The sequence below is a fragment of the Bombus vancouverensis genome, chromosome 16 (genome assembly GCF_051014615.1).
Source record: "Bombus vancouverensis nearcticus chromosome 16, iyBomVanc1_principal, whole genome shotgun sequence".
NCBI classification, from domain to species: domain Eukaryota; kingdom Metazoa; phylum Arthropoda; class Insecta; order Hymenoptera; family Apidae; genus Bombus; species Bombus vancouverensis.
The window spans coordinates 4,524,754-5,096,022 of NC_134926.1; the positions used below are offsets into that span (position 1 = coordinate 4,524,754).

A 571,269-nucleotide genomic window follows, 5' to 3' on the forward strand; every position below is an offset into this window, starting at 1 on the left:
AAGGCAGTTTCTCAAGGAGCGATATAAAAGTGGCATGAAAATGCTAATGTGAATTTTAAAACACAAGGTTTGTAACGTCGCGTCGTTCTTTCTACGATCGTATGTATGTAGTTTTTCCATTTGCGGAGTCGATCGGTGTGGCTTCCGAGCAGCTCGTATATCAGGTCAAAACAAGCTCGTAACATTCCCACCTTGCACATTCATCAAACCTAAAACACCCCACCAACGAGCCGACCACTTCTCTTAGCTATCTTATCGCACCATCCAACCAATTCCTCCTCCATAGACGCAAAAACATACATTCGTTCCCCCACTCTAACGTTACGACACCACTTTTTCCACCCTCGTTGCGTCACGAACTCGAATCGCGCCGAATGCCACCAGTCGCTTTATTGTTTCTTCGTAGATTACCTCGCCTCTCGTTTCCACCACTCCGTGCCCGCTGCAGCGCCTCCCACTACGCCGCGCTGTGGGCGTGGCCTGCACCCAACCGCGTTGCTGCACGCTCCTACTCCCGTTCTCTGAAAAAGCAACTCTTACGACTGTAAATAAATTTTAACTCGAATATCTTAAGTTTTGGCGAACACGGTATGCACAGTGCTGGCGAGAACTGGGCCGTTCTACTTCATGAAATTTTAGTGGCAAAGCGCGTGATCGATGCATGCGCAAGTTCCTCAGTTTCCTCTACTTTTTCAACGCTTAACGAACTTGTCAGATATACTCTCGACCGTTGACCATTGTATCGTTACTCTCCAATAGAGTGCCTTTTCGTTACGTTCTATATCACGTGTTCCATCTTTACCATAGCATCAAATTTTTGTAATTACGTATACATTGCTACTTACTTGCTTATATAATTCGCTCTATACGTATAAAGAGCACAGAAAAGTGGGCGTGGGCCACGACAGTGCACCCCTCTGTCGGCCTCGTTTCACCGCCATGAATCGCAAGTGGCCACGCCCCCGCGTCTGGACCCATCTTCCTATTGGCCGTGGGCGTGAGCCGCGTTTACCAGCAACTCAGCAAACTTGCGGACGCGTCGACCGACTCGCGGTTCACCGAGGCTATCCATAAAAAGCGTGCAGCGCTGGAGGAAAACGAAAGAAGGGGCGGGAGATTGAAAGGCTCTGAGCTCTTGAAAAATTCGTATCGCTATCCCCACCTATGCGATGTACGGTAGCAAGCACGCGCGAAATACAAGCTCGATCGATGCACGCAGGAAACGTCGTTAACTGCTCGTTGCACAGCGTGTATACATATCGGGTGGAGGGCGTAAGTGAATCAATAATCACACGTTGCATATAAATCAATTTTTATTGCAATTAATATTTAAGTATCGGTTACGCGCGTTAATATTCAGACACGCCGCAATCTCCGCGTTCGTTGCTTCGCGTAATAAGGTGATTTAAATACGCAGCGCGTTCTGTCTGAGAGGACGAACCGTCTCATCGTAACTCGAAAACACGTAAACGTCTTCGCTGAGGCGACACGGAGCAACTTTTTCTCGCCGCTCGTTGCTGAGTATCGTTTAGCTTGGGCAAAAAATTGCTGCAACTTACCGTTTGTTGGAGATGTTCTGAGGAAGGTGGAGCAACGACAGACGTTGCTCGATGTTGGTAAAGTTGCTGAACGCAGGCGAGAGGCTTCGCGGTGCAGAAAATACAAATGATGCGAAATGAAGAGTCGAGGCAGAGATAAATCGCGATGAAGACAAAGTCGCTGAGATTAAACGCTGCGAATAGACGGGTTTTGCCTGCTCGCAGACGAATAATTTACCCGATACGACCGGATATGTCGGCTACTCGCGGGATATAGGTCGTTATAATATAAGCGTAAGAAAGAAAAAGCTGGCGACATTAAACATCTCATAAAATATTACAACTACCTATCTTTAAAACCGTGAGATCTCGATGGCTCGCCATAAGCGATCATCGCGCGAAATCTCATTACGAAGTTCGTGCGTATGTAAGTACGTGGACAGTTACATAGACAGCGATGCTGCGTATGTACAGGGTGTTTAACTGAAACTAATCGCGTACAGTCGATCACAGAGATCTCGTAGAAACATCAAATATAAATGTAAGTATATGACGCGTTAGCTGTTATGAATTCTGTCGGCGCGTTGATTAGATATCCGGATGTTAACTTTATTAAGAGGAAAGAAGCGAAGGAACGTGAAACAGTACAACGTTAGGAAAATTGCACCAAGTACAGATGTTACGTGCACTCGCATGAAATCACGAAACGTATGCAACGATAACCTTCCGCTGTATTCTCGACGTGGAAAAAATTGAAGATTTCTGAACGAGAAGAGAACTTCTGACGCAGCCAGGCAGTCGAGCTTTGTCTAGCTTTTGGCATCCCTGTACACGTAATCATAACAAAGCAGGTTTTTGGTTTCTTCGGTTAGATGCAGAAAATTCGATAGACTTTCCTCACTTTTGGTAGAATTTCCAATCAGCCACCTCTGTGATCGCTCTAAATAAACGATGCCTCGATGTGAACCGACAGCGTCCACTGACACCGCAGTCATCATTTTGGTTCATAATTTTACCAACAGCCAGACTGTGGATTTTTCATTGCAAATTCGTGCTTTGTCTGGTAGAAAAGTCTGGTAGAAATGATCTAGAAGCAACGCGAATCACAAGAACGGAACTGCATTCCTACGTTCCCTCATCCGCGTTTTCACATTCCGTACGCTACGCGGAATCGCTGAACCTCGCAGCTGGTTAATAGATTGATCAGTAGCACGGATAAAACGATTGCTCCGCCAGCCGTTTATCTGGCTATCCGCTTCTTTTCGCTCGTCCGTCTTTTTGCCCGGACGAGCAGCCAATTCGACGAATTCAATAACTCGCCGGACCGCGTGCTCGACCGTCGACCCTGCCCCCACTCCGCCAATTATCCCCACCAAGGCAGTCGCGCGTTTCAGAGGCGAGACATCATTGGCGGCGGGGAGTGGCGGCCACGCCCACTCGCGTGGCTACAGCGACGCGTCACGCTCCACAGAACCGGATCGTCCGGTGCGCGCTCCGTATTTAGCAGCGCACGAACGTGCGAACCAGCTTCGCAGACCAACCCTCCGCAAAGCGGTTACAGAGGAAAGGGAATGGTTTTTTCGAGTCGGTTTGGTTCGAGTCGATCCAACGAAATCGATCGATTTCGCTCGATCTTGCGTACGATGCAGACGGTTTTGTTTCGATTTTTTGCAGGAAGGGGCGAGGACAAGAGGATTTGTATAGTTGAGTTTTAGGGATCGAGCGACAAGGAACGTATAAGGAATTATTCAGTTGCAGTTGAGGTAAAAGAATACGTGAAAGATATCCGATCTTATATTACGAAGCAAAAGAGAATTGCAGGTACGTACGTGATTAGAATCGAGTTAAAAAAATTTAGAATTATCTGCAAAATTTCGGGTAGGAAAAATTGCAACTGCTATAAGAAAATTCGGAAAAATCGGTAATTACCTACTACGCGTTAAAATGCGTTATATTAAATTCTTCTTTCTTTCTCGATGTTTTGCTATTATAGCGTAATTATTTTGCTCATAAACTGACCTTTAATATAGCTAAATATGGCACGGTTCTAAGCTAAAAACTAGTATCGTAGATTTCTACGTTGAACGCCATGGGATATCGCTGGATCTTGCGTCAAGGTCAGCTGCGTCTTAATTTCGACTAATTAAAAAATTATGTCAAGACAGAGCCTAAATTAAGTCCGTTTGCGAGCACAGGGTACGATGATAACACGTACGTACGCTTATGTGACTTTGAGCGTTGAACTGAGGCGCGCGAGTCAGCGTGCGCTCGACGATTCCTTTGTATTCGTCGCTTCAAGGACACCTATGGCGTCCGCGATCGCTCGACGACTGATCGTCGCTTGCGTCGAATCGCCGCATCTGTCATCGCGCCGATGCTGCTTACCGAGTCCAGTCGTCGAGAATCCGCGGGGGTTCGTGTCATTCGATAGACGCACGATGTTTTTGCCGATGACGATTCATCGACACCGAACTTGACCAACGATAACGAAATACGACACGGGGTTCACTCAACCGCTTGCAGTAAACTCGGGTAATTGCTAGACTTTACGGTATCGTAGGTATCGATCTGCGTTCCATTTAAAAAAGTCGAGGTGATTTTGAAATTTCCGGAACTCCTACAGCTACGGAAAGATCGTCGTATCTGCGAAAATAACGGAGATATTCAACCGTTGACTCTTCTCGCACCCTGCCGTATATCGTTAATCGTCGTTTTCTTCGATGAGAGCTGTCGTCGATAAAGACTTCTATCGTCGATAAATCGTTGTCGACTTTTACCGACAGCTTCGGTTTCGTGCGTGAAAGATGCAATTTTCTTACGACAGACTCTCTTCTCGTTTCTCCCTGTTCGCTTAACAAATTCGATTTCAACGTGTCAAAGTACCACGTTATCCATCTTAGTCGCAAAGTTTCGTACGTTTCGTATTCTTATTCTCCCAACGACGACCTGTCAACATCGTACGATAGCATCGTACGCGATTCGACAGTCCCTTCTACAAACATGCTCTATACAGTATAGTTAATTCCGCCTTTAAATGCCGCGGCGTTCTTCGTCGTTCATCAAAGTGCTTCTCTAACACTTATACACTCGTGGCTCCCTCTAATTCTCCGGCGCGTCTCATACTCGAATATTGCCCTGTTATTTCGTTTCCGTGTTACGAATGTCATGACGTTCATATGTTGTCATACGACGTATGTCATACGTTGTCATATCATACGTTGATCGACAGTGTGCAGCATAGATCGAATGCGATTATCTTCTCACGCCGACCCGTGTCTATTTATAATCACAATTACAATTCGATTCTGTCGCGTCTGGGATTAACGATTATCGAGTAACGCTGCACCGTGTTTACCTTTTATATATAAACTTGTCAACTGGCTCATTCTTCACACATTCGTCCACACATTCTCTACAAATTTAATTTTTCTACTCTAGTGCGACTAAGAACTCGTGCTCTCTTCGTAACCGAAACCCATCGCACACATCACGGCCTTAATATTGTAACTATAAGTGCCAGCAATCTCTGCCGCGAATTTAACTTATTCCGTGACTATGTACATTTAGCCTCGATATAGTGTATTTAATATAGTAGCAACTCTTAAAGCCATTTGCGCGATCTCGTGTGAACTAGTCTTTTCTCTTCCTGTCTCGTTTGCGTTATATATTATTTTATTTTATTTTGTGTTACATTTCTGTTACGTTGTGTTACGTTACTTACAGCAGCTGTGACAGGCATTTCAAAGATAGTAATAAAAAACAGCGTCGGTAAGTTCCGTGTCAGTTAGATAATATCGACTGGACCTGCACCCTGCTAGGATAAGGTAGGGTTGAAAGTTACGACCTCTAACTCGAGGTCTTTCGTAATCCTGTTCAGTGGCTCCTCCAATCGGAAATGAAGCTTGTTCGATTGGGGACAGTTAGATATTGCAGGACTGTATGCTCGATCCTTGGCTGAACAACCGCGACATCATCGGTTCAATGGCCTCGACAGTGGCACCTGTAAGTTTCGAACGGACAGATAGTAATCGATGGAAAGTCGATAATAAACCTGCCGCTGAAACTTAATGCTATACCGTGCATGGAAGTGCATCGCGCAGATTCGTTGCTTCTTTTTACCTTCCTAGCTTTAAGAGCAGTTTACTTAAATCACGTCAGAGTGATAAGATAATTTTCCGATATTCTAAAAGATATTAATATCAAGGAAGTAGCATTAAAGGAGCGTTCAATCGATCGTCGATATTTAAGATTCTTAACACTGTCGTACATAAAAGACTCTCTAGACGATCGATCCTATGCTCTATCGGTACAATGTTGGGAACCTTCACTATCGACGATAATATCGACGATCGTATCGATCGTCTAAACGCTCCTTTATCCATATACCGATCGGAATATTCCTTTGCAAGACACGAAATTACGAATAAAACGTCAGTAGCTTCATTTTCTTTCTTTCGTTGCGAGTTAGACAAATGTACCTACCTTTGATACTGACTGCTGCCCGTAGGGTTGCGTATTATTGAGTATACGGCGTTTGTAAAGATTCATGCGAACGTTGCGTAAGAGATAGACGTTGCATGGTGTATGCTTCCTTTTAGCTTGGTGAATGGTGTAGACTTTCCTTTAAGTTTGTAAAGTTTCATGCATGCGTTGTGCAGAAAATAGATGTCGCATGGTGTATGCTTTCTTTTAAGTTTGTAGACTTGTGTAAGCGCTACGTGGGAGATAAATGTTTCCCAACTTATGGAAATCTATTCTCGTGGGCGCATATCCTCTGGCATTGTTGATTGATACCAGAGGTTTACTTTAGATCTGACCAATCGAGCACTTAGGGCGTTTTTGAGCCTCCGGTCCGCATGGTAAAGGTTTATAACTTGGGTGGTAGAAAATTCGGACTCTCCCAAAAGAGGCAGAGGTGCTGTCCGATTCAGAAACGGACGGCCACTCCAAGTCCCAAACGATGATATAATTACTATGATTCCTCCTTTTCCAACGTAACAGGCAAATGAAGTGAATCATGCAGAGCATTACCAATTTCTTGAAAACTATGCCAAATATTGATTTACTTTATGTCCAAATGAAACAAACAAAATTAATCATATTAGATACAATAAATTTTAGAGGATAAATTTCCTTTAAAATCTTATTTTTAGTTAAAATGACAGATTACTTTGTTATTTCGGTAGCTACTTAATAACATTTTTTTTATTTTATTCTGTATAAAAATAAATTATTATCGCAACCTGTAGGTTATCAAATAACCTAAAATAATACAGATTTTTAAACGGCCGCCATTTTGTGAAAAAATATTTTTTTGACTTTTCCAAAGTTCATGCTATAGCCGCATCTATACTAATTAAGAATCCGTTCGGCTTTATTGCTTCAGATGACCAGAAGGATTGAAATCATGCACGCCAGGACACCCTTTTTTTTGGACCCCCACTTTGCCAGTTCATAACTTTGTGAATTTTGAGTCTTTTTCAGTTAATTTTTTACGTAATCTTAAAGTGTCAATAAAGAAATGATAAAAAAATGGATAGTAAAAATATTTTTTGTTTCGTTTGTACAGAGCCTCAAAAACCGACCGAAATTCAAGCCTCTAGACTAGAATACTCCCTTAAGGAGAGCTATATAATTATTCCATACTTCTATCAGGTACACGTCCCTCCCGTGACCGTGGGATCCCATTGTCATGAATCTCGGGGACCCATACTCGGATTAGAACATAAACAACTATTCCTCAGTTTTATTATTTAAGTGCAGCTATAATAATATATATATAAGGGCAGTTCCACTTGGACTGCGGGTCAGTTCAAGTTCTACTTGTACGTTGAACCATACGTATTGACCGCGGATTCGTTGAAAATAAACTCCCTAGACAAGTTCCTAAGAACTAGTGACTTCGTAGTTGTCAAATCCTACGTGCGTTTTGTGATATATGTACTGTATGTACACTGTATATTTCTTACAAGCTTGATAGAGTATCTTTTGTTTACCTGTTTCTTAAACCTACCAAAGAACTTATAATGAGTGACGACGATCGAGACATCGACATTGAAAGCGATGTAAGTCCTCAAAACTGTTCTTTCAATGGACCTTGTTAAAGAGATCGTTTTTTAGGAAGGTGACGATTCCGATTCCAGGCAGAGGCATTCAAACAATGCGCAATATTATTCTCAAGTAAGTTCATTATCCACTCTTATTTTCCTTCTTTTTTTCTAATTCTATTTATTTATTCAACATCTTTTATTTAATTAACGATCAATTAAAAACTTAACCTTAAAACTGTTCTTTCAATGGACCTTGTTAAAGAGATCGTTTTTTAGGAAGGTGACGATTCCGATTCTAAGCAGAGGCATTCAAACAATACCCAATATTATTCTCAAGTAAGTTCATTATCCACTCTTACTTTCCTCCTTTTTTTCTAATTCTATTTATTCCACATCTTTTATTTAATTAACGATATAAACAAGTTTTATTTTCAAAATATGAAATGTAAATATTGTTGAGGTTAAGTGGACGCTTTCCGTGCGATTTAAACAATTTATTCTTGTAAATAATTTCTCATTGAATATCTTATAAAATGAAGATACTCGACTAATATGTATATTGATCTGTAGATTTAATTTTATAATTAAGATTAAGATATACACACACATGTTTATTTTTAATAATAATGTTAAGATTGATATTGATTATAAGGCAAGAATTTAGATGTAAGATTTTTGTACAACTTATATATAATGTAGTTTGATTTAATATGAAAAAACATTGTATATATTGGTAGGCAGAAAAACGGGCACATCATAATGCGCTAGAACGGAAACGTCGGGATCACATTAAGGATAGTTTCTCCTACCTTAGAGACTGTGTACCTACGTTACAAGGAGAAAAGGTTGCAAGTAGGACACAAATACTCAGGAAAGCTGTTGAGTATATACAGTTAATGCGACGCAAGAATTCCACCCATGAACAGGATATTGATGACTTGACCCGCCAGAATAAACTCTTGCAATCTCAAAGTAAATATTAATCAGAAAATTAATTAGATTTTATTCTAACACTTTTTGGAAATTTAAAATACAGTTTAACACTAGGTTTACGGGCGTTTCTTATATACCTATCTCTACGAGTACACGTCAAATCGACGGATAAACGAAAATACGCATTTTCTTTAAAAAATCGATTTATTCAAATTAGGTTTGAATTGAATAATATTAGGCTTCACGTTTAAATAAGTTATTAATAAGTAAAAAGTCTTTTTTTTTAAATTATCACGGAAATGATAACAATAATATTAACAGTATAGGGTAATCATATTTATTGAGCACATTTTTTACAAATATACTGTATTTTTGTTTATGCATTTTCTGCATACGAGCTTCTTGCAGTATATACAACAATTGTTGCTTTTATTTTCTTTCCAGTAGCCCACTTGGTAACTTTTTCGCACTTTTTTTCACGTTGTAAATGACAGAAATGAAGCGTCTGACCTTTGGCAAAATATGAACTCCTTTCTGAATATTTTCGATCCAGTGCACTCTTTACATAATATCCACGCGTTTATCGCTGCCAAATCTAAAATATTGAAAACAACTTGAAGGGGCCATTGGAAACTCCCTGTTTTCACACTATATTTACATGCCATCTGGTCAATGACGCCCACACCAAACTTTGTTTTATTATAAAAAGCAATGGTTTCTGGAACATGTTTATAATTGTGTTCATCTTTCCCCATATAGGGAAACCATTCAAAATATATTTTATTTGGATGTCAACTGCTAACCAAAACTTAATGTCAAACTTATGAGGCTTATTCGGCATATATTGTGTAAACCTGCATTAGGCTTTTGTTGGAAATAATTGTTCATCTCTCTTTGTTCTCTAAGTTCCCTTAGCATATCCTTGAATATCATACTAATGGGCATCCTACCTCTAGATCCGCCTGCTTTCGGTTTTATCCACTGTATCCTGTCAATTGCAATTTCAATTTCACCCATTATATTTTGGGATGTGCTTGGAATGCTCATCCTTTCATCTTCGGAGTCAGAACTAGAAAAAATATGCATCCTTTTCTTGTTACGATACACTTCCAAGAAGTTCTCATCTTCACTATCCAAAGATCCTTTTATCTCTCCACTTTGTGTATTCAGAACTTTCTGTCAGCATCACTTTGGCCTAATTCATACTGATCTTCTTCAGAGGTATCCTTAGAACAATCTTCATTGATGTTGACAATTTTATTCAATATCTTATTATATCTCCTGGATTTACTCATGATTGTTAGAAAAGGGGGATTGGTCAAAAAAAGAAAATACTGTGCCCAAATTCAATTATCCTATTGTAAATACTTGCAATAAGCGGAGACAATACTGGGAAATGTCTACAATAACTGAAACTTTTGCACACTGACTTTGAAAAACGGATTGTTTATGAAATCAGCTAGCCCGTTAATTTGACGGATTTCGTAGAGATCGGTATACTACATATAGATTTCAAAAATTAGAAAGCCTAGGAAATAATAATTGTGCGTATAAATTCTTTAGATCAAATGATTAATCAAAAAGATAAATTGGAAATTTCCAAACGTCCTACACATCAGTGATAGTACTATAGGATAGTACCGACGTTTCATTTGTTAATCTTTTCACTTTTTGCATTGGTTACAGTCAGGATCTGTAAGAGGAGCCGTCGACACTAACACCAACTGCAGTTGGAATTGAGAAATTTTATACGCATACATATGTACAGAAATACAATAAAATATTTGTACCTTTATACAATTGTAATATTTCTTTATTAAACTTGCATATTTCCGAAATATATTTTCTTTGTAATTATACAATTGATTTTTTACATATTTCTGTTGCGAACATAATAAAAGACACATTTGATATATTTTTCTAAATACATTCATTAATAAAGTAGATACGAAAGTAGTATTATTTAATGAGAAATTAATAAAATTATAATAATCCATAATTTTGCCAATAATATAAATAAATAAATAAAATAAAAAATATATTTGTTGCGAATTTTCAACTATGTGGCGATCAGTCAGGTTGCAACCCCGGGTTTTCCTTCTCACCGTGGTTTTTATGGGATGGGAATCTATTCAAATCTTGTACTTGTGTACTCTCGTGGGCGCATATCCTCTGGCATTGTTGATTGATACCAGAGGTTTACTTTAGATCTGACCAATCGAGCACTTAGGGCGTTTTTGAGCCTCCGGTCCGCATGGTAAAGGTTTATAACTTGGGTGGTAGAAAATTCGGACTCTCCCAAAAGAGGCAGAAACGATTCAGAAACGGACGGCCACTCCAAGTCCCAAACGATGATATAATTACTATGATTCCTCCTTTTCCAACGTAACAGGCAAATAAAGTGAATCATGCAGAGCATTACCAATTTCTTGAAAACTATGCCAAATATTGATTTACTTTATGTCCAAATGAAACAAACAAAATTAATCATATTAGATACAATAAATTTTAGAGGATAAATTTCCTTTAAAATCTTATTTTTAATTAAAATGACAGATTACTTTGTTATTTCGGTAGCTACTTAATAACATTTTTTTTTATTTTATTCTGTATAAAAATAAAATATCGCAACCTGTAGGTTATCAAATAACCTAAAATAATAAAGATACAATAAACTTTAAATATTTTATTACTTCCTACTTGAGAGCTAAACATAATATTGAGATAATCAATCTTAAAATAATTTAACTTTTCTAAGTAAAGAATTAAAAATTCGTGAGCTGTTAATAATAATTTTATGGTTCTTGTACATATTTCACATGTTATTATACATTGTCAATACATTCAACTTATACAAGTAAACTATACAACATTATAGTAAATATTGAATTTAGAACATAAGATATGTGAAAGATACAAAAAGTGTAGTTTTATTTAAATTAAATTTTGATACTAGTGACATAATTTCCCCCTGTACCAGCCTATATATATAAATAAATATATATATGTCGGTGATGAAAGGACACCGGAGCCTTCTCTCTGGAACTTCGGGAAAATCCGTAAAATTGTAATTAAAGTTTACAGTCGTAATTAAACAATCTGCCGTCATCCTGCCCAATTGTACTTGTTTGCGATTTGTGATAATAAACTTAGGCTCAAGGCGACCATCAGTCGCCGAACGTAGCCGCGGTCAACAGGACGGGCTTTTCGCCTAACAAAGGTGTGGAGTTATAGTATGATCCTCGTTAAAAGAAATACCAATAGAGGTACTTGACAGTAAAACATTGCAACGGTTCCTTCGGACAATGAATACCCGATGTTGAGGCACGTACACAGCACAAGTCCAGTCAGCCCGAGGACCCGCTATAAAACCTGGGTTTTTCCGGCGATTAAGATTTTCCAAACGGACAGACAGTCTTTGTCCCAAACTGACCAATTGACAGCGACGTCAATTTCCCTTACTTTCGGAACAAAGGCTATACCCGATTCTGGCTGATTCTAATGTAAACCCGACATATATATGTCGGAGTCAGGTTGGCATTTTGGGGCGTTCTATGAACATTTACTTACTTTACCGTCGCGGATGTGGCTAATATTTATCAGTACGAATGTGGGCACTACAAGAGGCTATGAGTAATGGCAATAGGATGTTCGAGATAATGGTGACAACGAAATCAGGTTCGATAACGAATCCACGGTCCACGGGAGGACAAGTATCTGAGGACAAGAAACTGCCCTTATATACTCCTGTCCCCGCTTCTTGGGTTAATCCTTGTCTTTAAGGAGAGTCATAAAATCATTCCGTACCTCTGTTAAGTACGCGGCCCTCCCGTGACCGTGGCTACGTCTGGTGACCCGTTATGTCACCTTAAACCTGAACCCATCGTCGTAAAGCCAGGTTGGAACATTACAAGTTATTTTCCTTATTTTTATTGCTTAAACATAAAAATCTTGACTATGGTAGTGGGTGGTTTTTCCCAGCATTCCTGACGGAAAATCCCGCTGCCCTTCCATCTCCGACATATATGTACGTTTCAATAATCAGTGACAGTTCTTTGTTATTTTATTGCTTCTATTAAATATAAATTATTTCAACAGTTTATTAGTTATTTCTGCGATAAAATCTTCTATCTATTATCAGAGAGAAAATAATTCCTCTCTATTGTTATGAAATTGAGAAATAAACAAACACTGCGCCTTTTGAAAATAAAGACCCTAGACAAGTTCCTAAGAACCAGTGACTTTCGTGGTTGTCAAATCCTACGTGCGTTTTGTTATATATGTACTGTATGTACACTGTTTTTATATTTCTTACAAAGTTGATAAAGTATCTTTTGTTTACCTGTTTGCCTAGGAATTTATAATGAGTGACGATGATCGAGACATCGACATTGAGAGCGATGTAAGCCCTTAAAACTGTTCTTTCAATGGACCTTGTTAAAGAGATCGTTTTTTAGGAAGGTGACGATTCCGATTCTAGGCAGAGGCATTCAAACAATACCCAATATTATTCTCAAGTAAGTTCATTATCCACTTTTATTTTCCTTCTATTCTTTTTAATTTCATTCATTTGTTCAACATCTTTTATTTAATTAACGATATAAACAAGTTTTATTTTCAAAATATAAAATGTAAATATTGTTGAGGTTAAATGGACATTTTCCGTGTGATTTAACTAATTTATTCTTGTAAATAATTTATCATTGAATATCTTATAAAATGAAGATACTCGACTAATATGTGTATTAATCTATAGATTTAATTTTATAATTAAGATTAAGATATACACACACATGTTTATTTTTAATAATAAAGTTAAGATTGATATTGATTATAAGGCAAGAATTTAGATGTAAGATTTTTGTACAACTTATAAATAATGTAGTTTGATTTGATATGAAAAAACATTGTATATATTGATAGGCAGAAAAACGGGCACATCATAATGCGCTGGAACGGAAACGTCGGGATCACATTAAGGATAGCTTCTCCAGTCTTAGAGACTCTGTACCTGCGTTGCAAGGAGAAAAGGTTGCAAGTAGGGCACAAATACTGAAGAAAGCTGCTGAGTATATACAGTTTATGCGACGCAAGAATTCCTCTCATCAACAGGATATTGATGACTTGAAACGCCAGAATAGTCTCTTGGAGTCTCAAAGTAAATATTAATCAGAAAATTAATTAGATTTTATTCTAACACTCTTTGAAAATTGAAAATATAGTTTAAATGGAAGATTATTACAATTATTCTCCATTAAGTATATTTTGTCATGATTGTAGTTTAGGTAAAAGTTTATATATGTTACTTTTATATTTTAAAAATATATTGAAATGTGTTTGATACACTATAAAATATATATAATATTGTTCTGCAAAATTTGTCTGCGCCATAAATGTATTTTTGTACTATTTATAGTTAGGGCACTTGAGAAAGCAAAGATAACAGGCAATTTCGCTGCTGAAACTTGTGAAGTCACAAAGTCAGAAGGTGTACCAATGCCTGGATACAATGACACAGAGTCTGAATCATCAGATAGTGAAACTAGCAGGACAGTTCGCCAATCAAAAAAACTGAAAGTCGGAGGCCTCCACCATTGACCAATGGTTTGATCTAATTTTTGTTTTGACAAAAATTTATTTTTCCGTTACTATTAAACTCCATATATATATTTATTTACATAAAATGGAGACACTTAGTGAATGGAGTCTTTCAGTGGAATCTTGAATGTCTTAAAACCGGTGTAGAAAATATTGTACAAATTATAAGCAATGCTATTGCTTCATTCAAAGATTCATGAAATAATACATTACGAACACTTTGGAGTAAATTCTTAAAATTTGTTAAAAAATTGGAATTATTTTATTTATAAAAATAGTTGTTTAATATAAAGGAAATAATGTATTGCGAGGTGTTTTGATTTATACTTCTAAATGCTTATATTGATAAACTAATTGAATTTAATTAAGGTTGTGCTATTAGTAACCACTTTATCAATACAAATTCAAGCAATACATTTCTCTAAATATATAACCTCTTTCTAAAAGAGAGTTTCAAATGTTTCCTTTGTTTTCTTATAATTTTTAATTTATTTATTCAAGATTACTTATCATAATTATTGTATTGTTGATTTATCGAAGAATCTGAAAATACTAGATATATGCTCAATTGTAAAATTTATGAAAGTTTTGGAATTATTTTTTCGTTTGGAGAAGAATTTAATAATTATATGGATAAAATTTTTATTACTAGAGGAAAATATATTGAAGTATATAGAAATAAATATATTAGAAAATGTATTATAATAAGAATTACTCAATATTAATCACTTTTTAACCTTTTACATATATGTCTATATGATAGAAAGTAAGTATTGATAATAGTATATGTTTATTTTAATTAGAGTATTTTTTTAAAAAAAATGTTTCTTCCTTTTGAACTTTATAGAAGTCTTTGTAAATAGATGGAAAGTATTATATCAAATCAATTAGTTATAGAGTAATATTCTTTTAGCAGGAAATATTGTACTCTATAATATTAAGAAATACGAAATTTATTTTATAAATTATGAAGAATTTATTAAAATCGAATGTAAAATTATTAGATACTTATAATCACTAGAAATAAAGATCATTTGTGAAATACATTTTATTTATATGCATATTGTTCTAAAAGGTATATATGTATACAAAGTGACCAAACAAAATCCAATCATATAAATATCTGCTTTATTTATTATTATATGATAAAGCTTCTCAGGACAACAGAGGAAGTAGTTTCTTCTCATGATCATTTTTTACAAGATTTCAAGGTCATCGCCATTTCTTTTAAATAAGGTATAAGATAATAAAAAATATATTTCTTTTGTGGTATCCTTATAGAGTGTGGTAAATCTTAATAGCTATACTATTGCCATCATTTAATCTCGAGATATTTACGCCTGATGTATGCGTATGTAATAATTACTTATGTTTAATCGACAGGTGGCAAAATTAAAAAATCGAAATTTTATTGGTCCTTGGACAGGAAGAATTTTTTAACATTTGATAGTTCAAAAGAAAGTTTTGAATGTAAAAAATTAATTAAGATTAGTTTTATCTAAGTAATAATTAGACGTGATTAGTGTAGTGTTCTATCTTGGACTTGGCGACAATATCTATATGAAAATTTTGCTTATTCTTAGTACCATTGATTTACCATAAGATGGCGCCACCATGTACAAAATAAGGCACTACACTTATTGCATGTAATTAATTAATTCTGTAGAAAATCGGAATAATGACACAAGGATGATGTATAAATACGGAGATGATTTATGAGAGTTAAAACTTCAATCCCTGAATAGTTTAAGAATTTGCTCTGCAGATCAAGAAATTTCATTTTTTAATTTAAGCATGGTGGCGTTTTCATTCGGGAGTTAGTAGTACTAACAAGAAGTAAAATTTTGCATATATTCACACTTGGAAAACTGTCAAAATAGACGTAGTTAGACCAAATTTAGGACATTGTATGAATTATCATTTATGAATATATTAAACCTATAACATTACCAACATCAAATTAGAGTAACTAGAAACAACAATCATAAATATTGAAATGATTTAAAAATATGTACATTTATTAGCAAATATACAGATAAGATATAAGTTTAATCACTTAATTGAAATATGTTTATTTAATCACGTAAGTTTTCTCTTGTAAAATTGAATCTTTACATCACTATGTCCTTCAATTTGTACTATAATATTAAAAGTAATTATAAGTGTATTGCATTTAAAACATAAGCTATCCTGATAGTTCTTTAAAGTATACATATATATATATATATATGTAATATATAGTATATATATATATTTATATGCCCATACAAAGGAATTTAATTTTATGATGTACGTGATATATTACAGAAATAGTTTCTTTTTCAAGTATTGTCAATGTTTAACGAGAATATTTATAAAGATATTCTACAAAATGTAATAATTATAACAATTGAATTATTAATCTAGGAGACAGACATGAATCATTAAAAATAAAAATTTGCAATGCATTATATCATATTCTTTAATTATACAATAATTATAGTTACAAATATACAAAATAAATTACTACATATGCTGACATAGTTTTCGAAATAATTTTAACATAAATATCTAAGAAGCCACATAAACATATGTTCTACTTAACCTTGTTTCAAAACTCCGACCATCTTTGTTATATCTTTCTAAACATATTAGGCAAATATAATTGATTTTCTACAATTATTTACGAACAATATACATAAATAAATAATGAAAACGTGATATTTTATATTATAAAAAAATTTATTTTATGAGTAATCATCTTTTACTGTAACAAAGTATAATATGTAACACTAATGTTACGTATTACATTAAAGATCTCAAATTACCTATAAAATATTATGAAATAATTCGTTTAGAATTTTCAAGAAATACATACTTGTAGGATATAAAAATTTATCTGTAATTAATACTTTCGTGTATATTGTTACAACAAATTACTGAAGTAGCAAAATTACATTTTTGTGTTTTCAACTTTTGCACACTTATTCAGATTATATCATTAAGTGTAACTTTTGCAAATTATTTTGATAAAATATATTTACCATACAATAAGTATGCACTTGATCGAGATAATGCATGCGCGAACTTATTCAGATGTATCACATATTCAACAGCTCAACTTCTTTATACTCAATATAACACAAAATATGTATTTCTCTTACAGTTCCAAAATTTAATTTTAGACAAAAAATGAAAATATAATTTTAAGCACGTAGGAGAGAAAATACGCGAATAATTTGAAACTTTAGACAGGTAAGATCACAAAATATTTTTCGACTATTCCGTCAAAAACTTAGCATTAAGCATTTTACATATTTGTACTTGTTAAACAATTTTTTTCGTGAATTTAAATGTGATGAAGGTGTGCTGTTCATCTAAAGATAAGAATAATATTCGACTGTTCTGAATAGTTTGATACTTATAGGTTATGGGTACCACATACGAGAAACTGTTAATTATCAACCACATATACCACTCCAATAAAGAATAATAGTATGGAATGACAATGAAATGAACGATTCTTGATCTCTGATAGTAGAAAGTTGCTGTTAATCTGCACAAAATTTCTCCTATTAAGCACACATTACACAGACCGTGATAATTAATACAAAAAATAATGAGTATAACGAACGATACAATTAATAAACTACCATTTAAATAATCAACATTTTTAACATTATTATCATTTTAAATGTTCGTATATTTTTACACAACTAAGCAAAAATACTAATATAACTGTATATATGTATATATATACACATATTTTTATGTAAATTCATTGTATGTTGCAAATAAAGAACTAGATAGTTACTTCACGTTTTTTATATTGGTACTATAAGCGCAGCATTCGTGTAGGTAACTTCGGAGCGTTCTACAATGTTACAAATTTGATTATTAAAAGCAAACGCAATTTTTATTATTGAAATTGTATATGTTTTAAGTGTGAAAATTACATTTTATTCATAGTAATTAGCCAATAATGAACTATTTTCAACAATTATATCCTAAATTTGATAAAATATTTGCTGAAACATAAAATATAGTAACTATATAATTTAAAATTTTCCTCTAAATCTGGTAATAAGTCAAAGTTACTAGACATAATAAGTTAGAATGAAACATACAAGTGCCTATTTAGACGATCAAATTTTGACGGAAAAATTGAGCAATTCAAAATCGAAGACAAACTAATAAGAAGGGAATTAACCCTACTGCATTTTTCAGGACACTTTTAACCCAATTGAATTTTTCTAACTTTTAAAGTATCTCAAATTTGAATATAGTAAAAATATGAGAAAAATTATTATTGGTTTGTATGGATTTCTGGTTTCAATTTTATGTCAAACGTTTTTCTAGAATATTAAAATTCTTTTTATTCGCTGAAATAAAATCATGATTGAAATACAAGAATTAAACGATCGTAACAGGGTTAAACGCGAGTGGACGAGAGCAGCAGTTTGAAGTTAGCTGTGTAAAGTTGGCAACCGATTGGAGCGCTATCGGTACAGTAGTGGGGATAGAAGGGAGGTGTGGTAACGGTTAGGAGTCTCGTCCAACCACGAGAGGAGCTAGTAGCGTTCGTCTGGCAGTATGAGGCGGCGTGGGGCTAGGGACGATGCATGGGCTGCGACTAGGAGGCACTTGGGAGGTAGGGAGGGCATGCGAGCAGAGCACAGTTCAGTAGTCGCCATTGCAAGTCCCCCCGTGCTCTCGTATTCGTGACACTCGGACGCGTGGAGACGATTTTGCGCTAACCTAATCTCCCCGCGAGGGCCCTAAGTGTGCCCCCCCGATGCAGAGATATTGCACCGAGCTCACCGATAGATTGTTGAAATCACTTGATAAGGAATACAATGTAAGTAGCGGAATGAATCCGCGATGCGCCGTCCGTCCGTTCACGCAAACGGCTATCGGGCCACTCTCGATCCCCCGTGCGCCGTGTGCCTGTACCAGTAGCGTGCGCGAGAGTCACTGAGAGTGTAGTGTGGTGGCGGTTCCGCGTGTGAGTGAGTAATGCGTTTCTTCTGTGTACGTTCGATTCCAGTCAGCCAATTTTCCTTTTGCACGAGTGTATACATCCAACGTTTTTCGGCTACCTGGAGCATAACCTTAACGTTCCTCCAGCGAATTGTCCAAAGTCGAGAGGATCTTACAAAGAAATCACCGTTCCCTTCCTTTCTAGCTGTCTCCCGCTGTTTAGACTCTAGTTACACTCGATTGCAGTACTTTCGCAAATTATCATTTTTTACCGTATTTTTATCTTTTTTAGAATTTTATGTAGAGAATGAAGATTGAAGAATAATTGGGAGAATCTCGCGGTTCGGGTTCGATAGCCGTTTTCGAACAATTTTTACGATAAACGTTAACATTACCATAAGTCTACTTTCATTTCGCTATAGATTAAGGAAATGTATATAGACACGTGTTGATTATTTGTATTTTACGTTCGTTCATGTTTTATATCACGTATTAAATGTATCAATGATCGAATCGTACTATTATTTGCATTTGTAGTTACAGTAGTTTGAGCTTTATATCAAAGTATGGTTCGATTTTACTATTGTAAGATCGAATTTATCAGGCAATGAAATATCTTTTGTTACGTGTTGCTAGGAATGTAATTATCAAATTATTATTAACAATGTAGTAATTGATTAAAAACACAGATGTAAATTTATCAGAATTTTAAAACTTTCTGTATATTAATAAAGCATTAAAATATTTTAAGTATTAAATTTATTATCTTTTAATTAATTTGCATTCTTTCAAATAATAATAAAATTTTTAAAACAATGCAAAAGTATTTTCTTTTTAAGTAAAGTTAATATAGGTTGATCATCTATTTTTATTTTCAATAATGAATGATTTAATCGTTGTGTGCATTAAATATTTAATAAGACAAGCACAATGAAATGTCATTAATTATTTATATGTTATGTAAAAACATGTAATTTATTAATAATTTATATAAATATCTATTTCCCCAAATATTTAGGAAATTGGAATAGCATATATATTGAAAGGTATTTTCAAATATACAAAATATAATTATTTTATTAATTCTAGCAATTTAATATAAGTGGTACATTTGTGTAGAAATATAATACATTTAATTTACAAAATCAATACTTCATAATGGCACAATTATCAAATTTTATTAGGTCATCGACATGGGAGCTGTTGTGGATGTCATTACGGCCCTGGAAAAGACGACGATCACTAAAGAAGTGCTTGAGGTAAAAATGCTGCAAATATATTATGTTAAATAAGTTTTATATTAGAATGACAGAAATTGCATCTAATGATAATTTGATGAAATTGCATCATGTTCATTTGGTCTTATTTCTATCAGTTTTCTGGTTAATTACATAAGTATAAAAATGATCTGTTGAATTATTTCAGAGTACAAGACTTGGAAAATACATTAATGAACTTAGACGAAAAACAAACAATGATGCCTTGGCAAAGCGTGCAAAGGATTTGGTACGAAGATGGCGTGATATGGTTTTACCTTCTGCTCATTCTACTCCACAGCCTACACCAGCAGACACAGCACCACCTGCTCTTAATGGAGCAAAACCACATAGCCCTGCACTAAGATGTTTTAAACCACAAAGTCCGGCATTAAGAAGTATAATGCGGTCTCAAAGTCCATTGTTAAGGGAAACGCTTGCACTCAGAGTAAGTCATTCAAATATTCATTTTTTTATTTACATAATATACATTAAATTTAAAACATATACATATGTATTGTGTAACTATAATATCTCTCTAAATTGAATATATTCTGTTATTGATGTTTTTCGTTTTAATGTGATTAAATTTCCAATGAATTAAAGAAAAAATTTTATATAAATATAGATTCAGAAATGCTTTGTTACAAATTCATAAGCAAAATAAGCAATAAGTAGGTAATATATCTAAACTGTTTCTTGAAATCAAGGAGAACATATTGAAGGATAAATAACAGTTAAAAAAGACTAACAGAGTAAAAGAACAATTGATCATTGAAAGTAACATGATTGACAAGAAATTTATAATTTGTTAAGTTCAAAAGTATTAAAAGTATTTATATTTGTTATTTTTATCAGATCAAATTTTAATTTGTTTATTCACTATTATATTAACTTTTAATCTACTTGTATATAACATTTTCTTTTATTTTCATAGAACATAATAGAACTAATATATTGTTCCAATTGCAGGTGCTTAGTCCAGTTCTATCTGTGAATTGCGATCATTTACATTCTCCTAATGCGTCATCAAATAAGCAGTCAATTACAGTAACCAGCAACCACAGAACAAGTTCTGATGTGCCACCGACGCTTGGTTCTTCGAGCCAACATCATTCGATGGAAGCAGTGCCACGAACTCACAGTTCAAACAAACGTCTTCGAAAAGATGATCCCAAGGACCAACATAATTTTCAACCTCATGATTCAGTCTCAATCACCGAAAGTGAAACCTTTGTTAAAAAACAACGTCTAAATGGCGAAAATGTGTGTGGTAATTCAAATATGCAAGTGCCTAGCCCCACATTTAGAGAAAGAATCTCTGATCATTTTACGGAGTCTTCCACTAAACCTGATGAATCAGGGCCAAAGAAACGTGGTAGAAAGAAAGGCAGTAAATCTACGAAGAAGCAACCGGTTTTAGAAGATTGTGTAAAGGAAAAACTAGCTAGTATCTCAAGGAATCCTAAATTAAAGACAACACAAGAATTGCTGGCTGATCTACGGGCACGCGGCACCAATTCTAGCATTAATTCAAGTGCTCTACCTAGTCAAAGTGTAGAATCATCCGGCATGGAAGATATTCTGAGGAGTAGCAATGAACAAGTATCAAAGTTCCTTCGTGGTCCTCAGAATAATTTGTCCCATAGAAATACAGTTTCTGAAGCCTCACCAGAAAGTCGGTTAAAGCCCACAGAAAACTGTCTCGATGTACCATCTAAGTGTGAAGAATCAGGTGTAGTGTACAAAGAAAAATCAGTTACGAATGTTCAAAATAATCAACTAGAACAATATCAAGATTTAACGGTTGAAGAAATATTGGCCAAGTTACCACCAATAGATCCGAGTTCAATAGATTGGAGTGAGTGTGAAACTAAATCAACAGAAGATCAAAATAGTACTGAGTATCCACCTAGACAAATTACTGCAGAGGATATAGAAAGGTTACATACACAATGTGTTGAAGGACTGAATGGAAACTTCCAACCAAAATTATCGTTTTTAACTTCGACTTGTAATGAAAAACCAGAGGTAAAGGAAGATGTGTCAGAAATCAGTAGTGCGAACAATGTGTATAGCCAACCTGATGAAGAATTTCGGGAATGGCATCAGATGCTAGCAAGGCCCAGTTTTAATGGCCAGGTTCTCCACATATTGCCTTATGTTATAATTGATTAGTAATTTTATTATCTTATTCTATTATTATCCTGAAATTTGTGAAAAATCCCTATAAATATTAAAGAGATTGATCAGTCATCAATCTATTAAACCAATTTCTATTGCAATTTATGATTGCCTTTATTTCTATAAATGCTCTTTATACTACCACCTTTATCATCATTATCGTTCCCTAATTATTCAAATTAAAACTGATACTTTGAATGTGTGAACCAATCACGCTAGAAATATGTAACTGGCAATCATTTTTCGCGTGAATATCATTCTCGATGATATTCGTTATCGTCACAAACCTTAGTTTTACTTTATTCGTAAAAATCATTTACTATTATAATCAGCATTATTAGTGTCGTCCTCTTCATCATCGTTATCATCTTCACCATCGACGTCATCAACAATACAAGAGTATCTTTATTATTATTGTTATTGTTGTTACTATTACTACTACTATTATTATCATCATTCTCGTCAATATTATTCATTATTGACTTATCAAAGCAAGTTTTATACAGAACAAGGCATAAAGAAGATATTTAGGAAATGAAAAAACATAATGTTTGGAGCTTCTAATGTATTATTTAGCTCCAATGTCTATGACAATGTATTTGAGTCCAAAAGGTACTCTTTGAATGCTTGTCTTTCATTGTGTATATTATATCATTATTCTCATTAACATTGACATTATTGCTTAAATTATCACTGTATTAAAAAAATGCTAGCAAAAATCAGAATCGGATTATAAAAGTGATTTGAAATCTGCAAATTACTTTTTTCAAATTTATTATAATTAAATTTTTTATAAGAACGATAATGTTTCATTTTCTTAAAGAATGGATTTTCTTTGACAAAAGATTTATATAGCATTGTAATATGATTGATCACTTTTCAGAAATTGTACAAACCATTTTATTCACTTGCTAAGAAAAGAGAGGCACACAGATTGAATCAAATAGTGCATTTTGGCCTATGCATAAAGGAAAAAAGAATTATTTTCGAATATTTAAAAAGAATATATGAAAAATTATGGGTAGTTACATTTCATTTGCTGTAACATACCCTTTGGTTCATTCTATTATTTTTACGATATGTTTGAAGAATGATGTTACACAAAAAGTATAAGGAATGATTATGGCAAAATGTATACTCGTACCACGCAAAAAGATAACGCTATAATATTTCAAATGCTTTTTGACACAATATTCTGTTTATAAATTAAAAGTATTTATTGAAATGTACAGATGTCACTTAAATATAATATGAAAAATAATTTTTTGCGCGTGGTAAAAAGTAGTCGAACCGAATATAACGAGGCCTTAATTAAAGTTTAAAAGTAAAAAAAAAATATTTGTCTAATAAAGTATTATGTTGCATATACTTCTAGCAAAGGTAATACAATCCGAGTAAGTTTTAAATTTTTCTATCTCAATTTTATTTCATATGTTGTTAGTACAATATAGTAAAATGAAAGTAAAAGTCTAAATGAAAAGAAAAAGGAAATTCTTGTTTTTAGAACAATTGCAGCAAAAATCTACACATACATAATTATATTGCTGGAAGGAAAATATTTTACGTGCAATGTTCAAATGTTCCAGTGTAATGCAACAAATATTTCAAAGCTATGTAATTTTTTTAAACAAAAAGAAAGATTGAAATTATTTGAAAGATGTAAATACGTCAAAATCATGAAAACACTGGAACCAAAATATATTAATATTTTCTGTAATAACCAAATAATACTATGTGTTATGTAAAAAAGAAAATAGAAAAAAAGAAAAAAACAGGAGAAAGATTGTACATATTATGCCACTATATCATGTATAATGAAAGCTTTGTGAAACATTATGAATTAGAAAAAGAAAATGTCTGATTTTACATGTGTTCATTTTTTGATGATAACAGTTACCTTTTTATTTTGCTTTCGCTTATGATCGATTGTTTTTTAAATGTTTGAATATTTTGAATGTTTGAAGTGAACATCAATTATTGACAAAAGAATGAGAGATCACTCGCTGAAATAGTTTTTCTTTTGAATTAAGCATCACAATAATAACAGTTGAATATAGTGAAATATTTCCAAAACGATGTATATATAATATAAATTTTTATAGTTTCTCGTGTTACATTTATATTAATTACAATGCCTTGTTTTACAAGTATATGATAAGTATTTTATTTATACCGACATTTGTGTATACCTTTGTATTTAAGATTAAAGACACAAGTTAATATAATTAAATACTATAATACACATAGTAGTTTCAAGATTGTTTAAGCGATTGTTTATGATAATTTCGATCTATATATGTATATCATTTCATTTATTATAATTCATTTCTGGATATAATTTATTTTACTTTTAATTATATTAATTTTCTACTTTAGTTAGTTACACTCCCATCAAATTTGAGAATAATGTTCGCTCTTATTATTTAGTACAATTTCATTTTATCGAACAATGTATAGATATCGTTCACTATGAAGATCCATGAGATTATTGGATAAATTTTAAACAAACCCTGGTTCCCATCGATCTAAATACATGCTGTGCTATCGTTAAGATTGCAGAGTATATGATGCGCTTATTACGTAATATACACCGATAGCAGCTTTATTTCAGAGTAACGAAATATTAAATTCAGTGAATGAAACACGATATATCCGTCGAATAAAAGTTTATGATAACAATAACCTATGATAAACAGAATTGTATATTTCTATTAAGATTTTAAGATATGCCTTTTTGATCACGGTATTTTTATTTAAATATGTTAGTAACCATGGCATGTGTCTTTTTTTTATAAAAGAAAGAGATCAGTATAATTTTATATGAAAAGCGCTTATCTTCGAAATGAAATCCCGTGCCTTTTTTACCACTGCAATTCTATCATAATACAGAATCTGTTGAAAAAAGTGATATACTATGAAATAATGATTAAATAAAGTGAAACAACCCCTTAATAAAATAATATCGGTCAATGTGATTTGAGGATGAAATATTTTATTTTATTCGGTTCCGTATGATTGAATCATTGTTAAATAATAACAGAGCTTAAATATCTATACTTGAAGTCAAACAGCAATGCTATTTAAGAGAGTTCAGTAATAAACCAGATGTAAAAAATATCGATATTAATGATTTATTCCTGTTTAATCAAACTTTTGGTATAAGTCTATATTGGATTGATTGACAATTGGGTTAACAATAACAATTTAATATTAATGCTTTTACAATATAATATTATATCTTTTAGTATGTCTTTTATGTTACAATTATTAAAAAATATTATATATTATTTTGATATTATACATTTATTATTGTACTATTGAATAATTTTGATATATGTTTTTTGTTTATTATAACTTTTTAGTCGATTATGAATTACTTTTTTTTCGAACATATGAAAATAAGTATCAAGACGTGCAACAGAAAGAATGTTTATGGATGAAGGAGGAATTAAATTGAACAACGGTGGCGTAATTTTTTTTTATTAATTCAAAATCTTCTAAATTATGATTCATATAAAATAATTAGTAAAATTTTTAAATAGAAGATGTTAAATATTTTGTTGTAATAATAATAAATTACATCAAGAGAACAAATTAAATTTCTTTACAGATAAAGATTTTTTCTTATATCTCGAGCTAAGCAATTGAAAAAAAGTCGATTGTTCCTAGAAACAATGTAGCACAGTGAGATTATCATGCATTCGATATCGCGTAAAAACCGAGTGATTTTGAAATCGTTTACTTTACAACATCAGGTAGGCATAAGCGCATAAGAGGGCGGTATTGTAATAGCGACTGCGCAATCAATCGAAATAGCACGATATGGTATAACGTATGCATGTGTAAGTACAAATACACAAGGTGGGGGATACTTTTTTTAGTGTCTCTCTCGTTTCATTCGTTAGCTCGAGTTTTTAGTAAATTCGCGTTTGTAGGAGCGACTTATGATGTTTAGTCACGTTTAAGTTCTCGACTCTACACTACTAGTAAGGAAATGTCCAGGATCTGCTATACTGGGCTCTTCTCGTACTAAGAAGAACACAGCAGTACGTGCTTGCATGTGAATGCGCCTCGATTTTGTATTTTTCTACGTTTCGCCGTGCTGTTTTCAATATGTGTCCAGTATTCCTCTGAAATTTCCACAACTCGTCAATCATATGAAAAATGTCGAAGCTCGGTGACAAACAGAGCTATGCGCAGACATACAAGCTCGTCGTCGTTGGCGCGGGTGGTGTCGGAAAATCTGCGATCACGATACAATTCATTCAAGTGAGTACTTTTTATGGCCAATAGGTGTAGCAAATACGTACGTGGGTGTACGTATAGACGTATATGTATCCGTGCGTATCGTTTGTGCTTGTGTACTCTATCATACATACAGTGGCTCACGAAAGTAACGGATCACTCCTAGAAACTTTGCATGTATATGTTATACAAAATATTTTGAAATCTCAACAGTGCACGAGACGCGATTATCGTGCTTATATTGGTAAAATTTGAAATGAATTTGAAAATGTATATAAAAGTTACATCCCAATACTTATTGCGAGTATATACTTCGTAAATATTGTCAAAGTATTAATTACTCAATTCAAAATCAGTTACTCAATACATTAATAAGTTATAATATTTAGTGAGACAAGTTTTAGCACTAATTGTATGTATAAGACTACATCCATGCTGTATTCTAATTTTTCACCAACGATAAGTGTATACTTGCAATAAATGCTTTCGAACTTCTATATACATTTTCGGATTGGTTTCAAATGTGACTATTATAACCACAATAGTCTCATTACAGTTCTAATGCACATAATATATTCATAAAATAAATTTTCAAACACTTTCGATACTTTCGTACATGTATGTATAAATGGTATATATGACGTATATACAGGGTGTCGCAGTAGTCATCGACAAAATGGCGATTCTATGTGAAAAAATAAGTCGAAAATATACAATAAAAGTTTTCCATATGACATTTTGTTTTCGAGAAAAGAGAGTTTGAAAGTTTGCCAATTATACTTAAACTTGACTAATACCGGACTGGACAAAAGCAAATAATTGACAGGAGGTTATTTTACGTATGAAAATAAGTCGAAAATAAAATTTTAGAATAAAATTTTTTCATAGGACACTGCGTTTCCGGAAAAATGAAATTCGGAAATTTCTATGTACCATAATTACCGTAACACCCTGTATTTATGACATTTATTTGTGTACATTGTGCATATTAGATTTGTCAATCGGATTCGTTTTCATGCATCCTACGTCCTACGTCATTCGCGATCAATTCAAATAAAGGAATAATGAAGCGAATAATGAATTATAATAAATTATATTGGAAATATTTCATAAATAATGTTGATATGTCAAGGTAAACAATTGGGCTGTTATATTTCGCTTATGAATATTTTCGTAATTACGCTTGCACTGGATACTAAAAAAAGGAACAAGCCTACTTTTATCATCGATTATGTCATATATAACTGGGGATAAGATTGTTGATATAGCCACGTAATATTATAATACTCGCATAATATATTATTTTTATATACATATATAGTAATACGCAACAGAGATTGTTTTGCACGTACTTTAAAGTAATAATTTAAGATATTATATATTTAAATTTGTATAAATTATAATTTTTTAAGTTATATTCTTTATAGTCACAATGAGTTATTTTATACGACAGATTTACTTGCACGATAATTTTTTAGTATTATTTATAATGAGGTTTTGATTATTATTTTGTACTAATTTCACTAATATTTTTCAGAGCTATTTTGTAACCGATTATGATCCAACAATCGAAGATTCTTATACCAAACAGTGCGTTATCGACGATATACCTGCGAAACTCGATAGTGAGTAAACTGATAACAGTGAGACGCTATATATTAATTATCGTTTCATATTTATTTGTATAATACAATTGTAATATCTTCTATAACTTATTTTATATTAATTTTCATGCAGTTCCATAATGAATCATGGGTTTGTTATTGTAAGAGTATAATTCCTTATTTATTCAATTTTAGAATGAATATTTTATGAAAAAGTTAGAATGGTCAGTTTATAAACATTAAAAACAATACTACATATATATTGTAGAATGTTTTGAATAATAAAACTAGTAATATTTATGTAATTTTAGTATTAGATACAGCAGGTCAAGAAGAGTTTAGTGCAATGCGAGAACAGTATATGAGAAGTGGCGAAGGGTTTCTACTTGTATTTTCGATAACTGAGCTTTCATCTTTTGATGAAATATTAAAATTCCATAGGCAGATACTTAGAGTAAAGGATAGAGAAGAATTTCCTATGCTTATGGTTGGCAACAAAGCTGATTTGGATTATCATAGAGTTGTAAGTAAATAAAATATAAAGAATTTAATATAAAGAACATTATATTAATATATTAATATGTTAATATTCACTGTTTTACATGCATAGGTTCAAGTTGAAGAGGCACAAAATAGAGCTCGTCGATTGAAAATTCCATATATTGAATGTAGTGCAAAATTAAGAATGAATGTTGACCAAGCCTTTCACGAATTAGTAAGAATTGTCAGAAAGTTTCAGTTATCTGAAAGACCACCACTTGAATTGAACTATAAAAAAAACAAAAAGAAATGTTGTATGTTGTAATGCCTAATGTGTTCTTAATCAACTTATTTTTGTACTAATAAAATGGTACAAAAGGGTTGAATCAAAATCGAAATTGGAATCAATCAAATCACAAGGATTATTATCTATAATTAAGTTGAAATAGGAATTTGAAATCTGAAACAAGGGATTGTTGAAGTGCTTTTGAAAATAACACTTAGATTACTTTAACTTGAAATTTATACACTCAACTTGAATCAAAGAGTGCTTTAAGCAAATATAATATTTTTGAGTATGTTACAAATACTTTGTACTCACTTCTAAAACGAATTAATACAATGGTATTTATGAAATGTGTAGTGTAATAACAAAGTTCACAAATCGTGTAATTTTAATTGTATAAGAAATAAAAATAACTTGACGTATTTTATTAGAAGTATATTAGTAGCAATGTAAGTTTTATATTAAATATATTAATATATTTAATACTATCATGGATCACATATATCCCTATATATTGAATTTATATGACGGTTTTCAAAACAAATTATAATATTATTTAAAATATTTATTTGTAAATATGCATGTATATATTTATTATATATATTAATTATCATTTAATATAGTGCAGTAAGATTCTAACAAAGAGTGAGACCAATAACAATTCTAATGTGAAATTTTTAATAATTTCTTTGATTTAACACAATTTTAGTTATTTTATAGTTATTTAATTTTTCTATCATGATTGCAGCAAGTAAAGTTTAAGAAAGTTTATGATATTTTGATGTGTTCATAAAACAGTTCGTTGAATTAATCGAACTTGTTTATTTATATACAATAATATTTTATGTTTATTTTTGCCATAATTTTTCTAGTGTTATGTAAAAAATTGTTCTTACACTTAAAATAATAGAAATTAAGTTATTATAAACAATTTCCTGTTTACTCTTATGATTATTAAGTGTGTACTCAATATATCTATATTTTTTTATATCAAATACATGTACGATTAAAATATATTCAAATGCCATTAATCACTATATTGTAATAATATATCAAAGTTAATTATTTTATATAAATATAAAAATTCCAAGGCTAATATAAAATACAAAAATTATATTTATTTTTGTAAATTGTAATGTATTTGTAACAAACTTTTACACGTAACTGATATATAAGTTTAGTATGTGTTCATTAACATCTAATAAATAGTAATACGAAAATAGATAATTGTATTCATTTTTTGCAACGAAATTGTAACAAAAAATTAATAAAAACGTTATAAACTAAGTAATTATAATTTGTTGGATATCTACAGTTGAATATCGTAAATAATAAATTTCATTAATCATTTTATAAATCTACTATTATTATTATGAATTGATAATGAATTGATTATGATATAATAAATATAAAATATATTAGCATTCAAATAATTTCTTTTTATGGGTACAAATACAATTAAAAAATAAATTATTTATTAGTCAACTGAAATCAACTTCGATGACATTCGAGCGAGTTTTTACAAGACTTTTATTCCTTAACCTTCTCTGATAATAATAGCGTTCTCCGAATTATTATTTTTGCAAAATAGATTTTGCAAGAATATTTTACCTTAAAAACAATTTTTATACAGAAAATATGCAAAAAATGAGATATATAGAGAAAAAGGAAATTAAACAATTGCATATATGTACCATGTATTTATAGATTGCAATTTTATTACTCGATTAGGTTATATTTCACGTTCACGTTATTAATACAGCTCTATTATCAATACAATAAAATCGGACAATTTAATATTGTTATTTGATAAAAGAAATAATAACGATAAGTTTTACACAACGGAACATTCACCCTAATTTAGTCAGTAAGCAACTGGCACGCAAGGTGGTCAAACGGGATTCCCATCGTGGCTATTCTTAACCAGACCAGGCTAATATTGAATCCGCTCAATTACTTCCAGCTACACTAACATCAGCAATAAATATAACTGTTATTACGAATTTTTAATTTCTTTTCGCATCCCATTACACACTCACATGAATGAACGGCGCTACATAGAATACATTTATTTTTATTCTGTTTCGTTAAATAACGTTACGTGTACAACTTTCATTTTACAAAAAACACCTGAAGCGAAAACAGATTTTACGTTTAGATACTAATAAGTTTCTCACACGTCAATGTACGTCTATGGACAGCGTACAACGGGAAATATATACAGACAAGAAAAAAACCTGGCAATTATTGTAATAATTATGTAAACAATTTTGTTTTACACGATAATATTAAAACAGTAGCTTATGAAAGAAATTTTTTATAAAACATTTTGAAATTTCATCAATACTGTAATGAGACTCAACTGTCATGATTATATCGATAGCATCTGAAAAAAATTGGAAAAGATTACAAAACGTTTAGTTTAAGTATATATATTTCGTACAAATCGCACAAATCACAAACGTATGTAATCAATTATCCATTATAAATATTAATAAGCTCTACATTCACTGGAACAATCTTTATGATTTATTATTTGTTTAAGATGGCTCAAATTTGGTCAATATAACTCAATACAGTGTTAATGAAATCTCAAAATATTATATAAAGTTACATGTTACGCATACATACATAAAAGATTTTTACGATAAGTGTTCATATACTTTCGTGAATCATTGTATGTAATATCTTGCAAAAAACGATATTTGCGGTATTTAAGTCAAACAACATTTTTTATGGTCCGTAAAAATTATTATAGTACCGTATCGTTATTAAGAAGTAAAAATAAAACGAAGTACAATGGCTACAAAGAAAGAAAAAAGAAAAAAATTAGCAAATAACCTTATTTTCCAATGAATCATTTTTTTATCAGAATGTTCATTCAATTTTCATAATCATCAAATTTTCGCTGTCACATGAAACGTACCTCTAAATAATGCAAAATGTAATCTATTTGTACCTAATTAATTAATTGATAAATTTAAAAAGATATACAAATACTTTTTGTAACTACTGTATAAAATGAAAAGATACAAGGATCTCGGCAATATATTTTTATTTGTCCAAAGAGAAGAGAACAGCGTCGGGACTTCTTGGTAAGAAGAAAGACGAGCTGGGAAGAAACAAGATTGCGAGGAAGAAGAATGCCCAGGTTAAAAATAGCAGCGCGCATTTTCAAATAAAAAGTGATAAGCAACCTGCAGGATAACGATTAAGGAGGAGGGTAAAGAAGGGAGCGCGAGAGGGAAAAAAAGGAGCAATACCGACCGAGCAGAAGGAGATGACCAGTAAAAACGGACTGAAAGAACGTTCGTTGGTAGAAAGAAGATGTACAAAAGCAACCACATCTGTACAGTAGGGGGAGAGAGCAGAGAGAAGAAAGAATCTCCCCGATATCTTAGCTTGGCCCACTGGAATAATATATTGGCTATAACGTATGGTGGTCAAGCTTGGCTCGGTGTTGGTTCGAATAAAGGTGAGAACCGGTGGTGCGTACAGGGTCTGGAAGGAGGAATCTCCCACCCTGTGTAACTTTTACCCGTGTATTTCGCATGGTTTACTGGCTATACGATCAAGTGCATCTAGCACCAAACCGCTAAGTAAACCTGCTCTATCTCCCGCCACGAGACCGCAGCATGATCGAAATACACATTTGATCGAAATTATCGTACGTAATCGGTGAATATTTTTTGATAAGGATAATAACAAGATCGTGGTTGCAACCTCGAGAGAATTTCGCGATAATCGCGTTTCAGGATCCGTACCTACGCTTACGATACGCACGCGATACGCGTATGTTTGTGTGTAACGTCGCAGCAGTAAGCAAATTGTGATGTAATGGAAACGCGACCGATTCCTATGAAAATGTACGAGTTTTACCGAGTTTCACTAGTCGCGCGTCTATATAAAATCTCTACATTTATATAAGCAAATGTATGTATTTATATAAGCAATGCAAATCGCTATTGTTCATATTTAGTGTTTAAACCAGTTATTCGATACAAGGTCTTTCTTTCTATTTCTAAATTTCATTTAGATCCTCAGTACTTTTGATAGAAATCGTTCCGTGTAGTATATCTAAAATAGTAAAACGTTATCATGCGCAAAGAGAAACGTGCATCCATTCACCACCATCTGCTTTCCTCTAGGCATTATATAAACGTACGTATCAATGTAAAAACGTTGTTTTCGCGTGTTACACTTTGAATAATGTATAATGTAGTTTCTCATTCTTTTTATGTCACAGATACGATCGTTTTCAATAGATCTTCGTTTTGTTCGATACTATCGATTGTACATACAATAGCTCACGAAGTATTTATGTATATATTATGCATGTTACATAAAAATGAAACACTTTGAAATTCGATTAGCATTGTAACGAGAGTCGACTATTTACGTATTATATGTTTAAGATGATTAATCATGATCTATACTAGTCTCGAATTAAATATACGTTTGCAGTAACTATGTTGTAACTATCTTCAGATTGGTTTCAAAGACCAATATAATCATCGTCATGTCTCATTACAGTGCTAATGAGATTTCAGTGTTTTATATTATACACACAATTTCAATAAATACACACGTTGAAATACTTCCGTGAACCATTGTATATTGATAAAATATGGAATCATTCTTAAAATGAATACGTATAAAGGTAAATATTAGAATACATTTATTGCAAATACACATTTAGAAAAATATTCGTTTCAGTATAAATAGTTTTAAGCATATAGTTAATGTTAAAGATGCTCTAACTAATATAATAATTGATTATTCAAATACATAAATAATTTCTGTGAAGTGTATGCTTGCAATAAATATCAAATGAATTCTAATGAAATCTTTATGAAACAAAATATTATATACGTATATTGATAAAGATGTTTATAGAAGCGTTGAAATGCTTTAGTGAGACACAGTATATGAAACATTGTATCGAGATAGAGAAATGAGATATTCTATTTGCTAAACGGTTGTCAGTGGCTGATGTAGAGATTTTACGGAGGATACCGACTGTGATCTATTAGTTCGGTGGTTGAAAGCTGCTGCACGAATGAAGACGCTTCGATTTATGATGCTGCGATATGCTAACCATTTTCGTTTGGTTAAAGTCGAGGGCAACCTTCGGGTGTCCCTCCGCCTCCAGCTTGAGCTGGACTGAAAGAAAAGGAAGAGGGAAAGGAACGAGTTCTTCAGTGCCTGTGCACAGTCTAGTTCAAGACTCACGATGATAGTGAACGTCCCGTGAAGATTCCTCCGGCCGGGCTGCCCTTCTCTGCCTAAACAAGAAAACTAGTGTCACCGAGCGTTGTGGACCGACCACCGTTTGCACAGGTCGCGGAACCTCTACAGGTCAGTGCACGTTTATCTTTCGGATGTGACTATAATCTCGACACCGCCTTCGCGAAATCGTTAAATCGCGAATCGATTTTTTCCACGCGGTTGACATTCGATCGCTTGACAGTTTCGGATAGTTCGTTAACGTAGGAAACGTCTATCATCCGTCATTCATATTTCTTATCTAACTTAAATAATGTGTTTAATTTAATAATTTCTTTCGTACGATTTGAAGAAATTTCAGAATAATAGAACTTGGTATTTTTTTTTTTTAATTTTAGATATTTTATATAACTGACTGGTAACAACGATAATTGATAAGGATATTATTTAGTATATTTCACGGTTTTAGGAATTTTGTTAAAAGAGATAGTATTTGATATTTTTGTCGATAATATTTAATAACTTCTATAATTGCCAAAATTTTATTAATATAGTATTTCATATTTGTTACTATTTGAAAAGTTCGATTAATAACTATAGTATGCAATAGCTTGTATAATTAAAGAAATTTCGCCACGATAACCATCACCCATGATGATAACATAATGTACTTTCGATCGTGTTTTAATCTTTAAGCGAATTTAATTTGTTTAAGTGAATGGAAATAGATTGGCCATTGCAATTATTCGTGTCAAACTTACGTGAAACGAATGTTACGCGTAAAAAATACGTAAAATCCTGCTTTTCAGGTTTCGCTGCGTTTTCCCGATCGTGTAAATATTGTTACGTTTTAAATCATCTCGCTAGGCTCATAAAATTTTGAACGGCTCGACAGAGTTACGATTCTGTGATGAATGTCGATACGTGACATTTTTGCTTTTCTTGAATTACGTGTTGTGTTTTGAAAATATTGAAAATGGTGCACGGCCATTGTTATACGTACACAGATATGCTAAATATTTCAAGATCATTTTATCTGGCACAAAGTTACTTTGAAATAATTATAGGTTAGTTCGTTTGAATCAAAGAATTATCTTCGTTTAAATTATTTTATTATTTCGCAAGCAAAAGTGAAATAAATCTTTATTTTGTTTTTATTTGAATAAAATGGAATACAAGCTTCCAAGTAACAATATCTGATTCTATTATGCCAAGAGAGTTAAAAATACAAATTTCCTCGCGCCTATACACAGGCTAGTGCAATTAATATCCAAGACTAATTGAAAGGAGAACAATTCTGAGAGCAAATGCTGTTACGTTCTAAAATAATTGGGTTTTATTGTTTATGATTGCAATAGATGCAACATACAGCGTTAAAAACTCTACCTTTATACGTTGCATCGTTTTAATATTAATTTTAATTTGTTAGATCTAAAATAGAATTACTTGTTGAAATAACGAATTGGTTCATTAATTGTGATTCGTTGTTTGAAATTATCCTCCATTCTTACTTGGAGCTTCACGTTTATTTGTTATTTTGTTTTAAAAAATTCACTAATTAAGGTAATCAAAATTGATTTCGATATATCATGAAATACAGTTGCACTTTGAAAAAATCATAAATCGGCTGAATTATGTTTCGTTAGTTGAAGTTGTTATCTTTCAGTTTTATTTCCAATAAAATTTGCTCCGGGTCCTGGTTATAGCGTGCGAGAGATGTAAGTCATTGAGACCCGAGTACTCACTTTTCTTTGGCTGCACGTAACGTGAATTCTACAATCTACTATAGCTGCACGTGAAACTAATCTTGTTCGAAAGAACTCAGTTAAAAATCTCGTACCAGCTGTTTGTCAGCATATATGTAATTACGATTGCTTGAAATTATATAGTTGAAGTATAAAAAGTGGGATCGCCAATTATTCGAAGAACGACTGGATGTGCATAAAGCTATTTTAAATTGATTAAATCTTTGACTAATGATAGTATTTTTACATATCTTAGATTTCCAATCGAATTACTACGAATCACCACTTTTATTTTTATCAATTTGCATTCGTACTTTTTACGAATTGTAAAAATTTTGCAACTTTTAATTGTGCTTGAAGGAAGTAAAAAATGAAATGACAAATTTGTACTTTGTAATTTAATTTAATATTATATTTTGTAATTTCGGGTTATTTATGATAAAAATTAATAAATCGAAAATATGTCTTTAATGAAAGAAAATTCTCGTAAAAATGTTACAACTTTTGTAATTGTATAATTTTTAATCTTTGCAAATGGAAATCGAAGAAGTGTCCAATTTAAACGATTGAAATAGTAAATTACAGTCTTTAGTCTTCTCACGGTAAAAGTTAATAAATCACTAAATATTGTGAAAAGCCGATAATTTGCCTATTAATTATTTCTACAAAAGAAAAATGCAAGAATTGTAATTTAGCTTCCAAGAAAAAAAGAAACTATCAAACAAATTATGTAATTAAGCGAACACGTTATTTGAGATTTCACGGTAAGATACTGTGTCGCAGTCGATATTGTTTTCTCGCAAATGATTGATTGGCCGGCTTTCTCGCCAGCATCGATATTTTTACGCGAAAGTGATGTTTAAATCATTTTCTAGAATAATATTCAGAAATAACGATATTCTCGTACATTAAAAATATTTCTTAGTGTGAAATCAAGAAATAAAAACATCACAAGTAATATAGTTAAATTGTAGTTAATATCGATGCTATAATAGTATTACAATTAGTATTGCAACGCTATTTCTATAATTTGATAACATTTATTTGGTAATAATCGTATTAGGAAAATATCGTTCGCTTCGTTCCAAACATTTATGCGGTGTGAATAAACAAGGAGATTTTACGTGTAACTTATTAGTCACACACAGTAGTTGTTATTATAATCATCCAATAACTCAAGTCAGCCAACAATTTGCATTAAAATTTTCCTCGCGCAGAAATGATTTTTTTCAGCAGGACGCGACACGTATCCGCGCGAGGAAAAGATGCGTCATCAGAATTTCTATTATCATAAATTGTTAACATTATTATATTTTCATGTTTAGTTATAACGAATATTTCCATTAATTCTCGACTGTAACAAGTAACGAAAACCACCATTGTAGAATAACATTTCGTGGAAGAGATTATTTTTAGCGGGAGAGGATCTTCGAATTTTACTGTTTATAGAAGCAATTTAATCGACGACTATCTTCGGCATAGCTCATGATGTTACGAAGGTTTTTTTCGAAGCAAATCATAGTCATTAATACAGAATCCCTTGATAGCTCTGCAACAGTGTTTTTCTTCTTCTTTTGTTAGAGAAGGATAAAAAGGTATAGAATTACAAAAATTCCAATGTTTCTATAAGGTTTTCTCCTACTAAAACATACATATTTTTAATTCATTAACTTTTATCGCGAGGAAATTGGAAAGTATATAATAAACATTTATTATTTCCTTTTCCCATTATTCAACCGTTTATGATCCTTTGATTTTCCTTGCAAAAGAATTAGAAATTATACAACTACAAAAATAATGAAACTATAATTCCCACGAGAATATTTTCTATTAACATCACATTTTTAATTCATCAATTTGCTATTCCGGTACTTCTATCTTCTATTCGGTGTTGTTTTTCCATTCATTGCCATTTTTGTTGTGGCAATAAATCATTGTTTCTGCTCAATCAATGTAATATATTTTTTTTAATTGCTTGATACCATTTCTCAGAGTTGCCATATTCTTTTCTTGAGTATTAAGGCGTCATTTCTTATGATTGCAATATAGGTATCTTACTAGGTACCATTTTTTTTATTATCTAATACCATTTTTGGTATCAAATCTATTATTACTGTATTTATATAATTTTGTTACCATTTAGTGTCATTTTTGTTGTTGCAATATTTCATTGATTTGTGATTTTCAAACAAGTGATTGCCTCTTTATTTTGTTTACCACATTGCTTAAATTAATTAAGGGATCGTTTTTCATGTCACTTTGGCTTTTATACCCATTACCTGTGTCTTTTATTTTTTCTTAATGCCTGTCTTAAAGTTGATATTTATTACAGTATCACAGGAATAACAAGTCAATTTAACTAGCCACTATAGTACTTCTTTATTTCTGTTTACCTGATTGATGCTATAAAACGATTCATACTAATGATTCCCCGGTTGTTTTAGTGAGTAGAGCGATTTTTATTATTAGGCTGGAATATTCTTATGCATTCACGATGGCTATAAGTGCGCAAAAATATGAACAATATAAACTATACATGAACATACTATATATGAACAATATAAAATATAAACAAATATAAACAAAGAGATGCACAAATGCTAAAAATATATAAAATATCAAAAGTGAAATGCACATTATTATAATCAGAGTATAAAACATTCTTTTATTCGACCTATAATACTTTATCTGTGTTTGAAAAAAAAAAAGATTTGTATAAATATCATACCATACCACTTTTTATTATTTAATATCATTTCCCGTAACATAAATTATTTTTTTATTATTTAGTACAATTTGTTATTGCAACATCTTTTTTATTGTAATACTTTTTCGATTTGCCATCAATGTCTGTAGCATTTATTGTCACTCCTTTACAGCAATATTTCTCCCTTTTGTTATCAATTTTTTACCATTTATTGCCATTTCTGTAGTAACATTTTTCTCCCTCGTTATTAACATTTGTAAGTACCATTCATTGCCATTTTTTTCTGTTCCACGTTTGACATTAATGCATATGGAATTGACGTTTATATTCAAATCGACATTCGATGCCACTTTTATCGTAAAGTTATTTACAATTTAACATCACTTTTTCGTTGTTCTCAGTACCATTATTGTTATCGAAATTTTGTTTTACTATAATATACTGTTTCATAAATTCTAGACGAAACAGTCTCGGTTCCTTATAACGGTTATACCGCGTCAAGGTTTTACATAATTACTTTAACATACGAAATAGGTGCCATAATACTTTCCAAGGTCGTATTATACAAAAATATTCTACGAAAGATCGAACTTCCTGCAAATTCACAAAATTCGTAGAATATAAATTTTCAATTAATTAATTTATCTAGGAATATGTACTTTGGAATACAAATTTAGAAACGTGAATTTATTATATTTATATTGATTCTAGCATAAATATCAATAAATTAGCTGTTAATAATTTAAAAAAATTCTAGATTCTAATACGACAAGAAGAAAACAATCGAAAATCAACAGAATAAACGAAGTACCATAATATTATATAGATGAAGGTATTTGGCTCTATGCCAAATATGTGACAGGAAAAAGTCAGAATCGATCGAACATAACCTTAAAGGCTGCTCAATATATAGTTAATTTAGACCAGAAACATACATAAATAAAAACACTAGGCAAATTATGAAAGCGAACACTGAAGGGCATCTATGAAGACTGTACTGTTTCGTATAGATGGCAATGAGAATTAGTGCAATTTGCCTCGAGTACTAAGATAGCATATCTTCATTTATGGCAATGTGTTATTATTAATTGCTAGTAATAAGAATAGGAATAAGATTCGCGCAGATAGTATCATCGTCACTATACCAAAGTAAGATTCTTACTTATACGTATATCTTATACTCATATACTTTGGTAATATTACTACTTATTTATTTACATATATTTGCAACTCGTTTATTATCGAAGCTTGCAATGGGCGAAATCCTAACGCAAGAATAATAATAATAATAAAATAAATAAATATTAGCTGTTGGTTGTGCTATTAATATCGATAAATTAGCCGAGGAAAAATGATACTATTCGTGGAAAAACGTGAGAAAGAAAACGGTGGCAATAAGATTATCTGAGTAGCGTAAGCTTTTATTTATTTGTCTCGTTACACGAGGTTCTTGAATCGTTTTCATAAAGGTCAAATAACGTTAGAGGAGGAAATACCACTGTAGTTAAAGTTAGCGGCAATGCCTCGAGCAATACGACGATTCTAAAATGACCGACGTTAAGTGACGCTGAAACAGACCTCTAAGAATGTAAAGAACTTCTTAAATATCTCGACTTTGCACCTCTTACAGCTTATGGCTCTTTATGCAAAAACAAGTCCTGCAGGTTATACCGTACTTTTGCTGATATTGCTCAATACGGATATCTATAAATACCATCGTCTTCACCCGGGTTCATTTTGGTAAAAATTCGAAGACTTTTTCGACTCCGTTTCCATGTTTTTTCAACTAGAATTTCTACGCATTATGTCACGTTATTACAGTAATAATTAATGGGATTTTCTTTCTTTCTCTCTCTTTTTTTTTTTTCTTTGACGAAATCGATGACATGACGCGTGACGAGCGAGGCAGGATAAAAACGCAAATATTGAAAAAGTGTTTATTAGGACATCTCTACGCTTGCTCCATTGACGCGCAATTTTAACACGTTCAAGTACGTTTAGCGAAGCGTCAATTGCTTCGTGGTAATTAAAGTCTCGTGTTGCCACTGAAAACCATTTCTCATTCGCGGAAAAGGTGACCAATTATTATTTGAATGCCGTCACGTACGGATTATAAATTTATTTGGTCTTCGTCAGCGCGGATTTTGGACAGAAATTTGTTCTCATCGAATTTCCCTACTAACTTCCTGCATTTAACATGTTAAAACGTCTCGACGAAAATATGTTTGTTCGATAACTTGCCGTTAACTTACTGTGTATTTAAAGGCCTCGTATAAGCGTTGAAACGTGTCGTATTACATCGACACCTGGAAATCTGCATCAGTTTCAGTTTATGGTATGATAACGTTGGAACAAGTGTTTCAAAATGCCCGATTATTTTCCAACTACGGTATTATTATCGATAATAGGAGGTTGATCATAAAGAGCGAAAATTGTACATTGAACAGAACCAGGCAGGAAGATAGCTAATCAAGAGGAACAAATTTTCTCAATCGTTTTAGCGTTTTATTGTAAGAATTGAAAACGAACGAACCGAATAATTCTAAGAATTATTTGCATACGCATGATTCTGCTTTTCAATATCTATTAATATATGAAGTTCGTCTAAGGATCGAGAAACAAAATACAATGATGAAAATCTATTGCAAATTATATTCGGTATCGGTGCCACCCTCTGTAAGTTGAAACCTGCGCTCCAATTGAGCCTTGCTCACCGACTAAGACCGGGATTCTAATTCCTCGCATAATCGATACAAGTTGTTTCTGATGCCGATTTGCCGATACCGAATTACGTAAATTGTAACATGTATCGTGAATCCTAAGTATCGATGCATGCATCGCAACATGTTTCAACGCGTATAGGGGCCTTCAGGGATGTATGACGTGGCTGCCGATGTGATGGAAATTCTCAAGCATTTTATCTTTGAAAAAAGGAAAAAGAGTGGATTTATGTTTTAAAAAATTTCAAATTTCTTGTTTCAAGAAACTTAGGCGTTTTGTAGGATGCTCGAAAATGTTCACGAATGGCTATATTCCTTACATTCGATTTATCCACTTTGAATATTCTAATACAATTTAAATATAGTGGTATACAGTTATTTGAAATGGCATGGAATAAATTTCTATTTGTTACGGGTTCGAGTGCTGTGTTCGTCACGATTGCATCAAAGTTCATCTATTTTTATTAGGCCGTTGTGCGTTCGTTGCACGTAAATATAGAAATCGTGTCTTTGTTGTTTACTTCACGTAATCATCAATTGTAACCGAAGCACGTTTACCTTACAGTTTCATTGAACGCGTATTCTAATGAAAATTGCATTTATTCCGGACAGGCAAGTGCGTAAGGCATTCTGCATGCGACATCGCCAACGGATCAATCTAAAGTAACGCTAGATTCCGAAACTATGCATAGTATGTTAGAAAATCTCTAATATCTAAATTAACTATTGTGGCGAAATGGGGAATATGTTATAAATGTGCATTTAAAAGAGTATGTATTAAGATATGTATAATACCTCGTTAACAGGTTCATAAATATTAGAACACTTGCTAAACTTGTATAGAACACGACAATTGTTCTAGATTGTTAGACAAATAATTAATCGATAAATTAATTAGATCGTATAAGATGATGATCCAAAATACAGGACAAAGTCTTGCAAAAAACAATTTGCAAGAATTTTAAAAGATCTCATTGAAGGAATTTGGATGGAATTAAATAGTGCAAAGTTTAAATCGGATTCCTGAAACTGTTAATAGAATATAGTTAAATAACGACGTATTAGACATAATGAAATAGGTATCTGATAGGAATATCAAAATAGGAATAGAAAAATAAAGTATCTAATAATATATGAAAATAAAGAAAACATGTAACCTTATTATACGTGTAATTGGTGAGATATTTGTTGAGACGTTGAACATATTAGTTCTTTATAGTCTACCGTTCCAAGCAAGCTTTAATCATTTTTTAATGGTTTATTAGGTATACTTCGATTTTCTGCAAGTGTCCTAATATTTATGAACGGGGGTGTACATATATTAATCCACTGGAATACTCTGAATGTTATATTCTGTGCTCTTCATTAACATGCAACTGAATGATAATCATTTTAATAAATACACAGAAAGGTTCATAAATTTACAAAAGGCATTGTTACACTGATAATCATTAAGTATATTCACGACAATGGGTGCAATGCTACAGAAGATGTACTTTCTATTTTACTAATGGAATTCAATTACTGTAAAAATCAAAATTTCTAAGGTGTTATAAATCTTATCTTACTTCATTTTAATTGTTAGCGTTAAAAATCATTACCGCGGATAAAAGTAATTGTTATTAAATTTGGAAAATATCTAATATTGTGTAAAAAATGGGGCACATATCATAAACTTGACAATGTTGATAATCCCCTTTACAAAAATAAAATACCTGACATAATACACTCACGTGATATTTCTTGTTTAAATCATTTTTCTAATACCATAAGATTTCTTTATTTTTAATAGTAATACGTTTAGCATATAGTGATATGATCTCGAAACTGTGTTCTATGAAATTATCGATCTTATTTGTGCAATAATTTGTATAACTACATATAATGAATGTCGAATGTTCTACAATAAATTTATATCTATGAAAGTATAAAAGTTAAATTATCAATCTAATTAAAAAATTGAATTTTTTAATTTTAGTTGTGAAATTATGTTACAGAAACTGGTCAAAAGTTCCTCATGTTTTCTTCCTTTTTTTAATATTCTTTTTTTATTACTGAGAAAATTTACAGAATTCTACCATATTCTTCGTTGAATACACAAATTATATCCTTCAACAGAAACAATATTTATCACGAATATTTTTCCTAATCAGATTATATTATAATAAATTTCAAAGATAATTCTAACTTCCTCAAATTAATCAGTTCTTTGAAAGCTTTGATTATCATATTACTTACAATAATGTATGCCTGCTATTTGCAAGACAAGTCAGCAAAACGTTTCAGCTGAATTAATCTTTGTGTGATGATATTAATGGATAGTAGTTTGTATAGAACTACAATGTACACTATACTATAATTGGGGATAATTAGTACAATAATTGAAAATAACCAATAACTGTATTTACAATCTAATGGCTCATTTATTGCACACCTGGTTATTAGTTTAAAAATACCACACCAATTAACTAATATATAGATACCTACAGTATACCTATGAGCTATTGTATTTGGTACAAGAGGCACGTCAATTTATTGAATTATCTTAATATAAATTCAAATAACGATCTACTATATAAATTACACATAGTATAATTGTTAAATATTCATTTCATAAAATTTTCGCGAAATGGGAAAAAATAACTGAAAAGATCTATCGGAATATTCCTTACGTGACTTACGAAAGATAAAATAAGTTATGTAATTGGGATAGTATGCGTTCGTATGACAAATGCAATTGCACAATGCGAAATTTGTTTGAAAAGTTCGAGTAAAATCTGTCATTCTCTTTTTTTAGTGCGCATGCGCAGACGCGTACGCAGATGCGTGCGCGCCGCCACGTGACTATTCCATTCAATTGCATATGGGTCTGTGGATATGTGTCGTGTAATTATGGCATTACGTATAAACTATTTTTGCTACCGTTTAGTATGACTAATTTCATGAAAAATTATAAATAATTACATGAACCTATCACCATATTCCTTTTGCAAATAAAATAACTTGGAAGATGGAAGGGAGTATAGTACTAATATATGTACGTATATAAATAATGCAAGAAATAACGCGATATGTTTTGTTTTCCTAGAGAAACATAGCTATATCACGTTCACTTCATACTTCAGCCTTGTCCTACATACCAGAACGTAGAAATTTTGTTTATACTTATATTCTGAAATTTCATGGTGTATTATGGTAAATGGTACATTTCACATTGACTACTGTTATCTTCATAAGACAGAATACGTATATACTTCGTGAAACACAATTTAAAACATCAATTATTTAATTATTTGTTAACCGATGTAAGAAATACAATGAAGATAGAAATTTTAACATGGTTATATTTATGATATTCATATATTATTAGTTTGGTATACATGGCTCATATTTTATGTGAAGTATTACATTCGTACCAATTATTTCAAGAAATTTATTCAATATCGCAGAAAACGGACAGCTTGCGTTACGTATGATGTATGGGACAATTGAACGTGTTAAGCATGTTATTAGTTTTACGACACAAGGAGAAAAACTAAATTACTATCTTAGGCGTTCGGTATTTTCTGTTTTATAGTAATTGAAGTACTGTAGTTTTATCCTTTAGGCTGGATATTAAAGGAACATTGAGAACAATGGACAATTTTGACCAGAAGACTTCCTAGTTATTGTTGACAGGCATTTGAATCACGTGGACTATTGTAATAGTAATGGATTCCGATTATAAAATAGAATTTTCTCATTGCGTAGGGCTCTATATTTACTGATTATTATCTAGAAAATTATATTATTTTTCTGTATTCTATTGATTATTTAACAGCTATGTTTATTAATTCTAAAATCTTATTTATGGTTTTATTGACTACAAATTTGACAACAAAAAGGATTATCCCTTTCTTCACGTTCACTACAAGTATTCCACCTGCGCATCGTACAATGGGGCAAATGAATGGAGAAAATCAATGAGTTATAAAGCTTCGTGAATTTCGTCTAGTGAAATCTATAAAGTTTAAATATAGTTTTTTTTAATATTTCTTACCCTGACTTTTTAAACATTTTTGTAAAAATATAATAATGAAGATTGTGGGATTCATTTAATAGAAGCGAGTAAAATATTTTTTGTATAATCTTTCAAATAATTTTTCACTTTTCCTGAAAAGCTTGCTTGAGTTGCGTCATTTTTGAAATACATTTTTTGTTGATAATTTAAAAATATCGAATTATCGCTGTCGGTAAAATAGGGCGCGCTACTATTCTTAACTCCAATAAGAGAGCGCTACCTTTACCCGCTTAATTGATCAGGTCTGGACCATTTATACAAGGACCATTGTTTAATATACTTTATATCTGTAACTATCTAATGTCATGTTTCGTATAATTACAGATCAATCTAATTGAGTGCTTTTCACCACATTCTCCACGCTAACATGACGACGAAGAGTGTAAAAACGAAATTAGTCCCGCCGGATGGAGGATGGGGATGGGTCGTCCTTTCTTCAGCTCTTGTCGTGAACCTCCTTATTCCGGGTACCGTGAAATCGTTTGGTGTCCTCTTCGTCGAATTTCTTCACGTTTTCAAATCCACTTCTACCGCCGCCTCATGGATGCCAGCTTTATGCTACTTTTTATACAACTCTTTAGGTAAGCCAATTTTTACATTCATATATTTTCTCATTGCAAATTAAATGAGAAGTAATAAGATGTCTCATCTCATATTGCTGTTATAGCTACTAAAATTAATAAACTATATAATGATTGTTTATGCTATAAATTAAATTAGATCATTACGTCACTGTTAAACACCGTCCTTCCACATTTTTAAAAACTTTCAATGAATAATTTGTTGAAATTTAACATAAATTTTTGTAGACTTATGAAGGAAAGTCACTGCATTTTTTCTAACCTATAGATGTTTGTAAATAAAATAAACTTTCAAGTAAATTCTCAGATATACATGACACATCATAGTTTCACTATTTAAAATCATATTTTGCTCTTTCAATACAATATTAAGATTAGATAAAATAAATGATATCTTATAGGTCCACTATCCAGCATTTTATCAACTAGGTACTCCTACAAAACAGTGACTATCATCGGCGGCGCGTTTGCAGCTAGCGGGATGATGCTGAGTTACTTTGCTAATTCAGTTTCCTATTTATACGTTAGGTATAATAAAATCATCTTAAGAACCTTGACATTTTTATTTTGATAAAATAAAAAAATTATGAAAACGACATTTTTTGTTTAATAGATAAATATTCACTCTCTCTTAAATTTCTAGTAAGGAAACTTTAAAAGTAAAGATTACGAACGCCTAGTGAACAGCAACCCACTGTACATCAATGTAATTTTTGAAATGAATGCATCCCAAATACATACTTACTACACATGTATTTTGGTGTAATAGTAGAAAAATTTTTGTAAAGCATTTATAAGAAAATTTAAAAAATAATCAATTTGTTTATTAAAATTTTTTAAAAAAATTTACTCACTTATACACTTTTAAGTGAATAACATGTGTGACAGATTGCTCTTTTACAGGCGCCCACAATCTTTTCTAAAACTTTATCATCAAAAAATAAAGGTGATCGGACATATTATTTATTAAACAAAAAAAATGTTTCTTTTATCATTTAAAAATTTATTCATTATCACTACAATTTATTGTAATAGTAAAATTAGATATTTAAAAAAAAAGAGAGCTAATAATTTTATAATTTTATGAATACAGCTATGGCTTGATGGTTGGAATTGGTGCTGGACTAACATTTCCACCAACAGTGTATATTGTAACTTCATATTTTGAAAGGCTTCGAGGTTTCGCAAATGGCTTGTGCATCTCTGGTAGTGCAATTGGAACTATCGTGTTACCACCTTTTCTACAGTATCTTCTTGACTGTTTTGGATATAGGTAATGTATCTTTATATATTGAATAGCATGTATATAATTTATGTCACTTAAAAAAATTTAATCAAATATGATCCAATATCACTATAGTTAAAATAGTTAAAATGCATATTTTCAGAAATTTAAAAGTGTTACATTTTCATTGCATTTTTAGAGGTGCAGTATTAATCATGGGTGCACTCACATTAAATACATTGGTATGTGGTTTACTATACCATCCTGTTGAACAACACATGATCATGGTACCAGTAGAAGGAGGAATTGATAATCAAGGATTAACTATAGATGAACCAGTCCCCCATAAAAAAAAACTAACAGGTAACTTAGTATTGTTTAATTGATACACTATTAAGAAACATAACAATCTAAATGAATCAGAACTATGAAAACTGAATGGGTATTTAACAATATATATTATATTGTACATATAATGTGCACATTTGAAATATTTTAAATTTGAATATTTTTATGACACTGAAAAGATAATTTTTTGAGATGAGTTGTAAAATTAAATTAAATTTTGGATCTTTTCAAAGCATCCAGCACGATTGAGAATGAAACATCATGCAGCAATACAAGATCAAAGAAAGAAGAAAGTTCTGAAACTGAAAGTATAATGAATAACTCTAAAGTAAATCCTTGTTTGAAAGATAAAAATGAGGATAAAGACGATGAAGCAAAGAAAAAAAATACTTTTGAAAAAGGTCCTAGTTTGAACAAAGAGAAAGAAGATACTGTAAATTGTCAAAACGTGGATTCTTTACGAAGAGAAAGTAATACTTCTGAAGTTCTTGTAACTTCCAATAAATTAAAAAATGAAAAGCTAGAGTTGAATAACACATCGTTGAGTAAGAACAGAGACGAGAAGTTGTTTGAAAGTTCGAAAAGAGAACTAGGAGAATTGTCAGAAAAATCAATATCTGGAACATCGTTGACTAAGGTTGAAGTAAAAAATAAACGACAATTCTTTGACTTGAGTGTACTTAGAGATCCAATTTATTTAGTAATTCTCATTTCAAACTCTACCTCAGCTATCAGCAATACCAATTTTATGATCTTACTGCCTTCATATGCTATTTCACAAGGATTTGATAAGAATTCTTCAGCATTACTTTTATCAATTGTTTCTGCTCTTGATTTAGTTGGGCGAATCAGTGGTGCTTCATTATCAGATATCGACTTTGTGCCAAAGTATTATTATTTCGTTGGTGGCCTGGGTACTAGTGGAATAGCTTTGGCATTATTACCTATGGCAACAAGTTATACAATGCTTTCTTTCTTTTGTGCATTGTTTGGATTGTCTTCAGGCATGTACATTGGTATCACAACGGTAATTTTAGCAGATATGCTTGGCACAGAAAAACTTAGCTCGTCATATGGGATATCTTTATTTGTTAATGGAGTTCTTCAATTAATTGGCCCACCTATATGTGGCGTTATATTTGAAACAATAGGATCATATAAACCCATATTTCTAGCATTTGGTATTATACTTATTCTTGGCACTGCATTATGGGCAGCTGTACCTCTTATAAAGAGGAGCAACAAAAAATCTTTACAAGTTGTATAATATTTCATAATTACTAGTTTCTATAATGAATATTGCACAAGTTTAAAAATTATAAGGTATTATAGACTTGTTAATAACAGCATTATAACTGCCATTTAAACCATACAGTTTTTTTTTAGAAAATTTTTCATTTTTAATCATTTAAAGTTGCAAGTTAGTCTTTCTATTCGCGGATCTATAGTAATACATCATTAATATTATTATCATTTCGAATACTGATACTGATCTAATTTTATTTGTGTATATTGATATACTTAATAACTTATAGTTTAATTATCAGTGAGTTTACTATAGTTTTATTTAGTTATAATAAGGAATTATTTTACTGTTATGGTTGTAAATGGGCATATATGCAGTCATATTTGATGTTAATAATGAAATTATATGGACAAGATAAGAGTAGAAATAAGAATATATTAACCCTACGTTTACGTATTAATATAAAATTTATTATATGATTTAAAATTTTAAGTCATGATTACATATCAATCGTACTGTATACAATTCCAAAACAAACAATTATAGCAACAAGGATATTTTAATATAATCGGTATAGTAATGCACAAACGTAACTTTATTATGATATCATTAAAGTTTAACATCTCAAGTTTACCAGCCATTAATGAAATTGAATCATTATGATTTTCTAATAGTTAAATAATGCTTGATAACTTTTGCTAAAATTGGCAAAAAGATTAATATTATGTTTAAATAAAGAAAAAAATAAAAATGACTTTACTATTTGTGAGAAAGCTTTTTAGGAATTTATAATTATACCAAAGCATTCTTTTGTATACTATTATCAATTTTCAATGATTTCTTGGTGCTTAAACTTGTTGGTATACTAATTTCGTCCAATATTATAGTACAATCTATATACAATGTATTACTGAGTTACATATGTCTTTCCAGAAATATCATATATTAATACATGTTAAGTAGAATTGTTATTGTGCAATACTTTTACTATTACTGAAATTTTTCTAGCTAGTTTCAATATATTTTTATATACTTCATTAACTGTAAAGAGATATGATACTTTAAATAGGCTACTTTAAGACATTTTTGAAAGTTTCCTGTGAAGAAATGTATATATAGTTATTGATATTTTAAAAGTAAAAATTATGATCCATTACTATTAATATCATAGATAATCAGAGATTACATATCATAGCTGTATCGTCCATCACACTTTGTCTGAAAATTCTTTCAAAATGATGGTACTAATTAAGCACAATTTACAATTAATCAGCAGAAATGATTAAATGTAGATTTATCTTAATCCTTGCACATATAGTTACTTTTTTACACAATATGGTGCTAATTAATAATATGAAATTTGCTATTTAAAACTTGCGACTTCTATAAGCTGTAAAAAGTAAGACTTGTAATATTGATCCAATAGTAAATTTGTCAATTTTTTAAATTTGGCTAAAATTCACTACTTCCAAAATATGTTTTTAAAACACTAAATGTGTAAAAAATGTAAAAATTCCAAAGTTGACATTTTTTCGGTCTTTAAAAGTAGAACATTCACTTAAATAAATAAGTCACCTTTTATAAATGATCTGAATTTTTGGATAGATCACACAAACATAAAGGTCTTCAAAATTCGAATACTGTACAAGTTTTATTTTTCAAGAAATATTAATTCAATACAAACTGTAATAGTTCTAATTCCAATTTTAGTACTAAATATATTAAAGAAACAAAGACAATGATATAAATAAATTGTTATATTATTTATGTCATTGTTTACATCATGAAAAGTATTGTATTACTAGACTTATTAGAGAATCTTTTTACTAGGAAAGATTAAAAATTACTAGGTTCTGTTTATTATATGTGCATAGAAAATTTTAATTATATATTTATACCAAATACTCAGCTGTTTCTATTTATATTAGTTATAGATTTTTCCATGTATTACAATATCATTAATCACTGATGATCTGGATTTCTGTGCACATACTCTCTGGTAAAAATTTCTTCATTTTTGTACAAACGTGATGCGTCAATATGCATTCAATTTTTTAGTTCAAGTTTTTATTTGAATACTGGTTAATATTTTAAGGAACAAAAAAGTCATCTATGTATTGCAGTATATATAATTACTATAGTTTTCTTTTAGAGTTAATTGAACAAGATTTTTGTATTGTAGAGAAAATTTCTGATTTTTGTAATGATATTAAGAATGAATGCGAATGATTAAGTGTTACAAATGTAATTTTTATATCTGAGTAGCATTTATTTAAAATAATTTGTAAAATAATCAGACATTATGATTACAAATAAGAACAATGGAATGTAGCAAGAAAAAATAAGAAAAATAAGAAAGTATTATCAAATGTATTTTCTACTGAAAATAAAGAGAATTATGTCTGTATATAATGTTTTTACATACATATTATATGTAAAATATTTCACAGAAGTTTTGTTTAACTTTCTGCACGTTTCTTAAAAAATACTTTCTATATTCCTTTTCACATTACTTAAAAAAATCTTAATGTACAATAATTTTAAATAATATAATATTAAATACTATAAAATACTTTACAAAATTATACTAAAATAAATATCGAAATATTTTTTAACTGCAATTATTTTACGTTATCACTAAAATACTATTTTTATTGTCATAGACGTTTGCTCTCTTAAAATTTATGTATGAACTGTAATCAAAATTTGTTATTTATTATAATAAGCAATAAAATTTGAATACTTATTCAGCAGTTAAGTATGGTATTTTTATTATTTTTTTTTAATAATGTGTAATTATATTATTTAAATGATATTTTAAGTTTATTAATAATTAGAAAATAATTTTAATTACTATTGGTTTACATTACAAGTAGAATTACATGTATTTGATTTCAGGTGCTATTATATAGTCATTGTGATTCCCTACATGAATCATATTTATGTTCCTTTTAGCATGTCTGATGTTTCTTTTCAGTATTGATATTTAGGAATATCATTGATATCTGCTAAATTTCTTTTTTATTTGTTTTTATATGACATTTTATATTTCCTTTTATGTAAATTACATCTTTGTAAGGATCCAAAATAAACTGCATTTTACCGAAAATATAATATAAACTGTTATTCAATTTCATTAAAAAAGATAAAATTAAAGTTTTCTAATTCCATTAAGAAAAAATACTTAGCAACAAAAAATTTTATAGAACAAATAGTATATATTTTGAAATTAATTTACTATTAAAAACAACCAAATATTATAGTCTTTAAAAAATACTTTAAAATACCCTAACTACCTTAAAATACCTTCTAATTGCGATCACACAGGAACAATCGATCACTATACTAAATTTAAATTACGTACATCATAAATAAAAAGACTACGGATAATTTTAAATAATGTTAAAAAATTGGAGATAATCTTATACAATTTATAAATTTTGGGTCAATGAATTACTGCTAGATAAAAGATCATACATCACTGTTCTTTTTTATACTATCTTATATTTATAATTACATTTTGTTCTTCTAATATATACCTGGCTTACAATACGTTTTAATATAATAAATATTACAAGATTGCAAATGCTTGATAACTTTTCGTATAATATTTTCTTCACTACAGGCGTATTTGTCTATTCATGAAAAATATAATTGATACGAAAATAGGTGTGTGGTATCCTATTGTTTCTTTCTTTATTAATCTTAAACAAATACTGTAGATTTTAAACATTGTCAAAGGCATACAAGAGTTATGTGTTACTCAGAAATGTAGGAGTTATATTTTTAATATTCGATCTCAATTACTTTACTTAATACAATACTTATTGTATTGACAAACATTTCATTTTTGTAAGATATGGAAGAGTATAGTGGAACATGTGCTTTAGTAAAATTTTATTGTATAATAATTACTAATGTATTATTAATCATTACATGTTAATCATGCATTTTAGTTTCTGACTGTTGTAACAGTTAATAATCTGAGATGCTTTTTTCTTTTCTTTTAAACATATGCATACCTGAACATAATTAATTTTTGTCGATGGAATATCAACTTATCAAAATTTCATATTTGAGAAATTCTTGATAGTCTCTTTAGAATTCCATGTAGAATTATTATTTTACAATTGTAGTGTTTACTTTAATTTAGACTGCCTATACTTGGGAGAAATATATTATAATAATTATAAATAATTAAATATCATTAATGACGTGTAATTTAATAAATAAATGTTTATAGAATTGCTCTATACAGTTATACAGTTTTTGCTTGTACTAATAATACGTCTATTGGAATAAATTATTTACAAAACCTATTTCAGGGCTTGGTATAATTTATCACTGAGCTGTTTAAGAATCATTCTGATCAATTCCATAAAATAAAAGGTAGAAGATGATGTTACAAACACCGTTCTTTAAACGTCCTTAGTATTGAACATTTATTAATTGTATACATAGATAATAAAATTAAAAAATTGACAAAAAATGGAGTTGATCAGTTTGGCTTCCAAGAGACTCAATTATTCTACAAAAAATTGTATGGAAGCAAGTGGAAAATTGCGCTAGATGCGGATTTAAAGTATTTTGCATACTTACTCTTTTTTAGCGTGATAGTAATAAAATGAACTGCATTGTCTCCTCTTCGAATCATTCTGAATACGAAAACATAACACGAGACTTGGAAAGATTCCCAAAACCATTTATGAAAAATTTTTAAGCTGGTGATTACGACGTGGCTGTGTCTCTGCGCCCGCTGAACGATACAATAGAACGAATACCTTTTACCGAAGTCTGAAATAATTGAACAAAGGATGTAATTTTATTAACAGATGCTAAGACTTCTTTTTTAAGCTAATTTTTTAAAATGTTTACAAAACTCTCGAGTTTGCAGCGGATTACTATTTAAGAAGTTTTAAGTATATGCAATATAAGTGTTATGAAGTCTTATAAAGAACTATAAAAATGTTATTAATAATATTGACAGCGATAGTGATGTCGAGGACGATAATAATGATAATAATGTTGATGATATTCATAATGTCTATTATGTAACATTAATATAAAAACTTTACATTTTGGTTGCATAAACTAATGAAGTTAAATTTTTGACATCGTTGAGTAAAAAATTGTTTCCAACAAAAAGAACTGTTAGAAATCTTTAGATACTGTTAGAGATTTGAATGTGATTCTTGAGTATATACATACACAATCACGTATAATTATTTAATTACGAACATTAATATTATTAAGTATTATTTTTGCAATTTGTTTGGGTCATTTTTATCATCTAATTACATTAAATAAATTGACAAACCTTCTACAAACTGATATTTTATAAATTGTTAGTTACCGACTTGTACTATTTTTTGCTTGGAGTTAATATAAATATAGTGTTATAATTTTTCATTTCTTTTCTTGAAGTAGCTAGGTGATACATACATCAGTAGTGAAGCTGTAGTTAAAAACTAAATTAGGAAAAGACTAAAGAATGTCTGAAAAAATATAAAACATATACAAATAATAATCTGCTAAATAAAAACTATCTAAATAAAAAAACTATCTCCACAACAATCTCAAAGTCACAGTGGAAACCAAATATCTCAAAAAGCAGGCTACAAGATTATAATTATTAAAAGATCAAATACTGTGTATGCATATAAAAAATGTTGTGTACAAAAATTGCGAAAAAATTGAAATAAATAAATTTAAATAATATAACAAGAATGCAAATAGTATTGTAGGACAACAAAATTAGTAAATAATATCATAACGATAAGCTATATATTGTAATGAAATATTATACAAAATATCTTATCTAAATGATAATGATAATGCAGACAAAGATGATAGTGACGAAGACGACCATAACGATGGCGATGATGAAGACAAATAACGACGTTAGTGGTAATGATGACGGCAGCAGTAAAGATGATAATATATATATATATATTCATAATTGTTTTTATAAATTAAAATAACAGCATTAGGAATATTAAAATAACAGTTACAATAACAATTACAATTATAATAATTGTAACTATATTAATAACTGCGTAACTACTACGTGTCGGGGTGCTACTACTCATAGTAGTGATCTAATATGTCAAAATATAATTTATAAATGATATATTGACCTTTTTCTTCGAGCCACTGAGAAAATCCTTATACATTTCCGAGCGAAGATACCTGGAGTAACTATCGCTTTTCATCAGATGATAAACGTGTGCCTAAAATTGAATACCACAGAAGATTGTTTTATTATTTTCTCCATTATTATTATTATTTCTAAGCTTTTATTACATTTAATTTATTCGATCTTAATATTTCAATGAATTTCTTGAATAAATATCTTTCCTACGAAGTTTCTTAATTTTAACTTGTAAAATCTTGTTTGTAATTTGTACCGCTGTTATGTCGAAACACCATCGATCAGGTTTTTGTAAATGCTTCTTTGTTAGCTCATAGGACTGGCAATCGACGTTAATTGGACAACTAGCATCTGGACCCAAATACTCATTCCAAATTTCGTTCACTTTATTTTGAACTTCTTTTTGAGGTAATGTTTTCAATTCTTGCACGGCTTCCCAAAATCTACGTATATCAACGAGGAATTTGTATTTTTAATCTCTATAGTTGTATTTTATTTTATAGAGATATTCTAGTCTAAAACTTGAATATGACTATCTAAATTAGAATATCTTCCTACTATTAACTTACTTTAGATTTTCACCACTGAACTCTTTATCCAGAAAGCGTATAAATTGTTCTCTACCAACAGGATCTTGTAGCAATTCTTGAAGACTAAAACCCCATCTTTTTACTCTTCTTGTTGATATTTCTTTGCTATTTAAAAAAAATCAGATGTATTATCTTAATAATGTACATATAAATAAGTATAATATAAATTAAGAAATACACGTACGCTAATTTTTCTTGCTCCCACATTTCAGGATTATCTGATATCCATGGATTTGTGAATTCAGGTTGTATGAAAAAAGGATCATACTCTACATACTGCTCAAAATATGCAATCAGACTAAAATAATTACAATTAAAAATACTTAAAAATAAGATATGTAATTTAAGCAAATTAATATTGCTTAAAATAAATTAATTATATAACATCATACAGTTTTGGCAAAAATTTACAATAATATTCGATAATATTTAAAGGTGATATTTACTTACGCTTCTGAAACTTTCGAGACCTTTATATTCGATCTATCTAGTCTAGATTTCAACATTTCAATCTCCTTATTTAACGATTCTATCGATGATATCGAGAACGATCCTGAATGTGAAGGAATGTCGGTACTAGTCATACCTAAATGTTTGTTTAACTTCGAAATTGGTTTATAAGTACGGCATGCTTTCTTAATGTCCATTTCTGTCGTATTAACACATCCAGGCTGGAACATATAATAATTATATAAGTTTCCTATTATATTAAATATGTGATCATTATTCAATAAGAAATACTTTTTCAAAAAATACAAATAAAATTAGATATTATTACCATTGGTCTATATACATCCCAGAAAGCTCTTTCCTGACTATCCAGTACCTTTCTTTCTAATTTATCTCGCTTTTTATCGACTTTGCTTTGTGCTTCTGCTTGCATAAAAATGAACTCCCATTTCCTCGAAAACATTTTCTGTAACTTAGCTAAATTTTCAGCCTCATAATCTGCTAATTCTAAACGTGTTTTATTTTGCATCGTTCTTTTGCATAAATAGACAGCTATAATATTAAAGTTAAATATAAATTCTTTTACAAATAATTTGATATTTATATAATTAGTACAAGAAATACATTTGTGTAATCAATGCTAAATTAAAAAAAAAAATAGTTTTCATACCATAATCAGTATTTTCTGGTTCCCAACAATTTGATGGCCAAAAATATGGTGTTTGAAACCTATAGAAAGTATTATCATTTTTTACAGTAAGGCAGTGGTCATCAATAGGGAAGAAATATCCATGAGATGCCATAAGATGTGCCACATGAAGTGCCTCTATCATATCAATACATTTCTAATTAGTTAAAATCAAATAACTTTTTATATGATTTATGAGGGAAAATCAACAATAAAAGAACATTTTAGAAATTAAATCATTCAATATTATTTATACAATTAAATTGTTTGTCATTTTTTTATGTAATCTTCTTCAAATTCCATATCTCTTATTTTGTAGTAGTTACATTTTTTTAATCAATTAATAATGCTAAGACAAGAGCTAAATAAATAACTATTACTTTGAGCTACTATTATACTTTGAAGGCTATGATTAATTATAATATAATTAATAGTTGAAAGCAGAAGCAAAAACCCTTTTATTTTGTGATTTTTCCCTAATGTTTATGTACTTAATATTTTAATTGTACCTTGATCATCTATAGCCATGGCCTTCATCATCCATGATATTAAATCTGTACCTAAAATAATAAAGAGAATTAAGTACATTAATATCATATTAAAAAATAAAGAAAGAATAATAAAATGTCAAATAAAATTGTAATATATTACCAGTAAAAACAGAAGGTGTTTTTGTCATAAAATTCTTTACCGTTTTCACTGGAACACCTGTAACTTCATCTGACATTTTTTCTACGATATCTTCCATCTACAATACACAGATAAATAAAATTAAAGATAAGAACATTTAAAAATTATAAAAAAATATTCTCTCTTACTTTCTGATACACAAGATAATTAGGTGTATCTTCGGCACATGAGGCAGTGATATGATATGTGGGACTACTTGGAGATTTGTCAACTGCTTGGCCATTTTGATTGTTACATTGATCTATTTGATTATCTCTACTTCTATATCGATCAGCTGTTCCTCCAATGTCATTATTTTCACCTGGTTTTCGGCGACATGCCGATTGTTCAGAATTCATAGTTACCATATCCAAGCTAAAACAGTATTTTGGAAAGATTTTTATTGCATTTATATTATTCAAGGTATAAAACAAATATAGAAGGTCCACTAGTGTTTGACCTTATTATTTAAAAAATTTAGTTTTATTAATTAATTTAGTTAGTTGAAAACAGAAATATATTTACCTTAAAAAAGTATATTCTCCATGACATGAATAAAAGAAAAGTATCTTGTTTACATTATATTTATCAAGACCTAAGCCAATATCCGATTAATTGACTATTCACTATCACAAAGCCATGCCAATTATACATTTCACTAAGATGAGGCAGAAACAGCTGGTGAAAAAATATATAAATGAAATATTTCTTTATATTTCAATATATTTTCAGTGTATAAATCAATGTCACAATATATATCATTGTTTTATATATACATTTATAGCACGAAAAATGTAAATTTCAATAAATCAGTAAAATTTAAGCATTCTTAGATTTAAATTGATATTAAAAAGCGAAAAAATATAATAATAATTACAAATATATGAATTTACTAGTTATTATAGTTAATTTCATATTCTAATCAGCCACAATGAAAATCAAATTTTCATACATTCTTTAAAAATGATCATCAAATTAAATTTAATTTACACAGAAAATTTTACTTCAACAAATGATTAGATAGTTAATAATAATATTACCGACTCTCAAGGAACAAAAACTAAATCTTCGAATGATCAACAGTGCCAATCATTCATGTTCTTTCTTGATAGGCAATTTCTCTATCAGAAATAATGATTCGACCTTTCCATATTAAAAAATATGCATCTATAGTATTTCACGATCTATTCGAAAACTTATTTTTGTAAGTCAAACTGTATTTGAAGCACAAATCTTCCTCATTACACGATCAATATTCCAAAATCACAAAACTATGAACACATTCTATTCGTTCGTAGAATTGCATTTAGACAAGATTGTTCCATTTTAAATAAATTGTTCGAATTATTTCATTAATGACAATAATTTACAAATAAGCCAATAATAAATTGTTTTTGATAGGCGAAATAATAGATCGGTGTTTTTACTATACATATATGTACGTGAGATTCCTTTGTACATTCGAACCACGACTGCGCGTACAATTTCATGTTGCTACGACGATGGTGTAGAAAGCATATCATATCATATTCATATGTATAGCAGAAACGGAAATGATGTAAAAATCTGTGGAAATTAAAAAAATTAATTTTAAATGTTAACTAATTCATAATGTTGGTTAACCGTATTCTTTAGTAATAGAATATTTACATATTTACATGATAAATCAATAAAGATCATTCATTGATTTGACAATAAGAATTTTTACAAAATAACGTCTATTTTAAACATTTAGCGAAACATAAAAATGTAAAATGCTTACATATGTCTTTAATAAAAATATATCTAGTATGTGCAAATATTAATATCGATGTGTATTAATTAATGAGATTATTGAACTGCAACATGTTAGTAAACCATCTTTATTCTTTCATTTCTTGGTGTGATAAAATTCTTAATAAATTCAATTCCTTCTCAATATATATAAATTGTACATAATTCATTTCACAACGTAAGCGTACGCATTTCATGCGCGCGAATTCTATGCGAACTTAATGTACAGAATCGCGCATGCGTGTACGTACATACATATCTGTAAAATAATTACAATAATTATATTTTTAAGATCGCTAAATCAACACAGTACTATTCATTAATCGACTTTTTATTTTAATTTTAGTTATAGAGCTTCGTGATTGAAGAAATATATGAATATAGCTAACTATAACTATTGAATATTTCTTTTAATTTTTCGTAATGCTTCGTCAAAATTCAACGAAATATAATTAGGTATTATCCATTTACTCGTTACTTTGAACTCCATAAAGTCGTTATTAATTATAAAATAATACTTTAAAGTTTTATGTTATGTAATATTTCATCGGCTGCTTTTAATGTACGAAAGTAAATTTCGCGATTACGAATATATATGAAACATAATTTATGAGTTACTGATGATTAGTATTAATAAATTCCTGACACAGGCCAATGGCTTAATAAAATTACATTCATATCATGTCAATTTCATTCCTTCTTCCCTAACGAGTTGTGTTCTATATATATTTATAGAAATAACATATTAAAGAAAAACTTTACGAATATACAATGTAACAAGTATACATTCTTCGAGTAACAAAGACTCAAATTTCAAGTCTAAGCATTGACTTATGTTTAAGTCAAGAACTTCTTATATACGTGTATATATATATTCTATACTTATATATAATAAAAATATATTATGTCAATATTGAAATTGTTTTACAATTCATAAATAAAAATCTGATGTTACATATAACAATTTCTGTAATACTTTTCCCTTAATGACGCAAATTGCTTTCAAAAGTAACAATTTTTTCATGGTGTGCATCTAATATGAGTGTGTATATATTGTTTAATTAAGTTGTATATACACGCTCATGTACACACATAGTAGTATAATATTACAATATTACAATTATATACATCCATCTCTACATTATGCACAACGTTTTCCGATCATGTGCAAATCATATGAATGCTAAAGTTAGCAATAACACATTTAAATAATTGATTTTGAAATATCAAAATAGCCACAGTTAGATCTCAAACTTTGTTTTGATAACTATAGCTGTTTTTTTATTCGTACTATAATATATATTAGATCAATTGTTTTCTAGACTAGAATCAAACACGTACTAACATTATCCCTAATACACATGAATGTGTATATGGATCCTGTATCTTTTTCACCTTCTCTGTTCATAAATTTAAACCTTTGAACTAAAACTGAACTGAACTAATGTATAAAACACTACAAATTGTCTATATATATACAATAACATTTATAAGATTTACCTATATCTTTCTTTTGTACAATATAATTTCCTTGGAACGACTCTATGAGCTGAACTTGTGTTCTTACAAAACCATCACGCACTATTAAAGCAGTCAAATAATACGTAGTTTTAGATCCTCCATTTAGCATATTGCTGATACTTTGGTTCAAGATCCATTGTCAGTTGCTTGAATTCGTCAATTTCATCGTCAAAATCGTAAAGATTGTTATTTTCCTCCATATATCTTCTCTTTAATTCTGTGTCTTCATATTCAACAAGATGCAATTCTCCTTCTTCTTTTTCTTCTTCAATATCATTGATTTTATTTTGTGCTACAAAAATTACGTTAATGATTCTTATAAAGTAATTTTATACTGCCCCATTTTTATGATAAATTAATTCATAGCATAGATAATCATTTGATACAGTAAAGTAAAATCTTTACATCAACTTCTTAAACAGTTCTTAAAAGGTTCAAAACGATAACTCAGAAATAAATGATACTTCAATAAAATATGATAAATATTATAAATATGATAAAAAGAAATTGCAGTATTGTAACTCTATTCAATGCTTATATCTTATACCTTATATGATAAGGATAATATATAAATATTAATGATGAGGATACAATAAAATAAATAATATATACTTCTTAATTACTTTAATGTGGTCAATATATCATATACATATTATAAAAAAATACAGTAATTGTTTTTTCTAAAATTTTATGTTTAACAATGAATCAAATAAAATGTATATTCAACTTTTAAAAAATAAGATCTGTTATTAATTCAAATATCATTTTTAACTAAATAATGTCAGTTACATAAAATTTACAAAACACATACATACTTGTATCAACAATTTATATAGATTAAAAGGTTTTTGTAGCACTTTACTGTATCAATATAAATAAATAGTTCTAACAAATATAAAATTCTTAAAAAAGATGCGATAAAGCTTTTAATTTCTGCTTATACAACACTAGTGTTATGTGTTAAGTATTAAATAAGTTAAGTATTATATGGACCAAACTGTTAAGATTTTTTATTAGCATAGGAAATATACAAAAGTGAAATGAATTTTTATAGTATTTTTTAAAAGGAAAATTAATACGATTTCATTAGTCGAATGAAAGTTATTATAATAAGTGCAAGCGAGACATAAGATACTGTTGAAATCAGCATAAATAAAAGAAAAAGCATTACTTCTCAAATAAAATATAAAGTCTCACAAATTTTATAGGTATTATATTTTTCCACCAGATTCAAATCGTTTTTACAAAACAATGCGTTTTATAAATTTTTATGTTTATGGCGGTTGAATCAGTCCACTTTATACATAAATTAATTATATACAATTCTTAATTTCACATATCCAATATGATGCAGTATAATGAAGAATAAGCAGCATGAAATCATTTAGATAATATTAAGCATTAAAAATCTTTCTTCGTTATAATATACACAAGTATTCAGTTTGACTTTAATTATTTCCATTATTACATTATAATTTTATTTTAATAACATTTGTAAAGCAATTATTTAATAGTATAATGTGCGTACGTGCGCGCGCGCGCGCGCGCGTGTGTGTGTGTGTGTATGCGTGTGTTGCTTCAGCTCATATTTAATTCAGAATAAAGAAAATTAAATTTAACTAATGCTTCAATATAACAGAAGAAAATCATATCATAAGATCAGTCCAGTTAATTATACATGTGTGCCATAATACCAATATTATTCCAAATTAAAGCTAGCTTGAATATTTCAGATTAAAGGATTTTGTAAAAAGTGAGACCATGTTCAATATATGGAACCTTGTTAATACAAAAAGCTTTATATTCACAATAAAAAGAATTTATTTTAAACTTCTTTTAAACATCAACTATGAAATATATGAAATAGTTCTTTCACATCACTTTTCAATATTTAAGATCAAAATTACAATAAATTACATGTTCTTCAAATTATATATACTGGAGAGAAATAGAATATAAAAATATTAATATCTAACTACAACATTTAATAAACATTTTCTTCTGAAATACCTTCAGTGTAATATAATATAATATATATATATATATATATATATATATATATATATATATATAGATAGATTTATAATTTTCATCAATTGTGATAGCTTAATTTACTCACCTGTTTGCACGAATTACTGATGAAGGCTCAGCAATATTAGTATTCTGATCAGAAATAATGTCAACTGTTGTATTGCCCCTTGTGTTCACTACAGCTGTTGAACATATAGTTGTGGCAACTGCACATTTAATTGTATTTAAGTATTGTTGAGTCGTATCATTTATATCATCTGAATTTGTGCATTTTAAATGTTGAGCAATATTTGATCCAAAGTTACTGAGCATATGAATATTCTCTGGTGAGTTACTGCTTACATCATCATTGTCTTTCAAATAAGATGCATCTTCTTTTGAATGGACAATAGGATCAGCTATTACAGGTACTGAAGAATATTCGGAAACAGTTCCAAAAGCCTCGTTTTCTTTGACTTTCTGTTTTTTGTAAAAACTTATACTTTCTTCGGCATTATCCTCCAGTGAAGAATTTTCATCGATTTTTAACGCTTCATTGTTGTTATAAATATTTTCTGGCTTTTCAGTTATAGCATTCATTGATGAGTGAGATATCTGAGATAGATCACAAAATAAAGTCTTTACTTTAACGATATTCGGCCAATTATTAGTTGTAATATCTAATGAAAGCTTTTTGATCGGAGTTTCATCAATAGAGATATCTGCTACATGATGTATAAGATTTCTAAGAATTAACACATTGAAGTTTGTCATAGAAGAGTACATTCTTGGTATGGGCATAACAATATTCATATCCTTGAACATATGATCCATAATATTTTTCACAATAGAACTATTAATTTTCATTTCAATTATATTACTTATTTCAATATATTTGTTATGTTTTATAACAAATGGCTCTACCACTTCTTGCTTTATTGGTGTATTTACATCTCTATAAAGTACTGAAGTACATGAATGTACACTATCATCGCTAAATTCGGAGTTAGTATCTTTACATGTACAATTTATTTTTGATATCTTTGCTTCTGGTATGTTATTTACAATTACGCTTTTCCAATTCGTACTATTATTTACACGATATACATTTATTCCTTCTACGTCATTGCTGGTTGGCATATTATGAACATTTATAAAGACATTTCTATCACTATTACTGTCAATACTATACATTGTGGTAACTTCATTATTTAAACAATTCGTTCCTACATTTATCTTCAACGTATTATAACATTCAAGTGGTTTATTATTTACATTACAGACACATTTTTGATTACATACAAAACATGCTGTATTACTTCCTGTACTATTTACATTAAAAGCAGAATTATTTCCAACATTATCTTTTGTACTTATATTTAATATTACTAAATTGTGCATTCTGTCAGACGTATGTACAGTATGCATATCATTGCTTACATCATACATCATACTACACGACAAAGATTTGCTATCACTAGTAAAATTAATACTGTCTGTTAAAGTTTCATTATTCGTTTCTTTTATTAGTATAGGATCTACTTTATCTAGTATTCCTGCTATATTTCGTTTCTGTACAACTGCTTTTAAAGCAGAATATTCAGGTATACCTATTAATTTAGGTACAGGTACAATCGTGTTACTATTTGAAACATGCATTAATAAATTATTATTCACAATTTTAGAACAAGTATCAATAATATTCGAAACAATGCAATCTGCAGCTAATACTACATCTTTGTTAGTAACACCAGGAGGAAATTTTGATTGTATATTTTCAGATAATAATTGATTATCTAAAGTAGGAGTGGACTTTCGTCCTTCTAAATAGACATGTAAGTTTCTGCTTTCTTTACTATGTTCAACAGATTTTTTTTCTGTATCGATTGAATCATTTTCACTATCTTTCTTGAGTAAAAGATCTACTTCTTTGGAACAAGGCTTATTACTTTGTCCAGGAGCATTTATATTACCTTCGAATCTAAACGATGGGATCATATTCGCTAAACTTTGTAAACTTGGCAATTGAGAAACATTGAAAAATTTTGATTTACTCTTTAGCGATACCGAGGACTCTTCCGTTTCACGATTATAAATCCTATCTCTCTTATCTTTTATGTAATAATGGAATTTATCTCCAAGAGTCATCATGCTGTTTATGCTACCTTGAAACGTATTTTTACTTTTCAACTGATTAATAGGAGTGGAATCAGAAAAAAAACAACTAGAATGTTGAAACAGCGAAAGTAATTTTCCTAAATTAGAAGTACTTTTTTGTATTGGATCGTGTTTCGTTTGCGACTGCAATTCTACACTTTCGTTTGTACGAGTATTTGTTACTTTATCCGTTGCATCGTAACCTTTCTTACAAATTATTGATTTATCACTTATTGTATTATAAGGCGGACTTTTTCCGTTCCTATCTGTAGGTGTAAACGTTTTTACATCTTCTGTATTTTCGTTAGAACGATTTTCTACACTCTCGATATCTGTCATCGTTGAAACATCTTCCAATCGATTCGAAATAATTTGATTGTCTGGCACATCATCTTTCTTGCGTTCTAGACTAATAGAACTTATATTATCATCAGGCTGAGTTTCAACCTTTGTCTTAACAAAAGATTTATTTGTATTTAATTCTTCTACAGGATATCCAAGTATCGTCGGTGCATACGTTTTTTCTACCACATTTAAAGCTAGATGAGACAAGTCGTTTGAAATACTTCGAAAACTTTCAATGGTTTGATTATTCTTTTCTGATTCAGATGCGAGTACGGTATTCAGATCATCTAAATCAGTAGATTCTTTAATATTAACTTTCGAACTTAAATCAGTCGATTCTGCAATATTAACTTTTGGATTTAAACCAACCATGATATCAGCCTCGGTCGTAGTAATAACAGGTTTAGATAAAGATACAGTATTTGCTGATTCAACAACTGAAACACGAAATCTAGATGACCCACTTGCAGAAGTGACAAAGGTAGGTGATGATCCAAGGGATGGAAGAACAGATGATGACGATGGTACTGAGGATTCTGTAGTACGTAACGTTTCTGGAACTCGGGACACCACAAACCGACTTCGCGAGGGACTTAATATTGGACTGGCTATGGGTGAAGAGGCGGGACTAGGGGCTGGAGAACGAAGACGACCTCCATTAATACGTTTCGGTTCGAGCATCGATCGTCCAGGCTCATCTTTTTGTATTGAAATCATGGGTGATAAAGAACATGGTAATGTTTGACAAGTAAGCGAAATTTTACGAGTGGTTGCACTACAGAATCTGCTATGATATGAATTATCAAAACCTTCGCTATTTTCTTCTAATATACGACTTTTCTCGTTTTCCAAACAACAGCTTCGAATTTCAGCTACAAGCTGCGTGTACTGAAGCAAGGTCTCGTTTAAATTATCCTATTATTAACATAAAAAAACAAATAATTATAATATAATATTTTTAAATACTTTTCCAGTGAAAAATGACACTAATTTGTTCACTTACCACTTTTATATCAGGTTTATCATCTAAATCTATTTTAGTAATATTTTTATTCTTTTTCATAGCAGAACTGAGAGCCTTCATTCCAGTCAAATGTATTCTATTATTTCTTAAATCTATCCTCTAAAACAGTAAAACAGACATAAGTTGAATACAAAATGATTTTATATCCTTTTTTATATTCTAAAGTTTATGATATTTACTTGCAATGCATGGTTTATTTCAATGATTTCAGATAATGTAACAATTCCATCACATGTAAGCTCAGTTGATTGTATTCCCAATTGTAATAGAACATGGTTCTTTTTCAATGCATCTTTTATAATCAATAACAACTCATCAGACAACATATTTTTTCCAATATTTAGTGTCTCTAACGTCTTAGACAATGCCTATATAAACAGCATTAATATAATACAAGTACATATAAATACATAAAGCAATAACTATAAGTGTATAGTTCATACATGCGTAACTATAATGATAAAATAAAATTACATACTATAATACGTGCGAAATAGGGAGATGATTTTTTTGTCAGTTGGTTATTCCATAATACTAATATGCTTAAACCTTTACCATCTTTGTCCTCGTTTATTTGATTGATGAGACCTTCTAGGATATCACGTACACCATCATCTTGAATGACATTATTACTAAAAGAACATTTTACTTCAGAATAATTTTCAATATATATTGTAAAATATGTAAATTAGTTTTTTATTAGAAAGATTCGTTAAAAATATATGTAATCATAATTAAAAGACAAATGCTATAGAATTATACATCTTATTGTTTTGTTTTATTATCCATTACCTCTGTTTGTTACGTACCTAATATCAAGTAACTGTATATGATTATTTAATCTAAGAAGAGAACCAAGCTGTATTGCATCATATAAATTCAGCCCATTGTCAGCTAAGTAAAGTTCTCTTATTCCAGTGTTCATTTTTAATGCTGCAACTGTTAAAAGCACTATGTTACTGTAACATTATCAGAAACTTATTTCATCAATTTTATTTGAGTAAATTGTAACTACTTAAAAATAAATTAATTAAAAAAGAATGAAACTAACAAACTGTATTGCATAATAAATACCTAGTGTGACGATAGATCTTCCTGAAAGTCCACAATTTTCTAATTTAAGCACATGTAGATGACAGACTAATCTTAATGCACGACTCAAGATATTCATGTATTGTTCATTAAGGATTACATCCTTAGCTTCAAGATGTTCCAAGCATTGGGTCTAAACAAATAATGATTCCATTAATTATGTATTAATCAACATAAAACTTAATTTTAAACACTCATATATTTAGTGTCATTTCTAATTTTTTCGTTATTCATAGTCATTCTATACACGATAATCAATGAAATAATAAAGATAATATTTGAAACTAATAACCATATAAATCTTTTCAAATGAAATGTACCATATTATATATACCTTTCTTATCATATTTGCACATGCTTGCCAACCATAAATTCCAATGCCTTGATTAGACGAAATGTTCAAGTGCTTTGCAGATTCATAATATTCTAACATATCAAATAATATCACAGAACTCTATAATATAAAAATGACAAATGATATCAAATATCATTTCAAAAGAAATTACTATTTTTGATCGAATTTTTAATTAATAGAAATACCTCATCATCCAAAGATGTGGCTTCTAAATTAACTTTATTAAATCGAACTCTTTTGAAAATTTCCTCCAATGGTTCCGCATGATTAATATCCAATGTCTGTCCTTTTAAATCTAACTCTTCACTTCTCAATTCCAATGTATCTAAATTCTGCACAGTAATCATTATTATCGATACTAAATATCAAATAAATATATATGATAAATGTATTTTCATGATATGTATAAACTATATTCATAGTTATGTTTAAAATAATTTTTTATATATTTAAAGTATTTAAATATTATTTTGAAACACAAAGTAAAATATGATGCAGATATCTAATCTTAAGTATTTTGAGCTTCAATTTAATATAATAAAAATCTTTCTTCTATATATGTATATATTTTTATATTTATATATTTATTTAAACAGATATTGTGTAAATATAATTTTATATTCCTGCTTTTTATGTTCTCTCCATTTCTTTTATTTGTGTTTCAATATTTTATAACTTAAATATATACATTTGCGCATATACTTGTTATATCCGTAACTATTAGTTTGAATATTAGTTATAAAACTACAAATAATTAATAATTAGTATGATTAGATATGTAATCAATATGTATTTAATATTAGATGCTTTGATATTTTTTTTGATCCAAACCAATATTGCATACAAATATTTTGAAAAGATGCACTTTTACCTTAAGCTGATTTATAACAATCTCCAGAGGATCTGAATTGTGTTTTAAACAGGATTCCTTGTATGATGAGATTACATCTTCACAATTCACATTTTCAGCTGTGAACAATTAATCAACATATTTTTAAAATATAAAAAATTAAAAGTTCAACATATTAAGATATATATGACTAACAGATGATGCTGGAGGATTCTGTCGATTATATAAGATGCAACATAATACATGTGATATCCACTTCAGAAATAGTTAAATAATTGAAAATAATTGAAAAGTTTCATACAATATTCATACATATTTTTACTTTATTTTGTTCTTGTATGTTATTCATAAGAACATTTTTTCATTACTTTCAAATACTGAATACGCCTCATGTAATAGGTCTCACATATTATATTCTATTCATGATCAAACCTATTTGACAAAATGTTACTAACAACACATATTATAAACATAACTCTGAGCTTCAGTTTATTACTTGCATTTCATAATTACAATGTTTTTAACACGTTCGCTGCGGCGTTCATTGGTGACTCACCAAACTTTTCATTTGTAGCAATGACTTGATCATTAACTAGTGTCTATATTTCCATTGAGTGTTCACCTCTCTATCACAACAAAGCAAGTTGATAAATTTGACCCTAGAAGCAGAGGATCAAGCGGAAATCAACTCTCCATCTTTTTCTTAAAAGTACAGCCAAATATTTACTTTAACATGAATGTAAGACATATATCAAAAATCAAATACTGTTTTTCTGTAGAATATAATTGTTTTTATTAAAAAAATTAACTTCCATTTCATATGCATTATTCCACAGAGAACGTATTAATACAATGATGTAAACTAAATGCAACTGCATAAAAATGACAGATATACTAAAATACTCTCACATACCATAGTTTCACATTATTTCATTAAAAAAGAATTTATTTAATTCTCATATAATGTTTTTAAACAGTCAAATGTGTACTTGAATAAAATTGGTATAAATTCGAGAATATAACAAATTCTTTATTATATAAGACAATTTTATAATATACATTGTTCTATTTAAAATAATCTAATTTACAAATTACAATTAAAACAATACGGTTTAAAAATAATTTACAGGTTAATTATATATTGTACATACTTCAATATTGCATCAAACTTATAATTAGTATATGGTTCACATTGTGAAATCTTAAACGTTCTGTATTTGGCATGACCTATAAAAAAAACCTAATGGCTTAGTGCACTACAACTATATAAGTAAATAATTACAAAAATGATATTAACAAATGATGTAACTTATCATTTTATATTTAAGATTATAGCCATTATGTTATGAGTGCTAATAACATCTTTAAAATAAAATTTAAAGAAGTTATTTTATCAATTTATAATTTATAAATTACAATTCAAATTCAGATTATAGTTTTTAATTAATCATACTATTTTGTTATTATAGAAAAGTATTATTAAATAAATACAGTTTCTATATAACTAAACATATATTCTTATTAATAAGTGCCAAAATAATATAATTAAACATATAAAATAAATTAAACTAGCTTAATACCTTTTAATATACTTTTAGATTATATGCCTTTGAAAATATTTGTGATTTTATTAAATTTTAAAAGTTCTAGTGCTTCTCTAAAGAATAATTAACATATTAGATTAAACTTAAATTAAGTAACTTTATGAAATATGGATATTTTTCTATAGTTAATTGGTAAATAATTTAAATGTCCATGTAATTAATTTAATGACAAATAAAGTACAGATTCTCGAATTATATAGTATAAGATATAGATCTCTATAAGTCACAAATTTCTCTAATTACGTTAATATACATTTCACATAGAGTTTTTACAAACATTTATATATAAACATCTTTTAACAATAATCAAATTTAATGCTTAAATTATTGCTAAGAATATACAATTTTTTGAATTATTAATATTTATTAATCAATACAAGTATAAAGTACAAATCTCTGTAACTCACAACTAAGTAAACAAACATCATACATACATTTGTTAGAAACATTTATATTTACGTATCTATAAAGTTAACTTAATGACGATTAAAATATTATCGTAGATAAATGGATTCTTGTGAATCATTAATATTTATTAATTAATACAATTACAGAGCATAGACCTTTAAGAGCCAGCAATATAAAATGAACGAATGAATGTAAGGAGGAGATGTAAGATAAAAATATTTATCCTCACCGAATTTCCATGGATTGGCCGGTTCCAGGCATCCCGTAATCAAGTGATTGTCATTTGTTGGGAAATTCACACGTCGAGGAAGCTTTTTTTTGCTCAATGCCAAGGAGCTTCGCAATTTTCTACCATCGATCAAAATATAAGGCGACAATGGGACATTGCTTGTACCAAATCTCGACCTTCTCGTCGTATGCGATATCGTTCTCGGAGGAAGTTCCTCAGGATCGACCTCATCTTTCAAGGTCGTAAGCGAATTCTCGCTGATCTGCGAAACTGAATTCGCTCCTTCGCTCATATTCAACAAATTTCTAACATATTTTCTCGAACGGAATTTACTTCACTATAAACACGCACACACGCATTCACATGCACATCGCACAATATGTCAACGCGGCTATTTCGTAGAATTGTTAACGTCGATATCGAAGCAAACATCAGTTACTCGTATGTTACATCCGCCATCTTTATTACTGTCAGGCAAGTCGACAACTGTAAAACTCAACACCTAAGTTGGTATCACTGCGCTGGTATAATTAATGTATTCAATATTTTTTAAATCTTCGTTTAATTGTTTTTGTAAGACATTTTTGATGCCATATAAAGTTTACTTAAAATATATCTTTATGAAAAATGACCGATCTATAAATTTATGGTTTATCAAATTTGTACTTTTCTTGCCTTATATGGTATCAAGTAAATTATAAAAGCAACAAGGATAGACGTATTTTCTATCGCATAAACAATTTGACAGAAACGTAGATTCCTTATATGGTCAAACCGAAACCGCATAAGTAAGAAAAACTTTATTTGCTAAAATTTAAAGTACAGTAAAAATAAAATATTCTATAATATCAATTATCCACATAGTATCAATTATCCACATATTAAAAAGTATCTATTTGTTCAAATATGAAATAAAAGCTGTTTATCTTTTCTCACATTGCAATATAAAATTACATATTAAGTTTGTATAATATAACCTAAAAATTTCTCAGAATTTTATTTTTAAGTAGAAATGGAGACTATTTTGCAACAAAAAATAATAGAAGCAACTCACTGCGTTGAAAAACAATTAGACACAGAGATAGAAAAGTTGGAAAATCTGGACATTAGTGATTTTGAAAAGTTGCGTGAACAACGTTTAAAGAAGCTAAAGTTGCTTCAACAACAAAAGCAGAATTGGTTGGCACTGGTAGTGTAACTTTTACTATTTTATTATTATATAGTATTTTAATCTCTGAATAATGTTGTCCTCCTGCAATCAACGTAATCTTTTTATCACAAGAAAAAGATAAACTAGTTAATCAGTTTATAGTATTTAATTCACTATTTAATAATCCATTTTTATATACAATTAAAATTGTTAATTCAACGTTTATGACTATTTTTAGGGTCATGGAGAATATTCAGAATTATATGATGAAAAAGAATTCTTTGAAATTTCAAAAAAATCTCAAAACATTGTTTGCCTGTTTTGTAAAGACGATTCCCCAAGATGTAAAATAGTAGATCATCATCTCAAAATTCTTGCAAAAAAGCATATAGAAGCAAAGTTTTGTAAGTTAAATGTAGTACGATGTCCATTTTTAACTGGTAAGTTAATTATTGTCCATATTTTCTACATTTCTTTAGTGTATTCTCTTAAACTTTGCTTAAATCTAAAAATTTGTAATATTAATCTATATTATACATTTACAGAACGTTTAAGGATCAAAATTATTCCCACAATTGCTCTCATTGTTAATGGTAAAACTAATGATTACATTGTGGGATTTACTGATTTAGGAAATCGTGATGATTTTTCAACTGAAATATTAGAATATAGAATTTCCCTTTCTGGAGCAATAACATTTGAAGAGAACTTGTCATCAGAAAATAATAAAAAACCATGGTTATCACAAGTTTCAAAACCTAAAACTATCAAAGGACCTAATGGTTTAAATTCTGATGATTCGGATGAAGATTAAAAATAATTCATAATTTTTAACGATTCATTAGCTAATATTTATGAGCTTTTACCTGTATGTAAAATTTAATTAATAAAAATTAATAATCGTTAAACGAGTAAAGACAATTTTAATATACAAAATAGCTATATTATATAAGATATTTAAATATTATTTTATTTATAATAAATATTGTTATATGTAAAATAAATCTTTTAATGTAAAACATTTCTAAGAAATAAACATTTTAAATATTTTTTATAAATAAAGTTGCTTATAACTTTAAATTGCTTACTTAAATTTGCTTACTAGTATATATTATATAATTCTGTCCAAATCTATTATAATATGATAAAAAAAATCATTTAAAAAAATTTAATTTTTTCATATTCTTATTCAAAACAAAGTAACTCCTAAAGTCAAAAGATAATTTGTATTATATGTAATTACAGTAATTACATATTATTCATAAATAGCTTGAAGTTAAAAATCTATGTGTAAAAAATAAAAATTCATATTTTAACAAATATTAGAAAATATCTTTTTATTAATCAGTTGTGACCACTCAAACAAATTTCAAATTATTTATCATTTACAGTTTTCAGAAAATTTTAAACATTATTTATTAATTTAATAATTCAAATTTGTTCAATATTTCAAAGAATGTTCTATTCATATTCAAATTTTATATCACATATACATCGGCATGATAATAAATTTAATTTAATTATTTTTTAAATCATTTTTATTTTTTGCAAAACTATTAATAAAATAAATCTAAACATATCTTCTTTCTAAATCATTTAAACCTATCAAAAGTAGAAAATAAGAAAGTATAATATTTTGATGTTAAAGATAAAATAAATGCTTTCTAGGAACAATCATATAAGAAGTATATCAAAATATGAAATTATATCAATTTATAACTAAGCTTAAACAAAGATATACTAGAATGACTAATAAATGTTTAATTATGTCAAAATTGTATTAAAACAAGTATTAGATTAAAATATATACGTATACTTTTCCAAAATATGTTACAAGTATTTACAAGTAAATTTCACAGAAATGAAGGAAAAGCACAATATATTTTTAACACAGTTTTATTTTCTCACGTGAGCATCACTGACAAAGAGGTGTTATGAGAAGTTTATTATATGAAAATACTTAAAATTCAGATATAAATCAACTTCAAAGAAATAGTTGAGTAGACAAACATAATTATATTTTTAATTAAACAATTCATTATATAATTTTTATTATGATATAATGTCTAAAATACCTTTGCTATTCAGAATATCTAATGGTGCAATTACAAAATCTTTCTAAAATTATAACTTTAAAAAAGTAATAATATATAAAAATGGCAATAGTTTTAAAATTATAATGATGTTAATCTTATGTTACAAAAAGGTAAGGCATGGAATTGTAACATCATTGAAAGTAACTATGAAATTCATTTATGATCCAACTCCATTTAGTTATCATTTATCAAACCTAATTTGATTAATCACTCATGAAAGAATAACTTTTATGTTACTTTACAATAGATTGTGATATTTCTCATAGCCATTTTATTATTACTAATATCATACTTTTTATATTGAATTAAATTTAATTAGGAATATATATTCATATCATTATTACTTATATACATATGTCTTGTATTTACGTATAAGAAATTTATATAATTTAAAATTCATAATATGTTAAATGTAAATTAAAACTTTTTGAATATTCTATTTCTTACGTTTTTTACATGTTTAATAACTAATTTTTAATATTATAATTATGCAATGTATCACAGAGATAATTTTGCACACATTCAAATTTTTTATATGTACACATCGAAATGGAAATTATATTTATAAACCCTTTGCGGATGGGGTTACTCGACGAGCGAGCGTCGCTGTGGACGAGAAGTATTGGCGCGCGCAGTGGAGAAAATATACACGTTGAATGTTTGCGTTATTCATTGTCGAGGCTTGTATTATTTTCATCAATATTTAGTTCAACATCATTGTCACTATTACTAGAAATATTGAAACGTCTGAACCGATTCCTTGCTGAACGGAGTTCGTTCCACTGCCTGAAGCACTATCGTCGTCTTCTATCTTGTCAGATTCAAAATAATGCTCGTCATCACTACTATCGCTATCGAACATGTTCTTTCTGGATATTTTAGGCATCGTGTATAAGGTATTATAAAAAATAAATCATTATAAATCATAAATCATATAAAAAGCTTGCTGATTCATCTGGTAATGTCAATGAAAGATTGAAATTCGTTTTAACTCGACCATCATCCTACATCTCGAGTTTACGTTAAACGGAAGATAACATTTCTAAAGATCTATAATTTTCCTTCATTAAAAACATAATACTGTTTAGTTTATTATACCCACGCATAAATACGCATTAGATTATCGCTCAGAAAAATAGACGTATGCCAGCCACTTCAAAATAAGTGTCCGGAACTGTGAACAGATTTTGGCGGCTACATACATGCCAACACGCGTCCGCAAAGGGTTAACATTATGCAATAAACATACTTTAACAAATTACTAAAAGAATTTTTTAAAATATTATAAATGAAAATAAGCAAATATATAATACTGTATCTGCAAAAAGAACTGTAAAAAAAATTACATAAATTACCTTATAATGCCCCTGCTTATGAATTATACGCTGTTCACACTTTTAGAAAACATTTTTATGAAATTACATTAATAAATATATTATGGATAGATAACATCTAGAAATCCTTTTTTACATGAAAGTAGAAGTATTGTTATTATAAAAAATATAAACATTTACGCATATATTTAAAGTATAAAAGCGTATGTTCTCTCTAAAACACATGTGACATGGCAATTCAACTTTATTCGAATTATATATTCAAAATTAGATTTGTTAAAAATGTGTTTTATTACATATATATTATTTCTATAAAAAAGAAGAAAAAAGAAATAACAACAGAGTGCCAAAAATATGTAAGAAAATGTGATTATGTTTTAACATAAACGATAGTCTGTGTTTTAAATTTTTTGACTTATGTAGAAGATATAAAGTAGAACATATTGCCTTTCCATGTATAAAATGATACCTTATTATTTGTTTTAACAGTACATCATAAAACAGATAGTAACCACATATAAGAAGTAATTACATATAATCATTCTTAAATACGTGTTATGAAACAGAAAATAATTACACTTTGTACATGCGTTTCTTACGACTTATGTTCTTTTTTAACAAAAATGCACGAAAGTTTACTGTTACATTAACAAATAAGAAATATTTCATAGATAATTACATATAATTATGCTAATATTTATATAATATAACAAACTCAATTTATATCCAAGAAGAAATGCAGAAACAATCATTGTACTAAATATACTTCACACTGTTGCTGTGTCACAAAGAGTGTTCTCACTTAAGAAATTGAGATAACTTAGTAAAAGTTGTCTTTCCAAGAGAACATATAAAAATTGCAATAAAGTTTGGAAAAAGCAAACATATTGCAGGAATAACTTTCTTATTTAACCTGATTATTTAGCGTTTGGAGTTGAATCAACTAGTCTAATTAGATTCTAGAATTCTTCTATAGACATCTTTAACTTTGTTTATCAAAAGGATTTTACATTCATATAATTAATATAACTTTACATATTTTTAAAGCAAGAAAAATATTTAAATACTAAAATAAAATTAAACTTTGATTCTTTTTTATTTAAAATCTATGTTAATCAATGAATGAATAGGTTTTGAAAAATTATACTCAATATATTCACATTATTTTAACAACTTATATATATTATTTTGTTCTCAATGATGAAAACAAACTTGACCAGCTAGTTTAAGTAATACGTCAATTTAACTCACTGTACATAGTTTGATGTTTGATAAAGTCATAGAAGTATATGCCTTCTACCTTTAATACGATTTACCAAATTGCATATTTTAAGTGCTGGTCCAAGTTTTAATCCCATATATTTCATCATCATGTCAGAATTTAAAAGTAACAAAGCTTTCCCGTCAATTTCCTGAAAATTTTCTTCGATTACTGATTTGAGCATGTACTATTTGATATATAAATGAATGTATTACTCACTGTAATAAATACTATTATAAAATAAATACAAAATAACATAAAGTGTTAACTTACATGTTTCCTGAATAAATCTGCATGCTGTCCTAATGCAGGATCAGTAACACCAATATAATGTATTACATCTTCAATAGTCCATTCTGCTGGTTCAATAGAAGGTGTACGATTTGTGGAAGTTTCAGATTGGGTAGTGGATGTTGCAGCTTCAAGCTCTGATTATAATAATAATATATCACTTATTTATCAATATTTTTAAATAAGAGAAATTACCTGGAACAGATTTTCGTGGTTGTTTTGCAGCTGTTGGTGAGGATAATGATGAATTGTTTATACTTTGTACAGAATTTTGTTGTGTTTGCTGCTGTGGGATAGTCGACGACAGGTTTTGCTGATTTGGAGACCACCTTCGTTTATCTGTTGCAGTAGTACTATTAGTTGTAGCTGTAGCAGTATTAACTACTTCTTCGCTATTGGTGGATTGTGGTTGTTGAGTATTTGGACATTTGTTGCAGGGTTCTTTCCTTCTAAATAACATATGTTCACATGCACAAAGATCCTCAAGTTGTCGCCTAATGTATATATAAAAATCTTCTTCTTCCATAAATATAGGTAACCTAACAGAAGTAGGTTTACTCTCTAAAATTAAGCTTATAGTTTCTCCTTCGCCACGTTTTAACAGACTCAACATCTGTCTTGGACTCATTGCTGCCATCAAGAAGGCTTGAAATATATCTCTTGTGACATTTAGTATAGGGCCCGTACCAAATTGTGCTGGCATTGCCTTTACTTTACGAGGATCAAAATAGGGACCACATGTGCAATTATGATTTACATAAATTGTAACTGTAACATAATAAAAGTATTGAACGACAAAAGAAAGTATAGATTCAATTACCAAGAGATAAATTTAAGTGAAATAGTATATACCATTCTCTAAAGAATGTGGTTTGGTATTAGCTGTACTAGTATCAGGTTCTGTGGCTGGCTGTGGTGGAGCACTTGAACCAGCAGGACTCACTAAAGCAACAGCTGGTTCTCCATTAGTGCCTCCACCAGACACTGCCATTACTGGTAAGATGTTACTTGTCCTAGACTTAAATCTATTAGGCCCTGTCGCTACAGATATTTATGTATATTACTTAATAAAAATATATACTTTAATGATATAAGTTAGGAAAATATAATTCTTACATTTCTGTCTAGGTGGTTGTAATGGATGACCACTTTTAAAACACCAACCAGCAGGGAAGATATCTCTAGAGTCAAAACGACACCAATAATCAAACGCTCCCCGCCAGCCATCAAATGTAATATGAATCATGTCTTCTTTAACTGCACCAACAGTTGCTGTGCAAATAAGTTGTGGATTCTTTTTATCTATGGCTTCCAATTTATGTCCAATTTCAAACATATTAGAACGCGGAGTTTTTGGCTCGCGTTTAAATACTTTTGCAGGTGCCATTTCAGCACCATTCAATGTTTTCAGAAGAAACATTGGCCAACTGGAAGCATTCATTCGGAAGCCCAATGGTGGTTGCAACATGCCACCAGATTTTTCGCAATGACCAATTGGATTAATTTCATTACTGTCAACTAAACGCCAAAAATCATTTTTATTATCTGAACCATCCAACCTAAGTCTAAGACGAGGACCGAGAACTCCAACTACAGTCGCGATACATGTTGATGTTAAATTACGAGGATCAAGAGCCTCTAATTTCATACCCATTTTGAATTCATTAGTTGATGGAATTTCATGCTAAAAGATAATTTCAATATTATAATGTATACTTTCCTTTTTTATGATTTAATGTACCTGTTTGAAACATTCTATAGGTGCAGCTTGGCTGTTTGTTTCTTTTAAGTAAAGATCCCAATCAAAAGTTTGATACGTTTCATACTGAAATGGACCAGTAGAAGTTGATGGGGAGTGAGATATATTTGTATGGCTTGTATTTGTAAATGATTGAGTTGTAGAAGGAATATTATTTCCACTTATTAATCCTGATGGTGCAAGGGATGGTGCAGGAGATGACTGGTCCCTATTATCTATTTTAAAAAAATGCAATTCTCATTAAAATATATTAATACATACTTCAACTTTTTTTAAACTTTTGTAAATTACTAACTTTTCTTTATATCTGTTTGTCCTTCCTTCTTTTGATGTTTATTTAAACAAAATGGAGAGCAAAAGTCTTTTGTAGGCCCATCCTTTTGCTCTAATCTCACTGGTGTACCTCTGATAACATTGTCGCATTGAACGCAAGCACCTCGTATATAAGCCTTGCGAAATTCTGATAAACAGGTTTCTGAGCAGAATTCTTTCTTTCCATGTTGCGTTGGAAGAACATATTTCAAAGGCTGCTTAGTTTCCCCGCACCATGTACAGGAGTTTTTTGATTTTGGTGGTCTTCCAGGACCTATATTTTAAAGATATAATGTTTTAAATTAATCGTAACATAACATATATAATAATAGTTATCAATAATAAAAAAATTATTCATATCTACAATCGAAAATGATTGAGAAAAGAGAAAAATCTATAAAGTACAAGGTTACTTTGAACTCTAATATTTATATACCTCGCATTTTGGTTTGTGTAGACGACATAATTCTTCATAGAAAAACAGTATTTGATACTAAAACTTATTGCATAACATTACTACTTTAATTTAATAATTAAGGACATCTTTGCATCCATTAATAAAATAAATCTTGGAAGCACATCTAGTTTTAAACAGAAAAAAGTTGCACTTTTATTCTACTAGCAAATAGGTTACAGTCAAGCCTATCTACCACCCGATAGTTTCTCATACACCTTCACATAAATCAAAATTTAATCGGATTCTGTGATGATTATTTCGTTACAATCAAAATAATATATTCCGTATCAAAAGTTATTATGTCAAGCCGCCATATTGCTTTGATTTGGCCGCGCAATCCGTAGATAAAAAGGTAATAGAAAGGATTCATTACATGAATATCAATACCATAATTACACAAGCTATAATCTGTGCATATCATTAAAATTTTGTACCAATAAATAATAATAATTGTTTGAAACCTTTTTTACTAATTGAATAAAATGATAAACATTTTTTTTCATTTTGTAATTTTTCTTTTCCGAAAAACTATTTCTACCATTCCCCTCGATGTCTTAATGTTTATTTAAAAATCATAATACTATGCATTTCAAAACTATCCTCCTTAAGATTAAAACGTAAAAACGATAAAATATCATTTAATTGATTTATGCGGTGAAATATATACGTAATTATGTATTTATGTAATGAAATAAGCAAATTATTGGTTAAATATTCTCCGAAAACTTCATATCGTTTCGATGTTTCGCTTAATGCGAAGTATTCTTTTTTTTTTAACATCTGCCATTCTGCCATTCATTGTAAAGAAAGCTTTAACTTTGCTGTCGTTGAAATTGGAATTTCAGTTCAAGCAAATGGTATCTCACGGGTGGAGGTCGTTGCGTCAAATCTCACAAATCATGAATGAATTCTAAGTTCTGTTGTATATTTTCTACAAATTAGCAACATTGTTGACACTAGTAAGTCCAGCATTAACGGCTACGTGTTTTTTACAAATTTGCATAATCCTACGTCGCGAAAATTCGCGAATTTATCAAACGGTTTGGTGGCATGTAAACAAACATTGAATCACGAAATGTTGTCATATAATTTTAACAGTTTTACGTACGTAAATTTATTAAAAATACATAAAGAAAGTTGCAATTTTACTCATTCTTTTGTAATTCGTGTTATAATAAAGAAGAAATTAATATATTTTTAGAAGGTACGAAAGTTCTTTCTAAAATTTATTACTTTTTTAAAGTGTAAAACTTTCATCTTTTATGTTTGTAAATAACTTGTAATTACTAAATATATAAGTAAATTTGGTATTTATAAGCATAATATTCTTCATCTTGTGATATAAAAACTTACTTTGCAACTTATGAAAAGACAAAATGCAAGGAGTGTTGATTAATATATTTTATTCCAAGATATTAAAAATAAAACATTGAGAATGTTACATATATAAAGAAGCATATAAATGTGATCAAATTTTATATGCATATGTAATAATTATGTGCTATAAAGTATCTATTAACAAGAATAATTGTGTCATATGTGTTATATGTGCTAAAGTATTTACCACAACGTGCGTTGTACGATGAATGAAGTAAGTGGAGGAAAGCAAGACATACCAAATACTTCATCTTGGGAAACTTTATCTGGCCAGTCTGCATCTTCATTGTCTACTATGCATCATCATCATCAGTCGTTACAACAAGATGCAACTCCAACTGTTGCACAAGTTATAGTTCCTACTCCTGTAAAACTTCAGACACCTATCTTAAGCTCAGCACAAAATATATCTGACCACTGTTCACAACTTGGTCATATGCAACAATCAGGTCTAATGTCGCAGGTAAATATTTATTTATAATTTATTATCTAAAATTATTAATTGCTTATATGAACAAAACATAAAACGTAATCTTTTATATATTAGAATTCAATTGTTGAAAATTAAAAGATTAAACTATTAATAATTATATCCCAAAAGTGAAATGAAATGCAATACTTTTTTGTGTTAATGAAATGATAAATTATGCAGATACAAGATTCATAAATAAGGAAATTATTATATCTAGGAGATTAACTGACTAAAAAAATTAAGAAATACAGTTATAATTTGAAGATAATGAAAACAAAGCAAATATAATAATATTTCTTCTCCATAAATTATTATTTATTTCTATTCAATTACAGGGTACACCACCAGGAACGTTCCCAGAACCTGAACTTTCACCTGAACTTCAACAACAAGGATGGAAGAAGTTTTGGAGTAAAAGAGAAAATCGTCCATATTTTTGGAATAAATTAACTGGAGAATCATTATGGGTAATACCACCATTGAAACCTCAGGTACTAAGGTATAACGTTTGGTTGTAGATTAATAAAAACATAAACTTATATGTGTCAACTGCATCTATATTCAAGTTTGACCCAATTACGGATCCACTTGGTATATGCGGTGTACCACCTGTTTCTGGAAATGGAACGATTCCCCCAGGAGGAACACTTAAACGCAGAGCTTCTGAAGATAGTGTTGTTCCAGCTGCAAAGAAATTTGTATTAGCGTATGTTTACTTGACTGAATTTATATCATTTTTATATTAAGCATTTTTTTTAAATTCTAATATATTTTAATTTAATGATAGAGGACCATGGGATTTGGAAATTCCAACAAATGTTATAATATACGAGAGAGCTCCATCAAATTTACCTCATGTTCATCCTGAAGCAGAAGCATTACGGTGTAGTTTACTTGCAAAGTTGAGACAATGCTATCAAGAATTGTGTCATACTCGTGAATCCATAGATGCTCCAAAAGATTCTTTTAACAGATGGCTAATGGAAAGAAAAGTTATAGACTGTGGTTCAGATCCCCTTTTACCAAGTCAGTGTTTTCCTGAAATTTCTATGTCTATGTATCGTGAAATTATGAATGATATCCCTATTAAATTAGTCCGGCCAAAATTCACTGGTGATGCAAGAAAACAGCTATCGCGATACGCAGAGGCTGCAAAAAAGATGATAGAATCAAGAGCAGCTTCGTCAGAAAGTAGGAAAGTTGTAAAATGGAATGCAGAAGACACATTTCAATGGTTGAGACGAACAGTTGGTGCTACATTTGACGATTTTCAAGATCGTCTTGCACACTTAAAACGACAATGTCAACCACACCTTACAGAGACTGTAAAAGCTAGTGTTGAGGGTATTTGCCTGAAAATTTATCATTTATCAACAGAGTATGCAAAAAAGGTTAAAGATAAAAATAATCAAATATTAAAGGATAATGGTTTAGGAAATGTTATACCACTAGGAGGACCTGCTAGTGCACAAAGGAAAGTTTGGTGTTATCCTGTGCAATTTTCTCTTCCAACTCCACGACTTCCACAAGTGGATTACCTTCCTGAACGTGAACAGACAATGTTACGTTTTCATGGTGATACTGCGTGTATTAATAACATGCATCTTACTAAATTAGAACACCTATATAGATATAATTGCTTCGATGATAAAAAATTCGAAATGTTTTTACCTCGTGTTTGGTGTATGTTGAAACGTTATCAAACATATCTTGGAATTAATGAAGGACAAGCAACACAAATGGCTCTGCCTGTCACAGTTTTTGAATGTCTTCAACGATCATTCGGTGTAACATTTGAATGTTTTGCATCCCCATTAAATTGTTACTTTAGACAATATTGTTCAGCATTTGCTGATACAGATTCTTATTTTGGATCAAGAGGACCTTTCTTGGACTTTAGGCCTGTAAGCGGCTCGTTTCAAGCTAATCCACCATATTGCGAAGAACTTATGGAAGCTATGGTTAATCATTTCGAACGTCTTTTGGCTGATTCTACTGAACCTTTATCTTTCGTAGTATTCTTGCCTGAATGGCGAGATCCAGCACCTAATGCTCTTATCAAATTGGAAAGTAGCCATTTTAAGCGCAAACAAGTAGTGGTACCTGCAATGGAACACGAATATAGACATGGATTTCAACATATATTACCAAAGTAAGTTACAATATTTTGGTTTCAATATTTATTCAAGTAATAAATAAAAAATACATACAAAAGACCCTTTTTGCATTATAGAGGGGAAGTTAATATTAGAGCAGCGCACGGAACATTAGTTGTATGGTTACAAAATGCAGCTGGTACTGCTCGTTGGGGTCCTACTGAAGAAAGAGTCGAAGCATTATTAGAAGCATGGCGTCCAGGAAGAGAAAGAGAACGAGATAGACAAGAACTTTTGTCACCACCAAGGCAAACACATCAGCAAATACCTTCTACGCCTATCCCTGTTTTAACAACGCCGACAAATCCAACAATACCGTTACAAACATTATCCACGCATCCTATATAATTCTTAAACAATATTCGGAGAGTTGAAAAGAAAACTGAAATAAGTCTAACAATTTAATTTTAATTCTTTCTTAAAGAAATCGGTCTTTTACACAATGTATTTGGCAATTACATTTTATGTAGCAAAATTAACATAATAACAACACGAAACATCGATTTCTGCTAATATTGTTATGCCTATTATGGTAACATTCATGATATAGTGAATGTAATCGTAAAATCGGAGATGCAATATAATTTACGTGTTCAAGTATTTAAATAAGTGAATTACTTGAAAACTTATTAAAATGAAGGACAAAAACTCTTAGTTTTGGTTCACTGGGATCTCGCTATAATGTGAAAGATACTGTACTTCAATATTATTCATCATATGTGCTGTAAGAAATTCATTTCATCTAAAGAAGGTATACAAATAGATGTTTACAATGTGTACATATGCGTACAGAAAAATTATTTGATTATTATGAATTGAATGAATATTATTATGCTACCTAAAATTTCATATAAATCTTTTCTATTAAAAATTGCGAGAATTTATAACTTAATTTTAATAATTCTTTTGTGATGTTTATCATAGAGTGCAATTTCTTTACTTATTTCCAACATGAAATGTTAAAAATATGTGAGATATGACAATGAAAAATATGTATCTATTATATAGGTATAAAAAATCATCATTCGACAATTGATACAAAATCACGTTGCGTGGAGTCTAATCTTTGTAATAGTGTTAATTGTTGGTAATTAATAAGAAGACTTTGTAAGACGTGATACCCTAATAGAGGTACTTGCCATGCAAGTAAAAATTGGTACTATTATGAAAAAGTTATGAGAAAATGCAATAGTGTGTATGCGTGTGTGCCCGTGTGTGTAAATAATGAAATACATAATTATATTTGCTTGTTTTTCATCGGAAAAATTAGTTTATATGGAAATAATTTAAAGTAATACCCCTTTTTATACCTTTTATCCATGACAATCTGTTTCTTTTAACATGAAATAACAAAGTGCGATAGATACTCTGTTTTCTAAATGTATCATCAGTGCAATATTTTATATGAATTTTTAATAGAACTTATAAAAGAAAATATGTACAGAAATATATTAACTTCTTTTATAGAAGACATCTTTGTTACTTTTCGATGAATTTTTAGATCTTAAAACGAACATATAATTGATTTATAAATTTGTATAACACTGGATTATAATGATTCATCTCTCAATTTACGAAATTGTTCAAGATAAATTCATAAAAAAATACTGTTCCATAAAATAAATGTCTTGAGTTGAAAATACATTTGTATATATATGTATTAAAAAATCAAATTAAGTATAGAGTTTACAACTATTATTTTCACATGAAACGAAATATTTCTTTTTAATAATATAATGGCTTTTTCTTTAAGTGAAATATATATATAAATCATATATATTATATATAAGAAATAATATAAAGAATATCATACAATATATTTTCATTATATTTCTATTATATTTATACTTTTTTCTTTTTCAATTAATTACATAAGAAAGTCCTTAATATACACATTTTATGTCATTCTAAGAAATGGTGACCAATTCGTAATTTTACACAGTTTAAAATAATAATTTAGAGATATTATATACACACATGTGACATAATATCACACAATTTACTTTGTAATTTTATTTTATAAATTCAAAAGAAACAACTGTGCTATATACATATTTTTCCCGATACTAATAAGTTTTTACAATTATTTGTGTTTATAGATAATATACATACTTATACATATCTTATACATTTTGTATATGTTTATTAGTAGCAAATTGTACATAGTTGTACAATATGTATATGTATATATGTAGACATAAGACACTTATGCACATATAATTTGTAAGGCATAAGACAATATAAAAAAAGGTTTATGGGCACTTACTATTTTAGTACTTAAACTCCCATAAAGAAAATAAAATATACTCTTAAAAAGATAATATTATTGTTGAACACAGTATAAACAAGTAAAGTCCCACATTTTATAAAGCAACTTGCTACTGTTGAATTAGATATAGAGATATTCACATTAATACAAACTATATAAATAATTCATACTTCTAAAAACTGAAGAACTGTTTCTAATAAAAGTTATCCAATTGACAATGAAGTCATTTACTGAAAATTTTTTATTTTTAAGTGTTGAAGATTCAAAGATCACATTTTTTTAATACAGTGTCATATTTTTATATTTATATTGTGTTAGAGGTTGAAACATTTTGAAATAAAAAATAAAATATTTTAAAAATTACGAACAGAAAAGTATATTTACCACAAAGTAATGTATATTAATAAAACTTTTTATTACTCTTAAATTAATCAATTTATCATAGTTAAGTATTAGATGAAGAATAATACAAAATTTAATATAATATAAATATATTTTATGATTTTAAAATATTTAAATAAAAATATAATTGAATTTGCTACCTTTTTTTATTTCTCAATTTTATTAGATAGTTCACAGAACTTACAAAATATACAACTTTTATTTATGAAAATATATATTACAGATCTTTTTTTTCCATTCTAATTAATAGGTGTAATAAAAAAATCAACGTTTTGTTTTTAAGAATTATGTAGTCGCTTATATTCAATATTTACAGATTTATATAAAAATTTGTTGATTATATATATTACATTATTTACATCATAATATTTACATTTATATAAACAGAAACAAGATTTTTATTTTCTTATTTCATTTTTAATTTTTTTGTCTTTTATCATGTAGATGAATGTTCAGTTGAGTCATATGATTGCAAAAATGATAACAGCTTGTTCAGTAATTTATGGGCTTGCTGTTTTTCACAAATTAAATAATAAATAGATTTCTCTTCCATATCATTAATAAAATCTATCAATGTCAATTTTATTGAATGGAGATCGAATACGCAATGGCTAAATCCGAGTTTATATCTATTAAAGGTAATTACGTCCTCTTTTTTTAAAACCATGCTTAAACGACGTTTAGCTATAAATGTTAGAAAATTAAAGAATAAGTTATAATCCATCCCATATGTTGATTTCAATATTAATTGACATTGTTCTGCCCAATTGCTCATATCTTTACAGTCACTAACTTCTTTCATTACAGAGTTTAATTCCTTTTTTAATCCATGCCACACATTTATAATATTACAACCATTGATCCAATTATGATTGAGAGAAATTGTATCCTCCTAAAAATAAGCATCATAATAAGTATAGAATATTACTTAACTTAAATAATGATAGTCAAGTATACTTACTATATTCCAAACTTGATGGTGCCAGCCAGATGGTACAAATATAATTTCACCTTCCTTCTGAATTACATCAATATATTTTATCGATCGCTTATCATAGGCCTTATATACAGCATAGTTTTCAAGTTCTTTGGATGTTGCATCATATATTAATTGACCATGTATATCTCTAAGAAAATCTTCTTGACCTGGAGGGAAAAGTAACCAACGTTTCTTTCCAACTATATTAGCAGACCAACTGTATGATCCAAATACATCTGCATGCAATGGTGTCCTATATATGGAAACTAGTTTATCTTATTTACATAACATCAAAAATTAATAATTTTGTGCTTAAAAAGTATATTTTTACCATGTTCCTTTTGGGCCCATATATACAAATCTATAATCATCATTTAAATCAGGATGTGCCATGTAATATTCATTTAGCCAGTCAGATGCAAAATACTCAGGAACTGTATACATAGGAGCATTGGGGAATAATTTCTGACAATGCCAGTCCTTTAAGTACAAAAGCGCCATAGAATCTGAATAATTGTTTTTTGCATAATCCATCCAATAATCTAAGTAATCTTTCATTTTCATATCATCTTTAGACTGTGAATTGTAATATCTTTTTTTACAATCTGCAACTGGTACTATACAATCTCCTATAAGACAAATGTTTTAATTAATAAATAATACGCGTATAGAGCAAATATAATGTTTATAATTTGTTTACCAAACGATATATCAAGGACGTCGAAATCCGGTGCACCATCTAGATTCCATTGTCTTTTACACGACCAATTTTCAGTTATATTCGACTTAAAAATACACGGTTTATTCTCCATTAAATATTTCGAAAAAAAGTCATCGTACGTTATCGATGCATCAACATAATCAATCCAATCGATTATGGTGGTCTTTTTGTTAACAGATAACCTCCTGTCTTGAACTTCGACTTCTTGTACCATCGCGCACTTTTACTTGAATTAAATTTAATAATAAGCGGACTTCATTATAATTTTTTCATATATATATATACCCATGTATACACGTATGTATACATATATAGGTACACATTAAAATATAGAAATCAACAATGATGTATAGTTGTTTTTAAAAAATTACGACACTTTTTTTGAATGGATACAATGTCACGAAACTAATTAAAAACTACCTTGAAATTTTGTTAATCTACGCGCATGCGTATATGTTATGTACGTTATATTTTTAATCATTATTATTTATTATTACATTTATCGTTATGTGATATGATTTAATATTTTTTGTTTGCTACATAACCATGCAAAGTTGTAAACTATTCTATTCTTAAAGTTGATTTATTTTGTTCATTCAATTTAATTCATTTTACGTATATATTATCTTGCTCTAACTATATAACAATTTCATTAAATAATATTATACATATTTGTATTAATTTTTGTATATGGTTAAAAAAGTTATTTGATACCTTAGTATATATTTAATAAATTACTTTTAAATATAAATTTAAAAAGGTATATTATAATAGATAAATTTATTTAGATTTATAAAATGGGAAATATAATGGGAATAAAATGTTGAAATAATTTTTAAATATCTAACAAGTTAAATTCATATGTAACAAAATGTTGGATCTAGAATTTTTAAGTAATTCGAAGTATTTTAGCATTATTTTGTTGTAAAAACATAATCTCGTAAAAGAAAATAGCAGTTTTCTTTTTAATTATATTTAATGTAACATTTCTTGCAGAAATTTCACAATCGTAAAAGATCATATTATAATTTATATTTCAAATGTGTATAGCCGCGAAAGACTGTAAGTACATAAAACAAATTCTGAAAATCCCTAGTTTTCGACCAATGATAACGTAGGTATATTAAGAAATCTGGATGTCCATAGAAAATAGAAAACTTTTTGTCATAAAACCAATGAAAACATAACTTGCATACAAGGTAAAACTTGGTAAAACTGGAAGTCAAGCCTCTCTACCGTGTATACACGTTGTACTTTATGCATGAATATGCAATATCAAAACAGTAGACTAAGGCGTGCGATAAACACATAAAAGTATTGGAATATTCCCATTAAATGTTCCGTAATAATGAGAATGACGTACAACGAGAACAAAAAGTATCACAGCTCGTGTACACGAACAGAAATGAAATTTGACTGACCGATGATTTAAACAAATAAATCAACCGGCATGAACCGTGCTTAAAGGCGTTGTCAATGTAATAGACGTTTATCATATTACTAGCTGCAATCATTTCTAAAGTGGTTCTTCAAATTTTCAATCGTAATTTTCTGTGTGCAAATTGATGCAAATATTTTTCTCTTGATTATTATATGGATGCGTTCAAGCATCCATGTGGATGAAAGTAAAAGAAGAATGTATATTTATATCGCGAATAGTTTTGCCAGCTGATTGTCATCTAAACGCATCATGTGAAGGATGTGCCGTGAGAAATTTTAGATTATACCATCCATATAATTACCATAGTAACGAGTATCATACTCTGATTTATATTTTATGAACTTTCAACTGGAGGTAGAAACAGAGTGGAGACATCAACGAGTCTCTTGAAAGAATGGGAAATAAAAGTAGTTGCTGCGTTTATTCCAGTCCTCAAGTTGGACGTAAGGAATTAGGAACTGAAGGTGTTACCCGAGGTCTTGAGGAACATTTACCAGAAGGTGGAATTAGTGTTAATAATTTACAACATATTAGCGAACGTGAACCAGAAGACTGGGACTCAGATCCATCATTACACCCCTGTGCTGGCACTATTTTTATGGAACGATCGAAACAGGCTATTGAAAGTATATAAACTTATTTGGAAATACTGGTTGAACTTATTTTTGAGCATTATTATTATTTCTTTTATTAATTTGTTTAAAAAATACATCTTTTTTAGATGGCATGGTAAGAAAAAAAAGTCAGCACCAAATTGCAGATATAAGGCCTTTAAAAAAGAGTAGCAGTTGCAGTACAATATATTTAGATGACAGTACTGTTTCACAACCAAATCTTAAGAATACAGTAAAATGCGTTGCCTTAGCTGTTTATTACCATATAAAAAACAGAACCTCACAGCGACAGATTGATATATTTGATGAGAAACTACATCCCTTAACGGTAATCTAATTATATATATATTATTTGTTAGATCAAAAGGATAAAAGATGTACAATGTAATATATGGAAAGCACTATAGCTTTTTAGTTTATGTTCAACATACAACAATCTATACCTTTTACATAAAAATTTAAAAAGATGAATGTATAAAAATAAATTATTCTACAAAATGCAGTTTAAAAGTATATTTATAATGTCTTTCTCATTTATAGAGGGAGGGTGTTTCAGAAGATTATGATAAACAGAATCCAGAACATAAACAAATTTACAAGTTTGTGAGGACATTGTTTAATGCTGCTCAACTTACAGCTGAATGTGCCATCATAACATTAGTTTACTTAGAACGTCTGCTTACCTATGCAGAAATAGATATAACACCAGCCAATTGGAAACGAATAGTACTTGGAGCTATTTTATTAGCATCAAAAGTTTGGGATGATCAGGCTGTATGGAATGTAGATTACTGTCAAATTCTTAAAGATATTACAGTAGAAGATATGTAAGTTGACATCTATGTTATGTTCAAATGTATTCAAAATATTTTTTATTAAATATTTAATATTTATTTAGGAATGAATTAGAAAGGCAATTCTTGGAAATGCTACAGTTCAATATAAACGTTCCTTCAAGCGTGTATGCTAAATATTATTTCGATCTTCGCACGCTCGCAGAAGCAAATGAATTAACATTCCCTAGTGAACCCCTCAGTAAAGAAAAAGCTCAGAAATTGGAAGCTATGTCCAGAGTTTATGAAGACAAAGTTACTGCTGAAGCTTTACGTACTGGTATTAAAAGATGGTCAAGTTTAGATAACATATGCATAGGTGGACCTAGACGTAGTATTGCCATTCTATCCTAAATTTTGGATATAAGTAGGTACATTACTTATATCCATACATTCTCAATCAAGGTACGTGAACAAGAAAAAGGTTTGCAGACCTATTTCTAATATAGTATTAATCAATTTCAAATTTTCATAAGCATATCATTTTTATTACTCAATAATTTGTATGTACATTCTTTTACTTAAGTATTTTAATGCAATACAAGTTTTATAAGCATTATTTAACGAATGTTCAATTCCTTTTCAATTACGTTTGTTTGATTGGATTGCACAGTTCTACATTTTTTATAGTTTCAGTTTGTACAATAATATATTGTAATATCTATATATATATATTTCACTTGTTAAAATTTGTTTTTATGAAAATATTTCTAATTTGATTTCAATTTGAATTCACGTTTTATACGAATAATAAAATTATTGAGAATTGTCTACAGTTGCTGGGAAAATTAATTTTTTAATTGGGGACCTCTTAATATATTAAAGCAAATTATTCACATGTTACATAATAATAAAGTTTTTACTCTTTAATTAACTTCTTTGATTAAAAGGAACAAATTGTGATATACGTCAGTTATTTTCTATTCAAAATAGTTTGAATTAATTAAATGATTTAATAGATAAACTTCTAACAAATTCGTTAATAATGATATAGACAAAGATGAAAATATTTCGCGTTATAAAAATTAATTTGAATCTAGTTTTATCAAATTTTCTGTGCATTAATGTTATGCATTTTAATAAAATTTATTCTGAATAATTTCAATAAATATATTTGAGAAATTTGTAAGTTAAAGTCTTATTAATTAATAACGTGATATGTGTAAAGTACCTTTTTATATTCAAATACTTTTCCAAATTTGTGTTCATGTATAGTTTAAATTGACATTAGTGCGAGATATAAGGAATATATGAAGTAATGTATATTTTATAGCATTAGCATAGACATTATATAAAATTTCAAATTTTTTCAATGTAAATTGCGTTTATGATTTGTATTAATTTTTATCATTTGGTCGATTATCATTTCTAAAGTGCAGATAAAATTCATTACATATTATTAATCATGTATAATTGATTATATACATCTTGTATGATCAAAATCTTCAATAATTTAAAAACTATTATTTTTCTTCTTTATTTTAACTAAACGAAATTATACAAATATTATATTGCTTCTATCGCTAATTTCATATTAGTTACATCAGTATCATTAATCTCTTTCTTTCATACTTTCTATGTTATATATTTTGAAAAAATGTATTACTGAGGATTAATATACTGATAGCCTTATACTTTTTGGTCTTATTAGGATACTGATGAGCTTATGTTTGTTTTGAAAAATAGTAAAATTCATTTCTATAAATATACGCATGAATTTATTCATATTATTTGTAATTTTTAAATTATAATATGGCAAGAATATGTTTTAACGAATTCCTTTACTTTTTGTGTAAGTATCTCTGACATAGTAGTAAAAGATATATTAGCTACAGACATAACAAAGAATATATTATTTGAAACAGCCATTTACATATAAACAAATCTTAATAGCAACTGTTTCTCTTTCTCTTTCAATTTATATATATCAATGTTAAGTTAGAAATTATGTAAATTTATGTTTGTAAAACTTTTGATTACTAGTGTAGAGATATTAATAATTAATTTGTCTATGATAATTTATAATTAATAAAATGAAGTAATAATTTGTAGCAATTGCAGCATTTTAATAAAATTTTTAGATCAGCCTGTTTATTATACAATTTATATAAGCAAAATGCAACTTGCATTTTTAATAATTTTCGATTATCTCAAATGGCGATAGTATTACGTTCAATTAATTAGTAAAAAATCGTTTTTAATTGACAACTTTGTAAAATTAGTACTAAAATTAGAATTTAAAATATATACATAAATAAAAATTAATATTTCACAAAAAAATTTAATACATTTTAATTTCAATATTTTGTTTAATTACTTTTAGAGATACATATAAATATCTAAGAACATATAAAACTTTTATTGCATTCATTAATTAATATGTTCTATAAATGTTGCAATAGGTTTTGATGAATTAGTCCAATGAAATGTATTATGTTTTTTTTAAATTTCTGAAAAAAGACTATGTTTATTGTGCAATGTTCTCATGTAAAGAATACTTTTAAATTATACCCATTTTGTAAAAAAAGTTGTAATTAAATTGATGCATGTATTTAAACGAGTCACTTAATTTATTTACAATAGTTTGGTAATATTTGATACTCAGAGATTGAGATCACATGAATGTTAAAGAATAGCAGTAAGGTAGCATTAATATTGTAACCGATTGTTTTTATAAAAATTAAAGTAATCTACATTTTTTATTGAATCTCAGATACGTCATTGTAAAGTAATTGCAGTTTATTTTTATTTTTGTACTTTACTATCAGAAATTGAGCACACTGTTGTAAGGAAATTTAGAAAATAACAACTAAGTGTTAATATGAAATTGTATAATGCCAAAATGTAATAGCAAATAAGTAATTTTGAATGGCATTCATAGTGTATTGAAATAAGGATAATATTAACATATCTGCACTTTTGCCTAAAAAGGACTTTTTCATTTATGAACACAAAAACAAAAAAATATATTTTTTACTACAACAAATGGATTGGTTTTATATATTATAAAAGATGAAACAAAAAAGTAAACAGAGAAATGATGAAATGTAAATAAATGAATGCATTAAGACATGCCAAATACTTGCTTCAAAGTAGCCAAAAAAGTATATGCAATACAAGTTTTGTTTGTTTGAATATTCTTATTTCCCAAAGAATTAAGATTTACAGTTTTTTATGCATAGCTATTTTTAGTATAACTATTTTTATAAATAGAATCGCATTGTAAAGACAATCTTGAAGTCTGGTTGCGTCCTATGATAAACTGCTATACTCTTGGTCTATGTACTTCTCATAAGGTTGTATTATAAATGAAGTAATTTTATTGACACCTTGTTGTGTGCGTGTGACTACTGTAATATTAATACTGAATTGTTATTTATTTAAAATTTATTAATGAAACTTATTACCCCTGACCGTTGTATAATATTCTATATAATTTGTATATGTATAATATATATTCCTCTAAATTATTATTTCTAAAGATTATTTATATAAATGAATATTAGTTTATGTTCTGCTACTATTTCATAATGCATTGCTTTGTATAATGTATCAATGCAATGGTCAATAAGATGTTAATATTTGTAGTACAATATATTGTACTTGGAAGAGAATGGTATAACGGTATCAACTTTCAAGTCTTCCATTTTGACAACAGTTTCAAGATTTTTTTCTTAGTTTACAAGATAATACTTCTGTGGTATATTGCAGTAATGCTTCTAAAGAAATGAATTGTGATACATAGTTATATACACTTACTATAGACTTATATATGATTGCTTTAATATATTCAGAACAGATGTCCGTTTTAATTATAAAGCATTCTATTGTTAAAGTGTGTCATATTATGTACTACAATTACTCTTCTTTAATTTCTTTTCTATATTTTCTAATGTTCCTAATATTTTATCTGTGCTTACTTAATATTTAAAGACATTATTTTCTTTTTTATTCGTTTTAATTAAATCTACATAGCATGCAAGATGTATATTAATTAAATTTATGATGTATAATGATATTATGAAATTTAATTTATTCTATAATTACTTGTTATAATAACGAATTTAATAATTATATTTCGGAAAGTAATAGATGCATTTACTAAAAAGAGACCATAGTAGTGTAAGTTCTTTCTTTGATGAAAATTTTTTATAAGTAGAGACTTTGTAATTGATAAGATTTAAATAATACAATTTATATATATAGAAGTAATTTACGAAGTAAGAAGTTTAACAATGAGTGCCCCCTGAGATGTATCTCTGTGTGTATGTATGTCATACATTTCAAAGGGATATTCGAAAAGATTAATTCTAGCGCATCTTATATATAATGTATATAACATATGCAATACAAACTTGCTTCATATTTCGTATAAACTTCTAACAAACTAATATTTTATAATAATAAACTGTATCTAAGAAAATGTCTTGGGATACGCATTTGTATTTATATTTTATATTATAATTTCTAAGATTTGTCAGAAATAAACAGAAATAAAAAAGGATGATATTGCATTTCAAATATATTTTCTAAATATAATTTCATTCATATACACATTAGAAATAAATAATTACGTAGTTCCTATGATCCCAATTTTTTTTTAATAAATTTTCAAGTGATTTATAGAAATGAATAGAAATATCTTTACAAAACATATATTTATTATGTTTATATTTATATACAAATTCATTCTTTATATTTAAAATTTAATCAAATAAAAATTTTAATATTTTTTAATATAATTTTTTACAATAATTAATAAAAAATATTGAATAGTATTCGAATTTAAAATACATATGTATGCATAAAGAAATATAAGATATATTCATAATAATTTTATTACGCAATAGTTCTATTAGCCAATTTTCTTTTCATATAGAAGTCTCTAATATCGAATAATTTTTAAATAATTAGAAGCCTACAATTTGTTTATTAAAGTTGTTTATCTCCTCTATACAATTTGTAATCTTCCAAATAAAAAGATTTATATCGGTGATAAAACTAAATTTATATTCATACATGTTTTCGAAATACTGTTAGTATTTATAAAATAATTCTTAGCGATATAATATATTTGTGTTCTCTGTTTTTTTTTTGTTTTTTGTTTTAGAAAATCATTACGAAGTGATTTTTCTTGTAATTCTTTCTTCGTAATCGATTTATAGCTTTGGATGTGTAACGTTGTTTTTGTTGAGAACCACTGTTAGAATAGTTCCTATATGGTTACATATATACAGAACCTAAGTTATACGAAAACTGAATGGTATGCATTTACTTTAACTATGTGTGTATCTGTCAGTATATACATGTATACAGATGCAGATAAGTTGAAAAACAACGTACTAAAAAATGTTTAAAAACTCACATGCAACTTCTAAATTAATAACGATAGTGCATGTTTTAATAAAAAACATGAAATAATATACATAATTGTATGTATCACTTTAAGAGGTTTGTGACACAATCGTAGTATTTATTTACTCATTTTTTGGAAAATTACAACTGTATATATGATAAAAGAACAATGATGTTGCATAAAACAAACTTAAGGCTATGTCGCCTCTGTGGAAAAGAGAAACAGCAAGGCACAGATTTGTTTACAGACAAAGTTAAAGGGATTGTACTAATGTCGATTATAAATAAATATTTCTCTAAAGAGGTATAATTCAAATATACTTTCTGTAAGATATAATTTTTTAAGAATTTATTTTTATACCTTTTTTGTTACAGGTGATAAATATTTCAAACTCTGATGCATTTTCCAAATATGTTTGTAGTGATTGCGAACAAAAGATATATGTATTTGATGAGTTCTGTTTGATGGTAGCTAATGTGCAGAAACAACTTGCAGCCCCATCTTTGGAAATTGATTTTGCAGAAGTATAAAATGATTTTTAACTATTTGTAATTAAATGCATAATTCTGCTTTAAGTGTAAAATAATTTAAATTAAGAAAATTGATTTCCGCATCTTTTAAATTGAAGTTTTTAATAGTTTCATATCAATAATATGTGCACAAAATATCAATCATATAATTTCAACAGATTTTTGACTGAAGATTTTAAAAAATGACTTCAAAATAGCTCATTTAATGTAAAAAGTATTCTATTTAATTGTAGATTAATTATTACATCACAAATATTTTTTATTTTGAATAAATATATCAGTATTATATTTACAGGATATGTTATACCAGTTGAAAGAAAGTGACACACTAGTAAAAAATACCTTAAACAAGCAGGGAGTAAAGAAAAGTACATGCCCAATATGTGCTAAAAGTTTTAGATGTCAATCACATTTAAACAGGCATAAACGTATTCATACTGGACAAAGACCTTTTGTTTGTAATGTTCGTAATTATTTAGTTTATTTAAATAAATAAACATTGAATACATTGAACACATTAGGAGATTATAAAAATCTTTTTGTATTTTAGTAAAATAGTAATATTTTTTTAGATTTGTAAAATGTCATTCAATCAACAAGAAATCTTAATGAAGCATAAAGAAAGACACGAAGGAAAGAAACTATTTCAATGTGCAAATTGTCATCAATCATTTCGTTATAAAGTTTCTTTGAAATCTCATATGATAAATTTTCACATAGACATGGAACAGTCTGTTAATAATCAAAGTCTGCAAATGGAAAGCAATTCATTTACATGCCCTGAATGTGGTAAGCAATTTGTAACAAAATATAAGTTACAAAGGCATTCAAGATGCCATACTGGTGAGAGACCATATCATTGTACTTTCTGTTTAAAAACATTCTCTCAAACTGGTAATTTAAAAGTGCATCAAGTGAAGTATCATCAAATGAATAGTTCTGTAACTGAAATAAGAAGACAGACTCAATACGATGATCAAATAGTTGACTGTGATATACCTACAACGTTAAATAATTTCCATACAGTTAACATGTCAGAGATTGAATTGCAAAATACGATAAACGAAACTATAAATTCTACAGAGCAGAGTAGTTCGTATGCCTCAAAAATATATGAAAATTCTTTATATATTGATGAGGAAATTGAAACAATTCTGGATCGCGATCTTGGCCAATTAGGACAAAATAAATATTCTACAAATGTACAAGACAAAGTACCGCTTTGCTTAAAACAACCAGAGACTCCTGAATTACTGCACAGTCTATTATATGATGATGGTTAATTTTCGCAAGTTGACTGTATAATTGTTTATTTAAAATAATATCAAAATTATTTATATTCCGAATCCGGAATTAAGTTATATACATATTGATAATTATAAAACTATATGTAGTTTTTTCATTAATATACATTTCTATTTTGTTAATGGTGCTATACACGCATATAATTTCTAGAAAGTAGTTTCAAACATGCATTATTAATAATTTAACAATATTTGTTAATGCTTTTTATAAGTTCTACTATTTAAAAATTTTTGTAAATAATTCTATACCTTTTATTTTTATTTGTTGTAAATAAATAATTCTATGTGTATACAAGTTATATACATACAAATTAAGTCAGTCTTGTTCAACTTACTCCATAGCTTGGAAAACTTGTAATACAACCTACTCGCCTATAGCTTTAAGAATGAGATAGAAAAGGAAAGAGATGATAATAGATCTGTTGATCTCTAAGAGATCTAGAGGAGGACAAAGCCAAATAAGGGGCTTCTTTCATGGCCAGTAGTGGTTTAAGTCATTATTCTGTATAAGGAATTTCGTCTATTACGATATATTGAATGTGACAGTAATAACAATTCATTTATATTTACTCATCAGATATGGTATTATAAATATTATATAAAAGAATACTTTCATTATCGTTAGTAGAAAAATTAACAATTCATACAACAACCTACTAGTTATCGTATATTAAAATATTTACTTAAATTTATTTCTTTTTATATTTAAATGTTTATTAATGTAATAAAATTAGAAAAATCTTTAAAAATATATATGAATTTATTTATAAATCTTCCATTCAAGTACCCTGCACTTTTTACTTTCAACAAATATGTACTAATATTAGCTAATACTAATACATTAGTCTTTTTGTAATATTAGAATTGAAAAAATCATCTACACAAAAGGATTTAAAAATGAAAATAATATTGAAATCAAACAAAAATTAAATTTAATAATAAAATAAAAATAAAACCGATATTTAAATTACAGCACTGTATTAAATTTCTTGTCGAAATGTATAATATTGGTGACTTAATAGTAAGTTTTATTATGGTTCTGATAATATATCCCTTGAAAGACATGTAACAATAAACTTCTGTCTTCGTACACAATTGTTTTTCGATAAAATATCGATAAAATAATCGTCGAATTTCTATTTTTACAATAACATTATAATTACGTTAATGAAGAATAGCTAACCGGCCAGTGTTAGTAGCATAAATTAAACCTTGGCCAGGTTGTGGTGCCCACCTGATACAATTTATGCTTGTATGTCCTCCAGTTGGTTGATTACTTTGTAGTAAATCTCTAACCCACAACATGGTGTTCCTTTTACTCATGAAATGTAAATATTTCGCTAGATTATTAAAGTCCAAGTCTTGCATACGTGGTTTATTACTTTCAGATTGTTTATGTGTTAGTCTGTAAATAATAGCCATAGTATATTCTTTTCCAATAGCACTCCTTGCTAGACCTACTAAAAGATGCTCCTGTGTCGGCGAAATTGATACAGAAATCACAGAATTATATACTTCCGCCCAATAAATTTCTTCTCCTAACGTTTCCCATTGTAAACTGTAAACTCCTAAAAATAACATTGTGTGGGACTGTAATATGTGATATAAATATATGTTATAATATCAAAATAATATTATTTGAAATTATACAAATACTATATACATAATGCATTTATATATTAATTTTAAAAAGTTGCTCACCTGCAGCTCCCATAAAGCATGTTGCCAATAGTTTTCCATCCGAAGAAATATTTATGCTAGCGTCATTACGTATTTTACACTTGTGTATAACAACATTTTTTTCAGCTATAATATAAGAAGTACTTCATGAATAAATTACTCTACTTCAAATATGGAATATAATAGTGATAATAATATTTACAGTTTTTAATATCAGGTATTTCCCCCTTAGAGAAGTCCCATGCTTGCACACGATAACTGGAGATTCCTGAGAAGTTTAACACTACTGCTGAGACATCTTCTAAAAAATTTAATATTTCATTGCATATAAATCCTATTAGTTCTGTTTTTATATAACGAAACCCATAATCACTGTCTGAAGGTGCATGTAAAAGTATAAGGTGCCTCAGAACTATAAATTAATTAAATAGCAGATACATATTAGATGATGATAGAAAACATTTTTTGTCTGATAAATGTATAAACTCATTTTATTTTTTTAGCATTAAGACTAAAATAATAAGGGAATAATTTTCAAAACTATTTTTACTTAGAAGTATGTTTTTCTACCTAAAATATTTTTCCAGAAATTTTGAATTAAAATCTTCTAAAAGACACATTGTGTACAAATTATTTCCTCAGCATTATTTTCCAAAATTTCTTAACAATAAGTAAGTACTCAAATATGCTTTGTTCTAATTAGTCTTATAAATAACATACCATGATTCCTAAGTCACAAAGAAAATTCTAATTAGAACTCTAAATTTTTTGTATCATTACTTACCCGAAGAAGGAGTTCTTTCATCCTCCTCATGTAGAGGATTCAACTCCCCTCTTCCTCTTCCTGTTCCCCGCCTTGAATTATAGGGATATAGTAGTATGCAGCTTTCATCATTACCTACTGATACACTACCGTGTAAATTCGATTGAGTACTGTGTGAAGGTTCGGGTCCCATGGTTCTAGACGATTGAATCGCTTCATTTTGATCAGTTCTTTCAGGATGGTTACATGGTACTTGACTATTATGCGTCGTTCTCGAAGGCCTTAAACGGGATCTGCATAATTTAATAAAAAATAATAAAATTCGATTAGTAATATGTTAAAGAATATCTAGTGACATGTATATCATACATACCTGAATACTCTTGATTCTCTTATATAATTATTTCCAATGCCTGTGATTAATTTCTTTCCTAAATTGTCAAAAGCTACATATCTGAAACATATAATTTAATATAACTATGTTTGATTCTGACAAATATGAAATAAATGTAAATCTTAGATTTTGTTATTATAGATCAGTAGTTTTTATATAATAGGCACACTACAAATATTGCAGAAATATATATAGTTTTTAATATAGGGAGGCAGAATAATAGAAGAAATAATAATATAGGAAATATTTTTAAATTATATTTTTAAAATATAAAAGGAAACTGATATTTTCACAAATATCAAATTTATATAAATTTGATTTACTTTATTTAGTATTTATCAAAGTTTATAGTTTATAATTTACTTTATAATACACAATGTACCATAACTTACCTTACTTTTTCTATGGTAGACTTTGTAGATATTACTGCAAAGGGTTCAGGTCGACTCCAATCCCAAAAGTGTATTTGATTATTTGTTGCTATAACAAGTAATTTTTCTGATGGATGGAAGGCAAGAGAAGCTATAACTGTCCGACTTGTCGCATTCCAAACCTTGCTATCACCCTATTCCCATAAAATATGTTGTAAATAAATAGTATAAATAGTATAACATTTTATAACTTGTAAATACTCTTATACAAAAAATACCAGTAATAAGACTGGTCAAATAATTGAGGTAGGAGTAAAGAAATTATTGGGACATTATGACCCAAGATTATCTTTCTTACGATTAAGACTTTCAGATGTCCAATAGTTTATTCTTATAGTGAAATAAAGCTACTAACCCTTAAATCCCAAACCCGTACTTGACCACCAAGGCAACCAGATGCTAGTATGTAACTAGAAGAGGGATGAAATGCAATACACCATGGAGTGCGTGGATGACCAGAAAGAATTTTAATGTTTTTTCTAGTTGCTACATCAGTAATATAAACACTGTGATTTCCATGGGCTGATGCTATTTTAGTGCTAAAATTTAATAGAATAAATTAATTTGCAATAAAAAATTGCTTAATAATTAGTTTCTTACCCGTCAGGACTGAAAACCATTAAAAATGTTGCTCTAGGATATCCTGGCAGATCATATTCCTAAAAAGAATTAAAGTAATAGATGAGATGATATTAAATATTTCTATAAGAGTAATAGTTATATAATTCTATAGAGTAATAGTTCTATAATTACCAATTCTCTATGCTTTCTTCCAACTAATTTCATTTCAGCTGCTGATTCTAATGCACGTGTTGTAGTTTTATAGCATTTGTAATATAAAAGTCCCAAATCTCTAAGCATTAAGTTTTGTAATATGTTATGAGAGTGATTGCAATGAAGCAGTTCTGGTCTCTCCTTAACCTGCTCCATTTAGCAGGATATCCTGTAATATTTATAAAATTAATTAGGAAGACTGAACTAAAAATTAAATCTCTTTTGATGAAATTAATATACAAAATGTATAAAGCATAACAAAAATATTCATCAGCTTTCATAGCTAAATCTAAGCAAATGTATTCAGCAGTCATTTTTACAATTTATTTCAATCTTAAAATTCACAAAAACAAGCTCAAAGTTTGTAATATTTATAAATATTACTTGATAAATTGTTCTATGTGCAGACATCATACAAAAATAATATTGATCAAATAATTAATATTTCTGACCATAAGTGTTGAATAATAATACACACCACAAAATATAAATCATAACAATACATTTCTACAAATTAACTAAAATCATATAAAATCATAAGTACATTTATTTACAGAAAGAACTTTAACTTATAGTCTTGTAGACATAATTAACTGTTGTATAATTTCTTTTTTACAACAAATGTATGTGAATAAAATAAAAATTTAACCTTGAAATTTAAGACCAAGATTCATTTTTCAAATCTCCATAGCTGCAGGTATCCATCTGTGAAAGCCATGATATTTTTTTATACTCTATGCATAGGAATAATTAGAATTATTTTTCTTGTTTCAATATACATTCCCTGAATATCTGAATGCTTTTACATAACTACAAATAAAATTAAAAAAATATTTCATTTACACCAATTTGCTTTCAGTCAGAATAAAAGGAGTGACAAAGAATTTATGAAATTATATTATTACAGCAAGCATTTTCATTTTTATGTTTTTATTGAATCCCTATTTTAATAAATTACTAAAGTTCTCTTGATAAAAATGAATTTAAACATACAGATCTGTCAAAAACAAAATGAAACTTTTTAAGGTTAGAATTAAAAATTTTAAATGGAATAACATTTTACAGGCTTAAATATTATTTTTAACACTTCTTTACAGTAAAATTTTTAACGTAATAGAAATATAGAAATAAATAAATAAATTTCTTATTCTATAAATATAAATATAATATAAACCTCAACAAATGTAATGTTATAAATATTATTATTTTTCTCTTTTTAATGAGAGAAACTCATAGTAGTCTTATATAAACAAGCCTACATAATAGTATATCTAATATATATCAAATTATTTTAGAGTATTTAACAAATATCGTAAAAATTTAAAAAAAAATTAAGATATCTATAAAAGTTAATTTTGTATCGCATTTAATTCGCTATATATATATTTAAAAATAACAAAAAGATACTTATGTAAATAATTATTTTTAAGAAATGTATGGTATTTTTTTAAACATGCTTATAAAACTTTATTATAAACAAAGTGTTGCATGTTTGTCTGATTTCTCATTAAGATAAACGAAATACATTCATAAATTTGAACAATCTATTACTTAAAAATTCATATACATTAAAATAACTTTTAACAAATGAAATGCGTTAAATTTAGCAGAAATTAATCTCAAAAATAAAAAATTCAATAACGAATAATCACTGAATTGTTGGAAACATACAACATACAAAGTACAACATACAATTTGCATGCTAAACATTGTTGTTTAACACGCGTATATGTTATCATAGGAATCTACATTACATTAATTATTCAAAAGCATAGCCAATACTACCTGGAAATACAGTGGTATCTTGTTAGAATGTGGCCGTGCTGTCTGTGTTATCTGTTATCCCCACCGCTTCCTGAAGGCAACTCAGATCTTCAAATCAGATATTCAAGCTTAGAGCTCAAAATACAAAAGCAATAGAGGATAAGCATCACCGATATGTATATATACTAGTATACATAACAGTGATAAGCATAGTTTCATATCAAACACTTTAGGATCTATGAACTTTCGCGCGGGAATACCTTATAGGTTATGGAATTTTTTTCACATGCGTGTGTATTCTACACAACAGCGTTTATCTATAATTCGATACAGCTAGCGCCAAAGTTCACAATTACTTTTTGATTGATATTTTGGCGCTAAAAATGGCTATAAGGCTTTTTTATAATATAGTATCGGCAAAAAGATGATTGTACGTGAAAAAACAAATTGGAAATGTAGAATAACAATTGTTCATAGAACCCTTAGTTTTAAAGAAAATAAAATTTAAAATTTATTAAATATAGATGTACCAATTTTTAAATTTTACTCTATATTCTTAATTGCTAGTTTTGAAATAATATCTATTTATTTTTATAAACTTTTTACATACGTCATCTGTAATATTAAATAAAAGTACACTATATGTATTTTTTCTTGATTTTTATATTATGCAACAGATAAACTTTCTTTTTATATATTATTTAGTGATTCAAAATACGTAAATTTCCAGAAACTATCTTATTTTCTAAAATTGTGCCTGCTGGAAGATCGATGCGTTCTCCATGGTTTGCAATAATTATAACAGTTCCTTTTAGAGTTACACCTTTTCCAAAAGTAACATCACCTGATACTGTAAGGTGGTCTAATTCCAACAAATCTGGTATAGCTGGAAATCTAGTAAGGAATTCTTTAACCTATGCGGAAAATTTTACATTAATTACAAAATATTCCAGCTGTCAAATATCTGTGATGTATAATTGTAGAAATGAAACAGTAACCTTTGAAAAATGATTATCACCCAATTTTATAAGAGGTGTTGTAGGAAACATTCGTTGAGGACTCATTACTAATGAACCATTGCGAAGAATATACAAATTGCTCATAACAAGCATTAAATCTGAAGTCTTCTTCACTGGTAAGAATCTACTGCGTGGAACATTTATACCTATTTACAGATTTATATACATGTACATCCAACAAGAAAATTTAAAAGATCACGCAGAACATATAATCTTGGTTTCCTCTTACCAATACTCCCTTCAAATGATTTCATAGCAGCTCCAACAGCTGTTTCTAATTGAATAATATTTAAACCATTCGAGAAGGTCTTATTATTTACAATAATCTCCATATTCAAGGAATTCTTCTCAAGTACCCTTTCAATAGCTAACAAGATAAGAAATAAATATTACATTTATGAATTGTATAATTGGAAGAGAGAAATAAGTACCACTGAGTTTTATCCATAAATTATTTGTATTGAAAAACTTGAATGTTTTTATAGATTTGAAATCATCTACGTGGTCCTTTGGAACCTGAGCAATTTCAAGTAGGCGTAGCTTATCCTCATATTTGATTAGTGTGCCACCCTGTACAGATATATAAAAATATGCTTGTTTTAAACAATTTTAAGATTTCAATTTATAAGAAAAGATTATATTACCTTAACATCAGCTCGAGTTTTATCAGTAACTTCCATAACGAATTCAAGAGGCGAAGCTTCACGTTTGTCTAACAGTAATTTCAAAATTTTGAAATCTACGGTAGCACCTAGATTATCAATATTTGAAATGAAACAATATTCACGCCCCTGTATTGAGAGAAAATATTTGTTAAATATAAGTAATACTGTACGCGCGTCACATAATTCTTAATTTAAAAAATCATAATGTATACATATGTACCTCTTTTATAAATTTTTTTAATAAACCTGAATTTCTGAAACTTTCATAGAAGTCTCCATGACCAGGAGGATACCACCTATTAATGAGTATAAGTATCCATATATGAATAAATATGTGTATATAATAGATAAGTGTCAAAAAGTTGTTTGATATTAATCTTACGCTTCAATGTCATCATTAACATCACAGTGCTTTGCAGTCGGAAGTAAGGAATCTCTATTTATACGAGGATAACAACTTTGATTAAACGTATGAATATCAACATCTATTCCTTTATATTTTCTAATAATTCGTTGTGTATCATCATCCGTATTGAAGGAATTCATCAAAATAAGCGGGACATTTGCATTGTAAGTTCTGTTCAAATACTGCAAAAAAGAAAAAAAAAAGGTAATAAATAATAAGATAAATTTCCTTTTCTCTAATTTCGATATAACTTTAAATCATATATATTTTATAATACTATAGTTACCTCAATTTGTTGTACAGTCAAATCTAGGAACGTAAGCCCATTACGTACTGCTATTACAGATTTAGGACCATGGCATCCCATACTAGTTCCCAAGCCACCATTCAATTTTATAACGATCAGCTTGCTTAAAAGTGCCTTCATTTCTTCTCCTTCCGGAGTTGGCAAGGAATTGTAATCTCTTATCTAACAATATAATTAAATTTTTTCTAATTATAATTAAACTTATCTTGGCTTTTCAATATCTTTTTCCAGGAAAAATGTTACAAAATGACAAGGCAATTCGCTATATTCAATTACGTTTGCAATTTTAAGTTAAAAACTATTATTTACCGCATCGTCGGGCAGCTTCTGTATACGATCCCATTCTAGCGAAGGTCCTTCCTCCTGGAGGAACCGTTTGAAGAGGTGAGTGAAGCCGTCGAACTGTCGATGGACCTCCTCCTTGACCTCTCCTGTTGCGCTTTCCTCGAGTTTCTCTAGTTCATGTTGGAGTTCGTTCAGGGCATCCCTCTTAGTTCTTTCGCGGAATGCCTGTGTATCTGAGGGACTGCGTTGATGACCGCGTGCCTGCGGATTTATTCACCAGGATATTTGAAAAACAGAGCGATAAATACCTTGTCTCCTGAAAAATTCGTTGGGCCTGTCGTCGCCACCATCCAATTTCGTAAGATCGTGCATGACGTATGGACGGTTCCTTATATTTTCTTTCCCGTTTTCTTTTTTTTTTATTTATTGTCCCTTTCTTTTTAGAATGTTACTTTTGTTTAGATTTATTCGAGATTGTTACCGAAAGAACTTGTTAAGAAGGAGCAACTCGTTAGGCAGCCTTATGGAGAAAGAAGATACTATTTTCCTGGTTCCCTTTAAACGATCCTTAATCAAACGAAGATCCTAATGGTTTGAATATATTTCTGTTTACGCATTCTTGGTGACACCGTCAATGATTATTTTGTTTCTCGATCGTAGTTTCTTTTCGGGAAAATGAATTGATATTTGATAAATGAATCAAGTTTTAGATATATACAGTGGTATGAAGGTGATTTGAACACTTATAGAAACTTTCTGCGAATGTATTATGAATCTTATACGAAACACTTTTAAATTTCATTGGCATTGTAATGAGACACGACTATCGTGATTGAACTGGTACTACAAGACTACTATGATACTACAGAACTACAAGACAGCTATGATTTTGGCGAATATTACTATATAAAAACATAATCTTGTAGAATTGTTAAAGTAGAATCGAGTAATTCCAGTAAACGGATATATGTATCCTGATAAAAATATTTGTAACAATTTCTGTTTAAATAGAGATTATTTACAGTTGCAGATTTTTCAATTAAAGACAATGCGACAAAACTACGAGACAAGATATTTTTTTATAAAATAAATAGCAATAATTCATGAAAAATAATTTCTATTTATCCATTAATATGTAATGTGTACTACCACTTTTTTTTCTTATCATTTCGATTATTCTCTTCAGTAATAATTCATGAAATTTGTGTATAACATTTTGATCCAGTAATTTCTATTCATTTAAAATACGGTTGTTTAACTCTTTTATAGTATTGAATTGTCTGTCGTGTGCATAAACTTGTCGCGCAAAGAACTAGCAGTTCTTAACAATGTTCAGATCTCGGGATTTGTGGAACCATAATAATACTTCGATATTTTTTGTTTCCAGACTTTGCATAAATTATCGTATTGAAAAAAATAAAATTTTGTGTAGCCATTTCATAAGCATATTTAATTAACAGTATTTGGATTGTTTAAACATATAGAGTTTACTCTTCATTTTATCGGAAACAAACTTGATATTGCTTTTACCAGCGTGATCTATAGTTGCCTACACCGTAACACCCTCTCCACCCATTTATCTTTTCTGTTTAATGAGTATCTCCTTTCTGAAGTCATAAACAATAATGAAAGCCATTAGAACCATTCTAAATTAAAGCGTTCGTCTGAAAATATTACCTCCCTCCATGTTTCGTTTCACTTTTCTCTCCGCGAAATCAAATCGTGTTTTTTCCAGTGCTGTCTTCGGAAGTTTTAGCCGGTTCAACTGGCTTACTCCTTTAAGGGGGGGCTAATTCTACCTTTTTTCCGAGACACGCCCGAATAATCGCTGCCATTGCCGTATTTTTCAATTTTAATCGTATTTCAAATTTTATACAATATTCTTCGAATGTCATACTTCAATGTACTATTGGTTTTAATAAAGAGATTTTAACTGTGTCGTCACGAATAATTCACAAAAACATGCCTTATCTTGTACGAATTAACCTTAGCCCCCCCTTAATTATTCATTGTACATTCCTTATACTTGTATTGGCTACGTCTTCTGTTGCAATTTGTCATGTTATGAAAGCTGAATTCAATGTCACCCTTAACGAGTCAGTTGTTGCGACGTCTTTGAGAAGTGTGTACCCAAAATGTGTCGCGAAAAGTAAGCGATGATGAGTACACTCGTGAAACACAGAGTATGTATGGTTGTTATAATATAGAATTAAGTTGTAATAAAATGACTGTTTTATTTCTTAATTTATTACCGACAGAGTCCATCATAACACAAAATATTGCTATTTCTTCATATTTGGCAAAAACAGCTAACTGGTTGAAACGGCACGTCTTTCTCGAGTAATTGTAGCTTTCGGGCGTCCACCGGCATGCTTTTTCGAGTACCTTTTCGAATCCTTTAGATAGTTACGTAAAGTAAGGCGGCTATTTTAATATGCGCGGTACTTTTGTCAATGAAAACTTTTCCTTTTACAAGCTACTCATTAATTTGCTTCCACGAGGCATCTTACTGTATATTTAACGTAAGGACTAGCATTTTTCATATACAGGGTGGTTGGTAACTGGTGGTACAAGGGGGTGATTCTGCGCGAAAAAAGAAGTCGAAAATATAGAATAAAAATTTTTCGTTCGAGGCTTCGTTTTCGAGAAAATCGACTTTGAATTTTCGCTCGGTACGCGTGCACTTTATCGCGTCTCGTTATAACGGATCTCACTGTAGATTGTCGTCTCGATGGAAAAATTAAAAAAAAATTTTTATTCTATATTTTCGACTTCCTTTTTCGCGTAGAATCACCCCCTTTCCGCTTGTACCACCAGTTACCAACCACCCTGTATAACACATCCAATAACACAAAACTAATTACTACGGTGAAAATTACACGAATAACTCATTACTTTCCGCCTTGTAGTTTTGTCGCAAAGAAAATATGTTTATGTTGATTATCCAAATTCTGGGAATGACAGCCTTCGGTGTTTCGTAGAACTGAACAGTAGATATGCTTTTATATTGTAAAGTAAACAATAGCATTACGAATGAAAGAAGAAGATTCCTGAGTGAGAATTCCTGAGTTAAATATAATTTTTCTCAATTTTCGTGCATGTCTTGTAGCTTTGTCGCAGTGTGTAATTATTAATTGCAAGGACAAAGCTATAAATAAAATTATCGTAAGTAATTTTCCACACGAAGTAATACATTCACAAATGAATAAATGAATTTTATAAATACTAATATCTTGATAAAACCAATGCGAAAGACATGTAGCTGTGTACAGTGCACATTGATATTATATTAAGCTGCTTTTATCAAAATCATTATCGACATGCGAAAATCACTCGAAGCTGTCACCTTAAACCACGTGAATATCGTCTTTGTTCTAAGGAAAGACTAACTTCAAAAAGATTATCGTCAGATCCCAAGACGAGGTTTCAGTTGAATTTAACGAGTTCTTGTTTTACGTAAATACAGAATTTTTGTTTTCTATCTAACTCGAGATAAACATACCTTTTGAACATAAATATTATATTTTGTTCTTAATTGTCACTGTATAATTGTAGAAAAATACATCGTTTTAGCAATTAAAATAGAATACTTATCGGACTGGTTAAACTAGGTAATAAATAATATTAGAATTAGATATTTTCTGTGAGTAAAATGAACAAAAGTAAGATAAAGGTATTAGTCACATCCATTTTTTAAAGAACCTTAAGAGTCGTCCGATAAAATTCACTAGATAAATATTCGTCGATTCATCGGTAATCGTCAAGCAAAAAAAAAAAAAAATATATAAAGAAAAGATTAAAGTGTTAAAAGTTCAGTGCGCTTATCAGCTTTTTATATCGTGTAAAATATTATTCTTTTTTAATTCGAACATTCGGTCTAATAAATTTTGACTGACATTAAAATCCAAGGAATGGAATATAATCTGGATGAATTACATGGTATTTGGATTATTCATGCTGAACCCTGAAAGTATGTAAATGGTTGTACTCTAATCAAATATGTCAAGTATAATGTAATAACTGAAACTTGAAAGTAATTGTAGGCAAATATAAAAATTACGTTAGAACATTAAATTGTGAGAAATCAATTTTGTTATTTATTGCTATCTTCTGTCACTCTATCCTCAACATTAGACACCCGTGATAAATTATACCAATAAACAATGATGATTAATATCAGCAACAAATGTGATAATAGACAATTTTTACAAATTTTAAACGTAATATTCAAGCTAAGTTGCGAAATACATATCTATATAATCAATATTTAAATAATCGGTACAAAAGCGAGAAAAATTCTTCATGACATCTTATAGTAAGCGTTTACGTCGTAGCAATTTTTAACAAGTATTTGTTAGATTCCAAGAGTAAATAAAAAATTCTTGAAATAGTTTTTCTGATCTATTAGTGTAAAAGGAGCTTCTGAAAGTAGGTTTTTCCATAGAAACCGAAATTCACCCTACGATTTTTAAATAGCAACGTATATATTCCTTTTCACGCTCTTGAATTATACGAATAATCAATCCAAAGAGACACGTGAAAAGAAAAGTACATAATGTCGCTTAAAAACTGCAAATTGACTTCACTTTTTATGGAAACGAGATACTTTCATATGTTTCTTCGTATCGAATCGTTACGCAATTAAATTAATAATTTTAATATTTTTTTAGCTTTCTCTGTTCAAATTTACTAACTTACGATATTACAAGGTAATATCGTATTACGAGAAAGAAACGAAAAGTTCGTTTAACGAACGATAACGAATATTGTTCGATCGTAGCGAATAGATGAATTGGTCTTTGCATTCATTCCTCCTTCATAATTTTTATTTCTCGGATAGATAAGAAACATGAAAACGGCTGATTATTCCCTCTTCGCAACAAAGGACTATTCAAGTATTTAAAGGGATGATTGTGACATCGCTGAAACGATACATTATCTTCTACAATTTCTTTGAAAAGAAAACTTTAAACAAAACGTTATTTATGAAAGGATGTTATCTCATTTATTGCATGAAAAATTGCATTTTATTTAATTAATTCACTCTGATCATTTTAACTGCATTATCTTACTTTTTATATTCCTATTTCCTTTGCAATTACTTACAATTTAAAAAATATTATATAATTTGTGCTTATAGTTTCAGAAATCTTCAAAAGTTCATATATATATACATATATAATACATACATATAATACACACATTATACATATATAATGTAATGAATTCGTTAATGAAATGAATGAAAATATTAATAAATCATAAATCTGTAATTAATAATCTCCGGATCTTTTATGTATTTCTTTTAAACATATAAGAATACATACTGCATATAATATTGTGATATCCAAAGTAAAACACCTATTTATTGTATATAGTATATGAAACAAATTTCTATTTAGATTTCATTCCGTTAATAATGTTGATAAAAATAGAAAATTGCATAACTATCTGCAGTCTGTTCATCGCGTACTCATAGATTATGAGACATAAAAAAAGTAGTAAGTAATATTAATTTCCATTCGTGTAGAACATTCTGAAATTATACGGAAAAATGATAGGGCGCAAAAAGGGGGATCATGACATGCATTAGGAATTATCGCTAACGTAATACCCATGACAAGTGCGTTTCTGTTGATCCCTTTTAATAACACTGCTTTAAAGCAAACTCGAGATGCCAACACTCATGATGTAACAGCGAACATATTTTAATCGTATTGTGTTAACATGCAATTGCTAGATCTTAGATAACAGTGTGCATATGACAAAGCATTTATAAACAACGATTGCACTCAATCTAATCGCGGCTTGAATCGACATTTTCGATGATTGATTCGTTTAATTATTGTTATCTACTTAGTGTGACAATTTGCTTTTCTAGAAGCAATACAAAAAGCTACTCTTTAGACAGACAATAGAGAATTGTAGAAGTTACATGTGAATGAATGGAAAGTTCATATGTATTTAAATTTACCAACTTGTATTATGTACAAAACGTAAATACAAAAAATAAATACAAAATACATAAAAGATCGGGCGGTCGTAAAACGCGACTTATATTTCATTGAACGTAGTAGACATAACGATTTGTTTGTGTGATGCAATGTAGTAGATAAGTGGAACGAATTGTATATGTTGAATACAAGAATGATGTCAGTGTCGAAAGTAAGTTTTGAGAAAATTACTAAATGAACATCACTGTGTATTCAACTGATTAAATAGGAATTACCAAATTGGATATTTTCTAGGCGTAGCAATATTTCTATAGAACTATCTATGATATCTTTATTTTTCTTTTTCGTTAAGTTTGATTGTTATAATATGGATATTGTTATAAATTTAATTATCAGATAAAAGGTTTAGAAAGGAGAAGCTAGACAAATATTTAAAATCATCCAAAAAGGTTGTTTTCAATTATATAAAGTCACGATAATTCAGGAAACGGTTATAAGAAGACAGTAACTTTCATACTACTTAAATATAGGCTAGTAAAAGGAATTTTTGTAAATCTTTAACGAGAATTATTTTTCAAAATATAAATAAACTAGCTATTTATACAAATTAATAAACAGTTAATAATACTTTTACATAAAATAGAGAGATATAATAAACGACTTTATTATCTACTTAATATCTATGTAATATTTGAACAAACGTGCTAGTTAGAAAAATGTAATCCCCGAGATAAAAATAAAGATCGTGTTACATACAGGTTTCCGACAGAATACAAGTTCTGTTAACATAGTCAGCATTGACTCGTAAAAGTCATAACGACTATTTCAAAACCATGAAACCGAAATTTCCAACAGGTACGAAGAAAAGGACGTACGAATTTATTCGTACGTTTTGTGCGAAACTCGCGTAAATACTCTGACGACGTTCTTGCATTCGGTATTATGATTAACTTTGTCGCATTTGTGTATGGTATAGTCGCGCTTTGTAACGAGAGATGAACTGGTAAATCGTTATCACTGATTTTGAAGAGAAATCCGAAAATCCTAGCAAAACCATGGAAAACAACACCCTCTGTTTCTTTCCTCCGGGTACACGATCACTTACATTCAACAAGTATACCATTCACATATAATATATCTGTATATCTCTCTTAAAGCTCAATGAGAAGAGCGTGAACGTTTGCGCGCGCGTCAATTTTCCACTCGTGCAGAAAAACGTGCGAACAATTGTTTAAATTCTCGTCGGGGCGACGTGTGACGCATGCGGACTGAGCTTTCCGATCCTCGAACGAACGAAACCTGACTGAACGCGACACGAGCGCCCGAGTCAATGTATCTTGGAGGAGCGTCGACGTGTTGTCATCGCGGTATAAATCGTCGTATCTCGATAGGAAGCACGTTTCCTATGGCTTCGAACTTCATTTTTAACAAGTGAATCGCCTTATAGCCAGGTTGTAAGCATTTATTAAACAATACAGCCGAGATATAGCCAGGTTGTAAATTACAGAATTAATCAATGACAACCATTAATTTAACGCTTAGCGTTTTAAGGTTAAACGGTGAGACTAAACTGTTTTAGTACACTGAACAATAGGAAGGAAAAGTATTAATGATATATAACAATAATATGGCGGAGATGTAGAAATAAAGAGAGCAATATTTTCCATATTATTAAATATATCTAAATTTATGAAACTGTATATTACATATATACCTACGGACGCTTATGGTGGTACATAAACGTATACAAACAAACATTAGTTACACTGTTTGGTATAACGAAATAAGATTCATGTATGGTAACATTCCATCGTGACAAACAATAGGAAATACTTATCGTTAGTACTATCTATTCCCACTTCATTATGAGTAGTTATCTGTTAAAGAGGGAAGCCTATAAAATATTATTTACAACATGGGCATTGATTAATACTACTATACGAATTTTGTCTCGACAAAATATTATATTACCATGACGTGAATCTTGTCTTGTTATGACTTACCAAATAATATGACTAATTTTTACGTATACCTATAATTAATTTTTATCTTATTTACAATATATGTAGGTGTCTGTGTATAATATATAGTTATGTATATTTGTATATATTTAAAAATGCATTGAAGAGAACGTCTTTCCTTTATTTCTATATTCGAACTGTACGAATACTTTTCTCTTTTACTGTATGTTTGTAAAACATATCTTGCGACTTCTCTGTACGTTTTCAAATTGGCTTCAAATTCAAACAATACAATTGTAACAGTCGTGTCTCGTTACAATGCTCATACAATACCAAAATGTTTTATATAACACGTCCGATGTATAGATCAAAGTTTTCCTTCGTAAATAAGCCACTACATGCGCGACGACCAAAGACATAGTTTTTGAAACTGTTATCGAGCTGTCCTCTGGCCATGAATTTTATCATAATTGGTCCAATCAACGTGACTTTGCAACTGTGGTAGTATAATCGACTCGATATCAAGTGATTTGTGATCGCTGACGAGGTCGTGTAATAGCATCACGAGATTAGAATTTCTTATCTGACCGCGTGTCTGTGCTCCTTATCCCAATAAAACACCATTCAAAGTTCTTTCTCGATTTACATATATGTACTGCGAAAGTGCAAATGATAACAAATAGGAAAATACACGTAATGGTTGACGACGTAAGCGCCACGATTTTAATGAGCAATGGAATAATTTGATCGCTCTCAACGACGACATACATTTGAACTTTGCTTTACTTTTTGCATTCTATTTCGTTCTATAGACGCAATTTAATCCAGATATGTGGAATTTTTTTGTGATATTTCCAAAGCGATGCTATTGTTGTTAATCGACTCTTAAAAAATGACTACTCATCGTGAAAAATATAGGATGATATCTGAACAATTGCGAAACATAATAGGATTACTTTTCAATCGCCTTTTTGATAGGATAGTAGACATATCTAAGTTCATGCAATAGATACGACAAATACAGTACGCATGTAAAATATTGCACAAGTATACGCACGAGAATTGCCAAGTAATGGAGCAATTTGATATTTTATACTCGTGTATTATATAATATACACGAGGAATTAGTAATTCTTTCAATTGCTGTTGCATCACGTTATTTTTATTCGAACTATATATTATATTTCCAACATACTAAATTTTTAATTAGTATAAACTTTACGCCTTTTAAACTAGTAGTAGTTAAAATATTAAAACTCGAATACTAATTTAGTCGACTGGTGAGAAATTTTAGTAAGTCGCTTTGTGTAAATGCAAATTTAGTCGAGTAGCTTAATCGACGGTCGACTAAGTGGTTGACTGGCAAAGGCTACCAGGTAAAGAACTCTAGTCGACCAGAAAATTTATCAAGTTGGATTCAGTGATCGATATTGAACACAACTACGTTTTACTAACAACTACACAACTAAAATTTGCGTTCGCACACGCAATTTTACTTGCCATTCGACCTTTAATCGACGGTCGATTAAGCTAGTCAACCAAATTTCCATTTACACAAAGCGACTTACTAAAATTTCTCGCCAGTTGGCCGTTCAATCCACCCGCTTGTAGCCACCCTGAAGGTTATCATTCAACGAGATAAATCTTGACACGTGAATCTTCCGTCGGTTTGAAACTTTGCAAAAAAAGAATTAATCACAGTGAGGGAACCAGAAGGTTATCAGTGTTTAGGATTGAAAAATGTCGGAAATATACACGAATCTGTTATTCTTTCGGAATAAACTACTCGAATTGAGTCAACAATCCTTCAGTAAGATTATCTGAAGGTAGTGTGTTACGAGTACGAGTCGTTGACTCGCCCCTATCTTCCAATAATTGTAAGTTGTGGCCTCAGAAAAAATATACATATGTAATAATTGATAACACGAAAAAAAGCGATAATATTGAAATTTTAGGAATAATAATTTTAACAAATAATGTATGAATAATTTTTATAATAAATGAATTTAACGCATAATTGTTATAATAAGTTAATAAGTTGCTAATAACCAAAGTTGATGCGACTCAGCCAATATTTAAAAGAATTTGATGAATAATAACTAACTTTCATAATAAATAAATTGTTTGCAGACGAATAAAATTGTTTTGATGCATTTCCTTACAATTTATATGCATATAAAATAACTGGCGAAATTTTATATACGACATACTTATCGTAAGTAAACCTCATAAAAGTAAGCCTCGCGTCTTCTGCAGTCAAATGAAACGTAATCGCAAACTATCTCACACTATCTTGCGTAATAAATGTCTTACAAGGAAGAATATATACCAATGTTTGCCCGTAGTCGAGATGAGGTGTTTTATACGTAGGAAAACTGCCAAGTAGTCTCACTACTCCAATAATTGAGAGCAATATTAAAAACATGTGTTTTCTAAATGAAACCAATTTTAATATCGTACATTTAATATCGAATATTACAATATTTTCTATATAATAGTTTAGACGAACCAAAATCTGTTTTTATACAACATTCTCTGAAATAAACTATTTACTTTCGATTTATTATAATTATATTATGGAATTTATATTTCATATTATGTTTTTCCTTGTGTTTACTTTTTTAATATAATTGCTTAATGTTTCATCGTCTTCTCACGTCGATAATTGTTTATTTGTGAGCCTCTATTACCCGAACTACGATTGAGTGTAATTTCGTAATACATAAAAGACTTATTCTTATAATGAATGCTATACATGCGTGTAAACGTCTATTATAGGAACTGTTCGGTTATCCGAACTACTCCATCCTCCCACTTGTTCGGATAAACGAGTTTCTAGGCATGTAGATTGGAAGAGTACGATCATAAAAAAGGATAAAGCTCCGCGCGATTAAAAATAGCCAATGTTAAGGAAATTTTCTAAATTTTCTAAAAATATTACTTTCTTAGCATATTGTCGTACTTCCTATCATAGTGTGCCATGTACTCTTGTGACATGAAACAAATATTTTTATATTAACGTAATAAGCAAACGAAATTTTTATTTTACAAATTGCTTGGCAACATGAATGAATGAATGAATAAACCTGACCATAATATTTCAATGTAATAATTGTTTTCATACGATTTTTGAAATATTTATCGTAAAATAAATATACGAAGTAAAATCAAAATAAATCTTTAAATATATAGTATCAAATTAGTAAACTGCAATTTTAATATTCTAAAAGATATGTATTCGCATAAAAATCCGCAGTGTAATAATAATAAATAATTGTTATACTATATAACCTCATACCATTGAAATTAATAATAAGCAATGTTTCCTTAATTCCTTACTATGACTTTTAGACTTCGTTACAGTACTCTTATGACAGCTACGGCCTACAGATAACCTTCTGTTCTCGAAATAATATACACCTATATATTATACAAAACGTCTATAATTTGCATTTATATTTGCGATCTTGACGTTTCATATTTATATATCTATTTTTATTTTACCCTCCATAACATAATGACAAGGAAAGTTATTCAAAGATATCATGTGTTCGACATATCTTAAATGATATAATCCGATTAAAATCACGCATAAACAAAAAGCAAAATAATTGATCATATGAAATAAATAATAAGTCATAATGATCGCAGAAAAAATACACATAACCTCAACATGTAAGAAGGGTAACATTTCTGTGTATATACAAAATTAAGACGTTACCACAAAAATGCATCGATTGTTATTTGACAATTTGAAAACATTTAATAGATAAACGAAACATATGAGTATGTTATAAATTAACATTAAATTTTAAATAAATATTCTACAGTATAAAACTACGAATATTTATAGTGAATCAATGTTTCAGGATAAAAATGGAGGGGGGTAGGAAACGAATAGATTTTTTTACCTTTCTGTCATCTACTTGTAGCATCGTTATTAACCTCCTTAGTCCACGCAGAAGCTGTTTCCTAGTGCTCGTCTTCGGTAATCTTGCAAAGGTTACCAAAAGATAAAGTCTTCACTTTGGATCTCGGCCACCGTGTTTAGATTTTATATGTACCTATATATGTAGCAGTTGTACTCAATCTATGGATCCGGTAGACTATCAGACAACGTACAGTGCATACACATGCCATTGGCGAATTAAATCTACATATATGTAAATTATATATATGTATGTATATCTGCGACATAATCAATTATTCATTCTTGTAATATATATAAATACAGACATGCATTAAAATAGCAATCATTGTGTTGATAGGAATTAGATGATTCTCATTCTTATATAGATTATACATTTGTATATGTATACTAATCTACTATATATAGGTTATGCGTATAACCTAAGAATATTGCTTAACTTAATAATCAACAGTCAGTGATAGACTACACCAGAAAAGGTAATGTAATTTTATGGAAAGAAAAATAACGGAGGAAATGTTATTTATGTAATGTTTTTAAATCAATCATATGTAATTTATGAATTAACATTGAGAGCTATTTGAAGAAAACGTCAACAATGGCTGAGATATCTTCTAATACCAGTGCGGATGAATGTACTCCAACGAAAAAAATTAAAATAGAAACAGAAAATGAATGCAAAAATGTCACTAGTATACATGACGTAGAATTCTGCTCATCTACATTTAATATAAAAAAAGTTTTGCAAAATAATTGCACAAGGAAACAGATATGTATAGAGGGTGCTTTTAAAGGATATGAAGGTTCGGCGGTTATTTTATTGGAGAAACAAAATTTTTCGGATGATGAAGCAGCTTTGAAAGAATTATTTAACAAAGACACAGTTTTACACAAACTTTATAACAATAATATTTATGGGAATTATGAGTGTTATCCTCTTAAAAAATATAATGGTAGACTATAGTGAATTTATAACCTCATTTTCCTTTTTCTTCTTGCTTGATTCTTGAAAACTTTTGTATGATTTAAGGTATAAATGCGACGATAATACATCCTGCAACGGCAAAACATATCGAAAAATTTCGGAGGAAAGATCTTCACATCATAGATGAAACTTATGAACTATATCAAAAAATTACTCTTCCATATATAGAGTCAAGCAGTTTTTCTATAGAAGTATGTGTACAAAAAAATAAGTATACAGAAAAAGTATAATATGCAGGAAAAAACAAACAAATATTCAATAGATTTTCATGCCAAATATATGAAAATTTAATTTGCTTTTACTGCTATAAGATTTATTTATTAGATTGAATTCTTGTATTTTTTTAGTGGGTGTATAATATTTTGGAACATAAGGCAGAACAAGATAAAATTGTATATGAAGATAAAGATGAGAAGACTGGGTTTATAATAGTAAATGATTTGAAATGGGATGGGCAAACAAATACATTAAAATGTATAGCACTTCCGTTTCAAAAGATTCAATGTATTAGAGATTTGAATGCATCTCATCTTCCTCTACTAAAGAATATAAGAGAAGCTGGAACTGCTGCAATTGCTGAAAAGTTTAATGTACCTGCTTCTCAACTTAGAATATATTTACATTATCAACCATCCTACTATTATCTCCATGTTCATTTTGCATATCTCATGTTTGAAGCTCCAGGTAAGTTTAAAATAAATATTTTGGTTTATTTTTATGACTTGCTGCTGTGCCTGCATCTACGAAATAAGCTTGTTTTATAATAGATAATGTAATAGATAAGAAAAATAATTAATCTTCCAATCTTGTATAATTATTTTACAAATTTATATTATGTTTTAAAAACAAATGTATCACAGGTTTTCAAATGTTTTTCTTACATAGGTATATATGTGGAGAAAGCACATCTTCTATCTACAATTATAAGAAACATTGAATTAATGTCAGATTATTATACAAAGGCTGTACTGTCATATGTTGTTGCTGAAGGAGATCCTTTGTACACTAAATTTGTAAAAGAAGGAGTTATAAATGAAGTATCTAAATCTAAAACTACAGAAGATTGAAAAATAGGACAAGAATAATTATGTATTAAAGTGATTGTAATTGTTTTATGAACTGTGTATGAAAAAATGTATCAGCACTTTACAAATCAAATTAATATCATTTACAAGTATAATTTTATAATTTTAAATTATTATAAATTCCATTTAATATGCTTTGTAATTAATAAACATTTTATATAAGAATCATATTAATCGCATTTCACTTGAAAATTTCTAATTAAAAAAGACTGTATCTGCAATGAATTCTTATCGAATTGACATAGTCTCTTTGAAAAAAGGTAATGTATAGATAAGACTGTAAGATTTAGAATATTTTAAATATATTTAGTCAATAGGTTATTGACAAGAACATTCGTGAAGTATTTGTAATGATGTAATGAAAATGAATATTACTTGTAGCAATATATATTAGTATATAAATAGTACAATTAAAAAAGGGCTTTTCAAATATATTTTTCATTTTAATATTGACAAACTACGTTTACTCAATTAAATAACAAAATATTATCTTTATATGTAATATCACTGATTATTATATTATTTAAAGTAAGTATATTCATCACATATATATTTACTTACGTATACATTAAATAAACCATAGAAAATTTTAAGTAACTTTTTAGGTGTTTTTATTCTTATTAATGCGGAGAAAACAACTATCGTAATCGAGGAGAATAACATTTACGGAAATTTCGACTTCTCTCGATATTTTTGACCGCGTTAATAACTAATCAATCGTTTTCAATTACAATTTCTTCACTCACATTAATCTCCTTTTTTGTCTTGCAATGTGTTCCATATGAAACGATAGGTGAGGTAGAAAATTGATGAAATAACGATGATTTATATGTACACGTGACAATTTAATCATATTAATTATAATATATAAATTATACACGTGTCATTTTACAATATTTATTTTAATAAATATTTCTATCGTATAAATGGTGGTACATAGTACACAATGAAAAGTCATTAAGTACCAATACCAAGAAGTACCTATTTTTTTTCCTTTTTTCTTCCTTTTTTCTTTCTTTCTTTTAAATCTTATAGCATAAAGGAAAGAGTGTAGAATTTATTTACAAAAAATGTAACAAGATTGGGAGAAAGTACTGTTTATGCATACTAAAATATCATATTTATTACGTATGAAAATATTATGAGACATTTTGAGTTTTTAAATATGCACGAATATCCAAATTGTAATTCACTGTGCTGTAATTAAGAGAAGAATAAACATCTTTTTTGTCTATTATGTCGTATCAACATCGTGATCGATGTATTTGTAATCCTTTCATCATCATGCACGAAGAATTCAAAAAAATTACGAAACGAATGAAATTTTAATAAATATTCTTCATTAGAAGGTATGCTTTGAGTATGAATACCTTTTTAACCACCTAAAAACTATGATATAGAAGTATTTAAAAACTCAATCGAGGAAATATAATCTTGTCACCGTTTTTTTCAACGATATTCCTTAGCAACGATGTGTATTTTCATCGAAGTATTACGTGCACCTTTTAAAAACGAAGGAAAAAAAGAAAAGAACAGATTAATATTAATTGAGCCGTTGACATAAAGACGTAGAAAAATTTACTTCCGAGATCAAGATATATAATTACAAAAAAGTATATGTATGAATAAAAAAAAACCAACAACCATAATGTACTTACTTACTTACATGTCTACACGTAAGATTTTCTGATTTATTGTATAGAAGTTACGCAAAAACGAAATTTCCGTCTCGAAAGATTCTCATCTTTCAAGCAAGACGTTTCCTTTCTTTTTTTAAATATCTTTTATGCGAGAGACAGAGAGTTTAATAAAGTATATTTTTGTTTCGCAAAGTTCGCTTAAATAAATCGTAAAAATGTTCCACTCAGCTTGTCCTTAATGAACTACGCACATTCATACAGACTAGACCAATTTCAGTGTAATGCCGGCCATTCTATTCGAACTGAAATGATTCAAATAGTCGAGAATGGGATGACGAAGAACGTTAAAAGATCAGACGTTTTCCTTTCTTTCTTTAAAATATGAACGCATGGAGAAGAGAAGGGCATTTGCGTGCATTGTCATCACATTACGAGATCAAAATCATTTTTTTCATTTTTCTTTCTTTCTTAAGGTACATACCTTAACAGGATTTTGAAAATTATCTAAACGCTAAAGTAAAAGAGAGAAAGAGAAGCGAATGTACAATTATAAACGAAGATCACAGGAGAAAATCGTGATAAATAGACTGCACATATTTATGTAAATTCATATTTTTATGAATATAATTTTAAAAATGGGACTTGGAAAATTGTTTTATTTATTAAACATTGTTAAAAGTATCGTACTTTTTGATGACATGATTCGATCCTCAATGTACTGAATTTTAAAACTGATTTCCTGTAAAACAAATAGGAAATGTCTTATCATGTTCTTCCCCTGTAGTCTTCAAATAATGAGATGCGAAAACTACGCGTTGTATTCTTATGAAATTGTTTAAAACGAAAGAAAAATTTGTCACTATATCTGAATATGTGTAAGTATATTCTTTCTATCTAAAACGTTTCACGTTCCTTCAATTATGTATTAATACGCTTTAAGGAATCGTATTAAACATATAGTTCGCGATGATAGTACAGCTATAAAACATAACGGTGCATGTTCTTGAAAACATATTTTCACATACACAAGGTCATTTTCAGAAAGATCTAATAATTTCTTATTAACTCACACAATCACGATGCACGTTACTTTTGATAAAATACATTTTTTCAATCTCCTCTTTCTTTATATCACCGTCAAACTTTACACGTTTCTCATCTACGGAGTAAAAAAAATACTTTATTTGTTCCACAAAATACGAATGAAAAGTCTTAATATAGCAAACTGCCTAAAGTAATTAAATTTCTTCTAGTCTTGTTTCTTTCTTGTCAATACGTGTGACGATAATAAATAAATTAAAAAAAGGAAAAAAACCGTTAAAATGATTATCATCCTAATGCAGTATTATTTCATCTTAATAAACTCATTAATTGATTTATTACAATAAAAATCACATAATATCATAGGGATGACGTTAATATATCACATGCATATACAAGTACATTACATGACTGTGCAATATTATACACTTCCAAAAGATCATTATATACTGTACACCTAACATCTCGTTTTTATAATTGTTTATTTATAAAATTTCATAAACATAACGAATCAAGTACTTTGCGTTCTATTTTTAGGAGAAAAATTTTATCCACGAATCGTGTAATAAATATAATTATGTATATACATTTTAACGCACTTTAAAGCGTTCAAATAGAAACAAACAATCCAATTTTTGTAAAATTTGATTGTAAAAATATGTACATATTTTAAATTATGTTCATATTTTATTATTTAGCTGTAGTATGAAAAATATACATACAGCAACATCAGAATTTCAAGATATGATTGTTAAAATACAGTAACATTATTTTCCTTTTTAAATTTCTTCACTGTTTCATAGTTAATCAATTATTCATCATATCTATAATTTCATTACAAAATTACAAAAGTATAACAATATGTAAAAACATAAAAAAGAAATATTATGTTGCAAAACATAATTATTAATCACAATACAATATTCTATCATAAAATTAACTTGAATTCTAAATCAAACTTTCCTTTTTAAATTAAAAAAGTACTTTTTGTAACAAATTTTTATACTTCATTCGAAAACATTTAAATACATAACAAAAGCAATATATCGTTATTGTCATAGAGAAGTTATTTCAATCCATTTCAAATAATATACTACAAAGTACTTCACTACAAAGTACGACATGAAACATACAATTCCTTACAAATGTGAGGTGCAATTACTATGCAGTCGCCCCGAGTCACATAGAAAGAATGCTTCTTCGTAAGCTATTACATACGTAATTAAACATAGACAACTAACCCCAAGCTGTTCTATACCAAACAATTAAATGTACGTGTATATGCTATATGAAAGTTAAATGAACATATACAGCATGAATATGAATGTCATGTGCCAAGTCATGTGCGTGTATATATGCCTATAAAATATATCACAATAACTCAATACAAACAATATTAATTAAATAGCAAGAGTATATTCGCGAAACCAGCCTTATAGCGGAATTAAATCCATGATAAGTATATTAGCCGCAAATATTACGGCATCCCCTGATCAGGTACTTAATGTGCACTTGATAATGCAATACCTTGAAAAGAAAAGCATTCGTTTTTCAAAATGATATTTCCATACAAGCATTTTACACTTTTGTCAAATTAACTCATTTATGTTCTGCATTAAAAACATTATCAAATTTCTTTTTTATGTAATGCATTACACTCAACTGTATGTATATTCAATAAAAAAAGGTAATTAACAAAAATTCAATATCTTTTTTACCTCATTTACATAATATTCTCTTTATTTATCTTTTAAATGATTTATCTGATAAATAATTTCTATTAAGTTGAAACATCATTTAGAAATTACTATATTTTATTTAATATTTTTAATTCGTTTAATTCATTATTTATCATAACATTTCTTGTTATAATACTGATTCTGCTTTGCTACTGTGGTAAAGTAATGATGTATATTGAAAGCAATCAATTTCAATTTAATTTTTTCTGAATTTCAAATTTGACTTAAAATAATATGATTAGAAAATCGATTAAAAAATTACAATCATAAATGAGTTAATAGAACTTTCACTTAAAATAAATTAAACTAATTAATTTTATATAATGTGCTTTAACTATGCTACGCAAGTGCCCAAACAATTTTAGTAAGTTTTGCTTTGCGTTTAGTCTATTTTAAGTAATTATTTACACTGTTTCATTACATTATAAAGGCTTATGCACATAATGATACAAGTTGACATAGACACAAGTCTGATTGATCTTAACTATAAAGAAATTAATCTTAATGATAAAACAAATTTCCATACCAGTCGGATGATAATTATTGATGGAATAACGAATTTTAGCGTGTGTAAAATGAACTGTATCGTTTCCTTTATAAATCTTATATAAAGAAGCATTAACAAAATTAAAGTAAGCACATTATTCCCCTACAGTTTAATTGCCAACATCAGTGAATTATTAAATTTTTAATATTTTTTATATAAATCTAGGAACGAAAAAAGATCAGCACTGTTTATATAGTAAAATAAAAAAGAAATATGAAGCATAGGTTTTCTCAGAGTTATATGACTTTTGTATTGATATGCTTTTAATTTTTTAAGCAAAAATGATGAAAATTCCACATTTTAATGTAAAATAAAAATAGTTTTATAACATATGCATTGTGCATTAACATTTTGCAATTATATTTAGTACGTGGATCATCCAAGAAACACAAAATTAATTAATAAACTTAACAGTTTGATGATAATATCGATAAATCTTTTATAATTTTAATTAATGAGAAGAAACAGTAATTGTTATTGCTTTTTCATGTAAGGACAGAAATATCAAATGAATATTAGATATTTAATAAATATTTGTGCTTATAGAAATTCATTTGACTAGTTGGTCATGATCCACTATGTTATTAATAAATTGTCATGACAGTGCTTTATATATACAATCATGGAAGAATGACTTTTATGATATCAACCAGTCGTTAATTAATATTCATTGGAGCAAGCAGGTACTGGCTTTCTTGCGGATTTAAAGCATATATAAAATTCACATCTTTTTCTAGAGATCTTTTATACGTAATGCCATCTTTTCCTAAAACTTGCATCTCAACTATTTTTTTGTGAAGGAATTAACTTGTTTATTATACCTTAGAAAGAATATGCTGGTATAAACTCTAATGTTGCTCTTAATCTTTTAATACTTCATCAATGAAAAAGATTTAAAGAGAATTCAATTATTTTTCTACAAAATATTCAAGTGTTAATAATTAATTCTTATACATACACATCGTTCCGTGTTAAATATATTACTCTTAAAAATTATAAAAAATGAATTTAATGTTTTCAACATTAAACTTATAAATCAGGTATGTAAAAAGTAGTATAAAAACGATGAAAGAGAAAGAGAAACGACGTATCGCGTAAGTAATATATATTATATAAATAGTCAATGATAATCAACTTTTACTAAATTACATCATCGCTGGTTGATAATAGCGAAACTTATAGTATTATAAAAGGGACACACATTATATACATTAAATGTATCCATCAAATGTGTGAAAGGAAGACGTTTGCGGATAAATTAAAAAAAAATCTTTGTTTCATTCCTCCAGACTGCTCAATGAAAAACCGTATAATTCCAATATTAATAACGCTATTAAAAATTAGAAGTTCAATTTGGAAAAATGAATCATTTTCCTATGATTCGATTACCTATATGTACGATTTAACAGTTTAGTACATAAATAAACGCGCGCGTGGCATTACACATTAGTTTATCTCTTGAAGCTCATCAAACAAATTGGGTAAAATAAATCTATCCCTTCATTACCAATTATAACATACTTAACTTAAAAATTCCTTTGTTTACAAAATTTCTATCTATCACATAAAACACTGTACACGTTTCAAAAAATCATTATGAAACATTAACACTTATTTCGCACCGTTCGAAAGCCAATACACAATTGTACCACTAAACTAAAAAGGTTTACAGAGACATTTAAAAAATATAAAAATGTAGAGAAATATGAGAGAGAGAGAGAGAGAGAGATAGAGAGAGAGAGAGAGAGAGAGAATCAATACGTTGGTGATTATTTCAAAATAAATTTGGCGTTTCTAACATTTACATCAATCCTCTCAAATGATAACGGCAGGTTTTTCAATGTGTATTAATGGCTGGTTTTGGATGATCACATGACTTAAAATGGCTTCATTTGCCAAAGACATTAAATACAGTTTGTATGCTGGACTAGCTTCGGATTACGACTTGAACAAGATTTGTGTCTATAACAAGTCGTCATAGATTTAGGCATATGCTGTAGGAGGATCAAATACAGATTGAGTCTTCAATTTTTCTATGCTTCTAACAAATAAGATATGCCGCTAGTCGTTCGTCGATCCAATTTATATCGTTTTTCTAGCTCTTTATATCTACATTATGGTATTTTTAAATAGAAAGTGTTATGTGAAAATCGATATAATTCGAACGCTATAAAAAATTAGTAAAATATACAGTTTTCTGTTAAACGTCAACAGTAAATTTATCAAACGTTACCATCTAAATAGAAGTACTAAATTTAATTTAAAATTTAATAATTATCTATAACTAGATTACGCATGTCACTGTTGCCTCACTTTAGTTTTAATTCTTCTTAATACATCTGTTGCAAGTACCAAAAAGATGAAGAAGGTACCTGTTAGATCGACCTACAGCACGTTTAACAGAACGTAACTAATTTTTAAATACTTTTTTAATTTAGTATTAGTCACGTCCCATGGTCATAAGTAGTTAATAACGTTGTATTAGTTCAGGTGACAAGTACGATATAAAACATGTTTCTAGAAGCCTCCCATGGAAGACATTTATAAAAGATATCTCCTGTTATGAAATTTGACAAATTTATAGCATGAGCCACGTTTTTTAAGCAAATGTTACACAAATATTCTACATTATAAGTGTTAAAAAGATCTTACGTCTCATTAGTCCTACGGATTTTAAATACAAAACTTTGATTTCAATAAAACAAGTATATGCACGTATAAAACATAAATTCATATTTATACTTCCATTGAGAAACAGACTGAAACATGTTTATGAAATATATACCCAACTTTTGTGAAGTCATAATGTGGCCAAAAATTGTTTCTTCAAGCTTCGGTAGACGCTATTAGGGAATTCTTAGGTGTATACGCTGTCGCATTTGGATCCAAATTTGAAACTGTACACCCTGGACAGAGACTTTCATTTGAACGTATTTTCGTACCTGCTACTCGTACTTCATTATTTAATCGAAGCTTAGATGTCGCACAGGTTGGCGCAGGTCCAAACGTATCTTGTGGCATCACAGCTAAATCTTGAGCTATTTTTGCTTTTAACATTTCAATTTCCTTTTCTTGAGATCTAATTAAACCTGATTCAACAATATGCGATATTTAACATACACATACATACATAAATACATATATATATCAATTTAATATACATATACTAAAATCGTTTATATAAATAAAACTATGTTTGAGAAATTGATGCTTCGGTCCCACTTAAGTTTATACATTTCCTTGATTACCAAAAATATTAAAGATTTATAATTGTAAATCGAATCCTACTTACTTTCTCTGATTTCTAATTGTCGCTTGGCTTCACCAAGTGCAGAAAATAAATCAAGCTTTATGCGCGTTTCTGCACTTAAGCTGTCTTCTAAATGCGCAGTTTTATCTTGTAGCGCATTTAGTGCACCGAGTAAAATTTCAGACTCTTTATGATTTTCCTTACAACGAGTTACATCTTTTTCTAATATGTTGCACCTAAGAAAATATATAAGAAATTAACATCTGATATATAGTTTAGTGAATTTACAATACAAAAAAGTATTTAATTATTAACATATCAAAAACCCTCGAACTTAATTTAATTATTTACATTTGAATGAAATTTTGACTATTACCTAGTATATTTACGACACTATAGATATTATTTTATATTCCGATGTGTCAGCTTACATTTATATTTAAAATTTTATTTACATAAAATTTTTTTTATTATTTCAACATCTTTACCTCTCTTCCTTCGTTTTAAGTTCTCGCCGTAAGTTTTTGAGATCTTGTTCCATTTGTGTCCTACGACTTTTACAAGTATCTGTACATTCTTGTCTAATAAGTGGCGGAGGTGGAGGCGGAATTGCAGATCGTGCTTCTTCTGCAGCTCGTCGTGCTCGCCTCTCGGAAACTAAAGATGCTTCGCAAGCAGTGCGCTGTTTCCGCTCTTCTGCGATTCGTTTTTCCAACGAAGACATTGTTTGTTTATCTAATTGACGAGCTGTTACTAATCCATTTAATCTATCCAAAATAAAAATATTTATGTATATAAATAAAAATATATTTAATAGTGTAAAAATATCTACGCATATACGTGTATTGGAAGAAAAATAGATCTTTTAAGTACAATTTTAACAATATAGAAATGATACTGTGTGTGTGTATACGCACTTGCTTTGCAACTGATCGTTATCGTGCTGAAGTTGCTGTATATCACCCTTAGCTTGACGTTCTCCATTTTGTAGAGAACTAATCTGGGAACGAAGTTCCTGTTCCAGTTGTCGACTGGATTGCAGATCTGACTTCAAGCGTTTTATGTCAGCTTCAAGCCTGCGACACATCAGTAACCTATTTAAACGATATTATATTACACTAAAGAAAAAATCTGATAATATAGAGTTGCATATCTTTCAATTCAATAAAAATAACAATTACATTTTAAGAAAATCATAAGGATTAAGGAATAAAGAAAGTATAAGTATACACAGTATTAAATCTCAATTTTATATATGGATATAGAAATGAAGGAGCACAAAAAATATGTTGCATAAAATAACATTTTTGTTAATTCACTAATTGATGTAAATAACATACCTTTGACAATATTCGTCTTGCTGCTTTTGCTGCTCAGTTATATTATCAACCGTGGCTTTCACTTGACGTGTTTTTCGTTCACGTTGAGTATTAACAGTGGACGATGATTCCCGATTTTCTTTTATATTATTCCACTTTCCTGTTACAGAACCATTAGTCTGTGATTTTATTGTAGTATGCCCACAATTTGCACCTTTAATAAATTTATCTTTCTCTATTTCATTGGCATCAAAATCATTTATTGATCTGTAATTTTTATTTAAACTGTTAACGAATCTTTTATTATTTTACATAATATGGATACTGTTTAGTTTCCAAGATACATATGTCACCCAACTTACCCAACTCTTTCAATGAACTGCATATCACTGTGATTAATAGTATTCCCATTTGTATGTATAAATCTTTTATCGTTTTTATCAGATTGTGATACATTTGTTACATTATGCTTATTATGTTGCTCTTCTTGCTTTTCACCTTTGTCTAAGGACTTCCTATGATTATTTTTTGTTGTTACATTTTGGTTTGTTGATGTAATTTGTGTCCCTATATGTAAACTACCATTTTGTACACCTGTTTCTACAGAATTATTACTGCTTCCTACAATGCATTTTATGATTAAGCTATATTATTATTTTACTATTATATATATATTAAAAGTTGAAAATAAATACAAACTACCTCTACTTTTTTCAGGACTTGGATTGCACTGCAAATTTAATTTATTATTTTGTGATTTAACATGTTGCTCTAGTGTTGTAATATGTGTTTGTGATTGAACTTGTATCGGTTGTATCGTAGTGGAAGTTTGTTGCTCTAGAGGCAGTGCTTGCTGCAGTAGTTGTAGGTAGAATTCATTCTCCTTCGCTACATCTTTTTGTTTTCTCTGGCAAAAAAAGGCAGTTATGTAAATAAAACGTTTAAAAATAGTCTTTGAATGATTATGTATTTATTACAGATTTACCTGTCTCATTCTGTAGCCAATGTAGCTCTTAAAACCAAAACCTAATGTAACTACAGGATAACCAATGCTGAAAAAAGATATTACTTATAATTATTTTTATTATTACTTTTGAATTGATATTGTCAATTCAACATTAAAATAGCAATTTTGTACAGTAACATAGGAATAGGTTATTATTTTTTTGTTAGTCAAAATTGTTCCTCTGAAGTGTATCTTACAATATTCAGTGGCAAAGAGTAAATGCATAAATAAAGAAAGGAAAGAGAGTATAATAACAAAAATATATATACCAATGCGCTGCGAATGGTCGACAAAGATCCAAATGAAAGGGCATATGTCTCAAATCTCTTAATCGAACTGCTGCTTCTATGTATAGAAATAGTAACCATAACATCACAGTTGGAAGGCACACACCTTTATCTGTTCCATATACAATATATTTATATCAATCTCATTGCAATTAAATTAATTCAAACAACCTAAAGATATGTTTATATTTACCTGTATGCCAAACATATTGTACCCAAACATAAGTGCTAGCAGCAAAAAACAACCAATGTACTGGTATGAAAAAGAAACAAATCATATCTGATGTAAGAGCAATACAAATAAAAAATACAGAGAAGGCCTGGAAATATAATAGTCTATGTTATTTTAAAATCAGGTATAAGCACACGTGTTTTGAAATGTGGATTACTTACCAAGCCTTGATATTTAAAAGAATCGTAAACACTTCTGAGAAGTAGCCAAAACGGCCACAAAAATTCAAATCGGAATTCTAAAATGAAGTCTGCCAAAATTACCATGGCCCATAGTAGGAGAAATTTTAGATAAAGTAAAGTACTGAAATAAAAAATTTCATTATTTTATTATCATTCTTGTAACACAATTATATAATTAAGGATCTACAATCGCAAAAGTATAAAATATTTCAAAGGAAATAAACACTGCGACAAAACAAAATAAGCACCTCTTAACTAAATAAAATAAATAACAAATCTAAATTATATAATTATATGATGTAAGCCAATATTAATATAGTTTTTAAGAAAAGGGAATAACTGAAGGAAAAGTTGTTGAACTGGCAAATTTCTTTGATGTGGTTAGACATAAAAATCTTTCAATTACATGGCACGTTAGGCGAAAGATTGTGAATGCAGGTAAGAAAACAATTATAAAGATGTAACTCAACAAATGTTTTTGTAAAAAACAGGCACACATGGTCAAGGTTTTAGTGAAATGTCAAGCAGCTTCTGAGAAGCGGTGGATGATCACGTATTGACACAATGTATCACAGAGGTTTCGCACTTCGCATCAACCCGAAAGTACGTAACAGTTTTCGATCGACGATTTGACAAATATCTCGAGGGGCGATCGGTCAGATTTTTGGTTATTTTTAAAATTAGCCGTTCCAAATGAGAAGACATATGGCGGCGAAAACTTACCTTCCGTAGATCCCCTCAGTGAGCTTGTTGCGTTTCAAGGGCCTCCGAAGCTTACCACACTCGACATTTCTTCTCTTCATATTCCTCGACGCTTTCACCACCGGTCAAACCGACGTTATTCGCGGCGAGCAACAAAATGGAAAAAACCGCAAATCTTCACGGCGGAGTCGCGAAAAAAATCCACTGTCTCGCGCGCGCGACTTCTATCAGTCTCTTTTGTTGTCATTCGTCTGCGGACAGATTCGAGGTTTTACGGCGGTTTACCGAGCAGCTGATTGGTCCATTGTGGGATATGGCGCTAATCAGCAACAAAAATCACCTGCTGGGATATTTTAGCTTGCAATGCACTTGTGACCGATTTACACTTATATCGTATTCTACTCGGGAAATAAACAGACATGGAAAGAGCTAAGTAATTTTTGCAGAAAATGTTTCCAGATAATGGACTTTATCGATCGTACATGGTTTCGATTGTACCGTAGGTCAATCGACTTGTTTCACTTACGTTAACAGCGCTCTGACCTAGCGATACGTGAACTACCTTTCTCTTCCTCTTTTGCTATCTCTCTGTCTCTGTTTTGTTCCCGCTTCATCTTGTTACCTGATATATATAAGTATATTAAGTCTATCCTGTTGCTTAACGCAAAGCATTTTTCAAATCTTTAATCTTTTTTTATCTACCTATCTATTTTATCTATTTATCTATAGTAAAGAGAAGTTTGAAAAATTATTTATCTTTTTCTTACTCGTATTCGTCATTTGGCAATGTTGAGTTACAAAGGAGATTCACATAGGACTTAAAAAAATCTTATTAATAATCAAACAGGTAAATTTATTGAAATACTGATTAGTAATAAATAATAATAAGTAAATTTATCATAGATGATTTTACTTATTCTATTTATCATTTGCAGTCTCAATTAAGGTAACATATTGATATTGATGAAAAACATTAAAATGGATGAGTATATATACTTACTTCTAATGAATTGCATTGTTGTAAGCATTACAGCAGAAATATACTTGGAAATAACAAATGGAAGTATACCTACTGTACAAAATTATGTCTTTGTTATATTGTTTTATTTCATAGTTTTGAAGATTTTAACTATTTTATTTCAATGTATCCATAGTATGAATATTTTGGTCGTGAAAAACAGTGATATTAAATTTAGTTTAAATATGTTGTTTTACATTTCTTTAATATGTTTCATTATGCTAACCATGACTAAATATTATTATATTTATAACTACATACAAATATTTGGCGCATTCACATGTTTTATATGCTCTGGAATTTCATATATATTATTACTAATCACAAACTCATATGAAAAGAGAAAAGAAAATACTTTTGATATTGAGTCAATGAAAGGTTTGGATTATGGAACCTCTATGGCATACAGTTATTATTATGGATATTTAAGAATAATACTTCCTTCAACAGGATCTATTAACAAAGGTTTAATTGAAAAGATAGAAAATATTGAAGACAATCATGGTATATATATAAGTGTTCACAAACTATTTATTTTAATTCCTTCATCATCGTACATTCCACCTAATCTTAAAGAAGCTTCATATCATTGGATGGAAAGTGCAATGAATTTAGAGAAGGAAGTGTTGAATCGAGCAGGAGTTAAAGGGCGAACATATCACAACAGTGTATACAAAATTTATCCCAATGGTCTAAGATTAGAGACACCTTTCTACATAGTGGTAGAAGGTGCAACACCTTTGTTAACTTTCCATGAAGTTCAAAAACATGCTCACAATGAAACAAATGTTTATAAGAAATACTGCAAATGTATCATACAGAAATTTTATAAAACATTAAAACAGTTAATAGATGCTGATCCAGAATGTGCGGATCTTTGCGAACTAATTTATTACAACGATTATGACAATAATGGAACAAAAGTCAATGTGGCGAAAGTTATTTTAGACAGAATATTCAAAATTCAAAACATAACTGGAGAAAATGCATACAATATATTTACCTGAATTTTAACGCACTTTAATGGCATAAAATATACATTATTAAGCTATGTTAATGTGATATAACAATATAATAGTTATACAAATATTGGCTAATCTTTGACAAATATATAATATATATTCGTTTTAACTCTTTAATAAATGAAAATGTAATATTTTATACGAAATTATTTTATATGAAAGAAACAAATGTATATTTAAATACATAGAATTTTATATATTGATATTTAATATAATTTATAACTTATAATTAAATCTTCATGATGATTAAATCTGTTAAAAATTTTAAATTTCTAAAATATCATTTTCATAGGAAAAGAAAAATATATATTCGATTTTCTTTACTTTTATCAAATTTTCCATATTCCTTTTATAAAATAAATTGTTATGTTGTATGTATATGTTATATAAAATAAATGTTAAAGATTGAAAATTTTTCATCTGTTTTATGATATACTTTAATCTACAAAATTCGATTGTATAAAACTTAATTGTGAAAATATTTAATCATATTAAAACATTATATTGAAATAAAAGTCAAATAACTTAGTTTACATAACAAAAATAAACTCTCTATGGACTAAAATAGCTCCCTAATAAGTTTATAACTATGATTCACAGGTAACAACTTTTATTATCAAAATATCATTTATTCATGTAGTACAAATATATGTGAAATTATAAAGTAATACATCCAATAGTGCAAACATGAATGTACTGATAAAAATTTTTTGTCACCTTTATTAGCATATAAGATGATAATGCAATGAATCAGTGTAACTATATCAATTACATTTAACATTTTTAGATGTTATAAACACTTATTACTATTTAAGGCCCCTAATGGCACATAGTTATATAAAAATTGCTAATATATTTTTCTGTTATATATTGATTCTTACTATTCATTAAAGTGGCTGGCACAACATGAATATATTGTAATTACAGTTTCTTACATGTCCATCTCAAATTGTTCTGCAGATTCTTCAATTACTGGAGTATCTGTAACATGTTACAATCAAAAAGTTATGGCATAATCTATCCAAAATCTAAATCAAATTATTGCAATCAGACTGCAGATGTTTATACAAACAGATATTTTCATGAACACCATGCAATTTTGCACGTTTACATTTTCTACAAATACATAAAAATCTATAATTTACTAGTAGTCTTGTGATAACCTAGTGAAATAAGTATTGACCTTTGTTAATTTGATTTTTCGTTGATGTTGAGAGATTTGATGTATTTTTTAATAACTCTCCGGGTATGGATGGCATATTTCGTGGTGGTGTTCGTGATATGGGAGAATTTCGTAAATTCATCAAGAAATCACGTTCATAAACAATACGTGTACCTAGAAAAAAATTATTAATTATTTATATAATGAGAATATTCTCTACGCTCCCTCAAAAAATTATATACAATTATATTAATAATTATAGTAATATCTCATATGTACTATCACGATCATATTATAAACAGGTCTTGGTACTCATACACTAAAGTCTAGGGAAAACCGTCCGAAAATTGAGTTGTGATTAATTGTGGAAGATCAACATGGGAGACAAGAAGATTCTCGTTCTGCGCATGCATGACATGGTATAATTGTCTCAGACAGAGATAGAGATACTGTACTCATCTCTGTTTGTTTCGTACAAACGCAGAATTTGTTAATTTTTTACAACTAGTGACGACTCAATTTTCGAATGGTTTTCTCTACCGAGTGTCCAGACCAGTTTATATAATCGTATGTAGCATATTTGAATTTTGAACAAATATTGTGATGTTTAACTAATAACTGAAATTTAAATTTAATTGTAAGAATATAATTGAACTACAATAAACTTAATTTCTTAAGAAAAGATGAAATACACTCCCAAAAGAAAGTTACTAGAACATGATAAATTATAAACATAATACAAAGTACAAGATGTTTTACAAGAATGAAAACTAATAAAATGGATGTAAACAATTGAAAAATGTATAAAGTTTATACAATTACATTAATATTTTCTATTTAATGAAATTATGTTGATATGTGTACATTATAACTCCACAATATAATCAAGACCTAATCCACGTCAAAGTAAAAAATATCAAAAATATTTTTATGAGTACTTCGGAAACTAGATCCGGACAGCGATATACATACATATAAATAGAATTTCTCAAAATCATGACCTTGACATCATATTTGAAAATCATGAACATTGGTGGAATATATTCTGATCAATATAATTACCTAAATTATTGTTTAATGGGTTAATAGTTTATTAGTAACGTAAAAGAAGAAAGACACTAACCTCCGGGCGTAGTTGAAAAAAGCGTTCCACCGGGGGTAGATGAATAATCAATAGGTAACTGACTGGGATCGTTAATAACGACTCGTTTGGAAGGTATGTTTTGGCTCTGGGTAGCTTGCCTAGCAATCGGTGATGCAGACATGCTTGATCTTTCAGTTTTTTCAAGAATAAAAAGAATTTCAGTTCAGGAAAATTGCTTTAAATAAAACATAAATATAAGGTTTGTAAAACGATTCGCTATGGCTGTTGACAAATAATTTTACTGCGTAATTTACAAAAAATGATGAAGTCCTTATGCTCGATTTGGAGATACAAATATAAACAGAATCATTAAAAGAATTGGTTTTGATGCGAATATTGAACGAATTTCATGCCCACTGTTTAAGTCGGTTAGAATATTGCACGGACGCAATAAAATTGATTAAGTATAAACAAAGTATAACATACGTGTAACCTAAAAGATCGAATCACGAACGAACACAACAATTCACAACACAAAGTCTCACCATACGATAAGTAATTGTTTTATATAAGTTCACAAGTCCTCCCCACTTCTAAGATACTACAGAAATACTACCCAAAGCATTACCAATCATTGGCGCGAACTATCGTGTTATCATTGTACTAAATTAAATTCAAGTTCGGTAATTAGTAATTATGTATTCAAATATTATAACGCGTTTTACATATTGTAAACACGAGTATTCTATGTATTTACATATCTATGCAGCAAGATTATATTAAAAGAAATGAAATTCGAGATTTTATTAATATATAACTTTATTATGAAATTTTAATATGTTTTTCAATCTTAATCAATAAATAATATATTATAAACAACAAAAATATTTAAATATTAATCGAAATTTAATTTTAAACGTTCAATGGTATATAGTTACTCTACTTTTACTAATAATCATTATTTAAAATTGGAGCTTTTAATAATTTTCTAATAATCATGACTTTGTTGAAGAAAAATTGAATAATTTGGATATATGTAACTTTATGAAGCTAGTTGTGCAGTTAAGTATTTTTTGTTAGTGATCGCATTTCTTATGCAACGTTAAATTATTGATTAAACTATTTAGAGATAAACAAAAGTATAATATAAAAAGTTCTCCATTATTAATCATATACATTTTTAATGCATAGAATAAAGGTATATGATAATATCCTTCTTCCTTGCCATATTATTATTCCTGCAATATTTTTTATTTTCTCAGATATTGTATTATCAAGTACTTAATCTATTTAGTTTAAATTATTGCGGAATTAAATTTGTTTAATTATATAAAAAAAACAAAATATAAATATTTACAAATATCTAAATATAAAGATTTGGCATAACGAGAAAAGATCAATAATATTTGAATGTCATTTAACAAATGAAAAGCTTTATGTTTTTAATTTATATGTATTACTTAACGATACTAAAGCCACAAAAATTTAAGTAGCTTATGACTGACCATTGTAGATATTAAAAATATATAACAATTTAATTTTTTGTTATAGATGTACTCATACTTTTCTTAAATAAAAGATTTTTATTATAATTAAATTAAAGTTAAACGAATAAAGAAAGATAATGTACCTACTGATGTTATCAAATGTTCTTTAATAAATTAATCGTGTTCATGTCTTTTTTAAATATTATTCCAATTCTCGTTATTATATTTGAAACACGATTATACATTTTACTAATACATTTGGTATCAGTATGTATATGGTTCAAAAAATGTAAATAAAAGTGTGTTCACGTCCAGCGTTTTCCACTATAGTGGCAGCGACACACTTCCGAATCATTTGCTATTTTTGATTTGAAGAATTTTTAGTTCAAGATCAGAATATTTCTTAACGGAGAAGATTAGAATATATTACTCGAACTTTCTCCTTTTCGACTTTTTCAATACAAATAGCAAACATATAAACCCGATTAAAAATTCATAATTAACTCTTCCTTTTTTAAACAACTGTATATGTTTGAAGGAGAAACTTCGTATTATTATCGAAATTCAATACATCATTGGACATACCATATCTTAGTACACTTCCTCTTGAGAAATACAGCGACATTTCCATAATTTAATAAGTTAGCAATCAATAATCGTTTGGTTAGTTACTCATCGATATTTAAGGGTCACTTGGAATTGAAAGAAATCAGACTTTGAATGCTTAGTTTCTAAAAGCAAATTTCTAATATTGAAATTATTAAAGCAACAGGCTTGAGAACAATTCGGGCTTTCGATTCATTTTAATATTAATTTGTGCCAATACATTACAGTCGTATCGATTATTTGTTGTTACATACACATTATTATATATCGTTTGGATAAAGTAAATAATTACGTTGAAATGAAGGTGGATCTTAGGGCTCTTGGATTATTATGTTATGAGGATCTACGGTCATCGCAAACCCTTATTATGATCTTAACATGCTTAATAATCCACTTAATGTAAAATAAACATGAGTATTTTAAAATAAATATAGACAAGTAAAAATAGTGATGCGATGGCTGTATGTAAACGACATGCACATTTATTGTGTTGATTTTAAGAGTTCAATTTAACCATATTGTTTTTCTATAATGTATAAATACAATAGAACTCACAATAGTCCACCATTCGAAAAAATCATTTGTAATATTTACAGAATTGAATAATGAACAGTTTTCGGAAATTCGAGCAGTTTCAAAATACTTATACATACGGAAGAAAAGATACCTTGAATTGTTCTAATAATATTAAATGTCGAAATGAAAAATTGCATGAAATTACTCCAACTTTCGAAAACTATTGTCGACGTTACAAAATAAGACTGTGCTTGAATAATCGGATATTTATTCGTAACACACTTTCTTCACGAAGATATAATATATATATATATTTATATATATATATATATATTTATTATAAAAGTTCTCACAATATACGAAACATTAAAATTTTATTCCCAACAAAGCACACAAATACACAACTAATGAATGAAAAGTATTTTCACATGCCTTTTTATTGAGAAGATATAAAATGATCGTGTAAAAATCTGACTTCTATAATTATTAAAAATAAATAATGCAAATGTATGTATAAATAATTCGACATTTATATTATATTGTTTATATAATAACCTGCAAAGGGCAGGAAATTAGAGAGGTAATCGATTTACAAAACTTCTATATTGAATCACGAAATTTGGTCTTTATTTCCAAAAATATCTCCCTCATTTCTGGACCGCTCAAAATTGCCTGCAAATACAAATAAAAACTGTGAGAACTTTTTCGATAATGCGTACAGTTTCATAGAACTTGTTCTCGATATGATCTGGTAATGAAATTTATTGTAACCGTAATGATTTACACGCGGTTTCCTTTCTTTTTTTGTTTTAAAAATACCTTTTAGTTGGATTTTCCATTATAAAACGAAAATTTTTTTTAAAGTATTCGAGTATATAATAGTGAATGCAATAACAAAAACCACAATTAAAAGGTCAAACACTTTATTTCTTAATGAAGGTATGTACTTAGGATTTGGGACATACAAAAAATTCATATCATCTAAAGTCTGAATGTACATCTCCTTCGACAACGCTTGTGATTAAAGTACCCCTTCCAATACCCAACTAAACCTCTGCTTAGACAAACACGTTGTAATCGCGGTGGTAAAAGTGTTGAAGAGGGACAACAGAACATAGAATAAATCATCCAATTGGAAATGTTGTATAAGAAAGAAGACGAAATAAAATGATTCAAAATAAAAGATTTGAAACTCATAATAGAATTTGGGCACGTTAGATAAGATTGTAGATGCATTTACACAAAATGTAGGATATCTCTGTGACTTGAAAGAACAGAGAGGTAAAGGAACAACCGAAGTTGGCTGAATTGCCTCACTTCTCAGTTTCGTTTCTCCCTTTCTTCACCTCACGCTAGTAGCAATCACAATGATTGTACCTTTATCGATGCGGTAATATTATTAATTCGTATTAGAAACTGCAGCAATCCCGGTATTTATAGTAATAATAACAGGGATACGAGAGATATTAAGAATAGAGAGTTATATAGTAGGAATAGCAGCGGGAGAAGTAGTAGTAATAAATATTGAACAAGAAGAGAGTAGCGCAAGAGTATATACCAGTAACAGTAATAATAGTTAAGAGCAATAGTGATAGGAATAGAAATATAGTAGTATCCGTAGTGATAATTGTAATAATTATAATATAATAGTACTAATTTTTGTCTAGCGTAACGAATAACTATTTCTGTAATCTACTGTTATAAAATGAAATTGAGATGAGAACGTTTGGAATATTTCGGTAGATCGCGTTTACATAAGCGATTATAGTTCACCAACTCACTCTATATATACTCACACACCATGAGAGATCAGCTGAGAGCTCCGTATGTCACTTACTTTTATTTTTTTTTTTTTTTAATTATAATGAATTATAGCCAATAGTCAGATTTAGATCAAATCTGCGACATTCATTGGCATTTCTTCGATGCTAGTATTATAGAATTGTTCAATATCTTTCAATGTTCGTTTGTCGTCATCTGTTACCAAGTTAATTGCCACTCCCTTACGACCGAAACGACCACCTCGACCGATTCTGTAATATAGTTTCAGTGCATAACGTTTTCAGTTTTTATAAATTGTATGTTTTTTCAAAAACATAATTTTTAAAATTAATGAAATTTGAAAGATAATTTAAAATCATTTATAGGAAAATAATATAATATATATAAACATATATAATAACTTACCTGTGAATGTAATTTTCGCGATTGGAAGGTAAATCATAATTGATGACAAGAGAAACCTGTTGAACATCAATACCACGTGCTAGAAGATCAGTTGTTATAAGGACACGAGATGATCCAGTTCTGAACTGCCTCATAATGAGATCTCGCTCTTTTTGTTCCATGTCTCCATGCATAGCAGAGACTGTGAAGTCGCGGGTGCGCATACTCTCCGTTAACCAATCTACTTTACGCCGCGTGTTACAAAAGATAACTGCCTGGGTGATACTTAATGTATCATATAAGTCACAAAGAGTCTCAAACTTCCATTCTTCACGTTCAACGTAGATGAAGAACTGTTTAATACCCTCTAGTGTAAGTTCTTCCTTTTTAACCAGAATACGAATTGGATTTCGCATGAAGCATGTAGACACATCTAATACATCTGTCGGCATAGTAGCAGATAGTAATATAACCTGAAAAACAAAAATTTTACTACATTGGTTCATTATTTTTCATGATTTTTTTTAAATAGTTAAATAATTTATTCAAGAGTAAATTTTATCACTAATATAAAAAATACAATCGGATTTTTATATACCTGTACTTCCTGAGGTAATAATTTAAATACATCATGAATCTGATCCTTGAAACCACGAGAGAGCATTTCATCAGCTTCATCTAATACGAACAGTTTGATGCTACTGGCCCGTAATGCCCGTCGACTAATCATGTCATAAACTCTACCAGGTGTACCAACTACTATGTGAACACCTTGTTCTAATTTTCGCATATCTTCACGTACATTGGTACCTCCAATGCATGCATGACATTCTGCATGCATAAAATCTCCCAAAGCAATAACAACTTTCTGGATCTGAAAAAAGAACAAAAAGATTTTTTTTAGTTTAGTTTAGATAAGAAAATCTGTTTGTTTTAGATTTATAAGATAGATTATTAGATTTATATCTTATTATTTTGGTTCACAACACTATATTATCTTCGATTTTCAAATTTTACTTTAATTTGGAATATCTTTTCAGCCATATTTATTTAAAATGTGTTTTGTTCAGTTAGTAATATGCTAACATTTAGAGTTTTATTGTACTTACTTGTTGAGCAAGTTCACGAGTTGGGGCTAGAATCAACGCTTGACATTCCTTGATATTGGTATCAATTTGTTGTAAAATAGAAATTGAAAATGTAGCAGTTTTGCCAGTTCCTGTTGAACATTCCACAAATTAGAAACGAAATTCTGTTATTTCTATATCAAAGCATATATTTTGATTTTGTTACCTGATTGTGCTTGTGCAATCACATCGTGTCCTCTTATACATGGCAGAATGGCACGTTGTTGAATTGCAGATGGTTTTTCAAAGCCATAAGCATAAATACCACGTAGTAATTCTTCTTTTAGGTTCATTTCATCAAAGTTGTCAACAACCTAGTTTATATACAAAGCACAAAATTATTATAACAATCAATCCTTTTAAGAGGATATCCTATTAAACTCAAAATTTAAGAATAAGTGGTCTATTGTAATCGTTAACTTACAACATCCCAGTTGGATTCGATGATCCCATCAGGCTCCATGCCAGGGGGGCCATCGTATGTCTGTTGATCACTTTCACTAGGACCATTTTTGGAATCTCCTGCCCATTGATCATCGTTTCTGAAATACAAATGATATATCAGAATAAAAATTTGATTTTTATTTTAAATATATAACTGTATAATTTGCAATAGAATATATCTAAAAAAAATTTGTTTCATTTGTAGCATTTAGTTTTTTAATTCTAATCAGTGGTACCAGGAATGAATAAACTGTTCCAGTAATTTGCATTATATGTTTACTCCAAAATCAAATGTATAAATAATGTTGAATCTTAGCGACCTTGAACCGTAAAAATCCGACATCATAGTATTTCAATTTCGCAACGAATGTTAAAAGGTATTTTATCTCAATAACGTAGGAATTCCTCGTTAAAAAGTATCTGATTTCCTATAAATGTATCAACAATGCCTTTAGATCATCCTGCAGATATGATAATGAATTTATCGATGACTTGATAGATGCGTTGACAGTGACTCACGCGAAAGCATGCCCCAGCAAGACGAGTCTCGATTGTACGAGACATAATGCCTATAATTTTATGTAGCATTGTTGAACATTATTCGATTCGCACCATTTTTACTAGTCTTACCAAAGAAAATCTATTTTTTATTACGTAATTTTAAATGCAAAGTAAAACGTGTTTGCAAGTACGAGTAGAGAGCATGCAGTTCCTCTAATAAAGCTTCTCAAATATATTTTTCTGAGAGTTTGGCGACCCACCGTATGGATACCCATTATGACTTCTAATCACAACAATTATAGAGGTTATAAAAATGAAGAAGTACGAGGGATTAACGTTAATTTTGCGAACAATGTGACAAAAATGAATGCACGCCATGTTGTCAGTCTCGTGTCCCATGCATTCGCTGATTGCGGCACTATTTTTTAAGGATATATCGTGAAGTGTTGACGTCCAGCCGCGCGTCGCGCCAGATTTACAGAGGCACAACGTAAACAAGAAATTAGTGAAATATAAGAAAGCACGCATATTTCTCAATTACGCATGAAAAAACTGAACTTACCTTCGCTCAGACGTATGCGACATGTTCCACTCACGGTAGGTCGACGGAAAGGACGAGTTCCTATTGCGTCACAAGGAATATTCTTATGAGCACCGCACAATGGCGCTGCGAGCGGTCTTCAAATTTTCAATCGACTTTTCTCGTGATTCGACACGCAAAATTCTACGCAAAACAATTCGAACGTTTCGGGATATTAATTTTTAAAAGCGGATAACAGCTTTTTATTCAATTCCTTGGTTTTTATCGTACGCGATTTTCCAAATGTCTATTGCGCATAAAGGAAGTACGTCAATTGCCCACAATTCTCTGCGACCTCTTAGTGGGGTATTTGCGGCAAATGTAATTACATACATTGATAGCATTTCATATTCTTAGTCTTTTTTAAATAAACAGTCTATAGCGATATATTTGTATATTTTCGTATTTGAAATAACGTTTATATACTATATATTTCGGTTTAAAGAATAGATTTAATGAATAGATTGAAGAAGTAAAGAGATATGAACCGGAAGTCATTCTAAGCCAAAAGGTAGTTATTCAAGGTATTTTAATCAAATTATGGATACACAAATTACAATTTATTTTCTGCATTCACCAATAAAAGTATTGAAATTTTATAATGGAAATATATACTTTTGAATATAATAATTAACAAAATAAATCTAACAATATAAAGATCGTAGTTATCGTAATTATAGGCGAAAATACTTTATAATACATTCAATACTATTTCATGCGACTTTTGATTCAAATCGTCGCACTACCTCATTTGCTTTATATGTTTAGAAATATTAGTGGCTAGGATGGAATGTTTAATATAGAATGTAAGCTACTCATGCAACATCATACTACATACAACATACATAATAGCACATATTTTATACAATTCTTTATATAAAAAAATATATATATACATATATAAGTTACATATATAAGTATAGATATATTTGTATATATGTACATATATGTACAATCAGGATATATTAATATGTAAATATATATTTACAGATATTTATGTATTTTTAAACACATATACTGATGAAAATATTTTCGTATTCCACCCATTCAAGAATTTCTATCAATAGGATAATGTCTCTTAATAATAATACGCGATTCGACCAAAATTCAACATTTGTGCTGATAAACAAAATTGTAAATATTATTACACGAAAGTATAACTAAGAATAAAGAATAATACTGCAACAGGAAAAAATATATACACTTCAATTCGTGGATGACAACTTGATAAAAGCAGATTAACATCATCTATTTCGTATTCAAGACCATCTTTAGTTGGTATTTCAACAATTACTCTATCAGAAGATAGCATATTAATTGGAAAGAAACATTTTGTTTGATTTATACAAGAATTTGTTATATTCTCATAATGAAAAATGGGTTTATAAATATCAAATAATGCATATATATCATTCGATACGATATCATTATCACTATAAAAGATATAATAATAGTAACCATCTTCTATGACATTGTGCACAGCTTGCATATGTTTGCCGTTCAGTAAATAAGTGACATCAGTGCATTTTTCAGAAGGTGCAAATTCTTGAGCCATTAAAATTGATCCCCCATAACATTTAAATAACTCATTTTCAAAACTGGATACAGAAGAATCCTTATTAGTATCTGTTACATTTCCTGCATTTCCACCATGTTGAATACCTTGATCAAATAAAAGTGTTGGGTTAACAACCCCTTGATTTCTTTTGATCCTTTTTTTTGATTTTTTTTTATCTTGCACATTCATTTTGTTATTAATATCACCCTTTCCATTATCTTCTAAATTCAAGCTTCTTTGTAATCTTTTTAGAAATAAACTGTATTTATTATATATATCTCTTTTAAAATAAGAATTGATTTTATGATTCTTTTGTGCTTTTTTTCTTTCCTGCAATGTAATATTTTTTCTTGTTTCTTTCATTTGCATCTTATATTTCCTCTTCCTAGCATGCCTTAATCTTCTGGTAGTATGTATAGTTTCTTTTTTCAGAGACCTTTTAATATGTTGAATATTTTTATCCTGTAATAATTCTTTTGCTTCTTCTTCATAATTTTCCATATTAGACATAAAACTGTTTAAATAAGGATAGTGTGCCCCAATATTTTGATCAGTATTGTTCAATGTATGATCCCATAACAATATATCTTCAATGTCATTTAATGTTTTATTGTAATTGTTCTGTATAATAGTATTATTAGAATTAATTTGTTCTGCATTTGATTTAAATGTTACTTTAACTTGTTTTTTTGCTTCTGGTAAAAATATACCCTCCACAATTTGTGTATTGTGATGTTCTAACATTCCACATGTTCGCAAATTTCGTTCTCCCTTAACAACAAGTATAGAAGCACCTTCAAATCTATGCAAATAATTATTATATGCAATTATATATTAACTAAAAAATATGATAATATTCTAACATTGCATTACCTTGAGCACACAGAAAGTGCCACGCTTGATCCTCCTAAGAGATAAAATCCCCAGTACTCCAATGTATCATCTGGTAAAACCATACTTTTTTTAAGACGTATATGTTTTTTATATGAAGTTATTTCTGGTTTGTGTGACATTTGGAACGCATTAAATGTTCTATTCATTCGTAAAATATGTGCCTATATATCATTATTAATAATAATTTATATTTGATTTTATATATAATTCATATACATATATAATCAAAATTAAAGTGTATTTACAGAGCAAAATATTGTAGAAATACCATCTGTAATTTCCAAGATATCAGAATTCATTACAGCATATGCTACATCGGCATAGAAATTATGACGTAAATATAATGGTGTCGCAATAAGTAGAATTGGTAAAATGATTGTTAATGTACAGAAAACTAATATTCTCTTGATTCCATGCATTTTTCATAAACCTGAAGAATCAGGTAATTTAATGTCAATATCTAACTACTAATTAGCATGTATTATATCATATATAACATAATACATGTATATACATCGTATCATGGTAGAGATGGTACATGTGTATTTTATCCTGCACATTTAAAAATATTAAATGATTAAGCAACAAATTATTCAATTTATTGTAGATGATCCATTATTGTTATGAAAATTTCAATAACTTGTTACACTAGGACTAAAATAATTAATATTATTGCAAATTGATATTATCAATTGTTTATTTTTAATAATAATTATACCAATTAGTGATTAGCGATATTAAAAATTGTAAAAATAATTTGAATATCTAACAAACATATCGTAGGATAAAATTATGTGATGTCCAATTCCAAATAATGAAATTTTTAGCTTAAAAAAAATTTAGTGACATATTGTTATATGTTTAAAATATTTCTATACCAGATATATTTAATATTTCTATATCGAATTAATATTAGTAATTATAAATTAATTTCTTTACAAATATGTGTTTGTTAATATTTCGTATTAAATATTACATGCAAGAGGGAAGAGGTTAGAGTTCTTTTTACGGTGATTCGTCTATTACTACTTTGACGTATGACACTCTTTTAGTACTCATTACGCATGCGTCTTCGATCTGATCGTGATATTCATCACGTTACAAAAAAATAAAAAAAGCAAAAAGTATATTAAAGCGATAAAATAACATTAGGTGAAATAAGAAAAATTACAATATTGAAAAAATACTTTATTTTGAATTTATATAAAAATATCATACATGAAGATCTCCTTGTTTAAAAAGTACAGAGAACAATAATGCTCTGGATCTTCAAGGTTTAAAAAATGCAAACGCGTTATATTTTTATAATTTTATAATTTCTTAAAAAGTTACTTGAGAAAATCTCAATATAATAAAAAGTAAATATATACTATATACCAATTTACATACAATACAAATTTTTGTTTGTGAATTATTTGAAGACAAGAATTATATTAACTTTAATTATAATAGTTTTTTTGTGACAAAGAATCTGTGTAAAACATTTTATATCAATCTCATTTTGAAAGTGAATATTGAATTTATATTTGGCTGTTTGTACACATATTGAACTCATTTTGTATCTCGTGAGCCATAACTTGTGACAGTTAATAGAAGTAGAGCATTCATTAAGTAGTCGAATATGTACAATATTAAATTACTGAAGTAAAGTAGATAAAAAGAGATTAAAGTGTCAGGAATTCAGTATAAGGACTATTTTCTAATTAAATATTCTAATTTAATAAATCTTTCTTCTATGCAGAACTGCAAGAAAATAAGAATAAACAGAGATTAAAAAAAGAGTTAAAGACTTACATTAAAATACTTGACATGAAAGCCTGAATTCATGGTACCTAGATCTTCTTTCGTATATATTCACTAAAAAATGAGTTAAAATATATCTTTTTTAGTCCAATGGAAGCTTTATGTTTAATTGCTATTGTGGATTATTATTGGCCTGTGTGATACAGGACATGTTAATAATCACTTTTTATACTGTAACATATAAGACAGTTATCATAGCGATATATACATATAAAATAAACGAGGAAATATAAATTACCATTGTCCAGCAATATTAACAAAACTGACACATATAATAAAATATCTAACTACATAAAGAAAATACCAATAATTTTTATTCATATGTTGTTTTGAAATTATTACTGGCATACTTTAGCAAACAGACAATTATGAAAACAGCTTGCACACTTACTATAAATTCATTTATTCTTTTGCTTGTAACTCGAAAAATTTATTTTCTTGAATACACAGGACCTTTTTTCATATTTTGACATATATAAAACACCAAAAATATTGTCCAATCTTTTGAAAACATTTTTTGCATTTAAAGATTAAAGTTTGTAGGTACTTAATCCAGGATATTTACATTATGAAATTATGTAGAATTTTAATCCAGAATATTTACATTGGTATGCAAATACATCTAAAGAATGAATTATATAGGAAAATCGAATTTTCAAATTGTTACACAGGTTCATCTGTAAACATAAATACAACTCATCAAGTTTTAATGATCAATTACAATTATTACTTATTATAAATGCTTGTACTAGTATCATGGATATATTTAATGTTATTATTTACCTTATGAAATACTTTAGTAAAATAAAAGCTATATAATAACAGAAATATACAAAATTTCATTTAAAACAGGATAATAACTTTAAAAAACATGCTAATATACTTTTAGAAAATATCTTATCTTTAAACCAAGTATTTCCTATACAAATTATTTATATCCAATTGCCATCTCATAATTTTGGTATTTTAAAAAATAATTGGATATATAAATTCATATACAATTCATTTATAAACCTTCAAGTAGATTAATTTTTGCAGTTGCTAGATAGTATCCATTACTACCAATTGTATGACGTTGCGATATGTGAATTTGTTTTAATATGGTTTCGCCAAAGGTTGTATTTTCATGAGCCTAAAAAATGTTTCTTAGTTGCAACTAGTATATTACAACTTAAATAATTAAATATATTTACCTTCAATATTTCTCTTGCATCAAATGTTATAAAGTTTTTACTATTTCTTTCTTCTTCATTTATTTGAAATTTTGTATTCATAAGAGTTAAATGCAGTTTGTTTGACTGACGTTTACTTTTGATTATTAAACCTAAGCAACGTATTTTACTATCAGTATGCTTCTTGTTGTATAAGCTATTAATGTCTTTAACATATGCACTCATATTCTACTATTAAAAAGTATTATTTGCTGTCTTACCTATCTTGACATAATAGTCTACAATTTCATCTACTATCTTTTGCAAAACCTCAGTTTTATTAACTAGCTTTGCATATATAATTTTTGCTTCACTAGGATCATCCTGCATTATATCAATTCCTTGTAAGTGTATAGGAATTTGTCCATATTTTTCAATGGTAGGTCTGTAATTTGTTATAAAAACATGATATGAAATAAACTTTAGCAAATTTGTAACAACAGAAGATATTTTTTATATCATATTATTTTCTTTACCTTACAATATGCTCGTTACAATAATATAAAGCTTCTATAGCTTTATTTCTTTCTGTTTCATCAAGTAATGTCATTAAACCAATAGTAAGATGTAATTTACTTGGTGTTTGGAAAATTGTTTCATCCACACCTCTGGATTTCTTTCCTGAATTTGTCAGGACTTCATTTTTAAACATATTAAACTTCATTATTATATGACCTTCATTTAAAGGTATTGATAAAAAGTGTGTAAATTCTAATTTCTTCCTAGTTGCTTCCATTAATAAATTTATTCTCCGACGTGCAGTTATTATTCCTTTGCGATCAGAACCAATTATTACTGTTAAAATACAGATACATAATTGTATTATGAAAATAAAGTTTCATATTTTAATCAAAAATTTAAAGTGTAATTACCAATATCTCCATCTTGGCCTAATTTTGGAATTTGTATTAACGTTCCAGTTTCACTTTCTAATCTTTTACGTACTGCATGTTTAGCTCCAATAATATATGAAAAAAATGCTCTAAAATATTGTGGCAATCATTAATCATTGTTACATGTTGAATTTATTACATAACGTATCTTAAAAAATTTATATACTTTGGTACACGAAATGTATGTTTAAATTTTGTTGATCCATATGGTACAATTTCTATATCTGTATCGTAATATTCATCCTCACAATCTTTGTCATCCAAATGGTAATTATTGTCTTCGAAGTAAGGAGGAACGTCGCGAGCATCTGTCCGTTCAATATTTTCTAATACTCTATAACATCGGCCATCTACCCAAATTAATTCGGGTTTCAGAATATCCATTGTTCGAAAAATATTTTATTCTCACGTCAACCGTAAAAGATATCTTTCTTCTCTATTGATGATAATATCTTATCTCAAGGTAAAAAGTAAGGTTTTTTACCGTAAAAGTCGTTCTATATCATAGATATTATATATATGTGACGTGACGAATTCTCAATCTACAGCGGAATCGCATTTTTATGTTGTCAATGTGCGTCAAATTTTTCTATCGCGCGTTCATTTTTGACATATTGAAATATGTTAAATTTTAATAAAACACGTGATTGACATAATCTAAGATATGTAAGCTATGTTTTATAGAATAAAATCATTTACGAGTTTTATTTAATTTATACGTAATATAAAATTATATGTACTTGAGACATTGTTATATCAGTACTTGATGTACAGTACTCACTAGCGCCTCTAGTGACCAAAAGCGTTATCGATCTTGATTTCAGAATAACGTTTGATTAAATAATTAAAAATTTAATTATTTATAATAAAATAATAAATGTATTTTGTTAACGAGATTATGTACATACGATTATGTACGAGATATGTGACATACTACTTTAGAGATTTATTCAACTTTTAATATTTACGTATTGGTGTAAAAAAATTTGTAGGTATGTATAAATATCTACACCGTAATAATATGTACATATATACATAATACAATATTCATATGTATATTACAAATTGTAAGACCGTTTTACGTCAATTTTCAAATATAATTTTTTGATAGCAAAAAAATAATCTCTACACAAATATTTTCTTATAAGAAATAAATTAACTTTTTGGTGTATTTGAAAACAATACTTCTGAGAAACAACTTCAATAAGTTGTAGCCTATTAATAATAAATAATTTTTTTTATTCAAACATTTTTTTCTTTGAAACTTGCATATATTGTTCTTGTCTAAAAAACTATAATACATAAAGTTTTAAATAGATAGAAAATAAGTTTGTAAATGCAAAATTTATTATTTTTAATTTCATTTGCTTTTTATACACATTAAGAAGATAATAATTGCAACTTACTTTTATGAAACAGTTAAAAATTCTTTTACAATTTATAATTATGTACAATATTTAAGACTTTTGATATTGATTATTTCACAATACAATATTTAATGTCATTTTTTAAAACTGATAATTAAAGGCAAAATCAATACTTAATATAATTATGCAAGATGTACATTATAGCAGGACATAAAATGCATTTCTTTTTAAAGATATAACATACATATTATTATCTACCAAATGAAAATATAAAGTTTATACATTGAATGTACGAAATTAGAAATTTGCTAATTTCTTAATGGCTAAATTACCAGAATGTTTGTGAAGCATGTACAAATTCATCTATATTACAATAATGATAATTACAGATATATATATCTACATACAGGCATTACTTGGATATATTTTTTTAGTAGATATATTACAATGTTCAAAGTGAAGGATTCGTATAATAAATAACAATTTCATGTCATAAGTTACATAATTAATCTTCATCAGTGCTTTTCTGATAAACTGCGCCAAATTTACTCATATACTTACGTACAAAATCTTTAGCTTTGTGTTTAACATTTTCATTACATTGTAATTCATCAACACTTTTACAGTGTTTTAATTCTTTTGCAAGTACAAAATGTGTAAGCTAAAACAGAAAAGATTATTAAAAAATTAAATTTAACATTTCTGCTTAAAAAAAATAATATAATTCGTAAAAAAATTTATTTAAAAAGATTTTCTTCTGCAAACGTACCTTTCTAGCAAGATGTTTAAAATCTTCCGTATTTGTTATTCTACCTTGTTTACAATCGTTTTTCCTATACGGATTCAAAAAATGTACCATGACATTCGCCATATTTATCCTAAAAGTATCTTTAATCTTTCTCTCTGACATTGTGGATAAATCAGACGACGGTAGTTGTAATTTATTTAAACTATGTCGTGAATGCGATTTAGATTTGTTACTACGGCGATGTCTTCGTATTTTCTCAACGTGTTCTTTAAACTTGGCTCTTTCTTTTTGACGTCGTAATTTCTCCTTTATTCCTTTGTGCGTTTTGTGATCCATACGGTCTTCTTCTCGACGTGGCTATAAAATATACAAACATAATATGTAAGAATGAATACAAAAATACGTATTAATTGTAATAAAAAGGAAAAACATGAAATATAACGTACGCTAATAATTCTTTCTTGAACTAAACCCTCTCTTCTTTTCTTGCCTTCCGGAAAAAGACCTGAACATCCGCTTATATTATGAACCGCACTTTTTTTAGGTACATTATGCTTAGAACCATTTAATGATTTTTCTATCAAAGTGTTATTTAAGCTTAACTCTTCGTTTCTTGATTCTTCGTTATTGTCTTCGTCAATTTCTTCATCTTCTTCGTTGGATGAACTAGATTCTTCACTAGATTCTGAAGTCGATGACGAATCTGGTTGAACTCCAATATGATCTGGCGGAGGAGGCAACCACTGCGATATTCGTTCTTTTACATGATAATAATATGTTCTGCCTCTACTATCAGTTGCACTCTTCCATTTGGGTGGTAAATCTATAGGAGGTGCTTCAGGCTGCGATTGTCTGAATGTAGCAGAAAATTGTTGGTCTGACTGCTTTTCAATATGTTCGTAAAGAGATTCGGTTTGGAGCGGAACCGATGTTCCGCTAGAAACTAAATTATTCGAGAGTGGCAATTGGCTTTCAGGGTATTGTTGATGACAATGAGACAGTAAAGAATAAGCTGTTGTGCTTTGATTATATACAGGCGTTTGACTTAACGTGTAGACCACTGGAGGTACACCTGAAGGTATGTTACTCGACATGCCAGGTGATATTTCAGAAGAAATTGATGGTGCTAGGACATGTGAACTTTGCGGTACCATTCCGGATTGAGTATGGCTAGATACTGCCTGTGGTCCAGCTACATACACTGAAGTACATTGCTGATTTATTTCTCCATCTATATAATAAAATTTTATATGAATGAAATAATCATATAAGAAGAAATGGACTTAGTTTCTAAATGGTGTAAGTCAATTTCAATGGCTTTTAGGAAATATAATATACATAGGTATAAGTTATGACAAATTATCCTTTCTTTCAAGGCCAATAGAAATTGTTCATTATAAAGTCAAATTTTTGGACTTACATCATTTAAGAACTATGCAACATAAATGTATAAAAATATATATATATATATATGGATTAAAACCTTGTGTAGGATATTGTTGCCATTGTCCAATTGATGGATTGTAAAAAACAGGATATCCTGTTTGTGGGTCTACCATAGCCGTAGTATGAGGATCTATACCTAATGCCAAACATCTAGTTTCATGATCTTGCCACGATTCTTGCTGTTGACGACGCTGTCGTTCTTCTTCCTCTTTAGCTACTTTTAAAGCAAATAATTGCCTGCGCTCGTATTTCGTCATTCGCGGAATTGGAACTAAGCTACTTCTTTCTTCTATTCTCTTATCTTTTGTTCGAGTATGTTCAGATTCTGGAGATTCTCGTCCTCGTCTTCTATCCCCACGTTTCTCTACTTCGTTTCTCCCATATCTATCAGATCTATGCCTGTCATACGACGTTCCTCTTTTTTCATCTTTTTCTAATTCTTCTCTGTATCCACGATCTGCTTCTCTCTCATGTTCTTTCATTTGTTCAATTCTTTCCTTTTTCGGTATACGAAAAACTTCTTTTAAATTTGACCACTCAGCTAAAAGACTCAAAGCTAATTCAGGAATAAGATTTTGATCTGTGTTATCAGATTTTATGTCAGTAATTTCAATATTATTTTCTTGTTTTTCTATATCAGTCAATGAATAAGAGTTTCTTTTTTCATTGCTGTCATAATTAATTGGCAATTCATCACTATTTGATTTTGATTTTCCTTGATCATCTTCAGGAGAATCTCCACTCAAAGAAAAATACAATCGTCTTGACCATTTTTCTACCACATTATAAATTTTACTATCCATTAACATTGTTTTATTGGGGATTGGAAGTGTATTTAGGGTTTTCAAAACTTCTAGTCGAAACTGTTGTGCTTCATCAGAATCATTAGTAGAAATATCCATAACATAACTCCAAATCAAACGTAAACCATGATAATCCAAAAATAATCTTCGACATGGCTGTTCTCCGCTTTGTATGAGACGTAAAAGCCGTGTTCTGTGTTCTAATTCCCTGCTACGTACCATTAATCTACTTAATGTCAATGTATGGGCTCTATTTTTCAAACCACCTGAGCATAGTTTATCTATTTCTTCCTCCAACTAAAATAATATTAAAAATAAATCAAATGAATTATTAAATAGTTCAAATTAGTAAAAACAAAAATTATATTTATATTACTCACATCTTCATCTTCCATATAATCAGCTTGTTTCTTTTCACCTTTCTTTTTCTTCATATCTTTCTCACGTTTTTCTTTCTTTTCAATCTTTTCTTTTTCTTCCTCAGGCGTTTCACCAATCCAACCACGACAATTGGGTGCTTCACAAAAACATTTTTGTGCCTCTTTGCTAATTGTGCGATAAAATTTTGCACAAGGGACATACTTTGTTACATATCATTAACGTACCAAAATACTAATCAACTAAAATACTATTAACATACATACCCATAACGTTGAAAATGATAGTCAAATGTAATTTCTTCACCAGCAGCTATAAATTTTTTATTAAAAAAGCCAATTCTCAATTCACCATTCACTGTCCACTGTACAAATTTCAATTATAAAGATAAAGCTCTATATATATAATTTAAAATTTATTTTTACTAGTTATACTTACTTTTTGAGTTTCAGAATTTGGATCGCAACTGTGATTTATGAATCGAGAAACATTTCCTTTCAGAGTTGCATCTATGATTTGATCTGATTTTAATGCCATAAAATAATAATGTTTATTTTTATCTTTTGAATATTCTTTTGCTCTACGTCGAAAATCTTTTGGATCAACTACTTCACCTACATATTCCATTATAAATTCTCCTCTGATGTTTAAAAATAGCATTTATTAATAAAGAATTTTATTATATTATAGTTGTAAAAAAACTTACTTACGCTAACAAGTCAACCATAGCTCGTAATCCAAATCCCTTTTTTTCTGTTCTAAATACTTCACATTTTGCATATTCACAGTTTTGAAATCTTTTATTTGTGCAACGATCACCTACTACACATCGAGGGCCGCTAGAAAATACATAACATATTGTATAAAGCTTATTTTTTTATTAACGTTTTACATTTAATTTAAATGTATGAATATATAATATGTACCACTCTATCATAAGAAGTCTATTTAGACAGTCTTCTCCACAACCTAGTTCTCCTCTTTCAATTTCTTCCTCTGTTAAAAAGCAATCGCATACCATTCTCTTCGTCTCCTTATTTGTGTATCTAAAAGTATTATTATTATACATATCATAATTTCATGGGCTGTATTCTATTTACATACCTTTCTGTCAAATATAAATTTTCACGCAAATATTCAAACTGACTTAGCCTTTCTTCCATTTCTCTGTCTTTTATTTCAGGAACCATAGGTAATAAAATTCTTGCACCCACAGTTTTTGGAATTTGCACAATATTATTATTGTTAACTGATGTCGATACCTCTTTTGTTTGTTCTGTCTCTGTATTAGATTGAAAATTTGTAATTGTTGCTGATCCAGATGGAGAATCTGAAGAATTAATATCTGTTAAAGATCCACTTGTGGTTTTAATAGTTGAACATGATCCAGATTCAGATATATTTGCAATTATAGTTCCAAATACAGATCCAATTGCTGATGTAGATACAGTCCCTGTATTTGATCCACCCATTTCAAGTTCACTTGATCTTCGCCAACGAGATTTTACTTTAACAGGTTTAGAGGAATCTGAATCGTAGCCTGTAGTATTACAAGTTGTTGCTAGCAATGTAAGAGACTCAAATGTATTTACTGTCTTACTGATATTAGTTTCTTTATCTAATTGTGATTCAGATATATTATCCATTTTCATTTCTTGAGCAATTGAAACAACATTATTAGCTACTTTTTCTCGTTCCTGTTGAACGCTTGTTTTTGCAATATCTACATTAGGTTTCATAACTAAACCACGTCCTCGTGATCTATAAAATGGCATAAAAACAAATCATCCTTTTGTTTTAAATTCACCTAAACTCATGTGTACATATTATTTTCAATAATACAATTAGAAAGTCTGTTTGTTTTAGTTAATTTGTTTAAAAAAATATTTTATATGATTTACATATTTATATTATATTAAAATACATACCTTTGTTTCATTAAACCAATTGACCTAATTCTACTACTCCTTCTTACACCAGAACTATTTGATCCACTTTCTGAACCTGTTGTGTCAGTGCTACCACTTCTGCTTCTAAACTCAACCTTTTTATCAATATCATTTGAATTATTATTACATTTTGTATCAAATTCTGTTAATTTACAGTTACTCATAGATAATAGTGTATCATTACTATTATCACTGCTACTAGATAGTTTTGTATCTTCCCCATCAATTTTGCTATCCACTTCACTATCACCATACAATTCCTCATTAACTTGTTGCAAATGTACTGTTTTACGTTGATTTCCATTTTTTTTATCTGATAATACTTTTGATTTTAATAAATGCTGATTTGTACAGTCTACCTTATCATTGCAAGAATCATTATTTAACTCTGTAATACTTTTCTCTACAATATCAACCAATATAGCAGAGTTATTTGATTGATGCAGTTGTTCCATTTTATCTAGTATCGAGGAACTGCTTTCTTCATCAACACTCATTGGTATCACCTTTTCTGTGTTTCCAGCAATTTGTAATGGAGACATTATGTTTTCTGTATTGGATAAATCATTAACTAATTTTTGTATTTCTTTTGAAGGTTCACTAATTTGCATATCTGCTAATTTGTTATCTATCTTACAGAACACATCATCTTTAGATAAAGTTTGCAACTTTTTTGTATATGCATCTTTATTTGCATATGGGTCTCCTTGATCATTAATTATATCCTTACTATGAGTATATGATTTTTCTAAATTAGTTGATTTGTTATTTCTGTCATTAGAAGTCATTGGCACATCTATACATAAGGCTGGCATGGAATTCCCTGTTTTATGTAAATTACACACGTCACTTTGCATATTGCAGTAACAATCATTAGTAGGTGTATTTCTTGAATCAGATTCTATTAACATGGATTCCATGCCATTCTCATTTTGTATCACAGTGTATTCTACAAAATTTTTTGTTTCTAAAGAGGGAGTGTTTACAACTAGTACTTCTTTTACAACTACATTGTCATTTTGTTTTAAGCTGCAACCACTACCCTTAAGTTCTTCTTTAACTTCCATCTCTTCGCATATTACAGTTTCTTCTATTACATCTTCTGGCCATATTTCGATTTCAGCAGAATCAGATTCAGTTACAATTTCTTTATTTGGATTACCAACAACTACTTGTTGAACATCTTCAGGACTAAGTTTATTAGATTGATCAACTATGATGTCTATTCCATCTTGACTATCACTTTCACTAGCATCTTTTTTATACTGGGATGTTGTGGAATATGAACACTCTTCATTAATTGCAAGTACATTACTATTAGAAATGTTCTTATGCTTGTTATGCTTCCTTAAAGAATTTTGATTCTTTTTTGGAAGTACTTGGGTTTGGTATTCTGTGGTACTTCTACTATCTTCTGAGTCGTTTGAGTAAGATATTTGTAAAACATCTCCATTAATCTTTTTTTCTTCTAATTGCTTTTTGGCTATTTGTCTACTAGATTTTCGAACAGGTACATATTTAAGTGATGTTTTTACGGATGATTTCATTTCACTTTTACGTCTACGTGCCATTTTGATTCCATGTATTGTTCTAATCTGAAACGTATGTGAGGAAGAAAATTTGAAACAATCGTAAAAAGTAAAAGAATATATATATGTAACCAATAATATATTGCAATATACTATATGGTTTAAATATGAAATATTACTAAAATAATATCATATAATTATATTAATTATACTGTATTTTTTCTTGTACCAAAAATATTAGTTTTGTATCACTTGGAAAGCTTAAGATCAAAAGTGAATATATCAGTATGAAGAAATGTCACCATTTGTTTTACTGCAGTCTTTTATTCTAGATAAACTCAATTTTCTTATATAATAATAACAAAATATAATAAAATTTAGATTAGCTAGATGATGATACAAAAATTAATTTCATACAAGTTATGTTTATTATAATAAATAATAGGTCAAGAAGATAATAAGGTTACATGTTTTCTCCTTTTCCTCTAATATCTTTATTTGATTGAAATAAAAGGAAAAATAAATATACATGCAAAACACAATGATTGTTTAGAAATTTTGAGCAACTGAGCTTATAATGAAAAGGTACTATGCCTCTTTTATGCATTGTTCCAAAATGGATTATTCACAGCTTTCATGAAAATCAAAATCTTGACTTACAACCAATACCGATTCATTATTTTCTGTTGCAATAATTTGCATTATATAGATATTTTAAACCTCCACTATCGTTTAGGTGTTACACGTTTAGGGCTATTACAAAAATAGTTCTTATTAAAGCTTGATAAACATTGTTTTTTATCAAGATATGCATCTGCTCTTGTAATATCGAAAATTAAACGGAATATATCATCAATTACTTACCATATGTCCCTAAAACTGCTTTTTTTAACTGAATTACAATCATTGTTTAAAATATTTCATCGACATTTTTTAATAATACACATTTTTTTACAATTATTAGATTTTCTCTGTAAGCATAAATGCGACAATTTTATCAGAGATCATCGCAAATACTGATTGATAAATATGGAGTTAACAATTTTGAACGTTGTTAAAAAAGTTTTGGAAGTTCAATAATATACAATTGTGCACTACACACATTGATAGAAGTTTGAGGTAATATAGATATCTTTCCTTGTCCTCGTTGATTGTTTCACTTTACAATCATCACCTTTGCTATAAATGAAACGATAACTTTTGTCCTAGCGAATATTTTCGTAGCTGATTTACGGTTTGTTTAGGCAAACATTAATCACCTGAATGGATTCATCACTGAGAAGCGCAAAGGATATGTGATACTTGAATGATAAAGTGTATATCTCAAGCGTGTACGTAGTCGCCACTGAATATTGCTTGTTTGTAACAATACCGACAACGACCGTGATACCGACTGTACAAGATACAAGGCTGACGCTTTACTCTTTAGTAACTTCACGAATTCTTATTCAAGAAATTATATTCCCCTAGATATATGTTATGAAACAAAAAACAATTATATCACGCTATGCACTTGTCTGCATAGGTGATAATTATAACATACATGATAATTATATATATATTCATAAAAAGTTACTATTTTTAGAATATAAGATATTTTATTATATATTTATTTCTATGACCTTCTCATAGACAATTAATCTTATCATAGATTTTATTATATGTTATATATTACCTTGTTATAAACATTAAATTCATCGACAAAAGATATAATATTCCGTTAAATATGTTAGATGTTATCAGTAATTCTTAGTAATTTATGTTTGAATTACACGCGCGCAAGTTTTATCGTAAAAATTTCTAACGGCGCCGTGAATGTACAGTTACAAAACCACTAGGAACAATGCTCCGTTGATTGGTGGAATGTAAGAATGGCCGTTCCTACTATTTTAAATTCGAGTTAAGGAATATTTTATAATAGATCTATTTGAATAACAGATAGCTTTTGCCTGAATAAACTATGTCTATTAATGTTACTGTTAATGGGAATCGTTTGAATATCCGCAGAGGAAGAATGGTACTATCTGATTTAGATCAAATTAAGAAAAATGAGCGTGATCGTCGACGAAGGTTACGTTTGGAACAGGTACACATATTATGAATTATGTAAAAATTAAAAGATAAATTTAAAAAGTATGAAATAGAAATATGAGATGTATAATAATAATAATGAAGTACAAAGAAACAATCCTTATTTATTAATGATATAAATATAAGTTAGTAAATACATATTTTGTATTGAATATTGTAACATTATAGTAATTATTTTATTGCATTAAAAGTAGATAAAATATTAATATGGTTGATGACAAGATTAATAATAAAAAGATTGGAAGAATCACTTAAGAAATTTGCACAGGTGCGCCAGCAATCAAAAGAAATATCAGATAGACTTTTGAAACGTACAAAATGCATAGCTAAAGAGGAACTTAGAAAGCTTGAAAATAATGACAATTTAGGTTTGAAGCAAATATACAATGGAAAAATCATGGAAGTTCAACAGAAATATCAAGAGGACATGGCAGATATTGGTCAAGCACATATGTCTGCTGCATTAGAACCAGATCATGATGCATTGATCAAGGAGCAATTTAGGAAGAATCAATTAGCAGCATTAAAAAGAGGAAAAGAGGCAATGAAGCAAATGAAAAATATTCAGCAGGTTTAATTTTGTTTTTTCATACATTTAGTTACATTATAGAGAATTTTTATAAATATTCATACATTGTGCTAGAATAAAATTTATGAGTGATTAAATAAAATCTATGTAGATGGATAATACACAACAACAGCGTCAGGAAAGATTACATCAAGTGAGAGAAATGGAGAACTTTAGGTCTACAATGGTAGCAAACCTTCCCAAGAAAACAATATCTGAAGAAAATACTATATGTATATCTATTCAGAATGAAACTGAAGACAAAAATAAACAAGAAAAGATATCTAAAAAGATGAAGAAACATGTTTGTAAGAAATCACCTGGGAAGACAAAAACCAATATAAAAGTATATTAGTTCTAAATAACTTTGATATAACATCAGTAGAGTCAAGTATACATATATATATTGGAACTTTTTTATAGGTTGTAGGAAATGATATTAAAATAAGTTCTCCAGCTAAATCTCCAGTTAAGTCTGCAATTAAATCTCCAGTTAAATCTACAGTTAAATCCCCAGTTAAATTGAAGGCAAAAACAATAGAAGAAATTCAAGAAAATGATTCTCCAATTCTAGAACAGCAATCTATTCCTAACTCAGTTATAGAACTATTGCCTGCACAAACTGCACATGCTACTGAACTTAAGTTTGACAATAAAACTTCTGAACAAAATGTTCAAAATATTCGGATAAAAGATAAAACAACAAGGTATGTATTATAATGCTTAAAGTTAAAAAGAATATAATGTTTAACAAATATCTTGGATGTTAAAGGTATAATCCAGATGACTATGTACAATCAACTTCAGATTCTACTAATAGTGATAGTTCTAGTTCATTTAGTGATGATTCATCATATTTTTCTGATAGTGGTGAACAATATATAAACAGAGAAACAAAAACACCAAGATATGTAAAATGCCCAGCTACTGATAAAGTACACTTATATGATCATAAAAAGCATCATAGTAATGTGTATGATCAACCAACTGGAGTAGTTGAAAAAATACAAGCATGGGATGAGGTTTGCAATAAGTAGTATAATAAATATTGTATTTACATTCTAGTCATATGATCTTTTAGCCATTCATGATAATTTAAAAAGGAACATAAAAAAAGATTCATTGATATTAAACATGTGTTCACAGCCAAGTGCAATGGATTTGGCTCAAGAAATTGAACGAGCACAAACTGCTCAAACACGCGTATTAGAAAGTCGTAAACACAGCGCGAAGAAACGAGGAGAAGATGCAGTATTAAGAGAAAAAGTACGCCGGGATTATCAGACACTTATGCAACATTTAGATCAACTTACTAATGAAGAACGTAAATTAAAAGCCAGTCAAGTCGAACATTATCCGGTATATATCTTATTTTAACGTTCCAAGTTTCACCATATACATATGTCTCATTAATTACAATGTTTCTCCTTGCAATTTCTATTTAGAAAGATACATATGTACAGGAAGAACGAAGAAAAATTTTACGAGACCAACACAAAACGAAATTAAATCGTGCACTAAAAACGTTATTAAATGAAGAACAATGTACGTCGTACCCTGTAGAAAGACAAATTACTCTTACACCAAGAAATCATGATGAAAACATAGATGACTGTGTCAATTGGGAAGAATCATGTTGCTTTAGTCAATGTACAGAAACTAGCAAAATTCCACAAAACAAATGCAAAGAGAATGGAATCTCACGTGAAGAACAAATATTAGATATGTTAAAAAAGGTTGAAAGACAGAAGCGATTGTTATTACAAGAATTTGGAGCAGATTTACCAAACGACATTTTTAATGCATCTATAAAGCCCTTATTTGAAAGAGATAAATCAGTTCAGACTCAGTCACCTACTCAAGTCGCGCCTATCCAAAAACCTATATCGCCAGAAATCACAGTGATAAATGCATCTTTTGATGAAAAAAGTAAAAAGGATAAAACGGATAAAATAGAAGAAAAAAGTGATATATCTGTGAAAAAAGTAGAAATTGCTGTACAAACTATGACAGGAGATAAGAGTAGAGAAACTGTAGCTCAAGATAAAGGTACACAAGTAGAACTGGTGCCACAGAAGGAAAGTGAATCTACTTCTGTTACTGATGAAATTAAGACAATTACAGACCATTACCCAATTGAACCAAAAATTACGGTTATCAGAGCAGGAGTAGACAGTAGCGAATCAACAAGTTCTGAGACAATAAACGGAATTACTGATATTGATGAAGAAAGCCCGGAAATAACGCACAAAAAGAAAAAGTACGTTATGAAAACATCGAAGCCAATTCCGACAAAAATGTGTCACAAATCATGTTCAACTCGTCCATGCAAACCTTTGACTCCTACAAAGAAATATTCAAAATTTTTGTCAAAATCGCAATATAGCAGTCCAAGAAGGTGTACGAGTACGGAAGATGTGCCTAGTAAAAAGATTAGAATGTATGTGGATAAAAGTGGATTAAATATTAAAGTACAGCCACCTCCGGTTGCAGAAATTGCTGTAGATGTTAATACGCAAAGTACTCAGGTTTATTCAACGGGCACTCACGAACAACAACAGGTCACTATGAGTAAACAACAATGGATTCAATCCAAGTCAAAAAGAATTAAAATAAAGGATGTTTCAGACTCATCAACGTCTTTTGCTAGTCCACCACCAGCAAAGCCTAAAGATATACTTGAAGCGTTAAGCAATAATATCTCTATTCTCGAACTGTTAGATTCATCAACAAACGAAAGCTTAAGGCTTTTGAGGAGAGATGTTAGTCCAGTATCAACACCTGAAACCCCATCACCACGTACCATGAAAATGCCTTCAAATATACCTGATTTAACTAGAATTAAAAAATTACTTAGATATCCATCCACAGATACTCAAACATATAATAATGATAATAATAATAATATTAACAACAAGTCATCATCCACCAAAAATGATTATTCAACATCAACAGATGTATCTCAACATCAGCAAAATGATCGTCTATTATCAAGAAAAATTAACGACGTACATTTGAAAGTTCCAGCTTCATTAGGATTTTGTTTATGTAATAATCCAGACTGTAAACAAGAACATACTAAATTTGATGAAATTCGTAATTATGCATTAAAAAATTGCCCACAGATATTACAAAAGTACGAAGATCTTCAAACTACGTGCGCTGAGAGAATAATTTCTTTGACACATCTTATTGAAAAAGTTCGAAATGAACAAAGAGGTATATTACTTTTATTAATTATTAACAATTAAGTAATGAAGTTTAAGGAGAAGAAAATTATTATTATATGATTTTGTTTAGGTATGGAAATGTCCATGATCGATCCATCTCGACTCGATGAAACCAGTTTGATGCAGTTACCTGAGCCACGAGAAAGGTCTGATCTGGAAAATGTTCATAAACTTGTAGAAAATATAGAAGCGATTCATAATCAACTTGCAAAAACATTAATCGAATCTCAAAGGATTATTAAAAGCAAGGCAATTATTAAAGAAGAACCTGATCAAATTAAAGAAACACAAACAGTAACTCCAACAACCGATGATAATGTAATTTGCCTTGATGAACAAGAAATAGAAGTAGAAAAAGAAAGAGCCAAGCCAAAGATTATAAACGAGGAAAAAGTGAATATTCAGTTGAATAGATTCAAAGTACATAAATCAGCCCAAGTGTTAACTTCAACACCAGAACATGATACTAAGCTGATGAAACATTATGAGGAAGAACTGATAGAAAAAATATCGAAAGAAATTTTGGAACAAAGTGAAGGTTTCAATAATAATAATTTAATTACATCAAAAGAAATTTCAACTATAAAACATTCCATACAAACTTCAACGGATAATGATGGTTTTAAAAGTAATATTTCCAGAATAGAAAGAAATGATACAACTACAAGGAAACATTCTAATAAAGAGGTATAACTTATGTTTTTTAATTAGTAATAATAACATTTATATAATTAAATACAATACAATATACTGAAAGTATAGTACTACTGAATGGAGCCTAATTTTTCATAACAAATCATAATGAATTGAATATGAAGAATACATTTTTTAAATAAACTTTTTTTCTGTCTGTTAGCGCAACATTTTGTTACATAACTTATATATAATTATTTAGTTAGTTATACATTGTCAATTGTTACGTTGTTCTAGTCAAAAAGGATTAAAGATTTTGTTCCAATGCTGACTGATCCAAAAGTATCGAAAGCTGTAGATAATTTAGCACATTCTAATGGAAGAAGTAAACCACCAGTGAGTTTACTTAGTGGGCCATATAGGTAAAATTTTGTTTTTTTCATATTTTTTATATTTTCATAATTTAATCTTACATTTTTGGTACGATTATAATAAAATCGAATTCCAGGCCGGAAATTGAATCATCAGGTCATGAATTGTCAACGATAATTGAATTCGACACGCCGGATACCGTAAATAAAAGTCAAAGTCATAATGTCAGAAGTCCATTATCAGCGAAGAAGGTAGCAGAGAGTCAAATAACGAAATCTACTGCTATAGTAAAGCCATCCGAACACATTGCTTCTTCGCTTAATTTACATAATCAACGTGCAGAAAAGTTGTGTAATTCTTCAGTTACAAAATTATCTTTAAAAGAGTTAGTAAAAGAGGCCTCGATATTTCTTGATTCACCCAAAACATCTAAAAATATAGGAAATCAAAATTTAATGGGAAGTAAAAACGAAGGAAGAGAAGATATTGCCGAGGAGATGAATGATAGAAAATTACAGCGTAACACGGTTAATCAAAAATCATCGCAGATAGAGGAATTGCAGCTTTTTTATCCTAGTACTGATGCAAATAACGAATGTAAAGATAATAAGGATAAAATCACATCTACAAGTTCAAATAGTTTTTCCGAATTATCGGGTGTTTCACAAATAGCAAGTACCCCATCTTCTACTATATTAAAATATGCATCATCTCCGGAAGAAATGGAAATTGCTCTTAAAAAACTTGGTCTAGGTTGGGCGATTACGACGTTGAAAAAAACACGCGAAGCAAGCGCTTTGAGCTCATCATCGAATTCTGATGTAACACCGATGAATACTGCTAAAAGAATATCACCTGTTAAGAAACAATTCGATAGTAATTACGGATTACCAGATTTTAGTGATGTGTCTTCGATATCTATTAAAGAAGCTAGTAAAAGTACAGAGCAAGCAGTTCTCTTAAAAGGTAGAACTTCTACGCCAAAGCTGCAAAACTCGAATTCTAATAGCGAGAGGACGAATTCAATTAACACAAATATATCTGAAAATTTTCAAGAACCTGACAATGGTTTAATAATTTCAAATATATCTCTTACAAAGACGAAATCTAGCATTAAAAAGTTAGAAAATCTATGATGTATTTTTATACTTTTATCTAGTAACATTTATTCTAAATATTTAAAAATATACAATGAATTAGTGAAAAATCAGTTTAAAATTTTGCTTCTTGTTAGTACCATTGATTCACTGGTAGACTGCACCACTGTATACAAAGTAGAGCACTGCACTAATTTCGTGTAATTCTACATAGATAATTTCTGAGAATTTCAGCTTCAATTTAATTCCTGAATAGTTCAAGAATTCGCCTTATAGACCGAAAAATATAATTTTTTAAATTTCTCATAAAGAAATTAATTCCGCGTTATTACGTTATTATTATGTTATAATGTATTACGTTATATAATATTACGTTACATTGTATTACGTTATAATGTATTACGTTATATAGTACTACGTTATAATGTATTACGTTATATAATATTACGTTACATTGTGTTACGTTATAATGTATTACGGTATATTGTATTACGATATTTTATATTACGTTATATTATATTACGTTTTGCCCTTCGTACAAATACTGGGCAGAAGGCGTATGTTACCATGATCGCGGACGGATATAAAAACGAGCATAGTGGGGATATCGAAAGATGACAAAGGAAAGCAAGTGGATCAAAAGAGCAGTTGTAAGTAGGCAGTCGTCAGTAGGAGTCGCGAGTTGAGAGTTGTGAAGTTGCTAGTAAAGCAAATAAATAAACTGTTGAATAAAGCGCCGAGTATTCATTAGGCACCTTTCACGTTCTACATCTCATTCATATTGTATTACGTTATATAGTATTACTTTGTATTTTATTACGTTATATCATAACACGCTATATTATATTACATTATAATGTATTACTTTATATTATATTACGTTGTAGTATATAACGTTATCTTGTATTACGTTATATAGAATTACGTTATAATGTATTACGATGTAATGTATCACGTTATGTAGTATTACGTTGTAGTATATAACGTTATCTTGTATTACGTTATATAGAATTACGTTATAATGTATTACGATGTAATGTATTATGTCATATATTGTAGTATTACGTTATATAGTATTTCGTTGTCCATGGATTAAACGATTTTTAAAACTTGCTTATAACTAAAACACTGGGGAGAGAATATTCATATGAAACTAATCTTTATTAATTCTTTATTCTAATTAATTATTATTATATTAATTCATTAATTCTTTCTCTTCCTGTCCTAAACTTTCATTTGAACGTTCAAAAATTGAGAAATTATGCCTAGCAACCAAATAATTTGGATTTCTTATCGATTGAACATAATTAAATATTGCACATCTACACTTCAGTCGCAAATATCTTAAGATTGAATAATGGAAACAATATGATTATTAAGGTATTAAAGAATAAGGGATTAAACAATGTGATCATTGAATTTGTTCTTTCATGCTCTACAAGGGTATCGAAAAATAAACATAGGATTTTATTTAAAAAATGGTGATTACCTTGAAATACTGTCACTTTGTTCTAAGAAGTTTTTTCACATAATAATAAATAAGGCAGATATTTAGCAATAGGTTATTTTTAGGAAATATAAAATGATGAATTTTTTAAAATGGCATATATTTATCACTTCCATTCCAATATAGGAAAATATATTTATATATATAATTCTTTTGTACAATGTCTCAAAAGTATAAAGGCTATGTATTTTTAATCGCAATAGCTGCTTTAATAATTCCTTTTTCTTTTTAATAAAAATATTGTAACATTTGGTGAATATTTCACTTTGTATATATCATTATTACATCATTAATATTACATAATAAAATAATTTGGTTTATCATCTCGTGTCTCTTCTGTACCAATATTTATTACTTTGTAGTATTATACAGGTATTACGCACGTTAAATGTAAAATTATATTTTAAATTTGTTATTGCACTCTTAACGAGTCCCAGAAAAATGTTAACGCTGCAATTATTTAACATTGTGATATAGAATAGATTTTTTTATACAAATACGTTAACTACTTATGTATAATAAATACAATTAGTGCTTGTATGATTTTGATGTATACAATTATCAATTAGTACTTTAAGCGATTATATGTATATCGTACAATTGCACGAAGATGATTATCGTTAACCTTTCTCATAAAGGCATATTTAAAAAAAATTTTAACAATTTAAGTTATAAATATTCGTGACATCATAAATTAAATACCCTCATTCAACTCCATACATCACTCGAGTAACGTTTCTGTGAGTCCATTTTCTTGATGTAATCTGCAGCATCTGATTCTGACATTTTTCCTTTTTCCATTACAACTTTTAATAAAATATTGTGTACATCACGTGCCATATTTTTTGCATCTCTAAAATACAAACAAATATACATATATTTTATGAATATATATCACGAATTATTACACAATAAAAAAATATGTGTACATATATATATTGCAAATATTTTTGTTAATATGATTTTATACTAACCCACACACATAGATATGCCCATTTTGTTCACCGATAACTCTCCACAATTCTTCTTTATTCTTTTCCAATAAGTGTGTAACATATATCTTTTGAGCCTGCTCTCTACTAAATGCAGTATGTAAGATTAGAGTACCACTCTTTACATACTCCTCAAGTTCTTTTCTGTAAAGAAAATCTTCATCTTTTTTTCTACATCCAAAATATAAAATAGTATCTCCAACTTCTTTTCCTAAAAGATTAAAAATAATACATTTATTTAATTTACGATTTATTTAAAGAAATACAGATAAACTTAACGTAACTTTTTTTTGTATTGTATTTACCTTCCTTTCTGGCAAAATCACGTTCTTGTATAAATGCTCTGAATGGTGCTATACCAGTACCTGGACCAACCATGATTATTGGAATCGACGGTCGGGTTGGTAAACGAAACTGAGATTTTCGCACAAAAATAGGAACATAACATGGTGGATCTGAAGGATGCTTTTCCTTTAACCAACTAGTTGTTACACCTTTGTTAACTCTACCTGTAGGTGTTTTGTATTCCACTACAACTGCAGTAATATGGACTGATGTTGTGTATAGCTGAAAATTAATCAAGAAATTGTTTTAGAACTCCCTAACAAGTCTTATTTAATTACAATAATAGAGAACAAAAAATTAAGAACTGTACTTTTTATATAAATTATACAATCTTATTATTTTACTATATTTAATAATTTAATGTTATGTAATATTGTTTATATTATTCAATGTTCATTTCAAATTCAAATTCAAGTTTATGCAGTAACTTGCTGCAAAATAATTCCAACATACCTTGGGAGAAGAGGAAATCGAATAATATCGACATTGCAATCTTGGTAAAAGTTCACAAAGATGATCTAAGGCAGGCTTTAAACTAGGAATGTCTTCCAAAATATGTACAATATTTCTATTTTCTTGAACTACCCATTGCTGATATGCAGCTTTGCCTTCTGCGCTGGTTAACGCCATTAATCTTAATTTTTCTTTGTCGTTTGGATCACTGCAATATTCCGCTAATTCCTTAAGAACATGGGTGCGTGGATTACTAGTAATATCTAAGTAATGTGTCAAAGCAGTTCTGTAAGAACATGGACAAGGGAATGGATGCTTCTTTGTAGATTCCTCTGTAATATATAAAAAAATTCACATTATAAAGACACTAATATTAATTAAATTTATATTTAGTTGATTTCTAATTTACCATCTGTATTTGTAAGAGTGAACACTGTGTCTAGATGTACACCACACTTTTCTCCAATTTTATTTACTAGTTCTGCATTATTTACAGGGTATACTGCTAAATGATCACCAGCTTCATATCGCATTTTTGATCCCTCTATATAAAATTCTATATGCCTACATGATCTTTCTGAAGTTGGACCATGAAGTTCACGGTTTTCGTGTACTGGAGCTAAATAAGGATTCTTTGCATCAAAAGGTCTGTAGAAATTAAATTAAGTTAGATAAATATTTTTATGATCTCGATATATTTACAAAAAGATAAATTAAACATACGCTCTTTGATTCTTAAGTGAGTGAAGACGAGCTATTTCACCAGTGTAAATGCGTTCAGGTGGTATGTCAACGTGTTCAGTCAGCTTGTATTGTCTAATGCTAACATCTTCACCCGTACCTTCGATTCCAAAGAAGTCACAAACTGCTGGCCAGAACTTGTCCTTCCATGTGATGAAATCATCTTCTATACTATAATTATTTATTTTATATATTATTATTTATTGTATGTATATATATATATTTATTGTATATATATATATATTATAACTTTATATATTTTATTTTGGGGTTATCTTGTATAACTTTATACAAGTAACTTTAACATTTGAGATATGAAACTGTTTTTGGTATCTCTATAAACTTACTTAGCATCGTCATCTCCCAAACCAAGTTCGAAGACGCGCGTAGCACCAAGTTGCTCTAATCTATGATCGACATATATAGCTACCTCATTGTAATGTTCATATGTTTTATTTCCAAGACCAAATACCTGCAAAATAAAGCGAAAAGAATGATAAATAATAAATGAATGTATACTTTTTATACTTTACGCAGTAATCGACGAAAATATTTGAATACTTATCATAGAAATATTGTATATATATATTACGAATGTGTTATATAAAATATTTAAAAATTTTATTATAATGAGACACGAATAAATATATGACAAATTTTAATAAAATATGTTTACAAAATTTAATTGTAAAAATATAAACATCGGTAGACAAATTTCTAAATATTAGTTCATGTACCTCAGACGTTGGCGCTAAAACTAACATTGAAAAGCGCCGTTGGGTAGCGCTGTTGCATCTATAATGCTTCATCATCGCTTGGAAGAATTTGTCGAACTTTTTTACGTTCATTGTCAGAATGTTTTTCGAGGAATGTTTTACAATTTACTAAAAGTTCTGCTGCTATTATAACCGTAATAATTATAATAAAGAATTATTTTTTCACAATAAAGAACACTATCACACGTTAATAAATGCTATCTATGTAGCTGCACATGTGACTGCTATGAAGTACTTATGTAATATTCCATTATTGTTACATAAATGAAAATTTCATCACAGAGGAAAGTAATTGATGATATTATTTATAATGTAACATAGATTATTATAACATTTAATGCAATGCTCAATGCAAATGAACAGTATAACAGTACTCTGATCTTGTATTACTCTAATGTTATAACCATGTGAAAAGATATACAACGCCATCTAACAACACGAAAATAAGTTCTAATTTACTTTTGCATCATACTATATTTTATTTGTTATTTTAAATTATGATTACAAATATGCACACATTTGCACGATTGTATTATAATTTTAAAAATGTATTTTTAAGATTAAATGTTATTACATATCTATATGTAATACTAAAACCATATAATTATAATTTCAACTTCAATATCAGATATAAAATACTTACGGCATAATTTAATCCATTCAAATCAGCATCTCCATTTTTTAGCCAATCAACGAATTCCATAGCATTGTCCGTAGGATCACCCTCTCCATATGTAGCTAAGCAAAATACTGCCAAACTGTTTGGAATTGTTTTCAAGTGTATTAACTCTTCCTGTTATAATAAATTACAATTATTTAAGATCACGAATAAGTGAATAAAATAACGAAGCATCAAAGTAATTTCTCTTTTGATTTACTTAATTTATACTTGAATTCTACTACATATTATTATTGGTTTATTTATTTCATACTTGAATTTTATTATCGAATTTATGTCGATAAATTCTAATGACAATCAAATATTTAGTGGAATTAAGGCATAATTTAAATTACGTAAATCAAAATATCAATGAATATTAGGTGTGATAAAGATAACTGAATATTAAATATAAATGAAATTAATCAATTTTCTACGAAATTTAATTTAATGTTCTAACTATATAATCAATTTTTATTGAAATTAATTAATCTGATAAAAGAAAATGCTACTTCTTAAATGAAACAAAGATTAAGATTAGTAGTTTGTGTTTCTGTCTTAACAAATAAATCAGTACCATATCACATTCTTCAGGATCAGCCACCATGCCTTTCATTTTATATCGGATGCCTTCTTTGGCCAGTCTACCGGCAAATTCTTCACCGGTTCCGGTTTGACTACCGTAAAATACTACTAAACTTCTACCGGAAGTCTTCAGCTTTTTTATGAATGAATTTTCTGATGTTTGTACCGCAGGGAACATAGTTGGCCTGTAACAAAAAATTTATTATGACATTCCGCCATAGGTCCTCTATAACAGGGAAATCGCATAATGCAGAATGTATCTCCCATGTTATATGAAAGATACTAGATACTGCATTTATAGTATTGTAATACTTATAGTTATATATATGATTATATTAACAATGGTCGAGTGTCATCCGAATTTTATAGATTTTTCTCTGCGAGCTGTAATAGGTTTAAATATACTATACCATGACATTTAATTAATGCAAAACTACTCAAAAATGTTTAGTCCATAATATTTATCTTGTTTTAATTATTCGAAAAGATTTAGCAACGCGGGTCACCGATATTCACTATGTCAATCAATATGTTAATGATATTAGTAATAATAATTCATTATTACTGGATGGAATAGGATTTCGAGATAGCCGTGTATTCTTCTTGTTTGTTTCTGCGCATCAACCACCATAGTGCAGCCAATAAAAGGGCAGTGAGCAGTATGATGTCGAGGGTGTTGAAGAGTGGTTCCTCGAGAACCTCTGTCTTGTCCTCCATCTCCAGCACCGGAGAACCTGCCATTCTTATTGCCTTTGGGTGTAGCGCGCCTGCAGTCTGAAACAATACAAGAAATTGTCACATTAATTATCATAATTTAGTTAGTTAACTAATTGGCTCTATTAATATTAAACAAGTAATCAAGATTTTATTTGATATTTTATTATTCCGGGGACATCCATACATTTTGAAATATTAACTGAAAAATTAATATTCTTTAAGATATACAACGAGTTATTAACTTTGAACAGATTGAAATAATCCATAAAATTTCTTCTAGAAAGGTGACAATGTTTCTATATGTATTCATGGATATTTGGTATATTTTATGATATCTTTGTGGCTAATATTTTACTATAACTGAAATTTACATATTTTGGGATCCCTTTAGGTCATAGTTTAATAAGTCTTATTTAACTTATAGAGTCACTTAATAAATTGGCGTTAAAGTCAGAAAAATATAATCTAATTCAAAAATATAATCTAGTTGCATTTATCGCTAACGACTGCAGTAATATACAACACGTAGTAAATTTATCACTTGGATTTATTTATTCCTAGATACTGAAATTCACTGCGTAATTACTTCAAAATAGCATACAGTCAAATAAAATGATACACTAACACTTTAACTGCCATATTGATCATACAGGGTGGTTGGTAACTGGTGGTACAAGAGGAAAGGAGGTGATTCTACGCGAAAAAAGAAGTGGAAAATATAGAATAAAATTTTTTTTTTTAATTTTTTAAAAATCTACAGTGAGATCCGTTATAACGAGACGCGATAAAGTGCACGCGTACCGAGCGAAAATTTAAAATCGATTTTCTCGAAAACAAAGCCACAAACGAAAAATTTTTATTCTATGTTTTCGACTTCTTTTTTCGCGTAGAATCAACCCCTTTCCGCTTGTACCACCAGTTACCAACCACCCTGTATATGACTGGCCACGGTTTCTCCTGTGATGCCACGGAGGTCATTGGTGTCTGGAGCGGACCTTGAACTTCTTACAATTGTACAGTTAGGGCATTTTGAATATAACCGATAAATAGCAGGTACTTTGAAATAAGAAGTGCCCCATTGAACAATTAAACATTTTTATTAGAACATCAATAAAAAAAAAATGAGAACAAATCTTGCATCTAACGGTGCACTGTGTTTGCCATATATTTGAGGGGTCATCTACGAATATTATTATAAACACACCTTAGAAAATAATCGTAAATGCTGCTTTTTAATCATATAATTAAAGTTAGAAGTGTGTGCATACCTTACTATTATATATATATATATATATATATATATAAGAACAAATGAATGAGCAAATACTGTTTACTAATATCTTCTACACGTTTCAACAATATATTCTGCACGTTTTGCTTACGATGAAATAATGAATGTGAATGGTCTGTTGAAATAAACGGAACCTTATTATAATATGTCGCTATTAACTGTTACCAAGACGCCACGGTGGTTAGCCGTGACCCCCAATAAGATAAACGGTCCATTCGGGAAGATGTGTTTTGAATAATAAAAACATTCCCGTGGCATCCTGAGCGAAACATGTAATTTCGGCGTGGTAGTCAGTGTTAAGCAATTTAGCATTTCATGACATTCTCAAATATCTGAATAATATCTGAATATTATAACCGTGCTATGAAAAAAACATTCATATGAGATTTTTAATAAAAAGTGAAAAAAGAAGCATAAATATCGAAGGAACGAAGTCTGATTTATCTAACGACTGGTTCCAAGTGAATCATTAACAAAATGACACGTGTAAGCGTTCCCTTGAATCAGTTCGGCTTCGGTTCTGTTGTAATCGAGATGAGTAAGCATTTTCGTATTGCTGGAATTTGACAATTATAATTTTGCCGAGAGCACCGTTCAACATCTAGGTCATCAATCTTTCGTGCTATCTACGTGACTACCTGCATAAATTATATTTGTCTCTTATAAATAATACATACGAAGGGACCACCAAGGAAAAAGGGGAAATATCAATTTTAACGAATTTCGAGTTTCACATGCTCTTTACCACTGGATATATCGCATTAATTTGAATAAACATTTTTCGAGTTTTACAGTAGTTACATAATAAATTTAGGTATACAACGTACTTTTCACTTTGTACAGTTTAATGTATTTATATATTTTTCAGAATTATATGTACAAGTTGAAAATGATGTAGAATAAAACGAGGAATAAAGTTAAATTATTTTGATATAATATCTACGAGGAAATATGAGATTGTGATATTACATATATTGAAAAATAAATTTCCGTTTATTGATAAACTCTTAAAACTTGACATCGCCCGTTTCTCTTCTAATCCCTTCGTGTATTTGCGTGAATAAATGGAACGTTTTGTTCGCGCAAACACAAAATGTTATTCACATAAAATGTATTTATGTACAAAATGTTAAAAATGTGACAGTGATTGGAAGAGTTATCAGATAAACTTTTGAGACGTGCAAACTGAAAGAAAGACTGAAAAACCTTGAGAATAATGGCAATTTAAATTTGAAGCAAATTTACAAGGGAAAAATTGTGCAAATTTACCAAAATGTATCATATTAATGACTCAGCAAACAGAACGTAAGTAGCGCAGTAATAAACCATGTATCAATGTATCTGATAACAATATCAGACTATCACATGATTATAGCAATTATATCATCAGTGGATCTAATGAAAAGGATTTTTTTAAAGTAACGATGTTGCTCTTATGTTTAAAAATTTAAGACAAAGATTATCTAACATGATATTAACAATTTTATTTCTATTTCAGTGCTTGTTTTGCTTCTGAAAAAGATTCCTGACATAATTGACATAAAATAATAATCCTTATATCGTCATATTTAGCGATAACCTAACATCTATATGTTACAACAGATCCTTCTACGAATAACGATATCCGTCAGAACAATTTTACCGAGTAAAGATATTTTTTCTAATCAGTATTGTATTGTATTCAGATATATTCGCGTAGTTTGCGTCAGAAATTCATTGATTCGACCTACGAACTTTTTGCGTCATAATATAGTTAGTCGTATGATAGCAAAAAATTTTTTTGATTAGATACGTACTTGAAAAAATATGAATTTACGTAATTGAACTTTTTTATTCACGTATTTCAATACCATATTCTCAACTACAGTTCCCCGAAATGTCGATAAAGCAGCTATATTTTTTGGTGAAATCTTATAATTATTCCATTTTAACAACGAGTTTGCGTACGATACCATTTTGGGAACAAATAGAAGAGAAATACACATCTCGATTGCGGTAACAACAATAGAAGTGACGTTTACACGCAGGCACACACACACGTTAAAATGTAATTTAACAGGAAACAAAATATAAAATTTCTATAAAGCTACACGCTTTTTAAATAGATAAAATAAAACTTAAATAACAAGTTTGTGTAATTGCCATTTTTTTTCGAATTACATCAAAAATTGATAAAATCAAATTTTGTAAATTTTTTCTAATCGATAGGTGTGTCTCAATGCGTGAACCGCAGCGTTATCATTTTGATAAATAAAATTATCATCTTCAATTACTTCTGTGAATGGTATTAAAATTATTTCTACATACATGTTTCTTTTCCAGTTTCTCCAAAATGGTATCATACACATGTATATAGGATAACACACTGAACAAAAAATTACATTCTTGTTAAAATAATTTATACTTTAAAATTATATTTATTAAAATAATTTATAGTTAAAAGTCTTTGTCACTACCTTTTATGCAGATGGAACTTATTTTTCTATATTAAAAGTGACCTCATACAAGATAAGAACAATAATAATGATGTACATAGATAAAATATATTTCTTCCAATATCACGTCTTTTCCCCAGTAATCTTTATTTATGGAAATTATTTATGATATGCATACAAATTTCCTTGTGACTCACTCGACATTTGAATCCAACTTTTTTTTTCGTATTCAAGATTGTAAAATATCTGGAGTAATTTCGAAAAGTTGAATTTATTGTAAAATTCCCAAACTATACGCTTCAGTTTGTATAGATTATTTAATATTATTTTATTTTATCCTCCCTGAACTATTTTGTTATTTTATTTTATGTTATGTATTACAACAAATGTTATGTAATAAGTTCATCAATTTTCATAATAGCAATTCGGCAAATAAAAACTACATTCGTCAACTGAATTCGCCTATCAAAACCGTTCGAACGTAATAGTATCATTACAGTCACTTGACATAATTAAAAATTCTATTCGCATAGATGAAAATGACCTCGGATCACTTTATTGTTTTCCCCTGATATCGCTAAAACAATCTTAAAAAAAGAAATAATATCAAAGATTTTTATCAGGTAATGATAGATTTGTTCGGTTTGTAATTTACTGATAAATGATTGTATTTAGATCAATATTGTGATGATTCGCTGTCACATGAAAGAAATTGTCCATTACATTGGATAAACATCTTTTAGATTGTAAAGTTAATCATACTGCTTTTTGTTAAACATTTTTCTCAATTTTTTAAGCAGAAGAATCAAGTACCCTTGGTGCTGAAATCGGAATATCATAACTGACTAGTCATAATTTTATTTAAGATAATTTAATAAACGATAAGAAGTTGTATCGAGAGATAATATTTTTGTAATATTAGCGTAAGCATTCTCCGATAAGAAAATTTAGAAGATAAAAGTTTTAGACATCAGTTGTGTGCAGTTTCAATATTGCTTCCAATGAGGAATTACATATATATGCTGTCTCATACGGAAGCATGTCAGAGCTTAACTCAGCAATAATTATAGCTAATGCTTTCACTCGTAATATTGTTTTAATCAGGTCACGAAAGAGCTCGCTATAATAAAATAAAAATATTCATTAATTTAGCAGATAAAATTGTAAGTAATTTCAACATAACATTTAGTTGAATGGTGTTTAACCATAAGAGCTAAATAAATTGCAAAACGAACTGTTACCAAGGTTACACATTATTTATATAAATCCACTCGACTACCATACGAAAAATTAATCTCCCGTAGCATAAAAGAGAATTGAGAAGATTTATGACAATTGGTGTGTATATGTGTGTGTGTAAAAATGTCGTTTGTCTAAGTATCGTCTTCCTACAGCTGCTATTTGCACGTCTGCAATTGAACAGTTACCGAGATATTGGCTCGCGTAATAGGTTACGTGATTCACCTTAAAGAATAGCAGAATAGACCAATAAGACAGACATTTTTCCACTTTATCGTCTCGTTGAATGTCTGTGTTGCAGCGCTATTTTAAACGCTACAATAAAAACAAATATTATGATCAGGATTCATTTTTAATTAGATTATCTTATCCTTACTTTTGGAAGCATTACTAATTCTCTTTATTTAATTATTTAAGATAATATGTTCTAAAAAGAACGTATTATCTTTATTATTTACTTATCATTTATTTTATTATCTATATTATGTACTAACTTGTGTTGTATCGAACAAAGATCTGTATTGTTGGTTAAAAAGATTTTTTATTTTAATCAAGACGACATCATTGTATAATATTTCCTTCGTTATAAATAATATACTACTTCGTTAATTTACACGCAATTTTAAATATTATCCATTTAATGCTAAGTTAATAAAAGAGTATACAAGAACGTTTTAATTTAAAACAATATTGTCTATAGTATTTTAATAATTAAATGCGACAGACATCCTAATTTATTTACAGAGGATCAATTCCGTAAAAACAGCAATAAAGTTTAACAACACAAAGAAGAAAATTAATAATCTTGTCGAAACGTAATAACTAAAATTATTATTAATTATTAAATATCAGTCAAAGTTTCAAATTTAAAATCACAATTGGATTAGTATCACCAGAAATTAAACGAATAAAAAAATTGAAAGCTTCAAAATGGTTAATTTGTTATACATAAAGAACGAGCATATCACAGCATCATCTATTTCAATCGTTTCATTTTTTTGCAAAGTTTTTTGTTTCGACTTTAACACCGTTGTACAATTTTTTATTATAAAATAAAATTAATAGTCATAAGTATCAGCTAATGTATGCCGTTAACAAAAAACGACTCTGAAAGCATCTGCTGGTGCTTAAAAAATTATTACCATACTGTTTATCAATATTAATAAACACTAAACGCATGTGAGAACACTTGATGAAAATCACAATACGCTAATATAAATAACAGATGACTAGAAATACTTGTTGTAAAATATAGTTAATGTAGTTAATATGAAATATTAAAAAAGGAAATCATGAAATATTTCTTTTCAATTATATTGCAAATATTTAACTGTAACATACTTCTTGTTGGATCTAATAATAATAATACATAGTAATAATAATTGCAATAATAATAATAATTGCTTATCTTCTTTCTGTTATTGCGACCTTATGTAGTGGATACAAAGATTTTTTTCATTTTATACTTCTATATTCTAATTACAATCATCCTCAAGTCTATTTACTTAAATAGAAAGCTTCAATATAGATAAATATAAAAATAATGCAGGTCTACAAGGAAACTTAAAGATAATCTCAAGTTCACCGTGTATACTTCTCATTATTAATTCGTGTTTATCATAACAATAAATAAGGAAGCTTATCATATTTCGAAATGAACTTTTAAGTGGTTGATGTTTCCAAATTCATAACATTTTTTATTTTGCCTAATAAAATGTTTGTAAAATCTTAATTCAACTGAAAAAGATTTTTCCACTCGACTGAATAAAGTTATGGTTATATCCCTATGATAATAAATTCTCGATCCGAACTGTTAGCGCTTTTAAGATTTTTTAAGATTTTTCCACTCGACTGAATAAAGTTATGGTTATATCCCTATGATAATAAATTCTCCATCCGAACTGTTAGCGCTTAGCATACTAAACAAGTTTTTTCTGTATCTCACGCGCACTCAATGCTTCTCATTCTAACTTTAAAACTCATCCAGATGCAAGCGAGCTATAGAAAAAAAGATAATCGTTAATTTCACGAGAGATCGCTTGCGAACTTAGGTCATTCAGATAGCTATAGAGATAACTAGACTGCGGATTTTTATACAAATTTGCTGCATTTATGAAGATTTAATACGCATTTAATCCGTTTTTGCGCCATTAAATTTTGCACAAATATATAAAAATCGACTGCCAGGATATAATATTTGCACAAATATATAAAAACCGACTGCCAGGATATAACATTTCAAATTAAGGCTAACTAAATGAGCAGGAAAATAGTAAATAGACAATGTTCATGCGCTTACCGGTAAATCCATGCTTCCAAAAGACGTCGCGATGCCTCGTATCGATAAATAGGAGAAGTTATTAAACTAGAGCGAGTTCTCAACGCGACGATCATGCACGGCCCGTTTCGAGACGACACAACATGCTCACGCCACAACGAACACGTAACTGCCAACACGATCGAGACACGCTGAACTGATGCACAAGCAGGACGAAACGAAAAATCAGCGAGTCATTGTCGACCGAGTTTGTGTTTGTAGGATGTATATGTATCTACAGAGTGTCCCTCGCAATTGGTATTTTTTGTTATCGCATGGTACATATATGATACATATATTATCGAGCATGTCCAATGCGCATAAATATTTAAACATTCAGACATAAAATATACTTCAAATAAATCATGTTAATTTATTTTTCTATTTTTTTAATAGAAAACATATTAATATTTAATAGAAAGACATTTCAATAGATTAACATGATTTTTTTTTAATTAATTAAATTAATTTCAATTCTAATTTTCACCTTTGATCTTATTTCAGGCAATCATACGCAATTAGTAGACATTAATAAAAAATAAGTAGTTGATATTAATTAGTATAAATAAAAAAAGAATAATTAAGGTGGATAAAAATTGCTTCCACGGGAACACTTAAATTAAGTGACTTGTTGTTGAGATCTTGGAATGATTGAAAAATATCAATTTTTTCGCTAAATCGCTTCAAATATCCAAATACTTACATATGCAGTCTTATCTATAATTGCTTCGAGCACAGTGTTGTCTTATCTCTGCTTTGTTTTGTATAGTTATACCTTCAGTGTAAATATCATATAGTAATCACATTGTTATATTAGCACCGAATGCGTTAAAGACATCATTCACCAATTGTCTGAAACACCCTGTATAGTATTTGTACACGAATCTACGTGAATAGCACATTGGGTACATACACAGCGACACAATACGTATGTATGTACTTACATTTTCGTATTATATACACTTTAATAATGTTCGATCGTAACACGTTCGTGCATCTAATTGCTGTTCTGTTGTCGTTCTCTTCACATAGTATTTAAATTTCTCGTCATAAGATTTAAATCGAATTCATTTGAAAACGCTTACGTAACGCGCGTGAAAATGTTATCGATAGACTAGACAGTTCGTTTTCTTGCAGCATGACGGCAGATTTTTCCCCGTTTCCCCACTTTTATTTCTAACAGGTCCACTACCCTCTGAAATTCCCCCAAAATAAGATTCTTATCATTGAATAATATTTTAACTGTTATTTAAAAATGAGGCTGCGTTTTTTTAGGTTACTTAAGTTAGAATAAGTATGAAAACTCTATGTTCGACCTTGAGATTGAAAACGACAAATGATATTAGCGAAATAGAAATATACTTTGGTAAATGTTATTCACCAACTTTCGAATATAAAAAAAGCTTTCTCGTTAAGCAACGATACAAAGTGGGTCAACGATATATAAAAATAATATACATACATAAATGTATAATGCAATATGTAATATATATAATATACCATTGTTTTATATTATGTTCGTTGATAAGACAGTTGGCCGAGAAGGAAAATTTTCATTATATATCAAATATATGCAATTACATTGATATTTGTTTCTGAGAACAAAGCGAATTTATCTACTAACCTCCATCGACTACGCGTATATCGTTACATTGTATAATTCATGATAAAATACTTAACAAATGTTCTATGTTTTGTGATTAATTTTCTGCTTTTAAATAAGAGCATTATTAAATACCAATTAATAGTTGATTTAGTGTTTTATAATTAATCAATAGATTCAAGCGGAATTATTCCATTCCAATTTCACTGATATTAATTCAATTCTGCAAACTGTATCATTTGTATGACAACGAAATGATCTACCAAATTAATCTCAATGACACTACTACAAAGAAAATCATGCAGTCATGTAACCCAAATCTAAACGTATAAAATAAAAGATCATAATTAAAATTGATAAAATGAAAGTTATTATGAAACATATATAAATACGAAATTTGTATGCACTGAGCAACCTAACCTAAGTATGAAACAAACATAATTCCTCGAATGACAATTGATCGAGCATTACGGTAATAATGCATGTATATATTTGTAAATTGATAGCCTTATCGATCTCGTGACGAAAAAGTAGAAAGCTGAGATACCAGTATTTTGCGAAAGTATTAACGCGGTAAAAATTCAACAACATAAACGAACGACATGCATAAATTTATCTCGCCGGAGAAAGTGAAAGGTAACAAGAAAACTGAATCGTTGCCGTTGTAAAAATTTCACTGGTAAATATAGTTTGATGTTCCATTATACGACGCTCGGTAGCGACTATTAATGAAACAAGCTCTATTTAAAATTATAGGAATAATTTCCTGGAACATTAAGTGATAACTCGACTTTGTTCAATCCTTATCATTGATCATTATGTATTCCAAGGAAGAAGTATGTACTTTCTCTTTCGCCTTGTTCACGGTTAAAGAATATAGGATGTTTTATTTATTTATATTAGTATCTTCCTATTTTTAGACGTGAGTTATCATGTTTTTCTTAATTTTTCTTAATTTATTTTTCGAGTTACTTATTATTTATTGATCGCCTGCATTTATATTAATATTATTTATTATTATTCATACCAATAAGCAAGCGTTTAATAATATTCGTTAAACGATTTATACATTACAGAAAATCAAAGGATGAAGCAAATAAAGAAGATAATTCGTAATCAACCTGCGATAATGTTGATTATTTATGACCTACGTAACATGTTACTTTAATCCGGTTTGCATACAGAATTCGATACGTATGCAACGCAAGTCATTACAACAGCGATTGTCATCTGTGTCGTCCAACATTAGAATAGATTAACTATGAACGACTGAACAGTGAACATTTTGATAGAATTAATAAGACTAAACATTGGCCTTCTTCATAGCGAAGTTCATTCGAAGATTGCTCAATCGAGATTCTTTAACTAGTGATGAACTACGACTATGATCTGGCAAAGGACGACCTTGAAATGCTTACATAATACGTGTAGTATAAATGTAAGGTTGAGAATGTCTTCTTGACATTGTTTCTTCAAATCTTTGAAATCGTAACTCTTTTGACAATTTTAGCGCTTCTTTATTTTAATACGACTACGTTGCTGTAATAAATGGAGCTAGATTGCCATATTTTGTTAAAAATGTTTTTATTCTATATTTAGGAGAAGAGATCGAAGATTATTTGGCTATTATAAAAGGTCGCGAATCAAAACGGATCGGAAACTCCTAAGTTATGAAATATATTTCATATTGAAGCTCTATTGTATAAATATTTGAAAGTATCTGTTCAGGCTACAGTGGAAAATTGATAAGCAGTATTCCAAGTTCCAAAATCATTATAGCAATTTTAGACAATTTTATTGATTGTTAATTGCTAGATGTAGTTGTTAAGTATATATAATAAGCGTTTTATAAATGGATATGTAACTTTGTCCGTTTTCAACTGAATAAGTTATGTGTTAAATAGCATTTGCTTGGACATTAATACACACTTTACTAATGTATATAGCTTCCTGAACAACATTTATTTCATAATTTTATTTGTTTATATCATATATGATTTCATTTTTTTTATTTTCACTGTAAAAATATAACTATGAGGTTTTAATCAACTTTTTTATGAGATTGATTATTAATTAATTCATTGCTTGATTTTATCTATAGGAATTTCGATGGCACCTGTTACTCGCTACCTAATATCAATAAGACAGTGGTAAGATTTTACTGTCACTGTATTATTCAACATGAACCGTAGTTAAAAACAAGAACTGGATAATTGTAAGGTAAAAAAACTTCTCATTACGTTTCATCATGCTTATATAAATATATAATGTACTCCCTGGAAACATATTTCGAATATCATCCTAAATCACAGATTAACTGAAAAATTGCGTTGGCTTATTACGTGAAATGAATTACGTTCGTAGAAAACTTATTAACGTCATGATAATACTTTTCCCTAATTGCATTGTCTCTTTTCGTATTGTAACTTCATATTATAATTGTTTTTGATATTATTATTAAATCATTAACCGAGACGAATTTTTGTTTACTAATACGTACATATACCGTTTATCTAATACGTATTCTACATATTACTTTTACACCAAGAAGTAATATTTTTTTACCGAATAACGATTGTTCTCAATGTCATTTTAAATTTTATTTACAACCGTTTTCAAAAATAATATATTATTGGATTTCAATGTTTTTAATTGTTCTAAAGATATAATATTTTTATCCATTTTTTTATTTGTACGTATAATTTATACATACTTTACGAATGAGAATCGCTCAAATTCCCTAAAATGCGTCACTGTCAATTTATAAAATATCTATCATAATTATCTGTATTGATAAATAAAATTATCTATTACTTATAGAATAATAATCTGTACTGTACATAAATTTTTTACGACGTATATTTCTGCAATAAATTTTACCACTTATTATCCTCACCTTATTATAAATCCTCAAAAACCTCGTATGGCGTATATGATATGCATAGTTGTAAAAGTTTCTCATAGTTAATGTTCAAACGATTTTTTGAGTCGCTGTATATAATAAAGAAAAATCGAAGCAATATTCATTTGTACATATGTCATATGTATATATTCATATGTACATTTGTCATTGTTTATAATTGATGTACAAATTCCTTGTGTTTCAAAATTATGTCAAGACATTTCGATAGAGATATTAGACATACAGGTGTTTATGATGTATAAGCATTTAACGGAAATACCGTTAAAGCATATAACCGTTAATTTTGTTTCATCTACGTTGTCATTCTATGTATGTGAAATTGTATTTTATTTATACAATTCATAATAAAATATATAATTTACAGTAATATAAATACAAATATACTATTTCCTGCAACAAGATAAGCTAGTCTATGCGAATACTTTTAATCGTGACTGAGTATATTACAAACATTACTATACTGTATCGTGAAATTTCAAGAATTATGGAAAATTAGTGTTAAAACTGTTGTACCTGACAGTGATATCTACAAGATTGATAGCGATATCGAGTCTTAATTTTAACTTAATATCTTTTAATTTTAAGAAATCAAGTTTCCCTTTTTCGGAAATGTTCCCCATTGATATATTTCTATGTAGTAAAAATTATATAATATTACTTGTAGAAACGTTTGTGTATAGTATATTTTTATTATAATATAGCAAACATCACGGACGAAATATTATAAGAATTTAATGTACAAAACATAACTTGTCATGTTGATACAGAATAAACAACGTCGGCAAAACAGTAAGTAAATATTGCTTACCAAAAACAGGAACATCTTATAAATCAACTGTCATAAAACCGTTTTATAAGCAGTTTTTGAAACTCATTTCAATATATGCTTATGCCTTCTATCTACTTTGTTATTATAACGCATGACGCACGTAAATATGAAATGCATACAATCATAAAAGTCTACATACACCTAAGTCCTTTGCACTGTCCTACCGAAAAAGTTAAAACATACTTTGTTCACTATTATCTATAATTACATATCAATACAAATTACCCTTAGTGAGTTTCTAAAAAGAATGACAAAAATTTAACGATTGACAGAAAAATCTTGCGATAAAATTACATCATAAACTACAAAACCTTTAATGAATAAATCAGATTTTATAGTATTGTGAATTTATATTTTTCCTTAACTACACAAGTTAGTTTAAAATAACTGGAATTTTGATATCGTTTGATCTATTGAAGTTTTATGAATGTAAAGAGTTAGAATGATATAATATTGTACTATAAGAAGTAACTCAAAAACAAAAATATATATTATTTATTTCGATTATGCCGAAAATATACTTTATCTTCTTGATAAAGTGAAAAGAGGCATGAAAAGAGCTGTACTATTTTTTAAATATCTTAAGCAAGTAATACTATCTTAAGAAATTTGTATCTGATTGATGTGATGACGCTATCAATTACCGATTATACAAAAGAATCGCAGATTATAAAATATATGTATTAAGATAATATGTATAACATATACTATATTTTCAATTTTTAATTTACAATATAAAGTCACTATAGCGTTATCAATAAAAAGTTATGAATAGTGAATAATTATATAGTTAATCCTAATAGAACAAATGAAAAATTACCATATATCAAGTGAAAAATTATAACAAAAAACTAGTTGTTTGATAAATGATACATTTGTGTTAGTTTGACTTCAAGGTATTGAAATGCAAAAATTGAATTAATTACATGTTAATCTCCTCCATTTTCGCTGAGTACATTACGAATTCTTTGTTAATTCCAGATGCGTATTAATTTTTATTGTGCATAAACATTATTCTTTAAAATTCTCCACAAATAAAAATCTAGTGCCGCAAACATTAGCGAATTCGAGGCTTAAACAATTGCAATGCATTTCAAAATGTGGAAAAATCGATCCATTCTAATATTCGTAACATTTTTTTTCTCATTTTTCCTCGTAGAATAAATTTGTATTGTTTTATGAAAAAATAAGAACTTTTGGTATATATAAAAAATTATTTAATTTTATAGAAATCAATGTAGGAAATGAGTTTCTGAACACGATTTATGAAAATGCATAAAATAAATATTATAATAAATATAAATATTTAATTCATAATTACTCATAACAAAAAGAATATTTAACTCCAAACATCTTTATATATAACATAATCAATTTAATAATAAATAATTAGAAGTAACGATTCAAATTAAATAGAGTTAATAATTAAAACAACATATCCGTACACAAATACATATAGTAATGATAGAAATAACTGTAACATATACATTTTCGAGAATTAACTAAAATTATATCAATGACTATACATCTTATTGAAAACTGATTTTTATTTCATGAAGATATATATGTATACTTACAAGTAAGGAGAATATATTATATTTTTCATAAAAGAAAAGCAAGAAGCAATGCCGAGAAATTACCGTTATTACATTCCACGAACTTTTTTTTACACATTTCCTCGATCGATGATCTTCACGCACGTATATATAATGTATACGAGTACTAGTAACTACCACCTGTTGGAATGCAACATAACACTTACCTGAGGAATTGTCTTCGAACGAAGGAGATTTTAATTGAAAATTTCTGTCCGATCTCTTTCAGGGAAGGTACGCAATGACCATGTGATGACACTTTTTTGTCAATTCGGTTCTTCGCTTGATCCGTTACACTCGCGGAAAGACAATTCTAACTGCACTGGATTCACCACTGATCGAAATTCATATACGTGCAGACGTGCGCGTGCCAGACACGTCGACATCGAACACATGAAGCGATTTCTTTCGTCTAATATTATCGCCAACTCTATCTACCGAGTCTATCAGTAAAGAACGTACTTTTTCCGAGTAAATCCGATCTCGAGAAAGACAGACAAGTGCGAGTAAGAAAGAAAGACTGCCGGATGGAGTCCATATACGTTACGTAGCCGGAAGATTGTTTCACGCGCGGGGTATTTGAACAACGTTACGATAATAAATCTATTTTTGATAATTAGACTGATTATTATTTTTATGATTTATTATTTTTTGGATTTTTATGCATTTATTAGAAATATGAACATGCAAAATTACTCAGAATATCCATACACGATATAAATTAACAGTATGAATTACATATTGCAGATATATCTACCACATATATATTACTTTGTCTCAATTAAAATCTTAGTACCTGATACTATTGTTCATGAGCAAGTTTTAGTGGTTAATAAATTTCTGAGAAATATCATTCACGTTGAACAATCGAAACAAGTATTTCTTCTTTTCCTTGTTTTAATCCTTTCTCGTTGATCATTTAAAGCTGAAATATGAACGTATTTTATCATTTTTAATTGAATGAGTAAAAATTAGAAATAAAAAATTAATACAATCCAAATCAAATTAATTTTAAATAGTAAATAGCTGATAACCAGATTTAATGGTTTAAGAAAAGATTGTTTAATGTCGTAAGGTATTAAAACATTTTAGATATAATAATATATTATAATTAAATATAATAATAACATTTTAGATATATAACGAATATTCATAATTTCGCAAAATATTTCTATCTATTTTATAGCTATAGTGCTACGTACTTATTAAATCGGAACCAATGTTAATTGATTCCGGCTTCATATTTTGTAACTCATGTAGAATCATGGCATGAAAAGATAATACGGTTGCTCTTGTGAATAATTCTGATACACCGTCTCCAGTTCTAGCGGAAACAGCCCAAAACTCAGCTTTCATTCTCCGCGCTACTTCAGCCGCTCGTTTTTCCATTATTGTATATACCTGATTGGACTAAAAACATTTATTTTATTTTGTAGTTATAGTCAATCAATGATAACAACATAATTTAAGTATTTCGTAATTATTGTAATTAAAGTAATATTAAATAAAGCTACTGTATTAAATTATTGTAGATTATTGTATAATTAATACAATTTTTAATTAATATCCTATACAAAAATTTAAAGGTCTTTTTTTGCTAATTTAGTTAATCATCTAATGCATTAGAAATTTAACTATTTCCTTATAATTTACTTTCGATTTTTGTATATGTCAATAAATTCTGCGTGATTTACCAGTAAATCTCGTTTTGTGCCTATTAAGAATATGTAATATGGCTCCGTGTTACTTTGAGCAGCTTCATTTAACCATTGTTGACAGTGTCCCAAAGATATTAAGTTGGCCAAGTCAAAAACAACCATGATTACTAAAATACAATATTTATAACATAAAACTTTGATACAATTTTTATATTTTACTACACATTCATAACAACAAATTTTTTTATACCATTTGCACTTCTGTAATAAGATGCAGCGATGGATTTAAATCTTTCTTGCCCCGCAGTATCCCATCTGAAATAAGTAAACAAATAATAAATTTCTATTTTTTAACATAATATTTATTATCAATATTGTGAAATTAAATAATAAAATATGTTGAAACGCGAAATGAACGCACATTTGTAAATGAAAAGGTACACCCAGAATATCAAACCTTTCTACTTCAAAATCAACACCGATTGTTGCTTTATAGTTATTGTCAAATATTTTGTGGCAAAATCTGGAAAGCAAACAATGTTATGTTTACTTTTTCTTCATGTAAAGTAAAAATAGATATTGTGGTATATTACCGATTTACTAGACATGATTTTCCAACCGAAACATCGCCAATTACAATTGCTTTTGCAATTTTCAAAGATACGCGTTTCGTTTTGCATGAACGTCTAACAATTGGATCAAAATCTCTTTCATTATATTTCGTCATATCAGATGAAAACGGTGGTGGCCAATTATTAACCTAGAAAACGTTTTTATTTTATTATTTGGTACATTTATCTCAAAATTTAACTTTTTAGCAGTATATGTGACTGAAATTAGAAATAAACTTATTATTAAATATCTAAATATATTTTTAAATGTTTTAATCTAAAATAAAGAAACGTAATTGCTTCTTATTCCCTATTTTCATAATTATTATGTTTTGAAGAAAAATATTAATCGATAAAATTACTGAATCGAATTTTGAATTGGTTTGAATTTAATTTCTACCGGATGTCCGGCAGCAATTGACATACTAAGTCTGATTTAAAAATGCTTATCAATAGTATAACTATAAAGTTATGAATTGTTCATTATTTTTCATTAAAAATTATACTCGTATAAGAACAAAATTTTTAAGTCATACCTGTCTATCATCACGTGCCACTTCAATCATTTTGTAAATAGCTGAACGTGTTTCTAACATTATTTACACTGTATACTGCTCAATATTTCTTATATTGCAATGCAAATATATACAATTGTACAGCCTTTTATATTTACAATATATATTTATAAATTATTATATTATATTTTATTTATATAATTTCACTTTGAAACATGAGTACAATACACATTTGAAGACTTCATATGTTTAACATTTATGCTATGTTTAAATATATATTTATACAGTAAGAACTAGAGAAGCATTTGCGTGTTATATGTTGCCTACCCATTGCTAACATAAGTAATTTTGAACTAAATGAAAACATTGGTTGCTATGGCAGGTGTATACCATCTAATTTACTCTGCTACAAATCAATTACATATTCTAGAATTAAAATAAAATTTTTCTCATAAGTTTTCGATAAGTAAAAGTTATCTAAAATACCAATACCAAAATGTAAAATGTATGTGCAAATATTCTTTTTTTATTAAATTGCATTATCGTGTTAAAATATTTTTTTTTTGCGTAAATTATAAAATACAAATGTTTTACTATTATAATTGAACATGGAATGTTTCGAAACGTACAATTTTGTATTATAATCATATAGTTATTATTTTATGAAATTGAATTTACACGTAAACGTCTAACGTAGTTCACTGATTATTCACATGTCTGTTTCCGGCTAAGACTTTCTTTCTTTTTAGCAAGATGGCTCCTAAACCGAAACCCACGGAAAAGTCAGGTATATTTAAAAGTTTTTAATAACGTTTAAATTCCGTCTAACAAGTTTGAAAAATGTTTTAATTTAAGCAAACTTATAAAACATGATTAATGCGAATTTGTGATGTAAAAAGTTTGATTAATAAACACGTGTTCAATTTCAACCCTAAACATGTGGTTTGCTGTCTGTTTTGTATATATTTAAAAAAAGTATCGATATGTATATAATTATATTATTGTTCTATATTATTAAAATATTTATTATATCTTCGAATAGTAAATTTGAAAGAAATTTATAATTTCAATTAAACTTTTGCATGTTTTACATAACCTAAAAATTGTCCACAACAATTCCTTAAGAACTTTGTGTTATAAATATTTGACTAATGTAAGATGTAGAAAATATAATATTTTGATTATTTATTTTATTTTTTCTAGCCGGCAAACCAGCTGAGAAAAAAACAGAAAAGAAAACTGAGAAGAAGCCAGCTACTGTAGCTTCTACATCAAAAGTTACAAAACCAGCTGCGAAAACATCCACCACTGCAAAGAAAGCCGCAGCTGCTAAAACGACAACTTCTGTGAAGCCTGCAGCAAAACCAGCAGCAAAACCTGCGCCTAAAGTTGCTGCGAAACCAGTAGTTGCAAAATCTAAGAAAAATGTTCAACCTCCAAAGAAAACATCTAAGGGTGGAAGAACAGCTGCCCCACTTCAGAAAGCACTTAAAACTCAGAAAAAGGTTAATATACATAATATCAATGAAAAAAATTTGATTAATTGTAAACTTAGTAAATTATTTCAATATACATGATGATAAATGTTGGGGAATCTCGTTGAATGACTGTGATAAAAATATAGTCTACTGCTGATATATCAAATCATAAAAAATGAACTTTTTGGTTTATCATATATATATATTTGTATATTGATCATTTGTATTTATTTGCAGGTATTGAAAGGTGTTCATGGATCAAGAGTAAGGAAAATAAGGACATCTGTCCACTTCTATCGGCCAAAAACATTTAGACCACCAAGGGACCCGAAATATGCGAGAAAATCTGTCCCAAATAGAAATCGGTAAGTATTAAATACTTGTGTTATTTTTGTCTACCTACTTACATACGTTTAATTTTATATATTTTATGACATGTATCATTTTATTTATTTATTTATTATAATTTTATATGAAAAATATCTAAAATAATTTTATTTTTTTCAGTATGGATGCATTTAATATCATCAAATTTCCATTGACCACTGAAGCTGCTATGAAAAAGATAGAGGACAACAACACGTTAGTTTTTATCGTGCATACTCGTGCGAATAAATACCACATCAAAGCTTCCATTAAAAAACTGTACGATGTTGATGTGGCTAAAGTTAATACGTTAATTAGGCCAGATGGTAAAAAGAAAGCGTATGTACGTCTAACGCGTGATTATGATGCGCTTGATGTTGCTAATAAAATTGGTATAATATAAATGTACCTATATATGATGAGTAAGGAAGTGTATCTGTATTAAAAAAATGCCTTTGTACAAAAAATTTTGTTGTTGTATTTCTTTAAAAATTTTACAATATTTTACACATTTCACTGAAAATCTGAACAATTATAACCCCAATCTACTTGGAGTTTTACGATAAGGAGCAGGTGTACCCGGTTCTCTGATACCTGGCGTCAATATCTCCTTCCTGTAAACAATATAAAATAATACCATAAAAATTAATGATACAAAATATCAGATAAATATTATAAAAAACTTATATTAAGCTTTCTACAGTAATTCAAATACTTTTATGGGACACTGTATGTATTATAAATTTGAAATACAAGAAACTTACTTCCTGATAGAAGCTTGTTCACGTTCAAGTTGTTCTTGCGCCCTAGCCTTCATTTCTTCCTCCGCTTCTTTCATCTGCCCTTCCATTTCATGTAAATGTTGCATGGCTTGTCGTCTTTTTGCTCGTCCGCTTCGTCCAGTTTCCTTTACGCTAAAGAACATAGGACCCAACTCGGCTAGCCAGTGGCCATCAACGGCAGTCACACATTGCATGTACTCCTTGCCAGTCATCACAAGTTCATGATACACCACGTAGTCTGGCGTGAAGCCCATACCGAACAAAGCTGACGTCGGATGAAGATGGCATGGCATTCCAGTACGACAATTCACGTATTCACCAATACCTTTTAAACGAGCTGCTTGGTGAAAGTATGCCGAACAAATACATTTCCGTACAATGTCCCAGTCCGTGCCACAGCTTACAACTTCCATCTTTTGTTGTTTCAGAATTTCTTCCAGCTGTTGTCGAACTTCTCTTACTTTCCGCATAGCTTTCGCGTGAATAAAGTGAACGTTACACCAAGAACTGGAATAACCATTCGCCTTCCACTGATTGTACACATTTAAATATGTTAGGTGGTCAGACTCTGGTACTTGAAACTTCTCTCGAGCTGAATCAGAATCTTCTTCGCGACCTTTGGGTCGGTAGAATATCGAAGGCACTGACAGCATAGAAACTATAATAAGTATATCTGCAGTGCAACCGAGTTGAGAAGCAACAATGAGCATCTGACATTGTGGTGGGTCTAGTGGAAATTCTGCCATTTGTCGTCCCAAAGGTGTTAAACGTCCTGTATGATCTAATGCACCCAAAATCCACAATTGATACAGAGAATTTAATATATTATCTTGTGGTGGAGGATCCATAAAATGAAAACCCAATAAATCTTGAACACCTAAAGACTTCAGTAACAATACAGTATTTGCTAAATTGGTTCGCTGTATTTCTGGAACTCCAGTTAATAGTAGTTCGTCTAAATATTGCCTTCGCGTGTATAATCTGTAGCAGGTACCAGGACCAGTACGTCCTGCTCTTCCTGCTCTTTGATCAGCATTTGCTCTGGACACTGGATATACTTGTAAAGCATCCATACCAATTCGTGGGTTATAAACTTTCAACTTGCAATAGCCCGAATCCACGACGAATACAATTCCATCGACAGTTAATGAAGTTTCGGCTATATTTGTTGCTACAACGCATTTTCGTAAACCTCCCTCTGAACGTTGAAAAATTTTAGCTTGTAAATCCGAGGGTAGTTGCGAGTAAATAGGTAAAATGGAAAGTGGAGGAGCTGATTCGATCTCTGCTAAACGTTCTTTCAAAGCCTCACAAGTAACTTCAATGTCTTCCTGACCAGGCATAAAGACCAATACATCGCCTGAACGGGGTTGCAAATGAATTTGTAACACTTGTTTCACCGCAGCATCAACATAGTCTTCTACTGGATTCTTGGCGTGTAATACTTCAACTGGAAATGTACGACCTGGGATTTGGAATGTTGCAGCATTTCCAAAAAATGCTGAAAATTTGCTAGAGTCCATTGTAGCAGATGTTACGATCAATTTCAGATCATGTCGCCTGGCTACAACCTCTCTCAATAAACCAAATAAGACATCAGTAGATAAAGATCTTTCATGAGCTTCATCCATGATAATTACACTATATCGATCCAAATCTCCTTCCCTTAAGCTTTCTCTTAATAAAATACCATCAGTCATATATTTAATAACAGTATCTTTTGAAGTGCAATCCTCAAAACGAATAGCATAACCAACTTTGTCTCCTAAAGCAGTAGCCATTTCATCAGAAACTCTTTTTGCCACAGACATAGCTGCTACTCTTCTTGGTTGTGTACATCCAATTATACCATAGCAACTATAACCATCTTCATGAAGATATTGAGTCAATTGAGTTGTTTTTCCACTGCCAGTTTCTCCAACAATAACTACTACACTGTTTTCTCTAATTACATTTAACAATTCTTGTCGTACAGCAAATACTGGAAGACTTCTCCTCTGGTGTTGAATGGACCTGTATTTAGCTTCTCCAGTAACTTCATCTCGTATATGACGCGCATATTTTTGGCCAGCTTTGAAGTCAGTTTCTTGACCTGGATCTTCCTTATCATCTTTGTGTCTATCACGTACACCCATGATATTACCAATATGAGTTCCAGCTAGTTCCCAATGTTTCTTTTGCGCCCTTTTCCGCTCTTTTTGCTCACGATATGCTCGTACCAAAGCCGACCCTTTTCTTGCTACAAGTGCCATATCAGAAGTAGGATCACGTACAGGTACAACAGGCTCCGGTTGTTTAGTGAATACAATTCGACCATCCAGAAATGGTGGAACAACATTATGGACTAAGAGATGTACTCTGGTTTCTCCTTCATCATCAGGATCATCATCATGATCTAAAGAACTGATGACACCAGATGTTAACATTCTGTTACGTTCCCACAATTCGTTATCTTTATTTATCTGTCGCTGTTGTGCGGAAAGACGCTTCTGTCTTTTTGCTTCCAATTCCATTTCTTTTTTACGGGTGTATTCTTCAGAAACATCAGCAAACGCATGATTTTCTCCATCATCCAAGGCATACCATTCTCTATCCAATCTTTGTTGCTCTTCTTCCCACAAGTCCCACATTTCTTTTTCTTCCCCAAGTATGTTAGGTGTAGCACCACTAGCTTTTCGATCTCTATTCCAAGGGTTATATTTATATGAAGGCGTAAATTCACTTCTAACACTGTCTCTACCATCTCTAATATTGTATAGATTGGGTGTTGGATGATCCCAACTGGATTTTCTTGGTTCTTCATCTTCATCATCATCCCAATTACTTTTAGATGTTGAATCTTTTGTTTTAAATATTGGAGTTTGAGGTTCATCTTTAAACCTTAAGGGTGTTTGTCTACTACTATCTCTAACACTGTCTCTGCTTCTACTCCTTTCTCTATCCCTATCTCTGTATCGATCTCTATTCCTATCCCTATCTCTATTCCGATCTTTTTCCTTATAATTGTGCCTATGATTTTTGTCCTGTGCACTCAATCTTTGATGCTTTAATCGTGCTTCTAATCTTTGTTGTGCCTCAGTGTTCACCCCGCCAGTATGAGTTGGAGTTTCTTCAGCATAAGATCTGTATTTTCTTTCCTTAATCTCTGATTTTAGTGAACTTGATTCAGATTTCAATGAGTTAACTTCCTGTGAATTTTCTTGCCTTTTTCGTTTTGCAAGTTTGTCAAGACCCAAGACAGATACCTGAGGCTTCTTAAATGTATGATCAGAGGGTTTCTTCCGAATAATCAAACCTCCTGCTTGATTTTTTTCAATCCCTTCTAATCTATACAAATTCGACTCATTTGATATATCCATCTTTTTACACTGAGTAATATTCGTTACTAAAATTTTATATGTTTAATAGCGTACAAAGTAGTTATTTTTTAGCAAATATGTATAATACAACACTATAGTATAAAATTGCGTTTTAGACACTACGTTTTAGACACTATCCTTTAGACACCACATTCTAGACGTCATCTTGCAGACGCTAGGTTTTAGACGCCATCTTAGACACCATAACTGACTAATTAACTAAATAAAACTAAATTAGTTTCATAATCTATGGATGGATCTATAGTAAGAGAAAAAATACAGTCAATGACATTCATTGATAGCAATTCATTAAATTCCCTAGAAATTATTATTACTAGTTATTACGTATTCATCTGAATACATTATGAACATCTCATCTATTATAAATAAGTAACTATATAATGTATATAATATATAATATATAATAATACAATATATAATATATATAATATAAATAAAAGTTTTACTTGTGAAATGAATTTTCGGCAAAATAATTTTATATTTTATATTTCAAAACTGTAAATGCACTGATATATATTATAAACGGGTGTAGACCTGTAGCTCCTTCTGGCGTGAATATCTTGTACTATAATAGGGTAAAACCTAGTGCGCCGCATTTAACTGCACAACAGCGTGGCAACGAACAAAAGATTATTTAACAATTTATTGATTAAATATCAAAATTATTAATCAGTAATAATTGCGATCACTTCCAAATTTCGTATTTACTTTTGTTACCATAGAAAGAAACATTGTCAAGATATAAATCGATCGCTTTCTAATATTATAAACTCCAATCAAATTAATGTTTATCAGTATTAGTTAATGGCAACTTATGTTATTGGATAATAAACAAATCGTAGATTGTCATGTAAAATTCGAGTAGATAAATAGGTTATTCTGTGATCCAAGAAGCTAAAATCGTTGAATCGTAAAATCGTTAGAACCGTCACGCTGAGCAAAGAATCTAAGTAAATTTCATTAAAGCGTAAATTTTTGCTACAAATTAAAAAACTTTTTAAATTGAAAAATTCAATCTATTATAATTCAATCTTAAATATAAATTATTGTTCACGTTAATTTTCCTCGGTATGCATTTTTTCATTTAAACGTCGAGTTAGGTTTTCGAATTGTTTGAAGTTAAAATGCGAGCAGAATGCTGAAGCACTTCACGTGCTGCAACCACGCGAGATTCTTCAAAATTTTGGAAAATTCACACAATACGTCAATGCATAAATGCAACCCTATTTTCCCTAGATTTTGATCACGTGGTTTTATTTACTTATGACTCAACTCGTTGGTCAGACGATACAGTATAGTCTGTATAGTGCAGTACTATCAGTTATCAACCTTTCATGATATCCACTTTCCAATTTTGTTTTTTGTAAATATGTAAGAAATGATAGTGTCATAATAGTAGTTAAAAGTAATTATAAAAAGTACTGCTTGAAAGTGATGCTGGAAAAGTATAGGATGGTACTAAAACATATGTGAATTATCAAAAGATATGTCACAAATTTGACAAATATATTTTACATGTCATTTATTTGAAATCAGTATTTTAACATATTTCGATTAACATTAGCAAATATAGGAAGTAATAATGATAGAATCATCAGCATGGAATTCGAAAAAGGACGAGACCATATACAAAGCGGCAGGTTCGATACATTTACGAAAATATGGACAGTTTTTTGAGAATTTAGCTAAGCAAACATGGAAAAAAGATTCTACATTAGAATATTTCATGGAAGGACCTCTTCGGCTTGTATACAAACCTGTTGAGGATATCAGCTTGATAAATTTAATAGAAATGGAAAATAAATATTTATCAAAGCTACTTGCTGCAGTTGCAGGTACCTGCAGAGAAATTAGGCTTCTTGTGATGGAAGCTAAGATGTTCTATAAAAAATTGTTTACTCATGGTGAAAGAGGGGCAGAGAATAATCAGAATAATATCACATCTCTTTTGTCTGATCTGCAAGATCTATTTGTTTTTGTGAATAGGATATGGACAGTAGCACATTTGACAACGGAACAATTATCTAGTCTAGCGGGTGACTCTAACGATATTTATTTACCTGTATTAATAGAACATTTTATTGATTTGTTTATAATCGTTTTGACATTGGATGAAATTATTGAATCCCAGCCTTCGTTGTTAGAACAGTGGAAAAAGTACAGAATGAATGTGCGTTCTATCATGCACAATCCATTGCAATTTGGCATAAGTGAATCTAAATTACATACACTGAATAAGTTATTAAAAGATTTACAGGAGAATTTATTAAAGAAAGTTTTATTTTCCAAGACAATTGAACGTATAATGGATGTGAATAAAGGACCTATAATGAGTGAACAGATTACCAATTATTTAAAAAATTTAATTGTAGACATAGAAAATAAACCAAATGATTATGTTTCATTGAATAAAAGTTGGATCAAAATAAATATTGGAATTGTTGTAACAACAAAATTATTTGGCACCTGTGATAAAAGATTAATTAAAAGAGTGCTTGAAAATAATAAAAAATTTTATGCTGTAAATTTAATTGGAAATGTCATATGGATTCCCAGTAAATTTTTAAGTGACTTTTTGCCAAAAGAAGCTGGTAATGCTGTTGGTCAACAAGTAGGAGAAAGAATACTATGTTTGAGGATACAAAAACTTTCCCAGACTGTGAATGGATTAATTCAGAAAGCAGTAACATGGTGCATTGAAATGCAAAGTATTTTAATGAAAACAAGTCTTCAGATTTCAGATATTGGGCAGAAACAAACTTTATTAATTGATTTAGTTGCATTGTTATCTCAGATTAAAGAAATTGTATCTTTTATAATAAATATGCATGCGATTCTTATTAAACCAATGAATCGTAACACTGTTCAATTAATTTGTAGATTAATAGAAGTACAAAAGTCTTTGCAGACTACATTTTACATATTGGGACCAGTTATAGTGCAATCACAAAGTCAAGTATTACAATACTTGAGTTATTATATTTTAATTACATTGGAAACTGCTCGGAAGAGTTTAATTCAGAAGGATAAAGGTTATAGCAGAGAAAAATTGGATGCATTGTCACTAGTGGGTTTAAGTATGAGATTATTAAATGGACCACCAAGTGCAGATAGAAGATTAATAATCAGATGTGCTCTAGCATGTGCTAGTCAATTAGCAGATACTTTTAAGGAAGAGGACATGGTGAAATTGAGATTCTCATTGAACAATTACGATATTGTTGCTGAATTGTATAATATTATTACAGATATCTGTGATTACTCTATATTACTATATCATCAGAATATAATTCCGGCTTATTTTTCTTCTGTAATAGATAGTAATTTAAGTATAAATCACATAGTTCATTTGTTTAATGCATTTAACAGCACCATTAGTGAACAAGAAGGATTAAATTTAAAACAGAAAAGAATTATGCAATTAAGAGAAATGTTGACTAAGAATATATTAGAACCTGTTTGCCATGAGATTGAAACTAATCTAAGACTTCATGTCCATGCACATTTAAAATTGGATTCTACAAATCCATTCAATATTGGGGCAAAAGATGGTGGAAGAATCGTACGATCATTACCACTACCTTTAACAAATAGTATGATATACGCTAAAAGATTCATTGAACATTATCTTGATGATATGTTTTACAATCTCACTACAGTAGCACTACATGATTGGAGAACATATAGAATGATGCATGCTTTGGCACATTATAAATTAAATCTAGATACTGTACAAAACTATTTACCTACACAGACCTTGGAACAGGGCTTAGATGCTTTAGAAATTATGAGAAATATTCATGTATTTGTATCAAAATATTTATATAATTTAAACACTCAAACTTTCATTGAACATACTAGTAACAATAAACATTTAAATACCATTGGAATTCGACATATAGCAAATTCTATCAGAACACATGGAACTGGTATTATGAGTACAACAGTTAACTTTGTATATCAATTTCTTCGTATAAAATTACATACATTTTCACAATTCCTATTTGATGAACATATAAAGTCGAGATTAATGCGAGATATAAGGTTCATCAAGGTTCAAAGAGAAAATGGTAGAACACCTTATACATATGAAAGAGCAGAAAAATTTCAGAAAGGGATCAGAAAATTAGGTATGACACCTGATGGTTTAAGTTATTTAGATCAATTTAGACAATTAATAACTCAAATTGGAAATGCATTGGGGTATGTACGATTAATTAGATCTGGTGGATTGCATGCTAGTTCAAATGCTATTTCATTTCTGCCAAACATCGATTCGTCTGTACCATTTGAATTAATGTGTAAAAATTTACGTTATGGTGTAACAACTCAATCAGCAGCAAAGTGTTTAGAAAATAATATTGCAAATTTAATACGAAACTTTACAGAAGGAATACAATACTTCAAACTTCTTGTTGATGTATTTGCATCTGCTTTTCGAGATACTGAATCACATCATTTGCAACAATTTTATGCTATTGTACCTCCATTAACATTAAGTTTTATTGATAACTCAATATCGAATAAAGAAAAAATGTTTAAGAAAAATCAAACAGGTGCAGCTTTTACTGATGATGGTTTTGCAATGGGAATTGCTTACATAAATGCTCTTTTGAATCAGTCATCAGAATTGGATAGTTTACATTGGTTCAAAACAGTTGAACAGCATATAAATGCTGAACAGCAGGCTGCAGAAAGTAAAAATGTTCAAGGAGATGAAAAATTGCAACAAACAAGAGCATTAACATTAAAACGCTTAGGTGAAAGAAGTGCTGAATTCCAATTGCTCTATTATAGTTTATCTGGTGCTAGAGTATTCTTTAAACAGTCTGATATGTAATATTCCACAATCTGTAAAATGTATTATGGAATTAATTAATTACAATGTGATTGTTAAATATTTTTGTTTCATATTTCTTATTACTATTGTATAAAGAATGTCAAATTATATACTGTATAATACTATTATGTGCTTTATAAAAAATAGCTTTAAAACACTTTATATGCTATAAATTTACTTTATTTTCGTAATCCTTTTGTAACTTGTATTATATATATATATATATATATATATATATAAATGTATATATTACAATAATGAGAAAATAAAAATACAGGATAATATGTCAAATGAATCTTAACTTATTAAAGAGACACTAAAAATTACGTAGTTTATTTTTAAATAGTTAGGTTCGGTATTCTTAAGCTTATATTTATGCCTGTGGCACATACCGTGTTTAATTACACTCATTTATATATATAAACGTCTTCTACACCAACATATATATATGTATAATTGCAATCCTTGATATTTATTACTCAATAAGTAGTATGGCTAGATGAACAGACTAGAATTTATTACACTTACAACTCTAAATAGATAGGAGTTTCTCAAAAATGTAATTATAAATATGAAAGCGTCATTATTAATCCGCATAGCAATATAAAAAGAAATCTATTTTTATATCAGCAAAAAATCACGTAAAAATCAAATATGAAGTCAAAAATTCGCCAATTCTAAAATGCTCTTTCTTTAAATGTTTACTTTAACATTATGGATAGAAATTTTTTACTATAATTCATTTGATACCTATAAATATAATTTATTTTATATTTTAACAATGTTTACCAATAACTATACAAACTTTTTTTTAAATAAATATAAACTACAACAAAATTTTGTAGAAAAAACAACTACACATTCTAAATCATTGTCAACAATCAAATATAAATAATATACATAAATAATATCAACTATCTGTAAATACATTGTTTGTAAAGCTTCACAATGTCATGTTAAAAAAATGAAAGAAAATATTTATAACAACATTTGACAGATCCTTATTTTAACAGTATGACTGTTGTAATTATTGTACTGTTACTATCTAGAATGTGTACTGGTTCACAGTACATTATTAAAATACGAAATATTTTGTAGTTTTGCAATTTTTTCTTAGACAATATTTAGGGCTATTATTCCTACATTTTATCTTTTGATCTTTCTGTGCTCTTGAATTAAACAGTTATTCAAGCAACTTAATAATATCATGTTAATTAAACTGCATAGAATATGAGTCTTACTAATTGTTTTCTAATTTAAATGATCCGCATTAATAAAACTATTTCCATCTAAATTTTCTTTGCAATTTGCCATTCAATTATTCATATTAATACAGATATGCCTCTTTCTCATTTCCGGACTGGATAAATTGCTGTAAGTACCAATTACTGAAAAATTGTTTTTTCTGGTAGAATGAAGGAAGTGTTATAATTTCTAAGATTGAAATCTAGACGACTCCTCTGGGTCCAATAAATCGTCACAGGAAGCTGTTGGGGGTAATAACTGTCTACCCCCTCGTTTTTTACTGCGTGTAAATACTTTAGTAAGTTGTGCAAACTTACGTCGAGATACTAGAATATAATTAAAATAATAAAAGTAAAACATAAATTCTATAATTTTTACATTCGTTATATTATAATAATATACAATTGCCAAAAATACCTTTGCCCATATTTTTTAGTCTTTCTTTAAAAAGATCTTCATCATCATGACCAATTTGATTGCCACACTTTTCAAGGCTTGTTCCTTGAATTTTTGTATCTATGATAAAGATATGGTAAATAATTGGAATTTTATGTCTTTTCCACATTGTTTGCACTATAAAAATTACAACTGCATATTACAAACCATTTTCTAAAGTTGACAAAAAGTCTTCATTCCAACGTAGTTCAGCCATAAATTCTTCATTTTGAAGAAATATAGCAATTCTTTCATCTTCTAACATCGAATTTTCTTGTAAACAGGAAGAATCTAAACTATCTTCACAAACTTGTTGAGGAAGCCGAAGGAATGTATCTGGTAATGGACCTAATAAAGCAGGTTGCCATTTACGTATACTTTTTAAGGATATTGTTGACTCTGCTTTCTGTGACTTAGAAGTACTTGGTGATTTTTCATTTTGCTCTAATTCACTTCTAATTTTTTCATTTTCATTATCTGTACTCATAGTAAGCAACTGATCGATTGTTGTATCTACGGCACCTTGGTTAGATCTTAACACAGCCTAAAAGTTTTGAAATAATTTTTTCATTTATTATGCATCATTATGCATCATTTCAGAACATACATTTAGACTGAAGACAGTTTCCAGTTACATAATGTAATTTAATACATTTATTAAATGAATTTACCTCAATCACATCATCATCCATTTGTGGAAACATGTTTTTGAAATCAGCCATTGCTTGATAAAATTCTAAAGTTGTTTGTTGTTGTTGTTGCTGCTGTTGCTGTTCCATAGCAGAGGCCATTATGTGGTGATTGTAGAATTGTTAATCTAAGTGAAACAATTAGCTTAATTAGTTACAGTTAGGAAGCTTTCAACAAAGATTTTGTAATATGACGTTATTTAATTTTACTTTGAAGATTCGATAAATCTAAAACGTTCCGAAAACATGAATAGACAAATCGTCATTCATAACGAGGGATATCGGTTTGTGATTATTACGTGAATGTCATGTTATTTGTTTGGGGAAATTAATTGCATCTTATTTTGCCTTTGTGTTATAATTAGTTATGCACCGTTGAGTTATACGAAATATCCATGCACATAATTGAAAACCGAGACAAGACTGTACCCTGTCATTACGCATGCAAGGAAGGTGACCAACTGTCAAAAATTTAGTGAGTGAGACCTTTCTTATGAAAAGTAAACCTATTCCAGAATTGCGAAACTACAGAACGGTATCACGATTTATCTAGTGAATCGAACTTGATTTTTATTGGTGTATTCTGGACAATTTATGTAATATTTTTTCATTTTATTCCAACACGAAATATTTAATATTAACTATTTTTAAAATAGCATGCAATAAATATAAATAATTGCAGAAACGAACGAATGAAATATTATTTATATAGAGGTAAGGGATAGTAACTTTTTGCATTTTTAGGTTAAGTTGATTGAATTTTTGAACGAATGGTCCGATCAGGGTCATATAAATTATAAATAAATCTGAACCGTGATTCACATATATATTCATATAATAAAACCGAATGCATATTCATACATGTGGGTATGTTACAACTCTGAAGTTTAATATTTCAAAATAAAAAGGTAAGTAATGTTTTCACAAGTTCTCTTCCATATGTTGTTAATTGAATAAAAATTATTATATTAAGAGCAAAAATCATTTCGAACACACATATCTTTTAGTTTCAGAAAATAAATATTTATGACAAAATAATTGTTTTTGTGTTATTTTATCTTATTTATGAAGCATCATAATTTAAAATTATGTGTGAAAAATTAATAAAATATTATTGATATAAATAAATATAAAATTTTATTAATTCATGTTTGAGACATGGACAATAAAATGAATTGTAACTCGTTTAACGTGGATAGTTTAATTAAACATTTCCTAAATTGTACACCAATAAATACAATAGACATTCTTGTATGTAAATTTTACAATCAATCTATAAATAATCTTTCAAAGATTTATAGAAATTTCACATTTCTATTTTAAAATTTGCAGAATTCAGAAGAAAATATTAATTGTTTAGTTAATTCAAAAAAGCAACAGGAGATCTTGGAAAGAACAGTAAATAGTGACTTAATTAAAAAATATCCAATTAAACGATCTTATCAGAGAGCATTTTTAAAATGGCTTATGAAAAAGGTATAAATAAATTAATATTTATAAAATAAATTCATTTCTAGAGTTAAAGATTTAATTTTTGTAATCTAGATTGAAGACGAAGGTGGTGAAATTTATGACGGTATTTATACAACATATTGTAATTTAATATCTTCCACTATAGAAGAATCTACTCACTATCGGCATTTTTTAATAGAAGATAATTGCATTAGTATAAAAGAAAGCACGAGTATTATATCAGAAGGTACAACAGGATTGTGTAGTTGGCAGGTATTTGGAAACTATGATTGTACAATACGATTTTTCGAATTTCCAGTTATAATATCATTCATAATTTGCAGGGAGCCATTGAGTTAAGTAAATGGTGCTTAGGAAATAAAGAAAAATTCTTTGGAAAAGTTATTTTAGAACTTGGTTGTGGTGTTGGCTTAACAGGATTATCCATTATTAAGACTTGTTTTCCTAAACAATATATATTTACAGATTGTCATAAAATTGTTCTTGAAATGGCTTTTGAAAACATTCAACTTAATTTAGTATGTAATGAAAGGAAAATAGAATCAGCACTAAAATATGATAGATTTAAATCGCAATTAAGGTGTAATTATACAGATGTTAAAATAGAAGAGCTAAGATGGGAAGATATTAATAAATATGTGAATGAACAATGGGTCTTACCAGATATAATAATTGGAGCTGATATTTTATATGATACCGATTCATTTTTGGGATTAGTAACGGGATTAAAAGGATTTTTATCTTATCCTAATAGATGTGCAATTATTGCAGTAACAGTTCGCAATAAAGACACTGTTTTACGGTTTCTACATCAATTAGGTATATTTTTTACTCTTAGATATTATATTTTCTACCAAATACATATTAAAAATTAATATTCTTTTTTTTAGCATATTATGATCTCCTTTTTAAAAAATATATACCACGGCAAACGGTACACCAAAAGTCAGCAAGTGAACCTATTAAAATATTAAAGATTTATCATCGATAAACTTAAGATAATAAATTCTTATTGATATAATGTTTTTAACAATAATTATTTTAAAATGATCTTACTGGATTTCAAAGGCAATTTTTTGAATACCTATTATATAGTAAATTTTACTTAATACTTGTTTTATATATTTACATTTGCAAATAAAGAATATTTACTATAAATGTATTTAAATATACTTCACCAACAGGGAAAAATGTATACAGTAATTATTTATATTTCAATGGAAATTATATAATAAAAATTATTTATTTGTAAACTTACTAATATCAAGCAGATAACTTTATTTATTTCTTCTACTTACCAGAGAGATTTTCTCTCAGTGTCACTCAGATTCACAAAAAAATTGTACAAATCCTGTTTTATTGAATGGAATGATATATTTAATTTACAACATTTAAAATACTCATAAAAAGATTGCGAGAATTGTCATGTATTGACTTCAACACAATTTTAAATGTAAATTAAAACCTGAAAAATATATAACGTAAAGATTTATATAAATATGAATATAATTGCCAATAACCATTGCTTTACATTTGAATGAAAAATAATGAGGGACTTATATGAAATGAAAGTTGTTTATGTTTGTATCAATATTGTAGTATGTGCTTCTTTTTTTAATAGCTCCTTTTTGGTCACCGATTTACTACCATATGTTATTGCGACTATCTCTCAAAAACCTCACGCCATAATAAATATTATTATGGATATAGTTTTCTAGTGCAACATCCTTATCGAATCATTAAGAGCAAAAGCAATATATATTCTTATTAATTTTTAATCTTTTTCTTTACTCATATTAAATTGTATTAATAAATTATAGTTTTATTTATATTATTTATATTATCATATTTGTTATATATTATTATACGTATTATATGTATAATCAATCTTTATCATTAATAATATACATTTTATAATAATATGTAACAATATACATATATATAATAATATGCTAGTAAATTGAAGTAAACGATATTGTGTTCCTTAAATAAAGCAATAAATAAAACAGTTGTTGCAAAAGATTAACATTATATTTTCTTCTGTTGCATTATTTCATAAATATTTAGGTTTAGTAAAAAGCTAATTTTTAGTAATTAATTGTCAATTACTTTGGTCGAGTCTTGCTGGTTTCAAATGTAACCTTTGAATTACATATTCAGGCATGCAATATGTCGGATTGATCTTTTTCAGAGGATAATCAGTATTTAAAAGGGAGAGTGCAGTTAAGCCAAAAAGAGTATGAAAAGGATCAGCAATATCTCCTGGACGATCACTAAATCCTCCTGATTCTGTATCTTGACATGCCAGTACAAATTTTACCTGTAAATTAATGTTGTAATAAAATTTGATTAACTTCGTCCATTTTTAATATAATATTAGTATTTTTTGCATTCTTTAACTTTTTTGAAGAAATACATACCAATTGTTCTTTATCAACCCAATGAAGGCGTCCTAAAATTGTTAGTGCAGAAAGGACCCACCAAGAATAACAAACATCAGGTAACTTTTCTGGTCTACCATTTAAACCCCCAGATGGAAGTTGTCTTTCACAAAGCCACCAACTTAATTGATCTGCATCTACTAAGTGAAGATTACCTGGCAATATTTAACACTTTATGTTATTTAATTTGTAAAAAGAATTGTATATATTTTTTCTCTTTCTTTTTATTTTATTATATTGATTTTGTTATATACTAGCTGAAGAATAATCAAAAATAAAATAAAAATTACCAGTTATTGATAAAAGCCCTATGGAGCAATAAATCATACCAGCATGACTTTCAGCTCCAGGTTTTGATCCAAATCCACCATCAAAATTCATACATTTCATCACAAATTCAACTGCCTTATCAACATCTATTGCATCCAGTCGATTCTAAAATAATATTATTATAGTCTAAGTTAATTCATAAGCTTACTATTTTTGTAACTTTAAGTATTATATTATTCTATTATCATAAAAAAAAATACAAAAACAGAAATATAGATATAATTTAATACATTTTTGCACAGATTTAATATCTGTCAACATCTGTCTAATATCTATCAATAGATTAAATCTCTTATTACTATGTTTATTTACCAAAAGTGATAAAGTTGCCACAGCACAAAAAGAAAATCTTGTATCAACTTCACCCCAGATATCACCTGTGAAACTTCCATCTGGTTGTTGTCTTTCCTTTACATATTTTACAACTCTTTCTATGTCAATAGTATCTAATGCATTATAGATACAAAGTATTTGTACTGCACTCAAAGTGTAAAGAATATGTGGATCATGTTGTAAACTTGCAGCTATGCCACCACTGTCTGTTTGACATTGAGCAATAAATTCTAGTACCTCATTTCGATTTGTCTCTTCAAGTTTACCCATAAGATCCAGTGCTGTTAAACCCCAGTACATTCCAGACATTCTCATATGTTCTGTCATACAATACATCTAAAATTTATTATTTCCATTAATTGTACATTAAACCTAATTTAACTATATATATGCAAGTAATCCTTATACTACTTATAATATAAAAAATATAATACATAAAATTTAAAATAATATTATAATATACTTACATATTCATCTTTATCAGTGCCATAAGAAAGTAAAAAGTTTGCATGCTTTTCCAATAGTAATTCAGGAACTGAAGCTGGAAGTTCGATGTCATGTTTTAGCACTGGCTAAAGCATAAATTAAAAAACATTGTTAGAGCATGTATGATGAAAATAGTAATAAATTTATATTTGTATAAATAATATCCTATTTTATTCTAAGTTTTTTTGTAAAATCTTATTCTAGGAACTGTATAAACCATATTCTATTTAATAAAAAAATCTATAAAATAAAATCATTGTAATAATATAATACGCAAAAAAAGGATAAATTAACCTAAGACAGAATTAATGTTTTAACCCAGAATAAATAATTTGTATTCGTCCACTCACCATGTTACAAAGTTCTTTTTTAAGAAGTATGTAAATTACTATGTTTTATTAATTTTCATTCATTTAAGTCAATTTATAAAAACTTTTTACACTTCTTACACCTCTGATAAAAATATACCTCATCCTTCGTTGAAGAATAGCTTCATTTTCGGCCTAACCTCAAAATAGAAATTCTTAGTGATAACAAAAAGGCGCGGATTTTCAAAAAAAATTCTAAAAGAGAAAAGAATAAAAGATTATAATAAGTTTACGTAAAGTAATAACATTGAAGTTGTAGTTATTTCTATTTTCTTTTTAAAAAGGTTTGTTTATTTTTAAGTAAATACTTATTGTTTATTTTTAACTTAAAATCAGAAGTATGAAATAATTTCTCATTTAGAATAGATAATATATATTTAATAATTTGAATAGTTTTTGTAGAAAAACGACATTTATTTAACAATTTCAATATTTCAATTGTTTTTTCTTTTTCGCCATATTCATTACATTCAGGAACTCCAATGTTCACTAAAACAAACAAGAACTGAATTTAGTAATGTCATTGTGTGGTAAACTGACCTATACTAATTTTTCAAATAGTGATTCTGATATAATATTGTAATAAAATAATTTAGTGAAGCATTTAAATTAATTCATGTAAACGGCAAAATATTTAATCGTAATTTAAAACCAATAATTTTTTATAATTTCGTTTTTTATTTTACCTCAAATTAATATTCAGCTGGATACAGATTCTTCATCATCATCAACATTATCATAATTAGAATTCGTACTTGTGACATCCTCATCATTCTCCTGTTCTTGATCACCTTGATCTTCTTGTTCATCTTCATTGTCCTCTTTATTTGACATTTCTTCCCATTTTTCATCTGATTCGCTTTCCAAATCTTCATCTTCAACTCCACCATCTTCATCTGATGAATCTATTTATATTTATTTATGTTTATTAATTTCAGCTTTAAATAAATACTATAAATGGTAAAAATAGTATAATATATCAAATAAGACGGGAAATTATGTATTATTAATTTTTATACAAAGAAAGATTTTGTCCAAAACTTATTTTAATTTATAAATTGTATTTTGAAAAATAGTTTTAAAACATCGATTGCAACAAAATAATATTTTTATAGATACAAACCTGTATCTTGGTAGACAAGGCAGTTTTCGCTAATGTCTTTGTCTTGCTCTTCCATTGTTTGAGAAATTTGACCAGTGATAAGAGATACTCGACCCTTAAGTTTCGAGAGCTCTGTTAAAAGAGTTAGTTTAGCATCCATTAAACTTAAAATTGGCCCAAATAATTCTACAAGGTCTGCTTGTGATAATAAATGTCCCGCGTGAGTTGTTAATAATGCTTCCAACCATCGTACAGCAATTTTACTCCTATAATATAATCAATTAATAAAAATTAAGCACGATTTTTAGGCTTCTATAGTTAATGATTTTAAATATACTACAAAAATTAGTTAACGTTTGATAATCTTACGTGTATGTTTTACCCTGCAGTAGGATGGTAAGTTCTTTAAGAAGAGGACCAATTGCTTGAATTGGTAACTTGGCAATAGTATTCCTAATAATAGTCTCATTTTTCGTGAGAAAAATGTTGTTCAAAATAGCTTTATCTTTACTATTTAAGCCTTGTACCAAAAGTTGTGCTCTACTATTACCCGTGCTCGTGATTTTGCCTGTAGGATTGCTTTCAGCACTTAAGCTCAAGTTTTCCAATCTATCTTTTAATAATAATTGTGACCCACCACTGCTTCTAATCTTTTTTTGTGTAGTTTCAATTATTCCTACAACAGATAAATCAAAATTAAATTACAAATTTGTTGAAAATACAAAATAATTGATCTACTGTTGTGTATAAATGTTGCTCTGTTTAAATATCAAAGATAAATACCTGGTGTAAGATATTCAACATTATCTTCAATTATAGTGGACTTCACTTTAGAAATTTCTTCTTTTCTGTCTTTGCTTTTTTTATATTCTGAACGTACTAGATACTGTACTTTATCAGAAAAATCTGGTGTCACTTTTTCAAATATAGGATTAAGGTATGTTCCATATGCTAATAATAATTTTTCATCTTCTGTCAATATTCCATTTAAGATAGAAATTTGTTGAACACTATCTTTTTGGCTTATATCAGAAGCGACTGCAATATTTAAACTTGGCTTCAAAGGTTTTGACCGACCATTTGGTTGGTATTGAAATAGATGTGCTTGGCCAGACCTTGTTACTACTAACACTATCACTTGAAAGTTTTCAGAAATGTGTGTAGAAACACTTATTGGATCATCTTGCAAAGCTAAACTTGCCACAGCAGTTCTTTCATTTCTTTGCTGAAAATATTTTCTTAATTAGTAGATATAATTGTATATTTAATTAAAACTGAATAAAATTTTGAAAAGGACACATATAATACTTCTCTTTTTCTAGAAATTAATTTGGGAGCTCTAATAAAATCATATTTAAAGTCCATTATCATAACTTTTTAAAAATTAACTAGATTTATATTTTACATTGTTAACAATAATTTTTTTTTTATTTAAGTATATGGGGAAGTTACCAATGCACCACAAATTGTCAAATGATTAAATGATTCTTTCTTAGCATACTCTCCTTATAATGCAGGGAAAGGACAGAAAATGTATACCTTTATAAAGAATTGTCAATTCTCATATAATAATGTGTTATGGTTAATAAGTACAGCATATTAAAAAAAATTAATGAAAATAAGAAGTTTAAAAAATGCATCTTACTTCATCCAATGCCCAAACATTTAGGTAACCATCCCCACAAGCACCACTGATAACATAATTGTTACCAGATGTCATTTGAACAGTATGAAGACATGACACTTCATTAGCATGGCCTGTGAATGTCCTTACTAACTGCTTAGTATCTAGATTCCACCATTTAATAACCCTTTCTCCTGATAACAAACTCTTTCCATCTGGTGAAACTGCTAATGATACAGTTTTTCCTTTGCCTGATTTCCATTTACATCTTACACCATTTTCTTGCAAATTCCACTGAATAATGTGGTGATCATTTGCTGCAGAAAATAAACCAACATTTTCAGACCAAGTCACTGCAGTAACAGTACCAGAATGACCATTTAATTGTGCAGTAACTAAGGAAGTTGTTGTATCATAAAGTGTGACTCTTCCATTTGTCGAACCCATGGCAACAATGCCCTTTTGATTGGATTCTTCTGAAATTGATTTCTTTCTGCGTTTTTTCCATGGTGAAGGCTAAAAATAAAATAAAATAACTATTTTCAATTATATACTCAAAAGACTTTATTAATCAAATTAATTTTATTATTATAAATTAAAATAAATTAGTATTATTGTAAAATATTCTATGTTTTCTATTTGATAACTAGTACTAATTATACCAATTTATCTTATGTTAAATATACTATTAATCTATAAGTAAATATACTATTACATTAAATATACTATAATTTGGTTCTCATACTATTCATTAATATTTAATAACTTATGAAGTAACGTATATTTCTAATATCCAAAGTTGATTGAAAAAGGAATGGTATCAATCTATTTTAAATTTTTATATCATACTGTTATACTCAAGAAATTGAAATTTTACAATAACATAAACATTTATACTATGTACAATTATAACACAAAGATCTTAAAAATCATTTATTTAATATTTCGTTTATATTACAAAACAAAATACCTTTATAAATAAAGATATTACATCTACACAATATATAGTAAAATATTATGAGAACAATAATAAATTTATTGCGTATTCTGATATAAATTTAATAAAGAAATGAACAAAGATTATAACCTCAAATACCATTTAATTAAAGAAATATAACTTAATAATAAAGGCAAGTGAAAAGGAAAAATTCATGAAATAAAAGATATTCACAACTTAAAATACTTTTGTGAAAGTCTCATTTCAGTGTTTATTTTGGTATAAAATTTGTAAAAAATTGCGAAACGCATGGAAAGCATAACCTCTAAAAGTGCTGTGAAGTATGATTAATTAAAGATTATAAACATTCATGATTCATGATATGACTTAAAAGATAGGTTGAGTTCGGAAAAAGTTTTATTTTATCATAATATACAGAATAAATCTACGAAAGAATAAGAAAATCTAACATTTGTACGAATATAGAGTAAAGGAGCACATGGTTTACCGATGTATTTGTTGTTCGAGAACTGACGTAAAGCCAAGCCAAAACACAACATGGTGAAGAAAGATGAGAATTAGAAACATATTCTTGTTTCAAACGGCCAGTGCCAGTATCCCAAATTTTTAATTTTCCATCATTACCGCAATGTGCAAAATATTCACCGTCGGAAGAAAAAGCGTAATTAGCGGTAGTCACCATTTTTGAACTATTGCTACTACCAGAGTGGAAATGAGAGTGCTCACGCCCGTAGTTTCAGTTATTTCACAGTACAGGTGCTGCACCATGCGGCCAAGTGCTGAGTTTAATTGACATTAACATGTACAAGAACCTATAAAATTAGGAATCTGTCCTTTTTGGTTGGAACTTAGCATATACAAGAATCTATGTATTTAAGCTTAAAGTTTCTACCTTAAACTTAAGTAACTTAAATTCTCTTGGAGAATGTTCATAATTAGTAGTTTAGAATAGTCTTGGAAAATTGATAGCGAAACTATCATGAAAAGAGAAATTAATTTAATTGAAAGTAATTTATCATTGTTTACTTTGCTATTAATTGATGTATAGCTTATAACATTTTTATTTTGTAATACTGGAGAGGAAATTCCTCTTTGCTAATACATATAAGTTTCACGTGGTGAGACCCGGGAAATCATTTTTATTTGACATATAATTACTAATTGTATTATATTATATGATACAATTATGAATTATATAGCAAATAATGTGAGCTAATTGGTTGCTATCGCGATTATGTTTTCATTCCTTCAGTAATTCTAGGAGCATCCGAAGGAGAGCTTTCCGTTAAAGCTGAGGCAGATTTGTCCCTGAGAAGACATCAACAAAGAAGGCCGGAAGTCTCAAAAGTCAAGAGCAAGGGCGAAGAGCAGTTAGGATTTTGTCAACGGTAGAAATTTATTTATTTTCTTTGTTTTTTGTTAACAAATTATTATAATCTGACATTTTGTATTATTTCTAATACTGCTTTATATGTGTCATCGCCCAAAAATGTAATAAACAATTAATTCCTCTTTCCTAGGCAACTTACAATAGTTTCATTATTGCACAATGTTGTCATTTTTATACTTTTCTATCGAATAGAATAGTAGATATGAACTTTTCCGTAGAACCGTACGATTAAATAGGTTCTTGTAGCTTGGGACTCAATAGGTTCTTATCTATGCTAGTGTACAATCACACAGGGCAGATCCCTAATTTTATAGGTTCTTGTATATGCTAACGTGAATTAAACTCAGTACTTGACCGCATGGTGCAGCACTACTTCGTGAACAACCAGGTCCATAAGCGTGAACTTTAATTTCCTCTCTGTTACTAACCAGCTATTCAACTACTACAAAGTAAAGTTAGCTACGAAGTACACAATTATTCGGTTTCCCTTATATACCTAATTTCAATTTGTGCTTAAAAACTTGCTTTTAAAAATTTTAAACACTTTGCGTCTTATGTATTAATACAACCACATATGTATTACGTGTTGGGAGAATTTTTTTTAGATAAAAAATATTCCTACATGTTTCAAGTTGAAATATAACCACTATGCGAGTAGTAAGAAAATTTTAAATGCTACATCCCCCACCATCAAAATTTCTAGGAATTGCTGGAACTTTGTATACGACATATCTTAACATAATCTTGAAATAACATGATCTATAATTTTAATCTATAATTTTTATGTAATTATATACATCATACATTAATAAGTTAACTTATAACCTTAATAACTATTTTAATAACATAACCTACGGCTCTACTATCGATTTTTTTTTAAGAATTTGAGTTTAATTGAATTATTTTATTTTTGTTATATTTTTCTAAAAAGCAACATAAATCTAACTATTTCTCTTAGTTTAATTAGCAAATGATCTGACAACGTTTATATAAATTCCAAAACATTATTCAATATATTTTTTTCTTCCATATGACATCACTTAAAAATTTGTGATTACTTTAATATTAAATGTAGAATATTAGTTTTTAGGAGTATCCAAATATATGAAAAGAAGAATAAAATAAAACGTATTGGAAGATAAAGAAAGTAACGTTTATTGCAAAATTATGAATATTATAAAAATAAATGTGAGAGATACAAGAGAAAGAGAAAGTTATTAATAAGTAATGTTTATGTCGAATTCCTCCTTGTGATAAATAAGAATGTCTTTGAATAACATGTTAGGTCCATCATAGTTGAAATTATCAAGAGGTTTATCTAGTGGAAAACCAAATGGTCTGTTGTCAAATTTATAATCACCCCATATTCTAGAAGTGAATTGGTATTCCGTAGAAACTGGGCTAACATATAAGAACAGTTGGAATGGCATCCCTTCTTTTTTACCCTTTGGTAATAACAGTCTTTCTGGGAATCCAAAGACTCTTTCATAGTAATTGAATGTTTTGTCACCATAGAGAGATGCTTCGAGTTTGCTATAGAAAACTTCACTTGGTTCTTGGTCATTGATTGTAAAGAAGCATTCCTGACTATTACGTGTAATTTTGTTCAGACCAGCATTCACTGTTGAAAATTTGTGAAGAATATTAGTTATATATCTAAATATTAATCATAACAAAAATGTATACATTAAGGATTAAGGGTAATAGTAAATTAAGATAATTTTATTAATTATAATGACTTTCTAAAAATGATTTGAAAAACATAAAACCTCTTTGTTAATCTAAAAATAGCCTGTATTTACTTAATACCTTTTAATTTGAAAATATATGAAAATAATAGAATATTTTTAGAAAAGGAAATAAGGGGGAGTCAAATTAATAATTAACTAATAAATAAAATTGAATAAACTTACAGTCAAGGATCCAGTTGTCAATTTCATAGAAGTATTTAAGATTTTCTGGAAGTTCATATAGTTTATGGTGTGAACTGTATTTGGGTCCAAGGAAAATTCTGATAGCTGCTTTCATTGCTTTATCAGAATTGATGGTAATGTGGAAATTAAATGGTTTGTGATTTAGACGAGGCTGTCTAATTTTAATTAATGGCAATTTGTCATCTTTTTGTGCATCCATAAACAACCCATTGCTGATTGTTGTATCAAATTGCTCAAAATATGTAATGAGTTTATCAATAGAGAAAGATTCAATTTTCAAATTAGGATAGATGAGTTCATCTTTGTTGTATGGCGTCTGATGCATTTTGTACCTAAAAATAAACGTTTTTTTAATTAAAGTCACAATGTAACTTTGTTACAATGTAACAATGTAAATAAATATGAATAAATAAAAGCAAATGTTTAGAATTAAGCTAACTATGTTTAAAAACAAACTAAACTAAACTAAACTAGAATTACCTGTAGTAAAGGTCCACTATTCTCTTATAGAGACGATAGAAGGCAGGGTCTCTTAAAGAAGTAGAAAAGATTTCCAAGGCACTGGGAAGGATTTTATACTTGCTTGATGGTTCTAGATTGTAACCAAGGATTTTCCTGCCAAGGGCATCAATACTGCCATAGAATCGTTGGTTAAAGGAATCTTCGTTGCCTTCAATTATATTTCCAAGAATGTTCAAACCATCCTCGTTATAGATGTAATACTTGGTAGTACCATTGCCGAATACATAACCAGTATCAATTGCAGACATTATTCTCGATTCTTTGTCTTTGATGTCCTGTAACAAGTGAAATTATATTAACCCTTGGAAGGTGAGCGGCTCGATCGACTACATGCAGTGCTACGGATCGTTCGGACGCAACACGCAATTTATAACACACATGTGAGATTTTAAAGAAATTCAAAATTAAACATTTCAAACTTGTTAGTTTTTTCTTACCGTAATGTATTTGTATTTGTAGCTAGGGAAGTTACTCCATTCTGGTCTCTGAGGGAATGGTAATCCATTTTGGTATGTCATAGTAGGATAATAACCAGCATAGAATGGTTTCTCCCAGTCGAAGTCTTCGAGATTAGGTAATTCATTCGTAAGTCTTTCTAAATAGTATCTGTTCATTATTTGTTGATGCCCATACAAGTATTCTGCTCCGCGATAATCTTGAAAACCAAATTCCGAGGATGACATCCAAAATGGGAATGATTGTCGGAAGAAGAAGTAGTAGGCATTTAAGCCGATATCTTCCATGAAGTAATTCAACTTATTTTCCAAGTAGTATTCACGATTCATGTACCAACCGGAATAGTTTGCCCGGAATATGTATGTCTTGTATTCTCCACTTGTTTCTAAAGTGAAATAGTTTGCAATTATGTTAAATAGTACGACGAAAATAAATAAAAAGAAACTAGAAACAATTACCACGGAGGTCAGAAAGTGATGCGTGATGGCTTTTTTGCAGGACTTCCGAGTTAAAGAAAAGGTATGGACAGATTTCGTATGGGGGTGGCAATTGAATGAACTTAGTGTCTTGTCTTCTGATTACTGCATTGTAGAAGGCTATAATATATTCGCCCTCGTTTATGTTGTTTCTTGCCCAAAGAGCTGTTTTGTAGAATGTTTCGAAGTCGTTTGCATAATAAAACAACCTGAACAGGGCTACCATTTCTTTAAGGAGATATGGATAGTAAAGTGAGAACACTTCTCCTCGCGGAAGCATACTGTTCTTGTACATGTAAAGGAATTCTTTTACCGCGGCCTGAAAATTCATCAAGAATATTCACTTCACACAGGGTTGGATATTATTAGATTTTTGTTCAAATAATTATTTAAAAATTTGTATTTGTTTGTTATGTGCTCGTTATTTTGTTAACGTTAATTGTTATCGTTAATTTGTTCTTTATTTACTTTGTCATTTTATTTTACTACGTTGAATGCCATTGGCGGTCCACGCTGGATTTTTTTATTTGGACATTGTAGTTATTTTTTTATGTAAAACAAAACTTGGTCACGAAAAGTTTTAGAATGTAATCAATTAATATGCAGACACGACTATCGTGATTATGAGCAATATAATCATGATAGCCGTGTCTCATTACATTGTTAATGAGATTTCAAAATATGTACTTTTGAACTATTGAAAATACGAAAAAATGTTTCCTATGAAATTTGTTTGATTTCGGAGGGAACATATTCTGATGTTATTAGATTCTCTGTAGGTAAACGCGTAAAGGTTATGTGAAGAGCAACTTCGTTTTCTTTTTTTAATATATCAAAGAATATATGATTCCATAGAAAAAAACAAAGTTGTTCTTCACACAACCCTTATGCGCGTATCTACAGAAAATTGAATAACATTAGAATATGTCCTCCCGAAGTCGAACAAATTTCATAGGAAACATCTTTTCGTATTTTCAATAGTTAACGATACAATAGCGTGTATAGTGCATACAAATAAATCGGACATACTGTATACATAGAAAGTTTTTACAAGTGTTTGAATACTTCCGTGAGTCATTATGTATGTTACATTTTATCATTATTTATTATTCGTGCCCTCTTGCTCTGCTACTTAAGGATCACTTCCGATCACATCGTTCGATACGTATGTTATACTAAAATATACAAATTTAAATACCAAGTGACATAAAAATCAGTGAACCAACAGAATTGCGTCTATCATATTTTTAACCGTTGTGTAGCTAGCAAGGCAATCATCATCAATAATCAATATTTTTTTTTTAATTGATAATTACTAACCGGGTTGGAGTACAAGTTGATGTTCGCTTCGATGTCCCATTTTTGACCCTCTTCGTACCACGTGTAGTTGATCTCGGCTGGTTGGCTGACGTGATAGAGGAGATTGTAGACCTTCTTCTGTTTCAACAAGAAATCCTTATCAGCGGTTTTCGTGTTGTAATATTCTGCATTGACGAAAGTGCAGGCCAGTAGCCCCAGCAGCCACAGCCGTGGAAACATTTTTGAAAAGTGAAAACCGCGGAATCCCAGAGCGCGGATGCTCAGCGCGCAGCTACTCTTATACTCCGTCATCCCCTCCCTCGATTAATTCTTACTTATTGCTCCATTAGATATTTTACATAAATTCTTATCTAATCTTGATGAAAATTTCTTTCGCGACACCCTCCACCGGAATAGTTCCAATGAATAAAAAAAATAATCTGTGCAGAATTTCAGCTCGTTTGGATAGAGAAAAGGCGTGCCTCTGAGCCCTTAAGCGACAAAATAATTATTTAAATTTTTAAATGCATATAAAGTCGATTTTATTCGATTATCTGATATAATGTAATATAACATATCCTATGTAATAATATATTTCTAATATAACATACCTAATATAATATAACAAAAGCACGTCAGACAAAAATTGTAGATGTAAGAAAGGAGAGCATCTTTCATGTTCTACTGCCTCCGCGACGAACGGTTTTCGAAAAAAATGAAAAAGAAAGTCTGGAAGAAATCGTTAAGATTTTGTTCGAAATTTTGGAAATTTGAACGTGCCTCGATCAATTTTTATCAGAAAAGGCTAAGGAAAAATGCGTAATTTTTTATTTCGAGCGTTGGAAGGTTCTCTTTTTTTTTTAATTACAATGTACTTCATCGTAATAAAGTTGTAGGATATGGCAGCAGTAAACACTGTTTGTTCATTGACGATTTAACTTCGATCGAAATTCGTGTTTTGAATAATTTTATCTTGCCGATTACAGATTATGTGTTAATTTTGGGTCAATCTAAATTAAGAAGAATAAAACATGCATGCGATATCGCTGGTGTGGATTAATTAACTGGGAGACAAATTTTCAATTGATTCATTACCTATGTAACAGGAAGTATATTATTATATAATATAAGCACAATTGAGAATTTCTCGATATGGAGTAAGGTAGCGATTATTATGTTTACTGCAATTCGATATTATGTGACAGGATAGTATGGCAAAAATCGATAGCGTAGAACAAATACTTTTACTTTAGCTGCATTGTTGTTTTAATTATTCAAGCTTAATCAAAAGTTTTGTAATTTGCATGAATGTTCGATCAGAAAATATCAATCGCTGTAATTTCGGCGTTTTACCCAAGGCAACCTTTCTTTTATCAATATGTTGTATATTTAAATGCAAGAAAATGAAGAAGTAAATATCCAGATGTCGGTGCAGGCACGAAATCTGTTTCACACTTTGACAATGAGACGAGCAATGCGGATATTTCGTTTTGCTAAAAGAAATTTGTGCAATTTTTATTCGACTGATGCATACAATACATTTTATATATTCTACAGATGCATAATAAGACATAGAATGAAATATAAAACAGAAGAGAAACTATCATGTCGATTATGCTACATCCGAGAAATACAGAATAGAAAATATATACTAAGCGACTACGCAATATATATAGGAATCATACCAATCACACTGGGAAGTAAAGAATGGACAGAAATAACGATAACAATAACCGAAAATGAAATATGGTAACTGGTAAACATCACAAAGGGAAGCATGAAGTTGAGTTTTCTGCATAAGCAAATAAAGAAATCGAAGAAAAACGAATAAGGATGAAACACCAAAGACTGACATATTGTAACCTCTACAGCAAAATTAAGATATAGATATATTTATTATTAAATGAATACAGAAGTAAGATTTAGCTTTGAGGAATAAATTAAGATAGAAACAAAATGCAATAAGCTAGGAGATACGTGAAAAAATTGTAATAGGCATCAGCCTTTAATACAACGAACGAATATAATACAATGCTCCACAGATTTTAAGGAATTAAAAGTTGTACATTTCATTTTTCTTAGGAGGGGAAGTAGCAGGGGGATTGTTGTTATTTCTGTATTCAGAGGTAGGATCACAATAGTTATTATTTTATTCTTTGGATAAATCTATCATACCGTTCTGGGCCGAAAAACCTTTATTGCACTTTCTTACATGGACTAGGGATAAAATCGATTAAATCTATCGATCGTATCTAGAACTATCTTCTAGTTACTATTTATTGTAACTAGCGCATCTGCATATGAATGGTGAGCCCGAACTCACGTTGTCATTTTCAACAGAGATCGTTGTTAATTATGTTTTTAATTCATATAAATTAATTTTACATCATATACATATAAATTGAGAATCAAAATTTATAATAAGTTTTTTTCAAGAAATATTTAATGCACATATTTCCAATACTCATTATTTCAAAGTTCAAACAACTAAGAAATTATATTTTTTCTGTCTGCCTTTATAGACTTAACTAGATAGAAATATTTGCTTACTGATGTTCTATGATAAATTACAAAAAATTTAAGATGGAAACAAATCTAATTTTACACTATTTTCCTTATCAGAACAAACTTTGCCTCTCAGTTCACGATGATAGCGATTACGCCTGTTATAATATCCACTTTAAAATTTGTAAAAATTAATAATAAATTTATAACAACTGGTCTATGGATTTTTACGCATTTATAGGAATTCTGAAAGTGCAAAATTGCACAGAATGCATATAATATGAAAAAATATATAAAGTATCCAAGTATAATGTTTCCTAGAATACTTGGTGAATAAAACATTTTTCTACCGGAGTTATACTTTTTTATATACATATATTCTCAAAAATATGAATTCGCATAAAAATCTGCTTTCTGGTAATAATTTTCATATTATATCTAGTTAATTTAGTAACCGAAAAATGATGTATTATATCGTACAGAGTACCAATAAAAACAGAGAAATTGGTACGAAGAGCACGAAATAATACAGAAATTAAAAAAGGCGCTCTTGAACTTCGGTACAATTAGAAAGCAGTTGCGCATGCGCGCACGTATCGGTACGCATTTCTATTAACGCAAGTTGCAAATATACGTAAGCAAGAGAAATGCGTATGCAAGAAAACTTGTATATACAGGGTGAGTTTTATCTACATTGAACTTTTAGCATGCAATAAGTACTTTCACGTAATCGCGTTTAATTACACGAATGTATAAAAATACGTTATCGTTTGATTAGCATTATCGTATGATTCGTATGGAACACTTGCTCTCACTTTCTTCTCTTATTAGTCTGGATAGTTCCTTTAATAATAATTCACGAAGATAATATTGTCTCGACGATAATTGGATATGATTTATGCCGGAAATGAAGTTCTCTTGTCTGCACAGCTGTTGTTTTGCCGTGTGAACAGACGTTTGATAGTTCGATAATTAGATTGGTCAATAGTCTGGTCTTTTAATTGCTGTTTAATATCTCGACAATTTTGCTAATGTCTCTACGTCTTATCTCTGTTATACTTAATGTAATGTTTCAACTGAATAAGATCAACTTTTGAAATTGATTTTTATTTTCTGTTAATTTTAAGGGCATTACGCCTTTGACATGATCGTTGTGTGGTTATAAGTACATATGCATAGCTTAGTATGGTTAGGTTTGTTTACTCATAGTGGTTCTAATTACTGCATTTAAATTAATCGTTGTGATAACTATTTTTCTGTTTCTCTAAGGCTTTTATAGGATAAGCTGATTTCCGTCTCTAAACGAAACATTAGTTTAACGATATAATTTTATCACTTACCGTTGAATGATATCGATCAATGATAATTATTAAATATCGTATCATGCAAAGTTTAATTATTAAAAATTGAAGAAGAGAAGTTTAAATATACGTAATAAACGCTTATATTATTCTAGTTCAAGTCATAAAAAATGTGATCTTTTTTGACCACGTTTAGTTATTATTATTATTATTATTATTGCTTAGTCCGTGCCTTTCGGCTTTGGACGAACTTTCGGTTTTACATCTCTTATGTCTATTTCTCTTCTTATATGTCTACCTCCCCTCTTTTCTACTCTATTCTATTGCACTACCTTACTTATTCTATCCCTAAAAACTAAAACTAGAAACTACAAATTAGCAACTAATGACTGAAGACTATTGGAACTTTGGTCTTTCACCTCCTTGCTGTGCATCCTTCCTGTCGTTTGCCCTTCTTTTCTCTATTATTGCTTTCAGTTCTGTTAAACCTTCTCCAGTCTCATTTAGCGTTTTTCCTATGACTGATGATGATAATCAGTTTTAAAAATTGGTGATGTAATTACAAGAAGCAAAATCAACAGACTGAGCTAATCAACTATTGAACCTTCTATGTATCCATATCAATATTTATTCTTCATAGATAAGACTAACGCTGTTTATGCATCGCAATATAGGATAATAAAATAGTGAAACATCCAAGCCAATAATTTTTACATTATTTTATTTCGTCTCTTTCTACATCTCTTTGTCGTTTCCTCTTTAAGGAAATTATTAAGGAGTTATTAAAGAATTAACATTTACGAACTAACTTAGAAAAACTACATGGAAAGTTTTGTTTCATCGACAGTGTTCAGTTCTTGCTCAGTTCCATGATGAACCACAACTTCCGTCAGATGCACGTTAGGCACGTTGAAGAGCAGAGAAGTGACAGGCCTGTCCAGAGGGAAGCCCATGGAACGTCCATCGTCGGTCATGTGACCCCATATGGGAGAATTTATTTGGACGGTGACTGACTGGTCGACCGGCGAAATGATGACGAAAAGGTTGTAGGGCATACCGCCCTTTTTACCTTTTGGCAGAAGGAGTCTTTCAGGGAAGCCATAAGGCTGTTCAGAGTACTTGAAAGTTACGCCATCTTCGATGCTATTTACGAGCTTTTTGTAAAGAATGTGGCTGGCGGTCTCGTCAGGAACAACGAAGATGGATTCGTGGCTGCTTCTGTCGATTTTGTTGATTCCAGACTTCACTGTAACACGAATAATCGAACAAACATTAGCGTTGGACGTGAACATTAATATGAATTGATGAATAATAAGAATAATAAAATATATATACGTACGATCAACCATGAATTCATCCATCTGCATGAAGTTCATGTAGCTGTGGACCAAGTCAATTTCATGACCAAATTCATCGTATTTTGGACCAAGGAAAATGCGAACTACACCCGTGGTGGCTTTGTCGCAGTTGACGGTAATATGATAGGTGAATGGTTTGTGATTCAGACGGTATTGACGAGCCTGGATCAAAGTGTTCCTGGCTTCTTTGTAGCCACGAACGGACACTCCGTTGCTGAGCAGGGATTCAAAGTGATCGAAGTAGGTGACGAGTTTGTCTACAGTTACGGATTGAATGGTCACACCAGAGAAGCTCAATTCATCTACGGTGTAACTGGGGACATTTTCCTTGTATCTGGAAGAAGAATCTTTACTTATTGGCTCCTCTATTCTTGGGATCTCTTGGAGGAAGATTTAAAAGAGTAACAATGACACATGACAAATGTAACAACGAGATTAAATGAGAGGTAAGACAAACCTGTGGTAATAATTGAGGATAGTCTTGTAGATGCTGTAGAACACGGGATCTCTCAAGCTGGTGGACCAAAGTTCGAGAGCAGATGGTACCACTTGGTTTTTGACATGCGATTCATAACCAAATCCAAAGATTTTTCTTACGAGCATGTCCAACTGTCCGTAAAATTGCATGTTGATGCTGTCAACGTTACCTTGAACGATGTTACCAAGAACGTTCAATCCGTTTTTTTCGTAGATATTGACACGATTACCATTGGTGTCCAAGACGAAACCGAGATCGATGGCGGTTGAGATCCTAGTGTGCAAGTCCTGAAGCATCTGTAAATAGCGTGCACGTAGAATGGAATTTTCACATTTGATTTTGATTTAATTTGATCGAAAACGATGGGTCGTACGAAAAACTTTTACTTTATATTTTCGAAAAATATATCTTTTCCACCTTCCTGGAATCACCTTCTTCTCGACCGACGATTATTATTGAATGAATACAAAACTTACCTGGACGTATTTTTGCATGTGAAGAGGCACAACAGCACCGGTTTCTCTGTGTGGGAACGGAAGCCCATTGCGGAATTGCATGGTGGGATAGTATCCAGTTACTATGGGGTGGTTTACGCTCACGTAACTAATTTCACCCATGTCGTTACACAGTCTCTCGAGGTAGTATCTGAAAACATGAATTTTAAATAGTAGCCATTAGAAGCGATGTTAATTAGTATTATTTTAAATTTCTATAAAGTAAATGTACATTCGCATGAATGGAACGTCTTCTTACAAATAAATTATTCTGTTACATTTTTATACGAAGCAAATCATATCTTGTAAAAGAAATTGTTTTTCCAAAATTTATACAAATTACTATATTATTCACGTCGTAGGAAAGTGTCAAGACTCGTGTTTCTATTTGAAGTAAATTGAACGCGTAATCGAGCAATTCTTAACATACCTGGTCAACAATTGCTTGTGGCTGAAGAAATAATATTCACCACGGATTTTTGGGGTGTGAAGCATCTCGGAAGACATGAAAGATGGGAAATCGTGGTTGATCATGAAGTAGAAGTTATTCAGGCCAACGTCTTCGGTAAAATAGTTCAATTTCTGTTCGGGTACATCGTGCCTCGTCAAATACCATCCGCTGTAGTTGGCCAAAAGTACGTATTGGTCGACATTGCCCACGGTTTTCTTTTCGTCAACTGTTCAAGTTCAAACAAAAACGTTGCGTAGCAAACAAAACAAGTTTCTAATATTTCAAGAGCATGTTCAACGTAAGATTCAAAACTCAAAAATCATGCATATGAATAACAACTTTTCCATATTCGGCTCAGACTTGAGCTATCTTTTAATGTTAAAAGAATACGCTTGGGTCAAGAACAATCGAAAGAACGAAGCGGGCTTGAAAAAGAAGAAAAGATTATTAACATAGCCAACCTGTGCTGCCCATGGCGATATCGTAAGTTCTTTGCATGACATCGTCGTTGAAGAAAAAGTGTGGAAGCACTTCGTACAATGGCGGCAACTTGATCAATTTGGTGTCATGACGATGGATCACAGCCACGCTTAAAGCGTACGTGTACATTAGCTCGTTTACGTAGAATCTAGCCCAGACAGCGGTGTTATAGAACACGTCGAAGGTTTTGGCACTGTACAAAACACGGAAAAGCGTCACAGCTTGGTGGCGCATCTCAGGGTTCATCACGGTGAACACTTGTCCACGTGGTAGCATTCCATGTTTCAAGAGCTGAATGAACTCCGTCACTGCTTCCTATTATATTATCAATTATATGTTAATCGTTAGCAGCGAGAAGATGATTCTTCCAATTAATAGACCGCAGATTTTAATATTTGCTAGTTGAATACCGAACATAAGACTCGATTTTCTGCTTTCGTTGCGTTCAGTTAATAATACTTCTATGCGAAAAGAGTTCTTGGAAACGGAAAGAAACAATTCCTTTCCTTTAAAGAGATTTGCGTTTCAATATATGAGAGAAAAGATGCGTTCAACGCTACAGAAATTATTCTAGATGCTGTAAAACAATATATATTTGCAAGCATATCTATTTGGTCCGCAGTCTACTCGTTACTAATGAAATTTGTAAATGTACAAGGTATATGAACATAAATTGTCGTGCAAAATTTAAAGATATAACGATACGCAACTCATCTGCATCAGAATATTCGTTGTAATTTTTAACATGCAAGACGAATCTCTATTTCTTGAATCCTATTCATAAGGGCATAAGTTTGTACAAAAATCTGCAGTCTATTCACGAGTCAGCCGTATATCCTACCTGGTCGTTGTATTGGACGACGTTCTCCGCGATGTTGAAGGTGCGAGCCTTCTGGTAGAGTTCAGGATGGTATACAGTGGGTTGGTCGACGTGCCAAAACAGTTCGTAGATGTTCTTCTGCTTGGTCAGATAAGTAGAGTCAGCGACCTGGCTGGGCAGTTGGTGCACTGCCTGGGCCAGCAAGCAGAAACTGGCGAAAATTACTAAAGCGGCCTTCATCGTTGAACAGCGGTTGGAGGAGACCGGTCCGGTGATCAGTTTATATACCGGACTCAAAATGTTTGGACTTCGATAAACAAATCTATAATCTCTATCGGGGTCGAATTAGGGTGAGGTCGCGAGGGTAGTGAAAGTAAACGACTTATCACGCGTTCGGTTTCGTGTCGCAATTGCTGATAAAGACAAAGGATGCAATTTGGCTGATTCGATCGGTATATCGGTAGAGTTTCGCAATTCAACAAAAAACTACGGTTCGTTGTGAATTTGAAATTTGGTAAATAGCTGTGGTTAATTTTTAGTTGATGCAGTGGCAGATGAAAGAATGGATAGACTATGAATTTCAGTAACTTTTCTGTTAAAAATTTCTACTAAAAATTGCTTACAATGTTTATAACAGCCGTCTATTCGACGCTACATATTATTTGTACGTTTATTCGTTGCTCTTATTAGACATAAGTCCATTTTGTACAATTATGTTGTCTTTTCATACTTCTTAGCCTGCAAACTTTCCTTTGTCTGCCACTGTAGGAGGAAGGATCTAGTGTAAATACTTTAATCGCGTTCATGTTCGCTAACGGTTATAGTGCTATAGACGAATTGTTCGTTCGAATATTCTCGTATTTAAGTATTTAGGATACTATTAAGGATATAGTATCGATTCTATTAAGGATATAGTATCAAGTTTTCTAATAAATTTAACTACGGTGATATGGGATATGACAAATGCATGGATAAATATTGTCCTGTCAAACTGAAACCTGAAGAATACATCAAACCAATAATTAAGTTAATAATTAACCAATAATTTTAATAATTAAAAATTAAGAAACTATTTTTTCTAGAAAGAACACGATTACATAAAAATCAGTCTCGGGTTGAAATAAACAACCATTTTTATCGAATATTATCGCAGTCGAGATTGATTCGAAGACCTACGTTAACAAAATATTTTCTGCTCGTTTCTACAAACATTACGTCCACCTAATCGCCCGGCAAACGTTCCGAATCATTTTTTGCACGATAACGATTCGATTTTAATTACACAATTTGCAATTAACGAGAATTCTGATTTAAGAATTTTTCGTTCTTCTAGTCGGCTTTAGACGTTTTTCATTAAAATAACGATGACAAATAAACAAGAAGAATAATTGCTTGGATAGAAAATAATAGATAAAAATATCTGAAAATATAGATTCATTACACAGGTATTTAATCATTTCGGATAACAATAGGAAATAAAGATTAATTTTCTTCCAAATAGCCTAACAATAACAATTTCGTTAAATGAAGAAATTGAAAGGAAAGTATAAACGCTAGTGTATTATAAAAGTAAACACTGTTCGATAAAAGAAAAACCATTAAAAAAGGAGGCTGCGTGAGATCACGTTGAAGATCATTTGGAAGTTATCATGTTTTTGCATAATATTTAAAACAGCTTCTTATTACGTTATATCATAATCGAGTTTAGTGACCTATGACACGGTGATGTCAGAGAAATCCTTTCTTATAATATACCTATCACATATTTTCTACTTTTGGCATTTCTTTTATATATTTCTAGTACATATGCGTATAATATATATATATATATATATATATATATATATATATATATATATATATATATATACAGGATGATTGGTAACTGGTGGTACAAGCGGAAAGGGGGTGATTCTAGGCGAAAAAAGAAGTCGAAAATATAGAATACAAATTTTTCTTTCGAGGCTTTGTTTTCGAGAAAATCGACTTTGAATTTTCGCTCGGTACGCGTCGTACTTTATCGCGTCTCGTTATAACGGATCTCACTGTAGATCGTTGTCTCACCAGTTACCAACCACCCTGTATATATATATATGTTTTCCTATCACTATTACTCTCAAGTACCTTTGTAATAGTCTGTAAATTAACGACAAGTTTATATATACAGTTTGTATATAATTACAAGCAGCATTTGCTACCTTCTCTGCGGCATTGACAGATTGTAAATTTAAATTATCCGCTAATTAGCTGTCTTAGATCGGTTTGCGAGTGGCTTGGCGAATGATAGAGCGAGAACCGATACCACGGCGCTGTTAAAAATCGTAGAAGCGAATGAACTTTCTGTGTGTCGAATGTGAACGAACTTCTTACATGTTAAGTTGCGTCTGAAGTATGTTTAAGATACGTTAAGTTTATAGTGCAAGACTATGCGTGAGACATTGTTATAAAAGATGGTCCAGCTAAATGATATCGAAGTGACGAATATGTTATTTATTTTGTGGCGCGAGAAAGGTTCTCGAAACGAAATTCACGCTATTTAAAGGGAATTTCGCTATTTCTTCGCGGTAATTTTTTTACGAAATTCGAGGGTCGTGGATATTTTATTAAATGAAACTCTATTTTTCCACCAATTGTGCGATAAGAATTATTCACAATGTGAATTAAACTGGTAATACGTTGCAATAGCTATGTGAGCAAAATCTAAGAAAAGCAGTTTCGCGTGGATTTTAGCCATATGCAGTAATCTATCTATTAATTAATATCGTATATAATTTATGGATCTATAGATTTTAAAGTAGTAAAAACGCGATAACGTCGTAACAAGTTATGAATCCTAATATTTTATCGACAGGAGACGCGAATTGGCCTCTTACATACTTGATATTCTATCCTATAAAAACGTTAACTACTGTTGAATAAAACAGTAAAGAGAGCAATGAATGGTATACATAAAATGTTACGAATGTGTTTTTACATTACATACTTGAATAATACGAAACTGTTATCAATATATTAGATATAATACTGGAAAGTTCGTTTCGATTTTTAAGGAATTTAATAAAATAATAAATTCTAAGTCCTTGAGCATATCGCACTAAAAAACGTTACTAGAAGTATCTTTAAACATGCTCATTGATTTTTAATAGAATATCACATTCGTCAAATGCTGGTGGGAAAGTTGATTGGAATTTTTAAGAAATTTCGTCGACACGAAAAATCACATTGAAAAATTTTTTGCCAAGAAACCTGGAACGTTCCTGAACGATAGTCGCGCGAAAGATGAAACAAAGTTATGTAATTCAGTAAATGTATATCGAATCGAAGTGTAAAGAACGAACATTCCGAGCGACCCTTTCAATTTTTTCGATGACTCAAAAAATACAATTTGGAGTGTTGGTTTCTTCGCCTTCAAAGTGTTCAGAATCTTGTATAATAGTTTTCGGCGTGCTCGTATGTACAACGTCTGGGCTTCTTAATGACAGGGATAGCGAACGTAAGAGAAATAAATGAAAGAAAGGGAATCTTGCGTAGCTGGTCGAAATGCATATTCCCATAAATGCGTATTCCCTGCGATCGCAAGTATAAAAATAATAATTTGCAATGTTGAAAAATATTGCATCATTCGTTTTATGTAGTACGTTGAGTTAGGAGTAGATCTAGAGCAGTTTCAGTTTGTTGTTTGCAGAGTGAACGTTATAATTGTTGACTTTGTGCCAGCGGCGAAATAAGAGTAAAACTTAAGAGTCTCGAAACCGACTTATTCTTAAAGGATAAGTAGGTTTGAAAAGCATCAGCATCAGGATGTAAAAACGAATGTTTAAACCGCTATGGTTCTTAAGTTTGGGTGCTGTGAAATTTCTTAAGTATTAGGCTGTTCCAATGGTTTCTTTCGTTTTACAAGGAAATAATAGATGCACAACATTTTTATTTGTAGCAATAGAATAAAATGGATCGTACGGAATTCGATAAAATAATATAAAATAAAAAATGTTGTGCATCTGTTATTTCCTCATAAAATGAAAGAAACTTTTCGGACAAGCTAATAGATCGGTAAAATGTTAAAGTTATGTGTATTCGTAGGAAGAGGTGATGAAAGTGCGTTGAAAGTGCGTTCTATGTCTGTGCGTGGAGACAGAAGATTGAAAATGATAGCAGACGCGGCGAACACGATGTGGATGTTGGAGAGAAAAAAAGTGCGAAGATGTGATTCGCGAACTTATTGGCTGATCAAAGTACGTATACAGTGGCTCACGAAAGTACTCGAGCACACACACACACACACACACATATAAACTACAAACTTTATATGTATACATATATTATCCAGAAACATTAAAATTAAAGTTCATTAGCACCGTATCACGAGAGGCGACTACGTGATTATATTGATAAAACTTGAAAGGCATCTGAAAATGTATGTAAAAGTTACGAGATATTTACTGGAAGCATACTTTTCGCAAAGATATCCATATAGTATTTGAATGGTAAATTATTCGCTATATTAAGGGGAGGGGGCTAAGGTTAATTCGTACAAAAATAAGGCATGTTTTTGTGAATTATTTGTGACGACACAGTTAAAAATCTCTTTATTAAAACGAATAGTAGATTAAAGCATGACATTCGAAGAATATTGTATAAAATTTTCACGGAGAAATATTAAAAAATACGGCAATGACAGCAATTATTTGGACGTGTCTCGGAAAAAAAGGTAGAATTGCGGTGCCCCTGATAACTTGATGCTGGATCATCTGAAATCAAAAAATCAAAGTTCATTCGTTAGGTAACAGTTTTCCGCGGGTAACGCTGGGAGGCTTTTTCGAAATTTCAATTTTTCACTTTTTTGGAACACTTTTTTGGAAATTTTCGCAAAATCGGCTAATTTTCCCTTCAAAGTGTTCCAAAAAAGTGAAAAATTGAAATTTCGAAAAACCCTCCCAGTGTTACCTGGGGAAAACTGTTACCTAACGAATGAACTATGATTTTTTTATTTCAGATGATCCAGCACCCAGTTATCAGGGGCACCGCAATTCTACTTTTTTTCCGAGACACGTCGGAATAATCGCTGCTATTGCCGTATTTTTTAATATTTCTCCGTGAAAATTTTATACAATATTCTTCGAATGTCATACTTTAATCTACTATTCGTTTTAATAAAGAGATTTTAACTGTGTCGTCACAAATAATTCACAAAAACATGCCTTATTTTTGTACGAATTAACCTTAGCCCCCCCTTAATAAGCCACGATATTCAGCGAGGCACTAGTTGTATGTTTCAAACTATTATTCATGTTGTATGCTAATTTTCCTCCAGGTGTTTGCGATAAATGTCTCGTAACTTTCACGTTTATTTACGAATTGGTTTCAAATTGTATTATTACATCTAATCACGATAGTTGTGCCTCATTGCAGGACTAACGAAATTTCAAAAAGTCCCCTTTAATGCACGTAACACAACAACACAAATTTTTTGCGTAGATGTTCGAATATTTTCATCGAGACCAATCCAAGATTCATGGAGCTGGGAAGCTACTAATAAAATGTATGCAATAATTGGTTCATTGTACTTACCAGATATTCGATCTTCGACTATAATTTGTATAAATCTTGTATTTTCTATTGTTGTTCCCAGTTGTTCCATGTTTGTTCTACGTTGTTCCAAAGCAAATAATGATTTATTTCAAAAGATCTTGGAAGCAACCGCAAAAGGTTGCACTGTTCACCCGCCCTGCATTTCTTAAAAATCGAACGTATTTTACATATTTTACATTAGAAGATGTCCCTCAACGTGTTCAATGGTTTTAGCTGTTCTAGACATTGTTCCAAAATATCGTTTCAATATCGTACTTAGTTTAGGAAAAAATTAGCCAACGCTAACATCCGTAACACAATGGATATTTCTCTTTATTTTAACAACAATAATGTACAGGCAAAGGGTTCTTCTTTTGGAACACGTACTTACATCCCTAGAACAACTCGGAATAAAAATTTGAACACCGTAACACAAACACAATGCTGACTTTACTCTCGCCTCGACAATTTCCATTCTCGGGAAAGTTGATAAAACGTCGTCAACGAGGGACTGAAACATTTCGTCGATTGAAACTGTCGTTGAAATTGAATTCTTCCAACAAAAGGAAAATTATACAGAATCGTAGACGGTAAACGGGATTGCTGTAAATCTTACTTGAACTGTTGTCGTACTTGTAGCTATTTAAGAACGATAGCCGAGAAAAATAACTTTGAGCGAATGGAAGATTTATAGGTACTCGTAAAGTTCCAAACTTGTTCGACCAGTGTTTAAATTCTACTTAACACTTTACCGATCGATAGCCGATTAATCGGTTTTCCGTCACCGATGCTTACCAACCGATAGCCTATTAATCGGCTTTTTGTCGCCAACAATCTTTCTCGTTATTTGAGCAGTAATTTGTTATTTAGTACTAAGGTACCTTGCTCGGTTGCGTCAGTTGCGTTGCTTTGAAAGCTCCCACAGTTTTATATTAATTTGAAAAACGTACCGTTCGCAATGAACAAAAAGAATGATATTGGAGAATCTAAACCGAAACAGAGCCGGCGCTAGGGAGAATCTGCGCCTGAGATGCCGGTCGGACGTGCGTATGCTGTTGAATCGTTAGCGGTCGGTAAAGTGTTAAGAATACCTTCTTTATCTGCAAGTATCCGTATAGGGTTCGGATATGTCGCGTTTAGCTTCTGCTGGAGGTTTCGAATTCATTCGATGAACGTTCGAACCTGTTTGCGACTACTTGAGGACATCGTTAACGATCACGCTAATACAAGAAACGAACACATGAATATATAACGTACGAGGTGACCGATAAAGTTAGAAGGCATAACACTAAAGAATTATTTGATTAATTTTGGAATGATCTTATGAAGAAAGCTGTTGATACAACGTGTATAATAGAAGGCCAATACGTAAACAGAAATATAACACAAAAGTTCGTTTCATTCAGAATTCTTTATTCGAAGAATCTTTTGCAAGATCGTTAACAATCGATAAAGGGAAAACACTGTTTATAAAAATCTCATCGGTTTAGTAATTCATCCTTTCTTTTTCGTAAGGACGATTGTAAATGTACACGTCCTTGAAGAACATGTTAGGAATGGTGTAGTTCCATGCGAACATGGGTCTGTCCAATGGGAATCCGAATGGCATGTTGTCGAACATCATTTTTCCATACAGAGGCATTTCGTACGAGTTCATGCTGTTTTCTTCCAACGAGCTCAGGAAGAAGAACATCTTGTACCTTAAACCTTCTGGTTTACCACTTGGCAGAGTGAGGCGTTCTGGGAAACCGAACATCCTTTCGGAGTACGTGAACGGCTCGCTTCCACTGATTGCCTTGTTCAGTTTGTCGTAGTATATGTCACTTGACATCATGCCAGGTGCAGTGGTGAGGGACTCCGAGCTGCGACGTTCGATGCTGTTGCTTCCAGAATGGACTGTGAGAGTAAACAGAAGGCTCGATTGAACATCGATCTTTAATTTTCTAATAGTAATAATAATAATAATAATAATGAAGGTAGAAAACAGCTTGCTTCATCGCGTACTGTCTTCTCGCATCGATCAAGAACTAAAGAGGTTCTTTAAGCTTGATTGATCAAGTTAGCTGTTTTTGACGAGTATACTCGTCATGAAGAAATTGCAATATTTTGTGTTACGACGAGTCCTACCAGTAACAAAATTAAAAAAACAGTCATTTCGTTGCAACTTAATTCTATATCGTGACAGCCACGCAGACTCTGTGTTGGACGAGTATACTCGTCATCGCTTACTTTTTGCGATACGTTTGTGGCGGATCGGTATCAATAGGACGCCGACAGGTCGAGGCATCAACGCGGGTACCAACCGCCAACACCAGAGGGCTACGACGACAACGAGTCTATCTCGCTAGCGGTCGAATATACGGGCGAATGATACAAATACCGCACCTAGCGAGACTCTCTCTATGTGTAAGACAGGGGCTACCAGGCATAACCTTACTAGCGAGTCCACCGATAGTCCCGGGACGAAACGCAAACCTCTCTTTTCATCTAGCAGCGATTCATCCGCGACACGTTTTAGGCTCCACGCTTTCCAAAGAGGTCGCAACAGCTAACTGGTGTTAACACTAACATTACCAAGCCCGGTCAAATGACCGGTTTCAAAATTTAATTTAAAATTGTACATTGGTCGTTATTTTCTTCGTTCATCTAACTTTCTGCAAGTTCTTACATTAACGAAAATCGAGAAATTGATTAACCAGATAATATAAAGAATTTACATAAAGTTAGAAGAAGAAAAGGAGTAACGATGAATGTACGACTTTAAATAAATTTTGAAATTTGACCGGGACTGATAAGATTAGCGTTAAATAGCATATTGGATAATATATTATTCGTACGGAGAATAATAAAGAAAAATAAACAAGATACTAACGGTTCACGGCGAATCTGTCCATTTCCACGAAGTAGTAATGGTACTTCTGTAAGTAGATCATATCCTGTTGCACCTCGTCGAAGGCTGGCCCAAGGAAGATTCTCAGCATTCCCTTCATTTCTTTGTCGGAATTGATGTTGATTTTGTAGGTGAACGGCTGGTAGTTGAGGCAAGCGCGTCGTGCCTTCAGACGAAGGTACATTCCACCCTTGAAGCTATCCACTGATACTGCATTACTGATCAGAGTGTCGCAGGTGTCGAAGTACGTGTTCAGTTTGTCGATATTCACGGATTCGAATTTCACACCTGGCACTTGCAGTTCGCTCTGAGAGTACTGAGGCTGGAATTTCTTGTATCTGCGCGAACATAACGCGTAACAATTAGTAAGAGGCAGAAAATACATAAAACTTTTCAAATTACTGTAACGAGTAGTTGAGATTAATTGTAATTGCAGATATTCGTGCGTACAGATGATTATTATCTAATAAGACGTATTTAAACCGAATCTTACGAAAGATACTGATAAATTGATTGAAAAGTTTGTTACAGGATAGCAAAAATTAGCTCTTCGTCGAGACTTCTGCTTGTAACGATACGAATACGTTAATAACGATCTGATGTCGTTTACATATCTTTCTGACATCTTCTAAACAGCCAACATACCTGAAGAAGTAAGTCATGATCTTTTTGTAAAGCATATAGAATGCCGGATCTCTCATGCTGGTACAGTAGGATTGCAGGACGCTGGGGATCACCTTGTTCTTGTTGTAGAAGTCGAAGTTGAAGCCAAGGATGTCGCGTGCAAGTGCGTCGTACATGCCGTAGAATCTGGTGTTGCAAGAGTCTACATTCCCTTCTATCACGTTGCCGAGTATGTTCAAACCTTCCGATGTGTAGATGTCTACCTTCTTTCCATATTGGTCTATCAGATAGCCAGAGTCGATGGCGTCCATTATACGCAACTCCAGGGCATTGATTTCCTGGAGAATCGAACGTGCACTTTGAATTTTCATTTTACTCTTCGTATCAGACATCACGATCGTTATTTTTGGAAGATTCAACGTATACTTTGAATTTCCTTCTTTGTTACTTATATCGGCCGTTGTTGGCATGTTTTGCCCCTGCTAATAATTCTTGCAAAGTAAATAATTTGCCTTTTATCGACGATGGCTTTGTGAATTGTATTATTGAAATTTTTTCAGTTTAAACTGAAGGTTGTCAGGTTTTAAGTAAGTACTAGCTGTTTTTCTTGGAATTAACTTAGTCCTAAAGAAGCAAACTTTTAAGCTTGTTGTTATTGAGATAAAATGTAACACTCACCTTAAGATACTTGTGTTTATAATAGGGTAGAGCCGAATATCTGTCTCTTTGTGGGAAAGGTATGCCATTGGGGTACATCATCGTGGAGAAGTATCCAGGGTAGATTGACTTGTTCCAGTCGAAGTCCTCTATCTTACCAAGGTCGTTTGACATTCGTTCAAGGAAGTACCTAGCCAATAATTGCTGGTGGATGAAATAATAAAATTGTCCACGTATCTCTTTAGGCATGTTGTATTTGCTGCTGGACATCCAGAAGGGGAATATCTGTCGGATGTAGTAGTAATACGCGTTCATTCCGATATCCTCCATGAAGTAGTCGAGTTTATATTCGTCGTCCATGTATGGCATCATGTAACTGCTCGAGTAGTTGGCGGTCACTACGTAAGTTTCGATGTTGCCCATTCCGGCACCAGTTCCTGAAAGAAGAAGGTTGACTTTATTTATTTCAAATCGAAGGATGGGGACTTTTCCAAGACTTTCCGCTATTAGAATCTTTATAAAAAATGTCCTTTGTTCCCTGTTCTATATTTTGTAGATTCTCGTTTAGGAGAAAACAGGGTCTGAATATGTTATTTGAAAAATAGATTGCTACTCACGTATTAGACGAATCATTTGAAATTCAATTTCAGATTGCTATTGTGGCGGATCGGTATCAACAGGACGCCGACAGGTCGAGGCATCAACGCGGCGCAACACCTCCCGGGCGATCCGCTGGTACCAACCGCCAACACTAGAGGGCTACGACGACAACGAGTCTGTCTAACTCGCTAGCGGTCGAATATACGAGCGATTGATACAAATACCGCACCTAGCGAGACTCCCTCTACGTCTAAGGCAGGGACTCCCGGGACTACTGACGAGTCCACCGGTAGTCCCGGGACGAAACGCACGACTCTCTTTTCATCCGCCACACTATTTTCAACTACTCTATCTAACTACTCTATATGTAACTAGTAATATGTAACATTTACTCTATAACTATACTGTAAAATAGAAAGGTATAGCTACCTTGAGACATCTTCAAGTGCTGTGCTTCTTGTATCACGCTTGAATCGAAGAAATAGTTAGGGTAGATCTCGTAGATCGCTGGCAGTCTCATGTATTTGCAGTCGCTTCTGTAGAACACGGCAACGGAGAACGCCGTAGTGAACATGTCGCTGTTCATGCGAAGTCGGGCCCAACAAGCAGTTTTGTAGAACGTTTGGAAGTCCTTGGCGTTGTAGAACAACTCGAACAGCATTCTCATTTCGTACATGTGCTCGGTGTTGAATGGTGTGAAGATGGCATCACGGACAAGGAACATTCCTTGCTTGTACCACCAAAAGAACTTTTGTACGACATTCTGAAACAAGTAGATGCAAGACATACGTAATGTTCAAAAATTAGGATATATTGTAACAACAATTATTACTACGATACGTCCATCGTAGTAGAAATTAATGCATCATGATCGATTGTCATTTTAATCGAATGTTGTTAAATTATAATGGTTAAACGTTCGGGATCGATTCGATGAAATGGTAGCAGGTATAACTCATCGAATAATTATAGCTACGGTCATGAAACCGTGAACATGGAGGAATCACCTTGTCTTTGTACATGTCCATATTTGTTTCCATGTTGTAGTTCCTTCCTATGTCATACCATTCAGCATCGCTTAGGTCTGCCTGTCTAACGTACAGCAACAGATCGAAGATCTTCTTCTGCTTATGGAGGAAGTCCATGTCGGCGGTGCGACTTCCGGAGAACGATGTGCTCTGCGCTACGCAAATAGCGACTAGCGCCGCTAATAAAGTCAACTTGAACATCCCCGCGATGAAAATTCGGCTACACCCTGGATTCAGTTGGTCGCTGTGTACCGGTTGACGATCCACCGCGTGCTTTTATACTTATTCGGAATACAATAATCACGCTGAACCTCTGACCCACATCATGCTCACGGAGATACTGTGTGTCATCAATATTCCTGTATATTTGTACGGTTGATTATTAACAGGCACATCCGTCGAAAGGAAAAGATTCGACATAGGATTGTGCGCCAATACGATTTCCATACGTTTGAAACTGGCACGTGCAATCGTATAGCGATCAGTTTACGTCTACTTGAAATATTTCGATTCCTAGTAGGATACAGTCGATTATCTTCGTATTTTATTTCTGGGAAAAATTTTGTAATCTCGAGATGCACGGAGTTAATCTTGTTGCGATCTTTAAGCTTCTACCAATACGTTACAAATATTCTTGTTAATTTTCTATGAAATTCATTATTATTGATTATTATTACGTATTTATACGATGCATTATTTATGTTACTTATCTTATTACTTGTTTCTAGTGGCTGATTTAAACCTGTGGCAGGCTGAAGTCATCGTACCGATCACGTCGATCATAATCGATGTTTAAACCAATAGAAGATCAATATTTAAAGATCCTTGGCTAATCTACCAAATTTTAATATTTACCTAGACGGTGAATATCAATTTCACGAGTAGTAATTAAAATACTCGCGATGCAATGACCAATTGAAAACTGCCTTCGACACTCCCCTGGTAAGCGTGTCTCGTTGCAGGACCTAATTATATTTCACGCATTTAAAAAAACGCAAGAATCGTCCGAAGAATGTTTCAGAATGAGCCCATTGATTATTCAATTGACGTTTCGAATATTCTAATGACTATACGTGTTGATTCAACGAACATCGTTTTGGTCAAACTAGAACTTTATCCCAGTCTGTGTATTTTATGTAATCCTGATAGTCGTTTAGTAATCTAAAAAGATGACAAGCACTTTTGGGAGCCTCGTTATAGCATTATTAGAGTCAAGGTAAATACATTTATTTCTTATTATTATTCGTTACGTATTCCTGTCTACTTTTTTATTAAGCATTGTTAATGGAAACAGTTATTAATCATCTGTGTTCTACTTTCTGTTTCTTTCTAATTAAATCGTAGAACGTTTCAGTCACTCTATTGTGAATTTTTCAGACTGCCCCACTACCTTAGCTAACGTAAAGAGAGTTATTTGAATGGAAAATTCTTCTATGATCTGGCAGCGAGTATGTTCCTCCATGTATGTTTAACATTATATCCTTCTCTTCGTAGAACAATAAACGCTTCGAAATTGAAGTATAAATTTTGTAATCAAATCATTCGAACGTATATTATATAATTCACGATATTTAATGAATAAATAATTTTTTTTTTCTTTCGTTATTTGCAGCTACATCAATGAAGCAATATTACGATTATTAGGGCGTTTTACTTAATTCAGTAATTCTTATATTGATCCGCAATCTTTTAAATTATTCTCTATGCTGGCTTTTATACTGAATTATTTTCTATACGCAGAATGTATCTCTGTCGTTTCTTAAATCGAAGTATGAATTTCTAATCTGATCAAGTGTATCAATCAAATGTATATTGTACATGTAGCTTAAGATATCAAGTAAAAGTACGCCGAGGACTGACAAATTTCCTTACACGAACGAACGTAAGACGATCTAAGCGATAAAAGGGATACAATGATCCTCGGAACCAATGACACAGGTCCATAGAAATTTGTTAAATTACTTCTATTAACTATAGAAACAAAATATATATTAATAACGTGGAAAGTAATTAAAACGGATTGGCGTATCTGTTTCTCACATTTCTGTCGGTTTTTTTTATCTCAATAATATTCAATGTCGCAAACGAATATGTAATTCACGGGTCAGTGAATAAGTAAATAACATTTGTCTCTTAATTGCAGAGCGTGACGTGGATTAAAGGCAAAATACGAGCACGAGAAGTGTTATTGTTTGAATAGATTAATGTGAGAATAACAGGCATATGGAAAAACACTAAAGTTAATGGAATGGATTTCACAGACTTTTACGGAACGGTATGTTGAATGTAAAAAAAAAGAAGGAAAAAATAATTATATTTGTCGCTTGATTTCTGTTTTTTTGTAAACGAAATAGAATTATACTATTTTCGAAAGTTTATTAATTAATATGGTGGCCATATGATAAAAATGTCATAGTATTGTTTGGGTTAAGAATAATGTTGAAATAGGATTTATCAGAAGTCAAACATTTATTCGTACATAATCTTGTAAATGGCAAAATAAGATTGTGTAATAAATAAAAGAAGAGGGAAGATAAAATGAGAATATTTTTCTGTAAGACTTATACTACAATAACATTATTTATATTTGTATTATTATTGTATAATATTATCTGTTTTTATTATTCATGTTTTAATATTAAGAAAATATATTAACGAAAATTATGCTTAACTTGATACTTTTCGTTGATTTATCTTGTTAATATTAAATCATGGATAGTACGAATAAATAATATTATGAATATTATCATATTTACAGAAAATATTAGAATATAATTAATTAAACATTTATTATTAGACAGCGTTTAATTATTTTTGCAAAAATATTAAATACTGTACTACTTCTAGTAAGAAATAAGAAGAAGATAAAGATAAACATTTTTCTTAATAATCATCTATAAGATTATTAGTTAATTCTTTAATTTCATTATTCCATTATTTTGGACATACTTTCGTTAAAATAAAAATACTTTCGTAGAATAAATAAAATACACATAGGTGTATAATTTCGTTATTAATTTAATTGATAAATATGGTGCATAAGGTCAATGTCTTGAACATTCGATTCAAGGGAAAATTTCGTACACCTTATCTGCTGCACTGATAAGTAATGAAATTATACATACATACACACTTTTACTTCAAGTCGGTAACTAAAGCAACAATTCTACAATTATGTTATAATGCAAACTTATAATACTAACCGACATTTATAAATTGTATATTGAATTGTAATATGTGAAACGTTAGATCTTGTTATATTAATTTTGTTGTAGTACATATGAAAATTTAATGTTTATAAATATCACATTTTTATTTAATGTGTAACTAAATTCAGTTTGTTTACAGCAAAAATGTTATCTATTTATTTTATTAGTCATTTTGAATACATAAATATACTTCTTTAAAAATCCAAAATAGTAAGATTTATATATGAACATATTAATTTGGTAAAAGGTAAGGTAATAAATCATAATACAGAGCATATGATACAAAATTAATATACTATGATTCATTATTACTATTATTACTACCACTACTGTTATAATGGTGATTAAATATATAGATTTTTATGTTTTTTTATTAAATATTGCTTCAAAACTAAGTGCTGAATATTTTCCAAATAAGAATATAGGAGCAAAATTATTTTAAATTAATTTAAATTAAATTATTTTCTATCTCTTATAAAATTGAATTATATTTGAAATAAATTTCATTATATAAACCTTAATCTATAAATAAATGGAATATTTTCTTGAATTTATTTCAGTATCAAAAACTTTTACCTCAAGAACTATATAGTTTCTAATTCGAAACTAAGTAACGATTTCATACACTAAAATTACAAGATATTTTATTTAAAATATTACTTATTTTAGATATCAAATCACTTAATATTTTGAAGACGGGTAATAAAAACTTGTGAGAAATGCACCTTCCACTTTCAGAGAAAGACATAATTCTAGCATCCTCTGAGTATGCTAATATGGCCATAGCACTTAAAATGATTATTGAAAGATTACAAAATAATGTACAATGCCTACATAGGCATGAAACTTTTGAAAACAGCTTGTTACCATGGGTGACAGAGATGCAGGATCGCTTAAAAGAATTTGAGTTGTATGCTAGAGTAAGTTATAGTTCTTATGCCCTATTTACAGAAGTGAATCATTGTTAAATCTACTTTAACTATACTTTTAAATGATGGTAAATAATGGTGAATTAATATCATTATTTAAAAAATGAGGGAGAGTTTTATTATGGTAAATAATTAAATTTATATAAATTTGCTTAAAATTATTGTTATTACTTATTACAAATATATCAATAAATAAGTTACATACAAATATTTTCTTATTTATGTTTATTAATTTTAAATTGAAAATCACAATGAAGTCAGAATTGATTGTGTTGCTCTTTTTTTTACAAATTGATTATATAAAATATAACATGAAACATAAAATATTTCAAATTACATAAAAGAACATGTATTTCAAAATATTACAATGATAACCCAGGGAATTTTCCTAAAATAAATTTTTTAAAATACACTAAAATTAAAATCAACTAATTTCTATGAATATTGCATATGTACTTTTAGAAAGTTACCACACTCAGAACATTCTTGGATCCTAGTAACTATCTATACATTTTGCGATCACCTGTGACTAGAGATAAACAACGCAGCAACATACCAGTGTACAATATCACATTTCCAAAGCACGAAGAAAATAAATTATCCTCTGCATTGTATAAAATGAAGAAGAAATTTAAACGAAGATGCACAGGTAAAAACTTAGCTAAAAGTTCTGTCTGTGGAGCAAAGCCAATAGAATATTCATAAGACATTACTTAATGAAAAAAAGTACGTCTAATATTTAATATATTAAAAAATACCACTGGTTCAATAAATATAAATATTTCATACAAGTATAAATGTGAACTATTTCTTTCTACATCTTTTATATACATAATAATATTCAAATCTTTTCCTGTAAAACACTACAGTCCTTAATTGAATTTATAATCCAATAATTATCAATTACCAGTCCCAAGTAAGAAGAAGAACAAAATGTTATAAAAACATAATTACAATTTTGTTCTAAATTTTTTCATATTCATTTTCATATTTTTCATATTCAAATACTATTCCATACAATTATACGTCACTTTATTGTCCGATTTTTTGGAATGTGACAAGATTATATCACATGCTTTGCCAAGAATTATCAAGCTATTTAAGATCTTGAATGTCACCAGAATAAAATAGGCTAGAAGCAACAAAATTATATTGGCTGGTTGAACAGGTGGTGTAATAGTCGTACAAAGAACTCTTCCTATTGCAACTCCTAGAGGAAGGGGAATAAAACCCATCCTACGGGCTACTACATCTGATGGATCAGAGAAGGCGCTCTCCTGCCGAGTTTGAGCCATATCATAGGCTACTTTAATAGTATAATCTCTGTATACTGTTGAATGAAGTTCATTGAAACGAGTTATAAAGGCGTGTTTAACCTATTGTAGAAAGTAATTCGATAAATGACTTAAAAAGACAAGTTTCTTTCTGATGGTTATCTCTGAAAACTATGATAATCTATTTACCCAATCTACAAGGACTTCAGCAGAAAGCAACATTATACAATCTGGAAGAAGCACTGCGAGTCGTTCAGCTTTCCATGCATATTCCTTCATTGTTTGAAGATTTACAGCAAGAAGGAGCATCATTAAATGAAAACGTTCCCTTACGTCTGCACAAGATAGTTGAAAGAGATTGTTCTTGTCAAATTTCTTAAATACAGAACCTTTCAATTCTACAAACTGAAATAGAAGTTCATGCAATAGCATTATTATGTTCCACTGTAGAATGTGTGTTTCTTGATTTTTCTTATTATTTTTATACAAATAACTTTTTTTATTCAATTCTTTTAAAAATGCTCTATGGAGAGTAACATATTAGTAATGACTTACATTATTAGACATCATTATAGTGAGCAGAGCTTTGTTGCTACTGTTTATAGCAACATTCAAAGTTGTGGCTTGGAAAAGTACCAAAATACTGTGTAATACTATGAAAGTAAATATTGCATAGGAAAATATTAAAATCATTTATATCTCAATATAATGCACTCCATATAATATAACTGAAATATTTTCAATTTTTAGTGATAATAATGCACTATAAAGTTTGAAATGAATTGTAATTACTATTTTGATATTTTCAAGGTTAAAAGGTCTTAAAAAATTTGAGTTATACAATTAATACTTTCAATACTGTAGTTGTAATAGTGCTTTAATTTAAACATTCATTAAAATATAGAAAACTAATATCTTCAGTAATAAACCTAAATCAAAACCTCATAGATTCTAATAAATCTTCCAAAGTAATATTAAATGTAGTACAAAATTCTCTCCTACACCCAATGTTTATAGAAAGGATACAAACATAGGTAAAAGCAAACAATAGATGAGGTAGGATGCCCAAATGTTGAGATCTTGCTTGTGACTTTGATCTAGGCTCTGTAGCTGTCCACAAAAGGGCATCTATTATATCTTGCCCAAAAGCACTGAATAATTTATCACCGACTTCCAACATATTATAAAATATGTAGAGTTTTATCACAGACTGACTTTTCACCAAATGGTACATCATCGAAGTGTCAACCTTCCATGTAGCTGCCCAACAGCTGATCACCACGATTCCTTTTAAAAGGTCACACATTTCTGCTGGTCTTAGGTATCGTTCTCCAACTCTTAAATCCCTCTTCTTTCTAGACCATAAATTTATTTTATATAGAATAGAATATGTGTAATCAAATTTTAATGTGGTATGAATGAACATTTGGGAGTATTTATGAATAGCTTTTGTCCCTTTTATGATTCATTATTTGTATAAATCTATAAAAAGTGATACTTAGCAATTGACCCAGGCTATATGAGCATAATAAATAAGGCAGATATTTAGGTGATCCCATTTAGCTGAGCCACCTTGTATATTACTTTAACTTTCAATCAATATCAATTTTGTTTTTCTACACACTTTCATATGACTTTATTTTCCTGATATCTGTGGATATTAATATCTTCCTTAGATGTATATATGACAATGTTTTTGTTTAGATATTCTATTGCATATATATGACATTGTCAATCTTGAACATGTTAACCAATATAAATATAAATTTACCCAAGACAATGCCATAGGGGTCTTGTAACCATTGTCCATAGTGCCATCATGAATCTTAGTGGTAAAAATGTATAAACAAATAGAAAAGAATCTGCACACTGCAACAGAAAATTGTTCTATTATACACTTATCTTTAACACACATACATATATATGACATAGAAGAACATTAATCTTAAATTCATGAAAGCATTAAGATTATGTGAAATACTATAAAAAATAATTAGATTACTTTTACAAACTGCATATTAAACTTATTTAATACTTATAAAGAAACATTCCATATATGCGTACTTGCAAAAATCCATAGGCCATAAATTTTTCAACTTCTTTTGGAATTTTCATAAATGAATAAAGTTTTTCTCTCCTTGCAGAGAAACTTTCCTCATCATTCTCTAACTGATAGCCTCTTGTTAATTCTGTTCGTAAAAATTGTGTAAGAGACACACCTGTAATGACAATGAAAAACATTTATAATATAAAAATTTACAAAAAAAAAGAAAAGATTGCTTTTAGAACCTATATTTCTTAAACATTTTTATTCTTCTTAGTAAGCACCATAAGCTCTTAAAGTCTTAGTTCCCTCATTTTATAACACTCTGTACATTATTACGAAAAATTTATAATTTCATGTTAATAAACAATTTACCAAACAGATGACAGTTCAAACAAAATTACCTGGTTTTCTATGCTGATATTCCCCAACGTTTAATTGGGCTTTCATATCTTGAATTTTATTAATATGACTATCCAATTGTTTCGTAGGTTTAATTTTTACGTACGTTTTATCAGTATAACTTCGCCAATTTTCTTCGGTATTCATTTCTGCGTGTTTTTTTATTATTATTTCCTAACCTCAAAATTTCTCGTTTCACTATAGGACCGCTTTTAACTTTAAATTTCTCGTCTCCTGTTGATTTATTCCGAATTATTTAAATTACTTCTTTACTTCTAAATCTCGATTCGCCGATTATGTAAAGGATCAAGTTATAATTTTCTTTGCAAAACATTATATAAATTAAAATCGCTCTATATCTATGAACATGAACTAACACGGACGAATAAGAACATTTAGCATAAAAATAATGTCTCTACCTATGGATCGTTTGCGTAACTGACGTTTATATTGAACTTTTTGCAATATTGACCCTCAAGCGTTTTTTAAAGTGTTAATTGTTTTATATTATTCTTGTATCTTGGATTTATTTTATTTTGTTTTGATTCATCTTATTACATAATAAAGAATTCATCGATAGTACAAATTACTATTACAAAGTAATATATAATATGTCGTATGCTATGTACTATATAATATAATATAATATGTTACTATACTCAAGTACTAATTACTGAATGTAACATGTTTAGTCTGTAATTGAAATATACGTATTAGAAGATACATTATATTATAAAAATAATTTGATAGCTACAATTTTTAAATAGAAAATAGATATTTATCTAATCTAAATTTATCAGTTTGCTAAATAATATCTTATAACCTTCAAATGTTTAAATATAAGTTAATCATTTACTGTATGCTAAGTTTGAATTTATAATGTAACTCATAATATACTATTACTAATTATAGCTTAATATAAATAATACTACTTAATAAGTAATGTAATATAAATAAATAATATATATAAAAAATATATATATATTTATATAAAATATAAATAAATATTAATAAAATGATAAGTTACAGGATATAGGTTATAAACTCATTTATAATAAATTTCACAACTTTGACTGAAGTAGTTGAAATAGTTGAGATGTAACTTATAAAATTTATATGTATAACATGCTTTATTACTGAATTTACTCTTGTTATGCAAGAGAATTTACTACTGGTACAGTAAATTTATATATGTAGCATAAACATACAGATATATAAAATAATATAGAATATTAATTTGACATTTTGTGATGAGAAGTTTACGTCTCTGAATATCATAGTTTTCTTCTCTACAACTTGTACGAAGTAAACTACCGCCCATATGTCGTTTGGATTAAGGATTACTGTGCACTCCTTTGCTTAGGCGGCTATAGCCTTTCTTTCGTGTAAGGAGGTTTGCTCGCGTCAGGGATATTTTGTCCGATTTTTAATTGCTAATAACTAAAAAACAAAGCCAAAAACGCAATTTCTTTATTCTTAATTTTCGTCTTATTTCGGCATCAAGAATCACCCCTTAAATTATGAAAAATCTGTAGCCAAATACCCTGTTTATATGAACTTGTGGTAGATATAAAGATTATACATATATAAAATATCGTAAAAATAGTCATCTTTATGCTTCCTATTTATTAATCAATTTCGTTTAATTAAATTAAATATGACACATATTAAATTGCTAATATGTAATTAGTGCAGGTAATTACATTTCAAATCCTTAAATTTTCTTCGTCCAAAATAAACATATTATCACACGTGTGTTTACTTTTCACGTGCATACTTTTCTTTGTTTGGGATATAATATATTCGTTCACTTTATTATTGAAAAAGTAAAAGGTTTTCATGAATCTTATGACTCCTATTCGTACACAGTTGACTTACCTCACGCCCCGCCTCTTCCATTGAAATTGAGGGGGCAAGCTACACAGCAGTTGTATGTCGAAAATCGAACCGATGAGATGTTTTTATGTCACTCCGCGTCAGGTGACATTTGCCGGTAGTTCGTATAATGAGCTTTCAAAACGCAATTTGATTTTGATCATTGTTTTATTTTTATATAATTTATTCTCTTTATACATTTATTTTAAAGCTTTCGTCTTCTTTTGTGCATATTATTGGTCCATTGGATGCATTAGAGTGGATTAGAGAACGTTACGAAATTCGAAAGGGCGCTGTGATCGATGATGAATCCGTTAACTTGTGATGATTTGGTAACATTTGATTTATTTTAATAAAAGCAAGTGTATTTATAAGTTTATCTCTTATGAATCATTGCTAACATTTATTCAAGTATTTAATCAATATCTGCATTTTTAACGAATAATTAACGTTACTAACACTTAATAAGACAAAGTATGCGATAAGAATACGAATATCAAACTACGTTAAAGAAATCATTTCTTTTTATTTCGAGTATCAATTGGTTTTTTATTTCAAGTAAATCGAACAATTTTTTTCATTGTTTAATACTAATTTAATGTGGATTTTCTAGATTTTGTCATATTTTATGTTTTACTGCCTTTTTCGCCAATTTTCTATAATAATGTCGTCATTTTACTTTTTTCAGGAATTTTTGTGATATTTAATAATAAATATTTAATAATAATAATAATAAGAACGCTGTCAGAGGCATACTTAAACACATTCTGAGCATCGCATCTTTTTCCTATTGCGCAGTTTTGTTTAATCGTTAAAAAAACACACTATGTTTTATTAGTATGAAGCATATTTGAAACCGTAATGCTGGGCATTCAGAGCATATTTTGTACAAATCAATTTTTTGAAATATTGGTAGATATTTGATAATATTAGAAAGTATTGTACAATGCATAATAATATTTTACATTATATATTCCACATTATTAACATGATATTCTTCTATCTGTGATAGATTAGTAATAATTAATTAACGATTTTATAAAAACGTTTTCTTCAACGAACACTTGATACTCGGTACGAAGAAGGAGAAAACCCTTACCCTTTAAAAACTTTTCTTTTAGAGAATTTCTATGACCACGCGCAATGTGGTCGGTAGAGTCAGTGTTCGCTGCGTTTTATCGTTTTCAATATCTTTTTTCACGAGCTGTCATTAAATTTAATTACAATAATCATACACAAAATTAGAGTCAGTGTGTCCACCAATTGTGATATAAACGGACGCGACTTTTATTTTTGTTTTTTCTTATACATCTTTTTTTGAAACATTTTAAATCGCAAGAGAACAAAGCCTATCCTGAAGTTCAAGAATATAAGTATTTTTGTATATTCCACTATAATTTAATTTATTATTTGTGTTTTAACCAAACTACTAGCAACTTCTTTTAAAATGAGATGTTAAAGATTTAATAATGAAATATACTTCACACGTGTTTTACGTTGTTCACAAATCATTAGGTTCTCAATTTCTACATCTTTAATTCATATCTTAGAGTCGTTAGCTGTTGATTTCCGTCTTATGAGAATTAAAGGTCATGGTCTGGACGTCGTACACGATTCTCTTTTTTTTTTTTTTGTAGATCATTTACAATCAATTCTCTTTGAGAATTATAAGTAAATTCTTTTGGCGTGCTCTCCCGATGCTTTCCTGGGATATAGATGACTGATTAATTCTATAACTTGCAGAGATGAGAAAGGTTTAATAGGAGGAGACATCTGGAAGGGCGAGTGCAAGTATTCCGTTATTTCGGCGGCAATAGTGGAGGAATACGGTTTGAAGACATTAGTTAGGTGACTTGCAGACAAGTTGGCTTCTTGTATAGGGCTACGCGCCCATCCACCTTGTGGACAGTGAATTGGAGGGATTATTTACGGAGGACGAGTGAGTTTCCTGGATGCCTTCCATAGTGAGTAGTTGGAGTCAGCTGTGGGAGACAGATTAGCAAGATATTTTTGAAAACAGTCATTTTTGTAATTTTTGAGGATTTTCATTAGTTTTCTTGTTGCGTTATTTAGCTTGCGCTTGTTTCCATGAGTTCTATGACTTTGCCATACTCTCCTAAGTCTGCGTTTTTCTGCGATTTTTATTATTATGTAACGAGGGTATTCATGTTTATTGACAAAACATTTAGTAGAGGTGGAAGAACGGATCGCGTTTATTATGCTGGTGTTTAAATATTCCATGGCTGCTTCTATATCTTCATTTGTTTCTAGGTATATTGAGGCTGATGTTGAATGAGATGTTGATGAGAGCTGTCAGTTTGTGAGTTGGTTATGAATAAAGCCATTAGGTTGATTTTCGATAATTGTTGAGTTAATTGTTGCTATGACGGGTGAATGATTTGAAGAGAGTTCCACAGAAGAGTTGATTTGGATATATCTTGGCGAGATGTTTTTAGTTATAAAGAAGTCTAATAAGTCAGATAGTTTGTTAGTGTCAGTGAGCCAGTAAGTGGGTTCGTTTGTACTGAGGTAATTATATCTGTTGGCGTTAATGCATTTCAAAAGATTTTTACCTCTTATTGTGATAAGTCTGCTGCCCCATTGCGTATGCTTAGCGTTATAGTCTCCTCCAGCTATGAATCTATTGCCCAGGTCTTCGAGGAATTTATCAAAGTCTTCTTTGGAAATAGAATGTCTAGGAGGGCAATATACTGCTGATGTGGATACTTTAAGTCAAAATTATATCCAGAAACCACATAAATCGAAAGCAAATCATATAATAGAAGTAATAGAAAATAAAGGGGGATGTACCCATTATTAAATAAGTATATATGTTTGATAAGTAATTATGGTTAGTTACAATTTATGTTGATTATTATTTTCTTATTGTACATGTGCTATTATTTCGTTCTTAAAATAAAACAATCTGTTTTTTGTTACACACTGAACCTCATAATATTTTTAATTATTTTCAACGAACCGCATATTCTGAACTCTGAATGTTTTGATATTATACGTTACAGACGAAAAACTTTACACGCGTCATTGAGAAATTAAAGATAGCTCACATGGGCCATCTCTTTGACGAGGAGTGTAAACAAAAGATCGTTGCCTGGCCGCCACATACGAAGGACAAAGGCACCAAGAAGCAGTCATCAAGAGTAGGATTATTCCTCCGCTTTATGATACTCCCAGCTGATGGTATGACCGCCGGATACGACGGGGCAGATTTATCTAGGCAGATCCGTGTAAGCAGATTCACAGATCAGATACCAACAGTCAGTTGTAGTGTACGGTCCTCCTCTGTCTTACGAAGATCAACGGTCATGGATTCGTAATGGATTCATCAAGTACGGCTCGTCTCCGTCTCACGAGGTTCAAAGGTTGTGATTTGACCGTCAGGTACGACATAACAGGTGATATTGTATTATATCTAGAAGGGACAGTTCCTTGATAGTTACGCATCCAACAAATTCATATAGTCCACTTTGTCCTTCGCAATCTAATTGTGAGTCGCATGCACTTTTATTCCTCTGGTCACTCAATCATGTCGCAGAAAGTTGCATGCATTTTTGTTCCTCTAGTCACACAGATGACAAGTTCGAATCGACACGAGTAACTGACTGTAATACATAAAATTTTTGACGAGCATATTTTTTGTTTTTTTTTATTATTATTTACAATTTGTGCAGCTGGGCATTCGGTAAATTCACGAGCATATTCATTATGACAGCAAGTAGTACCTTTTTTATGTCTTGCTTTATTTATGTTTTATTTACTAATTCAGGATAGGTTTTTCTACTTGTTCTTAAATCTTGTTTTTACATGTTGATAATGTATTAACAACTAATATATATATAATTATAATATTAACATAATATTACAATATAAGCATTGATATGAATAAATTAATATTAATAATTAGTATATGTATCTATGATTAAAAATCACAAAATAAATTCATTATACGTAATGTATAATAATCTTTTGTAGCGAAGAAGTCTGATACCCTCAAACTTCGTTACTATGAAAATTGATATATAATTTTATCATCCGTTTTGTCATAATATGGTGAAACTTTATCACTCGAGTCCCATATCCAGTACAATTTTAGTAAAATTTGAAACGTGAAATGTCAAAGTATCGAAGTCTAACTTTGTCCGTTCAATGTATCAAATTTCACGTGTAAGATTACACTTCGCCAATAGGCAGATATCAGAATCAAAACAAAGTTTGATGGTTCTTTGTGTTTCTAAAGATGTGTTTTGGTGAAGGAATCGTCTGAAGGTATTTCTATTAATATTTCACTTGCTAGAATTCACTATTATTCATTGAAGTAAATATTATTTGCATCGAATCTTAATCTGTTTGGTAATAAATATATTCTTTATTAATTTCTTTCATCCAAGTTTAGCAATTTAGTAATGTAGTCACTTAATAAAGTAAAGTAGATTATAAAGTAAATTTATTAAAATATAAAATGAAATGAGAGTATAGAATCAAAGAAAATATTATTTAGCCTGTTAGATACAAAGTACAATAGATACATTAATCCTATTTTAGTTTAAACCTCCTCATGTTCATTACCTTATTCACGTGCTCAGGTGCTACTTGGATGGCAATAGGCATGATGACTAGTTTATAAGCTTAAACAGTTCCTCAACGACTGAATTGCAACTGTTCGGTTAGGGTTGCGAACCTTGAACGATATTAACGCTCAAGATACAAGGAGATCAACGACTTCTAGTATGCTTATGATTTGTATGTTTATTTATTTAGTATTTAGTATGAAAGTTTAGTTTAAACGTAAGCGAGAGTTTTTAAACGTAAGCGTGAGCGTGTTGAACCTTCAGTCCTTTCTCGAAGTGCCTGGTGCTTATATTTTAGGTGTCGGTTTAAGGAGTGGGTTTAGGGGAGGTTAGGGTCCTGTTTAGGTGAGAATCTGTCTGTCCGATCTTGTGACTATCAAACCGTCGTGGGCATCTCGCAAGTTTTTTTTTTATTTAGTTTACATTCACAATTTGCCCAATTTGGACATTTGGTAGAATATCTCGCAAGTAGTGCGCCTTGTTCGTATCTGGTCGAAGGTGCGTAGCGTAACGTCCCGGTAGAGACATTAACCGATGATCTGTTGTAGAGGTCTCGTTAGGTATCGAAGTTTATGCTATATGTATATGCTACTGAGCGAACCCGCGAAGCGCTTAAGAAAACTAAGTTATCGACGTGGTCCGAGTTGTAGACTTCATAATGTACAATGTGGCAAATTTCACCTTCTCAAAAATAGAAGTTGTGCTATCCATATTGTAAACTAAATATAATCTTATATCCCCAACATAGAGGATAATATATTTTAGAGATCTTTGTTGTCTTCATTTCCTGTCGTGTAAAGTTTAGTTTAGAATAGATTAATTTTTCATTAATCTTGCGATGAATAGTCATATGTTTCCCGGATATACATCAGCGCATTATACAGCCACATAACATGGCCGTTGTTTTACGTATAATTTTATGACTGTATCGGTAATTTTATAGCACTGCATTTTGCAGTATCATGATATTTTAAAGCTTTTTGTTAATATACAAGGTGTTCAGTGAAATGGTGGTGGTCTACGTTATCCCCTTTAATTGAAATTTCGTATTATCCTTGATTCTTTGAAATTTACCATAATCTTATTTTCTTTCGAAATTTTAACTTCGAAGACTACGAAGGGATAAAATAGTCAGGTATTGTGAAAGCATTTAATCAAACCATCGATCGATTAAATAGTTAATTAAACATAAGTACAGTATCATATTGTTAAAATGTTTTCTACGATTTTATTTGTAGATGTCCGCCTAGTGCTATATATGAATTTGGGAGAAACTATTGGTCGACGTTCTGGGTAGTTCAATTGGGAAAGCAAGCGGGACGATTCTGGTTCGATTTATGAAAGCTAATCGACTTTCCGTATTTCCCGAGTTTTCTATTCCCGAGATTGCTTTCAATAGCATGACGTACTGTTGATTTCATAGCATCGTAACTGATGTTAAAGATATTCAATGACCTATGACCGTCAGGTCTCTATTCATAGTTTTCATTTATTCATACACGAGGAACGTCGTAATTTTTAGGGTTGGTTGGTGAAAATAAAATATAGTTGAGTCGTAACACAACAATTAACTTTGTTTTAATCAACCTTTATTGTGAATTCACCAATCACAATGTAACACGCACTGAATTAGCATAAATCACAATTCACTCCAACCACGTTATGTAAGACTTAGTTACAACAATACATTAAGTACGCGACTTATAAGGGTAGAGACCGATATAGATATGTTGACTATTCTAAGGATACAGAATAAGTGAAGTTTTACTGACGATACTGTGTCTGAGGAAAGTTAGGGGTGGGGGGGGGGTGTGTCTAAGGACACGGGACTATCGAATTTGTTGATGACAATTTTAGTTAGGGAAGTGGGGGCATTAGACACCGTCTCCGATTGGATAATAAGACGGTTGGTGGACCAGGAAGGTCCTCGTGAGAAAGTTGCTAACGGAACATATCAGACGTGAGGAATACCAACTTTCAGCCACTAAATATCATAGCGATTGTTTTATATATTTTATCATTAGACCGAGGATTTTTGTGCAAATTCATATTTTTATGAACCTAATTAAACAAATGAAAAGTAGAAATTTGACGGTAAACATTAGGCAGCTTGTTTTAAACGTGGCATAATAGCACGGTAACGGTGCTATTCGATATCCATCGAGCAAAGTCTAAAAGTATTTAAAACATTTATCACCCAATGAATATTGCAATAAGCATTGTGCTTTGAATATCTTTTATATTTTTGCATATTATCTACTTTCACATTCCAGGATAATCTACAAACGCAGAAACTTCTGCAGTCTGCATATATAGATTTTTTTTTTATTTTTTTTTTACTTATTTATTTACATTTTACAATTTGTCCAGTAGGACATTTGGTAAAATATTATAGCTTAGTGATATAGTATTATAACATGTGGATGGCTACCCCCAGTGGGATACCATCTTCGAATTTGATTGATTTATTTCTTTAATTATCTCAGATAATACGTGTTTGTTAGGTTATGTCCTTTGTGAGATCTGCCAGCCGGTTTCGGTGCGTTGCTATTCTTTCTCCGTGCCTTCTTGCACTTTTGTTAATCTCCTCCTTGACCGTTGGTATTCCCAGGTCTTTCCGAATGTCCTCGTTCCTAACGTACCATGGCGCGTTTACTATTGTTCTGAGTATTTTCGATTGCGTTGCCTCTATTTTGGTTATATGGCTCATCTGCATATATAGATGATACTGCGTTATCGGTCAATGAATTTTTGTCAACGAAAGATGATCGGAGATACGAACTGATTCTCTTATCGAGTAGGTTTCTTTCCCTTATTTTTTTGTCGGTTTATTCTTCTGTGGCGTCGTCTTATCGTATAAAATTAAATAATACTTCCAATGATTGAAACACATACTTCGATCATTCTAACGTTTCGATATCGAGCAGGCACATTTTGAATCGACAGATATAGCAAAAGAGTCAACAAACACCGAAACCCCCTAATCACTGGACTACTTGATACGACGGACCAGATTCGCAGGCTGAAGAGGCACTCTACCCGCTAGACCTAAACGTTAGATTCAATTAGTTATCTAAATTAAGTAATATTCACTTATTTATAATACTTACTTATAAATTATACTTATCTATAATAAGTATTAACTTATTATAAATAATCAGCCATGTCACTGCGCCACGCCAGAAAAATTACTGAAAATTCTCAACGCGAGAATTGATTGTAATTTTAATAAATAAATAAATAAAAAAAAAAACATTTTGAATCAGATGATTCTGCATGGTCGATCGATCTCCAATTATGCTACTGCGACTCGTCGATATGTAATGTTATAACCATATAATACATATTATATATATTGTTCGTATATATCAGATTCGTTTCAAATTTTGCCAATATAATTATTATATTATTATTATTATTATTATTATTATTATTATTATTATTATATATACAATATATATATATATATTGAACCAGAACTTGTGAGAAGTACGGATGCAACACAATAAAAAAGAGGAAAAAGTTTACATAAACGCATGACATAACCTTGTTTTCGAGTTACAGCTTATTCTGTGATACTACACATTACATAAGTCAAAAATTTCGTAAGAAACGGATGGGTCATGCTGTTTTCAACCTTAATGTCAGCTCGCTTATCAGATCTGAATCCATTCAATTACAACTTACAGAGATATTTAATGTTTATTGTTCACAAAACGTCAGTTGATGATGTTAGAACGTTTTGTAAACGCGACGATCAAAGCAACTGCATACGATGCATTCGCGCTTCTGTCGAAGCTAAACCTGTTTCTTTAAAGATAAATGAAAAACCATTACAGCAAAAACTATGCTTATTTACATCTTTGCTTCATTTTCTACGTCATCTTATGCAAAGATTGCAAAATATTTATTGGAAACATTGCATGCGAATAGCTAATTACTGACTATATATTCAAGTTGCAATGAATATTAAGATCAGTTAAGAAATGCATATATATATATTGACCCACATATGGAAAAGTTCAAGATCACTGTTAATTTATTCTAATTTTTCGTCAAGTGTACGTAATAAACATAATCCATATGCACAAATGCAAAGAAATACAGTCTTGTAAGTTTTATATACATTTTGCAAGTGAACGCAAATTTCATTATTAGAATCACCAGTGTTTCGTTACGGTGTAACGAATTTTCAACAAGTTTCGTCTGACGCATGCAATATATGCTTATAAATTTCTCGCGATAACCGTATCTATACGTAACAGATATGAATCTCATACGCGATTCTAAGAGTTTAAGAAAGAAATATGAGAAAAGTAACAATATTTAAACGTCAGAATTTTTCTAATTAAACACGATCCTTTTTTCTACGACGACACAAGGCGGCGGTTATCCTCGTATTAAGTTTCCATTGCCGTGCATATATTGTCTGGCACCAGTAAGAAAGGCCAACTCAACGATTTTTACAATTTCTACCGAGTTCTATTTTTCTCTATAATCGCAACGAAGCGATTAACGTTAATAACCTCGGACAAAGTTATTAACATTCGTATCCGAACGTACGATGTATGTATATATATATATTTTGTTTCTCAGATTCGTTTCAAATACAATTACGATAGCTGTGTCTCGTTACAGAGTTAATGAGATTTCAAAATGATTTGCAGGAAGGAAGGAAATAATAGATGCACAAAATTGTTTGTTTTATATTATTTTACTGAATTATGTTATGTAGATGCCGCGAATCATGCTTTAGAATCGAACTTCTGTATTATGGGAAGTTTGGCGTTATCCGCAGATTTAAATGACCTTGAACTTTCCGCTCGGTATTTTGAAAATAGTTTCAATCTATTACAGCAGCATTTCTATTAGGCATTATGTCTGTTCGATCTTTCGTTACCTTAAACCCTTTCTCTTCTTCAGGAATGGAGCTTCTCCTGGACATTCTTTTTCAAAACAAACGTTTTGCAAGCTCTCATGAGCATTAAAAACACTTCTATCAGAATTTTGTGCCAGTCGCACAGCTATCCATTACTTGTAACGAGAGTTTGTATTCTTTTTTCATCCGCAGATTCGCCCTTTAATTTATCAAAAATTGACTTAGCCCGATAGCATATTGTTCTGCGATCAAGTGGACATTTTTTAATCCGTAATAGGTCGCCACGTTATAAGTTTAGCAAAGTTCCCATTTCAGCAGCGAGCGGACCTCATAAATCAACCGAATGACCTTCCTTTATCACTATTACAAAACGTCTAAGAAGACGTTGGAACTTTGACTCCATTTTCGAAAAGTTTTATGATTTCTAATTAAGCCTGTAAGTTTATAACGTTTCTTTTCTCGTAAATAGAATTCTGTGATGAAGGAGGTGATTGACGTCTCGATGTCATCATTAATGATATTTTTAATAAATTTTAATAAATTTCATACCACTTGACTGTAAATATGCTGCCATTTATGCTAGTTTTATATATAATTACAATCGTAATTTTAATAAATTTTAATAAATTTCATACCACTTGACTGTAAATATGCTGCCATTTGTGCTATTTTTATATATAATTACAGTCTTACAACGTAAGCTGTATTATTGAACAACATTATAAAAACTGTAACGTTGCGACAATTATATGTAAATAAAATTGCAATTATAATATTTACTATTTAGCTAATTATTATTATTATATAATATAATTATAATGAAATACCATTATATATTGTTATATTATAATACAATATTATTATATGGTATTATGTAATAATATTAGATTATATAATTTTATTAATTATTATACATCATATAATGTAGTTATAATATAATATTATTAATATATAATATAATAACATAATAATATAATAATATTATTATATAATAATATTAATGTAATTTGCAGTATTATATAATAATATTTTATAATATTATATTATATTATAATATATTATATTTATATTATATTTATATATATTTATTATATTATATTATATTATATTTATTATATTATATTTATATATATTTATTATATTATACTATATTATAATATTATATTATTTTATTATATTATAATATTATATAATAATATTGCAAATTACATTAATATTATTATATAATACTATATAATAATATTGTATTATAATATAATTATATATAATGGTATTTCATTATAATTATATTATATAATAATAATAATTAACTAAATATGAAATATTATATTATTATACTAATAATATAATAAAATAGGTCATAAATTTCTAATTACAGATTATAAGTATCACTGAAATTGTTTTTCTTTTTTTGTAATCTATTGATATAGGCATATTTTTCCTTCAATAGCTCAAGGTTTCTTCGATGATATGGCTCTCTTATTTGTAATAACTCTCCAAATATTTCAGGAAATGTATTCGATTCCAATTCTAAGAGCTGGCTTCACCGTCTATGTCATTGTTTGTATCGTGAAAAATCGACGTGGAAAAATAAAAAAATCAAATATTGTTGATTTCCCTGGTCAACGTAATCTTGTTAAGCAAATCTCAAGTGTATTCGTAATTTTCAGGAAGTACTACATTGTAAGCGATATATGCAAAAAAGTCCGGCGAATGACTGGAAAGTACTGCAATCACATCATCTGTTTCATATGTATTTATTAATTTGATCTCGGGAGTGGGATAGTATACACTGTAGGTCGACTAGAAATTTACCACATAATTATTGGTAGTCATAATTAGTTGGTTATGCGCGCTCGTAGATATAGAACTTGGCATGGAACGCTTCGATTGTTTTCATCGAATCTAGGACCTGTCTGTACGAAAACTCAACACCAAAGTGAATTATTGCCTGGAAAAAGAAGAACAGTGTTTAATGATATAATCGTGTAATTAACTGTAAGTACTGACACCCGAACGTCTTACTTCTCAAAAAATTTAATCTAAATTCTAAAATTAGAACTTCAGTATCTTCTGTAACAAAGTAAACATTTCTTTTGTTTTTTATTATTTAATTTGTACTTTACAGTTTGTCTAGGTAAACATGAAATGAAAAAGTTTTCATCAAGATTCGTGGAATTATCGATAAAATTATGAACAGATTTATTGTTTCTGAACAATTAAAAACTTATTTGTAATATTAGAGGTATCTTTAACTTTTAAACAATCCTGCGAGTTTATCGATCGCTTGTATTTTTCATTTTTTCCTTAGTGTCGACGCGTTATTTCGTTCTTTAACTTTATATTTTAAGCATCTTCCTTCAAATGTCGAATAAAAATAAAATAAGGATGAAACTGCAGGAAAGTTACCCCCTCTCCGATTTTAATATATTTTTTTTTATTATTATTTAATTTGCACTTTACAATTTGTCCTGGACATTCGGTAAATTTTTCAAGCTGATTTTAATATATGTTACAAAAATTTTGAGCCACCTTTTCTACAAATATAACCGGCATAGATGGTATTATATAATGTTAATTTATATTATATAATATATAATAGCAGTATTATATGAATCTATTATATAAGATACATAATATTTAATAATATAGTATTATATGTAATACTATAACTGATAATACCTTTAATATAAATAATTAATACTATAATTTTTTTTTTTATTCAGTTGTTTACATTCACAATTTGTCCGATTTGGACATTTGGTATTAATATTATTAGAATAATTAAATTTGTATTAAAATTATTAGAATAATATTATAATGATGAGGAATTTCCTACCGTGATAGTCTACGTGTGTTTGACTCTTAATATTTGACAGAAGCCCAAAATTTAATTATATTATCTACGTTCCTTAGCTTTCCAAAATGTTGTTTCTTTAATACTAATAATTTTTCGATATAGATACCTTATTAACTTTTCATAAGGAATTAATCTGTTCTAATCTTTGATTTTGATGAATGGAACCTCTGATTATTCAGAACAAAAATCTCAACATACTATTTGTTACATTTAGAAGAAAAAAAAAATAGCAATTAAGTTAGAAAAATTTACCAAATGTCCAGCTGGAGAAATTGTAAAGTACAAATTAAATAATAAAAAGAAAAAAAAAAATTTAGAAAAGTCCAAAGTTATCCCTGAGAAATTAATTGGATATAGTGTTTTGTCTTAATAAATTTGTTCTGCTAAGTCTGCAATTCTTTGAATTTAGGAAAAAATCTTAACCGTTTGTTTTTCTTTTCAGACAACCGACAGTATTCTCTCTTAATTTTGTTAAAGTGAACGAGTGTAAAAAATATTACAAAATGAACGAAGTGAATTATTTCATGAATGTCACTGGTCCCGAGCACTGGATAATCTTTGACTTTGAAACAACTGACTTTATCTGGAACGTTCTGATATGGATGAGGAATTATTGGTGGAAGTGCTTTTACTATACTGCTATTTATTTAGTCGTCATTTTCACAGGGAAGCTTTATATGTCAAATAGACCAAAGTTTGATCTGAGAGGTGCACTCGCATTATGGAGCGGATTGCTTGCGATATTCTCCATTATAGGAACTATAAGAACAATGCCAGAATTGTTTCACATATTGTACAATCACGGATTTTACTATAGTATTTGTTCGAACAGGTAATTTCTATGTCGAAGTATCGAAATGTTTTCGAACGAATCGTACATTGAAAGTCAATCGTTAATTAAACTGTTGTTACTCGCTCGTTGCACTCTCGAATCATCAAATGTCTCTGTTAAAAGCGTTTTTTGATATTTTAAAAGCGAGCGAGTTCTAACGACATCGTTGTCTTTTAAGCTTGTATTGGCTTGTACGACGTCGTTAATTGGAAACTGCATTCGTTGTAAAAACCTCGATTCTTGCCTGCACTTTTAATCTCATTTCCACGCAACGAACAAGTAACCATATTTCTCATTTCGTATTTGAAACAACACACGCATTATAAAAGTTTATTCATTGGTGAAATAATTTTCTGAAAATATTTTATGTTTATTATTCTAATGTTTCGCATTATGTGCTTTTAGTTACTATACTCATGATCATGTGTGTGCTTTCTGGTCAAGCTTGTTCGCCTTATCAAAGATCGTCGAACTTGGCGATACTGTCTTCATTGTGTTACGAAAGCAGCCATTAATATTTCTACATTGGTACCATCATATAACGGTTATCTATTTCACATGGTACTCTTATTCGCTACTCATGGGAACATCCAGATGGTATATCGTGATGAATTACTTTGTCCATTCCTGGATGTATTCTTACTATGCTCTTAAAGCAATGGAAATCAAACCACCAAGATTCATCGCCATGATGATTACTACGATGCAGCTAGTGCAAATGGTTGTAGGTTTCTTTGTAACTGGCGCGGCTTACTATTATATAAAGATTGGCGAGAAAGAATGCCACGCTACGACTTTCAACGCCGCTTGCGGCTTGCTCATGTACTTCAGTTACTTCGTTCTATTCGCTATGTACTTTTACAAGGCCTATCTGTCTGGTAATAGCAGGACGAAAGTCGAATAGGAATACCATAACAATAGAACAAACGATTTTGCAGAAATGCTATTTAAAATCGTGTTACTTATACTGCATACAATATTTACGTTTGTATTTATAATAGTTTTATTATATTTTCGACCAATCGCGAAGAAACACGTCAATGGGAGTCGTAAATCTCCGTTACGATTATAATAATCGACGCCGCGAATGGATCGATCCTTTGATTTCCGTTGAGATAATAGGGGTGGTTGAAGGGGTATAACACTGCGATTAACAGGGTTATAAACTATATATTTTTAACACTTAAATTACACCGTTGCTTGTGATATACGTCGTAGACAATGATTTAGCGTATAGAGATGCGATACACTGGCACGATATTCGTTGGTAATCGAGCAGGCTCTTAGAGTGTTTTGTTGACGTAGCAATAAGGGAGACTGACCCGGTACTGACATGTTGACTATTCTAACGTTGAAGAATAAGTAAAGTACAGTGACGATGCTGTATCGCGGGAAAGCTAATGATGGGTGTGTCTAGCGCACGGGACCATCGGATTTGTTGATGACACTTTTGGTTAGGAAAGTGAGGGCAGTAAACATTGCTTCTGATTGGATAAAAGAAGGTTGGTGGACTAGGAAGGGTCTTAGCCGCCCTCGATAGAAGGTTACTAGTGGGAAGCATGTACGTGAGAAAAACTAACTTTCCCGTGTCAAGCCGTAGTAGACAATAATCTTTAGAAAAATTTTTTTTTCATTTATTTGTTAAAATTACAATCAATTCTCGCGTTGAGAACTCTTTAGAAAATGATTTAGAAAAAAAAATACTTGTTCGGTCTGAAGGACCTTAGCTAGCAAATTCCTGAAATTTACTATGTTTTTTTTTTTTTTTATTTATTTGTTAAAATTACAATCAATTCTCGCGTTGAGAACCCTTTAGAAAATGATTTAGAAAAAAAGATACTTGTTCGGTCTGAAGGACCTTAGCTAGCAAATTCCTGAGATTTACTATGGGTCCTTAAGACTATTGAGTGTACGCAGTAAGGATGAGCGAACATCTGATTCCCATCTTGCCCGCGGTGTGTGACCTGGTCTAGCTAGGTACAGTGTCGCCCGACGTAACATTTATTATACGAAATATTTTGAAATCTCACTAGTACTGTAACGAGACACGACTATCGTGATTACGATGGTAAATTTTGAAACGGATCTGAAAATGTAGAAACATTCGATAACTACACAAAAAAGATCCTTTGCATAATTGCACAGTCGTCCTTATCGCTATAAGGCGAAGGTTCGAGATCAAGTAGTGTAACATGATCCTGTGTCAGACATCGCTAAGACAATGAACTACTCGCTAGGTAGTAGTTCAAAAGCGAAAGCTTCTTATTTACAACTTTTTTAATGTTTTAAAGTAAACTTTTACCGACGTATTTGTAAGATCTTTCTGATTGAAACGAGACCAAACATGATATAATTTGAGTTACATTTACTTATTGATATGTATTTAATTATCGTTTATCAAGTAAACAAACATACTCAAAATTATATCGTGTTTGGTCTCGTTTTAATCAGAAAGATGTAACAAACATATCGGTAAAAGTTTTATTGATCATAAATTAAAAATAGAAAATATTGATTTTTGAGATCCGAGCTTGTTGCCAGTCTTAAATGTTTGTTGACTCTCGATTTTTCTTCGTTTCTTACTCGTGTTTACGTTCTTTTCTACGTTCGGTATGTATAAGATCTGAGTTTTGAGGAATAGGATCGTTTCTGCATCTCCATAATTGCAACACTTAGGTGTTTTCGTGCAATTATCAAACGGTTTGCATATGTAGAAGTTACAAGATATTTATTGAAAACGTACACTTCGTAAAAACCACGAAGGTATTTGACAGTCAATTATTCACCATATTAATAAGCTATAATATTCAATCCATCCTTAGCACTAACTATATGCTTAAGGCTATTATTTATACTGTATATTAACTTCTATATGTATATGTTACGGGCGAAATCCGCAAGACACGCGGATACGGTTCTGTCGGTACAGTGTAGAATTAAATGTCGGCCACTTGACAGTACAACGCCTGACGGGCATCGATATATTCACAATTATAACTCATGTAACAGCTTAGTACCGGCACAACAACGTTGACTTATCCATGCGTCGGCAACATACGAGATCACTATTGCCCATATTACAAAAGTATCGAAATTTACTATTAAAGAAACGGCTATAATAGCATTGTTACTTGATCAGAAAGAAGACAATAGAAAAAGAGGAGAAAATACTGAGTGTATAGAAGTCTGGGATTAAGAAAGAACGAAGGTGAATTTCATACACTACATATATATATATATATATATATATAAATATGTCAACGACCCAATTTCAGATATTATTTAAAAAAATCGAAAATGTTATACAAAAACGAAATACAAATTTTAGACAAGCAATAACGTCCATAGAGAAACTGGCAATATATTTAATTCTCGCTTGTCTATAATTTCACATCTTAATACGTCCCTCGGTGACTGTCATAAGAAATGAATGAAATGAGAAGATAAATAATATTATAAATCCCTTTATCGAATATAAGAAAATAAATATTTAGGCTATTGAGATTTCGTATTCTTCACAAAGAATAAATCTATGTGATAGGCGTACAGCTCTTTCGTTCTTGTCACAGTGTGTACTATGCACATTTGCATTCTGTTCTTTCTTTTTCAAAAATATGACAATGACTCTTTTTCGTAGAAATCGTATGTCTCTAATGACCGTTATAAGACGCCACTTGGATTGATATTCCTTGTACATATATTGTGTATAATTTACAGAGCATTAGAATCGCGAGTGACATTTGTGCGTGATGCTATGGTTACACCAAAGAATGTACAATTTTAACTAGAAAAAGGTATGATTGAAGGTATGAGAAAAAGGTGACTATGCTATTGAGGATAAGTGGGATATGTAAATAATGTGAATTTGTCTATGTTGGTCTGAAATACGATCGAATATATAGGTTGGACATTCCAGGGGGAGGGTAAGGGTTAGGGTTAGGCTTAGGATTAGGTTTAGGTTTAGGTTTAGGGTTAGGTTTAGGTTTCAACAAAACTCTTGACAAAGCAATCTCGGGAATTGTGCTTTACAAGTCGCTTTTACAAACAGACACTAGAGAACGCTGCGATCGAGAAGTTAACGCCATCCTTCGATGAAATCGTTGAACATAAAAAGAATAAACTAAATTGAGATTATTCAATGTAAAGTAAACTGAATACAATTACAATGTAAAGTGGCTAAAATAAACTACTCTTCATAGTTTTTCACCAATTATTTAAAGTATTTGGTAAAGCAAAATGTTGTTTAAATAAATATCAATTATGAGCCATTATTAAATATGTATTATTACCTCCAACAAAAAAGTTGAACAAAAATATAACTTCCAAATCAAACCTGTACCTATATATTTAATAATTTATATTTGTCGCGTATATCGGGAAGTAAACTATACATTTTTTTAATGTGTTAAAATATTGTGTTATTGTCAACACTCTATAATGTGTAAATAGTATCTTGTCCAAAATATTATTCATAATTGAAACATTTCAATGTTATTAAATTTTGTATTGAAGAAGCACAATTATAGAGCCTACAAAGGTTTTTAATAGTAAAAAAAACTATGTATATTATATAACATTTATTAGATATTAATTAGATGCAAAGTAATAGCATATGCAATATAATCGTAGTAATAATAAATTTAAGACAGAAGTCGGTGACTATTACCATTATCGTGGTACGGCTTTTCCTTCCATCCTCCCTGCTAGTTGGCCCGCCGTGGGTCGAATACGAGGAGATATTCGACAACCGTGAGATCGAGCTTCGACGTCGCCTGCTAATTGTGATGAAATTCGGTTAAATGGAAAGCTCCGTGTAATTTTAACAGGAACAGAAAACTTATAATTGCGATACTTGTCCCGACAAGCCAAGGATGCATCTTGACATATGTTTTATAAATTATCGTAAAAAAATACAGAAAACATATTACATACATACATACAAATACATATACCAATACATGTACATATTCAATATAAATATATATACATATTCAAAGATGTAAATATACTGGGAGTAAGGTTTTGGGCGTCAGATGTATCTTCGCGGGAATTAGTCATTGATGCCGTACAACACAAATGTAGTTTATTGCAATAATGGGGTTGTTACAATCTTGACAGTTAATCACGGCGATTAGGCACTCGCGAAGCTAGCGACAATGGCCTCAGGTTCGTTAACGAATCCACGGTCAACGGGATGACGAATGCGATGTCATACGCGTATGACTCAACGTACAAGTAAAACTTATCTGAATGAATTAACTTGCAGTCCAAGTGGAACTGTCCTTATATATTCCTCTCCCCACCTCTCGGATCAATCTTTGTTTTTAAGGAGAGCCATATAATCATTCCATAACTCTGTCAGGTACACGTCCCTCCCGTGACCGTGGCTACGTCCAGTGACCATTAAAACTATTTCTTATTTTTATTACTTAAGTGTAGCTATAGTAAAAGTCTGGACTAGGGTATCGGGGTTTTTCTCAACATTCCAGACGGGGAATCCTGATACCACGCGGAGGGCAGGGACACAGCGCAGCACACGCTGGAGCTCTGTCCGGCGTGGGAGCTGCCCCGCTACACCCTGCGGCACGTCATAGGAGAAAGACTGAACCCCTCGGCGATTGTAGAAGCGATGTTGAGAGGCCACAGGAATACGAGGCCGTCCGCCTCTTATTCCAGAATAAGGGAGAGAAAGAAAAACTTGTAGGATAAGATGATGGAGGAGGATGGCAGTCAGGCGGCCTAGAGCCGCCTCATCGCCGTCCCAACGCACCACGACTAGAGGGGGCGATAGCGCTAGGGGCAATGTCCCCCCCCCCTAATGCCAAATTAAACAGACGGAGAATTTCAGGACTGGCTCGAACAAGAGGACGCGGGAAGGGGGTGCAACAGAAGATAATTCCTGGGGCACTCCTGTCATACGCGTAGGATGGTCATCGTGGGGTTTTAGTCGGTAGGAGTCCGACACTACTCTGCTGTTACCCGATTATTAGCAATAGCGGAATGTCCATGAGGATTTTTCCACGTACAAAAAAAAAAAAAAGAAAAGAAAGGTATAATGTTTAATCTTTGAATATCTTGCAAAATTTGACATACATTTTCGGATAGTGTAATATCGCGAAAATTAAGGATATAAATTTTTTCCGATTACTTACAATTTATTAATATTGAATTAAATATACAAACATAAATTGGACAGAAAACGATGTTTGTTTAACTGAAACTAAATGCGATACTCGTATCTATATCAAATAACTTTACAGTTATTTGGCCACTCTCGTCGCAACGATTCTAACACATTCTGTCTCTCTCTCCCCCCCCCCTCTCTCTCTAGCAACTCGATCAATTCTCTCGACAACTCTGACTCTCGCAACACACACACTTTTCGACTCAACACTCTAACCTTTCGGTCGCCCCACCGTGAAACACGAAACCGTCCTTCTAATCTAACGTCGTTTGATGTTTTTCTCACATCTCTGTAAGAACTAGGTGACTTTAGTAAACGAACCACAGAAGGATGACGCACACGGTTTTTTCTAATTTCAACCGACCTCTAATTTAAATTACTTTACGATATTACAATAGGTTTCAAATTTTTCTATTGTAATCACGGTAGTCGTGTTTTATTACAGTGCTAATGAAATTTCATGTATTTATAAAAATTTTCATGCGTTACATATTAAATATTGGTTAGGATGCACGATTCCATCGAGAAAGAACAATGACATATGCAGGGTAACGAAATCAAAATAGCCTAAAACTTAAGTGATATTTACTTCTAAAAACGAAAATGATGGACAAAGATCATTACGTTTGGAATTTTGTTTATTAGATATTGACATTTGAAAATTAATCAAAATTCCCTTGTGAGTTGGCAATCCTCAAACTTCGCATCTTTCAACAGGTGTGCTGCAAGAACATGTGCAATATCTGATAATTTAGTCCATTGATCTCTTTTCCCTTAAATTGCAAGGTAAAGGCAGTAGTCATCCGACGTAAATATCTTGTCTCAATATAATGCAAAAGATATAATACAAACGCAAACTCTTTCAATTCGCTGTAACACGATTCGGCAATTGGATTGTACAAAATGGTACACAATTAGAATTCTTTATGCGCAAGCACTGTCATTTGAAATTTTCATTCGAACAAGCGTGTACATTATCTCAGATTTGCTCATGAAATTTTAGAATACTGAAATCTTAAATTTATCTTTAGTTCGTGAAGTATTAATAATAATTAATATTCTTCGCTATAGAAAAGTAACAATTCGAAACTTTTCTGATAAAAAGTCGATGATATTTTTCACAATTATTGATTTTTGAAATGTTACATTTCTAAATATTTCTATACTCGCGAACTCTTTTGTCAGAAACTTCATAAAAATTCGTCAAAAAATGCTTTTGGATTTCAAGGAGATCCTTGTTAATTCATTGATAATACATGTAACGCTGATCCTGCTAAACTAGTCATCATAAAATTAATGCTAAATTAATGCTAAATTAAATGTGCAACTAATACTTATCACTAATATTATGCATTTTCATTTATCACAAACATCTTTTACGTCTTTCAGTTAAGAGAGACTCGTAAAAACTACGTATTTCTAAGTGACATTTCTTCTCTGTGTTTTCAAAAAAGCCTTTGAAGACTACCAAAAAGTTTTCCAAAACTTTGGTCTTTCATTTTATCTTGACCTTGCCATTGCTTGATGTTTTATTGGCATATGCCTTTTTAGCTTTGTCTTCAGATTTGTTAGATAGATAAGCCTGCTGGAAGAATCTAGCGAATAGAATGAAATAGCTGAAGTACATTAGCATCGAAAATTTGATGTTGGAAAGTGTAACGTTACATTCGTTGATTTGCATGTAGTAGTAAGCCGCAAAGACTATAACGCAACCTACAACCATTTGCAACAATTGTAGCATAGTGATTGTTATGGCTATCCATTTTGGTAGACTGAATCTCATTGCTTTCAGAGCGTAATAAGAGTACATCCACGAGTGAACGAAGAGGTTCATCGTAGTGAACCATCTGCCAGTCGCTGAAGTTTCCGCATAAGAGTACCATGTATAAAGAAGAACAGTTATATGGTGATACCAGTGTAGGAATATTAATGGTTGCTTTCGTAACACGATGAAAGCTGTGTCACCGAGTTCTACTACCTTCGACAATGTAAACGAGAACGTCCAAAAGGCTGCAACGGGGTCTCGCGTAAGGAAACTGAAAAGCAAGTAATTACGTTTCTACTGTGAATGAATATTCTGGAAATATGTACGATAATATGTAATAGGATATTATTCTTATACTGAAAATATTTTCAGGAATAAAGTATTAAAGTGAAATTACTTTGGAACACAAACGCTATAGTAAAACCCATAATTGCTTAAAGTGTGGAACATCTCTGATCCCATTCGAAGAAAGCCAAGAATGGAGAACGTCGCAAGCATCAAACTCCATAAAGTAAGCCAACGTCTTAGGTCGAACTTTGGCTTATCTGATAGGTAATACTTTCCAGAAAAAACTAGAATGACGTAGATAGCACAATATACGAGGCAGTATGGCAAATGATCATTCATTGGCGTCACGGTATCCCAATAAATAAAATTTTTTTCCAGGTTCAAGACGTACGAGTAATTAGGTAGAGACATCTGCATGTAGCTCATATTCTCCTTCATCTTATAATCCATTTTAACGCTCGTCCCGGGATTTGCCTTTTCTATCCAAGATTTTTATCTCTGTTGCCAATCTATTGAAAAAGAAGAAGAGTACATCGGATACGGTGTAATTTATATTCTGACGAACACGAATAATTGTTTTATGTATTTACGTAGTAGCGTATAATATAGTTACTTATAAATTATTCCGTGGTTTGGTGTAAACGTATATGGCGAATTGCACGTTATCCAATTATGCTTTTTAGTACTCGTGTCACAAAAATGCGCCTTATCTTTAATAGATCCGATAACAAACTTATTCTTAAATTATATTATCTCATTAGCGGAAAAATGATAAACTATCTGGACTGTACTATAATGGGTCACAACAGTCAATAACAAAAATTAGCGAACTATGTTAACTTTATCTATATATTGTAGACCAGTTAATTTTTTTAAATGTTGTGTACTTAGTTTTTGCACAACTCTGCTAATACTAATTGTCTGTTCAAATTGACTGTTTGGTGATTTTTATGAAGTGTATTCTTTCAATGAATATCTCTTAATTTCTATATACATCTTCAGATACGTTTCAATTTCACCGATACAATTACGTTAGTTGTATCTCGTTACAGGGCTAATGAGATTTGAAAATATTTTTTAAAATACTCAAACACTTTCACGAGCCGCTGTGTATACAAAATATATAATATATTTGAGTGTTAATACCAACGTATATCACAGAACAAAATTCTTCTTGTACGATGGAAAATCCAACTTAGTCGATTCCAACGTTAATATCTCTTGTATCCAGTAAAAGCAATTAATTCGATGAATGATTGAATTTCCGCTGAATTCTTGTTCTTCCTGTAACCAGAAAAATAAGACTGACGACCAATTTATAAAAATCATTGCTACTTGGTCGTAAAGTTCCCACTCCTGATACTGAATTAATAAATATGAATGTATACATTTGATATATTCTCACATAACAGGCTTATTGGATATGTACGTTGGATCGAAGAATTTGCTTACCCATGGCTTTTTATGTATATCTATCATTTTAACATGTTATAATGACTTTAGTACATACTACATCACATTTTTTATCAAACGACAATGTAGATTTCATAAATGTAGTTTCTATTACGGTGAATTTTTGAAAGGAATGTTCCAATGATCTTTAAGAATTTTATTAAATGACTTTAGACAATAATTTCATTTTTATTTTTACGCTGAAAATCAAAATTCCAATTTATCCGTATTTTGTATAATTCTTTGAGCTTAGAACACAGGTGAATTTTCCTAAAAATGGATCAACATTCAATAACAAAAAGTGACGAAAATATGTTAACTTTATCTATACGTTGTAGACTAGTCAATTTTTTGAAATGTTGTTTACATAAGTGTATTTATTTTGAATTTGAACTTCTTCAGATTTAACAATATCCGAGATTCTACGAACAAGAAGAGATTCTAAAAAATAGTATCCATTTATATATTTATAGTAACTATTTCCATCTCATTATCTTTCCTACATAATTAGTTTCGACCTTGGACTTCTCTGACTGTAATGAATATAAACCAATGATACTATGACGACGTATGATTAATGTATATTTATCGCAATTAATACCTTTCATTGTGTTAATACTTAGTCACCCGCACGCGCCACGGGGTTCACTGTACATCTTTCCAAACATCGAGGACTAATATTCACTACTTAAAAAACAAAAGGGTCTAAAAATTATTTAAGTGGTCAATTATATTTTGCGGTAATGATGTTATTTAATCATTTCACATATTGTTTATACAAACTATCAAATTGAAAGTATACATTAGAAGTATACAAAAATATAGGTAAAATTACAAACATTAAAGATGACTAGAGATAAATAACGCGACTCGAAGGTGTAATTAAAAATTCATAATGCATTTTAATATCGTTTTACAATGTGGTATCGTTCGATTATAACTTTATTTAGTCATAACTGATAGTGTAATATTTGAATTAATTTTAACACCACTAGATCGCTGTATTTTATTATATGCTGTACATTATAAAAGCAGAAAAAGTGGCGCAATTAATTGGGAATAATTCCAGATAAACAATAACAGATAATAACAAAAAAAAAAGTCAAAAAGGGAGATCTCCCTGTTCGGTCACGCAGCGATGTACTTTACAGAGGGAAGATCTCCCTATTCGGTTGGCTAAGTGTTAATGACAATTTTTCATCTTCATGATTTTTTAGATTAGAATGATTTCAATCATTTTTTAATATGTTACCGGCAGTATGATTTTTAATGACTTTTCCCTACGGATGGTTCTAATTTCCAAGATATTCGTAAGAAATTTGTAAGAAACAGTAAGCGTACGCGTTGGTATCGGTTGCCTGCTACACGGCGGTTTGCAACGAGACGTGATAAAGTACGACGCGTACCGAGCGAAAATTCAAAGTCGATTTTCTCGAAAACAAAGCCCCGAACGAAAAATTGTTATTCTATATTTTCGACTTTTTTTTCGCGTAGAATCACCCCCTTTCCGCTTGTACCACCAGTTACCAACCACTCTGTATAATATGATTATACATTATACATATCTATCAGTTTCATATACGTTTCAGTTTGCGAATGCAAACTGCTCGTAAAAAAATTTGATGAGATGATTCCTGTAGACGATACATCATACGCTTTCATACGAAGCACGCATGAGGTTGGTGGCATTAGCTTGGGCGCCGCGTGTCAATTTTTCGGGTACTACAATCTTTCGGCAACGTAGTATTTTTAATTGTTGAAACTATGTCAAGATCCAAGACTGCCGGTTATATGTATAGGAGAAACTCGTTGAATATGTTGACCTTTAAAAAATCACCGAAAGTAAAGGAAGTAGCTTTCCTATAAGTTCATCTCGATGTGTAAAGTCCTTCTGGGCATCTAGAAAATTTAATAAATTAAATAACATTGAAGTTTACATCATTAATTAGAAACATCCCAAGCTTATCTCTATTCGAAGTAAATGTTAGAATGGAACTGTTATTTCAAGATAAATAAAATAATTGATAAACATCTCATAAATATGCAATTATCAGGATAATGAATTTTAACATCCAGTGGACGAACGTCTGTAGTGTTGTATTAGTATTGAAATTAATTAATATTCGCCTACTGTATAATATTCTTCGACGATACGTTTAAAAAAATTAATACTTTGAACAAAAGTTGGACGAAATTTTTTTCGGACGAATATTAGAGGAAAATAGTGAAGCCAAGAAAAAGCTTCTAAGAATGTTCAAAGAAATTACGCCGGCCATGTTCAATTGGCATAACCAACACAATGGCTACACATGTAACAAATAAGATTGCATTTCTTATTGCAAAATTAATGGTATACTTACATATAAATATATGTACTTGTCTCGTGATTTAACAGAGAATTGCCATTTTCTTTTGTCAATAGAATCGCATCAAAGTTTCAGTATCCATGTTGACTCTATTGCTCATAATAGTATTGTGAAAATTATAAACTATGCGAACTGTCTTGTGCATTTTTGTGTGTTATTTCCTGAATAGAGAAGTACTTATCGTAAATAAAAACCTAATGAACTAAATAGCGTGTACGCTTGCTTGAGGCTTGAAAGTACACTTCTAGTCAAGAGTAAAAACAAGTTTACATTAGTAAGGTATTCAAAATTACTCGAAGTCAAGCGACTTAATTAATAAAAAAAGCATGATAGTAGGAATTCAAAAGAATATCTCAAATCGAGTAAATGATAGTGAAATATGGAAATAAAGAGGTTTCGAGATTAAATTAATGTAAACGAGGCGTTAGACATCATATAATTTATTGCTAGATTCAATATGCGCAGCATTTGAGATTATCGTAAAATTTCTATATTTTCTATTCTATTTGAGCATTCTACCATAGCCACGTTTTAAGACTATGCTAACGAAGACTAGAACAAAATTTTCAAAAGTTATCTTGAAATGCGTTTCTATGTCTTCATAAAAGATTCTGACGAGGAACACTCCAATCAATATTATGTTATATTAAATTTAATAAAAATTCATATTAAATTCCGAACCGAAGTTCGTCGATTGTTTTTCATAAAAGTAGTCCTGCTCCTGAACTAATTATGAATAACGTTTTTTTTTTAAATATCTCGGTGAGCTTTTTAGTGCATTCTTTCAAATTATATAAAAAAACCACATGATTATATCTACATGATAATCAATCGAATAGCGTTTCTCGTAAGAAGGTATTTTTATAAACTGCCATTGAAAAGCGTTCTTGAGAAAATGCTATTTTAGTTAGCCTTGAGCTTGTCGTTAGCATAATCTTTTTTTCCAACATTCTTCGTATGTTTGCCAGACAAATAACTATTCTTAAAGAATATAGAGAAGAGAATGAAATAGCTGATGTACATCAGCATACCAAGCTTGGCGTTGTAAAGCTGAACGTGGCAATCATCTCGTCCACTTGCTACGTAATAGTGACTCATAGCAGTTACAGCGCAACCGGCAACCATTTGTACCAGTTGTAACGTAGTGATAAGCATGGCAACCCATTTTGGTGGGCTGAATTGCATTGCTTTTAAAGCATAATAAGAGTACATCCATGAATGGACGAAGTAATTCATTACGGTGTACCATCTGCCTGTTGCTGTAGTTTCTATATAACATAACCACGAATAAAGAAGAACTGTTATGTGATGGTACCAGTGTAGAAAGATTAACGGTTGCTTTCGTAACACGATGAATATTGTGTCTCCAAGCTCAGCAATTTTTGATAAGATAAACAAGAATGTCCAAAAACCAGAAACGTGGTCTTGTGTAAGGTAGCTGTAAAAAATAATAATATATGTAATTACGTTTTTAGCATTTTAGAAATATTGTTGTTATATAAAATAATATTATGTGTTATATGTCTCAAAATTTATCAGACTATAACATAGACAAATACCCAACATTTAGTTTTTAAAATAGTAGGGATATAGAATATTTATGTAATAAGATAAATCTAATAAAAAGAAATAAATTGATAAAATGAATTGAAAATAAACAATTTTTATTTAACTTTAATTAACTTTGAAACTTGTTAGTCATCTGAAAATATTTTAAAAATTAAAATGGGAAAATGAAATTACCTAGGTGAACAAATACTATAGTAAAATCCATGATGCCTTAACGTATGAAACATTTCTGGTGCTGTCCTAAGAAATCCCATAATGGAGAATAACGCAAGCATTGCACTCCACAAAGCAAGTTTGCTTCTCAGGTTAAACTTTGGTCTATTTGACATGTAATGTTTCCCACCAAAGATTATGACAGCGTAGATCCCACAGTATAAGAAACAATTTGGGTAATGGCTTCTACTCCATGTTAGAGAATTTGTGTAAGAGTAAGTTTTTTCAAAGTTGAAAACATATGAGTAATTAGGTATAGTAAGCTGCATATAATCGGCGTTGCCCATCTTGGGGTATCTGTTTTCTATCTTCTGACTATAGAGAAGGTATTGCCTTTCGCCTCTGGTACAGGTCAGCTGAAAAGAAAGAGAGACAATTGATGATATTTTTGTTAAATATTATTATAAAGTATCAATAAGTATAATAAGTATTTCCATTTTGACTTTCCACAATGACTTTTTGGAAACAATATTTCTACATCGTTTCTCAGGTTTGCTCGAGTCATTAGTTATTTTAGAACTATATTATTGTCCTTTCCTATTCTGGTTCTATATTCTTCAGCTTCTTCTAGTTGTAGTGTATTGTTACTTAGCATATACTTTCTTCCTTTGACTACTTTTCTCATTTTCTATTCTAAAGATGCAAGCTCATTTATAATAATACTTCAGTTGAACCGTTTATTTGGAAAATTAATTTGTTTAACAGAATTGTTGCATTAATATCTTAAATATATGGAACTTGTGGTTTTCCCTGTATTTGAAATATTTAGTAGCATTTGCTTTGTATCAGGAATTGTTGCTTTATATAGTATTGTATCATTTTTTACTGGTTAGTCTCTGCCCTCTGTAATCAGTTTTCATCAATTTTAAGTTCAATCTTTTCCTTGTCATTACCACGTGTTCTTAGTGAAACTAACCTCATTTCGCTTTCGCCTTTAACAATTTTTATTCGTGTAGAACCATCATTAAAATGTAGCGACAAGTGAACGAATTATGGAATTTTTTGTTTGCTACTAAGCTTATATTTACTAAACTATATTAATAAATAACATTCATGCACACGTGCATATTGATCTTTCCACCTTACTATCGAAATAAATTGACAATCATTAAGATAACAGAATAATAAATCAATTCTTATACAACTGTAAATATTTAAACGAAATATTGTTATTAGCTGAAAAAGATTAGTAAGTTTCCGCTTCATATAAGAGTGACAGATGACATTTTCAAATAAATGTCAATGTCAAATAAATATTAATACATTTTTGTTAAACAGGAAATACAGAAAAACTTAAACCTAGATTAAAAAAAAAACTTTTTTTCAAAAAATAATGACCTATCTTAGAAATGTTAGAAAATAAAGCATTCGGTATTTTCCTGTCATTATGTATATCTACGTGTCCTTATTGATTATCTCCTTACAACGTTATGTTGTTTTATATTTTTCGATTTTGTGAAAGAACATATTATAATTGTTGAATATCTTTGTTAGAGCTTCTTATTTTACGATAGCCTAATATTTTTGCCCAAAACGTCTTTGAAATATCATGCGTATTATATAATAACTAAATTATGCTAGTCGTACGCTTTTTAAAACAGTTTATTACTTACTGATTGAATGTTAATGTTTCGTTATGCTGTTTTGCAGCATTCGGCTCACGAGCAGACGTCACTGGAATCCTTTCACCTTTTGCAGGATGTTGATTTTGATATGAACTTGGAACCGTACTTACCTATCTTGCATTTCTAAGCCATCCCTTTCAGGGGTGTCTCAAGTCACGTGCGTTTTAACCCCTAACCATTTTTGAAGCCACAGCGTACGAATAATTACTTATTTTACTTGTATTTAAATAAAACGACTTGAAGAGGGTCCGTGCAAGGAAGCAAGACGAATTATTTATTTGTGATTTATTTACTTAGAAAAACAAATGATAATTTACGTCATAGGAAAACCTGTATAAAACCGTATTATCCATTTCTATATACATATACCCTTCTATTAAAAACTACAATTCGTCTTCTTATTGAATAAGCGATGTCAAAATTTGGACCACATTTGTCCATCAAAGGAGAGTGACGCGTATTCATCTATCGTACTATTGAAAGGAGTTCTACCTACCTAGCAGGAGTGGTGAGGAGCAAGAGAATGCTTCCGCTTCTTTTACTAATTGTCTCACGTAGATATCACGCATATGCTGGCCGTGGCATGTGTTATCATAGTTGTAGTCATGTACTTGACGAATAAGTGAAAATCGTGTGATAAAGCATGTTCATAAAACATTTTAGAAAAAATCAACTATGAATTTCTGTCTCATTGTCAGTGAAGTGCAAGTGTATTTAACGGCAATAGAAATTGTTACATTACGAAGCTTAGGTATGTTTGCCAAGTGTAAACAGTGTGCATTTAAGCAAAATGAAACAAATAATTCTTACTCGCTCCGTATTCTGCCAGGCTTCTCTCTCTTTTTTTTTCTTTTCCGCACGCCGTTGTACGTAGCTGCGCAGTGTCACCTGTATCTGATTTTCAGATGTAATTCAGAAATGATGCGTTTCGAGTGAATTGCAATTCCGCACTGCGGAAGTATGTAACTTGTTGCGTCTCACGATACACAAACGGTAATCTCCCGTAAATGCTTCGCACAAGAAGAAGTTCAACATTTCGAATTTTTACATTCCATGGAATGATAGCTAATATGTTAAAAAAGTACATCAAAGAATTTTCTTTTTTTCTTTTCTTTTTTCTTTCTTTCTGCCGGGTGTCAGTGGAATCGTATCAAATTCGTAGTATTTACGTCAACTCTGTCGTTCGTAATAGCCTTGTTCGAACTGTCGAAGTTCACGATATTAATAATTTGATTGTTTGAAAAATTTGTGGCGAGATCGATCGCTATCAAATTGTTGAAATATTTTACAGTCACGCGATTCAGCATTTTTCTTTATTTACGATAAGCAGAGAGTAGGAAGATTTTAGTCAGAACAACTATAAATTAATATTTATCAGTTATCTAGATTATTCAAATATAATGTTTATCTAAATGGAAGCTAATTACTAGTAAATTTCAGAGAAATTTCTCAAAAAATGAGTTAACTAAGAAATATTAATTCTTAGTCGTTCTGATTATCATTATAACCACGTTAATTTTTGGTTATCGATAACCATTCTCGATGACGGAAATTTAATTTTAATCGTCAATAACCGATATAAATGACCGGAATCTTTTTGTAGTTACCGTTAATCGGTATCGACCACAAAAGCATTTTCTAGTTACATTCGACTATTGTCAATTGTTATTAACATTACTGATAAAATTAGTATTCTTTGACAACATAAAGAATTTAATCATAAAACTCATATATTTTATTACGCAAAAGAACGGTATGAAAATATTTGAAACAAAATAATGGGATAAAAGATATCGTAGTTTATCGTAATATTTTTATCGACATTGTATTAGTATTATACATCAATATCTTTTATTTTATTGTTTGTTGCATACATTTTCATACTGATTTTCGATTAAGAAAATATATAAGTTTTATAATTAATTACTTTTTATATTGCTAATGAATATATACCGATTATCAGTAATGAAAAATCAGTAACCAAAATGAAATTCGGGTTATCGATAATCATTACCAGTAAACAAAGAAATTTTAATCATTTATAGTGGTCATTCCTAATCAAAATTATCTAATTAAACTTATCGACTTTCATATCATAAATATTACTATTTAAAATGTCTTATAATAATTGTGATGTTTGGCTAACGTTAAATACAATTATATTAATTACGTAAACTCACGATATGGTTTCTGCGATTTTTCAGGAAATCTTGTCTACAAATTACGTATTGTTGATATTTAAGTCGGTTGGGACTGATGGAGCTTCTAAAATATTTTTCTCGTGAATAGAGAAGGAAAACGCTTGCCGTAGATAACTACTACGTAGTTCCGTAGACTATGTACCTCCCGTGATAATCAAGTACGTATGACATAACAAATACCAATTGCAAATTGTATCACTCTGTAAATGATATTATAATTAAAACGCTATCTTTTCATTTTCCAGAATACTCGTAGGGATTTTGGAATTTGTTCTGTTTCGATTCGCGTCTACTTGAAAGTAAACTTCCTTTTCAAATATAATATAGTAATGTAAGCTGATAATATTATAAGACTGCAGCGATTACCGACGTGGGAAAAACAATCTATAGTCGGTTAGAAGATATGGATATCCGTAGAAAATTCGAATTTAATCAATTAATGTTTGTGTTATTATATGTAAAAATTTAAGTATATGTTATACATATGTATATTATATATAATTATATAGTATATGAATATTTAGTTAATGTTGGACGTACTTGTAATGCATGGACTTGAGTTCGCCACTAACGATGACTGATTATGGACACAACTCAGCAAACATTCTCATGTATAATTTAAAATGATAAAATATGCGAGTTGAGAAATAATCGATTCAAAATTCGGTTTTTTAATAAATCATTTTTTATTTGTCCTCTTTGTTCAGGAAATTTATTGAGAGATTTGAATATCTAATACTAAGGAGGTATAATATATTCATTTCGGTAAAAGCTTAGAGCCACGATACAACATAGATATTTAGTAAGTGATATTTACGTTTTCTGCTAACGTGTTTGACAACATTAGAGGAAACCATGACAAATTTCGGCTCACATGATAATGCAACGTCAAATAATTATAATAGAAGCAGAGAGGGCACTGTGACACATGAAAACATAGAAAAACGAAGCTCTGCATAGTTGAAAATAATATATGAAAAACAAATTATAATATAATATAATATAATACTAATAGTACAAAAGTACTAATATCATCGATTCTATCGGATTTCTATCGCGGATTCTATACATTTAGTCGTTCGCAAAAAAAGAAACAGATTTTAAATTCTATAATACAGGGTGTCCCAGTTACATTTTCATGCACGCTTTTCAACGTATTTTCCGTTTTTAGTTCCTCGAACGCTAAAATGATTCTCGCTTTTAATCGTACAACACTTGCATTGCCTTCGGAATAAACTTTTCATTTAATATGACTCCATAGATATAAATCAAAGGATGAGAAATCCGGTGATCGCGGAGGTTAAGTTACCGTACCAAATTTAATTCGGGGAGCATACCTGTGTATGCAGTACGATGGCCAGCATTTTTAACAATTTTTACACTAACAAAGTAAATCTTAAGAATTACGTGCTTTGTTATTACTCATATATTTACGATATACTGACACACCCTGTATAATGCTGACATCTAATAAATAAGCACGATCTATTACAAATGTCGTATTCGTTTATAACTTACTTTTATACGCGTAAGAAGCTGACTTTATACACTCTTCGTTCATTTCCGTTAACAGAGACTAACGTCATTGTTATTTGGCATAATTGATCTACGAATGGCGAGAGGTGTATCTTCATTGGAACATTGTCAGCAGAAGGCCTTACGTCTGAATGAACAATTTTTATACAGGGTGTATCATAACACGTGGCACACATTTGAGAAATGGACAGGTGGCAGAAAAACAAGGAAAAATGTTCGTACGAACATGTGTTCTGTCTTCTACCTTGTTTCAAAGTTATAATCACTTTTGAGTTTCAATGAACCGCGTTCCGCCCGAAACACGCAAAAATTTGCGTGACATCTTGGTCGGAAAAGCTTGTAGCGCGATCGTAAAGGACGTTACTTCTGAGTTGGGGTCTTAAAGGTTATTAGAATTCTATTATTTATTAGACTATTAGAATATTTATAAGAGGTTCTTTAGAATTTCATATTACTGCGCTCGCAATAGCTAGCCACGTATAGTAAATTTAAATAAAAAAATATTGTAATGAAACAAATTGTCGAGCTTTGTTTTTATCTGAGGCAATATCGCGACTCGAATGCAAAAAATGTTAAATAAGAAAAACTGCGAAGCCATTCCATATTATTATTGTCTTATTTATAAGACAATTTCTGAAGAATTGAATGGAACATTTTCAAGGCATTCGAACGTACTTTAACCTTCCAACACAAAAGCAAGGGAGGGCTACCTCCTCAGTGTACAAAGTTTATGTCGACGTAAAGGAATTATTATTATTGCAGGCAAACACGTCCGTGCAATTCGCAAGTGCTAATCATCGTAGAAGGTCTCTATGCAAGCTCACAATGGTCGTGCAAAATAATTTTGCGATCTTTCAATAATTCCAGGTGTGTGTCGAACAATACAGACAGAGTGGGGCCATTTCGAGCACCTTCTATGGAGGTAAGCAGTTACGGATTATCGAAACACGAAAAAGGCTATAACTTTGAAACGAGAGTCGGATAGGACACACGTTTGTGCGAATTTTCTTCATTGTCTTTGTGCCTCCTGTCCACTTCTGAAGTGGGTCCCAGTGTTGTGATACACCCTGTATATCCTTCATTTCCTTTTCCTCTCCTTTTATTAAAAAAGAAAAAGTTAATTTTTCATGTAACATACATCTTCTTGATTATGCATGGTTATTTATATATTTGCATCTGACTTTCTTTGTTTTATTCATTTTAATATTTTTCATATTTTTTGTCTGCAGTTACTTTATTTATTTATGAAGAAATAGAAAGGAAGAAATAGAATTTAAAAGCTCGATGTGTTTTGTACTAACCGTTTATGGTAAACGTCTTGGGAAATCGAAGAATATCAGATGTGTCGGATATTATCACGTTATAAGTCACTGTCGCATCAAATATATGACTAAACTCCATAGCAGCAGAGTCCGCACTATTTCCCATTAACCATCGAATCAAACGTAATCCAATTTGCGTATCTTTATGCAATGGAAACCATATAAATTAATTAATCTTTAAATTAAATAAACCACATGTACCTATAGAGACCCTCCACCTTATCCGAGCACAAATTATTCGAATACCCTAACGTTCTACTATCCGAACGTAATACAAGGGTCGTTCAGAAAGTATTGGGTTGTCCGGAAAGTTCATTTCGATTTTTAAGGAATTTGGTAGATATGGAAGACCATATTGAAAAGTTTTTGCTGCGGAAAACGTGACAGGTTCTGAAAGGATGGAATATTAGTATGTATACTAAAATTACAAATAAAGAAAACTTTTTCAGGTGCATTTGTATCGTTGTTATTTGAAAATGGGTATTACTTTCTGGACGACCCTCGTGTTTCTCAGTAACCGATGCCTTTTTCCACACCCAATATCTAGATACATATTTTATCGAAACAAATAAAAATAATTAATTAAAAAACTGTAACAGAATTAGCAACAGTATATGGTGTTGGAAAAGCCACGTTCGCAAGACGTTAGAAAACAAAAACAGAATACTGAAGATTATCCAAAGCACGTGGATTCCTTTGAAAGCCCTTAACCTCAATTGATTCATCAGTTTGGGTACGTACCTAAATATCGAGACCAAAAGAGTCGTTCTTTAGGATCCAGCGTCTTTTGAAACATGTAAGCAACGCAACTCCAAAGTTGTTTATTTTTCGATGGTATTGGCACAGTCAGATTCAAGCGACACATTTCATTATAATAGTCCTGTTCTGTGCAAATGCATTTCTCAATTTGTTCGTCCCATTCGACGACGATATTATCGGTTAGTGATGTTTGCCATTGTGAATTTATCTATATTTCAAATCAAGCGGTTGGAAATGTTCGTCTCTATAGGATGTCACGTCATGTGACAGACGTGTTATTGCGTGTGTCGTTAAACGGTTATAGCAACAAAAATGATATACGAGATGAGCGTTGACGAAGATATATTGCTACTATACAAAATATTAGGTTATCTCAGGAGTGTCTTTCTTTTACAAAACATGTCTTTTACAGCATCTTTATACAAACATGGAACCTAATCTGCCAAATGTTGTGGTCTTTATCTTAATAGAACAAAATGGATCATTAAATCACGACATTTGATCAACTAATATAAAACAAAGAATGTTGTGTATCTATTATTTCCTTATAAAACGAAAGAAACTTTTGGGCCAACCTAATATAAATACATCAGGAATATTTACATCTATTACAAACAGATGATATCAAATATCTTTTACGACCGCAATTTCAATGAATGACGAACGAGAGCTTAAAAGAGGTAGGTCGTAAAAGTATTATGATGTATTCTGACTATTATGTGATGTAAATATTTCTCATACCGGCTTATACCGATTTTCTTTTTTATTGTTATTCTTTAACGATGCTTCCACTGACGTATCTTTGTATGACATCTTTTATTCATCTTGACCGCTAGAACCTACTGGCAACGTATGCAATCGTACATTGTTCTTTAAATTAAATCACTGTCACGATATAGCGTCAACGCGTTTTATACGCACTTGAATAATAAAGTCGCCCATCTTTGATTGAAAAATGATCCAAAAGCTTCGATGGGAAGGCGAGAGGCACGCCACTGTGACCGATAGATGGGCTATTTTAGTACCTTCTTTGACTACGATTGAATTTTGATTTAAAAACAATCTCCGAGGTATCTTTCTTAAACGTAGCTCAGACCATCGCGTCTGTTTCAAAGTATCTATAAAATAATTGCATCTTTAGGTCAAAGTATATTAAAAATTATTATTCGAATTGTAATATGTTAAAGAAAAATATACATATATTGTACAGGTATAACGTAATGCTGTATAACAGCTTTTTTGTAACATGTTATATACAGAGTGCGGCCGAATAACATGTACAACCGGGTACGAAGTGATATCTTATGAAAAAATAACAATAAAATATGGAATAATATTTTTTCATTTAAGGTTTAGTTTGAAAATTTATCAAGTATACTGGAACATGGCTAACTGCGGACTGCCCAGTACCAAATAATCGACAGGAGGTCGTTTTATGTGTGAAAATAAGTCGAAAATGCAGAATACAATTTTTTCTCAAGACGCTTTGTTTCCGAGAAAAATAAATTTGAAAATTTATCAATCGCGTGTACTAAACATGCTCTTAACTGAACGCGTTCGAACTTTATTTCCTTGAAAATGGTGCCCCGAACGGACAAATTTTATTCTACATTTTCGACTTATTTTTACACGTAGAACAACCTCCTGTCGATTATTTAGCACTGCCCAGTCTGGAATTAGCCATATTCAAGTATACTTGATAAATTTTCAAATTCCATTTACTCGAAAACTAAACCTTAAATGACAAAATTTTATTCCACATTTTGTTCCTATTTTTTCATGAGGAATCATCTTGTTTCCGCTTGTACATGTTATTCGGCCACATCCTACGCAGTCTCGATGTCTAAAATTTAATCTACAAGCAACGTTCGAATATTTATAATCATCGTTTAGTTATCGATTTATACTAATGTCTGGAAAGTAAGCTTACTTACTCGGTTTAGTTGGTCGCTCTTCCGACGCCCAAATTTCGTATTCCGTCGAATTTTCATACGGTACATTGATAGTTAGAGTTTTTTCGACTGCTTGGTACAGCTTGCTGCATATCGTATATTCATTCGTAATTCCTAAACAGTCGGTTTGACCCTCCAAAATGAACATTTGATTCTTGCTAAAATGAGGACCAATCGTGGATCCACAAAACAGTAAATAAGCTGTTGAGAAAGGATGCTGGTAATTGCGATAAAATCGAAACTAAAATAACCTTCCTCGCATTAAGAATAATAAATTTTGAGTTACGTAGGATACAGGAAAAGGAAGATAATTCAAATCTTCTAAATGTTAGTCAAACTCTATCTCATGCTGAAGAGAGAAAGTAGTTACCTTTAGTCTCTTTTATTTTCTTAGCGTGGAATTGTATCTTTATTATGGCAGTACCGTGGCCGTTAAGATTGATGATCGGTTGTGACGATACTATGGTAAAAAATTCATTATCGTTGTCAAAAAACAACAGCAAGAAACCGACGCTGTGTACGGTTGGATTTGTGAAATTTAGTTGCCTGGTTACAGTTTCGGTCAAGGGGCAGCTAAATTTAATCTGCAAACATCGTTAAGCTTCAGATTTCTATAAAAATTGTGTCCCTACAGAAGTAGATGTTCGCCTACCTTAGCCCTAGGGGTATACGTTGGCAGTATGTTAAATAAATATCTAACCAACATCAACATTTTAACGCAGTTTGGATAGATGATTTCCAATGGTGAAATTACAAAACCAAGTCGCATCTTCTTCCACGCGTTTGTCACGCAAATAGCATTGTGCAGTGCCTTCGATAATAAAGTGCGTATATTGGTCATTTTTATGAACGTGTCACAGCCACTATACGGTATTCTTTAATGAGACTATCGTGAGCGTAGTAGTAAAACTTGAAACCAATCCGAAAATGTACAGAGAAGTTACAGGACATTTTGTGCAAGCATTTATCGTTAGTGAATAATTAGCACTTTGTGGACCGTACGCTCTGATAAGCATATAGCCTGAATTACCGCGTATTTTTGCAGTGATTGAAAAGATTCAAAAGATCGCTCGGAAAGTTACATTTCGATTCGATGCACATTTATTGAATTATATAGGTGCAATTTTATTCCACAACCTTCCTCCATGTTTCACGCAACTTGAATCCGCAAAACTTCCGTCCCTCCAGAACCTCTCGGGTCTTTCGGCGAAAAACTTTCCAATATGATTTTTCACGTTGATTAAATTCCTTAAAAATCGGAACGAACTTTCCTAACAATATTATATCTAATATATTAATAATGGTTTCGTATTATCCAAGCATGTAGTTTAAATACACATTCGTAACATTCTTTTTATAGCATCTATTCAACAGTAGTTAACATTTTTATAGGATACCGCATGAAGTAAAACGCGAATACGCGTCTCCAGTCCGCAAAGTGTTAGTATACAGCGCAAAATAATTTTAAACGTACAATTAGCGCTAAAGGTCGTCTCGTTAAATATTGTGACTTATCAATGTAGTATATACTTTAATTAGTAACTAATATTTAATAATTATTAACGAATAATTAGCTGCTCAAATACTTTGGTGATCTTTACGAAGTATATGTTTTCAGTAGATGTTTTGTAACTTTTATACGTTTGCTTTGTGTACATTTTCAGATCAGTTACAAATTTGACCAGTATAATCACGATGGTCGTGTCTCGTTACTGATGAGTATATTATAAAGATTATAGAATATTATAGAAATTGCAAAATATTAGAAAATATATAATAATATTTTGCATAACATATACGTAATAGGCTTCTAAGAGTGTTCGAATGCTTTCGTCAGCCACTGTATGCTGTATTACCTCCTCGTAACTTCGTGGACGGATATAAATTCCACTCAACTCTTCCTCAATGAGAAAAGGACAATAAGCAGCTGTGACAGCAATTAAGACAAGGGAATCCGATAAATCTCTGTCGAAATTCTCGATGTTTCGAGCCTCTGCCACGTCTTTACTTTCATCGGGATTTAAAACCACGCGACGATCGGTCATCCACTCTTGTTTACGTGCCTCTTCGTAATGCTGACGCAACCATTCCAATAAGAATGATTCATCAAAAGAATAATTATTGTCAGGTGACTTGGACGATATTTCTGTGCTGATGTTTCCAATTATCGTATTGTGAGTTTCGTATTGCTTGCGGAAGCTGGAACATTCAAACGAGTGATTTTCCAATTAACTTTTGCAATTCTTTGAGCAAAAATTATGCTACGCGTAGGAATCCTACTGCATCCTGGGATAAATTCTTCATAAGTGCGTAAAGATCCGCTGCCTAATAACGACAGACACATTAAAGGGAAGAAAAAATTACATGGGGAAGCAAGTTTCATACTTTGTGACAATTAAAAGTAGGTGACAATTTGTTTGAGAGCAACGTCTGATATATGTTTAAATTTAAACGAACCTCGATGTAGAAGGCGCTGTAGATGCTCGTTGAATAGTAGATCGTCTGGAACATTGCGGGGTGAACGAAGGCGAAGATTCGTCTTTACCTTTGCTCTCAAGAACGAGCGGTAATACGAAACATTTGTACGTTTGTAAGATCACATCTAGCCAGCATTGTTTGCTACGACATTCGAACTTCAGCGGTGGCAATTTTTCATGCATCGATAGCTCTATCCCCGATCTTCGTGTATAGGCCTGCAGTATAAATTTCTTGAGAATCAAGAATGCCAGTAACAATAAAATGAATAATAATAATAATATTACTATGACAAGTTTTATATAATTCTATTTTCTCTTCTGTAGTATATTCACTTTTAAAGCGTTGGAAATTTTGAATTTTTATTTTTGAATTTGACAGAAGAACTTCCCCTGCTTATATTAATTAATCCTTTCAGGATCGAATTCTTTTCTATGAGAAAATTTAGCGTTATAATTACTTTAGAGCGTGAACTTTCTAGAAGAACGATGTATTCCTCGTAATTGAGTAAAAATTGTGGTTGAACGTGGCACAAGTAAGCCCCATACTTCGTCAAGAACTGAAGAATGTTGTCGTAAAGATTATATATGTAATTTACCCTGTCGATATCTTTTGCTGGCAGTTCTTTGCTGCGGAACGAAAACAGATTTACGTACATGTACATATACAGGATGTTTTATGTAACTAGAAAACTCAAAATAAAATAATGGAAAATAGAAAAAAGCAATTCGAGAAAAGAATTATCTACAAATATATCGTATTATATTATATTATATTAATATCGTTATATCAGAATTACATCGTTAGTTTCATAATACTCACAATTGTCCAATGTAATCATAAATGGTCGGTCCTATCAACGATTCGAGCACGCTCACGAACCCTAATTCCGGGCCTTTCCGTGTCGCAGTTTTAAACTCTGTTGGTTTCTTTGAATAATACTTGGACAGTGCCATTTTAATGCACAAAATGTCAGCATAAAAGTTAAACTTGAAAGGCCCACTGTGCATCCACTCTTCTGCGGCCTTTAGCGTTTGGTTCATATAAATTTCAAACTCGCTATAATTGAAATAACATATAAAGATAAAAAGCGAAGCTATTCACAGCCGTTCTGAGGCAATTATAAAATATTTCTGTCATGCTTCATTTCTTTTACAGAAGATATGTCCAAATTAGAGATACAATTTGAAGAAGAGTGAATCTATTATGAAAAGGTAAGTTGCAAATATAGAATAACAGAGTTTTCGTACGGAGCTTTATTTCAGGATAAATCGATGTTGAAAATTCTTCCGCTATGCATATACTTTCGCTTACCTATATCTGGACTGGTGATTATGAAAATGGTGTAAGTCTAAAACTTAAGGAAGTTGAGTTTTTAATTTATCTCACGTTATATTATTCTATGCAATAATATGCGAGATTTTTTGCACGAAAAATATTCGACTTACGTCATTCACTGGCGTAAATCACTGGCACATCTAACAGATATCACCAGTGAAACATGATATCGCCAGTAAAACATGCTATAACTCTGAAGGAAACTCACTCGCTCTCGCCATCAAAAGGAAAGAAGGGATACTGCATTGCCTCTTGAAAATCTTCGACTTTTGATTCGGATCTTGGGGTGGTTTCTTTTGATTTTTCGTTTGGAATTTCTGCTACACCTTTCTTCGTATCTTGCCCCAATTTATCGGCGTTGTTAAGAACCTCTTTCTCGTATGGGACCACCTGCGATTCGTGCACCGCTAGTTTCAGCTTACTTTCCATCAATTTTTCAATCGATACTCGACTCTTTCGACCGAAATACGTGAGAATGCCTATTCTTGGTTCTGACGTTTGTCTCTGAAATTAAAATATACAGGTTCCAAGCATTCGCAATATGCGCATAATGCGTATAGTATGAGTTCTTGTAAAAAGAAAATTCTCTTACTGGCCTGTAAGAGTTTACTTCGTATTCTTCGTCGTCGGTGAAACTGTCAGACGTTTTGGAAGCTCGAGATACTCTTTTATCGGTGCTCAGTGACCATTGAAAATCGATGATCGGGGTTCTTATATACATGTGCGTAGTCAGCAAACTGTTTTCGGATGTAGCATGAACAATTACAGGGCAGACAGCCATTCCATCGCTGTCAAAGAATTCAACGATCACGCGGAAGGAAACAGACGCCTCGCTTTTGAAAACCATCTTCACCTCCAATTCCGAGTATCTGGTAAAAGACAGTTTACGATAAAGATTATTTCGATATTGTGTTTAATTTGAAGAAGACACATGTGTACTTCTTATTTGATTGTTTCAATGATACTTTTCAAAATATTATTAGTATCTCTGTTGCGGATTTTTATGCATTTATGAGACATTACCTAAAAATTGCGAATATACAAAATGCATGTAATGCGAAGACACAGAAAATACTATAGTAAAGTATTTATATACATATGTATACATATACAGTATAACCTATAAATATACAGGGTGGTTGGTAACTGGTGCTACAAGCGGAAAGGGGGTGATTCTACGCGAAAAAAGAATAGAATTTTTAGATTAGAATTTTAGATTAGATTAGAAAATTTTATAGAATAAAATATTTTTTTTTTTTTCTAATTTTTCCATCGAGACAACGATCTACAGTGAGATGCGTTATAACGTACCGCAGGCGTACCGAGCGTAAATTCAAAGTCGATTTTCTCGAAAACAAAGCGTCAAACGAAAAATTGTTATTCTACATTTTCGACTTCTTTTTTCGCGTAGAATCACCCCCTTTCCGCTTGTACCACCAATTACCAACCACCCTGTATATGTACCATATAACATGATTATATAGAATTTAATCTGAACTAATTTTTATCCGAATATAAGTTAGTCGGATAAATACCTGTTCATTAGTGTTCATTAGATTCATTCTTTATCTTAATTCGTTATCCGTTATTGCACTAAGATTTTATCCAACGCTGGATACAATCAATTGTCTTAAACCTAACCTAACCTTAAACCGTAAACGTAAAAGCTAGGACATGCAGCCTATAACAAAGCAAAGTACTGGTTGCGATATTTAACGAGCCATACAGATGTAAATTACATTTCCTTATTCATGTTAATAAAAATATGAAGTTGCATAAAAACCCGCAGTCAGCCGATTACAAAATCACAACATTTTCTCTAGTGTTCCAAAGAATTACTTACTCGGAAGCTGGCACGATATTTGTGTCGATAAAATTTATAAGAAGTACGTTTCCCGTATATTGTCCGCTGGAATATTCAGGTGGCATAATGTTCGACAAGATGACCACGTCTTTCTCGAAGTATCGCATATACAATCGAAACTTTTTTTCCAGCGAAGTATTTAACGGCACAGGTACGAAGAATATTTCCGAAAATTCCGCCTTGATAGTGCTGGCAGGATATTCACCGACGAGGCATAATTTATTAAACATCTCACCGTTCGATTCATTGCGGATGAATATTGGCGCATCGACGGAATAACTTCCTTGAGACTTGGGCTGAAACGACAGCGAGAACGTACACCTTTCCCCTTTTTGCAACGTACATCGAATGCAGTCCGGGTTAACAGTCGGTTTTTCACCCGCTGACCATTGAATCGAAAACGGACACGAGGCAGTCGAGAAGTTGCTGATGTCTATTTGGACGATCTTCTCCTCCACTGATTCGCGATTTTCTATGCAGAATTCGTCTGACACCTTTAGAATCGAAACTTTATGTACAACGAATAGAACGATCGCGATTATTTTTAGGGTAATTTTGCAATTTTTCATTTTCAGATTTTCGCGCGTTTGCGAAGAATTGAAAGGTGCAGAAATTTATAGAGCACATATCGAATGCAGAAATATATAAAATATACAAAGCAAAATTATAACATTTACTACGAATGTTTTTTTCGAGAAGATTATCCTTGTCGTTTCCATAATTGAACGCTTACGTTGTTCGTTAGGGTGTTGAAATGGAACACCAGTTTGTTAAAGAAAATCAAGTGTCCTGCGACTGTACAATCAATCGGCATCGTCACGATGGTAGGAGGCAATTTTTGCAGAGTCAGATTAGGTACGCCGATATAATGATTTTTGAATTGTTTCAAATATTCTGAAGGCTTAGACGATCTGTGACTCGTCATTAATGCAGGGCCGAGTACATCGTTGATGATGATTGGGAGATAAAATGCGTAACTAGCCAAGTCGATGGGTTCGAAATGAAGATGAAAATCCTGGCTAGTGTTTGGTGCAAGCATAGTGTCCTTATTGCCTGTTAAAAATATAGAGAAGTTGCCTGGGTGAAATTTTTATTAAATATCACACTGCTACGTATATCAAACTAATTGAAATTGATCTATAATTAATTATGCTAAATCGTGTTCGTCGTATATCCGATATTTTATTTGAGAAGATATTTATATCTCAATATACGTATTAAACTAACTTGGATCAATTTTAAAATCTTTTTTTGGGGTTTCTTTTCCTAAATAAATGTAATAGCATAGCTAATTGATTATCAATAAATTGGAATTTAAACATACCTATTCCAGGATCTTGCCTCTGCGAGGATAATGAAATACGAAATTCTGGATACTCATTTAGTAGAAATCTCAATTTTAACATAGTCGTTCCAATATTTGATGCGGTGATTAAGCAATGTCGATACGCGGATGCACTTATTCGCCGTAAGTTAATGGAGTTCGGATGCAACTTTAATTGCGGGAACGTTACGTTGCCTGTGATTTTAAACTGAACGTTTACATGCTTCTGTATCGTTAGACGAATCACCAGAGTAAAATGAAAGCATAAGCTAAATGTCAAATAGATCTGCAATGCACAAAATAAGATTTCTTATTATCTCAGTTATATAAAAACTGTCATGACAGATAAAAGGAGCCTGCGAAGGCTGATAGAGAGAAAGGGGGACAAATTTTGCGAAGGTATAGTTATCTAAAGCCAGAAGGAAAAAGGAAAATGCGGTAGTAGAGAGAAAATGATAAAACTAATAGAAACTGATAGAAAAATGATAAAACTAAATAAAGTATAATAGAGAATAATATAATATTAATAATAGAAGATAATGATAAGTAAACATGATATAAATCTAAAGTGAAAGGCAAAAGGATTACTATAAATTAAAAAAAGAAGGTAAAAGAAATCTATAGCGCTATCAGGAAATAAAAATTATAATGATGTTAGGAAAATTCAGAAAGGACAACATTATCCTTAATTAGTATTAGAAAGTAAATAACAGAGAAGAGAAATACGTGTGGAATATTTTCCACTGTACTATGAATCTTCAAAGTTTCATCAAAATCGGCTACACTTGGATAATCGTAATGCTGCTTGTAAGCTTACGTTAATTTAAATTGTTATGGATTCTTAATATCATTTACAATCGATAGAAATACGATACCAATTGAGTGTTAAAATAAACCGTAAGGTTTTTTCATATTTACCTCGAAGATGGCAACTCCACGAGGTGCCAATACTCCGTGAAGAGGACTAACAGTGCATCCATGAACCAAAGACGAAGTATCAACTTCGAATTCAATTTCGATGTATTCAAAATTCCTCAAAACAGCGACCGTTTTTGTCGGCAGGTTTAGTGGAATGTCACCGACATTTATGAGGTCTTTGATGAAGTTAACTTTGGGCGTCTGTACTGGCATGCTCACACGTACAGTACTGTAACTGCTGTTTTCACATTTTATTATCAATTCGGTAGAACTGAACCTTGTAAAATCGGGCCTGTAGTATATATAACTGAACAACGAAGCATTTCCACGGACTGCACCCGATATTGGTTCGACGAAGAAGCAACACGTTGCGGGTACTTCCCATCTGGTTGAAAATGGCAGAATTTTAATTATAGAAATTGTTCATTCATATATGTCGGGTTTACATTAGAATTAGGGGCGTGAAACGAATCTTCGTTTGGGTTACACGTTGTCGTTATGCAATAGAGAAGACATTGACTAGTGCAAATACGATTGTTATAGAACCGGACAAGTAACCGTGGTAGTTAGGTACTCGAGAAACTAATGACAATGATCCTAGGTTCAATAACGAATCCGCGGTCGACGGGATGATAGATGAACGTGCTCACAAAATCCAAGTCGGACGCGTAATATTCACCGGTCGTAAGGGGTTACTCTTTTCATCGATGAGATCGCGAGCGAGAATGACTTTCCCGTCCCGATGATGCCACAGAGGAAAACTATAATGGGGTGTGTCTAAGGACACGAGATCATCGGATTCGTCGAGAAAAGCCTTCGTTCAGAAAGTAAGGGAAATTGGCGTTGCTGCTAATTGGTCAATCTCCATATCGGTGGTTAGAAAAAGATGCTAGCCGCCCTCGAGGGAAAGTTGCTAGTGGGAGACGCCGCTCGTTGAAAAATAGGTCTCCCCTATTTTCCCGTAGTTGGGACAAAGACGGTTTGTCTGTTTGAAGGACTTTAGTTGGCTAAATCTTAAGATTTATAACGGGCCCTCGGGCTAGCTGAACATGTACTGCGGAGACGCATCGACATCTGGCAATCATCTTACTCGAAGAATAGGGTCTGCGTGTGGCGAGCTACGGGACAGAGACCGTTGGAATGTTTACTGTCGAGTGTTACAACTATTTCCTTTTTAAGGAGAGCTATTGAATTATTCCATGCCTTTGTTAGACAAAGCGTTCATCCCGTGACCGCGGCTACGTTCGGCGACTGACTGTTGCCTCGAGCCCAAGCTCATTATCACAACTCTCGAACAATTACAATCGGATTGAATAACTACAATTGTTCAATTACAGCTATAGTAGACTCTAGGTTACAATGTTGCGGGATTATCCAAAATTCCAAAGACTCCGGTGTTCTTTCATCTCCCACATATATAAATTAACGTATGCAATAATGTCATACAATCTAATTCACTTTCCCTGGCCAGCGAAATCATTTTATTTTACTCGGACAAATCACTCACCGGAAGCTCGTTTTCGCATCCAACTTATTCCTAATCTGAACAGTACAATCCATCGGCCGATAGATTTCTTCCTTGACCAAATCTTCGCCAAGCATTACTTCACGAGAGTCCAATGATAACTGTTTTTCAACGATATTAGCAGTGACACCAAGCTCGAACGAATGATTGTTGTTGATAACGTAATCAATGTAACCATTGAATTTGCCGATATGATGCGCTCGAAATTCAACTAATCGCGTGGCGTGCAGACCAGGTGGCAAAATAATTAGATTCCCCTTCGGGAAATGAATGCACTTGGAGGACAAGCTCGTGAGGCGAATCATGATTGGAAAGTCGTTCAAATTTTCGACGATCAGCTGTTGGTAATTGCGACTTCTTGGGACAACCTACGACAGTGTTGTACTATTTCTATTTTTGTTATACGTGTGATAACGTAAGGGAGATATTGGAACACGGTTAAAAGCGACATATGGAAAGGGAATAGCAGAAGTGAGGACAAGAGAGAAGGAATAGAAGGAGGAACCAGAAATGAGAAAGTTGTGAGATCAGAGAACGGAGGAAATTCTAGTGAAGGGTACAAAGATACATGTATAGTACTCGTATAGTGATTAAGGACATAAACTATACAAAGATTAACAGATTTAGACTGGGACCACACGAGCGTTGAAATGATGTCCGTTGCATTATGTCCGTTGTAAAAATATAGGAAAATATTGACAACAGGGGACATAGCTCCAATGACTTTGACCTGGACGTAAGTTGTCAAAGACACTCTCCTGAGTAAAATTCAGAAGATTCTAACCGCCGCCAGGTATTCCTTAAAAAGTTATTAACAAAAATACATTACATTAAGTTTTTATTTTAAACAAGCCCAGTACCAATTCCACACGCAAGGGATCTAAAGAGGGTTCGATTTTTGTCCAGAAAACTTTGTAACAGACGCCGCCTTTCACCGCTCGGTGGACCCAGTCTAAAGGAATAGATTTAAGAGGTGAACAATAATAAAGTAAATAATACATATAGTAATGTTAGAAACATTTTGAAGTTTCACGTTAATATAACGATTTTTTTTTAGTTTGAATATAAAAGATATGAATAAATATAAGTATAAAAAAATTTAATCAAGTACCTACCATTCCAAAAGCAAATAAGGTAGGATACATGCGTACGTTGTATATTTGCAAAGGAGAAAGGGGTATTAAAACTTCGGTACTAGCAGTTAGAGTCGATAACATTTTGCCCAAAGACGCAAGGCACTTCACCGTTCCTGATACATCTTTATGTTTCCACTTAGGAATATGAGCAACCTTCTGTATAATTTCTTCGTCGTCCTTGCATTTTATTTCAATGATCTCTTTCTTCGACTTTATCGTTTTCGGTTTTATCTGAAGATAAAATACAACACAACACTAAATCGTTAGGTGACAAATAAAATATATGAACAAGTATATAGAGTACTTAGCAAAAGATTGTAAAAAATGGTCTACACTATAGCATAGTCCATACTAACAAATCTTTAATATCGATTTACTCAGAAACGAAGCTTCGTACAAAAAAATGTCCCGGTATATTTTCGACTCACTTTTTCACAATATACATATATCGATTCTTAACACAGCTTACTGAAAGAGGTTGTATCGATGGTGTCTTTCTATTATCTGTTAGGGGCTTCCATGTACCTGTAGACGAATAATAATTTTGTAGTCGTCTATTTTCATCTTTGATCTTTTGATCTTTTAATCTTTAGTAAGTGCAAATTCCGAGAAAATTAAGAGCATTATAAAAATAGCACATATTAAAATTACCTTCAGAATAGTCATCGAAAATACTTCGCCCCCGTGGTAAACATGATCGTTTCACGGTGGTCAGCAGTTTCACGTTCACCCTACATTGTACAGCATACCTTCCTACTTTTATCTTCGTTTGACGTCTAGTTTTCGTTGATTCGCACGAGTCGGCTGCGGTGTCGAAGTAAACTTCGAATGACGAATTAACTGCAATAAAAGAAGTCAATTTTTAGAAAATGTTCATTTCAACTTTCTCGAGTGTTTCTAAACGCGCGAACGAAACGGAGCTTGTATAAAAATTTACTAAATATTTTATCATAGCTCTCTTATTTATTATATTTCCAAAGATTTATGATATTTCATATACTTTTGCGTATTATACACATTCTGTAGATTTCTGCACGTTTAAATTTCCTCTAAACGCATAAAGATCCGCGATCTTAACGATTACATACCATTCTCCTTTCCTCGAACTTTCAACAGCACTTCTATAGATCCTCCCGGTTTCAGCATTATAGTTTCTGGATAGCAACGAGCTGATGCGTTACGCACATAGCTACAGAGTAATGTTGCGAATTTTAATGGATTCGATATACGAAGTACACGCTGTGAGTGTTCGCCGACATAAAGTTCACCGAAATAGAGAATATCTGGTTCGAAGCATAAACGCGCCGCTTCCATTTCGCCATGGAGACAGAGTCTTACGGTATCGTTCAGACCAGATTCTATACTGGTTTCGGTCAACGTGGACGAAGAGTAGTCGTTCATTATTGGTACATCTATCGTTGAAATTTATAATATTATTAAATATGAAATGTATCATTGAGAAAAGATTCCTTTCATGCTACGAATACAGTCCTGCAATGTTCACTTTATTATTTCATTATTTGTGGTTCGTTGGGTCTCGATTGTGTTTTTAATAGCGCTATAAAATAATCAAATAAACTTCAGATCTTTATCCTTCACAGTGTTCATTAGATGACATATCTCTCATTCTTCAAGTTTCGATCATGCTTTTAATAGAGACAAAATTTATCTTGTTATTATTTAACGTCATTTACATAGTATTATTCTTGATGGGAAATATATCATGTGGGAAGATTATAAATTCATTATAATCACAGTGTTGAATGTAACTTGGACCGTAATGCATTTATATTTTTGGATATTTAAGTTTCAACGGAAATAGACTTTTATAATGTAAATTACAGTGTGTCTCAGCTAAACGAGATCATTTAAATATGTGTCTTATTAACGATCTTATGAAAAAACTTCTCAACACGAGGAAGAACTATTTCAAGAGGCGAATGCAATGGCGAAAAGAATTTTGTCTGATGTTCGTTCTTTTAAGCAGATTTCAAGAACACCGGTATGTTCCTAAATGGCATCCTGTATTTTGTTATTCATCGATTCATGCGTTTTTTTTCTTCTTTATACACGAGTATTAAGGTATTATTAGTGTTTATACATATGGAATACTAACGTTTTTGATGATTAATAGTTTGTAACGCCTCAGTTAGCGCGTTTCGTATACTGTCATTGGCTCCTGCAGTTTTTCACAATAAAATTTGTTATTTCATCTTCGTTAAAGTAAACAAGGAACATGTGGAAAATATATGAAATACAATGTACTCAAAATGTGTTTGGTCTCGGTGACGTGTACTCTGACGATTCTTATGAAAGCCATGAAATCCTTCTCTTGTGTGTTCGATTTCTCTTCCACCGTCTCTCGCCAATGCATTAAACCGTCTATTGGTGTAAACCTAAAATTACATCTTTTTTTAACAAGTAATTTCGTATTATTTTTTATGTTGTTTATTTTCATAGTTATTTTATTTTAAAGAGGATTTCTTATATTCTTTCCAAATCCGTTTGTAACAAATATAAACAAATGATACTAGAAATATTTATATTGAAAATTTAAAATACATGTTGAATTTATTAACACATTGAAATTTCTTTTTCTTTATCGTAGATATTTTAAATCCAAAATTGTTCTCAATTATTTGTTCAGAATATAACGTACCCTACTTCGAAAATAATACCCTCGAATGGCCCAATACGACCTTGAATCGGTCGAATTTCAAAGACTCTGTACACAGGATACTTTTTGCGATTAATGTCCTACGAAGAGCACACTCGTTATAATTTCCTGCGCGCAAGTCTCCATCTTTCGTTAGTTGCAATTGAAATAAATTACCCGAACGCATATAAGTTCGTTGTCGATTTCGCCCAGCACCACATAACTAGCTACTTGAGAAGAAATATTTCGTACAACAAAGGAATCGTACTTTCGAGTATTTATGACGGTTTGCGAAAAATCGATTAGAGTGAAATCTCCAGTTGTATTCGGATGATAAATTACAAGTTTTGGTACGATTACCTTGACGTTAAAAGGGATGCGTATATTCGGAACCGATTTGACCCTGGAAGAAAAAGAACAGAACTTTTTTTATTATCAATTGTTATTGATTTATCAATTGCTTATTAATTGTTTATTAATTGTTTAATCAGCCTGTGGTGACACGCTCAATTAATACAAGTTATAGCACTGGAACTAGTAGAAGACAGAAAAGAATTTTGTAAATAAACAAAATAGTAGTTTTTGTAGTTCCAGTGTATATCTGAATTAATATAGGTAAGAAAATTTACCAGAATTCACTGAGAAATGATCCTTCGTTCATGCCAATTAATTCAACAGTCAGCTGAACCGGCTTGTTTGGTTTAACGATTCCACGCATAGGATGAACTGTGATTTCTAAATCATTTGTACCAAGATCAATCGAAAATCTGTTAATTTCATGTTAATAAAGATAACTTGCACGGACCAGCAATACACACGTAAGTACATATATTAACAGTAAGATATTCGGGAGCAGTGTGATCATTAAAAAATAGATTACATACGCGTTTCATTTCAATCAATCCACGAAAATATAAATGAAATTAACATTAAAATACCTTTTAGACTACGTATTTTCAGATACAAGTACCGTAATATCTCTTTGTGTAGAAAATCACAAACTGCATCGAACGTACAAAAAAATTACACAAAAAATGTACAAAAATTGTATAGTTACGTTAAAGTTAAACAAGTTTTATTTGAAATACGTTTTCGAATAATATCTAGTTTAGCATAGTGATTCTTAACCTTTTGTTTATCACGGAACCAATAAATTTTTTGTTATAATAATTTTAAATAATTTTAATAATAATTTTAATAAGCTTTAAATAATTTTTTGTTATCACGGAATCCCAAGACTTAACTCAAAATTTAAATCCTTAATGTACCAAATATGTATATTTAAAACATTCATCAGCTGCTCGTCAACAACCTTTTTGGATTTTATAGTCTTCCAAGAATCCACGGATAACAGATTAAAAATTACTGGTTTAGGAAATATTTGCGTGGATGAGTTAAAATGAGACACTCTGTATACATACAATACCTGGTACTTTTGCCGCCTTCGTTCCTTAGGGTAATTATTTTAATACCAGAAGAGTGACCAATATCGACGATTCCAAAGTCAATCGATTTCGGTTCGATACTAATACCTTCGACTAATAATTTACAGATAACGCGATAATCAAGAATCTTGCCATTAATCTCAATCGGTATTACTGCACGCAATAGAGACGGTCGCTTAAAAGAATACGTTACTACCGTGTGTATACTTAATCCTGGATTTAACAATATCCCTTTATCCAAACTTTCCACTTGAAACGACTGAAAAATAATTTAATACATGGACGAAAATATCTCATTAATCGACTTTATTTGTTTTTATTATATTTGTTTTTAGGATATTAACCTTCAAAAACATAAAAATTGTTAACTTGTAAAAAGCATGTGTAGTATGATAAATTACATTTGATTTCCAATTAAAAAATTTAATTTAGTTTCAACGTACTATTGACTTGGTTTGATGGATTTTAATAAAAGCCGATTTTTTCCCGGTATTTTTAATAGTGATACGCTGATGACACGTAATTCCTTCGCTAGCTTCTTTAAATTCCATAAAACTAGGATATATATAAACGTCATCGTGCATAGCGGTTGCTGATTGGTCATACGAACGTGGAACTTGTTGTATCTCGATACCTTCTTTCATGAGCACAATGGAACTACTGGACTGAAAAAGATTTAAAGTTCATAATTCATAATCAGCAATTTGCAATTGCAAATGAAACTGAAAACCACAGATACAGAACGTGATAAGTCACGTCATCCTGGGTTTATAGAAGAGTAACTTTAATTCAATATATTACCAAGCAATTCTACAGCAAAAATATTCTTTCATGTGATTTTCGGATTAAATATGTATTTTTGTCACTATCTTGAAGATTTAAAGAATATTAGTGATAGTAATTATAAGACCGAGGATTCTTGTACAAATGCATATTTTTATAGAAGAAAACATAATTTTAAAGAATATAGTTTTAATCTTAAATTTAAAGAACATGATTAAAAAATAAAATCTCGATAGAAAATTGTTTTATCCATCAAGTATTATTACAGAAAACATTATATGCATAAAAATTCTAGTAACTATATGCAGAATAATGTTAAATAAATCAAACTAACGTTATTAATAATTTTATTAATAATTTTTTTCTAAGCATTCTGGATTTATCTTCGAACATATTTATCATTTCATTTCATGAGTTGAATCCTGTAAGTGAGCTACCTAACTTACCACACAAAGAAACCTATAACTGTTACTGCATTTTTACATTTGTCTCTATTGGTTTCCAATAAAATAAGGAAATAATATTTTTGTGTAAGTCCAACATCTTCTTATACCAATTTAGCATACAAGATGGCAAGATTTTGATACGGTGTTCTTATAAAATGATAACGATTCAAAACGTCAAAACTTTTTTTTTCTGATTTTTAAGTTATGTCATTGTTGTAGCAAATTAGCGATATGTACGCGCTAACTTATAAAATTTACACAAAAAAACCAAAGTTAAGCATATTTCACTTACAACAGTATGTGCTCTTCCAATCACTGACTGAGTATCGAAGGCCATTTTATAATCCATAAAGATGTCTGCTTATAATTAATAAAATAAATATTAACCTAATCCTATTTTCTTCGACAACAGAATGAAAATATAATCAGAGGCTTCTTTTGTTTGATAATTTTGTAACGTATGTATGTATTAACTTATTTGTGTGAAGCAAAAGTAAAATGAATTGGTTGATGTACATAATATATTTTATTCAACAGATTTAATATAAGTAAAACTTGTTTCATCCAATTAACGCTTATAATATAAATGGAATTTACGAAAATCAATTAATTGTATTATTTTACATTATATGTCATTAATCCATTATACATAATTAGGAAGGTCGACATATATCTTTTAATTTTCATTAACTAATTTTAGTTTGTATCTTTAACATATCTGGGAAAAAATGAAAAGTAAAGGAATGTCAGAAGAGAAATGCTAAAAAATAAGAAGAACCAAATATTTAAGTATCTGACATGATTTATTTGACATATACAACTATTAATACAGATGTCATGCTGATGATACTTTATTTATATTTAATCAACGTCATTTGTCCGGCTTATACGATACAATGTACTAAATAGAAATGGTAGGAAAAGAAAAAATTGTAACTAGCATTGAGAAAAAGAACACTTTGTACGTGGCTGGTTATTATGTGGCTAGTTCGTAAATGGTATGCGAGGCGATTTACGACAATACATATTTTAATTATTTTTCTACTTATCAATAAGCAAGCAAAATATAAAGCATACATAGATCACATAAAATAACCGAATCCAAATGTACGTTTTATAGCGTCCCAATAATACCTTTCCCAATTTTCTTTTGTAGATTCTTCCTCACTGCAAATAATTGATTAGTTTTACATAGCCATTGATGTCTTTTACAATGTATTTGAGGAGCATAATGTAAACAATTATAATCTTTGATAATTCTGCTTAATTTTTCTTTTAGCACAAAACTCAATTATTTTTAGTTACGACAGTTTTTGTAACACTATAAATTTTTCTTACCTAATTGGTACTCCTACTTGTGTCAAACTAACTTCAGTATGGTCATTCTTTTCACAGATATCAATAGTAACATCACTATAATGACCATCAGGCCATTGTTTGCAACGCCATTTTTGAACGATTTTCGCAGGCGTTATGTCCAAAAAGTCACCATGTATGTTACCACCAAATAATTCAAATTTTCCTCCCTTCTTCGGTTCGAGTTTTACCGGCCCCTTTGTAAATGCTTGAACCATCTGAAAAGAAATATTGTATTACAAATTATCAAATTAAACCAAAGACAATGAAATATATATGTATATACAATCAATGATATATACAATAACAGAATATAACAATAACAATAACATAACAATGATATAACAATAACAATGTCAACAAACATAGCAAAGAATAAAATAATTCTACAAATAGATTGGAAGAAAACATGACTATATAGGCTTTTCATCACAAAATCACAATATGTAAAGTAATTGTATTAAACTATTTTCTTTGCTTTCATTGCTTTAATGAGAATTTATGTTGTTAAATCCATATCCTTTTATGTAATAAAATATAAATCATTACATTTGAAAAAATCGATCTATCTTAAATTCGTCTTTAAAATAAGATATAAGGAGCAATTTTATTTCTCTATTATTTACCAATATTTTAAAAATATCACACTATATGTGTATAATAAATTTTATAGCAAAGGCCCACTCTTCATAAAAAAAAATATACTATAAAGCTACTTCTATAAAAGTTATATAAAACTAATATTTTAGAAGCATACGTACCACACATTAATGTAATTGAAAGTATGAATTTTAAGTATTGATTGCATCCTGTGCATTTAAAATTATCTTATACCAGTAATGTTACTTAAAGAACAACTACCATAATTGATTTGAAATTAGAATACTATCAAAACTGGATAAAAAAAGAACAAAGACAAGACAAGTTTGCTATTTAGTAGTCTAATATCTCTCATTAAATGAATCCTAATTTAAAACTCAATCCAACTTTTATTTAATACATTTGAAGTGAGACAAAGGCAGTACAACTTAAAGATAAACAAATAAATGTTTCTTCTGTGCACTAACCTTTTATCAAAATTTGTCTTCAGTATTAGCACTCTGTATTAAATTTCATAGCAATAGCTGAATCATTGTCTTGTCCCATCAGGAAACAAACAATTTTGAGACTAGATCAGCCTATAAAACAACATTTCGTTTCAGCACTCCAGAATTTCATTACTCCACCTACACCAGAATAAGCAGATTGACTGTATCATAAAAAGTATTCTTTTACATGAAGATATAGAACATTTATTTACAAATATCATACATAAGATACGAGCCATTTTCATAGAAAAACTATTTTCAGAAATATACCCAAAGCAATACTATAACTGGTATAAACGACAAATAGATAAATGCATAAGATAGATATCATAGATGTTTTAAATAACTATTTATGAATGTTATTATCATTTCATGTAGAAAACAAATCTTTTGTTCACATCCTAGACATTCAATAATAATATCCTAGCAACTGTATGAAAGATCATAATGAACGATATTGAATGAAAAACGTTTTGATCATTTTTTACAATCTCACATAGAATAGCTTATAGACATCCTGGATGTGTATATGATGTAAAGAAATATAAACTGATTAACCCGACTTCTTAAATTAAGATTGAAATAATAATAATAGCAAATATAATTTGCACCTTTATTTCTGATGGAAAAGATTCTCATAGATTTGAATCACCTACAAATAGATTAATAATCTCGACAATAGAAGTTTTTATAAACCTAATAATAAAACCTTAAAGTCAATGATTAAAGATCAGAGTGGGCTTTTACTAAATATGTTACATTTACTCATTTGTTACAAATACGTAATATCTTTAATTAATGATATGATATGAAATAAAATTCTTCAAAAATACATAATTGTGTACAAGTGTAAACAATTATATATTTTCCACATACAATTGAATATTGATTATCTATAATATTCTATGAAAAAAATAATGGGTACAATAGATAACAAAGGATAGTAATAGGATTACAATATAAGAAATAATGCAGTAAATAAAATTGTTAGTGCAATAAATACGGAATGTTTAAATAATCATCAACGTTTTTCTTGTTTTAAGATTTTTGTAGATCTTAACTCAATTATTAAGTATCTTTAGAAAGAGTACATTTTATTAGATATTTTGTTGTTAGTGGTCTCAGTGGACTTACCTCTATTGTCGTAAACACATTGTAAAATTCTTCGGCCCTACATTGAAACTTCTGTTGTTGTTTAATTGTTGTTGTTGAAATTTTACATCCAAATTCTTTTTTATTATTCGATGAAATGACACCAGAACTCATTTGCATCTGTAACAATTAATTATATATATATGTCGGGTTTACATTAGAATTAGGGGCGTGAAACGAATCTTCGTTTGGGTTACACGTTGTCGTTATGCAATAGAGAAGACATTGACTAGTGCAAATACGATTGTTATAGAACCGGACAAGTAACCGTGGTAGTTAGGTACTCGAGAAACTAATGACAATGATCCTAGGTTCAATAACGAATCCGCGGTCGACGGGATGATAGATGAACGTGCTCACAAAATCCAAGTCGGACGCGTAATATTCACCGGTCGTAAGGGGTTACTCTTTTCATCGATGAGATCGCGAGCGAGAATGACTTTCCCGTCCCGATGATGCCACAGAGGAAAACTATAATGGGGTGTGTCTAAGGACACGAGATCATCGGATTCGTCGAGAAAAGCCTTCGTTCAGAAAGTAAGGGAAATTGGCGTTGCTGCTAATTGGTCAATCTCCATATCGGTGGTTAGAAAAAGATGCTAGCCGCCCTCGAGGGAAAGTTGCTAGTGGGAGACGCCGCTCATTGAAAAATAGGTCTCCCCTATTTTCCCATAGTTGGGACAAAGACTGTTTGTCTGTTTGAAGGACTTTAGTTGGCTAAATCTTAAGATTTATAACGGGCCCTCGGGCTAGCTGAACATGTACTGCGGAGACGCATCGACATCTGGCAATCATCTTACTCGAAGAATAGGGTCTGCGTGTGGCGAGTTACGGGACAGAGACCGTTGGAATGTTTACTGTCGAGTGTTACAACTATTTCCTTTTCAAGGAGAGCTATAGAATTATTCCATGCCTTTGTTAGACAAGGTGTTCATCCCGTGACCGCGGCTACGTTCGGCGGCTGGCTGTCGCCTCGAGCCCAAGCTCATTATCACAACTCTCGAACAATTACAATCGGATTGAATAACTACAATTGTTTAATTACAGCTATAGTATACTCTAGGTTACAATGTTGCGGGATTAACCAAAATTCCAAAGACTCCGGTGTTCTTTCATCTCCGACATATATATATAATATTATATAATATATATATATATATATATGTCGGGTTAATGTTGGAATTTTCTCCCTAATAAATTCTTTTCCTTTGTACACACACACACACACACGCGCGCACACACACACACAACGTGAATCAATCCTATACTTACCTTTGCATTGAACCCAGACGTAATATTCAAGATATTTTCTTTCACATTATCTTTTTTTGGTAAAATCATACCAGCTGCAAATTCTAATAACAAATAATAGAAAGTTAATTTAGTGTAACCAAAAGCATTATATTCAAATATTCAAAATAATTTCCAAAGTGACAATTCAATACATTTACAAATTATTAAATTTATTTTAACATAAAGTTACCTTCTTTTAAAGAAGAAACGTATTTCTTCAATTTCTCCCTAATAAATTCTTTTCCTTTCGTATGCAGGAAATGTTTTACTGCTTCACCTTCGTCTGTGCTATCTTCTAGAGTAATTTCAATCTATAAAAGAAAGTAATGTTTTTTATTCCTTCAAATGTTTTTATAAAAATTTTTATTAGTAACTAAATTTATAGAAAATATATCTTCAAGAAATATAAATATAAATCTTGTAATTAATTTTAGTAAGTAAAATATTTATGAATTTAAAGTTATATATAACTATATTTTCTTTCTCTCTTTATTAAATACTTTTATATAGATACTTACATCTACTTCAGAAATATCATTTTCCTCAGAAAGATTTGGAATGTTTATTTTACCCCCAATCTTCTTATCAGATTTTTTGTTGGATACCCATTTCAATACAATATTCCATTCATAGAAGAAAATTAATTTACCTTTTCGATTATTTGCCATTGCCTCACCTTCACACTTTTCTATTTCATTTACTATACAGGAAACTAAAAATTACACTCATTAGGTTTATATTGTATGTGAAATTTGAAATTATTATACAAATTATTCTTTTGTTATTATTACAAAAAAGAAAATTGCAAACCATTATCTCCTTCCATCTTCATATTAATAAATAATTCTTTTATTTTTTCTTGGGACCAAGCACAGGCATTTTTCTCCGTCCTTAAACAAATCAAAATTACCATAAATTTTGTATATTGTATTCATATAAGTTTTTTATTTCTTTCTGTATTTTATGTACTTATACATGTATATGTATTGTATTTTAATATGTAATTTTGTATACAAATTGTAATTCATATAAGTTATTTCTCTTTTATAATTATAAGTACTTATTTCTCAAACTATATATAATTATTAATATCAAGGAAATTTGACATTGCAATCTAGGATACATTTGAAAAAGATGAATAGAATTACACATGTAATACAAACGCTTGTAAATAAATATACCTTCAAAGAAGAATTCTTTCTCTTAACTTCACTTACTAAATCCATATTTATTGAAAAAAATGAAGTATTTGAATCCTCAATTGCACGTAAACTTTTATAAATCTCTCATTTAGAAATTTGTACTTTATTCAGATTATATTGTTTTCGAATGATAAGAACTTTATGATTTATAAATACTAGTAAAGTCTGCTGTGCTAGGTATTGTAAAAGTGAACAAAAAGACATCATGGATCAAATATAGTATATATTTAAAACAATCTTTGGTACAAAATTTTATAAATAATAAACAAATAAATATAAACAATAAACAAAATATAAAGAAAAATATGTAATATTGTACATCAAATACAATAATATTTAGAAAATGAAATTAGTATAAGAAGATTATTAGGTTCCACTTAGATACATAACAATAAAATTATTTATAAGCAATCTTTAAGTTAGATAAAATTTTTGTTAACTTATTATATGTATAAAAATATATAATCTAATGTTTATACAATTTTAAAACAAAGTGCATTAAAAGTTTAATCATACCAGTGCCAGTTATTTACATTGGTGGCATCAGGCCTTTCTTCAACGATCCATCTTGGATCTCCTTCACCCCACTTAGCCATTTCTTAGAAACAAGAAGCTCACAATGTAACAATGTCTAAATGTAGTTACAAAAAGAAATAGTTATTCCTGAAACATGAAACATAATTATTTAATAATCATATCTTATGGACTATAAAGATTTCAAAAGATTTAAATAACATGCGTACAATATTCATAAGAAGTATCAATGAGTGTTTAATTACTTTACATTAACAAATGCAGTTAAATTGTTTGCATTATAATAAATAATATTTAATAACATTTTCAATTACAGTAAAAAGACAGTGTAAGAGAACTGAGGAATGACAACTAATATTAACAAAAATTTCATTTTACTCCTTGCTTAAATATTCTAACTGTATCAATTACAAAAGGAAAAACTTAAGAGTCATTAAGAACATTGAAATATAATAAGGTATATTATTAGTACTGACTACAGGAATTAAAATGTAGGTTGACAACTATTAAAAAAATATTTTTATTTTATTCATTACTCAAATATTGTAATTATATCAATTATGAACCTACTTAAGAACTGATAATGACATTAAAATATAATGGAATAAATTAATACTAGTGATTTCAGGTATTACAATATAAGTTTACAACTAATATAAATAGAAAATTAATATTAAAACAAACTTCATTGCCTGATTAAATATTATAGTCGTATTAATTATGAACAGAATTAAGAATTATTAAGAAAATTAAACTACAACATACTGAAGTAAAATATGTTAAACGTTGACAAAACGAATTTAACTTCTTTTTCACTATTCTAGATGCAACAAATGCAATTTTTCATTACCTTGAAATTGTCAAGCAAAGTGAAACAATATAAACCAAATAAAAAAATATAATATGGATATAATTAACAGAGAAACAACGGAATTGAGAAAAATACAGTCGACTTTCAGTTTAATGAAAGTTAGCTTGAACGAAGTATGAATGCATGGAGCATAACCTACAATCTACATTCGTCAATTGAACGTTTCCAATAAGAGGAAAATAATTGATAGTTTACGTAACATTAGTTATACTTGCCTTACCGAAATTTTTAAAAAAACCTACCTCCACTAGAAATTGGGTTCTATTTATTTATAATTTGATTTAATTTTACAACTGTAACTGATTTTAATGTTCAATACATTGTTTCGTAAAAAAGCTAAATTGTTTTTAAAAGATTCCGAGCACGATGAAAGCCAAAATTCTTTCGAACGAACAAATAACGTGAGAACCGCAAACTTCCACGCGGAACTCGAAATTACTAAGGAAACAAATGTTGTAGGTTGTAGACTTTGTAGTGGAGGGGATATAGGACCCTTCTAGAAATTTCATGAACGTGTAATCAAATTATTCTAGATAGGAAACTAGATCTGAAAATGTAGTGGATCTAGGAATTAAAAGACGGAGTACGAAGTTTCATCTTAGATGAAAGGGTCAAGTTAGTCCATCGGCAGAAGGAAAGTCGTGGTGAACGTATTGTGATTGGCGGAGTAGTACACACGCGCCGCGCTTTATTGAGAATGAAACGTTAAATATCATTTTTATAAAATAAAACTTAAATTGGATGTTTAAAATACGTCAGAGTATAATTAACATTGAAATTATTATTTTACAAATAAAGGCAAGAAGAAAGAATTGCAATTTAAATAAATGGCAGATAAGATATATTTTTTCTGTTATTTCTATTTGTAATAAGAAATCAATAATTATGACAATAGAAAAGTCAATGATGTCAAAAAAGGAAATGTATAAAAATAAAGTAAGTTTGAAAATAAACCTGTAAACGAAATTGTATATATGCAATCAATCAATCTTAAGTCTATAGAAAATGTTTTGTAAATGAGGAGCGTAATAAATAAGGAATTGCACAATGATAAAATGATATACAATCGTTCAAATAAATAATTACAGTAGTGGTAGTAAATCTACCACACAAAGCTTCAAATAAAATAGTTACCTACTATAAAAGTTAAGATAGTTATCTACTACACCAGATCGCAAATAAAAAATTCACCTAACTACAACAAATATTAAATAATTCATGTACAGTTTTTAATTATCCATATATTTTTAAAATATATGTATAAGGAAGCAGAAAATACATTAAATGAATTTTAAATGTTTGTTTCTTTACTTGTTTTTATTTATAACTATTTATACTTAGTACTAGCTAGTATCAAAGAGGAAATTTTCTCTTTGCTAGTATTTACATAGTTCCGTAAATTCCTACAATTGTAATTTCCAGAAAAATAAAAGTGCATTTTCATTGAAACAATATTTGGTAATTTTTGGACGACACGTAGATGGCACTATACAGATAACGGTTAACTCAAAGTGTTTTGTTTCGTTCTTATATGCTAATTTTTAAGGTTAGGAATTCAAATTCTTAATGTCCTAAGATTGAACGTTAAATACTATAACATTTATATCGAATTTTATATCTGTTAAATTAATTTGAAAATGAGATATTCAAATAAAGTAAATAATAGAGAAAATAAAAATATATAATATAGTAGCATTAAAATAGGACGCCAATGATACTTTGTGTATGTAGTAATATACTATTTAAATATTAATTGTATTAAGTTTGCGAAATGAATATTGTATGTGTGATATGCAGTGATCTATTAACACCTTCTGATGATGTTTTTCATACACCTTGTGGACACATTTTTCATTTTATCTGTGTAACTCAATGGTTGGAGAGGTAGGCACATATGTTTTTAATTAAAAATGTTGTATGAACATATGGCATTTCCGTATAAAATTAACTTCGTATTTTATCAAATAATATTTATATTTTCTATACCTCAAAAAATATTCAACCGTTCTCATAAATATATTAATTGCTTTTTCATGCAGATCCAAAACCTGTCCACAATGTAGAGAAAAGACTACATCAAGTAAAATTCATAGATTATATTTTAATTTTTCCAATAACGATACCATTGTGGAGGATAAATGCTCTTTACAAGATAAAGTTGATAAATTAAATTTTCAACTTGTGTTAAAAGAAAAAGATATTAAACATTATTCAGAAAAGATTGAAACATTAGAGAAACACAATAAGGAGTTAAAGAAGGAAGTAAGAAAAGTGGAAAGTGAAATAAGTAAAAAATGTAATGATATTTATGCTCTTAAAGAACAAATTAAATTATTTAAAGAACAAAGTTTAGAAGCAGAAAGCAGAGGAAAAGAAATAGAGCAATTGCGAAAGAAAATTGAGCATTATAAAAAGTATGTGAAGATATATAACATTTTATTGTATCCAAAAATTATTTAATGAATATACCTTTTGTTTAAGTGTACAAACCATACTTGATGGTACTACAGGAGCTGTAGATGAGATGATCTCAAGAACAACTGAACCTACTACGCTTATTACATACATATCTGTGATGAAAAGGTAGTTAAATATTATTTATTTATATTATATTTTGTATATTTATATTTCTTTCTTAAAAGTTACATATATAATTTAGAGAGATAACAGTTAGCCAAAATAAAAGAAGAGAATTAAGGTCCAAACTAAAAAGTGTACAACAAGAACTTACTAAGGTTTCTATGGAACGAAATTTCCTGTCTGATGAACATACTAAAAGGAAGTATGTAACTCTTATAATAATATAAAGAAAATGTTGACAAATTAAAAAATATTTTTGTTAAAATATTAAAAATATTTTTATTGTTATATGTTATCTATAGAACACTTGAAAATGAATATCTGGCTTGTCTAAGTGAAAAAATGTCTTTACAAAATAGACTTAGCGAGTTAGAAAAAGATATGTCTTCGACACAAAAGCCAATTAAGTTCTATTCAAAAACAAAGAATATGACAGAGGGTAATTTAGGAAATGATTCTAGAGAAGATAAAATTGAATGTATAAATAATAGCATAAATGAGAAAAAGGATATAAGACAAGAAGAGAAAATTGAATCTGCTATTACAGTAACAAAAACAATTTATGATTTTTGCAATATACTATTGATTGATTTTATTATTAATTCCTAAAAACAATAACTTGTTTCCAGAAAAATAAAACAAGTTCTCCGTATCTTCCAGTGAAATCAGGAGGAATATTTGCTTTAACACAAATGTCTCAGAGATATACTACATCAAAATTAACTTCCTCGATCTTGGCAAAAAAACCAAGACTTGAGCAAGGAATCAGTAAAACTGTAAGAATACTCATATTAATTTGCAAATTGACAATCTACCTACTTTTTTTTATTTGTAAATATTATTAATTTAGGAAAATAGTAGAATTACATTTGATGGTTTTGGGGGGCATTCAAAATATGAGGAGTTCCCTAAACCTTCTGCTATCAAAATGAAAAAAGTTAAGGATATTCCAAAAGTTAAAAAGCCAAAACTTGATACAGACAATCCGAAAATAGATTATTTTTTAGGAAATTAACATGATCATTGCATATTATTAATGTTTATAAATAGCATTTAAGAAAAAGAAAAATAAGGTATTATGTGGCAAATATATTTATTGAAAGAGTGAACATGTTAAAAATCGTGGAGAAGTATGTATAAAGTTGCATATTTTATTAAATAAATCTGTTAATCAGTTTCATAAAAATATACACATTTTATACTGATATGTATGTATGTATTTAATAGGTAAAAATTCCTGCATACATAAACTAAAGTACACCTCAAAAAAAGAAGAAAGGACAAATAAACACAATTCTATATGTTATTATGTGAGTTTAATTATACTGTGTGAAATTCTAAAAGTCGATAATTTGTTATTAATTTGTTATATCACATTTGAGTTCTTAGTAATCATGTCGGTAAGACGTCGGTATACGACATCACAAATGTCACGTACTGACAAGATATGTGTTGCTATCTATGGAAGACAGAAGGAACCGTAACTTGAAGCATGTCAGGATAGATGGTAACACATGGCTGCCCATAGACCAGACATGTAATACCGTGTGATAAGGCAAGTCCTTTCCGGTATATGTCCATTCTATCGGCTTACGTATTATCTGCGATAATTCGTATGTTCGCCTTAGGAAATCGGTATTTTATGATTTTAGATACAAAATTCTATTGTCACGTCTATGTCACGTGCACTCTGCCTTTAATGAATAATTGTGTATACTTTATTGAATTCAATTTATCGATGGTTGAATGATATCATGACTACATTATCGGTAATGAAATGTTTAGCTGGTGACCCTGCATTAGGCGTATGAGACAAGAAAACATTGTGAATAAAAATTTAGGATAATTCTACTGTACGAATTTTTCAATTTTAAAATTAATAATTCTTATAAATCTGGTAATAAAATTATTTAGTTGTTAAATGTTTAGTGCGTGAATTATCTTAATAGAAAGATATAAACTGTAGCAGCTCTGTTTCCAGAATAGTTGAATTCTAAAATTAGCCGTTCTTCTGAAATAATGAAACACAGAATGCATACTGAAATAATGAAGCAGGTTGAAAAAATGTATCGTATAATGTGGAAAAATGTTTTCATTATAAATATGTACATGGTGTTCATAGAGGGAACGATATTAAAATTTTGGCAAATACAATTTCATGTCTACCAACTGTATAGATTAGAAAAAGTTGAAAAGTCGAAAGAGACCCTTGTTGGTGCTCAAGCGAACTAACAATAATCCGCAGATTCATGATGTGACACCTTTCTCCCCTGGGAGAATGCCGTCATGGAATCCATGCCTTGTCCCAGCGGAATTTCGCTGTTGTCGCCATAGCTATGTTCCGGAATTCGTGACTCTCCGTGTCCTCCTGTGGGGGGAAGATGTCGTGTCCCTAGGCGCATGAATTACCAGTAGATGCCAGTAGTTCACTGTGGTTCATGGCGAGGGAAACCAAGAGGAACGGTGGGGATGGTGAGCGGCCAGTTATCAAGGCAATACGCATCGTATGCAAATCCATATATCTATACTACTGTATATATAAAAGTCAAATTGTGTATACATATATGTTAACGAATTCTATACCGTTCAACGCAATTTCACAAAATTTGGCATGAATATTCTTCGACACCTCAGAAAAGATACTGTGGAGATTTTTCCACCCCCCACCACTCTTCAAACCCACCCCCTCTTAACTTAAGCTCGAACAATCTTAAGTGAAGTGGAACAATAATTTTCAACAATTTTATAGAATACTATTTTTATTTTAAGTTTGGGTATTCTTTGAATGGATTAAAAGATTATCATGGAGATTAAAATAAAACGAGAAGCGAATGTGTAAAATGAAATTTGAGCAGCTAAAGAAGAAAAATATAAACATTTAAAAAATTATTTCTACGAAGATTAAAGAGACAATTATTATTTGATGAGATAAAAGGAACGAACGAAGGAAGAAAAGAAGGAGTAATACAGTTTTGAGTTTCTTGGCTCGACAGTTATTATATATTTTATCCATTTACGCAATTATAACTTACGAATGTTGATTGTACTCGATAGAAGAATCGTAATAGCAACAAATCGAAACGCGGGGCACACGCAACTAGTATTTAGTATAAAATTAATTTGGCATATTAATAATAATATATAATTGATTATTTCAATACTTCTGTTAAAAAATTCTGTTAAATATCTCGTTATTTCTACGTTCATCTTCACATTAGTTTTAAACTTTACCAATAAAACTACAGTCGAGTCTCATCCCAACTATCACGAGTCTGTGTATACTTACAAGCAAACCTTTCGTCGATAAAACAGTTAGAAATGAAAAAACTATAAGTGATTTCCTCCTATCATAAAATAAAGTATAAAAGCCAGAAAAAATGAAAAGTTGGTTAGTACAAAGAGGAAGCTAGAAAAATAATGAAAACGCGTCAGAATTAATCGTATTGAAAGATTCATGGTTTAAAAAGAGTTGTAAGAATAGCAATTGTGGATTGTGGAATGGCAATGTACCGAGCTGACAAATATTTACGCCGATACTCTATTTACATTCAATGGTTTATTCAAGGTTTCGTACCGTAAGAACGAATGCATCGCCTCTTTCATTTTTTCTTTTTTTATTAGTAATTCTGTTTACTGTACCTCAGTCGATGACCTTGACTTGCGACGTATTTATGCGACCGTATTTTCTGAACGTACGAGTAATAATATATCGATTTGTAATTATCGAATCACCTGTTGATAAAACCCTACGTGGTCGTAGACGTCATTTTGTCAGGGTTCACGATGTAATCGGGCAAATAAAAGGGAAATTACCATCAGAGTAAATGTTAACACAATTACGTTAATATTCGGACACTTCCTATATTCGTTGCTTCGTGTTCCTAACAATAACCGTTTAATCTTACAATGGACTTTCAACAGAACAATTGTCTCATTTTTACACGTCATGTTGATACCTGTGAAAAAAAGAAAAATTTTATTGGTATCGCTCCGTTAATTATAAAAATAATTCGAGTGACCGAGTAACACGTATTAGCACGTCTTGCGTCGGTAACGTAAAAATACGTCTCTTTCGTGTTATCGTTTAACCGTCGCATCGGTTCTGTAAATGTACTTTTAACAACTGTGATATCTAATAATAACTATCCTGCGCAGTTCAGACGTTGCTTTTCGAAATATCTGCTCTCCCTCCCTCTCTCTCTCCCTCTCTCTCTCTTATTAATTACTATTTTATAAAGTTTCGGAACAGTTCGTCTTAGTAATTCTCGCGATTGTCCCCGTTGTATTCCTTTCTGCACACTTTGTAATATCTCTCATAGGGGTTCTTTGGCTGTTGAGCAACGCCGTCTTGTCTTCGTTTCACATAACGGTGAAGTATATCTATATGGCGACACACTTGTTTCAGTCTCGCCGACCGTCTCTATTGTTTTGCAATTTCGAAAATTAACGAAGACTACAATGAACAGATATGTACGCGACAATACACGTAATCTTGGCCACAGGATGTCTCTGTTTTAAATCAATATGCGATCGTAGTTGTTATAATTTCTCTAAAGGGAGGATTTGTTTAAAAATGAGCGAATTCTTGCGCGTAAAAGAGGGCCGGGTGGGACGCGGTTAGGGTGGATCTCCATGTGCAGCAACCTCCACGTGGTAAGGCCCGGGCAATCGTTATTATTTGTTATACTATTACTAATCGCATCGCTATGTTATACAATTACGAATTATATAGAAAATAATGCCAGCTAATTGGCTGCGATTATGCTTTTATGTAATTGAAAGATTTATTAAGCTGTTTAACAAGACTACCATCGATGCCTGAAACCGTAAATTAGTTTTTCTTTGGTAATGTGTAATGAAGCAATGCCTTTTGAATGTTGTAGAAGCATAGAATTCTACATTTCTAATGTAAATTATTCTGGTCATCTATATAACGTTTAAGGGCTAACGTAGCTTAGTTATCATATGCGGGCACATCGCGGATTTTTATGCGTTCATAGAAAATTTGAAAATGCAGAATTGCGTAGAACGCGCATAGTATGAAAAGGTATATGAAATATCGAAAGCGAAGTACCCGTCGTAGTTTTCGATCGAGCGATACAAGTTACTATGTAAGTTGCATTTCTTTAGTCCTTTTCGTAAAAATATAAAATTACAAAAAAGTCAGTCTAGTTGTTGTACGTAGATATGAAATTTTAAACCTTAGTTTCGTCCGCTACTGTAGCTTATACATGGTGGGAATTTTTCTGATCGCGTTATACGAGCATCGCGTTATACGGAGTTCTACTGTACTAGCTAAGGACCAACGTCCCATATGTATGAATGGGCAGAGCTGAACACGGTGAGACTCATGCGCGCGCTTCGAAAATCAAAATCAATGTGGTCCTCCCCTCAGAAACTCCACACCGGCCTTGCTCCGATTGCCCACGCCCTTTAGTGTGCCTCGTACTTCCGTCGCGGACGCATCCCTCGTGCAATCATCGTCGTCTTTGCGTCCTCCTCTCTCCCTCACTCTGCTCCTTCTCTCTCTCTCTTTCTCTCTCTATCTTCGCTTCACTTACTCACTTACTCTTTATTACCCCCACTCCACAATTCGCTTACTCTGTTTCTCTCTAGCTTTCTCCTCCCCCCCACTCTCTAACTCCCCCTCTCTCGTTCTCTATCTTTCTCTTCTGTTTCTTTCTTACTTATTCGCTCACTTACTCTTTCTCACGCATCTACACGTACGCGGGTACATTATATAACATACACGCGGTCTGTCCTCTCTTGATCCGTGTGCCTGCTTGTTGTGTTGTCTATCTCCCTCGGGTTTAGGTTCGGGTTCGAGCGAATCAAAATAACGAAGCTGTATGCGATGATGATCGGCGGCAACGAAATATAAGAGAGAAAAGAAATATGTATATACGAGAGAGGAAAGGGTGGTGGTAAACTCGCTAAAACATCGGATCTTCTGGTGCTCGCAATTATATCAGAATATAGTCGTACCGATGCACGCGAGATTCCTCGTCCCGCCTCTTTCCACACCGATGCTGGATATCAGTGATTTAAATTATGTGTGAATCGTCCGGTTTGTGGATTTTTCGGTCTCGCCCTCGAATTTCTTGTGTCAGTGAAGTTCCAATTTCTTTGTTTTTTTCCACGTCTTTCCCGTTTTTTCGCGACGATAACCTACATCGAGATTGCTCTTTCGTTGATTTTTGTTTTCTCGTAAATAGACTGCGGATTTTCACGCATTTCTGGGAAATTTGGAGGTGCGAAATGCACACATATGCGAAAATATATGGAATATCCAAAACAGAGCGTTTTGTGGATGAAACAAATTTTTATTCAAATTCCATTTCTTTAGTTACGTTCGTAAAAATATAAAAATGTACAAAAATCCGCAGTCCACTCGTAAATATTGGTGGATCTTTTTGTCGTCGCGATGTTTTCCTCGAAAAGTGGTCGTTCTCGGCCGATAAACAATTCGCTCGGTCCTTATCGATCGAGATATTAGATTTTCGTGGCTCTCTTTTGTATCTTTCGAAAATTTCGGCTGTCCCTTCGAGATCGTGGCCCAGCCTTTTCGAAGGCCCGACCCACCTTCTTGATTGGAAAAAAAGTACTTGTCGGTCCGCCTTTAGCTTTTGTTTTCGCCGAGAAAACAATTCGATTAACCTGTGTCTTTTTCGCCAACCTGTGTCATTGGGCCTCCTACCACGCCTAACGGTTCGTCATTCAAATTCTAATGTCTATTCAGTGAATATAGCGCGTTTCGGCAGTTTTCATTACGTCGGTTAATCGGTAGGAAACCTCAAACGCGAAAATATGTAACACGATGAACACAAAGAAAGAACAAAATCAAAAGTGTGTTGTATGGTTAAGGAACCGATGAATTTTGTCCAAGTGGCTGACTGTTATGTGTAAACACGGCGAACAAGGTAAAAAGTGTTTGAAAATCATTGTTAATATATTTTCATGATGTTGTTAATAGCGATGTTTTGATGTATTAATTCAGGAAATTATAAAAATGAATGTTGATGTCTACGTTTGGTTATTTCATATCGTCTATGTTCCTTTTACATTTGAAATAGCAATTATTATGGGTTACTATTTTTATTGTTGATATTTTCCACATTCACGATATTCTCCATTAATATTGTTAATGGTGAAAATAAAGTTATAACATTTGAGCCTCTTTGTTCGTTTTCATGTCAACGAATTGACATTTCTTGCGTTAGATTTGATATAATAATTATTAGGGGTTAGTATTTTTGTTGTTGATATTTTCATCGCCATTGGTATCGTTGATGGCGCCACTGTTCATATTGTCCCCATTATTCTTATTTTTTATAATATAAAACTGTAATATCATTTTCCTTCAGTATTTTTAATTTAGCTTTTTAGTTACATATTTATACAATGGTGCTTCGTTAGCATTTATATTGGCGAATAGGAAAAATTTGTTTGCAATTACAATCATAATACATTCAGTATTGGAGATAAAACATATTTTTACAGACCATAATAGATCGTTAATTATGTGTAATGTAAATTAAGCCTCTTGTATTGCGTTGATTTTTATTTTCTCGTGAAATATGACGCTTTTTAATCCGAATGAAACAATATAGAATTTTTCGATTTGCAATTTTTATCTTTCTCATAAGCTTTGTTTATTCCGTTGTCTCCTCTTTCTCTTGCAGACATCAAAGATCTTTTTGTGACTTCGTAGCGTTTGTACATTTTACCGTTGTCTTTTCACCGCCCTCCTTCGTTGTTCTTAACGTTATTTCCGCGAGCCATTGTTTTCAATTTACTCTTTATTCATTAATGTTGCACGGCTTACGATCGAACTTTTATATCGACATGTTTTTGTAACCGTATTATTTTATTCAACGGGCTTTATCGAAACGCATCATTAACATTATTAACATTATAAATTTTAGAATTTTCATAGGTGATTTATTTATTTTTTATCATTTTTATGTCGATAATAACGTCGAACTTGTATATTGTTATAACACAATAAGAACTGTTTTTAATGTTATATAATTAGTTTGCTTTCAATCAAATCATACGTTTTATATAACTAATATTTCTACATAATTTCCTATCATAGAACGATTTGCATTTTATTTTTTCTCCGTTATTAATTAATTCCTTCTTGTACGATTGAATTAGTATCATTAATGAAATTTGTCAAGTCACAAATTACAAATTATTAATATCAATAATTCTTTAGTATAACGATAGTTACAGGCTCGATAACGATTAGGTAATTAGTTTATTATATGTAAAATTGTAAATTTATAAAAAGAACTGATGATTAATTTCAAATGTTATTTAATGAAAGGAGAATTTAAATTTTTCTACTAAATATATACATCGCAGACTTAAAGTTAGTTTACTTTATTCTATTTTATCTCGAAGCGAATAATTTATTACATAATATTTATTAGATAATATTTATTAGAAGCGAATAATTTCAAATCTCTGACAAACTTATCGAATCCTACATATACTCTTTAAAATTAAAATTATTCTATTTTATTTTCCTAAATCGTATTTTATTTTACTCGCTTAATTCGTATTTTATTTTATCTGCTTTCAAAGGGTGAATATCAAAAGCGATTCGAAATTTCTGAGCGATTTTATAAGTTGGATTTCTTCACGTACGATTTGAACTATTCCAGAACGAGAAAATCGACTAACGTATAACAGGTATACCTGCTCAGTTGGAAGCATTTTCGAATAAAACGTACGTCGACATAATAGAAAACGCTTGTTACTATTAATGTGACTGGTATTCACGTGCATTTCGGTTTAAATATGTATATCGTCGGTAATGCCGGAAACGGTTAAGCGTTTATTTCCAATGCGCGACATATTTCTTTATGAATTCGCTTCTTTCGTTTTTTCTTATTCTTATTTTCATTTTCGCCTCCGTACATTTTTTTTTAATATACGATATGCGATATGCAATTTTCTCCTCGCAATTGCAGCCAATTGTTTGCGATTTTGCATTCAGTGCTGTTTCTATGCGTGATTATTAAACTGATTTCTATGCACGGTACACTGTAAAGGTGTCAGATTACACATATAGATAGCTACGTTATTGGCCTTTTAATGGCAACCGAGTATCGTTTTAAGAAACGATTTTAGGTGTTGTTTTACGAAGGTTAAACTGCTCATAACGATCGTCGTTTCCTTGCGATCTTTATACCGGCATAGATCTTTTTTTGCAATTTTTCAATGGAATTGCAATTTAGGTAAATGTTACGCACAGATACACGTACAGGGTGTCCGTGTTATTACGAATCTGGATTCTTTTGGTAACTGATTAGTTTTGGGAGAGACGAGAGGGAAAGAAATTTTATTCAAAAATCAAATTTCCGTTTCAAAACTGTGTATTTTAGTTGTATCTTCAAAAATCCAAATTTCCATAAACGCACGCAGTGCGCTCGTCAATTACACCGAAACAAGTATAAATCTCGGCCCGGTTTATTTTATATTTTACTGTGGAACATCTAAAATCCACCGTGATTTAAACAGAGGTTAAAACAATTGTTCATAAAGTTAAATACACGGCAGTAAAGAAAAACTTATCTCTAAACGTTTTAATATATTTTTTTGAATAGCACGAATAACAAGGCATAGTTGCAGAGTAGTAGGGCTATAATGCTAGATATTAAAAAAAGAAAAAAAAGAGATCAAGTTATCAAGATCATACGGTATTCTCGGTTAGCGTACGAGTACAATCAGGATTGTCTTTAATTATTCTGTATCTAATATAGCCGGGAGAACAGGGCGTAATTGCGAGAGCAGGCTTTTTTGTATTTTTAGCAGTTTTCTATATAGGTATCTATAAATGTTGGTTAGCCTTTCTCTCCTATGTGTGCGTTTTGTATCGCTGATCTATATTGGTCTCGGCCATATATAGAACTATTTTCGTTTACAGCAAATATAGAGCATGAAAACATTTCAGTGAAAATATTTTATGCGCAACGCGATTCCCTCATGGTTCCTGCTGGCCATTTACAGTGGCTGGCATTAATATTCGGACACCGTGCGTATTTTTGTTTCTTTCAATTTCCTATAAATGTATAACACGAATAGGACAGTTGTAACTTTCCAGATATATTTAAGTCACTTCGAATATACAGGGTGGTTGGTAACTGGTGGCACAAGCGGAAAGGGGGTGATTCTACGCGAAAAAAGAAGTCGAAAATGTAGAATAAAAATTTTTCGTTCGAGGCTTTGTTTTCGAGAAAATCGACTTTGAATTTCCGCTCGGTACGCCTGCGGTACGTTATAACGCATCTCACTGTAGATCGTTGTCTCGATGGAAAAATGAAAAAAAATAAATTTTTTATTCTATATTTTCGACTTCTTTTTTCGCGTAGAATCACCCCCTTTCCGCTTGTACCACCAATTATCAACCACCCTGTATATTTCAATAATTTTAAATGTATTTAAGCAATTAGCCGTTTTTGACTATAATCGTCATAAAGAAATGGCGATATTTTGTGCTATGACGAGTATACTCGTCATGCGTAAAGAGTAGTTACAATTTGCTGTTCAAGTTGCAATTTTAGTGAAAACTGAAATATATTCGTAAATTTGGACATTTTGAATATTCAGAGGCCAAGACGAAATAAAACGAAGAAATATAAAGATGTAAATAATTCTTATGAAAAAACTATATGTATAGTGTATATAGCGACACATTTCAGGTACACACTTTTCAAAGAGCTTGAAACAGCTAACTGGTTAAGTGATTATGAAAGCGAACGCTGAAGGGGACGTAAGAAGACTCCGCTGCTTCATACAGAGTGCAATGAAAATTAGAGCGTTTTGCCTAGAGTAAGACAGGACGATGTGACATTAACTGCTATTAATAAGGATAGAAATAATACTCAAATGGATAGTACAAACCAACGTCGTATCAAAGAAATATTGTTACTTAGGTGCACATCTCGCTAATTAACTTATATATCGTTACTTATATAATTTTCTTATTTATCTTTCTAACTCGTTTGCTATCTGAGCTTGTAATAGGCGATAAATATTATAAAGTATTAGTAGTAAAGTATTATCACACTAAACTCAGAGATCAGCATATTTTATGATTGAGAATATGGAAAGAGCGTTATACAGGGTGGTTGCTAACTGGTGGTACAAGCGGAGAGGGGGTGATTCTACGCGAAAAAAGAAGTCGAAAATATAGAATAAAAATTTCTCCTTTGAGGCTTTGTTTTCGAGAAAATCGACTTTGAATTTACGTTCGGTACGCCTCCGGTACGTTATAACGGATCTCACTGTAGATCGTTGTCTCGATGGGAAAATTAAAAAAAAAAAAAGAATTTTATTCTATATTTTCGACTTCTTTTTTCGCGTAGAATCACCCCCTTTCTGCTTGTACCACCAGTTGCCAACCACCCTGTATAATCGTCAAAATGGTCGTAAATGGTTTACTACAAAGTTGTAACAAGAATAACAAAATTACCAACGACCGATTTCTTATTTGATTCTGCATGGAGACGATGTCGATGTTGTATTTGCAAGAACTTTGAGTAAGAAGTTCGGTAGACGTGACTAATCGATCAAACGAGAATCCAGTTGTTTATAATTTTTCCTTATTTTTGTCATAAGTTTGTAATAAAGCATTCACGTTACCCTACATTTATACAACATTTTTTCCTTATTTTTAATCGTAGAATATGCCGACGCCGCGTTTAGCGGGATAAAAATGAAACAGCCTGTATAAATAGTTAGGAGAGAGGAAACCTACGATAAAATATTTTATACCTGAAACAGCTTCTTTTAAAGATTCTGCGCTGTAACGATTATGAAACAAGTTGAAGTAGACGATTCCAAACTATCGGCCAATAATAATCTGTTACAGAAACTGGATGGAACATATTTTTGTACCAACTTATTTCTTACGTCGACCAGCTCTCTATGTAATCGCTAAGTTTCCTCATTAAACTCCCCGATATATACCGTGAAATGAGCAGAACGATTAAGTCAAAAAAAGTTACTCCGTACAAGCATAAACTCGTCTGTGTTCCTAAAGGATTGATACGAGACAGGCTGTGAGACGAACGAATAACAAACAAGAAGCGGTAATTCGTAATGAAAGATGTTATTATCTGAGCAAAAGTACTGAAGGAAAAAAAAAGTTTGATAATTGAAATTAGGAAGGGATGAAATTGTTGAAGCGTTTAAAGAATCCGTAATTCAAACTGGCGAGTGTCGTCGAGTTACCGTGAGCCCTAGATTTAATAGTGCTTTCAGCGTTTTAGTTTTCGATAAAACGGAGAAGTCTAGATTTCGAGATTAAGTCTTATTTTCTCGAGTAACTTTCATCTCCCGATCTTTGCAAACCTTTCATTTTACACATAGAGTGTTGGAAAAATGCATTGAAATGTATTTAGGTGATTTAACGACTTAATTTGTATTAATCAATAAGCTGTCGCCATCTGTTTGAAAAGTGTGTACCTAAATTGTGTCGCAAAAGGTAAGCGATGACGAGTATACTCGTGAACCACAGAGTATGTGTGGCTGTTATAATATAGAATTAAGTTGTAATGAAATGATTTTTATTTTTTAATTTTATTACTGCAGTTTGCTGCAATTACTAAATTCCAATTTAAACAGCAAATTGTAACTACTTTGTATGTAGTAAATGGTAAAATAATTACCAGAAGCGATAATCTTCTTGTGGAATCGTCTCGTTAGACGGAAATTTGAAGAAAAGAAAAACAGATAAATTCGTGTTTACGTGTATTATTACCCGAGGATTTTTACGAAAAGAATCTTTGACAGCAGAAATTCGTTCGTTTCACTATCGAACGCGCGCTGATATTTTCTACGCTTTTACGTTAAAACGAATTAGCAGCAGTGCTCCGTACAGTGGTTGATTTAATTCGAGCATCACTCTCGTTATAATTTCTATTAAACGCTCTTTTCTTTTTTTTTTCGGGATTAAATTGACGAAGTAGAAAAAGCTTGGCTTTCTGAAATTTCTTTCACTACAAGTTCGGCGACCAGATATTCGTTCAAAGACTCGCGAAACTCCTTTGCTCGGGCGGAGGTTCCACCGAGAGAGAAAAGTGCAGCTTTAATTGTAACGGTGATTCAGAAATCTCCGATCGAGTCATAGAATTCGCAGTAAATCCTGTTCTCTGAACTGAAACGAGCTTTGACGAATGACTGTTTAATTTTCGTTTAAATAGAAGACGAACGAGGCACCAGCATGGTTAAATCAGAGATGATTTAAAGAAAGAAAAAAAAAGAGGTTTTGAAACATTCGAACGCGAAATGTGTACCACTGTATACGCTATGTAAATATCGATTAATTCTACGCGTGAAATGTGCACGTTTGTGATAGAGATTGTACTAGGCTTACAGTCTCCATACGATAAACAAATAATAATAATGTTGAGAATTGTAGATCTTAATTGCCGAAATAAAAGTAAAGGAACACTAAGGATACACTTAGAATTCATATTAAAATAGTTTTAGATTTGTTTAATAAACGATTTCTAGGATATTCGTCGATATACATTTGCACGCGTCTAAGCACTCTCTTTGTCTCGCCATCTTCCATACCATATTGCCAACAGAACAGTTACATTCAGCTGTTTTTCGAGACGCAGCGCACACATATACTTCCACACACTCGTATTCACATACGTATGTCACTACTACGCGGCCAATCTAGACTAGCACATAAAATTATACATATCTCAATAAATAATAATATAAATTAATTCTAGATTTGGATTTTGGAAATTAACACAATCTTCTAATGTTGAGATTGATTACTTTTATAAATGTTAGATACATAGTAATATTAGTCGACCATCAGGAGGCAAATTGTCTAAAATCATAGTAGAAATTGATTTGATCGAACGTGATGTTTTGGAATTTTATTAACAAAAAATTCCATTGCTTGCGAATTTAGAACAGCCGTCGGTCAATTTGTTGTTACGAATGGCAATTTTCCAAGCGACAAATGTAATTGATCAAACATCCGTTCGCAACGTTTACGATATCTTCTGAAAGTTGAAAAACTGCGTTCGTTTCATAGTGGAAACGTAATTTCGAAATGTTGCAATGATATTTCGTGCCTGGTGTTCTAGTTATTTTTTTTTCTTTCAATATGAGCTTCACGGGGACCTGATTGAATTAGAGAGTTTCCAGATTTCAGATACACTTGTTAGGTCCGATCGTTAAACCAATTTGTAGAGCTTTGACTTGGTTCGCGTTTCGCCAGTCGTTAGTACGATTTAGTCGAATGTATATTTGCACGTTCTATCGTATTATTAGTTATTCTAATTATCGTCCCGTTTTGTTTGCTATTAGATACTAGTACGAGCGGCAAAAATTTGAGCTTTTTATGCGGGGTAACTTTGTTGCTCTATAATATGTACATTTAACATGTTAATGTAACATGTTGTATGTGCAGATAAATATTTAACAGAGCAGGTTGTGTAAGTTTACGAACTCTGAATAGCAAGTTATACAGAATCGAGTATAATTTAACATGAGTTGCGTCGAACATGTTAATAATACTGTTAATGTTGATAATAATGTTAACACATTACTGACCGCTACGGGTTCTACAGCATACGCACGTCTGACCGACAGCTCAGGCGCAGATTTTCCCTAGCGCCGGCTGTGTTTCGGTTTAGACTCTGCAATACCATTCTTTTCGTTCATCGCGAACGGTAAGTTTCTCAAATTGGTATAAAACTGTGGGAGCTTACACAGCAACGCAACTGACGCAACTGAGCAAGGTACCTTAGTACTAGATAACAAATTACTGCTCAAATGAGAAAGATTGTCGGCGACGAAAGCCGATTAGTAGATTATCAGTCGGTAAATGTCGGCGACAAAAAAACAATTAATCGGGTATCGGTCGGTAAACGTCGGTGACAAAAAACCGATCAATCGGCTATCGGTCGGTAAAGTGTTAATAATACTTCTGAAGGAAATTTATACGGATCGGTTAGTGAATTAATTGGTCGAGTATAAAAAAATACGTAGTAATTGACATTTGTGGAAATAAAGTAGAGGAGAAGAAGACAAATCGGTACAATTTCTCTGGGTAATATTAATTATCATACTAGCACGGATAAAACTGACCGAAAGAAAAGACTAGAAAATCAAGAGAATAAGTGAAGTATCATAATATATGAATGAAGAAGTACTATGTCAAATATGTGACAGGAGAAAGCCAAAATTAGACGATCACGTTTTAAAAGACTAGCCAAAATATATAGTGAACTTAGACGAAAAATGTATATAGATAAAGATAGCTGGAAAATTATAAAATCGAACATTGAAGAGGATGTATTATTTAATTATTAATAACAAGGACAATAAGGCTCAAAGGAATAGTACAAATCAACGTTGTATAAAAGAAAGATCGTTACTCATACAAGTACCTAATCGTGTACTTTCGTAACTTTTCTACTTGAATTACTTTTTGAAGACGATTTTATAGCTTCTAGAGTTTTCCAAGCTTTTCACAGAAACGGTATAAAAATCTAACGATTGGCCCTTACATAGAGGCCTTTGCCAAATCAATTGTCTATTGTCTGTTGAAAAAGAGAGAGGGAGAGATGGAGAGAGAGAGATAGAGAGAAGATAAGAATATTTTACAACAAAGAACAAGTATTCTTAAGAAGAAAAATTCTTTGATAGGGAAGAATCGGGGACTGTCGGAAGTAAAATCACATGTGCTTGCTAGGGAAGCTTTTTTAATTGTGAAGACAAATCCAGTAGCGATGAAACGTAAATAATCAGGCAACGGAACGAAGAAGATTTCTCGTATAAAATTTCGCAAGAATTTTTATTGCTTTAAGATGAATTCGTTCACAAAATGCGAGTAATGCTCGTCGATTCCGATACTGTTGGTCTTTTTACCTCGCGTCGAAAGAAGAAGCGAACTTTGAATCTCGTGGTCTGACCGCATAACGCTTATACTACTGGCTTACTCAACCATTCTCCTCTCACTTCGTTCTTATTTTACTTTTATTGCTGTCACTCGTGCTACTTTTCCAACTTTATAACGATTTGAAAAGCAATCTGGGAAATTGATGATACCAAGAAAATTTCGAAGATTATTTTTCTGGAGAAGAAGCTTTGTTTTCGTTCTTTATCTTTGTTAACGTTTTATTAAATAAAATATATCACGCGAGAAATGCTATGTGGCAGTGTTTGTTTTCAAAATAATCGGGACAGGAATATCGGGAATATTTCATTGCATGAAAATCGAGAATATTTATTTCCCCTAAGTACAAAATGCTCTCTTATCTTCGTGAAAAATAGAATATTTTTATCTTCTAGTAAAAACTGATGTTTCATTCAATTTCGAAAAATACGAAACACGATATTTCCTTCGAGCATAAATTTTTGTTTGTTCGAAGGGAGTTTGAAATATTTTATTTTATAAAAGTTGCGAATATTTATTTATTTTACTTAGAAATAAAATACTTCGGCCTCTGCTATATTTTCAGTTTTTTATTCAAATCAGTTCACATGCAAGAAACACCTGAGAAGGAAAATTAAAGATTCGCGAGAGGAACATACGCGATAACATAGCTACGATACTATAACGATAACTGAGAATTTATGTACTATGTTCGGTGACAAAGATTTGGCTGCCCAAGGCTTCATTCTCAACAACGAATTACGCAGGAAATGGTTCGACTGTTACGATCCTATCACGTTTCACGGCTTTTATCACACATATCGTATATCCGAGGTGTAAAATTTTCCCTCCCGTTATTCGTTTCACCTCTCTTTCTACCTTATTTACATCTTTAATCTTAATAATAAATAATACGATCACAGTAGAACGTTCGTTAGATGAATTAATCGGCGTACAAATGTGTTTATGTATGAGAATTTTTACATAACAGAACTATAGGGGTTAATATTCAATTTGATTTAATATTTATCATATTCAACATTGATGGCAAAGTATACGTATCAGGACTCGCGATTAGAGTTTCAAGACTTTCAAGACCATCAAGACTATCAAGTCTTTCAGAACTTTCAATATTTCCAAGACTATCAGCACTTCCAAGATTATCAAGACTATCGAGGCTTTCAAGATTATCAAGATAATTAAGATTTTCAAGACTTCCAAGACTATCAAGACTTTTAGAATTTCCAATATTCCCAAGGCTTTCTGGACTTTCAAGACTATCAAGACTTCTAAGCTTTCAAGACTTTCAGGATTTCCAAGATTATCAAGAGTTTCAAGACTTTCAGAACTTCCAATATTTCTAAGACTTTCGGGACTTCCAAGATTATCAAGAGTTTCAAGACTTTCAGGATTATCAAGGTAACTAAGATTTTCAAAACTTCCAAGGCTATCAAGACTTTCAGAACTTCCAATATTTCCAAGACTTTCAGGACTTCCAAGATTATCAAGACTTTCAAGACTATCAAGACTTCCAAGACTTTCAGAATTATCAAGGTAATTAAGATTTTCAAGACTTCCAAAACTATCAAGACTTTCAAAACTTCCAATATTTCCAAAACATTCAGAACTTCCAATATTTCCAAAACATTCAGAACTTCCAATATTTCCAAGACTTTCAGAACTTCCAATATTTCCAAAACTTTCAGAACTTCCAATATTTCCAAGACTTTCAAGACTATCAAGACTTCCAAGACTTTCAAGACTTTCAGGATTATCAAGGTAATTAAGATTTTCAAGACTTCCAAGACTATCAAGACTTTCAGAACTTCCAATATTTCCAAGACTTTCAAGACTATCAAGACTTCCAAGACTTTCAGAACTTTCAATATTTCCAAGACTTTCAGAACTTCCAATATTTCCAAAACATTCAGAACTTCCAATATTTCCAAGACTTTCAGAACTTCCAATATTTCCAAAACTTTCAGAACTTCAAATACTTCCAAAACTTTCAAAACTACCAAGACTTCCAAGGCTTCCAAGACTTTCAGGATTATCAAGGTAATTAAGATTTTCAAGACTTCCAAGACTATGAAGACTTTCAGGACTTTTAAGATTATCAAGATTATTAAGACCTTCAAGAGTTCTAAGCTTCGAATCGTTCCGAATATTAAGGCGTTGTATTAAGTTGTCCGAAAAGTGTCTTTCTTTTACAGACACGTCTTTTACAACGACGCATCTTTGTATTACAAACACGAAACCTAATCCGTCGAACGTTATGATCTTTATCTTGATAGAACAAAATGGATCATACGTTGATCGATAAAACAATATAAGACAGAAAATATTGTGTATCCATTATTTTCTTATAAAATGAAAGAAACTTTTCGGACGACCTAATATATTGCGAACATCGAGCGTCCAAAGTTGCGAAAGGATTCAGGAAAGAGATCATCTTGATCCGATAATGCGTTATCGTGTGTACATGGCCTGGTAATCGGGTCGCTGTTTCTAATATCGCTCGCAAAGAAGTCAATCCGGAAAGCATTACGCAAAGACCGCGAACACGCGTTAAAATTTATAAGCTGAAGTAGCTGAGGGCAATCAACGAGATTATACGAAACCTTAAATAAGAAAAAAATGTGCGCAATCTTTCTCCTGTTTTCAAGCGTCACCATATTGGATCTGTGAAGTATTAAATCATAGTTGAAGATTCCTTCAGTAGTAGACAAGGCTGTAAGTAACAAAAATAAAAAAATATGCCTTTTTATCGTATAATGTCATACCTGCCAATGGGAATATTCTGTATTTAAGTATTTAAGATTCAAGAACAATTTCTATTTGTAAATAATTACTAATAGCGTTGAAATAAAAATTATAACGAATTTATATAAAACAATGTAAATATCATTAAGCGACATGCTCAACAATTTTTGCTCAGAACATTATGAAATATACTCCTGTGATAAAGATAAAGACATCTTGGAAGAATATATTACTTGTTTTTATACAAGTTATTTAGGGTCAAATAGGATCGATACTTACAGCGAATGATATTTATAACTAAGAGCTTTGGCTTTGCGCTTTTGGTTGCATGCAAGCTCTTCTACAAGTACAACCCTTTTTCCGGTGAATTTCCACTATGCTAGAGCAGAAACTAGAGAATTTTCTGAGCCATTTGGATTATTATACGCTTAAGGTCGTAGAACAATTGCAGCAAAGTGAAATTTTGCAAGTGATTTTAAGCCAGGCAAACTTTTCCTCTCTCCTAAAAAAATTCGATATTTGCCACTTACGGTATTGTCTACAAGAAATCTTCGATTATTCTTGCGATTATGTATAAATCGATATGATATCCGAGCTGTCTGTTCGAAAATCGAAAATAAATACCACGAAACTTCCTTACTGCTGTCGTTCGTTTCATCCTGATTATTCCACTTCTCGGTCGTCGTTCAAAACATTTTGCGAGCTAACTTCGTCGGAAGAACATGCTCGATTATTGTAATTCTTAGCGAATCGATGGCAATCTGTTACGCTGGACTCGTCACAATCGTTGCATCCTGTTATTCCATGTGACACTGCGATAACTTTATCTGTGTCATTTCCGGCCAAATTCAGTTCCTCATTTTCTTCTAGCATTTCACACGGCAAGAAAGTTCACCTCGTACACTCCTCGGCGTTTCGTTTTTCATCTGCAACCAGGCATTTCCTACCATGTTACTGTACTCTCCTAAACTTGACTTTTTACGAATTCTAATTACATCTTGGTTCGTAATTATGTCCGTGGTTAGTAGAAATCCTACGGAAGTGTGTGAACATTCTGCACTTGTTTACAATGTTTACGCATAATAATCGTAACATTCAGTTAACAGAACGTTCATACAACGGAGCTTCTCATCGTTATTTTTTTCGTTCGTTTAACCTTATCTAAATTGTGTAAATTATCTGATTAATCAATTTCCCAATTTTTGTTAATATGAGAATTTACATCAAGTTGGATGAACAAAAGAGGTAACGATGAATGTAGAATTTTAAATGAAATTTCAAAACTGCTCGTCTGACCTGATATGGTTAGTGCTAAAATAATTATTGAATATTGACAAAATATATTATTTAGATCAAATATCGTATTTAAACGAAACATAGTTAGGCATGGCGAATAAAGTTGTAAAAAGTTTGTTTGAGGTCGTTAAAGAAGTTCTTTGAGCTGAGAGAAAATACTTAAAACTTTGCACAAAGGAATTCTCTTTAAAGAGCCCAGGAAAGAAATTCCTTTTTAATGTCCAGCAAAAGCTGCCTCTTTTCTCTAACTATACTTTCATCGCGTATACTTTGTCCGGTTGACTGCCGCGCTGCAACACAAAATTACTGTGTTGTTTCCTTCTACCGAAAACAACACTGTGCAACTTTGAAAGCTAAGCGACCAAAAACTTTTCGTTCCTCGGGAAATTACGTTTCATAATTGATTACTATAGAAACGGCACATCGATCGAAAAGTTACGATCTATGGGTTATAATAATTTTATAATTTTTAAGAGAAATCTAAAATATTAAATGTGCGGCTATTTCGAGAGGAACCAGTCAAGTCATATCGTAATGACATGATTTCAATCGAGGTTTAATTGATTTTTCTAGTATTTCTGGAATTTTTTTTTTTTTTTTTTAGTATTTCTTATTCTCTTCTCTTTTTGTTTCATGCGTGCGGCCGTGTGATGAATATTATACCGTGCATTGGCTGCTTGTCATATCTGACGTTTCCAGGTTATACGCAACGACAGTCAGACAGACAATTACTGAAAAATTATTGATCGATGGTTCTTCCTTAATCGCTGATTGATTGTTTATTTCGTTATTAAGCCACTGCATATTATATTCTCTAGCGTTTAACCCTCCCTGGCTCGTTTAAATCCATGCGGTCCTTTTTTTACGTTTTTGTGTTTTAAAAAAGCTGCACAAAATTCTTGAATACTTTTTCCAAGCTTCCAGAACATCTATCATCTAGTAGTTTTTATTATTGCGTGTTATATACAGGATCCTGCCGGATAACCTATAAAACCGTGCAGGACGTGGCTCCTTGTAGAAAAATAAGAAAAAAAATATAGTACAAAACTTCTTCATTCTCGGGTTAGTTTACGCGAAAATCGAGTTTGAAAATTGAACGTGGCTACTTACGGACTAAATATAATCGACAGGAAGTGGTTCTACTCGTGAAAATAAGTCAAAAATATAAAATACAATTTTCTCTCAAGACACGCTGTTTCCGAAAAAATAAATTTGAAAATTTATTGTACGTGTAGTACTGGATCGATTCTTAACTAAACACGTTCAAGCTTTATTTTCTTAAAGATAAAGTCTTAAACGGAAAGATTTTATTTTACATGTTTTACTTACTTTCGCTTCTACAACAGCGCCATATTGATTGTTTACTTGTATCCAGTTTACGGTAATTAGCCATGTTCGAGTATACTTTTCAAACTCAATTTTCTTGAAAACTAAGCCTTCTATTATCGACTAAAATTCTATTCCATGCTTACTTTTCCATAAGAAATCACGTTATGCACGCTTCTGCGTGTTATTCGACCGGATCCTGTATACATATATATGTACGCGTATGTGTGAGTGTTTCTCTAAAAAAAGCAAAAGTTGAACAAAAATATGAGAGAAATAGAAAATTATTTCAAATTAGTGGTCGAAAACGATCCAATATTCAGATGGAGGATTAAGAAAAGGCAAGAAAAGGTTAACATGTTCAAAGGTGTAAAGTAGAGAACTCTTGACACTTGCATCTTGTTTTTGACCGTACATTTGCTAACGAATGTGTCAATCTGTGTGTGCGTAACTAGCGCTCTTACGCTATGCCTGCAGCGGTGGCTTAATGACGTTGGGGCCAATTTAATTGCATAGAATAAAGAAACACTTGTAGTCCGTGGTTGATGTTCTTTATTACGGAAGAATCGTTTACAACGTTTGTCGGTTGCTGTGTATAAGAGGTTAGAAAAAGGTTACGAAAATTTCAGATGAATGTATTCGACTAAAGATCAGCCCCCATCTGTTTGAAAGCTTCTCTAAGATTTTGAAATCTGCACGAGGGAAACACATATCGTAAGGGAAAACACAATAGAAGTTTTTATCCGTATACTTGATAAAAAAGCCTTTGAAATCGATAAAAATGCAGATATTATAAATCCATAAAATTGCTTCGAGCCACTGTTATTTCTGACATTTATTTTGTTGCATATCGATTAAACGAAAGATTCGTTTATTTTGTAGCTAAATGATAAAATAATTCGATGGAGAATCACTTCCTTATTCAGGCAAACGAACGCATAATTATATTTCGAGATAACATCCGCTCAAACGAAGTGATGTATTATTTTAATAAACATTTTCCAGGTCGGTCCATTCTTCCACCTGTACGTTCACATTCCTTTGTTCTTCTCTCTGTCTCTATCTTCAAAACATTTCTCTCACTCAGTCCGGACTGCTGGATTTTATTGAGATAAAAGAGTACAAAGCCCCGATGACTTTCAACACACATTTTATCGCGCGTCCCTTCGCTATAACTGCACCCGCGTGTACACGTTACGTGTCTCCTCCTCGAGAAGGAAGTAACTCGCACGCTTTTAGGAGAAAAACAATAAAAACAAATCATTCGTGCCAACTCTCGCGAAAAGGAACTAACATTACGGTATAGTAAAGTTGTCGCTGTTACGAAGGCAAACACTCTACTAGACGCCTCTAGAAAGCATCTAATCGTGAGAAATGGAAACTTCCAAAGATTATAGTTCTCAACTTTGAATTTAAATAACGAATTAGTAATGTCTGGACGTTTATGGAAATTTATATTTTTTTATCACCATTGTAAATCAAGTTCAGAAAATAATCGGAACAATCAAATGAAGATCAAATGAAAAAAGAAAAAGTTGTAGCATAAGATTGATCGAGATAAAATATCGAATATTAACATGAATGTTCAATTTGGCCAACTAGCTGGCAATCTCCTTTCGTCGCTTTTGCGGCTTTGTGATAAACTATACATATAATTGCTATTGAAACAGCACGAAGAAACTGCACGACTTCCGAGTTCTAATTAGAATTCAAAGTTCCGCTATTCATATAGATCTTAGAACTCGTATGTAGGCTGATGACTATGATAAATCGGCTAATTGGTTGTTAACCTTAATAATCTTATTAAAATCTTATTCTACGTTTCGATTTATTTATTGTTTTTTTATATATAAGAATAACCTTCATACCAATTATCATCTCTTGTAAGCTTCACTTTATGAACAATACAATTAAATTCATTTAGTAGACTAAAATATTAAAACTTAATCGATAGTAATTTGATCTTATTTCAGCCTCTGCTGCCTAGAAATGCGTTTGATTTACGATTTTCTATTTCTCATTCTTCCGTACTTAAAACGGTAGCCGTAGAACTTAACGTACGATTCTTTACTTAAGTCCACGTATTAACTAAACAACTGCGTTCGACGTGTATACTCGTCGCGTAAAATAAAGAATTACCATTTACTATAAAAACTGAAAATTTTAGTAAAAGGTAATATAAATGACATTTAGCGGTATGTTTTTTTTATACTTCTAGTAAAACTGTTATGTATTTTATAACCAAAATTTTTATTACTGGATTATTCTCTTTGGTGTATCGGTTATGCTTCGTGTAATGTATCGCTTTGTATAAATCGAATTCTCCATTTTCCCTGATGAATCGCCATTTCTGTACTTTATCGCGTATATCGGCTATTCTCCCATTTGTTTTGTCTACTTTATTTTATTATTTTTTGGCAATTTTTAAATTTTTACTAGCGATACCTTTTCCAACAATAAATTGTTAATTTTTATCAAATAAAAATATGATACTTCCTTGTTTTGCGTTACTTTCTTCGTAAAATTTGTAATACGAGCGTTTGCCCCGCGTTCGACGTATATACTCATCATTGCTTAATTTAATTCAACTACGCACGTAAGGAATTTTTAAAATTAGATTTAGCTAAATTAAAAATTGTTTAACTGGTTAAAGCTTAAACTTTCTCGCTAAAGCTATTTCGTGATATTCTTTGTTCCTATCCTTCGAAAAGTTAATTCAGCATTCTGAGGCTCCTCTCATAATTGTTTTTTTTTTATTTCCAGTAATCGTTCGTTGTATTCCGCGAAACACCGACTGAAGTACCACCTTCGACTGTGATATATCGTGACTGTGAAATACCCGGTTGAAGAATGCAACCTCAGGCAGGTTTCGATCGATGAAAAGTAGAATTCTCTGCCGGCTATTATGTTCACGAGGTTCAAGATGCCGGTGACTGGCGATGGGGCTTTCATTAACCGCGGTGCGCTCCCTGAGGAGGATTCGTCGGTGTAACAGGAAATGTGACATGCTGTCGTTAACCAACTATGAGCTCCAGAAAGCACGCATCAGCGAAAAGTAAGTAGAATTTATAATTGAAAATCTGTTTTATCGTTCGTTAAGTGCAGACGTAGAAACTTTTTATCCTTCTCCCTTTTTTCCTTTTTTTAAGTAAGCTTTAATTACATATTACGCGATACGATGATAATATATTTGAACATCAATATCTTCTCTTCTTCTTTTTTTTTTTTTTTAATAAATTTCACCTTGGTATTACGCAATACGATGTTCATACATACAAATATACATGCATATAGGCATAAGAAAAAAGAACTAGCATGTAAAGTAGAAAATGCAAGAAGAAAATTGAAGATTCTTTTTTCTTTTAAATTGAAATTTCACAAGAGTGATTCTGAAAATGAATAATGCATAATATCATGCAACGACCATGCCATATTTTGATCTACCGTAACATACAGATGAAAGATAAAAGCGCACAGTTCCCCTTATTAACCAGTTAGCTGTTTCTGACGGGTATACTCGTCATGATGAAATGGCAGTATCTTATATTATGACGGGTATACTCGTCATGATGAAATGGCAGTATCTTATGTTATGACGGGTATACTCGTCATGATGAAATAGCAGTATTTTATGTTATGACGAGTATACTCGTCATACGTAAAAAGAAGTTATAATTTGTTGTTCAAATTGGAATTTTAGTGAAAACTAAAATATGTTCGTAAATTTGAAGATGTTTCGAATATTTCGAGGCCAAGACGAGATGAAACGAATAAATAAAAAATATACAAATATAAATAATTATTGTGAAAAATCTATACACAGTGTGAACAATGCGACACATTTTAGGTACACGCTTTTCAAAGAGCTAACTGAATAAGAATAACTAGAATTTTATTTTACTTTCTTTAAAAGTTCATTCTGTTATTTTATATCTTTAAATATATCATCGTATAAGTATAATACCGAACGAACGCGAAAGTTTCGACGGATTTCCAGTAAATGGCGCTACGATCGTTATTGTTTCGTTGGAACAATGGACGATCTTGTCGAAGTGTTATGTATCGTTGGCAACGTGACACAGTCAGCTGTCATAGGGAACAGACAATCGACTTGATCGAGCAAAATCGTATTCCTTTAAAAATAAAATTGAAAATACTAACGGTGGATGCTCTGTTTGCATGTCATAATGACGTAGTATGACTTTCATAAACCAACAAACATTACCAACGTCTTGAAAGGTACTTTTGCGAAACAATAAAACGCCATTATCCGAACGTCCAGCTATTCGAATTTTCTATTATCTAAATATCGTAGCATACATTATAATATTTAGTATATTTTTTTCCTTGTTTTGATATGAACGACGATTGATTTTCTTCGAAAATCAACGATTAACGAAATTAACGAAAATTAATATCTCCTTGTAAAATTGTAATTTCTCGAGAACGATTGCAACAACGAGTTACGTTAAATAGATAACTACGTTCGACGAGTATACACGTGGAACAAAAATTTTATTTCGATGGAGGTTTCTAAAATTTAATTCCGCAATTAAGTGGTTAAAGTTTAAACGAAATTCGAAATCTTTGGATAATCGAGTCTTATTAGTTGACTAATCAGGTGACAAAGTAGTGAATAACTAAACGATCACTTTACGCATCGATCATACTGTTACACTGTTAAACGATTATGATAATTACGCGATCTGGTTAAATAATTAATGACATCGATCGGTTCATTTGATAGCGGCCGAGAGAAATTTATAGAGACGACACCAGATAAATTTCCGTATCCCGTAACTCTGGCTGGATTATACTTGCCAAACAGAAGGAGATTATTATCGCCATGCTTGAGCATAATACGGTTAACCTGTGCACGGTAATCCTTGTAGTATTTAGATGTCGATGACAGTAACAATTTTCCAAAGAAACGTCACTCGAAAGTCTCTTAAGCTACTTAATTATCATAATCGTTGATGGAAAATTTGAAAATGCAAAAATGCATAGAATGTGATGTATGTAAAAAACATACATGTATAGTAGTTATTGTACTATTTTATTCAAAGTACAGTACTTAATATAGTACTGTCTATAGGGTATCCCATTTCTTCCCCGGCAAACGTTGTCAGTATATACAGGGTGGTTGGTAACTGATGGACTCTACGCGAAAAAAGAAGTCGAAAATATAGAATAAAATTTTTTTTTTTCCATCGAGACAACGATCTACAGTGACAGGCGTTATAACCTACCGCAGGCGTACCGAGCGTAAATTCAAAGTCGATTTTCTCGAAAACAAAGCCTCGAACGAAAAATTGTTATTCTACATTTTCGACTTCTTTTTTCGCGTAGAATCAGCCCCTTTCCGCTTGTACCACCAGTTACCAACCACTCTGTATATTACACAGATCAAGATAAGGAAAAGAATGTCATATAAACATACGTCATTGGAAAGATTGTTAAAGATTGATATTTACATCTAACAGTAGCCAAAACTATCAGTATTTACGCCCTCATCTGTAACATCGTTCCAAAATGTTTACCATTCCTGTCGATACAAGATTGGCAGCGGCAAAGAATCGAATTTGTTACTCTTTGAAACTCTGGAGAGTTAGCTTAAGCTTAAAGTTTATTGTTCGTTGAAGTTGAAGTATAGTACTCGTTGTACTACAGTACTACAAGTATGATAAAGTAATACATATACTACTTTCTATGGTACTGGTCGTTTTATGTTACAAAAGTACAGCAGAGTAACGTAGTACTTTATATGTACAGTACTTATGTATTTATATATATATAGTACCGGATACGATCATTTTTTATCTAGATTCCACTTCTAAAGGATACAGCAGAATCTTCGAGGCGCTGAGGAAAAAAGATAGGGAAACATGTACTGTTCTAACTCGTACACCGAAAGAATAACTGAAAAGAAGGAAGAAGTTATTTATTAATAATCAAACTATTTATAAATAACTGTCGATGCATGATCACCATGAATATGTCGATACGTAGTTTCCTATGGCCTTACGTCCTTCGATCCAGCTTCTCTATAACAAAATTATAAAAAGATGAAAATAAGTGTAAAAAGAGAATAAGCTTTTACTTTGCCGAGTAACAACGTTGTAACTTGAGCGCGGCAAAGTGTGCTGGCTTTCCAAGTGTTAGGAAATTTCTCAACAGTGAACAATCCCTATGGACGTGATTCATTAATCACGCCGTTAACTATTTTATAGAAAATGATAGAGCAAGTTGATTTACATTCGCCATACGATCGATTAATTGAACTTTGTGAGAGTTCTAAAAATTAGGGTTGGGATACTGAAAGTCTCGAGACCCCTGGGAATTGAAAAGATTTCGTACGCCGGAAACTGCAAACTGAATGTATTCAAACGCCAATGTTCCTAAAATCTTCCACCGAATCCTACTAAAGAGATAAAAATGGAAGCTCCTTTCGCTGGCAAGTGACCTGTGGTTAAAACGTTGAAATGAACCATAAAACAGGAATTTGATATTTGAATATCGCGCAGAGAATAAGCTGCTGGGCGGAGCCAATTGAAAGAACGTACTCTGTTTCAAGTGGCCGTGAAAAAAGAAGGTGTCGAACGTCCTGGTCGTAGGTCGATCTCCGTGAATTTGCTGCCGAACGTGCTTCTATGGAAACTCTTTACACGCCTGTTGGCACCGAGCCGAATGAGGCGCGTAACTGTCCTGAACAATCCAACTCCCGGCCGTACAGAGAAACGTTGTAGAATTCACCCCATTAAATTGTAACTCTAAGTAGTTACAAGTGCAATTTGAAGATAAGCGGCTATACCAGCCTGAGACTATATTTAGAAATTGTCAACTGATTTTCAACGAGAATCCTCTTTTTGTTATTCCATTTACAGTTCCGCTTTAGTCGTGAATTAATTACAAGTTGAATAATATTGTACGCATTATATAAAACGTTTGGAAACTTCATTAGCACTGTAACGAGACAGGACGATATGTTGGTCGAATTTCAAACGAAGTTGAAAATGTATACAGGGTGGACCAACTAAATGAAATCACCTAAGTAGCTGCACCACTTATTGTCGTGTAAGAAAACTACCCAGGAGAAAATTGCACTGCATCAAGGAGCGTAACGTAGTACTCAAAGTAGATCTTTCTTTCTAGTGATTGTTTCATTATGAAATTTCAGGGTTACCGATATTTTTCGCTGATGTCCGTGTATTTATTTTGGAATATTCTTGTAGAGAGTGAAAAAAAATTCAACCATATATAAAACCGTATCATTCGAATTATTTATAATTTTGAGATATTCGCTTCTGAATTTCGAGCTTGCTAAAAATTTACGCGGCATTTCAATTCACACCCAGTATACTAATTCCTGTATACGCAATCAAACGTAAACATTGGTTAGCATTCGAAAATATTTCCGCAGTTGCGATCATCCAGTGCCTTATCGTTTGTAACAGGAGCCGATGTTTATGTTTGGACATAAACGCGAAGAGTCGGTGTGCTGCGCAACCTGAGATATCACGTAAAATTTTAATACATTCAGACACAAATATCTGAAAAGCATAGGATCGGAAGGACCATAGTTCTATAGGTCGTTGAATTTATTTTTCCATGCTCTAGGAGAATATCCAAACACAAATATAGGCTTATCGACAAAAAGATATCAGTGATCTTCGGATCTCGTAAAAAGGAACGATCACTAAGGAAACCAGTTTCCAATATTACGTGTGCTGCTTCAAACAGTGCATGTTTCTCCTGAGAAAATTTTGTATACGATAATACAAATAATGGAGATATTTAGGTGATCCTATCTTATACATTATCTTTAACATTAATTGTACTTTTAAGGCTACTATTCGCGCCGTGTATACTAATTTTTCACTAAATATACGTTTGCAATAAATATCTTGTAACTTTTATGTGTACTCGTACATGTACATTTTCAGGACTGATCTCAAATTTTACTATTACACAAACACGATAGCTACAGAGCCAGCGAAATTTCGAATGCTTTCGTCAGTCGATGTGTGTATTTCGACTAGTTAGCTGTTAAGATGGTCGAAGATGCTGTATGGAGTGTAATCGATCCAGAGGTACCAATGCTTCATCACAGGTCAATAGTCTCTATTTCCTCGGGCAGTGTACCCTTGAGATTGTCTCTATGCGATAGTTGACTCGTGTTCAACCGTATTATTTGCTGGTAAATCGGTTGGTATTGTCGCGATTCCTCGTCGGATCACTGCATCTAACTCGCTCGCAGTCACTTGTAAAACAAACCGGAAGATCAGACATCGTCTGCACAGAATACGATGTTTATGCCGAATTCATATTTGTATGGGTATGACGTAAAAAGTGAAGGTTGAGTAGAAATTTCTTTTACCTATTGAATTGTGAACGTAACTACGCTTCGGATATTTCCTATGTTCACGCGTACTATCCGCAGTTTGCTTGTCGTATCGGTAGAATAAATAGAAGTTTGTTCGCTTAGTAGTGAGAAATAAAGTAGAGTAATCGATTGCAGTTTCTCAATTTAATCCAGAAACTAGAAGCCAATAATTGCTGTAAATAGACCGTATGCCGTGCAGGTGAATAAATAAAATAGTATATAAAAATATGAGGCACCATGCAAGAGTTTTAAATCACGCTGTGTTACCATCGAAGACCTCTTGATCGATAAATTACCAATTAATGATATTAACGAATTGATAAGCAAAGAATTACAGATCATACCTATCCTCTTTTTTAATTTTATAATTTTACTTTAAACGATTAAATCGCTTCCGATTCGTGGAATTCAGTTTCAAAATTTAGCAAATCGCAATATTAGTAAATTGACAAGTAACAAAGTCATCGATCATAAATTTCAGATTTCTTCCTGCGTAAGCTTATCAGTTCATCAGGTAACTGCATTAATTTCTTAGGTAGTTTAATTAGCCGTTCAGATAACTTCGTTAAGTACTCATATAGAGCTGCCATAAGTTTATTAGCTAGGTTAGATAGAGCTATCCAATAGTTCTATCAGCACAGTGAATGGCTATATTAGGTTATTAGATAAATTGCATTAACTGCTTAAATAACTTCATCTACTATTTGATAATATTCTATTTCGTTTCTCTTACGCTGTTTGGTTCTTTTTAAATCTACAAATTTTTATTTATGAACGAAATATTTTTATTCGGAACAGCGATATTTTCAATGTTTTCAATTTTCGCTTAATACTCGAAATGATAAAGATATTCTACATTAAGAAAAGAGTTTATAGGATAATCTTTTCTGTTATATCGTTATTAGTCGTTATTGAATTACATTAATCGATACGCGTGCCTGTCAAAGAAAAACGTTTAAAAAGAACACGATTTTAAAAGTACCCTCGGTTCTTTTCTTTCGTGCAGTTTTAAATTTCCCGCCAGTTGCTTTGAAACAACGACGTCACTATTTTAATAATTTCTTAAAATAAAGAAACACTTTCACGGACGTTTTCACGATACAGAGAAACATTAATAACAGTTTCGTCGTGTTTGTTTCGGCCTTTTGTAGTTGGTCTGCTAAAGAGGACCTACGAAACTTGTATTCAGCACTTGCATTCAGAGATTGCTTATTCACTTTAGCCAGGTCGGAACGGATATCCATCTGTCGGAACTAGCGCAACTGCGACACCAAGGTGGAACATTCAGACTTCACATGTTAAAATCCTCCGTTTTCTCCTCTTTTGCGATGTCAATTCTCGCTTCAAAGTGTTTACACTTTGAAGTTCTGTAGTTAACATTTTAATTAAACGCTTTTGTTAATTGAACGTGAAACCTGGTGAATTAATTGAAACAGATAAAAGTACTTCGAAGGGAATTTCAAGATAGAGGAACGCCCCCGTTGAATCTATTAGGAATAACTATTAAAGCGTTTCGCTTATCTTCAACCTTTTAACTTTAACCCAATGTCGCATTGGCGCGACACTTGTGTTAAAAATTAGTCGGACTCTGCCCCTGACTAACGACTAACCCGTTCTCGCTAAAACTCCTTCGACGAAACAGCAAACAGCCTGGTAAATCAGTATAACAGTGGTATTAAACTTTGATCTCGAAATAGAAAAATAAATAATATTATGTAATATTACGTAAATATAATATTTGTATAATATCATATATATGTATAATATTTGTATAATATCACATCATATCACATATTTGTATAATATTTGTATAATATTTATATACACCACATACATTTTATATGTATGAAAAGAATGGTGTAGGAATGAAAGAGAGTTAGAGATACGCGAAGTCAAAAAATGAATAAAACACGTATATAACAAGATGAAGTGGTGTTTGATGTAAGGTGCCCAAGAAATACTCTCGATGTTCAATAATATAATTTATCTAACAATCAACAGTCAACAACCAACAATCAACAATCCTCGCTTCTCGACTATGTTTGCTTCGCTGTTACACTTGACCCTTCGCACTTCGCTGCCCAAAACCGAATGAATCTTTGGACAGATTCTTTTCTTTTGTTGCCCCTCGATATCCCCACTCCGCGGGCGTTCGTTAGACGTTGGCGACCGTTGCCGCGTACGCATTCTTCCGAATATTCGGCGGAAGGACCGTAAGGATATCGATGGCACATTGAGCATGTGGCCTTACGCTTTGATGATATTATGCTTTGTGTCACGAAGCCGTCGTCGAGTGCCGGCACAAAGATATATAAATATATAAATTTTGCACTTTTTAAATAACTCAGATTTAACGTCTTGGGCATTCAAAGGGTTGAATTGATATTCCATAAATACACAAACATTCATAGTGTACCTGTAGCTTGTTTGAAAAGTTGATCGAGTTAAATCGACTTTGAGTTTGATCGAAAAAACTGTTTGATACGATGCTTTATATTTTGCGTCGGGTGTGGTCGAAGGTGTGCCTTGTTTGTTTCCCGTGATTGGTAGAGCTGTCGAATTTGTATTTCGGTTAAAGTGGAATGCAGAGTGGGCTGACCAGCAATGGGAAGCGAAGGTCTGACCGCTGGTGAGTGATGAGTTGACGAATAAAGTCATAAAATCACTAGACCTATATAAATCATGTTACGTCGACCGTTGGATAGTGTGTTTTAGACATTTGTTAGTCTATTGAATTTCCAATTATTAAATTCATTAGGTCCTAACATATAAAATATAAATTTTCTTTTATTAAAACAAATATACTTTTACTTTTTTTAAAAGTAACTCTATTAACCAAAATATCGTATCGCTGGTACTAAACATCTTTGCCATTAGCATATAGTATTCCTAAGGAATTTTTCGATTATTTTTATCGACATACCAATTATTTGATCGATGGATATGAGACATCGTTCTTTTAAAGTTTGAATTTGGCGGCCAGTTAAATTTTATGTCGTCGTTTACCAGGCACTGGTGCGCCAAATTCACGCTTTAACACATCTTACCAGATCCGGTCAAATTATCTGATTAATCAACTTCTCAATTTTTGTTGATACAAGAATTTACATAAAGTTAGATGAACAACAGAGATAACAATGAACGTACAATTTTAAATGAAATTTTGAAACCGGTCATTTGACCGAGTCTGGTAAGGTTAGTGTTAAAGAAGCATAATAAAAGATATTTCGTGTTTACTGACTTAACGTAAGTCAACGTATTACGATTATATTATTTTCCTTATCATTATTATTATTATTATTTTTTTCGAATAATAGATACTTCTGTTTTTATTAATAAATTCTTCGTTTAAAAATAGAGCGATTAATTATTATTGTTGATATCAACATGTCAGACTTTAATATTCATTCGTATTGAAAGGGTGTTGCAACGAGGCCACAGGATAGATATTATTATGTCGGCAGTTTTCCATTAGCCACGAGCATGATCCTTTCTCAAGATGATATTTTTAATGTGTACGAAGAGAATAACTATCGCTCGGCGTGGCTTATGGGCGCTTACGCGTGCGAGGATGAAACAATATCGGAAAATTATTTATAGCCTGAATAAGGAGAACTAATGCAAAGCTATCGACGTGCAACCATGCCACTTAATAATAAACCGTGTTATACAGGTACAAATATTGTAGATATTCACCGTTCATCACTGGAACACAGTTAAGCTTCAGTTTCAGACTGTTCAGATAATATCGTTAATCGAACGAAGAGAGCCTGATATATTATAGTGGAATTATTAACATAGATATACATGCTTGCGAAAGTATTCAAACACAAGCCATGGAAAACTTTCGTGTATACAGGGTGAGTCACCTAAGAGTCATCTAAGCTGAAATATCGTTGATGCTATTAACTAGTTATTTTTTGCGATCTCTTTGTACCTAAAATGTGACGCAAAAACATGATGACATGTATACTCGTCAAACACAGGGTATATGTGGCTGTTGTAATATAATATTAAGTTATGAAATGACTGTCTTATTATGGGACTCGTCATAACACAGAATATTGCCATTTCTTCATGGCAGGTATACTCGTCAACAACAACTAACTGGTTAATTATACGAGAGAAGACGTAAGGCACTATTTTTCTGTCTGTTCTCCTTGTCTTTCGACTTTCGACTTTTATGCAAAACACTTTTTCGACGTAATTATTAGGTAATAGGAAATATACTTCAGCTCAAAACTCTTAGGTAAATCCTGTATATCGTGTGTATTATGTAAAACATTTTGAAATTTCCTTAGAAGAGAAACACGACTGCTATACATGTATTGTACTCATATACACATATAGATATACGACAGTGAAGGGTTATATAAAATAGTCGATTTGAAGTTTTAAAATAACTGGAAATTTGTAGTAATTTCTTTCTTACCGTTATCGGAAATATGGTATCCGTTACGCGCAAAAGACTGAGCCAAATTGATAATCCATGATGGAACGTTGTGCGCTCCAGTTATATTAATTATCGATTCATGATAACACTGTCATTACGAGCGTCTAGGTACGCGTAAACACACCGATAAGTGTAGCGGCATGGGCATAAATTGAAAACGTTAATTAAACTTGATATTTGTTGGCATTGTTTACGGTTAGACATAGGAAATAATTAATTATGAGTACACTCCATTTAACGTTACATTGTAGCATGCTACACGCGACAGAAAATTATCAAAAATATGTATGTGATAAATTATTCGTACTTTTATTCTTACTTTTTACAGCTACATAATATGTACACACATATATATGATATATGTGTGGTCATATATATGTACTATACATACTAATTAAAAATGAGTTAAATAATATAACATTACAGAATAAAATATAATATAAACACAATAACAATACAATATACTAACTAAAGAGCTCAATGTAAGAATATAAATATAGTGTAAGAAGTTAGAAATAAGAATACAACAACCTGCTTGTAACAGGTTATGGACCTAAAGTACAAGTAAATTATTAATATACAATATTTGTTTAAAGTTTTCAATAAAGCTTTAAAAGACCTATGTTTATATAATATTTTTTGGCTTGACTATCTGCTCATATCGTACACTGGCAAAGTTTGGCTATTAAACCTGGAACACTCTCCCTTTCTCTCTCACTTTCTGTTATTCTCAATATCAATTCCACTGTCGCTATCTGCAGTAACAATTATAAATCAGTGAAGGAAAAGAGAATTATTTGTCATGGAAGATTCGCTCCATTTTCCATGGTCGTGTGACGGAAATTTACATATACGAAAAATGAAACTTGTTTACCTAAGCCAACACGTAGGTAGATGTTTATCAGTGTCGATGTCGTATACTGAAATCATAATTCATTTCTCATCGAGCTGCTACGGTGTATTCGCGTAACGAAGATTCGTAGCAACAAATCACAACGTATTTCACCGTAACAGTCCAAAGCGTTTCCTGACGAATTCATCTGCAGTGTAAACACGTTATGTTATACGATGGAGATATGAGTCTTCCTCGACAAACAAGTCTACGGTGCTTCTCGGTTTACTCTCGATCGAGCTCTAGTTCTTGGTGTTAAATGAGACGCAGATATGCAACATATAGTATGAAAACTCGTCGTGTTCAGTTTGGAAAAATATCGAGGTATTCGTTGAAATCTCTTTTTTCACAGGACCATAGATTTATTTAGCCAACACCGATGCTAATTTTGGTCATTACGAAAGTTATTTAAATACGTGGTGGATTGATGACACTGATCTATCGTAGAGTCGCGTCGCATTGATCGCAAGTGGCGTCATCTTTTTAACCAGTTAACTATTGCGATCTCTTTGAAAACTTTGAAAAATGTGTACCTAAAACGTATCGCAAAAATTACGCAATGATGAGTATACTCGTCGAACATAGAGTATGCGTTGCTGTTATAATATAGAATTAAGTTGTAACGAAATGTCTGTTTTATTTTTTAATTTTATTACCGACAGAGCTCGTCGTAACACAAAATATTGCCATTTCTTCATGACAAATATACTTGTCAAAAACAACTAACTGGTTAACATAGATAAGATATGATATGCACAAATGACAAATATACATATACTAATCCACGTGATCTATGACAATCTTGTCCGAGAGTAATGTAAAATGAAAATACCAAATCTTTTTTGGGATCGTCCATTTGTTTGAAGAAATTCTTTCAGGTTTGACCAACGCTACACAGCTATGCTATAAATTATAGCAGCGAAAGATGTTATCATTAACACTAACCTTACGAGGCCTGGTTTCAAAATTTAATTTAAAATTGTACATCCATCGTTATTTCCTTTGTTCATCTAATTTCGTGTATAATCATATATTAACAAAAATTGGGAAATTGATTAATTAGATAATATGAAAATTCACATAAAATTAGACGAACAAGAAAATAAATAACAATGAATACACGATTTTAAATAAAATTTTGAAACCGGACCTGGTAAAGTTAGTGTTAAAGGTGGCGTGCAAAATCACTGACAGTGATCTATCATTGTGATCACAGAATCATGATCATTCGATTATGGAACTCGATCATCGTGATCGTAATTTTTGATCTTGATCGAATTATTCCTTACGAAATACTTTGATGTAGCTTGTATAAAAAATATCTGCATATGATGTAACTTTAAGATTACGCTACGTTTTTTGCATATAACGTAAATTGTACTTTATTCGATATTAAAAACGACAAATAATTCAATTTTCTTTGCTTCGTCTCTCATATCGGAATTTTAAGAAATAAAATATTAATTTTTCCTGGTGATTTTAAAATCCTAATATTCATTTGACATGGTCGATACAAAATATACAGCTTATGTGATGCGTGGAAAGAAGCAGTTACGCTCTCCGTGAATCAGAAGCAATCGCGAAGAATCACAAATTACTATGAAGAATAAGCCTGATTGCGAACGAACGTGATTGAATCACTCGTGATCGCATGTAGCAGTTCATGTCATTTCTAGTTGTCATCACGCTAAAGGACCAGCCTGCTTTTCTGCCATTCCCGATTTGTACCAGAGACCAGCCTAACTGATTTCTATCTAACGTTAGCTTCCATTTGAAACGTTGCCACATCTACCCTACGTCAAAACTTATCTTATGCTGCAGGGATACCAACAATTAGCCCGAAAACTTGTCATTAATAATATTGGTAGAAGGAACCGTCGTTTTTTCAGGAATTATTACAAACGATTATAATTGGGATTTATTCGTCGTTGGCTCTAGCCACACAAAATCCTACCAGTTGCCGATTAGAATAGCGAAAATCAAACTGCGTTGGGCATGATTAACACTAACTGTACCAGGCCCGATCAAATAACCAGAATTTAGTTTCAAGTTGTACATTCATCATTATCTCTTTTATTCGTCTAACCTGATATAAATTCTTATACTATCTGATCAATCAATTTTTCAAATTTTGTTAATATAAGAATTTAGATAACGTTGGACGAGCAAAGAAAATAACAATGAGTATACAATTTTAAATGAAATTTTCAAACCGGTCATTTGATCGAGCTTAGTAAATTTAGTGTTAAGCTGGAGCTAGTTTAATAACGATATGTAGAAATTTTTGCTTTTAATATTCAAAAACTAAAATTAATTTAGGTTTAGGGAGTGGACATGCCCAGTTTCGAAATTACTCTCGTAAATATATTCATTAAACTGCGGGTGTTTATGCAATTTAAAATATGCTACGGTATGGAAATAAGACGTGTGTAATATGGTAATGTGAAATGTGTGGTATATATATATAGGGTGTTTCAAATTTCGCCCAACCAAATTTAATATATTTCATAATAGAATTATTTCTATAATAATTAAATTTTGTCCAGCCGCCATTCGTTCACGAAATTGATGATTAGTGGCTGGATGCGAATGACGAATGATTATTTGCAACAGTAATTTACAAAAATTTATGAGAATTTCAAAATCATCGTCGAATCGTTCGAATAATATAATCGTTGCCTCGTAGCTTCGCGATAATAACGTAACGTAAAATAGAATGTACAGTTCATTAATTATCTCCTACGTATATATCAGTAAATAACGACAAATATCATGTTTAATTAGGATTTTCAATTTATGCTCACATCGCTATATTTACCAACATGACTGCGTGCATCTAAATACCGATAATTACATTGTTATAATGAATCAATAATCAATATAACAAGTACATACAACGTTTCACCATAGATTATTGATTTGATTCAACGCTCTGCACATAATCCATAGCATATCCGCGATAATGGTAAAGAGCGAATTCTTTTTTTTTTATTTCTATTATTTAATTATTATTATTATTATTATTAACAATATAAGAAGGCGAATTTGCTTAACAATCGTTTTTATTCTTGCAGGACGTAACGAATAAATATAGAAAGATGAACTGTTTGTTAAGAAGAAATTATCATGGTAGAGGAACGAACGTTTCATTTCATAAATTAGTAGCAGGACGAAGTGCATCTTCATCGAAGTATAATTAACGATAAATAGGGAAATGAACCGTTCTATTCAGAAAATTGGTGTCGTCCGCGTCCTCTATGGTCGTCTGTTCGTTTAAGTCAGGTATACTACGCGTTTATGAGCCGGTCAATAGTAATTAAAAGATCCATTAGTTCAGATGTCCGCTAGTGTCCACGGGGACATTTAGTCCTTGATACGACAAATATGATTACGATGCGTCGATTGGTATCGAGCAGAAAATAACAAGAAACTGAAAAATGCTCTATGGACCTTAAGTTGGTACGTCGAACAGTTACAAGGATTTAGAATCTTTTACAACGCTAAACTGTGCTGCCACCTATATGGAAGAACTCAATAGTATTAGAAAAATTTGCTGGCGAAAAATTTACGAAAGAAGAGACTGTCGTAGAAAGGTTATTCTTTCTGTCGCTTGTAAATTAGTAGCAGGGAATAAAGTAAAATATTCGAGCGCTGAAAAATGGCAGATAATTTCAACGTGGCAAATTTTGTAGCGTTCACGAGACGACAAATTCAACGCAGAACGTTACGTCCTCGATAGTTTGTTAATATTTCAGGTTCTGGTCTTGAGAGGCTCGGTTTCTCTGTTTATAAACTATTGCCTTTCAAATTGTAAATTTGCCCATTTTTACAGGGTCGTCATAAGTATTCAAAATGATTTCCCTCCGTTTGGCTGCACATTGCGGCGTGTCTGACTATGCTTGCTTGCACATCCCAGGGCATATTGACATCGAAGGTGGCAACGGCAGCCTGGATACTGGTATGGATCACTTGGCCGGTAATAAATATCAATTAATTCGTTCGTTCCATTTTCCATGTATTTTACAACGCAATTTCAATTTCCTTCGTAATATTAAATACTATTAAATAACAATATGAAACACTATATCTAATTAGACGGAATTTTTATGCAATTTTATATCTTGATGAACGTAACGAACAATAGAATGAAAATAATCATTTGTTTCATTTATTAGATATATTAAAACAAGTATTCTATTTTGGATATTTTGTATACAGGGTGGTTGGTAACTGGTTTTTTTTATTATTATTTAATTTATACTTTACAATTTGTCCAGCTGGACATTTGGTAAATTTTTCTAACTTAATTGGTAAGTAACATGTGGATGGCTACCCCCAGTGAGATACCATCTTCGAATTTGATTGTTTTATTTCTTTAGCGAGGTGAGTGTTTATTAGGTTATGTCCTTTGTGAGATCTGTTGGCTGTTTCCTTTTTAATCTTCTTTTTATGCTTGATGTGCCGACCGTTTCCGCTGCCAACCGGTAGGTAACTGGTGGTACAAGCGGAAAGGGGGTGAAAATATAGAATAAAAAAAATTTTTTTTTAATTTTTCCATCGAGACAACGATCTACAGTGAGATCTACAGTGAGTTATAACGAGACGCGATAAAGTGCACGCGTACCGACCGAAAATTCAAAGTCGATTTTCTCGAAAACAAAGCCTCGAACGAAAAATTTTTATTCTATATTTTCGACTTCTTTTTTCGCGTAGAATCGCCCCCTTCCCGCTTGTACCACCAATTACCAACCACCCTGTATATTATCTATACATATTTGTCTAATTTTCCTTCAAATTTCTTACACATGCATAAAAATTCACGATCTACTTGTAACAACGAAATTATAAAACTCGAAATTATAAAATTAATTTGTTAGAAAGTAAAATACGAAAACGCGAATAATATCGATTTTAATATAATTTCGAACTAACGATCGGTAAACGATATTATATTTACGTTTTCTCATTCGGTTATACGCTCGTATATCGTGCTTGTCAAAAATTAGAGAAAATCACGAGAAAATCCGGTCCATGTCCGATATTAAATTGACGTCATGCGAGTCGAGGACTCTTTGGAATATGAAAATATATCGAGCAGAGTGGAACTTTATGATATAGCGATGCGGCACACGGCTGAAAATCATGAAAGAAGCGGTTCATTATTACAAATAGGACATCTATAGAATGTCATAATGAATCTTCAAAAATGTAAATTTCCGCCGCCTGTCAACGTGCAGTTTGCTTCCCTTACGAGGCTCCTGCCATATTTTGAATATTCTCGAAAATACGAAACGTCTGGTATTTGCCGATGTAACCGGGATTTTTACCTGGTCGTTGAGTCTTTTGTTCTTCTCCAACCTCTTGACCAACCACGGCGCTTCTTTTCTCGTGTATCGAGTCAAGAAGCGTTCCTCTTACCCCATGATACTCTTCTTCAGTCACGCAACCCTAGACGATAAGCGCTTAAACACAGTCATGAGTCATGAAGCTTGAGAAACGAGAGCCAATTTCCACTTGATCGCCACAAGTGTTCCAATACTTACGAGCCTACGTACTGTACGAAGCAGGGTAATGAAAAGATGACTAGACGAAATTATGGCGGGTCTAACTGGTTCTGATTCTGCATTTGATCGATGCAACATTGGAATCGTTGGATTGCATAGTCCTTGCACTTGTTATCGCTTCCGGATTGATTGTGGCACATGTTGTGACGGGTCTGATATCCTGCGTCTTTCTTGACTCTGTCTCTGTTACGCAGCATTTATTCGATGTTCCCCACAGAAAGAAGTCAAGTGGTGATTGTATCAGGTGGACGAGCCGGTTTATTCTCTCGATTCGAAATAATATTCGAAATGTGTCAGAATAATTAAATATTGCGCCTGATAAAGGTCATCGGCGATAGAAATATCGGTGAGGTAGTATGCAGCGATGTGTTACAATAAAGCCGTGATTCGCTAAGAAGGAAAGAAAATGATGGTAATCTGTCTGTTCGCAGGTGACGCGCCATCAACGAGACCGCTGAAGAGGGTATGCAGTTGACGCATCCCTCGGTCTCCTAAATCCTCGAATAAATCGTCCAGAAGTTAAAGGAATTGTCTCATCAGCGCGCGTGCGTACGTGCGTGCGTGTGTGCGCCAGTTGTATTCGCTGGTTGCATGCGAAGAGAGCGGGGAAGAGCCTGTAAAGAGTACGGACTTCGAAGAGAGATGTTCCGACCGGACACGTGACATGTGAGCCGTATAACGAGCAGAGAACAAAAATATTTCCAGACATACGCAGGGATAGAAACGATAGAGCACGCGCAAGAGAGAGAGAGAGAGAGAAGGAGAACGGGAGGAAGAAAGGGGGAGGGAGAGGGAGGAAGCAGGACAAAAGGAGGAGGGAGAAGGAAAATAGTAAAGGAAGTACTTTTTCGCTGGAAAAGAAGCCAACTCGAAGAGCAAATGAGAAAACGAAGCCTGAAGGGTATTGCTTCTACGAGAACCGAAATACGTTTAAAACACGAGCACAAAAAGAGAAGGAGGATGAGTTAAAAGCTCGAGAACGAGCCTGACAGGAAGGGACAGCCTCAAAAGAATTCTAAACTGATAAAACTAGCTGGTAAAAAAAAAAAATAAGGAAATTTTATATGTAAAATAAATTGCTTTAAGTAGGAGAACAAAGGATTTAAATTAAAAATTAAGATAAAAAAAAAGCGCAAAAGAAGAAAAAGACAAGATACGTTATTAGAGAGAGAGAGAGAGAGAGAGAGAGAGAGCGAGAGAGAAAGAGAGAGAGAGAGAGGAAAGTAATTTTAAGGAAAAAGAAAGTTACAAAAATCACAGAGAACACGCGACTTCTTTTAATAGGAACAATAAATGAAAGCCGAAAAAAATCGGCAAGAAATAAAAAAGGGGCAAATTTGTACTTAAAAAGTAGGAATATAACGTAAAAGAGAAACATACATAAACGAAGAGAGGAGAATAGACGAAGAGGTTAAGAAGAAGAGGAGATTTATTTAAGAAAATAATTATAAAATAACATAAAGGATTCTCGAGAATTACCAGAACGCACAAGAAGTGTTTTTCGGCAATAGCGAAACTCTTCAGACATGAATGTGACTTCAGAGGTGGAAATTTTTGGCAACGAGAGCTACAACGTGAGTAATGGTCTCGATTGCGGCGGTGAACTGCACTCATACAGGATATGGGAACGCGTACTGATCGTGATAATCGCCGTATTCCTCAGTCTGACCACCGTCGTCGGTAACATAATGGTGATGATATCGTTCAAGATTGACAAACAGCTGCAGACGATCTCAAACTACTTCTTGTTCAGCCTAGCGGTAGCTGATTTCGCGATCGGTCTAATATCCATGCCTCTCTTCACGCTTTACACCGTGCTCGGCTACTGGCCGTTGGGACCGCATATTTGCGACACGTGGCTGGCGTTGGATTACTTGGCGAGTAACGCGTCGGTTTTGAACCTCCTTATAATCAGCTTCGACAGATATTTCTCTGTTACGAGGCCTCTTACGTATCGCGCCAAGAGAACTACTTCGAGGGCAGCCATTATGATCGGTATGCATATTAGGTTTCTGTTATCTTTTTTAAGAAGGTTAGATTGGGCTGGCAATATTCTTGATGTTTGCGTATCTAGGTGTTTTAATATCTGTGATTTTGGATATTTAGATATTTGGGTACCTAGATATTTGAATATTCGAATACTTGAGTATTCATATATTTACATATCTGAATACTTATTCAGATATTTAGATGAATTAATAATAAAAATATATATATAACTTTTTATAAATGAATTTTTAATAAATATTATATCTGATGCTACTTTAGTACCTATAATCGTCATTTTTAATCATTAACACAGAAGAAATATTGTATTGCATACTCTTAAACTTGTTATGCGTCTTATATGCATCAGTCTAAGCTTACATTTGATATTTCAGTATTTCTGGATGTCGCTGGTTGGTAGGCAAGCTCTTCCCCTGTTTTTCATTTCACAATACCAGTGTTATCGACAAATGAAGTCTTTTTTATACAACTCCTTGACATTGTGAACAGAGACAAAGAAATCAACCTACTTTTGTCTATTCAATAATGCATATACAGGAAAGCTTCTTACAAGAGAACACGTGGAACCGATATCGGATGTCGATTTTGATGAAACTTATAAAGAAAGTAGTTCGTAGAAAAATATTCGAGACACAGCTTTTTTCTTGTCGACGATTCTTCGTATATCGAAAGAATAAAAATAGGAAGAAAGTGTGAATATATCCAACAAGTGTCTCATTAAAAAAATTATTAGATTTACAGAAATATTGTAAATATCGAATTTGTTTCCCAGTCAATACAATTAAAATGCTGGTGTTACCTTCCCGTTGTTGCAAATTCTTCAATTGTGTTCATAAAAATATGAATTTGCATAAATATCCACAATCTAACAATAATATTATGGAAAAAAATTAAAAGAAAATAAGGAAAAATAAAAAAATATTTAATGTGTCTCAGCATGTGCATGGGGAATTTCGCTGGTTCTATGGCCACCGTGGATTTACGCTTGGCCTTATATCGAAGGCCAACGAACGGTACCCATAAACGCCTGCTACATTCAATTCATCGAGACAAATCATTACATTACATTTGGTACCGCGATTGCTGCATTCTACATGCCTGTCACTGTGATGATTATTCTTTACTGGCGGATATGGAAGGAGACCAAGAAACGACAAAAAGATCTTCCCTATTTACAAGCTGGAAAACAAGATGCTAGTAAAAGGAGTAATTCTAGGTAAATTATTTCATGTTTCTTTGACGAAGAAGGGTGAATCTATATGAAAAAGCAAGTCGAAAATATAGGATGACATTTTTTCGTACGTAACTCCTTCGACTTACTGTTTCATGTAGATTCACCATGTTATAGGTTATACCTTAATTTGTAAATGTAATCAGAAAATATCCCGTATCTTGATTGATAAAAGTTCAAGTCAAAAATGGAACTTGAATCGATAGTAAACAATGTATTCTTTGTATATTATACTATATTTCTCCTTATTTGTAATTAGCGATGAAGCGTTGGATATGGAGGACTGTAGAAGGCCTAGAAGCGAATCAAGCACAGGAGCTGACGACATGAATGCGACACATATCGCGGTCTCTTATCTAGAGAAACATTATCCTCAATATAAAACAGTAAACATTTAACTATTATTGAACTAAATCTATCTATCTAACTAAAAACTATTTAAATTATCCGTTCAGATATAAACTATTGGAATGTAAATATTTAAATATTAAATATACATTATCTGTTAAAGACTAGTTCAAATTTAATTTAATCATAGATTTCATGACATTTCCTTTATAAAATATACTTATCAAGTTCTTCTCTTATAATCTCCATACTTAATAATAAATTCGTGTAAACTTATACAGAAACACAGACCATTTTCATGGATGTGGCTGAAGATGTGGTGTGTCGCGTGGTGGCATAGTGGTCGCGAGGATGACGATGAAGAGGAGGACATAGAAGGCGCTGAGAGCAGTCGCACAGGACACGGTTATGACGAAGCCATAACGCCGTTATCAGCGGAAACCCCTCTTACTGGTACGGTCTCTCGATCTGCCTCTCTAAGTGGGATTCATCCTACCACGTTAACCGTTGAGAAACCCATCAGTACAGCTGATAACCACGATTACAAAAAATCTAAGAGAACCGATGAGCTGTCGACGAGAAGCAACTCTAACGATTCTGTATGTTTGGATTTATTAACATCTCTAACAATGTTGCATGCAAACAGTGTCTCGCTAGTCGTTCATAATTGTTAATTATGATAATTAATTAATTATTAATAATATAATTTGTTAATTATTTTCGTCTTACTAATATTTGTGAAAAAAAGTTATATGTATGTAACTAATCGTTTCGTTAATTTATTAGCCATTTTTATGTTATTAATATTTTTATCTTCTTATTGAATAGAAGTTGTTTGATTTAATAGCTCAGCGACTATTTAAATGTTTGCTCAACCTTTTTGTAAAACAACCTGAATAATTCAAAAAACTTAAGTATTACAGAATTATATACTTTTTCGCTACATGAAATATATGCTCCAAATGATTTTTCAGGTTTATCTCATCTTTCTTTTAAGTATTATAATACAGAACTATATAATTACATATACACTTTTTCTTTATTTTTACGTTTTCTTATTTTTTTATTTCTGTACTATCTATTCTGAACTTTCCAATATATTCTATGATAATATTTCAATCTAGATATACACGATTATAATCCGGCTTCCGAGAGCTATCGACAGTACAGGGAAATACACGGAGGCCGCAAGCATAAAAATGTACCACGAGGAGACGGTGAGCCCCTCGTTGAGCACTAGGAGACCGTCTCACATGCCCGACATAAGAATTCCCCTGAATACGAAAAACATTCCGAAACCGTCGGGGGGCAAACCGGCTGCGAGCAAACCCGCGAACAAGAAGAAGAAAAAGATACAAGAGAAGAAGGCCGATCGAAAGGCCGCGAAAACATTGTCGGCCATCTTGCTGGCGTTCATCATCACCTGGACACCGTACAATATTCTCGTTCTAATTAAATCCATCACAGCCTGCTCCTGGTACATACCACAGGAGCTATGGGACTTTTTCTATTACCTTTGTTATATCAACAGTACTGTGAACCCAATGTGTTACGCCTTGTGCAACGCGGCATTTCGACGAACATATGTGAGGATTCTCAAGTGCAAGTGGCATAATAGGAACAGAGCCGCGATGGACAGAGGATGATATCAGTAGAAACGCCCAGCGTGCGACGTTTGCACGCTCGAGGGCGTACTATTTTCTCTATCGTTTTCTCTCTTCTCCTTTTTAATCATTCCTCCGAACGTGCTTGCCGATGATAAGGAAACTGAGTTGCTTACGAATTTTATGGTAACCTGCTGTCAGTAGGCTACTAAACGTGCCGAATATTTTTATTATACAGTACGTATTTCACTTTTGCTAATCGAAAGGACGATCAACAAATGATATTATTTGTTACAACTGTTATATTTTGTTAAAAAATCTCTTTCCAATCTTTTTAATTAATACGAGTAGCAAATCGCTTTTTAATTCTGTTTTTTATAGGCAAGTAACAAGGTTCATAAAGGGACAACGTTTCTCGAGATAAGCAAACTATCGAAGAAGATAAACTGGTTCGTAAAATAACGTTTGTACAAACTGAAAGACAGTCTAAGCAAGTTAAAAAAATTCCACTCGGAGATTTTGTTTCATAATTTAGGTGTTAGATTAGGGGAAACACAGGGTGTTTACAACTCGATTTGATAAATTTAATAAGACACATTTTGTATACAGTATTTTACATGTATAATACCACTAACTTTGGTTTCTCAATTGACAATTATGTTTCATACATTTCAGATAAAGATGATTGACATAGAAATTTGTATATTTAAAAGAAAAGAGAATATGTAATTTTCAATCATAATATATCATTAAAATGGTAATAATTAGCAAGAGATCGAAATAATTTATTAGTGAGAGAGGGGGAAAGATGTTTTTTATTTTAGATTGTCGGAAATCGGAAGAATCTTAAATGTTCGCGGTTAGACAGCTCAGATTTCCGCATTTGAGGCAATGCAACGTGAATACTGCCATAAAAAATAATCTTTATAAATATATTTCTGAACCGTACAAAGGAAAAACAAAAAAGGGTTAGATAACCGGCACGTACGCGACAGTGCCAAATTTGTGGCTCGATTTCAGCGGCGATAGAGCCGATGACTTGCCGCGAATCGAGTTCTTTTCTATAGTTTGTGAAACAAAATCAGTTTCCATAAACAAACGTTACAAATTGAATCAATGTTTGTGAGAATACTTCATTTACAGGTGGATAGATTCAACAAAAAATTATCATTGAGTGAACCTAACCTCAAAATATTAATTTATTATTAATAGTTTTTCTAAATTTATTAAAAGACTGTTTAATACTTTAGTTTTGAAATTTTTTATAGAAATGAAAATGTTTGTTTAATGAAAAGTAACGTTTAAGAAGCTGACAAAATTTCATAAACCTCCTACACACACACACAAAGCTATACCGCACAAAAAAACGAAATCTATTCGAATCCTAAGGAAGAAAAGTTAATAAACAGGCATTTTCTCGTGCGTTTTATTCGAGGAACACATAACGCACTCGATGTACATTTTAAATAGTAGTCCAGTTGTAAATGAGTGTTTTAAGTGTAATTAGTCATGGAAAACCAAAACAAGCGCTATTATACATAGAGAGTGTGTCACAACTATAATGGCAACAAAGTGGTATAAAAAAAATATAAGAAGCGCTGCATCGATTCTTTCGTGTTAAGAAAAAAACGTTCTAACACTTTCGTATTAAATAACATTCTAATCACACGTGCCAAACGAAGCTTTAAGATATCAATAGTATAGGCCGGTAATTTAATAAATGTATCCTTTCAAAGGTATACTTGTACTAAATATATAAATAAGGACTTAAGGATTTGCTATCATTTTTTTATTACGAACGTTTACTACAAAAATTTTTATTATGTATTTTTTTCTACGAAAGAACATTACGTGATTTTTTGTCAGTTGCATACAGTACTTCTCGGATAAATGGGTACGATAAGTTTCCTCTATGGTTTTAAATCATAGTGACATCACTAGTTACCTGAATAACTGAAATACTACTGATAGTACTACTCTAATTGTAATATGTAATATGCACAATGAAATTGAGAAATTTTCTGTATGATGTAACTGTATAATGTCATTGGGAGAATTCAATACTTGCATATTTTTCACTAATTATGCAAATGAATTCAGAAAGCAGAAATTTTAGACGCGTATCTTTTTTGTATATTATTAAAAATAAAGTTATAAGCAATTAAAAATGTAAAAAACCGGACGTTTTCGACCACGTATCGAATATATTCTAAATATGAAATCACAAGTCTGTGACAGCGCTACACATGTTTTTAATTCGCTATTTGCTATATGTATAATTCCGATACCAGCGTATACATGCAAGAGCACATATACGACTGTGCATCGAAAAGACAGAATCGTGACATCACAAACATGACAGCTAAGATGGCTAGTGTTTATACAGCATTTAAATACGAGCGAAGTTTTAATTTAATCATTTTGATTAATAAGTAAATATGCGTAACGGAAATATAAACTAACTGTTTCTAGTAAACCAAATTTTTATTTTCAATAATCTTTTTAACAAAGATACATTCAGCAACCGAATAGTGACAAAGTGGAGTTGAGCTTGGCTTCTGAGAAGCTCATATATTGTATACATATAAATGAAGTATAAGTGTCGGGAAAAATGAAAAATTTATGTTCATATAGTAATGAGTATATCACTCCTCTGAAATTATTTAATTTGATACGATATGATAGGAAATGGTGGAAATAAGACACAGAACTTTTACCAAGGAAAATGTGGACATTTATCCGGGAACTATTGTAACTTTGTCATTCTACATGAAATTTGATAAAAAAAAAAAGAGTAACATCTTATTCGTTTTACAGAAGTTTTCGTGATAGATCGGCTTTTCGAATAATCTACATCTTGTGAAATAAATTTATAATTTCTAGTCCGATACAGTAAAATTATTTTCAATGTTTTTCTTAAATGTGTAATAAATAAATCAAATTTTCAAAACTAAATTAATATGGTTGCAGCAATTCAACAATAAACTATTTACATTATTGATGTAATACTAATAATAATGTTGGATGTTTGAATATAGTTATTATAAAAGTTCATTATTTATGTAATCCTGAATTATTATTGAATTCTGCTTAGGAACATAAGTACAAAATAATTCGTTTTTAATGGCTCTTTGTCGAGATATTCTGTGATTTTTATTGCGTTACCTTTTTATACATATTTTATATTAATATTTATTTATATGTATGTATATGTATATACAAATTTTCGCTGTTTTAGCAAATAATTCCTTTTTTGTAAAATATTGTTATGTTAATTTATTCATCATACTTAGCATTTTTGTGTGTATCCATTTAAAATAGAATTTTAATAATCATCATTCATTTCTATGTGGTTACTTTTTACAACTAATTACTTTACACTGTTGTAACAACATAATAAAATATAATTCATTTGAATGTGAAATATTACTAACAATATAGGATGTTTCAAAACTACAAGTTAATCAAGCAGAGAATTTAATCGAGAAAAAGGAAGATGAAAGAAGTACGTTTCACTTAATGATCTATGTTCAATTTTATTTTATTGTTTGGTAAAGAAAATTTATGTGTGCAAATTTCTGGAGCCTATCGATGAGCAACCAGTATTACATAAGACCTTTTTTCATCTCTATGAAATTATATTTCAATAAACTTCTAACTGCAATAAAATTCAATACAATTCTTACCAACAATCTAAAAATTGTGCATAAAATTATTAACCGTGTAAAATTTAAAAAACTGACATGAACTGACTGAATTTGACTGAATATTGTCAAATTACTAAAAAGAAGTTTGTAACTTGTAATTTGTTAATTCATTCACAATATTAATTAACAAATTATTGTGTGAAGAAGTTCGTGTTATATACAATTTATTATTTCAAAATTTTGTTGAAGCTTTATAGAAACGATTGCCGTATGGCGGGTTGCTCATCGATAGGCGCTCGAAACTTTAGATTGTACTATGTATCACATTGTTAGGTGCGTGTGTCCGGTTGCGGAGGTTTTCCAGGGAGTGAATCTTTTGAATCTTGCGGTTCAAAGGTTGAATCTCTTTTACTTAAAAATTACTTTTTTAAATATTCATATTTTTCTTTAAATTCTCCCTTGTTCAAATCTCACTTAACATATTCACTTTTCATTTTTTTAACTAATTCTTCCACAATAAATTTTAAAACCAAATTTTGTTTCCAGGAAGCACTCACACCATCGTGTAAAATATTCCCCCTCAAAATTACTGAAAATTATTGAGTTAATACACAAAAAATTACTCGGGCTTCGGTTAAGAGGGGGTGATTGGGGATAGGGGTCTCCACAATATTTTTTCTGCAGTATCGAAGAATATACATTCTAAATTTGGTGAAAATAGTATAATAGAGTATAGAACTCTTTAGATAGAAGAAGATACATACGTACATACATATTTTGACTTTTATATATATAGATAATAAAGCAATATTGAACATATATTCATTAATTACTGCTTGTATCTTTAAAATCTCTAATTTTGAAACAACCTGTATAAAATTTAATTATAAAATTCGTACCCATAAAAGGTATTATTATAATAGCTAAATACCATTCTTATTTCATCTTATAAATATTGATACATTTTGGAACGATCTTCTCAATATTAAAAGTGAGATTTTTTCTTGCCTATCCAAACAGTAAACCAAAGGACTTATATATTAAAGTCGATTAATTAAATCTTGTTAGTACTGCGTCAATATTATTTCTATTCGACGAGAACTAACAAAATTTAATAAATCCTTATAATAAGAGATCTAACGAATTCTAACAAGATCTCACTTTAATCTTAATTCTAGATTTTGCAATGATTTTTTTAAATTAATATTTCATAAACAATTATCATTTTCTACATTGAAAATTACTATAAACCTGATTATTTAAAAATTAGTAAGGAAAGCCGATTCTGTTTACATCAATATTAAGCTATAAATTATAACCCCACTGCTATTAAATTATTAAATGATTTTCAGTTTCTGAGATCGATATACCTATGAATATTCAAACGATAAAAGAGACCGAAACAAATCGAAAGTATACATTTATTAATTAAGCAGATGGTCAACTTGACAGCAGTCGCGTTCGGTTTAAGGAGCGTATCGTTAATTATTCTAGAATTATCCCTCGAAGAACGGCATTTTCTAAAGATGAATGATTCATATTCAGTCGACGTTCACCTTATTTGTCTCGTATTTGTTACTTCTTAGGACCTGTAAATTTGTAAATACGTGTATGCGGAAAAACTATTCGATGTTCAACGTTAAAAAAACGATCATCTTTCTAAGATGCAAGGAAGTGGAAATTATTTTTTACGATGCGAACGACCTCATCAGTTTCAACGATCTTGTAACGTATTGTCAAGGCCAACATTCTGAACAACTTTTTCCTGTACACGTTACCGTCGCTCGGCTTTAATTACTGAGATATCCACAAAAAAGCTTCAGTTCAGTTATATCACGATTGCACTCCATTCTGGCATATACAGATAATCATTTTCAACTCACGTAGGAAAGAAAAATAATTAGGTTAGGTTTAGGATAGATAATTTACCATAATGTTACTATTAAATAAGTTAAGATATTAAATAATAGGGCAGATACAATTTATATATTAAGCTTTATATTATATTGTCGTTATTCGAAATTGTAAACACTTGGGCTATGATATTGAAAAAATGCCATGATATTGACTGTTCGATTACTAAAATCATACTGTGGTTAAAGCGGAAACTTGCCAATATCTCGGAAATCAAAGTCGAAAGATGGTAACATGTATAGGGAAAAGCTGCTCAGAATATTAACCTTGATAACATGTTTTAAGCTCATTGAAATCGGTAAGGTCCTCCGCTTTGTAAATAATTACCAGACAGTTAAGGAGGGATGAAATATATGTTACGTGTACAGAATGTTTCCCAATAAGATACGTTCCGTGATGCGACTGTTGCGCAGTTTACCTAATTTATTTAAATGGGCGAAACGACGTCGGTTCAAAAACAGAATTCCTGCAGAGAGGATTACTGCGCAAAATGGTGCTATTTATATTGAAAATTAATTAGCTAGAAATATCGCCTTATATTGACAAAACGTCGTTTAGAATTATTTTTTGTACATACATATACTATGTATAGAATGATGTGCTGACCGCTCAAGGATTTTTGAGAAAAATTGAGAATCTGCAATTTTAACAAATTACAATTGGTCCTGAATAGGTGATAACGATAAGAAAAATATTACATCGATTGATTCATAAACATCCAAAATTGCATTAATCCAAAGTCACACTACTATTTAAATTTGTTTACTTTTTTAATATTTAATTTGTTCACTTTTTTATTTTGTATTTATTTTAATTTGAATTAATTATCTTTCTATTATTATATATCCTCAATTGTTTCTTTAGCATAAAATCATTCCAAGTCGGAAGGTTTCGTAGAATGATAGAAGGCACGAATGGAAAAATTTTTCGACAATGTAAAAAATTCGTGAACGAGGAAGAAACGATAAGGTTACAAACACGCACCATAATTTTGCGTAGTAGCCTCGTGCAAGTACTTAGTCTCCTTGTGAAGCTAAAAAAAAAAGAAAGAAAAAGAAAATGACTTTGCCAAGTAAGAAAACTTACGTACATAAAACATGGTTATTAATTTACATTCATATATACATATACGTATACATAATATACATATATATAATATACGACGGAAGAGATGTACCATACGGTGTGCCAATTTTTTAATTTTACATCAGTTCGAGTATCAAACGAAAATGTATATTTGTACATCTTCTCTAGAGAGGTGAGCGGAGCGGTGTCCAAACTCCACATTATTTTACGCATTGTCTATTGCACATCGACTTCGGATTTGAACATAATGGATTTTTCACATCGGTCTCATACATAAGTTCTCAATCAAAATCGATTAAGCGATATCGAAGAAATCGAGATCTTCAAAAAAAATCAAATTTGACCTGAGAATTCATTCAATTATCGTGAATACGAATCGTTATAATAATAATCATTAAAAAAAAGTATTGCATTAAACTGCGGACGTGTTCAATTTTTCACAGTTACGAACGATTCGCAAGGAACCTCTTTAATTCAGGTTAATCGTTTTACTGTTACATTTTATTGAATGTAATGCATAACCTATCGAGCACCTTTTCTGTAGTCATATGTATTACGTAGAGTGATAGAAAATTTGCATTTTCATTCATGGGTAATTAATCGTATTCCATATACAGATCGGCGATAAAGTTCCGAAAAATATTTTCTTACACTTCCACTGAACACAATTCGGGATTTTCCTATTTCTTCGATATATATAGGTTTCGTAACGAACTCGAATCGTTTTTACTATCGCTCAAGGATACGCGAATGATGATCGTCGATTCTTTCAAATTGTCGTATCATTGTTACGAGCTATAATTTTGCCCACACGTCTAGACACAGAGAAACATGTAAAACACTGCAAAGAAAAAAACTTGTACGTAGTTGAGCACAGAGTAAAATGAGAAAAAAAGAAAAAAAGAATTGTGTCAAATCGTTTCAAGATGATGATGTCTTTGCATAACCGTATATCGAAATAACGAAAAATGGTGTACGACCTTTTTTAACCATACATTACCTGTAAACACCAATATACTCGATCTATGTTTATATACGTGTTTTATATTAACAAAGAATACATAAGACTACAAACAAAAAAACGTTACGTAAGTGAAAAAAAAGACGTATAGAGAAAACTGTATGTAATGATACCAGTAGAATCTGGATAAAATATACCATACTATCTATAAGAAACGAGCGTTTTATTTCTACGAATGATTCAATATTTAATCTTTGTTTCTTTGTTTTTACACAATTACAGGTTTTAAAAAAACTTTTAGATTAGGAATACAGGATGCAGGGTTTACTAACAATATGTTGACAGTGCTTTCATTAATGATGTGTGGTGGCACTATTCATAAAAGACATTAGGAAATGAAGAAGAAAATATGTTTAATTTAATTTTTATTTGAATTTTTAAATGTATATTTATATTATGTATGTATAATTTGTTTAGTTAAGGGGGTATTCTAGCCTAGACTAATATTTATATGTTTATTTATGCATTTTTACAGAAGTGCACAGTAGGACTAAAAAAGTAACAGACTGTTAGACAAAATCTGATATAGCCTAGGAACATTACATATATTTACAGTACAATAATTTCATAAAAAATTATTACTGCTATTTTATAAACTACCTTATATATTTTACACATCTTTTTGAATTAGTTTTTCATGACTAGTTATGTAACATTATAATCATCAAAATCTCCACATTAATTATATATTATATATACTCGTTATATACACTCCTCGCCAAAAAGATAACCCAGGTGTGTTATCTTGAATTTCTCAATGATGCGTGTAAAGCTTTTCATCTGTAACGTATAATATCAAAACATTATGAGCTCAGAATATGCGGTTCGTTGAAAATAATTAAAAATATTATGAGGTTTAGTGTGTAACAAAGAAAAACTATTCCATACTAAGGTCGAAATGATAACACACTTTGTTAATATGTTTAGAAATTGCTCAGTAGTTCATGATCTATCAACGAGTAAAGATTACAGTACAATATTATATAAATTTCTAAGTATGTAGAACGCAGAAAAAAATTAAACGAGTCTGAAAAAAAACAAATTCTTGAACTAAAACAGCAACAGTTGTCAGTAACAAAAATATCGAAAGTAATAAGATGAAGTCGTAGAATAATACACAATTTCTTAAAAAAATGTTGAAGATTATGGCAAAAAGTACTGATCGGCCATCATCGTTATCCGATCGTGATAAGCGAGCAATTTTGCGTGTAGCTTCCAACTCGCAGTTAACAACGAAGCAAATAATGGAAAAATCTAGTGTTAGTGCCAGTGTTTCAAGTGTTCGTCGAGTTCTACTACCCTGCAAAAATATCAAGAGGTTAAAATTGAAAAAGAAACCTTCGTTAACAACGAAACACGAAGTAGAACGTTTACGCTTTGCAAAAGAAAGAATGCATTGGAAAGAGAAATGGAGAAGGGTACCATTTTCAGATGAAAAAGATTCAACTTGGATGGTCCTGATGGGGTAAAATATTATTTTCATGACACAAGAAAAGAGACAATGTCAGCAATTCGACGACAAATGGGAGGAGGCAGCGTGATGGTTTGCGCAGGAATCAAGAATTAAAAAATGCAATTGTACGCGAATGGGATACGTTAAGCCAAAATTACAGTCACAAACTATATAAATCGATACCAAATCGTATAATAGAAGTAATAGAAAATAAAGGGGGATGTACCCATTATTAAATAAGTATATCTGTTTGATAAGTAATTATGGTTAGTTATAATTTATGTTGATTATTATTTTCTTATTGTACATGTGTTATCATTTCGTCCTTAAAATAAAGCAATTTTTTTTTGTTACACACTAAAACTCATAAGATTTTTAATTATTTTCAACGAACCGCATATCCTGAGCTCATAATGTTTTAATATTAAACGATACAGACGAAAAACTTTACACGCGTCATTGAGAAATTAAAAGTAACTATCTAATCTTTTTGACGTGTAGTGTATGTATATTTCATATGCATACAAGTTAAACTGTAAGTTCTGGAAATATATTTATCAAAATCTGGTCCAGAAGAACATATGCCAGATGCTTATTAAGCGGTGCATTTTGTAAGGAGTCCAAAATTGAATCCATTATTTCAATCCATGGCTTATAAAATACCATTAACCAATAAGGCAACAAACCATACAATCCTGTTTTTGCGATTTCATAGTAATTCCGGCGATTCACTTGAGATGAATCCTTCTTCTCACACAATACCTTTGTGTGCAGAAGTTTTACCACGGTCGCTGCACGACCACCGCTTAGAAGTTTTGCTAAAGCGTTGTAGAGTAGAACGTTGACATATGGATCTATTTTCGCACGCGATGATGAAGCAATCATCCATAGAACTCGATCAATCATTGATGGAACTTTCAGTAACCTCACCACTGAAACAGTAATACTCACTAAACTCTATTTATACAAGAATGAGGCACACGTTATAAAGATTTATAAGATAAAACATTTACCAGCGTCTACAATACAGAAAGAAGCACCCTTAACGTGAGAACGTTCTAACGAAGGGGAAAGTAAAGTTCTAAAATTAAGATCCAAATCAAGATTGTTTCCAAATACTCCAAACTCAAGATCACGACGTCCTTTTTCCTCCGTTTCCTGTACAGTTGATTCATTCACTGGTTCAACTCCAATATCAGTATATTCATTTTTAATATTAGTCGAGGCCAGAAACACTGCCAGAAACTTGTCCAAATTTTGACCTTTCTCTTTTCTTAATTTGTATGCCATACTTTGATACAATATACCAATATCTGGCGTGCTATAATTTGTAAAGTAAGGCTTCAAATTTGGCACAGTCAAGAAATTATACAACAACTCGCTACTCCTGAGCACTGGTTTTGATAGTAATTTTTCCAGAAAATCTTCATATCGTTGTTTATTAATAGCACATGATGAATGAGGATTCTTTCTTGATGGTAATGGCGAGTCGCTCAATTCTTTGTCACCATGAAACTCTGCCAATCGTGTTCGTAAAATGTAAAAATCTTGATCACGACGTAACACAGTCCAGGATTTTCCTTCGGAAATATTATTGACAGCGATGACATAATAATATAATGTTTGATTATCTCCAGTTTCAATGTGCGGAATATTGACTCGCCATGTTGTTAAATTCCTGTGGGAACTGTCATCGGAATATTTAATCTCGCTATAAGAACGGGAAGGGTAATCTATTTCCTCGCCTTGATATATATCTTGATATGACATCCCGTCTATGGTTGATAATCTCAAAACGTCAATCTTCGGAAAATGATTTCCAATCTTTGAGGATGCATTTGCGGATCCACTAGTAACGCTTTAAATAAAAATTAGACACTTTTTAAGATATAGGAAGTAAAAATTCGCCTAATTATTTTGAGCAGCGTATAACATTGGCAACTGTACATGTTATTATGTCTATAAGTGCAAAAAGATTACCTCAATCGTGGTGACTGCTTAACTCGACTTGGAACTGGTTGTCCGCATAATAAATCATACAACTGTAACGTAAAATAAAGAAAGAATTATTACGAGAACGGTTATATAGGAAATAAAGAACAATTGCTTTTCGATTTTCTTACTTGATAGCTATGATGGAAAGATGGTAGGCAAGTAGATTCTAATAAAGCATGGGCTTCTTGGTGTGCTTGATAAAATGGTCGTGAAGTCCTCATTTCCTGAATTTTCTTTGGACCTCTTTCTAAAACTAGAAGTGTTGTTGACATACAATGTAAGAGCTGGATATTTTGTAGCATGTTATGTTGATAATATATAAATATAAATTGCACATGTATTGCAGATGAACTCTCAAAACGAAGTATTCTTACTTTGACATATGCCCATGGATATATCTCCTGGTAAATGTAAGTATTCTGGGCCTTCAGGATCCAGATATGTTGCATACATATTTTGAATATCTGTGTACAAACTACTTTCTGCATTCGAACTCATTTCTGGATTTAACATACGCTTGCTTAGATCATCTGGAAATAGATATATGTATTAGAATTCATCAAATACTTTTACTACAAAAAAATTGTACTTTTAAAAGCAACATTTAATCTGTGCTACTATTTTTATCTATCACTATGTATAAATATGTATTTACCAATGTCTAAACAGAACTGAAAGAGATTCATAGGGCCATTCTCTTTGATGTGTTGCATAAACATATACAATAAACGAGGATCATTTAAAACTTCATCCAAAGAGGGTTTCAGGTGATTCTGCGTGTTTTTTGGCATCATTGGAATGGTCATCCAGCATTGCAACATCGGTACATTAACTGCGTCCACTTGGTTAGAAATTGGAACATCGCGATGAGTTGATAACGCGACTAACGCATTTATATTGTCTGGATCAGCAATCGCGTCTATTGCTGGCAGCAAAATCCAATTGGCCAAAATTTCTCGAAGTATGACCTGAAAGTAAAATACAGATTTACACTCCCCTTTCCACTCTAATCATTATCATCATCAATAAAAAGGAATATTTTATAATCACGCTCGCGTTGAAATTTTTTATAGCTGATTTCAACTAATTTCAACTAATTTCAACTAATTTCAACAACAAATTTTGTGCTGAAAAAAGATATCGTTATTCTAGCTTCTTCCGCTTACAAAAGAGCTACATGAGTATACAGGGTGAGTCAGCTAAGAGTTGGAGCTAAAATTTGTTCGATACCAACAGTTATATTGAAAAGTGTTTCAGATGAAAGTTGAGTGCCTGCAAAGAGGACATATTCTGATGTTAGTTTTTCTGCAGGTGGGCGCGTGAAGGTCACGTGAAGGTCAACTTCGCTTTTTTAAATGAAATCATACATTTTTTAATACGCTAAACAATACAAATCGAAATTCTTTATGAAAAAAGCTATTAATCTACTTGTGTCGAAAAACTATTAGTTTTGTAGATATTCTAGCTTTTATTTTGTAAAACTTTTCGCATGAAAGACAAGGGAGGACGTCAAACAGTTACTCAGAATAGTGTCCATGATAACATATTTTGCATTTTTCAATATAATTAATACTAATACTATATAATTAATACTGATATATAATATAATAATTGATACTATAAATTAAAACATTTCAGCTTTCACTCTTAGGTGATTCACTCTACATATATTTATGCAATATCAGGAAAAAGAGTACAATAAACAACCTTTTAACTAAGCATATACTTATTGATACTAGAGTGAGCAATAGGAAAATATTGAGAACATAAAAAACCAGAAAAACTCATCGGATAAGATTTTCTTTAATTCGTCGGGGAAACAGCAGGAAATAAAATCAAAATTCTATTGAGAAACCACAGGTTAGAAGGATACAATGACGGAAATAAAAAGAATAGAAAAATGTGTAGATTCGATTCGCAATCTTTTTTCAATCAATTTACATTATTAAATTCAATCCTTTTAAACATTCTGATAGCTATGAAACGGGACTCCAACGGGATTCGCTTAATATTTCTTCCCTCATTATTCCTTTCACCAAGATCCTGTAATTTTATAAAATCGACAGGAATTGAAATATTTGCAGTAACACTATGATAAATTATCGTACTCGATCCTTGATTGGCCAAAGAATTGATCGATTTGAAACAACTAAGAAATGCAAGAGGGTGTGAATATATGACATTCATCGTAAAAGTGGAAAAGCCGGCTCGATACGTCTGTCACCTTGTAAAACAACCATAAAAGTTAGCTCCGCGTTTAATGAACAGAAAAATTGATATATCTGAGTGGCAACAGGGCTGAAAACATTCGCACAGGTAAACCCTATAATAAAGATACAATTAGCGATTCGATAAAGCCTCGCATAAATAACGATCAACTATCGAATAGTTTATCACGTCTTGTTATTTATGTGCACGTGTAATCTTTAAGGAGCATACCCATGCGACTAAATACGTGTTCTATGATAGAAACTGTAATATAAAAATCGAGAACATCGGAGTCATATAATAGGACAGAAAAAAGAACTAACGTTATAATAATTTCAAATAAGAATCACCCAATTGTGCCATTAGTTACGGGCCATTCTGTATATTATTTGCACTGAAACTCCTTTATATCCTCAAATATTTATTAACTAAATATCCTTTTTCGTAAAAATTCAAAAAAAAAAAAACTTCGATGCCAAACCAGATTGTAGGAAAAATGAACATGAACACATATGTGGATCACTTTGCGAGCCAACTTGCGATAGTAACGGTTAGGATCCGAATCCTTTATTGTACCCTAAAATCGTAAATGTTCGTAATTATTATTATTACAATATCGATACATTCACGTCATAGTAGTATCTATATTCTGACAATGACAAATTATATTCTGATAAATTCCTTTCAGGTATGCATGCAAACTCACTAAAGGTTGTAGGCATGTAGATGGCGCTGTCCGAAACAAAAGGAACAAAACATGAATACCTCTGGATGATTGTCCGTAATAAACACGCGCATTACTTATAATTCATCCGAATTGATCAACTCCATTTTTATATGAGGTTATCACTCTCGCATTATCCAGGTACAAGATTAGTATTCGATATACATATAAATTTATAATTTTATAACTCATGGGAAGATAGCATAAATAACAGAATTCCAAAAACATGTTATGTAACTGAATTAATGGAATGATCAGCATAACATTTCTGAGTATTTATAGGGTGAAGTAACTGTTTGTATTATATCTGTGTATGCGTCAATAAAGAACGTTCTTAAAGCATATTTAATGTTTATTAAATAAAGATGAGCGATTTAATGAGAAATATTTTCTTAATCCACATATAGACAAACATGCATAAGAAGAAAAATGTCAGGAAGTGGCAAGGCAAAAATGGGGAAACTGGTTTTTGAACATTTACCTACTCACACGCTAAAAACACTGGCTAAATGTATGCATAAATCACACACGCTATACGTACAACTACACGCATACGTCTGAATCATACAAATTCGACTATACAACCTCCACGTGATGTACGTTGGATTATTCTAATACCGGCGGCACGCTTTTCATCCAAAATTCAATAAAACGGCGAAAGAAAATCGTACATCAACTTTACATGAGTCGTTGTAAAAGGAATACCCCAATCTTCAAGTCCGTGATGATTCTAGTCGCCAAAAAAATTGTTAATGCCTGTAGAATCTATTGAATTTGACACATTTTTGAAACGGAGAAGCATCTTCGCTATGCCACTCTGCCACATGATACAAGAACTTTGTGGGATAATTAAAATAAGTGTTCCAAAAGTAGAAGCTTCACGCATCAAAACGAGCCCGGAATGATCGTCGTATGTTTTCTAATTACGAAGTTAGAATAGTTTAAATATCATCAATTTTTTGGCGAAAAACCAGCGTTCCTTTAAACACACCAGTGTATTTTCGTACCGATCCTAGAAAGGCTGAATCTTTATATGCACACCTAATTTCTTTACTGTTCTAGGCTTTGAAAACATGTAGAGAAATGTTGGGTTACTTATTAAAGTCTTTGCTACATTGTACAACTAGCTTCTAGACAAAAGATAGTTACAGGTTACAAGTGTATGTGTCGTGGATAAATGGATGTAGTAACATGTTATCTTAGGGTTTCGATTGTTCAGTTTTGACGCACTGGCAATGGGAAACCAAAAACAGAAGTTAGGCCGACTTGTGCATTCTTTTGTCTCACCAACTTCCTAATTCTACTGCGTCATATCATCGTCTCCTCTTGATTTTGTCTTTCTCGCTCTTGCTGCCACCATTTCTTTCTTCGCAAATTATTTCACCTTTGTTTCATTCTTTCTCTCTATTTGTCTTACTCCTTTTATTACCACGGTCTTTTTCCTTGATTCTCTCTTCCTTTTCTACTTTTTCCATTCCAGCTCCCTTCTTTCTCCCTTTGGCCCACTTCAGCCTTTCCTTTTCCTATTCCTCTCCCCATTTATTCGTTTCCTCTTTCCATATTCTTCTGTCTTCCATCATCTCTTCCCTCCATTCCTCCATCTATCTTCTTCTCTCCTCCCTTGTCTCCTCTTCTAGCCCTTTGATCTATTCCGCCAAGTATTCTATCTCTCACCGATTCATCTCTCCTTTCACTTCCCCTTTTGTTGATCTCTCCTTTTTTCTCTCCTCCTTACTGTCCAAGAATCTCAACGGTTTACTTACCTCCTGCCAGCTACCTACCTACCTTCGCGCCACTTCAGCGCTCTCTGTTCTTTCTAACCTTACTATTGTATTCGCCTCATACTATTCTCCTTTCTTCTTCTGATCTCGCTCTCGCTTTTCTGCTATCTCTATTGCTCTCTTCTTTTCTCCGCCCCTTTCCTTCCTCGCTACGCCCGTTTGCTCATCTTTACTTCTTTGCTTCTGTATTTCTTTGCTCTCCAATCTCCAATTCTGCACGTGTTTACCTTACCAGTTCTTCTATAACTGAAAATCAACTCACAAATTCCGCAGGATTGATGATTGAGTCGAAAGGAAACTTTAGCTCGCTTCTTACTGCATCTTACTATATTGCTTCTTAATTAAAGAACGTGGCACGCAGTCACACGATGACTCTTCGTGATGTTCTCATGATTGCTCCGGTTGCTTATACCTGTACCGTGAAAATTTTGACATGGGAAAGAATTAATTTCCTCAAAATGTTTGGCAAACATTGTTCATCGAATGTTCTCACGGCTCAGTGCTAGCCGTGTCTTCCGTATCGCTTCAGATAAGGGATATTCTTGACTAAAAGGCGCTTCTGTTCTCTGTGTGTATTTGCAGAAGTTCAAGGCCGCAAGTGCAGAAAGATATCCTTCACCCAAACACACACACACACACACACTCGTAAAAATGAGAAAGCCGGCTCAATATGTGTGTCACCTTGTAAAAGAACAACAGTCGTTATCTCCATATTTAATGAACAGGGAAATTGGCATACCTGTATGATAAGATTAATAACATTGACATGGCTAATCTTATAATAAATATATAAATAATGGTTTGATAAAACCTTACATAAATAACTACCAACTGTCAAATAGTTTATCAAAACTTGTTATTCATGCGCGCGTGTTATCTCCAAGGGAAAGACACGTATGACCAAATATACGTGTACTATGAGAGAAACTGCAGTATAAAAATCGAGGATAACGGTGTCAACTTTTCAAAGTCGAGGAAGAGCTCAATAAGTGTAAAGCAAATATTCTTATCAGAAGTTACTATGTCTCGATGCCTAGTAGTTTCTCTGCTTGTTGTCATGATTCTTGGTATTTGTAAGTATTTGATATACTTTGATTTATCCTTGCATGGAAATTTGATCATCTTCAACTTTTCCCTTTCTTTTTTTATTTTTATTTTTCTCGAGGCAATTCAAAACATATATTCCTCTCGATATTTTGACATGAAATGAATATTACAAGTAGTGTGTATAATGATTTTCAACGAAGAAATATACAGGGTGGTTGGTAACTGGTGGTACAAGCGGAAAGGGGATAATTCTACGCGAAAAAAGAAGTCGAAAATATAGAATAAAAATTTTTCGTTTGAGGCTTTGTTTTCGAGAAAATTGACTTTAAATTTTCGCTCGGTACGCGTGCACTTTATCACGCCTCGTTATAACGGATTTCACTGTAGATTTAAAAAAAAATTAAAAAAGAAGATTAAAAAAAAATTTTTATTCTATATTTTCGACTTTTTTTTCGCGTAGAATCACCCCCTTTCCGCTTGCACCACCAATTACCAACCACCCTGTATAATAAGACAGAACAAAGGAATATTAGAAAACTAAAGAACTAATGTTGTAATAATTTCAAATTTTGAATATATTCTAACCTTGGAATATCTATGGCGTTAAAAAAATATTTAAATAATTTAAGAACATATATACCAAATATAGTTAGACACAACTTGACATATTGCTTTTTTATCTAAGCAATTACGTTTCGTATATTCTTTGCTATTGTAACTAATTAATATCCTTTATGTAGTATAAAGTGTTTACATATTCGTAAAGAGAGGCGAGTATTTTTTTGACTGAAGATTTTATTGTACAAGGTGATCCGTAATTGGTGGCACAGAGTAAATTTAGTATAGAGTGGTTCTACGAGAAAAAATAAGGGAAAAATATACAGGGTGGTTGGTAACTGGAGAGGGGGCGATTCTACGCGAAAAAAGAAGTCGAAAATGTACAATAAACATTTTTCGTTTGAGGCTTTGTTTTCGAGAAAATCGACTTTGAATTTTCGCTCGGTACGCCTGCGGTACGTTATAATGCATCTCACTGTAGATCGTTGTCTCGATGGAAAAATTAAAAAAAAATTAAAAAAAAATTTTTATTCTATATTTTCGACTTCTTTTTTCGCGTAGAATCACCCCCTTTCCTCTCAAAAGAATGTTTTCTCAAAATCACTTTTTCAGGAGATTTCAATGTCACCGATATGTTTTTGAATAGAATTCTATATCTCTGCCGACATAAATATCTTAATACTTTTGTATAGAGAATAAAAAATATACCGATGGCCTTGAAATCTCTTGAAAAAATAACCTTGAGAAAAAATTCTTTCCATCGTTACACGTGCCTCTTGAAATAGCTTAACTTTGTTCTCAGAAGTTCTCATATCATTCATATAAGCATATAAACACAAATAAGGTAGATATTTAGATGATCTCATTTAGTTGAGACACTCTGTATATCATTCGGACTGAAACTCCCTCATATTCTCAAATATCTATTAATTACTAATGTAATTTTACGAATTCTGTGGGAGGGTCAAAATTATATTTTTTTCATCTTCGTCTATGTTATTCGTAAATACCCGAAATTAGATTCAATCCAAGACTCAACTGCCGAATCAGAATGTCCAGAAAATCAACAAGGACACATATGTGGAACACTATGCGAGCCAACCTGCAGTAATCCACAACCAAATCGCAAGTTTTGCCCTCGAATCGTGAGTGTTCGCAATTATTAATTATTAATATGATATCAGTACACTGCATCATAATATTTGTTTTCTGATAATAAATTCTTTTCAGGTATGCAATAGAGCCACTAGCGGCTGTAGGTGTGTAAAGGGCACTGTTAGAGACACAAACAGTTCACAATGTGTGCCACTTGATCAGTGTTCGTAATAAACACACGCATTATTTGTAATTGATTCCAAATGATCAACTCCATTTTTATATAAAGTTATTAACTTCACATTATCAAGGTATAGAATTAGTATAAGAATTTTCAGAAAAGAAATGCTATTTTCATAAATGTATCATCTTACAATTTATGAGTAGGTAGCATAAACAATTGAATTCCAAGGTGAATAAAATACAAATTTTATGTATTTTAAATTATGAAGTTGATCAGCATAGTTTCTGAGAATCCATAGAGTAGTGAGTAGAGTAACAATTTATATGTGTATACATCAATAAAGTAGTTCTTAAAGAATATTAAATATTTATTAAATAATGACGAGCGATTTGATAAGAAATAATCCGCATATGGACAAATATATTTTTACACCGACCTTTAGTCGTTTATGTCCACGCCTAATTTTTTTACTGTCCCAAACTTTCAAAAAACGTAAAAAATTCTACGATGCTGATTGTAATCTTTACTATATTGTACAATCAGTTTTTAGTCAAACATTTAAAAGTTTTCACAGAAAGAATAAAAATTTACTTTGAAGGAATTCGCAAGTGAAATTTCGTTTAGGGTATATCATAAACAATTTATGAAAGAGAAATTCACAATGGTCTTCTCTTAATAATCATTAGTTCGATCTCATAAACGTTTATAAATAATTCTACAAGAGCTTACCTTGTTGTTAGTAGACACATGGATGGCAGGTAATAAATACGGTATAAACGCTGTTACAATTCCTCTCAGATAATTCAGCTCTGCCTTACGCGAGTAACTCGCTGGATGTATCTCACGACCAAAATGGTCGATCAGTTGATTTCCGAAACAAGATGTATCCGACAAATCCTTTATCTTTGTGCGTAATGTTTTCCAATCTTGAGCATGTTGCAATATTAGAGGTATTAAATGGTAAAACACGACATTGGACACGTCTGTGCGAAGCAACCGAACTGCAATATCTTTCGTTGCAGTAGCTGTGGCCAAACGAAGCTGTTGTACGAACGCTTCGTTCGTCGAAAAATCCGAGTACCATGCGCAAACATATTTCTGCAATAAATCTTCCAGAAGCTGTGGAAACAAATTTTATATCTATTCTTTTTTTCGTTTGATATATATATATATATACGAAGCGTGACAGTAATTAAATAGGAACTTTATTTGTTAATTTTTGCCGAAAAGTTTTAAGGTAAAATGGAAGTGCAGTTACAGAAACCCAATTAAATTTCATTACAGCAAAAGATAAGAAAACAAAATTGCCACAAATTTCATTATTACAAGGATGAGAGAAACGAAAGCAAAATTGTTGCAGAAATAAAAGGAAAATTAAAAAATTAAGAAACTTTATGAAGCATTGAATTGCAATGATTAATTACTTGTTCTAATGCATGGTCAAGATCCTTCGGTATTTTCACTTTCGTCGAATGTGGTAACAATTTATGTCTCTTGCAGCTATTATTACTGCAAACGCTGCACGGATCCTTGATTTCATAGGTTGGATTAAAACTATCGCTTATTGCATTTAAATTCACGAGTGCCACGCCGACATACTCTAATATAACGAGCCCATAAAAGACACTGGTTATATAGAGACAACACACGATAAGTACCCAAATGAAACTGAAATTCGTAGATAAATCAGGCAATTATTATATTCTTTAATCCTTGTCAAATCTTGTCGCTTATTATATTCCTTATTTTTTATTAACAAAAGAATTAATAAAATGTGGAAGGATTTCAGCTTTTGACGCTGTGACAATGATAGTAAATCTACCACTAAATCTGTACAATCCATTACATTCAAAAAAGAACTTAATAAATCTTTCACAATTTCTATTTGCGTCAAAACTGTACCAAAGATTATAAACTGTTTAGTTAACGATTTAGGTAAATGAATAATTGTACAGTGTAGCTAATAACTAGACTGTGGATGTTTATGCATTTATGAAATGTTTAAAGATGTAAAACATTGCAGAATATACTATATAAAATATCCAAAGTAGAGCGCATACTAGCATGTATATATTGAAAGAAATGATACAATCAAAGAAATATAAAAAATATAATCAAAAATAATAAAAAACAGATTCTTCTTGAAAACGCTGTGAAAATTTAAAATCATCTAGAAAGTAATGGAATACATAATAGAATGTACAAGTTAGTTAATAATGCAAAAAATCAGAAATTGATGTAGTTCTTCTTCCGAATAAGCCCTACAATTTCATTAATCATTATACGATGCCAATAAATCTTAAATTCTGCATTATATTACATAATCGATAAACTTAGCTTAACAATATTTTTGTAACTAATGATATTATTATAATTATCCAATGTAATCTTACATTTTTTATCTAATTCGTAACAGGTTGCTCATCATACAAAATTATGTATATACTTGTAAATGCACAAATGTATGCATATTATTACCAATTGCCATACACTAACTTGTTGTCCATTATGTTGAATTACGTATAATAATATAAATAACAAAAGTTGTTAAATATACAATTTATCATTTATATAATTGTATAAAATCTTTATACAAACACAAATAGTATTTCTTATGTTCACTTCTATAATAAAAAATTACAACTTTAAGAACGTAGAATGATATTTTTACAATAATTTAACACAAAATTACATAAAACTAGAGATACTGTAATAATAAGATAACCTGATACCAAAATAACAATAATCAAAAGACGTAAAAAATAAATGATTAAAATTAAACATATAATTTACTAGTAATAAAATATAAGTATTTAAATCACTTACCTTTTAAATACGATCAAAATAAACGCAATTAGTATGAAAAGAGTCACAGGAATTATTATATTACACACATTAATTATCGTCTTACAAAAGTCTTGCACTTTAAAGACAGACACAAATGCCATTATTTTATTAAAAATTCTTCTTTCTCGAATTATGATAGAACATTGTAACCAGAGCAAAAGAGCACGTAAACATTTCCAATATCAACGAACTTCAATACGACGTTTTGGCAGATAACTCAGTATTAAGAAACCACGTGACAAAAACATTCAATCTATATATATATATATATATATATATATATATATATATATATATATGTATATTTAACTTCGCAAAATTACGAATACTTAGCACATAGATAGTTTTAATTTTAAATATTTCTTTGTTTCTTAAATCACGTAATGTAACTATTAATAATAAGCAAATATCTTAAGCTTTCTGCAAATTTTATTTAGAAAATTTTATTAAATTATTGACATTTATTTAGGTTTGCATCATATAGTTCTTACAATATTTTTATATATGTAAATGAATTACACAATTGTTAATAAGGAATTTCTCTCATTTATTTAAACATTTTCTTATACTTCGAGAAAATTAATAGAAGTTTTTACTGAAATGTTAACATACATGTAAAATACAGAATATACACAAATACTAAATAACAGGTTTAAAAAATTATATTTGTTAAAAATATTGTAATGTGTAATACAGTAAGAATTTTGTACACACATGTACAAGTATTCAAACTTTCTGGACTACTTATAAAAAAAATATAATTTTAGTTAAGCGATCAAAATATCATTAACAATAATACTTTGTGTAATAAAAATATCCTTTTTCAATTACATGTTGTTTCCTTTTCTATTACTGTTTCCAAAACGTTACTTTTTTGTACATTTATGAAACATTTATATCCTCGGTTAAAATACAGGAACGGAAGATTATAAGAGATGTATTATCATTTTGTTTCACACTTTGCGTTTTGTTCTGGTTCTTGTGACCTTTTAATAACTTCCCTTTTCAAGATCTGTGCTTTTTTTCTTTCTTCTTTAGTTCTAAATCGAGAATTTCTTCTTTCTTCCCTTGTTCTTACACGATTTCTTTTCGATATTGGGTCTGGGACAGCTGTATGAGGTTTTAAAATACTAAAGCACCTTGGCTCCTTCGATTTCAATAATTCTCTACGTTGTTTCTTTGACAATACTGGAGTTGTTGTAGAAACAACGAATAATTCTGAATTATCACGAGAAGCAAAAGAACCTAACCTCTCTTCTAGCCGAGAATTCTCCAAGAATTTATCAACATCTTTCATGTCTACATATTTACGCCATGCTATTTTGTTCTTTTTGGAAACTCTACGTTTTTTAGTACTAGCTGCGGTCATCTTATCGTAATTAATAAAATTATATCACGTACTGTAGCACTTAGTTTCTAAAAGATAATCTGATTTTCAATTTATTATCTGTTGGTTAGGTTTTTATTTAGGTTTCGTAATTAGTGAATTTGTATTTGAAAGATATTCCTATGTCCATGAAAAAGGTACATTAGGAAGATAGTCTATATAACATGACATAAAAACTTCTATGAAAAAAATTATGGCTTCAGAAATGTGTCAAAAATAATTTACCACCATAATCTCATTGATTTAAAAAATACAAATTCATTACAATGTAATGAAAATTCGAAACATAGAGAGCAACAAATATTCAATTCTTTCAAATCCTAACTTCAAAACTTCAGAAGCTTTTCGTTCTTAATAGTGGCATTTCCAATTGTATTACTTTACAGTGTTACGTCACTACATAAGCTTTCAAGATTTAAAAACTTTCAAGATTTCCAAGTTTTTCAAAAATTTTAGGTTTCAAGGCATTGAATGTTATCCGAATTGATTCGAATTTGGATAGTCTTGAAAAATATTAAATCATTTCGAAACTGAGGTTCGAATGCCCACTATTCTAATAGTCTTCATATAAACTCGCCACAACGTAACTGGTTGCATGAAAATCCAGCTTGTTCCCGACACACGTGTTGCGTATGCGTATACACACGCGCGCATCACCTGTGGTGCGGTCAGAAGGCTGGCCACAACACCAGAGAAAAAGTTGTACTTACCGATGGCTGTCATCGCTTTTTCTGACAGATGTTTTTGCGTGATCTATCACACGAGCTCCGTCGTTTCCGAACAGATTCCGCCGATAGTCTCACCTTTAGACCTTTTCTGAACTCAATATTGTCGCGATAGTAGGGAGACAGATTCTAACCGAGTGTGCTCGCTTTTAAGTTTAAAGGGTGCGTCATTGGAATTCCAAGGATCACGATTACGCGAGAGAAGATCGTGTTAAAAAGGGGGCTGAAAGAATAAAACAGGGGAATATTAAAGAAGTGCGAGAAGAGATCACGTGAAATAAAGAGTGTGACAGAGGAACAAAGGGTATGGCGAAGACGTATGATTATTTGTTCAAGTTGTTGCTGATTGGTGACTCAGGGGTCGGCAAGACGTGCGTCCTCTTCAGGTTCTCCGAGGATGCTTTCAACACGACCTTCATCTCGACCATTGGTAAGTATATCCTTTTTTCTTTTCTTTTTCCCAACAGCATTTTCCTTTCTTACTTTTATTCATCTAGTTTTGTTTACAGATTTTCAAGTAGTAGCATATATTTTTTCAATGAATATCAATGAATTACTCATCAAATCTTCATATACAATTGAAAGATTAATTATCAAGAGAATATTTCTCTCAATAATATTTATTATCTTACAAATGTAAATTTAGTTGTATATTTGTTTCTTTTTAAGGATATATTCTTCTAGAAGTTTAATTTAGGTGACTGCTGCTTATGCAATGATTATTTAAATACAGTTATTACATTTGTAGAAAGAATTTTCTTTATTAAATGCAGCTGTGTATTTTTATTTTGTGATCTCTATATCCTGAGTTCTTAATTTAGAGATTGCTTCCTTTTGTTTATTGAGATTTATTTATAGAAGGATTTTTATTTGTTTATTTGGTTGTTTACCTTTTAAAGTTTCATACATATATGTATATGTAATATTTATATTTCTATATATATCTATTTAGCTATTTATATGTTTTACGAAATATTTGTGCAACTTCATAAACATTCTTATCTATATGTTTATTTATATACATACACAATAGTGACTGATTTATCTAAGATATCTTTGCTGTGTTTATTTCTTATTTATTAATGTTTATTTTCAAATAATCAAAATCTGAATATTAGTTTCTTCAGCTTTTATTGTTCCTTAAATTATTTATTATAATTGATGTTCTATAAAGTACACATATTTTTAATATGTATATTTATATTTGTGTGATTATTTACTTTATACCACATACCAATGATTTAGAAGAAAAGATTTAAGTAATGAATTATTAGGAATATATTTTGTTATAATAATAATAAAATATGCAGCAAATTTAATACGTTTCTATGTCAATCAAATTTTTAATCCCATTATATATTCAAGTAAATGAAAACAGATATTGTTACATGAAATAAGATCTATTGGAAATATCACATTACCTAATGGGCATATATTTTATATTGTATTATGTTTTTTTTACATTTATGTGGATATTATTTGTTATCCAAACACGTGGCTTGAAGAAAAGTAAAAATTTAAAAAATAAGTTATATTTTAATATTATTTAATATTAAAAAGATGAGAAAAATTTGATTATATATTTTTTTTATAAATGGTAATTGTCAGTCATAAAACTGTAAGTAAAATTATGTCAAGTGCATAAACCAGATCAACCAATTATTAAGGCCACCTTACTATGTTTACTTGGACAAAGTATATTTAGCACTTAAAGATTAAAGTAAATATCAATTCTTATTTTCTTCTTAATATGAAAAAATTAATATTAATAGAATGAATTCATATAAACAAAGTATGTAATATTAATATTTATTTAACATATCAAATAATGTATATTTAGAAATATAAGATTCATTCAATTTTATCTTTTGGAACTTTTTCTATCCCTAATCATTTTAGAGATATAATTCTATACAATTGTGTGAAACACCCTATAGAATAGCTTTGTATAGTCATGCAGAATAATAAATTTATGTTGATTTAAATGCATATTCATGCATGTTTAAACATTCATAGCACAACATAGATTCCTTTATTTGTAAATGTAATGCATAATACTTTGTGATTGTTTTAACTTTGATTTGAATCAATCTATAATGAAATTAAAAAAGAATGTTTTTAGAGAATATATATAGATATTTCAGGATTATACTACAGAAAAACTATAGTTTTTACATTTATTGAAATATACTTGAAATAAATTTGAAATCCAATCTAATTCTTAAAGGCACAAATTTGTAATATTTATTGTGTGCAAAATATTAAGTGTATTTTTAACAATTATGATATTATTTAATTTGTTTATTAATTCAATAAATTCTTTTGGCCATTGATTTATGTTACTTATTTATTTCATGCTTCCAGGAATTGATTTTAAAATAAGAACCATAGAATTAGATGGCAAGAAAATAAAATTACAAATATGGTAAGTACTAAGTAATTAAATCAGATTCTTAAGACTAAAATATTTCATAATATAACTATTAAAATGTAGTAATATGTAGTAATGTATTAATATATAATTTTAATGAGAATGTCACAAATTTAATGCTTTACTCTATATAATTTTCCTAATATTTATTGGAATAAAGATGTTTTATATGTCTTTAAAGGGATACAGCAGGCCAAGAAAGGTTTCGTACAATAACCACAGCATATTATCGTGGTGCAATGGGTATAATGCTAGTTTATGATGTAACCAACGAGAAAAGTTTTGAGAACATAAAGAACTGGATTAGGAACATAGAAGAAAATGCCTCTGCGGATGTTGAAAAGATGTTATTGGGCAATAAGTGTGAGCTCACAGAAAAACGGCAAGTTTCAAAGGAACGAGGGGAACAACTTGCTGTTGAATATGGAATAAAATTTATGGAAACCTCTGCTAAATCTAGCATTAATGTTGAAGAGGCATTTTATACCCTTGCACGAGATATCAAGGCTAAAATGGAAAAGAAACTGGTAAATATCTTTTTTCAATATGCTTCTGCTTTCTTCTTTTGTCTTCTTCTGTAGCTATAGAGCGATAAAAGGAAAAAAGATATTGATTAATAATTCTGTACTATTATAAGTATAATTAGTTAATAGTAAAAAATATAGAATTGGAAAAATTGACTGAACTTCCTAAAGGAAACTGTTTAAGTGTGTCACATCTAAATTTGAATCGAATAAAAAGTTTAATATATCAGTATATTTTAATCCTATGTTTAAAAAAATTGTAAGAATCTCTATTGTTATAATTATATACTGAAACATGAATTATATACATATATATGTCGGAGATGAAAGAACACCGGAGTCTGTAATTGAACAATTGTAGTTATTCAATCCGATTGTAATTGTTCGAGAGTTGTGATAATGAGCTTGGGCTCGAGGCGACAGTCAGTCGCCGAACGTAGCCGCGGTCACGGGATTTGCCTAGCAAAGGTATGGAGTAATTCTATAGCTCTCCTTAAAGGAAATATTCGTGGCGACACGCGACAGTAAACATTCCAACGGTTTCTGTCCCGTGGCTCGCCACACGCAGACCCTATTCTTCGAGTAAGATGATTGCCAGATGTCGATGCGTCTCCGCAGTACATGTTCGGCTAGCCCGAGGGCCCGTTATAAATCTTAAGGTTTAGTTAACTAAAGTCCTTCAAACAGACAAACAGTCTTTGTCCCAACTACGGGAAGATAGGGGAGACATATTTTTCAACGAGCGCGGTCTCCCACTAGCAACTTTCCCTCGAGGGCGGTTAGCATCTTTTTCTAACCACCGATATGGAGATTGACCAATTAGCAGCAACGTCAATTTCCCTTACTTTCTGAACGAAGGCTTTTCTCGACGAATCCGATGATCTCGTATCCTTAGACACACCCCATTATAGTTTTCCTCTGTGGCATCATCGGGACGGGAAAGACATTCTCGTTCGCGATCTCACTGATGAAAGGAGTAACCCTTTACGACCAGTGAATATCACGCGTCCGACTTGGATTTTGTGAGCACGTTCATCTATCATCCCGTCGACCGCGGATTCGTTATTGAACCTAGGATCATTGTCATTAGTTTCTCGAGTACCTAACTACCACGGTTACTTGTCCGGTTCTATAACAATCGTATTTGCACTAGTCAATGTCTTCTCTATTGCATAACGACAACGTGTAACCCAAACGAAGATTCGTTTCACGCCCCTAACCCTAATTCTAATGTCCTCTCCGACATATATATGTAATTCTTTCAATGGTAATTCTAGAACTCAATTTTATCATTTTCCAGAGATTAAAACTGACTCTTGTTTAGATATAGTTTAGTGGCTTTCACAGATATATTCTAGAAAATAGGTATACACTGATTAACCACCATTTCTTTGTTTCCTGTGTCTGTTTCTCTGTGTTTGGTGCGGGTCTGTCTCGGCAGAAGGTAACTCTTCCTCTCTGTACACATTACATATTTTGCACGACTATTTGTAATTTATCTACATTTAATACTAACACTTAGTACATTGTATCAGAAAGTTAAAAAATAATTCTTTCCTTATTGTCAAAATATTATTTACTATAAAAGATTTATTGAGATTCTTCTGATTCAATGCCACTAATAATATATTATACTATATATGTATGCATATTTCACTCTTGTCTATGATGGAGTGTGTTCTTTTTAGCAAACTATGCTTTTGTTATGTAATAGCATGCATATTAAGAGCTTATGTGGACATGTTAACACAATAACTGTTTTATAAATTTCATTTCTTATTATTGCTTTTATATCTACCAACTTATATTCTTTTACTCTCATAGAAAGCCATATAAAAATATATGAATGAATATTTTATAATAACATATGACACACTTTTAATATCCTTCATAATTCTTCATAATCAATATTGACAAGTACAAATTTTATTTTTGGTGTTTCAAATTATTTGTTATTAATACTTAGACTGTGGATTTGTATGCATTTGAAGATGCAAGAATACACAGGTCTCATAATATGCAAAAATATATAAAATATCCAAATCATAGTATTCTATAATATTTAGCAGCTAAAACAATTCCCTAATAAAGTTTTATCTTAATTTTAAATGATTAAAAATCCACATAAACATCCACAGTCTACTTTTACTTAAATAAGCGGTATATTATATGAAATTAATATCTAACAATGGAATTATTTTGAACACAGGAGGCATCAAATCCACCGAAAGGAGGAGGACATCAATTGAAAGCATCCGAGCCACAAAGGAAGCCACCAAGTTGGCTTGCACGATGCACTATACTCTGACCCATCAGCCGGCATATCCTCGACCGTCACCAACTACTCTTTACCTTCGGTCTCCTTCGCTCGCTGCACGTCGCGAGTACTTCTGTGATTTTACTCCTTGACGGCCACCTTCGTTTCCCTCCGTCGCTGCCGGTCTCTCTTTTTTACTGATTACTCATAGGAGCTCTTTTTATCCTGGAGGAGAAACTGCCTTTCCCCTCATCCTTTCCGAAAAGAAATTAAAAGAACAAAAAAAGTAAAAAAAACAGAAAAAAAGAAACAAAAAAGGAGAAGAAGAAGAAAAAAAGGCACGTTCAAAAGAGAATTTTCCGAAGGAAACGAATCGCGAATTGTGATAATTTTTGATAATTTTTTAACGACGCTCGAATACCACCTCGTAAGTCACATCGTTTCTACTTGTCACGTTTCATAACGAAATATTAGGAGTGCAATTGATCGAGCAGTCTTTAGAATGCTTACGCCGTGTAAAATTGATATACTGTCGAAGAAGGATAATCTTAACTTCTCGACCAGTCAATGAGCAATCTAGAAAATAAATCAATTTTTAAAATTGCGCGTCGTAAATAACGTGCAATTCTGCTTTTCGTTTATCGTGCGATTCATTTACATACGTTGTAAGCTTTGCTATAAATGAGGATAATAACGACGATAAGCTGGAAGTTGGCCACCCGTAGAAACAATAATAAATTGTTGATTTGTTTTTAACGCGTTAACTTATAGTGGCTCATGAAAGTATTCTAATAATTACCGCAGAACTATTTTGTGAATATATTACGTGTAATGTACGAAACTTTTTGAAATTTTGTTTCCACTGTAATGAGACACGATTATCGTGATTATTATGATAAAATTTGAAATCGATTCGAAAGTGTATATAGAAATTTCAAGATATTTATTGCAAATATACAGTTAGTGAAAAATTAGTACACAGCATGAATAGTCATCTTAAACATAAGTAAATGATAAAGATGAACTCTCTGAACATAGAGAATTATTAATATAATGCATAATTGACTGTTTAAATACTTTTGTGACCCCTATAAAATATATGCTTCTACCATCTTATAGCTTCTATGTACATTTGCAAATTTTTTCTTTATCAATATAATCGTGCTATTTAGATTTCATTACAGTACTAATAAAATTTCAAGATGTTTCCTATAACACATAATATATCCATAAAAGGTTTTTGTAAATATCTGAATATTTTCAGGAGCTACTGTATATTTTGAAAATCTCTGTTCTCGTTTAAACGATCGTTCGAAATTCAGCAGTTTTGCTTCTATTGTATTAAAATTCGACTATGTTAAATGAATGCAGATAAATATGAAAAATATAAGATGTTTTTATATTTTTATGTTCAGATGCTATGCATACGAAGTTTCTCCTCCACGTTTTAATTAATCAAGGGGTACGATTTTTTAACACATATTTTTTGCATTCGCTTTATTTAAATGAGTGAAAAAAGAGAAATAAAAGGAAGTAAACAAGAAAGAGAAAATAAAAGGAAGAAATTTCTCTCTGGCCAACGCATGAGAAATCTCTTCTTTTTTTGAAAAGCATTTCGAAGCTATTTCTTTATAAGACATTGTAAAAGCAAGACAAAAAAGAAGGGAGATGCGAATAGGTGAACAATGGGCGGTCATTTTTTATATATAAATATAAATATTTATATAGATATATATATACATGCATATATATCTATATACACATCGTCAAGTTAGCTTTTTCACCGGATCGAAGAAGAATTCCTCATTTTATTAATTCAATAATTAGCGCAAATTCAGAACTCGAAAAAGAAAGAAAATAAGACGAGAAGGCTTTTTCAATATTTTTGATTTAAATTCTTTTTATTCCTCCCTTTTTCTCTGTTGTTAAAGAAATAATAAAAAGGAAAACAAGAAAAAAATGGATAAAAGAAGTAATACAAAAAAGATGGATCACGGATTTCGTCTTCGTTTGAAACGCTTGTTGTAATAGTTTTCTTTTTCCAAAGAAACAGAGGGTTCTCTTTTTTTTTGTTTCTTGTTTCCTAAGAACGAGAAAAAAGGGATTCCAATCTGTTTCCACTTATATACTTAAAATATACGATTATTATAATACATTTTATATTAATCCTATTCGTCTATTTTTATTGTTATAACCCGCCTTTCCTTTGATATCGCGACACGATCAATTTTTTAATTGTCAAATGTTATCGATTAGTTGCGAATAATGATAATAATGATGATAATAATAATGTTACACGATTCCGTTTATACTGTTATTGATATTATTTATATAATTACGACTCAGCGTCGACGGTGACTTTTTTTTAAATCTAGTATATATAAACGTAGTGCTATTTAAAGAAAAAAGAAACTATGCGTCGCATACGAACAATATTTTTCTCTTTTCGTTTTAAGAAACTTTTCTTTCATGGTCAACCACTGTAATAGAGAGGTCGCTGGAAAGCTTCCAGTTTTAGTTTTTAACAAAATGGAACAAATTGAAAATGGCAACGAACTAACGGCTAATTTTTTCCTTACAATCTCAAACTGCTTCAATGCAAGGATGGTGTTGTATATACAAAATTATTAGTAATTTTTTAACATGTTTTATAACGATAAGCAATGTAATTTTATTTTGAAATATTTTATCAAGTCGAAATAAACCTATTACTTATCAGATGTATTGAGAAACTGAAATGAAATAAATGTTGGTAATCATCGACTTGATTAACTTCATTCATTAGAATTGTTTTCATTATTGTTATATTTATATTAAATTTGTGGACAGCTCGTTGAAGATTCTGTCCAATTTTTCTTCAAATGGTACAGGATCTTGCATTTTTGTTTCGAAGTTTGTTAACATTTCTTTCAGCTGAAAAATATAGATTAATAACACAAATACAATACATGATATTGTTAAACATTTTTAGTATTATGTAACTTTTTATAATACTAATAACGCAAAAAAATAATATAATCTATATACCTTGAAACATAAATTTTCCATTTCTGGATGTAATAATATACTATTATTGGATAATTTATTGAATTCGTTAACAGAAAGAGCAGTTAGTTTATGTTGTAATTCTCTTATATTTGCTTTGTTTCTTTTATTCATTGCATGAGAACAGAGACCAAAAGTTTGCAATCGTCTGTTCAATTGAATTGCAGCTTTGCTACTTTCTAATAAATATTGCTGTTCTTTTGCAATCTTGGCAATATTTCTAATTTAAATAAACAAAGATTATTTTCAAACTGATATCGTAATTAATAAATGAGTGATACATATAAAGTTTTTATAAATAATATTCATTTCATACAAATAAATATTTATATATTGATGATATATTATTATAATCTTAATGATATTTTTTACTATTTAATATAAGTAAAGAACTTTAAATGTCTCTAAAATTACTTGTAAATTATATAATATTTTAAACAAATAAGATATTGTATCGTAAATAACTCTTACAAAACTTCAAGGAGATAACTTAATCTTTAAGAAGAAGTAGAGATAATTGATAAGAGTAAAGCAAATGGCAAACCCATTTCACACCTTTTCCTATCAAACTACGATTCCTTTTATAAACAATAAGTATTTAAAAAAAAGTATTTAAAATATAAATAATAATAATTTTCTAAGAATGATTTCTAGAATAATAATGCAATAAAACTTTTATAGAAATTTACATATCAATATTAGCTGTGATTTTCTGATAATCATTCTTTAGTTCTATTAATGCTTGCTCTAGTTTCTCTTTTTGTCAAATTTCCCGCCGTAATATATTTTCCAAACTCGTGATTTTTAATTTCACTTTCGCGGCTTCTGTTTGGCAGGATAGAGCTTCTTTTGTTAAAACATCACTCTCTTTAAGCAAGGTTTCATAATTCATCGACAAATTCGAATAATCAATTTTATTATGCATGTTTTCCTCCTCCAATCGAACAATCGTTTCTGATGCCAATTTTAAACGAACTTTTAATTCGTTCGATATTTTTTGTTCATTTTGCAATAGATGATCTTTCGAACAAAGTTCTTCGCGTAACAATAAACATTCTTTTTCTAAATTACTCAATTCCTTCTGAAAAAATGTTATTAAATATTCATTGCAACAAATCTTATTTTAACTTCTTTCACATATTGATTTTTTTTCTTTTGATTTAAAAATATATCTGATATAAATTTTGTATAAAAGAGTATAAAAATGGCGTTTACTGTATTTTGTTGATGTTCATAAATTATTTCGCGAAATTTCTTCTCAAAGTGAGAAATATCTGGTATATTAGATCGGATGATTTCCATTTCTCTTCGGTTTTAATCATTAAAGAATTAATTTGAATTATAATTTGATTATATAGTTTGTTTTGTTCTATAAAATAGCAAAAATTGTTACAAAACTACTCGAAGTTTGAAATACTACTACATCATCTTGAATAATCGATCTATCGAACTTACAAGACATAACAAAAACTGAGAAATCGCCAATTGGTGTGTTGGCTGCATGTGTATTCAATGCTTTAGATTAATGATAAAACAGTCCCAAAAGGATCGCATGGCTCTCTATCTTCGAAAAGTTATGTTCTTGGTACAGCAATTTCTTATGTTTTTAATGTTTTTATTGTAATTTCCATTTGTAAAATTGTAAGAATATGCAGGAATACTATAACAAATAAAAATAATAAAAAATTTATCAACATAAATTGTAAAAATTTAACAATAAAAAAACTTAATATTTTTATTAAAGTCATTTATAAAGTAGAATAAAAAAAGCTTATTGATTTTTCGAAAATAAAGGGCCATGCATTCAAATCTTTTTGAGTTTGTTTCACCATCAACCTAAACACATACAGCCAACTCATTAGAGATTTCACAGTTCTTGCTATCTCATTGTTAGTTTTATCTGAATACATATTTTTCAGGTTTCTTACTACTCTAAGAGGACTGTGCACTAATGGGATAGATATTTAGGTTCCATTTAGCTGACCCACCCTGTATAATGAATTTTACGAAATGTTTATTTACCTACATTATACAACTAGGAATTTTATTATATCTTATTATAATCATTTAAAAATCAATTCCTACTGTATTAAAAAAGAAACACAGAAAATTTTTAATAGAAAATTTATTAAACTCATTAAATATCTCATATAAAAAGTTAATGACTATCCATAAATTGTATATCTGAAAGTAATAAAACTGTATTTGGCAATGGTCTTGGCTGTGGACTCAGAACTGTAAATGTTTGTCTGTCAACATCAACATTGGTTCTATAAACAAAACAAAAATAAATTATATAGTTATATAACTCATATAAATTATTTTCACTTAAAGCATTCTACTTATAATAATTCTTACACGCAGACAAATCCAGCCACATTAGTTTGCACTACATCATCTTCTGGTGAATCAGCAAATGAAACAGATAATAAATGATGAAGAAGATTTGGTCCAGGTGTAACAGCTACTAATTTTGTTAAATTATCTTCTGCCTTCATTCCAAGAGGCATACAAGATGCGGGAAGCACTGGAGCTCCAATTTTGTATAATCTAGCTTCACTCCATTTCACTTCAAAACTGTGTGGATAAAGTGGTGTCCTAGAACCATAGAAATATTCCCTGACACCTTGATCTCTGGCTTCTGTCCTTTGAGTTTGACTTCTTTCCACAACTCCACCACTTTTTGGAAGGAATACAACTTTAACAAAGTCTGGCATATCTCTAACAAGTTCATTGTACAATCTTTCCTGATCCAATACCAGAATTGCATCTACTTCAAAAGCCTGAGCAGCATGTGTCAACAATTTATATCCATCTCCTTTTACCCAACCACATGTGTTTATTACTATTCCTGAAACTCTGGCTTTTTTATTTGCTTGAAGTCTATCAGAACAGACTTCTGCAAGGCGCGTTACAAGAAGATTATAAAGAGCAACATTAGCTTGTGGAGTTTTATGTCCAAAGTGAAAGACTAATGGTGCCTGCTGACTGAAACCATCAACTACATTTGATGGACGTTCAACTAATAGTGCTCCAACAGTACCTGGTATTGCTATGTGACCTTGACCAACATCCAAGTCTACAAAAATTGGCCTACGACCCATCCTAACTGCATAATTTAATAAAAGTCTACAAAGAGTTGATTTTCCTACATCACAAGGACCAACAACCATTGTTATGGGACCCCTAGTGTCTTCTTTCTCTGCAGCTTCTCTGAGTCTTTCCATTGCAGCATGACAATTTAAATAAAGACCCATTGGGGTCTCTTTGGCTACATAACTAACGTCAGTTTTTCCAACTAACTCTACTGTACAACCTTGCCAAGTAAATACAGCTACTTTAGCACCAGCAGTAAATTCATATTTTTTGCCTTTCACTAATTCTGTACCAAAAACTTCAGCTAATCCACTCTTCAACTAAAAAGAAGATTAATATAATGTTATGATATATTTACAAAAGATGGAGATGAAATTAAATACACGATGGAAATAAACAATATAATATAATATAATACAAAGTACACGAAAGATATAATACATACCTCTAGCGAAACTTTTTCATTTTTTGTTTCAACTTCAAATCGTAATTCACAATCTGGATCTAATTTAAACTCCTGTGTTTGCGTTTTTTCGTCTGTCATTTTGTGAACATAAATTATATTCAACTATTACATGCCTTTATATCATGTTTACTCTAACCTCTATATTAACATTTGGCAATGTCTTCAACACTTAAATATAGTACTAAAAATGAATAGTACTAGGGATGGAGAAATATTTTATAGTGTATTATATAACTATTTATAATGATCGATTAGTTTGAATAATTTGAATTTAAACAATTTTTTATTTAATAAAATTGGAACAAAATTACTAATTTCTAGAAACCCTAACCGCCAACCTATGATGTTATTGTGACGGTATAAAATTGCTGTGCGCAACTTCAATCGAACTGAAGATGTTCCTGGTAGCGAGAAGTTAACAACCGCGAATATTTAGAAACAGAATCGCTTTCCAACATTCGAGAAGTATGGATGTATGAGATCATGTCATTGTATATTAAAATCTCTAAAAATAATAAAGGGTGTATAAAAACCATGTCGTGCATCAAATAATTCCAACGCAATAATATAATACGGTCATTTGTCCATCGATAATTCCGAACTATCGATACTTACAGAAATAAATCGATAATCTTCTGTTATTTCAGAGGAAATTTCCTCCATAGTCGAACGAACTATCTTAGGTATAGAAGTACAATAGAGTTAAAAATAAATAAAAAATTAAATTTTTTAGATCGTCAGGCTCGCATTCAGTAGCGAGAATGATACTTATAGAAATTCATCAGTCAAAAGAAGAAATTTCGATAGAAAATCTGAATTTTGTCGACTTAGCAGGATCTGATAGAATTTAAGATTTCAGTGTCATACCTTTTTAGCATTATTTAGACTATTTTTACTTTTGTAAATCGTATCAAAAACTGTAAATAGTTTAGTATAAAATATATTCATGTAATACTAACATATTGCGCATATTTGTCCAACTTTACTTTAATTTTCAAATTTTTAAAGATATTTTATATGATAAAAAGAAGTCACCGTTTGGAACTATTATACGCTTTAATACTCCTTCCAAGAAAACAATTTTCGCGGAAAGATTTGTTATAAATATTAATTGTACCACATATTAGATATATGATTATTAGAATAAAAAATGTCGCCTTTTTATGCAATATTAACATTGCAGAAGTTCGGGAAATGCGATACTGGAGAAAAACATGCAATAAACTGTACCAAATATCAAAGAAGAGATTTCCGAGGAGAGAGAAAGAGAAGAAATTCCCACAGTGCAATTCGCGTCAATCGCGTCGGACTCGAAGCCAGAACTTATTCCGTCGCCAAATCTCTATCGTGCAATACGTGTCGTCTCTGGTGTTCTATTATGAGTTCATTATGAGTATATTATATGTAATGATTCGAAGTGATCCTTATATGGTAACTAGTGATCGAGTATTGCATTTTTGTTATGCTAAAATGCAATGGAACGATTTTCTTTCGCTTTAATATATTTATTTTGAAAACTAGTTTTGTGCTTATTAATTAGTTATACAAATGATTTCTGTGATGTACGAATCTCACACAGTACTGCTGTTGCTCTTAACCCCTTAACCTACGATTTACGTTCGAGAATTTTGGACCGAAAACGTAAACAAGCTATTATATATTATATTATATATTATATTTGGCTCGATCATCGTACTGCGAGCTATGTCCGTAATATTTACGTTTGGTCCGATCATCTACTAGGGACTATTCCCGTAATATTTACGTTTGACCCGATCATCATACTACGGGCTATGCCTAATTCTTCTAAAAATTCCTTTCCTTTTGCCCTGTAAACACTTTTTCAAGGTTGGTAAGTCATTTTTAAACGAAGCTGCTTGCAAACACCTTGCAAGCTAAGGACCAATTGTTCTTGTATCGACCGTTATACGTATTATGTATAAGAGAAAGTCATTCAAAATCTTGATCTTATAACATACAGTTACATTCATTAATATTCATAATATCTACGTGCTGCGGAATTTCATCGAAATCAATAAACGTTGCTATGAGATACAAATAGTTAATCATTTAGATTTACCTGATATTCTATCCGTATTGATATCTAGATTGAGCAGACCAAGAATTTATATTGCAAGAATACAGATACTCTTCAACCAAATTATTTAGCTATCTCCCGCTTGCATTTCCACCAACCCGAAAGAAGAAAACGCAATAATCAACACCTTTTACCAATTTGTGCAGCAAATTATTCCTTCTTCAATTGTATTTATATATTTCTTGCTACCTTTTATCTCAAGGGAATTCTCCTCGCCTGTGCTAATTACTTTCTCATTGTCATAGCGTTCTAGTCGACGTGATTCGTCAGTAATTGCTAAGTTGGCAAGTACACCAGAACTTACCAGTTAAAGTATTTTACTCACCATTATTGCCCGTACAACTCGTCCTTGTCATACATTAACGCTCTCTTCGTCTGATATAGTACATATATCAGTCTTTGTCGTAACTAATGCGCTTCTCATCTACAGACAAGCCATGTGCTGCTATTTACTGAAGATAGAAGAAGCTGCAACTTGGAGTATGCGAAAATAGATGGCAACACATGGTTTGTCTGTAGGCAAGGGATGTAATATTGCGCGACAAAAACAGACGATACGAACGATGCTAGACTGAGAAAGCAATAGTGTGTGACAAGGACAAATGTATATTTTCTTTTAGACGACGAATATAGACCTTATAAACGGTTTTAGACAAAAACAGTTTAGACTGCAAATTAATATAAATAAAAAATTCTTAGAAACTCAAGAAGACCACAAGTTTGCGGGAATATTCAATCACTGAATTATACAAGCTCAGTGCAAATATCTGCAAAAATATTAAGTAAATTAAATAAATTATATAAATATTAAATAAATTAAAAACCCTTACTAATAAGTATTACTTATTTCAAAAAGTTTGGAAGTTTATCATTTTAAGAATAGCATAATTAGATGTTTTGAATTTAAATCATCGATTCTTTTGCACGCAATATTACTCGAATCGATAGGTCTGTTTATCGAATCGGCCATATATATGTATATATCAGTTATATTGCGCGCAACTTCGGAACGTGCCACGCATGCACGCTATATGATGTGCGCATACTAAAGTCGAAATACGATCTAACCTAAAACCGAACGTCAAAAGATTTTTGAACGATATGACTGCGTTAACAGTTATAGCGAAATTTTGGCAAGAGTACACAAAAAGTACGCCAAAAAAACTTAAAATAATAGATGCTTATCTTCTTTATGTGTTTTTAACGGGTGCCATACAATTCGTATATTGTTGTCTGGTCGGTACGTTCCCTTTCAATAGTTTTCTCAGTGGATTTATTTCCTGCGTTTCCTGCTTCGTTCTTGGAGGTATTATCACTAATCATATTTATATATGTTCAAATTTTTAACTTATTAAGTAGTTGTAATGTTATCAATACTGATGATTATTTCTTTCCTTTTTAATTTGATTGACTTTTTAATAACAGTAATATTAATTCTTTTAATTTTATAAATCTCTTTCTATAGTTACAAATATTGTAAGTTATTAAATATCGAAGAAACAATTGTATAGTTTCAATATCATAATCCATTTATTATATCATTTGTTAAATTTTAAGCTGTTATCATATAAAGCATATTGTTAAATTACTTTTTCAATTATCTTAATATTAGTAGTTAGCTAAGCAAGTAAGAACTGCAATTTTATTTAAAAAATATTATAGATTAATTTATCATTTCTTTCTTTGATTATATTCTGCATGTGATGAATATTCATTTTTACTGCATAACTGTATATTTTATCTTTTCTATAATGGGAAGTACAGCGCGTAACACATAAATATTTGTTATATTTTATTAGTATCTTGTCCGATAGGACTCAGTGAGTAATAGAAGTTATTTTGTATATTAATGAAATTTTTAGTACGATATTTAACAAATCATGATTTGCTATGTAATTTTTTTTGTTTTATTTATTACATTCCTCTTTATAAGTTTTATAAATTCTTATGTTAGAAAGATATGCAATATAAATTATTAGTAAAATAAATATGAAGTTAGTATATAGGTATTTTTTTTCAATAAAGCATAGTAAATGTATTAAGTTTAATCTATTAAATCATACAAGTAATTATGTTAACAATCATTAATGGATATGTTTTAATTATTTCTTCTTCCATGTATTTCAGTTTGCTTACGGTTACAAGTGAATCCCCAGAATAAAAGTCAATTTCATGGAATAAGTCCAGAGAGAGGATTTGCAGATTTTATTTTTGCACATGTAATTCTACATATTGTTGTTATGAATTTCATTGGTTGAAAATGAAAAATGAGATTTTACTTGTAAAATTTTGTAATAAACTACTAAAAGCATTATTATATTCGAATCTATTATTAAAAATACCTTATTTCAAAAATGATAGGGTAACGAAATTAAAATTCATTTATATAAATCGTAAATTTTAGCAATAAATAATAAAACTTTTTTCTTTGCTTCAAATATAACCTTTTTTACTGGTATACATAAATAAAAGATGTTTACAACTGATAAAATTAATCAAATACAGAATATTCATTTTTAAATAAAATAATAGTGTTTCATATTAAAAAACATACAATATATTCTTTTGTACTTAATAAAACTAAAATTAATAATAGAAATAACAATAACCATTTATTATTAAAAATATTAGGTGATTTTATCCTGTATTCGAATAAAAAAGAAATATATGGAAAAAAGAAAGATATTACCTTCGACAATACATTCTATTTATTATCAGTCCTCTAATCCACCGATGAGTATATAATTCACAACCAGTCGATGTCGATTAGATCAAAATCTTTTCTTCTACTCTTAAGAAGAACGACTTTCTTACGAATAGAAAAATAAGATTTCAAAGAAAATCTTCAAAATTGTTAAAAAATATCTTCCTTTAACCGTTTTAGTGCCAGGGGTTTTTAAGAATCCGTGTCGGATTGTGCCTTGCAGCGCGATAGCGCTTCGTTCATTTATTTACGAGAAATACCGATCAACGTGATCGCGCTGCTCTTATTTTTCGTCGAAATATGTCGCTCGGTGCGCTCGCGCTTCATTTCTCATCAGTCATATCAGAAACGTTATACTAAACACTCAAAAGTTTGCGAAATATTCGTGTTTTACGTTTTGTTTGCGTGATAACACTGTATAATACAGGATTTGGTTTTCCAGTTCAAGCAGTAATTTATACATTAGTTTTTTTTAATTAACACGTTTGTCGCCGCGTCATCCACATATGGGTGACGGGTATACTTCTATTACCGATATAAAACGATCAGATTTAATTTGTGTGCAGTGCAAAAATGGACTTCATCCATTATGTCTTTATAAACATGTCTGTTTTAAAAATAATGAATGTCATAATCCTGTAAAACCATGAATATAATTTTAATGTCTTTGTGTGTTTACGCTTTTGTGTTTTCATTTAATATATATTGTTTATTTTTTTCATTTATCATAGTAAAAGCATAAGAAGACATAAAGAAACAAGGGCAATGGGTGAACTAAATAAAAGACTTACTTTTAAAGATGACAATGAACATTAGTAATCTAGTTTTATATCTATTATAAATAAAATATTATATTATGTTTTCTTATATTTTCAAAAATGTTGGCAACATATTTATACTATGCAGAAGTATATGTAAATAAAAGTAAATTCAATAAAAACAGCTTATTTATGCAGGTAGTTTACGATTATTTGAAAAAAAAGTAATTACGAGAGGAAACTTATATGACTCGCGACGAGCTACATTCGGAACCGTGCCTGTTGCGAATTGACGACCGTGACCAAACATCGCGACACAGTTCACCACAGTACGTGAACAATGCGATCGCGCTGCGTGGCGCTAAAACGGTTAAGAAAAATGAAAAAATATAAGCAATGTTTTCTTTTAAGATAAAAAATATTAAATTCAATGAAAAGAATTACTTGTTTATAAGATATTAAATTTCCTATATATGTATAAGGACTTTCTTTTTTCTGTATAACATAGAAGCTCTTGAAAAAATTTTTGATGGGTTAACAAAAAAGAAGAAATACGAAATGAAAGATTAAGATCTCAGGAAAGTTTCATTTCTTAATTATTACTTTAATAAATAAAGAATTAAAAATAATTAAGCGAGTAATACTTTTAAGTTAATTCTTATTATTGCTAAAGAATTAAATGGTTAATACTTTAAGTTAATTGTCCTTACCTCTTCTTAAGAATAAAAAACGTATTCTTAAGGAAACTGTCCTTCTCAAGTAAGGAGTCTAGAATTTTGAAGGAAACTATTCCTAAAGATCGGGATTTTAATATGACAAAAATCAAAGAAAGCGAATACAATATTTATGAGTGCACAGACTATGGAAAAAAGGAAAAGTGAATAAAAAAAGAGAACTGGTGCCTAAAAAATTGTTCTCATTGTAGGAGCAATAATAATTAAGATCATTCAAAAATGCTTAGGAACAAACCAAAGAGTAAAGAACATAGTCTACACAAAAAAAAAAGAAAATAAGAACTGCATGTAAGCAAACACAAAAAGAAGGCGAGGAAAAAGTAAGTGGACGTCGGTGGACGTGTACTCAAGGAAATCAGTCGTTATACTCTTCTTCGAAGAAGATAATCGCTACGAAGCACGAAAAATCAAGAACTTTTTATCAGCATATATCTCTCTGTTTTCCCTGTTTTAAGAGGTGGCATTAGAAACACTTTCGTCAGCTCCATGCTTTTCTCGGCACTTCTCGAGATATTTCTCCTTAGCAGTGAGTCTCAGCAGTTCTTTGCGACGCTGCAGGATTTGTTCTCGTTCGGACGATGATTTGGAAAACCGTCCTCCTAGGCTGGAAGGTTCTTCACCGCTGTAATTATTCATTAAGAATATTTTCAGATTAATCAAATTATATTACAATGGATAACTTGAAAATAAAACACATTTAACAAATTTAAAAATATTATTTGGAACATAAAATTATCTGTTTTGAATATATCTTACATTTTCTTTATGGATTTTGTTTTAACCCTTTGCGCTCGAAAGGCGACTCTCAGTCGCCACGGCGTTCTATGGTGCAACTCCAGTGGCGAGTGAGAGGCGACAGTCCCTGTTTATGCTAGATTTTTACATCTCCAGTTAATGAGAGTGCAATATTGGTTCGTACATAGGTCCCTTAGATCTTTATGTTCTTTGTTAGGAAATGTAAAGTGTTAGACTTTAAAAGGGAGATAAAATATTTAATTTCAAATCCTTACGAAACTATGATTCTGACAACGTCTCCGATGTTAGTTCGGATTCGACGATCATGGCAAAAATATTATAGCTTAGAAACCCTAAAAAAACGGTTTTCGGAAGTGAAATTAGCTCAAACGAAGATGAACTTAATTTTGAACTGTTGAAAAATGAGACCAATTATATTCAAGGATGCATCTTAGTAAATGCTTTATAAATTATCATACAAAAAAATAGAAAAATTAATATTATAAAATCATATTTTCAAAGATGTAAATATAGATAAATTATTAGAATATAATGTTTTTGTAAGTTAATTTATATATAAAATCATTTTATGCTATCTGTAAGACACGCGTCATATATACGCTAAATCATCTGGATTTGCTGCTACGCCTGACGAAAAAAATCCTCGAACGCAAAAGGTTAAAATATATGTCTGAAATAAATGATGAAAATGAAGGAAATACCTATCAGCAAGAGGAATATCAAATCTTGGATCTGAAGGTAGCGGCATCGAAGGGGTATTCAAAGAAACACTAGTTTCTGTGGTACTGGTATGGATTTGAAGGACGGATTCCAATTGCGGTTCTTCGATTATATGATGAGGAGACATCAAGACTCCATCCAGAATATTTGCAACGGTCCATTCGATTGATCTCGTCCCTCTGAGGTCTTCTACGATTAGATTGCGGGGGAATTGTGGAAACAGTTGCTGCACCTGTTTTAATAAATAATACAAAATTAATATTAGAATGAATGACACAGAAATCAAGTAAACATCTCTTTTTCCATTTGATTAATAAAAATGTGTGAATAAAATGAAAGTAAACTATATTTAAAATTATAATGTGATGTTAAATAAGTTCAATATGTAGCAGTCCTTGTATGTAAATGAACACAGAATGAACCTAGTTTGAACCAGTTAACAGTAATAGAGTACCATTCAGAGTTCAGTGAGTGAAATTCCAGTGTTTTTTCTACTATGTATTTGTCATTAGGTTCTAATATAATAATTACTACTGAACCATTGAAGTTCTCCCAAAATTATAATGTATTAGTTTTCAATAATTAAAAATATACGATTAACGCACCTGTCTAATCATAGTATCCATTTGCGAGTTGTTATGTGTAATAGTAGAAATATTTCCACGTAGTCTATTGTGGGAAACTTCAACGGAGAAGCTTGGTAACCAGGACACATATCTTGAGCCATCGAAATGAAAGAAATGATTCTCATTTCGTCTAGCTGGCGTTTGTAGTTCAGTTGATAATTCTTGTGTGTTTACAAGGTGGCTAGGTTGCATGTTTAAGGCAAGTCTACAAGTTGGGCAGGAAGTATCCTGTTCCAACCAAGACTGTAAACAGGAATTGTGGAAAAGATGAGCACAAGGTAGCTTTCTAGCTGTTTCCATTTTCTCCCAGCAAATGGCGCAGTTGTCTGAGTTCTCTGCTAACTCTTCCTGACTTGCCATTGGATAGCTAGAAATAAAAATATATAAATTTGTATAAAATTTTGTATAAAAATCCATAGTCTACTGATTACAACTATAAAAAGTGTGTACTTACTTTTGTTCCATATGATTTAATACAGCAAGATAGTTCCTGTGCTTTGTGATCTTGCGTTGTATTTCATAGAAAAGATACCTAAGTTGCATACAGATTACAAGGGATGCCATGCTTAGGAATATGTTACTCCAAAGTAGCATGTGGACATGGTGAAGAAAATCTACAGCTAGCACTATTAATTCTGCTGTTAGATCTGTGTAGTAAGTTAGAGGACCTCTTTTGTCCCAAGAACGTTGCGAAGAGGTTCCAGCCCCTCGAGTATCATACAGATGAATTATGTATCGCACCATTACATGAATTGTTCTGACACCTAGTAAAATGCACTGTTAACAAGCAAATACATTATTAGAATTACATGGCTATAATAACTTCTATTCTATTAGTGGAAAAGAATGAAAGTTACTAAAAAAAATTGAAGTATTCGAAGTTGTCACGAGTACTGTGATAAATGAAGAATTGTTTACTTTCACACAAGGGTTTACATTACCTCAGCTGCAGTGAAGACAAAGGTATTGAATGAAACGAAGAAGAACGCTGCAGCTGTGCATAGGAGTAACATGAAGGAGGATAATGCAAGAATAGTCGCGAGAAGTCCAAGAAGTTTCGCATGACTCCAACCTGGTGTTGTAGGCGAAAACGATAACTAGAAAATAATAATTAAAAGTTCTGTAATGTTTTTCATTATCTATGTATGTAAAATAATAAATTTTTTAATAATAATTAACATTAAATTTATAACTTATATTAAAATAGATTATTACTAATATTAATTCTTATTTTTATAATGCTTATCAATTAAATTAGGTCATGGACAGTAATTTGTAAAAATGGTTTGTTTAAAAAAAGCAAATATTTTTTTATTATTCATTAGAATGATTCTTATTTTTATGTAAATATTTAACTAATATGAAATTTTACCGTTTATATAATGACAATATTTATGCGGAATATTATGTAACTTAACTAGAGAATTTGATTAAAGCAGTACTATTCTATAGTTAAAGATTATATAGATTCAAATAGAACAATCCATGTAATCCATATACTGAATACGTCTAACTCTACTGTATCTAACTTCAGACGTATATTATTTAAATTAAGAGATTTGTGGAAATTAACGTGTACATTGAAAAAATGTTGTGGAACATGTACTTTTTGCTCAATTATGTGATTAAATGCAAACAGAAATATTATACATTACAATCTAATGATAATTGTAACAAAATTATTATAAAAAATATCTAATATCTTCAGTCGAATACTAATTTATTGACTTAACTTTAACTTACTGAATTGTACTTATTATTAACTATAATTATTAATTAGTTAAATATATCATTAATAAATCTGAGAAATAGCTTTATTTACGTATCAAAGTTTAACTAAGAAAATATTGGAGTAATATGCTTTAAAGAATTAAAAAATGGCACGCATGAGACAGATCAAGGAAAATTGAATGTCGTCTAGCTGTGGAGAGGTATAACCTGGTTACCTCTATTCGATTATACTAACGGGATTCACGCGAATTCATTGCATAACGGAGCCAAGATTCTTTGTCTTTATACTAAAGATTCAGACCACTCTGCGCGCCAAGATATCTGTTTTTTTTAAATCTTTCAGTACTATTACCGAACAAATTTTCAGAATTTTGGCAAAAATACGAAGAATGATTTTTAAATACCGATAACATACATTATATTCATTTACTGTAGTTTTTTAACATTTACAACCTTGTCATTTTCCTGAAGTAAAAAAACTGTAAAATATAAATGGGCGACCATATATACAGTGTGGACCAGTTAAATGGGGTCATTTAAATATCTGCGTTATTTGTTGTTGCATGAAAAACTTTTCAGGAAAAAGTTGCACCGTTTCAAGGAGCACGTATAATATTGAAAATAGCTTTTCCTAATGATCCTTTTTTTTTACGAGGTCTCAAGATCACTAGTATTTATTTGTTTATAATCCTATATTTATTTTTAGATATTCTTGTAGAACGTAAAAAAATAAATTCAACTACCAATAGAACCATACCATTTCTATCGTTTAGTTTTAAAATATTTCCGTCTAAATGTATACAAATTTCATGTGGTATCTCGGGTTACGCGATACCGTGACTTTTCACGTTCATATGTAGGCATAAATATTAGTTTGGCTTGATGTCTCTTTGGTAAAGCCTTTTCTTGTAAAGATTGATGCCTTTCACCATATATCAGTACAATATCTACTTCTTCCTATAGTATGTAACGCATTCCGTTAAATTCAACAGTCCCAATAGAACTAAAGCGATCATCTACTGCCTTATCGCTCGTCATTGGAGATGATATTTATGTTTACATACGAACGTGAAGAATCGTTATACTGCGTAATTTGAGATACCGTGTGCATCGAGATATCACGCAAGATTTCAATACATACAGACGCTAATATTTCAAAACTAAACGATCGAAATGCCATAGTTCTATAGGTCAGCGAATTTGATTTTTCACGCTCTACGAAAATATCCAAAAATAAATGAAGGATTTTCAACAACAAAAAAAAAATACTAATAACCTTGAGATTTCGCAAAAAAAAAGATCACTGAAACAAAATTATTTCCAATATTCCACGTGCTCGTTCGAACAGTGCAACTTTCTTCTGGGTAGATTTTTTTACACGACAATAAATAATGCAGTATTCATGCATAATGCGATCTGTGCTCTAAAAAAAAGTATGGGAGTTGGTGAGAGTTGGAAATACGTAAGCCAAGTCCTTCCAGGACTGTAAAGTCGAAAAATAAACAGAATATATATATATATATACACACACATATATGCTTATATAGGATGTCTGGTAAATGGCAGTACAATCGGTCACTGAAATTCACTATGAATTGAGACTTGATCGAGTATATGTGTACCGAAAAGATTTTTGTACTTGATGTGCTCAGAAACTGAGCCTTAAACGAAAAAATCTTATCCTTTCTTTTTAACTTACTTTTTAATGTAGAATCATTCCCTGGCCGGTTGTACTAATATATACCCTGTATAAAAGGACGCCTCAGGGTACCCAGGAAATGGAACGAAATAAAAGACTGGAAAGTTCGTTGGGTAATATAAGGGCCAATGACCTCTGAAGCGACTTCTTGAAGGGATACTGCCTGTGATGCCAAGGGCACATAGCAACCCATCCTCAGCAGAAAATAGAATACATACATACATATATACGTATGTATATAAACGTATAGAGTATCTTTATTACATGTGCGTTCAACGTGGAAGAAAGATACTGAGGATTTTTGTAGAAGTACATATATATATACAGGGTGGTTGGTAATTGGTGATACAAGCGAAAAGGGGGAGATTCTACGCGAAAAAAGAGGTCGAAAATATAGAATAAAAATTTTTCTTTTTAATTCTTCCATCGAGACAACGATCTACAGTGAGATCCGTTATAACGAGACGCGATAAAGTGCACGCGTACCGAGCGAAAACTCAAAGTCGATTTTCTCGAAAACAAAGCCTCGAACGAAAAATTGTTATTCTATATTTTCGACTTCTTTTTCCGCGTAGAATCACCCCCTTTCCACTTGTACCACCAGTTACCAACCACCCTGTATATATATACACCTATTCCTTTATATTCCTTTCGATAACTGGCCAGATAAGCGCCACTGTAATTTCAAGATCATTGCTGGCCATTTGTTTGACTCGTCGAACGTGTAACTTCTCACGTCACTAGTTAAACCAAATAAACAAGTGAGATTGATTCATCGCGGAAATACACGCGAAAGATATAGACAGAAAGATACGACGTAGCATATGCGCCTACCAGAGAGACAACACAATACAGATCTGTCGAGAAATCTCGCAAGATGTCGTTTTGGGGCACGTGCCAACTTTAACGACGCGTGCGTTCCGAATTCAAGTTGCTGTTTAAAATGTACTAAGATATTCAGCAATCTCTCTGAGTTTACTACGATATTTACTGTACGATATGGCTTTATCAAAGTCTTTCGAACGAACAAAATTTAAGAAGTTGGAATTCGATGGTAATGCCAAGTCTCAGAATTATCTCTTTCATGACATTGCGATCTTTTTTCCTATGTTATAAGTTGTTTTCAAAAGTTTGGAGTACATTTTAGACGAAGCAAATTTTCTTGTATATTTTCCGGCGAAATAAGAATATCATAAGCGTCATATCTTAACGTAATTGATTACAGTTTCAATGCTAATGATATAAGTAATGGTAATATCATAAATGAAATATTTATATATTTTAATTTCTTTTAAAATTCTAATATGCTCTAAGCTTCAGCTTCGAACTTTAAATAGAGGTATACTGAAAACAAATATTCTATCAATATCTTTTCCCAATAACAATAACCTAAGGATTGATTTAGAGGAATTGAAAATACTTGCTGCCTTAAGAAAAATTTAGAGCATCCTGGGAAGTGTTTAATGAAATTTGGATCACGGACAGGGTCGGCTCAGCAGTTGTCAGCAGACAGTATGTCACTTACGTATTCGAATCGATCCTTGCATAGTTGACTGAGGAGACTTAGGAAGCCAAGCGCGGTGAACCAAGCCCACCACAGTAGCACCTCGTCCATGTACTGCACATTCAGCACGCCGAATACGAAGATAAATTTGTAGAACACGAAGTTCCAAAACTTGTCCTTTAGGTGTTGCCTTTCGGAGACTCGCAGCTCGGCGAATACGAGCTTTTGAATTGTTTTACCCAGCAGAATTAGCACGCAGTACGCCATGTTGATTAAGGTCTATAGAAAATAACAACAAAGAATATTTTAAGCCTAAAGATTACCACAATAGAAACAGGTATATCATCGATATTAAAATTATCAATTAAATTATATTATATATATATAAATAATTATATAAAATAAATATTATATACAGGGTGGTTGGTAACTGGTGGTACAACCGGAAAGGGGGGGGGTGATTCTACGCGAAAAAAGAAGTCGAAAACATAGAATACAAATTTTTCGTTCAAGGCTTTGTTTTCGAGAAAATCGACTTTGAATTTTCGTTCGGTACGCGCGCACTTTATCGCGTCTCGTTATAACGGATCTCACTGTAGATCGTTGTCTCGATGGAAAAATTAAAATTAAAATTTTTATTCTATATTTTCGACCTCTTTTTTCGCGTAGAATCACCCCCTTTCCGCTTGCACCGCCAATTACCAACCACCCTGTATATAAATGAAAATATTAGAATATCGTAATTAGCAAACTGCGGACTGTTATTAATTAAATTAAATTATACAAAACGCGTATCGTTGCAGTGCGAACATTCTGTCGAGATTATCTGATAGAGGAACGCGTGGATGAATGTGTAATAAAAATATATTTAAGTAAGTATAAATAGAAGAATAGGTACAAGTGTAAGTACAGTATAAATTAAATCCAGAGAAGCCATCGGGCTATGGGTATTTTTATAATTACGAAAATTCACCTGTCCATATCCCGCTGCATCGTTTGTGCAAAGCATATTGCTAAAAAGGCTACGAGGCTGAGGAACCCTTCAAATTGATTTACTATTAGACAATACTTAATTGGTAAAGCTAAACAATAAAGAAGATGTAGAATTTTTTGCTAGAAGTGAGAATTAGTTCAACGCTTTTACTACTGCCTCAAAGTGCGATATAATGCGATAGACAGTTGGGAAAGAGAAACAAGATACCACAGGGGCGTAGATTTGTAGAGAAATGCGTATTTACTCGAGGAAGTCCTCTACTGCGGATTGATATTATTAGAAACGATGTTTTCAGTTAGGAAAGTCACTAGGTGTGGACACTGGAATTCCCTGATTTAGCATTTATTGGAGGTGGAGAAAGTAATTGGCGATTGCACGTTACAAAGAAGGAGAAACTCCAACTTCTACGTATCGGTCACATCAAGGTAGCCGACAGTCCTTGAGGTGACCACGTGAGACGCTCGAGTGTCCGATTAACAGTTTGTGAATGTAATGATAAATGTGTGATAAAAGTGATTAGCTTTAAGAAAAGGAAAAAAATACGCTAATTAAAAAAATGTCCATATCGTTTGAACTATTTCCAAAGACTTGATGACTTTAGAATCTTATTGTTGCGCTGTAACAAGCATAGTATAAAAGAAATATATCAATATCCAGATTATAGTACTTTCTGTAAAACATGATAGATAAAGCAATGTTGGAGGAAGCAGTTTTTCAATTATAGTTTAAAAAATAGGAATCTGAATAAAGATCCGCAGTCTGATAATTAGTAATGGGATTAAGTTCAACGTGTAAGTACTTATAAATTTGACTGGAATCGTGCAAATACTCTTTATAGTCACTGTGTATAGAAAATACTAAAAAGAAAACGCCCCTCTGACTTCGCTAAAGAAATAAAATAGACAAACTCGAAGATAGTATTCCGGTGAGGGTAGCTATCCACATGTTATTTAACAATAAAGTTAGACAAAATTTACCGAACGTCCAGCTGGACAAATTGTAAAGTACAAATTAAATAAATAACTAAAAAAAAAAAAAAAAAAAAAAACTGTGTATATGACAGGAAAATAATCAAGAAGAGTGGATAATTTCTACAATGCTATGAAACATTTCTGTGTCTTTACCAGGCAAGGCAAATTAGAAAGAGATTCATTTGCAGTTGGGTCACATGTGACTGTCACATGTGTAATTCCCAAGGTTACAAAAAAGCACAGGGAAAGATTCTTAAAACTGAAGAAAAAGAACAAAAATTGGGAACGTTAGAGAAAGCCGTATAATGAAACTTGAAGCAAATACGGAATAAATACCTTTGGAAAAATTACTGCGTTCTTTGGCTTTTCTACTGCTTAAAAAATCTCTTTCTCTGGCTCTAGGAGGTACCTTAACAAAATCTAATGTATCTCAATCTGACCTAGATCTTAAAAATGTACAATGAAGGTAACATTAAATATACTTTCACGTAGATCTTTGAAACCAAAGCTGAACGTCACTTGTATACATACATATGTACATGAAATCGTGCGGGACATTGACCTTGACATCTTTTCAGATCCTACTAATCAATGATGTCGACTCTAGCGTAAATATTTACTGAAATTTTTTACACTCGCAAATTTAAACACTCTTTTTTTTCACTTTGTTTATTTATCGGTGGTCTTGATTGTATCAGGAGAATTCTTTCCCTTTGGCAAAGAAGATAGGAAGTAAGAAGCAACGTCAAGTCGTATAACAACAACGTTGCTGTCTGCCAAACAGACTTGAAAGGACAGATAATTTTAGTTTCAACCGAAGCATCGGTTATTTCAATCTTTAAATTTGATTCGAGAACGTGGAACAATTTATTAGCCTGAAACGATTACTTTATAGAGAATTAAGATCGTAGAATGATTTCACATAGATTTGACATTGTAGGAAAGTCTATTATACTTTTAATATCGAGAATTAGTTGTATTATTAGTTGTACATTTTTTTGAAACATCAAAAATCGTTTTTGGTCTCTATAGTAGAAACAACATTGAAGTATAACCGTAACAGGGTTAGCAGTTTAGTGATTGGTAATGAATGGCCTGGCAGATTCAAACTTTAAAGAAACAACATTTCATATGTACCGATCTAATAATAAAAATATATCCGATTCGCTATAAAATTTCAACGCTTCGTATTCTTCATTCATTTTTAACTTATTACAATTATATTTGGTAAGCATCCGTCCGAGTTAGATTTACATACTAATTTATAAGTCGAAATTGATTATTCTATACATGTAAAGGCCACGCGTATGCCATATGTACTGTACGCTAATATTATTTATTTATTTATCATTGCTTAGTCCGTGCCTTTCGGCTTTGAACGAACTTTCGGTTTTACACCTCTTATGGTATACCTATTTCGCTACTTATATATCTACTCCGCTCTATTATATCGCACTTTACTGCACGGTAATATTGATTGCGTCCAGTTTTGTCCGTGTTGCATAAACTACAATTATTATGCTGACATTTTTCTATCTGCGGGTGCATTTTCTTTCGCGTTTCTCATATATCAACGTCAAAGAAAAAATAACAGAAGAACGAAAAAAAAGAGTGAGCAATAATTTCTTAATCCTGACATTGATTATCCTTGTAGATCTCAATATCATTTATGCCCAGTCATCGTGTGGACGCGCTTTTTTCCTAATTATTGGCTTCCTTAAGTCTTTAGGGACTAACATTATCTGTACATTTTGCATTGATTTACAATATTTCCGGGGGAAAAAATTATTGGAATATACATAAGATGATTTATAAATGTGAGGTAAATTGCGATTTATTCCTCTTAAGACACGGCGAATATTTGAAATCATTAAGTACATCTATCATAATTTTACATTCGTCCAAAAATTTGTAAAAGAACAGCTATTCGTACGTATTACAAAAAGAATTATTTTGTTTCTGGAAGCTTGAAACAGTTAAAAAATTATATACAGATGCAAACGGTCCAGCTTACTCACTGAGAGTTGACGTAAGCCATATTTAAAAAATAAAACGTGTTTTTCTCAAAGCACACGGTTTCTAGTATAATAACATAAAAACAGGTGGAATTACGCGGAGTTATTTTTCGCATTTGCTACTACGCGCTTAAAACGATGGCGGCGACTTCATTTGCGAAAATATCTAAGCATAGTTATATATCTTATGTTAAATATATGAAGTCATAGATGACAGAATAATTGCGTACGCTTGTAACTTTTACCCACGTTGACGAACGAGAAACGCGTGTTTAATAAAGTATTTGAAAGGTTAATGACACCTAAAAAATTTCACGTTCCTTTGTAGGTCGGAACCCTACATCAGAAACATTAAATTTCTTGACGTTACACAGTAGACGTGATCGTACTTTCTATTTTTCTTTTACAAATTTTTTTCCAATTTTGGAAGAAAATAATATTACAGTATCGGTTATGAGAATTATTGGAAACATTTTAGTCGAACTTTTTATCGGAAACATAAATTATCTGTCTCGTTAAAAGATAAATGAAAAATTTGTCAAAAGAATATGGTTATACAGGGTACGATAAAGAATTTAGAACTCTTTAAACTTCTTTTATTGTTACTTTTTAGAATTTGAAGTGCATCTCCGAACTTTTCTCCGTGCCTTAAGTATCATTAAAAAAACTGTGTCAAGATATATTATTAGAAGTCGATATTGCTTGTTGAGTGTTCAAGGGTTATTGGTTCTCCTTGCATCTTCAGATTGACAAACTCAATTTATGTCGTGTTAGGCGAATTTTTCCGGAGGTATACATTTTATCACTGAAATAAGTAAATCAATCAAGTTATAATCTGTATGTTAATTATAAATTTATTATAAATCTATATAATAATTCCACGATTATCGTCTGTTTTACTTTATTTTTCGCTAGAAAACTTATATAGTGGCGTATACGTGCTATAGAGTGCTTTCGTAACCTGACACTGTGTGATAGAGAGCGAGAAAGGATACGTTTCGAGAAACTGAAAACGGGACTAGTTGTATGTCTGTGGTGAGACAGATCGTTTACTTACTCAGAAACGGCGCATTTATCATGGCAGTAACACCAGGAGAAAGGAGAAAGTTCGCTAGTTATGGAATAGTCGATATAAATTGTCCCTGAGGGGACACGTACTCATTGGCCACGTGTTCTGCTACATTTCGTTCAATGCGCGCGATACATATTCACCGGATGTTATTGGCTTCTAAAATGGACGCACTGCTTCATTACTTTCGTAGAAATAAAATGATTAAAAATGGCTATATAAAGTAAAAAAACATCTCTCTTTCGTTTCTTCTTCTTTAAGTGTATTGGATTGTCGGAAAAGTTTTTCTCGTTTTACAAGTAAATAATAGACGCACATTTTTCCTTTTGTATTATTTTACTGAGTTATGTATGACTCATTTTGTAGTAATAGAAGAAAATATAAAACAAAAGATGTCTATTATTTCCTTATAAAAACGAAAGAAACTTTTGGGATAACTTAATGTTTTTAACGTACTACAGGTTTATAACCTTAATATTCTATATATTAAGTCAGTGATTCGAATGATATTAATTGAAATAGATAAATTCAACGTAATTATGTGTCTATCTAGATAAAAGTGAATATTAATTTTGGAAAAAATTCCGGTATGTTCTCGGTATTTGTAGAAGGAGAACATCTGAAATAAGGGTGGCTCAATTTTTCCCGGCGATATAGTTATCGGTACAGTCTAGAAAGGAACGTAGAATCAATTTTTTTATCCCTTGTTAAACTTCCATCGATAGGAATGGTAAAACGGAATTCTACTTAGAATTGTAGAAATAATACCGTGACATCTTTTGATTATTGTCAGAGATAAATATTCCTAACCTATCCATTCTATTTATTTCTTATGGTACCGGTCATTTCGTGTATCTTTTCTTTCTTTGTTACGTATTTAACATATTTTTGTATGTTACACGTATTTATGTATTTAACAACATTTCCAATGACATACATTTATATAACATCTTTTTCTTATCTTGACTTATGAACGTACGTTATAAAATGTACCGACAACGTTTGGCCGGAAGAGGCTGAGTCATTCCGTATATTAAATGAATACAATTAATATATAGGAAAGAAACTATTCTTTTTTGTTCCCTTTTTTTAAATACTCTTCATACACTATGCAAAAATTATACAGAAGTGTTTGATGTTATCTTAAATCTGTCGTTAACTTCTTAGAACATGTTTAATGGTAGAATTAAACTTTTTCTGATGTAGTAAAAATAATTTTGTATCACTTGTTGAATTTTTATGTCAATATTTGTCTTGATTATTTTCTAAGACGCAATTTAAGCTCTTGTATGTAATAAGAACATTGGTAAAGCGTAACCTGAACTCAAGAATACTTCCGGATAAGAGCCTTATCTTTCATTTCTCACGTTCATGTTCTAATTATGATAGCGTGAAAGTTTTGCACGTAAATACGCGAATATTACACCGTCCGAACGTAGAAAATTATTTTACCTCGTCGTGACTTTGCGAGTTCCGTGTTACCAAATACAGGCAAATAAATACATAGATGAACACGACTGGATGTTATTTTATAGTAAATAGTTATTTTTGTAACACGTCGAAACGCAAATATCTAAATATATACCAGTTCATAAGTTAAGATCACAGGGGAAATATACATATATGACAAGTACATACATATTTTTTTCATCTTTTGTTACTTAATTTTGATAAGTGTCTTGATAATTACAAAAGGTAGTTCGTATCGGAGTTTGGGCAAATTTTTATTCGGACAACGTGAAAATAAGGGATAAAATCACGGTTTTACTATCTGCAAAAACAAAAAGCCTAAGACCAGCCATTTTGACTGGTAGTTCTAATACTAATACTATGATAATAATGAAGTCCACTTCTCCCAGGAACCCCAACCTAACCCCAACCTAACCCCAAATTCGTGCGAATGAATCGTCGTGTACCACTTACCCAGATGCAGATAGGCTCGTCGAGCATGCACTCGAGCAACTCCTTCAAATACATCGATGAATCCCTCGGATCGAAGTCGATGTTGTTGGCCGAGTCATTTTCAGAGTCCACGTAAGTGTGAGTGATCTTCCATGCCGGGTCTTTGATGATTTGAACGGCATAGTATATCGAACAGGATAACACGCCGAAGCTTATTGCCGTATACAGCCGGAGATTTGGCATTGGAAGCCGGTCCAAGAATTCTATCGGCATCTTAGCAGTTCTTGCGATTTACTGCTTCCTATGAACACATTTACGATCTATATTGATATATTTGATTTTGTCGTAATTAATGGATCTGAAGTTATATCGAAAAAGATTGTTATTACTAAATATTGTTATATATATGTATATTGTTAATGGAGATTTCGTACACGCAGCGCATTAATTGGGGAAAAGGCTAGATGGAAAATAATTACGCACTAAAATAAAATTACAATATGGTGTCAATATGTTAACTAGTTAATTGTCTTTTACGAGTATACTCGTCATCGCTTACTTTTTGCGACACATTTTAGGTACACACATTTCCAAGAGTTCGAAAAATTCATCAAATGTACAGCTGGACAAACTGTAAAGTATAAATTAAATAAAAAAAGAAAACTGTTTCCAACACATCGGCAACAGCTAATTGGTTAAATGATTATCCTGTGAACTATATGCAAAAAAAATGCGATCAGATCCGAGAGTGTTAACTGCAATTTAAGGTAATATATACAAACTCGTAATTTACTCTTGTAGATACCGTATATTAATATGTACATTACGTGTATTACACCAATTTAATATTTTAATGCGGAGCTGTTGCAAAATCGTAAAGACATAAAAACTCGTTTGCTTTAATACTAACCTTACCTGGTCAAATGACCGATTTCAAAATTTCGCTTAAAATTGTATATTCGTTGTTATTTCCTTTGTTCATTTAACTTCATGTAAATTCTTGTATTATATGACTGATTAATTTCTCAATTTTTGTTAATATAAGAATTTACATATAGTTAGACGAATAAAAAAAATAACAATGAATGTACAATTTTAAATTAAATTTTGATATCGCTTATTTGACCGGGTTTGCTAAGTGTTAAAATCGTTATGTTTATATTGTAGCAGCGAATGGTTACTTTAATTTAATACGAAAGCTATTGATGCGAGATTATTTAATTCGAACAATTACATATTCTTCTTTCTGGTTTCATTTCTGAGTAACGATTGGTGATTCACTCCACTGATTCATTGCGCCGATTATGGATGTACATACTTATTTCAAGTCTCTGTATGACGTATGTCATTTTCCTAAGTTGCATGTTATTCAATGAGGTCACGTAAAAGATAAGAGAAATTATTCGTTTAAATGATAAATATAAATATAATAATGTTAGTTTTGTTGGTATTTTTTCTTATTCGATGTTAATATATTTCCACACAAATTTACCTAATACGCGAGCACTAAGTACAGGCGAGAGGATACGTGACGTGTCTGAAAGAGGCAGCGAGTGCCTTTCTAGCCGGGACGCGTAGCAGGAAAAAAGCGCGAAAGCGATCATTGCTCTCTCAATCTGAGGCGGTGCACTGTTTCAACCGAGCTAATTTTAGCCGAACAAACCTCATATTCTACTTTCATAGGAAAAAAGGAGCATTTAATAATACATTAATATCTAAATTAACGATACTTGACAAACTCGATTTTCTCGAAAACGAAGCGCCATATGAATAAATTTTATTCTATATTTTCCAGCTGTTTTTTCACGTAGAATCATTCTATCGTCGATTATGTCACAGTTACTACTCCGTACAGTTACGTGGTTGTCGCACATGTTGCTATACACTTCTTCATTATATAATCCGTCAGTTGCAGTCGAGGGATGACTCACTTAAAGTGAGGAACAGTTCGTTCCTTTATGATCTTCGAAAGTTGTTATACAAGTGGAAGCTACGTATATTTAAACGGGTTAAGCGATCTCTGTAATGCAGTAATTTTTACCTTTGTTTCCTCTATGAAAATAATACTCTTTTCGCTGTTATTACCGTGTTGTTTCATGTTCAAAATTGCTACGTGCCGGTCGATGGATAGTGGCGATGCGCGAATATTACAATGTGTGCGCGCCTTTATGAATGGTTAACCTCCGAATTTAGATGCAGTAATGTAGTATACTTTGTTATCAACCGAATTTCCAATGATGCAACGCATGAAATACAAATCACATGCACTTAAATACGTATTAAGAAGATTGCATAAAAATTTGAGAAGTTGCATGTGTACCAACTTAATGATGATGATAAATGGAAGGTCGTCCGCGGGGCATCTCGCGGATAGTTTACAGACTCTCGTTAGAAATCACAAATATTTTTATTAATGAATGACTCTCGGCATGTATTATCGTGCTCTCGATGATTAAAAGTTTAACGGGAAGCAAATAAGTGCGGCGCGGCGTTTCGTATGTTTTTTAATCGGATAATGAAACTGTGTTTTCAAATATATTCTTGCTTCGCGAATATGGCAATTTATCGTTGATTTCCATATTTTATAGACTATAGAATTCGTTCGTCGTTAGAATTAAATATTTCTATATTAAAATTTGAATTATTTTTTAATCGAAGAGTAAAGCCATGTTTTATGTTTTTGCCATTATTATACATGTATATTTGATATTTACGTTCAATAGTATATTTATTTTTGAATTGTTATTATATATTTAATAATACTATTGAATTATTACAGTTGAATGTTAAAATTTTCATTATTAAAGTAGTTACATATAATTCCTAACAAAAATAATGTTGACTTAAATTTGCTTTTAGAGAGATTATGCTTTAAGTGTTTACTGAACATATTTATTAATCATTAATACTTTTCTTTCTTGTTTATACACTAGAAACACATAAATGTATTAATTATTGTTTGCACGTGATAAGATAAGCAGAAAACCTTCTCATGTTAAGAAGTTATATGTGATATGTGTTTAAACTTTGTTCCATAAAAAGTTATTGGATATACTCGTATGTACATATCTTTATATCGCGAAAATATCCTGCTCGATAAATTCGTTGTCTAGAGAACGTTAAATCTAAAAGAGAAATTAAAGTATCCTTGAAATTTCAGAACCACGTTACCAACAGAAAAATGTTCACCCATATGAATTTTGTTAACTATTTTACAATATGTTAAAAATTTTGTTAATCAGATATTATGATTTTCTAGTTATCCATATATTACTTGATTGATTCAGACGAGAAAACATATATTTATTTACATTGTCGACTCCTTGTTTATAAACTTAACCTGGATCAACTTTGGATTCGCTGTACCAATATTTATTAAGAATTTAATAATATTTTTATTTCCTTGTTCATTCATACTTACTTATTCATTAATTTAACCGAGTATTAAATTGAACAGAAATTTTTAATCACAATTTTTCAATTAATGAAATTTTTCAATTTTATCATTTTTGTTTATTAATTTTTTATTATCTAATTCTTTTAGTTATTTTAATTCTATATAATTCATATTTATCTTCTTTTTATTAATTCTTGTACTTAATACTTTCCAATTTCGTGTATTTTTCCATTCACCATTTTAATTGATGAGAAACGCTTATTCCCCGCAATTTTAAAGTAACATATATTCAACTACATTTTAATAATTCGTATACTTAAATTTATCGAATATTAAGTACTTCACCATTCAACCTTTTGCTTTGCTTTCTTTTTCTCATAATGGTTAGTTCTCTTACATCAGTTATCCATCCCAATGGTTCTATTTTTCCAATTGTATGTATTATAAACTAAGTAATTGGGATACAATGTCAATAAATGGATATATTATTATATGTAAATTATAAGTTCGAAATTTTGCTCTATTCAAATTATGTGTAAGCATACTGCATTTGCCATATAAACATAAATCATACCTGGGTTAAAGCAACTAATAAGTAAATAAATAATTCATTATAAAATATTAAGTGATAGATTAAATACAATGAACCATACTCGATATCATGTTCCTATAAAAAGACGCTCTATCGATACAGAATAAGTGGACTCACCTGAGATTGATGATTGAACCACGTTGTCCTTAATCCATCACCGAAATGAAAGAGGGTACTTCCGAAAATGAAGACTCGTGTCGACACTTAACGCATATCTGCACTGAATTTATGAGGAAAATAAAGGTAAGAATACCGCGGAGAAAAGAGAAACCGGAAGGCTACTGAAAGTAAGACTTTCTCGGTCGAAATCATCCACCAGTTAACAGCACACGCGGCTCATCATGGTTTTACATGGTATACGTACGAGAGAAGTCCACGAATTAGTTTTGTTCGAACGTATCTCGTGCTGGCGAACCGCTTGTTTCACTCTCGTTTCTTTAGGAGCAGCTTGAAGATATTATTGCGACACAATACGACACAATGTGTCACGACAACTGCAGTGCTCGAGACCGCTGAGGAGACTTACTGACTGCACAGTCGATAAAGAAGTATCGATTGATATAAGTAACAAAAAGTGGGGGGTTGACTAGGTTAGGTTCGCCACTTGGCCGACCTTATCAATATTGCGCGCGAAAATGTGAATCCTTTCTTAGAGTTATAACTGATGATTTTTTAGTAAGAACATAGTAAAGTATTTTTATAAATTATCAAGTACAATTGATACCTTCGATTTGTTATTAAAAAATACAGAGTAAAATTTTGAATGTTGAATTAAACATTGCATTTTCTATATTGTTAAATATGCTTGAATGTGTCTGTTCTAGATCCCCTAATGTGTTTACAGTATCAACATTTAATTTTTCAGTTATTGAAAAAAACAATGTGTGAGTACAATGACTGTGGATGAAATGTATAATCAATATCACATTTTGGTTACATTTTAACTTAATATTATTTTTTGCTTACTAATGATCTTTTTTATTCTTGGAACTAACGCTGTAACATACACTGTACTTAGAACAGTAATATTAGAAGTATTGCATAAAATATACGGAGCTTAAGAAAGAAATCAGAAATATGTTATTGACTCCAAAAATTTAAAAATATAGGGTTAAAAATAATTACTGGGATCAATATTATGAGTTGCGCAATCACTTATTATATCACATTATTTTCATATAATTTGGATGCAATGTAAATTAATAATAATAATATTTATTTAATTTACATTACAATTTAATTAATTATAATAATATTTTTTGAGATACAAAGCTTTTGTAGTTAGAAGTTTAGATTTGGAATTGGTATATAGTATTAGATTTAACTAAAATAAATAAAAATTTAATTTAAAATAATACTGAAATTTAGTTTAGCTTAGTTGATAAAATTCACTGCCCTGTAATTACCAATAATCGATACTACATCTTTGACTGGACAAATACGCCACCTTTTGAACGTTTCAAGAATTCTGTGATCAACACTTTTGAAGCTGCAAAATTTCAAAATATGTTCAAATTCAAACACAAAATATCAAAGAATATCATAAATAAAATTGTTACAGATATCCATTTTCATCTTTTATTTTGCAATAGTTGATAAGTAATATTTGGAAAAACGATGATTAATATATTTCTTGAAAATATTACGTTTTGCTAAATTAAATAAATGTTAATACATTTTGTTTCATATTTTATTTTGGATATTGTATATATATGGATACTATCAGGGGCGAATTGGCCATCGAAAGGTTAAGAGATGAACTAAAGATAGAGGGTCATGTTCGTAATCTCCCGCTAAAAATTTAAGTCCTAGTTCGTCCCTGGTTACTAGTTCCTATATGTATTAATATGAGTACTAGTCTAAATATGCAACAGGTTATAAACATTTTAGAAATGTTCCAAACTTACAAAATATTTAATTACTAATCTATTCTGCTACAGACATAAATTACATATGTACATCTTGCTATATAATTATTGATATAAATGATATATTGTGCACAACATATTACATTATGTATTTATCATAGAATTACAGATCGATATCGCAAACAATACGAAGGCGTTATAACCTTTTTAGAAGGTTTTTAATTGCAAACAATTTTTTGTCGAATAATCATTTCACAATGATTAAAGCGAATTATCGTGTTTATTAGAGTGACGTTAGAAAACTTAATCTATGACATAAACTGCTTTTAATGGCTAATACCTTTCTAAGGATATGTGGTATAATCCTGACATTCGTTGTACTAAGAGATCGAGTACTTGGCGAAAATAATTTTAGAACACAATTTTAAAATACAAAAATTTGATTTATAGTTATTAATGTCATTTATTACAGATAAAGCGATTTGCAAGGTTAACTATTACGGGTCATGATATGTTAAAGAATATTGGAACTTTTAAATTAAATTACATTTTTCATCAATTTACTTTATTTAATAACATATGTACATTCTTTAAGTACTTCAATACATATATTCTTCCGTTTTATAGGACATAACATATGAAAGAAAATTGTTATTCTGAAACGATCAAGTTTCCAATAATTTTGTCGTGCTCGTTATGAAAATTAGCAAGAACGTAGATATTCATTTATTTATTCAAGGTAGACGACTCGTTATTTTTTGCACGACTTTTTCTATCGGTCGTGTTAGAATCGTCGAAGATAGGGCACTGCATAAATAGAAAAGCTACGTAAAGAGATATAATTGAAGTATTTAAAAATTACACGTAAGTGGAGAAACATGAAACTAAGTAAGAAATATTGTATTAGATTCAATTATAATAAATTGAAATTATAATTATAATATAAATTAATCAATTATAATAAATTGTAAGTTTTTCAAATGTGAATTGTTTTGTGTTATTTTTATTATTAATTATAGCGATAAGAATTATCTTCAAAAGTCATATTTTATTTGTTATCAACAATTCTTAAAAACCGTTGAAAGAATTACCTGTGATAACTGCAAATTATTAACTGCATAATTTTTCGTAATACAGTTACTATCGTTTATTATAAAATAAGATATTATTATTATTATTAGCTGGAACTACAATAATAATAGAACAATAAAATTAAAGAATTTTTCGTATAATTATAGATTTCAATGAAAATATTTTGAACAGTAAATTTCTCTGCTATAACAAAAATGCAATGACATAATGGTGTCTTTAGTATAAATAATTAGTAAAATAGGATTTAGTAAAAATAAATAGGATCGACACGAATCAATTAATAGGATTAAAGGAATACCACTAAATTTTCTCCGTTAATTTAGCTTTAGTTTCTATAGTGATATAGCAACTTGTTAAGGAGAAACGTATAAAGTTATTTTTAATTGTTTCGAGACACTACACTTACACATATACACTTAACATACAACATATATACATGTACAATATACATATAACATACAACATTATTTAACATACATGTAGATAGAATTCATTAATTATAATTATAAACGTCTACTTTGTCTGTAATGTCTTCTTCGAATGAAAAAAATTCGTTGAAATCTTGATCTATTATCAACAAATTAAATTTAACAAATGTTCATGTTAATGATTCTAATACAACACCGCCATACTAATCAATAAAATTTCAGTACATATATACGATACCCTGAATCATTAACAGAATCATAAAATCTTATATCCTTTTATAAACAATCTAAATCAGCCAACATCGACACAAGCAGGTCATAAACGTGTTTCATCTTGCCTGCAACGAAAATTAATCTGATATAGCCTTAAATGCAACGTTGAATATGTAAACATTGTTCCACATGCGATCGTGTAAATTCATCGGTGGATACTAATTCAATATTACGTAGAAGCTGTTCAATTGATATTCGTGCACAGCACACGTGACGCTCGACTGCGTAGCGTTCTAGCCATTCTAGCGAACGTACATATATGCTCTAATGAGATGTCCAAGTGAAACGTGGACAGACGGAACAGGAAACCAAATGACATTGTCCCCACGCGCGCAACTTAAAGGCGCGTCGAACGCCGGCGACGGTCGACACAACAGTAGTGCGATTGCTTTCCGGCTGATCGGATTCACCTGCCGTGAATCGATACTGCGCATGCGCATAATTCGCTTCGTTTTGCCCGCGCCGTGAATTGACGTAGCGCCAGCGCATAGTGTCGTTTCATTTCGCGCGCCGTAAATCGATGTTGCGCATGCGCGTCATGCCGTGAATTGACGGTGCGCTTGCGCGTATCGCCATTATTTCTTGTGTATTCATCGGCCTCGTCGCATACGACAGTGGATTTGTTTCACTATTAACAAGATATGACGGGGACCACGCGAACGACGAGTGAGAATGAATTACGCTCTTTTTTCGTCCTTTTCTGGAAAAACGATTGCTTGCTGCCAATGGTACTTCTTATCGATGCAGCTTACTTCGGAATTGATCGCATTGGATCGACGTTTACTTACTGAATCCTCTGATGGATTCACGTGTGTAGCATTTAAAACATGGAGGGGACGCCGCTCTTTTCATCGGCGTTATAGGTACATATCGAGGTTTGAGAACCAATAGACTATTGATATTGAATTATCCATGAAAAGTACTGGAACAAAAATCTTATGCATATATTGTGTGTATTATATAAAACATTCTGAGATTTTATTAGCGCTGTAGTGAGACACGACCGTCACGATAATATTAGTAAAACCTGCAATTTTCAAAGCACATCCGTATTTTATACTCGATCTTTAAATTAGAAATTCCCTTTGGTACCTCGAATATCAACGGATAAATTATGAATAAATTTTCCATCCAAACTGTTTCGTCACGATTATTGAAATAATAAATTTAAATCTATTTCGATTGAAAATTCTGTAAGTAAAGAAAATTTCGAAATAACGATTAAAAAATTTAGATATACACTAGCTCTCAAAAGTATTCGAACCATAGAAAACTTTTATATCCATACTATATGTATTACCCAAAACATTCTGAAGTGTTATTGGTACTGTAATCGTGTTTATCATAATAAACACGATGTACAAAAATAACAATAATTCAATTTATTTGTGCCAAATATTCCGTTCTGTCTACGATAAGAGGAAGGAATATCAAAGAAAACTATTTGGCCTAGAATAATTTTCGACGATAGAACAACGAAGAATTGGGATCAAGGAACGTGTATCAGAAGGTTTTTTCGTGCGATTAAATCGATTGCTTTTTACAGCTGGCATTGATTCGTCCAAAACATTGACCCGATCAGTGACCCAAGTCTTTCTTGCTTCTCTTTTTACAGATCATTTTGTCCATAATACAAGACGTTCCACGCTAATTTAGAGAAATATTTATGCATGCATACTCCAAGCAGTTTCTCCTACGAAACTATATTTTGTTTTCTATACTTTTTACGTATGTTAGTCTATGCTTGTTTATAATTAATACAATAAACGAATAATCATTGGGCAATTCGTTTCAATCTGACCACCCGTTCGTTTCTGTTCCAGATAACAAATTCCCCCATCCGCGTGTCAACATGGCTGCTGTCTAATCTCCACCAAAAAAAAAAAAAGAAAGAAAAAAGAAGTAAGAAGAACGATTGAGAGGAAAGACAGAAAAATCAAAGCGTCTCTGGACGATAACAAGTCAGGAAAAAAGTAAATATCTGCTATATCATAGCAGACATATTTCCGAAATATTTGCTGACCGATTGCCGGTTCGAAGGTAAAATCACGTGAAACATTCGTTGGCGGGTTAACAATCGCGCATGCGCAGATGTGTAGTGCATCTCCGGTGACCTTGAAATGGAGGAGCAGCCGCAGAATACCGAAGGACCATCGATAAACTCTTCTTCCCCCTCCGCGTACGGTGAGTAACTTTAAGACCTGTTAAAGTAATGATATAATGTTTTATTAAATACAACATTTATATGTAACAGAATAAGTATTTTATATATAACAGAATAACTTGAAGTATTAACGTACACTGCTCTATTCACTTGTACATCTCAAACAGGAATGAATTTGTTTTATTGCACATTCGTTCATTCAATACATACGCGACGCGCTCGTCTCATGGCGTTTTCCTTTTGTCTTCCTCTTTTTCACTTCCTCGCTCGTACAATACAGATGTACACACATCTATTTTCTAACAAGACCGTCCTTTTCTTTTTTCCTTTCTCTCTTTTCATCGAGTAGATAAAATATTTAAAATATATTTAAAATATAAGTAGATTAAATATTTAATAAGTTAATATTTAACTTATTTAATATTTAGATAAGTAGATAAATAAAGTCTATATAGTATATATAGGTTATGTTTTAAAGCATATAAATATAGTCTATATCGTACATATAGGTTATGTTTTAAAGGATATAAGTATAGGCTGTTTCATGTGATAAGTAGCCTACGGATACTTATGCGAATTTTTATGGGCACAATGAAAAAATTGGAATCTAAACAGAGATGTTCTTCACTCACCAAATATTACAGCGAATACTACGCATGTTTCATACATTTTTATTTGTTATACAAATCCTGTGTATTTTTACATCTTTAAATTTTCCGTAAATGTATAAATGTCCCACGTTTAGTGATGACCGTTTGGTCCTTAATAGATTAATCGGCATCGCTTAGTTTTAGTAGACATCGAATCAATGAATGACTAAGTGCAATAATAATTACCTCCTTAGAACGAATAAATTATATTATAAATTCAAACTATTTATCAAAACGAATACTTATGTCTAAATTAAATATGCGAGTTGATGTTTTCTGTCAATTCAGCATTTTTCATTCCATCAACGCTACCAGGCATATTAGACAACTCAGAAGAAGACGCCGTAACAAATTAATAAGGAAAATAACAATTGAATGCAGTACGTGTGAATCAGCTTTTTATACAATAAATTTAAATTACTTATGTCGAAACATCGGTATAACTGGTATGGTGTAGAATCTGGAAAGTATTAATCGTCTTATTAAAATAAAACATTACTTTTACCGGAAGTTAGTGACAGAATTGTAGTGTAAGTTTCATTCCATAATGTACATCGTTGTATAGAAATCGTTAATACACTAATCGCTAATACACTAAATCAAACACCGATTATATTTATGAAACGCGCTTATTTATAGGCTTGTTGGTATACAAAACCATCTTAAAGCCCGAAAGATAGTAAAAAATATAATTCCGACGGTATTAATAGCCATTAACGAGTTTCATTAATTATGAAAGTGTTAGCGGTGTGAATCGATACACGGTTATGCAATTAACATAGACATGCCATTGGTGTAAGTGTACGTTCGCTTGTCAGACGTGTGTCTCGTAAAAATTCTGTGTGAAACGGAGCGGGACTCGCGAATGATAAAGTTCCATCGCTCTGCTCTGTTCGAACAAGATAACCCGTGGACCCTCGGCTACGCAGCAGCCAAGCTAAATTGCAATTCGTCTTCGTCTTCACCCTCTTTACCTTAAACAAATCCAAGCTTCGGACACGTTTATCGATACACGGTATCATCGACGACCAATCCTTAGATTGGTGCATGTGAAATTGTTGTTTCTAAATGGTTGGAATTTGTTGACAACATACTTTATGATTATTGAAATCAGGTGAGGTGTCGCCCATTCTGTATAATTGTACCTTTTCAATGACTATTTGAATAATAAATGTACTTGTGTTTGGTAAAAGTCTGGTTTTTTACAGTTTGAACTTGGAGTTGGTGTATTGTTGGACATTGTACGATACTTTGAAATGCTATTAATTGATTAACTTTGCAGATCTCCTCGCCTCTTCTTCACCTTTGCATCTCTTCAGACATCTTCTATTTTATTTACGGAAAGCGTGGAATACACAAAAGATATAACAGTTCACTGGAACAATAAAATCAAATGTCTAAAGTGTATGTATATTTTAACAATATCTGTTGAAATATAACAACCATTTTGGGTCATAAAACCGAGGAGGACAGCAGAGTTAAAATTCATTACATAGTAAGGGTAATAACGTGTATATAATTTTCATAGTCAATTATATTTTCACTTGTATCTTCATCCGCCGTTTGATATTGTATCGTTCTTTCTAGGACACTTTAGATTTTTGTGTTTTATGACAACAAAAAAGCAATGATAATAACATTTACGTAACGATGGAATTTTAGTCATAATAAGTGTCTTGGTTACGTTCATTTTTACATAATTACGTACTTATTCATATTTATTATTCAAATCCATCATACTTCTATTCATACATTAATGTATTCACCCCAGTGAAAAGTTTTGTTCGAGTTGAACAGAAGTTTGAAATGATTTGTAACGCTTCTGGCGTTTTCCAATACATAAAGGTATCGATTATGAAATATGTATAAGCGTAAGTAGGTCTTTGGAGAATATTGAGGAGGACGTTCAGCATCGAAGTTTGGTATAGATGAGTATTGGTATCTCCCTAAGAAATAAAATGAAGAATACAAAAATTGCGTTCCAGATTCTATTTATTAATTGCTAATATTTATATATTATATATTTATATATATATATATATTATATTATTATATATTTATATATTTATATATTATATTATATATTGCTCATTAGAGCAATGAAAATCTGCACCTGAAGCTACTGTATCATGGACGAATGTTGAGTACTTTGAGCAATGCAGACACAATGATTCTGAAAGCCAAATTTTAAAAGACAGTGTTTGCGACATTGTCACATTTCTATGCTATCCAACTCACAAAATTGATTAACATAGCTTCTTACATTTTTTTTCTTAACAAATTTCAAACCTCCCAGCTTTGCAATAACTTCCACGTTGTTCAAGTAAAATTTTCAGAAAGCAACGAGGAAAAAGAACTAAAAATTCTTAATCCCAGTGTTACTTTATGAAATAGGAAAGGAAATACATATGAATTATAAAAGTTGAGAAAGTCATCATTACATCTAGCAAAGAATATTTCCTAATTATTTATTATATTTAGGCAAATACAGATATTAGTAATATGTTAGCTAATAATGACATAAGTCATGATTTGCTTCTAATCTCGTCTGTGATGCAAAAATTATAGTTCTTTTGACTGTCCGTATTACGATACGACGAACATATGCTGTTTTCCTGGCCACAGGTAAATATTAATATTTACGTCTTCTCGACACCAATTTGTCATCTTATTCTAGCGTCGGACGCCAGCTTTTGTAGACTGCTTTTTAGTTTCTGCTTTTACGAATAAATTTAGAAATCCTTTTCACGTGCCTCTACGTGAATAACGTTCGGTATTTCGTTATTTTTCTACACCTGGTTTTCTACCTAAGAATAAACTTGCACTCAAGGCTGGCAAATGTTCGCATCTTCCAAAAAGTTTCATAGACACAAAATAAAAGTATAATCTCCACATCGGATTTACCATTACCCTAATCTACATCGGTAGACGCTTTATCGATATTTTGCAGTTATTTTTAATTAAATGCTCTTATCAATATCTGCCACTCGGTATTATTTGAAATATCTCTGCAAATTATTCTGGCGTAAACAAATGAAGTTTTGAAGTTTCTCTAGATATTTTAGGATCTTTCTACGCTGCAATTGCGTCAGCAAAGTAAATTCATTTTGTTAGAGGTAGCGACATTAATATTAACAGAGGAGGTTTTAAATAATCGTTCGGTGTAAGAAGGAATACACACAATGTACAGGCTATTGGTAAAAGTGGACGATATTTTCAGCGATTCAGGAAAGTAATCAAACATTTCTAAAAACCTTTATCACGTGTGTTGTATAGAAGATGAAATTTATGGTTGCCATTCGAATGTGCTAAATCTTTTTGCAATGTAAGGCTCGAATATTTTCGTCAGCCTTTACATATTTTAACATATATAATTAACAATATAAAAGATCTTTCTCGTCTTATGTCTACGTTCCACGACGTTCTACAACTATAATACATAGATATTTTTATCACTACACATAACTTTTTGAATATCCCATACTTAACCACCATAGCTATCTTTCTAAGACGAATTATCATTTATATTTTACATAAGTTCTTTATCTTATTGTCAGCCGATATGTGTCATTAATTTTTCAAATTATCACTGTTTAGAAATAGAGTCAACCTTGATTCATGAAAAAGTTTACTTTTCAGATCTGTTCCGATTATAGCCAGTAAATAAGCAATAGACGGCATTTTATTGGTAAACGGGAAAATAGTGGAAAATTGTATAGGACAAGCGTTCTGATTCATCGAAAAATCTTTGATAGTCAGTGTGTATTTACTATTTTGGTGTTTATGACGATTAGTGATAATTTCATGATTAATTTTAGATAAATTTTTCCATTTAGTATTTTCCTTTTTTAGATTACTCGTTTGTGAATAACGTGCTCAATTTCGATAATCATCTGATGAACGAAGGAAGTTTCCAATACGAATATATCTTCTCTTGTTTTTAATTGGGGTTCAATCTCGTACCTACAAAGTTATTACCACACTGTAAGAGGATATATCATGTACGAAATATCAATATTGTACGGATTTTCCGAATAATTTGGTTTCCTTGATAAACATTGGTAAATCGCGGATTCCGTTCTATCTCTGTTAAAATATTTGTTATTTCATTTTGGACCCCTTTTCCCTACGATAGATACTAATTCCACTAATACTACTAATGACAGTTTACTGATCGCTATGATAACAGCGATAGAACGTTAAATGTAAAATTAGTTCCGATTAAAATTAGATTTTAATTCGTGTAGATTATAAGCAAGGAAACTAAATGTGAAGTTAGTACTTGTAGTATCGTTAACTACAATGAACACATGTTACATCGTGTATCGTGAATTACCAGTTGTTATTTGGCGAGTAGCAGCGATAACTTTCAGAAGGATATCGATTACCGTATAATCCTCTTAATTCAGATATGTTTCAGCTGATTTGATCGATAACGTTTATCGTGCTAAGTCGTTGTCTTCAAGAAACTGGAAGAAGAAAAATAACGATGAAGTAGGATAAACGTTATATGAAACTCAATTACATTATTGTCTAAAACATGTATTGTTTCAATCTTTCTATCTTACATTTTAAAGATAGTCGAGATGAAGATAGTCGCGATGGAAATCATGATCCGAATTATTAAAAAAACTGCCAAGTAATTGTGCGGAAAAGAAGACCTCAACAGCAATTTTATTGCATTTCGGATATGTTACAGACGGTGCTGAGTAACATGCACTTTATCGGAAATCCTGGTTCGAAAGTTAAGATAAAATAAAATAGGAAATGGTATTTGTTAGATTACATTTACTTCGATATAAGTGGTTAAAAATGAAATTACCATAGGATTGCGACCCCAGTAGCGATGAGATGCGGTCAGGTTAGGTTAGGTTAGATTCCATTCATAAGTAGGGAGGGTTAAACTCTCAGACTCTTTAAAAGACCTAACCTAACGTAACCTAACTTTCGAATCACGATCGTTTCACGCCTCAGACTGAGTACATACTGCTCAGGACCTTTCCCTCTATGATATATCTCAAGGTTAAGGTCATTGGAGTCGAGGCCCTCTTTTGTGCATACTTACCGAAAGCTGCATTACATGCAAAGGAATTTTGTATAAATTCATGTTTTGCGACAGAATTATCATTTTATTTCGTGGTTTTACAATATTTTCTCAAGCTCACACGTACTTACAATTTTTCTCAGGTTTGGCTTCGCGCATGCAATGCCTCAAATCAGACGAAGCTTATTGCGAGTGAGGTATTCTCAGCGGATCGTGGATATTTATTCAAATTCACATTTTTATGAATATAATTAAAAAAATAGAACGTAGGTAGGACATTGCTTTACCTATTGATAAATGTGGTACTTTGAGATGCTTTGTCATTTAAACGAGACACTATATTTTAATAAGATACTGTATAATTTTTAAGCTTTGCTTTATCGTTACAAATTTAAAGCATTGCTTTATTTGCGATCTACTTTTTCCTACCTTCGTGTCTACGATACCTGTGAGCAGAAACTTCGAGAAAAGTGAACCGTTCGTAGAGAAGAGTCGAAGACGATCAGTCAATAGCAGGAAGAAAAGGTGAATTTATTTTATACTTATGTATCCAACTCTGCCATTCCCTGTAGGTCATTTTTACTTAATTGCATTTGTTTTCATCGTTATACGATCTCTATAGTCTGAGAGAAAACATGTTAATTCCAGCTTTATGTTAAATCATTTTCTCAAGACATTGAAAATATTTTCTATCTTTCGGATTTATGTAGCCACGCGTCTAGAGTTACAAAATGATATTAAAGTCTAAATATAAAATTCATATCATCGCAATATTCTCGTAGATTTATTCCATATTGCTGCCATTTCCTCAACTTCTTTCGTCATACTGATTTAATTATATACATAGACATCTTCCTTCGTGACTTCTAAAAACTGTTGAACTTCTGAAAAACATCACCTCCGCGCTGGTCTCCGGATAATCATTTTTAATCGACGAGTAAAAAACGATGTGTTTGGATCGAAATTCAAGAGAATTCATATTTAACGACTCTCAGGGTAAAAATAACTCTCTTATTTACTATTTTCGTGAAGGTAAAAGATGCAAGCTAATTAGCTGCCCAGAGCCATGTTGGAGAACGCAAGCATAATCAATGTGGCGGACATTCTCCAGGGTTATCGCGTGACCTCTTCGTTTATAAACTTTATTGTAAGCAACCTTCAGTTCGCCATGCGCTCGAAACGTGTCACGATTTGTTAATTCGAGGTTTTCCTCCTTCTTTTTCAACAATTCCCCTGCGCTTCTTTCGCCTTTCTGTTCGATGATTAAACTGGACGCTTCATTTAACTATACGACATATACAATACAAAGAACAAAGAAGTTTTCTAAATATTTACTTGTTTATTATTTATCATCCCCAGAGTTATTATAATCTCAATTATTATTATTATTATCTTATTAAATTATTATAATCTTAAGAATGTGTATAATTATTATAATAATAATTATAATTGTATTATAATTGTCCAAGTCTCAAACACTTTCAAACAAGGACGAAATACATTATCGAATAATATTCATTAACATTTACAATTGACATTTATTCGAAATGAATAAATGTAAACCAGAAGCCATTTCATGATCCAAAATTCGTTAAACTCCAATTGCTCTGGACGATGTGTTTTTCCGGGAAGCTACGCTTAGCGATTTATATTACATCGTAAAACGACGTTATTAATAGCTCGAATCGCCTGTTTTCTTTGTTAAATCTACTGAATTACAATATTTCCAACGTGTAAAACGATTCTATACTTTCAGCTCTAGACGTTACCAAATGGGGAAATCCAATTACTAAACTAATTACGATTACTGATAAGCATAACCGATAAGAACATTTTGAAAAGTCTGTTAAACAGATGAGCCATTGAAATCCTGTTTGCCCGGTTAACCACATCTCATATCGAAATTGAAGATACCGCCATAGAGCTAACCCACAAGGGACAGGCTGGGTAAACCAGGTACGTCGGTCTGCCATAAAGAGGCTCTAAAATCATTTCACAGAATTCTTAATGATCGTTGGAACAATTGGTGGGAAGGTTCATGCACTATATACAATATACATTGTATTAAAAACGATACTTATCAAACGAGTCGTGCATTATTGTTTGATAGGAAATATCGAGTGACCTTATCTAGACTAAGGATTGGTTATGCAAATTTTACGTACTTATTGAAAGAAGAAGACCAGGCAATACTTAGTGGATGCGGTGTAACAAACTCAGTGGAACACACCGTCGCATCTTGCCAGAAATATCAATGGGAAAGAAGATTCTATCGGGCGAAGGAAAATCTTAAGAAACCACTGGCATCGTAAAGTTTGGATATTTTTGAAACGTATCAGTATAGTTCTGTTCGCATACTCTAACACGTAATCTTAAGTAATTACTGTTAGGTAATGTGTGGTTGCTAATGACTCAAATGGGTCGATGTAGTAAGTGAAGGACCTAAGTGACAGGGGAAAAAACAATTGAATATTTACTAATTTTACTATTTCTACAGATAGTTGCGCCGTTCTTATGTCGTACCGCTGTAAATTCATTTCTTCTTTCTTCAAAGTCGCTTCAAGATCGTAATGTCAAGGATCGTTGAACTTGTTCCGATATCGACTACAATATTACGTTACAAAAAAGCAAGCGCTGATATGGGAAAAAATATCGATGACCTTGAAAAGCCCTTCAAAAAGACTTTGGGTCAGCTTTTCTTATCATCTGATAAAGTTCACGTTTTCTTCTTGTCGTTAATTCTTGTCACCAGCGCAATTAATTTTTATATCGTCAAGTAATTTTTACGCGCATAAAAATTATCGTATGCGTCTCTCACAGCGAGCGTAATTAGTTGTGAAATTCGCGCAAACAATCAATTGCAAATATTAGAATCGTTAACAGCGTAATCTTCGCGACGTGTAACGATATCCAACCTGATTTTATCCGAAAAAAAGTTATCAAGATGTTCGTTTACTTCGTTCAAAACAGCTTTCCATCTCTGATATTCCTATTCGAATTATATTTTCGATTTAAGTATGTCATTTTGATCGATTTAACATGAATATTTTTGAAGTTGATGATGATACCAATTCACATTTCCTAATACAGATCTTTTACACGAAACATGATAAGTACAAGCAATCTTCGAATCGCAACATGTAGAGTGTTCCCTTATCTTATTTTCGTTTTTGAAATAATACATGTGAAATCTTGAAGTATTCTCAAGAAGAAAAGAATAAGCTAAATATTTAATTTTTTTTTTTTAATTTTAATATCAGATTAATATTTTTATTTATTTATTTATTTATTTATTCCTTTTCGGTCACATCCCCTGATAAGGTATTACAGCGACTACAATGAAATTTTCTACATATATAAATATCTAAGTAGTATTTACATGTTTAATTTGCTACAATTACCGTTGTTGGCTGCTAAATAATTAGTTAATTACTAGTTAGTTAGCGAATTAATACGTTCAAGTGATTACTTCATGTATATCTGTTCTTAATTTATGTTAGAAGGTGTTGTGTGTTCTGCCAGAAGTTATTCTATTAGCAGTTAGTTATTGGAGCATAGCGTTGCTTGTCTTTAGTATACTTAATATTACATTACTTTTCATTTTCCTAATATAAGTCTATTCGTCTTAGAATAATACCTTAGCATTTCTAGAAGCAGTGCACATGTCACGTTTGTCCTTGTGTGCAATTTTTTCCTCCATATTTTTTCAAATAATTTGGTTACGAAAGTCTATAAAAAAATACTTATGAAAAAGTTAAATATGCAAAAATATCCAGAATGACGTCGGGAAAACCTTAGTATACGTCTATTAAACTTCTATTTTAGTGCGATATTTTTTTACTTGCGGTGATAAAAATTTGAATTTTGCATAAATAACACGCGAGCTAAGTAATCTATAAAACCAATCGCACGTCTTTAAGTTTAAGGCCGCGATATCCCGGCAATCGCGATTCAATCGGCAAGATATTTAGATCTCGATTAATTTTTTTTATACAAATTCAGCCCCGTATCTATTGTACTATAATTGCCGTGACGTTCTATATATAAATTTTACGTACTAATGTGCGTACAGTAAGATTATGTATTTATAAAATCCGTGAGAAAAACTTGACGTAAAATTTCCATAATGTTCGACATTAAATAGAAATGTGGTTGAAGTATCTAATCGTTTATGTAACTTTGACACGTTGACCTAATGTTTTATCTTTGAACATTATAAATGTAACAGTAGGGATTATTATGTGGTGTATATTGTAAGCAACAATTTTGTTATCGAGTTTGATTCCGTGACTGTAACAATACTAATATCTCTATGATGATAAGACACTTTATAGGAGAATTTTGTGCATTTTTTTTTATCATTTCTCGGCCGATATCTTTTTCTTACTTAGATATCAAATATTAAGATTGAAACAATTTATAATTACACGCGTCGATCTTTTTCAAATTGCAACGCTATTTCGAAATAATAAAATTATAAACATCGGATTATTAATTATACACGTACATGTACTTATAGTTTGTTGAAATAATTTTCTCTCGGGCATTAGATAATCATACATTATGATAAATTTTTTTTTTATATAATAAGAATATTATAAAGATTGTTAATAAATTATTAGCGTCAATATATATTGAATATGTATTCAGAGAAATGTCCATCATTTTACTTAGTATCTATCTATTATTATACTTTGTTATGTCGTAATTATTTTAATTACTAACAATAACATTTGTTATTTATACCGGCCTTTTTAATTCAAACTAATCTGTTTATGTTATTTCTTATTCAGTAAATATCTTTCTTATAACAATATAATATTTTATCTGAATAATTGTTTATTGGATTTCTCTAGACGCAAGTAAATTATCACTTATAATTTGTTCTCATCTTAGTGATTAACTTATCGTCATTTGTGCAAGTAATAGATAACAATCATTAACCGATTGTTAAGATACGATGTTATCTAATTGTCTTATCGAGTACAATCCTTTTGTGAAAATAAGTTTATTCGTTATTGTTCCAAAAACCAACTTTCTCATAGCAGCCACTATGCGTTTATTCAATGATATACATATTCCTTGATTAAGTATCCTTTTCCTTTTCAATGCTATCGATCGACTGACATTTTTCGTATGTACAATACTAAATGCACTCACTTGATTGAGTAAAATCGTCGAGTGCGGGATAGGATTACGTTTGAAAGTAAATGAGGAAGCTGATTAATATAAATAAATTATGCACGTTTACAAGATGAGTAGAACAAAGATTTAGGAATACTTCCTATTTATTTATAACTAAGAAATACACTTCTTTAATCGAATAGTGGTTTTAATCGATTGAATAAATATTTAGTTAATCTTTATTCGCGTGTCTATGTGAATATACAGGGTAGTTGGTAACTGGTGGTACAAGCGGAAAGGAGGTGATTCTACGCGAAAAAAGAAGTCGAAAATATAGAATAAAAATTTTTCGTTCGAGGCTTTGTTTTCGAGAAAATCGACTTTGAATTTTCGCTCGGTACGCCTGCGGTACGTTATAACGGATCTCACTGTAGATCGTTGTCTCGATGGAAAAATTAAAAAAAAAAAAAAAAATTAGAAAAAAATTTTTATTCTATATTTTCGACTTCTATTTTCGCGTAGAATCACCCCCTCTCCGCTTGTATCGCCAGTTATCAACCACCCTGTATATTCGTTTCCACACATCGAATGGTATTAAAATCAGTAAATTCAACAAATATATGGTATCTATTCAGCACGTTTATTTCATGTGATCTTCGTGTATTCTTACATACTGCGTACATTCTTCAGATTTTTGCGTATTATAGCGTACATTTTTATATCTCTAAATATCGCTGTTTAATTGTAAACATCGGAATCTAACGATCGGTCCATTAAAAATTGTCAAACTTTATTTCTACACTTACACGAGCGCAAATAAGATTAAGAAACGTTGGAATACTCGTGAACAAATGCAAAGTGTAAACAAGCAAGCAGTTGAACAAATAGTATCGTTGAATTAGTTACATGCAATATCCTCGTTGAATCGTTCCAACAAATAATAAACGCTTTTCCCTTTCTTTGGAAGTATTCTTCCCGTATTTCGCTAGTTAGCGCACGACTATAACCCTCACCACTATTCGCGCTATCCCCACTCGCGCGCGTCTTTCCCTCACCATTCGCACATTAGCGAACGACGAAAGCAATAGTTTGACAATTTGACACTCAGTCGCTTAACGACCTCCGTGCGCGATGGTCCAATAATTTGGTAAAATTGTTGTTTTGAATGAAAACCGTATACATAGTGACAGAAGTATGACAGCCACGTGAAGATAATTATTGTCTGTGCTGTGTTGTTAATGTGTGCTTGCGCACATACCGTTTCCACGCTGCCTTTACGCGGCCAGTTTGAATTAAAGGGGACACACGCCGAAATGCGGTTCGACGAGCATCTTTTCGAAGTCCTTGGTAAGTCAATAACACGAATCGATAATTATCGATAATTGAAGTGACTGCAAATTGGATAATTTACTCTGATGATTCCACATAAGAATTGGTTTGATTTTGAGGTTATATCGGAGTAAAAGCATAATATAGTAGAGGTATTAGGGGTATAAGTAATAATAACAAACTAAAACTAAAACTGTTCTGAATGAGATACAGTTAAAGTCTATTCTTTATGGCAATAAGATATATAAATATATTTCAGTATTTTATAGAATAATTAATATTTAATTCTGCTTATAGTATCATTTTGGCTATTATAACCACACTAATGACATCTGTCATTAGTTTTGCTGTAAGGGACAATTATATAATTATAATCGTAAAAAATAAAAGAAATTGAAGAGAATGAATTATGTTTTAATTATAAAACCTATCTAACGAAGTTACAACAAAAATCATTTAATATAGAACATTTAATATTTATGTATGAAAGATCATGTCCATAAAACATAATAATTCATAGAAATTTTCTTCAAATTTAATAGTATTAAATAAAAATCGAATATTATTTTTAAAAATTCTATTTTACATTTGCAACCATTTTTCACGCTCATTATAATGCCTCATTATTATGACTATGAAAATCAAATAAGTTATTATGGTACACATGAAAAAGATTTGCAAAGAATATGAAAAGATATATGTAAAACGCTGACAATACAATTACAGTCGATCAAATGTATAGCAATGTAAAGAAATCTATGCAAAAAGCATTTAAAATTTAATATTACAATTCATAAAAGAGAAAATTTTAATAGAAATCAAACACTATTTCAACAATTTTAAATAACAAAATATCTGCTATGTATTTTAGCGTTTTTAATATTATTTTAATAAATTGTCGTTCAATTAACATCCAGTTAAATGCACTGAATAGAAAATACCAATTAGTCAGCTTCTAGTTGTTCAACAATAATTTACAATTAATTACAATGTTTCAGATGTTTAAATAACGATCTATTAGTGTGATTTAAGACTGCAGTAATTTTTAGCCGGATAAGAAAACCGTATAATTTTTTGTTTAAACGTTGTCTTAATTAATTAGACTCGTGGTAACATCGAAGTTAATTAAAGTTAATTTGCTATTATTATCTGCCAGAGTTTTGTAAGGATCGCGATTAAGCACGTTTTTTGCCACGGCAAATAACATTTTTTCTCTTTGAAAGTGGAAACACGATATTAGCAAGAAACTTCGTTTTATTTTTATAAATAATTGAATAAAACGAACGATTTCTCCTGGAAAAAATTTCTGATAATTTTAATTGTTAATCTCGTGCCGTGTTTCCGCAACAAGAAAGGAAGAATTTTTTCATTGAAATTTCCCTTGATTCTTTGAAAGATGTGGAATAATGTAAATACAAGTAATCGTAAAATTATTAAAGTGAAATCGAATACCACGCACGGTATAGTTATTTTTTATTTAAATTTAACAGTGATTTCTTTTTAGATAAGTGAAGAAGGATAATATATAATTTCTTATTTTTTGATAGAAATGTTTAGAATACAAGAAATACCGATCAGATAGAAATTATGTTAATTTGGTAAATTAATTTGGTAAATTTAAGGTGTTTAAAAATTTTAATGGACAGTTTAAACTGTTTACCAATCTAATTAATTCTGTGCAGCGAAATATCACTAAAAATGGCCAATCAGAATTATAACTCTTTTACAAGATTCAGTAATTTTTAAGTAATGAAAATTCATTTATTATTTATCTACTTTAAATTGTGCGGTGCTATCTGAAGAAAAATATCGAAAAAACAGGATGTAAATCCACTTGAAGGTCACCAAACATTTGCATTTACGAGCCATCCCCGTATTTAAATAAAGAATTAAATAAATTTCCATAATAAAAGCGCTATTATTAACTTCATTTTTAAACAATGGCGACAATGCATGGGCATACGGTATAGAGTCATTGCTATAAATTAAAACACCATTCTGTATTTTCTTTTTAATCGACAAAAAAACAAAAAGGAAAAAAAGGAAAAGATGAAAAAACGATGAGTCATAAAAAGCCGTAATACCGAGTCCTTTTTGCTCAAAGTAAATCCTTACATTAGAATACTTATTTTTGAAACAATTTGTTTTGCTCTTTTACATTTGATGAAAATCACTAATGATGATTTCCAAATATTATGTAGCATATAGGTAATATTAAATAATAAGTAAATGTACATGATAAATTTCATAGACTTAAACATCTTCAACAATGTATATTGGATTGGAAAAGATCTGTCTACCATTGCAATATTACGCATGACTAAAAAAATTAATAGCCACTAAAAAAAATTTTATGTAGTATATCTTATATGTAACGCAAAATAAATGAGATCGTTTTATTAATAACAAAAAGTAAACGAAAATTTCGAAATGTTTATAGTGAGACTCTCTCGTTCAAGCATAATTATCATCCTGGCAACGTGATAGTCGGGCCAGCACATAAAATGATTCATTTACAGCTGTCTCATTCCGGCAGAAACTGCTTCGTTCCTTTCTGTTTATCAACTGACTCATTTACCAGCCACCGGCTTTGTTACCATTTTCTTCGCTTCCCTCTGTCTCTCTTCAACCCTCTGTTCTTCCCTCTCTCTTCCTCGTTCTTTCTTTCTTTCTCTCTCTCTCCCTCTCCCTCTCTCTCCTCTCCCTCTCCCTCTCTCTCCTCTCCCTCTCTCCTCCCCCTCTCACGTTACACTTTCCTTGGATGGAAATATACCACCGTGGAAAAGCCAATTAATCGAAGAAACCTTTGTTATTAAAAGAGACTGAGCAATCTGGATGGAATGAGTTCTTGAAAATTTGATTACATTCTTGATTACTGATTACTGCACAACACGTGTGCCGATTAATCGAAAGCGTACTCGTTGGACATTGAGTCTATTAGCTTACGCGCTCGGTTGTTTCTTATTACATCGAACAATAGTTAAACTTCGTTTCGCGACACCGTTCTCTTTTTCGAACTTGTTTTACATCTTCTCACAGTATTCGATAGACAAAGAGGAAACATAGCACTTCTCGAGTCGGCAGGTCCATTGGTTCAAAATATATGATCGATATTGAAGAATTGATTTGGCAAATGTGCTGGACAAGAGGTACCAGTCAGCTTCTGGCGGCAGGAAAAATATACAGGATAATCCACGTAACGGTTTCATATTATAATTCCATTACCAGTGTAATTACTTAAACGAAGTTTAGTCGAATGATACACATTATGCCGCAAAATTAAAGAATTGCTCGATTTTAACCGAAAAATTGTCGATGTTTGAACTGTCATAAATTTGTAATATACTTGTAGGACACTTTGAACTAGCATAATGAAAGTAGAGGCTTCACCCTTTAACACTTTACCGACCGATAGCCAATTAATCAGTTTTTTGTCGCCGACGCTTACCGACCGATAGCATATTAATCGACCTTTTGTCGCCGAATCTTTTTCATTATTTGAGCAGTAATTTGTTATTTAATACTATGGTACTTTGCTCGGTTGCGTCAGTTGCGTTGCTTTGCAAGCTCACGCAGTTTTATACCAATTTGAAAAACTTACCATTCGCGATGAACGAAAAGAGTCGTATTGGAAAGTCTAAACCGAAACAGAGCTAGCGCCAGGGAGAATCTGCGCCTATGCTGCCGGTCGGACGTGCGTATGCTATTGAACCGCTAGCGGTCAGTAAAGTGTTAAAATGTGCCCGCCCCGAGGTAAGATATCGACAGTTCCTTGGTCATTCAATGATTCTTTAATTTTGTGACATGGAGTATATCGATATTGCGATGTTTGGTGGAATGTTAGTTAACATTTAGTTTTCTGTTAGAGTTACTACCAAAAATGGCGTTTTTTGAGGCAAGCCCAACGAACATTCGATTCTATGGTGGAATTTTAATTGTGTATTGTGGATGTTTATGGAATTTAAAATTTTTGTGTATTATGTATTACAAAATTAAAATACTAGAACTTACATGATTCGTTTCATTCGTCACTTTAGCAAGTGTTATACTGTGTTTACTTCTTTATACACATTATGTGTACTTTGTGCACTTTTGCAGTTTGAACTTTCGAAAAAATACATAAAATAAGAAGGTTAAACGATTTATTAAATACTCATTTGTAATTTAATTTCGTATGAGCTAGAGAATCTGAATTTTTCATTGCACAAATATGCATTTCGTGTTATGCTATGAATCACTACAGCACATACACACATGTATATCGACTGTTACTCGACCTCAGATTTCTTTGCTCTTGACGTAAGATCTTTCAAGCAAAAATGCTATTTGACGATTTTGAATGTCCTTCGTGTGATCAGTGATGCAATATCCTACGATTTTCGACTTATGTAATATTGCAGTCGAGATTCATTTTCTTTCACGTATTGTTTGCATATTTTCATTACATAGTATAGTATCTACTCTTATTCAGGTTATCCTCATAAAATATAATAACCTATTATTTATCTTATTTCAATGGCAAGTTATCATATAAACATGCAAACCGCATCTGACATAAAAAATGAAATGGGAAACTAGGTATTTCCTATAAGTACATTTTTTAATTTTTTTTCTCTTTTTTTAAATTTTTCCATCGAGACAACGATCTACAGTGAGATCCGTTATAACGTACCGCAGGCGTACCGAGCGAAAATTCAAAGTCGATTTTCTCGAAAACAAAGCCTCAAAGGAAAAATTTTTATTCTATATTTTCGACTTCTTTTTTCGCGTAGAATCACCTCCTTTCCGCTTGTACCACCAGTTACCAACCACCCTGTATATGCAAATATTATTCAAAAGAGTAAGATAAAATTGAGACGTTTTAGAAAATCAGTCATTCGACTCAACTTTTTCCTGGATCTCGTGTTGTGGTACAAGACAGTGTTATGAAGGTCACTGAGATTTTTCCTTAAACAGAACAGTACGTTTTTGTGTACCTACGAATGTACGTAATTCACATTCCGACGAATTCAGCGACCATAGTTACTCAGGGTCAATCAAGGTCGTAGCTAAAGAGAAAGCATCTTCTTGTATCTCTCCAGTCGCTGATGAGAGACATCGTCTTCCATCTCGCTAATGTTTCGTAATAATTCTTCTTCACTATGTGCCTCTCGTGTTTCAAATGCTCTTTAAATTCCTTGAGTCGGGCGTACTTGGTGAAATCATTGTTGGACATTATTTAAATATTAAGTTGATTGTAAAGTTCTGTTGCTTTTCTTCTGTAGAAAAAGATCAATTGTTTTAACGAAAATTTCTGTCAGTCTTCGATATTTTATGTAACAAAAGAAATAGTCATTGTACAATCTTCATAAAAATATAGATATTTAACAATAATTGCACACATAATAATTATAATTGTATGATAATATAAATATCCAAGAGTGATAAATAATCACTGTTCGAACTTTTTATTCTTTTAGAAAAAAAAACAGAGAATTTGTTTTTAAACTTTTATGTAGGATTACATGTGTAATTTTCATAATAGAAATTTAAATTACACAATTCTCGTGACAATAACTTCATGTATCTTCCGTGTTATATGGGATCCTGGTATATTCGGAACTAAAAGGATTAACAGTTGTCATAAAATAGAAATCAAACCTCGTTGCTAAATTTATCAATATATTTAACTTATCAAAATAACATATTAAAATAACAACTCTAAATAAAAGAGATTAATAGTTCTCATAAGAAAAAACCAACCCCCGTTGCATTTACGCGCCAAATTCTAACCCCGTTGTCTCCTTCCCCTACTCCTAATCTACCAACAGCCTAGCACCCACCACTCCTAATCTTCGAAGCGAGCGCCCCCCTCCCCTCATTTCTAACTATCGCCGCGATTCGCGCTATATTCATTCCTATGGTAGACTCGAGTTATCCCCACTCTCTAGCCACGAGCCGAGCGCAAAACGCGCCAGCTGCTTGCCAGGCAGTCGTCTTTGCGACGTTGTCATGAAACAAATGAAAGTTATCATCACGGCGTTTTAGCTACCTGTTTGCTGCGGCTCCATCGTGTTTCAAACCTCCCTCTTAGTTCGTTGCACTGACTCACTGTACGGAACGGTTTAGGTTAGAGTGTGTTTCCTCTTCGATCGACAAACGATTGTGCGATGGCCGAGAAATTACGTAATTAAAGGCCGCGGTCATACTGTAACTACGTAACGTAATTTGCCAGGGCTACTGTCGTTGTCTCGGTGATAAGAACGATAATGGAGGCCACCTGCGAGGAATTTTTTCCGAGAAAGATCGGAAGAACTCGTGCACGATTGATCGAAGATCTACACGTCTGATAGCGAGGCCACGTCCGCCGCTGTTTCGGAAATGGGGCTGGCAGGTAAATATTTTGTCTTGGTTGATCGCCATGTTTTTAACCGGTTTCGGGACTCTTTAACTTATGATACCAACCACTGTTATTTTTGATATGATGTGTTTTTATGGACTTTATATTTACTTTTCAAATGTTTAGGAAGTACAATGAATTGAGTCAGTATCTTGTCTTTTTCTTTTTTTATGGGATTCTTTGAGTCGCGTAGGTGATAGATGAAGGGTTGATCACATAGGGTGTCCTTAAATTTTGTGCTTCTTTATTTGGGAGCGGATTTTGGTAAATAATAAAGTTTATTAGTTATGTGAATTTGTGAATAGCATAAAGGAAGCTGCGAAGGGTTTGTTATACGAGATGTTAAAAAATTGTATGTTTACTTATTTAAGAGTTGCTTAATTAGCTAATTTAGTTTAGAGAAATCTAAACGTTTATTTACATGGATTATTCCATTACCTGACCTGTTCTGAGAATCTACAATTAATAATAATTACTCTACATTTGTTAAATGATAGTAATAACGTATCCTGGCATAACGCGTCATGTTTGTGGAATCGATTATCGTTATTATATAATTGTGTATGTGACTAAATCGAGCACTTGTTTCGTGAGAAGTAGAAAATTTTCAAGACACCCGATGAGTAGGTCAACCTACGTCGCGTAATTAATCAATGCACGCCCACCCATATTTGGTAATTTAGTTTGCTTGATTCTTTACCAATTTTATTCAGTAGCATGTGTTCAAAAAATATCGTAGAACATTTTGGTAGAAAAATATCTCTATAATAAGCTGAATTATGACAAAATGCACTTTTCACCGAGATTCTGCCTTTGTTTTTGTATTGTTGTTTCTATTTATATATATACACACAATTGTATTCATTTTTATATTAACTCTTATAGTTGTTTTTATACATATGCATATATATTATTTTTATCTTTATCAGATATTGAAATCGTTTAATTTAATTTAGTAAATTAAAAATTTGTTAAAACTTATCGAAACCAAATTTAAATTCATTATGTCAGAATAATTAAAATCAAACTTAAGATTTGATTTCGGTTTTATTCATTAATTTAACGAGTTTAGATTAGAGATCTTCTTAAAATAGAATTTTGATTAACAAGAATTAGTGAAATAAAACGAAATTATCCAAAAAGCTCGAATGAAGCGATGAACAGAAATAAGGAAAGCCAGGCGCTAAAAGAAATACCAAATCAATTGTTAAAGAAACTTTGTAAAGAGCTAAAAATTGTGTAATGACAGTAAAAATATAATGGGAAATTAATGATACTTTTCTCTGTGAATTTCGTAAGGACGACAACTTATTTTTAACAGAAAGTAAAAGCAGCAGAAGAACAAACTGATGAGCTAATGAAAAAATTATGTAATTTTCGACACACATGATTGGCCAAGTGTAGGGTGAACGTAAAATTTCATTTTTTATGTGATCTGTTAGTCGTCACTAAGCACGTGGAATTTGTTGTTTATGTTAATCGGGACGATTTATAATCTTCGGAAAGAAACAGGTACCGATGAGATCTCGGCAAGTAATCTTCTGAAATACACGCGAATCTTTTCCCTTTTATTAATTGGCACATAGGAGGACATATTTAAGCTTGGAGCGTCCTGTAAAGATGGCGTTAAAATTTTTTTATGCAATCTCCATGTTGTTCCGTCGAATTAAAAATTCATATTTCGATATTTATTTATAATTCATATTTATAATTCATATTTCGGATGCTGCGAAAATAACGAGTTTGTAATGTTTTGAAAAATGAAGCTAATTTCAATATCATGGCAAAGTCAAATAGATAAAAGCACAGTATGACCCTATCGGTACCGTACAACTTTTCTCTGAAATAATTTTTTCGTATCATGACAAATAAAAGAGTAATTAAGAGTGACAGAGTTAGGTCGGACATCCTGTATATGTGCAATATATATGCACATAAACGTAAACTACAATACTAACATGCTATAATATAATATCAAAATATTGTGATATATTACTTGACTGCTTATCCTAATTCTTCAAGCAGTAGTATTTGAAGCGTCCTATTTTCTTATTTTTATATGTATGTACTGATCGCATACGATACTCGGCTGCTTGAATGTATTGATTTATAAAGTTTATAACAGTTGAAATTTACGTGACTGTTAAAAATGATTACAACGGGTAAATTATTCTTAAATTGTGTAAAATGCAAAATTTTCTTAGAATATTAAAAATATTTTGTTTGGTTGAAACAAAAGCAAGAGTAGGACAATAATCATGAGATAAAGATGTTTCGTGCTCTCCGCAATCCTGAAAATCATAAAATGAATGTATGTATATAAAAAACGATTGACTATATATACAAACTGTTTGTTGTAAGAAAAGTGACATAACCTTTCCATGGACCACCACCACCACCACCACTAATCACAACTCGTGAAGTCAAGATAAACGTTTCAGTTATTTGAGGGTTATTTTCGTGCGTTTCTCCGTTTGCTTATGTTAATGCCATATTCAGTGGACAAACGGAAGGGGAATTGCGAATTAACAAGTAAAAGAAGCTTTTAGTCGGAAGAACTCGCATTAATTATTAATACTGTTAGTCCGTCGCCGTGTCGTATAAACGTGTCTCTGAAAAATACGACGGATCGTTTCCACTTTATGTACTTCTATTTCTATTGTACGTCCTTGCCTTTTTAATCTATGAAAACATTTACATTTTTATATAGGATTGTCTTAAAAGATATGTTTCGTTTTATTCTATGGAATTTCGAAATACTTGGATTTTTTCTGAAAATACCGATAAGTATTTAATATAAATGTATCGACTTCTAAGTAATTGACTTTTTAATTTCTTAGTGGTTTAACGTACCAATAACTTTACTTGAGAACTTTTTAGAAATATCGCGCCATTTCCTTGTTGTATATCAAGGTATTTCTCAAATTTTTCGACATATTGGATTCTTTAAAGCTTTGAGAAAAGAAACAGGAATTTTTAGAAATATATATTATTCTTCCGTTTCATTATATTTCAGAATATTTTCATTAGTCGATGCTTTGAACGATACTATTTAATCGTTTACATTGTACATATAACCACCCTATAAAGTGTGATCGCACATTTGAAATTCAGATAGGGTTTATGTACAGTGATTTAATGTGTATAGAATGAAAAGAATTCTTCTATAGCGTTTAAGCAGTGGATCTGCCTTTTGTTATACTGACGAAATAAAAGTTAGCCACTTCTATCTTCGTATGATCTTCGTGTTAGAATTATATTCTCGACGTTGCTAATATTATTGAAATTGTATTCCCTTCCCAAAAGTAAACCCAGATCTATTTCAAATCAAATTATGTTGTCAACGGGCACCATAATTTTAATCTCTTATTATCTACCAAAATTTTCATGCTGTTTTATAATAGAAAGATCACGAGGAACGAGAGATACAATCAGGAAATTAATAGGGTTATCTTTGCGCATGCGCATTTACATTGACTGTCATTTACAGATGGCGCCCGAAATCTTTCATTAAACTCCAAGAAAAATCGATGGCCAGAAATTTCGTGTATTCGTTGGTTAACCACTGTGTGTAATCGTCATCCTTGCTTTCACTTTCTACACGACGCTTCTAACTGATAATTAAGCAATCTAAAGAAATGTCGGAAATTCGTCTTGTCATAAACTCAACTATTATACAGCTTAGAAGGGGTAAATTTTATTATACAGATAATGATCACATTGCAATATTAGAGGTTAGTGTTTTTAGAATACTATACATATAGTAGATCTTTCTTAAGTTCGAACAGGTAAATTTCCCCGAGCTCAATCGGAAACGGTGTCTAACCACTAAGATAGAATCCACTGGCTCATTTCCCTTACGTAATATAATAGGACACGCACGCGACGTATCTTTCTCTCTAATCTCGCTATACATATATACAATTAGTTCCTCTGTTTGAACACAGTCTCTTGTGTCTCTTTCTATCCTCGTCCAAAAAGGGTCCCACTGTCTCTATTCATCGATGTTTTCGAAATTCATATTTACTTTGCGGACGACTCAATTGGTCACCTAGGTCGTTGAGATAAGTGTCATCGAAATGGAGCTTTATGTGAGTCGCGGAGAAGCCATGATCAAATCCATAAATTAAAGTAATACATAGAAGAACGACGATTGCGAACAATATTTTTTTTAATGTTACTTTAATTTTTATTTCTCTGAAAATTTGCAATTATTTACGATACAGCTCTGTGATAAATGAATTTGTGAAAATAACATTTCTTTTCCAAAATATCGAATATTAATGATGCATCTGGATAATATGAAACATTGACAACATTATAAAAAATTATTTGGATACTTGTATTGTCGTACGTGTTGTACAATAATTATTTTCTTAATAGGTCTTCGAATATTCCATCAATCTTCCGTAAATCTTCAAATATTTTCTCTGGGAAACACTTACACACGTAGGTTTTCGTGTAAAGAAAGAGATCTGCAATAAATCCACGAAAAGGTCAAAAAGAACACGCGTGAGCAATCTACGGTTGTGAGAAGAGAAAATAAATCGTGATTCGACTCGTAAGTAGCCGGCACTCATAATTGTCGTCATTGGAGAAAAAGTAGTTTTACATTTGACGAGGGATAATAACACGTAATCGAGTTATGAAAGAAATTAAACGATACTCGGTGTTTTTCTCGTAATTTAGTGTTAAATGAGTGAAAAAATGTTCTTTTATAACGCGTTAGTAATTACATTATTATATCAATGTCAGCATAAACATAAGCAAAAAAGAATATATCGAACAAGTAGACATAAATTATTTAAAAGCAAGATGGAAAGATTCCTAACTTGAAAAAAAAAAGCACGTGTAACAGATACAAAGAATTAAGTTAGAATGAAGATGTGCTGGCTCATAGTTAATGTATATCGTATTATATTATATCATAATTATAAAATGCAAAACAGTTTTTAGGAGATCCAGTGACGCTTATTAATATTTGGACATCACGTCATCCGAGACAAAGTTTGGCTGTTAAATACCGCGATATCCTGTATAATTTACAAATAACGTCACAAGGTTATTGAAAAAAGTGACAGAATTCTTAATTTGCATTAATTCATACAAGTTATTTCTGCTTCTCTACAAATGCAACACGCGGTCAGATAAATTAAAATTTCTAATTTGAATTAGTTAATTCATTTCTATGGAAATCGTTGGCATTATCGCTATAAGAAGTAGGTAGCTGTGACGGAAAAAATGTAACTTTTTATCGCTACTTATACGTAAAATAACAATGTTAAGGAAAAAGGTGCTTATGTGTAATGCGACTATTTACAATTATAATCCTTCGAGAACGTAAATGCAATTAGCTACCACTTACATAATCAATAGAACGTGTTGATATTAGCGTATTAGTTCAATCGGAGACGCTTGGTTGATGCTTGTGAATACGTGAAACTTCATAGCCTTGATCCGATTTTCATCTTCACTGGTAACACGTTTTTCTTTTTTCTTTTTCTTTTTTTTTTTTTTTGTACATTTTCATTGTCAGGCTAAGCTGGTATTGCGTAATCTTACATAGTAATTTATTAAGCAATTACGTATATATCACAAGTTACAGCCATCAAATATTTATGTTTTATGGCTTCGTAATTTTAGAATAACGAGGTCTTGTAATTTATAAAATTTATCAAGTAATAATATTAATTGTAGGGTATAGATCGTACACTCTTCGTTTAAAATTTTACAATTTTACGTTAAAAAAACATATATATATATACGTATATACAGGGTGGTTGGTAACTGGTGGTACAAACGGAAAGGGGGTGATTCTAGGCGAAAAAAGAAGTCGAAAATATAGAATAAACATTTTTCGTTCGAGGCTTCGTTTTCGAGAAAATCGACTTTGAATTTTCGCTCGGTACGCCTGCGGTACGTTATAACGCACCTCACTGTAGATCGTTGTCTCGATGGAAAAATTAAAAAAAAGAAAAATTTTTTATTCTACATATTCGACTTCTTTTTTCGCGTAGAATCACACCCTATCCGTTTGTACCACCAATTACCAACCACCCTGTATATATATATATATATATATATTACAAGATAAGATAGTAATTTGTTATTTATAAAGTTTCTCAAATAATAATATCAGTGAACTGATAACTTACTAATTATAAGCTACAAATTCCTATTTACAATTCTACGTCAACGGATAATTAAGTAACTTACGTATAAGTTGCAAGATATTTTCCAAGCAATAGATTTTGTTTATTTGTGTAAGGGGGTTCAGAAATAAAAGTACAGTCGAATATGTTTATACGTAATTTTTTAGCACAGTGGAAGGATTAAATATTAGAGTAAAAATTAAGAAAAATTTCTCTCGTCTGTTCCCAACAATCGGAAGAAAGTTAAACTTCATTAGAATTTTGTTTTCTTTACTTTAAACGTATTTAACGTTATAATTAATGCGAATATTCTGATCCCTTTTGTCATTCTCACTATCTTCTTTATTTGTAACTTGAAAACTACCTATACTTAAATTATTTTCATTGGATTTCTACTCGTACAGGTACTTTATAGTACAATATTAATGGAAATCATGAAAACCAGGTTTCAATAGCAAAAGTGCAGAATTTTATATATATGGAGCCAGATTCTATACAAACTCTAAGCATAATAAAATGAAAGTTATCATGTCTAGGAGCTTCTTGCTTCATTTTTGTTCAGACAGTACAGAAAACATTGAAATCAGACATACAAAACGAAATGTTTTAAGGCTTCTCAATAGCCAAACTTAAAGTCTCATAACAATCACTATTTTGATTATTTTGAAAATATTTCCTCTAAACAATAACAATATACACACACTTATTTCTAATTTATTATTTGCAGTTGTACATCAAGTGGTAATTATTAAAATTAAACGATGAATCAGTTTAAAAAATCAAGTTATTAAACGTTACGTTACCCTTGCTCTATTTCAAACATCGTTCAATAAAATTCTACAAAATGTTTCCTAAAATCACATACTCTATCCGAATCGCATATCAATCTTAAATCATCTGTTTCTTAAATCATAATTATCTTTACCCGACTTATAATTTATCTTCTTCGTTACAGAATATTTTTTCGCGGTATAATCCATTAACATTCGTGGAACGTTCCCTAAGAATAATTTCTATGCATAATTCAAATCAAAATGTGGAACGGTAAATGGAGATATATAGAAGCATACGATGGATATTTCGTAGCCCGAAAATGAAAGTAGGGAAACCTCATTTAACTTGGAAATATTAAAGTGGTTGTTCGAATGTCGGAATGAAAAGTTATATAATAAATTAGCCGTTAAATAAAGATCGAAACAACATCTTTTCTTTCTTTTTTCCCGCGTCGAGTCGCGATTATACTTTCTAAAACATAAAGTGATGTAATCGTTTCAGTTTTCTTGAGGAAGTTCGCGATTCCCGTCTCATTATGCAATTAACAGTTTTCAATTCTGACACGTGTTTCTCTGCTAGATAAGAAAAAAAGGCACACTCCAGCGATTTGTACGCGTTCATGCTATTCACATGTTGTTAATATGTAACGCGCGAACGATCGTAAATCGCTTCTGGTCTTAGAAGAAAATCGATCGACATTCGATGTGCTTCTTCGTAAAATGATAAACGAAAATTATTAGTTGGATTATTTAATGAAATATCATTTCGTTAAATTAATCATTCCTTTGTTATTGTTAATTTATAGTTTTTATCTATTCATTGGTAATTTATGGCATCATATTATAGCTGCGTTTTCGAGAAGATCGAGTTTGAGTGTTCAGTAAGTACGCGCGCATTTAACTAATCGGCAAATCCTATCCCATCTTCTACATTCCATATCTCGTACCTCACATCCTATATCATACCATGTATATCACAAGCGATACTTCATTTTCCATACTTAAGAAGGTAAATGCAAGCTTAAGTTAAAAGTTACACGTACATCATACCATATATATCACAAGCGATACTTCATTTTCCATACTTAAGAAGGTAAATGCAAGCTTAAGTTAAAAGTTACACGTTAGACTCTACGACCTCCAACCCTCTTTCTGCGATATTCGCATACTCCATATCGTATGTCCAAAATCTAATACCTACTGTCCTATATCTGTAGCTCACATTTAAGTAACGATTTCTTCCGAGTTCTGAATGAAATTTGGAAAGTGAGTTCTGAAGGAAACTGATTTCATTGGTTTACGGGAAGTTGAGGATTTTGAGAATTATGGGCCAGAGATACTGGATGTGTGATATGAAATATGAGAAAGGGAATGTGAAGTACGAGATATGGAATTGAAAGATGGAATGTGAGAGATAAGATGAGGAATATGAGTTAGGAACATCGTGTGTGGGGGTATGAGATGTGAGATAAAGTACATGGAATGGGGGATGAAAATGTGAGCTGTGGACTGGATATGTGATAGTTGATATTGGATGTTGGATATGGAGACAGAGTATGCGATAGTGTGAAATAGGATATGAATAATAAACCTAATAGGAAAGATAGTATATATTGCACAGATTAATATAGATCACAAATACTTTTCTAAAGTTCTTGGAATATCCTTAATAGAGGAAATATTATTTCTTCTATGTTTATACATAATTAAATGCACAATACCTTACATAACATCCAAATAGGTAAACAATTATTATTTATTATTTTCAACAAAATAGGTTAAATAACCGCATTAAAAGTATATAGTATTGAATATTGATTAACATAAGTTAATATGATATAAGGAATAATATGACGCGTAATGCAAGCAAACGTTAACAAGGGATCATTTAATGGACAATTAATCGCAGATCAATAGAAAAACATGAGAACTGCTTCATCCTTCAAGCATGGAAAACTTTCCACGTTTCTTGTTCGTGAACCACAGTCGACGACGTCTTTTATCGCTTTACTCTTAAGATTTCTTTTGTTGCCAATAAAAACGCCATTTCTTTTTTCTTTTTCCTCCTCTTCTCCCTCTATTTCTCTGTCGTCGATTTCCTATATCACAACGCTACTGTTGATTTTCATAATTAGATTATTCCTCGAAAAATTTGAATCATAAGTTCATTTCCTTTACAATGAGTTATAGGTTAGGAACAGATATTTTCATAACGAATCATAATTCCACGTCGATAGTTCTTTTTAACTGAAGTAGAATATAGAATTTCGCGATTTTCTTTTTGTCTTTGGTTTTTTTTTTACTTTTACAGGTTTTTTTTAATTTTACAGGTTATAGGTTAATTCCATTCTTTATTACCTTTTCCCAGATATATCTATAAAGATATATGTACATTATAAATATCAATAGCGTCACGCTGTTCCTCATAATCGTAGTCATTATACTCATTAATAATACATTAAGTACAGTGATAAATATCGAAAAAAAGAAGAAAAAGAATCACACGCCACATATTATAGAAATTCTGGTATGAATCAAAATAAACATTTATCTGTTGACGTCGTCGGGTTTACATTCATGAACGAACATGAATATGCCTGACATTAAAACATTATAAAACTAATTTTTATTTGCATACCTTATACTCTTCTTCGACTTTTTATTCATATTTTCATTGATTGTTGCATAATTTCCACTTTTTGTTCATCACGAATGTTTGCATTTGAAGAAGAATCTTAACAATTTATCTTTTCTTCCTTTTGCATTGGAAATAGCGGTTTGTTGGCAAAGTTGAATAGCAAATATATAAGCGTTAATATATCGACTAAGATTTGTAAGAATGATGGACTTGCGTATTTTTTTACTCCCTGTATATATCAGTCAGATTAATTGGTATCTCTGTTCCTGTGAGCAAGATAAACTTGTAGAAGAGGAATAAATTTTCAGATAAACTGTTTAGGAGAAAAGAAATTGTTAGTATTCAGAGAAATATGATAAATAACAAATAATTATTCTAGAAATATAGAATTCATTTTTACAAATAATTACTGTTATTTAAATGTGAAATAATTGAATTCACATCTGCTAGATATACAAATCTTATCAAGTTAATATTAAATTTTATGTAATTTATAAATATCATTAATAATTAATGCCATCTACGTTTGAATCGACTCTATTTTAAAATAAAGCAAAGTACCGCATATTACACGTCATTAATTAAGAAAAGGAAAGATATTCATAAAAGATATTTTAACGGGAACTGTATAGATTTTCGTTTTTTTTTTTTTTTTTTTTTTTTTTTTGGCGAAGATTTCGATTAGAAGGCCACGGATACTTCTACTGCAATTTTTCCAAGAATCATGGCCGTGGCCCTAAGTAATTATTTGCACGCTAGAAACGTGTTTGTTCTTGGACATCTTGGTTAAGTATGACATTCTTGCTGGACATTCAATAACGATTGCCGAATGATTAGATCAGTGGGTCAAATCAATGAATCAAAGGATCGAAAATTTTTGTCTGCGCATTGTGCATCAGAAGAGAGAGGAAATGAATAGAAATTGCAGAAATTAATCATAAATAGCCATCGATGCCATCTTTTAGTGACACGACGTACTCTTGAAAATAATTGTTCTGCAATTGTTTGATGGTAATACTAAATGAAATTCTTGCATGACAAAAGGCACAGATCGAAGCACATGTACATTAAGGAGAATTTACATTGAAATTCATGTTTACGGATTCGTGTTTGAGGTTAGTGTTAGGCAGTCCATGCCGAAGTATTGCGTTTTATGCAAGTATGTATGTTCAATCATGACGAATCAGCAAAAACTTCACAAACAAACTACATAGGAATATTCTTCTTTAACCTTAAGACTGAATAAATTATCTATTTTACTACTGTACAATTTTTTGAATGTTTGAATATTTAAATTATTTAAATATCTTTCAATGTACAAAATATTTCTACAATTGCAACAGTAATTTCATTTTTTCACTTCTAATGTACTAAATCGACTGTATCGATGAAATGTTTGTTTTACTGTTTATTGTTCGTTTATTATTCCAACTGTTCAAATAAAAAAATCAATGTTAAATATAGACAGTGGTTTAAGAAATCTCCGAGTAAAATTCCCTTGCAATCATCCTTGGAAAAATGATACAGGTATTCCAACTCGCAATGTCAAATTAATTATATGCTTTCATTTAAAAAATTTCTCAAATTCGTGTCTTTCTTGCAATCTAAACATCTTCAAGATATTTTTTAAAATCTTTTTCTTCGTTGAAACGAGCATGAGATATAGACATAAAGGTTCGTAGATCTCAGCAAAGTTAGATTGAAATAAATCCGATATCTGTTGGTTTACTCTTTGTGTTGATTGCACTCAATCAACTCTTTCTTCGTTATTTCGCCACTAATTTTAGCAGTTATATAGGCTCACATCGGAGTTACGTAAAATTTGTCTAGTGTCGCACATGTGTAAATATGTCTGAGGTGGATTTACGTGATCCTCAGATTATGAAATGATACGTAGTTAACATGTAGACACGTGTACGCCATTTAAATCTAGATGTAGTATCTAATTAATTATTCAGTTTTTTGGTGATAATTATTCAGGTACTCGAAAGAATTACATCCTTGAATTATTCAAAATAACAGTAAGGTTAGTGTATTGAGAAGGTCAATAATTCATTATGAATTATTTAATTATCGATTTGATTCGTTTATTATTATTTTATTCTGTTATTCTATATTCTATTCTATCATTTCTGGTTTCATTATTGAATTATTCAGTATTCTGACGAAAATTACGTTTCTTGAGGTTATGTTATAATATAACGGTAAGAAAGGTGTTTAGGAGCTTTCTGTTTTAGGAAAAGAGAAAATATCTTAAAGAACATTCACATAAGTACGCTACACTGGCTACAATTATGTCGCCAAAAATCATGAGTCATCTATAACAATTTTTACATTAGTCGACATTATCTTTGACTAAAGAATATTTTCATTTCATTACTCGTCTCTTAATATTCAATCGTAATATTAAATTCTTCGAACAGCGCCTAAAGATAGAATCTAAACCATTCATAAAACAAAAACATTCTTATCTCTTCCTATTTCACTATGATATTAAATTCTTGCAACATAACCTACAAAAAGGTGCCGAAGTTTCCAGCAAAAGTGTCAAAGGTTTCACGAAACAAAAACATCCTCCTTTTGTCACCATGACACTACCCAATCAAGTAGTCAGTGATGTTTACGATCAGCCGGAGAATTAGATTCGAGTCGTCAGGAACGAAAAAATAGATGAGATGCCAGTATCTTGTCCGCGAGATCAAGGTCCGGTCAGCACTCAGTCATTCTAGTTTTTTTTTGTGGTATTGGATGTGGTGTTACAAAATGGCTGGTTTGCTTGCACGGTATCAAGGTGTTACTCAATAATTCCCTACTGGAGGAACAGAGACAAAAAGGGGGATTACTAGCTGACAGGTGTTTTTGCTCTAGCGACACTTTACTTATTCGCTCGCCACTCTCTTTATGCTCACGTGTGCATCATTTGCATGTTGCGGCTCTCTTACAGTGGCGGAACATCCGTAAAAAGATTGCAAGCTAATCTCCGAATTCTCTTATAATTCTGCGCTATTTTTCTGTACAAGTGTTTGGAAAATGTAAATTGTGATCGTTATGAAAGGTAATTTCTACGGGAAGCTAGAAAATCGACAATTGCGTAGTCGTTTAGTTATTGAGGTATTGGAATAGTATTGGTATGTCGAAGTATTAAAGTATTTAAAGCATTAAGATAATGATCATTAATTTATTTCATTTATATGATATAACAAGTAAAGTAGTACAACATACTATGGTAAAAAATGTATAGGATATATATTATACTCTCTCAAGTGATTATCACAAACTCGAGGATTAATGACTGGAGTTTACTGCAAGGTTAAGCATAAAACGAAATTAATATTAATACATTCCCCATTAATATTCTGAAATATACAGACAAATATGAGGATTCTACGAGTATACAAAAGGAAAAGAGAAACGATAATTTATTATTGACCATAAAATTACAAGGTTTTACAACATATTCCTGATTTACTAAATGTTAGTTTTTATTTCTCGTAATTACATAATGTTGCATACAAAATACGACATCTAATGAAGTTCATTTCTTGTTCGTTTGATTCTTCATTCGCTTTCTACTAGGTACATAATTGTAGAGCTTCCATAACCTTGAAACACTTCATATACATTTTAAACATATCACCATTAACCCACGTGTTTCTTCCAATCCTCCTACAGGAAATCTTGGAACTTATCAACAACTGTGAGCAAACTTTCACTTTGCAGTAAGTTTGGAAAGAGCTATTGCCAAATTGTTCAGTCATTCTCACGATCGTTAATTGCAGTCAGAAAACAGCCATTAATTTTAGAACAAATTGGAAACTCTCCAAAATCGTATATTTGTACTGGCTTATGTTAGCTATTATATCTTATGTTATTTCTGCTGAATTATTTACATTGGAAGACCAAATTTTTTATTTAAATCTTTTATATTTATATTTATATTTATTGTAACCTCAAAAATTTAATTTGTATGTATTTTTAAATTATATTTATATCTATTTAAACTCACTATTTCCTTTGTTAAGGCATTTCACAAGCTTCATTCTTCATTTACTTTTATTTCTAACTTTAGTTTTTTATACAAATTATTATTATTATACAAATATAGCTTTACAAATAAAAAAATTTGGAATATTACATATATGCACATACATATACATCAATCGAATGAAATAGAATGGCTACGTACAAGCATTGTGGAGAAGATTGGGAGAGGAGGTAGAATAAGCTGCTATACATATAGTGAATCGCGATGATTACGTCATGAGGGTCAGTTCTGCAAGTTCTGCTTGTCATCGCGTGTCAGCAAAATAGTCTAGAGTTAGCGGATGCGTGTTTATAAGAAAGCAAGAATTTTTTTAAACACTATCACCTTTTGTCATCCTCTTTTCTTGTTCCCTTAAGATTCATTTCGTTTTCCCACTTAATTTATTTTCACTGAAAAATGATCAGACTGGTTTGAGGTTAGGACAATTTCATTGCACCAATTAATTGCTTAACGCGTGTCCCGATCTCGTTATACGTGTTGTTTCCTTTTTTGGTGACACATGTGTATATATGTTTGTTACTGATATTGTGTGTGATGTTCATATTAATAGTAAGATAATGGAGGAGGTAGAAATCATTATACTGGATGATCTAAGATGTTTGTTTGTGCTTCATTAGATTAGAAAAGAATATAAATTCAGAGATAATTAAATGAACCAAAGCTTTGGAAATAGATATTTTAAAATTTCATTTAACAATAATTAATACTATAATAAATAGAAATTAAATTAATAACAATAACAATGAATTCCTTTTAAATTAAAAGTTATTCCCATCTTTCTTTTGATACTTTGAGTCATCAGATTATAAATTGCAGATATGTTCCATACGTTTAGAATGAAATTTGTACTGGCTGGAAGAGTATCGAGACGTATAATCAGAGACACAATCGTTGAAAGATACCAGTGAATAGGGTCAGGAACTAGACTTTGGCTCGAGTTAAGGCAGGTCTCGTTCACTTTGGTATGCGATGCGAAATAGAATCGATATATTATATTTCACATAATCACAGCATCGATGTATTATCGATATAGTTATACTCTGTCGCATATTTATGATGAAAAAATTTTCTTTGTATACAGGAAGTAAACTGACGTGAAAGAACAGACCATCTATACCGGGTGTTTTAAAATATTTGGATCAACTGCAGATAAGATAATGTATAGTTCTAATTAAACTTTCTATCATGTAATGGATTATTCAAAATATTTCCTAACCTAAAAACTAACACTGAAAAAATATTTATTTCTTATTCATTTAAATTTCAATTGTAACCTTAATTTAATATATTTAGTAAATAATGTTTGCTGAACATGGCTTGCGATTTAAGGAATTTTAAATTTGAATTATTTATGAAGTACATAAATCATTTCGTAAGCTACTTGATTTTAATAGCTGTTCTCCCTCTCACAAACCACATCACCGTTGAATCGACGTTTTCATCATTTTATATACAAATTTTCTATTCCTTCGTATACTTGACAATACACGTGTGATAATAATTTGAATTTATTATGAATTTCAAGTAAGCGCTTTTAATGTAATTCATCAACTTTCTTTCTTCCATTCCATCTTTACTGTTGATTTATTGACACTTCCTAAAAACCGGAAACGTGAATTTGTATGTATATACATTGAACATCTTTTAATGAAATGTTAGTAAATAAAGAATGTCAACCATTTAAAACCATTCCTTTCACGTTATTAATTAATATATAGTAAATAGTTTCAATTTGATTATTACTTGTAAAAACAATAATATTCTTTACGCAATAATATTAGTTGCATAAAAATTTACTTTTTTAATCTTAAGTATTTTAAATTTATCGAACGGAAATTTTATACTTGCATTTCATTTGAAACGATGTGAATGATCCATTATACTTTCATTTATGCTTGCATCATTAAAGGCATATATATATTATTTTTATAATGAAAATAAAAATTTGAATATAAAAGACTAAACATCGATAACCTAAGGAATTATGCATATGCATGTCAATGAATGCTTGCAAAGTATTTTTTCAGAAACTAATAAAACATAACGCATGATAAGTTTGTGTAACATAAAGTTTAAAAATCAAATTTATGCCACACATTGCTGTCTAATTTATGTATTATAAATGATATATTTGAATGATACGAAATATCATTAATTATAATTATTATTCGTGTTGGATATTAACAAAATTAAATAATTGTTCAGTATTGAATTGAAGGTTTCAATGATTGGTATGAATGGCTGATGGTTTCCTTTTCATCATCAAGGTCGAGCATTATACCATGGCTTTATTTTCAAACAAATAATTCGAATTTCAGTGATATTTATCCGCTTCCTTTATTCATGTCTCGAGAATGTCTGCATTTTAAAATCCATTTAGAATAATCGTTTCATACAAACAAAATTCCATATGAAAAAATTTCTCCAAATTTTTAATTGCTAAAAACATAACCTATATATTATCTATGCAACAAAATATTCCCTCACGTGCGTACATAACACCATTCTTGTATATGCAATTTTACAGAAAAGTACATAAAATATTTCTTATAAACATTAAACTAAAGCTTAACATTTGAATAGCATTATCGAATGATATTAACATTGACCATAAAACAATTTAAAAAGTAATTTTTATTCGATAGTAAGTGTTAAACAATCTCTTGATCTTGTGGAATATTTCTTGTTAAACGTATTAAACTATGCATCGTCTAGTGGCATGCGTTAAATAGCATCTGTCCGCTGTTTTATTATTCAAAGGAATCCTTTATCTATCACGGCCAGAAAGCGTGGAAAATCTGCAAGATAAGAACGTGAGATGTCACTGGGTCAGAAAAATGAAGAAAAAAGCTTGTTACGACCGATAATGCAGAACTCGTTTGTATCTTATGCGCACGAGACATTGCAGGTATTATGAAAAAAATATATGCAGAAGAAAAAACAGTGAACGGTCCTTGGAATAATTTACGACATACGGTTAATTAATTTTTATTCCTACATCATTTTCCATCGCAATCAGCATTCATTCTTTTTCCTATCTTGTCCTATTATGAAATACTTTTACGATGGTCTCGTTTCTCTTCGTCAAGATATTCTTACTGTTGACTGAACTCTGTTGACAATATGGTCGATGTTTGATAGATGAAGATAATTCTCGGATTAGAGATATTACAAAGTGTTTACTTTGTAAGACCCCTAAATTCATCGCTTAAAATGTCAAAAGTGTGAGTTTTAAAAAGTATAAATGGTATATATGGTTTATGACTATAATAATATATATAGATATAAATACAGAAATACTTACGAAACCTATTAGTAACAATTTTTTATCAACTGCGTTAATAATATAAAATTGAAAAAAAAATTAAAATTGTATTGTATCGACGAATTAAAAGTGTTTGACACAATTTATTTTATAGCAATTTAATAGGCTTACAATTATAGTAAATTATTAAAGGCCACAATAATACACGAATTACTAATGCTGAATCAATAAGCGTATACTAAGCAAAATTGTATAATTAGAAAAGAACATCATAATAGAATTAGTAATTAGATTGAATTATAATGGTAATAGATACTTGAAGATTTAACGTTATCGGTATTTCATAGCGAGCTGAAAGTCTTTTTGCAATAGTTTATCAGGAATATTCAAATATTATCTCAAGGACCCTAAGTACTTTGCATACTTAACCCCGTGATGACCTAACTCCATGTTTTTACCGCGTGAAAATAAAACTGTAATTTCTGTGCAATAGCTTATCGTTTCTCGATCGCAGTGAAATAAAAATTCGATACTTTATTTATGAAAATAAAATAACAAACAATTTCATATAATTTTATTTATTTAAAAGGAACGTAAATGATGATTATTTAATTATTGTTGTATAATAAATAATATATATATATATATATAAATATTTAATCATATTGATACCTTCTTTGTAGAGTCATGGTTAAATTTGAATACACAAAAGATTAATCCTTTTCATTTCAGATAATATTTAATAAGTTTTATCTAACTTTCCGCAATTAGCTATATTGCAATTTTTCTTGTTTACTTCGAGATTATTGGCTTAATTACTTTCCTTTTCGGACAAATATTTATTTTGTAAACAATATAATCTCACTTTGTTGTTCGCCTTATTTCACTATATGCACATATACATCTCTTACCGAAAGTATTCAATGTTAATACAGTAGCTAAATTCTTGCCTCCTGTTTCAGCAAGTGCTAACACTTCTGGCTCCTTCTTTCGTATTATTCCAACGTTATGCCTCTTAAGCCGCTTGTTATCCCAACACTGATACCTCACCTATTTTTACGGCGGTATTAGTACGATTTCTTAACGACTATCGCGAACAATTTTAAAAATAACACGAAAACAAGATGGATAAATATTTGAACGTCTGGTCCTGTTCCCAGTGATCATTGATACACTCTGACCAGTTGGAACAATAAAGAGAACAATTTCCAGCTTTTTCTTTCTAGTCGCCGATTTCTTCGTTTATCTTCCGCGGTTGTCGAAGAACTTGTATTTTTAATTCAACAGTAGAAAATTTAGGAATCAAAGATTTGAATAATTCAGCGTTCAAGCTAACAAGTTCTTTGGATTTTTAATATTGTTTCCGTGAATTTTCTTGAAAATTTTTAATTGCAAAATTTCACGTAACACCGGAAATTATGGAAAGTATGAATATTCCATAGTTATGATAAAACTAAATAACATAGTTAAGATGGAAAAAAAATAATCGTTACAAAGCTGAGAATTTCCTCAGTATCGTCGCATGAGCGTAAAGTTGGACACCCAGAGATTTCAAATTGCTGGGAATTGTATTTTTATAAGAAGAAGCTATTCCTGAAAATCATGCAGATCTATTTATAAAGTTGTAATTATTTCCTTGAAAATTTCCCCGGGAAGACAACAATGTATCTAACTCATGAACACATGTACATTAGTATTCGTGATTGATAAAGAACGCGACTTATCAGTAGGTTTATTGTTAACAGAAGATTCGTGAAGAAAACGCGCTAGCATAGAAATCGACGTATCCGACGCTCTTTATCACTAAATATCGACATTTATACGTATATATGTCTCGTATCGATAAAGAAATGATCCTCGTTCTCGGAACAAGATTTTGGTTTTATCCTATCTAGGGAATGTTATCCGTTTGCTAGATTATATTTATACCGTTTAGGTTATTTTTTTTTTCATGTTACTTGAATCGATATTCAGGAAGATCTTTATTGAACCGAGGTTATTGATTTAAACGCAAACAAATAAAAATAATGCATTGAATTGATGTCAAGTTTGTTGGTCAACAGGACATCAGAATTTGATTCTAGATTATCATTAATTTGATAAAGATAAGATATATTTATATTTCTATTTTAATTTTGCATTTTATATGTAAAATTATGTCCAATTCGTATTTTCTGGGAAGATATTTCTAGACAAATGAGTAAAGTACATAGCAATCTGTACAGCTACGATAGGAGCTATCTATTCATAAGTCTGCTTGAAAGTGGATCATTTATTGTTCGTAGCTTGCAATTAGCTGTCTGGTTCGAACTAGGTCTACAGTGGAATTGTTTCGCTTGTGATTTTAGGCGGTAGGAAAATTTATTGTAATCTAACGGCTTAATTTGAATTTTTTCGATTATATTTGTAACAAATACATATTTCTAGCCCTTTGGAATTTTATTTTAATGCAGCTTAAATAGTCGCATTTGGCTAGAAATACTTGAGTAGAAAGTTGAAACACAGTTAGCTATGATAAATGACTTGTCGAAGAGATACGAAGCACTAACACAGCAAATAGAAAATGATAAACAGCTGGAGGATTATTTGGATAGTTAGGGAGTGAAGATATGACATATATTTACAATGATTGATGTGTATATAAACAGGTACATTTACGCATTACAAATAAACGTATAATTTTATCTAGTGTGGATAATTCCTTTCATTACTACCACGTTAATCAAATTTTTCGTGAACAAATTTTCGAAGTAAAATGTTCCGTTTTTCTTCCTAATGGATTCGTTGAATTAATTGGAAACCATATTCACAGCCATCAGTGCTGTATGCTAGGAAAAAGGAATTAGTGACTATCAGAATACGTATAGTATCTTTTCGAAATTCTTGAATACGGTAAAATGATCACCAATTTTTTGTTAAGTTTCACTTATCTACAAATAAAATAGTAAATGAAAATTCGTCGTGTTACAGATGCCGATCTAAGCATGGGGGCGGGCGCAGCTGGAGGATCGGTCCTCAGTTTGCCAGGATCGGGGGTAGGTGGCGTGCTTTCGCAGCACTGTGCGATCTGCGGTGATCGCGCAACTGGTAAGCACTATGGCGCTGCTTCTTGCGACGGATGCAAGGGTTTTTTCCGGCGATCAGTCAGAAAGAACCATCTTTACACCTGCAGGTTGGTGAAATTCTTCTCCTTTCCTTTAAAATTAGATCTTCACCCAGGGCCGGAATAAATTTTTGGAGGTCAAGAACTACGGTACAACTTCATTCATTTGAACTTGTCGGCAGGCAAACAGTATGTTTGTTGGAGTCGATACGTATAGTTAAAGTTCATGTAATAGAAGCATACCATATTTCCCCCCCCTCCACTATCTATTATTTTCCTTCACATAATAGGAGCTCATATTTGAATAAGTGAATTCAATCGGCAGAAATTCAATTAATCGAGTATTAATTATAATTGCAATAGTTTTAAACATAAGATATTTATGTCATAAGACACAACGGAGGATCTCGCTTCAGAGAAAAATGAGCGGTTTATTTCACTTTTATGAAATATTTGAAATATTGCACTTGTAAAAATCTCCATGACTTATCTGCTTAGAAGTTTTATCTATGTTTAAAACTCAAATATCTTCGTTTATTTTTAAAAGCTGTATCTCCCATTTAAGAAATATCTATGACTAATGAATTTTCGTGATAATTGATAACATTTTCGAATGAGCTAGTAGTGAAAATTTGTTGGTCAGTGAATAAATTCGGTATCATTCTTGAAATTTCATTTATGTTATATATAAATTAAAGTCTTTATTCCAATTTTTTTAAGCAAGTTATTTTTTATTCTTAAATACGTATAATATAACGAATTAACAAATTAACGAAATATTTGTAGAAATTAAGATGTTAACAACACCTAAAAATAATTTTAACAATTTAATTTTTAAATTTCAGTTAAGATATAGATTTAATGGGAAATGTATTTTTAACAATCAGTTGGAAGTATATTTGGAAATTTAGAACTTAGATGACTTGCACTTGAATTATCAAAAATCAGGCTAATGAGAAATTTAAAATCGTTTGATAATTTTAATGTTAGCAGTTTTTGATAAATGTTCTTACAATATTCTTATGTAATATTCGATAAAAACTGCTCATATTATCAACTACATATTTTCGCTTATAATGATAAATGTTAATATCAATGATATATTGATGTACTTACTTCACTCTGTTACAAATTGCATATTTTCCAAATCATTGATTGTAATAAATATGTTAAGCATCAAATAAGGTTATATGGTAATTAGCTTTCAAATTATGAAGTAGATACAAACCAAAATGTTATATAAGTTCGTTAAAGTTAGTTATAAATTTCTCATATTGTAAAATATGACGAATGTGAAGTAAGATTATATAATAACTGATTATGACATACATATATTGGAGATATTAATGAACATTACTTGATAGCTTTATTATTGGGGAATTATACTAAGTAAAATTATTATGAAAAGTTAATCCTCATTTGTAATCTTCAATATTTCAAAATGAAACACGTTGCAAATTATTTCTTTATTATAATCAATTCTCATTCTTCATATCTGTTAAAGGATACATCAACTTTAACAGTGAATAATTAATTCATGAATTCATTAAGTGCTTATCTCATATAATCCTAAATTAGTGAATTCTTTCTTCAAACTATTTTCTTATTTCTCCATATATTATACGGTATAATTGCTATATAATAAAATCTATAAATTATTGAAAATGTAATACTTTTTTTGTTGCAGATTTACTAGAAATTGTGTAGTAGATAAGGACAAAAGGAATCAATGTAGGTACTGCAGATTAAGGAAATGTTTCAAGGCTGGCATGAAAAAGGAAGGTATGCGCAAAAATTCTAACATCATTTTAATAAATATTTTCATGTTCAATAAATATTCCGCGTCTCTTTCCATATGATCATTAGAACTAAGAATGGGCGATTATATTATTAATAAAATAAATTATAGCAAGCGATATATTTAATTAGGAAAAAGTTACTATTATTTGTAAGTTATTAGTAAGATTTTATACGACTTTGATATTATTTGTGAAAAATTATAATAGCCACGTAACCGCTTTGTAGCCTTTTTAGGATACTGAAAACTTACCTTAAATCATTAATTAAAAATTTATAGTTTCCACCTCTGTGGAATGATAAACTTGAATATGGAAGCTAATATTACCACTGAAAAATCTATTCAAATTCTTTAACTTATCAAACAATTTTTTTTTAAGATTAACGTTAAATCGAATCATGAGTAGCAAAAGTAACTTGAAGCTATAATCAAATTTATATATACAATAAATGACGTTGCAAAAGTTCCAAAAAAGCTTAATAATGCTTTTTCCTAATATTTGTAATAATTTCATCTGTCAAAAAATATTTCTTTTTATTTATAATATGACAAAAAAACGAAGTATACGTGATAAAATAAAAAGAAAAGAAAGTGCAAAAACATTAGGCTTCTCAAGCAGTTAATTAGTGACTCAAAGAAAATATGCCGGTATACAAAAGGGCTTGTAAGAATGAGTCAATTATGTATATTATAAGCCATCACTGGAGTGAAATGAGCTTTCTATTTTCTTGTTTTGTTTCAGCCGTACAAAATGAAAGAGATCGGATAAGTTGTAGAAGGCCAAGCTATGAAGAACAAAGTAACAACGGAAGTGGGCTTTCTGTTGTTTCTCTTCTTCAGGCGGAAATGCTTAGTAGACAAGTTGGTGCTGCTCTCGAGGTCAGTTTGTGTGAAATTTAAGCTTTATTTATTCTTTCGCTTCTTGGTTTTAATGAAACAAATTTAATGTAGTAATTTTAACATTAGAATACTTCAACGATAGATTATGATCTTCGCAGTATTAAAGTTGAAATTATTTAAATTTCGCGCCAATTGAGATGTAGAGCCATTATACATTGAGAGTAATAAATTATTATATTGCAATACCTACAATCTCCATATATTCTCTTAACTAGAAATAATTTATTTAATTAATAAACCTATAAAATATATTTCCAATGTTACTCCATTCAATATACATAAATCGCATAATGAGTAATTCGAGATTATGTTTAAACAGCTAGGCAGTCCGAACAGCGATATAGACCTAAGCACAAAACAAATCGCCAACATAAACGACGTTTGCGATAGTATGAAGCAGCAACTTCTTATCCTGGTCGAATGGGCCAAGTACATACCCGCTTTCAGCGAATTAACCCTTGATGATCAAGTAGCACTCTTAAGGGCACACGCGGGTGAACATCTTCTCCTAGGTGTTGCCAGACGCAGCATGCAATTGCAAGATGTCCTTCTTCTCGGAAACAATTGTATCATAACCAAGAATTGTCCTGGTACGTTTCTCTGTGGTTCCTTCTTGGGGTTAGGTTCACGCTTTTTTATGTTTAATCCCTCGACGATCAAATATTAGTAATAGTAATATAAGAAGTTTGGTTTTCTCATCTAATAAAATATGTATGATTTTTTTTATATTATGCAATACACATATTATACACATTACATTACTGTGATTATTACTGCAAGATTGCAGTATAATGTTTCATATAATAAAAACATTTCCTATAATGTAATGAAAAATTTATAACAATAAATTTTAATTGGATATAAGTAATATTAAGGCATAAATAAGAAAAGCTATCATCAAGGGATTAAAAGAGGTTATATGGTCAAGCTTATATGATAAGTTTTTTTAAATAATCATATTATTTGTAGATTAACCCAGAATTGTTAACAACAGAATTGACACTAACACAACTATCATTTAAAAACGTTCATTTACTAATTACTGTAGTAGTAACGTAGCTTTCAGTAATAGTTAAACAAAAAATGTATATTTAGTGAAAATACATATAAATTGCTTTAAATCAGATTATTTAATTGTTGACACATTGAATGATAAACTTGTTACAAATTTATGCTAAACTTTTTCTATTATTACTGGATCAAATATTTATTTTGCTCAAATAAGTCTATACAGGGTGGTTGGCAACTGGTGGTACACGCGGAAAGGGGGTGATTCTACGCGAAAAAAGAAGTCGAAAATATAGAATACAAATTTTTTTTAATCTTCTTTTTAATTTTTTTTTAAATCTACAGTGAAATCCGTTATAACGAGGCGCGATAAAGTGCACGCGTACCGAGCGAAAATTTAAAGTCAATTTTCTCGAAAACAAAGCCTCAAACGAAAAATTTTTATTCTATATTTTCGACTTCTTTTTTCGCCTAGAATCACCCCCTTTCCGCTTGTACCACCAGTTACCAACCACTCTGTATAATACATAGATATAATTATGGGAATACCCTATCAAAAATATAGTGACATATCTTAAAATGTTCACCAAAACAGTTTTATCAACTGTCCTTTCATTGTTACCAACATAACATACGAACTGTAATACTAAATCTAATTATATTTCTATATGTAATCCGGTATAACAGTTTCTAATTGATAAAATAAATGCTCCTATTCATGCTTGAAGTATTCTCTACGTCATTTGAACAGTATATCATTCAACCACTAATGATTATGGACCTCATTAAGCTATTTATAACACTAATTCATTGAAATAAAATATCCTCGATGTTCACCTTGATTTACAGATTTAAAGAGCCATGAAAATTCATAAAACGATTATAAAAATTATAAATAAATATATCTCGGTCATCCCTAGCACCTTAGTGCGTATGTATAAAAGAGATGATACAATATTGTTCATAAAATAATTTAAATAATAGTTTGGATAATAATTCACTATAGATCACATAATACGTAATACGTTTTAGCACCAAAAAATTAAAAGAAATGAAAAGAAATTTTTATATATTTCGTTTGTAAAAAATTATCAAGTCTTAAGACAGGAAAGGAGGGAAAATTTTTTGCCAAGCAACCTTCTTAACAATCGATTATCGCATCAAAATATATTTTTTCGTGATTACTCACGATATCGGTTTGGCGGTATGAAACAACTGAAGGTATTATTATCCCGGCATAATAGAGATACTATCGCAATATTCGATCCGTCGATGTCATCGACAGATAAGATTTCATTAGATTGCGAGTCTCGGAAGAGATAAGAATAAATCACATTTGTTTTAAAAAGTTGTCCAAAGACATAATAAGATATCTTTAAAATTATTTTATCAAAATTGAAATATTTGACGAAATTTGTACAACTTCGTTATAACTTTTATGTTAACTCTATTGTTAGGATAAAATGTAAATTGCTAATCTTGTATTTCTATTTCTACTTATAATTATTTGTTTCTTAAAAATTATATTTCTAATTATCTGCAAATTTTTATGAAAAATATTATAGAAAGATATCTAAGATATTATGGTTATTCCAAATTTGCGATAACATACTAATCCCACTACTGTATCTTTATCTGAGGTACTTTAAAATTATTTTCAATGAAATTCCCGAGCGAGTATCTTATTTTGTGTGTTTCGACTTTTACAATTCATTCTCTAAAGTATCGAAAACGTCGTTCTTATGATATAATGTTTGGAATTTATTTTATGATATTTAAATGTATATGTCAAAAATTTAATTACTTAATTTTAAACAGTGTTAATTAAGACTTCTATATAGATAGATTTACTGAATTGCAATTATCAGCTAAACTAACATTTCTTTATTTTTTTTATTTGCAATTGTTTAGCTTACATGTAACCAAGTAGAAAATAATTATAAGTAAAAAGTAGAGTTTACATGTGATTGATAAGTAGAGTTTACATGTGATTGATAAGTTTCTTAATTGTAATTCGTACTTGTTAAAATAGGTCTGGCATAACTATAGGAAAATATAGGTGAGAAAAATATGAACTATTGCATGATGAATCATCTCCCATATGTCACTAAACGTTAAGAATAAATATTTAATTTATTTTTATGTATTATTCTATTTCTGTTAAAGTTTTGTGGAAAATAATCGTGTACTTAACACTGGGATAATGTGGCATTGAAATCGTTATGGTGAGCCGAGACAGTCGATACGTTAATTAATATAATTTATAGTGAACTATAAGATAGCATAAAAAATTATAAGTTTCCCAAAAGCAATTATTCAAACATATCCCCAAAGAATATTAAATACAATTATTCAAATTTTTCTTTTAATTGATCTACATTACATCAATCATTACAATAGATTATTAGCGATTTAGTTCAAATTGTAGATTAAATTTCCAATCTTTCTGTCCCATTAACATAAAACAAAATGATTAAAGTACCTCTCAAACTTCACTATTCCAACAACAAAGAAAAGCTTCATTATTCTAATTAAAAAAAAGAAGATATTTTATAAATTCCATTGTTCAAAATAATTAGTTAAATATTTACAAAGATATCGATGGTCTCGTTGAATAAATTGCACGACCAATATTTGGGGTAGTAGCTAGTAGAGACTGAGTCCGGTCTTCACGTTGCTAATTGCAGTAGCATGAGTGCAAAGAGAAAATAGGTTTGACGTATTGGTTATTGCGGTGTCGTTGCTTTCCTTTAATACTTCCCAACTATAATCCGGGCTCAGTCAAATGGTAATAGGTGTCGATAGGAATGGTTTAACCGTGTTTATCAGTCATATCATTATCCGCAGAGGGCCGTAATCAGGACCTGGACATCAGCAAGGTTGGTATCAGGGTAATGGATGAATTGGTGAAGCCTTTGAACGAGGTGCAGATCGACGATACAGAATTTGCTTGCTTAAAGGCCATCGTCTTTTTCGATCCCAGTAAGTATTTCTTTGATTCAAATAATAGAACCGTAGACTGAACTATCGTCCCTAAAATCATTGTTGTCCTGATCATATTCTTTTGAAATAAAATAAAACATGGTTTCATAAAAATAAATGCTTGTTTCATGTAATAAGTAAATGTAGTGATGTCTAAAAGTAACCAATTTAGATAACAATTCTTTAGGATAACTTTGTTATTTTGAAGTTAGATTGTACTAAAATAAGTTTTTTATTTTTGTTTTAAGAAACTTGAATAGCCTTAGCTTCCTTCTGGTATATCTTCCAAGAGCTTGAAGTTCTTCTATATAGTGTAATATTTTTTTTAATATTTTAGAAAGTACAAATTTGTTGATATACAGTTGCATCTAATACATTAGTATCTTATTATTTATATCATCTTCCATTCTCACTCATCCCTTCTTCACTTTCACTCACTTATTCCCTATTGAATCACCATTTGTCACCATTAACTCCTACTATAAATAAGTGAAACCCCTTATTACCCATAGTAACAAACAAAACTTTTATTATGCATATTATAAAGAAATCTTCTAGTGTATTTAAATCAATTTCTTATGAGGTCTTAAGAAAACCGTCACAAAAGCGTCTTTCGACCACGGTTGTTCTTGATCCAAGATAATCTTCCATAATATCCTATTGATTATGTCAAGTTGAAGAACAACGTAGAATTTGCGTGTCATTCGGCGAAGATTTGCCGGCACGCGAGAACGATTGTCTCAATGAGATTTAATTGATGATCGGCGCGGTCACAGTCGCTATGCCGAAATGGATTGCAAGCAATGCACGCGTGCTCTGCTTTTTAATATGTGTAAAGATATGTATAATAAAAGTTAGCCGAAAATATAAAATAAAATTTGTTCATACGGGCTGAGTTACTTTGATATGCAATATGTACATTTATTTCATAAAATTTTTGGATTAATAATTGGTTGGAAGAACCTGATTTTCACTAATATCATTTTTAATCCAAAATAATCCAAAACCTTTCTGTTAACAGATGCAAAAGGCCTAAGTGAACCACAGCGAATCAAGCAACTGCGTTATCAAATTCAGATTAACTTGGAGGATTACATAAGTGACCGACAATACGATAGTCGTGGTCGTTTTGGTGAGATCCTCCTAACTTTACCAGCCTTACAGTCCATTTCTTGGCAAATGATCGAACAAATCCAGTTTGTCAGACTGTTCGGAGTCGCACACATTGACAACTTGCTGCAGGAGATGCTCTTAGGTGGTGCAACAGCAGAGATCAACGGTGTTGCAACACCAATACCAATTTCAAACGCTCCTGGTAGTTATGTGAGCAGCAACGAGAGTCCTAGCAGTCCTTTGACCCCAACAAATATGGCTCCATTAAGTCCTCAGGATCATATGCTGAGTAGTGGAAGTCCTGTAATGATCCTGAGGGATCTTACACCTATTTCGAATCAAGAAGACGTGACTAGTGTAACAGGATTCAGGATGTTTAAACAGGAGCCCAGTCTTGAAACTGAATCAACCTTTTAATGATATTAAAAGACGTTAGAGTTTAAAGATTCTGGCGCATTGATTAACAAAACGCATAATTACTGACACGTCAACTCTGTAAACGTGAAATATCTATACAGAAACTTAAAATATTGTGGAAGAATGCAGAAGGACTTTTAAGATCAAATTTAAATGATTAAACTTTATTAGTAAGAGTTAATGTATCAATTTTCTCGGATTTTTGGAACAAGGGTGTATTCTACGAGAGTTTGTAGTCTACTTGAACGTTTGAAATTTTTCACATAAAACATATTGCAATATAATGCCAGAAGATGTTTCTTAAAACGAATTCTTTAACCGAAAAGAAAATAATTGGAGAGTTATCAAAAAACAAGAAAGAATTTAGTTTATGTGTCATAAAACTGGGAGCTTTCCTTGGATGATTGATTTTCAAATGTTTAAATGGGAGACAAATATTGAGAATACATTAAAAGAAATTCACAAATTTTAAGATGGATGGAAAAGGAAAGATTCCACATAGTCTATAAAACATAAAATTTTTTAAAATGACATTATTTGTTTTATTACTTCTCAACTTTTTGTGATTTGAGTGAATCAAAAGAACTTGTTGAAGATAATTTAAAGATGATACATAAGATGGAGGACTGCTTCCAAACATTTTTAAAGATCTTGAAACATACGATAAGATTTTCGAAAAGGTATCGGAATTCTTAAGAGATCCCAAAAGCAAGAATGGATTTTTAAAAATCAAGGTTTTATCAACCTTGCGACGAGAAACTCAGATTTTTTAACGATCTCTAGTGATCTTTTTGAACAATTTTTAAATGCTAGTGATAATTCTTATTTGATTTACAAATAAACAGAACATTTTTTTATTCACACGCTATGTTTACAAATACATTTGTTATTTTTTAAAATGGTGCAACTTAAGTGATCATTTTTAAAAAAGTTTTATCGAACTTCTCGCATTCATATTCATCAGTTTTGTTTGTAGTTTAAGAACACTTTTTAGAACTAGATTAAGGAATATCAGAAGTGTTACCAAATTTCTGATTATTGAGTAAAAGTCGCGCTCAATCAATTGCTCAATTACTCATTTTAATCACCGTAATCATAAGGTTCAATCAAAATCGGTCGATAATTTAGTAATAAAATACTTTTGTTACTTGGAACTTAAACTAAATATATAATGACATTAATTTACTTCTTATTGCATAATATTTAATAATCGCATTTCATAAATGTCATCGGAAGTAAACAAATCTTTGGCTTAAAGCAAAAAGGAAGAAAAGAAAGACATGAAGAAAGAATTTTCTCTATTATAGAGGAACAATCTTTCTTTAAATGTATTATTTTATCATGAGCTGTGTTTCATTAGCGTTTTCTGTTATTACTTTCATCAGAAGATCTTTTGTTTAACATAAGATCTTGTTCACATAAATGCAATCATAAATTTTAAGTGTTATATTCATAGTATATAAGCGTATAGTTATTTATACAAAGGGTTTATTAATTATATTATTTATAATATATTCCTACCAGAGAATATTTTTGTTACCACAATAAAGCATCTTGTTATTCTTGTTATATAGAATATGACGATGATTATTTTTATAAATGCTTTTGTAAATTAAACGTACGTTACATTTTTTTAAAAAGAATATTGGACAATATCGACTATCTCTTTCTTACACATTGATAAATATCCATATAAGTGAATGCAACAAGATTTTAAATATTGTACATAGTATTTTATAAGGATAAGTTATGTTTGTATACTAATTTTTATCTAATCAAGTCATCTTAATGTCACCTACAAAAATCAGGGTACAAACATGTAATTATCATTTCAAAATCTAATACTTTCTAGGAAATGTGCCAATATAAAATATATGACTTTCATAATAAATTCATTTTAATTACATTTAGAATTGTATTACAATGACAAGGTTTTTTGTTTTTACCAGTCAAATAAAAGATTTTAGACTTAACAAATACTTTCATCTCAATATCATGCTCATTCGTTTAACACATAGGAGATATTTTTAGTCTAGATACTTCTTAATATACATAACAAATTATTTAATATTAAAACCTAAAATCGTTTACAACCATTCTCTTTATATAAAAAAATTTCAAATTTTTATTTTAGAATACCTATTATTTAACCCCTTAACCCACGATTTACGTTCGAGAATATTGGGCTGAAAACGTAAACAAGCTATTATATATTATATTATATGTTACATGTAGCCGATCATCGTACTATGGATTATGCCCGTAATATTTACATTTGGTCCGATCATCTACCACGGGCTGTGCCCGTGATATTTACGTTTGGCTCGAACATTGTACCACGGGCTATGCCCGTAGTTGTAGGTTAAGGGGTTAAACAACAAAAGTAACACGTCATACATTTATAATAATTTGAAATTTTGTCAAGAAATTTATTCAAGATAATTCTTTTGTATTATTTGAAAAAAATTCATTAGGAAATATTTATAACTTGTTAGGTTCTAATGTTAAATAACTTTCAAATTGAATTAGAATGTTTTCTCTACATTCAGTGCATAAAATCTTTAATAAAGAATCGTGAATATAAAAATATTTATTTGAAATGAATGAAATATTCAAATTATCAATAGGCGTCAGTCTCTTCAATTTAGAAATATAACAATTATTTTTAAATGTTTCATAAAAATTATTTTTGTTCTTGTGTTATTATGTATTAATGCTTTAACTGACAATACAACTGATATTGTTACTCAAAAACAGTAAATTAAAAACATGTAAATTAAGTCAAAACTTAATTTTTTTCAATCAACTAAAAATATTAATAAAATATTCGAGTTTATAATAAGAAGGCAATATAAATATTTTCGTGAATTTTTTTCACCATTTAAAAATGTTTTTGGTTTTGTGCGCAATAAATGACATTCCACATAAAAAATCAAAACTAATTAGCAAGTAGTTAGCACCTCTCTCAACGAAGAGAGGAGCACTCGCCATTGCAATGCAATTATTTTTTAGCAAAGGAGTACGCATACTTTTGTTAATGTCCTGTACATTTGGAGTATGATTTGTTTTTCATTTTCATTAGAACTGTTTACTAAATTTATTATAAAATTATGAGTAAAAAATTTTGTAGAATTTGAAAATTGATGTTATTCGAAATTATTATAAACACAGTAAATATTAAAAAAAAAATACGCATATTTTTTATATGGGAATATTGAAAAAATGAACAGTCTAGAGTAATAGTTAGGAAACTAAAATTAATTTTGACAACGAAAATTAAAATTAATTATAAATTACATAACTATATTATAAGATTAAAATTAATCGTGACAATGTAATTAAATATAAATGAAAACTATACGTTGAAAAAATAAATAATCGTTCTACATATACAGAATGCATATACGCACAAGAAATATAATTTAAAAGATTCTAAACAAGTTGTTAATTCCAAATGTTCATCGCGACTTCTGTTAAGTTTCGTATTTATGACCGTATAAAAAACAATAATGTAATTAATTAATTATAACAATATTTTAAATTGTAACATTATTGTTAGTATGTAACGCAAAATATAATATATAAATATAAAAATGGAGCATTTTATGTAGCATGTGTGTACGCCCATACAGAAACTGTAAATTAGTGAAAGTGATAATATTATGATTATAAAATGTGTAACAAGTGCGTTTTTTCATAACTTTTTTGTATTTATTTTTTTTACTCAAGCAAGTTCTAATTATTTTCTAATTTCTAAGTAAATGAAAGAATATTTGTTGCAATATCAAATACATTAATATATTTCCAATAATCAGCTTTCTACAATATGGTAGTAATATGAAAGTTCATTAAAAATGTAATTTAAAAAAGTTACGTTATATAATTTATGTTATAAAATGTTTTGCACCTGTTTCTCGATTATTCTAAATAAACTCAGTTTATTCTACAATATTGATATTTTCAGATTATTTAAAAACTTGATAAAAACATTATTCTACAAATTATTGACATTCGTATGCTGTATCTTTGTAAAACGAAAAAGCTAATCAAGTTCATATTTGTCCCGTTTCCGTTTTTTCAAATTTGTCGCTATTTCGGAAATAACCATTTCATTTGTACCCATCTTTAACCATTCCGTAAGACGAACTTTGGCTTGTCGACCGATAAGGAAGAGATCTCTTTCAAGTCGAGGAAGTTGAATTGCTAATGTAGGATCAGATGTTAGATTCTGAGACCAGTCCATTACTAATTGAAAACGAGACTTAAATGTCTGAAAATGAAGAACAAAAAGGCTCCATATATTTCGAAAAATATATTAGAAAAGATAGAAATTAATTCTTGGCTGTGACCTACCTATCATGATACTTTAGTTTTATAAAGTTATTGAAATTTGTAACTTCAATTCTGTATACATGGATTAATTAGAATATCTTTCAATTATAAGATTTCCAATGTTTTACATAACACACATGATATATTCATAAAAGTATTTGAATACTTTTATGAGGCACTATATCTTATTAAAAAATAAAAAAGACATAGTACCTATTTTTACTATAATTCGCTTACCTGTAGTAAACTTTCTGCAATTATTTCAGAATCTTTGCCACTGAATTTTCTTACGTGCATTCCTAATTCATAATAAAATGGATTCCATCTACTTAAAACTATAGCATCAGCATCTGCTTCTAAAATTTCTCTAAAAGCACAAATGATATAAATAAGTATACACAGGAAAGTGTTTGTAAAGATTTGTTCAAATAACATGTTGTTGAAAAACAAATAAAAATTTAAAAATCAAACCTATATCCTTCTTTGTATATATTTGGTATATCGATATTAACTGCTGGATTCTGTAAATTTTTTAATGCATCTGCTAGCCATAATGGAAACTCTACTTTGGATCCAACTTGTAAATCCTCAGATTGACACGAAGGATCCAAAAAACCTTAAACAATAGTATTCGTATCTTTAACAATATTATATATCATTCTTATCAGGTATTGTATACATAATATGAATATACTGTGATTATTATATAGATTATATACAAATATAATGTCAAAATATAATTAGGACCTTATAAAAGTTATATTTTTTTTAGTTAAAGTTTTTATTACTTAATCCAGTTTTATAGAGTATATCTCTATAATATAGAGAATATCTCATTTTTTGAAGTAGACTAATTGAAGTATAGTTTTATAGAATATATCTCAGTAAATAATAAAATAATAAATGAAAAATTACCTAAACCAGGTAAATCTACTTCAATTTTACAAGATATTCGTTCTTCAGTAGATAAAATGTCAGTTATTGCAAAATAATCCGGGATATAACTTTGACAACATGCCATTTTACAAAACTAACTCATGTTAGCATAAGCAATGAATTATCCAAAGTTCACCTCAATTCAGTATGACCATTGACTAAGAATAGGGTAGACGTGACGTTAAATGGGACATGTGTCTCAGGTTATGAAATACCGACCTGCCAAAGAATCAGAGTGTTTCTTACGCTCCCTATGGTTCTCTAGGGCAAACATAGGAATTATCCCAGACGACTCGTCAGTGAATATAATGCCAGAGAAGACGTGTGTTAATCACATAGTATTGCATCCCTCATTCCAGGCCAAGCCGTGTGTTGCCAGCTATCCTCACATGCTCCAAGTTGCAGTTCCTTTCATCTTCTACAGATGGCGTTACAAGCCTTATCGCACAATATTGCATCCTTAGTATATGAACAAGCCATGCGTTGCCATCTATAGAAAATGAAAGAAACTGCAACTTGGAGCATGTGAGGAGTGAAGCAACACACGTCTTATCGTGAGGTTTTACACATGGCAAACAGTTAGATTTATTATAAGGATATTTCATTTACAAGAATATATACTTTCAAATAAAATGGGAATAACAAAGCAAGAAGTACATCGGCCTGGTGCATTTAAGCAAGTTAATAAACCACATAAAACGGGTAGACATCGTAGTAAAGGATCAATAAGTAGCGCGGTTAAAGGTAAAATTCTTTGCAATTTATATTATTATAGCTTTTTACTGCTTTCTATATTTTCTAATTTGAAACCAATATAGGAAAAGTTGGAGTAAAAGTTTTATCGAAACGTGCTACTAAAGATCTTGGGAAGAGTGCCCGAAGGCTTCAATCTTCACAAATTAGAAAAAACAAGAGAGAGGAAGTGTTGCAGCAAAAAAGGAATTTTGGTGGATCCCATTCTGCACCTATTCTTATATGCATTATTCCATTACAAGAAGACCTAGATATTGATAATATATTATCAATAATAACAAAAGCCGATGAATCTGCTAATATAACTAATAGTCCATGTGGTACAATACATTTAAGGTATAATGCTACTATGATAAATGATAAATGATATTAATAAAAACATGGATTATTGATTATCAATCTTTTTTTACGACAGTGTACCTAGGTTCAAGCAACGCTTTTCCATTGTGGTCCCACCAGTTGGTAATTTGTTTGCCACATTAGATATAGCAAAAATAGCTACAACTGTTCTTTTTGTTGCATCCGCTACAAATAAGTCTGATAATAGTCCCAGATCTGAAGTACTTGATGACTGGGGAAAAGAAATTATTATGCCCTGTGTTGCTCAAGGTTTGACAACTCCTCTAATAGCACTTACAAATGTTGAAAGTCTTCACATAAAGGTATTGTGTTTTTGATATTTATTATCATATTCTGTACAAAAATAATTTCAATTTCACGAACTTTATTACAGAAACGTCAAGATTTTAAAAGCCATGTACAATCTAAACTTTCTAAGTGGCTTCCTGAGGAAAAAGTTTTGCAATTAGATACTCCCACTGATGCTTTTAATGTTTTACGACGTGTTGGTACTCAAAAGCAAAGAACTGTATCATATAGAGACAAAAGAGCTCATTTGTTAGCAGAAGAAATAAAATTTAAATGTAATGAAGTAGGTATTGATGTAATAATTATCTATACTAATTAAAAGATAAATATATATCCAAATTCGATTTCATATAGAACTCCACAGAGCTTGGAACTCTTATGATCTCAGGATATCTTCGGAACGTACCATTATCAGTTAATGGTCTAATACACATACCTGAATTGGGAGATTTTCAAATGTCTCAAATTGATGCACCTGAAGATCCATATCCAGTGGAGAAAAAGTTGAGAAAACATTGTAATGCAATGGACGATGAACCATCCACGCGGGTTCTTGAACGCGCAGATCCAGAAAAACAAGTAATTTCATGAAATAAAATAAAACTTTAAATTTTTAAAAGCAATAATCAATTTTCTTAATTTTTTAGGAATCTCTCGAAAGTGAAAATATACCTGACCCTATGGATGCTGAACAAACTTGGCCTACAGAAGAGGAATTAGCCGAAGCTAAAGCTGAAAGAAAAAAAATTGTAAAGAGAGTTCCAAAAGGAACTTCTGAATATCAAGCAGCTTGGATTCCTGATGAGGATGGAGGTATTTGTTTTTTAGTCATAAATTAAATTTGGAGATACATATTATTCTTTGCTTGCATTTTGTAGAGGAATTGAGTGAGTGCTCGAACGACGAATCAGAAGACGAGATGTCTGTTGATGAACCAAAGTCTCAAGCAGATAGTGGACCAGATGCAGAAGAAGACGAGGAAGAATACGAGACAATTACTGTGTCCGAAGTTCCTGATGAACGATACGATCAGAATATTGATATGACAGAAGAAAAAGAAGCAATGGAAAACTTGAAGAGTATGTTTGTCGAATATATCTATATTACATTATTGAATATGTATTATTGAAATCTTTAACCACAATTTTTCAAATATAGACGCAAAATTAGACGCACAATTTCCTGACGAAGTAGATACACCTCAAGATATGTTAGCAAAACAGAGGTTCCAAAAATATCGTGGACTTGAATCATTCAGAACAAGTCCGTGGGATCCGAAAGAAAACCTTCCTACTGATTACGCTAGAATATTTCAATTTGAAAATTTTGATCGGACGCGAAAACGTATATTTAAAGAATCTCAGGAAATAGAGGGTGCTATGGTATGAAACATTTGATTAATTAGAAACTAATTATTTATTCATGCTAAATTATACAAATATTTTTAGCCTGGTTGGTATATCACAATTCACGTTGTAAATGTACGGCAAGATCTTTTTATTGCATTTTCTTCATTGGAAAATCATCCATTAATTGTATTTGGTTTACTACCGAACGAGCACAAAATGTCTGTCTTAAATGTGGCATTGAAACATATTAATATTAGTCCACAACCGGTGAAATCTAAAGAAAAATTGATATTTCAATGTGGATTTAGAAGATTCACTGCGTGCCCAATATTTAGTCAACACACAAACGGAAACAAACATAAAGCATGTATTATTTTCTGTGAGATTTTAATATATTCTATTTATATCTTGTTACCAAGAATAGAAATATTTTTCAGTATGAGCGGTATTTTCGTCCAGAGAACACTGTCGTAGCAAGCATGTATGCTCCAATTATTTTTCCACCATGTCCAGTATTATGTTATGTTCAAAAATTGAATAAATCATTGGTAAGGAGGCAATAATTATATACAAGTTAAAGGTTGATTCTATTCTTATATTATTAAAAGTTACAATATTTTTGTAGGAATTAATTGCAACTGGAAGTGTATTATCTGCGAATCCAGATAGAATAGTTGTAAAACGTGTTGTTCTTAGCGGCCATGCGTACAAAGTACATAAACGATCAGCAGTTATAAGATTTATGTTCTTTCATCGAGAAGATATAAACTGGTTTAAACCAGTTGAACTACGAACAAAATATGGTCGTAGAGGACATATAAAAGAGCCATTGGGTAAATAGATCATAAATGTTTCTTAATTTAATTGATGTATTTAATTAAAAAATGACACTATTTTTTCCTAGGTACTCATGGTCATATGAAATGTGTATTTAATGGTCAACTGAAGTCGCAGGACACGATTTTAATGAATTTATACAAAAGAGTATTTCCAAAATGGACATATGAACCTTTGTTGTTAACAGAGTTACAACATCAAAATGAAAGCATGAACATAGAATAAAATATGTTAATTAAAATATTAAAATGTATATATATACTAAATAAAATTTTGTCATACATTTAAAATGCTTACCTTATACACGTCTTGTTTTAATATTATGTAAAATGAATTCTAATTTTAATTTGAATGTATGATTTCGATATATCGCGAAATGTATCACGTGACTTATGCTCCAGCCAATTAGCTTCTTTTAAGTAGTATCTTGTATACTGTTTGAAAGGTAACATTGTTGTGTGTGATGTTATTAAATAATATTTGATAATAATAGTATTAAGCAAGAATTTTTCAAAGAAAATATGGACTTGGATACTTCTTATATTGGTAATTAGCATTTCATATAAATAAGAGTGTTGACAGACAAATGTAGATGTTTAATACACAAAAATAATGAATCTAAACTTTCTTCTTGAAACAACTATCTATTTAATACAGAACCTTTACTTGATGATTGGCTAGAAGAACTTCAATCAATCATTAAAGCGCAAGAAAGTTTTATCAAAGCTAAAGACGAATTTTACATGCCATTTGTAGGTAATTATTGCATTTGAAACTGTATCCCTTTGTTAATATTAATTTCATTTTTATTTATATCTTTGTTATATCTTTGTTGTTCCTATTTTGATAGAATATAATAACAACAAAATTTTCATTCATACTGCTTTCAGCTATACCAATTCCAATTATCAATGCAATATTTAAAATAACAGAATATCTCCATTTGGGGCCAGATACTAGATACATTGCTATTCACTTATATGATAAATTTATGTGTAGCTATTTTTGGGAAGTATATAGAAATGCTGATCAAACAGAAAGTTCTTGGTCTCAAGTTTGTAAAAAAGTAGCAAGTCAATCAAAATTATACCTCATGTCTTGTTTGCAATTAGCAAATAAAATGGATTCGCATTTCAACAAGTTAAGAATATCGCAAGTACATATACATGATTTTATTCTAAATTTATCAATAGTGGTATCTTAATGTTTTATATGCTACAGGTACTTGGTATCTTACGGTGTATAGACAAAAAATCTGAATACACACCCAATGTAATTTTTCTATCAGAATATAAGGTATTTAAGACTGTTGGATTCAGAATGCCATTTTACACTCCGTTAAATTGTGTAGAAATTCTTTTAGCTGCAACAGGACTCAAGGATACTCCAAATATGCAAGAACTTACTATAAATTTATTGGATCTAGTTTATCTGCAGGTTTGAATTTTATTAATAGATATTTGTAAGACATTAGTAATATGTTATAAATGGCATTAGCATGGTTAATGAAACAGATATATATGGTTATAGAGGGAGGAAATATATTTTCATTTGCAATGTTTGTTGCAAGAACATATAGCAAAAACTCAACAAGAAAAGAGGAGTCTTATGATGTTAATGTCAAATATATTATTTTTGGGAGCTTCTATCGTTCTTTGTGGGGCATTCTTTTTATGTATAGATTGTAAATCAGTAAGAATTATAGCTTCAAAATTATCGCAATTAATAGATATGAAGATTCATGATATTTGGGATATGGCTAACATACTTCTTATAATGGCAATTCAAGAATAATTCTTAAAAAATCTATGTAAAAGTAAACTTTTGTATATTGTATATTTCATATTATTGCATATCAATAAATTTGTACAAATTATTAAGAAAATGAGATAAAAATTGTTTTTATTATTGATTCATTTTAGAATTTTATAATTAATAATTAATAATTATTAAAATTGTAAATTTTTAATGCTAGTTTTAAAATAATTTTATATATGTCCTCTATATGCAATAAAGAAATGTAATTCTTACATATACCGTTAGGTGAAATGTATAATTACTACATTCTTATGAATAAGTACTTCTTCAATAGTAAATAACATATACATCCAACTATATTAACTTAAACTAACTTAAACACTTTCAATATCTCACTCACTATTGACAATACAAAAATATATTAGAGAAAAGAAATTATCTGATTTAGAAGGGCAAATATGATAATAATCATATTTTTTATACGTTTCAAGATTATCGATATTTTTTTAAATGGAGCTATATCTTCTTATCATCATGGCGTTACAGGTTACAGCTGAAATTAAGAAGAAAAAGTTACGATAGAAAGATCAATGAAGGAAAATTGATTTCAACAAGTGTTAAAAATGTTGCCAATTGTCAATAGGAGAAAAGTTTCCTCAACATTGCGTTGAATCGCTCTTTGTACAGCCATTCGATATAGCCTGCGCGTTCGCTTGATCTTAAACCTCTAAGCTTCTTTCTATGGGGTACGATTAAACAAACAATTTATCATGATATTAGTATAATACTATAAAATATGAAAGAATGTATTAAACAGAACAATGTGATAATATTAGTCGTCACGTTATACGGGCGGCCAAGAATCATACGTTAATCGCTCACAGAAATGTATTGAAGTGGATGTTCATAGCTTTGAACACTTGTGAAGTAAGTTTTTCTTCATCGACCATGCTAAACATTTATGAATTTTTGGTATTCAAGATCATATGAATGCATAATATTATAAGTTTTTGGATTAATCGTACCTTCAGCGCTAACGCCATGATAATAAAAATATATACGACCAGGAATAAATATATACTCTTTAAAACAGAGTAACTTTATAAAAATTAGACCAACGATTTGAATTTTTTGTTTTGATAAGTTAGAAGGATTAGTTTACTAGACAATGTGTAAAAGGATATTAGGAAAATTGCAGTTGGTCGAAATCGCGAAGAAAATAGTAAGGGTTACTTCGTGTAACTCTATCCGAGCCTGTAATGAAAATTTAAAAAGTACATTTTGTACATTTATGCTAGTTATATACATGTTGAAAATTTCACCGAAATCGGTTAACATTACCACGAGCTAAAAACGATTAAAAACGATGCGAAGTTATAATTTTCTATAACTTTATTAATTATAGATTCCTGTTTATCTTTCGATGCCTGTTATTATGATTCTACACCAGCTGATTTCGATGAAATTTCCAACATGTACATAGCTAACATAACTCTTCAAGATGTGTTAATTAAATTTCCATTAGAGGTACAGATAAAAAAGTTCCGAAAGGTGATCTTTATTATTTTCTTCGCGATTGCGGCCAACTGCAATTTTTAAAAAAATTTTCCTACGCATCGGTAGACTAATTCTTTTAACTTATCAAAAAAAAATTCAAATCGTTTGGTCCAATTTTGGGAATGTTATTCCGTTTTAAAGAGTATGCCAATACTTTTGTTCTTGACTGTATGTAATCGCGCTTAGAAAAACAGCAATGACCTTGAAATCTCGAAATCTATGACCTTGAGGTAAATCTCATATTTACCATCATATTTGCCCTCTCAAATCAGATAACGTTTTTCTCTGAAATTTTGTCTATCAATAATAAGCGAGATATTTACGGTACTAGAGTTAAGTGAAACACGCTGTATGTATTGGGTTGGCAGCTAAGTGATTGCGGATTTTGTCATTAGGTGATAATGATATATGTACAAGAATATATGTATAAGAAGCCTATATTATTTCTCAATCATAGTGCGTTTGTTACGAATGTTCAAAATTCACAACTGAAAGCATGGAAATAATTCAAAAGCTTATGAATTAATATATTTTAATTAATTGATACATATGTATATTCTTGCTGATCTATGATCGTTTAATGGATTACACATGTAAAGAATATAAGATAATTACAAGATAAAATTAATAATTGATGTCTTAATCATTCTTATAATCACATAATATGGTTCTTATACACTGAATAGATTCATTCAATACTTTTCTGATTAGAATGTTGATCTGATTTTTGAATAATGACAAAGCCGTTGATTTTATTTATGGTACAATATACAAATTTATGGTCAGTCATGTTTTTATTAACATAATTTGCACTTCATAGTCCAATAATATTCATTTTTTGTGAGTTTCCATGAGACTTAAAATTTCATTGTATACCCAAGCATCTACATGCTTGCCCCATAAGAAATCAATATGCCCAAAGCTGTCGGATGGAACTAACAATTTCTGAGCATTGGGTAGTGCTCTGTACAATTGATGCAAATCCTGTAAAGATATCAACAGGGAAGAGAAACTTGAAGAATTCAGTAGAAACTGAAGCAGCGCGATAAACAGCATACGAACCTGAACATCGGTATACATATCACTGGCACTATAATGCAAATACACTGGTAGCTTAACGTTGGCCAAATTATAATCAGGAGGATGTATCGTACCGTATCTTTTCATGTTGCCGACAAGGCCGTAGTCAAATTTCCGGAACTTGCCTGTGAGAAGAAAAGATGTAATTTGGAAAAAGCAAAAGGTTGTACATTTTATAAAATTATATTATTAAATATCAACCTGAACTAATCAATTGTCCATAATGTACGATTTGTCTAACAGATGAACCAGCAGGATCATATTGCACAATAACAGGCAATAGAGTCTATGAATTAGAATCAAGTTAAAACTATTGTATATGTATAGTGATTACATTGAATGCACATGCATATGATTACCGTATTAAGTTCTTTACTGAAGCCAGCACACAAGAATACGATGTTTTTACATATTGGTTGCAAAAGTGCTTCTTTATCACACACAATTGTTCCAAGCATCTGTATGAGTTTATCCGATGGTTTGAATTCATACATGCCTATCAAATCTGTTATGAACTGTAAAAAAAAAAAAGAGACCAAAGATGAGAAAAATTCAGCATCGTTTGATTTGATATGAAAATTAGTAAATGCAGCTCCTAAAGCGTACATTAATATCGTTGGAAAAAGGAGCCAAAACACGGAATAGAGGACTTTTTGTCCTGGACATGAAGACTGCTGGACCCAAAGCAAAAGAAGCGATAATCTTCTCTTGATACTCTGGCCGTTCGCTAGCCATTACAAAGAACGACGTACCACCCTGGCTATGTGATATGATGAAGATTTTCTCTTTTTTTGTTTGAGTGAGGATGTGGTCGATCATCGCTGGCAGATCGTACACTCCAATTTCATGCCAACTGTACGAAAGTATCAATCGTTGTATTATCAGGGAGTAACGGTGCGGCAATCGTATCGATTGCCAAAATGTATTTTAACGAACGATTATTCCAATTATACCTGAACATCCAAAAATCTGGCTCTGAAACAGTCCAATCCAAGTGGTTTTGTGAGTACCTGTTGCCACGCACATTACCCAACCATACATCGTATCCCCAATCTGCTAATATGAAACCTAAAATTTGGAGAAAAATATTAATCGGATATCATTTAACCCTTTGCACTCGGCATATTCTTCAATTATTTTTATTTGTTCTTTTCGTACAATGCGAAGGGAACATATATTTTTTAAAAATTTGGACCTTGTGTGGAGTTTGTGCTATATAATCACCAGTATTCTCTTTGTGTCCCTTCAAGGACAACAGCCAAGTGCAAAGGATTAAAATTAACGTAAATTTGTTTTTCCTTGGAAATGTAAATCTATTCCAAAAATCGATGACTTTCTTAAAAAAAAAAAAAAGAAAGAAAAGAAAAAACAAATTATAGCACTTAAAAAAGTTTATTCTATAGACGAATAGTAAATTGATAATACCTAAACTCTTTTCAGGACCTGACAAAAGCCACGAAGCCGAGCAATCAAAAACACCATGGACAAATAATACAGCTATCTTATCGTCAGATGGAGGTATTTTGTCCGATCCTACGATTCTATCCAGTTGCAAAATATACCGATCCTCTGTGACGACTCGATGAGTTTCGGCTATGTATCCCGCTTTTTCTGCGAGTTCTTTCTGCAGAAATGCTAACTCTTATTTCAACGTAAATACTAGGAATTATATGACGATCTCAGTAAAATTTACTTACAGGAGTTAGAACATTAAACTCAGATGCGGTATTAGTGATGTGATTTGGTTCATGCTGTTGTCCTGTAAATGGCCCTCCTAAAATCACCGGCAACGCGCAATATAAAATACATATCTTGAACATCATCGTGGGCAGTACGTCTTCAAACAATTCGAATTGTTTCATAGACTTATATAAAGAATCATTGCCAGATGTATTTGTGCAAACAAAGTAGCGCATTAAGTTGTTATCAGTTATCGAGTATCAGATCAAAATGTTGTCTACATATATAAACCACTTGGCTATTAAATCGCTACGAAGATAAATCTTTTATTGATATTACGAGATATGATTTATATCTAATTTTTGTTGTTATAGATCTTCGGATTTCTTTCTTTTTCAGGCAGAAAGGGAATAGGTATATGCAGACAGTAGCTGATGAAAAACAATGATTTTTGATTTTTGATTTGCGACTTTGATCAGTTACTTGATTTAAAGATAAACACAAGTAAACAACCAATGAAAAATATCAATAAATGTTGCAGGTGTTACAACTTTTGACGTATGAAAAATTCTGATATGTATCAATTCATACACTGTGAAGATATCTACGCTGATACACTGTGAAGAATGAGCATACTTCTTATCTCACTATTCATAAAAATATAGGAACATTTTTAGAAATTTTTCTGTATATGTATACAATCAATCACAAGAAGATTCGAACACTTTACAATTTCAATTTCTAAACTCTATATTTTCAGTAAATGTACAAAGACCAACAAAAATGTGTTACATTACGTTTCACTATACTATACATGTATAGATAAGTAGAAAAATAAGTAGTAGAAAAAACTTTTGAGTTATTATTTATTGTTGTCTAAATATTTTCTCTGGTAAGTGCTCGAATACTTTGTGATCCACTGTACTTGTTACAGATTTAAAGGATGCCTAACTACATAATAAGGTATTTAGGATAGAAAAAATGCAGTCTGATTGCTTTCTCTTTTTTTGCAAGATGATATTTAGGTAACTTCATTACTGAGCAATATTTAGGCATGCATAAGAAGGAATTGCTGCAGTTTAATTTTATAAACGGAAGATACTTGGCAAATCTTCGCTGATAAGCTTATTTTTTAAAATACAATCGTGAAACTCGTTCGTCCGGTTTAACAGATCTTCAGTAAAAGACAGTCCGCGACTCTCGACTTCCTGAACATCAGAGCTTCGCTACAAAATCTCGTCCCAGTTTCGAAACTTCTCTCAATAGGCTTTTACTATGAAGTGATAAACCATATTACGTACGTACGTATATAGTTATAATTATAAAATTGATATAATATAACATAAAATTATATAATTTTCATCGCAATAATAGATTTCTGTAAACGAGGATTGTACATTAACAAGTTGACTCTTCATTTGTCTGCCCGCAACAATTTTAGTGAAATCGTTCGAGTGAAAGTAGAACGTCTCTATATGCAGAAGAAACCGTTATTTGCACACGAGAAAAGTTGGAAATATTGCGTCATATTGGATGGTGAAAAAGAAGGTCATAATCGTTGTGACTTGGAAGAAAGTATGTGAGCCGAGCATTTGGTTCAACGCATATTTCTTTCCAAATTCCATTGATACCTATCATTTGACGTATTTAACACATTCTACTGTTCTAAGGTGAACTAAGAATTGTTAAAGTAATTCGCTTCGCTATCAGAACGTACCAACCGCAAGTAGAGCGACGATTATGAATAGCTATATGTAGTTTGATCCTCCATTTAATCCTTATTTAATAAATAATAATTCATACAACAGCAGATATAAATTCAGTGAGATAGGAAGTAAACTGGTTGTCGCGTGCTCGCTAGCGGAAAATCGATTGCGCAAAAGGATGGTACTTTTGCTATAATAGTAAGGTGGAAAAAATTCATCCAAGCATTTGTACTGCGCTTTAGTTTTCCATTGTAGGTAGAATAGAGAAGATTAAATAGAGAATCGCGTTAGTAGCCTAAGATAAGAAGGGGAGTGACGAACAAACATAGGAGAAAGAGGAAAAGGAAAATAGCTAATAGCCTCCATCGGATGCGACCAAGATTCAAAGAGAACAAATGAAAGATGCAACTCGCGTTAGTGATACGCTTCGTCATTTTAATTCTTCTTGTTCTTTGGATCGTCGAAGTTAATCGTGCTGGTAAGCAAGCTTTTAATGAAGATAAGAATAGTTGATTGTCACTGAGAAACTAAATTCTCTTCTTTTCCCAGCAAGATTCCCTGGAAGGAGTCGAGCGATGGTGCGGCGAATAAGAGTTGGTCTTGGACATTTGAAAACGAAAATTTGCTTTGGTATGTATAGCATAAGAAGCAGTATTCGTCCAATTAAGTAAGAAATATAAAAGAAGTGGAAATTGCAGAATCAGTTGGCTGCTTTGCGGATCCACCGCCCCGTTTAACGTTGAAAAGGCCGCCGGAGCATCCTAGCATAATTCAAACGAGATTTTTATTGTACACTCGCTCTAGACGAGAATCCCCTAAAAGCCTTCAATATGGTGATGATTTGAAATCCATTCTTCAATCAGAATTTGATTCGACGAAACCTCTGAAAGTCGTAATACACGGCTATAAAGGAAGCGGTAGCGATATTGGTGCGGTTCTTTTGGTACAGGCTCTTCTGGACTTGGTAATTAACAAGAAGCGAATGTCTATTGTCGATCGATAGAGAATTCGTTTATCAGAACAACTTACGTAGATAAATGGTGGCATATCCATTAGGAAGATACGAACATCTTGGTGCTTGATTGGACAAGAGGAGCAGCAACGACCTATTCAGCAGCAGTGGCGAACACGGAACTCGTAGGACGGCAATTAGGTCTAGTCCTTTTAGACGCTGTTAATTTGGGTACTCTTGCTGAAAACATTCACGTGATTGGCTTTAGTCTCGGAGCTCATGTGGCTGGCTGTGCCTCAGAGATCCTCAAGAAGAAAAGTATTCTTCTAGGTCGTATAACAGGCCTAGATCCTGCGTCACCCTTTTTCAGAAATCATTTGGTTAGAGAGAAGTCCAGGAAATTAGATGCTACCGATGCTCGGTTAGTAGATGTGATTCATACGGATGGATCCCAGGACTTTGCAGATGGATTTGGTCTTTTAAAGCCACTTGGTCATATCGATTTCTTTCCAAACGGCGGTAGAGAGCAGCCAGGTTGCAAGGATGTGAAGAATTCTGTTGTTGTTAGCCATTTGAGAGGTACGTGATTAGATGTTTGTTGACCGACGCGATCCAAGTTATTTGAAATTTTTTGAATTGTAAAAATAATAATGTTTCAGAGGATATGTTAACGAAAGAGATCGCTTGTAGTCATTTAAGAGCTTGGGCATATTTTTTGGAAAGCATACGTACAACGAATGAGTCTTGTAAATTTATTGCTTGGCCTTGTCCCCAAGGAACGATCTCGTATACGAATGGAATGTGTTTTCCTATGGAATCTACGCTATGGTCCCAAGAAATGGGCTACCGAGCTAATCGCGGTCCTTTAGGAATTTATTATTTGCCCACGAGAGATCAAGAACCATTTTGTGGTAAAGTCAACTTGTATGTAAAATATTTGCAACTCGTTTTTTATTTGTTTGTTCTTATTAGGCCAGCCTTTGAGAGCATCGGTGACAATTTCAGAAACGGCGACAAAGACATCAGGAATGTTATTCTTAAAGATTGTGGAACGTGATTCAACAATAAATTTCAAGTTTCGATGCACGTAAGATATACTTTAATAACGCTAATACGCGATCTTGGTTCGTAAAAAATTTATCATTACTATTGCGATACACTTGGAAATTTTATTCCATATATGTATCTATAAATAACTTTGACGAAATATTATGTGTTCAAGGATACCTACTCGAAGAAATAAATCGACGACATTCTACGATATTGGTGCAGCAGAATTTCAATTTTTATCGAAAAACCGATCAACGATAGAAGCACGTATTTGGTACCAAAAAGATAAGAATGAAAAAAACGAAGATGCGACTATAATTTCTAACTCGGATATGTTGTTAATAGACACTCTTACTCTTGAGGATAGAAAAGGCAACAAGTACGTAAATGCTAGTTATCTAAAACTAATTAATCTTTAATTAACGCTTTATTTGCATATTTAGATGGAAATATTGTACTCGAAATACTGGCCTAAATTTCGAAGAAAATTTGATAATACTTCGTCAAGAACAGTGCGCCTTTTTATAAGAACAAGCTCATTTATGTAGAAAAGACAAGTTATTTTAATACAATATTTATTATATACAAAATACTAAAAAAAATAAAAAAAGGTTCGAGTAAAAAAATACTTGTTAATTCAACAATTTTCTAATAATAAATTTTATCATCAATTTCTATAATGTATCAGGATTCATTTTTTATATAACCCATTAATTAATTAAATCATTTCCGGAAAAAGAAGAAACGAGTATTTGAAATAGTCTATATAAAGTCAGGTGCGATAACATACAATGGAAACATAACCTATTCATGATTTTAAATCGATCAAACTAATTGTGTGCAACAAATAACAATGTCTTGTTTAAAAAATCTTCTTCTTTTAAAATGTTCGAATCAAGCTTTTAGAAGTGTAAGTAATTGTTATTCGAAATAATTGTACTCAAATGGGATTACTTTCATAAAAGAACAAAACAAACACAAAATAATAAAATTAATATTATTTACAGACAATTACATTTCGACATTCACCAAATTTTTGGCAATGTTATCCGCAAGTTAGAACCATAAATATTTTTACACCTTTACATAAATCCAATGAAATACGCTCATTATCAAGTAAAAAACAATCCATCTTTAGAAACAGTGTTATCACATGGAAAAGTGTAGCAGTTACGAGCATAGGATGTGCAGTTCTTTTAATGTATATGTATTATCTTCAAGAATCAAAAGATAAAGAAATAGAACGTGAGAGAAGACGTGAGCTAGGCAAGGCAGCAATTGGTGGAAAATTTGAATTAGTTGATTCTAAAGGACAAGTATGGAAGTCAGATGATTTTTTAGGACAGTGGGTTTTAATATACTTTGGTTTTACGCATTGCCCTGACATATGTCCTGATGAACTTGAAAAACTGACAGAAATTGTTGATAAGTTGGGTAGGTTTAAATGACAATATGTAAAAAATGTATATGTCTCATCTTTTATATTAAATTACTTTTTTAGAGACCCAGCATAATACAAAAGTTCAGCCTATATTTATTTCTGTGGATCCTGACAGAGATACGCCAGAAGTTGTAGGCAAATATGTTAAAGAATTTTCTGACAAAATTCTTGGCCTTACTGGAACCAAAGAACAAGTTGCTAAAGTATGCAAAGCTTATAGAGTATACTACAGCAATGGGCCCAAGGATCAAGATTCAGACTATATTGTTAGTCATTTATCTCCCTTATAAGTCGCTTAAATTCTGTCTTTGAATATAAAATCACTTTATTTCTGTCATATTCTAGGTTGATCATACGATAATCATATATCTCGTTGATCCAGATGGTATGTTTGTGGATTATTATGGTCTGACTCATACTGCTGAACAGGTTATACAAAGTATGTTACTAAATAAACTTAAGTATGAGAACTTGAAGAAAGATTCTTGGATTCCAACATTGACATTAAAAAACCCACTACCAACATGATTTATTTATATTCTACTATTATATTTATTATGTTAATAGTTAAATCTCAAGTATGTTTTAAGCATTTTCTTGCATTAAATATTACCGTTTACTTATTATGATTGTATAAAAAGAAAAAAATCATATGAAAAATAAATAACTACTTGCACTATTTGAATTAAATGCGAGTAATCGATCGATATATTCTCTTGACATTTATTCCTTAGGCCCTACGTTTATTCCCTAGGCTTCCTTCCGGTTTAGAGAATTCTCAAGTACTCGTTCTTTGTTTATATGCATGTAGATTCCTTTAACATATATTCACGGACAGAACGCTAATATTTTAGGTATGTTCTGCCGTTATTTCAAGAATATCTTTTTCCATTAATACTTAGAAGAGTCAAGCAAAAGATTTTTGTCTAAAAGAACTTGAAACATTTACTGAAAGAAATTTTGATACCTTTATTGTCGGAGGTTATAATTTATACCCTATAAATCATTTCAATTTTGTAGTATGAAAAATTATTTGTTTATGAATGTTATTCTAAGTCAAATTTTTTCTACGTAATGTTTTGATATCGTATAGGAAAAGATAAATTAAAATGGCAGAAGATTTTGGAAGGAATACACCACCTATGTACACAGCAAATGAAGAAACAAAAACTGCTGGACAACCCCTTTCGGATTTTTTACTACAACTCGAAGATTATACGCCAACAGTAGGCAAATGAAACATTATAATTGTAGTTTGTTCATTATTATTAATAGTATAATTGGTAATATCAAATGATTCTTTTAACAGGTACCGGACGCTGTTAGTGAATATTATTTACATACTGCTGGTTTTAATACGACAGATCCCAGAATGTAAGTAATTTGCAAAAAGCTTGATTAATATATAAATGAAACTTTAATGATTACTGTTTCATAAATATGTGTATAACGATTTTAGAGTGAGATTGGTTTCACTAGCTGCACAAAAATTTATATCTGAAATAGCAAACGATGCACTGCAACACTGTAAAACACGTGGAGCCAATCAGAATACAAAAACGAAAGGAAAAGATCGACGTTATACTCTTACCATGGAAGATCTGACCCCGGCAGTTGCAGAATATGGCATTATAGTTAAAAAACCACATTATTTTGTTTGATTCAGTAGAGTCCTACTTTATCTATTTTTATTCATGAAAAATCTTTATTTATTTAATATTCTTTCACATATATAGAATGAATTTCTAATATGCAGTATATCATTGTACAATTTTTATAAAAATTAAGCGACATGCTACAACAAAAGACATAAAACTGTAAAAGTAATGTAGCTTGAGGGTCATACATGATAGTTTTAAAATGACTAGGAAATTTAAATATATTATACTCTATCCGAAAAATTAATTTCAATATCTTTTTATTGTATACGTATATTATAACATAAATATCTATAACACTTCAGTATTTGATGACATTGAATTTTGGAAATTTAAATCTCAAAATGAGGTCGTTAAAATTTAATTTATCAAAAATAAACGACAATAAGAAGGAAACATTAACGAATACAAAAAATTCCTTTGCTTCTAACGTACCGATTAGTTAGAAAGTTAATTCTAAGATCATAAAGATACATACATATCAAAAAAATATCTTCAGCTGATAGTGATTAAAAAAATAGCATATGTCGCTAGTAACTTTTCAATACATCAGGTATACCAGCAACTCCGCATGCGCTTTATTCTAAAAAAACTATCAGCCATATTGGTGTGTTGTATCGCTGCCCTCAGTAATTTCGAAGATCAGTGAGGTATTTTTCGCGTTCATCATACGATCTTTTTCATATTCGTTGCACTACGAATAATCGGGATTGCCAGTATGATATTTAGTCGAAATAGATTGGCCACTTATGGACTTTTATGACATTCATGAGCGGAAAAAGTTTGGTTAATGTTGCCACCTGGGCTCACGGAAATCAGTCTGTTTAAGAACATATCGTAAATAAATGCGTACTATTTTCACTAAACTGGAATGTTCATAGGATATTTACACCTTCTTCTACATTGTTGTTTAAAATAATCATTGTTAGGTATTGGTTGATTTTCAAAAGAATCACAACTTTTATGAATACTTTGCCATCGTCTGCCGTCCTCTCCTACCTTCGCTCACTTTTACTTCATACTTTTTATATATCTCAGTTCTATGCCTTTCATGATAACATTAAATTTATATCGTTGTAATTATTATTGATCATCGTGGTTGCGCGATTTTCGTCGAGCAACAGGTAACGATTGTCGATACAATTTGCTATAATTATACCAATTAGGTTTATCTTGAATATCTGTGATTATTGTCATAAGACATGCTTGATACAGGTAATATTTTCCCACATCATTGTGTTTTCTATTGGTGTCATTTCTTAAGACAGAAAAGCTAAATATTTGTTAATCATACATATTATTTTTACTACTATATTTTTCTAACTAATTTACATGTGAGTTTAGAAATATAATTCCCAACATGATAATAATCTTTCGAAAACTCTATTCTATGATAAAATATTATGTCTTCAGCAAATAGATCATCATGACGGATTCTATGAAATTTGGTCCAGAATGGTTTGTAATGTTTTATATATATAATACAATTATTAATTCAGTGTATTTCTTTGCTTATACATTTTACTTGTTATGATGAACATATAGGTTGCGCAATTTGTCTGGAGATACTTGCAATAGTAGCGGTGGTGGTGGAGGTACTACAAGTTTAACAACTCCACGTTATCAATTAGCTGAACATAGATACGGGCGAGAAGAAATGTTGATCCTGTTTGACCGTAATTGTAAACCTCCTGAACCATTGACAAATTTCTCATCATTATATGTTGAGAAAACTCAACTTCCTTTGGCTCTTATACAAATGACAGAAGATGAAACGGTAATTAACCATGTATTCTTTTCTTGCATTCACAAATTTGATATTTATATTGAAATTTAAAGGATATTTATATTTATTTATGATAAGTAATTTAGTTATAATAAGTAGATGTATCAAGAAAATAACTTTTTTTTATATATGATTGTTAATCTATCATACTTTGCAATATTATGATTGCACATGCATTAATTGTTTAGAATGCTAATTAATATTGTGTATTTAGCGATTTATATATATTCTTAATACATCCTATATTGTGTACTGCCTCAAGTTAGTTTGAATCTAAAAATATAACACACTGGAGCCCTTGTGCCAGTTCTTCATAGCACTCTCCTACCTGTTGTATATTTTACATAATCATTACTAGTTTATTATCATTCTATGTTATATCTTCTTTCAATTTTGTATCCATTACAAATTAAAATGTTACCTCTCATTTATTGACATATATATAGTATATACATTTCTTAGATATTAATATTAAATATTAAATTATTTGGTAAATTAAAAATATATTCATTGCATTATCATACAATCTTTTTAGCGGATGTGGAACGGAGGAATAACTAATGGCGGTCGAGGAAGAGGTGGAAGTGTAGATCGTGGAGGACGTGGAAGAAGTGGAAGAGGTAGCTTGTATTCTTCTCATTATTCCCGTGGTGTTGGTTTCGATGATTCAGGAGATGGATCACGAATTGACAGTCAACCATTTCAAGTATGTAGTTTGTTTCATTCTATAGAAAAGATTTTCAGTAAAAGAAGAATTATTCTTTTAATTGATCAGTGAATATATTTTGATATCTAGGGAAGAAATCGCCCATTTGATAGGTCGCAAAGTGAACGTGGTTGGTCAGAAAGAAATGGAGCCTCAGATCCAGGTGAATGGAATGGTTCTACTAGTCCTAGAAAAGAATTAAGTCGTGGGGCTAGTGGTAGTTCTCTTATGGAAAGTAATTGGCGGCGTCATCGTGGTGGTACAGAAGACGATGACGGTTGGCGGAAATGGGGTATATAAACGTGTATCTTCAGTTCTGCATATGTATAATTAAGTAAAGAATATTGCTTATGTAATAATCAATTTGTATTTTAGGTAGGAGTAGTTGGCGCGAAAGTGGGAGTATGGATAGAGATAGATTAGAAAGAAATGAAGGAGATGGAGAAGAAGGACGAAGTAGTGGTAGTAGATGGGAACATCGTGGTAGTCATAGAGTTACACATGATTCAAGTCATCATCCGCCCCCTCGTACAACGCGCTCTTGGGATTCAAATCATCATGATAATAATCATGACAATCTTCCCGAATGGTGACTTTCTAATTGTTTTTATCACTAATATAACTAGGAAATTAAATATATTTTAATCATGTTTAATGATTGAAATTCATTCTAGGGCTACTGAAAATCCTAGCGAAAGTGGAGGAAGTTTCGATGCTTCAGGTGCTTTTCACGGTGGAATGTATTCAGATGATGATGAAGATGGAGTGATTAGTGCAGGTGGTACTCAAGAATCAAGGACTCGGCGTGTTTCCGAAGGAAGCGCTACTAATATTAAAAAACCTAGTAGCAAACCTTTATCTTATAGTTCAACTCAGGGACAAACAGCGGGTCGCAATTCCAATAGTGGAATTAGTTCAGTTAGTAAAGAACGACCAAAGTCCTTACATCCGCTCGATGATAAAAATGAATGCATCGAGAAAGAAAGGAGAAGCAGCTCTCCAACGAAACTGCCCATTACAGTTTTAACGGATAATACTGTTACTAAAACTTTGACGTCAACATCATCTGAAACTTCACAAAAAAGAAATACAGTAGCAACAAGTACGGAGCATACGAAGACTGAAAAAATGCCATCGTCCGATTCAGGAACCAATAAATCTCCAACTAAAGAAAAGAAAAAAGAAGATATTGAAACGGAAACAAAGTTGGATCCGATTCCTACTACTGCGAAAAGACAAGTTCCGGTGCAAACGGAATCTCAAAGGGTCGTACATAGCGCGGAAATGGATAACGTAAGGCATAAGTCGGAAGATGATTTAGACAGAATGAAGGAAGAAGCGGACGCATTAGTTGCAAAATTGATGGCAGATGAAGAAAATCATAGAGAGAAGACTGCTAGTATACCGCCTTCTATTGGTAACCAATCTTCTACAGTTTCATCCACAAATGGACAGGAGAAATGGTTTTACCGTGATCCACAGGGTGAAGTTCAAGGTCCATTCTTAGCCAGTGAAATGGCAGAATGGTGTAAAGCTGGTTACTTCACAGCAGGATTAATGGTAAGAAGAACTTGTGACGAACGGTATAGCACTTTAGGAGACTTAATGAAGATGTGTGGCAGAATACCGTTTATACCTGGACCTCCCATTCCTCCCTTAAAGGTACAAGATCTTTTTGTAATCTTTTGGAAGATAACAAATGTTTTAGTGTTAAGGAAAATGCATATAGAAAAAGATTTTTTTCATTTGTTTCTTTTAGTTAACGGATCAGGTAATACCATCTGTTCCTAACACAGTGCCAGCTGGTATGACTGCATTATCAAAATCTGGTATAGAAGATCCAATTCTTCTACTTCAGTATCAACACATGCGATTGATACAAAATCAACAATTACTTTTAAGACAAATGCGGACATCGGCTATAGCAAAACTTTCTCAGTCTGAGCATTGGGCAACGTTAAGTCCTATAGAACAAAACCAATTGATTTTTCAATATGTTTTTCATGACTCAGAGATTCCAGAGATGCCAATCTCTACAAATCCATTCGTACCTCATCTTCCGTCACAAGCTTCAAATCCAGTTATGCAACTTTTCACTCAAATGCAACAGGTACCAATTTATCTCATCTAGAATATATAATTATAAAAAATTGTGATATTAAATTTCTGTAATCTTTTGTTCCTCAGGCTAAAACGCAACCAGAAACTCATTTAACGTCAAATCCACATTCAAGTACAACAGCGCATCCACCTACAGTCGATCCTATACAACAACTTATACAGCAGATGGGTGGTATGCAAAATATATCGGGACTTCAACAATCAAGCATAAATTCAACGTCAGCTGCAACGCAAGAGGACAATCCCATAAAATCTTTGTTACGTCAACTTAATGTTAATGCAAATGGCCATCCACAAACACCTCATATCGATACCGTCTGGCCACAACCCCCGCCACAAATAAATCCACAATTTAATGCACAGAGTTGGTTAGCGCAAGTATGTATTACTTTGTATAAATTTCCATTCAGAAAGATATAGGTTTATAAATACAGTCAATATATTACATACTGTTCAGGTTGGACCGATACCAGCAGTACCTCCAGGCCAGTTACCTACATCATTATGGGATCTGCATACTAAAGAAATAAAGACTGAACAGCAGATATTGGTAATTACAGTTTCAAAATTTAGATTACTTTATCGCTTAGAATATAATTAAAAACTGAAAGTTATTATTGTGTCATAGGAAGAACAAAATCTTCGATTACAAGAAGATAGGAAAAAAGAAGAACTTCGAAAGCAAGAGGAATTACAACGACAAGCTGACGAAGAAAATGCGAAAAGAAAAAAGGAAGAACAGGCCAAGCAGGCAGAAGAAGCGAAGCGAAAAGATGAAGAGAGAAAGAAAAAAGAAGAAGAAAAAAAACGGAAAGAAGAAGAGAAGCGTAAACAAGAGGAAGAAAGAAAGAAAAAAGAAGAGAAAAAGCGTAAGGAGGAAGAGAAAAAACGAGAAGAGAAGCGAAAGCAGGAAGAAGAAAATTTAAGGAAAAAACAAGAGGAAGAAAAGAAAAAAAAGGAGGAACTTAGAAAGCAGGAAGAAAAGCAAAAGAAGGAAGAAGAAAAAAGGAAAAAGCTGGAAGAGGAACAAAAAAAGCAAGAAGAGGAAAGAATGCGGTATATTTTGCAAATAATTATGTATTTGTGAAATATTAATTATTTGAAAAAAAGGAGTTAATAAAACCTATTTCTCTACTTTTTCTATCGTAGAAAAGAGGCAGAGGCACGTAAGCAGGCTGAAGCTGAAGAACAAGCTCGGCGAGCAGAACAGAGACGGCGGGAAGCGGATGCACTCCGTAGATTACAAGAACGAAGTAAAGCGCCATGGGCACAGGCGCCTCGTGCACCAGCTCCAGCTACTCCTGCTGCTTCACTTGCTGAAATTCAAAGACTCGAACGAGAAAAGAAAGCGGTATACTTCGAAATTTTTAAGAAAGTATTATCATTCCTGTAGAAACTATATACTAATAGCTATAAATGTTTGTTCAGGAAGAACAACGATTTCAACAAATGATGCAGCAACAATTAGCACAACAGAAAGCCATAGAAACAGCTCAAGAAGCATCAGTAATGGACTCTTCTAAAAGATTGCAATTTAAATGGGCAGAGAAGGCTACAGCTTCTACAAAATCTGTACCAGTAAAGAGTCTCGCACAGATTCAACAGGAAGAGCAAGAAAGGATCGCCAAGGTAAAGGTACTTATTACTTTTTCCATGTCTTATGCTATCGTATATTAATTTTGATATATTTTTTCATTTGTCTTGAGATTTTGTTGTTAAATTCATGAACTTTTTTACATTCCTATAAAAGTGAAGAAAAGAAATACAATTGTTAAATGATAATCATATCTTACTGATTGTTATTGCTGACACTTTAGCAGCAAGAAAGGGAACGCCAAGAGAAGGCAGGACAGAAAGAATCAATGAACGTACTGAAAAACGCTGGAATATGGGGTGCTGCTTCTCAGTGTTTGAATTGGGCCAATTCAAGTAGCTCTAATAATAATCAAGTTTGGTCGAATAATAGTGGTACCAGTGGTTTTTGGGACGATCCTACGCCAATTAAACCTACGGCCGTAAAGCAATCTGTTAAACAGACTACTACAGTAAAAGCTCTTACTGCCAATCAACAACAGCAACAAAGTAATAAAACAAATAAGAGTAAGAATAAACGAGAAGAGGAATTGGTTAAGAAATTATTTGAACAAAACACTGCCAAGACAGATGATTTCACACAATGGTGCAACAAAGCCCTAAGTGGTTTACAGGTGTCTGTAGACAGTAAGTAGAGACTCTTTCACGTACGTATTTTTGTTCTGTTTATAAATGGTTTAATTAGTAAATTTTGCGTGTACACAGTCCCCACGTTTGTTGGATTTTTGCGAGACATTGAGTCTGCATACGAAGTAAAAGAATATGTTCGAGATTATCTTGGCGATAACAAACAAAGTTCAGAATTCGCAAAGCAATTTTTAGAAAAACGTAGTAAATGGCGATCGGCCCAACGACCTCAAGCACAAGCGGATGACTTGTGCAAACCAGCGCCTGCTGTTAATCCTAATGCACCCACGGAATTTCAGGAAGTAAAGGTATCTTGAGTAGATGTAATAAAAACTGGTAATGATTGATGATATGTTTTACAAGCGCCTAAGTGCTTAATATAATCTTTCAGGGAAAGTCAAAGAAGCCAAAGAAGGGAAAAATGTACAAAGTTGATAATAGAATTCTTGGCTTTAGCGTAACCGCAGCCCCTGATCGAATCAATGTAGGTGATCGCGATTATGGAGAAGGTGTTTGAATTAATTCTGACAACTTTAACTGTATTATGGAAATTGTGCAACGCTTGGCCCAACAAATGGTTTGTTATTTATTTATTGTAGATGCCAAATAAGTTCTAAGGAACCCGTTACGAGTACTTCGTTAAAAGTATATAAGATTTTTCTATGATTATGCGTGTAAGGATCTTATCTCTCGTATCCTTTACTCGTACATTAATGGGAGCCTTAGATACCGTTATAGCGTGGCATTATTTCCTTTTTAAACGGAACTGAAAGACACTCCGAAAGAAAACCCAATTGTACATACTACTCAAAGAAAGATACTTCTTAAAACAAGACAAACTCATCTCTTATTTACATGGTATGCATATAAATATAAATAAATGAATGATTATATGTATTATATATATGTATATGTATGTATACATACTACATACATATATTGCATTAACACATTTTGTAATATTTCACTTTCATCGCCGTAAGTAAAGAAATTATGCCGATCGATAACTCGTACACGCGGAAACATCGCAGTCGAAAGCAATATGTGCTCATGAAGGTGTTCAGCAAGCAAAAATAAATTGTTAATATGTGATCGTAATCAAAAGAACTTCGATCAAGCACGATATTGATGGAGTACATTAATATTATCGAATGCACCAAGTATGATAATATAAATCCTATGGATTTCTTTTTTTATCGTAACATCATGATAACGATACGACTTCGCCTTGGATTACGTTTTGCTTATTATGTTTTAAGAGAATAATCTTGTGTTTAACACATTGAAGGACTTTTTTTTAATCAATTTATGACCGTTTTTAAGAATAAAGAACTAATAATATTTTGACTGAATGATTGAATATTAGGAACAATTTGGACAATGAATTGCATATTATACGTAGAGCCAATCACTCCTTATTCCGAACTTTTGTTTACATAAAGCAACCATGAACGAAAGGACTTATTAAAAAGAAAACTGTATGTTTCAAAGCAGTAATATTGCAAAGAAAAAGAAGCTCTTGTACTTTCTTAACACTTTGAATACAATGGTATATTTCAAAGAATAAAAATAGTACTTGCATGTTGTACGATTTATAAAGAAAATAAACTATCTTCCATTTTCCTGTTTTGCACCAGAAAATATGAAAGTAAGCTCATGTAATGTTAGGAACGTGTACTGTCGATTTTGAAAAATTTACATAGCACATAAGGAAATTTCAGATTGATTACTGCGTGTGCCTACGTGTGGATCTCACTCTCGTCGGCATAGCCTTCTTATTAATATTGAGATCAATCTAATGATAAATATTTAACAAGGAATTTTATGTAAGATTTTAATTAATGCAACAACTGAAACCAGTATCTTTTGTAAAGTTTTAATTATAATTATAAGTATACATGTGAACTGTCCCACCTCTAGCAGGGAGTTAAAGGAGAAAACTTTTAGCACCTGTATAAAAAATATTGATTTCTTCTTTTTCGTTTTTCATAATTGAACTAATCTTTGCATAAAGTGGTACGAATACTCTGTAAGCAAGCAGAAAATGTTACGACAGATCTGACCGCTCTTAATATTATGATGGTTGTTAATTAAGGCTCATTGGTCTTCTTTCAATATGAGAAGAGTATTTTTAGAAGATCATAGATCCTTACATGAAAGATTTATGTATAAATAGATAAATGTACAGTAATACAAGGATAATTAAATAGAAAAAAACAGATAATTGAGATATTGTATTAATATTATTATTGTATCTAACGTACAGCGTATAATAAAATAAATATTATTATATTTTCAATTTGACCCTATTATTTTAGCTGATGTAAAAAAGGGAGTAATTGGTGCAATATATTTTTAATATGTAAATAATCACTGTATATGTGCGTGTGTATGATTATAAATTATAATATTATGCAAATTCATCAATCATTCATAAAGATTATGTACGTAAAAGCATATAATAATTAAAACAACGTTTGACACGAAAATAATAAAATAATTTTACATAAGTTTAATTTTTTTTTAACAACTGTATTTGTACTTTGGACACTGTATTTCTGTTTTTGTACATATATATTTATACAACATGAAAATATGTTATCTCAAAAGAATGTTAGGAAGTATTTTTATGAATAGTTGAACCTCTTGCACGAAAAAGTATATTTAAATCGTACTGATAGGAATGTATTTGGTATATAAAACACATACTATCAAAATGCTTATATCACCTTATAGTACATCTTGGAAATAAAATATTAATCCTCTTTTTCGTCTCCTCGAGGCTGTGTGACGTTAATTTCAGCATAATCTTTCGCAATATCAATGTACTAGAAATTATTACATTTGTTATTGTTATTATGTTATTATTGTTAATTGTTACAAACTTTTAACTTACCTTTTGCGGTACAAGGATTTCTAAAATTTGTAAAATGATGTAGCACAATGATACAACAAGTAAATAGGCTAATACTCCACTTTGAACATAACTTGCTAATTGTTGACCTAAATTCTTTTTATTTTCTTGTTTTACTAAATTGTAAACTATTTCAGTCCTTTTAGTAATATTAAACCAGTTATAAAATAAACTTATCCTTCTATGCATTTCAAATGGACATCTAGTGTTTCCTTCTTTATAATCTGCTATAGCAGATTCTAGTCCACTAATAAGAGCAGGTACTGTGGGTTCTACTAAATAAATTAAATCAGGTGGCAGTACTTCAGGTATACCACCGACTTTTGTTGAAACAACTTGTAAACTATAATAAATGGAAATATTATATCAATATAAGCAGTGACAACTGTCTTAGTGTTATTGAAAGATAATGTTTTACCCGCATGATGCAGCTTCAACAATTGCCATGCAATATGCTTCTGTCAGACTTGTATTTAGGAATATATGACCCTTATTCAATACATGTCTAATTTGAGAATGCTCTAAGCTTCCAAGCAACGTTACCCTATGTTGTAACAAGTTTCTTTCTCGTACTTCTTCTATGAGCCATCTTTTGGGACCATCTCCAGCAATTAGAAATTGCACATTCTTGTATCGACTACAAAGATCGGGTATAATACGAGCTAATAAATCGACGCCTTTGCGATATACTAGTCGCGATACTATGACTATTGTAACTACAATTAATAATAGATAACGTTAGTAGTATTATGTATCAATTTTATGGCATAATATAAATATGAAAATAAAAAAGAACTTACTAAAATTATCATCTCTTTTACTGATGTCAGGCATAAATAAAGTAGTATCAACTGCATTTGGGATAACAGAAACTTTCTCTTTTAAGACCTTTGCCCTCAATACTGTATTCTCTTTCCCAGTATGTGATACACATATACAATGGTTGCAATCAGCTAACGATATCTCTAAAAATTTATTTGTTAAAATCGCAGAGGCATCCGCAAAACCAAAAAGCGAATGATCTGTGAAAATGGTCTAAAATCCCAGCATACAAGAAGAATGTATTGTATGAACATATATTTTGTCGTTAAGTAACAAACAACTTACTTTTAATCCCATCAAGCGGCCAATTAACATCCCTTCGTGAGCAAGAGCAGAGAATGCAGAATGGCCATGAACTATTTGGATTTCTTCCCTTAGAAAGATATATCTAATGAGAGGGATAGAACAAATCATTGTTGGAAGAACACATTGATTGTAGAATACTTTTACTGGTATGTAATATACCTTAAAAATAAAATATTTTTAGCATTAATAAACATTCTTTGTATAGACTTTATACTTTCAAATTACAAATATTCTTTATACTGTACGTTACTTTTAGGCCATTTGTCATATAACGCACTCCGATTCTATCGCCATAGGAATGAGTAAGCACTACAACTTTATGTCCAAGCTCCATTAAACATTGAGACAAATTAAAGATATGTTCCTCAACACCACCCATATTAGGATAAAAAAAATCAGACACCATACTGGAAAATAGAATAGATGTTAAGTACTTCCTTTTATAAAATTTATTTTATGCTATTATACACCAGATAATGACGTTTCTTCTAAGATATTTTAAATAGTATAATAATCACAAACCATATCTTATGTTTTATGATGTTCATATTGACGATTAAATTGAAACATGTCTCATGTAATAAAATAATACGTGCTATTCGTTGAATATAATTGAGAACATCTGAAGTATTTGATAACTCTCTGCACATTGATTCACGTGCAAATAGATATTCGTTGACAAGTTTATCATATTAAAAACTTTGTTAAATAACTAAATAAATAAATAAATAGTTAAATACTAAGTAAAACTAACTTCTAAATAATCGTTTTTATCTTTCCGCATAAAACATTTCAATTCAATGAGTGTTTTATACACGTAAGAAGTCAGATAAGGTTATTAAAATTCTTTCGAATTTTCTATGGTACATCTGTAAAGATGAATTGATATCTCTTATTATTCTAATTTTAATTGCGAAGGTCAACGTATTCATGTTCTTCAAATACTCTTAGCATAAACATATTCGTTGCAAACTCATTATGAACAAAGCAAATAATGGAGATAAATACATTTCAATTGAATAAAAGTGGTTCGACTTTTCACTAATATCAATGAGTTTCGAGGTTTTGTATCTCGAAAATCGATATTCAGTCGACAAGAAAATTGAATTTTTTCTCAATCTATTGCATGCCGCAAGATGTAGAAAATCCAACAAGAAAAAATATTATTTTTCTTTATTATTTCCTTTGGACATGTTAAGTTCCCAAAATTTCTAGTATATCGTAAATTGAATTTCTAAAATGATATTATTCCAAGATGTATATAATCATACACCACTGTATATCATAGACTACGAATTTTTATGCATCTTTATATTTTTATGAATTAAAGAAATAGAAATTTAAACAGGAATTTATTTCATCTACCAAATATTAGAATTAAACTGCGAATTTTTACGCATTTATAGAAAACTAGAAAGTGCAAAGTCACACAAAACGCACATAGCATGAAAAAATATGTAAAATATCCATATATAATGCTTTCTATAGTAGTGATATTTAGTAGGTACAACACTTTTCTATCGAAGTTCTGTTTTTTAATTATATTTTCAAAAATATGAATTTGCATAAAAATCCGTAGTTTAACGATAATATATACTATAAAAATAATATAGTTGCTTCTAGAAAAAGTTACGTATTTCATTATGTTACTGTAAAAATTAAATATGGTTTAAATAATTCAATTAATCAAATATTAGCCAATACATTTACGGATAAGATTGATTTTTTCTGTAGCACTACTTATTATCTCAAGAAATCTTTATATTAAGACTTACGCACTGTTTAGATGTTTTTAGATTATGTTTTAATTATAGCATTTTTAATTGTTTTAGTTTAGTTATGTTTTAATTATAGCATTATGTTGCATATATTATGTAGCTATTACTGCTTTTTTTTTACTTTTCCTTTTTGTCTTCTATTTTTATTTATTTTTTGCTTTACATATACGTGATACGTAATATGTATGTATATATAATTGTATGTATATATTGGATTTATACCCTCAGTTCCTACACTTCTATTCACAAATAAATAAATAATAGTAATATATAATGATTATTTATATTTATACGCAATGTGTGCATATTGCATGCACATTATAATCTAATTATAAATTTCTTTTCATTTCTTTTAAGTATTACTACTTTGTTATTGAAACATAGAATAAAAGTTAGATTACCACTATCCAATAATAAACTGGTAAAGAAAAGGCTATCGTAATTTATGCATATGACCAAATATGACCGTGCCTATCTTATAGATATAGTTGCAATTGTTACATCGTTCGTGATTGCGCGTAGAGGGAGAGAGACATACGACGGAAAGTGAGATAGTGCAGGTAGGAAAACATTAGTTAAAAGAAGATAGAGAGATAGTGGAAAGAAGAAGGCAATGCATGGTTTGGTTATATGTCGGTGGTCGGTGCACAACAAATGGTCGACATGTTTCATCAACGATGCGGTCATCGTGTAACTTTAACAAACAACAATTGCACGGCCATAAGGGATTTTTCAGAATATAATCATGGATTGGTTCTCAGCGCGGAACCGCTTAAGGACGATGAGCTTTTTGAAGTCCGCATTGACAAAAAGGTACCGAATCGCAAACTTTGAACTTGTCTAGTTTAGTAGTGAATCCTTTGAATCTGTCAAAACGTTGTTTACACTGTTGATAATTTGAAGTTTTCAATTTACCATTCATTTATATTTAGGAGTTGCACGCATTCCGTGTTCCTGTTAAAAACTGTCATAGAATGCATCAGTAACAAATCAAATTGTAAATGCTCGTACTTTGTTTATTGCTTCTGACTTATTTTTAACGATTTAATGTAGGTTTCGTGTCGGATTATCAAATTTAGGATTAATACTCGTTTATATACTGTAATATACTCTAAATTATCATGTATTGTAATATAGTTTAAAATTATTATCTTTATAAAAATACAATTGCACATATAGTATATATCAAATATATTAGTGAAAAAGTTAACATTTCTATGGAAATTACTAGTCATTTTATATTGAGTTATTTTCTTTTTAAGTTCAAGTTCTGTTATGCAGATGACATCATGGAGTGGCAGTATAGAAATAGGAGTAACAGAATGCGATCCAGAAATAATAGAATTAACAGCCTGTGCTACTAATCTTCGTCAAGGAACTTGGATTATGGTTGATTCTGGCATAATGCATGATGGAATAAGAACGGTAGAAATGTATGGAATGTGTCTAAACGAATTACAAGAAGGAAGTACTTTAGGAGTAATGAGGACATCTAATGTAAGTTTTTTTGTATATTAATGTTCTAATGCTTGTTTTAATAAATAGTTTTATTCACTTCTTGTTTTCTTTTAATTATAGCATGAATTGATATTTTATATCAATGGTGTCTCTCAAGGAGTAGCTGTATCCAATATTCCAGAACGCATTTTTGCAGTTGTAGACATGTATGGCGATTGTGTACAGGTGACTATAACTCACCCACAAGTTGTCTCCACTTTATGTAACGAGCCAAAAGATGAAGTTGAAATTAATAATGACTTCGCTCTTGGAGAAGCATCTAATTCCTCAACAACTAATCTAGTCGCTAATTTGAATGTTAATTTAAATGTTAATGTTAATGTTAATTTACCTAAGAATCCAAGTCCTGCAGCTATTAGGGAGGATAGATTAAGATTTCATGAGAGAGTTGGCTCGCTGGTAAAATTGTCTAACAATGCCAGAACTGCAGAAAGGCGAAGACCCTTAGACGAATTTAATAATGGAGTAGTAATGACTCATAGGCCATTAAGGGATAATGAATTATTTGAGGTAAATAAGGAAAATCTAAAGTAAGAAATGATCTCTAATGCATGAGACATTAGTGTAAATTATATATTACTATAGGTACGAATTGATAGGCTTGTACACAAGTGGTCAGGTAGTATAGAAGTTGGAGTTACAATGCATAGTCCAACAGCATTAGAATTTCCAGCAACAATGACTAATATGCGGTCAGGAACAACGATGATGTCTGGGTGTGGAATTTTGGTAAACGGAAAGGGCACATGTCGTGAATATGGGGAATTTAATTTAGATGAATTAAGGGTAATTAAAGTCAAAGTGGAGTGTTACTAAGAATGTTTTGTATTATATGTGATTCAATAAAATACTTATTTAGGAAGGTGATAGAGTAGGCATGATAAGACGAAGCAATGGAAATCTTCATTATCTAATAAATGGATTAGATCAAGGTATTGCCGCTAAAGTACCTGTAGGTGTATGGGGTGTTATAGATTTGTACGGTATGACGGTAAAAGTAACAATCGTCGATCGTGATGAAAGGGAGGAACAAAACTTAATTACTAGACGAAACACGTTACAATTGCAAGGTTTAAATGGTAAGAGTTTAGTATCAATCATTTTTCTTATATTATTGATTTATGGTACAACACCGCGATACATTTTTCGGATACTTCTGTTATTTAGAAACCGAAGAAGAGCCGCCAGATAGACTTATGTTTCATTCTTGCTGCGGTACACATGTCGAAGTGATTAATAACGGACGCACTGCGCATAGGCCTAAGTAAATAAAAACTTATTTAACAATGTACATGAAATTTTATTAGAGTGTGTGTGTAGTAAATCTATATGCCATTCTTTTTTAGCGTAATGGATGATTTTAACAACGGTGTTGTATTGACTTCAAGACCATTGAAACCAAATGAATTATTCGAAGTGAGGTTGGACAAAATTGTAACAAAATGGGCAGGTTCTATCGAAATAGGAGTTACCACTCATTCCCCAACTGAACTAGAGTTTCCTTTCACTATGACAAACGTTAGGTATGTAAATTAATATTTCCAATTAATATTAATATACATATATACTTTTTCCTAAATTTATGTTAAGTTTATCGCCCGTATTATTGCTCGAAGGTGGTCATATCCCTTGCAGATCCGGTACATGGATGATGACAGAAAATGGGGTGATGCACAATGGTACTATGATAATAGACCAATATGGTCAGAATCTTGATCGACTACAAGTGGGAGATCGTGTAGGTGTAATGAGAAAGGACAATGCAACATTGCATTTTTATGTAAATGGTGCTGATCAAGGGGCTGCAGCGATGAATGTTCCTGAGAAAGTTTATGGTGTCATAGATCTTTATGGGCAAGCAGCACAGGCAACTATAGTTGACAATACAGACTTCTATAGTCCTACTACAAACAATTCAAGCTTCAGCAATACAACCTTATATAGGTTCGTAAATTTTGTTCCCTTTTGAACATGTGATCGAAGATATTTATTATTAATTATTTTTCCCAAATAGTGATTTGAGGTTTCATCATATACATAGTAAGAATGCAAAAATAATAAATAATGGATTGACTGCATTGAGGCCTAGAGCTTTAGGAGAATTCAATGAAGCCATTGTGATTGCAAATCGTGCGCTGCGTGATGGTGAAATGTTTGAAGTGACAATCGATAAAATGGTTGATAGATGGACAGGAGCAATTGAAGCAGGTATATATTTAAAAGTATAATTTACATTCTTTTGCTTAGTAGGATATTAGTAAGGAAATATTTTTTAGGTGTAACTCTTATAAGACCCGACGAGTTGGAATTTCCATCTACGATGACGGATATCGATCACGATACTTGGATGTTGTCTGGATCTAACGTTATGCGAGATGGTGTTATTTTAAGGAATAATTACGCTTGTGATTTAGACAAACTAATTGAGGGAAATCGCATTGGTATGATGCGATGTTCAGATAGTAGTTTGCATTATTATTTAGATGGAGTAGATCAGGGACCTGCTTGTACAGGTGTACCACCACATGTCTATCCTGTGATTGAATTGTATGGACAATGTGTTCAGGTATATCAAAGTTAAAGACTCTTATTTAATCTCAAAGATAATATAATAAAAAATATGATATACTATTCGTATTACATATATATATATATATATATATATATATATATATATGTATGTATATTTATTTATTTATTTATTTATTTATTTATTTATTTATTTATTAATATCAATTCATCAGGTTACAATTGTACAACCGGAACGCAGGGATCCAACAACACAACAGTATTTGCCATCAGAAAACAGTACTAGTCAACAACCTACATCGGTAATTCAGCTTCAAGCTCAGACAGAGATAATGCATAAATTTCACGAATCTGTTGGTTTAAATGTTCAATTAAATAACGATAGAACGGTAGCAACTAGGTGTAGAGAATATAATAATGCTATATTATTAAGCGAAACACCATTAGAAAATAATGAACTTTTTGAAATTGCCATACAAGAAGTAGCTCGTGAATGGAGTGGTTGTTTAAGGATAGGTGTTGTGAAAAATGAAAGTGGAAACTGGTTAACATCTATGAATCTTGTACCTGGCATGGGGTCCATTTCAACAGATGCTTGGTACTTAACAGGTAATATTGGAATAAAATGAATACGATACATATTGTATAATTTACTACAATTTGGAATCTTATATATATAGGTAATGAAGTAAGACACAATGGATATGTTTTATGTATGAATTATTGTCCAAGTTTGGAATGGTTACGTGTTGGTGATAAAATTGGACTGAAACGTACACACGAGGGTAATTTAAAATTTTATATAAATGGAGAGGATATGGGTATAGCGGCATCGAGTATACCAGAAATGGTGTACGCTGTGATCGATCTTTTTGGTAGTACAGTAACTATAAATATAACGAGTAGTAAACAACAAAATAATGCAGTATCTCCAAATGCTAGTTTGAGATTGCAAGATTCTTTGGAATTATTGCTAGATCCAATGCCACCAGTTTTGCGAAAGTATGCCTTTAATTATATATTCAGAGTATGCGTGCTCATCTTTTTTTGATTCTTGAAAACATACAATATTGTTATTTCATATATAGTGATGCTGGAATGGACACATCTGTAGATGTATCTGAAGGAAAATTAGTAAACGATGCAACACTCACACCAACGCAATCTGCTGCTCATTTTATAGGAGAAAACGATTGGAGTTATGAATTCCATGAAAATCATGGCAGAAACATACAACTCGAAAGTAAGACTTCTGCACGAAGAGTTGCAAGTTATAATCAAGGTATTATTTATTCTCATATCTACACACACTTATTGACTTTAACATTTCTTACATCATATGTTGTTTCTAAGGAGTGGTAATGTCTAGTCGTCCTTTACTAAAAGGAAAGCCATTTTTAGTGAAAATAGAGAAATTGAACAAACGATGGGTTTCTAATATTTATTGTGGAGTAACTTGCATTTCACCTGAAAAAGCTAATTTTCCCTTAACTGCTCTTGGCTTCAAAAAACATTCTTGGATTATTTGTAGCGACTGGATATCACATAATGGTATTAGGGTAAGTATTAAACAAATTGATATAAGACATGAGACATATATTACCAAACTTTATCCTTAGATAAAGACAAAGTATGGAGCTGCTTTGGAAAGTCTTCACTGTAATTCTATAGTAGGTTTATTTATCGATGACGACAACAGATTACACTTAATTATCAATGGTGTAGATCAAGGCGTAGCTGCAACGGACTTACCACCTTATGTTTATGCTGTATTTGATCTGTATGGTCAATGCGAACAAGTTTCCATTGTTGCAAATAATGCAGAGCCATTCTCATCTACTACCGATAATAGTATAACATCCGTGGAATCTGTGAGAACGAAGCTAGAAGATGCGGAAAATTCGCGAGAGAAAGCAGACTTAGAGTGTCACGAAAAAGAAAACGTCATCGCAGCTGCTTCTTCGGATATATCTTCCTCTACCTCACCAAGTGTGCCGAGCCAGTGCAGTTCGAATACTAAAGACGATGATATTGTGGAATATGCAACGTGTAACAACGATAATGTGCATTTAACAAATAATGTTGAGAACAAAGCTATGCCCAGTATCTCAGACGGTAATAATTTGGATTCGAACTCGGATATAAATCACGACACGACACGAAGTATTAAGAACAAGATTTACGATAATTCAAATCAGTTGAATAATAGCGCGATATTGAATAGTCAGTCAGAAAATTTGACTATTAGAAACGAATGTACAAATGTAGAGATAAATAATGCAACTAATATTAATATTAAAAATGGCACCGCAAATAGCACCAATAACATAACTAACTTAAATACTAACGCTAATAATGCGATAAACGAAAGCATAGTATCTAATAGTCAAGGAAATAATATAAGCTCCTTGCATCAAAATAATGCATCTGTTAATATGTTAAGCTCATCTCAGACATTCTCGTCTCAAAATACATTGAGTAACGCAATATCTGATATTTCGAACACTGTTTCTTCTAGTTTCAACGAAGTGCGTTCAAATATATCCTGGAATAATACAGTATCTGTTGATAATTCCGTTGGTGGAAATACGATTTTAGGACAAAATACAGTCTCTATTCATAATGCACCATTGCTGCATCCATCGCTACCGTCCATACCTCTTGGAACAAACAATATACCCATGAAAAAGTGTGAATATCTAAAGGCGTGTATGAGATTAAAGAAATCACTGGTTTTACCGGATGAATTCTTTTCCTTAGAAGATGTACTTTGTTATTGTAACAACTGTTATAAAGTAGAAGGGGATAATGCAATTTGCAAAAAGGGTGAACCTCCGGCAGAGTTTGCTGTACCGATTGGATGGGCTAGGTTTCCATTGAAACAAAGTATTAACGCCAATCAAATTCCACAGAGTACAACCGATAAATGGCATGTTGCTTTCTATGGTATACGTCTGGATGCAATTAGGTAAACAAATATATTTAGAATTTAACAAAAAAGACCTTTTTGCATAATTCTAGTTTTATGTGTTGTTTTAGACTAATTCTCGATACAGGAGAACTTATGACAAAAGAGCAATTGGATATGAGTAATTTAACAATGAATATAAAGACCGAAGATCAAAACCCTCAGGTAGTCTTTTCTCCTAGTATAAAGTATGCAGCATCTGAGGAATTTACCAAGAGATATCCGTAAGTACTTTCACATGTAGTAGTGATTAATTATGAATTATCAATTTGTCATATTTCATAGATATATTGATACTCAATCAAATAAAAAGTTAAATGCTTCAACGGCATTTCAACTACTAGTAAGGCCTGGTTCATATACAATTAATTCTGGTGGTAAAGATAGCGATGACCCGCAGTTCGAATCTGTCAAATGGGCTACCAAAGAAGCTGGGGCTACGGTTATTATGGCTCTCTTAATTCACCTCGATGAATTTTAATTTATATAACACGAAAGTAATAGAAGAGAGTGATCCAGAGTCGCGACGGTTACGAGAGATACACTTTCGTTTAAGGTTGACAATTGTACATAAAGATTATATGCATAACGTAATATAATTACCGTAAGATAAGTTTTTAAAATCAATTTTTTATCTTCAATTATTCCGTCGAATCTTTGTCGTGTATATTTACGTTGAATTTTATGTTAAGTACTTGTCAGTAAAAACGATAGCGATCATTTCGTAAACATCTGTTAAGGCTTTCGTTACCTTGCTCTTAATTCAGTATGCAGTATTAAAGAAAAATTCATGATAGATGTAATTTATCGACTATGGAACGAACAAATTTGTAATAATCAGTTCAGCAACGTATACAGTAGCTTGTATATCGAATGCATAGTACATATGTATTATGTTACACGTTTAATGTAGCTACTGGCCTAGGTTCACAGCGATAAGGATTATGTCGAGTAAATTCTAAAGGTTTGTCACTACATTAAAGAAGCACTTTAACCCTCAAGCTTTACGCCTAACAAATACCAAATCTTTAAATGTTAATAACATACAGGTAAAAATTTCTCTTTCTTTCTCTCTCTCTCTCTCTCTCTCTCTCTCTCTCCTTTTTTTTTTAAAGCACGACCTTTTGCAGCATCGATCAAGAAATATGTTATCTGTATAATGTAGAAATAAAGCGATACCATTGTAAATCATATTACGAGGCTACCATAGAAAATTCAAAAATTAAATTCCCACGAAATTGAAAATATTCGGGAAATATAATAACTATATTTTCAAATACGCTGTTTAGAATTGTAATTTTTCTTTGTGGATATCATGTGCACTATTTATAAATGCATACAAATAATATAAGTGGCAAGAAAACGACGAATGTGTCTATCTTTCATAAGCAGTTCATTCAATTTGTTACCATTATTTTATTCTTTTCTCCTAATATTAATTGCTTACTTTATAATTACTTTCTAATTGGGAAAGAGTAAAATTATTACGAATTTTTTAAGCTCCAATAACTTTCGATGTATATTATGGATATTTATACTTAAAATGATATATATATATATATATTTATGGTACATCATTTAAGTAAGCATTTAATTTAACGCGTATAATATAGAGTAGTTCTGTAATCTTTCTGTAAAAGTGTAGACCTACTTTTTCGTGTATCAAAATTTTGATGACAGTCGTAAAATACGAGCGGAGAACATTTCAACAAAAAATAAGCCCTTTTTCTTTTATTTTTGCTCCATTTTTCTTCAATGTTATTCGACAGTAATACTTTTTTTTTAAGTTCTACACCCAAATTCGAACATTTTGATCCCAGGAGCAACTAGCGACAGCCATACCATTTCCAGAAACGCTGAGCGATGTTACCCGGTTTTCGTGACCAGTTAAAACACCTTAGAATGAAAGGTAGAGTCGATTATAATCTACGAAAATTATTATAAATATTTGCTTATTTCTAATGTCTATAATATTTACCATTATGTTGATTCTTCAATGTATCCCATATGTGAATGGAATTGTCATCGCTTCCACAGAATATGAATCTTCCGCTAAAGGATAAACCGCAACTTGTGAATCCAGGATTAGAATTGGGAGGCTTAAATGTAGCTAACTGCTGATCTGATCTTAAGTCCCACAGTCTTGCCGTCTTATCTTCTGATGCCGTTACAAAAGCTTGTCCCGAAGGATGATACTAAATGAAAATAATTCTTTTCATTATAAGGTAATCTTACAAGTTACTAAAACTATATAGTTTTAAGGGAACCTTTCAAGTATACTTGTATTTATTAAGTAACTAATAATAATTAGACTGCGGATTTTTATACATTTATGAGAAACAAAAGATTTGTTGATTTTTTTGAAGATACAGAAATACACAAAATACATATAATATCCAAAAATATATAAGATATCCAAAATACAGTACCTTTTACAATATTTAATAGATAAAACAATTTTCTACCTAAATTTCATTTTATAAATTATATTTATAAAAATACAGATCTGCATAAATATCAGCAGTCTCCCAATAACGAAATATACTTTCTATACTAACACAAACTGAGTTTACGTCAGATCCGTGTCCAAAGAAAGTTTGCTTTGCAGTCTGCTCTCTTATATCCCATAGTTTACATGTTCTGTCCACCGATCCGGTAATATACGTATTTACGTCTGGAGATAAACTAATACTAACCACGTCTCCGGCATGCGCGCAAAAGTCGGTAGTTTTCTTGTTTGCTTCCAAATCCCATATACAACTAAAAGAATATCGAAATTAATGACAAATAAATAGTGGCGAAAAATAACCATATTATTTATTAATGCTTTATAGATGCGGATACATTTTCATGTCACCAGATCCAGTGATAATCTTTTTGTCCTCCAAGAATCTGCAGGATGAGAGGAAACCTTCGTATCCTAGTAATTCTCGAACGATTTTAGCCGATCCTGTGGCGTCACGATTGTTTACATCGTAGATAGTGCACATGTTGTCCATACCACCGCAAGCAACAAAGTTTCCCGACGGTGCAAAAGCTACCGACATCACCCATGCTGAACGTAATGGAATTACCTGAACTTTATTTCCAGTCCACGAATCCCAAATGATCAATTTTCCGTCTAGTGAACCAGTTACGCAATGCCTGGAAGGAGATATTCATTTTGATAGCTCAAGATTGGACACAATCGTTTCGGTTGATTTCACAGAGGAAATCATAGGATCGATGATCAATACTGACCTACTATCACCGCTATAATGCACCGAATTCACTTTGTTGATATGTCCCTTTAGTAACTTTTTTGTAGATAATTTAACTTTCGGTGCATCCGGTACACTACTACATGCTTCTTCCAAAGTTGTATCTTGTTGTTTCTTTTGATCTTCCTGTTATGTAATAAAGTGTTCAAAGTGTAAAAAATATGTTCTTAATTGACATCAAAGTATGAATTCATTACAGCTTTTTCTTTCTAATTACTGTACAATTAATGCGATACAGGTAATATGTATAATTTTTCTAATACAACCTTGCATTTGTTGATTAAATCTTCCAGCTCTTTTTTCAAAGCTACCGTTTCCGCGTCATCCTTCCCCATTGTTTGGTCTAGTGTTGTTTTATTTCAAAACTACTGTGGCTCTGAGGACGAAACACCGACGATGATAGGTGTATGGATACTGCGAACAAATTTTTATCAAAATGTTAAAGAAGCCTTCGTCTACATTGCTGTCCCACTAATCGTATTAAATTGACGCTTGATCCTATTTGTTGGGCATTAGTTCGGATCTCTGATCTAACTTAATTACCTACATACACGATAACCCTTATTATTTCAAGTACGTAAATCTGTTTTTATAATGTGATTGTTTATTTTTTATGCATATATATAGTAACATAAAATTCTTTTTCTTTTCCTCTCCAAAACACGAAAAAATGAACGAAAGAAGCTACAGGAAGAGGAAAGAAGGAAAAAGTACGCGGTTACGGTGTCCGAGTCCTTACAAAAAACTTAATCCGTCGCGCTTTCGAATTCCATTTCACCTATAAATGATTCGATTTGTTTAGGTTCATATAGTTCTATTGATTTATCGATCAAAGTTGGATCTATACATCATTTTCAATAATCAATTTTCTTAACATAATATATTTTTTATAATAAATAATTACAAGTCTCGAAAATACGTGTAATGTACCGTATTAAAATATTTATTCAATAGATTTAAAGATTTTTATTTAATAAATACAAAAAAAGATTTACATTTTGTTATATGATTGTATGACGTGCAATGCGTGAAAATCATGATAAACAGAAGAAATATTATACTGATTAGTGTTTTGATATTAAATTATATAGGTGTTGATGCTTTAGTTAAAGAAGATTATTTTGGCAGCGAGAATGCAACATGTGTTGAAGAATCGATAAGCACATTCAAGAAGATTGTTGCTAAACGCTATAAAGCAAATATAAATTTTTGTGACAGGAATACAAAGAGTAAGGGTAAGGGTATTGCATTATATTATATGATTGCTAAAGATACTTATGATATAGAAAGTGGTCTGTAATACATAGTACAAATGGGATCAGCAAAATTCTATGGCTCAAAATAATATGAAAATTAAGAATAACAAAATTGCGTTGGAAGATTCGTTTTTAAGAAAATCGTGTTTGAAAATTTATGAAGTATACGTGAATTTGACTAATTATTTTGTATCATAGAATCTCCCTTACTCCACTGTACCATGAATTACGAATCACCCTGTATCTATTTGATGTTTCATTACTTCAAACAGTTAACAATGAAATCATTTGTGCTATAATAACAGATAATACGTAGGTATGTATTCAAATATGTAATTCAGAAAGGATTACCAACTTCATCTGAAATTTTATTAGGTTGGCACATGTTAAAGAGTGACATCTTCAAAATATTATCGACAATGCACATGACCATTTATGCAGTCGATAACTTTGTAGTGTATAATCAAAGAATCTCTGATATAATATATACTTGGTGTTTAGTGTTTCGTAATTTTTAGCTAAACATTATTTAATTTTTAACTAATATGTTAAAATCTTGTTTGTATTCTAAATCTACATAAATCAACATCAGAGTGAAACAACGCGTACCGCCATCCGTGTTGTGTGAAACGAATTATTCCTTATTCCCAATGTTATTAAATCGATTAACACTTAAGATACAGATTAATGACTTAGAATATTGAAATCATTATTTGTACATCATATAATCAAAAATGTCCACGAGAATCTCATTTCGTTCCTTTAAAATCATAAATCAGAGTCAAGTGCCGAACGTAGTCGTCGAAGGTAGTAACTTTTGTTCAAAAAGTGTGGGAGTAGCAACGAACTTGCTTTCCGTCCTTCGAGACTAGTCTTAGTACTCTTAGTCAGAAGTCAGAACAGTGCATTTCATACATTCTTCGGCGCGTTTGCGGTTCTTTTTAGTTGAAAATGCGTGAGAAGAAAATTGGATGTTGTCTTTTTTGGAGCCTCTTTCTGACCTACCACGTGTTTAGCGAGACTCTACCATCAACAGACAAAGACGGTAATAGTTACATCCTAGCTCTTTTAACTCTTTCGTCAATGTTCCTGAAAAACTCATCTAAATTAATCTGCATGAAGAGAAGATAAATTCGATCAACTGTGAATGTGCTTCTTATCATTCTTGGTTGTTAACGTCTATTTTATTGTATGATCATTTATGTAGTTCGGAAGAAAATATAGGCCGGGATATTGTTTTGCTATTTGTTATTGTTTAAATTTTACGTATTTTACGAATTATATACCATACCAAGTTCATACATCTACACAAAACAGTTATTGAAAAAATCATCTAAATTAAATGAAATTGAAAATGGTAACATCCAACAGAGTGGAAATATATGTATATATACTTTTTAATAATATAAGTTTTATTAAAATAATCATACTCCAATTTACTATATTTTTTCTACTAAAACAAATGTGAATTTATAAGAAATCATGCTCATCATTCCGGCATAATTGCTATACGCAAATGAAATCTTGTAATTTTGTTTATTGGTTCCCTTTTCGTGGTTACTTGCCAGGGAAAGTTTTTGTTACGTTGACCCTAAAGGCGATAAGATTTTACGACTATTGTGGCGTTTAATCGATCGTTTAAAACTTACATTTTTATTTAACTTATGTTGATGAAGCGTAGGAATTATTTTATCTCACTTATCAACAAGCGAGGAAAAAGCATCTTGACTTTTTTCAATTTATGCGAGATTATAACATCTTTATCCTTGACATAATTTTACTATGGAAGAGGAAACTATTTCATTGTCCTTAATTTGTCATATTGAAATTAATGTACATGGCGTAAGAATTAAGAAGAAGTAGGAAGAATTATTAAAGATTACTAAAGAATTACTAAAGATTATAGAATCCAAACGTACGATCAATTTATTAGTAAATTAACTAATCTTATAAATAGTAAAAACAATGATTTATAAAGATAAATCGTTGTACATTGTCACCACATGTTCGTTTATACATTTAATTAATGCACGGTATAGTTACAAGAATAATTGGAACAGTAACAGAGAGATTATATTCGAAGGCAAACACGTGCACCATTATGTATGTATGTATATATTCTTGAACCTCAACGGAACGATTTGATATCTCCTTTAAAGGCGTAGCAAAGAATAAACTCTCTCGAAATATTTATTTTATTATGTATAAACAGTCTTGATTAATACTGTATACATACATATGGCTGTGTGGCTACAGTGGTATACTGTAATGGCTACAGAAAGTATTTGTATTTATTATAACATTTACTTACTAGTTAATTAGACTTAAATATATTAAATTTTGCATCATTTAGTATTTTTATATGACTACGAAAATTTGATATTATGAGAATTAAATATAAAATAATAACGATAAAAAAATGTTTCATTGAAAAACAAGGGTATGCTTAAATACGTTTTATAGTTACAAGGAAATAAATGTATTTTACAGTTATTACGACGCATTTAATACACAAAGAAAGTGTCTGATCGACAATGCCTTGATGAACAATTAAATAGCGTTCGCGCGACCTGGTTATCTTTCCATTTCCGTTTACATAAGCATATTCTCTGAAGATGTCTCTGTTTCCAATTTTCTGAAGCCTTTTATCATTATTATGGCAGCTTCTCCACGAATTTTCTTAATTAATTCCTTAGATGTGTTTATGAGGAGAACGATAAGATTAGGCAATATCTTTACAGAAGTCGAAATTTTGTATAAAAATCTTCTAAATATGTGGCTACATGATGTCTATGTAGTATGATAAAAACATCGCATTTTTTAATTCAACTAGTTATTATTCTTATAGGAATAAAATGAATTTTGGCTTCTTAATTTGCAATTGTGCCCAAATATAAATAAAAGGGTTGGATTTCAAAATAACACGGCTTTTTGACAATTGAAATTCCGTTCAATATGTATTATGCGAATCCAATTTCGCTGAGAGCTGACGTGACTGTTAACACGTACAGTAATTCGAATCATGATGTCATGTGGAAAATGTAGCGCTTATGTGAATCGCGTTTGCCTAGCTTTTGCTCGTTCGGTGCATATGTTGATGCCTAGTTGCTCAAAATAGATAAACCCTTCCAATATGGGCAGCCACATATGCTTTAAAAAGGAGCAAAGGCGAAATCAAATTTTACTCGTTACCAGTATTATTGAACTAGCTATTAAATGAAATATTGCAAAACTATGTATATGACAATTTAACATTTAAATTTTTCCGTTTCAAGGCTTCATTTTCAAAAAAATAGAGTTTGAACGTGTTTAGTTCAGAATCGGGTTACAATTAGCCCCGGTACACGTATATAATGAATTTTCAAATTTATTTTTCTCGGAAACGAATCGTCTTGTGAACAAATTTTGTGACTTCACGACTCCACTGTAGATCGCAGTTAGCCAAAGTCGACTTTCTCAAAAACGAAGCGTCATATGGATAAATTTTCTATATACAGTTTTCAATATTTTGTACATGTTACATTCATATATGCATAAATCTCTGCGCAGCGTTTTTTTAAAGGGCCATTTGGCCGTATGTATTCAGGGCTGAAGTGTCGCGTTCGAAATTCAAACGAGACGGCCAACAGGAAAATATTATTTTTCTTTTACTCACTGAAATGTGACATATATACAAATATATTACATCAAATTTTTTTTCCCATTTTTCTTAGAGTATGAGAATCTAAATACCGTTTAAATTGTGTACAGATGTATTGGTGTTCACCATTGCTTCGAACGAAACCGATGGCTACAAAAGATATCTCAGATCGGTCAACGTCTATGGTTTTCGCGATAATTTGAGAGTACTTGGTTTGGGAGAACCTTGGTTAGGCGGTGATAACATAAAAACCAGCGCAGGAGGAGGATACAAAGTAAATCTTTTGAAGAAGGCTCTAGAAAACTATGGGGACGATGACCAGAAAATTGTTATATTTACGGACAGGTCTTTTGCATATTTCATTTCCTTCTCTAACTTGTTTCATTTGTAATTTTAATTCTAACGTTTAATTTTAATAACTACTTTTATATTTTAGTTACGACGTGATATACTTAAGCGACTTGACTGAGATCATTAATAAGTTTAAGAGTATGGACGCCAGAGTTTTGTTTTCTGCAGAAGGCTCTTGTTGGCCAGATAAATCGCTAGCGTCCAAGTATCCATCCGCAGCACTGGGGAAACGCTTTCTAAATTCTGGAGGCTTCGTGGGCTATGCTTCGGACGTTTACGCGATTTTAACACATGCCCCGATAAAAAACAAGGATGACGATCAATTATTTTATACGTTGGCGTATCTCGACGAGGAATTAAGGGAACGTCATAAAATTAAGCTGGATCATAAGTCTGAGATATTTCAGAATCTATATGGTGCTGTAGGTAAGTGAATAAGTAAAATAGAATTGAACGAATAAAGTGAATAAGATTATTTTCTTTATAGCTGATGTGGAGTTAAAATTTGAGGGTGGCAAGGCTTCGCTTTTGAATACTGTTTATAGCACAGAACCATTGATTCTTCATGGAAATGGTTACAGCAAGTTATCGCTGAATTCTTTGGGGAATTATTTGGCTCATGCATGGAGTCCTGAGGAAGGATGCGTAATGTGCTGGGAAGAAACGATAGAATTGGATAGAACAATACCGGAATCATATCCGATTATATTAATCGCTATATTTATAGAACGGCCGACTCCTTTCTTGACCGAATTTCTATCGGCGATATATCAGCAAGCATATCCAAAATCCAAGCTACATTTGCTTATACATAACAACGTAGAGTATCACCAAGATGTACTTGATAATTTTATGAAGAAGGTTGAAAAGGAATATAACAGTAGTAAGCAAATTTCTGTGAATGATGCTATGAGTGAAGTTGATGCGAGAAACTTAGCCATGTATGTATCAAAGATATATTTAACCTTATTACTTTCAATGAAATTTCTGTAAATTCTGAGATAAATATCGTTCTTTAGGGATTATTGCTTGTTAAAGGAATGTTCTGGATATTTCTCAATTGATTCCGTTTCCCATCTGGATAACGAACATACTTTGAAACTTTTGATAGAACAGCAGCGAGATATCATCGCACCATTACTAGTCAGACCATATAAAATGTGGAGCAATTTCTGGGGAGCTATAATGGACGATGGATTCTATGCTCGAAGTTTTGATTACATAGAGATCGTCAAGAATGAACGCAGGTATGTGTTAAAAATATTTTACAAACTTGCTATTTTAATGCAACGTACTTTATTTATTGTCTAACTATGCATACGTGTGCAAACATTATACATTTCGTGAGAATCATTTCATGTTCTTTTTATCACTAATTATTTTAACCGACATCTTAAAGGCAATAACTTTCGATTTCATCTATATTCGTACTAAAGTATCGTGAAAAAGGAAACTTAATCGAAAGCGATGGAAAAGTCAGTCTTGAAGGATCTTCGATCGATACTGTACATATTATCCGCTGTACATTCGTAGACTCCAGCATCCATTTGCGTCGCAGGATCTATTTCCAGTTTCGATTTCACTTTATCTGGACCAACTTGCCATTCGTGTACCTTTACATACAAAATTTCCATCATTATGATCATCGTTTATTAAGACTTAACCATCGCAATTAAGATTATCTATACTAACATGTAGATAAAGATGTGTATAGATCTCAGCACCATCCTTGAACCATGTAATGTGTGGCCGTGGGTTTCCACGTGCCACGCAAAGGAAAGCGATTTTATGTCCTAAAACGTACTCTAAATCAAAGTGCGATGCCAATACTATTTTTGCTCCCTAGATAAACATTTTTAGAAAACAATTAACAAATTAGAAGCGACTTCTAACTTGGTTTAGAAGTCTACGTACATCATGATTATTATAATATTGATCACTTTCTGGATCACGATACTTTCCAGTGATAGGCAGTCCTATTTGGACTCGCGATCTGGTTTTTCCTCTGCCTCGTCCTCTTCGTCCAAGAATTTCCTGGCTGTTTAATAGTAGTACGATTAACAGAAATAACATCACCGTAGAGCGTGGCATGATGATTTGAGTAAAGCAACTAGAAATGGATAGATCAAGTAGATGGTTAAAAGTTAGAGAAAACAGAGGAGTCTGTGTTAATATGTCGCAGATACTCACCGAGTACAGACAACGTATGACGATCACACGGAACTCCGATGTAACTAACAGTTACCTACTCATTACTCCCCTAGTCTTCTCTCCTATCTATTACAGATGTATAGACAGATACTGCTGAACTGCATGTATTATACGTACATGTGGTAGTTATTCATTCGACACCTATTGCAACTCGGTCATCACCAAATTCCAAATGCTCTAACTTGATTGTTCGTTCTACCTAGTACTGATAATCGAATTGGTTCTAATAAAACAAGATTGAATATGACAAGCCTGAACGTTGTTTCAGGAACTTTTTCATTTAATTCGCGAACAAAATGGCAATTCGTCAGACAAATTTGTGATATGCTATCTTATGTTTTATTTTATGGTTTACTCTATAGATGTACCACCCTTGCAAGAGTCAATTGTGATTTAATGAATAAAAGATAGGGGAACTTTAAATTTCCAAGTGCGCCTTCATGCTTTGAGATTCTTAACGATCTATGATATTCGCGCATTAAAACAAATAACGAAACGTGTCGTACATCTTTCTTTTTATTATATTTTTGTAAATATAACGCTTTTGCTGTTATAAAAGTGTTAAATTCGACATTATTAGATATGTTTCGAAGAAAGGTGAAAGTGAAAGTGTATAGGCTTTAAAAAATTAAACTTGTTATTTAAAATTAGCTTTTCTGCTATTACGGTAAGTTGAAGAGATTGACGTTTAAACTTAAGTATTGTAACTACGACAAAAGTACTGATTTTAATAGGAGATCATGACATAATCCGTCCTAAAGCCACGACGATCAACCGCATATTGATTATCCGCTTGACATTCGTAATATCCTGCATCTTTTTGGGTGGCTGGGTCAATTTCCATCTTTGATTTTAACGTATCATTACCAACAGGCCATTCATGCACCTGCAATACGCACGATTTTACAACTTTCCTCAAATTTCTGTTATAGGAATCCCTTTTTCTGAATAACGAGAATACCTGAAAGAATTTATGATGATACAATTCGATTCCATCTTTCAACCAGGTGATCTCAGGCCTTGGAAATCCAGTGGCCATGCAGAAAAACGTGATCTTCCTACCCAACATGTAATCCAATTCAAAGTGTGATGCTTTCACTATTCTCGCTCCCTACGAATTTTAAAAGTTAAGCGATCGATGATCTGATATCGATTAATATCTTTGAACTCACATCTTTGTTCTCGTAGTAATTAGCACTAGCAGGATTTCTGTGAGGAATCAGAATAGGCATCCGAGACTTGTAAACTCTTCCGCCACTGCGTCTGCCGCCTCCTCTACCTCCTCCACCTTTTGCCGCGTCTGTGTTTACCAATAAGCCAGCAAAAAAGAATAGGCAGAAAAGTTGATATATCTTCATTTGTTCTACGATTATATAGTTCTCAATCTTTTTTCAAAGTGTCAATATTTCTATGCACTTTACATAGAGCTGTTACACTTGGATGTATCTTAGCTTTCAATTGATTTTGATTATTCTAACTTGGAATTAGAACACTTGAAATGTTTTTGAATAACTTTTGCAAAACATTAAACGTGTTTATACTTATGTATGTTAAAGATAGTCGCTTGTATACCAATCGAACTTCACCGGAAAGCAATTGTTGGTGATAAAAGTGACACAATCTTCAGGTGCTTACCGGCTACACGGAACCGCTACTTTTGACAAGTGGTCAAGCCGAATCTTTGGGCTTCGGCCTACAGCCTAAAATATGAATGGACTATGCACGATGGGCATGTCGCGTCATTGGTGACAGAGTTATGAATCTCAATTGGATAATTATGCATAACCCATTGCCAGTGTGTTCATCAGCCAATCACGACATCAGACTGATTGCCTTACGAAATATTGTCTCGCGGGACTAACAAACAAGTATGCTGGTCCCTTCTATGGTTTCGCGTCTGCTTCTTCACTGGCCTTGAGGTCCTGAGAACAGCAGACCGATTGGATACCCACGTGCTATTATGTATTAAATCGATCGTTCATATGAATTAAGCTGAATCGAATCATTATTTTTCACCGCAGTAATTACTGTGCTGTATTTCATATCAGTAGAAAAACTTAATATTTAATATAATATCATACAGGCTAGCCACAGCTAGTTACAGATAGGTAACGTACGTTACTTTCCCATTTAAAAGCTGTATAAGATTCTTCTTGGTATTGTACTTTTAAATTTTTGTTGCACATTTTTAAAGTGTGCAATTTAAATGTAAATAATTCGAGTAAAAACAATTGAATTTTTTTTTTAGTTAATACATTTTTCTAACACTACTCTAATGGCAGATGTGGCCTATTTCCACGACAATCGGTATGTTAATAAACAGAACAGCAGAATTTGAAGTACTAAAAACCTGAAAGTTGATCATTAACGTGAATTGCACCCTGTGAAGATTACAGTTTGGTAATGAGTAATCCTTTTTCTTTTTTTTTTAGGATTTTTACTTGTTGCTGCTTTGTGAATTTGGAACAAAAATTTAAAAATATTTATGTAATACAATAAAAAAGAGAGTCATACAACTTTTAAATGCGGAAGTGACTTAGGGACCACCATGTATACATATATATATACATACATAAATATATAGCGTATAATATTATTACAGAGGACTATGGAACGTGCCGTTTATCAGCAATTGCTACTTAATTAATGCAACTCTGATAAGTAACAAAGAGACTCGTCCATCCTATTCGGAAGGCGATCTGGACACGGAGATGGCTTTCGCTTATGCTAACAGAGAACGAAACATCTTCATGTATGTCAGTAATAGAGTTGACTTTGGGCATCTCGTTGATCCAGATAATTATGACGTTACGGTAACACATCCGGATTTCTATCAAATTCTCAACAACAAATTAGATTGGGAAAAGACATACATACATGAAAATTATTCGGAGAACTTTAATCCGAATAAAACTCCGGTGCAGGTAAAAACATATTTATACATTTCTAGTGGTCGGATAAAAGAGACGTAGATACGCCAGATAATACGCTAGAATTATTAACTTTGTCGAGAGGCACTTGTAATATTTAAAGTGCAATGTAAGATCAGATGTTAGATTTTGGATATACTATTGGTATATGTACTGCGTATATATATGTAGTATAGTGTACTTATCCAATTGATCGATATTGTCTTATACTCTTTTTCCCGCTCATTATATATATTTAACATTTATCAGATATATGAATTCTCAGTATTATTCAGGTCGATTAAATTTTCATTTTAGGTTTGCCCAGATGTTTATAGGTTCCCTATAGTAAACGAGAGGTTTACGAAAGAGTTGATAGATATCATGGAAACGTTTGGAAAGTGGTCAGACGGATCGAATCATGTATGACTATTTATCTTTAAATAGTTACAGTAACAGTTACACTAATAACACGATAGTTACATTTTTCAGATAAAACAGTCACAGGATAAACATTTACCTTATCACTAAACAATAACAATATAACTTTTCCAACAGGATCCGAGATTAACGGGTGGTTATGAAAATGTACCAACCCGTGATATACATATGAATCAAGTAAAATATGAGCCACAGTGGCTATACTTTTTAAAGGAGTATGTTAGACCTCTTCAGGAACTCGTGTTCGCCGGATATTATCACGATGTAAGATATTTGTCTTTTAACTATAAAATGTGTTAATCATTTTTAGGACCCACGTATCGAAGGTGGATACGAAGCCGTACCAACACGAGATATTCACATGAAACAAATCGGCCTCCACGAATCTTGGTTAAATTTTCTTTATGAATATGTCAGTCCTTTGCAAGAACATGTTTTTATAGGATATAATACGAATGTAAGAGTTATCAAAAACAGGATACATATATGGGAATAAGTAGTCTGTTGGTTGCACAATATTTCTCACCCTGATCTACATATAAATTAATGCACCGTTGCACAAATTTTAAATTGCAAGACATTATTTGGCAAACTGATCACATCATAGGGAATGGTGATAGGCTTCGTATTCGGATTCGTTGCACTTTTTTACTAGGTTGCAGTTATATTGCTATACATATATAAAAGATGTTCTATTTAACTGGAAACGATCTCATAAGGGATTAAAGTTGTTAAAAAATATTCCTGCAATGTTGTGTGGTACATAGGAGGACTTCTTCACTTACAAAAGACACTTCTTAAGCTGAATGTTAGAAACTGAAGATATGAATCTAAGAGGCACAAAGGGGGATAAGAAACTCGATCTTTGTCTAATTCATAGCGTAATCATTTGATGGAGTTAGACCATGAAGTTGTGTATAATTCAACTACTGATTTCCACTGGTTCATTTTTAGGATTTAATCTATGATATTCTACTACATGAAATGATATTATGTAACATATTGTTTGTATTCGTCTCAACAAACGCTATCATATTATGAGCGGAAAATACAGGGTTCCATTTAAGAAGGTTAATTTAATATTAATATCTCTTCCACTATTACGCTTAGAAAAAAATTGTTTGTATAATCTATAATATCTTTCTATACTCGTATACTAAACAATTTTTGTAAGAATACTTTTTTGATAAAATCAATCCCTCGTGAGAAATTTTACCGTCACCAGTTAAACGAAACAGCTTGTTGTAGGTGAAGTATGCATATTGTATTGTAGTGAAACATTTCAAATAAATTGAGAGTATCACAGATTGAATAGAAAAATACTCTGCATTGTTTTGAATATTAATGGAAAATTAGTACAAATAAAATACTAATTGAATATGTTCGTAATTGAAATTTACAGCCACCTCGTGCACTCATGAATTTCGTCGTAAGATATCGTCCAGATGAACAACCATCATTGAAGCCACATCATGATAGTTCAACTTATACCATCAACATCGCTCTAAATAGGGCGGGGGTGGATTATGAAGGTGGAGGTTGTCGATTTATCCGCTATAACTGCTCTGTTACGGACACAAAACCAGGTTGGATGTTGATGCATCCTGGAAGATTGACTCATTATCACGAAGGACTTCGAGTTACCAGTGGTACAAGATACATTATGATTTCATTTGTCGATCCTTAATCGATGTATCGAATTATATACACATATTACATGCTGACTGATAAGGAACAAAATAACTGTATAAAGAATGTTCAACTATGTTTCCATATATGTAAATATATGAGACAGTAACATTAGTGGGAAACTTAAAACTGCCGATACGAACAAAGTATGTATTTCAAAAAAATAAGGTTCTCGTATCAATGTTATTTTTATAATATAGGAAGAATATTTGAGACATTTAGTGAATATTAAGTATTTGTATGGAAATAAAATGTTAACCCGCATTTGTATTTATCATTTTGATGATATCATGAAATGGTCATCAGTAAATCAGATTCAATTTTTTACATCCCTTTTGTTTTATTGTTATTATTAAAAACTCGTTTTTTTAAGTTATTTACAACTTACGATTTCTACACAATTATCTTTACATTTTAATTTCAACACGAAAACTTTTCTCTTCTTTGTTACCTTAAGCTGTGTTTTTAGATAATAGTGTCATGAATATTCTAATAAAATTACACACGCCACACTGTTTAAAAAAAAAAAAGCATTTTCTCATTTCAGACTTCTCGTATCTATACAATTATCAGTATATTACAATATTAGGAACATTCGTAGGATAAGTAATTAGATTAACATTACTGAATAGCAAACTTTGAAAAATCGATTTAATTATATTCCCGCACATTTATTTACACAGTAAAAAAAAGTTCCTTTTTTTGTATCAGAATGGTATTGATGCAAGTGTAATATGTCACAGCGCAATAACAAAATAATTAAATTGATTTAAAAGACACCTTTTGTATGGAAAAATAAGTACATTTTAAATTAATTGAAATGTTTGATAACTTTTACCGGTTGAAATCAGCGCCTTTGGTTTTCGTACATATACTCGATAATTTCTTTTCGCAAGTAATTTCAATCAATTCACTCGTGTGTTCCAGTTTCGATTATTTTTCGTACGGAATACCAGATAATCTAATTAATTTCAACGCAGCCCACGTATAACAAGCAATGACATAACTCTGTAACGTAGTAACGTATTAATACGTTATAAAAATGTTCTCTGCCAGCGAGTATTTTTACCGCATATATATTTGATAAACACGAATACTATTCAAATTCACAGTATTATTTAATTGAACTAGGCATTATGTACAGTTTGTTCGATTCATAGAAAAAGATAAGATTATACATAATTTTAATAACCCGCTCGTTTCAATTCGTTCAGCTGGTGTGCTAATTTTTCCTCTTTAGTTCTTCTCGCTTGTCCCAGCTTCCTACACTCGATATAAGTGCTGAGGAAACGTTCGACATCAATTTTCCTATTAAGGAAGTCCTCGGCGATTCGTTCGCTTTCTTCGTGACTCTCATCTGCAGCTTTCCTTAAACACTCTTTTATGTGATCCGGAGTAAATGCTTCGGATAACTTGTTGTATCGTTGTATAAGCTGATCATATCTAGCCTTTAGTGCAGTCACAGTCTGTACTTTATTGGCTACATCAGACTGCAATTCTCTAAGCTCGGGTTCTTTGGCTACATTGGCCTCTAAGGAATAGATAGAAAAATATAGATATCCAAAATAAGAAAATGGCTTTGTCGCAAATAATCTTACCGGCAGTTTTTTGGACCCAATCTATTGCATCGTCGATAGCCGTGTTAATGTCTTTTAAGTCGGAATGTTTATCCAGGAATTCATCTACTCTATCATCATCCTCGCTTAACCATCTCAATTCCTCGTTACTTAAGTTATTCAATTCTGGAAACGCTATGCTCTGTCGCAGCTTAATTTGCGCTTGATTCGGCAACGATTGCTGATGGTAATTCGCGTTTACGTAATGCGAATTCAAATATGTTCCATGGTGATTTGAATTGTACCTAGTTGCATCTGTATTGTGAAGCGAACCACTTCGCGAAGTCGCTACATATGCTGAATGCTGTGACGGAGAGCCGAATTTTGTATGGCCCTCCGTCACGTACACCGTACCCGAATTTGTATGATTGTAATTATAGATACAAGTATTTGCATTGGCAGATGAATACTGCGGATATTGAGTGTTATAATAAGAATTGTATGACGCCAGTGTAATTTCTGGATACTGTTGCAGGGAATAAGACGGAGAATTTCTTCCTTGTGAATCTGTGATTCGTATAATAAAAGAATAATAACAGAAATTTTGATTCTTTGCTCTCATCACATGTAATATAAAAATGTATGTACCTCTGTGGGACTTGATAGATCCAGAAGAGATTTCTTCTAACAACTGTGGAGGATTTTTACTAAATTCTCTAATGATAGCTTGAACGACACGACCAAGATCACTGTGCACTGTAAACTGATATGTAAAAACAAATGATCTTTACGATTCTAGTCAAATATGCTAGAAATATAAGAGATCTTACATTAAGTAGTCCTGGTGCACTGGTGATTTCATTGTGTTCATTACACCAAGGGTGCTTTATGGGTGGAGAAACCCTGAGTACTGGTTTTTCCAACGGAAACTCCGGTGACAAAGAGACCATAATAGCCATTCTCCTTTCCCCGGCATTGAATTGTACCTGATATTCCACATCTTCTCTTAGCTCTACTACACTGTAACACAAATTATGTACAACAGTTAAGCAACCATGACAGACAGTTACACAATATAAAAGATAATTCCATGGACAACACAGGAACATATATGAAATATTTATTTTTTTTTAATTAAATAAGAAATTGGACAATCGAGCTCGAGAAACTAGGCGTGTATCTCCTTGTATGACGGACGCGTAATGAGCGAATTAAGGCTTAACCAAGTATTTAATGGCAGACTTAATAAGCTTTTTATTTTATTCGTCGTATATAAACCATAAAATGCAGATTTTACGTGGATAAAAAATAATGTTACATGGAATTGTTAGATGATATAGACAGATTAATGCAAATAAGGTTAAACAAGAGAGGTTACAATCGAAAAATCTTCTTACTTGTCGTTAAAAATTTTCAAGGTGTCGATTTGCCGTTTTCTCTTAACTGCGACATTCTCATTTTCGCCACGGAATATTCGCGATATCATTTAAAAGGGTTAAATCTAGATAAAACATTCGTTTTATCCTTCGACTTCCCTGTCAAATTAACCATCCAACAGCAGAACAGCTGTTTCGGCCCTGGTCAAACTTCACGGGAGAAATCGAGATCTATCTAGCGTTAGCAATGTTTATTTTACACTATACTTTCGTTTGAAAAACGTCAGTTATACATATCTATTGTGTTTTGAAGTCGATTACTTTTACACACGCCGATTCAAGCGATCGATATGATTGACAGTCGTTCGAATAACGTCACAGTGACCATTTATTTTATTACCTAGCTAAAGTTAATCGCCTTTGTTACAATCCTAATGTGGAATTTTTTGCGTATTTCGTTAATCAGACAGCAGAAAAAGATATACAATATACAGCTGGGTATCTTTTCACATGATAGATGCATAGTATCCATAAAAAAAATCCTACATAAAAAAATTGCTTAAGGATTGATTTGTAATAAAATATAAAATTTGTATTAAAATAACACAAACTACACAAAAATCTATTTAAAATATAGAATTGCATTCATTAAAAATAATTTATTTAATAAACACATTCATACAATTACTTCCATTAATATCCGAACAATCTTTAAAACAGAATAACTTCTTTGAAATTGGATCAACTTCTTAAGCTTTTTTGAAAAGTTAAAATAATTAGTTTATTAAATGATGTATAAAGAAAATTTTGGGAAAATTGCAGTTGGTCGGAATTGCGAAGAAGATAGTAAGGATCGCTTCTTACAACTCTTTTTTATTAAGCCTGTAATGAAAATTTAGGCAATACGTTTCGTCAATTATATTATACATGCTGAAAATGTCATAAAAATCGGTCAAAACTGGTGAAAATCGCAGTTTTTTACAGCTTTCAGCCTATGGTCTATATAGCTATAATAAATTTAAAGGTTCTTAAATCCTTCAGTGCCAATCAATTGTTTCAGTATTAATCGATCTCGATGAAATTTTCAGAATGTAAATAACTGATATAAATCTACAAATCATATTGTTTACATTTTTATTACAGGCTCAGATAAAAGAGTCGTAAGAAGCGACTTACACCATTTTCTTCGCGATTTCAACCAATTGCAATTTTTTTAATTTTTTTTACACGCCATCTATATATATAATAAACTAGTAATATATAGTATATAATAAAACCAAATATATAGTAAATATCCTAACTTCTCTAAAAAACTCAAGATATTTAGCTCAATTTTAAAAATGTTATTTTGCTTTAAACGCTATACAAATATTAACATAAGTGACTCTGTTTAAGAAAAGATTTGGAAATATTCGTACAGAATATACATAATTTTCGTTACGTTATCTACAAATTGTAATTATTAGTATGTAAAATATGTGAAAAACCGAATAAACATGGATAAATCGTTCTAAAAAAATCGTGTAATTGTAAATAAAATGTGTTAAAAAGACCGTGTAACTGTCAATAGTAAAAAAGAAGACCCACCAATATTTAAGGATCTAAGCGAAAAAGAAAAGAACTACAGACATACAATTATTTGTTACATTACAGGATTACAGGATTTGTGTTGTAGATATTTTTTACAAAAGTGAAAATCAAGTGAATTGTAGTATTTTATAACTAGTTTAACATCTATGACTGGGAATGTTTATGCAAATTCATGTTTTTATGAAAATGGTTAAAAAAAACGAAAGTTAAATAGATCTGTCTCATCTACCTAATATTATATATTTTACTTTCATATCCACAGTTTATTTACGAAATATAAGATGTAATAAAAATAGGGAAGGAAAGGCAAAATGATTACGATTAGATACTTTGCATGGAGGTTTATTTCTTTAGGCAACTTCAGCAGGTCTCTGTCCGCCTACAACTCTATGATTCTTCGACAAGTAGTCAGCGAATTCTTGATAAGGAGCTTTTCTTAGTGCCTGATCGTGCCAGAGATCCGGTGTTAAGTATGCGTAGGTTTTGGCAATAGCTGCATAAGTAGCTTTCGCAAAGTTGCCAAGAGTACAGGTGGATCCTCTAGCTGAGGTATAGCAATCCTCGATACCAGCCATTTGTAACAATTTCTTGGGCACAGGTGCTGATACAATACCTGTGCCTCTTGGTGCTGGAATTAAGCGCACCTGAACTGACCCACACTTACCAGTAACTTTACAGGGTACAGTGTGAGGATCACCGATTTTATTTCCCCAATAACCACGACGTACTGGCACAACTGATAGCTTGGCAAGAATGATAGCTCCACGGATGGCAGTGGCCACTTCCTTGGAACATTTTACTCCTAGGCCAATGTGGCCTTTGTAGTCCCCAATTGCTACGAAAGCCTATAAAATGAGAATTACTAATGAGATCTTCAGTGCATTAATAATCACACATCATCATTTAAAAATTATGTTTGTATAAAATTACCTTGAAACGAGTACGCTGACCAGCTCTGGTTTGTTTCTGTACTGGCATAATTTTCAGTACTTCGTCTTTCAATTCGACTCCAAGGAACTTGTCAATGATTTCATATTCCTTGATAGGTAAGGAAAAGAGGTAGATATGTTCCAAAGACTCAATCCTTCCATCTCTAACAAGGCGTCCCAGTTTTGTCACCGGAATCCATTCCTTGCTATCCTCTTTACCACGTCCACGACCACGACCTCGGCCTCTGCCCCCGCGGCCTCTACCTCTCGGACCTCCACGATCACCCCCTCCGCGAGAACCAAACCCTCCACGAAAACCTCCACGCGCGGCTGGAGCTGTGTCCGCCATTCTGTTTGAAATTAACCAAAAAAAATGGAATTTATAGACTATTAAAAAGAAAACTGAATAATTAAACGATATATGTAATAAAAATCTCTTTCACTAGTCTGATGCGTAACTATCGATAATTATGCAGTTTATCGACTTTTTCTAATTTTTACTATTTGATTAGTCTTTTTTTAAGAGATAAAGAAAAATTTAAAAAATTTGGTATTTTTTCGGTTTAATCCACGCAGTGTCTAAAATTTACCAAAAAGGTTAGGTTAGATTTAAGTTGCATTTTTAAACAATATTTTTATTTATCAGTCACTAAATTGCATAATTATCTGATATGTAATTAATTTAACCTTCCTGGAATAGGGCTAGTTATTTATTATAGGTCACTGCTACGCTAACCTCGAAACACATGTTTCTGATGACTAATAGACATACTTAAAATTTTTAATACAAAATTTAATTTTTAAGACATTTATTAGTTATAGAATTTTTTATATTTCTAAAAGTATAACATAAATGCGTTTTAGGGACAATTAATTTCGATTAATAATGAAGTTGAGAAAGATATTTGTAGCACACTTACGATTTTTCCATCTTCTTCTTAGTATGTAGAGTTACGGAAGGAAGACCATTATTTCTCGAATTCACTAACTCGAATATATATCGATTATATCGATATCTCTCGACTACATGTCACATCCGGCATTTAAATATACATTTAAATAAAATACGAACTACTAATATACTCATGTAACTCAATTTTTAATTAACTTCCCTTTAACCCGTTTTAATTTCTTAAAACATTATTCTCTTATTGTTCGAAATAGTATATACTTTGTGTATACTAGTGTATACTTTGATGCAAAGAAACTATTTGAATATTTATTGTATGTATCTGAAATTTAGATTAATATATAGCAAAATAAATTTCTTTCAAAAGAGATTTCATTTGGAATAACATTTTATGTGAACGTATACTTAAAGACACATGAAGGATTTACCTATTTTCATATTTTATTTAAATTTCAAGTATATAATCTTGATATCTTTTATTTTATTTTAATATCTCATGTATAATTTTTTTATTTTTTAAAACCGTAATACATTTACGTTGCATTGATTTGAACAATCACATGACATCTTGTTACAGAAATTGACGAATCATATTTTTCAAGAAAATCGAGTTTGGAAATCTTATTTTCTTGAATAGAAAAAATTTTTATTTTACGTGTTTGACTTATTTTTGCATGTCTAATGACCTCTTGTTGATTGTTTACTCGTATCTAGTTGGTACTTAGCCAAGTTTAACTATGTTTGGCAAATTTTCAAACTCAATTTTTTTTTTCATATAAAAAAGTTTTATTCTATATTTTCAAGTTATCTTCTCACATAGGTTTATCTAGTTTTACCAACCAGCCGGTCTCACGCTATATATACATATATACATAGTTAACTTATGGTTAACAGGATTTAAAGGATAATTTGATATAAAGCGGTAATTAGAAAAGCTAATTTTATTAACAATTACTTCGATATTTTGTAAAATAAAGCTGGGGAAACACGAGCGTTATAACGGACGTCAATTTTGACGGACGTTAGAACTGTACTCACACGAGCGTTGCTTTGGTTCTCCGTAATTTTCTCTCATCAATACGCTGAGAAAGATATTCATGTGACCAAAATTAACGCTGTAGAATTCTCGATTTTCGTTTACGCTCGTTTACGTTAAACATTCAAAAGAAAATATAAGTCAAGACACGAAAGTACTGGCTGCATCATATAAACAATTCAAGACTACTGAAAGGCACATTTCACACGCTCTGTAACTTGCAAGTGATTTTCGTATGTCGCGGTCATCGTTCGACAAATTACTTAGGAAGAAGAAACAAAGCATAATGCGTAAGGATACGAAACCTTAGAAAAGGTTAGAATGATATGGCGACTAGAAGACCAAACTAGGTGAATAGAAAAAATATTGTCTATATTAATACATATAAAATAATGTAACAGAGCATTACATTTAAGATAAATAAAAAGATAATAATTTATAGAATACAAGATAATAACAATAATGAATATTAATATAGCATTAATAATAATAAAATAATATTTATAATAAGTAATGTTATGATGATATATTTTTGATGGAATTTTCTGTTATATCTACCATGAAAATTTGTGGTAGAAAGGGAAATTTTCATAATGAAGTACCATAAAAATATGTAACCGGACAATTTCATGTGCTACGTATTATATTTTGATAGTGTGCGTTGAACAGATGAACTTCTAATATTCTGAATTAATTGCATGACTTGCATTCTGTATTGCATTTTTTGCTCTAAATTAAAGGACTTAATTAGTGGTAATGTTGATTTATAAAATGCCATGTCGTCGTCGTCGTCGCCGTTTGTATTTTTCTTATACTCCGAAAAATTAGCCGCCTCCTCTTCTGCATGAATTCTTTTTGTTTTTTCTCGTGGAGGGTATCTGAACTCATTATTCGTTTCTTCATTATTAAAAATTGATTCAAATCCATTACTAATGTTGGTCCCTGAATCTGTACTTATTGGGTCATTCTTCTCTACCTCCGTGCTACTACTGGTATCTTGTGGCTGCCGACATTTTTCCAAAAATCCTAATTGTTCTTCATAAACGTATCGTATCTTTTTTTTTGCACCAGAGCCTGACTTATTATTTCCGTTTCTTTTTCTTAAAGTACGAATATAATTATCGCGTACGCTTCTCCATTTAGAAGTTACCTCCTGCACTATAAAAAAGATTAACGATAATCCAACCAATTAAGTGTCAATAAATTAATATTTCTTTGTGCATTGTTTTTTAGGTATTTGAGTAGTGAAAACAACATCCTCGATTTGCATTACCAATATCGAATAGGTCGATCTACCTCGTGTAATATGATACGTACAACCTATACTGCACAAAAATGTCGGAAGTATCGAATTTACATTTACATTGATCTTGAGATATGTTCTCAAGGCCAAGAAAAAGGAAGATACGTTTTTAGGGGCGGATTTACCTCGACGCCAATGACATTATAAGCATAGCATATTGTAAACGATGTTGGCCAAGTACCATGGCAAGATGGGGAAATATAATTGCGTCGTGTTTATGGTGTACTCATAAAATAAATAACGAAAATGTATTAAATATATTACTCGTTATTTTTTTACTTACCAATAATCTTCTTATCAGTTTCCATCTTTTGCATAAAATTGGGGGTTACAATACTCGCCACACGCAACCACGCTTCGTTTCTTTTCAATTTGTCTTTGTATTCGAGATTGGAAATATCCCATAAAACGGGATGTTTCTCAACTTCGGATATCAGTACCTCGATGTCCATAATTTATTATAACGGTTAATATATGTTAACTCGCCGTTCGTGTGACCAGTCTCATAGAAACACAAAGAATGCGGCAACGTCCGTGTTAATCGCTCGACGCACGTTGCGTCTGTATCATAGCGATTGCTAACTGCGTCGCGACGTTGCCAACGTTGTCTTACGTACGTAGGAATTGACGGACGCAATTCGTGTGGCGTGACGTCTGCTTGTGTAACTGTGTGACGGTAATACATACATATGTACCTACCTTCGCACAGGTTTGCAAACTCCCGTGGTGGGGACGAGGTTCTTAATATCGAGAAGTGTGCTTTACAAACCGACCGCTAGCCAGCGCTGGAATCGATTTGGTAAACTTTTACATTCAACGCCATCCTTATCACTGAAGATAAAGAATATAAACTAAATTACTTTTCATAACTTTTCATAATTTATTTAAAGCAAACATTCAGTATTTCATGTGATAGGGAAAATGCTCAAATAAACGTGGATTTACATAGTAACGTAAAATTCAGTTGCAGACACGGTTGTCTTGCACGTTGCAGACATAAGATCGCGCTGCATGACAAAGACTAAGAAATCGATTGATGCGCCTGACTTGAGAAACATTTCCTGGTCGCTAAGAGCTTTACCTTCACTTCAGAAGTTCCCAGACTTCGGATCTGTTATACTGTATACACGTCATTTCGTATTATATTCCAAGCACTATTGGCGACCCATGCATCGTACGTTGACAGTGGCGCACGTTCCTAGATGTGTGTGTCTAATATGTATACGACAATATATGTATATCGCCGTCCGTTAAGGAGCCGCCTACTATGTAGCCGTTCGGAACATCTCTCGCTCGCACGCATTTCTCACACAGTCATACGCATTCTTTTCTGTCATCTTCAAGCAGAGGCTACGCGAGCGTTGAAGCTGCATTGCGTGGCTGCGTATAAAATGCACATATACATTTGCATTGTACGCATAACGCTCGTGTAGCCCCGGCCTAAGTCCAAGTCTAGTTATTTAGGTTGACGAGCGAAATGCATACGGTGTTCCATTATGACTTCTTGCTTGTTATATTATGATTGAGGAGATGAAAATTAATGAATCACTGTGTGCGTGAACGCAAATGGAAACCGAATAAAGGATAAACAAATAACGGGGAAAGCGCACACGTCATTGGCTATTCGATAAATAGTCGTTTCCTAAAAAAACTCTTTTTTAGTCTCTAGCGCGGTTACTTACCGGACAATTATTGTATTTCTACAACGGTCGTCGGTTTAAAGCTTTATCCCAGTGTCTCTAGTGTCTAAATTAACGAACATGGTACATGTAACTGATCTTATACAAAATAATATAATGGCTGCGACGATATAACATTGCAACGTCCGTCGTAACGTCCGTCGTTTCTACACTCGTGTAATACCAGCCTAAATTAAACAAATAAATGCTAAAAAAGCTTCTCTTTTTGTTTCCGGCAGATTTCCTCTTTCTGTTTCACATCTACTTCCATGAATTTTCTATTTTTATTTTATATATATCATATTTTCCACGTTTCAGTTCTAGTTTGATGCCTTCCGATTTCCATTTGTTCCCCTCACTTTATTTATTTCCACACTGTGTGCAAGAGGTCACGTGCAGTGGGACTGTGATTCTGGCATCATGCACATCATAAATTTATAGCATGCCTTAAGGAGTTCTTACGGGCCGCGATCTCAGGAAGAATCTTTTTCGACTACGAAGCCAGTCTTTGCCTACTCTCGCGAATGAAGTAATACTATTCCACTCTCAAGTAATTACACATTGGACAGATTATTGTGCACGGTTTTTAACATATTTTGACTAACACATCTTTTCCTTTCGTTTACAGATTTCGAGTTTCCTTTATCATTTTTACCAGTTTTCAACCTACTTCATATTTTACTTGTATAACACGGTTTTTTTACGACGCTGTGGCAAATTTTATAAAATGATGCACTTGTTATTTACAGGAAAATAAATAAGCAAAGACATGTATTATATGCAAATTGTTGTATTTCTCTTTGAACTCGAAATGCGCATCTGTCATTGTTGCACACCACCGCCCTCTCTGTCTAGAATCGTTCATATAGGCTGTCCTTGTCGCACAATCTTGCGTTCTTTGCGTACGGATAAATCATGTAATGCCATCTATCCTCACATGCTCCAAGTCGCTGTTCCTCCCGCCTTCAATAGATATCAGAACATGGTTTGTCAGTAGACAAAAAGCACAAGGTTGTGCGACAAGCATAAACGATATTGCCATCTATCTTCACATGCTGCAGTCGCTGTTCCTTTCGCTTTCATAGATATCAGCACATGCTTTGTCCGTGGGACAAGGAATACATTAGTATGTCAGATAAAGGGTGCCATACTGTGCAACAAGGACAGATGTATATCTTCTGTTAGATGAAGACAGCAATAGTGTGCGGCAAGGACATACAATACGAGCGAGACTAGACGAGAAGGTTTTGCAATTCTTAATGTTATCATTGTATTATATCAGTATGTTTCGCAGCATTTAAAATTTGTAACAACTGTATTATTTGTACATACCTTGTTATTGAATATAAACTTTTAAATACAAATTCTCATTAATATTTAAATTTCTTTTTGCCATTAAACAAGTAAAAAAAAACAATACAAAACTATTGATTTATTCCTGGCGAATTTGTGTTACGGAGACGATCACTGCCCGCAACTTTTAGACGTTGCAGCAGTGAGGGCAACCGCAGGATGTTGAAAGCCATTCGTTCAAATTTAGGCTTCGAGGATTTTTGCATAGACGATCCAGCATACGACATAAATTTTAAACGACGCCCTGCCGTGCTACGCGCCTATTACAAGGCAACCATCCACGCAGCCTACATTTTTCTTCCATCTCACTCATGTAAATATCTATATATACACATACATAGTTTTAAGGCGGATTGTAAACGGATTTGTAAACGTAATTTACAAGAATTTCATTATAAAAGTTATTTTTAAATAGAATTGAATAAGAATGTCATAAGACGTGTAGAGTTATTTAATTAAGATATATTAATATTCGTAATAGAATTATATAATTTATATAATTTCTACACTGTACATTACTGAAAGGTTTCAATAAACGTTTAATTAAAGTTAATCAGCTGTTTAATCATTTCATGGTCTGTTCAGCTATCCTAGAATGATCAATCCTAATCCTTTACCGAAAAGTAGAGTGGCAGACTTTTTAAACAAAGTTCTAAAACTCGAAACGCGAAAAATAGCCTTGTTCACTATTAAATTGGGCTTCTTGGAATTGATGTCATTTTCCAAGAATTCTTCGGAATCAAAATTTCAACAAAATCTTTGATCTGTTTTGTGATTTTGTATCAGGAGAATATAACACTATAGGAAGTGGCACGAACACAACGATTCTTGGAATTTATCGTCTCTGAATTTTTCAAGGCTATATCGTAGTCTTTTTCAACTATCTTTTTTAAGTTATCTATAATCAATATAGAAAAAAACAATTTATACCTAACAACTATATATTTATACCTAATAATAATAATAAAATAATAAATTATAATAAAACTTCTCTAATACGGGATTCATGATTTCCAAAAATTGATTTTAATTGAAATTGATCGATTTTCATAAATCACGAGTATAATAGTATTATTAAATGGTGTAAAATATCTTCATTTTAATTATTTCAATAAATGAATGATTAAGAATTTTCATTTCGATATTTTTCATTAAGAATGTAGGAAGGGAGTTGGGGGTCAAATTTAAAAGATGCAATCACAAAAGTTCAAAAATGAATCCACTTAAATGAAATTTTTGCAAATGCACTGTTGGTCAAGACGTGGACCGTTAGATGCTATAATCGCCTAGCGGTAAAACATGGAACTAATATCTTTATGACGAAATTAAAATATGAAACTTCTTAATCTATAAGCCAAATTCTGAAATAATGTAATAAATAGGAATTAAATTAAAGTTGTAACTCTCAGAATCCTCCTTTATAATATTTCCGGTTTTCAACGTAATTAATTAATTACATGTAATAATCAATACAAAAAATATGGCCTATTTTAGCCTCTTTAACGCTATCTATCGAAATTCTCTGGAACTGAATAATTCAAAAAATTAAGTGGAAATGACCACCTTACTACATGATAAAATTCTAAATGTGTGAAAATTGATCATGGAAAGTGAAAAATTCGTTAATTTTCAATGGGGATTCGATTTATTAGGAATTACCAAGAGCACATAATCACAGTTGATAACTCCTCTATCTCTATCGTACTCCCAGCATTGTCTTTCTTTACCCGGGACATCATGCGAAGAGATATCGACGACCTCTTTGGGTATCCTATATTCCTATTAACAAGTCACGATTTTTAACCCAAAATCATGATTTTGATAGATGGCGCTGATCTCAGGATGGCTTTCATTAATTGTGACATCATAGCGTTAAATTTCGCTGCCGATTTTCGGTAGGTAGCATTAGGACAGGTCTGAATATATCATAATGGTTGAAAACAAAAGACATGTGTACATATTTTAAAAGATGATATTTCAGGTATCTTTAGAAAAAAGGTTGGTTAGGATATATTAATTTTTGTTAGTTTTATACGCTCTTAAATAAAAGGAAACAAAATGCATCATAGGCATTTGATGCTTTTCCTTTACTGGAAAGGCAAGAATACCACACAAACAGCTCTACTACTGATTACGATCAGATAAAAACACTGATCCAGAATAACCCACGCTATGCGACACCTGAATTAACGGAAATGTTAAAAATATCAAAATCCATCACCCACGAGCATTTTGCGAAGCTTGGCTATATAAACCGTTTTGATGTATGGGTTCCTCACGATTTAACGGAAAAAAATCTGAAGGATCGCATTTTCATTCGCGACTCGTTATATAAACGCAACGAGGAGCAAGTGATATTTAAAGATAGTGACCAGAGATGAAAAATGGATTATTTATAATAATGTTGAACGGAAAAGATCTTGAGAAAGCGAATTGAATCACCTTTAGCCATCGCAGAAGTCGATCTCCATCCGAAAAAAGCCATGCTTTGTGTCTGGTGGGACTGGAAAGGAATCCTGTATTATGAACTTTTACCAAACAACCAAACAATATATTTGGAAAAGTATTGCTCGCAATTAAACAAATTGAAGACAACAAATTGAACAAAAACGTCCAGAACTACCAAATCCGAAGGGCGTCGCGTTTCGTGAGGACAATGCGCGGCCTCGTGTCTCTCTGACTACTCGACAAAAGCTGTTGACCATGGTTGGGATATGTTACCCCACCCACGGATTCACCAGACATTACACCCTTAGATTTTTACATATCTAGATCAGTACAAAATTCCCTTAACGGCAAAAACTTTAACTCTTTGCATATAAAAAATCATATTCTAAAGTTTATAACCGAAAAACCTGAGAAGTTCTGAAAGGATGAAATATTCAAGTTGTATGATAGATGGATAGAGGTTGTGTAAGAAAGGGAACAAATGGTAGGCACCTATATAATTCGATAAATGTATATCGAAATTTAAATGCGCTGCGTTTGAACTTTCCCAAGAACTACGACCATCTAATTTGTTTATTTCATATCCATGACGTTAATTTTATTAATGATCTCTCATCGCCCCTTTATTAAACTTTATCCGACAATGACAATCTTATTTTATTGTAGAACAGAATACGCAATCATTTTGAAATTATACGTATAAATAATACCGTTAAAAAAAAACTATAAAATACATTTCTCAACGTTTTATTATTGAAACTTCTCATTGCACATATACATTATTGTTACAAATTACTTTGCTGCATCTACACGGATGATACATACACTAATAATATCGTATAGAAATATTACAAACAGGTACAAAAGCTACACTACTTTATTGTACGTTTTATCTTTTTTTTTATTATGAATTATAAATATAATCATTCACTAGAGTTTAACCTTTTATCGATGGAATAATGTTGAAATTGAATGATCTTATCATGTGTTTTACTTTAATGATTCGTTATATAGAAAAATAAGAAGAAATCTTCCAAATCTTTTCCTACTCTCTTTTACAAAAAATAAAGGGTTAATAGCTTCTTCGAATGGAATGCAGGTTCTGCACAAGTAATTTTTCAGCTAATTAATCGGATTGATATACATATTCATCACAATGAACGCTATTTGTATTTATGTACAACATATTCATCTCATTACTTAATTAAAAAAATTGGTTTATTATTTCCCAGCTGCTTAAAGTGACTTTGTTTTATTTTTCTCCTTTATCTAATGAACATGTTATTTTAAAAGTAAAGTACTTGATTAATTTGATGAATTTGTTACTCAGCTGGTGAATTATAATACTTTCACGTTATATATAAAAAAACTTGATACTTCAATCATATCTCTAGTTTATCATATATAAATATCATCAATGGTGCGGAGAGATCTATGAAACAATGGTAAAGATTTTGCAATGCTCTAACCACTAGTTGGCAGTGTAATTTTTCATTTCACATTAGCCATTGATTACAGGGGGGGCAGTAGAATAAAAATTTCGACAAAAATTATCTTTCACAATCAAAAACGGGTAGAAGCACGATTTCTACACTGCAAGTACTAAAGAGCATGATCAAAAAGTACGTCTAGACTCCTTCTGGCACTTGAAATTCTAATAAGGCATCATTCTAGTCCAAAGGTGTCATAAAAGTACAATCATTTATGATAAATGTAATGAGAAATTGTGAAAAATGTAGATGCATTAAAAGCGAATTGGAAGTTTCTGACTTTAAATGATTATAGCTTTGAAATGAATGCATGAAATGCAAGAATTCAAACGTTATTTTGTAAAGGAAGGTGGATACTTATACGGTATGTAAAAGAAATATTGCTCATTCATTGCTCGGAAATTGTTAATTAATAACAATAAAACGCGACGAATTAAGATAAGATATTATGATGCAAATATTCCATGATAAATATTCCTAATTACATATACTATAACTTACTTCTAAAACAAGATGGAATGTATTAAATGCATTTCGAGGCACCACCAAATGGTTGTATTTTTATATGTTAGGACTTATAAAATGATGCACTAGTAGAATTTTAGGTACCTGAAACTGTACAAGGGCACTGTTTGCTCATCTTTCTCTGTAATGTATAACAGTGTATTTTTGTCAGTGCTAAAGAGACTTTACGCGACACTGAAAATTGACTAAAGAATAAATGAAAACTTACAACCTAATTTGAAATGTCGTTATTTAAAAAGTTTGGAATTTCGATTGATACAAGCAACAGAAATCCTGGATGTTTAATTCGAAAAAAAGTTGAACGCTCTCGTCATATAAAAAGATTCAAACGCAGTATAGTGACCCGCAAAAGTATTCGTGTACTTATCATAGAAAATTGTTATGTGCATATTGTATGTGTTATATGAAACATTTAAATATTTTATTAGCACTATAATGAGACACGATTGCCAAGATAATATTGGCGACTTGAATCCAATCTAAAAATATACATACACAAGTTACAATATATTTACTGCAAACTTATATTTAGTAGAAAATTAGTACACAGTATGAATAGTCGCTTTAAGCATATAATCAGTGTTCAAAATAGTTCTATTGAATACTAAGAATTCGTTAATATTTTGAATGATTGCCTGTTTAAATATTTTTTTGATCAAAATATGTATAAACTTGCACTAAATATCTTGTAACTTCTATATATTTTTTCAAAATAGTTACAAATTTTACCAATATGACAATGATAGTCGAATATCATGACAGTACTAACGAAATTTAAAAGTATTTCCCATAATACACGTAATATTTTCATAAAAGATATCGACAATTGTACGAATACTTCTATGAGCTGCTGTATATCAGGTTATAGTTGATATCAATGAGAATACTTTTTCCATAATACTAAGTTTTTTAGATGCGAATTCAGTAACTCGAAGGGGCGGCTACACTATTCGTACAAAGTTTTTTAATTACAAAGAGCCTAAAAAAAGTGACTTATACACACTTGTATTTATTATTCGATTCTCGCAGCACCTACCGCTGAAAATGCATTAAAAAAATACATCCATTATTATTATGGCATTCTTCAAGGTGTACACGAGCCAAAAATAATATCTAATGTCAGATTTTATTTTTAAAGAGTGACATTTACCCGTTTGTCGAGATCAGACAGTGCGTTAAGTTAATAGATGCTAAAGTTAATCGATCAATTAAAATGACGAAATACATAATTCTACACGTTTTTTTGACTTGAAGTATCAAGTCTATGAAGAAAGAAAATAATTTCCATTAAATATTCTAATATTAATCTCTACGCTCATTTTTTATTAAAAAACTTGGACATAATCGTTATCTCCTTTTTACGTAAAATGTTTGTCTTTCTAAATCACGTAGTTCGGTCGAAATTCATTGATCGTACATTAGAAATGAAAGGGAAAGTATTTACAACGACTGTACAAAAATATGTGTGTTTAACAAAATCTTCACAAACAGTCAACAGAAAAAATAATGCGTACAAGTTAAATATAAACTTAGATAAACTCTAAATACGATTGGTCCCATATCTCGAATCTTGTTTCGTTTTCTTTTTTCTTCTTTTTTTATTTTATAGAAAAAAAGTAGCCTTTGTACACCTTAAAGTAACATCTTACAACGTCTTCGCAAGGCGAAGCTACTGTAATTGTGTAAAACTAGTTTGTAAAAAGACGATGCTCGCCGTTATTTACAAGTTCCGACTGAATCTACTTCGAACATTTCAATATAAGATTTATAAATCAGATTTTCCAACTTTACTATTCGCTTTTGCGTTGCTTTTTTACAAATGCGTAAGAATATAAAAACAAATTTCTGCATTGCGAAACACACCTGAGATAAACATAAAAAAGAATGAAAATATGATTCGAATTGGTTGCTAATTTCGTTCAGCTACGTTCAAATTTGACTGGGAACAAGATAATTTGCTGATTACATTTTGCAGGTTGTTCTTAAGTGTGAAAAAACATCGTTTTAGATATACACTGTATTTCACTCTTTTTACCTTCTCCGATGTGTTTTCATAGCGAATTTTACATTTTTGCGCACAATACTTAAAACAACATTGAGACGTTTCGCATCTTAAATTGTACAACGAAGGAAAAAAATGCGCAGATTTAAGTAGATCCGTTTTTCTTTTACTCTCGAAACGCATGACTAAAAAATATACATATAGTCATTGCTTAAAAAAAATAATTACATGCTCGACGTGAAAGTTACCTAGTTCCACTGGCCTAAAATTGAATATTAAGGAACGTTTCAATGCTATACTTAAATAAAAAAAAAAATATTAAAGAAGCAATGAACGAAATGAAAGAAGAAAAAACACGAGATTTTATCGAGAACTTAAGATACTGAATCAGGTATACGATTCCCAACTGTTTCTACATATTCTACAAACTTTTACAAATTCAGATCCTCCTATAGCTGTCTCACCTTTGTACTCTACCTGGTTATGCGAATCTAAGTAACTTCATATTTGTCAGGTATACAATCGCGTAAAAATTTACAATTACTTAGTCCAGCAATGTATAAAAAAGTATAATACATCAGTCTGGCCACTCATTGACCAAATACTTATCGATCTATATTGTTAGCTAACGCTTTATGAATATTTTTTCTTCTTATTTCCTCTTTATCTTTGTCTCTGTTTGTTTCGCAACAGTCATGACTACGCGAATTGATCATATATAAAAAATTGCCTTCCAACGAAAGCTAAATGTATATTTGTCGTATCTATCTTACACGTTAATTGAAAAAAGAAAAAAATTTAGATAATGTGGACCAACATTTACGATTGTGGTGAATCTAACACTCGTCAAATAGCCGACGACCGCCAACAGAAAATATTTGATACAAAAATATTCCTTCTATTCAGATGATTCGTCGAAGTCAAAGAACAAGACGCTATCAAATTAGATGGAATTACATAAAATGAATCAACTATATAGGTGAATATACGATTAAATGGGAATTGTACGAGAAACCAACAGTACAATATCATTAATCTTTCACCTAAAATTCTACAAATGTAATAAAAAGATATAAATAAAATGAATTTAACTCATATATATTCACCAGTCATATATATTTAGTCATATACGAATTTCTACGAGTCAAAGAACTCGCGTATCGCTAAACTAGAGAATTATCTGGAAGCGAAGAATTCTTGTGTGAAAAATTACAATTGTAATTATTGCATAATTACATAGCAGTCAAGTATTTGTAGAAAAATAGAAAAAGGTATGACTTATACAATCAATTCTTTAGATCATAGAGCTTCCCGATAATTCTCTTAGTAGCCATTATTATAATATTCCTCTGCATAATCCTAATATTCTATTGGAATCTATTTTCACTTACTTACAAATTCGTGTTTTATAAGTAAATGAAAATTTGTTATGTAGCATAGAATAGCAGGATTATTGATCGTATTAAGAAAATGAATGTAAAGAAAAAAGAGAATAAATTACGTTGTTTAGAAGTGGAATGTTTCTTGCGTATCAAATATTTTCCTGAAGCGTTGTACTTGTCGATTTATCTACATATATGTATATGTATATACATACATTAGTATATAGTATATATGTGTGTATATATACATGTATATATAGATAGATAGGTGGATACGCATAAAATTAGTAATTTATAATTAGACGATGAACTGAAACTTAATCAATTTTAAGAAATGAACTGCTTCCCGTTCCGGCTCGTAAAAAAAGAGGTGTTTTTCTTCGCGAAGTAGTTACAGGTTGATACACGTAATTCCCTTGTATCGCACCGGTTAACGTCTTTTGTTTTTTCGTACCGGAACTAAGCTCATACTCGAACGGTTCTTGCTTTGAAATATTTAAATGCATATGTAACGCGTCCTTATTGTCCTCGATGTCAATTTCGTCATAAAGATGCTCCTGAATATCTACATCACAATCTTGGCTGCTCTCATCGTAACTATCTGTTACCGAGTTTGCAGCTATATGACCGTGAATAGATTCCTCGTACGTCGTGTTTTCTTCGACTGCTTCGTCACCTGAACTTTCCGTTTCTTCAGATACGTCACCGCTGCCTGCGTACTTCATTTCACCCCTTTCAAGTAGTTCCAAATGGTCTGGATATATCATTGCTTTTTTGATAGCTAAAGGATCTTTTCTAGACCATTTCTGTACCTCTTCGTCCATTTTTGCTACTTTGGCCGGATTGATAGCCCACAAGCAACCTTTTCTCTGGTTTCCATTTCCGGCAGGTTTTTCAATTTTTTCGAAACACTTGTTCAACGATAAATTGTGCCTAACGGAGTTCTTCCAGCCGTTGGGCGCAGTTTTGAAGTAGGGAAAATGCTCGCTGAAATAAAAAATGGACAGTTATCGTCTGACAATTATGATCGTGTCATTTTCTAAGAAATATATCTCTCAACAATTAAAAAATTCAATTATATCAAATTTATATTTCTCTGGTACTGTTAGAAACTGAATAAATATCAGAATAAAAATTGTTAATGTCAAAGCATTATTATGGCAACAGTGTAACAATGGATTGCAGCGAGGGGGAATGGAAGCTCGTTAAACAAAGAATAAGCCCCACATTTTCTATGGGGACTGTACCCAGGCATGCACCTGGAACACGGAGGGCCCCATACAAAATGGCAGCTTCCCCCTTGTGTAACCCGGGAATAAAGAGAAAGGAGGACAATACTTTTTCCCCTCGTGGGCCAAGTACCGGAGGGTTTCGACCAGCCCTTATCCTTCCGGCCAAATGGTCGAAAATAAGCGGCTGGCGACACATCGTTTGTCAAATAGGAATCTACCCTATTGTACGTTATGTATCAAAAAAATGTTAATCTCAGTTGAATTCTATCGGACCAATCTCCCTTTTTATAAAAGCATCTCCCTCTCAATTTTACTAGGTTTATCGTCTAAAATTTGCATTTCAAACATCATTTCCTCTGATTTATAAGTACTACACATTCGAAATATATGCTATCGTTTTTATAGGAAGACCATTGGATTTCAGAATATGTATCGTCGCAGTCGTAATTGCTGCAATTTCAACTTACCACATAAAATTGTAGATCTCTGAAACCGGCAAAGAACCCGTCTGGCTATTTTTTAACGCCATCGCTATCAGGCAAGAATAAGAGTAAGCTGGTTTAGGGTAGGGTTTGTCGTCGTAGTCTGATAGATCGAATTCCTTTTCTCTTTTCACCGTCGAGACAGAGGTGGCTCCTGAATTGTTGATGTGCACGTTATTGTTATAGATCTGCTTGCGCACGTGCTGATGCGTCTGGTTGGGACTCTGTAACACCTTGAAGTTCTGAATCCTGATACCGGCCATGCCATTCATTTTTGGTGTGCTTTGTGCCTTTGGGTATTGTGGAGAGGTCGTTCTAGCGACGGATATCGCGATCGTTTTCGACTTGGAAGGTGTCACCGACTTTGAAATCTCCTGTTCGTCCTCGGAATCCTCTTCCGTTTCAGTGATATCATTCTCGTATTGTTCCTCCGTCTCGGTGTCGTTCTCAATCTCATTTTCCTGCTCGTTCTCGTTATCGTTGTCGTTCTCATTCTCATTCTCATTTTCATTCTCATTGTCATTCTCGTTTTCGTTCTCGTTTTCTGTGTAACTGCTGCCCTCGTTCTCCGCCTCCTCCTCTACATCGATCTTCTCTCTTATATCCTTTTTCGATGAAAACGAAAAGTGCCTTCGACCGTTGTTTGGAGTGGGACTTCGAATTGCTATGTGAGGCATTACCGAGTTGGGATTCACCATAATGGAGGCCGCATCGCTTCCGTTGAGATCAAGATTAAAATTACTGAAATCAAAGGATCGAGTCAGTCTTTAGAAACATTTATTGCCTCTGTTAGAAGAATGTCACGTTATATTTTTACTGGTATGGTACAAATAAGACACCTGCTCGAACTGTTGCTGTTGCCATTGAGCAAACTGGTGGAACCAAACCATCCACTGAGATCGTTCTGGCATCCAATGGGATCGTCGTCCATTTCTAAGCCGGACATATCGGTAAAATTGAAGCCTAGCTCTGTATGACCACCGATAACACCTTCGATCTCGCATTTGATGTCGACATCGAGCATCTCTTGCAAGGATAGACTGTCCGTACCGAGATAGTAATCCATCGTGAGCCAAGGGTCCCTCGTCGGTCCCTGAACCAGCCCAGTACCGTGTCTACTCTCCGTATCCAACATTCACCTGACTGGAATACAAAAAAAAAGAACATTATTTTTGAATTTCTATGCGATATCATAATATTTGTCTTAGAATAACGCTTCTCTTTTTTATAACGCGGTGATCAATGGAACGTTACTAATCGATATAGGGAATGATCATTTGAAATTGCATACTCCTTCTGTTTATTGAAGACGAGAAAGAGGAAGCCTGGTCACAGAAACTGTATCGGTTTCTCGTTTATTCTCACATAGATGTCTGTCCCAGCTGCATTCTGAGCTTAATATTCTGTTCGCTGCAACTGTACTTTAAAACTCGAGTGGATAATACGCAGTAGCATGACGAAGCTAAGAAACTTGCGAAATATTATGCTACGGCATTAACGATCGACGTCATCGTTCCACTTTGAAAAATATTTTTACGATCCTATTCGAGGGTGCCTGCGTCCAGACGTAAGCCGAAAGCCGTCTATCTTTGCTTCGGTAAACGAAAATAAAGAAAAGGAAAGAAAAGACAGCGTGATACCGGCGTTAATATATTTATCTTTAAAAACAGCGAGACGGTAAATTTGGACGATTTTATCGAGTCTAAGGATCATCCTCGCGATCTTTTGTAGCAAGGCCAATAGATTCTCCACCGTGTCCGTACCCGCGTGACCTCGCGTACGCGCGCCTGTGTGCCGTCGTGTACACAGTGTGTACAAGCGCGCAACGAGGGTCTTGAACCCACAACCGGCTTGTGGGTGTGACTGACTCATAGTACTATAGTCGATTTACTATAGAACGCGTGGACTCGTAGTATATGTCCCCCGTGCTCTCGCTCTCCTCTCCTAGCCCCACTCTTGCTCATTTAACTATTCCACTCGACCCTTCTCTGTCAGCTCCGTTCCGCACCGCCGAGCTCTCTCTCTCTCTTTCTCTCTCTCTCCCTCTCTCCACGTTCTCCCCACGTCTCGCACACGTTTCTTCATTCTTTCTGTTCCATTCTCTGTCTTCGTCAAATTGACTCGTCCCGTCTTCGTCTGGTTCACGATTCCGAGCAACCCAGCTCGTTCTACTCTTTAATTTCTCTTCTTCGTTCAGAACTCTTTTTCTCCCGTCTTCATCCAACACCACGTGTTTTTATTTGTTAACTCTTTTTCCTGCGCGTTTCTTAGCACGTTTGATGTCCTGTATCGGTTTTCTCAGCCTTCTCCAGGCGTCTCTCTCTCTCTCTCTCTCTCTCTCTCTCTCTCAAGTCCACGAATATTCTTTATCGTCCGTCTTTCATATTTCCCGTCGATTTCACGAATTGTTTCGCTGAAATTTGACCCTCGCGTTTCTGCAAAGGAGCACGGCGAAAAGCTGAAAAACCTGTACCCCTTTAGCCTTTGCGCGTTTATAGGAAATTTAAAAGTGTAAAGACGCGCGGAAATCTCGTGAGGTGAAAAAATATATAAAACATCCGAGGTATAGTGCTTTTCGCGACATTTAGTAGATACGATAATCTTCCGCTTGAGTTGGGTTTTTTAAATTATATTCGTAGAGACATGAATATGCATAAACGTCCGCGGTATAACGGTAAGACGTCTTTCTGTAAGTCCTACGGCATCGTAAAAGTACGATCGCTTATGGCAAATGAGGTGGAAAAGTTGTGAAAAATTCAACGAAATCGACGGTGCTGCGAGAAGCGAATTGAAACTTCCTGAATTCAGTTGATCGTAATTTCGAAATGTATGAACGAAGCGCGAAAGAATTAAATGCTACATTGTAGAGGAAAGTTGCTACTTATATAGTACGTCAAAACATGCTTCTCAAATTGCTAATTAATAAACGATAAAACACGTGAAATTAAGAGAACGCGTTACGGTGCAAGTATCCCGCGAAATATATTTCTAACTACGCTATAATTTACTTGTAAAACAAGATGCAATGTATTTCGTGTATTTCGGGACACCTTTTATATCTTAGGATTTATAAAACGATGACTTGTTAGCAAATTACAAAATTGTATGCTTTTACAGGAAATTCGAAAGTGCACGGTTGCAGAGAATGCGTGTGATACGAGGAAAGAAACGAAGTATCCTACAATAACCAATATAGTTCTCCATATGTACAGTAGCTGGTGGGTAAAACAACTTTTCATCGAGCTTCTTCTATTGTAGCTTTTTCATTATATCCTCGAACATATGAATTTACATAAAAAGCAGAATCGTGAGAGGTTTGTCACTTTTTCACCTTTACGTTTTGTCATCAATGGCAGTTTTTCATCTTCTAGTTTCATAGGTTTCTCTTTCGAATTCGACGTGCCTCCGCTGCGAGCAAGTCTTTGCCCTTATCTTTTTCTGTGCGACGTGTTCTTCTCCTGGATCTGTGCTGGTTTGACGAGCTCGCGATACTAAGCTCTGCTTTACCGAACAGACTACTTAACTTCAGTTCAAGTATATCCATAACTTACTATTAAGGCAACCGAATCGTCAGCTGGCTACGAGACAAAAATTTCCGCACGAATCTAACGATCGATGCAAGTTTCTTGCACGTAGACCAAAGATATTGTTGTTGTCATACTGTGTACATTATCGTACGTACATAAGTATTTGGACATTTTTTAAATTATTATGTATTTCACTGCGTACAAAATCTACTTGAAATAAAGCTGCTTAATTCTATTTTAGATTTTAATATCTCTGATATTATCTGAAACAGGCGCAAGTACAAGCAATACGCAGATAGTGATAAAACTAAAATATTATTATACAATTAATCGGTATAATCCGTTGAGATCTTAGAACGAGCGAGATATCGGAAACGTAATGCTTGTAAATAAAAGTAGAAGTGGCAAAATTGACAAATTTCCGTTTCTTATTGCTGCATGTTCTACGTACCAATGAGAATACTACAGTATATTTCAGTGCAAATTCCCTTTCTAAACAGTTATTAATAATGTTAGAAGATGACGTGACAGTGTCGCCTCAATAAAGAAAAATATAAGTGCTAATAAACATTAGTCAATCGTTTCTTGACCTTTGCCTATGCCATCTATTTAAATGAATGAAACATCCAGCTTCCTTCAACTAAGAGCTGCTACGTACAAAGTTCTCTACAAATGTACTTTTCTTTTTCACGAATTTACGTTGCATTAACGCGTGAAATACTCTTCTCTTGGCACTCGCAGCGTTTCCTACGAGCATTCTTCATCGAGTTTCCAACTACATTCTAAGAGATTCTATAGATTCGAAGCGTCAACTATTTATCAGAGACAGATACGCAAATCGATCGTACATTGCTCGCTTCGGTTTCAATTTGGCAGAACATTCGATCGCGTTTATGGCGACAAGTAAAGAATTAGCCATAGAGAAACATTCCTCTATCGTAACGTTGCAAATACAATAGAAATATCGATCTGTTCGTGGGATAGCAGCAAGCGTCGAAATGCTCAGCACAACGCGATACTTACAACGTAATTCATAGACCTCAGATCGAATGCTAATTCAAACGAACTAAGCTGTGCAATCTGAATTCGCGATATAGAAATCTTCTTGGTGTGTTTGATCTGGTACAAAATGCCGCTCTAAAAATATCCGCGCGAAGCGAAAGAAATAGACGGCTGAATCGTCGGTCGCGAAGAAGAGAAAAGAGAGACAAACGGAGAACTGACCCTGCTCCACGTAATTCCCATCGTAGTGTGGCCTTTACGCGCGCACGAGACATTCAAGTCTCTACGTGACTGAACGATATTCTTAGACGTGGAAGTGTAATGGAACTTTGTCCGATGCACTTACGCTTCGAGGCTCGCCAGTTATGTTCCATCGGCTTCCAACACACCCACGCCTCCCTCCTCTCCACCTATGAATAACGTTGGCGCGCACTTGAAATAAGTCGAGGAAAATGAAAATAATCTCGCGAGGAAAACTACGAGAGTAGGAAGTTACTTTCTCAGAAGCGAGCAAGTTAACGCGCATGAGAAATTCATTTAAATGCTGCGTTCCGACTAGCAACGAGCTCTGTGCACGTTTGCATCGAGAATTCCAGCAGATCTGCGGTTAAGCGCATCATTTGCACGATTATCTACGACGAATATACGGCAGACTGTTTGGCCGTTTACGAATCAAATTTTCGTGACTCAGATACGTAACAGGTAGACGTAAGGTGTATATATAAGGCGGTTGATCGATGGGAAAATGGGAAATAGCGGAAAAAGGACGAACAACGTGAGAGATGGGTCATCGACCTGTCGAGATCAACAAGCGGCAGCATTTATAAGGCGATAAGTTAATCTCACTGTGCGAGGATTCTTTTAGTTGAAATTCACACCGCGTAGGTTGCAGCTGTTAAATTCCTTTCGCGTTCAAGTGTTCCCGAAACCCCGAGCAAACGGATAAACAAAATTAGCTACGGGACAAGCTTTCTCGAAAATTCAATTGCACGTTAATTTCCCTTAATTGAAATGGCTAATTTGTCGAGAGGAATCGCGTTATATACAAAAAAACGTTAATAAAACTCGAATCATCGAATTTACACGAGAGAGAGAGAGAGAGAGAAATTTCTCTTTTGCTCTTTGCTTTAATAAGACGCGGCAGAGATAAATTAATCTCTTGAATGAAAATTTCTAAGAGAAAAAAAGGGCAGACGAGAAACGTGGAGGGGCGGGGGGCAGAAGGAGAGAAAAAAGAAAGAAGAGCAGACACGCTTGACGCAATCAGACGCGATGGGCGCCACGCTGAGTGCTCAAACATTTTAGGCAATGTCAAACACGAAGGCTAACCAGATTAAAACGCTGGAGGATTTAAAATTGTTATTTATTTCTTTCTGCTCGTTTCCAAATTCTTATCGTTAAATTACGAGCACGTTTATATTGCAGCATCGAGTAAACAATTTTTGATCGAAAGCGAAACGTGAACCGGGTCGGGTCAATGTCTTTGGCGAAAACTTCACCGAGAGATACGTACGACGAAGAAACAGAACTTGAAAAAGAACGACCGTTTGTTCGTAATAATATCATCGACTACTAAATGGTACCAGTTCTCATAAAAGACAGGTTACGCGGAGAAAATTAGACGATCAAATACACTCGCTCATAGCGTCAGTACCCTATCGATAAACCGAAGAGAAAAACGGGAACGTACGAAGAAATTTACAGTTACTTTCCAACACGCCGAATGCGTGGAATTTCCGAATGGAAATTTCCATGTAAAGCTGCCAAATATTGAATTACCATTTTTTCTTTCGAATATCAATTTTGCAGAATTAATCGCAACAAATAGAATGTTTTTATTTTATCCAGTCAGACGGGTACCATGTTTTTGCATCGTGAACAATTTTCCGTGTTGAACAAGCAGCATAAAAGGAAAATACAAAAATCGTGTCTCGTATGGAATAGGTAGTTAAAAATGGAACACCGACATCGGGTACAGTATCTTCATAGAAAACGAGCAGAAAATAGTTTTATTTTTCTTATCGATTAAAGTATTTTCGTTATAAAGTAACATTTTCTTTTTTTTTTCAAATTACATAAGAAGAAAGCTATTTGCAATAATCACGTATCCAAGTGTCAAATCCTGCATCAGCACATTGGTCATGTGTCCAGAGTCTGCACATTATGCGCCTGATGCATATTTCTCCAGCAGAGTATTGCGCAAAATGTTCTTGGCAAAATAAACGATGCCAAAGTGAGTGAGTGAGTGAGTGAGTGAGTGAGCGGGATAGCCTATAGCCATTTGACATTCATCTGTAACATTTTCAAAAATGACACTATTGCATACTATATTTCATATTTTATTCCATATTTCGCCACTTTCCTCCGACTGAGGAATTTTCCGAGTGACGCGTTAATTCAAACGGAATCTGTAGGACGACGTAAGAGCGTAATTTTATGCCTGTTCATTTATGAAAAAATGTATCTGGTTCCTGAAACAGGATTATCTTTCCGCCTCGTTGCCTCTTTAAGCTCAAATTCCGGGAAGAGCCCTTCCTCCGGCGATAGACGATCCTAAGTCCCTGAAGCTATTCAACCAGAAATCCTTGGCAGGTCATAAAGGGCCCCTCTTCTCTTTGCAACTAGCTCTATTTCATCCTAGTCGAAGGCGATCCAATGGCAGATTTTTCATCGAGTAGTTAACTTACATCACGGGCCCATTTAGAAGACCTCTTTCTATCTTTCAGGAAGATCGTTCTCTCGCCTTAAGCTTCGTTTCCACCGAAGCAACATTTCCTCGCTGTAGGTTTCCAACGAAACTTATAGAAAAACGAGGCGAGCTTACAGAAACGTTTTGTGCACGCTGAAACGACACGCTTCCGAGCAACATTTGAGTTTTATTTCGATTTCAAGGCGACGTATCCTCGCTCTACTAGCTCTTAATCATCCTATCTCCACCAGTTTGTAAACCGAGGAAACTTGAGTTTCAGGTTTACGACGTTTAATATTATTTTCTGCAGTTAGGGCCTGTTGCTTACTACGTACAATTTTCATCGTATTATCGCGAATCTGTATTCCTCGTGCCGATCAGACTTACGTATGGGTCCGTCGACCACGTTCTTTTGGAAAATCCAGTTAGAACAGTTAAGAACTAGGCAGACGTATGGGGAACACTATACAGAGACTTTTCCAGGAAACATTCCAACAAAAATTTCCTCCGCGTCGCCTCGGTAGAAACGAGGCTTTACGCTACTGAACGTTATGTATAATACCTTTCGTAAATACGTGGACGTAACGTACGAGAGGAAACTTTCTAAAAATGATTATTATCCAATCTTCCGCCAAGATAATGAACATTATTACGGACCGTCCACTTGGTAATGAAACACACGCTTCCGAGTATCTATTCTCCAGCAATGAGAGTAACACAGCTTTCTGGAAAACTAGCCAGTCTCTTACCGTTAAGTTAATTAATCTACAAGCTACTAAGGGCTGAAAACTCTATGAGACCAGCAGCGTTTAAAAAAACAGAGACCTATTTCTCCATGTACATCGAGCAACCTCCACTAATTGCGCCACTAGGGTGCATATATTTGCACGTTTAGAAGATAATGATCCCAGCAGGGCGTAAATGCGCGGCGTTGGTGGTTAAAGGGTTAAAAGAGCGGCAGCAACGGTGAAACGGCGTTACATCGCTATAAAACTCAACTCGAGCACGATAACTCCTCCGCGTTACAACAATCGACGAGATTTCCCTTTCACCGGGCTTCCCGTAACTGTGTGCGCGCACGTACGTGTATGTGTGCGTGCACACGGTCGCAGCTGTGTTGTATGGAGCACCTGACGAAACGTCTGTGGCAAGACGATGCAGCAATTGATAAACATGAGCGAGTGGGAGCAGCAGGAAGACCTACACCGAATAAAGGGGCAAGGTCTGGTATTTCTTCCTTCTTCTGGAAAACCTCGCCAATTATAAAACTGGTCGATCCAGTTGTAGGTTTATCGAGTGTGGAAGACGTGTACGAGAAGATATGATGCTAAGAAGCTACCTTCTAACGTCCATGAATAAGTTATCGCGCAAGCTGGAAACACGAGGGTGGTGGTATTGTTCGAATTCGACTAGCCGTCCAACGAGTTCAGCCAACTTCTTTCCACGCTGAAACCAGTATGTACCGATGTAAAAAGAAGCCGGGGATCGGTTGTCTAATCGCACAGGTGGAAGTCGAAGGAGAGAGAGAGAGAGAGAGAGAGAGGGGGGGATCGTTTCGAAAAAGAACCCCTTGAAAACAGTTTCCTCGCGAGGTGATACTAGAGAAACTGGTTGAACAAATATTGGTCCCGAGACGCGGTCAAACAGCCTAAACGCTCCTTCCATGGGGCAGGAACACGTGTTCCCTGTCGTGGAAAGCGGCCACAGCTGCACACAGCCCAATCATACATAAGAAAGAGAAATATTCCGCTGAACGTATACAGTCGACAAAATGTAACGAATAAAATGCACTAAAATTATCTCGAGTACGGTGTAACGCCGATCTAAGCAAAGAGGGGGAGAACTAGGAGGAAAGGCGAGATCGACCTAGATTTTTTAACCTTCCATTTCGTGTATTTGTCTTGACGAAAAACCGACCAGAGTGGAAAATTATTTTGATAAATATCGAGAGGAGGCGAAGTCGGCCAATCGACGGTGTAGGTTTGCGTGCACGTAAAACGGCGGGATTCTTTGTGATCGCTTCTCGAGAACCGGTTTGAATCACGCAGAAGAGGGCTTATGAAGTGAGTCGAATGTGAATCGTGTTCGTCTAATAAATGGACTTTTGTCCACCAGCTCGATAACGACGATCTAAGAGCTTTCCGTCTGCTGAGACACGTATTATGCAACTATTCCAATGTTCTAAATATTTTTTTTTTTACGCCAAAATTACGATAAATCGCAGTACGAAATTATACACAGGAGGCGAATAGTGGATGTGTTAGCAGACGTCAGATGATTTCTTCTAAAAAAAAAAAAAAAAAAAAAATACGAAGATAGAGGATAAAACGTTTTCATATGAGACTCCTGAAGAAGCACTACCCGCTAGACCTAAACGCTAGATTCAATTAGTTATCTAAATTAAGTAATATTTACTTGTTTATAATACTTATAAATTATACTTATCTATAATAAGTATTAACTTATTATAAATAACCAGCCATGTCACTGCGCCACGCTAGAAAAATTACTGAAAATTCTCAACGCGAGAATTGATTGTAATTTTAATAAATAAAAAAAAAATATGAGACTCCGTTTTCGAGAAATGATTTTGAAAATTTGTCAGGTATTTTTGGTAACTTGACTAATTTACTGACTCAACCCACGACTGTACGAGTAAACGAAATAAAAGAAAAACGTGGGATAGAGTTTACTCTTTTATAGCTTCATTTTCAAGAAGACAGAGCTCGACCATGTTTAACTACTAATAATGACAAACTTTTAAACCCGATGTGTTCGAAAACGAAGCGTCATACAACAAACCTTATTCCATATTTTCTTCTTATTTTTTCATAAGGAATTGCTTCGTGTTCGCTTACACACATTCGATCGCAAACTGTGTAACAAAAAAGTATAATATCTTTCGAGATAGCAAGCGAGATAGGTACGGTGAATTTCATGCCGGCGCGGCATTAAGACAGCGGCAATGCTTCAATTATTTAATTTAATTTACGATGCATATAATTTCGCGATTCGTGTATACGGGCAATTTACGGTGCACGAATAATTTTACGATTCGATGAAACGGCCCCTGATCGATCGTATGCTTTCCTATCGTTACGCGTTAATTTACTTTTATCCGTCTTACTGATGCAAGTAGTATACAGGGTGTCCCGCAATTTAATATACGAGCTTAGTGTATTCTACAGATAAAACTAAGAGTAAGATATCACGTGGCAAGAAGTCCATAAATGCTCTATCAAAAAGTTAGTATAACGAGAATATTAAATGCCATAGATACGTATGTTCTTACTTTTTCTCTTTGTTAGTTTAAGTACAGGATAAGACGAGATACATAACGTTAAATGACATACGTAACGATGAAATTCAGTGGCACACGGGTATAAATTTTGTATTGACAAAGGCGCACGATATTTCAATACACTCGCATAAATATATATAGCTTCACGTTATCGTTTTGATGAAACATTTTAATGAAACATTTATGAACTCCTCGCTATTTAGTCTTGCTTTAGTTTTATATCTGCGTATAGAACGCACTGGCAATGTTTGTACACTGTATACGTTTCTATTCACAGATATCCTTTTTTTCCTCTGCTACAACCAGCTTGCTCTACAGACAAATCTCGTACGAACGTTGGCTATAAATTTGCAATGCCGAATACAGTTCGACGTGTTTTTATCCTTGCTCGGTATTACTTCTCGACGGCAGCCAGCTGCCGGGAGCAGTCAATTTCATTACGTGTCGTCGAACTCTGCAGCTGGATTTTCTTGCAGGCACTCGCGCCCCTCTCGTCGAGCTTTCTCCCCCTGTCGTTAGCGAAAATTCGACCTTCAACGCGCCTCTTCCAGCCGTCCTAGTCTCCTTAACTTCGTCTTCAGCGGTGATCAAGATACGGATGACGATGACTATAAAAGGAAGAGCGAAAACTGCGCAAGGTGTAATGATACACCTGAAACGATAGCGAAGAAACAGCGCGAGATATCATCGAACAAGATCCGAACTACGTTTCTAAATGTTTATTAATTATTTGTCGAATGTTTAAAAAAAAAAAATTATTAATGACCCGATTTAAATTTGGTGTCCGTCCTCTTCAAGATAATCCCTTGATTTTGCATTGGTATAACGATCGGGTCAGTTCTGATATGTTCCAAATGATTTTTGAAAATCGTTTTCTTCATCCGCGTCGACCGCCTGTTCTTCAGGGAGGAGCGCTTGCGAGATAATTTTATTAACATAATTAAAGCGCAGAGCTTGGATCTCATTTTTTGGAAATATAGAAAGAAGTCGTAAGAGCCTAATGTAAAAATGAATTACTCGTACTCGTTATATTCAGCTCCTTACGACTTCTTTCTATTTTTACAAAAATGAAATTGAAGCTCGAGGCACATCGGAACGCAATCTGGCGCTCAATGCGGCTGGGAGAAACGATGTGTAAAAATCATTTGCAGCATAGCAAAGAGCCGATCTGATCGCTATATTAACACCATCACACCAGTCGAAATGACTGGTTTTACAATTTTAGAAATATTCCAATGCTCGTTCAGGGATCACAGACCCAGATGGATTAATAATACCACAAATGTACGACATAACTTGGAATTTCTTTTGTAAGAAAGTAATAAATCAATAAATATAAAAATATCCTATTATTATGTATTTCTTAGAGAAATGTTTTGCTAGAAGTAGCTTCGTCTTAACTGTAGGTAGTTTTAACGTTAATACAGGACGAGACCTATGGGATCCAACTATGGAGAACAGCGAGAATTCTTCGACGATTCCAATCAAAAACTCCTCGATCCTTGATAGATGCACCTTGGTATGTTACCAACGAAACGATACACCGCGACCTTAAGAAACCTACAGTTAAAGAAGAAATATCGAAATTCAGTAACAGATATAACATAAGAATTAACAACCACCAAAACCCATTACTTGACACGACGCAGACTAAAAAGACACCCTCCAGATTTAAACATTAGATTCAGCTAGAATGAAATATACGATAAACACTTATTATTCATGTTATAGTACCACGTCAGAATAATTTAATATAATTCTCAATGAGAGTTGATTGTAAACTACTTCCAAATAAAAAAAAGAAAAAAAAATACAGGACGAGATCGTTTCGAATAGAACGACAGTGAAATTTTGATCGATTAATCGACAAAACTATTATCTTTCACTTAGAACATCTCATATATCAAAGAGCTACAATTGATCGACGAAATTCATTTTTTTTTTTATTATTATTTAATTTATACTTGTACAATTTGTCCAGCTGGACATTCGGTATATTTTTCTAACTTAATTCTAACTCGATAGTAACATGTGAATGGCTACCCCCAGTGAAATACCATCTTCGAGAAATTCATTGTATCGTGCTATTGCTGTGGATTAGACGAGATTTTGAAACGCGCGCGTTCCTCCAATTGTTTCCGAGAACTTGTCAAGGTGAAGGGACCCGAAAACGGGCTCTTTGCATCGTATGACGAGAACTTGGAGGTGGACCAATAATTCGCAAACAGCGGGAAGCCGCCACTTTTCCCAGCCGAAGAAATACTTTTGTCAAAAGGGAATGAAAAGACCACGGAATCGCTTTTGCGGTATTTGCAGGGTACAAGTGTAAAGCTGGCCGTCCCTTTGTTCTCGAAACTACCATTACAGCCAAGAAAAGAGTCGATGCGTGTCGGACGGCGGAAGTATTTCCTGGCAGGTAGCTACGAATTTTTAGCGCCGACTCGATTACTCGGGCATTCTCATGCTTCGATACCCTAACCATTCTTCTCCTTTGCCCTTTATTAACTTTTCCCTGCGCTCCACCTGCTCGCATGATACAACTTTCCGATCGATGCCACTTGCCATGGGCGTTCGAAACGACTCTGTGTTCCTCAAGATCGTCGAAGAAATTGAATAGGATTCGGATAGCCTAAAATTCTTGAAAGTCCTTGAAAGTCTTGAGAGTTTCGACGGATATCGAATGTTCCATTGGTGTTCGATATGTCGCAAGCTTTTCGATTATTTTTCTTCGAACAACGCTATTAACGTAAAACGTTGAAGAAAGTCCGGAAACTTTGAATTATCGTGATCACGTTTATTTAGGTGGGTGGTCTTTACAGCTTGCAGTATACGTTACGAATGTATCGTTTTCGATAAAATCTTTTTACCAAACACGTGACTGATAAAAGCGTATTATTGTTTAGTTATTAATTTATTTAACTGTGACTATAAGGTAAATCTGAAGAATTATATGCTTTATTATTATTCGTGTAATATTTACTTAATTATAATACTTACTTATAAATTATACTTATCTATAATAAGTATCAACTTGTTATAAATAATCAGCCATGTCACTGCGCCACGCCAGAAAAATTACTGAAAATTCTCAATGCGAGAATTGATTGTAATTTTAATAAATAAAAACGAAAAAAATTATTATTCATAAACTTGCAGCGTATGGCTTGCATCGTGATCCGTTTAACTACGACATAGCCAAGTGCACGCGTACTCGCAGGAAATTCAAAATCGATTTTCTCGAAAACAAAGCCTCCGGTGAAAAAAAAGTATTCTATATTTTCCACCTATTTTTTCATGTATTATACCATCACGCCCTCCACGGTTGTACCATCGATACTGGGACACCCTGTATAAAATACTACATCAACTTCACGTAGAATTTCCACGAATTTTTCCACCAATTTTCTCCCACCATCGGCAAACCTGTTCCTTTTTCTTTCATTTCAAACCTATTTAGACTTTCAAGACTCTGTGAAATATTGGCGATATGTATACAGGGTGGTTGGTAACTGGCGGTACAAGCGGAAAGGGGGTGATTCTACGCGAAAAAAGAAGCCGAAAATATAGAATAACAATTTTTCCTTCGAGGCTTTGTTTTCGAGAAAATCGACTTTGAATTTTCGCTCGGTACGCGTGCACTTTATCGCGTCTCGTTAGAACGGATCTCACTGTAGATCGTTGTCTCTATGGAAAAATTAAAGAAAAAAAAATTTTTATTCTATATTTTCCACTTCTTTTTTCGCGTACAATCCCCTCCCTTTCCGCTTGTACCACCACTTACCAACCACCCTGTATATCGATCGTCTACAAGCCGTTTAAGTTTTCTAGGTCATCAATGTCGTAACGAATGATCGCGTAAATGGATTTCCGACGTCTTCGACTTACCAGACTTTCTTTAGCATCTTCTGTCAACGACAGCGTTCGGATCGAAGCATTCAAAACGCTTGTTCAAACGCCAACCTCTCAAAAAACTTACCGAAATAACAAACAGCCTCGAGACTTTCGCGAGCTTTTTGGGGTATGAAATCCTACTCGAAGAAATTCGAATGTTTCGCCACGCGATTCGCGATCGCCAAGTGCCACGGTGAACTTGGTAGCCGTCTCGAAACTCGAAAATTATTCCAAGAAGAAATACCGATTCGCTACCGTGATACGCCGACAATTTTTTCTCCGTGTGCTTCTAACGAGGAACAGAGCAAAGAGGAGGGAAAAGAAGTCGACTCCGACGACGTTCCACGAGAACAACTCAACCTTTCAACGTACACAGGGAACGTGTAAAGCACGTATACGTCGAACGTCGGTTTCACGGTCGTGAAAACACAAGACATCTCACGGCAGATCTTTTCCCATGGCCGCGGTGCTTACCGGCTACTTCCTCAACGGGCCATACTTCCGCCGATAATGTTCGCGATCCGGGGATTACCCGGGGGTATCGAACGATGTTACGTTTTTTCTTCTTCTTCTTTCTCCGCCGTTGTATGCAAATAGGTCACGCAATTTCTCTCCCCCTTTCCATGCATCTGTGTAACGATGACCCTGATGCAGCTATTATGCGAATAAATCGCGGCCTACCAATTTCAAAAGGATATAAACGCAATTCACAGAGAAACGATTCGCACACGGCTGTTATTATCCGCAGCTTTTGTAAGCGTTTGTGGAGCAACATTTGCATGCGAGATTTTATTGCGGCATCGAAACAATATGAAATAGCTGACGGGTTAATAGTATTCCTCGGTCGATAAGCAAATATCGGTCTTAGAGTGGCGAAAGGATGCACCAACGAATCGCATTGTTTCGATCAAACGATTTCGCCCGACTTTCCGATATCTTTCCATCGATGTACGCGCCAGCCTTTCAACGAGAAAGTTCCTCTATTCCCAATCGTAATTCCTTCGAATATTTGATAAAGATATCAGATATGCAGGAAACAGACTCGAACGAATTTCTTCCTAATATAGAAATTACCGAAATACGTCGGTCACGACGGCAGAACGCTTGAGAAAGCGGTGATCTTCTCTGCGAGTTCTCCTCTCCTCTGCCTCGCTTTTTCTCTCTCTGTTGGTTACATAACCGATAAAAAGTTTAAATAAGATCACGTGAACGAGAACACTGGCCAATGTGCGAACAGGTATCACGCGCTCTGTTCCGATAACGCGCTCCTTTTCGTTTCTTCTGGTCAGATCCGAAATTTATGTACGAACGGGTATCAGGCGATTCTTTATGAGAAAATAAGAAGGAAGTATAGAATAAAATTTGTTCACATGACGCTTGGTTTTTTTGAGAAATTTAAATTTGGAAATTTGTCGAGAATGCGAGAAAATAATCGATAGGACGTTTTTCCATGTGTGAAAATAAGTAAAAAATGTAGGATAAAATTTGTTCAGAAGACGCTCTGCTTCCGGGAAAAATACATTTCAGAATTTATCACACGCGTGAGGCAATTCTTAACTAAAAAAACACGTTCAGACTCTAATTTTTTTTTACCCACATTTTTTACTCGTTCTTGCCTGCTTTCGATTCAAGTTCAAGAATACTCGACAGAGACTCTTTACGATGAAATTGTACCAATAGTAACATCGTAGATATTGTATTAATAGGCCAATTATTTATCTCGATACTAATCTTACCAGGTCTGGTCAGATGACCAATTTGAAAATTTAATTTAAATTTGTACGCTCATCGTTATGTCTTTTGCTCGTCTAATTTTATGTAAATTCTTATATTATCTGATTAATCGATTTTTGTTGATATAAGAATTTACTCATGACCAGTTTCAAAATTTAATTTAAATTTGTACGCTCGTCGTTATGTCTTTTGTTCGCCTAACTTTATGTAAATTCCTATTATTATCTGATTACTCGATTTCTCGATTTTTGTTAATATAAGAATCTACATAAAGTTAGACGAACAAAATGAAATTTTGAAACCGGTTATTTGATCAGGCTTGATAATGATAGTCTTAAATGTTAATTTCTACTACGAGCAGACCCATCTTCTTTGTCCTACCTACATTTTCAAGCGTCATTTACTTTCTGCCTTGCTCACGTTACTTTCTCACCATTAAGCTAACTGTTCTTCCAATTGTAACTAACGATATATACCGAAGGTTGTACAGTCTGTATAAATAAATTAATTAATTAACACGTTGAATGCCATGGGGGTCACTGGTGACTGGCTCACCAAGATTAGTACAAACAAATACATAATTTGAAGAAATGTCAATAGTTATAAATTTCTATTACCAGCAACTAAGGGAGTTAACAGTAAAGCAAGAAATGGCAAATCTTGCAACAGTTCTTTAAGATTATTGCGGGTCCAAATAAATAGAAATGGATTATGGTTTGTGAAAGGTCCCGGGACGTAACCACATAGAAAAGGGCATAACGTATCTCTTGCAGGTAATATTTCAACATTATATGTATAGCATAATAAAACATTCGTCGTGGTCTTCACGGTCAAACTTCGTCAAACTGATCTGTTAATAAATAAATATATAAATAAATAAAATTTTCCGACTCGGTTTTCTCAAAACCATAGCGTCATACAAAAAGATATTATTCCGTGTTCTTTTGTTACCTTTCTATGAGGAATTACCTGCTGCCAACTTGTGCATAACTATTGAATGCACATTGTACGCTTTGTCTCGATTTTTGGTACGCCGCAGCACAAGGATCGGTTAGTACGGCTCAATGAGCTGCTGACAAAGACACCCTAAACCCAGGTATCGGAATTTTTGGCCTTGGAAATTATCGTTGGAATTTTTCCATTTCCTCTAGCGATGGGGTCCCCTTCGTGACTGTATATGGAAAAACGTGAGGAGAATATTTTCTGTGGAAAAGGGCAACGTCAGATGACACTGGAAGAAGTAACAATTTTCTCGTCAACCGAGGAACCAACAGTTTTACTCAAACTCGAGTTCATGGAAATGATTCGTATGCGGGTCTCAATTACGAATCATTGGAGAAGCTTCACCGAGAAGCAACTGATACGAGTGGCAGCAGCTCGTTTCGCTATACAAAGCTACTGTTATTGGGCCACGAAAGTATTTACTATAGAAAATTGGTCCACATTGTATACATTGTATAAAACATTTGAAATATTTTATTAGACTATAACAAGTAGACTGCGAATGTCTATGCAATCTTTAATTTTTATGAAAATAAATACAGAAAGAGAATATAAATAAAAAATGTCTTGCTTCGTCTGTTAAATATTACAAAGAGTACCGCGTTTCTTTTTAATTTTAATTTATATATTATATGAATTCTGTAGATTTTTTCAATGTTAAAAACAACTGTCACGGTATTGTATTGGTTAAAATTTGAAATTCAACCTGAAAATGTACACAGCAACTACGAGATACTTATTGCAAATATATATTCAGTGAAAAGCGAGTATGAATAACCACCTTAAACATGTAACGAGTATTAAGATATGTCTCCGGCAAATATTCAAGTAAATAATAAGCTGTTTAAACAGTTTTACGACCCATACAAAATATATACTTGCAGTAAATATCTTACAGATTCCATGTACATTTTCAAATTTGTTTCAAACTTTACAATCATGATAGTCAACATATCGATGAAAAGCGTATAATCCTGAAATACTTTATTTGTTTACTATTCTCCAATATTTTCTGAAGCCTGTTTATGTGCAAAGATCGTCGCTTCGCCGAAGACAAAGAAAAACGGCGCAAACAAATCATTAAGCGACTCGTACGAAAACATTTAAAAGACGCACGAACGAACTACAAATGACACGAGACGGTGAAGAGCGTCGACGTTACTGGTGACATAATTTTCATGGTTTGAAAATAAATTGCGAAGGACAGGCATCCGCGTGAAAACAAGCTCCGTATCGAGTGGAACAACGTGAAAGTCTTCTAGCCGTAAGAGGCGTACGATGCTGATTGTGCCAATCTAGCCACGTGTTTCCTGATACGATTTTCGCGCTATAAGGTTGAAACGATCGAGAGCACAGCTAGCTTCTTTTTCCTCTTGGCTCCAGAGATTACCCAACGAGGTCAATCAGACTGGTAAAAAAAGAGTAACGCGTGGAACTTCATAGCGAGACGAGAAGATGAACCGCTTCCGCCTGAGCAACATAATCTTCGCTTTCCTTATCTATTCGGAAGAAATACTTTACCTTGCGAGTAGCGCGTCACTCGCTGCTCTTCGACGCCGATACCCCTCCCAAACGAGATACTCGAATTATTCCCATTTTGTCACTTTTCTGCCCTACGTTAATACTACTTTACAATACCGTAATTATACAACTTATCTTCCATAACAAAGAGCGGTAATGTAAACGGTGAGTCATCGAGCAATTACAAAGATTTACCTCCTCCATCGTGCAGCGTCCCACTCCTTAGGAGCAACGTAACTAATCCTTTTCCTCTGTTTGTCGAAACTCGACGTGTCTAACAACGAAAAAAGAAAAATCGAAGACAGAAGAAGAAGACACTCTGTCTGTTTTTGTCCAGTGTACACTACCGTGCGTAATAAACTAGACGCTCGGTCTAGTCCAATCAAAACATTGGTATTTCCATAATATTTTCAACGCTATGATAGAAGAATTATTTCTCTACCGCCGATTCTTTACTTCTTGGCATGCCATACGTTCTGGCTAAATCGCAACTGAAACAAGGAATATACCTGCATCCATCGAGTTACATTTATATCTCTAATGAATAATCGACGCTTGATAAAATCTGTAGAAACTTTTAAAACGTACTTGAAAATACATATCCATCGTTCTAAGATCTCAACATTGAATAGGCACGACGCTTAAGGTCACTTAACTTGGAACAATTTTCATCTACCTTCGATGATTGCTTTCTTACTTATACTAATCAACAACAGCTATTATCTGTAACAATATCCTCTACCTGTACATGATTGCCTGAGATAATATCAGAAGCGAGAATTAGATTGACGAGCTTCACTTCAAATATATTTTATATAATTCCAATAGTCTGAACATGTGTAAATGCTTATGCACGGTAGTGTATCCTGCCGGGATGCTAAATAACGCGCAGATTAGTAGAGTGCATCCGACGAATTTGCTTGATATTAAAAGGATGGTGGGGCGTATCCGCGAGCGCATAGGCAGAGAGAGAAAGAGAGAGTCGGCAGTCTGCATCTTGCGATGGACCAACCGTACAGATATACGTATAGCCGTGCTCTCCTCTCCTACCAGCGCTTTTCGCCCAGTATCGATCTGATATCCCTGCCGCCGCGCCGCGCCGGCCGACCAGTGTTTGCAAAAGAGCTATGAACGTGTCTGCACTCACGGACGCCGTGTGCGCGTGCACGCTCACTAACGCACGACAAAGCTGTCGTTAGTGGTGGCTGCACTCACGGACGCCGTGTCCGCGTGCACGCTCACTAACGCACGACAAAGCTGTCGTTAGTGGTGGTGCGCCTCGGTTCTTGCCTGCCGCAAGACAGTTTGAAAATGCACCGAGCCACTACACAGCCTTCCTTCTTGATTCCTGATACACAGCTTTTTATCCCTGTCAACCGATCGATCGATCTTCATTATTCGTCAAATATTTTCTACAAACCAAATATTTCATGAATACGATTTAACGCTTCGATTATTCTGCGCGGTAATTCTCTAACGGAACAGCGTACCCTCTCTCTTATCCTATGGCAAGAAACTTATCGCTATCTTTGTGCGCGTGTATCAGTTGGAAATAGACTGAGAAATAGCTTGCGAGAGTTGCAATTGATGGGATCAGAAACACCTCGTATCGCTTCGGGTCTGTGTACGTAGCAAACAATTTCAAATCAGCTATGAGTCGAAGTTTCAGTCTCGACATGGTTTGAAACGAAAGAATGCCAATGGAAAAGGTTTCCTGATGATTGGGACAAAAATTTGTAAAACAATAGGCTTATTGGTTATGCGTGTTATTTATCGAGCAATGAAAATCCTATTTAAAATCAATGTAGTATTCTATATAATAATAAGTAGTAAAAGTGAAATAAGTTAGTAATTAAATAATAAGAATAATGTTTTTATGCGACAAGATTCTATACATTCTATACAAGAACTGATACATTCGTAATGTGTAAGCTACAAAGATGAGAAAGGTAAACACGTGTATTTATGATACTGTGTGAATAAAAATAGTCGGAAAAAGATATGGCGTATGTACTCATGAAACTTCGCAATCCTGTCGAAACTCTGAAAACTTTCAGCAATTTTAAATAAATAAATAAATGTATATGTTATATTTTTATAGATATATTATTAAATTTCTAATATTCTAATATTGACAGTCTTGAAAAACGTCGAATCGTTTCGATATTGAGACTCAAATGCCCATCATTAACTGGAAAATTAAGTTCGTAGTAGATACTCGATACGATATTGCACATGGACGACGAAAAGAGAGGGAGAAAGGCACACAGATGGAACGCGGGAACCTCACGTACACGTGGACGTGTGCCAATGGCAAATTGGCGCGAAAAAAATCTCGCTCGGCTTATCGTTACGGGCTCTATTTCATTCGTAATCTTCGTATATCCTCGACCACTTAGAAACAGTTTTGATGCATGGAAGATAAAACGGTAACAATTCAAAAATGCGTCGGTTATTTTTTCACCTTCGATAAATACTTTAAGCATGAAATAAATTCGACCGAAGTGCTCCTTCTATTCGAATCATTTTGCTTTCACCAAGAGAACCGATTCAGTTTCTTGAAAGATTTCGCGTGTTGCTACGAATGGCACGCAATCTGCATTCGGCAAAGCGAATTTCTCCGAACATACCTAAGCTACAAGTTGTTGCGTGTTGTAGTACGGGAGCGCAAAATCGATTCTTGATCTCGATTAGATTTAACCGTAACAAACCAGACGGAGCCACCATGAAAATGAAAACATGTGCGAACGAATAAACACTTTTCAATTTGATAGTATTTTCTACTGTTTACTAAAACGTGTAAAGCAAAATTCATCGCGTTATCGTTGTTTCGAAAAATTACGTTACGGGAGAGTTCTGCTTGATAACCGTAGGAGAAGCGAGGTTATAAGCATCGCATGAAACAGTAATTTTTTTTACGGTTATCTTTTCACATCTTTTAAAACAACTTTCTAACGCGTCCTAGAGGCACTCTCTCAGTTTCGTTTCTAAACAATGGTGCGAATCAAATGTTCATCTCCAACGATCCTTTGGTAAATAGAAGAAAACGAGGCAAAAAATCACTGAAACGTGTAACTACAATGTTTTTAGTAGCTGACGAAAACGGACTCCCATTTATTTATGACGTATCTAATTTCGAGCTTGTAAAAATGCTTGTTTCGCTACATGTATTAGAAAATAAAATAATAAATTAAGATAAGTGAATCGATATTAAGCGTAATTGTACTTTTGGAAAAATAATAATAAATAATAAATAAAGGAAAAATAAAAAAAGAAAGGAAAGGGCATGAAAACGGGCAGCACACGGTCATGGCATCGATTCAATTGCCAAGAAACAACTTTCTTTAGCGTAACGCAGAAGAAAAAATATTAAATGAAAAAAAAAAATGTATGGACGAAGGAACTCTTCTCAGTGACAAATAATAATAACTCGTGAACACGAAACATGGCGAGGTAAATTTCGGTCGAGCCTGTAGGATATTTCCTGCGGTGGGCATATGGCGAGGGGTAGAGTTCCGAGAAGGTTCCCACGGTCAATAGCTTTCGTGGCGGTGAGGCTTGAAAGTGCTCGAGGGGCCCTCCCTACTACTCGTTATTCGCAATATTTTCAAAAAATCTCCTTTTCTGAGACCGCGATTCGACAAAAACCAATAAATCTTCTACAAATGATACTATACCGTTACGAATATTTACTAACATTACAATTAGTTCATTATACATTCTTAATAACATCGTGTAAATCTTTTTTGCTTTAAAATCAATAAATTATTTCCCATAGATCCTTCTAATCCCAATTGAAAACGAGGGCTTTTAATTGCTACTCCTGTTATTGATTACTTGCCGCCAAGTCGAGGGAAACTTTCGGCTAGCTTCGTTAATTATTTTAAGCGTAGACTGCAACCAACGTTAATAAAAAAAAAATAACTTCGTTATAATAAGCTTTTTAACCACGAATCAATAAGTCTCGATAAACACTGTGTAAATCGCTTAATTTGTTAATCTTTCGCCATCTTTGATGGTAATTCTTTTTTGATGACACATACGTAAAACGACATTGTGCAACATGCAAACGTCGATTAAAGCAGTAAGCGGTATAAGATTTTAATTTGATGTGCAAGTAGAAATCCATAATTTATGTGGACACGAATATCGTAAATTACTTACAAATTAATTCTTTTCGCTAAAAATGATTTATCAAAAAGAAGAAAATACTAGTACGAAAATAATTTTTGTGCACAATAATTATTCCCTCTCTCGTCGCTGACGAACACGACCCCGAATCAAAATGACGATTCGTCGTACGAGTGCAAACGTGACATTGCACGGAGTGCATTGAGCGGCAAAACAATGGCTTTCATCACCGGAAATACATGTTATATCAGTGAGGTTTCCCGGTAATACACTCACTCTCTTCCCGCCGAAAGTTACCTCGAGGTCCATTCTGCTTACGATGAATCACTCATTCAGTTCGATTTGACACACGAGCCAGCCAACCGATTGTTTATTTTTTACGAAGCGTTGTACGCTTGATAAATAATTGCTATGGTGATGTGCTCACGGCCGCCTACGCTATCGAATCGGCGGAGCGCGGCAAATGTATGAATCTCGTGGCCGATCGTGAATTTATCGTGTCCAAGCGGTCTAAAAATACCGGCAACGCGCAGGGGCAAAAAAAGAAGAAAAAAGTATCGTCGAACCGCTCAATTACTGACAGATTAATCCGCTGCTATTAACAGTAGTGTGCAAACACGAACGTAAACATAGATGTATCGTAATACTCAATAAACTCTGTGTAGGAAGAAAGGTAGAAAAAAAAATTAGAGTTGAAAGCATCATGACTGCCCCCTTGTACCTTGACACTCGAAAGCTAGAATGGCTCGGCGGGCCGGCTAAGACGAAATATTTTTTCATAATTTTTCGTTGAGGCTTGCGTGAACGGCACGTAAATAAAGCGTAACTAGACCTACCGTGTGTTTGACAATCCTTAAAGCACGTCGTCCTCGCGGGCAAGCACCACTTTCACACATATATTTACAAGAGAATTATGCGATTTTTGGCAGCGACCATGTATAAACGGACACCGACACAAGACCCCCTTTACGGAACTGAAGTAACGTTGACGGGAGGCTCGTGAACAAAGACCACGCACGATTTCAAATCTCGTCCTGACGATTGGCCGGCCGCAGTCACGTGGCTTTGCCGCCCTCTCCTTATTGGCTGTTCACTACGGGTTGCGAGGACATTTTAAACGATGTACTTATGCACATGGCTGACAAAGGGATACGCACCAGGGAATTTTCTTTTCTATTTTTTTACAGAAATATTATCTCTATTAAATGTAATAATTTTTTACTAATAATTATTCGTTAAATCGACAATCAATCAATAGACACTGCAGTATCCGCGTTAAGAATGGCAACAATTGTACGACTTCTCCCTTACCTTCCCCACTTCAAAATGGCCGAATCCAAACAATGCACAGAAAATCATTCACTCTCGTTATATTTCAATATGTTTTAATTTCATGTGCGACTTAAAAAAATCTTAATATTTTTTATCATTCCTTAAATGTAAAATATTTTACAATTTATGCTGGAAACGCGAAAATCATTCGTGACAGTAAATCGAAAACATTGGACGAGTCCATCGTTCTAATTGGGAGGGGAGCGCGGCAGTCCCGTCAAGAATGAACCATAGCAATAATGGCGGGAATATACACACACGCATACATATTTATCGACTTTATGTGGAAAAACATAAGTCAACGTTACCCTGTGAAACAGATTTGTACGCATTGTATCGAATTAAATATAATACTAACGTATATCAATATGATTAAT

At 31.4% G+C, this 571,269-nt stretch overlaps 69 protein-coding genes and 7 long non-coding RNA genes across 181 annotated transcripts; 36 read left to right on the top strand and 40 right to left on the bottom strand.

Moving 5' to 3' along the window:
• The first annotated feature begins 7,443 nt into the window (after positions 1-7,443).
• Positions 7,444-15,165, top strand: Max (MYC associated factor X). 4 transcript variants are annotated; one of them, XM_076625377.1, is made up of 6 exons: positions 7,444-7,603; positions 7,659-7,718; positions 7,865-7,924; positions 12,979-13,038; positions 13,445-13,679; positions 13,938-15,165. In XM_076625377.1, exons 1-6 carry the CDS (start codon positions 7,565-7,567, stop codon positions 14,117-14,119), a joined length of 636 nt encoding a protein of 211 aa, XP_076481492.1. In that variant the 5' UTR covers positions 7,444-7,564; the 3' UTR covers positions 14,120-15,165. The 4 variants fall into 4 exon arrangements, with proteins under 4 accessions (XP_076481492.1, XP_076481493.1, XP_076481494.1 ...); XM_076625378.1 differs by lacking the exon at positions 7,865-7,924; XM_076625379.1 differs by lacking the exons at positions 7,444-7,603; positions 7,659-7,718; positions 7,865-7,924 and adding exons at positions 12,104-12,419; positions 12,876-12,923.
• Positions 15,166-18,675: 3,510 nt separating this feature from the next.
• On the top strand, positions 18,676-22,607 carry MED26 (mediator complex subunit 26). 2 transcript variants are annotated; one of them, XM_033329406.2, is made up of 4 exons: positions 18,676-18,956; positions 20,263-20,337; positions 20,504-20,782; positions 21,307-22,607. In XM_033329406.2, the coding sequence occupies exons 1-4, from the start codon at positions 18,894-18,896 to the stop codon at positions 22,510-22,512; spliced, it is 1,623 nt and encodes a 540-aa protein (XP_033185297.1). In that variant the 5' UTR covers positions 18,676-18,893; the 3' UTR covers positions 22,513-22,607. The 2 variants fall into 2 exon arrangements, with proteins under 2 accessions (XP_033185297.1, XP_033185300.1); XM_033329409.2 differs by lacking the exon at positions 18,676-18,956 and adding an exon at positions 20,091-20,124.
• A 3,756-nt stretch (positions 22,608-26,363) lies between these two features.
• On the top strand, positions 26,364-29,555 carry Ras64B (ras-like protein 2). The gene is made up of 4 exons (XM_033329473.2): positions 26,364-26,787; positions 28,301-28,388; positions 28,679-28,890; positions 28,978-29,555. The coding sequence occupies exons 1-4, from the start codon at positions 26,683-26,685 to the stop codon at positions 29,170-29,172; spliced, it is 600 nt and encodes a 199-aa protein (XP_033185364.1). The 5' UTR covers positions 26,364-26,682; the 3' UTR covers positions 29,173-29,555.
• A 3,158-nt stretch (positions 29,556-32,713) lies between these two features.
• LOC117154458 (monocarboxylate transporter 12) lies at positions 32,714-51,425 on the top strand. 3 transcript variants are annotated; one of them, XM_033329469.2, is made up of 7 exons: positions 32,714-32,800; positions 34,251-34,491; positions 45,916-46,172; positions 46,574-46,700; positions 47,266-47,445; positions 47,597-47,760; positions 47,979-51,425. In XM_033329469.2, the coding sequence occupies exons 3-7, from the start codon at positions 45,959-45,961 to the stop codon at positions 49,010-49,012; spliced, it is 1,719 nt and encodes a 572-aa protein (XP_033185360.1). In that variant the 5' UTR covers positions 32,714-32,800; positions 34,251-34,491; positions 45,916-45,958; the 3' UTR covers positions 49,013-51,425. The 3 variants fall into 3 exon arrangements, with proteins under 3 accessions (XP_033185360.1, XP_076481897.1, XP_076481896.1); XM_076625782.1 differs by lacking the exon at positions 32,714-32,800 and adding an exon at positions 33,276-33,294; XM_076625781.1 differs by lacking the exon at positions 32,714-32,800 and adding an exon at positions 33,730-33,793.
• A 196-nt stretch (positions 51,426-51,621) lies between these two features.
• RSG7 (regulator of G-protein signaling 7) lies at positions 51,622-60,926 on the bottom strand. Its single transcript, XM_033329788.2, has 13 exons — positions 58,580-60,926; positions 58,065-58,217; positions 57,689-57,914; positions 57,522-57,618; positions 57,380-57,430; positions 56,853-57,008; positions 56,511-56,734; positions 56,183-56,403; positions 55,917-56,030; positions 55,712-55,837; positions 55,399-55,585; positions 55,129-55,221; positions 51,622-53,785 (listed from the first exon to the last, which is right to left on the bottom strand). Exons 3-13 carry the CDS (start codon positions 57,905-57,907, stop codon positions 53,720-53,722), a joined length of 1,554 nt encoding a protein of 517 aa, XP_033185679.1. The 5' UTR covers positions 57,908-57,914; positions 58,065-58,217; positions 58,580-60,926; the 3' UTR covers positions 51,622-53,719.
• Positions 60,927-60,982: 56 nt separating this feature from the next.
• Positions 60,983-71,372, bottom strand: LOC117154631 (uncharacterized). Its single transcript, XM_033329786.2, has 11 exons — positions 70,908-71,372; positions 68,688-68,785; positions 68,002-68,148; positions 67,796-67,915; positions 67,444-67,594; positions 67,179-67,308; positions 66,848-67,001; positions 66,549-66,737; positions 66,349-66,468; positions 62,953-66,260; positions 60,983-61,125 (listed from the first exon to the last, which is right to left on the bottom strand). The coding sequence occupies exons 1-11, from the start codon at positions 71,197-71,199 to the stop codon at positions 61,116-61,118; spliced, it is 4,719 nt and encodes a 1,572-aa protein (XP_033185677.1). The 5' UTR covers positions 71,200-71,372; the 3' UTR covers positions 60,983-61,115.
• Positions 71,373-71,549: 177 nt separating this feature from the next.
• On the top strand, positions 71,550-73,137 carry LOC117154633 (phosducin-like protein 3). 3 transcript variants are annotated; one of them, XM_033329790.2, is made up of 4 exons: positions 71,550-71,695; positions 71,918-72,096; positions 72,296-72,497; positions 72,603-73,137. In XM_033329790.2, the coding sequence occupies exons 2-4, from the start codon at positions 71,920-71,922 to the stop codon at positions 72,869-72,871; spliced, it is 648 nt and encodes a 215-aa protein (XP_033185681.1). In that variant the 5' UTR covers positions 71,550-71,695; positions 71,918-71,919; the 3' UTR covers positions 72,872-73,137. The 3 variants fall into 3 exon arrangements, with proteins under 3 accessions (XP_033185681.1, XP_076481898.1, XP_076481899.1); XM_076625783.1 differs by having other exon boundaries at positions 71,559-71,695; positions 71,900-72,096; XM_076625784.1 differs by having other exon boundaries at positions 71,670-71,795.
• Positions 73,138-74,566: 1,429 nt separating this feature from the next.
• Positions 74,567-79,920, bottom strand: Scm (Polycomb protein Scm). 2 transcript variants are annotated; one of them, XM_033329375.2, is made up of 8 exons: positions 79,547-79,920; positions 79,094-79,384; positions 78,781-79,013; positions 78,156-78,723; positions 77,892-78,074; positions 77,235-77,807; positions 77,022-77,176; positions 74,567-76,899 (listed from the first exon to the last, which is right to left on the bottom strand). In XM_033329375.2, the coding sequence occupies exons 1-8, from the start codon at positions 79,572-79,574 to the stop codon at positions 76,765-76,767; spliced, it is 2,166 nt and encodes a 721-aa protein (XP_033185266.1). In that variant the 5' UTR covers positions 79,575-79,920; the 3' UTR covers positions 74,567-76,764. The 2 variants fall into 2 exon arrangements, with proteins under 2 accessions (XP_033185266.1, XP_033185264.1); XM_033329373.2 differs by having other exon boundaries at positions 77,892-78,080; positions 79,547-79,916.
• A 338-nt stretch (positions 79,921-80,258) lies between these two features.
• On the top strand, positions 80,259-85,041 carry Pcif1 (Phosphorylated CTD-interacting factor 1). 4 transcript variants are annotated; one of them, XM_033329370.2, is made up of 6 exons: positions 80,259-80,526; positions 81,125-81,407; positions 81,752-81,907; positions 81,983-82,122; positions 82,204-83,568; positions 83,650-85,041. In XM_033329370.2, exons 2-6 carry the CDS (start codon positions 81,150-81,152, stop codon positions 83,918-83,920), a joined length of 2,190 nt encoding a protein of 729 aa, XP_033185261.1. In that variant the 5' UTR covers positions 80,259-80,526; positions 81,125-81,149; the 3' UTR covers positions 83,921-85,041. The 4 variants fall into 4 exon arrangements, with proteins under 4 accessions (XP_033185261.1, XP_076481471.1, XP_033185262.1 ...); XM_076625356.1 differs by lacking the exon at positions 80,259-80,526 and adding an exon at positions 80,543-80,671; XM_033329371.2 differs by lacking the exon at positions 80,259-80,526 and adding an exon at positions 80,654-80,771.
• Positions 85,042-86,370: 1,329 nt separating this feature from the next.
• JMJD4 (jumonji domain containing 4) lies at positions 86,371-88,348 on the bottom strand. The gene is made up of 4 exons (XM_033329531.2): positions 87,923-88,348; positions 87,554-87,851; positions 87,205-87,475; positions 86,371-87,135 (listed from the first exon to the last, which is right to left on the bottom strand). The coding sequence occupies exons 1-4, from the start codon at positions 88,155-88,157 to the stop codon at positions 86,680-86,682; spliced, it is 1,260 nt and encodes a 419-aa protein (XP_033185422.1). The 5' UTR covers positions 88,158-88,348; the 3' UTR covers positions 86,371-86,679.
• Positions 88,349-89,079: 731 nt separating this feature from the next.
• On the top strand, positions 89,080-95,326 carry CycY (cyclin Y). Its single transcript, XM_033329530.2, has 4 exons — positions 89,080-90,010; positions 90,106-90,326; positions 90,539-90,825; positions 90,897-95,326. Exons 1-4 carry the CDS (start codon positions 89,779-89,781, stop codon positions 91,183-91,185), a joined length of 1,029 nt encoding a protein of 342 aa, XP_033185421.1. The 5' UTR covers positions 89,080-89,778; the 3' UTR covers positions 91,186-95,326.
• A 641-nt stretch (positions 95,327-95,967) lies between these two features.
• LOC117154603 (uncharacterized) lies at positions 95,968-98,799 on the top strand. Its single transcript, XM_033329733.2, has 4 exons — positions 95,968-96,490; positions 96,562-96,711; positions 97,013-97,180; positions 97,290-98,799. The coding sequence occupies exons 1-4, from the start codon at positions 96,356-96,358 to the stop codon at positions 97,998-98,000; spliced, it is 1,164 nt and encodes a 387-aa protein (XP_033185624.2). The 5' UTR covers positions 95,968-96,355; the 3' UTR covers positions 98,001-98,799.
• A 183-nt stretch (positions 98,800-98,982) lies between these two features.
• On the bottom strand, positions 98,983-104,189 carry LOC117154600 (uncharacterized). Of its 7 annotated transcripts, none has more exons than XM_076625421.1 (11): positions 103,238-103,281; positions 102,713-102,768; positions 102,043-102,232; positions 101,890-101,948; positions 101,645-101,828; positions 101,251-101,423; positions 100,838-100,918; positions 100,486-100,757; positions 99,904-100,113; positions 99,723-99,827; positions 98,983-99,589 (listed from the first exon to the last, which is right to left on the bottom strand). In XM_076625421.1, the coding sequence occupies exons 3-11, from the start codon at positions 102,217-102,219 to the stop codon at positions 99,186-99,188; spliced, it is 1,665 nt and encodes a 554-aa protein (XP_076481536.1). In that variant the 5' UTR covers positions 102,220-102,232; positions 102,713-102,768; positions 103,238-103,281; the 3' UTR covers positions 98,983-99,185. The 7 variants fall into 7 exon arrangements, with proteins under 7 accessions (XP_076481536.1, XP_033185610.1, XP_076481538.1 ...); XM_033329725.2 differs by lacking the exons at positions 102,713-102,768; positions 103,238-103,281 and adding an exon at positions 103,849-104,188 and having other exon boundaries at positions 99,286-99,426; positions 99,483-99,589; XM_033329719.2 differs by lacking the exons at positions 102,713-102,768; positions 103,238-103,281 and adding an exon at positions 103,849-104,189.
• Positions 104,190-104,394: 205 nt separating this feature from the next.
• On the bottom strand, positions 104,395-118,476 carry UGP (UDP-glucose pyrophosphorylase). 10 transcript variants are annotated; one of them, XM_033329727.2, is made up of 11 exons: positions 118,336-118,473; positions 106,818-107,094; positions 106,534-106,742; positions 106,204-106,386; positions 105,894-106,099; positions 105,732-105,807; positions 105,491-105,637; positions 105,278-105,416; positions 105,076-105,213; positions 104,826-104,992; positions 104,395-104,741 (listed from the first exon to the last, which is right to left on the bottom strand). In XM_033329727.2, exons 2-11 carry the CDS (start codon positions 106,879-106,881, stop codon positions 104,529-104,531), a joined length of 1,542 nt encoding a protein of 513 aa, XP_033185618.1. In that variant the 5' UTR covers positions 106,882-107,094; positions 118,336-118,473; the 3' UTR covers positions 104,395-104,528. The 10 variants fall into 10 exon arrangements, with proteins under 10 accessions (XP_033185618.1, XP_033185617.1, XP_033185620.1 ...); XM_033329726.2 differs by having other exon boundaries at positions 106,818-107,076; positions 118,336-118,472; XM_033329729.2 differs by lacking the exon at positions 118,336-118,473 and adding an exon at positions 113,569-113,728 and having other exon boundaries at positions 106,818-107,029.
• LOC143303740 (uncharacterized) lies at positions 113,901-116,987 on the top strand. The gene is made up of 2 exons (XR_013060342.1): positions 113,901-116,301; positions 116,555-116,987. It is a non-coding gene; the product is annotated as an uncharacterized LOC143303740 (long non-coding RNA).
• On the top strand, positions 118,467-120,606 carry Dcps (Decapping enzyme, scavenger). 2 transcript variants are annotated; one of them, XM_076625435.1, is made up of 5 exons: positions 118,467-118,602; positions 118,693-119,305; positions 119,383-119,528; positions 119,685-120,021; positions 120,223-120,604. In XM_076625435.1, exons 2-5 carry the CDS (start codon positions 118,951-118,953, stop codon positions 120,402-120,404), a joined length of 1,020 nt encoding a protein of 339 aa, XP_076481550.1. In that variant the 5' UTR covers positions 118,467-118,602; positions 118,693-118,950; the 3' UTR covers positions 120,405-120,604. The 2 variants fall into 2 exon arrangements, with proteins under 2 accessions (XP_076481550.1, XP_076481551.1); XM_076625436.1 differs by lacking the exon at positions 118,467-118,602 and having other exon boundaries at positions 118,645-118,831; positions 118,939-119,305; positions 120,223-120,606.
• A 640-nt stretch (positions 120,607-121,246) lies between these two features.
• LOC117154599 (macoilin-1) lies at positions 121,247-132,528 on the bottom strand. Of its 5 annotated transcripts, XM_076625420.1 has the most exons (13): positions 132,389-132,528; positions 131,645-131,786; positions 131,445-131,571; positions 131,234-131,363; positions 130,944-131,010; positions 130,658-130,865; positions 130,321-130,579; positions 129,980-130,225; positions 129,557-129,733; positions 129,128-129,406; positions 128,682-128,875; positions 128,175-128,478; positions 121,247-124,630 (listed from the first exon to the last, which is right to left on the bottom strand). In XM_076625420.1, exons 1-12 carry the CDS (start codon positions 132,466-132,468, stop codon positions 128,216-128,218), a joined length of 2,172 nt encoding a protein of 723 aa, XP_076481535.1. In that variant the 5' UTR covers positions 132,469-132,528; the 3' UTR covers positions 121,247-124,630; positions 128,175-128,215. The 5 variants fall into 5 exon arrangements, with proteins under 5 accessions (XP_076481535.1, XP_033185609.1, XP_033185607.1 ...); XM_033329718.2 differs by having other exon boundaries at positions 121,247-128,478; positions 129,557-129,715; positions 130,661-130,865; XM_033329716.2 differs by having other exon boundaries at positions 121,247-128,478; positions 130,661-130,865.
• A 395-nt stretch (positions 132,529-132,923) lies between these two features.
• Positions 132,924-135,282, top strand: Sting (transmembrane protein sting). Its single transcript, XM_033329735.2, has 2 exons — positions 132,924-133,214; positions 133,303-135,282. The coding sequence occupies exon 2, from the start codon at positions 133,331-133,333 to the stop codon at positions 134,390-134,392; it is 1,062 nt and encodes a 353-aa protein (XP_033185626.2). The 5' UTR covers positions 132,924-133,214; positions 133,303-133,330; the 3' UTR covers positions 134,393-135,282.
• On the bottom strand, positions 135,016-137,293 carry Thor (eukaryotic translation initiation factor 4E binding protein thor). Of its 2 annotated transcripts, none has more exons than XM_033329522.2 (4): positions 137,140-137,293; positions 136,693-136,841; positions 135,591-135,743; positions 135,016-135,388 (listed from the first exon to the last, which is right to left on the bottom strand). In XM_033329522.2, exons 2-4 carry the CDS (start codon positions 136,832-136,834, stop codon positions 135,339-135,341), a joined length of 345 nt encoding a protein of 114 aa, XP_033185413.1. In that variant the 5' UTR covers positions 136,835-136,841; positions 137,140-137,293; the 3' UTR covers positions 135,016-135,338. The 2 variants fall into 2 exon arrangements, with proteins under 2 accessions (XP_033185413.1, XP_033185412.1); XM_033329521.2 differs by having other exon boundaries at positions 136,693-136,888; positions 137,140-137,290.
• A 1,631-nt stretch (positions 137,294-138,924) lies between these two features.
• On the bottom strand, positions 138,925-144,218 carry eIF4A (eukaryotic translation initiation factor 4A). 3 transcript variants are annotated; one of them, XR_004463798.2, is made up of 8 exons: positions 144,063-144,218; positions 142,980-143,097; positions 142,722-142,869; positions 142,538-142,647; positions 142,027-142,302; positions 141,450-141,901; positions 141,100-141,295; positions 138,925-139,934 (listed from the first exon to the last, which is right to left on the bottom strand). XR_004463798.2 is itself a non-coding variant. In XM_033329676.2 (7 exons), the coding sequence occupies exons 1-7, from the start codon at positions 144,083-144,085 to the stop codon at positions 141,151-141,153; spliced, it is 1,272 nt and encodes a 423-aa protein (XP_033185567.1). In that variant the 5' UTR covers positions 144,086-144,218; the 3' UTR covers positions 140,169-141,150. The 3 variants fall into 3 exon arrangements, 1 of the variants encoding a protein (XP_033185567.1); XR_004463797.2 differs by having other exon boundaries at positions 141,059-141,295; XM_033329676.2 differs by lacking the exon at positions 138,925-139,934 and having other exon boundaries at positions 140,169-141,295.
• Positions 144,219-144,592: 374 nt separating this feature from the next.
• LOC117154576 (uncharacterized) lies at positions 144,593-147,581 on the bottom strand. 4 transcript variants are annotated; one of them, XM_033329674.2, is made up of 5 exons: positions 147,509-147,569; positions 147,047-147,084; positions 146,778-146,962; positions 146,512-146,693; positions 144,593-146,440 (listed from the first exon to the last, which is right to left on the bottom strand). In XM_033329674.2, the coding sequence occupies exons 3-5, from the start codon at positions 146,949-146,951 to the stop codon at positions 145,225-145,227; spliced, it is 1,572 nt and encodes a 523-aa protein (XP_033185565.1). In that variant the 5' UTR covers positions 146,952-146,962; positions 147,047-147,084; positions 147,509-147,569; the 3' UTR covers positions 144,593-145,224. The 4 variants fall into 4 exon arrangements, with proteins under 4 accessions (XP_033185565.1, XP_033185564.1, XP_076481540.1 ...); XM_033329673.2 differs by lacking the exon at positions 147,047-147,084 and having other exon boundaries at positions 147,509-147,581; XM_076625425.1 differs by lacking the exon at positions 147,047-147,084 and having other exon boundaries at positions 146,778-146,842; positions 147,509-147,572.
• Positions 147,582-147,707: 126 nt separating this feature from the next.
• LOC117154579 (activating signal cointegrator 1 complex subunit 1) lies at positions 147,708-151,218 on the bottom strand. Of its 5 annotated transcripts, none has more exons than XM_076625432.1 (8): positions 150,606-151,218; positions 150,419-150,528; positions 150,023-150,317; positions 149,768-149,931; positions 149,529-149,659; positions 149,350-149,467; positions 148,727-148,957; positions 147,708-148,506 (listed from the first exon to the last, which is right to left on the bottom strand). In XM_076625432.1, the coding sequence occupies exons 1-7, from the start codon at positions 150,821-150,823 to the stop codon at positions 148,902-148,904; spliced, it is 1,092 nt and encodes a 363-aa protein (XP_076481547.1). In that variant the 5' UTR covers positions 150,824-151,218; the 3' UTR covers positions 147,708-148,506; positions 148,727-148,901. The 5 variants fall into 5 exon arrangements, with proteins under 5 accessions (XP_076481547.1, XP_076481545.1, XP_076481548.1 ...); XM_076625430.1 differs by having other exon boundaries at positions 150,023-150,341; positions 150,606-151,215; XM_076625433.1 differs by having other exon boundaries at positions 148,727-149,012; positions 150,023-150,341; positions 150,606-151,214.
• Positions 151,219-151,862: 644 nt separating this feature from the next.
• Positions 151,863-160,132, bottom strand: Set2 (SET domain containing 2). 3 transcript variants are annotated; one of them, XM_033329666.2, is made up of 13 exons: positions 159,919-160,132; positions 159,524-159,838; positions 157,110-158,725; positions 156,286-156,942; positions 156,108-156,227; positions 155,892-156,020; positions 155,620-155,821; positions 155,448-155,545; positions 155,184-155,349; positions 154,038-155,100; positions 153,001-153,785; positions 152,576-152,911; positions 151,864-152,467 (listed from the first exon to the last, which is right to left on the bottom strand). In XM_033329666.2, exons 2-13 carry the CDS (start codon positions 159,524-159,526, stop codon positions 152,312-152,314), a joined length of 5,331 nt encoding a protein of 1,776 aa, XP_033185557.1. In that variant the 5' UTR covers positions 159,527-159,838; positions 159,919-160,132; the 3' UTR covers positions 151,864-152,311. The 3 variants fall into 3 exon arrangements, with proteins under 3 accessions (XP_033185559.1, XP_033185557.1, XP_033185558.1); XM_033329668.2 differs by lacking the exon at positions 159,524-159,838 and having other exon boundaries at positions 151,863-152,467; XM_033329667.2 differs by having other exon boundaries at positions 159,524-160,132.
• Positions 160,133-160,420: 288 nt separating this feature from the next.
• On the top strand, positions 160,421-171,368 carry LOC117154575 (uncharacterized). 2 transcript variants are annotated; one of them, XM_033329671.2, is made up of 10 exons: positions 160,421-160,745; positions 161,019-161,321; positions 161,431-161,664; positions 161,742-162,025; positions 162,091-162,340; positions 162,465-162,677; positions 162,764-164,537; positions 164,619-165,235; positions 165,479-165,603; positions 165,690-171,368. In XM_033329671.2, exons 1-10 carry the CDS (start codon positions 160,620-160,622, stop codon positions 166,687-166,689), a joined length of 4,926 nt encoding a protein of 1,641 aa, XP_033185562.2. In that variant the 5' UTR covers positions 160,421-160,619; the 3' UTR covers positions 166,690-171,368. The 2 variants fall into 2 exon arrangements, with proteins under 2 accessions (XP_033185562.2, XP_076481871.1); XM_076625756.1 differs by having other exon boundaries at positions 160,663-160,745; positions 161,119-161,321.
• On the bottom strand, positions 168,488-190,521 carry LOC117154414 (Cytochrome P450 reductase). 4 transcript variants are annotated; one of them, XM_076625757.1, is made up of 17 exons: positions 190,462-190,521; positions 189,908-190,074; positions 189,736-189,837; positions 189,565-189,629; positions 189,351-189,481; positions 188,859-189,066; positions 177,344-177,346; positions 173,273-173,474; positions 172,700-172,892; positions 172,108-172,257; positions 171,036-171,160; positions 170,671-170,859; positions 170,357-170,595; positions 169,948-170,279; positions 169,455-169,716; positions 169,132-169,360; positions 168,488-169,010 (listed from the first exon to the last, which is right to left on the bottom strand). In XM_076625757.1, the coding sequence occupies exons 1-17, from the start codon at positions 190,519-190,521 to the stop codon at positions 168,866-168,868; spliced, it is 2,802 nt and encodes a 933-aa protein (XP_076481872.1). In that variant the 3' UTR covers positions 168,488-168,865. The 4 variants fall into 4 exon arrangements, with proteins under 4 accessions (XP_076481872.1, XP_033185268.2, XP_033185267.2 ...); XM_033329377.2 differs by lacking the exons at positions 177,344-177,346; positions 188,859-189,066; positions 189,351-189,481; ... (2 more) ...; positions 189,908-190,074; positions 190,462-190,521 and adding an exon at positions 187,824-188,142 and having other exon boundaries at positions 173,273-173,481; XM_033329376.2 differs by lacking the exons at positions 177,344-177,346; positions 188,859-189,066; positions 189,351-189,481; ... (2 more) ...; positions 189,908-190,074; positions 190,462-190,521 and adding an exon at positions 180,689-180,849 and having other exon boundaries at positions 173,273-173,481.
• LOC143303798 (uncharacterized) lies at positions 181,508-184,358 on the top strand. The gene is made up of 3 exons (XR_013060459.1): positions 181,508-182,988; positions 183,066-183,231; positions 183,386-184,358. It is a non-coding gene; the product is annotated as an uncharacterized LOC143303798 (long non-coding RNA).
• A 615-nt stretch (positions 190,522-191,136) lies between the features above and the next one.
• RpL23A (ribosomal protein L23A) lies at positions 191,137-192,751 on the top strand. Its single transcript, XM_033329369.2, has 4 exons — positions 191,137-191,227; positions 191,644-191,945; positions 192,156-192,283; positions 192,426-192,751. The coding sequence occupies exons 1-4, from the start codon at positions 191,194-191,196 to the stop codon at positions 192,685-192,687; spliced, it is 726 nt and encodes a 241-aa protein (XP_033185260.1). The 5' UTR covers positions 191,137-191,193; the 3' UTR covers positions 192,688-192,751.
• Positions 192,587-196,670, bottom strand: l(1)G0007 (ATP-dependent RNA helicase l(1)G0007). Its single transcript, XM_033329368.2, has 2 exons — positions 193,049-196,670; positions 192,587-192,898 (listed from the first exon to the last, which is right to left on the bottom strand). Exons 1-2 carry the CDS (start codon positions 196,423-196,425, stop codon positions 192,817-192,819), a joined length of 3,459 nt encoding a protein of 1,152 aa, XP_033185259.1. The 5' UTR covers positions 196,426-196,670; the 3' UTR covers positions 192,587-192,816.
• A 1,064-nt stretch (positions 196,671-197,734) lies between these two features.
• SWIP (strumpellin and WASH-interacting protein) lies at positions 197,735-202,261 on the top strand. The gene has a single exon (XM_033329321.2). The coding sequence runs from the start codon at positions 198,029-198,031 to the stop codon at positions 201,284-201,286; it is 3,258 nt and encodes a 1,085-aa protein (XP_033185212.1). The 5' UTR covers positions 197,735-198,028; the 3' UTR covers positions 201,287-202,261.
• On the bottom strand, positions 202,029-203,772 carry LOC117154389 (CUE domain-containing protein 1). The gene is made up of 4 exons (XM_033329330.2): positions 203,638-203,772; positions 203,135-203,510; positions 202,949-203,047; positions 202,029-202,857 (listed from the first exon to the last, which is right to left on the bottom strand). Exons 1-4 carry the CDS (start codon positions 203,755-203,757, stop codon positions 202,721-202,723), a joined length of 732 nt encoding a protein of 243 aa, XP_033185221.1. The 5' UTR covers positions 203,758-203,772; the 3' UTR covers positions 202,029-202,720.
• Positions 203,773-204,422: 650 nt separating this feature from the next.
• LOC117154387 (protein-lysine N-methyltransferase EEF2KMT) lies at positions 204,423-206,385 on the top strand. 3 transcript variants are annotated; one of them, XM_033329324.2, is made up of 7 exons: positions 204,424-204,563; positions 204,663-204,906; positions 204,988-205,131; positions 205,201-205,231; positions 205,307-205,380; positions 205,452-205,947; positions 206,019-206,385. In XM_033329324.2, the coding sequence occupies exons 2-7, from the start codon at positions 204,814-204,816 to the stop codon at positions 206,117-206,119; spliced, it is 939 nt and encodes a 312-aa protein (XP_033185215.1). In that variant the 5' UTR covers positions 204,424-204,563; positions 204,663-204,813; the 3' UTR covers positions 206,120-206,385. The 3 variants fall into 3 exon arrangements, with proteins under 3 accessions (XP_076481328.1, XP_033185215.1, XP_033185214.1); XM_033329323.2 differs by having other exon boundaries at positions 205,201-205,380; XM_076625213.1 differs by lacking the exon at positions 204,663-204,906 and having other exon boundaries at positions 204,423-204,563; positions 205,201-205,380.
• Positions 206,386-207,137: 752 nt separating this feature from the next.
• On the bottom strand, positions 207,138-209,231 carry betaggt-II (geranylgeranyl transferase type-2 subunit beta). Its single transcript, XM_033329326.2, has 6 exons — positions 209,069-209,231; positions 208,700-208,804; positions 208,212-208,568; positions 207,860-208,004; positions 207,549-207,724; positions 207,138-207,448 (listed from the first exon to the last, which is right to left on the bottom strand). Exons 1-6 carry the CDS (start codon positions 209,069-209,071, stop codon positions 207,230-207,232), a joined length of 1,005 nt encoding a protein of 334 aa, XP_033185217.1. The 5' UTR covers positions 209,072-209,231; the 3' UTR covers positions 207,138-207,229.
• A 211-nt stretch (positions 209,232-209,442) lies between these two features.
• LOC117154386 (WD repeat-containing protein 43) lies at positions 209,443-213,538 on the bottom strand. The gene is given in 8 exon segments (XM_033329322.2): positions 209,443-209,575; positions 209,773-209,991; positions 210,210-210,454; positions 210,558-210,864; positions 210,972-211,413; positions 211,834-212,328; positions 213,258-213,496; positions 213,499-213,538. Coding segments are annotated over 7 exon segments (1,974 nt in total). The 3' UTR covers positions 209,443-209,575; positions 209,773-209,785.
• Positions 213,539-215,291: 1,753 nt separating this feature from the next.
• Hex70a (hexamerin 70a) lies at positions 215,292-219,132 on the bottom strand. Its single transcript, XM_033329516.2, has 6 exons — positions 218,869-219,132; positions 217,531-217,867; positions 217,054-217,457; positions 216,575-216,891; positions 216,074-216,426; positions 215,292-215,781 (listed from the first exon to the last, which is right to left on the bottom strand). Exons 1-6 carry the CDS (start codon positions 219,085-219,087, stop codon positions 215,378-215,380), a joined length of 2,034 nt encoding a protein of 677 aa, XP_033185407.1. The 5' UTR covers positions 219,088-219,132; the 3' UTR covers positions 215,292-215,377.
• A 2,818-nt stretch (positions 219,133-221,950) lies between these two features.
• LOC143303752 (uncharacterized) lies at positions 221,951-225,440 on the top strand. The gene is made up of 3 exons (XR_013060367.1): positions 221,951-222,030; positions 223,501-225,127; positions 225,346-225,440. It is a non-coding gene; the product is annotated as an uncharacterized LOC143303752 (long non-coding RNA).
• HEX70b (hexamerin 70b) lies at positions 223,176-226,978 on the bottom strand. The gene is made up of 7 exons (XM_033329396.2): positions 226,756-226,978; positions 225,896-226,229; positions 225,414-225,660; positions 224,966-225,134; positions 224,469-224,785; positions 223,993-224,345; positions 223,176-223,899 (listed from the first exon to the last, which is right to left on the bottom strand). The coding sequence occupies exons 1-7, from the start codon at positions 226,972-226,974 to the stop codon at positions 223,472-223,474; spliced, it is 2,067 nt and encodes a 688-aa protein (XP_033185287.1). The 5' UTR covers positions 226,975-226,978; the 3' UTR covers positions 223,176-223,471.
• Positions 226,979-230,051: 3,073 nt separating this feature from the next.
• LOC143303750 (uncharacterized) lies at positions 230,052-243,037 on the top strand. Of its 9 annotated transcripts, XM_076625480.1 has the most exons (8): positions 230,052-230,597; positions 230,815-230,966; positions 232,210-232,273; positions 238,830-239,317; positions 239,479-239,563; positions 240,245-240,376; positions 241,980-242,230; positions 242,702-243,037. In XM_076625480.1, exons 7-8 carry the CDS (start codon positions 242,030-242,032, stop codon positions 242,942-242,944), a joined length of 444 nt encoding a protein of 147 aa, XP_076481595.1. In that variant the 5' UTR covers positions 230,052-230,597; positions 230,815-230,966; positions 232,210-232,273; positions 238,830-239,317; positions 239,479-239,563; positions 240,245-240,376; positions 241,980-242,029; the 3' UTR covers positions 242,945-243,037. The 9 variants fall into 9 exon arrangements, 8 of the variants coding, with proteins under 8 accessions (XP_076481595.1, XP_076481596.1, XP_076481594.1 ...); XM_076625481.1 differs by lacking the exon at positions 232,210-232,273; XM_076625479.1 differs by lacking the exons at positions 230,052-230,597; positions 230,815-230,966; positions 232,210-232,273 and adding exons at positions 235,422-235,557; positions 235,714-235,845.
• On the bottom strand, positions 233,695-238,302 carry Hex70c (hexamerin 70c). Its single transcript, XM_033329397.2, has 6 exons — positions 238,081-238,302; positions 237,503-237,836; positions 236,495-236,910; positions 235,838-236,154; positions 235,175-235,530; positions 233,695-234,198 (listed from the first exon to the last, which is right to left on the bottom strand). Exons 1-6 carry the CDS (start codon positions 238,300-238,302, stop codon positions 233,789-233,791), a joined length of 2,055 nt encoding a protein of 684 aa, XP_033185288.2. The 3' UTR covers positions 233,695-233,788.
• Positions 242,450-246,362, bottom strand: LOC117154426 (protein TAPT1 homolog). 2 transcript variants are annotated; one of them, XM_076625468.1, is made up of 7 exons: positions 246,066-246,362; positions 245,578-245,732; positions 245,285-245,382; positions 244,540-244,868; positions 244,069-244,166; positions 243,703-243,918; positions 242,450-243,615 (listed from the first exon to the last, which is right to left on the bottom strand). In XM_076625468.1, the coding sequence occupies exons 2-7, from the start codon at positions 245,626-245,628 to the stop codon at positions 243,247-243,249; spliced, it is 1,161 nt and encodes a 386-aa protein (XP_076481583.1). In that variant the 5' UTR covers positions 245,629-245,732; positions 246,066-246,362; the 3' UTR covers positions 242,450-243,246. The 2 variants fall into 2 exon arrangements, with proteins under 2 accessions (XP_076481583.1, XP_033185289.1); XM_033329398.2 differs by having other exon boundaries at positions 245,962-246,362.
• A 1,537-nt stretch (positions 246,363-247,899) lies between these two features.
• On the top strand, positions 247,900-272,614 carry LOC143303751 (uncharacterized). 6 transcript variants are annotated; one of them, XR_013060366.1, is made up of 9 exons: positions 247,900-248,166; positions 249,578-249,798; positions 250,106-250,363; positions 250,487-250,685; positions 250,858-251,236; positions 266,484-267,044; positions 268,971-269,225; positions 269,316-269,495; positions 269,610-272,614. XR_013060366.1 is itself a non-coding variant. In XM_076625483.1 (6 exons), exons 1-2 carry the CDS (start codon positions 248,137-248,139, stop codon positions 251,170-251,172), a joined length of 345 nt encoding a protein of 114 aa, XP_076481598.1. In that variant the 5' UTR covers positions 247,900-248,136; the 3' UTR covers positions 251,173-251,236; positions 266,484-267,044; positions 268,971-269,225; positions 269,316-269,495; positions 269,610-272,614. The 6 variants fall into 6 exon arrangements, 4 of the variants coding, with proteins under 4 accessions (XP_076481598.1, XP_076481599.1, XP_076481600.1 ...); XR_013060365.1 differs by lacking the exon at positions 247,900-248,166 and having other exon boundaries at positions 249,221-249,798; XM_076625483.1 differs by lacking the exons at positions 249,578-249,798; positions 250,106-250,363; positions 250,487-250,685.
• Positions 254,741-256,656, bottom strand: LOC143303753 (uncharacterized). The gene is made up of 2 exons (XR_013060368.1): positions 255,534-256,656; positions 254,741-255,471 (listed from the first exon to the last, which is right to left on the bottom strand). It is a non-coding gene; the product is annotated as an uncharacterized LOC143303753 (long non-coding RNA).
• LOC117154433 (very long chain fatty acid elongase 6-like) lies at positions 259,070-265,270 on the top strand. The gene is made up of 3 exons (XM_033329415.2): positions 259,070-259,300; positions 260,605-260,994; positions 261,400-265,270. The coding sequence occupies exons 2-3, from the start codon at positions 260,666-260,668 to the stop codon at positions 261,896-261,898; spliced, it is 828 nt and encodes a 275-aa protein (XP_033185306.1). The 5' UTR covers positions 259,070-259,300; positions 260,605-260,665; the 3' UTR covers positions 261,899-265,270.
• On the bottom strand, positions 267,799-269,681 carry LOC117154432 (very long chain fatty acid elongase 6-like). The gene is made up of 2 exons (XM_033329414.2): positions 269,341-269,681; positions 267,799-269,214 (listed from the first exon to the last, which is right to left on the bottom strand). Exons 1-2 carry the CDS (start codon positions 269,679-269,681, stop codon positions 268,674-268,676), a joined length of 882 nt encoding a protein of 293 aa, XP_033185305.1. The 3' UTR covers positions 267,799-268,673.
• On the bottom strand, positions 272,368-277,803 carry LOC117154434 (very long chain fatty acid elongase 6-like). Of its 6 annotated transcripts, XR_013060363.1 has the most exons (5): positions 275,748-275,918; positions 274,793-275,674; positions 274,081-274,487; positions 273,044-273,210; positions 272,368-272,582 (listed from the first exon to the last, which is right to left on the bottom strand). XR_013060363.1 is itself a non-coding variant. In XM_076625473.1 (4 exons), exons 2-4 carry the CDS (start codon positions 275,116-275,118, stop codon positions 273,173-273,175), a joined length of 771 nt encoding a protein of 256 aa, XP_076481588.1. In that variant the 5' UTR covers positions 275,119-275,674; positions 275,748-275,918; the 3' UTR covers positions 272,737-273,172. The 6 variants fall into 6 exon arrangements, 5 of the variants coding, with proteins under 5 accessions (XP_076481588.1, XP_076481586.1, XP_076481587.1 ...); XM_076625473.1 differs by lacking the exon at positions 272,368-272,582 and having other exon boundaries at positions 272,737-273,210; XM_076625471.1 differs by lacking the exon at positions 272,368-272,582 and having other exon boundaries at positions 273,176-273,293; positions 275,748-275,919.
• On the top strand, positions 277,068-286,359 carry LOC117154436 (uncharacterized). Its single transcript, XR_004463774.2, has 5 exons — positions 277,068-277,207; positions 278,661-278,815; positions 278,903-281,115; positions 282,115-282,248; positions 286,064-286,359. It is a non-coding gene; the product is annotated as an uncharacterized LOC117154436 (long non-coding RNA).
• Positions 279,437-299,168, bottom strand: LOC117154435 (cilia and flagella-associated protein 47). Its single transcript, XM_076625467.1, has 29 exons — positions 298,889-299,168; positions 298,092-298,197; positions 297,640-297,865; positions 297,466-297,563; positions 297,072-297,202; positions 296,923-296,985; positions 295,895-296,218; positions 295,458-295,646; positions 295,276-295,331; positions 294,786-295,037; positions 293,653-294,038; positions 292,146-292,530; positions 291,228-291,513; positions 290,637-290,956; positions 289,883-290,397; positions 288,632-288,908; positions 288,248-288,543; positions 287,524-287,760; positions 287,162-287,330; positions 286,684-286,919; positions 286,083-286,425; positions 284,879-285,037; positions 284,597-284,810; positions 284,209-284,427; positions 283,196-283,392; positions 282,257-282,482; positions 281,495-281,656; positions 280,176-280,320; positions 279,437-279,576 (listed from the first exon to the last, which is right to left on the bottom strand). The coding sequence occupies exons 2-28, from the start codon at positions 298,178-298,180 to the stop codon at positions 280,178-280,180; spliced, it is 6,198 nt and encodes a 2,065-aa protein (XP_076481582.1). The 5' UTR covers positions 298,181-298,197; positions 298,889-299,168; the 3' UTR covers positions 279,437-279,576; positions 280,176-280,177.
• A 1,752-nt stretch (positions 299,169-300,920) lies between these two features.
• On the bottom strand, positions 300,921-308,115 carry LOC117154479 (activator of 90 kDa heat shock protein ATPase homolog 1). Of its 2 annotated transcripts, none has more exons than XM_076625402.1 (9): positions 307,848-308,115; positions 306,744-306,890; positions 305,836-305,915; positions 305,544-305,737; positions 305,216-305,336; positions 305,005-305,087; positions 303,715-303,852; positions 301,475-301,710; positions 300,921-301,303 (listed from the first exon to the last, which is right to left on the bottom strand). In XM_076625402.1, exons 2-9 carry the CDS (start codon positions 306,821-306,823, stop codon positions 301,219-301,221), a joined length of 1,017 nt encoding a protein of 338 aa, XP_076481517.1. In that variant the 5' UTR covers positions 306,824-306,890; positions 307,848-308,115; the 3' UTR covers positions 300,921-301,218. The 2 variants fall into 2 exon arrangements, with proteins under 2 accessions (XP_076481517.1, XP_033185404.1); XM_033329513.2 differs by having other exon boundaries at positions 307,875-308,114.
• A 1,072-nt stretch (positions 308,116-309,187) lies between these two features.
• nopo (TRAF interacting protein no poles) lies at positions 309,188-312,134 on the top strand. 4 transcript variants are annotated; one of them, XR_013060361.1, is made up of 9 exons: positions 309,188-309,516; positions 309,672-310,046; positions 310,114-310,215; positions 310,292-310,414; positions 310,515-310,758; positions 310,842-310,988; positions 311,063-311,342; positions 311,440-311,781; positions 311,865-312,134. XR_013060361.1 is itself a non-coding variant. In XM_033329560.2 (7 exons), exons 1-7 carry the CDS (start codon positions 309,404-309,406, stop codon positions 311,225-311,227), a joined length of 1,269 nt encoding a protein of 422 aa, XP_033185451.1. In that variant the 5' UTR covers positions 309,188-309,403; the 3' UTR covers positions 311,228-312,134. The 4 variants fall into 4 exon arrangements, 1 of the variants encoding a protein (XP_033185451.1); XR_013060362.1 differs by having other exon boundaries at positions 311,440-311,522; positions 311,595-312,134; XR_004463789.2 differs by having other exon boundaries at positions 311,440-312,134.
• A 3,485-nt stretch (positions 312,135-315,619) lies between these two features.
• mAChR-A (muscarinic Acetylcholine Receptor, A-type) lies at positions 315,620-363,824 on the top strand. 4 transcript variants are annotated; one of them, XM_076625224.1, is made up of 9 exons: positions 315,620-316,317; positions 316,952-317,132; positions 334,283-334,574; positions 349,080-349,223; positions 351,243-352,806; positions 353,755-354,034; positions 354,309-354,435; positions 354,679-354,996; positions 355,522-363,824. In XM_076625224.1, the coding sequence occupies exons 5-9, from the start codon at positions 352,338-352,340 to the stop codon at positions 356,041-356,043; spliced, it is 1,716 nt and encodes a 571-aa protein (XP_076481339.1). In that variant the 5' UTR covers positions 315,620-316,317; positions 316,952-317,132; positions 334,283-334,574; positions 349,080-349,223; positions 351,243-352,337; the 3' UTR covers positions 356,044-363,824. The 4 variants fall into 4 exon arrangements, with proteins under 4 accessions (XP_076481339.1, XP_076481338.1, XP_076481341.1 ...); XM_076625223.1 differs by having other exon boundaries at positions 349,080-349,205; XM_076625226.1 differs by having other exon boundaries at positions 316,961-317,132; positions 349,080-349,205.
• On the bottom strand, positions 328,618-329,866 carry LOC143303748 (uncharacterized). Its single transcript, XR_013060349.1, has 3 exons — positions 329,538-329,866; positions 329,177-329,399; positions 328,618-328,865 (listed from the first exon to the last, which is right to left on the bottom strand). It is a non-coding gene; the product is annotated as an uncharacterized LOC143303748 (long non-coding RNA).
• Positions 363,825-364,110: 286 nt separating the features above from the next.
• LOC117154559 (sorting nexin-14) lies at positions 364,111-377,796 on the bottom strand. Its single transcript, XM_033329641.2, has 9 exons — positions 377,541-377,796; positions 376,139-376,382; positions 375,444-375,833; positions 367,773-368,085; positions 367,492-367,647; positions 367,246-367,370; positions 367,103-367,164; positions 366,136-366,980; positions 364,111-366,054 (listed from the first exon to the last, which is right to left on the bottom strand). Exons 1-9 carry the CDS (start codon positions 377,660-377,662, stop codon positions 365,651-365,653), a joined length of 2,661 nt encoding a protein of 886 aa, XP_033185532.2. The 5' UTR covers positions 377,663-377,796; the 3' UTR covers positions 364,111-365,650.
• On the top strand, positions 372,754-375,078 carry LOC117154563 (cysteine-rich venom protein 1-like). The gene is made up of 3 exons (XM_033329647.2): positions 372,754-372,903; positions 374,456-374,580; positions 374,666-375,078. Exons 1-3 carry the CDS (start codon positions 372,852-372,854, stop codon positions 374,759-374,761), a joined length of 273 nt encoding a protein of 90 aa, XP_033185538.1. The 5' UTR covers positions 372,754-372,851; the 3' UTR covers positions 374,762-375,078.
• A 1,805-nt stretch (positions 377,797-379,601) lies between the features above and the next one.
• Rab8 (RAS oncogene family member Rab8) lies at positions 379,602-387,056 on the top strand. The gene is made up of 4 exons (XM_033329646.2): positions 379,602-380,103; positions 382,038-382,098; positions 382,286-382,631; positions 384,838-387,056. Exons 1-4 carry the CDS (start codon positions 379,980-379,982, stop codon positions 384,934-384,936), a joined length of 630 nt encoding a protein of 209 aa, XP_033185537.1. The 5' UTR covers positions 379,602-379,979; the 3' UTR covers positions 384,937-387,056.
• A 637-nt stretch (positions 387,057-387,693) lies between these two features.
• LOC117154546 (uncharacterized) lies at positions 387,694-389,232 on the bottom strand. Its single transcript, XM_076625563.1, has 4 exons — positions 389,146-389,232; positions 388,707-389,011; positions 387,985-388,150; positions 387,694-387,798 (listed from the first exon to the last, which is right to left on the bottom strand). The coding sequence occupies exons 1-4, from the start codon at positions 389,230-389,232 to the stop codon at positions 387,694-387,696; spliced, it is 663 nt and encodes a 220-aa protein (XP_076481678.1).
• Positions 389,233-390,040: 808 nt separating this feature from the next.
• On the bottom strand, positions 390,041-392,706 carry cbc (protein CLP1 homolog). Of its 2 annotated transcripts, XM_076625201.1 has the most exons (4): positions 392,108-392,706; positions 391,472-391,997; positions 390,289-391,346; positions 390,041-390,200 (listed from the first exon to the last, which is right to left on the bottom strand). In XM_076625201.1, exons 2-4 carry the CDS (start codon positions 391,568-391,570, stop codon positions 390,089-390,091), a joined length of 1,269 nt encoding a protein of 422 aa, XP_076481316.1. In that variant the 5' UTR covers positions 391,571-391,997; positions 392,108-392,706; the 3' UTR covers positions 390,041-390,088. The 2 variants fall into 2 exon arrangements, with proteins under 2 accessions (XP_076481316.1, XP_033185534.1); XM_033329643.2 differs by having other exon boundaries at positions 391,472-392,706.
• Positions 392,707-394,573: 1,867 nt separating this feature from the next.
• Dad1 (dolichyl-diphosphooligosaccharide--protein glycosyltransferase subunit) lies at positions 394,574-395,909 on the top strand. The gene is made up of 2 exons (XM_033329648.2): positions 394,574-394,896; positions 395,718-395,909. Exons 1-2 carry the CDS (start codon positions 394,692-394,694, stop codon positions 395,846-395,848), a joined length of 336 nt encoding a protein of 111 aa, XP_033185539.1. The 5' UTR covers positions 394,574-394,691; the 3' UTR covers positions 395,849-395,909.
• A 1,709-nt stretch (positions 395,910-397,618) lies between these two features.
• LOC117154560 (E3 ubiquitin-protein ligase AMFR) lies at positions 397,619-416,293 on the bottom strand. Its single transcript, XM_033329642.2, has 9 exons — positions 416,127-416,293; positions 415,880-415,982; positions 411,795-412,074; positions 404,844-405,101; positions 400,830-400,985; positions 400,343-400,665; positions 399,868-400,255; positions 399,244-399,494; positions 397,619-398,408 (listed from the first exon to the last, which is right to left on the bottom strand). The coding sequence occupies exons 3-9, from the start codon at positions 412,044-412,046 to the stop codon at positions 398,237-398,239; spliced, it is 1,800 nt and encodes a 599-aa protein (XP_033185533.1). The 5' UTR covers positions 412,047-412,074; positions 415,880-415,982; positions 416,127-416,293; the 3' UTR covers positions 397,619-398,236.
• Positions 416,294-420,115: 3,822 nt separating this feature from the next.
• Hnf4 (Hepatocyte nuclear factor 4) lies at positions 420,116-469,168 on the top strand. 10 transcript variants are annotated; one of them, XM_076625772.1, is made up of 10 exons: positions 439,695-440,107; positions 454,538-454,668; positions 454,807-454,880; positions 456,482-456,629; positions 459,957-460,158; positions 461,777-461,871; positions 462,630-462,766; positions 463,107-463,377; positions 466,625-466,777; positions 467,799-469,168. In XM_076625772.1, the coding sequence occupies exons 5-10, from the start codon at positions 459,971-459,973 to the stop codon at positions 468,305-468,307; spliced, it is 1,353 nt and encodes a 450-aa protein (XP_076481887.1). In that variant the 5' UTR covers positions 439,695-440,107; positions 454,538-454,668; positions 454,807-454,880; positions 456,482-456,629; positions 459,957-459,970; the 3' UTR covers positions 468,308-469,168. The 10 variants fall into 10 exon arrangements, with proteins under 10 accessions (XP_076481885.1, XP_033185380.1, XP_076481886.1 ...); XM_076625770.1 differs by lacking the exons at positions 439,695-440,107; positions 454,538-454,668; positions 454,807-454,880; positions 456,482-456,629 and adding exons at positions 420,116-420,286; positions 421,247-421,396; positions 421,464-421,607; XM_076625771.1 differs by lacking the exons at positions 454,538-454,668; positions 454,807-454,880; positions 456,482-456,629 and adding exons at positions 420,133-420,286; positions 421,247-421,607 and having other exon boundaries at positions 439,949-440,107.
• Positions 443,547-445,911, top strand: LOC143303803 (uncharacterized). Its single transcript, XR_013060465.1, has 3 exons — positions 443,547-443,847; positions 444,497-444,674; positions 445,063-445,911. It is a non-coding gene; the product is annotated as an uncharacterized LOC143303803 (long non-coding RNA).
• Positions 469,169-472,225: 3,057 nt separating the features above from the next.
• Positions 472,226-473,927, bottom strand: Psf3 (DNA replication complex GINS protein PSF3). Of its 2 annotated transcripts, none has more exons than XM_033329507.2 (4): positions 473,795-473,927; positions 473,111-473,255; positions 472,877-473,006; positions 472,226-472,577 (listed from the first exon to the last, which is right to left on the bottom strand). In XM_033329507.2, exons 1-4 carry the CDS (start codon positions 473,847-473,849, stop codon positions 472,350-472,352), a joined length of 558 nt encoding a protein of 185 aa, XP_033185398.1. In that variant the 5' UTR covers positions 473,850-473,927; the 3' UTR covers positions 472,226-472,349. The 2 variants fall into 2 exon arrangements, with proteins under 2 accessions (XP_033185398.1, XP_033185397.1); XM_033329506.2 differs by lacking the exon at positions 473,795-473,927 and adding an exon at positions 473,555-473,773.
• Positions 473,928-474,082: 155 nt separating this feature from the next.
• On the top strand, positions 474,083-477,452 carry Tsr1 (Tsr1 ribosome assembly factor). Its single transcript, XM_033329484.2, has 12 exons — positions 474,083-474,319; positions 474,394-474,664; positions 474,744-474,990; positions 475,062-475,259; positions 475,331-475,555; positions 475,624-475,789; positions 475,855-476,055; positions 476,135-476,358; positions 476,425-476,688; positions 476,763-476,873; positions 476,951-477,158; positions 477,230-477,452. The coding sequence occupies exons 1-12, from the start codon at positions 474,208-474,210 to the stop codon at positions 477,385-477,387; spliced, it is 2,385 nt and encodes a 794-aa protein (XP_033185375.1). The 5' UTR covers positions 474,083-474,207; the 3' UTR covers positions 477,388-477,452.
• A 155-nt stretch (positions 477,453-477,607) lies between these two features.
• Positions 477,608-479,036, top strand: LOC117154472 (cyclin N-terminal domain-containing protein 1). Its single transcript, XM_033329504.2, has 5 exons — positions 477,608-477,708; positions 477,820-477,918; positions 478,053-478,318; positions 478,384-478,599; positions 478,693-479,036. The coding sequence occupies exons 1-5, from the start codon at positions 477,684-477,686 to the stop codon at positions 478,954-478,956; spliced, it is 870 nt and encodes a 289-aa protein (XP_033185395.2). The 5' UTR covers positions 477,608-477,683; the 3' UTR covers positions 478,957-479,036.
• A 2,272-nt stretch (positions 479,037-481,308) lies between these two features.
• On the bottom strand, positions 481,309-483,473 carry LOC117154476 (lipase 3). Its single transcript, XM_076625688.1, has 8 exons — positions 483,255-483,473; positions 482,983-483,181; positions 482,511-482,625; positions 482,164-482,410; positions 481,917-482,072; positions 481,759-481,843; positions 481,540-481,682; positions 481,309-481,461 (listed from the first exon to the last, which is right to left on the bottom strand). The coding sequence occupies exons 1-8, from the start codon at positions 483,471-483,473 to the stop codon at positions 481,309-481,311; spliced, it is 1,317 nt and encodes a 438-aa protein (XP_076481803.1).
• A 522-nt stretch (positions 483,474-483,995) lies between these two features.
• LOC117154467 (pancreatic triacylglycerol lipase) lies at positions 483,996-487,625 on the top strand. Of its 4 annotated transcripts, none has more exons than XM_033329485.2 (9): positions 483,996-484,907; positions 485,186-485,421; positions 485,493-485,573; positions 485,642-485,907; positions 486,000-486,474; positions 486,555-486,806; positions 486,868-486,982; positions 487,118-487,324; positions 487,389-487,625. In XM_033329485.2, the coding sequence occupies exons 2-9, from the start codon at positions 485,346-485,348 to the stop codon at positions 487,471-487,473; spliced, it is 1,557 nt and encodes a 518-aa protein (XP_033185376.1). In that variant the 5' UTR covers positions 483,996-484,907; positions 485,186-485,345; the 3' UTR covers positions 487,474-487,625. The 4 variants fall into 4 exon arrangements, with proteins under 4 accessions (XP_033185376.1, XP_076481797.1, XP_076481794.1 ...); XM_076625682.1 differs by having other exon boundaries at positions 483,996-484,538; positions 484,679-485,421; XM_076625679.1 differs by having other exon boundaries at positions 483,996-484,534; positions 484,612-485,421.
• Positions 487,626-487,715: 90 nt separating this feature from the next.
• On the top strand, positions 487,716-489,076 carry Scox (Synthesis of cytochrome c oxidase). The gene is made up of 4 exons (XM_033329503.2): positions 487,716-487,855; positions 487,953-488,379; positions 488,447-488,652; positions 488,732-489,076. The coding sequence occupies exons 1-4, from the start codon at positions 487,799-487,801 to the stop codon at positions 488,912-488,914; spliced, it is 873 nt and encodes a 290-aa protein (XP_033185394.1). The 5' UTR covers positions 487,716-487,798; the 3' UTR covers positions 488,915-489,076.
• Positions 489,077-489,147: 71 nt separating this feature from the next.
• LOC117154475 (transcription initiation factor TFIID subunit 10) lies at positions 489,148-490,291 on the top strand. The gene is made up of 4 exons (XM_033329508.2): positions 489,148-489,240; positions 489,480-489,612; positions 489,696-489,760; positions 489,846-490,291. The coding sequence occupies exons 2-4, from the start codon at positions 489,496-489,498 to the stop codon at positions 490,045-490,047; spliced, it is 384 nt and encodes a 127-aa protein (XP_033185399.1). The 5' UTR covers positions 489,148-489,240; positions 489,480-489,495; the 3' UTR covers positions 490,048-490,291.
• A 149-nt stretch (positions 490,292-490,440) lies between these two features.
• Positions 490,441-499,176, top strand: LOC117154465 (GIGYF family protein Gyf). Of its 3 annotated transcripts, none has more exons than XM_076625678.1 (16): positions 490,441-490,973; positions 491,458-491,502; positions 491,590-491,821; positions 492,366-492,536; positions 492,627-492,828; positions 492,912-493,125; positions 493,211-494,198; positions 494,296-494,646; positions 494,724-495,035; positions 495,115-495,207; positions 495,286-495,713; positions 495,807-496,008; positions 496,086-496,292; positions 496,475-496,877; positions 496,956-497,185; positions 497,269-499,176. In XM_076625678.1, exons 2-16 carry the CDS (start codon positions 491,471-491,473, stop codon positions 497,392-497,394), a joined length of 4,191 nt encoding a protein of 1,396 aa, XP_076481793.1. In that variant the 5' UTR covers positions 490,441-490,973; positions 491,458-491,470; the 3' UTR covers positions 497,395-499,176. The 3 variants fall into 3 exon arrangements, with proteins under 3 accessions (XP_076481793.1, XP_033185371.1, XP_033185373.1); XM_033329480.2 differs by having other exon boundaries at positions 490,441-490,694; XM_033329482.2 differs by having other exon boundaries at positions 490,441-490,694; positions 496,086-496,286.
• Positions 498,742-502,908, bottom strand: PIG-A (phosphatidylinositol glycan anchor biosynthesis class A). 8 transcript variants are annotated; one of them, XM_076625683.1, is made up of 8 exons: positions 501,442-501,664; positions 501,170-501,326; positions 500,899-501,078; positions 500,592-500,826; positions 500,210-500,507; positions 499,774-500,134; positions 499,607-499,705; positions 498,742-498,904 (listed from the first exon to the last, which is right to left on the bottom strand). In XM_076625683.1, exons 1-7 carry the CDS (start codon positions 501,567-501,569, stop codon positions 499,634-499,636), a joined length of 1,431 nt encoding a protein of 476 aa, XP_076481798.1. In that variant the 5' UTR covers positions 501,570-501,664; the 3' UTR covers positions 498,742-498,904; positions 499,607-499,633. The 8 variants fall into 8 exon arrangements, with proteins under 8 accessions (XP_076481798.1, XP_076481801.1, XP_033185391.2 ...); XM_076625686.1 differs by lacking the exons at positions 498,742-498,904; positions 501,442-501,664 and adding an exon at positions 502,699-502,908 and having other exon boundaries at positions 499,389-499,705; XM_033329500.2 differs by lacking the exons at positions 498,742-498,904; positions 501,442-501,664 and adding an exon at positions 502,695-502,908 and having other exon boundaries at positions 499,389-499,705.
• A 309-nt stretch (positions 502,909-503,217) lies between these two features.
• Neurl4 (neuralized E3 ubiquitin protein ligase 4) lies at positions 503,218-511,826 on the top strand. 3 transcript variants are annotated; one of them, XR_013060437.1, is made up of 19 exons: positions 503,218-503,510; positions 503,979-504,194; positions 504,276-504,725; positions 504,801-505,001; positions 505,075-505,294; positions 505,383-505,479; positions 505,562-505,738; positions 505,851-506,159; positions 506,230-506,423; positions 506,492-506,781; positions 506,960-507,353; positions 507,425-507,746; positions 507,833-508,026; positions 508,098-508,303; positions 508,364-509,712; positions 509,784-509,936; positions 509,998-510,268; positions 511,500-511,621; positions 511,750-511,826. XR_013060437.1 is itself a non-coding variant. In XM_076625677.1 (17 exons), the coding sequence occupies exons 1-17, from the start codon at positions 503,328-503,330 to the stop codon at positions 510,191-510,193; spliced, it is 5,151 nt and encodes a 1,716-aa protein (XP_076481792.1). In that variant the 5' UTR covers positions 503,218-503,327; the 3' UTR covers positions 510,194-510,905. The 3 variants fall into 3 exon arrangements, 2 of the variants coding, with proteins under 2 accessions (XP_076481792.1, XP_033185370.2); XM_076625677.1 differs by lacking the exons at positions 511,500-511,621; positions 511,750-511,826 and having other exon boundaries at positions 509,998-510,905; XM_033329479.2 differs by lacking the exons at positions 511,500-511,621; positions 511,750-511,826 and having other exon boundaries at positions 503,311-503,510; positions 503,960-504,194; positions 509,998-510,905.
• Gbeta76C (guanine nucleotide-binding protein subunit beta-2) lies at positions 511,244-513,397 on the bottom strand. Its single transcript, XM_033329502.2, has 6 exons — positions 513,239-513,397; positions 512,953-513,098; positions 512,557-512,856; positions 512,271-512,472; positions 511,691-511,907; positions 511,244-511,608 (listed from the first exon to the last, which is right to left on the bottom strand). The coding sequence occupies exons 1-6, from the start codon at positions 513,305-513,307 to the stop codon at positions 511,502-511,504; spliced, it is 1,041 nt and encodes a 346-aa protein (XP_033185393.1). The 5' UTR covers positions 513,308-513,397; the 3' UTR covers positions 511,244-511,501.
• Positions 513,398-514,680: 1,283 nt separating this feature from the next.
• Positions 514,681-525,733, top strand: Plod (procollagen lysyl hydroxylase). 2 transcript variants are annotated; one of them, XM_033329308.2, is made up of 10 exons: positions 514,681-515,273; positions 517,979-518,213; positions 518,305-518,645; positions 518,707-519,160; positions 519,239-519,466; positions 523,033-523,354; positions 523,658-523,762; positions 523,898-524,044; positions 524,091-524,237; positions 525,183-525,733. In XM_033329308.2, exons 1-10 carry the CDS (start codon positions 515,180-515,182, stop codon positions 525,465-525,467), a joined length of 2,358 nt encoding a protein of 785 aa, XP_033185199.2. In that variant the 5' UTR covers positions 514,681-515,179; the 3' UTR covers positions 525,468-525,733. The 2 variants fall into 2 exon arrangements, with proteins under 2 accessions (XP_033185199.2, XP_033185198.2); XM_033329307.2 differs by lacking the exon at positions 524,091-524,237 and having other exon boundaries at positions 514,687-515,273.
• LOC117154379 (immunoglobulin domain-containing protein oig-4-like) lies at positions 519,499-522,300 on the bottom strand. 2 transcript variants are annotated; one of them, XM_033329314.2, is made up of 5 exons: positions 521,603-522,300; positions 521,384-521,541; positions 520,134-520,329; positions 519,912-520,061; positions 519,499-519,832 (listed from the first exon to the last, which is right to left on the bottom strand). In XM_033329314.2, the coding sequence occupies exons 1-5, from the start codon at positions 521,786-521,788 to the stop codon at positions 519,674-519,676; spliced, it is 849 nt and encodes a 282-aa protein (XP_033185205.2). In that variant the 5' UTR covers positions 521,789-522,300; the 3' UTR covers positions 519,499-519,673. The 2 variants fall into 2 exon arrangements, with proteins under 2 accessions (XP_033185205.2, XP_033185203.1); XM_033329312.2 differs by lacking the exons at positions 521,384-521,541; positions 521,603-522,300 and adding an exon at positions 520,410-521,149.
• Positions 525,734-525,789: 56 nt separating the features above from the next.
• Vsp37A (Vacuolar protein sorting 37A) lies at positions 525,790-528,829 on the bottom strand. Of its 2 annotated transcripts, XM_033329310.2 has the most exons (5): positions 528,423-528,818; positions 527,856-528,045; positions 527,674-527,788; positions 527,068-527,592; positions 525,790-527,000 (listed from the first exon to the last, which is right to left on the bottom strand). In XM_033329310.2, the coding sequence occupies exons 1-5, from the start codon at positions 528,509-528,511 to the stop codon at positions 526,654-526,656; spliced, it is 1,266 nt and encodes a 421-aa protein (XP_033185201.1). In that variant the 5' UTR covers positions 528,512-528,818; the 3' UTR covers positions 525,790-526,653. The 2 variants fall into 2 exon arrangements, with proteins under 2 accessions (XP_033185201.1, XP_033185200.1); XM_033329309.2 differs by having other exon boundaries at positions 527,068-527,788; positions 528,423-528,829.
• Positions 528,830-530,317: 1,488 nt separating this feature from the next.
• LOC117154378 (small ribosomal subunit protein uS5-like) lies at positions 530,318-531,939 on the bottom strand. The gene is made up of 3 exons (XM_033329311.2): positions 531,841-531,939; positions 530,922-531,270; positions 530,318-530,836 (listed from the first exon to the last, which is right to left on the bottom strand). Exons 1-3 carry the CDS (start codon positions 531,849-531,851, stop codon positions 530,342-530,344), a joined length of 855 nt encoding a protein of 284 aa, XP_033185202.1. The 5' UTR covers positions 531,852-531,939; the 3' UTR covers positions 530,318-530,341.
• An 830-nt stretch (positions 531,940-532,769) lies between these two features.
• Positions 532,770-536,245, bottom strand: LOC117154503 (uncharacterized). Of its 2 annotated transcripts, XM_033329557.2 has the most exons (3): positions 535,251-536,245; positions 534,453-535,000; positions 532,770-534,024 (listed from the first exon to the last, which is right to left on the bottom strand). In XM_033329557.2, exons 2-3 carry the CDS (start codon positions 534,619-534,621, stop codon positions 533,501-533,503), a joined length of 693 nt encoding a protein of 230 aa, XP_033185448.1. In that variant the 5' UTR covers positions 534,622-535,000; positions 535,251-536,245; the 3' UTR covers positions 532,770-533,500. The 2 variants fall into 2 exon arrangements, with proteins under 2 accessions (XP_033185448.1, XP_076481575.1); XM_076625460.1 differs by having other exon boundaries at positions 534,453-536,245.
• Positions 536,246-540,139: 3,894 nt separating this feature from the next.
• Positions 540,140-570,780, bottom strand: jumu (Forkhead box protein N4 jumeau). The gene is made up of 4 exons (XM_033329634.2): positions 570,397-570,780; positions 547,602-547,905; positions 546,748-547,503; positions 540,140-546,035 (listed from the first exon to the last, which is right to left on the bottom strand). The coding sequence occupies exons 2-4, from the start codon at positions 547,895-547,897 to the stop codon at positions 545,366-545,368; spliced, it is 1,722 nt and encodes a 573-aa protein (XP_033185525.1). The 5' UTR covers positions 547,898-547,905; positions 570,397-570,780; the 3' UTR covers positions 540,140-545,365.
• Between the last annotated feature and the right edge of the window lie 489 nt (positions 570,781-571,269).

Coding starts and splice junctions, on each gene's coding strand:
- Max (XM_076625377.1), top strand. CDS start 7,565: ATGAGTGACGACGATCGAGACATCGACATTGAAAGCGAT. Junction 7,925..12,978: donor ATACCCAATATTATTCTCAA/GTAAGTTCATTA, acceptor ATCGTTTTTTAG/GAAGGTGACGATTCCGATTC. Junction 13,680..13,937: donor TAGTCTCTTGGAGTCTCAAA/GTAAATATTAAT, acceptor TACTATTTATAG/TTAGGGCACTTGAGAAAGCA.
- MED26 (XM_033329406.2), top strand. CDS start 18,894: ATGCAGAGATATTGCACCGAGCTCACCGATAGATTGTTGAAATCACTT. Junction 18,957..20,262: donor CACTTGATAAGGAATACAAT/GTAAGTAGCGGA, acceptor AAATTTTATTAG/GTCATCGACATGGGAGCTGT. Junction 20,783..21,306: donor GGGAAACGCTTGCACTCAGA/GTAAGTCATTCA, acceptor TTCCAATTGCAG/GTGCTTAGTCCAGTTCTATC.
- Ras64B (XM_033329473.2), top strand. CDS start 26,683: ATGTCGAAGCTCGGTGACAAACAGAGCTATGCGCAGACATACAAGCTC. Junction 26,788..28,300: donor TCACGATACAATTCATTCAA/GTGAGTACTTTT, acceptor AATATTTTTCAG/AGCTATTTTGTAACCGATTA. Junction 28,389..28,678: donor TATACCTGCGAAACTCGATA/GTGAGTAAACTG, acceptor ATGTAATTTTAG/TATTAGATACAGCAGGTCAA.
- LOC117154458 (XM_033329469.2), top strand. CDS start 45,959: ATGACGACGAAGAGTGTAAAAACGAAATTAGTCCCGCCGGATGGAGGA. Junction 46,173..46,573: donor CTTTTTATACAACTCTTTAG/GTAAGCCAATTT, acceptor GATATCTTATAG/GTCCACTATCCAGCATTTTA. Junction 47,761..47,978: donor CCATAAAAAAAAACTAACAG/GTAACTTAGTAT, acceptor ATCTTTTCAAAG/CATCCAGCACGATTGAGAAT.
- RSG7 (XM_033329788.2), bottom strand. CDS start 57,907: ATGGTAACTATGAATTCTGAACAATCGGCATGTCGCCGAAAACCAGGT. Junction 56,031..56,182: donor GTCTCGAAAGTTTCAGAAGC/GTAAGTAAATAT, acceptor TAATTATTTTAG/TCTGATTGCATATTTTGAGC. Junction 55,586..55,711: donor TTCAGTGGTGAAAATCTAAA/GTAAGTTAATAG, acceptor TGATATACGTAG/ATTTTGGGAAGCCGTGCAAG.
- LOC117154631 (XM_033329786.2), bottom strand. CDS start 71,199: ATGAGCGAAGGAGCGAATTCAGTTTCGCAGATCAGCGAGAATTCGCTT. Junction 68,786..70,907: donor GGCCAATCCATGGAAATTCG/GTGAGGATAAAT, acceptor AATTGTTCACAG/CTGAAAATGTGAATTGTGAA. Junction 67,595..67,795: donor GTGCAAATATGATAAGAAAG/GTATATATAATA, acceptor TTATTTGTTTAG/ACCCAATGCTTGGAACATCT.
- LOC117154633 (XM_033329790.2), top strand. CDS start 71,920: ATGGAGACTATTTTGCAACAAAAAATAATAGAAGCAACTCACTGCGTT. Junction 72,097..72,295: donor AGCAGAATTGGTTGGCACTG/GTAGTGTAACTT, acceptor GACTATTTTTAG/GGTCATGGAGAATATTCAGA. Junction 72,498..72,602: donor ACGATGTCCATTTTTAACTG/GTAAGTTAATTA, acceptor ATACATTTACAG/AACGTTTAAGGATCAAAATT.
- Scm (XM_033329373.2), bottom strand. CDS start 79,574: ATGTCGTCTACACAAACCAAAATGCGAG. Junction 78,081..78,155: donor ACAACCACCTAGACAGAAAT/GTAAGAATTATA, acceptor AAATATCTGTAG/CGACAGGGCCTAATAGATTT. Junction 77,808..77,891: donor ACCACATTCTTTAGAGAATG/GTATATACTATT, acceptor ATTATGTTACAG/TTACAATTTATGTAAATCAT.
- Pcif1 (XM_076625356.1), top strand. CDS start 80,643: ATGTTGTCATATAATTTTAACAGTTTTAC. Junction 81,908..81,982: donor TACCACCATTGAAACCTCAG/GTACTAAGGTAT, acceptor TCTATATTCAAG/TTTGACCCAATTACGGATCC. Junction 82,123..82,203: donor GCAAAGAAATTTGTATTAGC/GTATGTTTACTT, acceptor ATTTAATGATAG/AGGACCATGGGATTTGGAAA.
- JMJD4 (XM_033329531.2), bottom strand. CDS start 88,157: ATGGTACAAGAAGTCGAAGTTCAAGACAGGAGGTTATCTGTTAACAAA. Junction 87,852..87,922: donor CGTCCTTGATATATCGTTTG/GTAAACAAATTA, acceptor TTTGTCTTATAG/GAGATTGTATAGTACCAGTT. Junction 87,476..87,553: donor ATGGGCCCAAAAGGAACATG/GTAAAAATATAC, acceptor TTCCATATATAG/GACACCATTGCATGCAGATG.
- CycY (XM_033329530.2), top strand. CDS start 89,779: ATGGGAAATAAAAGTAGTTGCTGCGTTTATTCCAGTCCTCAAGTTGGA. Junction 90,011..90,105: donor ATCGAAACAGGCTATTGAAA/GTATATAAACTT, acceptor CATCTTTTTTAG/ATGGCATGGTAAGAAAAAAA. Junction 90,327..90,538: donor AGAAACTACATCCCTTAACG/GTAATCTAATTA, acceptor TCTCATTTATAG/AGGGAGGGTGTTTCAGAAGA.
- LOC117154603 (XM_033329733.2), top strand. CDS start 96,356: ATGATGTTGCATAAAACAAACTTAAGGCTATGTCGCCTCTGTGGAAAA. Junction 96,491..96,561: donor ATAAATATTTCTCTAAAGAG/GTATAATTCAAA, acceptor TTTTTGTTACAG/GTGATAAATATTTCAAACTC. Junction 97,181..97,289: donor AAAGACCTTTTGTTTGTAAT/GTTCGTAATTAT, acceptor ATATTTTTTTAG/ATTTGTAAAATGTCATTCAA.
- LOC117154600 (XM_033329719.2), bottom strand. CDS start 102,219: ATGGAGCAGGTTAAGGAGAGACCAGAACTGCTTCATTGCAATCACTCT. Junction 100,758..100,837: donor AGAGAATCAAGAGTATTCAG/GTATGTATGATA, acceptor TAAATTATGCAG/ATCCCGTTTAAGGCCTTCGA. Junction 100,114..100,485: donor TGAAAGAACTCCTTCTTCGG/GTAAGTAATGAT, acceptor ATTAATTTATAG/TTCTGAGGCACCTTATACTT.
- UGP (XM_033329727.2), bottom strand. CDS start 106,881: ATGCACGATCTTACGAAATTGGATGGTGGCGACGACAGGCCCAACGAA. Junction 105,808..105,893: donor GTTAATGATGACATTGAAGC/GTAAGATTAATA, acceptor ACTCATTAATAG/GTGGTATCCTCCTGGTCATG. Junction 104,742..104,825: donor GTGATAATCATTTTTCAAAG/GTTACTGTTTCA, acceptor TTTTCCGCATAG/GTTAAAGAATTCCTTACTAG.
- Dcps (XM_076625435.1), top strand. CDS start 118,951: ATGGCTGAGATATCTTCTAATACCAGTGCGGATGAATGTACTCCAACG. Junction 119,529..119,684: donor CAAGCAGTTTTTCTATAGAA/GTATGTGTACAA, acceptor GTATTTTTTTAG/TGGGTGTATAATATTTTGGA. Junction 120,022..120,222: donor TCTCATGTTTGAAGCTCCAG/GTAAGTTTAAAA, acceptor TTTCTTACATAG/GTATATATGTGGAGAAAGCA.
- LOC117154599 (XM_076625420.1), bottom strand. CDS start 132,468: ATGAAGAGAAGAAATGTCGAGTGTGGTAAGCTTCGGAGGCCCTTGAAA. Junction 131,364..131,444: donor ACAATATGTTTGGCATACAG/GTAAATATAAAC, acceptor TATATGGAACAG/ATAAAGGTGTGTGCCTTCCA. Junction 129,407..129,556: donor AACGATCAGTTGCAAAGCAA/GTGCGTATACAC, acceptor TATTTTGGATAG/ATTAAATGGATTAGTAACAG.
- Sting (XM_033329735.2), top strand. CDS start 133,331: ATGAAAAACATTAAAATGGATGAGTATATATACTTACTTCTAATGAAT.
- Thor (XM_033329522.2), bottom strand. CDS start 136,834: ATGTCTGCATCACCGATTGCTAGGCAAGCTACCCAGAGCCAAAACATA. Junction 135,744..136,692: donor TTTTTCAACTACGCCCGGAG/GTTAGTGTCTTT, acceptor ATTTTTTTCTAG/GTACACGTATTGTTTATGAA. Junction 135,389..135,590: donor GAAAAATCAAATTAACAAAG/GTCAATACTTAT, acceptor AACATGTTACAG/ATACTCCAGTAATTGAAGAA.
- eIF4A (XM_033329676.2), bottom strand. CDS start 144,085: ATGTCGCATACGTCTGAGCGAAG. Junction 143,098..144,062: donor TCGCATACGTCTGAGCGAAG/GTAAGTTCAGTT, acceptor TTTGTATTTCAG/AAACGATGATCAATGGGCAG. Junction 141,296..141,449: donor CGCGAAAATTACATTCACAG/GTAAGTTATTAT, acceptor ACTATATTACAG/AATCGGTCGAGGTGGTCGTT.
- LOC117154576 (XM_033329673.2), bottom strand. CDS start 146,951: ATGCATGGAATCAAGAGAATATTAGTTTTCTGTACATTAACAATCATT. Junction 146,694..146,777: donor TTTCTACAATATTTTGCTCT/GTAAATACACTT, acceptor AATGATATATAG/GCACATATTTTACGAATGAA. Junction 146,441..146,511: donor GCACTTTCTGTGTGCTCAAG/GTAATGCAATGT, acceptor TTATTTGCATAG/ATTTGAAGGTGCTTCTATAC.
- LOC117154579 (XM_076625430.1), bottom strand. CDS start 150,823: ATGGATATTCTGAAACCCGAATTAATTTGGGTAGATGGCCGATGTTAT. Junction 149,660..149,767: donor AGACTATTATGTCAAGATAG/GTAAGACAGCAA, acceptor TACGTTGCTTAG/GTTTAATAATCAAAAGTAAA. Junction 148,958..149,349: donor AAAAATTAATCTACTTGAAG/GTTTATAAATGA, acceptor TTCATTCTTTAG/ATGTATTTGCATACCAATGT.
- Set2 (XM_033329666.2), bottom strand. Junction 156,228..156,285: donor AATTTATATTTGACAGAAAG/GTATGTAAATAG, acceptor TAATACTTTTAG/ATACACAAATAAGGAGACGA. Junction 152,468..152,575: donor TTAAACATCTTGCTAGAAAG/GTACGTTTGCAG, acceptor TTTCTGTTTTAG/CTTACACATTTTGTACTTGC.
- LOC117154575 (XM_033329671.2), top strand. CDS start 160,620: ATGTCTATTAATGTTACTGTTAATGGGAATCGTTTGAATATCCGCAGA. Junction 161,322..161,430: donor AAATGAAAAATATTCAGCAG/GTTTAATTTTGT, acceptor AAATCTATGTAG/ATGGATAATACACAACAACA. Junction 162,678..162,763: donor GTCAAGTCGAACATTATCCG/GTATATATCTTA, acceptor ATTTCTATTTAG/AAAGATACATATGTACAGGA.
- LOC117154414 (XM_076625757.1), bottom strand. CDS start 190,521: ATGTTAGAAACACGTTCAGCTATTTACAAAATGATTGAAGTGGCACGT. Junction 189,838..189,907: donor AAATCATGTCTAGTAAATCG/GTAATATACCAC, acceptor TTTGCTTTCCAG/ATTTTGCCACAAAATATTTG. Junction 189,630..189,735: donor GTACCTTTTCATTTACAAAT/GTGCGTTCATTT, acceptor TACTTATTTCAG/ATGGGATACTGCGGGGCAAG.
- RpL23A (XM_033329369.2), top strand. CDS start 191,194: ATGGCTCCTAAACCGAAACCCACGGAAAAGTCAG. Junction 191,228..191,643: donor GAAACCCACGGAAAAGTCAG/GTATATTTAAAA, acceptor TATTTTTTCTAG/CCGGCAAACCAGCTGAGAAA. Junction 191,946..192,155: donor CACTTAAAACTCAGAAAAAG/GTTAATATACAT, acceptor ATTTATTTGCAG/GTATTGAAAGGTGTTCATGG.
- SWIP (XM_033329321.2), top strand. CDS start 198,029: ATGATAGAATCATCAGCATGGAATTCGAAAAAGGACGAGACCATATAC.
- LOC117154389 (XM_033329330.2), bottom strand. CDS start 203,757: ATGGCCTCTGCTATGGAACAGCAACAGCAGCAACAACAACAACAAACA. Junction 203,048..203,134: donor TTTGTCAACTTTAGAAAATG/GTTTGTAATATG, acceptor TCTTTATCATAG/ATACAAAAATTCAAGGAACA. Junction 202,858..202,948: donor ACTAAAAAATATGGGCAAAG/GTATTTTTGGCA, acceptor ATTATATTCTAG/TATCTCGACGTAAGTTTGCA.
- LOC117154387 (XM_033329323.2), top strand. CDS start 204,814: ATGGACAATAAAATGAATTGTAACTCGTTTAACGTGGATAGTTTAATT. Junction 204,907..204,987: donor TAAATACAATAGACATTCTT/GTATGTAAATTT, acceptor TAAAATTTGCAG/AATTCAGAAGAAAATATTAA. Junction 205,381..205,451: donor CAGGATTGTGTAGTTGGCAG/GTATTTGGAAAC, acceptor CATAATTTGCAG/GGAGCCATTGAGTTAAGTAA.
- betaggt-II (XM_033329326.2), bottom strand. Junction 208,005..208,211: donor TGGCAACTTTATCACTTTTG/GTAAATAAACAT, acceptor ATATTATTTTAG/AATCGACTGGATGCAATAGA. Junction 207,449..207,548: donor GGGTTGATAAAGAACAATTG/GTATGTATTTCT, acceptor ATTAATTTACAG/GTAAAATTTGTACTGGCATG.
- Hex70a (XM_033329516.2), bottom strand. CDS start 219,087: ATGTTTCCACGGCTGTGGCTGCTGGGGCTACTGGCCTGCACTTTCGTC. Junction 217,458..217,530: donor ATCACTTTCTGACCTCCGTG/GTAATTGTTTCT, acceptor ATTTCACTTTAG/AAACAAGTGGAGAATACAAG. Junction 215,782..216,073: donor TGACAACTGGATCCTTGACT/GTAAGTTTATTC, acceptor AATTTTCAACAG/TGAATGCTGGTCTGAACAAA.
- HEX70b (XM_033329396.2), bottom strand. CDS start 226,974: ATGAAGGCCGCTTTAGTAATTTTCGCCAGTTTCTGCTTGCTGGCCCAG. Junction 225,135..225,413: donor CACAAGCAATTGTTGACCAG/GTATGTTAAGAA, acceptor TCATGTTTTCAG/ATACTACCTCGAGAGACTGT. Junction 224,346..224,468: donor ATCCTCAATTATTACCACAG/GTTTGTCTTACC, acceptor TTCTTCTTCCAG/ATACAAGGAAAATGTCCCCA.
- Hex70c (XM_033329397.2), bottom strand. CDS start 238,302: ATGTTCAAGTTGACTTTATTAGCGGCGCTAGTCGCTATTTGCGTAGCG. Junction 236,911..237,502: donor GCACTTGAAGATGTCTCAAG/GTAGCTATACCT, acceptor TTCTTCTTTCAG/GAACTGGTGCCGGAATGGGC. Junction 235,531..235,837: donor ATCATGACTTACTTCTTCAG/GTATGTTGGCTG, acceptor ATGTTCGCGCAG/ATACAAGAAATTCCAGCCTC.
- LOC143303750 (XM_076625480.1), top strand. CDS start 242,030: ATGCACCTTCCACTTTCAGAGAAAGACATAATTCTAGCATCCTCTGAG. Junction 242,231..242,701: donor AATTTGAGTTGTATGCTAGA/GTAAGTTATAGT, acceptor ATGTACTTTTAG/AAAGTTACCACACTCAGAAC.
- LOC117154426 (XM_033329398.2), bottom strand. CDS start 246,106: ATGAATACCGAAGAAAATTGGCGAAGTTATACTGATAAAACGTACGTA. Junction 243,919..244,068: donor CTATAATGATGTCTAATAAT/GTAAGTCATTAC, acceptor CTTCTATTTCAG/TTTGTAGAATTGAAAGGTTC. Junction 243,616..243,702: donor CTGAAGTCCTTGTAGATTGG/GTAAATAGATTA, acceptor TTTCTACAATAG/GTTAAACACGCCTTTATAAC.
- LOC143303751 (XM_076625483.1), top strand. CDS start 248,137: ATGATGAATCCGTTAACTTGTGATGATTTG. Junction 248,167..250,857: donor CGTTAACTTGTGATGATTTG/GTAACATTTGAT, acceptor TATACGTTACAG/ACGAAAAACTTTACACGCGT.
- LOC117154433 (XM_033329415.2), top strand. CDS start 260,666: ATGAACGAAGTGAATTATTTCATGAATGTCACTGGTCCCGAGCACTGG. Junction 260,995..261,399: donor TATAGTATTTGTTCGAACAG/GTAATTTCTATG, acceptor ATGTGCTTTTAG/TTACTATACTCATGATCATG.
- LOC117154432 (XM_033329414.2), bottom strand. CDS start 269,681: ATGGATTATAAGATGAAGGAGAATATGAGCTACATGCAGATGTCTCTA. Junction 269,215..269,340: donor TATAGCGTTTGTGTTCCAAA/GTAATTTCACTT, acceptor CTTGCTTTTCAG/TTTCCTTACGCGAGACCCCG.
- LOC117154434 (XM_076625470.1), bottom strand. CDS start 275,118: ATGGGCAACGCCGATTATATGCAGCTTACTATACCTAATTACTCATAT. Junction 274,488..274,792: donor TATAGTATTTGTTCACCTAG/GTAATTTCATTT, acceptor TATTTTTTACAG/CTACCTTACACAAGACCACG.
- LOC117154435 (XM_076625467.1), bottom strand. CDS start 298,180: ATGCGTGGAATCGTTAAACCAAACAAGCCGGTTCAGCTGACTGTTGAA. Junction 287,761..288,247: donor CCTTTTGATGGCGAGAGCGA/GTGAGTTTCCTT, acceptor TTTCAATTATAG/CGAGTTTGAAATTTATATGA. Junction 286,426..286,683: donor ACAGCGCCTTCTACATCGAG/GTTCGTTTAAAT, acceptor TGAATGTTCCAG/CTTCCGCAAGCAATACGAAA.
- LOC117154479 (XM_076625402.1), bottom strand. CDS start 306,823: ATGGCTAAGTGGGGTGAAGGAGATCCAAGATGGATCGTTGAAGAAAGG. Junction 305,916..306,743: donor AATGTAAATAACTGGCACTG/GTATGATTAAAC, acceptor GATTTGTTTAAG/GACGGAGAAAAATGCCTGTG. Junction 301,304..301,474: donor CAAGTAGGAGTACCAATTAG/GTAAGAAAAATT, acceptor AATTATTTGCAG/TGAGGAAGAATCTACAAAAG.
- nopo (XM_033329560.2), top strand. CDS start 309,404: ATGAATATTGTATGTGTGATATGCAGTGATCTATTAACACCTTCTGAT. Junction 309,517..309,671: donor GTAACTCAATGGTTGGAGAG/GTAGGCACATAT, acceptor TTTTTCATGCAG/ATCCAAAACCTGTCCACAAT. Junction 310,047..310,113: donor AAAATTGAGCATTATAAAAA/GTATGTGAAGAT, acceptor CTTTTGTTTAAG/TGTACAAACCATACTTGATG.
- mAChR-A (XM_076625224.1), top strand. CDS start 352,338: ATGAATGTGACTTCAGAGGTGGAAATTTTTGGCAACGAGAGCTACAAC. Junction 352,807..353,754: donor GAGGGCAGCCATTATGATCG/GTATGCATATTA, acceptor AATGTGTCTCAG/CATGTGCATGGGGAATTTCG. Junction 354,035..354,308: donor AGTAAAAGGAGTAATTCTAG/GTAAATTATTTC, acceptor ATTTGTAATTAG/CGATGAAGCGTTGGATATGG.
- LOC117154563 (XM_033329647.2), top strand. CDS start 372,852: ATGTCTCGATGCCTAGTAGTTTCTCTGCTTGTTGTCATGATTCTTGGT. Junction 372,904..374,455: donor TGTCATGATTCTTGGTATTT/GTAAGTATTTGA, acceptor ACCCGAAATTAG/ATTCAATCCAAGACTCAACT. Junction 374,581..374,665: donor GCAAGTTTTGCCCTCGAATC/GTGAGTGTTCGC, acceptor AATTCTTTTCAG/GTATGCAATAGAGCCACTAG.
- LOC117154559 (XM_033329641.2), bottom strand. CDS start 377,662: ATGGCATTTGTGTCTGTCTTTAAAGTGCAAGACTTTTGTAAGACGATA. Junction 376,383..377,540: donor ATTTTGATCGTATTTAAAAG/GTAAGTGATTTA, acceptor TACGAATTTCAG/TTTCATTTGGGTACTTATCG. Junction 368,086..375,443: donor ATGTGTCTACTAACAACAAG/GTAAGCTCTTGT, acceptor TTTTACTTTCAG/GTCATACTTCGAGAAATTTT.
- Rab8 (XM_033329646.2), top strand. CDS start 379,980: ATGGCGAAGACGTATGATTATTTGTTCAAGTTGTTGCTGATTGGTGAC. Junction 380,104..382,037: donor GACCTTCATCTCGACCATTG/GTAAGTATATCC, acceptor TCATGCTTCCAG/GAATTGATTTTAAAATAAGA. Junction 382,099..382,285: donor AAAATAAAATTACAAATATG/GTAAGTACTAAG, acceptor ATGTCTTTAAAG/GGATACAGCAGGCCAAGAAA.
- LOC117154546 (XM_076625563.1), bottom strand. CDS start 389,232: ATGGAAATCATCCGATCTAATATACCAGATATTTCTCACTTTGAGAAG. Junction 389,012..389,145: donor ATGAACATCAACAAAATACA/GTAAACGCCATT, acceptor ACATTTTTTCAG/AAGGAATTGAGTAATTTAGA. Junction 387,799..387,984: donor ATAAACTAACTGCTCTTTCT/GTTAACGAATTC, acceptor TATATTTTTCAG/CTGAAAGAAATGTTAACAAA.
- cbc (XM_076625201.1), bottom strand. CDS start 391,570: ATGACAGACGAAAAAACGCAAACACAGGAGTTTAAATTAGATCCAGAT. Junction 391,347..391,471: donor ATGAAAAAGTTTCGCTAGAG/GTATGTATTATA, acceptor TCTTCTTTTTAG/TTGAAGAGTGGATTAGCTGA. Junction 390,201..390,288: donor GTGGCTGGATTTGTCTGCGT/GTAAGAATTATT, acceptor TTTTGTTTATAG/AACCAATGTTGATGTTGACA.
- Dad1 (XM_033329648.2), top strand. CDS start 394,692: ATGACTGCGTTAACAGTTATAGCGAAATTTTGGCAAGAGTACACAAAA. Junction 394,897..395,717: donor TTCCTGCTTCGTTCTTGGAG/GTATTATCACTA, acceptor CATGTATTTCAG/TTTGCTTACGGTTACAAGTG.
- LOC117154560 (XM_033329642.2), bottom strand. CDS start 412,046: ATGCCGATAGAATTCTTGGACCGGCTTCCAATGCCAAATCTCCGGCTG. Junction 405,102..411,794: donor ACGAGCCTATCTGCATCTGG/GTAAGTGGTACA, acceptor TATTTTCTATAG/ACCTTAATCAACATGGCGTA. Junction 398,409..399,243: donor GATATTCCTCTTGCTGATAG/GTATTTCCTTCA, acceptor GAATAATTACAG/CGGTGAAGAACCTTCCAGCC.
- Hnf4 (XM_033329487.2), top strand. CDS start 433,644: ATGTGTGCTTGCGCACATACCGTTTCCACGCTGCCTTTACGCGGCCAG. Junction 460,159..461,776: donor AACCATCTTTACACCTGCAG/GTTGGTGAAATT, acceptor TTTTTGTTGCAG/ATTTACTAGAAATTGTGTAG. Junction 466,778..467,798: donor CATCGTCTTTTTCGATCCCA/GTAAGTATTTCT, acceptor TTCTGTTAACAG/ATGCAAAAGGCCTAAGTGAA.
- Psf3 (XM_033329506.2), bottom strand. CDS start 473,660: ATGGCATGTTGTCAAAGTTATATCCCGGATTATTTTGCAATAACTGAC. Junction 473,007..473,110: donor ATATACAAAGAAGGATATAG/GTTTGATTTTTA, acceptor TTGTGCTTTTAG/AGAAATTTTAGAAGCAGATG. Junction 472,578..472,876: donor TTGCAGAAAGTTTACTACAG/GTAAGCGAATTA, acceptor CTTCATTTTCAG/ACATTTAAGTCTCGTTTTCA.
- Tsr1 (XM_033329484.2), top strand. CDS start 474,208: ATGGGAATAACAAAGCAAGAAGTACATCGGCCTGGTGCATTTAAGCAA. Junction 474,991..475,061: donor TTGAAAGTCTTCACATAAAG/GTATTGTGTTTT, acceptor ACTTTATTACAG/AAACGTCAAGATTTTAAAAG. Junction 476,689..476,762: donor CAAACGGAAACAAACATAAA/GCATGTATTATT, acceptor AATATTTTTCAG/TATGAGCGGTATTTTCGTCC.
- LOC117154472 (XM_033329504.2), top strand. CDS start 477,684: ATGGACTTGGATACTTCTTATATTG. Junction 477,709..477,819: donor CTTGGATACTTCTTATATTG/GTAATTAGCATT, acceptor TATTTAATACAG/AACCTTTACTTGATGATTGG. Junction 477,919..478,052: donor ATTTTACATGCCATTTGTAG/GTAATTATTGCA, acceptor TACTGCTTTCAG/CTATACCAATTCCAATTATC.
- LOC117154476 (XM_076625688.1), bottom strand. CDS start 483,473: ATGCGCTACTTTGTTTGCACAAATACATCTGGCAATGATTCTTTATAT. Junction 481,844..481,916: donor TCAGTAAAGAACTTAATACG/GTAATCATATGC, acceptor TCTAATTCATAG/ACTCTATTGCCTGTTATTGT. Junction 481,683..481,758: donor TGGACAATTGATTAGTTCAG/GTTGATATTTAA, acceptor TTCTTCTCACAG/GCAAGTTCCGGAAATTTGAC.
- LOC117154467 (XM_033329485.2), top strand. CDS start 485,346: ATGCAACTCGCGTTAGTGATACGCTTCGTCATTTTAATTCTTCTTGTT. Junction 485,422..485,492: donor CGTCGAAGTTAATCGTGCTG/GTAAGCAAGCTT, acceptor TTCTTTTCCCAG/CAAGATTCCCTGGAAGGAGT. Junction 485,908..485,999: donor TACAGGCTCTTCTGGACTTG/GTAATTAACAAG, acceptor CATATCCATTAG/GAAGATACGAACATCTTGGT.
- Scox (XM_033329503.2), top strand. CDS start 487,799: ATGTCTTGTTTAAAAAATCTTCTTCTTTTAAAATGTTCGAATCAAGCT. Junction 487,856..487,952: donor CGAATCAAGCTTTTAGAAGT/GTAAGTAATTGT, acceptor TATTATTTACAG/ACAATTACATTTCGACATTC. Junction 488,380..488,446: donor AGAAATTGTTGATAAGTTGG/GTAGGTTTAAAT, acceptor TTACTTTTTTAG/AGACCCAGCATAATACAAAA.
- LOC117154475 (XM_033329508.2), top strand. CDS start 489,496: ATGGCAGAAGATTTTGGAAGGAATACACCACCTATGTACACAGCAAAT. Junction 489,613..489,695: donor TCGAAGATTATACGCCAACA/GTAGGCAAATGA, acceptor TTCTTTTAACAG/GTACCGGACGCTGTTAGTGA. Junction 489,761..489,845: donor AATACGACAGATCCCAGAAT/GTAAGTAATTTG, acceptor TAACGATTTTAG/AGTGAGATTGGTTTCACTAG.
- LOC117154465 (XM_076625678.1), top strand. CDS start 491,471: ATGACGGATTCTATGAAATTTGGTCCAGAATG. Junction 492,537..492,626: donor TTGACAGTCAACCATTTCAA/GTATGTAGTTTG, acceptor TTTGATATCTAG/GGAAGAAATCGCCCATTTGA. Junction 495,714..495,806: donor CAAGAAGAGGAAAGAATGCG/GTATATTTTGCA, acceptor TTTCTATCGTAG/AAAAGAGGCAGAGGCACGTA.
- PIG-A (XM_076625683.1), bottom strand. CDS start 501,569: ATGTGCAGAGAGTTATCAAATACTTCAGATGTTCTCAATTATATTCAA. Junction 501,079..501,169: donor ATATGACAAATGGCCTAAAA/GTAACGTACAGT, acceptor TTTATTTTTAAG/GTATATTACATACCAGTAAA. Junction 500,827..500,898: donor GCCGCTTGATGGGATTAAAA/GTAAGTTGTTTG, acceptor CTGGGATTTTAG/ACCATTTTCACAGATCATTC.
- Neurl4 (XM_076625677.1), top strand. CDS start 503,328: ATGTCGGTGGTCGGTGCACAACAAATGGTCGACATGTTTCATCAACGA. Junction 505,480..505,561: donor CGCACTGCGCATAGGCCTAA/GTAAATAAAAAC, acceptor ATTCTTTTTTAG/CGTAATGGATGATTTTAACA. Junction 507,747..507,832: donor ATGCCACCAGTTTTGCGAAA/GTATGCCTTTAA, acceptor TTTCATATATAG/TGATGCTGGAATGGACACAT.
- Gbeta76C (XM_033329502.2), bottom strand. CDS start 513,307: ATGGGGAAGGATGACGCGGAAACGGTAGCTTTGAAAAAAGAGCTGGAA. Junction 512,857..512,952: donor CATTATAGCGGTGATAGTAG/GTCAGTATTGAT, acceptor ATCTCCTTCCAG/GCATTGCGTAACTGGTTCAC. Junction 511,609..511,690: donor ATTGAAGAATCAACATAATG/GTAAATATTATA, acceptor TTTCATTCTAAG/GTGTTTTAACTGGTCACGAA.
- Plod (XM_033329308.2), top strand. CDS start 515,180: ATGCGTGAGAAGAAAATTGGATGTTGTCTTTTTTGGAGCCTCTTTCTG. Junction 515,274..517,978: donor ACCATCAACAGACAAAGACG/GTAATAGTTACA, acceptor AATTGTGTACAG/ATGTATTGGTGTTCACCATT. Junction 519,161..519,238: donor GATGCGAGAAACTTAGCCAT/GTATGTATCAAA, acceptor ATCGTTCTTTAG/GGATTATTGCTTGTTAAAGG.
- LOC117154379 (XM_033329314.2), bottom strand. CDS start 521,788: ATGAAGATATATCAACTTTTCTGCCTATTCTTTTTTGCTGGCTTATTG. Junction 520,062..520,133: donor AATATTATAATAATCATGAT/GTACGTAGACTT, acceptor ATGTTTATCTAG/GGAGCAAAAATAGTATTGGC. Junction 519,833..519,911: donor ATACACATCTTTATCTACAT/GTTAGTATAGAT, acceptor TTGTATGTAAAG/GTACACGAATGGCAAGTTGG.
- Vsp37A (XM_033329309.2), bottom strand. CDS start 528,511: ATGATATCGCGAATATTCCGTGGCGAAAATGAGAATGTCGCAGTTAAG. Junction 528,046..528,422: donor TTGAAAATTTTTAACGACAA/GTAAGAAGATTT, acceptor TTTGTGTTACAG/TGTAGTAGAGCTAAGAGAAG. Junction 527,789..527,855: donor GTGCACCAGGACTACTTAAT/GTAAGATCTCTT, acceptor TTTACATATCAG/TTTACAGTGCACAGTGATCT.
- LOC117154378 (XM_033329311.2), bottom strand. Junction 530,837..530,921: donor GTCAGCGTACTCGTTTCAAG/GTAATTTTATAC, acceptor CTCATTTTATAG/GCTTTCGTAGCAATTGGGGA.
- LOC117154503 (XM_033329557.2), bottom strand. CDS start 534,621: ATGGACATCGAGGTACTGATATCCGAAGTTGAGAAACATCCCGTTTTA. Junction 534,025..534,452: donor AACTGATAAGAAGATTATTG/GTAAGTAAAAAA, acceptor TCTTTTTTATAG/TGCAGGAGGTAACTTCTAAA.
- jumu (XM_033329634.2), bottom strand. CDS start 547,897: ATGTTGGATACGGAGAGTAGACACGGTACTGGGCTGGTTCAGGGACCG. Junction 547,504..547,601: donor AACAGCAACAGTTCGAGCAG/GTGTCTTATTTG, acceptor CTTTGATTTCAG/TAATTTTAATCTTGATCTCA. Junction 546,036..546,747: donor GAGATCTACAATTTTATGTG/GTAAGTTGAAAT, acceptor TTTTTATTTCAG/CGAGCATTTTCCCTACTTCA.